At 38.1% G+C, this 576,716-nt stretch overlaps 2 protein-coding genes, 1 non-coding gene and 3 pseudogenes across 8 annotated transcripts; 4 read left to right on the top strand and 2 right to left on the bottom strand.

The window, feature by feature from the left end:
• The first annotated feature begins 74,568 nt into the window (after positions 1-74,568).
• On the top strand, positions 74,569-185,698 carry SLC4A7 (solute carrier family 4 member 7). 6 transcript variants are annotated; one of them, XM_055321032.1, is made up of 26 exons: positions 74,569-74,811; positions 116,244-116,325; positions 119,350-119,496; positions 127,756-127,894; positions 128,660-128,820; positions 130,703-130,891; positions 133,612-133,980; positions 139,194-139,309; positions 141,262-141,419; positions 142,895-142,982; positions 143,573-143,719; positions 148,066-148,172; positions 150,335-150,509; positions 154,089-154,222; positions 155,420-155,665; positions 158,357-158,462; positions 160,786-160,947; positions 161,343-161,456; positions 164,144-164,305; positions 164,491-164,742; positions 168,158-168,226; positions 169,901-170,074; positions 174,094-174,225; positions 176,241-176,338; positions 179,311-179,418; positions 181,395-185,698. In XM_055321032.1, exons 1-26 carry the CDS (start codon positions 74,752-74,754, stop codon positions 181,474-181,476), a joined length of 3,777 nt encoding a protein of 1,258 aa, XP_055177007.1. In that variant the 5' UTR covers positions 74,569-74,751; the 3' UTR covers positions 181,477-185,698. The 6 variants fall into 6 exon arrangements, with proteins under 6 accessions (XP_055177007.1, XP_055177009.1, XP_055177011.1 ...); XM_055321034.1 differs by lacking the exon at positions 133,612-133,980 and having other exon boundaries at positions 74,570-74,811; XM_055321033.1 differs by lacking the exons at positions 74,569-74,811; positions 179,311-179,418 and adding an exon at positions 107,379-107,464.
• On the bottom strand, positions 111,488-115,130 carry LOC129507267 (dnaJ homolog subfamily C member 9-like; annotated as a pseudogene).
• Positions 185,699-188,608: 2,910 nt separating the features above from the next.
• Positions 188,609-409,629, top strand: NEK10 (NIMA related kinase 10). Its single transcript, XM_055321516.1, has 38 exons — positions 188,609-188,673; positions 204,222-204,329; positions 204,610-204,670; positions 213,027-213,157; positions 214,850-214,948; positions 226,238-226,322; positions 234,991-235,032; positions 236,472-236,550; positions 237,697-237,764; positions 239,450-239,529; positions 241,241-241,327; positions 244,023-244,247; positions 247,581-247,720; positions 249,041-249,102; positions 250,918-250,995; positions 252,798-252,862; positions 254,213-254,315; positions 254,412-254,540; positions 255,074-255,211; positions 258,115-258,160; positions 260,526-260,647; positions 260,795-260,897; positions 280,127-280,202; positions 323,060-323,189; positions 323,731-323,801; positions 339,464-339,677; positions 353,942-354,125; positions 354,227-354,313; positions 355,780-355,834; positions 366,680-366,717; positions 366,817-366,957; positions 377,411-377,440; positions 379,261-379,361; positions 387,780-387,890; positions 402,431-402,539; positions 404,497-404,549; positions 404,635-404,690; positions 408,800-409,629. Exons 2-38 carry the CDS (start codon positions 204,259-204,261, stop codon positions 408,846-408,848), a joined length of 3,519 nt encoding a protein of 1,172 aa, XP_055177491.1. The 5' UTR covers positions 188,609-188,673; positions 204,222-204,258; the 3' UTR covers positions 408,849-409,629.
• On the top strand, positions 267,974-274,801 carry LOC129507268 (transcription factor BTF3-like; annotated as a pseudogene).
• On the bottom strand, positions 318,127-318,233 carry LOC129507438 (U6 spliceosomal RNA). Its single transcript, XR_008664006.1, has one exon. It is a non-coding gene; the product is annotated as a U6 spliceosomal RNA (small nuclear RNA).
• A 101,605-nt stretch (positions 409,630-511,234) lies between the features above and the next one.
• Positions 511,235-511,928, top strand: LOC129507318 (dnaJ homolog subfamily A member 1-like; annotated as a pseudogene).
• Positions 511,929-576,716: the final 64,788 nt, after the last annotated feature.

Genomic DNA, 576,716 nt, shown 5'->3' on the forward strand with positions numbered 1-576,716 from the left:
ACCAGGTCGCCAAGCTCTGCTCCCAATCGCGAGTCGGACGTTGGCATGGAACAGTGGGACCTGCTCTCTGCGCATGCATAGATTCATCCTACTCGTGCTGGAAATGCAGTTCAAGTGTTTGGAGAAACAGAAGTGCTCACTTACCTCGTGCAGTATGCTCAGCTTATTAATGCTCCCAACAGCTCCATGCTTTAGAGTTTGTGGATTAATTGGAGGTGGGGGAGATTAAAGCTACACTATTGCTAAGCTATTTTTAGTATAACTTAAACCATGTTTTTAAAAGCGCCCAGGTTTCCTAGAAGGTGCTGGCCCCTCAGTGTTCATTCTTGGCAGCAAGGCTTTGGGTGGTGGTAATTTAGGCATGATCTGTTTCTAGTGCCAGTTGACAGTCTGCCTGAGTCCAGGTATAGACTGTTCACTTACTTCATCACTAATGTTGGGCGATGAACAAACCTTTGATACTTCACTAAAGAAAGGAGCCAGCTTTGCTTTTTATACCTTTCACTTACTAATGTACTTTACTAAAATAACAGTAAAACAACAACAAAGAACCAATCAGTCTAGCAAAGGGGATGAGATTGGATTAACCAAACACAAACCACACCTGGACCTGGAGGTGAAGTCAATTGCCTTCTATGATAAAGGCCATAGCTGCCACTCAGTGGGAGAGAGACAAAAAAATGCTCAATTTACTACTACTTCACTAGTTTTAGTTTTCAACAAATAGAGTATAAAGAAAGATGGAACCAACATTTATTGAGGACCTCTATGCTTTACATATGCTAGTTCATTCAGGTCTTACAACATCTTCTATGGTAAGAATTATTTCTGTGATACTGATAAGAAAACTGAGATGTCAGCTAACTTACCTGTGTTTACACAGCTAGTAGAGTCGCAGAGCTGAAGCATAAACCAAAGTCTGCCCATATCCAAATTTTACCAACTGTTGCCTTATTGATTATTGCTAATCTATTGTCTATTATCATATTTGTTGGTGATTATGAGAACTCAATTTATTTAGACATTTGTTGAATACCTACTCTTTGCATATACCACACTGTACTAGGCCTTGCTCTTCACTGAAAAAGGCTTATATATCTAGAAGCTAATAAATTTCCAGTCCATAAAAAGGGAGAATGATGAGGTAGTAAAAGGAAGAAAGTATAGAAATATTTATTCCCTTATTTATTTATTCAGTTCATTTGGGAAATCTTTACCAACCATCTACTTTGTGCCAATCATTGGGTTAGCCACTATTTGCAGCCCATGCCTAGATTTGGCTCACAGGCTATGAGTGGACAACCTCCAGCTTAATACGAGATTAAGTGTAGTTCCGCATCTCATATGCAATTTTATCAAAAACAAGTACAATTCTGAGTGCCTCAATCAAGGTAACTAATATCTGGCATGTATATTGCCACTTAATCATCCCCTCCACATACACTCCCAACATACACATCTTACCCATGGCAAACATTACTAATCAACTGCTGTACTTTATACCTCTAAATCTAAGTGTGACCCCATAATCTTTTTACTTGATTCACTTGCACTTAATACTTTTCAAATGAATAATAGTACATTTATGTAACTTTAAAAATATGCTCAACATAATTCTGAACATTTACTACATATTAACTCCTTTATTCCTCATAACCTCTAGGATGTAGATATTATTATAATAAAATAGTGATATTTTATATGTGGCTAAGTTTAGGAAGAGACAGGTTAAACACTTGTCCAAGCCCACCCAACTGGTAAGGATAGAACCAAAATTTGGAGTTGGGTTGTCTACATCTAGGTGTGTAATTTTAACCACCTCCTTATACTGCCTCTCAACACAGTTTAACAAGCAGGAGGCTCCTTCACCATATGAAGCTCCAGTGACCCTACCAATTGATCCAGTGACCCTACCAATTGATCATACCAATCAACCAGTCAACCATAATAATCAATCTGGTTAGCTGATGAAGAATTAAAAACCTTGGGCAGCCCCAAGGGCTGCCCCTTGGGCGCAGTGGTTTGGCGCCGCCTACAGCCTGGGGTGTGATCCTGGAGACCCAGGATTGAGTCCCACAACAGGTTCCCTGCATGGAGCCTGCTTCTCCCTCTGCCTGTCTCTGCCTCTCTATCTCTGTGTGTGTCTGTGAATAAATAAATAAAATCTTTAAAAAAAAGAATTAAAAACCTAGGATTTATTTATTTTTTATTCTTAAAAAGATTGATTATTTATTTATTTATTTATTTATTTATTTATTTATAATGAGAGAGAGAGAGAGAGCACACATGAGCTGGAGGGAGGGTGGAAGGAGGGGAAGGGAATCTTAAGCAGACTCCTCACCCAGCAAAGAGCCCTACACGGGGCACAATCCCAGGACACTGAGATCATGACTTGAGCCGAAATCCAGAGTTCAGATGCTCAACCAACTGAGCCACTCAGGCATCCCAAAAACCTAGGATTTATTTTGAGACTACTTCTAACATGACCCAATCTATGTGGCTTGAACTTTAAGAAAATCATGATTGCATGCATGGTATCTCCTTGAGAACGTGTTCTTGAAACCAGTTTCTCTCTTGCTACAATTTTTGAAGAACTGGGGGAGGGGGTAGAAATTTATGCTCTATCTATCTATACTGCTTAAAAATTAGCTTCTTCCATCAAGGCGTTTCTCATTTTGAGAAGAGGTATCAATATAAGGATTTGTGTTCAATAAAGCAAACTGATGCTATTTCTGTTTTAGTGCTAATGAAGGAATAAAGAGATAGAAATAATACAAAACAACAGGAATGTTCAAAAAAGTTCATCTGAAAAAAAAAAGTTCATCTGTTTTGGAACAGTTCATTCTACAGCTCTTCAAAGCAGTAACTTTTCTTGGTGGCCAAGAAATGAAGTAATTAGTGCAAAGAAAGTAATATCAGGATGAACTCTGAAGGTGGTAAGAATTTGCTGCAAACTGGGATGGACAGTAATTGAGATCTGAGTCTAATTTGTTATTTCAAAATTATTTCAATCTATAGTATCCATTCTATAGCTAAAATTAGAAAGACTGTCATCACCAAATCTTGGCAAAGATGTGGAGCAACCGGAACCTTTCTATGTTGCTGGGGAGAGTGAAAGATGGTACAACCACTTGGGAAAACTGTTGGAAGTTTTTTTATAAAGTAGAGGCCAATCCTATCCTACAATGACAAATTCTACTTTTAGATATCACCCAGGAGAATTGAAAACATACCCATGAAAAAACCTGCATGAGCATGTCTATAGCAGCCTAATGCATGATAACCAAATACTGGAAACAACCCAAATGTCAGTCAACAAGTGAATGGGTAAACACATTGTAACACATTTGTACACATTTGAGGGACAAAAATGAACAAACTAGCATTACACAACTATATGAATCACCACCACGTTATGCTGAACAAAAGCAGGCAGACACAAAAGAGCACCTATTGGTTGATACAATTTACATGAAAGCTGAAAATAGGGGGTAGATATCCAGAGTGGTCACTGGAAGGCAGGAGGTGGACTGGAAAGATGCTGACAAAAGTTGCTGGGGCACAACATTTTTTTTTTTTTAAATCATGATCCTGGTGATGGTTACAACTGCAAATGTAAGATCTATGCATTTTACATTTAAACAAAAGAATAAAAGTACAGAAAGTAAAGTGATCTACTGTGGTCATAAAAAGTGAACTTTTGACCTGACTCATCTTGGTCTTATCTCCTTAATATAATCCATTTTAAAATCAATTCAACCTGTGGACTAATCACAAACTGTCATCATAGACTAAAAGTACATTTGATAAAGCCTTTCTGAAGAAAGGTCCAAGTTCATCACTTTTCTGTTGAATCATTCCACTTGTTTTTATGTGTGTTTGTATTTTATGCTAAATGCGGTTCCTTTCTTGGTAAAGAGAATAGCATTGAATTGGGAATGTCTGTGGAATTCAGGTGACACCTACATGGTCAATTAGGAGGTTGAGTTACTAAAGGTGTTATTCTTCACTCTGTGGTTAAAATTTTCTAGAAGTTGTTCATATTTGTCAAGAAGGCAGAATATTTTCTTTCTAGAGTAGTGAATTAGGAATGAACCTGTTAGACACATTGATATTCATGTTGTACACAGTGGTTTCCTATTTCTCTTGGCCTGTTGGTTCTCAGATTCTTTATTTAATTAAAAAAGAAGAAAGAAAACAAAGTTTTAGTCTTTATGTGAAATCCAGTCTTTCCAGAGAATCAGAAACTGATCCTTTTGTTGTTTGATGTAATCAATTTGGTTCCATGATGACTGACCTGATATCTTCTAGCTAAAATTACCCACCACACAGCAAGCAGGGTCAGATACTAAGACGCATGAATCCCCTGGTCACCTGAGCCATGGTCTGGTTCTCTTGTTGTGAGGCTGGAGGCTGAAGTCCCTAGAAGCTAACTCCTTTTTTTTTTTTTAAGATTTTATTTGTTTGTTCATGAGAGACCCAGAGAGAGAGGCAGAGACACAGGGAGAAGCAGGCTCCATGCAGGGAGCCCAACGTGGGACTCGATCCCGGGTCTCCAGGATCACGCCCTGAGCCGAAGGCAGGTACTAAACCGCTGAGCCACCCGGGCTGCCCTAGAAGCTAACTCTTAACAAGAAATATAACACATCATTGTTTAATTCAACCTGGCAGCTGCGTTGGGAAAAATCACTCACCTGCGTTGGGAAAAATCATGCATAAATAGTTTTGCATCTCCTCTCCATGTCTCCATGAAAGGAAGAGGGTCAGGGCCAGGCTCAGAAACACTTTCCAGCTGTGCCATGGTTGTCATTCTGCTCTCCCTTCTTTGCTGACCCCACTTACTAACTCTAAGCAATATTAGATTTTGGTGTTCAAGTGGTACAAATAGCTTAATGTTTAGCAAGGATATCGAATTTATTTTGTATCTTTGTGGAAAATACTACTACCTCACTCTAGTGACAGTTGGGCCAGTGTGGGCAGCACAAAGAATTATGGCTCATATTTTTGACTCTTGGCAAAACTTCCCATTTTCTTTTTGACTCACTGTCTCTCTAATTTCTTTTGCTTTTATGCTCTGTTGGCCTTGGGTGAGCAATTTTATTTATATCCCATAGAAAAGGCATTTTAGGTGGGGTTCACCGGAAGCTGACCCAGGGACTGAGATTTACGGTAAAGTGCTTTATTAGGAAGAATAACTGGGATGAGATAATGAGGCAGTGGAGAGGTTTGGTGGGGAATAGAAGGAAGCTGGTCAGTAGGGCAGTATCAAGCACGATCTCACCAAGGATTGCTTTAAAACTTCAGGAGAATTGGAGAAGGTACCTGTCTCAAAAAAAAAAAAAAAAAAAAGAGGGAGTTGAAGTATTTATACTCTTGTGCCCATCAATGTTAAAGGCTCTCTCAGGAGTGCACAAATTCCCAGGCTCTCATGGCTCTCTGTGCACACAAGCAAAGGGAGGTCTGGAACTAAGAACTAAAGATAGCCCTCTGACAAAGTGACCCAGGTTCCCACTGTTATGAGTGAAAGCACCCTAGGAGTCTGTGCATAAAAAATGTAGTAGGAACAAAAATGGTAAAGGAATCCTAGTGGATACAGGCGAAGCACCAACATTCACCCAGTAGCAGGCTTCTCTCTGGGGGCCTGTGATGGGACAGAGATGATCCCTTCCTTCTTCTCATCCTCCCTTCTTTTCTGCTCTCTACTCCTCTTTTCCCTCTTGTTCTTCTCTAAGCAACTTTCTGAATAGTGGGCTGACTTGGCATGTTTTTGGCTCTGCTTTTGAACTACTTGGCTAATTTCTCTGATTGTTCCCATTGGCAAAGTGCAGTATTTTGAAGACTCTTTTTACCCCCCAATCTTATTTTAATTCTTAAAAGAATATCAAAGTGCTATGTAGTTCCCTCAGGCTCTTTTGGGTTCCTGTCATTCCAAGCAAGTTAGACAATGTTTGACTACTTTTCCTTTCCTCTTATCTGTCACTTTCCATCTTGCCATTACTTGTATTCACCCTGGAGCTCTTGAGCTCATGTTTTGTTTCAGTGTATGTCTAGGGCTTATAGACTTTATGTCAGTTCAGAATGCTTTTGGGTGCGTTCTGAAAGGAAATAGTTGGCCAGATAGCTGAACAATATCTAAGACCCAGAATCTCTCTTTCTTTCTTCAGCTCTGTCATCTTCAGGTCACGTCCTTCCTCACTCATGTTCATCATTCCACAGGGGGACAAAATGGCTGCTGTGTGTCAGGGCTTCGCACCCATGTGCAAGGAAGGAGAAAAAGAGAAGGGATCATGCTAACACCATCTAGCCTTTTTTGGAAAAACAAAACTTTGCTATGATCCCCCAGGAAATTCTGTCATTATGTCTTGTTGGCCAGAACTTGACCAGGTGCCTCTCCAACAGCAAGGGAAACTGAAAAAGCAAGTAGCTAGTCATGAAGAAACAACAAGAAAAAAAGGTGAGAAAGTGTTGGATTACTCACTGAGCAGTACCTGCCAGCAGTATCACAGAAATACTTAAATTGGTAGAAACGTTTATATTTTCTCCCAATATCTTTGTGGTTCAAAAGCAGTACCTATAGGTATATAGATATGTATATACCTATACACTGTATTATACTAAATATATAATAAAATATATAGTATATTATACATTAATAAAAATGTATTTATAAATATGTTGCAGAAATATATTGCAATATATTGCAAAAATAATGCAAAATTATTGCACATAATCGCTTTTGTCTAATACACTTTGATCGAGCACATGAGCAGTACATATTTGATATCTGAGTGAATAATAAATAATAAAGAATTAAAAAAGTGAAACTACATTTTTTCAGAAAAAAGGAGTCAAAAAAGTAAATATTAAAAGGAACCATATAATATTTACTAGCTGCTCCCAAAAGTAAGCTAGCTTTTTTCAGTGAAGAGATGTGTCCTCACTTTCAAGCAAGCTTGTGTTATTTTCAAATTTTAAAGAACCATATTTGAATGATAATCTTATCAAAACAATCTAACTCAAGTGTCCTTTCAAGCGGAATATTCATTTTCAATAATGCCATCTTTAGTCATTAGAGATTTCCACTTCTCTGGGGGTTCCTTACATCTTCTTGTCCCTGAGGGATGCTTCAGGGAAGAAAAATAATTCAGGCAGTTAGGGATAAAGATGAAGAAACATATAATTTTTAAAAATTACAAAACCAAGGCCACCTGGCTGGCTCAGTCTGTAGAGCATGCAACTCTTGATCTTGAGGTTGTAAGTTTGAGCCCTACATTGGGTACAGAGATTACTTAAAAATAAAAAATCTTTTTAAAAAATTACAAAACCTATGGGAGGCTAGAATTACTCATTACATGAATTAATGTAATTAAATGCAATTTAATTTGACCTGTAATTAAATGGCTCTATTCTTCCAATGTTGACATGCTACCCAGAAGTCCTTTCTTCTGACATCATTGGTCAATGATTTATGGGCTTCCTTCCCATGGCTTCCTTACGTTGTCTAGCTGTCATCAGTTGGTTTCTGAGATATGAGAGTAGACTATCTAGGAAGTGATAATTCAAAGTCCATGGTTACTGGGCCTTGTCCTTACATCTAATGTACTCAACTGGATTCTGCTCCAGGAGGAGATAAAAATGAGAAGCTACTGGAACACTTAATTTGTAAGAGGCAGCCAGCTGCATATTGACCTTCAACTCCTAAGGATACCCTGCCAAAATGATAGTTGCTTAGTTTCCAGAGTCAAACTTACTGATAAAACCCAAAGTCTTTCTCCCAGTAGACTGTGTGTGTGTGTGTGTCTGGGGGGGGGGGGGGGGGAGAGAACACCTTAGTTTGAATGGTGAAGAAGGCCCCACTGTCTGTGTATTTTCAGAACTTGATGGAGGCTATTGGTTTTCCTTCAAAAACCCGCTCCTCAGCAGCACAGGTCAAAGCTTTTCCTAATACATGAGCCATTAACACCCTGTCCTTGGGGCACCTGGGTGGCTCAGTGGTTGAATGTCTGCCTTTGGCTCAGGTCATGATCCTGGGGTCCTGGGATCGAGTCCCACATCAGGTTCCCAGCAGGGATCCTGCTTCTCCCTCTGTGTCTCTTCCTCTTTCTGTGTGTCTCCTATGGATAAATAAATAAAATCTTTAAAAAACAAAAACAACTTTTTTTAAAAAAAAACCACCCTGTCTTTCTGAGGAGGTGAAGACAACAAAACTTAATTGAAAATTCCAGGCTGGAATTCAGGTTCATTGATTTTTGGTGAAAGGTGAGAGCAGGCCTGGAACCACAGATATTGTGGTGACCATCCTTTATGGATCAACCTGAAAATGCTTCTGGGTGTGTGGGGTTTGGTAGGACAAGAAAAGGGAAAGGTATGGAGAGAATAAGAAATAACGAGGGAGAAAACACAGAAAACACTGGAAAGTAATTGAAGTTGACAGTGTTGGATTTGCCTTGCCTTTATTTGCGTTTACCATTTACTGAAGCAAGTTTCATAAATAGATCGCATGCTCACAGTAGAGAAGTGGACCTATTGTATAAGATGTCCCGGTTGGAACTTTGCAATTTCTAAAGGGAAAATACTCTTTTTCAGCTTAAGTCCTTCCGGCAAAATTTCATACAAACAGCCTGCTGTGTGCCTCTTTGAAACTGTTGATGAAGTCTGGCTTCGAGGGAAATGAAAGTATCTTTGGTCCCTGCACAACCACTTCTTTATTTTTTCCTTTAGCTGCTCACCAGCTTCATGCATCTGTGTTGACAGCTGAAGACCGAAGATTAAATTAGAGGAAGGTTGTTATTGCATTTTAAGATTATGTTAAACACTTAAACACACTGCAATGCTCCAAGGTGGAAATGGCTCCTGTAATCTTTCATCAGGATTTATGACCAACATTTCCTTCAGTGACAGTATCAAAAAGCTACAGTGGCCAGGGAATGTTCTCACCCACGCTAGCAAGGGGATATGATTATGTTCTCCAGCAGAATGTAACTTCCGGTTGCTTTTTTTTTTTTTCTCCCCCTGTGAAAACAATGGTTTCTGGTTACCCTCAAGGGTACTGTGACTTCATGAAACACTTCATAAAATCAGCTCTGCCGGTTTGAAAGGGATCTACGGGAGATGGGGAATTTCTCTCTTTTTGGAAATGAGGTTTTTCTTTTCTGGAAGATGACAGGGGAAATAGTATTGCAGGCCAGTGTCTCTTACTGTGCAGGGGACTGAGGCTTTACCAGAAATGAGGATGGGGGGCAGCCCGTGGCTCAGCGGTTTAGCGTCGCCTTCGGCCCAGGGCGTGATCCTGAAGTCCTGGGATCGAGTCCCGCGTGGGGCTCCCTGCATGGAGCCTGCTTCTCCCTCTGCCTGTGTCTCTGCCTTTGTGTGTGTGTGTGTGTGTGTGTGTGTGTTTGTCTCATTAATAAATAAATAAAATCTTTAAAAAAAATAGAAGTCAGGATGGGTTGAATTTAGATCTCTGAGCACGCGGCTCACCCTCCACCACCAGTTTTCATTTTTCTTGGCCGGAATTTTATTTCTGCTTCTTCAACCTGGCATCGTGCACATGGCCACAGAACATGAAACACTGGCCAGTGTTTTCCAAGAGGGCTTTGCCTATAGAGGAAATTAAACTTTCATTTGCTTTTCTGCTATCAACAAAGAAGGAAAGAGAAGAAGCTAGAATGGTGGAGCACATCTCTTTCTTTTTCTTGTTTTTTTTTCCCTCTTGATGTCCCTAACCCTTCTATTTTGGTTTCTGTTGTCTTTATACCTACTTTTCATTTTCTTACTCATGTCTGATTCTGTTTTCTTTTTTTTTCTTTTAAGATTTTTTATTTATATATTCATGAGAGACAGAGAGAGAGAGAGAGAGAGACAGGCAGAGACAGAAGGGAGAGGCAGAGAGAGAAGCAGGCTTTCTGCAGGGAGTCTGACGTGGGACTCGATCCCAGGTCTCCAGGATCAGGCCCTGGGCTGAAGGCGGTGCTAAACCCCTCGGGCCACCGGGGCTGCCAGTAATTCTGTTTTCTGTCTCTTTGTTTTGCTTCCTTTCCCCTCTCTTTGCTCAAGAGGAAATATTCTCTCGTGGTTGGAGGAAGGGGATGAGATTGCAGAACACGTGGTAAGAACAAAGTCAGTGGTGACATCCTGGTGGGTGGGTTGAGTTAGTTGTTCTCCCTCCAGCATGGATCTGGAATCCCACCACTTAGCACCTCCTCTGCTGCTGCCATGTTCTCATCAGCAGCGTCCCCTGCCTAAATTATTACATGACTCCCAACTGCTCACTCTCATTCCACCTGTGCCTCTAGAGAGCTGAGGCACCCAGGGTCACCCTTTAAGAACTAAGTCACTACTCTGCTCAGAGTCTTTCGATGGCTTCAGAATAAATTCCACATCCTTTACAGAGAATCATTGGTCTCTAAGTGAAGTAACCCCCTGATGCTTACCACCTCCAGCCCTGCTCCTGCCACCCCCCTTGTTCACTCCCCGCAGCACTCTGCTCCCCTGGCCCACCTGCCTATAGAGCATTCTGGGCTACTGCTCCTCCAGCCTACACCACTCCTCCCCATCATATGCACTCCTTGTATGTCTCTGCCCCAACATCAACGTCTCATCAACAAAACCTCTCTAAAATAACACCCCCCTTTATTTTCTATCCCCTTTAATAGTTATCACCCCCTGATGGATATTATCTGATTATTAATTTATGTCGTTTCCCCAAACTGGAACATAGGATATAGATTTGTCTCTATCCCCATCCAGTACATTGAAGTAAATATTTGTGGGCTGAGTGACCACTGAAAAGTCATAATACTAGCAAAATATGTAGCCTTTGGCCAGCCTCCCTCTCTGTGGCATGTGCATGTTATAGCCACATTTCTTACAATGTATTGGAAAAGAAAGCCATATTGGGCTGCTGAAGGTCCTGACCAGGAGCCAGCTACTTTCTCTTTGGTGGAGCTCTGTGAGCCTTAAGGCTGCCTGCTTTCTTATCCTCAGCTTACTGGTCAGGACCAGTGGGTGTGCCCCCTCTTCCACTTCAGCATTTTCCAACCAGAACAGTGTGCACGCGCCCTTCCCTCATGTCCCAGTGCCAGGGACTGTACCTGTTGGCTGCACTTTTAGTTCTTATTCATAGTCATGATTCCACCCCACCTGAGTACTTTTATGCCTGGGCAATCTTGGAAATTGAAAGTTGCCTTTGACTTCTGGCAAACTAGTTAGATCAGGGAGGAAGGACGGAGCCTCTCCCAAGACGAGTTGGTGGGTTAAAGCCGTCATTGCTCAGACCCTAAATTGCTCAGACCCTAGGGTAAAGGAGTAGGGAAGAATTTTGAAGACCTCGGAGTACACTGATATTTAATTTCCTCACAAGAGCAGTGATACTTTTTCTTCAAACAAACTGTCTTCTGGACATCCAGTATGTCAAACAACTGAATCAGTGCTTCTGTCTTTGAAAGGGAGCAAGGACTGGAGTCCGCTTGGCTCTGAGAGGGGTCCCTAAGGATTTTTGCAGAGCCAAGAGTTTTCACAGGGAACAGCATGAAAACTCCAGGTGTCATCCAATGTCATTGTATAGATAAGCAAAGAAAGGTTCAGAGAGGTGAGGGGATTTCCCCAAGTTTACACAGAGAGGAGCAGTCCTGGAATGAGACTAGTCTCCTAATTTCCCATTTATACACCTCTTCCCATCATCTGTTCATAGTCTACCATCTACTAAGTACCTACTAGGTGCCAATCGTCATGCTAGCTATTTTGCATTCATCATTTCATTTAATCCTTATATCTATCCTTTGTGACTATTTTTTTTTTAAAGATTTTATTCATTCATGAGAGACACACACAGAGAGGCAGAGACACAGGCAGAGGGAGAAGCAGGCATGGGAAGCCCAATGCGGACACTTGACCCTAGGACTCTGGGATCATGCCCTGAGCCAGTGGTAGACACTCAACTGCTGAGCCACCCGGTCATCCCTGTGATAGATACTACTAATCTCACCTTAAAAAATAGAGATTAAGGAAGAGCTGCCAGGAAATTAGTAGTGGAACATAGATTTGAACTCAGATCTGTCTCATTCTAGCTAGAGCCTGTGTTCATTCAGTTTCTCATCTAGAATAAACAAAGAAAAAAGTTAAATATATCAGCACCTAACAATGTATAATGACCCAAACAAAAAAATGTTTCTTGGGTAGCCCCGATGGCCCAGCGGTTTGGCACCACCTTTGGTCCGGGGTATGATCTGGGACACCCGGGATCGAGTCCCGCATTGGGCTAACAGCACGGAGCCTGCTTCTCCCTCTGCCTGTCTCTGTCTCTCTCTCCCCTGTGTCTGTCATGAATAAATAAATGAATAAAATCTTTTTAAAAACATGTTTCTTGTTTGTGTAAAATCATCAGACAGATGAACCGGTTAGTGAGGGGAACTACCACTTTGCAATCATTTAGGGGCCAAGTAGTCAGAGGCTCTGTAATCTTTAACACAAAAGCTTCTGAAGGATGCCAGCTTCCTTCTACACAGTCAGAGAGGGAAAGAGGAGGGAGAATTTTTATAAGCCAAGCCTGGAAGTGGCATGCATTACTTGCACATTCTACTTGCTATAACTCGGTCATCTGATTGCACCTCATTGCAAAAGAATGTTGGAGATATAGTCCCATGATCAGAAGTCTCTTCCCTTTGAGAATTCTACACCATGAAAAGAAAAGCACAGATTTTCAGTGGATGTGTAGCAATTTCTGCCTCACCAACCAGGGGGCTAGTACACAGACAAAACATCAGATTCAATGTTCTTTTTATTGACATAGCTCTCCAATGTTTATGGCTGCAATCATAGCTTTGGTGCACATTTATTGATTTTGTTTTAAATTTCCAACATTCAATCTCCCTTCTTATTTTGGAGGAATTCACCAATATGCCTATTAATATGGGACAGAGTTCCCCTCATTTTCCTAAAACTAAAAGATGGGAGGAGTTGGTAGCCTCCATTTCTCTTGCCACCAGCGGTAAGAATTTATGCAAGGGAACTAGATTTTTACCAGTTGGTTAGATGGTCTCTCTTGGCACTTAGAATCTTCAGGGTCGAATGCAAAAGCATAGGGATTGTTGGTGTTCACTCACACAGTTTCAACAATATCAGTGGTGGCTATTCTCGTAAAGATGTGGTCACACCCACACCAATCCTGTGGGTTGGTATTCAGCCGCAGAAGGAGCACCCCACCCAAAAGTGTTCCTGTGACAGCTTCCAGAGTCCTCCAGTTCCCACCTGTTCTCCAAGGTTTGTTTATCCACCTTGCCACTTGAGCCCTGCTTCTGGTCAACTCTGTGAACCACCTCCTTATACCCTTCAATTGGAGAAATCCTCTCCTTTTGCTTGACTGCAACCAACAATTTTGACTGACACAAAGCCTTTCAGAACCTGTTGTCTAAATCTGCCTCCATTAGGCCTGCAAGTTGGTTTAATTTTGATACTGCTGAAAACACCATGGTAACCAACAATTCCAGACGTCCCTCCAATAAAATTTTAAAACTGGATGTTGTGTACTTTCTTTCAGATACTCAGGTATGTTGATGTTATTTTTCCCTGCAAGATTTGAGTGAAATTTTGGTGTCAAAGAGAGAACCCAGAGATGCCTGGGTCACTCAGCAGTTGAGCATCTGCCTTTAGTTCACATCGCGATCCTGGGATCTTAGGATGGAGTTCGGCATCGGGCTCCCTGAAGGGAGCCTGCTTCTCTGTCTACCTATGTCTCTGCCTCTCTGTGTTTTTCATGAATAAATAAATAAAATCTTTTAAAATGAGAGAGAGAGAGAGAGAGAGAACCCAGACTCTGTATTGTCAAGTCATTAGCTGTTCTTACTGGTAAATGTGATTACTGTGCTCTTTAAAGAGGACCTCCTGGGGTTGTGGATGTTGGCTTTTGGTACTGATGGAATTTTCAGGATGGATATATTGATCGTCTTTCACAGGAGCAACTGTCTCTGTATTCCAAATTCATTAAGACTCCTGAAGCTCATAGACCGAAATAATATTTACATACTCCCCAGATTTCCCTGGCTTATAGTTGTCACCTATGTCTCCCCACCTTCTACTTGAGTCCATGCCCTCACTCTCTCGTGGTCCTCAGAGGTCTCCCCACTGACACCTCTCTGATGTTCTTCAGCTCAAGCAATCCCACAGGTTACTTGACCAATGTACCTGTCATGGGCAGAATTGTTGAAGCCTCCAAAATTCATACATCAAAGCTCTGGGCCCCAGTACCTAGAATGTGACTGTATTTGAAGATGGGGTATTTAATGAGAGGATTAATTTAAAATGAGGCCATTAGGGTCGGCCCTAATCCAGTCTGACTGATGTCCTTTTATAAGAGGAAAATAGGACACATAAGTAGACACCAGAGATGCACACAAAGAAAAAAGATCATGTGAGGACACAGTGAGAAGGTGGCCGTCTGCAGGTCAAGGAGGAGTTGGTAGAATGAAATCAACCCTGCCTATTGTGCTCAAGATTGTGAATCCGAGAAACCACCAAGGAGCCGACACCGATGCAAGTGCATGAGGGTTTATTAGCAAGCTCGGGCTTGGGTCCAAGTATACTCCATACAGCAGAGCAGGGGCTTGGACCCCGAGACTAAGAAGCACAACAGTGTTGGCCAGTGGCCAATGAGATTGTAACACACGCAGAAAGTTGCACAGTCATGTTGGTGCACACGCAGGTGGCCAATTGAATTATGATTCACCTTATAGTGACCATTTGAACTAGCCTATTATTCTGGTTAGAATTGGCGCTCAGGTTTGGTGGGCAAAAGAGGGGTTTTCATTTCTTGGCTGGTTAAAGGTCAGAGGTCCCGCATTCCTAAGTGTGCTGGCTTCTGATAAGGTTGTGCTTAATAGCTAAACTAGGAAAAAAAAATTTGCTAAACTAGGGTGAGGGAGTGCCTTAAACAATAGGCAGGTCATATGCGGGGGTTTCACATGAGATGGCGGGTGTAGCACAAAATGGAGTTAGTCCTGCTCTGCTTGTCCAGGGGTAGGGGATTTTTGTTAGATTTCCTGGGTCCCACATTCCCCCCTTTTTCAGAGGATCCTTTGCAGAACCCAATCATGGGTCCTGGGCCCCTGCTGACAAAGGCAATGGTCTTAATTTTTCTCGGCCTCCACATGCCAACACCTTGATATTGGACTTCAGCCCTCAGAACTGTGAGAAAATACATTTCTGTTGTTTAAGCCACCCAGCCTGTGGTATTTTGTTATAGCAAATTAACACAGTCCTTAACTATAGCCCTGATCGTTGAAACTTGTATTCACCTTGTGTTTCTGATGCTTTGATATCTTGGGCTAGCCAATTCCTAAAGATAGCAAAGGACTCACCTGTAAACATGCCTTACACAAACTTATAAGCGCACATTTGTGAATCAACCAATTCAGAGCTCATACCCCACCACCTCCTTTCTTGGGCTCTCACCCTCAGGATCACTATCCTCTACCCCAATCACCCTAGAGCTAGGTGCCAGACCATCAGATACAGCCCCTATACTCCAGAACTAGCTGAAATTATTCCAACTAGCCAGTCTTAAATCTGCTGCCCCTGCCTCACCATACTTTCCCATGGAAAGCACAATAAAGCCTCTTTCTCTCCATTCCCCTCCTATCTTCCTCTGCCTCCTAACTTGTGCTTCCCCAGTGGCCCTGCGAGACATGCCATGACCCCTCTTCTGGGGAACTGAGTAACAAACCATCTCTCCAATGGCAATTGTCTCTCCATCTGTTGGCCTCATCATATCTGAATAATAATAAAACTCTATATTTTTAAACAAGGCTTTGGTGAAAATCTGAACCCTAACCTAGGATGCTCCTTAGCTTTGGGAGAACTGGTAGACCTCCCAAAGCTGAAAACCTTGAGTAGGGTAGAAAAAAAAAAAAGCCATATTTCTTTTAGTCCTTCCTTTTATATAGAAATGAGGAGAAAGACCTCAAACTCCAAGCCACACCGTCACCTGACCCCAAAGCAATACGGTAAATGCCCTGTGAGCTACAAAACCTCTCGAGATTCTGCTCCTTCTGCTTTTGCAACATCTCCTCTCCCCAGAGCCTAAATGAATCCCTGGGCCCAGCTTTGGTAGCAAACACCATGCCATCCTCTCCAACTTCATGCACTAAATTTCCTCTTGGAATTACCCTCCCCCTCATGCAAATCAGTAACAGGCAAATTAATTCTTGTAGACACTATTTTACATAAGCAGATACATCCAAATTTGTATGATGGTAAACCAGGACCTATCCCCCTCCACAGCAGCCTCTACTAAGAAGGCAATAGATAGTCTGTGAAGTAGGAAAGGGAGAAGACATTAGATAGCACTACAAGACACAGTGTCTGCCCTCCAGGCTCTAACTACTTGCTTGGGGAGACTCAACATCTAAAGAATGAAATTGTCTCTATGTCCTTCAGGAAGCAAGCAAAGCCCATTGACAGAGTTCAAAAAAAAGGAGAGATGCCTTCTGACTGGATTATCAAGAAAAACATAGTGAGAGATAAGGAGCTTGAGATAGTCTGTAAGAAGTCAGCTGGGTAAAGAGAGATACTCAAGGAAAGACAAGAAGACTGATTGAGGGGCAGTCCCGGTGGCCCAGTGGTTTAGTGTCACCTTCAGCCCGGAGTGTGATCCTGGAGACCCGGGATCAAGTCCCACGTCAGGTCCCTACATGGAGCCTGCTTCTCTCTCTCTCACTCTCTCTCTGTCTCTCTCATGAATAAATAAAATCTTAAAAAGAAGAAGAAGAAGAAGAAGAAGAAAGAAAGAAGAAGAAGAAGACTGATTGACTTGCCTAGACCAGAAGAAGAAGAAGAAGAAGAAGAAGAAGAAGAAGAAGAAGAAGAAGAAGAAGACTGATTGACTTGCCTAGACCAGAAAGGTAGGGAAGTGGAGGAAACTGAAGGGGTTTAAGGCCACAGGAACAATTGGTGCTTGACTGAGAGGCCTTGAATGGCATGTTAGGAAGCATCTGTAGGAGATACAAAAGAAATGGATGAGTGGTTTTTGCCTTCAAGAATGTGCTTACAGTAGTGAAACATACAAGAGAACATATCATTATATGTTGACATTGGGAGCTCTTAACATGTATGATGTAAAGCAAGGGTCAGCAAATATTTTGTAAGGGTCAAATAGTGAGTGTTTCAGCCTTTGCAGGCTGTTTGGTCTCTGTCACAACCACTCAGCTCTGCCATTGTATTGAGAAAGCAGTCATAGACGATGTATAAATGAATGGCATGGTTGTGCTTTAATGAAATTTTATTTGTTAACCCTATCAGTGGGCTGGATTGGCCCTTAGGCCTTTGCTGACCACTACTGGTGGTGCAGCATATAAACTTTAAATAGTTTGGGTCTCTCAGTGAGGAGCTTCTACTCAAGCCTCAGGAAAAATCTAGACTTTGAAGGATGATTACACGAAGATGGCATGTCCTAGGGTTCAGAAACAAATAGCAATTTGGACCTCACCAATAGAAAATTTGGGCCTCATCAATACCTCCTTAGATTTATCTGGAAACAAGGCCCATCTAGTCAAATATAATGGACCAACCAACTTCCCCTCTGGAAATCTGAGTCTTGTACCCAGCAGGTTTAAAACCTGGAAAATCTATAAAGTCAGCATAAGCAACAGCCCTTGGCTACCACCTATTTTTATGACCTGGAAGGATTCGTCATTCAGCTGTTGATTCTCAATCCTCTATTGGTTTTCTTTTTTTAAGCTTACATTTATTGAGTGTCTGCCTGATGGTATGCTGATACACCCATCCTCAAGGTTCTGAAGATTCTTCATCACACACACACACACACACACACACACACACACACACACACTACCTGGGGACCATGTGTAAGAGTTTGTACTAGTCCAAAAAGGATTTAGTTAGTGTTTCAAAGTTCCACCCTACTGCTCATTTAATCTTCACAGCAATCCTGTGAAGTAGGTACTATTGCTACTATTCCCAGTTATGCAGAAACAAAGAAACTGAGATTCAAAGAGACTTATTACTTGCCAAAATTTGTGTAGTAAGTAAATGAAGTCAATAGAAGGTGGAGTTAAAACTCAGGTATATCTAACTCAAGCCTATGAAGTTAGGCCTTGCCTATTCTGTGACCTGTGCTCTACCTTAGGAGAGTTACTGCTCTTCTGGGAAAGACATTTGGTCATAGAGAAGAAGATCATTACTTGCTATGGTTGTCCAGTTTCCTGTACCAGTTAGTCAGAAACTAGCTGACCATAGGGCTTAGCACTGGGTTAGATTCCAGGAACCAAAATGAGTCAAAGGACATACCCAGAGCTTCCATTAGCAGACAAAATCCAAAAGGCAAGTGCCAACAGTACTAGAGCCAAAGAAGGGAACTCGGGTCATTTCCAAAGAAGCCCAGTTGGTATCAGAGCCAGAGACAGGTGTGAAGTTGGATACAAGGGATGAGATACAAGGACCAGAGCCACAGAAAAGCAAATTAAGAAGAGGAATAGAGGGATGCCTGAGTGGCTCAACGGTTGAACTACTGCCTTTGGCTCAGGGCGTGATCCCGGAGTTCCGGGATCAGGTCCCACGTGGGGCTCCCTGCATGGGGCCTGCTTCTCCCTCTGCCTGTGTCTCTGCCTGTCTCTCTCTCTGTGTCTCTCATGAATAAATTAATAAAATCTTAAAAAAAAAAGAAGAGGAACAGAGAGGAAGAAGCAAATAGTTTCAAATTATAGACTAAGAACAAGGCTGGGGTGTGGGGAGCTTGAATTGGATTCCGACTGCAAAGGAGGAAGTAGAATAGCTTAAAATGCAAGCTGTGGTCAGGGAGAGGTAATTGAGAATGCCTTCATGGGAGAAGTGATATTGGGGTTTGAGCTGACCCTTAAGGGGCTGACAAGTTTGGATTAGACCAGGGAGTTATCTCAGGAGACTTAAACAAATCTGGCTCTGTGCCTGATCAGGAAACAGCAAGCTGATGTTGTGGTTACATAAAACTGAAGAGGAGGCCCTGCTTTGAGGGTTACTCATTCCATGAATTCTCTTGGTCTTTACCTCCCCGATGGTCTACGAATGAAGTATCTGATGTTCATGTCGAGGGATTGCCCTGCATCTAACTAGAGGACCCAAGGCTTAAAATATAGAGCTGGGCTTTTGTCAGCTGTGCGGCAGGGAATCTACCTTAGAGGTTTATCACTCTTTGTGCTGGATGTAGCAAACTGTGCATATTACTCAAAATATAGATCTGTCACTAAGACTCTCTCTGAAGCAGCTCAGACACTAATAATTGGTCAATCCGGAACCCTCTGATTCCTGAGAAAGTATGGGTTACACCAAGTGCCTCTCTTCCTTCATGCAGAAGACTGCGTCACACCTTATTATAAATGAAATAATGAATGGAGACTTTGCTGTTGTTTTGTTGGACTCTGACTTTGGAAATATGCTCTACCCTCCTCTGTACTCACTCCACCCTCCCACTACAGCAAAAGTTCAAAGTCTTCCCCGCTAAAACTAATTCTGAATTTTGAAATAACATCTGGGCCACTAAAGCACGATCACATGACTGTGTAATATGAATTTCCCAAAGAACAGAGTACAGAACATGAGCTGACTTGTTGGGACAAAACGTCTCCGTTTCACACGAAGCTCCTAGAACAAAGATTGTGAGAGGAACCTGCGCTCCCCATGAAGATGGGAATCTCAGAAATCTTCTGTGGGCCATAGTGATCCTGACTCTCTCAAAAGTCACTAGGTTGTGGGGCATTGAAGAGGATTGTATTGGGACTCAGCAAAATACAGCAAGGAAAACAGACTTTAGGCCCCTCTTCCTTTTAGAAATCTTTTAAAACAGTATCCAGGAAGAAGAAAAGTCCAAGAATGGTTAAGAGAATCTCAAAGCAGATGAAAGCCATGGAGATGCCCACAACTAGCAGGAACTCTGAGTGGATTTTAAATTCTCACTAATATATCAGTATGTGATCACACTACTTCCCTGTCTGCATTCTTGAGAAGTCAGAGGCGCCAGCTGAGAGAGCACTTGGATGGCCTAGGAGCTGTGTCTGAACCTTGCACCCACACTGAAGGGGGAAGGCAGGTTTGTCAGGACCCCCACCCCTATCCACTAATGCAAAGCCATACGAGTGACGTGGAGGCCAGTGCAGAGCATGCTTCATCATTGTCAGGAGGAATGCAGCAACACGAGGCCTATTCTATTTCTTTTTTTTTTTTTTGAGGACTGAAAAAACAAAAAGATTAAAGCACATGGCACTTTTTTTTTTTCTGAACAGGAATAGAGCAGATGGGATACAGGGCATCTACACAATTATTTTGTTACTCGTGGGTTATTACTGATGTTTGCTTCTTCTCAGAACAGAACCATCTGGAGCTTTAATGTCATTAGACAGGTGTGCGTGTGTGTGTGTGTTTGTGTGTGTGTGTGTGAGTGGGTGTGTACTGAATCTCTGATTGATGGGATGTTCTCTCATCAGGGTCTTTGACTCAAAGCCAACAGAACCAGTCTTAGGCAGAGTTATGAAGCAAAATCATAGACCACCAGAATGCAAGTTTGGAGAGGACCATTAGAAACCACAGTTGACAGTCCTCAACAATAGATACGGGAAACTGAAGCCAAAGAGGGGAATTTCTTAGGATGATCACACAGGTCAAGAACCCAGACTCTAGCAAGATACAGTAGAAAGAACACTGGCCTATGACCCAGCAGGTCTAGGTTCTTATACCAGGTTTTCCACCCACTACCTAGCTATGTGATACTAGATAAGTCACTTAGCCTCTCTGTTTCAGTTTCCTTATTTTTAAAAATGACTATAGCAATTTAATACCTATCTGTCTTCTTTCAGAGGTTTGTCAGAGCAAATGGGTCTGAAGGTGACTTACAAAGTGCCCTCCAAAAATAAATGATTGTGTGTCTGTCTGTGTATGTCTATGTCTAGAATAAAATGTAGGCTGTATAGTATCATGGGAGAAGAGCCCAAATTTGTTAAGATTCTTTTGATTGTTCCATCACAAATAATAAATCTCAACTCAAACTGCTTAGAAAGGACGGAGAGGGGAAAGAAGGAAGGTGGGGCAGAGAGACTGAGATTGATTTATTGATCCCACAATTAAAAAGTCTAGAGATTTTAGGGTTTAGGTTCTGCTGGATCTAGGGACTCATGATGTCACCTGGCCTCATCCTCTCTCTCATCACAGTTGTCCTCTTGGATGCTTCCATTGTTAGGCTTTCCACAGTGGCGCCTAGTGGATTCATGTTCACACTACCCTTCCAATGTCAGTCCCAATGGAAAAAAGAGAGCCTTGCTTTCTTTCACATAATTGACATTTGGGACTGACTTGGATCTTATGCCTATAGATTTGTAAAACGTGGGCTGAAGGGGTGTGCCACAATTAACAATAACTTTGTGCATGGTAGATCATTTATTTTCCTTTTTTTGTCTTTTTAAAAATTTTGTTTAGGCAGGTGTGTAAAGGTTGGCTAAGAGTTCAAAACTATGTGGTAAGGAATATATTGAAAGAACTGAAGAAGGGAAGCCCTGGTGGCTTAGTGGTTTAGTGCTGCCTTCAGCCCAGGGCATGATCCTGGAGACCTGGGATCGAGTCCCACATCGGGCTCCCTGCATGGAGCCTGCTTCTCCCTCTGCCTGTGTCTCTGCTTCTCTCTCTGTGTGTCTCTCATGAATAAATAAACAAAATCTTGGAAAAAAAAAAAAGAAAGAACTGAAGAAGTTCAAAAGAGAGGGGACCATGGATAAGCAGAGGGACTGTAGTAATTATTTTCAGATTTTTGAAGGGTTGACATATAGAATATGCTTTTAATGTCCTGAGTAGCTGCAGATGGCTCCACTAGAAGCCCATGGGGTATTTAGACACGGGGAGATTTTGGACAAATGGAGACGCACTTCTAACACTTGGGATTGCCAACACTGAGGTTTCTTGCCCTGGGATATACTAAGTTTCCTATCACTTCAGGTATGGGAGCAGAGGTGGGGACAACCCCTTGTCACAAATTCATAGAGGGGATTCAGGTCTCTTGTGAATATTTTCCTTGAAAGATGGTGTAGCGAATACTCCCCTTACACATGGCCCTCAGACTTCACCAAATCAGTGTGGTCTGGCTTTTACCCTCCAGCATCTGTTCCTCAGAGCCTGAGGGACTTTTCTGGAACTGTAGAAGGTCATCCTGTCACCCTTGCATGGCAGGCTTAAAGGGCTACAAATTATTACACCCCTAGGAGTAGCCCTCAAATGGTGACTCTTAGGAGCAGGCATATAAATATCTCAGCCATCTTTCCATCTTGTAGGATAATTCCCAGGACATGTTTTGTACCTTTTCCCAGAGTTTCCCTGGGAGGTTAGGCTCCAGTTGTCCACAGAAATAACTTGCTTAACGACACACCGTGTATTGACTGCCTTCCCTTCCCAATCTCACTTCCCTCTCCCCTACAGTTGTCCCTGGGTCATTTCCCAAATGAAAGACTTTCACTGGAATCTCATTTCAGAGTGTGCTTCCAGAGGAACCCATATTAGGAGTAGTACCTCCCAACACTTCCTTCATACTTCCGTCAGTTAGCAATCAACAGCAGGGGTTACTCTGGTGGTACGCACCACAGGAGAAATAAAGGTGGCTAAAGTGTGGCTCCTGAGTATGGGAACCATCAGCTTAGAAGGGGAAGATGGACTGCACTGTGATGCATTCTGTATCAGAGAGGTCAGAAGTGTTGTGAGATACAGACGAGGAGCAGTGAGGCAATCAGCTTGGGAGTCCTTCTGCACTGACTTGGTTTCCACAAGCAAAGAATATTTTTGGAACGAGAACTGCTGGAGGCCAGTCCTCCTTGCCTTTTTTGGCCAAGGCCTGCCTGGGAGTCACATCACGCACATCCATGCTCTTAGGAAAAGTGCTTAACAGAGATTCCATCTTCCCTTACATGCTCTCCCAGGCTGAGAGGACAGACAGCTGGAGAAGCCAGCAGCAGTCAGGGTGGGCATATTTCCAGGCCCCCAGGCTACTGGGCAATGACGTCAGCATCAGCACTCTGAGGTTGCTTCTTTTTTTTTAAAGTTTATTTATTCATGTATTTATCTTAGTAATTGCTACACACAACGTGGGGCTTGAACTCACGACCCCGAAATCACGGGTCGCATGCTTTTCCAACTGAGCCAGCCAGGCGCTCCACTGAGGTTGCTTCTTGATTTCAGAAATGAAAAGAATGAAAATGCCCCAGTCTTCCTAACCCCTACCCACCCTTTGAAGGCTCAATTCCAATCTTGCTTCCCCTGTTAAATCTTTGTAGAGCAGCTTTCTCCTCTCCTGCCACTCCTGCCATCTCCTAAGCTCCTCTGCCATCATTTATGGGACCCTACGAACCCTTCCCTCTTCTGGCTTTGAGTTACCACCACCCTTTCCTTGTGTACAGTTTTTCTTTGTGGACAGAAGCAATGCTGTTTACTGAACACTGTGTTTTATTGGTTAAGAAGTACAAAGTTTATGGGGAGTCAAAGATATGTAAGTACACAATTAGAAAACTTGAAAAACCCACATGTCCCTTGGGGAGAAAAAGGATGAAGAAGTTTTTACAATCATAGTACGAGATGTCTACATAGCTATTAAGGAGGAAAAGGTACATGTACATATAGGGATGTGGGCAAAAAATCAACACCAATTAAAAAAGTAAATTATAGCCATGAAAAGGTATCGAAAAGCCTAAAATGTATACTGCAAGGTAAAAGAAGGCAGTCTGAAAAGAATACATGCTGTGTAATTCCAACTATTTGACATTCTGGAAAAGGTAAAACTGCAAATACAGTGAGCTCAGTGGCTGAGGTGGTTGGGGGTGGGGTGGGTAGGGATGAATGGGCGCAGCACAGCGGGTTCTCAGGAAGGTGACACTATAAAGTACGATACTTTAAGGTGGATCTGTGTCAGGATGTATCTGGAAAACCCAGAGAACTCAACAGAAGGGGTGAACTCTAATATAAACTGTGGACTTTAGTTGATAATGTATCAATATTAGCTCATCAGTTATAACACATGAACCACACAAGATGATAATATAGGGAAACCGATAAGGGAGTAAAATAAATGGGAACTCTCTGTACTCTTTGCTCAATTTCCTTTAAACCTGAAACTGCTCTACAACTAAAAACTATTAACTAAAAAATTGTAGAACAAGAGGAATGGTACGATTCCATTTGAATAAAAAATTATCGCATGGGTATATATGACTATTTATATTTTTGAGAATACAGTGAAAGGTCTAGAAAAACCAATACACAATATACTGTTAACAGTATTTCTGGCTGATAATGAGTGAGTAGCAAAGAAAAGAAAAGATTATCACTTTTCAATGAAATATTCAGATATTAAAAGGAATATAGAATAATGTAATGAACACCTGTGTACCTCTCCTCCCCCCACCAATCAACTTCTGAATCAAAACATGAGTGATAGGATGCTACTCTTACTTGCTACTCTTTTATATATCTTACAATATGAATACAAGTTTATGTATACATATGTATTCATATTGTGAGAAAGAAAGAAAGAAAGAAAGAAAGAAAGAAAGAAAGAAAGCCAGAACAGCAATCAAAGTGCTGCATGAGAACAAAGATGGAAGCAATGAATTATGGCTAGAGTTGGGGAGAGTCAGAGGTTGGCAGACAGGTAACACTGAAGCTGGGCAGAATTGGGGAAAGCAGAATTAGCAAATGCAAAACAAAGAGCTGGGACAAACAAAGGGCCCAGCTTCTTTAAGGAACAGGAAGTGATTCTGAAAGATGGGGGCAGGGAGGAGAAAAAATATCCCAAGAATTAGAATAGAACCCAGGGTGTTTGGTTGTGATTTGATTTTTAAAGACATTCAATATTGTGGTAAAGAGTTTGGTTATTATGTAATCAGCCAAAAGTAGAAGCAGCATCTAAGCTGGCATAATACATGCTCAGATTTGTATTATAGGGAGTAACAGCAAGTAGCAAGGACTGGAATAGTGATCTCCAGGCATGCCTTCAGTAGGGTGATTCCTGTGTCCCCTGGTTGCAAAGACATTAAGAAAGCATGTATTTTATTTTATGGTCTTTACATATTTTGTTCATTTGTATCAGATGAGTAAACCTTAAATACTCTCTCCTAATGTGCTGAAACAACACAGAAGTGCCTAGGAATCTGTGAATGCCCCACTTTCCCCTTCTCTACCCCAGCCTTCCTGAAAGGTAGACTCCATTTACCCTCTTTATTTTTGGAAGTCAAGGTACAGCCTTCCTTGCCATCATCTTCACAAAGGGGCATGAACTATCTTCAGGAGGTCCCAGTTAAAAGCATCTACATTACCTGTGCATGGCATTAAATTCCCAAAGTCCCAATGACAACATCCCCTTTCTTTGGAGCTTCTGGGAAGTTCTTCATATTTTCTCCTTAATGGCATGCCATTGATTTTGTAGTTCAGAAGTGAGTGACCGCTTGGCCTTTACGAAGCCAACTGTTTTTTTCTAGGAGACAGTCTGTTTTTACCTGTCATGATGAAGTGTCACTATTTGTGAGTCTCAATATCTGAATCAGAGATGCATCTTGATTTGAGGAGGGAGTGTCACAGACTGGGTCTCCTGGGAAGCACACTCTGAGATGGAGTTAGTGTGTAGGAGGCTTACAGGAGAGAGCTCCTGGGATCCCTATCTGGGGAAGAAAGGGAAATGAAGCAGTCAGGCAGAGGTGGAGGGACATCTGTCATGCCAGCCCTGTCAGGGCCTCAGTCAACCTCACAGAGCTCTCAAGATGGAAGGATCCTTCAGAGCTCTGGACTGGGACAAGAAGACCATACCTTTACACCGGACATCAATCAGCCATTGGGTCTGGATGGCTCTGGGAGAGACATGTCATGTTGGGAGGGGCAGTTCTCTTCAGCTGAGGCAGTCCCCAGAAGGGGCTGCACTGCACTGAGAGCATAAGACTTTCAATCCTGAAGTGTGATCTGCGGCATGCATCATGAGGTCTGGGGTCACAAGTGCGCCCAGAGGTGATGCATCCAGATACCATGCTGACATCCAAGGAAATCCATGGCTTCCAGGACCTCCTCTCTTCAAAGTGCCTTGCAGAACAAGCTCTCAAAAATTCTTATTAATAAAATTATTTATTTATTAATAAAATTAATAAAATTCTTATTAATCTTTTTAACAACTACTACTGAGTGTTCACCATGTGGCAGACACTGTTTTCAATGCCAGCATCATAGCAATGAGTAAGCACAGAAGTACTTTCATTCTAGACATGGTGGGGTATAGACAATAACAAAAGGACTGAGTAGAAGGCACAGTCTGTAAGATGGTGAGCATTACGATGGAGCAGGAAGGGGTATGGGAAGTGCTAGCGGGGTGAGGTGGGGAAAGAATTTCCAGGCAGATGGACTAGGGAGTGTGAAGGTTTGAGTCTAGTGGTTAAGAAACAGCAAGCATTTTGCCATGGCTGGAGTAGAATAAAAGAAGCAGAGAGTACTTGCAGGAGGAGAAGCCCCAGCGGTGTGCAGTCATTGGGGAAGGGTCTGGGGTCTCAATGAGCCTAGTGGGTCACTGTGAGGCTTTGTATTCTTCTCAGACATGGGGAGTTAGTAGAGAGTCCTGGGCACAGGTGACATAATGTGATTAACATTTTAACAAGATCCCTGTTGAGAACAGACTGTAGAGAACAGAGAGTGGAAGAAAGGAAGCCAGTTAAAGAAGCAATCACAATGGTCATGCTGCGAGAGGAGCATGGACTGGACCAGGGTGCTAGCAATGGTAATGGTGGGAAGTGATGGGACATTGCATGCATTTCCTCAATGAAGGCAGTGGCATCTGCCAATGAACTCCATCTGAGTACTAAGAAACAGGGGTCAAGGGTGCCTTCAATGCTTTGGCCTAGAGCAACTTGGAAGAAGGTTGAAGTGAGAACCACTGAAGGAACTTTAGGGGTAGGAAGCAATCAGGAGCTTAGTTACAGACTTTCTAAATTTCAGAAGATATTAAAACATGCTATGCTTCCATTGGCTGGCTATCTTTCATTAGCTACCCAGCCTCTCAGTAGAGAGATTACTTTTTTTTTCTTATGATTTTATTTATTTATTTGAGTGAGACAGAGAGAAAATGTGAGCAGGAGGAGTGGCAGAGGGAGAAGCAGACGCCCCCTGAGGAGGGAGCCTGATATAGGGTTCTATCCCGGGACTCTGGGATCATGACCTCTGCTCATCCAGAGCACACAGCAGCCTGCAATGATAGATATGGGATGCTTTGATTAATTTCTATCTCCCTCACTAATCTGCAAGTTCCACAAGGACAGGAGAGGCCATCTCATTCACTCCCTGATCCCTTAAAATCCCTGATTTTAAGATCAGTCCTGTTGTGCTGTAACTGTTGTCTTGAATGAATAAATTGAAAAAAATGCATATGAAGAAGAAAAGTTATGTTTTACACCTCCTCTCAGCTTCTTTTTGGTAAAGGAAGCCAGGATGGTCAACTCAGAGCAAGTGTACTTCTAAGGTCTCTACCACCAACCAGTCCCTCACATTTCCCCTGAATTTAAGTCTCTAACCCCAACTCTGGTGGCAAAGAGCATGGAATTTGGAGTTCAAAATCTGTGTGACCTTGAGCAAGTTCATTAACTTTTCTAAGCCATAGAGAATAATAATTAGTACCCATTTCATAGGATTATGGTTAAGAGTACATAAAATAATTTATGAAAAATGCTTAGTGCAAAGGTTAGCAAATAGTACATGCTTAATAAACACTAGTTGTTGTTGTTATTATTATTATTATCCATCCTACCTTGAATAGTCTTCATGGCTCACACTGGTGCCTACAGAATTATGTCTAAACTCTACAGCAGGCATCAACATTTATCACCTTCTATTATATCTTAATTTCATTGTCTGTACTGGCCTGCTCAACCGAATGATTCACCTCTATCCTGGGTGCTTTCCTGCAGGCCACTCCCTCTACTTGTAGTGCTTTTATCTCAATTTTCTGCCTGTCAGGTTATGACCTATCTTTAGGACCCAGCTCAAATTAGGAACACTGTCACCTAATCACTTTTCCAGCCCTTGCTTCTAGATAACTGAGCCTAAGGCAGGGATTAAAATGCTGATGCTGCATTCAGGAGGCAGAGGACAGGGAAGATAATTGGCACAAGGGAAGATGTGGAGCAATATGATGTGATGTTTTATTGCATTGAACACAGATTGTCAAGGAGGTGAGTCCACTAAGCACACAGAACTCTCCAGGGGATGCAGGGAGACAGGGAGAGGGGAAAAGCTTCTCTCTAGCTTCCCCTTGGTGGCAGTTTGCCCTGCAAGCTGGACCTAGATACTCCTGGATGTATCATTCTCTCTTTTCTATCCATCCTATGCTCCGCAGCAAGCTATTTTCATCCAAATCCAGAAGCAGAGGCAGGAGAGGGTCTGGCCAACCAGCAACAGGTGCTATCCAAGTGGGAAAGCTTTGTCCTTCAAGGGAAGTGCCTCATTGGTTCTGAGCAGCTCGGTGTGATTGGAGGGGGCAGCACGAGAGCAATGACAAGGCACAGAAGATCTGTGTCCTTTATGTGCCCAGGTGCCAAAGCTAGTTGGTTCTGCAGGAGACCATTGCCCACCATTTACAAGCTGTATGAACTGGGCAATTCACTTCATCACTCTGTCAATTTTCTTTCTTTTCCCTTGTACCTTTTCATTTTTAAATAATTCGAAAATTTCAAGAGTAGCACAGATCCTCCCGTCACCCATCTTCACTATTAACATTTTGCTACATTTCCTTTATCATACACACACACACACACACACACACACAATTATTACTATTTTCAAAAATATTTGAGAGAAGTTTATATCCTGCTCCTTTATTCCTAAATCCTTCAGGGTGATTTTTCTATGAACAAAAATATCCTCCTATATAACAACAAAACGATGATCAGAATCAAGAAAGTTAGCAATATACAATACTACTATCTATCTGATCTACAATCCATATTGACATTGCACCGGTTGTCCTCATAGTGTTCCTTATTGGAAATTTTCTAGTGTCTGTTCCAATCTGGCTAATGGAAGCAATACCAGTGCCATCTCATAAGGTTGTTAGGAGACTGACATGAAATAATACGTATAAGACACTGTAGTGCGGGCTCTGGTGTGTAATGACAACTCAGTAACTGCCTGCTACCTTAATGATTATTAATTCTTTAGTGAGGTCCTTCCAGTCCCCTTCCCTTCAATTCAAAATCAGTCTCTTCCCTCTATGTTTCCTTTGTAATGTATTTCTACCTGCACTTTTATGTTAGCCTTATTCATAAGTTTCTTAAGATCCCAAGGCTAATTCTTTGCTTCTCCCTATGGCTCCAGGCATAGCATCTTGTACATAGAGGGCAGATTTAAGGGTTTTTTTGTATGAAGGTGAAGGTTGATGAAAAAGATCGGAGGGAATGTATCTCACAGTATTGTGCCAATAGATACATTTTTGTCTTTTAAGAGCTTACGGTTCATGAGGGGAAAGACAAATACACAGGTGAAGAGTTAAACAAAATGGGAACTGGGGCAGCCTGGGTGGCTCAGCGGTTTAGCACCTGCCTTCAGCCCAGGGTGTGATCCTGGAGTCCCGGGATCGAGTCCCACCCACGTCGGGCTCCCTGCAGGGAGCCTGCTTCTCCCTCTGCCTGTGTCTCTGTCTCTCTCTCTGTCTCTCATGAATAAATAAATAAAATCTTAAAAAAAAAAAAAGGGAACTGAATAGATCCCAATGCAGCCTCAAGGGAAGGGCTAAAAGTGAATAGGAATAGACCGACATCTGGGGAGTTTAAAGGAGGAAAAGACCTTGGAATGGAAAAAAAAAAAAAAAAAACAGTCCAGAGACTGTTTAACATGGTCTCTTCAACAGGACAGACTTCATGGAGACTTGATAAACCAAAGTTCTAAGGGCAAATCTCTCCAATCTACTTTCCCAAGGCTTGTGAACCTGGGCGAATAGCTGAATGACATCTTGGCCACCCTTGCTGAGATGACGTTCTGGACAAAAGAACCTGGGTGGAAGTGATGAGCTCCATTTCCAGGCCTGGCCTATCAAAATCTCCTGTGTGTGCTCTCTCCTGCCCTATGACTCTCCAGTGGTGGAAAACCATGATGTCCGGGGAGACTGAACATGAGTCCCAGCATGCCTATATAAAGCAGATTCCCCAGCCCTGCCAGCCTACACTGCCGTGACAAGAAGAGAAGGCAACCGTGGAGGCCGAGAAAAATCAAGGCCGTTCCACCTTAAGTTTAGCATTAGCACAAGTACAGCCATCTTAGGCCTCTGTGAATAAGAGCTGAACTTTATAGGAAAAACTGCAGAATGTCCTCAATGCCCTCGCAGGGAATCCCAAATCAGAAAGACAACAGAGCCCATACCTGTGGTAGAAAGTCCCATATTAGAATGAGAACAGAGCTCAATGCCCTTGAAAGCCCCATATCAAAATGTAAACAGAACTTGAGAAATTCCTCCATCCCTTCTGAAAATCCCCTAGACCAGCCTATAAAAAACCCAGCTGTAACCCACTTCGGGGTCCTAGTTCCTGCTCCTCTGTGTCGGGTATACTTGGACCCAGGCTCGAGCTTGCTAATAAACCCTTGTGCACTTGCATCGGTGTTGGCTCCTTGGTGGTTTCTCGGATTCGCAATCTTGGGCACAACAGCAACCTCACTGTGCCATGCCATTGAAACGCGAAGGCTTCTAATTACAGCTACCATTCCTTACCCTGTCTCGTGCACAGTTAAAACTGAGGCTGGGTTCAGAAGATCCGTGTTTATCTCCTAGCTTCACCACTTCATCAAGATGGACCAGGTCAAGTCACTTCATGTGGGAACTGCTGTAAGGAGTAAATGGAAAAAAGGCTTTGTAAACTGTGAACATGCCATAAATGTTGGATATTATTAGTATTTGTCCATTCTTCCTAAACTGGCCAAAATAACAGTCCAAGAATAGTATACAGAGATTAGTCATTCTTTCCAAACTAAGAAAAAGAAGAACACAGTCTGGGGTCTCAGGATACTGGCATTTACTCATGTGTTGGAAAAGGAGTTTGGGTCAGTCTATGGAAGGCCAACGATTTGCTTCAGAGCTCCTGGAGTTACTTTTCTGCTTTGCTAGCTATTATGAGGTAAAATTTTTATGAACACTTCAGTATTTGGAGGTAACCTCAACTTTGGGATCTCTTAATAGTTCAACTTTTGTTGAGGGAAGGCAAGAAGAAGAAAAGTGAGGAGAATGATTTCTAGATGAATCTTACCAACTGTCAAATGGATTGAAAGTATCATTTTTGACCTCGGGTTGTTTGGTTTTTTTGTACTTCTTACAAATATTAACAATTCTTTGCTTTGTCAAGGAGGTTGAGATGAACCAGAAATCATATTCCAACATATACATATTAAAGTGAATGAAGGGCAGGATCAAAAGAGACTTCTTTGATTGAGAGAATTATTCACCTTATAAATTCTAGCACATTCCTGAATACTGGAGCAGTCCTGGGAATGGGTAAGCCATCTTCTTGGTGTGAGGGTTGGAGAATGGGAAAGTATCCCAGCTTCTGTGAAATATTTCCAAGACACCAGTGGGAGCCTGTGAGCAGCCCACTGACAGGATATGGCCCTTCACTGGTGATTGTTCCTCCTACAGCCAGATGAAAGGCAAGAGGCAGAGTTTGATCATTAAAACCATCTGGGCTCGTTATTCCTGGCCCTGAACCCACCCCATTCTAAGGAAATGATTTCTTAAGCTAGTCATTGCTCCTTTTCCCCTTTTCTTAGGCCTCTACTTCCTGTGTGTAGAGTCTGGCCGCTCTTCTCCCTAGCCTTCACAAGCTTTTCTTGTTTTCTTTTACATTTTGGGGTTAGAGATGATTCCAGAAAATGAAAGCACATCCTCCTCTTCTGGATCTTTATTCCCTGTGACTATATTTCTCTTCCTCCCTTGTTGGCTCTTCTGTTTGTAAGATTTGTTTTCACTTCCATCTGGATTTGGGGCAGTGATATGGGAATCAGAAGACAGGCTCTTGAACAGCAGCACATAGATAAGGTAACTTAATTCTGCTCAAACTCAATATTTCATCTGTAAAAATAAAAAATTGGGACTAGAGCATCTCCTTATCTACTTCCTCCTCCGGTTCTATATAAGATCAGTTCCCCATCAACAGCTGAAAAAGAAGGCCTCAGAACTATCTTGCTCCACAGCTGAGTAGGTATTTTTTGTTTTTCTGAGTGAGACATCTGGGGGAATTTCCAGAAGAAGCAAATTCAAATCCTGGGATATGAATAAATTAGGAGTCAGTTATGATAAGACTGGAGAAGTGGCACCAAGCTTAGTTGGCAAGGATCTTACATTATATGTGAGGTTTGGAACTTTATTCATTTGAGTGATGGAAAATCTTTGGAAGCATGACAAGATTTGTATTGTAGAAGTTTATTTTGATGGTTGTATGAAGTATGGCAAAAACAGAAGATAGTGCCACCCGAAAACTACCAGCTTTTTTCAGGGGGGAAAAAATGAAGAGGATCTAAAGTAAGAAAGTGGAACTTAGTTGGAAAAAATGAGAGGGAACAAATTTCATACACTCGGGGATCTGTGGGCTAGTTATCTGGAGCCTTTCAAGAGGGAGTGGAGACTAGGATAACTCTCAATGATTGGAATGGATGGATTCGTCATGATAATACTGGACACATGTCGCTTTATACTGTGGAAAAAAATAATACATTTATTTTGAAAACCATTAATAAGTTAATTTAAGGGAGATAATGTTTTTTTCCATGGTTTTTAACTGATTGGTCTAGGAGGACACCTCCCCTGTGACAGTCATAGAGCTCCAACCTACTGGCAGCAGGTAATGGATACAGAGGAGGGTAGCTGATTTGAACCAAGAGTCCTTGTCCAGAATTTTGAACTTGGAACCAAAGTGTGTTTCAATCTGGCCTTTTTAGTGACAGAAGTTTGCTATAGACTGAATGTGAACCCCCAAATTTATATGTTGACACCTTATCCTCAATGTGATGGTGTTTGAAGGTGGGCCTTTGAAAAATTATTAAATTATGAGAACAGAGGAGTTATTAATGGGATTAGGGTCGTTAGAGGAAGTGACACGAAGGAAATGATCTCTCTCAGCCATGTACTTCCATACAGTGAGAAGGTTGCTGTCTACAAGCCAGGAAGCAGGTATTCACTAGACATTGCCTTGCATTTGGACTTTCTAGCTCCCAGAACTGTGAAATATTTCTCACACGTTGATATTTAAGCCACCCAGTCTGTGGTATTTTGTTATAGCAGTCTGAAATAAGACAATGTTTCGAGATATAAATGATGGAGCTGGTACCCATATTTTCCATCATATAGAAGGACATGCATCTGAAGCAAAAGAAAATGAAGCCAACAGGCAAAGAGAAACAGAGAGGAGAGTTCTATAATGTTTGAGAAACCTGGCTCCAGTTGTTCGTGGGGTTCATTCGCACCCCTGTCCCTCCTACAGTTTGATGGTACAACTTTCCTTGGACTTCCTGAGACAATGCTTTCCCTTCTTTGCCTAAGCTAGTTCCAGATGAGTTCAAACACTTGCAGCTAAGACACAGGACTAACAGGCCAGTCTATTAGCTGAATTTGGGAGGAGTAGAGAGAGGCAAGTCTGAGAGAGAGGATAATGATATCAGTCAGTCTTGGACATTTTCAGTTGAGTTGCTTCGGATATCCATATTAAGATTTCCAGCAATTATTTTATTATGAAGCTGGAGTTCAGAAGATAGATCACATTCTCCAAGTCATCCAAAATATATTGAAAAAGACAAGCCTACATATGATGGTCTATAGTAGATCACTAAATATAACCAAATCATGATCCTCTTGGGATGTAATTGTTTCAGTTGCTACATCTCTGTTCAGCTGAGCTAGCATTCAACTTACCATTCTCACACTGGTTCACAATGATATTAGAAAGCATTTTTCTAAGAACCTGGATGAGACCTAGATGGAGTCGTTCTATGGCATTCCCCTGATCTAGCTTCTAGAACAGCATAGACATAAGGTAGAAATGAGACTAGTCCAACATGACTTGATCTTGGATGAACGTAGCTCCTAATGCTGGCTCCAAATGAATGTTGATATTCTCTAAATATTCATAAATTAACCTTCAGTAATTGGCTAAATCATCATGTTCATCTAAATCACTAGAACTAAGCAGTAATAGGTGGGTGTATTGAATTTTGAATAACTTCTTGTATGTGTCTCTGTTAGCCTTGTCAGTTCTATGCATGGATGCTTTTAGACCTCCCAGCAGGGAGATCCCAGCATTCCATGAACTTAATGGTGCCTATGAACTGTTCTTGTTGTTCTGTTCAGCACGGAAGGGTCCTGCTTCAGAAATGCCAGGTTGACCTCCCCGAGAAAAGTATCTTTTCTTTCATGCCATGCCAGAGGTATGAGCAGCACAATTGTCCTTTCAAGGCAGAGAAATCTGAGGTGTAAATATCAGTTCCAGCACTCACATGCTGTGTGACCTTGGGAGAGTCACTTAAATGTGCTGAGCCACAATTTTCCTTGTCTGGAAAATAGGAACAAAGACTAATTCCCTAGTACATTTGTGAGAATTAAATAACATGTATACTGTACTAAAATAGTTCACAGTACATAGTCAACTTCCTATAAAGGGTAACTTTATCACCTTATTTGCTTATTTGTTTTCTGCTTATTTGTTTTAGCTGATGACAGTGTTTCCTTCTTCCTCTTTCCCATTTATCCATGCTTATCACTGGTCTTGATTCTTTTGCATATCATTGAATACTCTTTTTTTTTTTTAATTTCCTTTTCACATTATTTCTTTTGTAATGTTTGGGCATAGCTCATCCTATGAAAAAGCCACAGCATATTTCTCTACTGTCTGTCTAATACAAACTGTCTGTATGGATAGTTTGTATAATTAGTGACTTTCTTAGGCAGCTTGTCAAGCAAGGCCTTTGGTCATTACTGTCCATAGCCCTGGCAAAGTGTCCATTTCCAGGCTGGTTCTCCAGTACCTCCAGGTCAGTCAAAACCACACTGGGTAAATTACATACATATTACTAAACATGTTAATACAAGTAATTTCACACATCTGGTTTATTATCCCTCTATGAGATCCCTACTTCTTTCCAGTTGAGTTGGCAAGAGAGCAATGGCTGAGGCACAACGGCCCTGCAAAGCCAAGGCAGCAGGGCCTTGTTATATAATATACAACATCAAAGCAAAGGCAAAGAAGAGGCTCAAGAATACTGAGACAAAATATCAATATCTTGTTCTTGTCAAAGAACAAGACAGTTTTGGAGTGACCCCTCCAACTAGCTCTTGCATGTATCCCTTTCAGTCTACATCCATTTCCAAGCCCTCAATCACATTGTCCTCCCTTTCAGCCTTTTTTCTCTTCTCCTGCCAGTGGGAGCTTTCTGATTTGTAAATATGACTATGTCTTTTTGCTGCATGGACCATCAGTTGGGCTTAAACAATGCCCTTGGGGATCTGGCCATGACATACCTCTTTAGTCTTGTTTCCCAGCACCATGGTTCAACGATACTAAACACTGGAGTTTTCAGTTTCTTTTAATTTTTCTTCTTTAGAGATTTTATTTATTTGTTTAAAAGAGAGAGAGAGAGAGAAAATGAGTAGGGAGGAGGAGCAGAGGGTGAAAGAGAGAGAGAAAAGAGAGAGAAAGAGAAGCAGATCCCCCCTACTGAGTAGGAAGCCCCATAAGAGGCTCAATCCCAGGACCCAGAAATCATGACCTGAGCCTAGGGCAGGAATTTTGACAGCCATCTAGGTGCCCCTAGAGTTTTCAGTTTCTTGAGTATTCCATTATATCTCGAATTCCCCAAGCCTTGCCTTTGTGGTAGATTCTCTCTGATAAGAACCTGCCTCCTCTTCCCCAACGTTTTTCTCTTTGACCTATCTAGATAGCACTTCCTCTGGGAGTCTTTTTCTGGGAAATTATGTAGGTTTCTCGCTTGAATTTCAGCACTTCAAAGCCCTGGCTTAATGTGAACCAATATAACATGCATTCCTTTATATACTCTGTTGTTGTGAACACTGTGGTTGGTTAAATTCCTAGGGACAGCTGTGAGCCTTAAAATTTCTAAGTCTTAATTCTTTTACACATTCCATTCATAGTCTAATTTGCTAACTCCTTTTTGAGGCTCTTGCTTTTAAATTTTACTTTCATTATTGCACAATCAGTAGTGACTGACATTGAGTAATAATTAGTGAGTAATCTGATTTTTAAAATAATACACTATCTCTTTCTAATCCAGTTTCACCAATAACTTGTCAGAGATTCTTTTTAAGGTAGAATTTATTTTCTCAGTGAAATAATAAGCAAACAAATACTGATAAAGTTAAGTGTACAGTATTCATAACAACAAATGATAGCATAACAAGATATTGCTAACAGTGAAGAGAAAAATCTTCAATACACAATTGGTTACACCAGTTAATATGTTTGCTGAGCATTCTCTGGAAAATACAAAAATTATTAGGGATTTTTAACCTAGATTGCCACAAGGAAGATGAATTTAAGTCCAAAATTATTTACTTTTTAGAACATTGTTAAGTATTTACTTCCATCTAAGGTTGTGGCCTAGGAACAGTTTTAGATATAAAAATGAGTGCTTTCCAGAAAACAACAACAATACTGACAAAAACCAAAACCAAGCAGTTTTACTTAGAGATAAGATATAATTTGGCAGGATAAAAAAGTAATGGATACTACATAAGAGACCCTGAAAATGCTCAGTGAGAACTCAGATGGAAGAGAAGTCACTGGAGGAACCAGAAAAGGCTCTGTTCCTGGTGTTTTCAGCAGAGATGGCATTGGTCCTGGGACTTTGAGGGTAGGTAAGATTCCAAGATGGATGAGGAAGCACTGCCATGCAGAAGGGTCTCTGTAGGCAAAGCCTTCCTTCACCTTTAACAGAAGCAACATTCAATTGCTTGGAAATTACATCCTCTAAAGAAAACCTCAATGTGAGGTGCCTGGGTAGCTCAGTGGTTGAGCATCTGCCTTTGGCTCAGGGCATGATCCCAGAGTCCTGGGACTGAGTCCCACAGGGAGGAAGGGAGCCTGCTTCTCCCTCTGCCTATGTACCTGCCTCTCTCTCTGTGTCTTTCATGAGTAAATAAATAAAATCTTTAAAACAAACAAACAAAAACCCTCAATAGCCCTACAATGGCCTCAGAATTTTCAAGATGGCTACATAAAATGCTAATAAGGCATCCAACTGTATTTTAAACACCAGCTAAATTTACACATGATGGGAGATACACTGAGAGATTGTGGGCTGGGGAGTTAACCTGTGCTATGTATGTGATAGTCACGTAACTCCACCCTGTGTATTTGAAGACGATGTTTCCAAATAATCTCCCTGTGGCTGGATGTTGTAGACAGTCTCTTAAAGCCCTTTCCCCAAGTATAAGTACAACCAGCCCCTCAGTTGACAGACATAAATGCTTTTTAAAGAGCTGGATGACTTTTCCCAGTTCGGGGCCCCAAGTGCTAGCTACTTCCATTAGGACGCCTTAGGAGGAAGTTCCCGTGGGTGTGCTACAGAGCATGAAGGAACAACTCCAGGAGAGGTTGTGGGGATTTTTGTCTCCTGCACCTTGATTCTGATTCATTTTCTAGGCTCACATAGCTCTCAGTGGCTGGGCCAAAGGGTGTGGAAAGCAATTGCAAGGCTAAATCCTAAGCCTTCCTCTAGGCCTTTCCTCTGTATCACAGGATGCTCTCTCTTCAAGTTCTCCCCCCTCCCAAAATCTACCCCCTCATTTTGTTCTGACTTCATTGCAATAGGAATGTGAATGGCAGGTGAGGCCAACCATGGAAACAGGAACTACAAATTCACTAACCCTGACCTGCATTTCCAAAATCCAGAAAGCTCTACAAACTGGGTTTTTGTAACTCATTTGGCAGCAAAATCTGACCTCACCTGAACTCATTTGAAAGCAAAATCTTACCTAGACTGATGTGAGTCTATTTACAGTCTGGCCAACTAGCATAAATATTCACATGTTTTACTTCAGAAATGTTAATGTATTTTAGCAGAGTGCTGTCCCAGAGTCTGTTGCAAGTGTAAATAATATACAGTACTTACACTGTATTACTTTTGTAAAATTCCAAGATAATTCTGAATTCTGACATTTGGTCCCAGGGCTTTGGATAAGGCCTTGTCCTACAGCACAAAATGTACTGTTGACCTTGCACAGGGTAAAGAGCTGAGCTCATTGTACACAAGATGGACCTTGGTTCAGTTATTACCTCTGAATTCTTGGCCTGTAGCATATGAAATTAATATTTTTCTCCCTCAATCAGTTTCAATAGGTGATCTTGGAAGACTGGAAATGTGTAAGCTTGTCTTACGGCGTCTATACCTTTATTGTTAGACATCAAAAAATTTACTTATGCTTTATTTTAGCACAGGACTTTAGTGAGAGTTCATTAGCACCAAGGCAGCTTCTTCTCTCCACTAATCAATTTCCCCCTCTCTCTTTCTTTGTGTGGCATGTGGGAGCAAGTGGGGAAATTAGGAACAGTGCCACCCTCATGGATATGTGACCAGTGTAGTACAAACAAAATGGGGGGGGCAGAGTTTGGTGGGGATAGCTTGAGGGGAGAGCATCCTGTGATACAGAGGAAAGTACACAAGCCCTATACCCAGAAAGTCAGAATTCTCCAAAGAAACAGATACAGATAGAGATATAAATGACAGATATAGACACAGACATAGACATAGACATAGACATAGACATAGACATAGACATAGACATAGATAGGAGGGGTATTTATTTTAAGGAATTGACTCGTGTGATAATGGAGGCTGGTAAATCCCAAGATCTTGTGGGTGAGTCTGGAAGCTAAAGACCCAGCTTAGTTTCAGTTGGAATCCACATGCCTGAGAACCAAGAGAGCCAATTGTGTAAGTTCCAGTCCAAAAGCCAGCAGGCTCAAGACCCAGAAAGAGCTGATCTTTCAGTATGAGTCTGAAAGCAGGAAAAACTCTTACTTGGAAGAGGGTCAGCCTTTTTGTTTTATTCAATTGATTGGATGAGTTCCCTCCATATTAGAGAAGGCAGTCTGCTTGACTGAGTCTACTGATTTAAATATTAATTTCATCCAAAAACATCCTTGCAAAAACTCACAGAATAATATGTGACCAAATATCTGGGCACCCGATGGGCCAGTCAGGTGGCTACATAAGATTAACTATCATTAAAAAAAAAAGATTAACTATCATAGAAGGGAACCACATGCTTGGAGTTCAATAGTTTGTGGTCATCATCTAGAAATACTTGATGATCTTAACTTTTTTTTTTAAGATTTTATTTTTAAGTAATCTCTATACCCAACATGGGCCTTGAATTTATAATCCTGAGATCAAGAGTTATATGCTCTACTGACTGAGCCAGCCAGGCACCCCAATAATTTTATCTTTTATTTGTATTTTTTAATTGAAGACCAATGGGACATTGGAGGAAATGCTAGGTTTTTGAAAACTTAACTCACCTGAAGTCTCAACTTTCACCACCTTCCTGTCTCCATTTCTGTCTGCTTCTTCCTGTACCCCTGTCTAGTGATCACTGCTGTCCTCTGCTTTTGGCACAGGGCCTGGACACAAGTGTGGGAAGGATCAAGGTCAGGCACTAACCAAGTTGCAGGGCATAGTCCCAGGCATCTGGAAGGTTTGCACTGACACTGTAAGTATCCCTATATCTGAGATAATGTGACTGTAAAAAGCAAAAACAAACAAAAATATCTACAAAGATCAAGAAAAAAGTCTCAGAAGAAAGGAAAAAAATGTTTTTTTAATTTTTTTGAACATAGAACTTGAATGTTCATTTTGCACAGGACCCTGCACATTCTGTAGTGGGCACTGAGTAGGAAGAATGTTCAATGAAGCCTAGCTTCTTCTGCCTCCCATATGCAAGCACAGCTACAGAGACACACACATAGAGTTGTTTCATTGTTGTCATTGTTCCATTTTTCGTGATCAACGCAGAAGAGAAAGTTCAGGAATCAGTCAGTTCCACAGAAATTTTAACCTTTGTTCATAACTGACTTTTGTCTTTCCCTTGCTTCACATTTCCAGACTGTGTACAGTCCTGCTGATATTTGCCAGTGGCTCTCAACACCACTCTTATTCATTTCTGCTCCTGCTGACTTAGTCAAGGAGCAACTCTCCCATTCTCCTGCTCCTGCTTCTCTATCTTCTATCACTATCACCACCACCACTATCACTATAGGAAGAGTTAGCAGGCTTAAAATGTACCAATGTATTGTGTTTTAATATATGATTTAATGTATTTCCTACAGCCACCAAACAAAGTACTTGAAATTACCCCCATTGTGCAGACAAAAAAACACTGCCAGGAAGTGATAAGGCTAGAAGCAGCACCTGGTGTGCTCTTTCCACTGAAGAATTCCAGCATTCCCCCCTGAACAGCCTCCTAATTTAAATGGTTCCTCTTGTTGTCTTCAAAAGCAAGTCCAAACTTTTTCATCGAGCACTTAGGGCACTGTTACACAACTGTGTCTACTTTATAATCTTCTCTCTGGTTAGTCCAGTAGTAGGCAGTTTTCTTTCAGCTGCAGGTGACAAAAATACCACAAAGCAGAAACACACAAGGGATTGGTATTTTCCTGGTGGAAAGTCCAAGATAGGAGGAGAGTTTTGCTTCAGGCACAGTTGGCTCCAAGGATTCAAACTCTGCCCTCCTGGCCTCCTTTATTCTCCTCCAGGCTCTATATCTTCCAAGTTAATTTTTAGGCAGCCTTCTTCCCTGTAACAGCAGTGATACCCATGGCAAAGCTAAATTTACAATATCTTCACAGCTAGCAATCACAAAGAAAAGAAAATAATCTCTTGCCCTCCTGCACCTTTATTAATCTCCCAAAAGGACTCTGATTGGTTCTGCGTAGGTCACGTGCCCACTCTGAAGCTGTTCCAGGTCCTAGGACAGGAGCATAGAGGGCCCTATTTGGACCAACAGAGTGTCAAATGCATTCCCATCTAGTGGAAGGCCGGGCCATGTGATTGACCAAAAAATCAGAATCACAGAGAATAATGGAGGAGCAATTCCTGAAAGCAAAGGAAGTCAAACAAACAAACAAAAGCAAAAATATGCCCTTTACACCTCCTACATGAACTGTCAATTCTGTGCAAGGCATGCATTTTCCTGACTTTAGGCTGCTGTTCCATCCTCCTTCTCCACCTTCAAAGGCCAGAATACTTCCTACTCCCTAGTGTTTGCTCTTAATTCAGAGCCTTGATTAAGCTCCCTCTTCTAAAAAGCTGTATCAGGGCACCTGGCTGGCTCAGTCAGAAGACCATAAAACTCTTGATCATAGGGGTTGTAAGTTCAAGCCTTAGGTCTGGTGTAAAGGTTACTTAAAAATAAAATCTTTTAAAAATAAATAACTAAACTTAAAAAAACAACAACTTCAAGCTGTTTCAAAAGCATAAATGTGGTGTGAGTCAACTGAAGAAAGTTCCAGGTCGGATTAATTTTGACTGTGTCGGTGCTAATAGGCAGCTTCAGCTATAATAACAAAGACCAAAACATAAAAGTGTCTTACATAAAATAGACAATTACTTTTCCATCAAGTTAGCTGTTCAAATGTGAGCTGTCTGGGGTTAATATGGCACATCCGTGATATCGTAAACCTTAATGTCTATCTTCTTATTTTGCCATCCTTGGCATGAAGCTTCCACTTGGCAGTCTAAGATGGCCAGTATGGGTTCTGTGCCAGTTTGCAACCCTCTCGAGCTTTCTGGCTATACCCTGAAACTGGCCCCCTTATGTGGAGGGCAGGCAGAGATCAAAGAAGGAGGTGGGCCACTCCAAGTTGGTAGGTGGCAGGTTAAATGAGTAAAGAGAATTTAAATACAAGATTTGTAGTGGGAAGCAGCAAGGTGAATGGATCCCCCCACCTTCCCACCATATCTTAAAAGTTCATAAAGAGGCCTTAATTGGATTCAGCTACATATACTGTGCAAGTATTCAACATCACATCACAGTCTCAAGGCTATGCCCTTGGATTAGCTTCTGGAAGTGGGAAAGATAGATGGAATTCACATTCCAAGAAGAGGGGATGGGATGAGCCTCCAAGGGTCTGGGTCCAGCTCACAGATCAGCCAGCAGTCATGTCTTTTTGATGACCTTTCCCAACATTCTGCCATAATACTTGTATCACAGTCAATGGGAAGAAAAGAAAGGGTCTAAGAAGTGAGGATACTCATGCCTTTTAAAGGCACAACTCAGAGGTGCCTGGGTGGCACAGTCAGTTATCTAACTCTTGGTTTGGGCTCAGGTCATGATCTCAGGGTCATGAGATCAAGCCCTGCATTGAACTCCCCTCGAAGGGGAGGGGAGACTGCTTTCTCTATCTCACCTCTCTAGGTGTGAGCCAATTTTTTACTCTGAAAAAAAAGGAACCGGGGATCCCTGGGTGGCGCAGCGGTTTGGCGCCTGCCTTTGGCCCAGGGTGTGATCCTGGAGACCCGGGATCGAATTCCACGTCGGGCTCCCGGTGCATGGAGCCTGCTTCTCCCTCTGCCTGTGTCTCTGCCTCTCTCTCTCACTGTGTGCCTATCATGAATAAATAAAATTAAAAAAAAAAAAAGGAACCCCATATCTCCAAATTGCATATCTCATGCTCTCATCCAGAGAATATGGGATTCTTTGCCACATTGCAGTTTGACAAATTCCAAGGAAGCACTCTAATTGGCCTGAGTCACTTGTGGAATCTACATTGATCATTTATAGCTAAAGAATCAGAGTAACAGAAGATACATGATCCCTATGGACCTACTTCTTAGATATTCTTAGCTGGGCAGCTAGCTCAGCTTGGATATGGAAGCTATTTAATGGATTGTCATAAGATTTGAGAACATCTCATCAGCCACTTTTCCAAGATGTGGTACCCAAGATCAAGCAGGTTAAGAGATTATTCTGGAACAGTAAACTCCAGAGTCAAATCTCCAGTCATCACTTTTTTTGTGTGAGAATTTTTAAAGCTGTGTCATGAATAATGACTTAAACAGAATGTCACAATCAGGAGTGTTTTAATTTGTTTTGTTTTGTTTTGGAATATGCCTTGGGCATCTTTCAAATGTATGTACCCACAGAAGATGGGTAGTTCAGGAAGTTCTGTAACATCCACAGATAATTATCTTTAAGAACAAGAAACTAAGACATTAATGTGAAAAGTATTCAGTAAACAATGAAGGCTTTTATTTAAAAATGTCAAGGTCCCAGGAAAACAGCTCCTGAGTTTGCAACCTTTGTTTTCCATTTGGTGGTGATGTGCATTATAATTTCTTCTCCCCTAAATGAGAATGTATCGAATCAAGTAGTACTTCTTCCTTCCTTTGTGACTCAGGCTAGAATGACAGCAGAGTTAGTTTTCATTGTCAACATTTCTGCCAAGGATTTGTGTAGGTTGCCTAACATTTGGAATGCTAGTAGGGCTGGGACTCTGTTTTTCTGAGCTTCATCAAGTCCCTAATGTAGCAAGGGTGTGTGGGCATCCAGATATATTTTCATTATATATACTTGAAATAAAACATAATATCCAGCCTCCAACTGCATACAACAGGCCCAATTTTGACTTCCACACCAGTTGAAAAGTTGAAGCTCTTTTCACTTGCCGGCTCTCTGCGTTCTGGAAGGGAAACTGGAATGCCTGTGGTCAGATGTCTTCCCTGGGTCAAATCTGGTTGAGCTGTCCATTAGTTCAAAAACCTGCTTTTTTTGTTGTGTTTTTATATTTTCACGATCACCTTTGTTTTTTTCAGCCATCTTAAATGGCTTGATTTACTGGCCAATGTCAGTGAAGTAAAAACTAGCTGTTAGGTAGACCAAACTGTCTGATCTGACAAGGAACAGTGAAGTGAAGAAGATGTATCGTTACTTTCCCACCTGCACCAGTCGGGCTTCCTTCACGCAAAATCTTGCACTCCCCACGCAACCCCATGTCCCCTTGTGGTAGGTAGATTCTCGGTTTTCAATCACAGTCAAGCCTGAGAGAAACTATATATACTCTTGCCTTCTGAAAAAAAAAAGTGATCTCTTTTTTTCAAGCTAGTGTTTTTTGGCACCTGGTCCCAGTATGGCACTGAGACCCTTGTAGAACATTCCTGTTGTAGAATTCTGGGGGTCTTGAGGTCCTTTCAGGGAATAAATGGTGCCAGGCATAGCACTGAAATGGAGGGACATCAGGAAGAAATCCTTTCAAAGCCAAGGTGGTCTGTCAGATTCCAGAATTGTTCGGGGATATTGGCAGCCCCACCTGTGCAAACCACCCCCTCCTTAGCCATACTGCCAGGCCAACAAGGAATGGTGCCAGAGAGCTGCACATGTAGAGTTTGATCAACATCAGCAGCCCCATTCCTCCTTTAGCTGACAAACAGGCAGTTGCCTATTTTTACTTTGACTAGACTCTACTTCCGCTTACCTCAATCACATCCTTTATGGGCTTATTTCTCTTCCTTCCTCCTCCTTCCTCTTTCCCACTGTTATTTATAAATGTTATATACTTGTTTACGGAGAGCAGAACAATCTTACAAATGAGCTGCTGATACAATTGCCAACTCTTAGATGCCTGCTTTGACCATCACAAACATTTCTACTTCTCTTTTCGATCGCTCCCCCCTGGATTGAGAAGACCAACAGCAGGAAGGGTGGTGACTCAAACCCAGAACCCCAAAAACAAACACCCACTAATGACTCACATGCTGGAACTGGGGAGATTCTGAGACTTTCCTTTGCTGAAAAATGCAGATGCAAACATTTCCATCCACAGGAAGCCAAGCTGGCTCTTCCTGCGCTGGGACTCTGCTGAGGTGGCAGCGAGTCAGGGATGTGTCACCAACCCAGACATGGAGTTTACTGGGTCAGTAGATGGAGGGAGGCCTGGACTCGAATTTCTTTTCTGTCCTCCAAATGCCTGCTGGAGAAAATCTGATGTATCCTGTGTGAGTCAGTCCTGAGTGTTTCTGTTTCTGGGGAAGGGTGTTTTAGTCACTGGCCTCCATCTTCCCTGCTGGTTTTAATTGTGATTTTAATTAGCAAGCGTGTCATCGGAGCGGAGGCGTGGCCTTTCTTCAGAATGAGAGTTTTCTGGCTGTGTGGTCCCTGCCTGGCCATTTGGAGCTTATAATGGTAAAATAGTGTTTTCCTTTAGTGCTTTTTCTTTGGAAAGTTCAAAGGGCTTTACCGAACCTTAACCCTGAGGGCCCTTGGTTTATATTTAGATTCAAAAAGGAGTGACGATGGAGCTTTTTTGTGGCAAAGTGCTTTGAAACCCCGAGATGAAAGGGAACCTGTAAAGAGAAATTAACCTCATTTATTTTTTAAGCAACATTTCGCATGCGTGTGTGGACAAATGTAATTTGAGGCAACTCTGAACCGAGTCTCCTCTTGACTCTGCTGGTGACCCGCCCTCCCTCTCTGTCTCCAGCTGAATCGAAGGGCCTCTTTTTTCTTTTCACTTCTCTGTTTCCCAAGCCAGGGCCTGTCTGGTGGATGGGCTGATTCAAGTTTATAACTAACTCAGGGCCGCGTCTCTAAGGCACGGCACCCGTCTGTGGCTGGCTAGATCGCCTCAGGTAGAGGAATCCAAAGTTGAGGACAGAAAGGAGAAAGTGCGGGGTGTGGGGCAGGAGGCTCCACCTTAGCTTTGCTTCCATACCTTTTGCATTCCCCAGTGCATTCCTGAATTCATTAATGCACACGCAGCACTGCACTCATAAGTGCTTTGGGGCAAGGCTAATATTTAGTTGGACCACACTGGGATTACTGTGCCTATTGCTAATGTATTGAAATACTCTTATATCCACTTGTAAATAATCATTGCCTATGCCTCTGCCATTGTGAAATATTTTGAGTTTCACCCCTGCTTTGTGAGTTAGGAGAGAATTATTCTTCTTGGTTTTCTAAAATGCTTAGCAAAATTCCCTGCTCTATATTTGAATCGTTTATACTAATAGATTGGGAGGAAGAATGGAAAACATCAGTGGCATCTTTTGGCCATCAGTGCAGTGGAAGACCAGCTGGGGATTTCCCTATAAACTGTATTTAAGTGCTTCTAGTAAGAGATTCAGAACTTAAAATTTCCCATTTGCTCTCTGGGGTGTTTGAACTGAGGAAGAACACATACAAAGGTCAGCGACTGGATACATTTTAAAATACCCTTCCAGTTACTGAGACTTAGTCAAAAGCTTGGTAACCTCTGGAAGACTGTGCTGGAGAGGCCTAACACATCAGTTAAGAGCCAAATACTTGTGCCCCCCATTCATATGTTAAAGTTCTAACTCCCAATTTGATAGTATTTGGAGATGAGGCCTTTGGGATATAATTGGGTTTAGATGAGGTCATTAGGGTTGGGCCCTCATGATGGGATTAGAGAGCCCTCCCTCCCTCTCTGTCTTTGTCTCTCTGTGTCTGACTCTCTGTCCCCCATTCCTCCCTCTCACTTGTCCATAAAGAAGAGGTCATGTAAGGATACAGCAAGAAGGTAGCATTCTATAAATCAAGAAGAGAGTTGTCAGCTGAACCCAACCATGCTGGCACCCGGACCTGAGACTTCTAGACCTGGAGGTAGGTGCTGGAGGTAGGTGCCTATTGTTTCAGCCACCCATCTATGTATGGTATTTTGTTGTGGCAGCCCGAGTAATCCAAGTCAGTGTTCTATCCACCATTCACTGGATTGTCATGAGAGATCCAGTCCCACATGCAGAGATGCTGAAAAGAGGAGGCCAGGGTGCCTGAGCCCACTCTGTGAAAGCCAGTGGCCTAGAAACAGGAAAAAAACGGTCTACTTTGCTGGACACTGGGGATAAAAGGGAAAAGATAGAGCCTGGGCTCTGCCTTCAAGACCCATTCCCCATCAGTGTCTTAGGTTTTGACCAATCAGAGCTCTTCTTCTGGTGAGTGAGAGAGGGAAAGATGACATCCTGTTGAGAGTACATGCCCTACAATGACCCAGAAGACATATTCATATAACTATGCCAATTGAGAGTGGGGTTGGGTAAGAAGTGCAGGTTGGACTTGGTACAGGGAAGGATACCCAACTTCTCTCTCCATTGAGCGTGTGTCTACCTTCCCCTGGGCTCTCATGGCTTTGGGAAATGGCAGACACCCCAATCTCATGAACTTATACCTAGGGCCATGGTTCTCTACCTTCATCACACATTGGAATAATCTGAGGTAATTTGAAGGAGATCTTGACTTGATTGGTCTAGGATGTCAATCAGGAGTTTTTAAAGCTCCCCAAATGAATCTAGTGTGCAATTGAGGTTGAGAATCACTCCAGATAAATTCTGAGAGTGAGAACTTATCCATTTCATGGAGCTCTCTCATTAACTTGTCTCATAATTCTGATCTATCTCACACTTGTCTTGGGGCCAAGCAAGTGCACTTACTATACATGCATGTACATAAGGTTTTTGCTCAATTGCTTCATTGATTTGTGTTTCAACAGCCTTGCTGGACCAATAAGGACAAATATATCATTGTTCCCTTGCTGTTACCTGAGTTACTATCCAATAAAGCCGTACAATTTCCAAAGATGAGAATATTGTCATGTGCTCTTGGACAACGTGCTCCTAGTTTCCACATTCTGGGTCACTGATGTCCTCCTGTGTGAAAGAACTATGTAAACATCTAAACTTCCTACTCTTTAAAAAAAAAAAAAGATTACTTATTACAAACCAGGTATTCTAAGAGATGATTTTGAGACATAGTTTGTCATTTAGGCTTTTCTTTTTTTACAGGTTTTAAATTTTATCAAAGTTGTATATATACATTGTTTTCAAAGTTAAATGAAGCTTACAATGGAAAATAGCAATCTTTGACTTTTATCCCTTACTGCTTCCCAATTCCCAAACCCCAATCCCCCAAAGCAACCATATTTACCCTTCCATTTGTTCTTATATTTCAATATTTCCAATATGCCCAAATATGCTATTTCTTGATTTTACACTGTTAGAGATAATCTGCTGACTTCCTAATGTAAAAGATAAAGGGTAACTTTCTCACTCTGCCTCTGCTACATACACAAATATTTCTTCTCTGATCTCCCAATTAAGTCACAGATTTTAGTTACATTGATATTCAGTTAATCATGATTATTTTCATAGCTGAGCCATGGTGTGTGCTGATTAGATTTCCTTGCCTGAATAATTTTTTCCTTTTATTTTGGATTTAATAATTATATCATGTTTTTATTTGCTTAATTTTTATGTACCTTATATTAACTTATGTTCAAATTGTTTTCCATCTTCTGAGACCATATTCAAGTGTATCAGATAATCTGTCAAATCCAACTGTTTTTGGGTTTTGTTTGTTTGTTTTAGAATGATTGCTAGTGGTACCCTCCTTATATATGCTCCAGTCTAAACTGATTGTGCTCTGGTACTGAGAGAGTTCCAAGATCTCCCTTCATCATCCTCTCAGAGATTACCTTCACCTATCTCCTGTGTTGGATCTCTGGTTTCCTAAATCTTGTGTATTCCTTTCATGGTTTACTTTCTCATTGTAATGGAGCATATCCTCCATTAGCTTTCTTAACAAAGTTGTATGGGAGGAAATCATTTGAGGCTTTGCATATTCATAAATAAATATATATATTTCAGCTTCGTAGTTGATTAATGGTTTGCTTGGGTTTTGAATTCTAGTTTGGAACTCATTTTCTTTCAGAATTTTAAAGACATTGATTATCTTCTAGGTTTTGGGAAACCTTTAAAGACATTGATTATCTTTCTAGGTTTTGTGGGAAATCCAATGCCATTCTGAAAGCCAGCTCTTTATATTACTTATTTTTACATTCCAAAAGATTTTGGGATCTTCTGTTCGCTCTCACTATTATGAAATTTCACAATAATATGTCTTGGCATGAGTTTGTTTTCATTTATTGTCCTGGCTTTTGGTGGTATTTCTTAATTGGGAAATTAGTGTCTTTATTTCTGGGATATAGTCTTAAATTCTTTCTCTGCCAAGTTCCTCTCATCATTTCTTATGTTCTATCTTTCTGGAACTCCTATTAATTAGTTATTGCATGTTTATGACTTATCCTCTCTTTTTACTATGTTTTATTTTCTATTTTTCATCTCCATATTTTAGTTCCACTTTCTGGGAGTTTTTCTTTCTTTCTTTTTTTTTTTTTCTGGGAGTTTTTCTTAATTTTACTTTTTCCTTTTGCACTGAGCTTTTCATTTGTTATAATGTTATTATTTTCCAAAATCTTTTTTTATTTTATTTGTTTTCTTTCTTAAATAGCATCTTATTCATATTTCATGGATGTAACATATTTTCTTATCTAAAGATATTAATGATATTAATTTGAAGTTTTCTCCTTTCTGTGTAGCATGTTTCCTGAGTGGCTCCCCCCCCCCATGTGCTGTTGTTATTTTCTATATTTTTTATTTTAGAGATTTTCCTTGGATATTGGTAGTCAGCAATTTTTCTTTTCATGTTTAATAATGGGAGACTCTAAAGCTGATTGGAAGCTCTGAATGTGTATGATGCTCTAAATTAGAGAACATTGATGTCCATATATTTGGGTCTTATCTATTAAGTTGGCCAAATTTCTCCAAGGAAGCTTCCATCAGTCTCCTGCTCAGAGGATGGTCCACATCTGATTGCCAATGTTCCTGGCATAGAAAGTTGGGTAGGTTAGAATACTGTGAATTTCTTCACTTAATCTTCTTTAGTTTGTCATGGATCCTGACTGCTCCTGTGTGCCTGATATTACCCAGATGAAGAGACCCTGTGCTTTACTATTTCCAGGGAATAAACGTTCAGACATCTGCCAGCATAAGAGATGGACAGCTTGCCCAGGCACATGGAGTGGGAGAGGGGATACAGAGACCCAACTGCTTTTCAAACATCCTTCAACCAGTCCTCCTTTATCAATATTATCTTTACACAGACACACTCACACACACACATACCCTCACCTTCAGAGCATTTTTATCAATTCCTGAACCTTCTAATGAATCTTAAGCTAGATTTCCCCAGTTTTTTGGGCTTGCCAGTTTATTCGTCACTTGTCTATCATATTGTCTCCAAAATTTTGTTTCTATAGTTCTTTCCCTGCTCCACTATTGTGGATTTATGCCTTATAAAATTATTTGTAATGATGTTGCATTTAGCTTTCAGGAAGAATGTGTTTAATTCACCATTTTATAAAAAAGATTTTTATTTATTTATTCATGAGAGACACAGAGAGAGAGAGAGGCAGAGACACAGGCAGAGGGAGAAGCAGGCTCCATGCAGGGAGCCCGATATGGGACTCCACCCCGGGACTCCAGGATCACGCCCTGGGCCGAAGGCAGGCGCCAAACCGCTGAGCCACTCAGGGATCCCCTAATTCACCATCTTTACATAGAAGCAATTAGATTCTCATTACCTTCACCTTGTAGGAAAAATGAAGAAGATATCTCCATTTTGCAGATGAGAAAATAAGACCTGCTATCATAGTTACTGTAAGATTCAAATCCATACCTTCTGTGTTCAAATCCATTGCTCTTTCCATTATTCCATTTGTCCTATCCTAAACTTAAAATTAAAAGAAGAAAAGCTGGTTTTGATATTTCAGTTTCATTAGAACAAAGTATGTGGCAAGATAATTGCTAGGAAATTTAAAAAGATTATGATTTGAAATTTAAAAGTTATTAAATGCAAATAAAGTGTTAGGGCTGTATAGGCCTGTTTTCCTGTCTAGAAGATCAACAGGAAAACAATTTTCAAAATATCTCCCTGCATATAAATATCTTTATGGAAACTCTGCAGAATTTAGCATAGTTCACTGGTTTTAACCATGTTGGGTTACTGATTTTCATTGCTTAATGTTTTGTTTTTATTTATTTTAATCTGCAAACTACATGATTTTCTCTGAGAGAAAAGCTTTATGTATGTATGTTTTCTGGCTCAGAAATACGGTTTTGTAACCACAAACAAATATTTCCTTACCTACTGATTCCCCTCTCATACCTCTTCACAAGCACATATATTTTATTTTCTTTTTTCTTTTTTTTTTAAAAAAATATTTATTTACTTAACAGGGAGATAGAACCAGAGAGCACAAGGAGGGGTGGGGAATGGCAGAAGGAGAGGGAGAAGCAGGTTCCTGGGAGCAGGGAGCCATATGGGACTCTATCTCAAGCCCCTGGGATCATGACCTGAGCTGAAGGCAGATGCTTAACCTATTGAACTACTCAGATGCCCCAAGCATGCATATTTTAAGTGGCATTCTTTATAGCAGAGTCACTGAGAGAATTGTGAGGGGCTTAATGAATAAATATACTAAATGTGTTTTCAAAAATAGTTTCCAATTCTTATCTGTTTTCAGCAATTACAGTTGTTTGAGTGTTTACAAGGTATCATAGGTCAAATGTTGAGGCTTGCTATTTGGTATTATCTCTTGGGTGGCTTTAGTCTATACTGGTAAAGACATATCAGTCTTTATCAGCTGATATTCTATCCTTGTCTAAGACCTAAGTATAGATTGTGTAACCTTTTGAGCAGCCTGGATTTGTTCTGCTTCTTGATTTTGCCCATAGAAAATCCTTTCAGTTGTTTTCAAGTCTGGCTTTCTTTTGGGGTTGGCATTTGAGGTTTGGTTCCAATATGTGAATAATTCTAACCAAAGTAATAGGCTACTTTGAACATCATTTTTAACCAGAGAGACAAAAATTCCACCATGCTTCAGGTCATAAATCTTGCTGTCAAAAAGTTTCCCAAGTGACAGTAATTATGCATTTATGATTTATTGGAGAATTTGGGTGTTCAAGAATAATAAGAGTAGAAAAATGAACACTTTAGGGCAAATGGTGAATTGACTCAGAGAGGCTCTTCCAACAATCCTTTCAAGTTACTTATTCTCTTAGGATGGAATTTCTGGAATTAGAGAAATTATAATCATTGCTCTATCAGCTTCAGTATTGAACTTCTGTTCCCAAAATGAAATGGCCAACATTGCTGTGCTTGCAAGAGTTAAAGCTCCTAAACAACTTTCAAAGTCTTTGATCTGAGACATTTTTATGAGCAGGCACAGGGCTTCTGAATGCATCATACAATTGGATTGAAGCCTGGAAATTCACCCCGGTGTGTTTGAACAAACTGTAGCCCATGATTACCATATTTTTTATATTGGAACATTCCTTTCCTTTTTTAAAGGGACCCAGCAACAGGACGCCTGGGTGGCTCAGTGGTTGAGCATCTGTCTTCGGCTCAGGGCATGATCCTGGAGTTCTGGGATTGAGTCCCACATTGGGATCCTTGCATGGAGCCTGCTTCTCCCTCTGCCTATGTCTCTGCCTCTCTGTATCTCTCATAAATAAATAAAAATCTTAAAAAAAAAGTTGTTGATATTTCTTATTTTTCAATGATGAAGACTAGCATTACTAATAGTGGAAAAAACTGACATTAACACAAAAAAGGCAGGGACAGAGTAAAAGAAATAAAAAAGACATAAGACATTTGAAAGATAGCAAAATGGCAAATGTAAATTCTACCTTAATGTTAATTACATTAAATGTAAATTAGACACTCCAATTAATAGAGATTGGTAGAATGTTTTTTTTAAGAGAAAGTGTGTGTGTGTGTGTGTGTGTGTGTGTGCATGCGCATGCACACACAGAAGTAGGGGAGAGGCACAGAGGGAGAGAGGGAGAAAATCTTAAGCAGGCTCCATGCTCACCACAGAGCCTGATGCAGGGCTCAGTCTCAGGACCCTGAGATCATGATCTAGCTGAAATCAAAAGTTGGACACCTAACTAACTGAGCCATCCACGTGCCCTGCTAGAATAGATTTTTAAAAATGCTCCAATTATATTCTGGGTACAAGCAACAAACGTTGGATTCAAGACACAAAGAGATGAAAATAAAATGACAGAAAAAGATGTACCATTCAAAGATAACCAAAAGAAAGCTAGAGAAGCTACACTAATATCAGACAATATAGACTTTGAGATAAAATTGTTACTAGAGACAAAAAAAGTATTTTATAATGATAAAAGTGTCAATGCATCAAGAAGATATAATAATTATGAACTTATATGAACTTAACAAGAGAGTCCCCAAATTTATGAAGCATAAAAGTAAGAATTTAAGTGAGAAATAGAAAATTTAACAGTAATAATGGGAGACATCAATATCCTACTTTGAATAATGGATAGAACAATTGGACAGAAGATTACCATGGAAAAAGAAGATTTAAACAATAATCTAAACCAACTGGACATCACAGACATCTATAGAGCACCCCCCAAAATGCTAAAAGTACATTCTTCTCAAGTGAACATGGAATATTCTCCAGACAGACCCATATATTAAGCATAAGAGAAGTCTCAAAACATTTGAAAGGATTGAAATTATACAAAGTATGTTTCCTGATTGCAATGAAATGAAGTTAGAAATCAATGACAGAAGGGATTTCGGAAATTCCCATTGATAAATTAGGATGTTGGAAATTAATATGCTCACAAATAATGGGTAAGAGAAGAAATCACATGGGAAATTAGGAATAATTTTAGATGAATGAAAACAAAAACACAACCTACCATGATTTATGGTATGCTTAGAGGAAAATTTATAGGTTTAAATGTTTATATTAAAAAAGAGTAAAGCTATTAAATCAATAACCTACCCTTCTACCTTAAGAAACTAGAAAAAGAACAATTTAAACCTAAAGCAAGCAGAAGGAGGAAAATGATTAAGATTAAAGCAGAAATAAATGAAGTAGAGAACAGAAGAACAATGAGGAAGACTTTAAAAACCCAACCCAAAATTGGGTTTATTGAAAGCATCAACAAAATTTTAAAAATTTAGCTAAAGTGACACTGAAAAAAAGGGATAGGACTCATACTAAAACCAAGAATGAAAGAGGTGATGTTATTACCAACCTTACAGAAATAGAAAATATTATAAGGGAATACTACGAACAATTGTCAACAAATGACGTAACCTAGATGAAATGAATAAATCTCTACAGTGCCAAGAAAATTCAGTGGAGAAAGAATAGCCGAGTTCAACATATGGTGCTAGGTCAACTGGTATCCACATGAAAAAGAATGAATGTGGTCACCTACATCATATAATATACAAAAATTAAATAGATCAAAGAAAGAAGTAAGTGTAAGAGCTAAATTTATGAATCTCTTGGAGGAAACATAGGTGTAAGTCTTCATGACCTTGGGTTAGGCAACAGTTTCTTAGATATGACACATAAAGCGTAATTCACAAAGAAAACATAAGTAATCTGGACATTATAAATATCAAAAACTTATTATTTTTTTAATATTAAAAACTTTATGCATCATGAAAAGAGACTCTGCAGAATGGGAGAAAATATTTGCAAATCATATATCTGATAAGGATCTGGTAACAAAAATATATTAAAAACACAACTCAATCTTAAAAAGACAGCCTAATTAAAAAATGAGCAAGGATTGTGTTAGATATTTCTTCAAAGAAGAGATACAAATGACCTTTAAGCACATGAAAAGATGCTCCATTCATTAGTCATTAGAAAAATGCAAATCAACACCACAATGAGAACTACTTCACACCCACCAGGATGACTATACTCAAAAAGTTGGACATTAGCAAGTATTGGTGAGGTTGTAGAGAATTTGCAACACTTACTGATTGCTGGATTGAATAAAATGGTGCAGCCACTATGGAAAACACTTTGGTAATTCCTCAAAAGGTTAACTGTAGTATTACTATATCATGCAGCAATTCCATTCCCAGGCAAATACTCAAGAAAATTGAAAACATATTCACAAAAAAAACTTGTACAAAAATATTCAGAGCAACATTACCACAGTAGTTAAGAAATGCAAACAATTCAAATGTCTATCAACTGATCAATGGATAAAGAGATATGATATACACACACATAGGAATATTATTTACCTATAAAAAGGAGTGAAGTACTATAGATGCTACCACACAAATGAACCTTAAGCACGTGCTAAATGAAAGGCAACACATACAAAAGGCCACATATTATGATTCCATTTTTATGAAATTTCCAGAATATGCATATTAATAGAGATACAAAGGAGATTTTCAGTTTCCAGAGGCTGGCAGAGGGAGGGAATGGGGAATTAATTATAATGTGTATGAAGTTCCTTTTAGGGGTGATGAAAAATTCTTGAATTAAGTAGTGGTAATGATTGTATAACCTTGTAAATTTATCAAAAGCCTTGAACTGTATACTTTTAAAAAAACTAATTTGATGGCACATAAATTATATGTTAATTAAAAAAAGAATTTATGGGGTGCCTGGCTGGCTCAGTCAGTAGAGCACAAGACTCTTGATCTTGGGGTCAAGAGTTCAAGCCCCATGTTGGGTAGAGAATTTAAAAACAAATTTTTAAAAATAAAAAAAAATTTTAAAGAATCTGAAATTCATGAAGAAAGTGAATTATGAAAGATCACTTAAAAAGAGTATCTTTCTGATTGGAGAGATGTGGCTTCTCATAAAGTCTACAGTAAGAAAGCAACACCCACAGCTAGACCCATGTTGGACTTGATCTCATTCAACCTTGAGTTGCTCTGATCATAATGGCTACAATATGGGAGAGAACTTTTCCCAATTCTCTTACCTCATAGGTAGGTTCTGTTTATTACTTTGTACAAATGTCCCCCATTCCTTTCAAAAAAACATTCTGCTACTCTTTTTTTTCTCCATTTTTCTTTCTCATTCTCTACTTTGTTCTCCTCTGTTATCATTCAAGTTTTCCTTTCTTTTTTTTTATGTTTACTCACCTCTCTGTCTCTCTCTGTTTTTCACCCTTTGCTTCCACCTCATCCCTCTCCTCTTCCTTACTCCCTTTCCTCTTACTCAGCTACAGTATGGAAATAAAATAGTTTTAAGTATTTTTAAATTTTGTATGTATGTATGTATTTTTAAGAGAGAGAGTGTGGGGGTTAGGGGAGTGGCAGGCAGAGGGAGAGAATTTTAAGCAGGCTCCATGCTCAGTGTAAAGCCCGAATGAGGTCTTGACATCACATCCTTGCGATCCACAACCTGAGCGGAAATCGAGAGTTAGATGCTGAGCAGACTGAGCCACACAGGTGCCCCAACGTATTTTGTAAGAATTATGTACTTTTTTGCTTTCTTTGCTTAGTAAAATGAAGGTGATTTTGATGCTTACTATTTCTTTAAGGAAAAACAACTCTGAATTAATTACAAAACTGATTTTGCTTTAGGAGATGTAACCGGTAATTAAAAAAAAAAAAAAGATTATCCACCCATGCTCTACGTGGAGTTGTAAATAATTGAGGTAAGATACTTTCATGAACATTAAAAAGTGATTTGTAAATATGAGCAGACACTACTGGTAAACACTGATAATATCTAGTGTGGTGGTGTTCACTGAAAGTTCTTAATTATAATTTGGCTCTTCTATGTGTAGACACGTCTGGGTTAACCATTTATGCTACAAAGCAAAAGCCTCCTACACAGATAGTTTCATTTGACTCATATAAACCTGATCATATTTTCCCTCAGGAATGTCCTTTCTGAACTAAAAAAAATACAATATGGGCTGTAAGCTCTTCTCTTGTGAAGCTATCTTCAGAATGACCAATTGTTCTCTGTCGTTCATCTGGAAGAGTGAATAAGTACAAAAAGAATACCATTAGCCACAAAGTTGTCATCTTCTTCAAATAAAATTCTGATCTCTGGCTTGAATGTTGAAACGGAAGATTCACTGTTGGCTTTTGTAGTATGCCAAGAGAAATCTCTTTCTCTCTCTCTCTCTCTCCTTTTTTTTTTTTTTTTTTTGGTAACTGTCATTTTATGGAAAGAGTTTATTTCCTTTCTTGACAAAATGTTAAGAAAACGACCTGGTTAAATTTCCTAGGACTTGGTGATTGAAATTCTAGCGCTCAGAGTAGTGGTGTCAGAGTGATGAGGCATCCAGATAATGATCTCAGAAACCTTCCCAAACAATGTGACCACTTCATTAGAAAGGGAAGGGGAGGGAAGAAAGACAGACTTAATTCTTCAGTCAGTTCCTAAGAGGCCATCTCTCCTGTCTTGGAGACGTAGAGTGATTTACTGTGGGGCCTACTTTGGTGTATCAGTACAACTATTACTGAGAGATTAGAATTACTATGAGGTATTAAGTATTAGGGGCTCCAAGGGGAGTGGAAGAAGGTGGACTTCCATTGACTGGCTCCAGCAGTTAGCCAAGTGGCACCTTTAAGATCCCCCACCCCCACCCCCAGTACAGTTTGAGAAACTTGGTATTTGCTTATCTTCCTGAAGCTGTACAAAGGCTCTGTGTCTGGCTATGTTAGCTGTTCAGCAAAAATGAGTTCCTTCTTGCTTCTGAGCATACACTTAGACCATATTTCCCAGGTTCCTTTGTAGTTTGTTGATGTCACAGGTTCTAACCAACAGAATGTGTGCAGGAAATCATTTATGCCAAGTCCAAGCCAAGCCTTTTAGGAAACAGATATGTCTCCTCCTTGCTCTGTTTCTTCCTTTATTGACTAGATGCTGGTAAAGATGAGGCCTTGGGGGAGGGGGAGCTGCTTTGTAAAACAGAAGGCAATACAGAGAGGGCCGAGCGTGCCCCAGAGCCACCCACTACCTAGAAACAGTTTAATTGAGCAAGAAATAAGCTTTTATGAGGCTTCCGTATTATATATTTTGAGGTCTATTTATTATAGCTGCTACCATGACCCTAACTAACAAGGGATTTGAATGGCTAGCAATTAAAGGACTGCAATTAAAAGAAGTAGCACCAATAGATGCACCTTCAACAAATGCACAGGAAGCACCATTTCAGCAACATAACCCTTTTACCTTTTCTTCCTTCTGCTCATTTTAGGTTGTCATTGGCTTACTTCCTCCTATTTTTTTCTTTGTTTTAGTTAATTTATTGGTAGGAAAATCTCCTCTTTAAATCTTGTCCTTCACTGCTGCCCCCCAAATTTGACTGAGTTTGGAAAAAGTTACCAGGAAAGATTTTCATAAATCCTCCAAGAATGATAATGGGGGTGATATGGGAGGTGGGTGAGGAGAAGATGCTACATGGTGATTAATGGAGACAGCCCAAGTTTTTCAGATGCTGGTTGTCCCCAGGGAAGAGTATAACCTTCAGCTCCTGAAGAGGAACTGAGTTATATGCACCATTAGCAGCCAATATCCCTCAGCCAGAGGAGTGAGTTCCTTGACCCAAGAGGAAGGGATCTGTTGGGCACGTAGCATCTACCGTATAAATGAATATTATGTGCAATTGCATCATTTTGTCATAAAAAGAACAATGACAAGAGGGAGAGATGTGAAGAAAAATAACGAATCAGTATTTGGGGAAAGGGAAAATAAAGAATAGTGATAAATAATGAAATAAGCCTGGAAAATAAAATGTCTGTTGTACCAGGTATGGACTATGATTTCACAACTCAGCACACATTCCAGTTGAATATCAGCATTAAAATGGCTAAGGTCACTTGGTACATCAGAAATAGTTCCGGAAAAATACCTGTGAATCATGGTTCAGAGGCTTGTACCATAACCTTCAAACCACATTACACTGATCGGAAATGCATTCTATTAAACTACTTACCAGAGAGGTCATTCAGTCAGAAGAATACTTTCAGAGCATGAAGAAGCAAGTTTGAGGAATAGTGATGCTCTGAGTGAAGGAACTTATGTTTAGCCAACTTGAGTCTTAGTTTAATTATGATTATCCAGTTTTCATCATCCCATCCATTATAAGAATTTGAGGAGGAACCTGCTGACCATTTTGGTTTGGGTGTCCCTGGAAACTGACCCAAGACAAAGTTTCAAGGGCCAGTAGTTTATTTGGGAGTGGCAAGAAATAATAGTATGGTAGCAGGGGTATGATGTAGAGACGGAAAAGGCAGTTGATCAAAGGTATGTTAGGAGCTCAACCTGACTGTGAAACATAAAACATGCACTTTAGGTTTATCTTCACTGAGGGCCCAAGAAGCTAGGGTATCAATCACCTGTTCCTATTGGTCATGAGTTATGGCTGTTCCTGGCATAACGATTCTCCTGGACTTCAGGCCTGCTTTATGCCAGGTAGAGCAGCCTCCCTGGGCTTAAGGAAAATGGTCTCGGGACAGAGAGGCAGATACTGACAGTTGGGAGCCTACAAATAAAGCCTGAGGGTTATGTGAAGAAACCTGTCAATGTGGCCTCTGCTACACTGACAGTCCAAAATATATTTTTCTTGTTATGATATTAAAGTTGGCTTCCATCTCTGAGGATGTGCCAAGCTGTGGCCAAGGGAGAGGAAACCCAAATCTGTGCTGAGAAACAGGAAGAAATCATTCTGAGATCAAACATTTGGGCATGGGTATGCCTGGGTGGCTCAGTGGTTAAGCATCTGCCTTTGGCTCAGGTCATGATCCTGGGGTCCTGGGATTGTGTCCCACATCAGGCTCCCTTTGGGGAGGCTGCTTCTTCCTCTGTCTGTGTCTCCGCCTCTCTCTCTGGGTCTCTCATGAATAGATAGGTAAAATCTTTGGAAAAAATAAACAAACATTTGGGCATATGGTAGGCATAGGGGAGAAAGTGAGAGTTGACATAACCAGGCAACCCATGAGGTAGGAAACTTCCTGTGAACGATAGCCCCTTCATCCATTTGGACCATAAGACTCCTGAGCTGAAGAAAAATAGCAGAGTGGAAAGTTTTCAGGTGGCAATTACCTTGGTCCTGTGCCAGGTGTATTACTCACTGCTCACAAAGCTCCAGCCGGTATTTACCCCCCGACAAAAGGGGGAAGAAAAAAAGTTCTTCTGGTTTTAATGTCACATTGTGCATAAAGCTTGAATGATAAGACTGCAAGATGGGGAAAATGAGAAAAATGTCCCAGGTTCCTCATATATTTTTATCACCAGACACCGATTATTAATCCCCTTTAGGGAACATAAGAATCTAAAGTGTTTTGATTCTTTAACTAAATTTTGTTTATTAACCTCATATCTGAGGAAATAACATTTAATCAGCTCACTTCCTGAAGGGCTTGTTTCATATCCTTGACTCAGATTACTGTTGTGTGATCAGGGACAGCTTTACTCTTTCCTCCCACAGAGAGTTGAAGAGCAATTCTGTGGCTCCCAATGCACGCAATAAAGACTAGGCCAAGAAACATCCTGACCCTGAACATCCTCTCTTGTTTTAACTAAGAAAATCTCCCCCCGCCCTCCAAATTTAATCTTTAAAAAAGTCAGCCAGGATCATTTTGCCAAAGATGAAGATGTTTAGTTAATTTATTTATTTTTAAATCTTTGTGTAGTTTATGTATAATGTACAGAATGCTGAGAGGGAGGTAAAAATGAATAAGCTGTGCTCCTAGTCCTTGTGGAATTTACTGGTATTCAACAGAGAAGGAAGGCATGGAAGTACTTGATTATAACCCAACATGAAACAGTGGTCTGATATCCTTTGAGAAATTAATGGTGTAGACAATAACCTCCTCAATGTTAGGAAGAAGATCTTAAGAGTTGTGATTTCTAAACTTCACTGTGTCCAGCAAGCTCCTCTGGCCATCTCTTGTACTCCTATAGCCCTTGCCAAACTGCTCAGCAAATCATATTTGTGGTTGCAAAATGATTCTTGAAGGGATCAATCACTTTTATTATACCTGATGGACAAGCTGGGGACTCCTAAAATATGGTAGCCATTCATGCACTCAAAAAAGTTGTAGGGCAAATTGAATGTGTTAAGACACCATCTTCCCAACATTTACCAGCCCATGATGCTATTCTACGCACACAGGCCTAAGGATCAAGCACGGGCGCACATCCTGTGCTTTTTTAAGGAGCTGAAACATCTGTCTTTATATTTTGACTCTGGTCCATTCATGAGATTTCTTGGATAACATTGTCTCGGGGTTACTATATTTGCTTTGCAGAGTTAAGTTCTTTTGCAATGAAGGGTGTGGAATGAATGCTGATCATGGGCTCCCCAACAAGTGTCAAGCCTCAGTGCTATGTGACAGTTCTAGAACAGTGATTGGTGAGAGCCTGCTGCTGATCTGGTCTATGCCTCCCAAAGAGGCACGTTCAATGCAGGCTCAGCCTCCTGCTTTGACACCTGTGGTCCCCAGCTACCAGATGGATATTTAAATGAGTTCTATATGCATCAGTCTTTGTCTTTCTTATCCCACTGTGAGCCCCTGTAGATATCTAGTGTCTTTCACATATCTCCAAACTGCCTCTGCTTCTTCTCCTTTGACCCTGCCTGACTGTTCTTCCTACCAATCGTCCTCCCCTTTGGAATTTCTCTTCTTCCCACATGACCCCTTTCTTCTTCCCATTGTAACTTGATTGACTTCACATAGCACAGCTCTGATCAAGTCTCTCTCTGTCTTAATCCCCCTGAATGGCTCTCCATTGTTCTCAGGAAGCCCCCAGTCTTCACTTGCCAGCCTTGAATCATGTGTTCCCATTCTAGCCAAACTATTTAGGTTCTGGAATGCCTGGTTATTGTTTCACCCCTACTTTTTCAAGTGTTGTTTCCTCTATCTGCACTCTCTCTCTGGTTTTATCCTTCCTATACATTAGGTCTCACTTAGCAGTCTCTGTATTTGGGACTCCTTTCTTGACCGCAATGCTGAAGCTACCAGTACTCACATTGGTTCTCTTAGACACTGCAGGGTAATTTCCTCTTTCTTTGTCTCTTCTGTTAGACAGAAAGGTCCAAGGGACAGGCAGTCTTTGTCTTCTTCATGCTATACATTCAATACCTAGCACACAGTGGTTTCTTTTTTTTTTTTTTTTAATTTTTTTTTACAGTGGTTTCTTAATAGAGCCAGCTTCACTAGCACTTGGGAGGAAGTTTTGATTTTAATATCTTTCAGTTGCTTTCTTGAACTTTTTAAAAATGTATTAACTTATTTTTTAAAGATTTTATTTATTTATTTATTTATTTATTTATTTATTTATTTGAGAGAGAGAGAGCGCACAAGTAGGTGAAGGGGTAGAAAGAGAGGAAGAAGCAGGTTCCCTGCTGAGCAGGAAGCCCGATGAAGGAGTCCATCCCAGGACCCTGAGATCATGACATGAGCTGAAGGCAGATGCTTAACTGACTGAGTCACCCAGGCACCCCTTGAAATTCTTTTAAAAGACTTTTTATTTTATTTTATTTTATTTTATTTTATTTTATTTTATTTTATTTTATTTTATTTTAGAGAGAGAGCATGCGTGCATGCACATGGGCACACAGGCAAGTGCATGAAAGAGCAAGGGGCAGAGGGAAAGAGAGAGAATCTTAAGTGAGCTCCACACCCAGTTCTGAGCCCATGGGTGGTGGAGGTGGGGGGGGCTCCATCCCAGGACCATGAGATCATGGCCTGAGCTGAAATCAAGAGTCGGTTGCTTAACTGATTGAATCACCCAGGCACCCCTAAAGATGTCATTTTTAGGTAATCTCTACATCCAAGGTGGGGCTCAAACCCATAACCCCAGGATCAGGAGTCCCACACTCCACCGATTAAATCAGCCAGGTGCCCCTTGAACTTTTTATCACTGGTCTTTGGATTTGTTTTGTAAGTGAAGTCCAATGGAACATATACCAGGGGCTTGGAACCCTGGTCCCATCTCTCTGGGATGCCCCCCTACTCCACCCAGTGACCACAGCTGCCTCGCCTCTCCCATTCCCCTCCACCACACCCACTTTGGTGCAGGAACAGGGAGGGATTGGCTGGATTCTTGTGCCCACATGTGGAGTCAAGCATAGAATCTACAGTGCCTGTGAGGCTCAGCACTCTCTGAGTACCCACTCATCCAAAGGAAAGCAACACTGAGTAGCAAATAAAAACACTAAGACAGATTGAGAAGAAGGCCACAGGAAAAAGGAAAATACTTCCCCCCCCCCTGCTGTTTGAATAAGGGGATTTGCATTTCATTTTGCACTGGGCCCCACAGATTATGTAGCTACTTCTAGCTCTCAATGAATATTTGTTGAATAGCTGAATCAAAGAAATTTGATGAACAAAATGTATGTTTGTTTGGCTTTTTTTTTTCCCCAAACAATTACCCAGGGAGATTTTCCAACAGGGTTGTCATTTCCTAAAACATTTTTGAAACTTCTTTTTAAGAAAGTCATTCATTTTGTTCAACAATTATTTTTTAAGCAGTTACCTATGTGCCAGCTTCTGGTGATTAGCAATGAACTATTTAGATAAGGTTGTGGAAAATCTTTATCCTTATAATTGCCTTGTGGTGGATTTACTTTTCTAAAGAAGGCAAAAGTCATCAGGGACCACATCTGGTATAATCTGAGTAACCTGATTCTGAAGATAATTTTCAAATATAAATTTCAAGACCATTTTGAATTACTTTTAATAAATGAGGATTATCCCAGGGTGACTCTCTTGAAGCAGAAATTATGACTTAAATGTAGAAGCTCTGGGGAAAATATAATAAATGTAGCATCTCTGGAAGAAACACTTTTTAAAAAAAGAAAGCATTGTTTTTGGTAACTTCTATTTTTTTATTTTCTTAAACATATTTTTTCATCTCATATCATATGCAAAAGGAATTTGCAAGTGATCTGAATGTGGTTATTACTAATAATCTGCTTCTATGATCACATTGTTCTTGTAACCCTTACCATGAGTTGTTTACTGCTTTATTCAAGCCTCTAAATTATGGTTTTGTTCATCATTTTTAGAACTCAATGATAGCCTATTTATTTTTTAATACCTCTCCTATGTTGGCTGTCCCTTATTACTTGTGTTATCTTAACCTCTTTGTGCCTTAGTTTCCTTGTAAAATTGTTTTGAGGTCTAAATAAAACCTTGGAATACTACTTAGCATATGGTAAATGCCACATTAAGATTCTTATTACAATAATTATTATTACCTGGCCCTATGCATCTAGGCCAGGAATAGGCAAACTTTTTCTCTAATGAGCCAGGCAGTAGATATTTTAGGCTTTGTAGGTCACATGATATCTGTCACTACTACTCCGATCTGTTGTGATGCCAAACTCAGCCTGAGACCATATGTAAAGGATTGGGCATGTCTGTCTTCCAATAAAACTTTAATTAGGAAAACTGGTGGCTGGTCTGTTCCATGGGCAATTCATTTGCTGTTCCTCACCTGGGCCTTTTTGATGGGTCTGACTGTGAATGGCGGGTGAAGGCTTAGCCAAGAGTCAAGAATGGAGCAACAGTGACCTCAGGCATCTGAAGCCCAGGTCACAGTAGTTAATAGGCTTCTATAGATATGATGGCTAAGTAAGAGCCAGGGGGTGGCACCTCCATGGAAGTGCAGCTGGGGTTGGTAGAGGTTGTGGAGTAGAGAGGCTACACCTGGAAAACTCTATGTATTTCACTCACCACAATTAGTTTTGTCCCGACAAATTGATTCTGTGAGCATTTTATAGACACTTGTTCAATGCTTGTGTATGTAAAGGTTTACTGTATTGCCACAGTAGGCCTATTGTAAACTCTATGTATCCAGAGGCCATATTTTATCTAGTCAATATTAAGGAGACATTTGGAATTTAATTTTTTAAACACTAAATAATAGTTTTTTTGAGGAGATAATTTGCTGACCCCAGATTTCTACAGCATTTTTTATCCTTACAGTATTAGCGAGCCCTTGACCTGCTTGGCAATCACTTTCCCCTAGAGTGATCTCAAAGGAGCCGGGGGAGTTAAGTTTTGTGTTGTTATTTTTTTTTTTCCATATCAGATCAGCATGCCATATGCTTGCCTAAGTAATAGATATTATCTACAGAGATAAGTAAATATGGAGAGGATACTTGTTTTCTTTATGAATTTGATATCTTTTTAAAGAAGATTTTATTTATTCATGAGAGACACAGACAGAGAGAATGGCAGAGACATAGGAAGACAGAGAAGCAGGTTCCCTGTGGGGAGCCCGATGTGGGACTCAATCCCAGGACCCCAGGATCACGTCCTGAGCCAAAGGCAGCTGCTCAACCACTGAGCCTCTCAAGTGCCCCGAATTTGATGTCTTAATGTGCCTGGCAGTCAGCATGTCCTCTTTTGCAATATTTTTCCAGTTTTGTGTGGGCCCTGTCCTTAAGGGAACAAAAGGTCCCTGACAGAGTATTACATATTCTACATGTACCTTGTGCTTTCCAGGGGCAGGGCTTTTCCTACAATCCTGAGAACTGTCCAGACTTCAATTGCGCTCTTATCTGATACAGCGAAAGAAATTTTGATTCACTGATTGATTGATTCAAGAACTATCTACTCAACTCCTAATCATATGTGCCAGATACCATACTGGGCCTTGGAGGTGCAGGGATGAATACACACCATCTCTGCTCTCGTGGAATTTACTGTTTGGTGATAGAGGCAGACAGTAAAGAAGTCAACAAACAGCATACATGTTTAGGAGGGAAATTATAATAATGTTTCTCAAATTTGCTAATCAGAAGAATCATCTAGGGCCTGTTGTAGGGAGTACTTGGTCCCATCCTGGACCTGCCAAATCATAATCTCTAGAGAAATCCACGTGTTTCATAAGCACGTGATGATACTTAGGAACAAGCAAATTTGGGACACCCTGGTCTAACAGAATTTAAAACAAAGACAAAAACCTTAGCTTTCAACCAGGCAATAATCTTAGAAGCTTTCCTTCTAAAAAAGGATTATTTGGCAGGTCTTCAAAGATTTGTTGTAATAATTGGCAGAAGGCTTCCATTTTAAATTTGTGTTTGCTGATGCTGATGACCTATGAACTTAAATGCCACCTTTATGAAACCCTCATTGGGTTGCTAGGCAATGGGTACTGTACTGACCTGGGTTTAGTTTCCTGGATGTGAGACTTTCTGAGACTCTTTTGTTTTCTATCTCTTTGTTAAATATATATATTTCTATTTCTTTGTTAAAGTATATATTTTTTCTTAACCAGAAAAGATGCCATTGAGAATATTTACTCTAAAAATATAACATTCTTCTCCTTTGGACCCCACAGCATACACTACAGACCTCATGAAAGGCTTTACTTTAACCCATTGAGTGGGTTTTTAATTTATTTATTTGAGAGAGAGAGAGAGAGAGAGAGAGGGAGAGAGAGAACATGAGCAGGGGGAGGCACAGAGAGAGAGGGAGAAGCAGACTCCCTGCTGAGCCCCTGCTGAGCAGAAAGCCTGATGCAGGGCTAGTCCCATGTGGGGCTTGATCCCAGGACCTTGAGATCACGACCTGAGCGGAAGGTGGTTACTGAAGAACCTAGGCCCCTAACCCACTGAATTTTTGACTTGGCTTCAATAAGACAAGTGATTCCTTTTAACAAGTTGTGAATATTCTAATAGGGTAATCATGCTATTTAGTTTTAGTCACTACTGTGTTTGGCTTGTTTAAAGTGGTGTTTAACTTTCAGATATTCTTATTATAAACCATTATAAAATTTCCCATTAGTATTGTAGATTATTTTGTCTTAAAAATAATGTTTACAGCTTTCTTTTCTTCGTATAAAAGTAATTTATTTATTGTAGAAATTTGTAGAAACCTAAAAAGAATTAAATTTAAAAATCATCTGTATTCCTGGGGTGCCTGGGTAGCTCAGTCATTTGAGCATCCCACTCTTGATTTCAGCTCAGGTCATGGTCTCAGGGTCATGAGAGATCCAGCCTCACATGCGACTCCCCACTCTGTGGGGAGTCTGCTTGAGATTCTTTCCCTCTCCCTCTGCCCTTCCCCACCCCATCCTCCTGAATGTGCGTGTGTGTGTGGGTGTGTGCTGTCTCTCTCTCTGTCTCATAAATAAGTAAATCTTTAAAATGAATAAAAATCACTTGTATTCTTATCCACTGTAAGCATTTTTGTTTATCTCCTTTTAATCATTTTATTGTTAATTTTTAATATATTACTTTCAGTTGATCACTCACTGATAGGTAGTTAAAATTAGGATTATACTTTATGTCAACTTTGTATATAGATTTTTTTAAATAAAGATTTTATTTATTTATACGAGACACAGAAAGAGAGGCAGAGACACAGGCAGAGGGAGGAGAAGCAGGCTGTATTCAAGGAGCCCGATGTGGGACTCGGTCCTTGGAATCTGGGATCAGGCCCTATGCCAAAGGCAGACACTCAACCACTGAGCCACTCAAGTGTCCTTGTATATAGATCTTTTAACAAAACTTGATACAATGAGCATTTTCCATTAAAATTTAGAATGTCTTGATGAGTACATTATAATCCCTCATGTAGATATGCAAACATTTAATAACTTTTTCATTGCTTCAATTTTAGATGGTTTTTAAGTTTTCATTTTCATACATAAAATTTTATAACATTGGCATAAACCCCACTGTATATAAATAAATATTTGTCTGTATCTATAACTCATCTTTTAAGACATTCCTAGTTATGATATTACGGGGTTGAAGGACACACTATTTTTTGAGATTGTTAATACATGTTGCCAAATTACCTTTTAGGAAGATTGTACCAACTTAGGTTCAAAGGGTATCTTTAGAGGGAGACACTAGAAATTACCCTTGACTAGATGGATCCACTGAGACCAATAAGCGCTGGGAAATGAATATGATTTATGGATAGACCAATTAGCCTCCTTGTGTTCTGTGATTCCAGACTTGTATTACTCTGACAACGTAGTTTCACAAATGAATATCATAGGTAGGGTGTGGAAAGAGCGGAAAGAGCCATATCAACCTACATCTGCTATTGCGCCAAAGTCTTGTAGAATATATGCTACTTATGAGGAGACATGCCATCTTCATATGCATAGGGCAACTTATGACTATAACCATGGTCTGGATATCTATTTGTATTATAAGCATTGTTGTAAATTGGCATTTAAGGAGGAGCTACAGCTAGGGAGTCATTAGTAACTGATAATACTAGTATTCTCATTTGCAGGGGATATATTCTCAGTCCTCCAATGGAAACATTTCCAGATTCTTGATGCTTTTTCTGGTTAACTGTCTTTAGGAAAAGATAAAATGCTGGTGCTTGTGTATGCTATGAAGCATCCTTAAACAGGGTCTGGGGGCATCATCGTGTTATCAGACACATTATTTGGGTAATGAGACAAATGGATATTCACTAGTAAAGAGAGAGACTTATAAAGAGCTTCATGTCAGTTTAGGTGAGGTTTTTGCAGTCAAATGAGTAATGAAAATCCTTCAGTTTTTCAGAGATTTATGGAGTTTGCAATTGAGGATAAAGGATTTTGGCCTCAATTATCCCTGTCTTATAAATCAGGAAGCAGAAGTCCAGAGGCATTAATTGACATATGCAATGTCATGCAGAACTTAAGTCTCCTTTTTCCTGTCAGTTTTAGATTATCATAAAATAGGATGATTATGAATATTTCAGGATGATCTAAACCAACCCAAGTACTTATTTTAACATTAATGCATGGTACGGGGTGCCTGGCTGGCTCAGTCAGTGGAACATGCAACTCTTGATCTGGAGGTTGTAGGTTTGAGCCCCAGGCTGGGTGTAGAGATTACTTAAAATCTTTAAACCACCTCTTCAAAACCCATTAATTCATAGTAATTTTTTAAGAAATTTGATTCCATGGCAAGAAATGTTTTCTTCCATTTCTGCCTCCCTAAAATTCTTTTATATCTTTGTTTCTCAAGATGAGACTTTGGGATTTTAGATTTCCCCTTTGGTGTAGATGAGTTCTTTTCCAAAATTCATTGTGGTCTCAGTCATGGACCTGAAGGGATCACTTTAATAAAAGGGGTGTATGTTTATTGAAATCTAACTATAAATGAATGAATCTAACTATAAAAGAATGATGCTGAGAAAAAAAAAATGAGCCAGAATCATTCAATGCTTTCCGAGCCCAAGTACAAAGAGGAATGGTTCTTGGAAAGCAACCAAAACATAAGCCACACCCTGGTGTACCTAGGTGTTACCAAAATGGACTCTGACTTTTAAAGAACACTACCTAAATCTGAGTAACAATCTTTAAATTTGCTGGCACATTTCAAAGTGCCAATGTACTGGCACATCTCAAAGTGCCAATGTACACTATTCTGTACTCACTTGCCATCTGTTACTCAGTGGTAGATTACAGTATTTCACCCAATGCCTGAGCAAACTAGATGGTGACCAATGACTTTGAGCTGACTTGGAAAAAATCAGCATTGTTAAAGAAATAATGAGCTGAGTATTAGTCAGTCTAGAAGCCAGTTCCAGGGCCCTTCCTAACCTGCTGTGTTATTTGATCATGATAGTACTTACAAACTTTGACATAATTGTATTTTGTACAACAATCGTAGTTCCTTCTGAATACATATGTGCATAAAATAATTCAGAAATAGATATACAAATAATTTTGTGTTTCTAGAAGAAAATAGATAATAGATAGTGATACAAGTATATAATTGGGGTATTTTTTCTTACAAAAAGCATCGTAGTACACCCACTTACTCTCTTTGCTTTTTGATTTTTGTAACTTAATATTAAGAATATATCCTGAAACACTTTTCTTATTGACACACTTGTATAACTCATTCTTTTAGTGCTAAATTGTATTTCATCATTTGGAGTACCAAAATATATTTAACCAATCTCCCTTGACATATTATTGCCAGTTTTTCTTTTATCAAAAATGCATAAATGAACATACCTGAACATATACTTTATTCATCATTTTTATTAGTGAAAGCATATTAAATGCTTTTGTTTCCTGGGGCACTAACTTAAGCATTGTTCTTTGGGCTTTTTTTTAAGACTATTTTTTTAAAGCAAAACTGAGCGGAAGGGGCAGGCCAGGTGGCCCAGTGGTTTAGCGCCGCCTTCAGCCCAGGGTGTGATCCTGGAGTCCCGCACCGAATCGTCGGGTTCCCTGCATGGAGCCTGCTTCTCCCTCTGCCTGTGCCTGTATCTCTTTCTCTCTGTGTCTCTCATGAATAAATAAATAAATAAACTTAAAAAAAAAAAAAACTGAGCGGAAGGTATGGAGATTTTCCCTTTACCTCCTACCCCCACCCAGCACAGCCTCCCCTATTATCAACAGCGCCCACCAGAGTGATACATTTGCTACAACCGATGAGCCTACATTGACACATCATAATCATTCAAAGTCCATAGATTGTATTACTGTTTACTCCTGGTGGTGTACATTCCTTGGGTTTAGACAAATGTATAATGGCATGTGTCCATTATGGTATCAAATGGTATTTTCATTGTCCTATTTGTTAGGTGTTGTGCTAGATGTTCTCAATTATTCTTTGCCAATGCAAACCCATGAGGATACTACCAAGATTACCTGCAATTTACAGTTTCAAAAAGGAGGCTGGCAAGGTGAAGTCTTGCCCAAAAGCATAAGAACAAGCACAAAAGCAATCTGCTCTCAGCAGTTTGCCTGGATGGGGAGGAATGCTTCACCACTGGGCTACTCTGTTCCTTCAGATCAATAACCTTGATCTTTTTAAAAATATTCATCATTGTAGTTGACATACAATGCTTAGTTTCAAGAGTTCAACATAGTGAGTTGCCAATCACATGCTCACGATGCTCACTACGAATAAGTGTAGTTACCTCTCGTTATCCGTTAAAAAGAAAACCACAGGCCCAAAATGGTGTCACTTGGGCCAAGTCACCAAACAGGTCATGTCACTAAACCCAACTGCAGTTCCAATAACTCCCGGAGATGTAGTTTTAACTGGTCAGTAATGAATTTTCTGGTTAATGTTAATGAGGTTATCTGTCACATGGACCCTTTTCCATCCCCTACAGGAAGATGAAGTAATCCTCGTAATAAGACCCTCTGCCGTTCCCGGGAATGGAAGGTGATCTTGCCTAAAACAATCATTTCTTTTCTTTTGCTTATAACTTTCAAATTTACTCTGTTGAATTTTGTCTTTTAAACAGACCATATTGGGCAGCCTGGGTGGCCCAGCGTTTTAGCGCCTCCTTCAGCCAAGGGCCTGATGGTGGAGACCCGGGATTGAGTCCCACATCAGGCTCCCTGCATGTCTCTGCCTCTTTCCCTCTCTGTTCTCTCATGAATAAATAAATAAACAGACCATATTATTACAGTATTATTGACCATATTCTCTATGCTGTACTTTCATTCCCCATGACTTATTTTTTAACTGGAAGTTTGTACCTCTTAATCCCCTTCACCTGTTTCTCCTATCCTTTCTGGCAACTACCAGATGGTTCTTTGTATTTATGGGTCTGCTTCTGATTTTTTTTCCAGTGCCTTTGATCTTGCTCTGCTTATAGTATTACCTCTTTCCTCCCCTCTCCAGACAATTTGATCAAGTAAATACCATTATCATTCATAACTCAGTTTAAATCTACTGTATTTCTCTATAACTTTTCCAAACACCTTCACTTATGTTCTTTTCCCACAGCTGGCAGCCTTCATTCCCTTCCTTCTCTAGCAAAAGGCTTTCCATTCTTTTTCATTGAGTTTCCCATGACCATATTAGAGCTGCACATATTGCATTGTTGGCATTTGTTTGTATATTGATGTCTTCCACCTTGAACTCCATGAAATCAAGGAACAGGTCTTTTTTGTTTTGTTTTGTTTTTTAAATTTATCAAAAGAGCTACTTTTCTTCCCCCAATCATCTTCATTTCATCTTCTTCCCATTGCAACTGCCCTGGTGCTTTTGTAAACACTATTCCAAGGAGTTTAGTTTTCCTTATGGGATTGGATGATTGGGAATATTTAAATATCAGCTATGACCAGAAGAGGCAATGAAGAGATTCATAATTGTTAATGGGTCTGCTAAAGGTTGGTTCCATGCATTTCAAAATGACACAGAAGCTGCTATTTGCCTTTACAAAATATGCCCTGGCTCTTAAAGAATGGTTGAGGGAAGATTATTCTCTCCTCAGGATTAAGATCTTGCCAAGAGGTTGCATCCAGGTCCCTGCTAGTATTACATACCGTTCCAGAAATCCAGGAAGTATCCTGGGTTACAACTAAATGTCATTAATTTTAGGTGCTACAAATTCATTATTAGTGATGAATGTAAGCTCACATTTACCTTTGTTTAGCAGTTTTTACCCTGTGCTACATTTTGGATGAATATTTAAAATACTTAAGATAATAATTTGCCTTTTAGCACCTTGGAACATTTCATAGTCATTTACGTTTGGTGAGAGTGATTTTAACACATTATCTTCTTTACTCACTACAACTATCACCTCAGAATGAACTCTGGCTTTGCTAGAATTAAGTGGGCAATTGAGAGTAATAAATTCTATAATTCAGATGTTTACCACATTATTTTTTTAGTAGTTGGGATCAAGTGAGGAATAGAAAAACTGCATGGTAACACAGAAATCACTGAAAAAATAATTGTGGATTAAATAAATCAAGGGCTTATTTTTTTCTTTTGCAAGATGTTTGAAGAGAAAGCCATTTTTCTAGCATGGTCTCCTGTGTGTGTGTGTGTGTGTGTGTGTGTGTGTGTGTGTGTGTGTTTTAAAGATTTTATTTGCTTATTGAGAAGGGGTAGGGGCAGAGGCAGAGGGAGAGAGAATCCCAAGTAGACTCCACACTCAGCATGGGGCTGAATGGGGCTCAGTCTCACCACCCTGAGATTATGACCTGAGTTGAAATCAAGAGTCAGTCACTTAACAGACTGAGCCACCCAGGAGCCCCTCTTGAGTATATATTTTTAAGCCTTTTTTTGAGGTTGACTACTTAGCTCTTTTAACTTTGGTTCCAAGGGTTTTGGTTCCTACTTTGTTACTGTTACTACATTTGGCCACATCCTTAGCTGTCACCCAGGATGCTCTTAGGTCTTAAAGGATGTCCCCTTATACCCCACTTCATTCAATTAACCCAAGTAGAGCTTACAAGGGCCAAGTACCCTTCTGGGCGCACTAGGAAAAAAGAGCAAATGAAGCAGACAAAAAAAAAAAAAATCACAGCTTGCATGGAGCACACATTACTATGCTAATCAATATGTATAGACAATAAATATAATAAAGCATAACATACAAAAATGTTATGAGAGTAAGTGCTGTACAAAAAAATAAGGCAGAGAAAGGGGGTAGAGGGTGTTCTGCATATACACTAATTACAGTTATATGGCTACATTGTAAGAGAGTCCAGACCTAATTCAATATAAATCATATTCACCTTTAAAGTGATAGTATGGGTACAAGTGATGGATGCCTTCAACAGCTTTACAACGTGTGTTTTTTTTTTATTCCAGTTTCCCTCTTTATATTCTTTCCCTTTCATTCTTGTTTTATCTTTTCTTCCCTTTTTCTTCTTGTTGATCAATTATCATTAATGAGGCATTGGAATGCTGCAATAGGAAAAGCAGGTCTCCCAACTAGGAACTAAATCTCTACGAGCCTCAGATTCCTCACCTGTAAAGTGCGGTTAATAAAACATATTTTGTAGTGTCGTGAGGATTAGAGATGAAGCATGTTCGCAAAACATCACAGCCTCTAAATACAGGCCTCTTTAAATGGTAGCTATTATTAAAAGCGCATCTGCTCTTATACAAATAAGTGAATAATGTGTGCTGGCCTCAAAGAAACTCTCTGGGAAGTTGAGAACAAAAGGGGACTAGGAACCAAACCAGGAATGAGTCTTGCAGCATCCTTAAGTTTCTGACAAAGGGCTTTTACTAATACCCTATTGGAGATGGATAGAACATGTGCTCCGGCCCCGCTGTAACATAGTTTCCCTCCAAAGCACTGATGTAGCTCTTCTCGGCCAACATTTTGTTACCTTTTAAAAATACGCAGGGTAATCTTGTTACCAGTAATGCCCATAATAAGCAGGCTATGTGTCAGGCACGTTTAGAGACAGAAATTCACTTAACCCTTCCATGTGGACCTGTGTGGCAGGTCCCGTCATCATTCTCAGTTGGGGCTGTAGGTATTTGAGAGCTGCCCTCGAGGTGCGGATATTTGCGCGTGGACTCAAGAGTGCGGGAGCCGCCGTGGAGCCGGGGCAAGAGGACAAGCACGCGAGGATGCCTGGCCAGGAAGACTCCCCCTTTCAGAGGCCTCGAGTTGGGGCTCACACCTACTGATCCAGGAGGGAAAAAAAAAAAAAAATCTTGCAGGAGTCATGAAGACCCGTTAGTTCTTTTGGAGTTCCCGGGAGGGTCCTGGGTCAGGGTGGCATCCTCCTGTCCTCCTGCTACTCTCAAGAACGTGGGGAGGAGGTAGCGGCGGTGGTAAACTCCACGGCACTTTGCAACTTCAGGCGAAACCTCCCACCCGAGAAACGAGTTAGACGCTTGAGTTTCAGGCGGTTTTTACAAAGAGGGGCGGAGCCTCCCGCGGAGGTGGCGGGGGGGGGCGGTGCACGCGGGGCCGAGCGAGCCGCCGATTGGCTGGGACACATGCCCGTCCCGCCTCCCCCCTCGCCGGCGCGGCGGCCTCCCGGCGGGGCCGGCGGGCGCGCAGAGCGGGCTGGCGCGGCCGCCCCGGCAGGGGGCGTGGCGGGGGAGGGGGCGTGGCGGGGCGGGGCCCGGGCGCCGCGCGTCACGGCCTGCGGCCCCGCCCCCGGGCCCGACGCGGCTGCCTCCGCCTCCTCCGCCTCCCCCGCCTAGTCCTCCGGCTCGCTGCGCGCTCGCCCCACGTTCCACGCCGCGGCCTCGCGGGCAGAGCCAGCCTTGCGGCCGCCGCGCACCGCCCCGAGCCTCCCGCGCACGGCTGTCGGACGCTCGTTCGTTTCCCCTCGCGCGCCGGGTCTCGGCGGCGGCGGCGGCGGCGGCGGCGGCGGCGGGCGGACAGCGCGGGCTGGCGGGCGGGCCATGGAGGCGGATGGGGCCGGCGAGCAGATGAGACCGCTACTCACCCGGGTAACGAGCAGGGTGAGGGCGCCGCGGGCGGCGAGGGTCCTCGGCGGGAGCGGGCGGGGGGCGCTGGCGGGCCGAGGCAGACAAAGGCGGGGGCGCGGCGGGCGGCGCGGTCCGGCCCCGTGGGCCCTGGCCCGGAGCCCCTCGGCCGCCCCGCCGCCCCGCCGCCCCGCCGCGGGCGCGCCTCGCCGTCCCCTTTGTGTGGCGGCCCCGGGAGGCCCGAGTGGGGGCGTCCTCGGCGCGGCTCCGCGCGACCCCGGCGGGACCCGGGCGGGACCCGGGCGGGACCCGGGCGGGACCCCGGCGGGACCCCGGCGAGACCCCGGCGGGACCCCGGCGCGGCCGCGGGGGCCCTGCGTCCGCCCGTGACCCCGGCCGCCTCCTGCCCTGTCGGCGCCGCGCTCGCCGCCGCGCTGCGGGCCGGGGGCTCGGTTGCGGTTGCCTCGGCGCCGGAGCCGCGGTGAGCCCCGCCGAAGCCCATCTTTCTTCCGTCTGTAAGCGCGGCTCCACCTGTTTGTAGCCGCGGGCAGCGGTGAAGGCTTGGGCTGGGTCTTCCCCCCGTTGCGCGTCTCCCCCCCCGGCCCGCGCGGTGGGCTTTGTTCGGTGAGTCGTGCGGCCGCGTGGACGAGCGGCTCCGGGCCGGGGCTGCCTCCCGCTGCCTCCCGCTGCCGCCGCCGCCGCTGCCGGGCCCGCCGCCGCCTGCTCGGGCGAGGGCCGGGGGAGTAGCCTCCTGCCGCAGGCCGAGGACCGGGCGGAGCGCGCCGCGAGCTCGGAGCCGCTCCTCGTCCCCTCCGCCCCTCCGCCCCTCCGCCCCGCCGAGCCCCGCGTCCCGGCCGCTCCGGCTTCAGGATGCGAGGGGAGCGCGGGGCCGCTGCCCAAGGCCGGCGTTTGCCTCTAGGATGCTGGACGGGCGGCCCGAGCTCCCGAGGCGGACTTCCTGCTTGTGTGTGGGACGCGCGCCCCCACGGCCGTGCTGCTCTGCTCTTGCCGTGTAGTTCCTGACTCAAGGGGCCTGGAACTGTCCCGAATTTTCCGACTTCCAGTTCCCTCTCTGTGACCAGCGGAGGAGGGACGGTGGTAGTGAAATTTTCCAGTCTTTCACCACTAACAGAAAGAGTGCTTTTCGTGTGTGTGTTTTATTCAAGAGTTTTCTTTAATTAACCTGCTTACAAGCCCCCCTCGCCCCCACCCCACATCTTTCTAAAGAATATTGTAAAGCCCTGGAGAGTAGTCACTCATCATTGCTTCAGTGTGCTCACTTACAAATTCTCGAAACGTGGAGGAGAACGGAGTCTCCAGACAGTGAAGTCATTTAGCAGTGGTTTTAGGGAAGCTCAAGTCACAGTGATGTTGGTAATGGAATACTGGAAACTCGTTCTAAGGAATCCTCGGTCATTCTTTGTGTGACACTTGAATAAATTGCATTTTGGAAGGGTTTTTTTTTTTTTTTTCTTCTTCCCCTAGCACGTTCTGTACCAATGTGTGTCAAATAGTGTTGTCCTTAAATGCAAATTTTCGATTCAGAGCAGTTAAGAATGTTCCAGTTTTCATAAAGCTGGAGAGGAACTGTGTCTTCTCGACTGTTATCTACTTAGGTAGCAAAAGAAGCATGGCAATGCCGTTGCCTTCCCGATCATTCATTCTTTCATTCATTCTTTCATTCATTCATTCATTGTAATAGCGCTTAGAACCTATTCTGTACTATCCAACAAGACAGAACCAGCTCTGCTCTAATAGAAGTTATCATTTCAAATGAATGACAGAGGAGTTATCTAGCACTTATTTTTTTAAAATTTTTTTTTTTTTATTTATGATAGTCACAGAGAGAGAGAGAGGCGCAGAGACATAGGCAGAGGGAGAAGCAGGCTCCATGCACCGGGAGCCCGATGTGGGATTCGATCCCGGGTCTCCAGGATCGCGCCCTGGGCCAAAGGCAGGCGCCAAACCGCTGCGCCACCCAGGGATCCCTTATCTAGCACTTATTAATGGCATGGCAGGGGAGGACTTCGGAAGTGTGTACCTCCTAAATCTCTGGGAAGAAAAGATTTGCATGCAGTAAACATACACAAATCAGTAATAGGAATTACATAAGCTATCACACAGTCTAAAAACAGAATGCGAGGACAGGAAAACTGTTGGTTTAACTAGTACAGAACACTGTAACTTATGAACTAGGAAGAGAGGAACTGTTTGCATTGACAAAATTACTTTTTCTTATCGATTTTCCCCTGGAAAAGTCATAAAAATGGAAGATTATGATGTTCATCAGTCATTTCTCCCTTAACTGACAACATCTTGGCATAGCCAAAAAAAAAAAAAAAACCAGAATAAAATTAATATTCATAAAATGCTATCTTGGGTATGTGATTATGCACAATTTTTGAATAAATTGCTGGCAGTTTATATTGCTCTAAAACAAGCCCATCTGTTCCATAATTTAGGCTCTAAGGTTTCCTTTGCGTCTAAAGTTCTGTACTTTTCATTGATCATGGTTTTGAGATAGGAGAAAGTCATTTATCTTACAAAAATGCAACTTTTGTTTGCTGCAAAAACTTAACTGCAGGCCTCCCTTAGAATTGACTTGAACTGTCAGTCTTTTTTTCTGGTATAGGTTAAATATTCTGTTAGAACAGATAGCACTGTTTAGAAGGTTCTGGGTTTTGGCAAGTGTTTATTCTTTTAAGCAGTACATTATTTAGCACAGTTCTGTTACCACTGAAATTTTTGGGCTGTTCCATGAATTTTGTTGTTTTACAATTTCATTCATTATATGGATATTAACTTATCTACTAGGTGCCAGGCACTGGGGATGTGGGCACCCAAGGTAGAGTCCTAATCTCACTGAGTTTATTTTGGCATGTGTAGTGAACACAGTGATAGCGTTTGCATTCCTGCTAATTACATTTGTGAGTGCCTGTTGAAACATTTTCCTGAGTCCATTAGAAATACTTTTTAAAAAGTAGTCAATAGAATAAATAAAAGTAACAACTTAGAATGAATTTAGTGGTGGTTGGCAAGTAGAAGGTTTTTTGGTGGGTCTGTAACTAAGCATATTCTTTGGGATCTGTGGTTAGGTGTTGATAACTCTAGATATAAAATGTACTCCAGGCATAGTATCAGAATTTTAGTTACCTTTTTGCCTTTAGTTGGTTTCTCTGCATCACAATCCGTGGAATTGTAATAGAGGGAGAGACAAGAAACCTCATCTGTCCAAGTGAAACTGTAGGACAATTGAGTTGGATTGAAGAATTGTTTTATTTGGTAATTGAGACTGAGAAGTATACAGGTGTTTTTCTAATAGAGCTTAGGGTATGAAAATTAGAATATTTTGTTACACCAGTCTTCTGTTAGTTGAGTAGGTTAAAATCGAAAGCCAAAGTAACCTGTTGTTAGAGGAACCTGGTTTATTTTAGTGGTATGTGGTATGCTAACCAATATATTTTAAAGCCTTAGTAGTTAAACTTGTCAACATCCTGTAATGGGTTGTTTTTCTTCCTCTTTCCTTCCCCTTCTTTCTTACTATATTTTACCACAAATATGATCTTAAAGTGGATAGGATCTGCAGCTGACAAAATGAGCCATTTACATAAAAGGAGCATACAGGTGATTCAAAGGATTAGTGTTATAAATTAGTCATTGTGGCTTTTGATTTTATATTATAGCTTCCTCTTATTGATTATAGATTCTTCCATAGTTACCGCTTTTTATGGATACAGCATTTCCAATTTTGTAATAACCATGTATCCGTAATAAAGATCAGTGTTTATATATGTAAGGGTGCAGCACCTCCCCCACCCCCTTTTAAGCCCATTTTTGAACCAAGAGAATTTTTGGTTCCTGTACAAAGCAGGTACCTATTCCAGTATTCTACCTTACAATGAAATTTGCCTCTGTTTTTGTTTAGTAAACTACTTCATGTATTTTGTTGAGTAATACTCATTGAATTTTATAATTTGGGGAGACTTTTAGGATTATTTGTAATTATGATGATAATAAACCATGAAAGGGTCTATGTTTGGCATGGTGTTATGATAGTGTTTGGTAGTGTTGCTGTGAACAGTCTTCCTGAGGGCAAAGGACTTAGCAGTGCTAGGTTTCTAGATTAGTGACTCTTTGCTTCCATGGACTAGACATTTAAATGGCTGCTATGAGAGTGGCCACTTTTTTTTCAGTGCTTGGTTTAGGAAGGTAGTGTGATGATGACATAAATATACATTTATATATGGAGCTGATTTGCTACTGCAGAAAAGTTCTAGTTTGCCTTTTATAAGCAGATTTTCATATTTATTCCAAAGAGGGTATTTTAAAATATTTTAACAGTTACTAAGTCGTAGTTTGGATTTTAAAAGCAGTTGTTTTTTGAACAATATCCAAGTGAAGGGTAAAGCATAATCTATCTTTTCATAATGAAATAGAAAAGCTACTTTAATATTTTAAATATTCTTACTTTTTCTTTTGTAGAGAATATGTAGCTTAGTGTCATTGGTTTTTATTTTGATTACATGTCAGACAGTATAGAATTGTCCTCTCTCTCTGGATTCCAGGACTGTACTGCTTCTTTCTGTCAGATTGCCCAATTTGGAGAAGCTGTTGAGTTATATATCATCCCTGACTAGGATTTGGGAATTGGATATACCTTTGAAAATGGATTCACATGTGCAAGGTGCCTATACTTTATATTATAGAATGGACTGTGGACTGGTTTCTCAGAAAGCATGAGAAAGGAAAACATGATACGTATAATCTCTTTTTCTCATAATTTGCCATAGTGTATAATTAACATTTGGTGCTTGTATGCTTAGTACATATTCTTTTACATACAGATTGCTTTCAGGTTGATACCATTCTTTATTCTGGAAAAATATGATACTTAGACCTTAGGAATTGATATATTAAAAAAAAAAGATAGGAATAGAGCAAATTTATATATAATAGACTCTCTTCCCATTGAGTTCCATGGTAGTATTGGAGAGGTTTTCATTAAGAAAAAAAGTTATCTTAAGAAACATGTTTGAGCAGTGCTTGGGTGGCTTAATTGGTTAAGCATCTGACTCCTGATTTCGGCTCAGGTCACGATCTCAGGGTTGTGAGCTCGAGCCCCAGTTGGGCTCTGTGCTGAGTGTGGAGCCTGCCTAAGATTCTTTCTCTCCTTGTGTAAAAAAAAGAAAAAAAGAAAAAAGAAAAAATAAAGAAACGATTTTTTAGAATATTTTTTAAAAATATATTTGAGAGGGAATAGCATGCACCAAGCATGGGAAGGGAGAGAAGCAGAGGGAGAAGCAGACTCCTCACTGAGCAAGGATCCTGATGCAGAGTTTAATCCCAGGACCTTAGGATCATGACTTGAGCCAGAGACAAATGCTTAACCGACTGAGCCAGGTGCCCCCAAGAAACAAATTTTTGATAGAATTTAAATGAGAAATTTCCATTCTGTTACAGTTTGGCCCCATCATGATGTAGAAAACATCTTTTCTTTTTTACAGTTGTAGCACTTTTTAATATTTTCCATGGATGGGTGTGGTTTTGGGGAGAAATGTCAGGGAATGGAGGAAGGAAGGGTATTACTGGACTGTGTTTGTCTGAATTACTACAGATGCCACATATAGGCAGATTTAAGCTTTTGCACAAAGCTCCATGAGAGGAGCCTGATCTGAGCTTAAGCCCCCACTGGCCCTCTCTTCTGAATGTCCTTCTGCCTTTTTGTAGGGTACCAATCCCAAATCAGATGTGGTAGTCCTTCCTTTGTCACTTTTTCAATTTAACCATTCTACCCTAATCATTTTGCCTGCTAGACTGTAATCATGCTTGGAGATTCTTTGTTCTGCTTTTAAAACTGGATTTTTTTTTTCCTCCCCTGGGCATTCACACTGTCACTTTCAGATTTGCAGCAGAATTATATTTCCAGCAGATACTGCTATCCAATGTGAAATCCTGAAAATCCTGAATGTCTTGATCATATTCATACAAAATGAATTAAAGACCAACTTTTTTAATCCTCTAAGAATCTAATTTACTTAATATGAGAGACTTCTGTGTAAAAATCAGACTCAACCCCTTGTAACAATTCTCACAGTTATTTAGTACAATTTACTTTATTTGATATCGTTAACTGTTTAACATAATATCTTTGAATGTGCTTTGTTTGTTTTGCACCAAGGTACACACTTCATGGTGAATTCTCTGCTGCTTTTTCATTAGCTCTGGGTTCTGTCCTAACATTTGTAGTATTAATGGTGCCACAGATAATATAGCACTTCTATTCATTGCTTCTCAAATAGATAAGACCATGGGGACTGTGGTCCATGAATCCCCAGAAACTGAAAAATTTTATGCTTGTATGCATTCTTTCCAGGAGAGAATCAAATAGCTTTACATTCAGATCTCTGAGGTGTTTATAATCCAAAAAGTAGTGAAGGAATGCCTAGTCTAAAATTGAGCTCAGTTGGTTTCCTTAAAAGTTCTTAGAAGTCTTATATTTTGCTTAAATAGATGACAATAATTATTGTATCAGCCCCAGTATTTGCTAGAGTTTGTTTTGTGTTTTTGTACATATTTCATCTGTAGAAGGTTTTGCCAAGTAAGTTTGGGAAATGTCACACACTATACTTTTCAGAGATTCATAATGCATAATGATGTGCTAAAGGCTCTGAGAAATCCTCTAATAATAAACTTTGTTGGGGGAGAGAATATAGTCATGTAAAATGGAAATTTCTGATGATTCTTACAAAATATGAACAGTAGGTCACTCATCTGTCTTATTACAGGTCTAAGAAAGCAAATCCTGTGATACTGATAATTCACCTTGTTACAGTAACAGGAGAGATTTGAAAGATGTATCACTTAGGAAGACGCTTTGGAAGCAACCTGATAAGGTCTGGTTGAATAAATTATGGTATATCCACAGAGTGAGGTATTACAGCTATAAAAAAAGAATGAGGAAGATCTCTTTGTACTGATATGAACAGATCTCTAGGGTAAATTGATTAAAAAAGGCAAAGTGAGGGACAAAGGGTGCTATACAGTGCCTTTTCTTTAAGGGGATAAGAATGTATATTTGTATTTACTGGTATTTTTGCAAATGCACTGGGAAGGAAAACAAGAATCCAACAAGAAATGGTTGCCATAAAGGGTATGAGGGAACGGGAATTGAGACAGGAGTGGGAGCAAAACTTTATGTCTTTCTGTGTAGTTTGGTTTTTGAACTGTGCAAACACATTACTCAGTAAAAAAGAGGATGGTTTCTTATTTATGTCATGGGTTAACAATTAGCTATTTCATGAGAGATGTATATAGTCTAATATGTTATCAGCTGCTTAATTTTTCATGTTAAAAAGGCACCGTATGAATGGGAGAGTTGTTAATTGATGCCTATCAGTAAAATCACATACTACATACCTAACTTACTGAATCTACAAGTCTTTTGGCAGTTTTGAGTTTGCATGTTTCTAATGTCCAGATCCTCCTCTCACTTTTCAACTCTTTTCTCTCCAGCGATTTAGATTTTGGTAGAGTAAGTAGAAGGCATGTTGTGGGAAGAGACTGAGGTGTTATAAATGAAGTGCCTTAGGCATAGGAAAGAACTGCTTGGTTACATATGTTCTTAAAGTTAGAATTTTCCTTTGTGATTTTTATACTTTCAATCGAGGATCATAAGTGTTAAAAAAAAAGTAATCTAGACTAACTATGATTAATTGTTGAGATTACAGTGACACTGTTGCAGGAGACACCGTTTGTACTGTTTTCTTGTTTTTGCTCTTGAAGGCACCATTTACCTCGAGTGTGGTGTGACTGCTTTCCCATAGAGCTGTGCAACGTGGCAGTCCTGTGGGAAGACCTCACTGTAATTGCATGTCTTCCATGTGAAATGTCAATCCCTACATTAAAAAAAAAAACTAATTAAAAATAAAACTAAGAAATAATTCTGTTTAGCCAGTTTTTAGAAGCCAATAATTTGGAAAAGAGAATCATTTTTTTCCTCTCTTGACAGTATTTTTGTATTTATATTTGTGTGAAAGCCTCAGTGGCATTCTGAGACCTCCCAGCACCTCAGATGGAATAATGGAAGTGCTGAGTAAGGAGGAGGAATGCCATGATTCTCATATTGTTGTGAATTGCTAATCTAGGATTTATGATTTTGTCCTTTGCTCTGGGGCAAGTGAAGTGATAACTAACCCTTTAAAGGAAGCCTCCTTTGAGTTGTGCATTTTATTAGGTATCCTTTAATCACTTATCCCTTTTACAGATGTGAACTCATAGGCAGAGAGATTTTCTGTAGTTTCCCAGGCCATACAATTAGTAGGAGGCTAACATGAGATTTGAACTCAAGGTTGATGCCAAATCACTGCTTCTCCCTCTTGTTCCATTTCTCATTAGTCTAGAGTAATCCGTTATCCCTATTTGTCAGTGTCATTTGACATTAATCATATTAGGTAGTTTTACATCTGTATTACTTGAAAGCTGTATTTGCCTTAGATAATTGAGTTAACCATTTTATATTTAAAAGGGTTTAAAAAAAAGGGTTTATTACTGTAACTTCTGTGAATTTGTTGCTAACATTATGGAAATTAAATATTTCAAATAAATTTACTTCTGTCTCCAGATTCAAGGAATCTAAATTTTTCTGGATCATTACTGAATTCTCAATTAGGTCTATTCTGAGGTTTAATATATAGAAAGCATTCAGTGACTGTTCAATGAATGAATATTAGGATAATATCATAAACTCTTAAGATTTGAAGTTGAATATGCTTTTAGTTCATTGTTTTATCAGTTAAGAAATTTTATAGCTTTTATCTGTGATATTACCATCAAGGAAAAGACTCCTATTTTGCTTGCAATAACTGCTAGTAGAATAGAATATTTTTTGCCTTGGTTCTGTTGAGGGGGAATATTGAATAAATATAGTTTGGATTGATCCCAGAATAATAGTACTTAAATATTTTTAACCTGAAATATGATTTCAGGCAAGTGAGTATTATGTACATTGAAATGAAAATTTTATGACTCTTGGGGGCTGCCCGGGTGGCTCAGGGGTTGAGCTTCTGCCTTTGGCCCAGGGTTTGATCCTGGGGTCCCGAGATCGAGTCCCATGTTGGGCTCCCTGCATGGAGCCTGCTTCTCTCTCTGCTGTGTCTCTGCCTCTCTCTCTCTCTGTGTCTCTCATGAATAAATAAATAAAATCTTAAAAAACATTTTTTTTATGACTCTTGAACTGCTTCACAAGTTCTAAATACATTTAAACGGACTGCTGGAAAACATTGGATATTTTGTTTATATATTAATACTTGTCTAATATTTGCTTTATGAAAATTTGTGAGTTTTAATGTATACAATTATAAAAGGACCAATGGCAAGAAAAGGGATCTCAAACCCCAGATATGATGTCAGCTGTTATATATATATATATATATATATATATATATATATATACACACACACACATATATAAAATCAGCTGTTATATATATATATAAAATTTATATATATATAAAACATATGTATATGTTTGAAATTGTGCTATTTCTCTTAATTCATTAGAATTATTACTTACATAATATATTTTTTGGCTCATTTGCTTTTAATTTTGTGATTTTGAGGTTCATGGGCTCTATTCCTTCCTGGACTCTGCCTCCGTAACTTCCTGGTCCTTGCATAAGTGTTTGCACAGGTGCCATAACTGACTAGCACACTGACTCAGTGGAGTCCTTTCAGTAATATTCTGTATTTATTTTTGTTTTGCTTATAACTGTTCCCAGATGACCTTATGATATGTTCAGGAGTTTCCTCATCCATTTTTGCACATACCATTAGCAGTATTCTCAGGATGAGATTCTGTCCTGAACCTTTTTTTTTTTTTTTTTTTTTTTTAAAGACTTTATCCATTCATGAGAGACACAGAGAGAGGCAGAGACACAGGCCGAGGGAGAAGCAGGCTCCACGCAGGGAGCCGGATGCGGGACTCATCCGGGGCTCCAGGATCACACCCTGGGCCAAAGGCAGGCGCTAAACTGCTGAGCCACCCAGGGATCCCCTGTCTGAACCTTTTTAAATCTGGGCAGGTTGGTCTCCCTGTTTAGGAATAAGAGATTCATTCAGACTAACATTAGTCTTCATTTGGTCTTTCATTTTATTTTATTGAACTGCTTTTTATTCAGTTAATAGGCAGTTCACTAAATAACCACAAGCCCCAAACCTTATTTTCAGGGCAAAGTAAATTTGGACATAGCCAAACCTTAGCCCCTGGTGTGACAAGTACATGTTTGGGTTTCACACACACTGGGTTTCCCATGTGTAATCTGCCACCAGGTGGCCTTGGGCAACTAGTATTTTTGAATCTCATTTTTCTCATCTATAAAATGGAAATTACAGTACTCACAGGGCTTCTTCAGGATTAGGGAAAAGAATATACCTTGCATAAAATGCTGAATATGCCTATGGAAACATGTAATTAGTAACCACCCTGTATTCTTCTGAAATATCTCATAATAGAATTCTAAAAGAATTAGTCTGTGTATTGATTAAAAAGAAATAGATAGAAAATAGAGAATCTTGATTGTCTTCTGGCATTGAGATGTTCTAGATAGCTCTGTGGGAAGGGGTTAGGTGTCAGGAATAATTGAGTCTTCTACCTGTGTTTTTCCCTTGCTCTTAAAGGACTCGCATACTCACAACACTTCTGAGGATAGATGTGGGAGAGGGTGTTTCCTCATACCAATCAATTCTGTGATACTAGCTGAATGTCCTACAATTTAACACAGTTCTGGCACTATCTACCTGGAGATAGCATCAGGTCCCACAAGTTAAGTGCCCTGACTTACGCAGCTGCCCCTTCGGATGCCAGTGGCCAGTCTAGGTTGTCACCTGGCCTTCTGACTGATCAGCTATAAAGTGGAGGTTCCCCTGACTCTTCCTTGGATTCAACTGATACACTAGAGCAGCTCACAGAAGTCAGAAAATTTTATTTGCTGTTTGCCAGTTTATTCTAAAAGGATATGATAAAGGATGAACATCCAGATGGATGAGATACATAGGGCAAAGTATGTGTGGCAGGGGATTGTGGAGCTTCCATCTATCTGATCTCTTAGAGTGCCAGTGTCCTAGCACCTTTACCCATGTGTTCAGGCACCTAGAATCTCTCCAGACCTCCTACTTGGGGGAGTTTTATGGAGGCTTCACCATTATGGTATGACAATCATTAACTCCATTTCCAGCCCCTCTCCCTTCTCCAGAGAGTGGGATTAGCACTGAATTCCAAGCTTCTAATCATGGCTTGAGCTTTCTGTGACCAGCCCCAATCTAGGAGCCAATAGGGGTCACCTCATTAGAACAAGAAACCTTGCTATCATGCAGGAAGTGCCAAAGGATTTAAGAGTTCTGTGTCAGGAATCAGAGACAAAATGTTTAGAAGTTTAAAGGATAATATTATTTTCATATAAATAATTTTAACCATTTGACAAAACATTTAAAATGTAATATATGTCTCCTTTTAAAAAATAGAATACTAATCACTAGTATTGGGCTGTTGTGGTCTTTTTAAAACTTATTTTAATTATTTTCTTTTGTCATTGAATTTCTTCTGTGTTACAGATTTGTTATAGATAACAAATGAAATCAAGTAGTTATTTAAATGGGCAGGGGAAGAGAAGGTTTTCTGTTATATGTTCTCTATGATACCAATTTTACCTCCTCCAGTGGTCTTCTGATTCTTGGCTTGTTACAGATAGCTGAGGTTGCTAGATAACTTAATTCTGTTTTGGTGAGATATTCTGTATCTTCTCATTACTTACTGTTAGGCTTTCAGAATTCAGCCCACAGGGTATTGCAGTGTAGGGGAGTTCAGTGCACAGCTTGGCAGAGTAGGTGTAAGAAGGTTCCTAATTGTTCCTCTGCAAAAGGCTCAGTGACTAGAAATTTTATGATTTTATACTTTCATCTTAAATTTAATTATCATTCGTATTATTTTTTCCGTGATCTGAACTAATAAGAATTACCATGTATTTAATTGGATAAAGTGAGGCTTCTGAATGTTTTGTCATATATATATATATACACACACACACACACACACACAGATATGTACATATATATGTACACATAGTCTCATATATATTATTACATATTAACTTGAGCCATTGGATCATTAAACAATTTATAGAGATATATAGGAATTTTGAGATTACTTGGAGCATTGAATTTTAATGGATTATATTAGTTAAGCTACCATTCTGTTACAAAAATGTGATTTCTCAAAAGGTCATTATTGTAGGAATTTTAAGGTAATACAGTTTTAAGGAGGTCGTATAAGAACTTTATTGTCAGATTGATGTTTTCTTCCATTTTTCAAGCTACTTCAAATTGGTTTTAAAAAGAGTTTTGATAGAGGTAAGATAAACAAAAGTAATTTTATTGATTACAAATCAAAACAGTATTTCAATATGATTTTATAGTGAAGTATGGACCCCTCCAGAATTAGAATTCATTTTGGAAATATGATGGGGAGAAGTGGGAGATAAAGTCATGGAGTGAGGGAAAGAAGTTTTAGATTAACTTTCATCATTTCATTTGAAAAATACAAATTGCATGTTTTACATAATTATTATACTCAGTTTTCATACTAATTTGTTTTGCTATCATCTCCTAATTGTGTTGAGTTAGCAATAGATGGGTGAAAAAGGTTAAGTGGTGAATATTGAGTGGATTGGACGCTAGGGATTGCTTTGTACTTACAGTGCTAGTACTTCCTTAATTATGGTCGTGAACTTCAAATGGGGCAGTTTGAAATTATTTGTTGGCAGTGAATCTCAGATCATCAGGGGTTGCTGCATCTTCCTGCCTCTACAATTGGTAGAAGTATTAGAGAAGTAAATCATGTTCATTGAAGAAAAAATTATAGAAAGCCCAAAGGATGTAATTTCAGCTTTATTTTTCAATCTGCTTCAAGAGAATGACACATGCATCATAGTATATGAGCACTGATAGACTAATTTTGGTTGGGCCTGTTGGTTAGTGGTTTAGTGTTTAATTCCTTGAATGACTCTAGAGATAATAGTTTTTGCTTAAGTTTGTTTGAAATAAATGAAGTTGACCTTTGTGTTTTAGACTGTAGGTCTAGGGCCTTTAATGAGAACTCTCTACTTATGGTGTGGATTGTGATTTAAAATTTTAATTTTACCTTTTTTCACTTTGTCCTCCATTATTCAGAATAGTTATGAAGCTGAAACCTGATTAGCCTTTGCTTGTCCAGCTTTTAAAGTAGGTATTGTTAAATAAAATTTAGGAGCGATTACCCTAAATATTTGTTCCCTGAATCTTCTCCTCACCGTTTTCCAAACTGTTGTGATTTATTAGTGATTGGCAAGAACAATTTATTGGATTATACAAGCATTTAAAAAAGTAAAGTAACAGCAGAAAATACCAAACAATACATTTGGATAGATAATTGTTTTGTGAAGCTTTTGTAACATACATATACATAGATGTAAACAGATAACTGTGTGTACTGTAGTCCCAGTGATTCCTGTTAAAAAACATATGGTCTCATTCATTTGGGGAATATAAATTATAGGGGAAGGGAGAAGAAATGGGTAGGAAATATCAGAAAGGGATACAGAACATGGAAGTCTCCTAACTCTGGGAAACAAACTAGGGGTGGTGGAAGGGGAGGAGGGTGGGGAGTGGGGGTGACTGCGTGATGGGCACTGAGGGGGCAGGGGGCACTTGACGGGATGTGCACTGGGTGTTATTCTGTATGTTGGCAAATTGAACACCAATACAAAATAAATTTATTATTAAAAAAACAAAAAAATTGGAAATCCATTTCTATAAGATTAATATTTGATTACAGTCTTTTGAGAATTATATATTTACATATATACACATACATGTATAATGTTTTTTTCATTTAAAATTTGAGTAAATCCAAATAAATATGTAGATTAAACACTATTATTTGATGTCTAAGTTAATGCTACATCAAAAGGTTTATATTGGAGAATTTAACTTTTGGTTCCATGTATAATAAATGAGGTATAATGAGAAAGAAGAACTTCCGACAGTTTTTCCTCTGTTCTATTTTAAACTCTTATCAACTATTAAGCCTTTAGGATCATGGGAAAAAATCATATATATGTATATGTGATATGTAAATAAAAAGTTTAGTCAGTTTGATCCACAAGTACCTGAGATACTGTAATATTTTTAAGGAGATGATCTTTGGAAAGGACTTATGGAGCACTCTATAGATAAAATCTTATCTTTAGTACCTTAGCAATTTAATCAGTTCTCTATTACTGTACATTAGATGCTTTGAGATTTTATAAGAAGCAAGATGAGAAGCATGGACTGGTTAATGGTATTAAACTGTAATTCTTCTGTTTTATGTGTATGTAAATACATAGTTACATACACCTTTTTTTTTAATTTCTAAAGATTTTATTTATTTATTCATGAGAGACACAGAGAGAGAGAGGCAGAGACATGGGTAGAGGGAGAAGCAGGCTCCATGCAGGGAGCCTGATGTGGGACTCCATCCCAGGTCTCCAGGACCATGCCCTGAGCCCACGGCGGTGCTAAACTGCTGAGCCACCCAGGCTGCCCTACAGACACATTTTTATCATATAGTATGTAAATACATAGTCCAAACCACAGATGGCTTGAAAGAAGACAAGTATTGTTTATTGTACAGGATAATCCTTAGACACTTAGGTTTTTTTGGAGAGAGATCTGAAGGAGATTGCATTTAGTTCAATAGTTTATTGATGTAGGAAAGAATGAGTCTGATTTCCTTTGATAAACTGTAATTTTTTTTCTTAATCTCTACACCCACGGTGGGCCTTGAACTCACAATTCTGAGATCAGGAGTTCCATGTGCTACCAACTGAGCCAGCCAGGTGTCCCTGATAAACTATAATTTAAACTCAGTATATTTGCAGATTAAATATTAGTGAAAAAAGTAAAGCATGTTCCTTATGATTCCATTTTTTGTGTATTTATTGGAAGGAGATTTAATATTGAATATTGAGATAGGTAAAAATTAATAATTGAATATCTTGGAGGTAGAATTTAAGGGTAAATAGATGATTATTTTTGAAATTTTTATAATTTAAAAATATATATTGTTTTAAGTAAACGGCACCCCGAGCATGGGGCTTGAACTCAATGTCCCCAACAAGATCAAGAGGTGTATGCTCTACCAATTGAGCCAGCCAGGTACTTCTGTAATAAAAATACTGTAAAGTATCTGAAGTTAGTCTCTTATAACCACTTCTTATACAGATTCATTATTCCTGAAAGAGTTAAATTATTTTGTAGGGATTGGACAGAATGGTCATTTTTTTTTTCACTGGATCATCATCTTAGCAATGGTTGTAATTATTGACCAGTGTGTTGAGTTTTTAACTGTAAAGATGGTTGTAGTGAGAATTATTTTCATATAATTGAGCTTTAGGCTTTTGATGAGTTTAAGCGTGTTTAGGCTTGGTTATCATTTTTATGCAAGGGCCTCTAAATTACTTATGCCATTCTAGAGCTGAATTCCTTTACCAGGTTTTTAAGCCTCATCTATGAGCTTTTGATGACTATAAGAGAAGTCATCAGGGGACCCAGTATAGGAATTTATATTTGTTTCTATTTTACCATGTTATAAATGTGATATGGTAACAGTATACTTCCATAATTCCTATCCTGTGAACCTTGAGTCTCTCTAGCCTGCCTTTCATTTTTATTTTTTGCTTTTGTTTATTGCGTGCATTTTCCTGTCCAGTTTAGAATCGATGGCCCATATCTTCAGCCTCTGCCTTGTTGTTTGAGGGCATTTATCATCATGTCTCTTGGTGATAAATATTTCAGTAAATTCTTAATTCTCAATTTAACTGTGCTGAAGATACTCAGAACAGCTGGAAAAATTAAGTTACCCAGGTTGATAGGTTGGTACCCCTATACATTGATGCTTCTTTCCCTCTGGTTCCTCACCAAACAGAAAATACTCCTCTAATTCTCTCCTGTGCTGTACAGTGAGCACACCAAACATTCTTGTTCTCAGAATGTATCCTTCTACCCCTCAATCTTAGTAAATATTGCTACTTTCTTCACAGAGGCAATAGAGGAAGCCAGAAGGAGCTTCATCACACTGTTATTTCTACTTGGACAGCTCAGCTGGTACTTGTGGTGTCTTATGTAGGACTTATCAAACATTTCCTTCCTGTGTTTCTTATCTCAGTGAATGGCACACTATCTATTTGGCTCAAATTTGAAAATGTGAGCATTGTCATGACTTTTCTCTCCCTCTGCCCAAACTCAAAATCCAGTGGATTCAGCATCCTATCTCCAATCAGTCTCCTCTCTCCATACTTCCTTTGATCATTGTAGTTCAGACCTCAATCTTCTTTTGCCTGGAATAACACAGTATCTTTCCATTTGGCTTCAGGTGTTAAAGAAAAAGTTATTTAAAGACACCTGCTAAGGAAGGTAAAAACAGACAGTATTTAAGGGAGACCATCATGATATGGGTGTAGGGACCACTGTAGTGGAGGAGAGGGATTGGACCCAACTCTGACTTTAATGAGGATAAGAGGCATTTATATTTAGGAAGCAGGGTGGAGGTCCGTCAGTGGAAGATTACTAAAAGGAAACAGCAGAGGTAAGGGGATTCTTGTTAGACTAACTTGGCAGAAGCTGGAAGGCAGGATAGGGTGGTAAGGTATCCAAGGTGGTCAGACACCAAGGATGAGTGATTTTCATTAATGATTTATCAGGATTCTCACTCAAACTGGATTCTATAAGGATAAAGAGGGAAATCCCAGCTCTCCTCAGGGAAGCCTGGTTAAAGTTTGGTCAAAGGAGAGAGTCTTTGTCACCAGTTTCTACATTGTTGTCTTGCTAGGGTGATCTTGGTATCAATGATTATGTTTTCCTTTTTGAAGTCCATTGCTCTCAGGATGAATCTAAAACTTATCTACATACAAATATAAGTGATCTGAAGGGGCACTTACACCCCAATGTTTACAGCAGCAATGTCCACAATAGCCAAACTATGGAAAGAGCCCAGATGTCCATCAATAGATGAATGGATAAAGAGGAGGTGGTATATGTATTATGTATACACACACACACAATGGAATACTATTCAGCCATAAAAATATGAAATCTTGCAATTTGCAACCATGTGGATGGAACTAGAGGGTATTATGCTAAGCAAAATAAATCAGAGAAAGACAGTTATGATTTTACTCATGCTTATATGTGGAATTTAAGGGACAAAACAGGATCATGGGGGAGGAGAGGGAAAAGTAAAATAAGATGAAGTCAGAGAAGGAGACAAACCATAAGAGATTCTTAATCATAGGAAACAAAGTGAGGGTTGCTGGAGGGGAGAAGGGTGAGGGGTTGGGTTAACTGGGTGATGGGCATTAAGGAGGGCACATGATGTAATGAGTACTGGGTGTTGTATGCAAATGATGAATCACTAAATTCTACCTCTGGAACTAATAATACACTATATGTTAATTGAATTTAAATAAAAAAATAATGGACAGAAAATTAAAAAAAATAAAACTTACCTGTATCCTTAAAGGTCTGGCCTCTTTCCCTTTCTCTACCTTTTTTTTTTTGTCTTAACTGCTCTTTCCTCTTTTCTTCATTTCAACCATAGTCATATTTTTTAAGTTATTTGAACATACTGGAATTTCTCATCTCTGGGTCTGGGCATATGATATCCTTACTCCTAGCACAGTGCCTGGCACATAGTAGGCATTTGACAAATATCTGTTAGACAATTAAATGAATAAAGGAACAAATGAAAGTATATTGCAGAATAAGAAATATTTGAAATATATATAGATATCTAAATGATTTAGGTAGTGAAAAGATAGACTTAAAATCTTATATTCAAATGAAGAATTTGTTGATCATACAAGGGCAACTTGGATATTTGTTATATGATACTGTATTCTCAGTAAGATGCAAATATGTATGAAATGATGGAAAATCCTTTCCATTGAACAGGCCTTTGGTATAAAGATTGGTGCTCAATTTCCTTACATTCAAGTTTGAATACTATTTCCTGGCTATGTTATTGATTGCTTGCTTTGTCTCCTAGAATTCATAAGGAAGGGACTTCAATGAGTTTGAAACCATTATCACAATTGGAAATGCAAGTGACAGTATGTATCTTACCTATACTGGAACCATTTTTTTTTTAACCTTTCAAAATATCCATGTTTTCAAGTGAAAGGAAAAAAAAAAGCCATATGTGACTTGTATCAAACCTGTTTAGCAAGGAGTATTTCATTTTTACTGCTAAGAATCTTGTATACATACAGAGGTAATAAAATTCTGTGTAAAGAAAATTATATCTCCAGGATGTTTGGGTGGCTTAGTTGATTACGTGTGCAACTCTTGATTTTGGCTCGGGTTGTGATCTCAGGGTTGCGAGATTGAGTCCCACATTGGGCTCTGCTCTGGGCATGGAGCCTACTTATGATTTTCTCTCTCCCTCTCCTCTCCTCCCCTCCCCACCCCATGCATGTGCATGCACACTCTCTTTCTCAAAAAAAAAAAAGACGTTATATCTCCAAGGATCTTGAAATTAGTTGGGAAACCGTGATGAGTATGTAAAGAATAAATTCAGTTTCACTTAAATATGAAATGTGAAATTAACATAGCATAATCAGTAAAGATGATTATGTAGTAGTATGGTACTTACACCTAACATTTAGTTGTTTTGTGCCAGGAACTTGTCTAAGCTCATTACCTTCATTATCTTGTTAAATTTTTATATTTTATCAGTTTTGATACTGTTATTGTCCATATTTTACAGATGAGAACACTGAGATCCAGTGAGATTAGGTAATTTGCCCAAATTTGCCTAGTAAATAGTACACCTGGGATTTGAATTCAGGCAATTTGACTCTAGAATCTGTACTCATTAAAGTAATGTTTTACCTTTAGCCAAAGTAAACTTGTTGACAGATCACATTTTATATATGTGTGTGTGTGTGTGTGTGTGTGTATAGAGACACTATTTTCAGTAGTATTTAGTGTTAATTTTACGCTAATGTAATTTATGGAGATAATCTACTGGACTAAGTCATTAATTAGAAGCTGTTTTAATTAATAAAATTTTAGGCAGTTTTTCATTATTTAAACATGGTTTTGCTTTCTGAGCCCTACTTTATTTTTTCCTTAGCCACCTATTTTAAGGTTGCTGTTTATTTTCCAAATATGCTAACCATTGCAGTGTGCACTTTATGTCTTCCAAAGATTTTGTTTCTCATTTGTTGTAATTTCTTCTTTTTTTAATTTTAAGATTTATTTATTTTAGAGAGCACGTGTGAGTAAAGGGGAGGAGCAAAGGGAGAGGGAGGATGAGAGAGAGAGAGAGAGAGAGAGAGAGAGAGAATCTCTAGTTGACTTCCTGCTGAGCTTGGAGCCTGACATGGGGCTGGATCCCAAGACCCTGAGATCACAACCTGAGCAGAAACCAAGAGTCTGGACACCTAACTGAATGAGCCACCCAGGTGCCCCTGTAGTTTCTTTTTTCTCTTTGTACTTGTCAGCTTATCCTTTAAAAAATTGCTTTACTATCATATTAGTGAACATTAGGAGAGAGAGAAGAGAGAGACCCAAACCCAGTTTTTGATCTGTGATGTTCCTGGATGACCTCAAGTCATTTTTATTTACTTCTCTACTTTCTGTAAGCATAGAGTTACTCTTGGAAGGAACTTTTATTTTTAGTCCCATAAAATGTATCTCCTATTAGAGAACAGATATGGAAAATATTGGGAGAATGTGAAATAAAATGTCTGACCATAGTGTTTGTTTGAATTCAATTGAATTAGTTGCTTAACGTATGTAAAGTTAGATGATATGCTTTTGAATTTGAGGATAATTGCTTGATGTAATAATTGTATTTAAATTTGGGCCATTTGAAAGATAAATATTACTTGAATCTTTAAAAAAAGAACTAGTGTCTGAGTAACAATCATCCCTTATTGTAATTGGTAAAGATCTGCCAGTTTATCTGCATAATAATTTGGCAACATTTTTTTAAATGTTAAGTTTTTAAACTATTGCTCTTTATAATGGAACTTTTACTTTGGTAAGTAAAAGCAAGTAGAATTGTATTGAGTATTCCAGGCAGGGTCCTTTTGGTTGCCTGGGATCAGAAATATATTTAAACTTGTTATAGTTAAAAAGGGCTTTATTGTAAGTATATAGAGTTTTTGCTGGGATCCAGGAAAAGCTGAACACATTCTTCAGAAAGAAGAGGTGGCTTCAGAGTGCAGCTCCCTCTCTGCCTCTTCCTCACTTCCCACTTGTGGCTGCTTTGTGAGGTGCTGTTTGGCACTTGAAGTCACTCCTATCATTGTATGCATCTGCTTCAGTCTCCCCTAATTTTTGCTGTCAAGCTGATACTCTAGTCTTGATCCTCCTAAGCAGGGTTAAGACTAAGAATTTTAATTTAATTGATTAACCAAATAACTGCCTTGTGGTGAAATACATACATACAGGGACAAGTTATGATGATTTTCTAGTATATTCAGTTGATCCAAAGGAGTTAACGTAGAGGTGGTCTGTATTTCAAAAACTACTTTGAAATGTGAAGGTTTAGGCAAATAAGTCAGGCCTGAGGGGCTTGTTTTGTAATATTTTGAAAGTATACATATGTAAAAAGATTTTCATCCCACCTTTATTTTTTTAAGGCTTAGTCGATTAAATACTTTTTTTTTTTAAGTATTATATTGAAACTATAGTAGGGATACACTGAGAACTGGTAGCTTCAGTAAAACTCTTAACCTTAAATGCAAGTTCAAGATCCATTTCTGCCTGTAGAGTTCATTGCTAAATGTCATTTTTATAAAAGGACAAGGGCTTTACCAGGTATCTGGGCGTGCATGCTGACTTTTGAGGAAGAACCTGTAGATTTTGTTGGTTTGTTTTGTAGAATCTTAAATTGCTAAAAATAAATAGTAGCTCCCAGTTATTTCTAAAACCAGTGGCTCCTCAATGGGTTTATGTGTTGGGATGTGTTTTTGCCTCTTAAGGGGCATTTGGCATTCCTGGAGACTTTTTGTTTGTCACAAATGGGGAGAGGGGATTTATGTGCTATGGCATCTAGGAGGTAGAGGCCAGATATGCTACTAAATGTCCTACAAAGTATAGGACCTCCTCCTGCAATGAAGAAGTGTCCAGCCCCAAATGTCAGGGGTGCCCAAGTTGAGAAACTGTTATATAGAATCAAGGATCATAGAGCAAAAAGGCCAAAAGGTTAAAAAGAGAGAAGAAGATTTTGTAGTTAGAGAAGTTACTCCTGCACTGATTCTGAATGGTTTAGGGGAAGTGTGAGAGAAGGAGTCATTTCTACTGAAAGCCTATGTTTAAATATATCTGAGTTTACTATGTAATCTATATTTTAACTTTGGTAATTTGGCTACATTTAAACTAGTTTTTGGAACACCTGCACCCCAATGTTTATAGCAGCAATGTCCACAATAGCCAAACTGTGGAAGGAGCCTCGGTGTCCATCGAAAGATGATGGATAAAGAAGATGTGGTTTATGTATACAATGGAATATTACTCAGCCATTAGAAACGACAAATACTCACCATTTGCTTCGACGTGGAGCCACCTGGAGGGTATTAGGCTGAGTGAAATGAGTCATTCGGAGAAGGACAAACATTATATGGTCTCATTCATTTGGGGAATATAAAATTTAGTGAATGGGAATAAAGGGAAAGGAGAGAAAATGAGTGAAAATATCAGTGAGGGTGACAAAACATGAGAGACACCTAACTCTGGGAAATGAACAAGGGGTAGTAGAAAGGGAAGTGGGCGAGGGGTTGGGGTGACTGGGTGATGGGCACTGAGGGGGGCACTTGGCGGGATGAGCACTGGGTGTTATGCTGTATGGTGGCAAATTGAACTCCAATAAAAAAATAAAAATAAATAAAATTGTTTTACTTGATAGTTTTTTAATTCTTACCATTCAGAATATTTTTTAATTTCTTGGATAAATTTTCCTAAGAGTAGTCTAAGGTTAGACCTATAAAAATGAAAAATTCTTTGTAATTAACATTTAGGAGTACTATAAATATTTTCTAAGTGCAAATATAAATTGAACTAGATCTCCTTTGTCTTTAGCATTTAAATGAAGTATTAATTTTAAGAAAAAAGATACTTTTCCAAGAACGGTTAATACTTTTTATGATGATGCTTTTTTTCCTGGAAAGTTTTTTTTTTTTTTTTTTTTAAAGATTTACTTAAATCTCAGCACCAAACATGGGGCTCAAACTCATGTCCCCAAGATAATGAGTCACATGCTCCACCACCTGGGCCAGCCAGATGCCCCTGGAAAGTTTCTTTTTTTTTTTTTGATTTATTTATTTATTTATTTATTTATTCATAGAAATGCAGAGAGAGAGAGGCAGAGACACAGGCAGAGGGGGAAGCAGGCTCCATGCAGGGAGCCCGACGTGGGACTCGATCCAGGGTCTCCAGGATCACGCCCTGGGCTGCAGGCGGCACTAAACTGCTGCGCCACCGGGGCTGCCCTGGAAAGTTTCTGATAACAGTTTTTACCTTATAGTAAACTTTATTTTGTGAACTAGATTCTTCAGCTGTTTAATTCTTATGAAATGATAGATATACCTCAAAATATATATATATTTTTGGTAAAGATTTTATTTATTCATGAGAGACACACACAGAGAGAGAGGCAGAGACATTAGGTAGAGGGAGAAGCAGGCTCCATGCAGGGAGCCCGATGTGGGACTCGATCCCAGGACCCCCGGATGATGACCTGAGCCCAAGGCAGAAACTCAACCACTGAGCCACCCAGGTGCCTTAAAAATATGTTAAAAACAGGGATCCCTGGGTGGCGCAGCTGTGTGGCGCCTGCCTTTGGCCCAGGGCGCGATCCTGGAGACCTGGGATCGAATCCCACGTCGGGCTCCCAGTGCATGGAGCCTCCTTCTCCCTCTGCCTGTGTCTGTGTCTCTCTCTCTCTCTCTCTCTCTCTCTCTGTGTGTGTGTGTGACTATCATAAATAAATAAAAATTTAAAAAATATGTTAACAAAATTTCTGAAATGCTATAGGTATTTAAAACAATTTAAAAAATGACTGTAAATCTACTTCAGTGTAACCCAGTGGTTATTCAATGGTATGCATAACATGCCCGCCCACCTGCAAAATATAGTTCTGTTATTTCCTAAATATTCTAATATATAAATGGAATATTTATTCAATAATTCTTTCCTTCTGACCTAATAACTAATGATCAGATTTCTTAAAGCAGCTCCAAGGGAAGTTTTTCCAGTTTAGAACATCAATTTAGAGTGGTTCTCCCTGTTATCTTTAGACATTCTGCATGTCTAATAATCACCACCAGATGGCGATCTTATACATTGGTGAAGACTGATAACTTGTTGAAAATTGAATTGGTTGTACACATTAACCAACGTGAGCTCAGCAGTAATATTTAGCAATGGTCAAAGGTGTGGATTGGCTATGCATCTCTCTGAAATATGGGACCTGTTTTCATTTGTTTTACAGAGGTTTTTCTTCTTTTCTTGGCTCTTTGCTTCAAATTTTTCTGTGGAAACTGAAAATAATATTTCTGTAAATTTATTATAATATTGATGCTGATTTATTATTGTGCTAAGTTTTTTGTCTTTGATGGTGGCTATTTTATGGCTTGTTACCAGATTTCTAATAGATTTAAAGTTAGTATTTTAAAATAATTAGGTGAATATTTTGTGACTGAGTTTTAATAAATAATGTTACCTTTTCCTCTGATACCATAAAAGCTGGTAATGACCACAATGTATGTGTCCATATGTAGTAAGAAAGAAATGCAGCTAAATTCCTGTCCATCGTTGTTAAAGGAGATTGTTCTTCTCACAGCTCTATTTTTCTTTTTTAAGAGTTTAGGAAAATATGAGAATGTGGCAATTTTAAATTAAAGAATTTAAAACATGTTTTCTCTTAAGAAAAAAACGTTTCCCCCTCCCCCATTTCTGATCAGATAAAGAAACTTCACTGGGTCCTTTGCTGTATGTCAGCAGCATTATCTACATCATTAGCGATTACCCCTGTATTGTGTTCCTCTGTAGTAGTCCTGCCCCATCAGCAGTTTCACTTCCTGGGATGGAGGTCCAGAAGCAGATCCTCCTCCTTCTGACTCTTCTCAAAACATCAGTAGTAGCCTAACACACATCACAAGGCCTGCGTCATGAACCTCACTTCATCTTACCATATAGGCATTATATTATCTCACATTATCCTGAGAAGAAGGGTTTGTACAGTGCATAAGATTTTGAAAGACTACATTCACATAACTTATAACAGCATATTGTTATAATTGTTTTATTTTGAGCTATTGTTAGTCTCTTACTGTGGCTAATTTATAAACTAAACTTTTATAGTAGTTATACATGTATAGGAAAAGCATAGTATATATCGGGCTTGGCACTATCTGTGGTTTCAGGCATCTGCTGGGGGTGTTGGAATGCATCCCCTGCTGATAAGGTGGGGGAACTGCTGTATTGAAAAAATGACTTCACATCTATAAAGGGAACTTAAGCCGATATTATGTGTTTTTAAAACCACTTTGATTCCTGTACAGTTCTCCATCAAGCTTAAATTTCTAGATTTTTTCCCCCTTGGGCCAGTTGAAATTCACGATTAGAATTTTGTTTTAGTTTCATTCTTTTCCCTGAATTTATATAAGAGAAATTAAAAAAAAAATCCGTATATGTGATTATATACTTTTCTGACCATGAAGCTGAGAAAATGTTTTCTTTTACACTGTTACTACAAATTCATTTTAGTTTTTATTTTTTTAAAGTTTTTATTTAAATCCCAGTTAACATACAGTGCAATATTAGTTTCAGGTGTACAATATACTGATTTTCCATTTCCATACAATACCCAGATCTTACCACATCAGCTGCATTCCTTAATCCCTATCACCTATTTCACCTGTCCCCTACCCACCTCCCCTCTGATAACCATCACAAATGAGCAAAGGGAAAAAAAAGAGAGGGGGCAAACCAAGGAATAGACTCTTAACTACAAATTCATTTTGGATTTGTATTTGTGGGAATGTGTTAAGGAAAATTTTGAACCATATTCTGGCCTCATAAAATGCATTTTCAAAATGTTGCTTGCCTTCCTATCAAAGTTGTATCTATTAAAACATGAATTGGTTACAGTTTTTTTTTTTTCTTAAGATTTTATTTATTTATTTGAGAGAGAGAGAGAGTGGGTTAGAGGAAGAGGGAGAGAGAATCTGAAGCAGACTTCCCACTGAGCACAGAGCCTGTCATGGGGCTGGATCCCACAACCAGGAGGTCATGATCTAAGCCGAAACTAAGAATTGGACACTTAACCGATTGAGCCACCCAGGTGCCCTGGAATTGATCACAGTTCTGATGAATTGATTAAAATGATAATTTTTCACTCTGACTTTTTAATGATTATCTTTGATATAATTAGGTCCTTAACATCTTTAGAGAAGCATGATTTTTGTTGAAACAGACCAACCAATATACCATCCTCCTGTACTTTATGTTCATAGAAACATTTGCTTATAAATATGTTTTATCCTTTGTAAAACATAAAAATGTGATTATATTAAACATAATTCTACAATTTGCTTTTCTTTTAATAATATTTACTAATATCTTTTGAGTGGGACCTCCTGGTTCTGTCTCATTCTTTGTGTCTTAGTAATATATAATAGTAATTAGCTGTTTCCTTTTATTTACTTTCAGATTGTTTTCTGTTTTTGCCAGTTTGAATAGTAAGCATGTTTGATCTTATGTTTATATTTTGATGCTTTAATTTCTGTGTAGATACTCAGAAGTGATATTGCTTCACAAAGAATATTTTTAAAGATGAAAAAAATGGATCTTGCTAGCTTATGCTCCAAAAAGTTCTGAGAAATTTATATTCCCATTGGGAATTATGAGAGTGTCTATGTCTCCCTTCCTTTATCAATTTAGATGTTAATTAATTTTTTTTCTTTTTGCTAATCTGATGAGTAAAATTTGCTGAACCTCAACTGAGAGTGTCTATCCTTTATGGTTATTGGTCATGTGTATTTTCTCCTAAGGGGAATTACTTGGTTCATATTTTTTGTCCATTTTTCTACTTTTTTCTTTACTTCCTTTTTAAATCCAGAAGTTTCTTATGTTAGAGATATTCAATGCTATGTCTGTCATTCTGCTAATATTTCCTATGTACTTCCTTGTCTCTTTATGATGTTCTTTTTGCTTTAGAGAAATAGAGTAAAATAAATCTGTATCAGTCTATTTCTTTACGGTTTCTAGATTTCTCATCTTGACTAAGAGTATATCTCCACTCCAGTAATATAAAATATCATTTAAAATTTTAAGTATTATCCTTCTAACTATCTTTATCCAGAACTTATTTTTACCTATGGTTTGATATAGACAACTTTGTTTCATCAAATTGGAAAACCAAAGAAGTCTTTTCATTTCATAAATGAGTTACTTCTAGTTCCTTGACTCTATTTTGTCTTATAAAATATTTAATTATTGTTTCTGTGTTGGTACCACATTTTTTTGCTTATCATAGTTTTATAGTATATTGGAATGTTTGTTAGGCAAAGTGTTCCCAAACTCCTCCTTTTTCATGATTTTATTGGAAATAGATTATCTTAGAGATAATAGAATTTTAAGATTTCTGTAAAGACTGAAATCTTCAGTATTTTGCATTTTAGTATGTTTGCTTTTTATCTGGTCAGTAATTTATCGTTTTTAAGCAGGTTCTTTGTTTTCATTATATTTAAGTTATATTGAAAGAGATGTACTTGACTGTAATATTTGAGAGAGTTTTTTGAGCAGCAGGGGTTTAGTGACATTTTCTAATGGTCCAATCATAAATCTTGATTCTGAACTAGATAGTTGTGTTTAAGTAATCCTAGTAACTCCAAATGCTTTTTTAACATGGATTTAAAAATTTTAGGATTAACTGGAGGACAGAGCTTACTTAGAAGGCTTCATTATAAATATAGAACAGAATGTAATTGTTATCAAGTTTGAAATAAAAATAAAAATCTAATTAACTTAGACATGGAAGGGAGACTGTAAATGAGAAATGTGTGTGTGTGTGTGTGTATCAGATAATGTGTGGAAAATCTTTATTTTACTTTTTGTAAAGTAGGTAGATAGTACCTAAAATGATATATTACTTAAAATTATGATGGCAACTCTAGCTACCGAGGACAGTTATAAGACAAAAACAAAGTAGTTCTGTCTGGTGAGTAGACATGGTATGGGTATGGGTGGAGTGCTTATTCGGGGAGCCTTGTGTAAGTCTTGATTTCATCTACCATGTACAGGTTAATTTAATAATTTACTTCCAGATGAAGTTTGCATGTAGTGATACAGGAAAATCTTTAGGATATATATATTTTAAAGTTAATTTATTTGAGAGAGAGCACAAGCAGGGGGAGAGGGAGAAGCAGAAGCATGCTCTCCACTGTGCAGGAAGCCCATTTCTGGGGTCCCATCACAGGACCCCAGGATTATGACCTGAGCTGAAGGCAGATGTTTAACCGACTGGGCTACCCAGGCACCCTAGGATATATTTTTTAATTGGAACAGAGCAAGTTATGTATTTTTTTTAAAATTTATTTATTTATGATAGTCACAGAGAGAGAGAGAGAGGCAGAGACACAGGCAGAGGGAGAAGCAGGCTCCATGCACCGGGAGCCCGATGTGGGATTCGATCCCGGGTCTCCAGGATCGCGCCCTGAGCCAAAGGCAGGCGCCAAACCGCTGCGCCACCCAGGGATCCCAAGTTATGTATTTAACAGTGAATTGTATGTGGCTACCTTTTTTGTAAGAATATATATACTTCTATTTGCATTACAGAAATAGAGACAAGGTTGAAAATAGAGCAGAGAGAACAGGGAATAAAGGAGAGTGTTTTGATTCATGTAAATGTATGGCTAAATGAAATAAGCCAGCTATAGAATAACAAATATAGTATGCTCTGGCTTGTATCAGACTCATAGAAGCAGAGGGTAGAATGAATGGTTGCCAGGGGCTGTAGGTTGGAGGCAATGAGGGGGATGATGGTCAAAAGGTGCAAAGTTTCAGTTACACAAGAAAATTAAGTCCAGGAGATATGTTATACAGACTAGTGCCTACAGCTAACAGTACTGTATTATATACTTAAATTATTTTGACAGACTAAGTCAGGTGTTCTTACCACACACACAATAATAATGGGTGGGAGGAAACTTTGGGAGATGATAGATACGTCAGTAGCCTTGATGGTGGGTGATGGTTTTATGGGTGTGTATCCCCAAGCTCACCGAGTTGTATGTATATACAGCTTCCTGCATGTCAGTCATACCACAATAGATTGCCTTAGAAATGAGGATTGCTGAAAAATCTTTAAAGAAATAGCCATATTAAAATTTGGAGCTTCTATTCTGGGTTAATCTTTTTATTTTATCAAGACAGTGGTAGAATAAAACTTACTTTACCTTTCTACATAATCTGTAAATTTGATTTTTAAAGTTTGAGTATTGGTTTTAGTAGTGCCCAGGATACCGTCACAACAGGTGACAGGTTGGAGAAATGGATCTTTTGTATTTTAAGAGGTAATTTTGTTTTTTGTTTTGCAATTTGGGAAATTAAAAATTTGTGTGTACCTAATTCCTTCTCCCCCCCCCCAGGGTCCTTTTAACTTTCCTTTCCATCCCCCTCCCTTCCTTCCACCTAATCCCTATGCTCAGGGTTTTTATAATCCAGTGTGGGAGACCTATGGCTGACTAGGATATTAAGCTCTTAAATACTAGTGGGGGGGGCCAAGATTTTCTCCCGGAGGTAAATTTCAAGAGGTTATTGTAGGAATTGCTATTGAACCTAACTGCAGATGTTTTTCATTCTGGGTGTGATGTATTGAGAATATTTTAAATTGGTGACCAACGTATATCTTTTGTATTCGCTTTTTAAGAATTTGTGTTTATTGGGCAGCCCAGGTGGCTCAGCGGTTTAGCGCTGCCTTCAGCCCAGGGCCTGATCCTGGAGTCCTGGGATCAAGTCCCACGTCAGGCTCCCTGCAAGGAGCCTGCTTCTCCCTCTGCCTGTCTCTCTCTCTCTCTCTCTCTCTCTCTCTCTCTCTCTCTCTGTGTCTCTCATGAATAAATAAAAATTAAAAAAATCTTAAAAAAAGAATTTGTTTATTTGCCAACTATAAATCATAAAAAGTTGAATATTATAAAAATGCAAAAAAAATGCGATTAATTCTATGTTTTAGGATAGCTGTTGATGTCATTGTAATTCTTAGAGAAGTTTAATAAACTGGAAGCTTTAGTTTGAAGGCTATGGCATATCTTTTGGGTGGTATCTATAGTTTCATATGGAGAAGTGGAAAATTAAAAAAAAAGTGTTCCTTCTGTTTGATATATTATTTCAGTTTTAAATTCTTTGTTATTTATCTGGTATATGTCATCAATGAATTTTACAGGATTAGCTGGTAGTAAGATTTCATTTTTGTGAAATAGATATTTCTATAAAAAATATCTATTTGCTTTGTTAAAATAAAGGCTTTGATGGTACCAGGGAGTAAATATGTTTATCCAAAGAGAATGTTTTTAGTTTAATTCAAATTATATTTATTTTTTAAAAAGATTTTTTAATTAATTCATTAATTAGAGGAACAGTGAATGGGGGGAAGGGTAGAGGGAGAGTGAGGAGGAGACTCTTTCCTGAGCAGGGAGCACAGGGCCCTGAGCCAAAGGAAGATACTTAACCAACTGAGCCATCCAGGCACCCTAAATTAAGATTACATTTTATATGAATTTGGTAGACATTTTATCTTGTTCATTCATGTTCAGTTAGAATTTTGTTTTAATCTATAGTTGGAATTTTTTTCTTAAATTTCTTTACACACTGTTGCAGTAGAGGGAAAAGTATGGACTGAGAAAGGCTTGGTTTGAATCCTAAACCTGCTACTTACTAGAGCTGTGACTTTGGAGAAGAAATTTTACCTCTGTGAGCTTTAGTTACAGTTGAGAGGATTAAATGAAATATCTGAAGGTGAAGTATGCTATATTAGAACTATATATCATGTGTTGTACAGTTTTGGCACATAATAGGTGCTCGTTAAGTATTTTTATTATTTTCTAGAAACCCAGAATGATAGAATGATACTTTAGTCTTCATTAAAATATTTTTTGAATAAACAGCATACCAAAGAAAAACTAAAAAGAATAAAATCCACCCACAACTAGTAATTATTTAAGTAAGCTCTGTGACCAATATGGGGCTTAAACTCACGACCCCGAGATCAAGAGTTGCATGCTCCAGTGACTGAGCCAGGTATGCAACCCTTCACCTACAACTTTTTAATTCTGTATTTTAAACATAGAATGTTTTACAGTAGTTCTAAAAGTGCTACCCATGGACCTCTGGCAGTCCCTGAGATCAGGGGATCTCTAAGGTCAAAACTATTTTTATAATAGTGGTAAGACATTATTTGCCTTTTCCACTGTTGTGGAATTTGTACTGATGGTGCAAAAGCAATGATGAGTAAAACTGCTCATCCCTTAGCTCAAAACAAGGCAGAGGCACCAAACAGCACTGGTAGCCATTCTCAGATTAAAAAGTGAAACAGATTTTCACTTAAGAATGTCCTTGATGAAAAGGAAAGAACTATTTTGAGTCTTTGTACATTGCTCTAATATTCTGAATGACAAAATAGGAAGTCTGCATGAAAACACTTCTGTTACATACTAAAGTACTAGTAATTGTCTGAAGTAAAAGAACTGGTGTGATTGCTTCAAACTAGCTGCTTTTTTTTTTTTTTTTTGTCACTTGAAAATAACTGCAGACTAAACTCTGTGGTTATTCAGACTTGACTTTTGGCAGTTATTCCCTAAGAAAGAAATGAAGTGAACCTACCACTTCAAGAAAAACAGCTGCTGGTATTTCTAGTATTTGTTACCAATGATAGTACCTCTAGCTTTCCTGATAGAACAAGAAATTTGGAAAACTTTTATCTGCCAGCCTGTCAGTTTCTCAGTGCTTGAATTTCTCTGATGAGGTTATTGCTGATATTAACAAATGCATTTTTTAAAATGTATAATGAAATGTGAAGTTTGGAAAAGTTCTAGTACCCAGTGAATGCATATTTTACAAATGGGTGAGAGAATCATATTAAGTGCACGGTAGACCAATGGATTTCAGTATACATGTATGAAAATAATCATTTGAAATGGTTTTAGATTCTACTTTGCAAAAACCTTTAAGAAATGACTGCTTTTTGGAGTGCCCAGCTGGCTCAGTAGGTAGGACATGTGACTTTTGATTTCAAGGTCCTGAGCATAGAGCTTACTTAAATAAAAATTAGAAAAAAATTAGGTTTTGAATTTGGTGAAATATCAAAGAGGAATACCATAGTTACCTGAGAAGAGTATTAAAGCACTCCTCTGTTTTCCAATAGAGTATTGTGTGGGCCTGGAATTTTTTATTTAATTCTACTTAAATAAATCATATCCTTGATTGGGGAAGCAGATATGAGAATCTAATTGTCCTCCATTAAGTCAGATATTAGAGATATGCAAAAATATAGAAGCCCTTTTTTCTCACTAAATTTTTTATTTTGGAAAAGGATTTTTTATTTTATTATTTTTTAAAGATTTTATTTATTCATTCATGAGAAACAGAGAGACAGAGAGGAAGAGACACAGGCAGAGGGAGAAGCAGGCTCCATGCAGGGAGCCTGATGTGGGACTCGATCCCGGGTCTCCAGGATCATGCTCTGGGCCGAGGGTGGCGCTAAACCGCTGAGCCACCCAGGCTGCCCTAGGATTTTTTATTAAAATGCAATTTATGTTAATGTGCAATGATTTTATTATTTTAAATTGAAATTAAATGTTTTAAAGTTTTCTCAATTTTACTTCCAGTATAGTAAATACAGATGTTAAACTTGTATAAACTAAGGTCCTCTGAAGTCTTCCATAGGTTTTAAAGAGTGTAAAGTGATCTAGAGTCTGGAGGAGTTCTTCTCATTTACTTTTTTCTCTTTTGGCTGTTATCTATATGGATACTTAATTTTGGTAAAATAATAGTAAAGCATAATATGATTTTTTAATCTTGTTATTAATATAGTGATAAATTGCTAGAAATAATGATAAAAGGTAAAACTTTCTTCAGATGAAAACCTATTTGGATCTTCCTGAAATTAAGTGAAAGGGCTAGATTTAACCAATTATGTTGTTGGCAGTTTATTCTCTATCTATCTACTTTCACACTCACTCTCATAGCCATCCCCATGTATCCTTAGAGTATGCTCTCTTTTGAACTAATGTTACAGAAAGGTTTCAGTTTAAAACTGGTTGCTACATTTCTCTTTTGGTATTTTAAATTATATTATGCTCCCAGTCTCTTCTGCTGTGACCCCGTATAAGTTGTCATTATTAGCTTGGAAGATTAGGTAACTTAGAAGACTGTGATTGGCTGTACCATAAAAGCAACTTAGGAGAGTTCATCTGTGCAAAGCACAGTGACCTAAATCAGATATGTACTCACTGTCCCTGGAATCTTCAAGGGGCTTAACTATATTACACTGTCAAAGACAAGGCATTTATATATTACCATGGAAAGATTTCGCCTGGAGAAGAAGTTACCTGTATGTACCTGGTTATGATCTTGTGTTTTATTTACAAACACATTTGAGTTTTTTAGTTTAATAGTGTAGCTTGAAGAAATGTCAGGCTTATTAGCACTGGCTTAGAATAGTATCATCCTCTATGTCCTTGGCTGTGGAAGTCATATGCTGAAAAGAGTAAATCCTGTGTAAAGTTAGCAGTGTTTGTAGCATTTATTATTCTATAAAATTAGTTTTTTGATCACTTAATATTATTTGAATGAGGCTTTTAAAAATTTTGTTTGGCCACGATATTGGGAAAGAAATCACTTTGTCTTAATGGTTAAGTATGTTTTGAATATAAATATTTGATAACTCTTTGTGGTTATAACTATAATTTATTGGAGGTGTTACTTTTGAGCTGTAACCATATGTCTTATATAATGAAGAAATCAATTTGTGATAGAGATCATCTGATGCTATTTTAATAACAGATTTTATAAACCTCAAGTGTCCAAAAGGGATATAAGACTAGGTTTGTAAATATATTAAGTAATCTTATAACATTCTTTTTTCCCTCTTAATATTATGCCTTTGACATGTTGAAGTTTGATTTTTGATCATTTGACCAAGAAAATACATATCACAGATTTTACTTTTTCAAGTAGGAAAAATGACTTATGGGAAGACTCAGTAAATGTGTTAATGTAGTTAAAAAGTCTGTTTCAGATAGTTTGATCTTGATGGCAATTCCTGCCTGTGAATTGAATTTTGATTTTATCATGTGTTGATAATGGGCTTTTTTGTTTATAAACTGATTTACTACATTTCAAAATATTAAGTGCCTTTGTATGTTTGACCTTTAATTGTGTTCATAAGGAATCTTTAAGTGAATCTAGTGAATTTTTAACTGAGTAGTCTTGTCCTTTGAAACATATTCAACATTCCAGTATTTAATATTAGAGAGTTTACTAAGAATCCTGCTTGATGCTTAGGATATAGTAGTGAGTAAAACAAATGATTTCCCTTTTCTTGGGACTTACTGTTCTACTGGTAGATAGGAGAAAGAAGTTAAGTAAGTACTTACATAAGTATGTAAAGAACATTAAATAAGGAGTTACATAAATATGTAATTATAAGTTTTAACAGATGGTGTAAAGAAAAGTACTGTGTGTTCTCAGTATATATTATAGTGATCCTGGTCTGTTTAGCGGATAAAGAACCCACATAAGTGGAACTTTATAGAGAGCTGGCTTTTAACTTTAGTTTTTTTCACCGCTCACGTGTGATCTTAAGTCAGTTAAGCTGTGTGTGTGTGTGTGTGTGTGTGTGTGTGTGTTAGATAAAATCTGAACATTGAACTGCAAATGTAAAGCCTGTTGATACCTATGAGTCTGTGGGGTCTCATTCATTAAGGTTAGGAATGGAAAAGAGAATTCATTTACCTCTGGAATTTTTATCATGGGGAGCCACTTAGCTGTAAATTAACTGTTAAGCTGGACATTTGATTGTATTACAGATTTTCATTCATTGATTCATCCCTGGTACCTGGAATAATGCTTGGCTCGTAGTATGCACTTAGTAAATATTTGTTGAATGAATGAATGAGTTCCTTAATTCCTAGTCTTTAAAGGAATGAAACTTCTATCATGATCTGTTAGATTTACGGGGAACAGTGGTATTAAACAGGGGAAGGCAAACCAACTATATTGCTCAGGGATTTTCTGGCTGTCTCCTGTTTATTTTCAGTAGAAAACTACAGTGGAACCCTAAAAATACCCTGGTTATGATAGCCTTCATGCTAACTGGAGATGGGGAATCTTGACAACATCAACTGGACCTTCTTTTGCCAAAAAACATTGATTGGACCTTTGTGTTTGTGTGTGTATGTGTGTGTTTTCCCTTTTGTGCGGAATGCCTGTGCTTTTCTATACATTTTAATTATTAATAAAGGTGAAACAGTTTTTTTGAAAGCCTGTTTTGGAAATACATTTTATTATGCTTATTTCTGTCGATAAACATATATATATATTTGATAACCCTAAAATAAGTGATTCACATATGTTTTTTGGTGTTTGTGTACTGAATTGGAACTTGTAATGGATGCATCTCCCCAAAGAAATAATGTAATAAATATTTGTATTTATAATTTCAAATGGAACGCTGGTGAGGCTTTCCATTTGTCTATGACTCTTGTGCCTTATAATGAAGCATAGGACAATAAAGGGTGTCACTAGCAGTCCTGTTTATTATTGGAGGCCATGACTAGTTTTTATGCCTCAGACCTCTTAGTTTTCATATTCTTACACTCTTTGTTTTCTTCACTTTTTTCTATTGAAATTCTTTCTTAAAATTCATTGTCTTTAGTTATAACACTGGAATTCAAAATATATTTCTGAAGGCTTTTTGTTCAATGTCTGAATCTATCTAGTTCCTCCTCTGTCTGGGGACAAAGCATTTTTCTCAAGGCTTGCATTTTTTTTTCCCCTGTGGGAATTGCATGATTTTAAATTTGCAATAATTTCCCATATACCTTATATCTTTTCTGCTTTTTTTAGAGTAATGAGTGAATGGGAAATGCCAAGTGAGTTCTTCAGAAACTATGAATATCATTCTTTGGCTTTTTATTTTATGAAATGGTAGTCATTGATGATTGATCTCCCTTTAACTGGATTGAAAAAGATTATTTTCCTTATTCTTAAGCTTTTTGCCCATAAATTTAGTTTTCTAATTAAGTTCAACTCGTGGTGGTAGATGGAGATATGGTTAGCAATTAAAATTTTTTGGGGGAAACTTGTATTTTGGGGGGGAAAACATTGTTATTTATATATACTTTGATAAATTGCCCTACACATTTTTGGGGAAAATATTTAGACATACAAATAAACTTTTAGAGCACTATTTATAGGTTTAGGGTTCTTTGTATTACAATGAAAATGTATAATTTGGCAATATTTTCTTATGAATTGAAATGTACTTTTCATTTTCTGAAGGATTAAGGCAAATGTAAATGAAGTTGACAGTAGCCCCAGGCAGGCCTGCTAAAATGATTAAGGGTGTGAAGTAGTCTTTATTGAAGAGCAATTTAAATAAGTAGAACTTTATTATTTATTTATTATTATTATTTTTAAAGATTTTATTTATTTATTCATGAGAGAGAGAGATGCAGAGACACAGGCAGAGGGAGAAGCAGGCTTCATGCAGGGAGTCTGACGTGGGACTCTATCCCGGGTCTCCAGGATCAGGCCCCTGGGCTGAAAGCGGAGCTAAACCGCTGAGCCACCTGGGCTGTTCTACATAAGTAGAACTTTAGTCCTAAGCATAATCCAGGTACATGGTATTCAAACTTTGGTGTGCACCAGAATCACATAAGGAGGTTATTTAACATAGAGATACTTGTTCTCCACCTTAACCTACTGAATGAGCATGTCTAATATAGAGCAAGGGGAGATGAATTCTAATAAGCTCTTTAGGTGTGTCTGAATTTTTAATACATTAAAAAAAGTCTTTTAAAGTAATATTTTTATATCCTTAGGAAGGTTAGTTGCTATATCTTGGTATTTTTCTCCTAGATACTTATGTATGCATTTCCTGTGAATAATTCTTCTATACAACCATAATACTATTTTATAATGTATTTTAAATCCTTATTTCAGTTTTTTAAAATAAAGATTTTATTTATTTTTTCATGAGAGACACACACACACACACACACACACACACACAGAGAGGCAGAGACATAGGCAGAGGTAGAAGAAGGCTCCTTTCAGGGCCCCCAGATCACGAACTGAGCCAAAGACAGACTCGCAACTGCTGAGCCACCCAGGTGTCCCCTTATTTCAGTTTTAATTAGGAAACTAATTCTTCTCAAATCAATCCAGTATAAAGCATTTTTTTTGAAAGAAACATGGAATAGTTTCCTCATTTAGTTCAGTAAAAACATAGGGGCATTTTCTGTGGGTTATGTACTTGTGCTTGGCATTTTCATGTAGTATCTACTCCCACCATGCTTCCAGGTAGATATATGCTCTGTAGACGAGGACCAAGATAGATAGGTAAGGACTTTCAGAAGATTGCATACTTAAATCTTCCTCCGTATTCACATATCTGAAAATAAAGTAATATAAACAATAAGAAATTTGGAGGTAACCAATTTGCCTGCCAGAGGTAATCAATTTGACTATTTTCTTGTATGTCTTCCAATGTTTCATTATGCAAATTCAAATGTTACTATTCTGGGAATTTTCTAACAAAGTAGCAGACCTTATATATAGTTCTCGTATGTATTTCATTTTATAATAGGTCGTAGGTATTTTTCATGCCAGTACATAGAGTGTTCTCTCCCCCGCCCTGCCGTAGCGTGGTGTTCCTTTGGCATAGCCATCCCTCTATTAAGGGGCTCTTGAATTGTGTCTAGTCTTTTCTTTTTATAAGCTGCAGTAAATAACCTTGTACATGTGTCATTCCATACACAGAGAGGCCAATTCTTTATTGTCTTTGTTATGGAGCACTTATAATCTGGTTAGTAACCTTATTTTATAAATAGAAATGGAATAGAAATTTGAAACCAAGGCAAAATAATCAAGATTAGAGGGAGTCAATCATATATTGAGATAGTTTGGGTGCTTTCTTTTTTATTCTGGAATTACACGTATTAGAATTTACTCAGTACCTTGGCTTTTTTCATTTTAGGAAGACTTTATAGGCATTGGCTTATGTCACTAATTTATCTGATATTAAGAATGAAAACATTTTGATATTAGGGGTTGCTGTTTGCTGTTACTAGTTTTAGTTTTCCACTATATTCTTGGAGTAAAAAAATGAAGTTTTATCTAGATGCAAATATAAAAATAACTGACATACTAACAGACTGAAATTTGAATTTATTTTTTAATTTAAAAATTACTTTTTAAATTACTAAAATTAAATGTGTTTATTATAACAAAATTAAGCACTACATGATTGTCTCTGTGTCATTGCTTTCCTAATTGTCAATATGAGACAGTGTTAATTTGAAGAATAGCCTTCCAGATATTTATTACCGCGTAATGCATTTTTTTGTACATGCTTTAAAGAACACAAGTGTACTTTATATAATATATAAACATACTCTATATTTAGAAATATAGCTTGAGGCATTATCCTAAAATGATAGGAATTTAAAATGCAATATATTTGTTTTAGAAATGAATTGTTCGCTTAAAACATTGATGGTTTTTGTTCTAGGGGATTTTCAACATATAGTTTTATTAAGCCTGCATACTTTGTTGAATTACTTGTAATATGTTAAAATGACCAGTTTGTGTGGCCTACCTAATGTTTGCATTGGTAGCAGATTGCCTTTTTGATTCATGTTTCACAGTTGTTGAAAAGCTACGAAAAGTTTTTAAGAGAAGGGAGAAATGCCAGTGTTGCTCCCCCTTCTTTACAGTGCTAGTATTGTAAATTTCTTATTCTCTTAAAATTTGAACTTTAGTTTGTTCTACAAACGAAAACATTCTTACTGAAAACCCAGTCAGTTGCAATAAAATAATATTCTTACTTGGTTTTAAGTTAAGTGACTTAATAAAGTTTCACAGATAATATTGAATGGGAATAAGCTGGGTGGGCCATGAGGATGTGGTAGACAGCCTTTTCTTTTAGCATGCCACTTTTTGCACATATTGAGAGCATTTTTATAAGGTAGATGTTTAGATGTCCAACTTAAGGTATTTTTGAGTGTTAGCTAATAGTGTTGTCAGTGCATCTAAACGTGTATCTGTAGAAATGAGAGGGGTTTTTGTTTGTTAGCGGTAAGAGTAAAATGTATTGCTTTGCTTCCTGTCTTGTCTAGGGCCCCTGCTAATGAAAGTTTAGAATGGGATCAGTTAATCCCTTTTAGAATACACAGTTTGCTACCTTTTGGGACAGTCATCTTTTAGGAGACACTTTTCTTGTACCTGTCCATGAAATTACTGGAGGAGAGGTAAAGGTTTTAGAGTATGACATGTTTAGTGAATGGTAATTACTAATTACATTCTCTTGTGCTTCTTGTTTTTTTTTGTGTGTGTATGTATGTATTTTTGCATTTCCTAGTTTAGCCTTTCCTCATTACTACAGATGTTTGATTGTTGTGAGGCAGTTTGATGAACCATACATACTGTTGTCAGTTGTCTTTCTTAGTCCATTATGTGAAAATACATAGTTCACTTTCCACTCCTTTAGAATGGAGCCTTAGCAAGTCTGACTTCTCTGAGTTTTCTATATTAAATTGAACATCAGTCCTTCAAAGTCCTATGCAGCAACCTCTTGATAACTAAATCTATTTGATTATATATTTAGAAATCTAACTTGCAGAAAGTAAGTTTGGATGTCAAGAGATCTGCATTGCCTTAATGTATTGTGTCTGGTTCTAAGTTTTGGGAAGCAAATAGTGAGAGTTTGGATAGTAGAAGATTTATTAAAAACTTAATTAACTAATTCAGTTCCTGAATTTAAAAATAGAATTTAGACATAGAGTTTGAATAGCAAGGAAAAATTATATATAAGTCTACTTTGTATACATTGAAAAAAGCTATACACCAAAGTATGATATTGTAGATCAAAAGTTGGAGGATACTTTATAAGATCATTTTAACCAACCTCCTATTTAATCCATTCTTAAATTGTCTTCTAGTTTATGCTTGAACATCGAAAGTGGTTAGAAGCTAACTGTGTTACTGTTCTCTCTGGTTTATTATTGTAAGTGTTAGAGGAGATCCTGGACAATAAGATCAGCCATAAAATGGGAATGCCTGGAAACATCTTGCAAAATTTGAGAAGTACTGTAATTGGATGGATAAAAAAGTAACCATATTCTGGAAAAATGATATTCAGTGGAGTAGTAACAATGCTATAATTAATGTTACTATTATTATTTTATTAATTAATTCTCTTATCTCTAGTTTTCTCTGTTGCCTGCAAAATTACCAGTTACAGCATAAGGACCTTTAAAGGAAATGAATTAGATTATTTCTTTTCTTTTTTGGAAGTTCTTTCTTTTCTTGCTGTGGAATGTTTGTAGTACTTTGATTCCATCTGAACCAGAACATTGTCCATTTCCTGTTGCCCATCCTTTTGCCTGCTTTGAACAACTGATTTCGGGTTGTCCATCCTTTTCTTCAAGCCCCCAGCCCTTTCCAGGTCATTTCTGGATCTTTAGCCTCTTGCTGGATCATCTTTTCCCTTGCATTCATCTTCTGCTTTGATTCTTTGACAAAAGAATTCTTTTGACAAAAGGCATTATAGGATGGGGCTGGTTTGCTGAATGAGGTTCCATATCCTGGGTTCCTCAGTGAACTACACATACACCATGGACTGTGTGAGCTGATCTTTGTCAAAACTCTTGAAGTTCAGATAGACTTGTATAATACCGCCAGTTCTTCCTCAGAACCTTTATATATCTCTCCAAACTCTTGAATGTCTTCCTTCAGTATGTCTTTCCACTCCATGGCTTGTTTGAACATAGCAGAGTCCTTGTTCACTGTTGCCAGCTCATTGTACACTGGTCTCTAGTCTTAAAATGGAATATACTATCCTGAGGAACTGGAAGTGTTTATGTCTTCTTTGCCCACCCAGTCTGGGTGCACCTGTTGAGATGCATTGTGGTAGTCATGTTGGGTAAGGTGCAGGGCCTCCTAGCAATGGTAAAGGTTGGCAAAGTTTCCTTGCACAGCTACAGCTGACCCATGCTGGGCATAGGTTCAGAGTGGGCTACAGTTCAAATTGAAGACCTTTGAGGAAAGGGAATTTGCTCATCTGTTTCTGTCTGTCCACAGAATCTTGAGCACACTAGTATTCCTTTCTAAGTTAAGTTAGAAGATGAGAAGAGAAGGTAATGCTAAAATTTTATTCTTTTCGAAATACTCTATGCAGTATTTTACAATAAGTATATATATATATATATATATATATATATATTGTTGTTGTTGTTGTTGTAGTTGTTGTTGTTGAGCTGGAGAAGGGAACAAAATTATGAAGGTAGACTTATACAACTTAAAGTTAGAACCTCCTTAAAGGTTAAATTTTGCCATAGCTTTTCCTTTGTAAAAAGAAAGAAAATGTTTTTATAACTTTGATTGGCTCTTGGTTAATTTACTAGTGGAAGTGATACTACATGTTTAGTCTGTAGACTCATTTTGACTATTTTATGTAGAACCATAATACAATCCAATGTAGCTGAGTTAAGTGTTTCTTTTTATTTTTTTTATTTTTTTATTTATTTATTTTTTTATTTATGATAGTCACAGAGAGAGAGAGAGGCAGAGACACAGGCAGAGGGAGAAGCAGGCTCCATACACCGGGAGCCCGATGTGGGATTCGATCCCGGGTCTCCAGGATCGCGCCCTGGGCCAAAGGCAGGCGCCAAACCGCTGCGCCACCCAGGGATCCCAAGTGTTTCTTTTTAATTAGAGGACTTAAGAGCAAAGAAAAACCAAGCATTCCGTATTGATATCTAAGGGTCTCCCTCACCTCTAATTTTCTCTTAATTTCTGATCTGGATTGTCTTTCTGTGGAGGTGAATTTATGTACCAGTTTTATTTAATAACTTATATAGAAGACAATTAAAAATTGTCACCTCAGTTCTTACTGTGAAATTTTTGTATAATCTTTTGTAGATTAAAAAAAAGCTTATAAACATACTTTAAAAAAAGAATGCAGTTAGCTATAATTAGCTTATAGTTAGCTTCTTTGAGAGGAAGGCAATCTGTTACGTATGTTTTGATTATTTCAAATAATGCCCCATTGGTAGGTTTTTAGTATATACTGATGTCATGAGTAAATGAGAATAATTTCTTTCTAGGGTCCTGATGAAGAAGCTGTTGTGGATCTTGGCAAAACCAGTTCAACTGTGAACACCAAGTTTGAAAAAGAAGAACTAGAAAGTAAGTTTGTTTAACTTACACTTAGCAGGATAAATTACCCTTAAACATTTGTTAGTGTGCTTTAAATTTTGCCTGCTATTTGTGGAAACTTTTTGTTATTATAAGGTAGAGCATACATGTGGAAAAACGTTTAACACTTTCCTAATACAGTAAGGAATAATACAACAAACACCCATGTAACTAACCATACTCATAACTGCAGATAGAATATTCCTTGATTGTTCGTTGTGTAAAGTATCGGTATAATAAAGACTTTAGAATCCATGCTTTTCTTTTTCTATTTCTTTTCTTTCTTTCTTTCTTTCTTTCTTTCTTTCTTTCTTTCTTTCTTTCTTTCTTTCTTTCTAGAGAGAGAGCATGAGCACAGAGGTGGGGATGGGGCAGTAGTAGAGGGAGAGAGGATCTCAAACAGGCCCCATGCTCAGCATGGAGCCTGATGCAGGGCTTGATCTCACAATGCTGAGATCATGATCTGAGCCAAACTCAGAAGTCGGATACTTAACTGACTGAGCTGTCCAGGTGCCCCTAGAATCTATGCTTTTCACATTTCATTGGTGGTTACCATTACTTACCTTGGAAAATTAAAATACCACAGTTAAAAAGTTAGTTAATTCTTTTGTTTTTTTCATTTCTAGCAGGCTAGGTAGTAGTGTTTTTAGCAAACCAGAATGCCAGACTAATAAGCCAGAGTTATCACTAGGTGTCATCTAACTGTTCATTTTAGGGATATGTTACATCAGTCTTTTCAAGTGCTATAAATAGCCTCAGTGTAGAATTATGGAGCAGTCTATGCAAATGATAAATTATTGAACTGAAGCTAATATATTGGCTAATTGAAATTAAATTAAAAAAAAGAATTGTGGAGCAATAAATCATGTGTCAGTGCGTCTTCCAGGAAGAAGTCCTCGCAAATGGTTTGTTTCTTTTCTTTTCTTTTTTTTTTTTTGATTAAAATAATTTTCATCATATGGGAGAGTTGCAAAGATACTAGAGAGTGTTCCCATGTATCCTTCACTTAGCTTTTTAAAATTTTTAAATTTTACATAACCATCATAAGTTCATGAAAATGAAGAAATTAACATTGGCACAGTTCTATTAACTCGATTAAATTTATTCAGGTTTTACCAGTTTTTCTATTGATGTCCATTTTCTGTTCTAGGATCCAGCTGAACAGTCCAGGATCTGATAGTACATTTGGTTGTTGTCTTCTCTATGACAGTGTCTTACTCTTTTCTTGTTTTTTATGACCTTGACATGTTGGAAAGGTAGTGATGACATACTTTGTAGAATGTCTCTAAGTTTAGGTTTGTCAGTGTTATCATATGAACAGACTGAGATTTTTGATATTTGGGGAGCATACCACAGAAGTGATGCAGTCTTTTCAGTGTCATATCTGAGGACATATGATATCAATGTGCCTTATTGGTGATGTTAATTTTGAAACTTGGTTAAGGTTGTGTTTGTGGCAAATGTTTTGATAGACTTTTGGGGTCTTTTTGGGAACTAAATTTTTAAGTTAAAGCCTTCTGAGACAGCTGGTACCGTATGGGGGCATTAATCTGTTGCTTTTGAAAAGGAGATGGAAAGAGGCAAGTAAGTGTTCTCCATATCTACTTTATGAAATGAAGGAACCACTTTTAAAATTGACTTTATTTATTTTTTAAAGATTTTATTTATTTATTCATGAGAGACACAGAGAGAGGCAGAGAACAGGCAGAGGGAGAAGCAGGCTCCACGCAGGGAGCCCAACGTGGAACTTGATCCCAGGTCTCCAGGATCATGCCCTGGGCTGAAGGCGGCGCTAAACCGCTGAGCCACCCGGGCTGCCCATAAAATTGACTCTAAAAGTCTAGGTTTACTAGGGATTCTAGAAGGAGCCTCAATTGTCTAGAAGCTTACGGTTAGAGTCTGTGAATTCCAAGGACTAGGGAAGTTAAAAGTTTAGCAATAATTTTATCAACTCAAATGTAGAGTGAATCCATCACTTAGCACTTCATGTTACTTCTCAAATAGGCACAACCTAGAATGTGAAGAACAGCACCTGGATATGTTCTTTTGCTTCTCTTGGTTACCCAAGAGCCTTTAGCTTTGCATATTTTATACATATCTAAATTTCAGTATGAAGTTTGAGGGAGTGATTATTTTTATCTCAGAGTTTGAACAGGCCTTTGATAGTAAAGAAGGGTTAAAGGAAAAGGAAAGGAAAAATCATAACAGAGAATACTAAGGTTGATAGTAAAAGCCAAATAAATAGTAAGGCTTGGATTTTTATATTCCTGTTTATCTATTCTTTCTAAATTGGAAACTCCTATAATATTTATTTTGGTGCATTGGGGCTATGTGCCAGAATCCATTAGTACTAATTGGAGTACAACTTTGTAATTCCCAGTGCACAGTGATGAGAATTTAACTCTTTAATTTCCACTTTTCTTTAGTATTCAGAAGAAAATAGTTTCACTAAAATTAAATAGTAGTATCATTGAATTTTGTTATAATTTTTAAATTTTTTCTTACTGAGATATAATTAACAAATTTCACCATTTTGAAGTGTTTCTAAGTTTTTTGAAGTATATTCACTATGCTGTGCAGCCATCACCACTGTGTTCCAGAACATTTGCATCCTCCTCCTCCCCATGCTGTATAATTGGTTTTTAATTTTGGGATTTTTCTGGTAAAATTAAGAAAAATTGATATTTCTACAATTTTTTATCTAGTGCCTACTGTATACTAGGCAGAGAGCTAGGTATTGGAAGATGTTTAAACAAATTTAGCTCATTGTATATCTTTAGGTCAAGATTTCTTTTAGTTTAAGTGTGATTAGTTTATTGACATTAATATGTTGGCAACTGAAACAAGAAATCAAGAGTGTCACCTTTTTCAAACTTAGCTTGGTATGTGTATTTTGGGCAATTCAAATTTTTTGCTGTTCTGGATATTCTTTTTTATCAAGGTAAAGTTTGGCATACTTTTGTAGATATTTTTTTCTTTTTTGGAAAATCAGTAATGTTTTATACCTTTGGCTAGGTCATCGAGCTGTCTATATTGGTGTTCATGTCCCGTTTAGTAAAGAGAGTCGTCGGCGTCATAGGCATCGTGGACACAAACATCACCACCGGAAAAGAAAAGATAAAGAATCAGATAAAGAAGATGGACGGGAGTCTCCTTCTTATGGTAAGAGAAAATAGTAGTTATTTGTTGACACTTTCAAATTCTTTCCTGAAAATCTGTTAAAAAAGTGGAATATTTTTTCTTAAATTTTATGTCTGCTATGATTTAGACATAAGCCTTGAAAAATATACTAAGTGAAGTAATAATGTTTTTTCTCCAAGGAAGGTGTTTAGTTTATAGATTAAGATCTATTCTGGATAAGTGAAAAGAAGTAAAGTGTTTTGTTTTCTTCATTGTATTCCAGCCTTGGACTTGTAAAAGTTGAGTCTTGACATTTGAACTTCAACTTGGTGGTGGTTTATTTTCTTTTCTCTATTATATATATTTTTCATAATTTGTATATGCAGTGAACAAACATCTGGAATCTTTAGGTTCCTGAATGAGATTAAACTTTTTTTTTCATTTTTAAACACGTTTCTTCGCTAGAAAATATATACTCTAATTTAAACTACTTGGTTATCTGTGCACAAAAGAGTGCTCTGATTAGATATGATTGTCATAAAGGACAGGATTTTTGTTTGAATGCAGAGAAATATAGAGGTGCCAATAGAGGAAATCAGAAAGAAAAAAGACATATAGGAAAGAGAATATTATCTGAAAATAAATATTGATAGTACTGATTTAAGTGGCCCTGAGAAGTGCAAATGGTGAGAACCAGAAAAAAATAGATGTACAGCCTGAGGAGGGGTAATAGAACATTACAGTTAGTGGATATATAAAGCATCATTATTTTTTTTAGGACATCATGGGCCTGCATGGCCATCTCTACACCATGGGTCCTAGTGTGTGCATTCTAGCAAAGTTACGTGAGCTGTACTTGTAGGCACTTGTGCACTATACTAAGGGAACATTTTTGTGAGGAAGAGGGAAAGAATCCTGTGTGTCATAAAGCTACAACATGAATGTAAGAAAATGGTAATATATTAAGTTCCAATTCTGTGCTAAGCATTCTGCTAAGCCCTTGACATATGCTCTTTGATTTAACCATCTCTGCGCGTTTTATTTATTTATTTATTTTAGTTTTTATTTTGATTCCCATTAGTTAACATACAGTGTTATATTAGTTTCAGGTGTATCAGCAATTCCATAAATCATCCGGTGCTCATCACATCGAGTGCATTCCTTAATTCCCATCCTCTGTTTCACCTACCTCCCTTATGGTAACCAAGTTTGTTCTCTGTAGTTAAGAATTTCTTAGTTTGTCTTTCTCTCTCTTTTCTTTTTCCTTTCCTTGTTTTTATTTGTTTCTTAAATTCCACATGTGAGTGAAATCATATGATATTTATGTTTCTCTGACTTATTTTGCCTAGCATTATACTCTGGCTCCATTTATGTCATTGCAAATGGCAAGATTTCATTCTTTTTAGTGGCTGAATATTTCATTGTATATATACAAATGCATCTTTATCACTCTCTGCATTATTTAAAAGATGGGTATTGTTTTCATTTTTAGATGGAGACACTTAAGCTTAGAGAGACTCAGTGTGATGGGAATCTTTTAAAAACTTGTACTAAGTAGTAGTACATGGCCTACTACAAGATCGAATAGTTAACAAAAAGTCAAAAGAAAAATCAGTACTAATTTCAGAAAGGATCACTGGTGGACTTTGATATAAAGTAATTTAAAAATATTTTGCTGAGGCACCTGGGTGGCTCAGTGGTTGAGTGTCTGGCTTCGGCTCAGGTTGTTATCCTGGGGTCCTGGGATCTAGTCCTGTACCAGGCTGTCTGTGGGGAGCCTGCCTCTCCCTCTGCCTATTTCTCTGCCTGTTGATCTGTGTCTCTCATGAATAAATAAGTAAAACCTTTTAAAAACAATTAAAAAATAAAAGTATTTTGTTTTCCTGTATAAGGCATCCATCCAGTTTAGGATATCTTCTGCTATTCTGAATGGATCATTATGCTTCTCTAATTGATGTGAATAAAAAGGTACATAATGTTTTTATAGAATGCTATCTAGTAAACTATGTTCAGCAAGATATGTGGTTTGTTGTTTCAAGCTAAGGTATGACATGTGAAATCTAAATATAGTGGTTTGAAGAACTTAGTGGGGGAAATATTTGTGACTTTTTAATGGAATAAATATCCTTAGAAAAGTTTTATGCCCCTGAAGTATGTTCATTTTGGTTTTAACTGCCAATATGTATCTAAGAAATTGCTATGAAGGATGTCTCTTTCTTTTTCTTCTCCCCACTTTCTTTCTTTCTTTCTTTTTTTTTTTTTTAAGATTTTATTTATTCATGAGAGACACAGAGAGAAAGAGAGGCAGAGACACAGAGGGAGAAGCAGGTCCCATGCCATGGGACTTGATCCTGGGATTCTGGGATTACACCCTGGGCCGAAGGCAGATGCTAAACCACTGAGCCACCCAGGGATCCCCATTGTCCCTACTTTTTTTGTCCCCACTTTCTAAATGTATATTACATAGGACTTTTGCTTCTGGACATGATGGGATAACATTAATTGAATTTTCCTCTTATTTTAAACAATTAGAAAAATTGACAAAAATATATAAAACAGTAATTTTCACACATTGGACAACACGGTGTAGAACTCTGACCTCTGAGAGAGTGGAGGCAAATGAGATGAGCCTTGTGCTTGCCTGACCATATTACTTAGAGACAGTTCCTAGGCCACAGCACAGGGAGGGGAGGGGAATCCTGAGCAGAGCCTTGCAGGCTCTCAGAGTTGAGACAGAGATTGGAATTTGGGAAGTCCAAAAAGGCTAGTCAGGTGTGGTGTCAGGCCAGAGAATAGAGAGTTACACGCAGAGAGGCTTCCAAAGGTCTGAAGAAGGATCATTTTAATCTTTGGTTGAGTACTGGTCTGGGCCAAAGGAAGCTACTTAAGGCCTTGGAAATAATCATCAGAAAGCAGTGGGCTAACCAGTTATTGGATATTACATAAGACTGGGAGTAAGGTATGATTTCATTAGACAGAGTAGAAAGACCTTGACATATAGGGGCATTGTGTTAAGTTCTCAGAAAGGTATTGCCTTAATAGTGAGTCTTAATTTTACACTAAAAGCTGCAGTGGATCTCTAAAATTTTTTAAAGCAAGTCTTAAAAGAATTCAATTAAAGGTCTTTGCTAGGACAAATTATAAAACTACTGAAAGAAATACAGTAAAATCCATCATCTAAGCATATAAGATTCATAATATCTGATATCTACAAATTACCTGAAATGTGAAAAGTAGGAAGATATGAGCCATAACTAAGAGAAAAATAAATCAGTAGAAACACATGACAGAGTTGATGGAATTCGAACACAAGCATGTTAAAGCAAGTGTAATATATCTGCTTTCTATGCTCAAGAAGATAGAGGAAAATGTGACTGGTGAGTAGGGAAATTGAAAATATAAGAAAGTCCAAATGGAACTTCCAGCGATGAAAAATACAATATCTGAAATGAAAAATACACTAGATAAGATTAGAGGAGGATTTGACTGTATGGGGAAAAAAAGTAATTTTCAAGACATAGTAGAAACTACTCAGAGTGCAATAGAAAGGACTGAAATGAATAAATAGAGTATCAGTAATTTGTAGAAAAATATCAGTCTAACAGATGTATAATTGTAGTGCCAGAAAGGAGAGTGGCAGAAAAAAAATTTGAGGAAATAGTAGTTGAAAAATTCTAAATTTTTTTAAAAGATTTATTTATTCATGAGAGACACAGACTGAGACAGAGACAGAGAGAGAGATAGAGAGAGAGAGAGAGAGAGAGGCGGAGACACAGGCAGAGAGAGAAGCAGGCTCCTTGCAGGCTCCTTGTGGGATTTGATCCTGGATCCCAGGATCACGACCAGAGCTGAAGGCAGGTGCCCAACCACTGAGCCACCCAGGCATCCCGAAAAATTCTAAATTAATGAAAACTGAACATGTTCAAGGAGCTTAGCAAAACCCAAGAGGAAACATGAAGATAATCACACAAAGGCACCTAAAAATTAAAAAGCTGAAACCAGGTTGTAGCAATGCTAATTAAATATGCATGTAATAACAGCTTTAAAATACATGAAGCAGACTGATAAAATTGAAGAGAGAGATAAGCTTACAGTTAGTTGTTGGATAAATTTTTAAAAGTTACAGATTTCAGCTCTCTTTTCTTAGTAACAGATAAAACAAGTTAAAAAAAATCAATAAGGATATAGCTGACTGGCATATCATTGATATTTGCATTCATTGAGCCTTCCACCCAACAGCAGCAGAAAACAGTTTTTTTTTTTTTAAAGATTTTATTTATTCGTGAGAGACACACAGAAAGGCAGAGACACAGGCAGAGGGAGAAGCAGGCTCCTCACAGGGAGCCCGATGGCAGACTCGATCCCAGGATGGGGATCATGCCCTGAGCCAAAGGCAAACGCTCAACTGCCTTTGAGCCACCCAGGTGTCCCAGAAAACAAATTTTTTGTGAGTGTAAATGGAATATTTCCCAAGATAGATTGTATTCTAGTCAATAAATGAGTTTTAATATAAATTAAAAGATTGAAAGTATATTCTCAGACCACAATAGAATTAAACTACAAAGAAAAATCCCCAGATATTTGGAAATAAAACAAGATGCTTCTTAATAACAAATGGGTTAATAAAGAAGCAGTCACAGCAGAAATTAGGAAGTATTTTGAACTCCTAAAAATAAAAACACAGTACTGGCAATGATTGAGATAGAATCTTGCAAAGTGAGGACATGCTTCAGGTGTACAGGTTCCTTTAGCATGGTTCTTTGCAAAGTTAGGACACCAATAATTATAAATTTTTTAGAGACAGCTAAAGCAGTGCACAGAGGAATATTGGTAGCACTTAATCCTTATATTAGAAAAGAAGAAAGATCTAAAATCAATTATTAAAATTTTTAACTTAAGAATCTAAGAGAAAACCTGGAAGAAATTAAACCAAAGTAAGGAAAAGAAAGGAAACTAAAGTAGAAATGAGTAGGATAAAAACCAGGAAAGCAATAGCAAAAATCAGTTCGACTGAAATCTGATTCTTTGCAAAGATCATTAAAATTGACAAACTTCTATAGCCAGAGTGATTAGGGAGGAAAAAAAAAACATAAATTACCAGCATCAGAAAATTTCAGTACAGGTTCTACAGGTATTAAAAGACAGAAGAGAGAGTATTATGAGTGATTTTATGCCAACAAAATTGATTATTTAGATCAAATGGGGAAATTCCTTAAGAATACAAACTACGAAAAAAAATTGATAACCTGAATTACACTTTGTGTATAAAGAAATTAAATTTGTAGTCTAAAACATTCCTACAATGAAAATTTACTTCCAAATGGCATCATGGATGCATTCAAACTTATAAGGAAGAAATTGCACAGGCTACCAGAAAACTGAAGTTGAAGGAATACTTCCCAATTCATTTTTATAAATCTAACATTACCTTGATACCAAAACTAGATATAGATATTACAAGAACATAAAACTACAGACTAAATATTTCTCATGAAGTAGATTCAGAAATTCCTTTTAAATTTTTTTTTATTTTATGTAAATTCAGTTCATTAGCATGTGGTGTATTATTAGTTTCAGAGGTCAGAGCAACATGTTTTTTTCTTTTTTTAAAGATTTTATTTATTTATTCATGAGAGACACAGAGAGAGAGAGGCAGAGACACAGGCAGAGAGAGAAGCAGTCACCACACAGGGAGCTTGACATGGGACTCCATCCCGGGTCTCCAGGATCAGGCTGGAGGCGGCGCTAAACCGCTGAGCCACCCGGGCTGCCCAGATTCAGAGATTCTTAACTAAAAACATATTTTATCCTGCAATATCTAAAAAGGATACCATATCATGACTGTAGTAGGCAGAATAATGGCTCCCAAGATCTTCCTAATGCCCAGAACCTGTGAATGTTAACCTTATAGCAAATTTGAATTAACAGGTGTGACTAAGGATTTTGAGTTGGGGAAGTTACAGTGGATCATACAGGTAGGCCAGTTGTAATGATGGGTCCCTTAGTAAGGGGGAGTCAGAAAATGAGAGGAAGTAGTTGTGACAACAGAAGCAAGTAGTTGTAGTAAGGCAGAGAGATTCAGACCCAAAGAATATAGGCAGCTTCCAGAAGCTAGAAAAGATGAGGAAATGGATTTTTCCTAGAGCCTGCAGAAGGAGCCAGCCAATGATTTTAACACTATAAGACAAATTTTGGACTTTTGGTCTCCAGAACTATAGAAGAATAAATTTGTGTTTAAGCTACCAATTTTGTGGTTATTTGTTAGAGCAGCAATCAGGAAATTAATACCATGTGGAAAATACTATGTGGACAAGTAGGGTTGGTGTAAAATTTAACTATCAATATAAACAATTCACACTATAAAGGAGAAAGTCCGTATAATTATCTCCATAGGTGCAGAAAAAGCCCTTGACAAAATTCCACTGCCATTTATGACAAAGTTCTCAGAAAGAAAGGAATAAAAGAAAACTTCCTCTATCCAATATACAGCATCTACAAAAAAAGTTTTTCAACATCATAGTGCTAAAAGATGGAATGCTTTCTTCTTACGGTTTGGAGAAAGGCAAGGTTATTCTCTGCCACTTCTATAGAACATGGTATTGGAGCACCTAGCTTGGGTAATAAGGCAAGAAAGATGTTAAAGATATACAGATTATGAAGGAAGAAGTAAAATTGTCTTTATTTACAGATATAGGATCATGTATCTAGTAAATCCCAAGCAGTCTATGAAATTACAGAACTAAGTATGTTTTAACAAGGTTGCAGGATGCACAATTAATTACATTTCTATATAGTTCTGTAGTAGCAATGAACAATCAGAAATAGAAATAGGGGATCCCTGGGTGGCTCAGTGGTTTGGCACCTGCCTTCAGCCCAGGGCCTGATCCTGGAGACCCAGGATCGAGTCCCGCGTTGGGCTCCCTGCATGGAGCCTGCTTCTCCCTCTGCTTGTGTCTCTGCCTCTCTCTCTCTCTGTCTCTCATGAATGAATAAATAAAAAATCTTTAAAAAATATAAAAAAAATAAATAAGAAATACCACTTACAGTAGCACCAAAAATATTGCTTGGAGGTCTGACAAAAGATTTGTAAGATCTAAAAGTTGAAAGGTTCAAAACATCAGGCAGTTCAGTCGTATGTTTTAGTTTGTCCTATTTGGGTCTCAGGATAGCCCTTTAATATAAAGACCCGGATGACATACATACTGGAAAAATTTTCAAATATGCTTTTTATTGCTTTTGCCCTTATTCTATATTTTCTTCTTTCTGGAGTTTTTCCTATTCGATTTTCTTATTCTGTTCTCTACATCTCTGAACCTTTAGTTTTCTATCATCTTATTTATCATTGATGCACTCTGATTTCCTCAGATCTGTTTTTTCCTTTATTAATCATTCTAGTGTACTCTTTAATCTGTGTTGGTTGCATCTGCAGGTGCCTGCAAGTTTGTTAACTTCACTGTAAATTTTGAGTTTGACTTCCTATCTCATATTCAGCAGGATTTGATTTTGTTTTCAATTGACGCTTGTGGTTGTTTGCTTGTCCTAGGACTTTCAACTGTCCTGGACTAGAATTCATACTAATTTTTTAGGGACCCTGTACTGTGTAGGTAGTTTAAATTCAGATGCCATGAATGGGGTATCTGTTTCATAACAGTGACTTCTTTTGCCTCTCTAACTTAACTGACAGAGTTTTGCTTCTCTATGATAGTATGAAAAACCAGTTTCTGTATACCCCAGCTTTGCTTTTTTCATCATTTTTTGGAACTTAGAGATTTTCTTTTTTCACTTTTGAAGTTAGCTACATCTTAATTATATATTTAAATTTTTTGAAAATTTTGTCTAACATTTCTTATATTTTTAGTTTAAAAAAAGTCTTGAGTATAGTGTTCCATGTTTTTGGATGTTGCTTTTTGTTTGTTTTTACATCACTTAGTTATAAGATTAGTTTCATTTATTCATTCATTTATTTTAAGATTTTAAATAATCTCTGCACCCAATATGGGGCTCAGATTTATAACCCCGAGATCAAGAAGTCACATGCTCTACTAACTGAGCCAGCCAGGCACCCCCACTTGTTTATTTTTAACATACAGTTTTTCTTTTTTGTCTGTGGAGGTTATCTCTCTGCAATATTCCTTGTTTCTGATTGTTAGTCCTTGTTTCTTTCCAGATTTATATAGTATTTTAATAAAAGAGTTTTAGTGGAGTATATTTACTTAAAGCAAAAGCATCTCACTTTGAGATTGAGTTTATCTTTGAATGAATTACGAAAATTTTTGAATGTATTTAAATTCTTTTGTCAAGACACACCATCCCAGAGAGTTCAGTTCATTCTTGGTACTGAAGATGATGATGAAGAACACATTCCGCATGACCTCTTTACGGAAATGGATGAACTGTGTTACAGAGATGGAGAAGAGTATGAATGGAAAGAAACTGCTAGGTAATAATATTGAGTCTAAGCATTTAGTTGGCTCCTCTTGATTTTTTTCTTATATTGTAAATATAATAAACTATAAGCTATGGGGTGCGTATAAGACAAGAGAATTTCCTCTTGTCTGGAAGCTATAGCTTTAGCTTATCTCCTTATTATCAAAATTTGTTTTCTTAAGCCCATCCACTTTAAGGTATCATTGAAAGAATTATGTTAATTGTACATTTTCACATCTTTAATTAGAGACTTAAACTTCAAAAGTCAAGGGTCTGCTGCATATTTTCAGTTTAAAAGAGGATTAGCAGTGGAAACTACAGAAGTTCCATAGTGTGGCTTTGTAGACTTATTATTGTGATAGCCAGAATAGAAAGAGGAACTGTATACTTATTTTGTAATGCCTCATGAGTCTAGAAACTGTGTACCATTAGCTTGATTTGTAAATGTGTTTGTAGCCAAATTTTGTGTTGGTGGTGGTAATCTTTATTTCTCTTTAAAAGAACAAGTGGGGATCCCTGGGTGGCACAACAGTTTGGCGCCTGCCTTTGGCCCAGGGCGCGATCCTGGAGACCCGGGATCGAATCCCACGTCAGGCTCCCGGTGCATGGAGCCTGCTTCTCCCTCTGCCTATGTCTCTGCCTTTCTTTCTCTCTCTCTGTGACTATCATAAATAAATAAAAATTAAAAAAAAAAGAACAAGTGCATGTTTATCACATTAAAATAAGCAAATGAAATCTTCATTATTTACAAAATATTTCTATGTGTTGCACATCTCAGATGGCTGAAATTTGAAGAGGATGTTGAAGATGGTGGTGACCGATGGAGTAAACCTTACGTGGCAACTCTCTCTTTGCACAGTCTTTTTGAACTAAGAAGTTGCATCCTAAATGGAACAGTGATGCTGGACATGAGAGCAAGTACTCTAGATGAAATAGCAGGTTATAGCAGTTTGACTTTTTTCTTTTTAATATGTAATTTGTACTGAAATTAGAGCTATTTACATTAGGAAAATGAGGTCGTATTTCAGACCATTGATTTCATAGCTCTGTATTGAACTTCTATCATGTGCAGGACAGTATGAGGAGTACACAGAGAAATAACCCATTTTGTCTTTAATAAGTTCAGAGTCTCAAAGATTAAGTTAGACAGGTATGGCTACAGTACCAAAAAGAAAGTGACTAGTGCCATAAGCAGTATATGCAGTCTGTTTCTGGAAATAAAGAGAAAAGAGCTTTTTGTTTCTTCAGTTTTTGGACCCAGGTATCTGGGGAAGATCCACAAGGACATTAAATGTACTACTTATTTACTACTTATTTATAGAGTTTGAACACGTGAGAACAAGAAGCAGGTGGTACAGGAAAAAAGTATTCTAAGGAGGAGGAAGAGAAGAAAAAAAGGTCTAGGGAGTATAGACAGGTATGGATCTCATATGAAAGTCAGTTCCTTGTGTATACAGATTCTTGAATGGTGCTAGGAGACATTTACTTTGACTTTACATTTAGCACATAATGCAAGGTAATATTTTAATTATTTATAATGTAATGTCTTCTCATCCACTGTCCATTTGTATGGTAGTGAGTAGTTGTTGTGTTAATGTTACAGTTTACCTGTTAGGTTGATTCCAGTTTTCTCTCAGAGGAATCTAATAGGTTTGAAAGCTTGACTCTTATCTCACTTTAGCAGGCACTGTTTTAAACTTTTAAACTTTTTAATATATTTTACAGGTTAAAAATAGTCCAGTTGCTATATAATGTACCATATGGCATTAGCTCAGTCTCTCCATTCCCCATACTCCCCTTCACAGCTGATATATTCATCTTCCTAGAATTTATTCTATTTGACTTATCTTTTCATTTGCTCATTGGTTTTTCCACCTCTGGAAGACTGAGAGCAGAAACTTGATCCACTTAGTTAAATGCTATATTCCCAACATCTAATAGATACTCAGTAAATTGTTAATTACTGAATGAAAGAGTCCAATACTCACCTATAGTTTTGACAAAAAATATGAAGTGAAGCAATAAAATACCTTCACTTAGGTATTTTAGTCACTTAGGAAGCGACTATTATTGAATATTCAGTTTAATAGAATTTATAGTGTCCATACAGGAAAGCACTTTCAACTATACAGTGACCTCTTTATAAATAACAATACTTAATAAAAAGTGTCTCCATGGTTACATGTTTATTTGGTTTACATTGTTTATTTTTCTTTTTTTTTAAATTTTTATTTATTTATGATAGTCACACACACACACACACACAGAGAGAGAGAGAGAGAGAGAGAGAGAGAGGCAGAGACACAGGCAGAGGGAGAAGCAGGCTCCATGCACCGGGAGCCCGATGTGGGATTCGATCCCGGGTCTCCAGGATCGTGCCCTGGGCCAAAGGCAGGCACCAAACCGCTGCGCCACCCAGGGATCCCCTATTTTCCTTAGATAATGTTCATATTTATCTTTTTTCTTTCTCTCTTTTTTTTAAATTAAATTCAAGTTAATTAACATATAGTGTCTTACTACTTTCAGGGGTAGAATTTAGTGATTTATCAGTTGCATATAACACCCAGTGCTCCTTACATTATGTGCCCTCCTTGATGCCCATCACCCAGTTACCCCATTTCACTCCACTTCCCCTTCAGCACATATTTATCTTTATGCATACATTATTCAATATCACAAGAGAACAGTATTTTCTAGAGAACTATTAAAGATATATATATTTTTTGGTAAGGTTTCACGTACAGTTTATTGTTTATGTTATAGTCATCCAAGTGTTAGTTTATTTAATAAAAACAGCTGTTACTTATTTTTCTTTCAATAGATATGGTATTAGACAACATGATAGCCTCTGGCCAGTTGGATGAGTCCATAAGAGAGAATGTCAGAGAAGCTCTTCTGAAGAGACATCATCATCAGAATGAGAAAAGATTCACCAGTCGGATTCCCCTTGTTCGATCTTTTGCAGATATAGGCAAGAAACATTCTGACCCTCACTTGCTTGAAAGGAATGGTGAGATCACTTGTGGCATCCAATTTTGCTAACACTTCCACTCTAACAGCATTCCATTCTACTATAATTAGCATTTGGGGGAAGAAAGATATTTTTTCCAGATAATTCTATAGGTCATTTTATTATCTCTTTTACTCTTTTTTTTTAAATAATAGTGTTATTATTGTATTTTAAAAATACCATTTCTATAATATCATTCTTTACAACATGACATTTAATCTGTAGAAATCATTTAGTTGGAAAAGTTAAGTATTCTCTCTGTTATAATGGCACATTTAAGTATTTAAACACTATCACTATAGCCAATCCTGAATTACATCTTCTCGCTTTTTTTTTTCTCAAGAGTACTTGAATAATTGATTAAGGAGGCATAAATTATGATCTCTAAATTCAATCTTTTTAAAAATTTTAAGTCTTGGCTTTGTTTTTTTAAATTTTTTTTAAATTTTTATTTATTTTATGATAGTCACACACAGAGAGAGAGAGAGAGAGAGAGAGAGAGCGAGGCAGAGACATAGGCAGAGGGAGAAGCAGGCTCCATGCACTGGGAGCCCGACGTGGGATTCGATCCGGGGTCTCCAGAATCGCGCCCTGGGCCAAAGGCAGGCACCAAACCGCTGCGCCACCCAGGGATCCCAAGTCTTGGCTTTGAACCTTAATTGTCTGTATTAGATTTTTCATAGTGATTTTTTTGTTTGTTTCCAGAATATACCTTATTTGCTGAGCATAAATAAGTGTTTTGGGGTTGGTTTAATGATTTGACTTCCCTTTATATACTTTGTGTAAGATTTTTATGGATGGTTTGTTCTTAAGTTAGAGATGACCTTCTTGATGTCTTCCAAACCATTGAGAATGGCACAGACCCACATTTTCTCGCTCTCTACTCTCACAATCTGGCAATGGATTATGTGGGACGCACTGGTTTATGTGGGGATATGGTGTTTTTGTAGTCATTTACCTCTGTCACTCTTTTAAAACTGGCAAACCTGGAATTTTTGCCTTTTCTCTTTTTAAAGCAGAAGAATACATCACTGGGGTTCTGTTTTGGCTCTCGAGGAGAGCTCTGTTGATAGTGACTCCAAAACCTAGGTACAGAGGGTTGGAGTTGCCTATGAGGGTTCTTCTTGCCTCTAGCTGATACCATTACTCAAGGCTTAAAAGGATTAAAGTGAAGAGGAGTGGATGATGGGCCACAATATCTTTCTTCTCATCTTTTCTGCCCCTGCATATATTGGCTTTTAAGTATTCTACAAACAGCCATTGGTGATGGGATGTAGTTTAATATATCTGAAGTCAACAGTAATCATCTTTTGCAGCCCGAGTGACATACTTAGGTCTGTTTTCTTCTGAGCATTTGACCATTAAAACTTTGTAAACTGTTTAAAATGAGGCCTTTGTATATTTAAGTAACCTTAAGAATTAAAGAAATCTCTTATGGACCTAAGTTCAATTTAGAATCAAGCCAGTGTCACATTTTACATCTTTTTCATCTTTCATGTATTTTATATTCTCAACTTGCATGAAATGAGTTCACTTACTCAGACCCTGTTAAATCTTCATTTTTCATATGGAGGGGTTCCTGATTATTCCCTGATTGTCATTTGCTTCCTTTTAATTATAAGACAATGGCTGTTTTCCTTTGAATGTCATTTTAGCATGGGCATGTTATTTTGTTGTATTATTGTTGTAATTTAACAGTTTTTTTTTCTGCATATAGCTTTTGTTTTAACTAAAAATGATGGTGGTTTATGGATTAAAGGTTCATCTTTTTAATATTTCTGGGATCTGTTGAGCATGTGGCTTTGATAACTTAGATCATGTGGGATTGATTGTCATAATTCTCATATTTTTCCTAAACTCAATGTTCCACTAAGCTATACTTCTTAGAATACCAGGTGTTTGAAATGTAGATAGAATGACCTTTTGATATGTGCTAGACTTACTTCGTTATTGCCATTGTTGGGGAGAAATACTTTATTATCTAGCTAAATTAGATTGTATGTATTTGTTTAATTTTATCTGCTGTATTAGAAATGGATGCATATTTTAGGATGTTTATTAATATCTTTAGAGAGCTGAAGAATAACCTTTCAAATTGACTGTATGTTTTTCTTTTGAAAAAATTCCTAAAACTTTTAAATTTTACTTAAGAGCACTACCAGAAGGTGATGTTCTATTGACTAATATAAAGATTTGATACTAGTTTTAAGTTAGGAATTATTAGATGATGTGAACTTATCTTGTGTGAGAGAATTATCTATAGCAGTTTGGTACAGTGTAGGAAAGATACCCTAAGTATAAACTATCAGTGCTTCTAAGTTTTGTGTAGGGTTTTATTTCTTAAATTATTTTTATTATTACATTCTCAATTGCTGTTTATCATTTTTCAACTTTGTGTTGATACTTTTTTCTTTTAAAGCCACATTATTGGACATTCTAATTACTAACAGAATATTGCCCTGCACCATCTATCATTCACATTGTTTTTTATTTTTTGTTTTGTTTTTGGATACACTTCCAGGGAACTAAGTATAATTTAAGCAACTTTTCAGTGCCTTTCTAACATTTAAAAAACTGATTGCCATGCTAACTCTGATAGCATGAATTTGAAATTTTGGGCTTACAGCTTGCAGATTACATTGTAAATTGATTTTGGTGTGTGTGTCTATTTGCCTTCTTCAGTGAACTTTATCATGTTTCATTTATTTGTTTTATCTCAGGGGAAGGCCTTTCAGCCTCCCGCCACTCTTTGCGAACAGGCCTGTCTGCCTCAAACCTTTCATTGAGAGGAGAATCGCCTTTATCTCTTCTTCTCAGTCATCTTCTTCCTTCTTCAAGAGCTGGAAGCCCTGCAGGCTCGAGGTGTACAACCCCACTACCCACCCCTCAAAGCAGCCCTCCTTCCAGCCCTAGCGTCAGTCGCCTGACCTCCAGAAGTTCCCAACAGAGTCAGCTTCAGGTCCCAGAGCTACTGGTTTCACCTGCCAGTGATGGTATCCCCACAGTAGTAATTCATCCGCCCGAGGAAGACTTAGAAGCATTGAAAGGCCAGGAGGAGAAGAATGAGGAAAATGTTGACATGACTCCAGGCAACTATTCAGAATCTCCATGTGTGGTGCTTTCTGCCTGTGGATCACTTGCACTTGGAATGCCTTTCAGCACAGAGCTTTAGCAGCATATGGAGATAATGCTTATAATTTGTTTTGACTTCTGCATGTCTTTTTTTTTTTCTTTATAGTATATTGTAGAAAAGAACAGAAGTATTAAACATTTTTAAGTTATAAAAAGATTACAAAGAGGACTACACATAATTTAAAGCCCTTTCAAAAATTTTCACTGGGATTTTCTGGGTCAAGGCATTTTTACAGTTCAGAAAGACGTAGTCGAAATTTTTATAAGTAATCTTCTAATTTACCACAGTTTTTAAAAACTGGTGGCTTTTCTTTTTGTACATTTCTTTCATAGTGTGAATGAACACAGACATTGGACATAAATTACAATGAGGTGATGTGTCCTTCAGATACTATTTGGTGTTTTTGTGCAAAGAATGCAGTGTATTTTTACCTTCCTACACAAATAGGATCGAATGTTCTTTTCCTCCTATTGTCTCTGAGAAGATCAAAGTTCTCTAATGGCTATCTGGAATCATTATTTTAAGACTAGTATTATATTTTGGAGTAGACTTTAGTTGTTTTCTGTTTAGTGCCATATTTACCTTTACTCCAAATTGACATTGAACTTTTCACGACCAGAGATCCTAGAGGTGTGGCTAGGGTGTATATTTTTGTCTGTGAATTAGAAAAATTATTTCGTAATGGATAAAAGATATATAACTTATCTAAGGGTTATATATTATGATAATTCTGGCTCTTTGTAATATAGTAATTATATGTACCTTTAAACATGTTTATCTTTCCACCCAATGCATATAAAGGAGTATTCTTTAGTGACTGCTTTTTACTGACAGCTAAGTGTCAGTGTGGCATATAAATGCTAGCTAGTAGTTTTAATCACATAAGTATTATTATACATTTTTTCATAATACTAATAACATGTAACACTTAGTGGTAGAGTAGGTTTATTGTATTAGCCTATTTAATGTGTATAAAAAGTTAGGCGGATACACCCATTTTCAGAGACTCAGACTCTACAAATCAGAAAAGTTAGGTAACTTCCCCTGGATCATACAACTAATAAGGACCATCTCTGTTCTCTGACAAAATCGTCGTGATCCTACCACTATATGACAGACTTCTCCTTCTCTGTATTGAATTTCTCCAAACACACCAAGTATATTTGATCAAGGCTCATTGTAGTTGCCAAATATATATATATATATATATATATATATATATATATATATATATATATACTTTTAGAAGCAAAAAATGGAAATATGGTAGCTAAATCATTATAACATTAATTAGGACCATAGTTCTAGCTACCGTTGTTTTATTATAGTGTGTTCCATACACAGTGGTATTACTTTTCAAATATATTTATAATTCTAACTATTTGATGAAGTTCATGTTATCTCTATTTTACAAATGAAGAAAACTAAGACTTAAAGATACTAAGATCATACCATAAATGACCAGAGCAAGGAATTGAGCAGATTTACCTACAGCAAAATCCACAGTATAATATTTCATTGTAGATTTTAGTACCTCATGGAAAATATGTAGTTTAGTAATGTGGTAACCGAACAAAAAGAAAGAAATACTCTAGAATTACTTATTCAGAAGTAATTAACAGTCTAAATTAAAAAGAACCATCAAGACTTACTATTTTTCATTGAACAAAAGTGATTTTAAAGTTAATTCCTTGCATTTGTTTTTACTTCTATCTAGCAGTAATACTGAACATTTCTCATTCACCAGCTTTTATGAGGGATTATAGATTTTATATAGAAACTAGGAGGGGACACACGGGTTCACAGTAGCTTGTTAGGCCATATTGTTAAGGGGATAAAGGTAGCAATTATCTGAAAATTGAAGAATAGTATTAAGCTTTTTTTCTGCTCTGCATAAGTATGACATGAGATTTAAAGAAAAGAAATTAGAATAGGGAAGAGAGGGAATTTCTAAAGAGAAGAAAAGGCCCTTAATTATTGTTTAAGAAGACATCTATAGAAGGTATATAATTAAAAGAACAGGAACAACTGTATATTATTCTCTGGTTTAATTACCTAGTGCTTAAAGCACTTAGAAATCGTAGTTCACTTTCCTTGAAGTCTGATGTTATGTTATAGGAGGAAAGTGGGCTTAGCATCATTTTGCAGAAACTATATTTTATGTCATAGGATCATGATTTGTGCAAACTCATAGTAAAAAAAAGTAGTGTTTCCTATTATGTTTTGGGGAGTAATTACATATAAAAGAGTTAAGTATATTTTTAGTATTGATAGCTCTATTCTGATTCCATGTTTTTTAACTTTGTCACTATTGACAGTTTGGGCTGGACAGGTCTTTGTCATAGGGGCTATCCTGTGCATAGTAGGATGTTTGACAGCATCCCTGGCCTCTGTTCACTAGCTGCCAGTAGCACTCCCTAGTTGTGACAGTCAAAAATGTCCCTACATGTTACCATGGGCTACATATATCCCAACACAATCTTCTGTTTGAGCATTATTGCTCCAACTACTTCGATTTTCAAACCATTAGTGGCAGAAGACTCTGGTATATTTGATTTATCTTTCTGTAGTTAGATATGCTATTGTGAGAAAAATTTAAGGGCAAAAATAATAGATTTACCAAAGTATGATTTTTTAAATCTCAGTGTTGATTTTATATATGCATACATTATTTTCTCTTAAGTTCAGTCTGAGTTATCTGTGCTAATGATAGTTTTTAATTTTAGGGAATTTACTCATTTAATTATGAGCACCAGGAATTTATTGTACAAGCAGGGAGATGTTCTTTACTGATTAAGAAATCAGCTTTCCCTTAGCTGAGATTGGGAAGGACTACATAGAGAAGATAATGGTGAAAAACTCTTAATGTGTACCTGCAGGGCAGTTCTATTAGGTTCAAGATGACCAGGTTAGCCAGATGACTTCAGATCATATTCTAGCTTTACCAGTATTGAATTCCACATCATTTCTTCTTCCCATTCCACTTTATCCTTACATTTCCACCTTAGTCTTCATTCTACTCTTCTCTTCAAAATCTGATGACTGAGGCTATTCTGGGAAATTACACATGTATTTTTTTGATCATACATCTGTGGATTGAATACATTTAGTAATTGGAAGTATGTGTATTGATGGTCACTTGCTAATTGACACCAAGGTATTAATAATAGTCTTCATTTTCTTATGTGGAAGTCAGTGAAAGCCACTGAAAAATACTGGTTAGCCTTTTCTTTTTTTCCTACTTAGGCATGTATTTTAATAAAGGAATAGACTCTATTTTGGAAGTTTAGAGACAAAGGTCAAAGAAGAGGAATCATATAACTGCTCTGCTAAGCTAAGGTGGTGAGAAATGAGATAAGTTTTAGCACATAGTTTTTATTTCAGAATTGTTTAACACTTCCAGAACACATAGCTAAATTGTTAGCATATGCTTTTTCTTTTTTCTTTTTTTTTTAAGATTTTATTTTTAAGTAATCTCTATACCCAGTGTGGAGCTCAAACCCACAACTCCCAAGATCAGGAGTTGCAAGCTCCACTGACTGTGTTAAGCCAGGTGCCCCAATAGTTTATATATGCTATTTATACTTAGGTTTTTGGGTTATGGTAACATCCTGTTAATAGGTATTTAGTAAAAAAAAAAGGGGGATATCATAAAGGTCTTCGGTCATTGAGTTTAAGCAGTAAACCCCAATGACTTAGTTACAATTATTAGTTACAGTGTGTTCTAGAAAAATGAAAATACCCTTTGATGCATCAGATATAACTGCTATGCTTAAAAATCAGGAACTTTGCTAATATTAAATTTAAAATTTATAGAATTTAGTCACAAACTGCTAAATTGAATTTCTGTGGGTAGCTAGACTGTTGTGAGTGGCAGAGTTAAAACTACAAGTCAAGTCTGTTGTAGGTCAGCCTGGCACCTTTTCTCTTGTGCTCAGTGTTTGGGGCAATAGTAATCTATATTCTTGAACTTGAAAATCCTGGGTGTTCTGAAAAAAGTGACATACATTTAATGGTAGAAATCTGTATTACATGTAACTTTATAAATATTGTTACATGTACTTTATAAATACTGAGATTTGAGGTTTTGCAAAGATCATAGTGGTAACAATTGGTCACAGGCTGCAGGTTATTTTTAGGTCATTTTATTGTTGTTTTACTGTTGCTGCTGAATGTCACTTCAAATGAGCATGCTAACAATTGAACACACATCTATCATTTGTAATCCAAACTAATTTTATAGGTCTGTCTGAATCTTTTAGATTGAGTAAATTAAAGTCACATGGCTATGAAGTGGCAGAGAGCATACTTATTTCAACACAGATGTGTTTGATTATAAAACTCTTACTCTTTGTATTTGTATTATAAAAACATTGCTATTATATTTTCAAGCTGTACTTAGGAATAATGGCAGTAGGCAACACATAAATACTAGCCAAGATAAATGAAATTCTTGAGGAAATCATTATGATAACTTTAACTTATAGTTGATGTAGTTCTTGGATTTTTCTGAGTTGCATTTAGAGTTTATCAGAAAATAAATATTGTTACTGAAGTAAGTATGCCAAGTGTAGTTTGGCATCATTAAGCTGTGCAGTTTGCATGTGTTTTAGATACACCAAGAGTGCATTCCCAAAGTATTTGTAGTGGTGTAATCAGACTCAGGACTTCCAGCTTCTTTTTTTTTTTTTAATTTTTTTTAAAATTTTTATTTATTTACGATAGTCACACAGAGACAGAGCTAGAGAGAGAGGCAGAGACATAGGCAGAGGGAGAAGCAGGCTCCATGCACCGGGAGCCCGACGTGGGATTCGATCCCGGGTCTCCAGGATCGCGCCCTGGGCTAAAGGCAGGCGCCAAACCGCTGCGCCACCCAGGGATCCCAGGACTTCCAGCTTCTGTGATCCTCACCTAGTCACTTTTTTTCTTCCTTTTGCAAAAGGCCACTGTTTTGTAAATCCCAATTATATTAAATGTTAAAATATACAGCTTAATTACTGCTTAAAATGTTATTCTTGTCTTGCTGGTATGATACTAACACCTGGCACTTTTGGTTTTTTAACCTTGCACATTTGCTTTAAATAAATTATCACTTTCAGGATATGAACAGTCAGTTTACAAAGTGAATTTTCTTTTTACTAATTTGGAATTTTTTGGTTCTTAATACAGGTATTTTGGCCTCTCCACAGTCTGCCCCTGGAAACTTGGACAATAATAAAAGTGGAGAAATTAAAGGTAATGGAGGTGGAGGAAGCAGAGAGAATAGTACTGTTGACTTCAGCAAGGTAATTTTGTCCTTCCCTGTAAATTGTCATAATTATTCTTACTGAGGGAATCACTAGCAATGTGCCTTATTGGCATTGATTACAATAATTTTTTTAATAGATTGTGCTTACCAGCCTGCCTGTGATGCTCATAATATGTAATTTAAGGTCAGAAATTACGGGAAAGGTAACAGTCTAAAAGCATTTGAATATCTTTATGTCTTACTAGTTTCAGGAATTTTGACAAAAGAATATGTGAATTATAGTGGTCTATACCTACCCATAGATAACATGAAACTTCAGGACCTTTTGAATTACAGTCATTTGTTCTGGAGCTACTAGCACCAGAAAGATTAATTCTGGGCATGATGTTACAGCACTGGTGGGATCAGCCCTTTCTTGGCTGTAATAAGATCCCAGAATTACTGTCTTATGGTGTCAGTACTTTCTGGAATATCCCTGGGAAACATATCAGTGTTTCCCCATGGGTAGGTAAAGGCATGGGTTTAGAGACAACTCCCTGTCTCAACTATGATTTTTTAAAATTTTTGTTAGATGAATATTTAGGTGAGATAGAAATAGAAAACTTCAAAATTTCAAAGGAACTGGGCAAAAAACTCTAAGTTCAAATTGTAGTTGAATTCAAAGCATACTTCATGAGGCCTACTTCTGAATAATTAATTCTGTGTGGCTCCTATAATTTTTTGAATAGTATTAGTTTGTCTTAAGATACTATTTTAACATTGTTGTATCTGGTTTAAGATTTTTTAATTCAGTGTGACTATTTCAAGTAAGATTCATTTCTCTTAAGCCTTTTATGGTATAAAATCTATAAAATCACATTTTGCAAAAAAGGAATGTAAAATGACTTGCGTTATAGCTTTGCTTGAGCTTCTTGCTCTAAAATTATAAAAGTATTTTTAATGCTTCTATTCTAACTTGATCATATTTTTACTGGTACTTCTGTTATTTCAGATGAGTGAAAAGTTTTCAGTGACTATACTGCAGTTTATTCTTGCTAAATGGATAAATATAATTTATGTTATAGATCTCCTCTAGACATGGCAGATGCCGGGTTTTTTTTTTTTTTTTTTTTGTTCCTCTGTCACAGTTTTACTTTTTTTTTACTTGGCTTGTCCTTGTGTACACCTCCTTGTCTCCTGTTGGGCAGGAGTCTGCCTCCTGGCACTGTAGTTGTGGCACACTGGGTGTGGGACTCAAGAGGCCCGCTGTAAGTGCTGGTTTTATTTTTAATAGATAGCCCTGTAAGTGGTTGTTTAGTGACTTGTGTGAAACTGCATATAAGTGAAGTTCCCATACTTTGATATTATGTTTATAACCTTTTCTTTGTAATTATACACAGACTACTAAATTTGATTTTTCTAGCACTGTCCTATATATCTATATCTATACCAATAATGGCTATTTACTTTAGTTTTAAATAAAAATAAAAATAATTTTTTCCCATTAAGTGAAAATACCAGGGAATACACAGAGCTCTTTAAAATAAAAAGAATTTCTAATAATATATATAAAATACAAAGGGGCCAGTTCATTTCTAAGATTAAACAAAAATAATCGTGAAAGGAATATTCTTTTAGCACTGTGTATAATTTCATGAATTATTGTTAGTTTGTGAACTCTATTTTTGTCCTGAATAGTTTTAATGAATAGTACTATAATCCCTGAACATTTTCTCTAGTTTGTATGTTTCATAATTTACATCTCTGAAATAGTAAAGATGATGACGGAGCCATTGGGTCGTTTGATAGATGTGTTTTGCTTGTTTTTTTGTATTTGTCTACTCCATTCTTTACATGTGTGAGAAGTTTGATGTTTATACATCCATTAGATTACCAGTTTTGATTAGTAAATAGTAGTCTTAAAAGCAGATTTTCATTCCTATTTCTCTCTATATAGACTTACAAATGCCATGCAAATTTGATTTTTAATTATTCTTTATTTGTCAATAGGTTGATATGAATTTCATGAGAAAAATTCCCTCGGGAGCCGAGGCATCCAATGTGCTGGTAGGAGAAGTGGACTTTCTGGAAAGACCTATAATTGCATTTGTGAGATTGGCTCCTGCTGTTCTCCTTTCAGGGTTGACTGAGGTCCCTGTTCCTACAAGGTAAAGAGTTCATTCTGATTAACATCCTCAGCAGCATGTCCTAAAGCTAAAGATTTTCATCTCTTGATAAAAAGCATTTTGCTTTATGTAAAAAAAAAAAAAGCTTATTTCAATTGTTAATATTGTTACCGCATCGAATGCTTTGACTAGTAGAGAATAAAAGAGCTATCTTTTTTTCTGGAATAAGAAGGAAAAAGCAAAAAACAAAAAAAGTGTTCTTTTAAAAGATACTTAGCATTTATACCTTTATAAGAGGTTTGGTGTTTTAGGACCTTCGGTTTAGAGGACAGCTTGCCATTTTAGACCTGTTAGGTTCTGTGGAGTCAGAATGGAGTTGAATTCTTACTGGGCCACTTTTTCTGGGAGAGTCAAACCTGTCTGAGATTTTCTAAGCTTCATTTATAAAATGAGCATACGATTACTTCATATGGTTGATTACATGTAATAAAAAGCCTCTGGATTAGGCAAATGCTTTGTTCTGACATGACCAAAATTTTCTGTTCAATATACATAAGTAAAAAGCAGATGGGGTCATATCCCTAAGAATTAGCAAGTTGTGTTATAAAGGATAATCAGTTTGTTAGCTATTGACTATTTAAACTTAATTGTAAATAATAATTTAAAAAATATTTTAAAAATAATTTTTGTAGTATTAAAAGATGAAGAATTACTTGCAACTTGATTGGAATATATGTGCCTATTTTTAGTATGCTTTCCTGAGTTACACTAGTGACGTAGAATTAAGGTAAGTAAGAAAAATAATTCCATAGATTTACACTATGGAATCTCATAAATTCTCATAAAACAAGAAGATGAATACTTTCAATTTGGGTAAATGTGAATATTAATATTTTTACTGTAGTGTAAATGAGGATAGAAATAAGTAAGTTAAATACTTTTTAGTCATTTGTAAATAAATTAAAACAATAAAATAATAGGAGGTTTGATGTTAAATTTGTGGCGTCGTAAGAATTCTTTTTCCTTCCATAATACCTTATTTACCACAATAGTCTTTATCCAGACCATATTTGAGGGATTATAAATTTTTTTGTGTATACTATGAACTGTTTTATTAGGAAAACCTTAATTGTAAGTATTTAATGGAATTGGTATTTCCCTTATTTACTAATTTACCTTTTCTGTCAATACAGATTAGATCAAACTGTTTACTCAAATTCAAAAGAGTAAAGAAAATCAGAACTTTTTATGTAAATCACTCAATTCTTTAATCACTTCTTTACCCTAAAGAAGATGGGGCTCAGTAATGTGGTAGAAAGTTAATTATGAATGCCTTGCTTAATTTTGTGGTCTGCTTTGCTAGGGGTAGAGTGTCATCTTCTCAGTGATTGGTAGAGGGGGTAGAGAAGTCTAAATGTTGTTTCTGTGTTTACATTTGAGTGATTGCTTTATGATTGCCTAGATCTTACTGTATATGTTGCTTATATTTAAGTTTGTGTATTTTAATGTTTCTTTAGGTTTTTGTTTCTGTTATTGGGTCCAGCAGGCAAGGCACCACAGTATCATGAAATTGGAAGATCAATAGCCACTCTCATGACAGATGAGGTAATTAAAATATCCTATGAGGTGGATACTGATTATGAGGTTTATCATATTAGAAAATCCCCTAGAAGTGGAATTTCAGATCCTTTTCAAGTGGACACTGGTTGTGAAACATAATTTAGTTTTTGTTGTAGTTGTTCATGGTAAAGTTTACAAAATTGTCCTTGCTGTCTGTACTATTTTATTTTATTCCCTCTTCGACAATTTGCCTATGGTGATATCTTTAAGACCTTTCTGTCAAGACCAGTAAATGCTTTTTGGTATTTTATTTTCCCCTCAACATTTGAAATTATTGACCACCTTCTGGAAATTTTGAAATTTTCTCCATCCTGGACTTCAGGATATAATTTCTTTAGGTTTTGCTTAGGATTTCGCCTTATCCCCCTTCCTGTTTTTTTTCTCCATAATTTCTCTCTTCCATTTTTGAACCTTTTCACTGAGCAGGGCCAAATTGACCAGGACTTCTGTCTTTCTTTGGGGCAGAGCTTTGTAATCAGGTGTTAGACGTATTTATCACACCTAAGGTAGATTTACTATGTGTAGAATTTTTCTTTCAACTTTAAAATACTTTTGTTCAATTTTTTTTTCTGTAGATTTTTCATGATGTAGCCTATAAAGCAAAAGACAGAAATGACCTCTTATCTGGAATTGATGAATTTTTAGACCAAGTAACTGTCCTACCTCCAGGAGAGTGGGATCCTTCTATACGCATAGAGCCACCAAAAAGTGTTCCTTCTCAGGTAAGAATCCATACCATTTTGTATGTTACTTTTTCGTAGTTAAAATACTTTTGAGTATGTTATATACATTTTTATGATTCCAAAAACAAAACTATATATAAAGGTGCACTCAGAGAAGGTGTACCCCTGCCATATTGCATTTACTTTCTTACGCCTATACCTGCCTCCTGTGAGAGGACCATTTGTTACTAGTATTGGTTCATCTTTCTAGTTTTTATTCAGTACAAGAAAATATAAACAGAGTCTTGCTTCTTCCTCCTCTTTCTTACCAAAAGTTGACATACTACGTGTACTGTTCTGCTTTGTTTTTTTTTTCTCTATTAACAGTATATCCTGGAGATTTGATAACAAGACATCATAGAAATATTTATTTTTTCAAAGCTTTGTTTTGTGTCATTTATGGATATCCTGTAATTTATGCTTTTCCTGGGCTCAGTCTTTTGCTTTTACAAAGCATGTCACAATATTTATATGCTGATTTAGTCTTGTGCGGGTGTATCTATAGGGTAGATTCCCAGAAATAGGATTGCTGGTTCACATGGGAACTTATTTATAATTTTAGTAGATATTACCAGAATCCCTTCTTACTGGGTTACATTGTTCTGGACTCCCACAGTAATGAATGCCTCTTTCCCTATAGCTTCACTAACAGTGTATTGTCAGACTTTTGGATATTTGTCAGTCTGATAGGTATCTTTATCCTTCTGTGTCAGGTATTTTCAAGTGTTTTTTGTTTTTTAAGAGTTTATTTATTCATGAGAGACACAGAGAGAGAGAGAGAGGCAGAGACATAGGCAGAGAGAGAAGCAGTCTCCCTGCAGGGAGCCTGATGTGGTATTCGATCCCACGGCCACGGGATCACAACCTGAGCCAAAGGCAGACACTTAACCACTGAGCTACCCAGGCATCCCTCAAGTTTTAATTTACATTTATATAATTAGTGAGGTTGAATATTCCTGGGTATCTTTAGTTCATCAGACCCACATCCGACCCCTGCCAAATGCCTTTTCTTAATATTGAAATCGTTTGTTGATCCTTTGGAGTTTATTATGGTGCATTATGAATGGAGTATGCATCCAATTTTATCTTTATCTAAATTGCTGCCTTTTTGTTCTAATTCATTAAAAAGTTAGGCATTAAGTGATGCTGCCTTATGTTTTCTGAATTTCCATTTGCATTCAGGTCAGTTTTCAGAATTTCTTTTCATTGGTCTTTCTATTCATGAACCACTTCCACACTTTAATTTCTGAGGCTTTTAACATATTTTAATATTCAGTAGATCTAGATTCCCTCTTGATCTATTAGTCTTGCTTTTCTGAATTTTCTTGGCTATCTTTGCATATTTATATTTCTATGTAAGCTTTAAAATCAGCTTTTAATTTCAGAAGTAAAACCTGATTTTTCAAAAGTTGTAACGGCAGTGAAATTTGTAAATGAACTGAGGCAGTATTGACATCTTTGTAACATTGAATCATTCAAGAACATGGTATGTTTTCTTCCACTTGTTTTCCTATTTCAAGTCAGTTCTTGTGTCCTTAAGGAATGCAATAAATTTCTCTTTATCTATGCTTTACATGCTTCTTGGTGAGTGTATTCATAAACATTTTTGTCTTTATTGTCTTGATTGTAAATGAGGGTTTTGTTCCTCTATATCATCAGTTTGTTACTTTTATATATGAAGGCTATTTGTTATTGTATGTTTCTTTTTCCTCCTCCCTTTCTTGGTTCTTTCATAGTATGTAATGGTTTTTCAGTCCTATCATCTGCAGTAAGGTATTATTACCCCTCCTTTTATCATTTTTGCAGCTCTAATACATTTTCTGTTATCTAATTGTATAGGCTGAAACTCAGTGTTAAGTGATAGTTGACTTGAAATGGGCATTTTTTTTTAGATGTATTTATTTATTTAATTTTATTTATTTTAAGATTTAATTTATTTATTCATGAGAAACACAGAGAGATAGAAAGGCAGAGACATAGGCAGAGGGAGAAGCAGGCTCCACTCAGGGAGCCCGATGTGGAACCTGATTCCAGAACTCCAGGATCACTCCCCCCGAGTCGAAGGCAGATGCTCAACCGTTGAGCCACCCAGGCATCTCAAGATGTATTTATTTATTTTAGAGAGACATATGGAGCATGCATGCACTCATGTAAGCAGATTGGGGAAGGGGCAGAAGGAGAGGGAGAGAGAGAATCTCAAGCAGACTCTGCAAGTGCAGAGCCCAGTGCAGGGTTCTGTCTCATAACCCTGAGATCATGATCTGAGCTGAAACCCAGAGCTTAACTGACTGAACCATCTCGGCACCCCTAAATGGGCATTTCTTAATTTATTCTGAACTCCTGTTCATGTCTCTAATGTTTCTCCCATTAAGTCACTGACATTGGAGACCAAAATATACATTTTTGTCATGCTAAGAAAGTATCCTGATTTCTGTCTCATTGAAATTTTTAATATCTCTGGAGATGATTGTGTGAATTTTATTTATTGATTATTGTGGGGAACCATATTAATGGAATATATACTATGAAAACACTGTTGTGTTGGTAGAATAAGCCAAGATTCAGCTTCAGAATTCTGGTTATTTCTAATTTATTTGAGTTGTTCACATCACTGTAAGTAGATGGTGTATAGTGTATTGTGCCGTCTTCATGCTTTGACATCTTTGTTATATTTGTTTGATAAAAGAAAATTTGTAAATTCTCCTTTCCCTTTCCCACTTAAAGCTTTTAAAACTTTAAATGTCTTGTGATGATTTGGTTCTAAAAAATTTGGAGGAATAAGTGTAAAATTTTCTGAGCCTGAGTCTTTGGTTGCATGGTGCGCTTAAGCTTATTTCTTCTGTGGTGATTGGTTTGTGTAAGCTTTCTCTTTTTTTCTCTCATTAAGTGTTTCTAGAAAATTACCTATTTCCTCTTTCTCTGGTGTCAGTTTTGGGAAATTATGTTTTCCTAATGTATTACCCATTTCATCAAGGTTTTTAATTTATTTGCAAAGCATTGTACAGTATAGTCTCTCTCTCTCTGTGTGTGTGTGTGTGTGTAGCAAATTTCCCTTGGTTTGAAGTTGCCTTCTTGTCATATCTTTTGCTGAGCATTAGCTAATGATTTATCATATTTTTTTCAAATAGAACAGCTTTTACAACTTAATTTAAATTTTCCTTTTTTAAAAAAGTATTTTGTTTTGGGACTCAGTTTCTGCTTTTAGCTGTTTTATTTCATGCATTCACTACAGGAAAGAATTTTGTTTTCACATTTCCTGAGTTACTTAATTCATTTATTTTTATTCTCTCATTTTTCTTAATATAAGTGCTTAATTTTCTTGAATGATGCTTTTGCTGTATCCCATAGATTTTGATATGTAGTATTTTCCATTATTTTTGTTCCTTATGAGTTCTATAATTTTGTCCCATTTGAGCTAAGATGTAAGTTTTAATTTTGACGTTTTCAAATGGTAGTCTTGTGATTATAGGTAAGTCTTACTACTCTATAAATATTGAACATATAAACCAAGTAGTACTAAGTTTGTAGTCCACCCAGAGCTTTTGACCCAGGGGATCTCCTGGGATAAACACCTTCCCCCACCTTTTGTTCTGTCCTTTCTGTCACACAACCTTTGACCTCTAGAAGTAACAAATTTACAGTTAGCTCCTTTCTCTTTAAGTGGGGGGAAGGGGACATCCTTTATCATAAGAATCTTGAATTAGTAAGAAAATTTAATAGGAAATTTATTTTTATGGCAATGTTTTAACAGATAACTCTTGTGCTACTTATATCTTCATGGAGGTATTTTTGTAAAACAAAGATGGCATTTACTTTTAATATTATTAATGTAAATATTTTTCATTAGCGTGAGCAATATTTTAAATATTCTGTTTAGAAAGATGTTTTATTGGATATTTATTTTCTTATTGCTGATTCGTAATTTGAAATGGTGTGTATAAATGTGCATTATAGTATATTTGTTATTAGAATACAAAATACAAAAAGCCAATCATATAGTTAAAATATTAATAGAGACAAATATTAGATATTGTTCTAAAGTGCAATTTATTTAAAGTAGAAGTTTATATTAGGAATAATTTTTTCTAAGAGCACTGATTAGATATGTAATCAATATGGCATCTCCTGTTCCCTCTAATTCAGGGTGCCATCTTAGCTTTTTGAAAACAGAATTCTTACTGGGTGATGGGTGCTGAGGGGGGCACTTGACGGGATGAGCACTGGGTGTTATGCTATATGTTGGCAAATCGAACTCCAATAAAAAAAATATACAAAAAAAAGAATTCTGAAAATGTGGTTTTTTTTTTTTTTTTTTTTTTTTTTTTTTTTTTTTTTGTAAAATGCAGGAAAAGAGAAAGATTCCTGTATTTCCCAATGGATCTGCCCCCAGCTCGGGTGATACTCCTAAAGAAGCTGCTCATCATGCTGGGCCGGAGCTACAGAGGACTGGACGGTGGGTACAAATACTGATTTCAGTGTGGGAGTCTTTTGGGGGGACTAGAGGTTGATTTGAAGAAGAAGGCATAAACTTTTTTTTTAAATATCAGAAATTTGTACAGTGTTTTTTTATGTCTTTAAAAATGCATTATTCTGTAAGTGTATGGTGTTAAGGAAAATTATGCATTTAAAAGTAATTTTACTAGTAAATACATGAATTCTGTGTATCAGGCTTTAATTTAAAGCCAAAGTATTATGGATCATACATTAAGAATAATGAGCAGTTATACAGTATTGTAGGGTTATTTACATTACCTATACAGAACGTTCTTGGAGAAGGTGTGGAGTGCTATTAAAATTCTCCATATAAAGTTAGAGAATTACAGAAACAGAGGAATTGTAACTGATATTTTTTGTGTATGTGCCTAGACTTAAAACTCTTAAATGAGCATTATATCATAAGATAATGTGAAATTAGGTAGTAATTAAACCATAGTTATGAGTTCTAGAAACCTAGTTAGAAAAACTGTTGAAGATGTTAATTTTATAATAAAAAATAGAAATATTGCTAGGTGTAAAACATTGTCCTAAAATATTTTGTAGAAGTAGAGAAATGTTACAGTATTTCCATACTGTAACAAAGCATGTAGATATTGATACTGTATTCCACTGGTAGTTGTTATGAACCAAAGAGATTTTGACTGTTATATATTTGTTTAGCAAATCAGGTTATTTTATATAGACACATTATTTAGGGGAGTTGATGACATATCTAAAGAATACTATTTAGGAGAAAAATAACAACTGGCATACTGAATATAAAATTTAGAGCAACTTAAACTCACAGTTTATTCATTGCCTAATATATTAGTCTCTGTGACTATCATAGAAATAAGACTGCTCTGGTATGAAAGGTGGTGGTCTAAAATTAGCTGTTACTATTACTTCTTTAAACTTCAGACTGAGATAGGGTTAGTGGCTGAGAAATACCAAGTCAGGCTCCCATTGATTTCATGGTCACACGAGAGCCTCCTATAAACTATTAATCAGTTGTTGATTTGATGATGTAATTTCATTTTTTAGATTATCATTGGCACCATTTTATTACAAGTTGATTTCCATTGCTGTCAGATTATAGCGTAATACTTGAGTATATTTATAGAGTATACTTGTCAGTGTGTGTTCAATGTTTATTTCAGTATTAACTTTAAAATAAGGTAGAGTGGTAAACCTTGAAACATCCAAGTATTTTAAAGCATAAGATTAATTTTTTTGATGTATTTTTTTTGCAGTATTTTCTACACAATGACTATATGTTTTATGAGTCACTAAACCTTTTTGAAATATTGCTTTGCCTAGTACCTACTATGTCTTAGGCAGTGAACAAGAAAAAGTTCCTGCTCCTCGCAGAGCTTTTATTAGGCACTTTGAAATTAGATGTACCCAAGAGTCTGATTAAAAAAAAGAAACATTGAAATGATAAGGCTTTGATGTGCAAACATAGATTTTAAACTTCCTGATAAAACCTCTTAGTTTTACTAATATGCACATGAGCTTGAGTACATGTCCAGTAAATTAAATGCACTAAGTAGTTTTTAGGCTTTTCTCCTGAACCAAAACCATTTTTGATTGAAGTACTAATTTTAAAGTCATTAAAATTATTTAAATCACTACTGACTGAGTCTAAGCATAGCATACTATATTCATATTAAATGATATTTGGGGATGTATGATTTATATTATAATTGCTTTCCTAGTATTTTCTGACACTTGCCTTTAAGATTTATAATGTAGATAATAATTGATAGAATTGCTAATGCACATTTTCATGAATGGAGTGTACAGTCTTATTTATTTTTATTGTATATTTTCTTGTACATTTGTGTCTGAAATTACATTTACTCATATAAAATCATTTGCCTGCAGTCTTCTCAATATATAGTCCATAAAATACAGATGTTTATGTGTCTTTTAACTTAATGAGATCTGCCTTTCCTCTATCAGTGGATTAGATTAAATGAGTGTATCTTCTATGATTTATATCATGATTTAAATAGGATATTAATTTTTGTTGATGAAACACTAGGCACCAGCAGTTTAATGTAGCCCATAGTTTTAGTTTGAACTAGCTAGAATCCTCTAGTGTACAGTTTGACGAGTTTCATCTCACCTATTTAGGCTTTTTGGTGGTTTGATACTTGACATCAAAAGGAAAACACCTTTTTTCTTGAGTGACTTCAAGGATGCATTAAGTCTACAGTGCCTGGCCTCGATTCTTTTCCTATACTGTGCCTGTATGTCTCCTGTAATCACTTTTGGAGGGCTGCTTGGAGAAGCTACAGAAGGCAGAATAGTGAGTACAAAGATTGGTAGTGGCCAGGCTCTTAGCTCTTCAGAGGCAAGTGTCTGTGTGCATTTGTCTCACTATTCATACTTTTATTTGAAGAGTCTACCCACAGCATGATTACCCTGTCCCAGAGCAGACTTCCCCCAAAGGTAATTGCTATGGAAAACATGGGGAAGCCATTTGAGCAGGAGAAGATGCACAGTTGAGGTAAAAAAAAAAAAAAAAAAAAAAAAAGGAGAAAAAAAAAGAAAAGAAAAAAAGTTTATCCTGGCTTGCTGGATGAATGGTTTTATAAATTGAGTAAAAGGCTTGTATTGTCTTTTTTGTGGGGAGTGGGGACAGGGTTGGCGGTGGGAGACAAATAGAACTGATTCTGGGTGGGTCATGGGTGGGGGAATTGATTAATGGGCTACTTCATATCCTGTAAGGCATCATAGAATTAGCTAGAGCCGTGTGATTAATATTAACTCATCAGCCCTGGTGAGTAGGCCCTGACTCGACAACTAGAATTTAGAAGTTGTGGACAAATGGTGGATTTTTAGTGTTATTTTGCTGTTATTAAATTTGTGTGAAGGTAGACAATGTTTTAATTAGGAAATATAACTGAAAACTGCATACGTATTTTGATATGACTAAAATGAAAATTTTTATAATTTTTTTGTTCTTGGTAATGCTATAGAAGGGGCTGTGGGAGAGGCATGATAACAGAATCCAGTGCTTTGTAAAATCTTGTAAGACTTTATTTTTGTTCATTTACATTTTATTTTATTTTTTTTTCATTTTTTTCATTTACATTTTAATGGCATTTAAATGCTTTGTAATTCTTGAGGGTATTTTATTTAATTATATCTACTCTTGGGGGGAGATTCATTGTTTATAGATAAAAGGTTAAAAAAAATAGCCAAACGCTGAGTAATGATAATTATTCAATTAATGTACTTCATGAGGTAGACATGAGACAAACATGACAACTGAAATTTCCTTTGAAACTCCATATATTTTTGATTATTTAGATTCTTTTACCTTATTCTGCAATCATTGTATCAAGGAAATCTATTTTTAATAAGTTGCTTTTATGTGCTGTCCCAAACTGTGCATGTAACTCTACTGGTCCCCCTGGAGATGTGTCTAATCTGTTACCATCATGGAAATGCTGCTGCTTTGCTTTTGGACTGTACCACACTGCCTGCCCTTCTTATCCTGCTATTTAATACCATGTGCACGTGGAGTACTTTAGGCATTGGAGGAATATAGACTAGTGTAAGATGAGCATCTGTCTTCTGTCCTGAAGGATCCTGACCTAAGAGAAAAAGATAAGATTGTATATACACAGGCAATACGTCTTGGTGTGGGTGCCACATGTGAATGAGATCAAGGAAGTGCTGTTGCAGTCAAAGTACCAGAAATAGAGAAATCAGGGATATTATGGAGAAAAGTGATATAGAGAAGATGCGTTTGTTTTCAGGTGCATTGGAACCTCAAGTAGGAGGTGCAGATCCAGAGTTCATAGAGTACTGGTAAGGAGGAAAAGTAAAGGTTGGGAATAAATGAGGTTCATAAGGGAGATAACTTGTAGGGACAGGAGAGGGAAAATGTGGGAAGTTAACATTTGTGGACTAGAGGAGGAATGAAAATGAGGAGAAAATGGCTCACAGGATTAAACATGGGCACTGCCAGAACTTCAGAAGAGGAATCAGGATGATATCATTTTGCAGAAACCAAAATAGAGGCTTTGAGAAAGAGGAAAGATTAGCATGGAGTGGTCAGTGCCATGCCCTGGAGTGGTGTAGGGGGGAAGATACTGGTAGGGCTTTTGATGGGTGTAGTGGAAACTTCTGAATGTGGCGACGTGAAGGCAGTGTGGTAGGGCTATGATTTCTTTAGCGAGAGATACCTTTTGGTTTGGGAATGAACATAAAAGCAGTTTAAAAATTAGAAAAAGAATAGATCTGGGTAAAGGAACTAGTAAGTGTACCAATAAGATGTTGGGAGAGGAGTGGTGGAGTGGCGAATGGAGGGTCTTCATGTGGCAGGGTCTGGCTTTTCAACATGGTGTTGGGAAGGGAAACTAATTTTGTGCCCTTTTGCCCCCTGTTAGCATTTCTTTATTTGCCATATCCTTGCTCCTCTTCTGCATTGTTTCGCTTTCTGTCTTTAGATACCATTTAGACGTTTTTTTCTTACATTCATTCCTAAGTATGCATATTCTAATTGAACTAAGGATTTTATAATGGCTTAGCAGTTAATATGGACACTTCATTTGTATGTGGGTTTGATCCTATTTTTATAGCAGTAGTTGAGTAATACTTTGCAAACTATTTTTTTGTGATTTTGATTTTATAAGATGCTGTTATTGCATACGATGAGATTTACTGCCATTTGTTGAGTGTATTCTGTATATCAGCATGTAGGCTTGCTAGACGTTTTCACAAACATGGCTTCATTAAGTTCTCCTGGCTGTCATCACTCCTATTTAAAAAGGACAAAGGTTGGGCTTGAAAAGTTTGGGATACGGCTGGCTGTGGCCTAATGTCTAGAAGTAACGAAGGGGTCTTCTGCTCAAATGTGGTTCTGAAGCCCTGCTTTTCTGCTCCTGCCTTCTGCTGTGCTGCCTCCCAGGTCCAGGAGGGGTGCTTGGCTTGTCCTAAGCTTCTTTTCCTTGCCTTTACCAATGGTGGGCTTTTCCTTTCTTGATAGTGCCTTCCAGTTGATCTTGATGTTTGTGAATGGTAAACTGCTCTTCTCTTTCTGATCCTCCCCTCTGTCTAGTGACATAGCCTATACCCCCTACTGTCTAGTAACCTAATCAGTTAGAATGTAATGTTGGTAGTGGTGCAGAATCAACATAGTAACTTTGATTTAAACTCCCTTGAGCCTTTCATTTTCTTATTTTACTTTTTTTTTTTTACCAAGCTTTAATAATAAGGTACTTCTTCATTTAATGGTTGCTCTGAGTTTATTTTAAAGAGATTTCCCATCTATTTTATGATAAAAATACTTTATTTTTGATATCTATTGGTTAACCTCATAAGATTAATCTCTTTAAACGTGGAAAATTGCTCTTTAGAAATCTTTTTGAGAATGATAGCATCACTTGTTAATTTCAGATTTATTTATTTGAAGGATCTTTTTTCTTTTCATAGCATACCATATGGAGTATTTAATATGTTTTCTGTTTTTTTAAGTGAACTATTTCAGGCATAACACAAACATCCAAAATAACAAACATCTTTGTACTCTGCACAACTTAAGAAATAAAATACCTGTAGATAGAGTTAAAATCTCTGCGTCTGTCTTCCATTTACTCCTTCCTCCTGGCCTCCCACAATACCGCATTCTGAATAAAAGTTGATTACAAAAGTTTACTTTTAATGTGAAAACATTAAGCAGTTTTCCCTATGTATTTAAAATGTGTTTGTAGTTTTCCATATCTTAAAATTTAAAATTGACTTAAAAGTTGCGTCTGCTTTGTATATTTAACTCCTTGATTAGTATTTTTATTTTCCAGATGTCGTACGTGTGTTGTAGTAGGTTAGATATGTTTATGATGTATTACTTCTATTCATTTCTTTTTTCCTTAAACAGAGTGCAATAGAGTCTCTTTTTGGAGCATCATTAACTGGGATTGCCTACTCGTTGTTTGCTGGGCAACCTCTAACAATATTGGGGAGCACAGGTCCAGTTTTAGTGTTTGAAAAAATTTTATTTAAATTCTGCAGGTACGTAATTATTACTTATCACACATGTTTATATATGTGTATAATTATATTGTTTATTAATTTTAGTTAAAAGTGCATCATATATTTAGTAGCTGAAAAAGAGAATCTGAGCAATATATATATATATTTACTGTTTTGGGGCTACCATGTGGTTGACTACTCTGGCCCCTACCATCATTCCTACCCCAGTCACCCTGAGTATAAAATCAGTGGATTTCAGTGCTGGTCAACAAATCCCTTGGGCAATAAAAATCCTTTGTGCTAGCAAATTTCAACCCAGTAAAAAGATGTTAATCTTATTGTTGACTAGTTGGTATGTTGGTCTTATAAAGGAATTTTAAAAAGAGGTGGATCTTGGGGCCTCAAGCTGACTTTAATGATCAGGTCTATTTACCAGAAGGAATTTAGCTTTCGGTATGAGGTGTCAGTTTCCACTGGCAGCGTGCTCACGGTGTGGGAATCAATTTAGGGTACGGTAGCTGGTAGACTTGGAATTTGACATGGCCAATACGATTCCTTTTGTGAGATAAATGTAGTTGAATATTTTAGCCTGAAACAACTGGATCTATTAAATATTTGATTCATCTAACTCATCTTGTTCTGATTCTTTCTTCACTGAGCAAGCTGATTCTGATTCCAATCTGGCATGTTAGCTACAATAGACTAAGAGTGAATGCAGTGACCTGAAGTGTTCAGGACCCTATGGTCCTAAAGTAATTTCTTACTTGAAACTGAGTTTAAAAAATGAAGTCACTTTCAAAAAAAAAAAAAAATGAAGTCACTTTCTTCAGTGATGCTGGTGGCGGAGGAGATGGTATTGATGATGGCAGTGGAGGGAACAGTTTATGTTGACATAGATCTTCTGGATCTTCAGAGAGTCATATTCAGTGGTTCTATAGAGTGTACATCTGTCATTTACTCCTCAGAATTGATTTCAAAGTGAAGTCTTTGTTTTTGAAATACTAATAGCTTGGTAGACTTTCACTGTAAATCTTTTATATAAGTAAAATATAGCCATTATATTTCTGTTATCTTCAGTTATAGAAGAAAAATACAGAGCTTTCTTTAGTTTTATCCTGTAATTTGCTCTTTTTAGGAATCTTATTTTTTAACTGTTTTTATGCTTGTGAAATTTTAATTAAAGATACCCATTGCCATGTGTATATTGATCATGTCCACATTTTTTTCCCTAAACAGAGATTATCAGCTGTCCTATCTGTCTTTAAGAACCAGTATTGGTCTTTGGACCTCTTTCTTGTGCATTGTTTTGGTTGCAACAGATGCAAGCAGCCTTGTGTGTTATATTACTCGATTCACAGAGGAGGCTTTTGCAGCCCTAATTTGCATCATATTCATCTATGAGGCTTTGGAGAAGCTCTTTCATTTAGGAGAAATATATGCATTTAATATGCACAACAATCTAGATGAACTGACCCGCTACTCGTAAGTGTTTTTGTTTTCTCCAGTATTAAAATGTATTTTTTCGGAGATGTCTGAGCCAAAAAAAAAGAATTTTTTTGAATTGTGATGCTCATTGTATATCTAGCTGTAACTACCCAACTAGCCATTTGGAGGTTGACTTGTTTGTTACGGATGAGATTTTACCAGAGCATTCAATGTACGTAAATACAGTTGAACAGGTTGAATCATTTTTATTCCCCAAAACAACTGATTCAAGTGTGTGTACTTTTGTTCTTCTGTTTGAATTGAATCAATTTAAATTCATTTGTTTGGTAACAAACCACCATGTATTTGAATCAGGCAATTATATATATATATATTTAAGATTTTATTTTTTTATTCATGAGACACAGAGAGAGAGGGAGAGACACAGGCAGAGGAGAAGCAGGCTCCATGCAGGGAGCCCAACGTGGGACTCAATCCTGGGTCTCCAAGATAACGCCCTGGGTTGAAGGCAGTGCTAAACTGCTGAGCCCCCCGGGGCTGCCCCAAGATCTTATTTTCTTTAGTCAAATCCTGAATGTAGGATGTAATATTTCTCATATTTCTCATGTTTTGCATTTTCGTTAATATTTTTGAATTTTGATAATTTTTATTTGAAAATATTTTTAAAGTATAATTTCAGTACCCTGTCATGCTGTTTGGTGCAGTATTTTCTTTGTGATGAGAAAAGCATGACTTGAAAATATTTTAAGACTCTAGAATAAAATAAGATTTGAAAAGTAATTATAATAGTTACAAAAGGTTGGCAAATATATTTTATAAAAAGTCAAATAGATTATTAAAATTAAATGTATCTAGGTAGATGCCTATATTTGCTGTCTTTAGCAGTCATGCTTGTTATAAATGTGATTTATATGTTTTTATAAATTTGATTGACTTACATGGAGTGGTTACCAAAAAACAAGGGTACAACTTCCCTCCTTCTGCCTACCTAAGCCCCAAATCCCTATGCTCTTCCCCTTACCTCCATGTTCTCCTCCATCCACCTTTCCCTTGCCTTCCTTACATATTCAACTTTATGGATATGAAAATTTCGATGAGACATTAATCTATTTGAGGAGATTAGAGACACTCTGATCCAAATCTCTTTTGTGTTATCTTCTTTGCTCTTAAGCTAGTTAATTTTTTAAGTGTTACTTTTAGTTTTCTCTCTTTCCCTCTTCCTTTGACCTTTATGAAACATGGCTTTTATGGCTAGTGCCAGCCAATGAGAACATTGTTTACTTTTGGTTAACTGAGTGATTACATATGACCATGATTCATTCAGCTGAGATCCTGTGAGCACTTGCAGGCACTGTGTTAGCAGTGTTGCATAATTCACATCACGTGTGACTTAATTATTCATATCATAGTCCCATTTGTGTATGAAGAAACTGAGCCTCATGGGGATTAAAACCTGCCTTGAGTCAAACAGCTAGTAAATGGTAGAGCGTGGAATGAATCAATGAATCCAAAGTCCAGCCTCTTGCCTGTTCTCAAACAGCTCATAATCTAATTGGAAATATTCCTGTGTGTTTCTTCTTTTTATTTTTTAAACCCACATTTAGAGGCTTTTTTTTTTTTAATTCATTCATGATAGAGAGAGAGAGAGAGGCAGAGACAGAGACACAGGAAGAGGGAGAAGCAGGCTCCATGCAGGGAGTCTGATGTGGGACTCGATCCCAGGACTCCAGGATCACGCCCTGGGCCAAAGGCAGGTGCTCAACTGCTGAGCCACCCAGGGATCCCCTCCTAGTTCTGTCCTGATGAAAAACCAGGTTTCATTTATTTCTTTAAGAATAATTTTTTTTTAAGCTTTTGTTTATTCATGAGAGACACAGAGAGAGAGGCAGAGACACAGGCAGAAGGAGGAGCAGGCTCCATGCAGGGAGTCTGATGTGGGACTCGATCCCAGAACTCCAGGATCACGCCCTGGGCCAAAGGCAGGTGCTCAACTGCTGAGCCACCCAGGTGTCCCCCAAGAATACATTTTAAGATCAATAAAGGATGAACATGAGTAGGTAGGGTTTGTCAGAGTACAAAGCATTAATAGGAGTTTTTGCTTTATTGGGAATCTGTGTGTTTTGTGTATGTGTGGGTGGGGAGGCAGAGCAGCTCCCCTGGGGGTTAAGTAGGTAAGATTTAGAGGAGAGTGACCTTGCAAAACATGAGGGGGGCGGTATCTTGTCGTATTTTTAAAGAAAATAGCATCCCCTCTAAGGAGGAATATATCTAGCAAGTTTCATTAAGATATTCTGTAAAATATCATTCTGTTGATATTTGTATTTTATTTACATAAGCCAAATCTTGTTCCCTTCCACTGTTCTGATAGGTTTTCCACTTTCTAGTCTCCATACATTACAACATGGGAAAAAAGTTTAATTAAAAGCTACCACAGGAGCACCTGGGTGGCTCAGTTGGTTAAGTGTCTGCATTCAACTTAGGTTGTGATCTCAGGGTCCTGAGATGGAGTCCTACATCAGGCTTCCTGCTGATCGGGGAGTCTGCTTCTCCTTCTCCCTCTGCCCCTCCCCCAACTTGTGCGCGTGCTCTCTCTCTCTCTCTTTCTCTAAATTAAATAAAAGCTAAAAATTAAAAAAAAAAAAAGCTTCCACGTTGTGTGGTTGATTTAATAAAATGTGAACATGAAATGCAGGACCCTTAAAATTTTATTCTGTTCTCGTTTCTCAGATGTGTGTGTGTTGAACCTCCTAACCCTAGCAATGAAACTCTAAAAATATGGAAAGAAATGAATTTAACAGCACATGATATTTCCTGGGGGAATCTCACTGTTTCTGTGAGTACATTATGAAATAAGGGATTTTGCAAATATTAACCTAGTTCTTAAGCTTTTTCTGGGTGGACCTACATTTTCTTCTTTATTGATCAGTAGTTGTGATATGTTTTCAGAATATAGTGTTGTGTCGACTAGACAGGAGTTATCACATGTTTATGTATCATACAGTAAAAAGTATAGGCTGAAAAGAACAAACCTGGTAAGGAGGATAAAAATGGACTGTGACTTCCAGGATTTAATTATTAAAAAATGTGAATATACTCTGGTTTCTAATTCCATGTTGATTGTAGATTGGTAAATTCAGAGAAGGTGTTTGCTAGGACTGTGTACTGGAGTTGACAGAACAATACACATCCACTTGTCCTGCTTTCCTGGTACCAGCTCATCTGCTCCATTAGCGGCTTATTCAGAAGATCATGAGTCAGACTAAACCTTGTTTAACTGTGGTCTAGTAGTCTAGTCTATAGTTTCAGCTGTAGAGACTAGTATAATTTAAGCACCTAAGAAAGGAAATAGGACAAGAACATGCAATGAGCACTTACTGTGTACTGAATACTATTACATATTCTTGTATTCTGTTGGGAAATTGTCCTAGCCTTAGAATACCTGTTTAGGGCAATTCTCAGGTTGGGATTTGGGATTAAGGTATCAAGTGATATCAATAAAATCAAGGTCCCCTGAGCTTCTCTGGTGCTTTTTGTATCATATAAGCAATTGTAGGTCATTCTTTTCTCACTAAAGATAATAGTTAGCTCATAACTATATAATTGTGAGGGTGTCATCTGCAATTTTATTTCACTGATAATATAATTCTATGTATGATCCAGTACAGGAGCCATTAGCTGCATGTGTCTATTCAAATTTAAATTAAATACAATTAATTAAAAGTTCAGTTCTCAGTTGCACTAGCCATGTTTCAAGTGCTCAGTCACTTCATGTGGCTGCTGCATTGGACAGTGGAGATATAGAACATTTCCATCATCACAGAAAGTTATGTTGGACACTGCTTATTTAAAGCATTATATATCAGTAATCAGATTAATACTTGACTGTTTGATATTTAATATGTCAATTTTGCTATGAAGGTCGAGTAAATAGAGGTGCTCAAATGAAAGTGATCTGTTTATTTTTATTTTTTTTTAATTTTTATTTATTTATGATAGTCACAGAGAGAGAGAGGCAGAGACACAGGCAGAGGGAGAAGCAGGCTCCATGCACCGGGAGCCCGATGTGGGATCTGATCCCGTATCTCCAGGATCGTGCCCTGGGCCAAAGGCAGGCGCCAAACCGCTGCGCCACCCAGGGATCCCAGAAAGTGATCTGTTTAAAAAAGATTCATTCCATGGTGATATTTTAGGTACAGGCCTTTAAGGTGTGTTTTTTTTTTTTTTTTTTTTTTTTTGATTATCAAAAGACCCATGTTTTGTTTTGTTTTGTTTTTAAATACTTACAGCTCTTATTTTTGGGATCTATGTTGTAGATTTGTAGCTTTACTAATTTCAGCAATTAGAAGTTAAGAAAAATGGAACCTTTGACTATTTTTCTCATGTGTTAAGCCTGAGTTGTGTTTGCTAAAACGAGTCTCATTAGAATATAAGTAAGAGACAGATGACATTAGTGGTATGTGACGTGTCATTATTAATCTCTGGTTGACTTACAGTATTTTTTCCCTAAAAGGAAAATGAGGTCAATAGATTTCTATAATTATATTGTATTATGTCATATAATTAAGACTTTTTTAAAAATGGAAATACTATTTGAATGGTTGCTTTACTGCTCCTAATCCTGTGCTTTAATCCCATGGTCTTGAGTTAGGTCAGGAAAGCCAACCAGTTTTTATTTCTGATTGGAATTTAGTACAATAGCCATCTCTTATTCAGCATTGTAAATAGATGCAGTAGTAATTTTCTGTCGGTTGCTTTTGTTGTAAGTGACTTGTTTTAGAAGTAAGGAAAGATAGTAAAATTGTGTACCAGCAAGAATGCATCCAAATATTTGCGAATTACTGTTCACTCCAAGGCATTCTCTAAAGGAAATATGGAATTGAAAGGACTGTGTGGTATAACATGGTAAAATACTGTATTTTAGTTCAGTGACATATTTTTCAAACTGTAATATCTCTGAACTCAGAGTGTGTCTTACAGTTGATGATGTGTTAAAGTTGACCTGGCAGTGTTTTTCCTTTCTAAGTGGAATATAAAATAATGGCATGTCTTTAATCACTAGCATCTTAGAGTCAGTAGAGTTCATTAGTAATTTATTAGATACCTGAGAATCTTCTTCATTCTCTCCTTTTTCTATTTTTTTCTCCTTTTTTCCCCAGGAATGTAAAACCTTTCATGGTGTGTTTGTAGGATCAGCTTGTAGTCATCATGGACCTTATATTCCAGATGTGCTCTTTTGGTGTGTCATCTTATTTTTCACAACATTTTTTCTGTCTTCATTCCTCAAGCAATTTAAGACTAAGCGGTATTTTCCTACCAAGGTAATTGGGGTGTGATTTTGGAGTCCTGATAATATTCATGTTTTTAGTTTTTGTTACCTTGGTTTATTCAAAACAGTAATACATTGTTTGAGGTTAATACTTGATATCAAATAGTTGTAAATAAGTTACTTATAGTGAAAAGTGTGTATTACATGTCTGAACTAACAGTTGGAAGGTAATGATGTCATGAGGGATGGGATGGTAGGAGGTTGGTTGTGAAATGTGTTTCTTCTCTTTTTGAAAACATGTATCAATATATTTCATGGACCCACTGTCACTAATTAAAATCATTATCCACACTTTCTGGTGGCATATTTTAACCTGAAAGATGGGAATTATTTAGAAAGGACACATAGTTTTTCTGTGTTTATTTTAACGTAATCCCTTTAACATAGGTGCGATCGACAATCAGTGATTTTGCTGTATTTCTCACAATAGTAATAATGGTTGCAATTGACTACCTTGTAGGAGTTCCATCTCCTAAACTTCATGTTCCTGAAAAATTTGAGGTAAGGATTAAAACATTTGGTTATTTGTTACTTGGTAATACCAAACCTTTTTTAAAATGAGACACTTTATAGGAATATATATATCTTTCTCACATACATAAAAAATGATGAGAAGATACAAGTGAACCTATTTAGAAAGTAAGCAAGAAGGTATCAAAGTTAGTCCCATCAGGGAGACAGAATGAAAATACTCATGGTAAGTAGTTGGGAGTCATTTAAAAATTTTTGACCCTGCTGTCTTAGCTGGAGTTCATGATGTGTTTTCCAGGCAAAAGAAACATTTTTTATTCCTTTATAAGGAAGTGACTCAAACTTGAATTTGAATGTGTAACAAGAAGATACTATTTAAATTTCTAGAAGGGTGTGTGTCTGTCACTAAATGGAATGTTCCATGTCTCATTTTCCAGCAGAATCAGGAAAGAATCAAATGTATTCCTTCCACAGGAAAAATGATACTTTTCTGACCCATCCATAAACCCTTTGCTTTCATCAGCAGACTGTAGTTATGTTGTATGTACATAATATACCATGTGCATAATATAGCATTCAAGAATTGTTTTCCCTTCATAGTAGGAGTTGGTAGCTTTTGAATAGTTTGTGGAAATTTCTTATAGTTGAGTATTTGTGTCCCTGGTTATGTTTATGTTTATAGCAAATTATATGACTTCTCTTAAAAACAGAAGGTTTAACGGGGATTAGAAATAAAACGAATATAATTTTAATCTGTTTTATCTTTCATTGGGGAAAAAATTCTTTTTAAAACCAATAGTCTCCAAAGGAGAGTGCATGGGTGGAAAATGATCTACTAAAATTATATAGGTCTACTTATATTTTTGTTTAAAAACAAGAAAAATTTTGCTTTATAATATTACTAGTAAACTATGGAAAACCATTATAGTAACCTAACACATAAATGCGTATGCAGCCATCAGGTATACTCAATTTTATTAATAAAATTTTTCTTTATTGTTTTGCTGCTGAGAGTGTGTAATAATATTTGGAACCTTTGTTTAAAAGCATAGCTATTGAGCCAGTAAAGATTTTTGGCCATTTTTTTCCAGTTGTTTTTATTTAAGTTCAATTTGCCAAAGTATAGTATAACACCCAGTGCTCATCCCATCAAGTGCCCTCCTCAATGCCTGTCAGATTTTGGCCATTAAAAGATGACTATGTATATATGAAAGTCTTTTTTTTTTTAACCAAGTCTTAGAAATAAATGAAACTATAAATTAATAATGGTTCAAAATATTGATGTAATTTCCTATAATCCTGGGCCCAGTTCCTTATTTTCATTCCTTTTTTTTTTTTAAGATTTTATTTATTTATTCATGAGAGAGATTGAGGGGCAGGCAGAGACACAGGCAGAGGAAGAAGCAGGCTCCATGCGGGAAGCCCGATGTGGGACTCGATCCCAGGAGCCAAGGATCATGCCCTGAGCTGAAGGCAGATGCTTTAACTGCTGTGCCACCCAGGCATCCCCTTATTTTCATTCCTAAGTCTATTTTTGTTGCTCATTTATTGATCTAGCTTTCAAGTAGCAAACTGATTTCAAGGGCCATAGATATATTTGGGGAAATAAATCAAGGAACACTTAAGAATTTGTGCATTATATAGATAAAGTATTTTTATTCATGTACAGCTTCGACCATTACGCAGCTTAAGGTGTATCGGTGTGGGAAAATTGGAATACCTGCATTTGAAAATATTAAGTGTTCCTTTTGTATTGACAAATTGTTTTGTGAAGAAAAAACAGGCTTAAAATGAAGTTTAGGTAAAGAAAACTGTTTAAATTTCAGTATACCCAGTGCCCTCCATGAATATTAAACTCTCTTAGGATCTTTTAAAATTTTTTGTTGTAAAACAAATTTTACGTGACAGCATTGGAATGTATTTGTATCTGATATAATGCCAGATTTTTGGCAGTAGAAGTGTTGAAAAAATATGTCCTCAGTCCCCAGTTCTGATTTTGTACTGACAGTGCCCCAAGATCACTGGTCTGTGGGATCTTCAAAGCAGTTTAGTTTAGGAGTTTATCTAGTAGGTAGACTGACCTCACTTTATTTGCCATTGCCTCACTTAACCTCTGTCTATAACTAAACCTCTGCAATCATCAACCTTGTAAAACAGTCTCTTACTTGTTCATAAATCTGTGGCAGTTGATACTAAGCTTAAAAGAGATCTCTCTCTTTTGGTGATCCATTGCTTTGAGGGGGCCAATATGTCTCCATCCAATGTCTGGGAACTCACATCAGATGGCTGAAGCAGTTGAGGCAATTGGCTTCCACCTCTCTCTCACCACATTGTTGCTTATCTTCAAGAAGGCTTATCCAGGCTTATTCAACAGCTTAATCTCAGGGTTCCAGGAGAGTTAGAGAAGCTGCAAGGTCCCTTGAGATCAAGACTCAGAAGTCACACAGTGTCACTTTGGCTTTATTCTGTTGGTTGAAGTAAACCATAAGGACATCCTAAATCCAAGGGAATTCCACCTCTAGATGAAAAGATTGACTACGTGGACAAGGGAGCTTCATCAAGGGGTATCTTTGCAGATAATTCACTATACATTCCAAGATTTAATCTAGTTCTTTCTATTCCCTTTGCGTTTCTTGGGATAGACAGCCTATGTTGCAGAAATTTTATTCAGTAGACGAAAACTTCTTTTTTTTTTTTATCTTTAATTTTTTTAACAGCCTACTGATCCAAGTAGGGGCTGGTTCATAAGCCCATTGGGAGAAAATCCTTGGTGGACTTTATTAATAGCTGCTATTCCCGCTCTGCTTTGTACCATTCTCATCTTTATGGATCAACAAATTACAGCTGTAATCATAAACAGAAAGGAGCACAAATTGAAGGTAATTTTAAAATTTTGTATCAGGTTTTGTAATTTCTTAAGAGTTTGAGGTGTTTTCATAATGACTGGAACATTAAAACATGGAAGATGAAAATTAATTTCTTCTCTGTTTATAAAGTTGTATAGTGTTACAACCTAAAAGAACAGTTTAGATTTACAAATGTTTATGTTCACTTTACTTTTCAGAAAGGAGCTGGCTATCACCTTGATTTGCTCATGGTTGGTGTTATGTTGGGAGTTTGCTCTATCATGGGACTTCCATGGTTTGTGGCTGCAACGGTGTTATCAATAAGTCATGTCAACAGCTTAAAAGTTGAATCTGAATGTTCTGCTCCAGGGGAACAACCCAAGTTTTTGGGAATTCGTGAACAGCGAGTTACAGGGCTAATGATTTTTATTCTAATGGGCCTGTCTGTGTTCATGACTTCAGTACTAAAGGTAAAATCTCTTTACTGCAATATTCAAAAAAATTTTTGTCATAAAATTTATACTTGGTTGTATGAAAATAAAACATTGAACTATCTAAAATTAGTTTCATATTTCCTGGAATTTACTTGGAAAATAGTATTTTGGTATATGGTGTTTAGTATAGTGGGCATTTTAGTGTTAGATGTTTCCACTTTAGAAACATTGTAAAAGGATATTATTAATGACTATAGAGTTTTGAAAGGAGTTAATCCATGGTTTATTTATGATCTAAAAGAAAAATATATCCAGAGGATTTTATAGGCATCTTAAAGGGAGTAATTTTGAAATATGATTGACATAGTTTTTTGACCAAAAAGTGAAAATAATATTGCTACTAAGTAAACAAATGTGTTCTTTCTGATAAACTACATGAAGTAAAGGTAGTAGTGCTCATTATAATAAAAACAGCTAATATTATAAATAAAGCATGCAAGAAATTACACTTTATGTTAAGTATCTTTTAGTTACATCTGTTTTTTACTAGATATTTACTAATGAATCTAGGGATTAAAAAATGCAACAATAGCAAATGTTGGTAAATATCTAGTCTGAAATTTTCTGTTCATTATGGAGGAGCACAACTCCATTTTTCCCTTTAGTGTTTTAGTTATTTTTATTGCAAAGAACATTATTAGGTAAAGAATTGTGTACATTTATAAATTAGGGAAAAATCTTGGAGGTGTATGTATGTTACCATATTAACTTAAAAGATTAAATACTAGAATTCTTTGGCCTACATTTCATGAACTTTCTAACAACTGACTAATTCAAGTATTTGTTGAGTATTTACTATGTTATCAAGACTAGGGAAAACAAATAGGATACATTATAGTTTGCTTTTCAGAACTTGGCAGTCTGGTTAGTGAAGCAGATAGGTTAACAGGTAATTACTCCATAGTGGTGAGTGTATTGTTAGAAGTACCTGGCAAAAGAGGAGAAAGATTTAGTGCACTTTTATGGGGATATTGTCTCCTATTAAGGAAGATTGCCTTTAAAATTTTTTAAGTATTGATGTCATAGAGGCAAAAAAAAAAAAAAATTCAAATAGAACATCCAGAAATCCCTAAAATGAAAAGTTAGTCTTCCCATTTTCCCTTACTTTCCAAAAGGAACTCTCTAGAGGTAAACTCTTTTTAATTTCATTATTTTTAAGTTATATTGGTGGTTACAACCATTATACTTTTACATACTTTTATAGTTTTATTTTTTCCATTATTATTTTTACATTGAATCTCTACCTAAAACAGTGATTCTCAAAATTTAGTCTAAGGACAATCTCTGGGAATCCACAAAAGCAAAAGTATTTGGAGAGCGTATCCTCAGTTTACCTTTGAAGAACATGTAGGTGTTCTAAGACTAAAAAGCTTGGGAACCTATCATGTAAGGTTGGATGTTTTATGAAGATTTAGCATACTTAAGTGTCCACACCCAGTCTTCCTTCCATCTCCTGCCTTTGGTTTACTGTGTTTTTAATTTTATTGTAATGGTTACCAACATTTACACTTTATGCTGTAATTATAATTAAACTGTCTATGCTTTTTCTGTAGGTCAAATTATAAAAATATAAACCCTCTGGGAACACATAATCAGCATTTTGATGATACTTATGTGTTCACTGAGGACTAAGCAGTCTGATCTCTCCCTGTGTGGAGGTAGAAATATACCCTATTTCACTAAGCTCCTGTTGCTACTTGAAGAGTAACTGCCCAAGCCTTAGGACACAATAAATTTTCTTAGCATCTATTTCACTTACTTAAAAAAAAAACAAAAACAAAAACAAAAAAACAGTTGCATATACCGTTTCCACTTTTTCTTACATCCTTTTTTTTTTTTTTGTATTGATGAAGGAATTCCTACAGTAATTTTTTCATATGTAGTTCCATGAGTGGTAAACTTTCAGAGTTCTTTCATGTTTAAAGTTACTCTCACATTTGATTAATATAGTTAGATACATGTTTCAGTGTTCAAAATTATTTTTATTTGAGTCTTAAAGTCATTGTTTCCTATAGACCAATGGTCCTAATAATATGACTGATACCTATTTGGCTTTTATAACTTCAGAAGCATATATATATATATATATATATATATATATATATATTTTTTTTTTTTTTTTTTTTTTTTTCTCCTTTCTAGAAGCTACCAAAATTCCCTGTTTACTCCTGGTGTTCTGAAATTTCACTGGGACATTCAGGTGGATAGATGGATAGGGACTTTCATGTACCCTGCCACTCTTGCTATGGGCCATTATTCTCTAGAAACCTGTGCCCTTTGACTATGGGAATTTTCTGCCAGGGTTTGTTTTCTCTTCTCTCTGTTAGATATTTCTTCCACTTGAGGTCAACAGATATTAGACCTTCTGGATATATTCTCACATTTCTGTCCTGTGCCCTCGCTGTTAATGAAAATTTCCTATTTTACTTAGATTGATCTCTTTAGTCTCATCAAAATCTTATTACAGAATTAATTTTAATTACTTTGATAATTATATCTTCAAATTTCTAGAAGCCTTTTTCACTCCGATTATTTATTTTTCATAGCATTCTGAAGTTGCCTTATGGATAAAATATTCTCCTGAAATTTCCTGAGGATATTTATTTGATTTCTTTTGGTTTTCTTCTCTTCCTCTTATGTTTCTTAGGAAGGACATACTTGGCTGTTCAGTAGAGAGTGAATGTGTTTTTCCTCTGTAGCCGTTAGGTCTTTTTTCTTTATAAGTCTCCATCTTAGAGTGCTGCTTGTGGTTTTTGAGTAGATGGATGGAGCCTGTTAATGGCTTTCCTGTAGGATGCCTAGGCATAGCAGGTAGGCAGTTAGAGATCCCTCTAACTGTCAAAGTAATAAGGACTTTGATTTGGGGATGGAGTTCAATTATTATATCAGGAAATGGTACTATTGTATAATAGTTACTATATTGTAGTGATAATAATAATGGTAAATGTTTTAAAAAATTATTTTATTGTTTTTATTTTAATTCCTGGCTAATACTTTATGAGTCATCAATATACACCATGTGCTTTTTCCAAGTATTTTAGTATTTGAAATCCTTTCATCTTCATGCAGTCTGTTACAGAAATTACAGCATAGAGTCAAGGCTCAAGAAGAGGCTAACTGGCTTTTTAAACCAAGGAGTCTGACTATAGTGCTCATGCTCTTAACCCCTTAACACACTCCCGTTTCAGGAAGAAACTTGTAGAGATAAACAGTTTTTCAAGAAGGCTATTTTTACTAGCATATTTCTTATTTATAGAAAAGTTAGGTCTCATCACTGAAATATCTTTTAATTCTATCTCCATAGGTACTCACTGACTATGTTTTTGTATATCTTATTGCTGTGAAATTGTATTAGTAGCATGGGTTCTAACTGTGGCCCTTTTACTTACAGTTTATTCCAATGCCTGTCCTGTATGGTGTTTTCCTTTATATGGGAGTTTCCTCATTAAAAGGAATCCAGGCAAGTCTTAAGTAGTTAATGATTTTGTAGAAAAATTTAAACATAATTTAAATTTGCAGAGTGTTTTTATGATGTAGTGATGTATCCTCAACTCTGATATTCTGGGGGGGGCAGGTTACCTGGTAACTTTAATTCCACATTTTGCATGTGATTGTGGCTTACTACACATTTTTCCCTCAAGAATGGGATCATGAACTGTTACGATGTTCACCTATTTTTAATCAAAGCCAATGAAAGGCCCTGTAACTATTGATAAAGACTAGTAGAGGGGCAGCCAGGGTGGCTCAGTGGTTTAGCGCTGCCTTCAGCCTAGGGCCTGATCCTGGAGACCCGGGATCGAATCCCATGTTGGGTTCCCTGCATGGAGCCTGCTTCTCCCTCTGCCTGTGTCTCTGCCTCTCTCTCTCTCTTCAATGTGTTTCTCATGAATAAATAAATAAAATCTTAAAAAAAAAAAAAGACTAGTAGAATAAGAGGAGGGATGCTGAGGACCAGAATAGTTAGTACTTGCCATCTGTGCAGTGCAATATAGTTCATAAAGCCTAGGACACAAATTATTTTCTGTGTTTCTCGAAATAGCATTGTTAACCAGGAAAGGAAGAAATGCTAATTTTGTCAACTAGGAAACAGAAATAGAGGGAATTATGATGGTTCTTAACCAAGTACACAACAGAGCCAAGGCTAGAACCCAGTGATTTCCCTACTCTGTTTGTCTTGTTTATAATACTTCTGGAAAATAGTCTGATAAAATGTACTAAGATCTTCGTGTAAAACATTTGGCTCAGGGTAGCCCTGGTGGCGCAGCGGTTTAGCGCCGCCTGCAGTCCAGGGTGGGATCCTAGAGACCCGGGATGGAGTCCCACGTCGGGCTCCCTGCGTGGGGCCTGCTTCTCCCCCTGCCTGTCTCTGCCTCTCTCTTGCTCTGTGTCTCTCATGAATAAATAAAAAAATTAAATCTTTAAAAAAAATTTGTCTCATAAAGCACTCTTAACACCATGTGGCCACCTCCTATCATGCAAAGTGTATTTATTGTCTAACATTGCCAGCTAGTGCTGGCAAGACTTCTCAGTCTTGAAGTCTTGAAAAAAAACTTCTTGTTTTTTTTAGTAGTCCTGGATCTCCCCCCTACTCGTCAAGAAATGATCTCACTAACCAATTTTTTTTTCTTTGAAAACTTTATTTTACAGTTTTGTGAGTTTTTACTCCTGGTTTATAAATGAGGAAACTAAAGTTCAAAAAGACCAAGGAATTTGTTCATAGTTTCCTTTTCATTGGGTGAAAAATTAATAATTGTACTTTAGACTATTTTATAGAATTGATAATGTTAGAGTGGGAAAGAACCTTGGAAATTGTTGCTCTTTTATTGTACATATTAGAAGAAAAAGTCAAAGGAAGTAAATGACTTGAGTTGATTAGAGTAGATAAATTCATCTAAAAATTTGAATCCTCCAAATTAAGACATTTTGGTGTGAGTTTTCTGATTAGGTTAATTGCGTTAATTTACAATGATTGCCTTGATTTTTGCCCCCTCCTTGGGTCCAGATGTTCTGTACTGAAATATTCTACTATACTATCAGAACATATCAAGAAATTATAGTTTAAATCCCTCAGTAGCATAAATGATACTTTATTGAAAACTTTCTTGCTTTGTTTTGTTTTCCGTTCAATACACAGTTTTTTGACCGTATAAAATTATTTGGAATGCCTGCTAAGCATCAGCCCGATCTGATATATCTTCGTTACGTGCCTCTCTGGAAGGTCCATATTTTCACAGTCATTCAGCTCACTTGTCTGGTTCTTTTGTGGGTGATAAAAGCTTCAGCTGCCGCAGTAGTTTTCCCCATGATGGTAAGGCTTTTTTATTTTTTATTTTTTCAGACTTTGTCACTAATTAGTAACACTCCTGTGTGTTTCGACAGTATTTTACTAACGTTCATCTCCGTGGTATAATATAGTAATGTATTAGTAATATTTATATTTGAGAAGGGGAATAGTCTATTTTAAGCACCTTAGGTGTTTTGAAATGTGAATTGGCCCTTTTGCAACTATTAAACCAGTTGCTTTAGAAACTGAATTCACTTGTTATTTTCTACATTTTTGTTTTTTAGTCCTTGGACTATAGAATGCTGTTTTGTATTTTTAAACAACTTTAGAGTTTAGTACGTTTATGGAACAAAGATGATAGCCAGATATAAAAGAGCAAAGCACCTAGAGCAAGATTCTTTAATAGAATGCTTCAATACATCTTGCTCAGAAATTAAGAGATCTAGAAGTTAAAAAATAATAAGATTTTAGATGATATTAGTAAGATAGTATCATTCACCAAATTGTCACAGAATATTGTATTTTGCAAACAGAGAATACTCATCCTTTTGTAAATTCCATGTAACCACTGGTTATATGCTTGGCCACAAAGAAAATCTTAAAAAATTAAAAAATCATAAAAATTATGTGGGTAATATTTCCTGAATACAAATAAATTAAATTACAAATGAATAATGAAAAGCACTAAAAAAATATAAAGTATTTAGACATTAAATGCTGAAATAATCCTAAGTAGGAAACTAAATTTAAAAAACATTGTAGGTATTGCAGCAGAGAATTTTTAACAAAGTCTGTAAGCTATACCTAAAGTTATATTCATAAGGTGGTTCAAAGTTAGTGTTCCTTATCATCAAATCAACTGCAAATGTTCATCTTTAAATGCTGTTCTTAGGTCATAGGCCATACAAAACAGATAATACCAGATTTAACCCAAAGGTTGTGGTTTGCCTGCCACTGATCTAGAGGAAATGGATTATTTCCATTCTATCTATGCATTTCCAGGAATTAACCCAAAGAGAAACATAAAATCTATGGATTGTATAACTCAGTTGCACACAGGGACTGGAAAAATGGCCAGAGATCTGCCCTTGGATCACAGGCCCCGCTGAATGTTAAAGAACAGTTAATTCCAGTACTTCTTAAATTATTCTAGACCAAAGGAAAAGATGGAAACATCTGCATTTTTTTTCTCATGAAACACTAGCTAGATCTTAATACCAAAGCCTAATAAACTTGTACAAAAGAATGATGCTGACTTCTCACTTACTAATAGAAGTTCAAAAAAAATCTTAGGATATTAACAAGTAAATTTACAGTGTTTCTATAACATATCATGATTAAATAGACTGTGATATAGCAAGCAAGAATTACCAACATAATTAAAGATAAAAAGACTTAGAAAATTGCAGTCATTGTGAATGCAAATTTGTAAATGAGTTCTGATATAGGGAAGTGTGTACTATTATTGTTATTTGGTGGGAATTGAAGGTTCTAACTGTGATATAAGAATAATACAATATTTGCTATAAGGAAGAGATAACATTATTTGTAGATAATGTGATTATTTGCTTATTCACTCAAGTGACTCAAACAAAAAAAAGACAAACTCTAATAGAATTAAGAATTTTGTTAGAGTGGGTGGTTACAAGAAAACTCATTGGCTTATCAAAAGAAATCTGTGATATGGTAGCTCTGGATGCTAGAAGTTTGAAATCAAGGTGTAAATGGGGCCATGCTCCCTCTGAAACATGTAAGGAAACCCTTTTTGCCTCTTCCTAGCTTCTGGTGGTTTGCTGAAAATCTTTGGCACTGTGTTGCAACTGTATAACTCCACAAACTGCTACCTTCTCATGTGGTATTCTGTGTATCACTGTGTCTTTATGACCATTTTATGAGGACACTGGACATATTGTATTAGGAACTCCCCCTACTCCACTGTGACCTTATCTTAATTATATCTCCAACAACCCTATTGCCGAATAAGGTCATATTCTGAGGTACTGGAGGTTAAAATTTCAGTCATCTTTCTTGAGGGACACAGTTCGTTCCATAATAATGTGGAAGTACATAAAATTAAGACCCGAACAAATAGGAAGATAAATTATGTTCTTTGTTTTGCATACTTAGTATATTGTAAAGATGTCCCTTCCAAGTATGAATTTTATGAGTTTTATTTGCATTTGTGGTTGTGTGTATGTGGGGAGGATTGTTGTCAGTGTGAACTAGATAATTTTAAAGCTCATAGAGAAAAATTAATGTCAGAGTCATAGATAACATGGATGGTAGAAATGTTCTATGTCTTATTTGGATGTGGGTTCCCTGAATATGTACATTTGTCAAGAGTGTCAAATATGTGCTATTTTTCTATTTTATTATATGTAAATTGTTTATTAATGAAAGAATAAAAGTAAGTGAATACCAGAGGAATAACAAAACAAAGATAAGTAAGTATTCCTGGCTGAGTCTGGGGTGAGGGACTTGATTGTTTCTATGCTGGTACCATGCTGTTGATAACTAAATATTTAAAAACTGCTGTCAAGTCAGTGCAGTAACACAGAATGGAATTGGCATCAGAATAGACAAATCAGAAAAATAGACTGAGTCCAAAATTTATCAGAATATATGAGAACCTAACCACTTGAATATCATAAGTGAGTCATTTCATTAAAGGTGATAATTCATCTATGTGGGAAAATTTAGTATATAGTCTTAGAAGATTTGACTGTGTATGGGAGCTACGGTTGCTTCCTTCACCAATACCATCTTCAGAAAATAATCATAAATGAATTGAAGATTTAAATGTTAAAATGTAGAAGAAAATTTTGAAAAACATTTATATAGTCCAGTGATTGAGGGTAACTTTTCAAAAGAGATAGGGAAACCCAACTGTAAAAGAAAGATAGATATGTTTAACCACATGATAATTAAATGTTTTATGTGAACATAGTAAAGTCAGATTGTGAACTGGGAGAAAGTATAACATGTAAGGCAGATAAAATGCGTCTATCTGAACTACATAGAGCTCTTAAAAATTCACGAATAAAAGTCATAAAAGACATCTGAAAAGCCAGGCAAAAGATAGTAATGAGGAAAATGGTAAGAACAGGAGAAACCCAAACGACCAATGAACATTTGAAAACATCTTCAACCTTAGTAGCAGTTAAAGGAAAACAAGTTAAAGTAATGGTATATCTTTTTCACATACATAATTGGAAAGTTTAAACCTTATACTGGCAAATGGGTTCTCTAGTCCATTGCTTAAGAGATTTTAGGAATTATATCTACTTAGGGGCGCCTGGGTATCTTAGTTGGTTAAGTGTGCTACTCTTTATTTCAACCCAGGCAGGTCATGAGATAGAGCCTCATATTGGTCTCTGTGCCGGACCCATCAACGGAGCCTGCTGAAGATTCTCTCTCTGCCCACTCCTTTCCCCCTCAAAGGAACTCCCCCCCACCAAAAAAAAAAAACTATATCTGCCTATATGATGTATATATTTTAAAGTCATCATAAAAATTAATAGTCTTGTTTTACTGTGAAGATACCATGCTTAATCTGCTTTATAATTTTATGCAGAGTACAGGGATTTTTACAGGAAGAGGTTAAGAATGCCATTTCCTTGATATGTTCTCTTTGAACAGGAAGCTTGAAAGATAAATAGGTGACTCATTTCCTTTGAAATAAGATGATGTATGAAGTGATTTTTTTAAAAAAAAATTATTTGAGAGAGAGAGCAAGGGTGGGGCAGAGAGAGACTTTAACATACTCTTTGCTGAACGTGGAGCCCGAGGTGAGGCTTGATCTCATGATCCTGAGATCATGACCTGAGCTGAAACCAAGAGTTATATGCTTAATCAGCTGCACAACCCAGAGGCCCCTGAAGTGATTTTTATTTATTTTTTTTGAAGTGATTTTTAAATAAAATATATGAAGTACTTTTTTGTTATTTATGATTTGATATTTTTTCTCTCTTTAAATGATATAATTTTTAGCCCTGGCTTCATTTTTAGATGTTACTTAATAGTTTCTCCCCCACTTTTTTAAGGTTCTTGCATTAGTCTTTGTACGCAAACTCATGGATCTGTGTTTCACAAAGAGAGAACTTAGTTGGCTTGATGACCTCATGCCAGAAAGTAAGAAAAAGAAAGAAGATGACAAAAAGAAAAAAGAGAAAGAGGTAAAAAGACCAGAATTTTAAATTTACACTTTTCACTTATTATTTAATATTTTGTACCAAGTAGCAGGCACTTTTGTGGTCACTTTACATGAATCAGCTCCTTTAAAACTCCTAAGAACCTTATTTTTATGAAATAAAACCTTAAAAACCTAGACACATTTTAGTGTATATTTTAACAGCATTTTAATAACCTGATATATATGTAATGACAAAAAGGACTTTAAATATCTTTTTGCAAAAAGTACTATTAAACCCTAGTCTTAATATGCAGTATTATGTACCATTAGTTGATTTGTATACAAAGATATACATGAATATTTTATTCTGAATTTAATTTTTTTGTAAATAACCAGCTCAATGCTCTTCCTCAGTAAGAAGGAAAAGTAGACATTGAACGTATGGCATAGATGATTTTATTGATTTTAGTGCCCTACTCATTTTCCCATTAAGAATATTGCTAGAAAATCAGAGATAAGAAAAAGATACACATATTTAAATATTGTGGTCCTGTTTAAATAGAGATCTCAAAATTAATTTTCCCCCTAATTTTTGAGAGAAAGCAACATAATTTATACCTTATTATATTAGTATTTATGAAAATGCACTTATTAAAGCTTTACAGACAATTAGGTTTAATTAAGCCTTGTTGGTATTTTTTCATAGTTTGGACTGATTAGTTAGTGCTGATTTATGCTAAAATTACTGGTTTTCTGTTTACTTTTTAAGAAAGGATACTAATTGGAATACTAGTTTGAATTGAGTTTCCAAAATTTTTAAAAGATTTTTGTTTCCTTTAAAACTATATTAAACATGTAAATGATTCTGAGCTTTTGGTGAATTTCCAAATAGGATGCAATTTATTTATAAAATACTGAGGTTAAAATTACCTGCTTATTATTTTCTGTATTATGTTAGAATAAGGTTCAGTGTATACAACAGAAAACAAAAGTAAAGGAGACTGAAACAGAGTTTCTGCAGAAACTTCATGTAGAAGTCATGAGAAGAGAAAGTGATTGATGTGATGGCTCTAAAGAGTGGTCTGGGGCTCCTGTGTTGCTGTCCTCTCACCTCAGCACGTGGTTTTGATTCTCAGAATCACCTTATAGATCAAAATGGATGCTGAGCTTGAGCTCTCATGTTAGAGTAGAGGTGGCAGGAGGGCTAAGAAAGCAAAATGGGTTCTCCCCTACTATCCTGTTTTTAAGGAATCTTTCCAGAAATGTCATCCAGTAAGTTCCACTTGCTTCACGTGGCTGCCTGGAACTTCAAGGATTGCTGGGAAATTTAGCCCTGGCTTCATTTTTTTTTTTTTTTAATGATTACTTTTTTAAAAGATGGGCATATTGCCATCTATAAATAGTGGGATTACTACGGATAAGAAAGAAGAATGTAAATGCTCTCCCAGTCCATCCTACCATGTCCCCAGTAATTATGTCATTATTTGGGGTCATATCTCCAATATAAGTTGTTCTCCACCTGGGATAACATTTCTTCTCAGGGTTGATATTTCAGGGTTTGAGACATTTTTTATTGTCACAATTGGATGGGTATCCAGTGGGTAGAGGTCTAGGGTGCTACTAAACATCCTACAGGACTACCTCTTAACCACAAAGAGTTGTTTGGCCCTAAACGTCAGTATTGCTGAGATTGAGAAATTCTGCCCTTTCCAAAGGAGGCTTTGCTTATATTATGTTGTAATGAAAGCCATCAGAGTTCACAAAATTTTATCTTATTATATACTAATAATTGATAAAAATGTATGTAGCTAAATTGATTTTAAAACAGCATTAATGATTAACTTAAAGAAATGAAACTTATAACCATTTAAAATTTAGTTGTTTTCTTTTGTGCTACCAGTATGTGTTTTTAATAATAAAAGGAATTTTTCAATCAAGGCAAATGTGTTTAAATATATTGTCAGTTTTGGGTTTCTAATTCTTGAAGATGTTATATATTAATTGGTCCTCCTGGAAATATTCTGGGAAAAGTAATTTTTTTGTGTATGTGCTCTGAAGGAAGCTGAACGAATGCTTCAAGCTGATGACGATACTGTGCACCTTCCATTTGAAGGGGGAAGTCTCTTACAAATTCCAGTTAAGGCCCTAAAATACAGGTGAGATAAAACTGTATCTTATAAAATGTATTTTGTATACACATGAAGTACATGAGTAAGCCATGTGATACTTTGTTAAAGTAGTAATCTCTATTTTTAAAAATAATGACAAACCAGCATCTGGCATAAAGTCAACTAAAGAGGGTCTTCATGAAATTGAAAAGGAAGTCCCCTCCCAGGTTATAGGCAGGAGTGAAGAAAAGACTGGACTTGGACCAGAACCTCAAACCAACTTCCATGCCAAGCACACGAGTTATTTGTCTTGCATCACTCCTATTTTTAATACTTTTTTAAAAAAATATTTTATTCATGAGCGACAGAGAGAGAGAGAGAGAGAGAGAGCGAGAATGGCAGAGACACAGGCAGAGGGAGAAGCAGGCTCCATGCAGGGAGCCCGACGTGGGACTCGATCCCGGGTCTCCAGGATCAGGCCCTGGGCTGAAGGCGGCGCTAAACCGCTGAGCCACCCGTGCTGCCTGCACTCCTGTTTTAATGAAGTTTAAAATCAGTACAGTACACAAGTCTCAGAATATTCACATTCTCTCAGTAGTATGGCTTTGTCCTTTTTATTAGGCCTGCATCAGTGTGTGCTGGAAAATTAACTTTGTAACTCATTTTCTGATCACCTTCCAAATTGTGATTATGTTTAGAGGCCCTGGAATTCAAAGATGTGACTTGACTATTGGCAGTGAGGGCTCATATTATGAAAAACTGGAGTTCCATATATAGTTTATTATGAAGGACTTTGGTGATTTACATGTAAATTTAAGAACTAAAGACAGCAGTTAATTCTGTCTTTAAACTCCATCTGTGTTTAGTAGTTTTTTGTAGTTTAAAAAAATAAAAACATTTATGCATGTATTAGCCATTTCTGATTAGCTGTTGATAGTAGAAAAGTCAGTTTTAGAATGTATATAGCTTCCTTCCCTGACCAGTTAATGGAAACCAGTTAATGGTTTGTTGGTATTTATTAACTTCAAATTTTTTTCATTTTCAATTTTTTTAGTTTTTACAGAGGTCTTCCTAGTTTGATAAATGAATTCATCATGTAATATTCCTTTATACTTTTAACTATTAATTTTCATCATTGGTATTACTCTGTGTCACCTTTCATGATTTTTCCTCAAATATTTCTTATATACTTTAAGTTAAATGCCAAGTATAGACATCTTAATATACACAATTATAGTGCTCTGCTTTGCTGGATTCTAAACAGGTTTGCTAAGCAAATTACTTTATTAACTTTGTTGTACTTGAGTATAGGAACTGATGGTTATTAGTGATGCATCAATTTCTAAAGATTATTCACCATTTAGTTTCTATAGGTCCTGCATTATTACTTCCTCAGTATAATTATACATGGGCCTTGACAAATTTAAGTGGAATGTATACTAACATTGTCTGATGTTTAACCAAAAGAATGATTATTTGTATGTTACTTTTGTCTTTTTAAGTGATGACATAGGCCAAGATAAATGCTGCTTCGCTTAAAATTTGAATGTTTGGAATGCCAGCAATTGACTGACCTGTTGATCTGTCATAATTTAAAATCTTAATTAGTGTTGGATTGCTTGCCATGATAATGAAATGAGATAATATAGAAAAACATTTGGAAGCTGTAAAACTCCATAAAATAAGAAAGTAATTGATTTAATGTAGACAGATTTTCATTCCTATCTCATTTTATTTTGGGGAAAAACAAAGATGCAATGTCTTTTAAAAAAGATCTTAATTGCTACTAATGGGAAAGTTCTTAGAAGGGGACATTTGAAGCTAGAAAGTGCTTCAGGAATGTCTCTCTCCAGTTGTTTGAAATTGGCAAGCAGACACAGAAACATTTATGCAGAGTAGGTAGTTTCAAGTTGGTTGGGTCTGCCATTGTGAATTTGGGTATTCAGATTTTGTGCACTTTAAAAAAAATTGACTTGGTAAAGCACCTTTTCCTAGAGATTCTTCAGTTACCATGCCACATTTCTTTACAGTCTTCTATTTTAAATGACATTTGGATTTAAACGACATTGTGAACAAAGGTAGCACTTTCTACAGTGACTGCCATTTATCATGTAGCTGCCGTCACATTTTGAACATAAAGCCTAATTTGACATTTGTATCTGTCACTTCTGTGCATGCAATATTAGTCTTTTAGTAAAGAAAAAGAACTTGCAAATATATTTCTGTTAACTTTATAGTACTTTTCATATTACTTGTGACTGTGACCAGGTTGAGGCCAAAATTACTTATGGATAGCATCGTTGGATTTGGGGTCTCGAAGGAATTTTGAAATATTTTTTAGATACAGGGAATGGTTATATTTATTCCTTACAATGAAGGGACAGTATTTTGTTCTTTTGATTTTGATAAAGTGGATAGAATAACACTGTGACACCAAAAATGTGAATGCCAGCTAAAAGTGATATTTATAAGCCTGTTTTTGTGTTATCTGTTCAGATGTTTTCAGAGCTCTGTTTCTACTTTTGAAGTGTTGCCTTTTCCATCATTCTTTTAAATTATTTTTAAAAGCTATTAAAAACTAGTTTTTTTTCTTTTAAATCATAATCTTAGCTTTTCCTTTTATACTTTGGATCTTCAGTTGATGAGATTGAAATTTGTGCCAGTTATAAAAGTCTTCTAATTGATTTGAGTTTGTATTTTTTTATTTATAAGCACATTAATGTATTCTTTTAGGTTATTTCAATAAAACACTTATAGCCAAGATGATCATCTTTGGACATCATTGCCAATCTAATTAATCTTACTCCTAGTTTTAATTATACAGAAAGATGCAATTGCCCATGAGACCTTTATAACAGAACTGTAGAATCCTGATGTTTTGCTAGACCTTGGTTTAAGTGCATGACAAAGAGTTTTCTCAATGCGAAGCTGATGAAGACAAATATTATATAGTTAAGAGTGACAATATTAATGCTTTTGCAAGTACTGAATACTAACCAAAAAGTGTATTTGTTCTTCAGTGTCGATCCCTCAGTTGTTAACATATCAGATGAAATGGCCAAAACTGCACAGTGGAAGGCACTTTCCATGAATACTGAGAATGCCAAAGTAACCAGATCTAGCACGAGGTAGCTGTAACTCTTTATGCATTTTCTAACTGTAGCCAATTTTCAGTTGATTTATGGATAGATAGCTTTTTAATAAAACCATTAAATGTAACTCAATTTGCATACATCATATTCTCAATAAAACAAGCCTTCTTCTCCTCTTCCTTTCATCTGTCTATCCATCATTTTACTGAATACTGGAAATAAGATATAAGTGCTGATAGATTATTTTTTAAATTCATAGGCCTATTTCCAAAAAGAATTTGAGCATTTTCTAATAAAAATGAATGTACACATTTTGGTGGTATGGATTAAGTATATAAAAGATCAGAAACCATATAAAGAAAGATAATTTCCAGGGATTACATAAATACTCTAAATGAACACTATCTCAGTCATGCTTTCTGATTGTCCAAGAAAAAAAGAGATGATTGTTTTCCTTGTATTGTTTTAGCCTGCCATTTCTTCAGGTGGGGTAAATGTTTTCCTAGAAGATAGTTGGAAGAGAATTTTAATCCATGGGTATAAACGCCATTTGGTTTTATAATGGACCATGTACTCCCTAACAATTCTTCTAACTCCTTTCTTAGATTTCTTGTTAGGAAGCCATTTTTTTCTTTCTTCTACCCTCACTTTAAGGCCTGAAACTAAGTGATTCTAGTTTGATAAGCATTAGTACTTTAATCCCTTGGTGAGTGGAGAAATGAGGTATCCCGTAGTGCACTCAACCATTCATATTCTACAAATACTCTGCGTGCACCTTGTGTCAGACACTGTTGGTATACTCTGGTTGGATATCAGATTGAAACTTCTCTTGGCAAACTGTCACTAACTGCTTTTGATTGATTAGTTATTGTCCTTCTGGCCACTGTCTTTTGATAATAATTGGTTAGGTTTTATCCATTGCTTCCCCACCTCTTAGAGCTTTGTTCCTACTTGGTTTTTATTATCCTCTCCCTTTTTATTCTTTTCTTTTCTTTCTTTTTTTTTTTTTTTTTGAATCATTTCTTAACTTCTGATTCTCTAAGCTGGACTCTTCCTTTCTTCTGTCTTTGATCTTAAAAGTTTTTAAATTGAACTCTTTGTCATTTTGGTTATTTCATGCAGCTAGAATTTAGCTCAGTGCTCTTTTTATTCTTAGTAATTTTTCATATCTTGTCAGCACTTGTGACCCAGGTTATTAGTATAGTCATGATAAATGTAAAGATACCATTGTCTCTTACATACTTCTGCCTTTCATTTAGATACCATTGTCTCTTACATACTTCTGCCTTCCATTTTCATTTTCTGCCCCTCAATTCAAAATCACAGGGGAAGAAAGACAATGTTTGGGTTATGTCACTTAACAGAAAGAAATGTTTGGAGGTCCTTCCTTCAGTCTTGTCTGGAGAAGGGAGTAAAACCACAGTGTGTTTTTATACTTTTGAAAAGTTTTTTCAGAACACAGATATTCATATGTTACAATTAAATCATTCACTTAAATCCATATACACGGAATCATTGTATTTGATATTAAATTGAAAACATAGGATATATGTGTTTTGAACTTGTATTTGTGAACCAAGTTTGGGGAGAGAAAGTTTGTAAATCTGTTAAATTTTGCAGGAAATTATTTGATGCTTATCTATACTAACAAAGATTGCTTTTTTAATGGATTTGTCAGTGAGATGTCACGTGCTACAGCTGTTTGTTGAAAACTAATAAGTCAAACTTAGTCATATAATTTTAAGACTAATTTTAAGAAACTGTCCTTCAGTTGTAAGAAAAACATGAATTTCAGTGGCAAACATATCCATTAAAAAAAAACTTAAGAATTTTTAATATTTGTCTTTCCAATCAAATTTACTGATTTGAAAAGAAAGCAATAAAATAATAGTCATATGTTTATAGTATTAATAGTCATCTCAAAAGGCTTATTATGTATACTGTTGGCCAGTTTTAGAATGTGATATTTGTCCATTTTAAAATAATTTATTCTCATTCTTTGTTTTAAATAGCCCTGAGAAACCTGTGAGTGTGAAAATAAATTTTGAAGATGAACCAACAAGAAAATACCTGGATGCTGAAACTTCATTATAGAATTGAACCAAGAGGAATTATATATATAGCTATACAGATATATATATGTATATATATATAAAATGTGTGTATTTCATGTCACTATATATGACAATATTGTATGTCATGCTGTTTATGCATGACTACTGGGTTTTTTGAAGTAGTGTCTGAAGTTTGTTAGGAACACCATGGAGACTGTGTATAAAATGAAATGGTCTCTTAGAAATGAGGTACATGGTTCTTACTCTTCAAATATTTATTCTGTTGGAAAAAAAAATTTTCTGTTCTGCAGTAGAGAGGTGTGGGGAAGTGTATTTAATTTACTTTTCCTTTAAATCTATTTGTCCATCAGTGGCAATTCATACCAACCGTTAGTGATGTACGTTGTCCATATATTTATAATTTTAACTTGAGTTACTAAAAATTTTTGCATATTATTTCACTTCTGTTAGTTCTTTATGGGAAGAACAGGGAATCTTTATGCCAGTGCTGTGGGACAAATGGTGACATGTCATGGCTTCTCAGTGTGTGTGTTTCATTTATGCAGATGTCCATCTTGTTTCACAAGAAGTTTTTGGCTATAAAGATAGAACAGTAGAAACTTTCTAGATAAGAACTATTGCTTTTTGATCTTAATGTCTTTAAAATTTATTTTAAATCTTAAAACTTTCACATCTAGGTTCCTATTCTGATAGATAAGTGAAATTACAGGTGATTTTGTAAATTTAGCCTCATACCAGTCATAACTTTATGGATTTTAGAGGCTGTAAATTGCCACTTGCTAGTAGTTAAATTTTGTTGCCTTTTGTAGATTTTTTTTTCTGAATCCTAATGCTTTATAAGAGCCCAGAATGCCCACTCTGCTCTCTGCCTTTGCTGTCTTTTTCTTAAAATATGATTTAGTTTATATCAGGTTCAAGTTCTTGATTATTTTTCTATGACAAATAATATTAAATAATCAGGAGTCAGAATTCTTTTATGGGTTTATGATCAGTATTACTTTATTCTAAAGAATTACCTTTCATTTTCTTGTTTACGTTGTTACTCTTTCTATCATATAGGTAGTATTTAATAGATTGTTATCTGTGATTTCATTTTAAACTATTTTATTTATTTTAATTGATATGATACTTTATATAAACATTTGAAAAGGTAACAAATACAGAGTAATTTAAATTGTTAATGTAAATAGTTGGTGCTCACTTGCATTTATGGTTTATTATCTTTGAAAGCAGTTGACAGATTTTACATCTTTGCTATAAAGCACTGCCATATTTGTATTTTAAAAGGAATTTAGACATTTTACGTATAGCTCAGATGGCATCCTTTCTAGTTTGTGTTAGCATTTGTTTCTTAGTTTCTGCTTTTCTGAGCTGTCTTTTTTAACTTCTAGCAAATCTTTTTAGTCATCTTTTATATACTCTTAGCTCTACATAAAATAAACAAATGTTCTTGTTAAGCCTGTAGGACTGGATGAATGGGGTTGTGAAAGTGATTTGGCAAGAGGATAATTTACAAAAACCAAATGAGTATTGAGAAGCCACAGAAATACTGAAATTGTGACATGAATATTAGGATGAAAATTTTAATGAAATTCCAGTACACCCTTTAATCATTTCTAATTAAAGTACAAAAGTATGAACAACTGATCTTATAGAGGATTGCGAGGAATGCCAAAAGCTGATATTTTAGCAATTCTGAAGTGTTTTTAATCCATTCTAAACTACTTGGTAGCTGAGGTAGTTCCCCCATCTGAGACCATATTGTCAGATTTTAGTTAAAATAAAGGATTCGACTTCTGTCTCAAATGAGAAGTTGACACACGCTACTTTTCTTTAGAAAATGGAGTTGGCATCATTTGGTACTGCCTGAAAAAGAGTTAGACTCTATTGGCAATTGATAATTGAGTATTACCCACGGTGCTTATTATTCTTTATGAGCTTCCATTGAAATAATTCCTATTTATCCATGGCAGCATAATCATTTCCAAAGACCCCAGTATTTGCTGCTATATTTTGTAAACTCCCCCTATGTTCCTGAACAAGGGGATTTCCTCACATCATTTCTTTGTGTCTGGACATCATAGGGTTAACAGATGTGCTCATTTTACAGGAAGGATTTTAAAATTTAAACTGAAAACTACCTGGGATCATAGTGTTTCTGTGATTTTTATTTAATTATGTATAGTAATTGTCCAGTGCCAGAAAAACCATGACTTGCAAAATACTTTGCACTCAAAATGTTTTTACTGTTTTTGTTAATGGCTTCTGCTTTCTTTTGACTACTTGACTTACAAAATAATCTGATATGACTACTCCATTGAAGAGCAAAGGTAACTCATGTTTATTAAGTAATTAATTGCTTGTTCTACATGGTTATGATATTTTCCATTATTTTTGAAAAATAACAATCATGGATAGTGTTCATTGCAAGACAGTGAAAAATATAATTTACTACATATATTAATTTTTAAATGTTGCCTTAAATAGGTGTAAATGAGCAGTAGTAATTGCAATGTACTGATTTACCTCAAGGTGCAAAATAATTAAACCTGTACATATTCCATTTACAAAATAAATTAATATAAACAGCCCTGCACTTTCTTAGATGCCTTGGTTTCCAGGATGGAGCTTAGTGCTACTGAATACCCTGGCTACAGAGCCACCTCAGGATATTCTTCTCTCCACCCTATTTTATTTATTTATAGATGTCTGTTTACAGAGACTATGATAAATCCTGATGTTGACCATCTGAAATTTACCTTCTTTTGGATGCTATTTCACTCTAAAATAGCAGCTTTTGAGAAAACAATGAGCTAATAACTTCCTTATGATAAAATAACTTCCTTATGATAAAAGGATGATGCTGTATTTTCTCTTATAATATTAGATATGCTGAAGTGAAGCACACAGTCTTTCTAGTGTGTGTGTGTGTGTGTGTGTGTGTGAGAGAGAGAGAGAGAGAGAGAGAGAGAGAGAGAGAGACAATGTTGTTAAAAATCTTAAATTTCTTCAGTTGTTGAAAAAAGCTGTGGCGTATCAATGTTCATATTTGCCAAGTCTTTGTAAAACATGGAGGACAAACTTTATGTGCTAATGCATGTATTTATAAGGCAGGGTTTCTTTACCACTCAAAATTACTAATTTTTTTTTCTCTCTCCAAAAAGCATTTCTGTTTCTTCTTCATATTTCAGGTTTATGTATGTATATATATATTAGCTTTCTAAGTTTTTCCTTTCACAAAGACAGGTTCAACATTCTGTAATGTAAAATGGTTTCTCAAACCGAGGTATTACACCAGAGCTTGCTGTTTTTCAAGGATCATATCATGTACATTGATTCTGTAAATGTGCTCAACAGTTTTGACATGTGAATTCTGTTTTAAAGTGCTCAGATTTTGGATGTGTAAGCCATTGATATAACATTGTAATTCAAAAATGTTTAAATTAAATAACTTAATGCTTTAAATTTATTTATGTAGATGACATCATTGTTATCATATATAATACAAATATGTGAAATGTCTTCTGGTTTAGTACAACAATTATTTATTTTTTAGAAAGTAAGCTTAAAGATTTTAAGGACATTGAAAATTTAAAATAGTGTTCAAAATTCAAAATTTGGCAATTTTAATGTAAAGTTGGATCTTTTCTAACATATCAAAAGTAATATAAGTATCAATAATAGGAAAACATATAGTTGGAAATGGAATCATCTAAAGATCATTTTTAAACTTTAATTTAATTAGCACATACTGACTTCTGCAGTTTTAGTAATTGTTAAACCCCAGTGGCTTTTTAATCAGATTTTTGTGCATTGATTTTTGTGTTGTGGCTTTTTCTTTTGTTGCTTTAATATTAAAAATCTGGGGGTTTTTTTGTTTGTTTTTGTAGGGGGGTTATCTTCCAATGTTTACTATGTTTGAATAAATAGAAATTGAATTTTATTGTTCATTTATATAATATTTGATAGCTTGGTATAATTTCACAGTACAGTTCTAATTTTTATGACTTTTATAATTACAATGATAATATTTTTTTTGTAATAAAATCCAAGGTAAATTAAACATTTAAAATGTAGAACTGGTATTTTTCATTTATATGAAGTACAAGTCTCTACCAAGTCTATAATGTGAACAATCCTGCCTTTCAAATTTGTTTCATAATTGTTAGAAGAAAACTATTTTTTAGAGATGTTATTGAAGTTGAAAGAGCAATAAAAGTCTACTGAATTTGTTGTTTGGATATTGTCTCTACTTTGTACTTTATTAGGATTGCTGCATATCTTTCTCATGCTGAGGGATAGAGGATGAAGGAAAATAGGTGATTCCAAATATTCATATCCTTCAGTAAGGAAACAGAAAAGATGAAACAAAATATTGTGTGTTTCGAAATGACTTTTTAATAAATAATAAATAAGAGTTAAGAAATTTCAAAATTAAAGCCCTTTAAGAGTAGGCTGGCCCATTATTCTCCCTATAATAAGACACAGCTTCTGATGTCCTACCGTGAACTTGATAGCCTTTGGGAGTGAGAAAGGTGCTTAGGGTTTTAGAAATTTCATCTGAGGGATCCCTGGGTGGCACAGTGGTTTGGTGCCTGCCTTTGGCCCAGGGCGCGATCCTGGAGACCCGGGATTGAATCCCACATCCGGCTCACGGTGCATGGAGCCTGTTTCTCCCTCTGCCTATGTCTCTGCCCCTCTCTCTCTCTCTGTGACTATCATAAATAAATAAAAAAAATTAAAAAATATATATATATAAGAAGAAATTTCATCTGAAAGTTTTCTTACATTTACTTTAGAAAAAAGTTTTTTGTCAATTTATTATTCCCATCTATAGCTTTGAGTTTTTTGTTTTTTTTCTGTAGGAGAAGGTAAGAAGAAAGGAGATCTTACTCATTTTGTTTTATCTTGCTCATTAAGGCATATCTGATGTCTTGAGTGTCAGTTCTTTCTATGGTTAACCTTTACATTTCTACCTTTTAGGCTTTGAATGAGAACATTCCTGACTGGAAGACCTTTCTTTTGGTTTTCTCTGTTCTTTCAAGACTCCATTTCAGTTCTTACTTTCCTTCAAATTGTTCTCAGCCTTCTGCTGATCATCTACCAAATCATTCTCATTCCTTTAGTGAAAGCACGTGTGCTTGTGTGTGTAAATACCCTTTTTTGGGTATCTTAGAAATTTGGGGAAGCGATTTTGTCCTTTTGTTAATCCTGGAAGTTTACACCTATTTTGGTACCTGTTTAAATTACTTTTATTTGTTCTTTATGTTATAGTTCAGGCATTCTACGTTTTGCTTTTGAACTCTGTAATTTACAGTCTGTGAAATCATTTCAGCATAGTAAAAGGGGTATTGGAAAACATGGAAAGGGGATGGATGTTAGGTCTTTCAAGTTTGGGTCCTACCACATAAGCCATGAACTTAAGACAAGCATGACCCTTTGGGGGGGCATGGGTCATTATCACATTGCAGACAACAACATGGATCCTTACCAGGTAGAGAGGATAGCTCTCTTCTCCCTGAGAGGCAAGTGTTCTTTATGCTTAATCTTCTCTGCAACTTCCACTTCTATTCTGGAAAGGCCAAAACGTTAGCTTAACATTTTGTTGAGAAAGACAAAGAGGGGAAGCACATTCAATATTCTGATGAAGGAAAGAAGTTCAGTGGAATCATTTTTGTCTCACTGCTAAATATTTAAAATGTCTTTAAGAGAAGACCTTTTCAACTCCACATTATTCAACTTATGTTTTCTGATTGGTAACATTAATCCTGCTGGGCTTTATGTTCTGTGAAGTTTAATTAGTTCTGTTACACTTATCTGAGTGACTTTCATTTCCCCCTTCTCTGTTTCCAAAATGGGACCTACCTTGTTCTTGTAGGTCAGAATATATATTTTTAATTACCCAATCTCAAGTGTTGTTATCCCATTGAGCCTACTTTTCATTATTATTTAAAGAGAAACATCAGGGAATAGTTCATTGTAAGCATTTTAAATCAAGTTCTGGGAGATGTAGTCACTGTACTAATTGCCACACTGGTGGCCTTTTTGAGCAATATTAAGATGAGATCAAGTAGGCCCTATACTTGAAGAAATATGGTGCATCAGTGTGGTTAAGACTGGGCTCTAGATTGAAACCACACAGGTTCTACCTATGCAGAACTGTGTACCTTATATCCGGCCTCTACCATTTACTAGCTGTGCCAGTAACTAGCTGGGCAACGTAGAAAACTTACTGTGCCTCCATTTTCAATTCTAAACCAGGATGAAAAGTCATGACTACTAGATGACATTGTGGAATAGTGTCTGGCATAAAATGAGCATGGATATTTTTCATTTTTTAAAGCTTCATAATGGGACTCATTAAGACTTTGATGCAGTTCGAAAAAAAAATTTTTTTTTCAAGAAGCTTCAGACCTTCACAAAAAGAGACTTGCCTATGCTAAGTGAACCGGATAGATGTCTTGAATGCCCAGTCACTTTTATTTTCACAACTCTATTCTCATTGCCTGAGGTGTGCAGTGCACTTGAGTGACTGAAAATGTGTTCACACTCCACTAAAGCTCTGTAGCGTTGATCCTTTCAAACGAATGTCTGGGAGATTTTTAGTCCATAACAGATCTTGAAACGAAGCACGAGATGAAACAGTTCTTCCTCACCCGTTTTATTTCAAATGCTAAAAGTTGCGCACACGAAGTCCAGAAAAAGCCACAGGGCTTAGGAAACCTGTCCTCGGGCTAGTAGCCCCAGGTCGGAGTGAGCTGGCCTGGTAGCCCCAGGTCCGAGGGAGCGGGCCCGGCAGCCCCAGGTCCGAGGGAGCCGGCCTAACCGTGGTCCTACAGACCACCTGCCTGCGCCCGGGCTTGCAGCCTTGGGGCCAGAAGCTGCGCGTTCTGCGGTTGCTACGGCAACGCCGCGGCAGGCGTCCCCCGTCGCTATGGCGCCCGGCACGCCGCAGCACGGCTCTTCCTGATTGGCCGAGGCGCGCCGGCGAGGCGGAAGAAGAGCCGCCGGCATTGGCTCAGGCAGCGCCGGTTGGTGGCCTGAAGCAGGGTTTGACTGTACCAACGGCGCCGCAGGCGGCGGTGTCCCCGGGGTGGAGGGGGCGCGGAGGGGGCGCGGAGGGGGCGCCGGATCCCGAGCCGCGGGTGGCAGCCGCAGAAAGGATGAGGAGGCAGGTTTAGAAGTTGGCCTGGAGGAGGGCCCTCCGTCGGGCGCGGTGAGTGGGCAGGCGCGGGCGTCCCTCTGCGCCGCGCGCGGCGGGGGGCGGGGGCTCCCGGGAGAGGCCCGGTCCCGGGGGGCAGCCCCGAGGCCCGCGGGCGCAGCTTCCTCGCCGGGGCGCTGCAGCCGAGCGCGGGCGGGCTGTCGCGGGTCGGGGGTCGCCCGAGTCTGCCTCCGGCCGAAGGGGTGGGCAGGCGCCGTCAGCTCTGTGCCTCGGCCCTCTCAGTTCGGGGAGGGAATTCTTTTGCCTGCATGGAGCGTGAGTGTGTCTCTTCCCGTCTTCTCCGATACCCCTGCAGCCTCGTTGGTGAAAGTCCTTATGGGCGTCGCTTTTCTGCCTCCCCTTCTGCGATGCTGCTTTGACTGCCCCTCCGCTCTCCTGCACCACGTGGGCGAGCCTGTCCACTTCCAAGCCTTCACGCATGGCTGGAAAGCCGCCACCTCCAGCCCACGCTGCTCCACGAAGCGCCAGACCCCCACATCCAACCGCCAGCCAGCTCCACACTTCAGGTGTGTAACCCCAAAGGCTAGCTCCATCCACCCCCACCAGACTGCCTCACCCTTGGATTCCCTATCTTGGGCAGGCCCATCCATTCAGTTACCAAAATCACACTCCAGGCAGGGTCTCTGACACCACCTCTTCTGCATTTCCATCAATTACCAAGCCTGCCCCTTCTTACTAGCTGTCAAACCAATTCCCGCATCATCGTCTCCGTTCTCGGTGTATTATAATTTCCACCAGTCCATTGGTTAAATTCAGCACCCATCCAGGTCCCTGGTTCCAGGCTGGCCCTATCTCATCCATTTTCCCTGAGAGTTAGGATCCTTCTAAAAAACAAACGATAGCATTTCGTTCCCTGCAAAGATTCTCTGTTCTCTTACTCCAGACTCTTTAGTTGGGCCTTCCATCAGCATTACCAATTTGTTCATTCCCGGAACATGCCACACTCTTTCCCCTGTGTGGTAATTGTGCCTGTTGTTCACACTGCCCACAGTGGACTCCACTTTTTGCACCCTCCCCTCCCCACCCCTGTTCTCACTCCGTAGTCTTTCGCTATGCGTTGCCTCTTTACTTTTCTATTCCCTTCTCTAGACACTCTTTGTGCAGGCAGAGGCTATGTTTGTCTCACTCGGCATTTGTTGTATTTCTCACAGTAACATCCTTGTAGCAGGGGCTATAACAAATATCGGTTAATCGAATGGATCTCTAAAATGGGAAGTCATTGTTTTTCATGATGTCCTTTTTCAGGTTCCAGAAAAGTCAGAAGTAATTTCTGGCCAATGAAGCTTTTGCTTATAAAATATGAATGTTGAATTTATAGATTTTGCTTAGATTTCAAGACCCTTAGTAATTGGAAACTACTTCAACTCAGAGTCTATCTGCATAATCATTATGATGGTAGTTGTTATTACATGGCACAAATATCAAGCAGGAAACAGAGAGTACAGTGTAGGTTGCAGAAGAAAGGCTTTGGAGTCAGAGATACATGGATTTGAATCCTGGCTTCTGCATTTTAGTTCAGTGGCCCACAGCAAATTACTTAGTCTCCAATAAGCGTCTTTATTTGTACAATGGGCTGAGAATAGCACCTATCTCATCTGATTATCTTAAAGACTAAATCTGCACAATTCATATCAAATTCACAGTACCTTATACTTAGTGAATTTTCATATGTTTAAAAAATCAAAATACAAGGATGTTTGTAGCAGTTTTATTCACAATTGTCAATATTTGCAAACAATTGAGATGTCTTTTGGTGGGTGAATGGACAAACTGATACCACCAGACAGTGGAACATTATTCAGTGCTAAAAACAAATGAACTATGAGGCCATGAAAAGACATGGAGGAAACTTACATGCCTATTACTAAGTGAAAGACGCCAATCTGAAAAGTCTACATATTGTATAGATTCAACAATATGACATTCTGGAAGAGGCAAAAATTTGTAAGCTGTAAAAAGATCAGTGGTTTCTGGGAGTTGGGAGTTGGGGAGAAATGAATAGACAGTGAACAGAGGATTTTTAGGATCGTGAAAATATTATATGCTATTATAGTGACGGATACAGGTCATTATATATTTGTCCAAACCCATAGAATGTATACCACCAAGAGTCAACCCTAAGGTAAACTGGACTTTGCGTGATCATGATGTACCAATACAGCTCATCCTTAGTGTAAAATATATCATTCTGGTGAGTGATTCTGTTAATAGGGGAGACTCTGCAGTTTGGGAGCAGGAGGTATATGAGAAATCTCTGCACCTTTCTCTCAGATTTGTTGTAAATCCAAAGCTGCCCTAAAAATGTCTTCACAAAAAAGAAAAAGTAACATTCTAAAGGTGAGAATTGTGAAATTTCCATGTTTGGCCCACAGAAGATACAAATCAATCCTTTAATTCATTTAAGTGCAATTTCTAGGACATCCTCCTCCTACTTGATCATGCTATACTACTTGATGACAAACTTTTGTGTGTTGTCAACAGCATGCAAACAGTAAGACACTCATTCATTTAATGAGTATTTGTTGACAATCATATTAGTCTAGGGCACCATGCCAGATAGGGCAGATCAAAAGGAACTATAACTAGTAAAGTCCTGAGGAGGTGAAAGAAGGGCCCAGAATGTTACTCCTGCTTCTCAGAGCCAGCCCATCTTTGAGGCCAAAGTCAGAGTGAACGGAGTTTGAGCACTTAGATAGGAAGAGAGGAGCTAGAAGGTCATTCAGACAATTAATGAATATTTATTGAGCACCTGCACGTTTGGCAGTGAACAAAACAAGGTCACTGTTCCTTTAGAACTTATGTTCTCAGGAATAGTAGAGCAAGATGCGTAGGACACAGACTTTCAAGCCAGCTTGCCTAGGTGCAAGTGCGAGCTCCCCCAACTGCCAGATATGAGACCTCTGGCAAGTTACTTCAATTTTTTGCACCTCAGTTTCCTGTAAAATGGAGTTGTTTAGTTACATGAATCAATATTGACAAATTTCTTAGAACTATGGTGGGTATATAGGAAGTATGTACCTGTAAAAGTAGCTGTTTGTATTTCTTGGGCAAGAGAGATAAGTTAACAGTTAAGCAGGGTAAGGGAATAAAAAGTCTCTGCTGAGGGACAGATTGTGTGGCTTGGATTTGGGAATGAATCTTATATTTTTGAAAGACTTGGTCTATTTCCATAGGAAAGTGAACATTAAACATATTCATATCTGGGTGACACGTGTGATGACTTTAAAAACCCTTGAAAATAAGCACTGATTTTTCATAATTACTCATGCTTATCCAGAGGTCAGACTTAACGTCATCTCAGCTGAAATTTCAATAGTCATGATAAAATAAAGGTCGTACACCCAACTCCATTGACTTGACATCACCTCGGGGGTTATTAAATCTTACATTAGGGATAATTCTAATTGATCTGGGTCCTAGCTTCACAGCCATTAAAAGTCACAGAGACAAAATGACAGTCGGCTGGCTCATCTGGAAAAGAGACTAGAAAAAAAACCCTTCTATGAAACTTGAAATAAAAACTAGAAGCTGAATGCAGAAAGCACAGCAGCCATGACCCTAAGCCATCAAGAAAAAATTATACAGTATTTAGTGTATCATTCGTGAAAGACAGGGAATTGTTAATTTCAGAAAAGTGTGTATGAAGTAATATTTGATTATTAATGTGGCAAACATTTATTTAGAAAATTCACTTAGAGAGCTGGAAAATTTCCACCAATAAGTGAGAGTTATTATAGCATTAGATTAACAGGGAAGGATCTTCCTGGCTTTAAATTCCTGTCCTGCCACTTAACAGCTTTTGGCCTACACACATAGTGCTTAACCTCTATGGACCTTAGTTTGCCCATCTTTGAAAGGGACAATGCTGGTAGCTGCCTTCCAGATTTTTTAGGAGACTTGTATGATTTAAGGTGTGGAAAGCACTGAGCATGGCACTGGCATGGGCAAAGCACCATGTAAACATTTGCTCTTATTATCGTTGTTCTATTACTAGATACAGGATCTTAGCCAAGTTACTTAGCTTCTCGTTGCCTCGGTTTCTTCTTCAGTAAGTTGGAGATCCAACACTACCCACCACGTAAGATCATTTTGAGGATTAAATGAATATACCAGAGTTCTTATGATAGTAAACCTTGAATAACATTAGATTAAAAAAATTAAAATCAGGACTGCTTGTCATTTTGAAAATAAAGCTTTTTTTTTTCACTTTGTGTCTACTATTTGTTTTCAATGAATCAAAGTCAGTGAATATAGACAGTTGATTTAAAATGAGCATAGCAGGGACACCTGGGTGGCTCAGCGGTTGAGCATCTATCTGCCTTCAGCTTAGGACGTATTCGCAGAGTTCCAGGGTCAAGTGCTGCGTCAGGCTCCTGTATGGAGCCTGCTTCTCCTCCCTCTGCCTATGTCTCTGCCTCTCTCTGTGTCTCCCATGAATAAATAAATAAAACCTTTTAAAAATTCATAAAATGAGCATGGCAGGCTCTTCAAATTGAAGTAATAGTAATATTACCTGTCACAGTATTTATAAACAGCTATCATTATAACAATTACTTACATTTCTGTAGCTATTGACAGTGCTAAAGGAAGGGGTTTTGCTTTATTTTATTTAGTTCCGACTACCGCTTTATAATGGGAGATATTATTATTTCTATTTTCGGTAAATGAGGAAACTAGTAAATAGAGAGATCCTGGGGCTTTCTAAGGTCATGTGGCAGGCACACACAGAAACCAGTTCTCGTCCACTATTGGTGCTCCTTTGGACTACATCTTTGTGTTGTAGCCAGAAGAATTCATGTTCTTAAACCAGTGGAGACCACATATTCACAGGATGTGCATCTATATGCTACACTTGAGATAAATATGAATGCTCATCTTCAGGAAATATTATTGTCCTTTTTCTGTATACTTGAGGTAGTCCATATTTAGCATGAATATCTTATTAACCTTGTGGCTTCCTTTACTTTGTGGCTGTGTTTATGATGAGATTTTTGTCAGACCAACATTTTGTAACAACTGGATCCTGGTCAGCTGAGGCAAACTTATTATTTGTTGATAATTTTCTCCTGCTATCTTTATTCTTCATATTTAAACAATGATACTCCATTTATACTTAGAGCTTCCCAATCACGTTTCACTTGGGATTTTTTCATTCATTCATTCATTCATTCATCCATTCAGCAATCACTCATTCAATTCTTAGCAATGCTTTTCTGGATGCTGGGGATGAGCAAACTGGCAGTCACTCTATCCCTGACTAGTTTATAGTACCTAAAGGAGACAGACATTTATTAAATTATTGCCTGAATCTGACTCTTTATTAAGAGCTACAAGACAGTGCCTGGTGAAGCTGTGGCCTCCTCAAGGAGGCCAGTGGAAATTACCTTAAAGAATGGACACTTGAGCTGAGACATGACAAGCCTTCTCATACCCATCTGTTTCTTGAGTCCAGGAGTAGAGATCCCTGGGTGTCTAGCAGAATCAGCTCTAGAGCAAGGATTCAGGGGCCAGGTATTAGTGGAACTGGCTAGGGAGGGCGGCAGAGGCATCATCTCCATGGAACATGTTATAGGCCTCGTTGATTTTTATTGTTATCCTAAGAGAAGTGAGAAGCCCACAAAGGCTTAATCTGTCAGAGTTGTACCATAAAAAGGGTGCTTTTGTTGCTGTGTGGAGAATGGATTCCATATTGTTGGGCAGAGAGAGTAAATGGAAGTTGAGGGACAATTTAGGAATGGATTGCTGTAGTTCAGGTGAGTGAGGAGGGAGACTAGGGTGTTGGCAATGAGGGTGGAAAGAAGTGAATAGATAGGGAACATATTGGAAATAGTAGGAAACTAGTCAGGATTTAGTAGGAATAAGGGGTGAGGATGAGAAAAGTGCAATTTTTTTCTGAGGTTTATGCCAAAGGACTGTACTTTGAGATTATTTAAGACTATTTTGCTTCAGAAGTTGGATGTAGACTTAGAGGCTGCCTCTCATTCATGCACCATCATTCACCTCTCTCCACATTCCTCAGCTTCAGTTCAACTCACCTACTTGCTGTCTCCCCAAACCACTCCCAGTATTTTGCCTCCATCCCCTTATTCATTCACTCTCCTGGAAAGTTCATCACATATCCCACCCATTTTTCTGGACCTTCTTCATGTCCCCAATTCATGAGCCTTTCCATAACTTTTCAGCTCACAGTGATCTTCCCCCTAAATTCATTCAATTTATAATCTCCTTTAATTATATAGGTTAATAATATACAAAGGAAGTTAATTTCCTCTGCTTTTTGACATTTCTAGAGTTCTTATTTAATCCCTGTATTAGCGTGTAGAGACTAATACATGAGAAACTACCCTCCTGCCTTAAATCCCAATAGCAGTAGTTTCATATTGTTTAGCCTATGTATTTATGATTTCACACACACACACATGCAAACACAAACACACACTGAGATGTGGATAGATTCTTTTTGCAGTGCCCAATAGTGTCTTGTGCACATTCAGAGCATAGTAAATAAATGCACTGAAAACAAAGTGTTATTAGATGAAATTAAATTTAATTTTATGGCTTAAAAATACTTATAGTTTCTTGTAGTGCCTCCAATTGTTATGAATATCAATGTGTTTACTCAGTCTTTTCACCCTTAAAAGGTCTAGAGTTTGGGCTGAATCCATACTTGCCTATTACCACCATGACTCATTTATTATTATGATTTATTAGTATGAGGGTTCACCTTGGGGGTAAGACATTTTTGACCATGTCTTATTCAGTGCAGTATCCTCAGTGCTGAGGATTATTGAGGGCATCAGTAATTCATTTTTGAAGGAGTGAATGAATATTGTCACCTTTCTGACACAAAAACAGAGAATAGAATGTATTCTTGCAGGGCACCTGGGTGGCTCAGTGGTTGAGCGTCTGCCTTTGGCTCAGATCATGATCCCGGGGTCCTTAGATCGAGTCCCGCATCAGGTTCCCCACAGGGAGCCTGCTTCTCCCCCTGCCTATGTCTCTGCCCCTCTCTCTGTGTCTCTCATGAGTAAATTAAAAAAAAAAAAAAAAACCCATATTCTTGCTGTGTTTGGGGTCAACAAGAAAAGAGAAATTTGATGTGCTTTTTAAGTTACTTTCATTCAGTAGTTAATATAAAATTTCCCCTCATATCATCTGGACCTTTTTTTTTTTTTTTTCCTTTTCAATCTCCCTGTTTAATATATGGGTCTCTGATTTCATTTGTCTTTTTTTTTTAATTTTTATTTATTTATGACAGTCACACACACACACACACACACAGAGAGAGAGAGAGAGAGAGAGAGAGAGAGAGAGAGGCAGAGGCACAGGCAGAGGGAGAAGCAGGCTCCATGCACCGGGAGCCCGACGTGGGATTCGATCCCGGGTCTCCAGGATCGCGCCCTGGGCCAAAGGCAGGCGCCAAACCGCTGCGCCACCCAGGGATCCCTGATTTCATTTGTCTTAACACAGGTACATGACAAAATAGGTCTTGTGTAGGTTTGGGTCAGCAGCCAGACAAGCCGTGAGCACAGGCATATCACAAATAACCATTATGCAGTGGCAGTTGAGGGGAGCTATAGAAACTCTGTTCATATCTGCAGATATTTCCCTTCATCAAAAAAGGTATAAGTTTGAATGGGAATAAAGCTTGAAAGAAGAAAATTATAATGGTATCTGTTGCCACATATTCTAGTTGATTCTGGAGCAGCACCGGCTGTCCAACTTGGGTCAGTGTTGTTGCCTAGTGGAAAATGAGGGCAAACTCTTAAAAAAGTATCTAACACACAGCAGATGGTCAATAAATATTTGTGGGAATGAGTGGGAGACAGTACAATTGGGATGTTTTATTCCTGTACCTTAAAGTGCTTATTTAGATATAAGAGAAAATTGTTTAAAATATAAATGCTTTGCACAAGGAAGGGGTCAGGTCTCCTGACTCAGGAGCAAGGCCATGATGATACTTGCCCTGAGCTGGCGACAGATTCCTGCCGATGGAGGAGGTTCTGTAGCAACTGTGTCTTTGTTTTCCTCTGTATGGTGATACTAGGATACACCGCCTACCTATTTCACACGAGTGAGCTAGGATGAATGAATGGATGTTTGCAAGCCCCCCAGGGTCCAGGAGGTGGGGTTGTGCAAGCATCCGTTGTTATTAGATCACCCTTTGCCCTTGGCTAAGGGCCAAGGTCAACAAGTCCTCCCATCTACCTGGATTGCCATTTAGGATTTAGGCCCTGAAAGTGAACTGGGCTCTGCTCTCCTCCTTTTAAAGGTGTTGTGTGGCCTTGGATACCTTTTACCTCTCTGGGCCTCAGTTTCCTCTTGTGTTAAATGAAGGGTGCTGAATCCTGATATTCAACCCATGACTGGTGGATTTGTTTTATCTGTCCTGTGCAGGAGTTTTGTTTTGCTTCAGTTTTAATATGAGTTTGAATCCCTTTAGGAAGGATATGCCTTTACAGGTTTGACTGATGTCCTGACTATAATCTGTCAGTCCTGCTATGCCTGTCACTCATTTACACTCAGTTCCTAGGCCTGCAAGGTGTTAGAAACCCTCCCACCAGATGTTCTCTAAGGTTTTTTTTTTTATATATATATAACAGATGTTTCTGTTCTGCTAGCTCCACAACTATTTCCCATTAAAGAACAATCACAATGTAACATAAGGGATAAAATCAACTCTATGGTTTAGATAAGTCGACTCCCTTTTTGAGGTTGTAACAGGTACAGGTATAAGCAAGTTGTTTCTTATAGGAGTTCCTTGACTTTTTGATCACTTTACTTTCAAAATGTGTGTGTGTGTGTGTGCATGTGTGTGTTTTATTTTCCAGTCATTTGACCAATCTAACTTGACACTTTCTGTGCAAGGGTTATAGTTTTCTAAAACACAACTAGTTTGAAACGACCAAGCTTTATATCTCTGCTAGATTAAGTGCAATTTTTTGTAAAGAGGAAACACTTTCTCTATTCTCACAGCACTTTATTTTTTTAAGAAAGATTTTTTTTATTTGAGAAAGAGAGACAATTGCATAAGTGAGGTTAGGGGCAGAGGGAGAGGAAGAAGCAATCTCCCTGTTGAGCAGGGAGCCCGATGAGGGCTTGATCCCAGGACTACGGGATCACGACCGAGTTGAAGGCAGACTCTTAACCAACTGAGCCACCCAGGCGCCCCTCTCATAGAACTTTAATTAAATAAACTGTTCAAATGGCCAATGCATTTTGATTATTCTGAAATAGTTTTGGACTTCTATAAAAGCTGCAAAAGTAGTATGGTGGGTTTGCATCTACCCTTCACTCAGCTCTCCTTCCCTAGTGCTAGCATCTTTCATGACCATGGCACAATTATCAAGATTAAGAAATTAACTTCTAACTAATGCATTTTAACATAGTTGTCTGGTTTCTGTTTTTAATTCTCTATGTAAATTATATCTAATTTTAGCTACTTTGTTTTCAAAGAACCATTTTTAAAGGAATATTGAGTGGAAAAAATCTACTGTAAAGGATTTAGGGATATGATTTTTCATTTTGCTTTGCCAGCTAGTTATGGAGCTGAAAGTCCTCTCAGTTTCTTTAATGTGTACTTGAGCACAGACAGATCTGTAGCTTGTAATCTAATATGGAGGTTAACTGTCATTCATCAAAGGAAATAAGGACTCTCTTTTGTTGGTACAAGGAAGTTAGAACTTCCTTTTGTGGTAAGCTTTATGACAGTTTATTTTAGTGCTTTTTCAAAATAATAAACCCGATGTAGCCAAAAGTGGTAATTACCTGGAGTCATGTTAAGCTCTCTTACTAATACTGCTTTCTAAGTGCTGTTTTTCTTTACTATTAGTAAATTTAGTAAATAAAATGTGGTATTTACAAAGATGTGACCTAAGTGACTAATGAGAAAAAAAGGTATTACTGGGATTTGGAACTATTTTCCATCAGGAATCAAATGACTTTCTGTTTTATCTTCAGTAAAGATGAAGGCATTTAAGGATCTTCTGAACGGTTTAAGGCAACTGTAGAATAAAAAAGAATTTTTTTTAGAGTCTGAAAACCATATCACGAATACTCACCATGTTACTTAGTTAGTGGGTTTATATTGTACAATTTAGATTAGTTACAGACAATTAGGTAATTTTACCATAGCATGGATTTCTTTCTCTGTCATAGGTGTTTACCCTGAAATTACCAAGAGATCATGAGCAAATGAGGTGTGTGCCTCTGGAGACTTCTTTTAGCATTAACCCACATTCAAACGACAATAGGAGATAGGAATTACTTTTGAGAGTCTTTTTTAAGTGTATTAAAAAAAATTCAGCAATGAGTCAGTACTGTGATTATGTCTGTACTTGACCAGGGCTGTAAACAGTGAACCCATTTGGCTATCCCGTAAGGCATGGAAAGATCCTTTCTCTTCCCTCTGAGGTAGTTTTTGGGTCCCATGACTGAAATATGCATAGGAAAGATATTGAAAGTTTCTGTTCTTAAAGTAATATGTACTAGGATTTTTATATATAATCTTTCACTTCACCCCCTCTCTTTTTGTAAAGAAAAAAATACTAAATTTCAGCTTTCACACTTAGAATCAAAGGGAAATCCACCTGAACACAAGTGTTTATGTAGCTAGTATTATAATCTCTTTGGCCTCATCTCATCTGCAAAATATATGTTAGAAAAATGAGTGGTGTTTGTGTTGTTTTATTTTTGTTTTTAGCAACAGAACCCTTTTCTCCAATGAAACTGTGCACAGAACCCCAGGGAAGTGGGACTGCCCTGGTTTTAAATGGGGAGCTCCTGTTCAGCCCTGACTTAGCCATGGTTCTCTTTCTCCTGGGCTCACTCTTGCCCTCTCCTGGTTGTACTGGAATTCACAACTACTCAGTCCTCAGACTCTGCACTTGAGGAAATAGTTCCCAGAGAATCATCTAGCGTTACTGTGAGAACAATATTGCTATTTGAAAGGAGAGACTTCAGTTTTCTGGGATATTTGGATGGTTTTCAGACAGCTATGTTACTGATCCATGAGGAAATAAGTACAAAATTGAGAGTGATTAGAGATCTTTACAGCAATTCAACATTGGTGTGATATCCACGTACACGATCAGTGGATTTATCTTGCCAAACAGGATATGGAAGAAAAGTATCAGTCCATGATAGATTACAAATTTACAAGAGACTTCATAGGTGGTTTGAAAAGCACTGTTCATGAATATTATTTTATATTGAACTCTAATTTACCTCCTAAAGACTGAATAATTGAGATAATTCCTGAATACATTCAAGAATATTGTAGCATTACAGATGTTCATCAGTTGATTTGATTTGTGAGGAAGCTCTATGAAAGATTTTTGAATTAAAGGAGTAATGACACAAGTTTGTTTTTTTAAATAGTCCTTTTATCCATTGATCCATTATTTATTTTTTTTATAGTGTTAATATCTGTTGTTTGCCTTCCTTGTGACTGGTGAATAGGGAGGTCCAATTCCTAATCTCATGGGGGTAATCATGCAATTGCAATATTTTGTGCACAGTTTTGCAAAGTGGGGAGTACAAGCTGCCCACGGGCATTGAGGAAGAGCACCAGGTTTGGAGTGTTAAAGTTGGCTCTAATCCTAATATCCTAAAATAATTGTTAAAAAGAAAATAATTCATGAACTTTGGTAAAGCTACCTTAGCCACTCCTTGTAGATTATGACACAAATATTTTTTTGAGGTTTTGTACTGTGCTTGTACCATGCCGTGCCCTGTTTGGTGCATGGGGGATATATTTGCGTGTAAAACAGATACAGTCTCTGCTCACATGAGCCTTACGATCTAGTGCAAGGAAACAAAAAATGGACAAGAAGATTTCTGATGTTGGTGAGTTTCAGGAGATGAAACAGGGTGATGTGGTACAGATGAGTCTGTGGTTCATCAGAGGAGCTTGCACCAAAGCAGGGACAACCTGAATGACACGAAGGAGCAGGCCTGAGGATGAGAGAGCAACAGCAAGTGGCAAGTGTCCAGGCTTACAGACAGGAAGGAAAATGGAGTTGCCATGTTCCTGAGCCAGGGACAAGGCCAATAGGGCTGAAGGGAAGTGAACAAGAGGGAGAGGGTAGAAGTATCAGAGAAATGAAAGTCATGGAGAGGTCATGCAAAGGTGGGAAATTTGAGACTGTGCTCAGTGTGTATCCCGAGCAAGATACTTGTACCGTCATTGTCCACAGCTCTTCCACTGGGGTTGGTGATCACAGTGGATGACATGGGTATCCTACCCCAGTCTCTCTCATCCTTTAGGACTATTGGTGTGTTGGGTGTTGCCTTCAATATTTCTTTGCTTCTTATAGCCAGTTCCTGAGTCTCTTTTTTTGGAGGACTCCTCGTAAGCTCCTAGAGTCCCTCTACCCCCCAGACAGGAGTGTCTGGGGAATTATGACCTCCCTCAGGGACCCTTACCCAATTACTGAAGGCTCCAGAAAGATGCAGGACTGCTCTCTCCCCTCAGGTTTAGACAGTCCTGAGGCATAATCGATACTCCAGAGCTCCTCTTGGAATCACACTGAGGCTGCCCTCTGGAGACCTCTTGGTAGCACCCTTGCTTGACTTCTCTGGAGGATACTTTCTCAGTAAGTTGTTGGCCTCTGGGCAACTTCACTTAAGATGTGAGCTGCTTTCCCCTCATCCCTAGTTTTGGATTATAACAACTGGTATAACTGTGATTGTTTTTTGTTAATTTAAAATGGGATTAGGCGGAATATTTCAGAGCATTTCCAACTTCTCAAAGTTTTCTTCCGAATAATTTCCATTTTAACAGCCATCAGGTGGAAATGATTTTGTTTATTATCTGAAGGCAATTATCTGTTTCTACTGATTCCAGTGGATTTGTTTACTGTTTAATTAAGTGAAACATTTCCAGAGAGTTATCTATTCTCACTCTTCCAGCTCACAGAGTAGACATAAAACTATTAGATGATTATTTCCTCTTCACACACCAGGTCAATCAAATTATGGAGATTAAACAAGGGAATAAGACAGGGTGTTTAGCAGGTATGATCTGGGTGGATGTGCTCTCCTTCTGGCAGAAGAAGCCTATGTCCGAGCTTTTCCACACATTTTCCTGTGCTAATCCTTGTGGCTTGTGGCTTTCATTTCCTACTTCTGACACAGTATGTAGCTCTGGTTTGCACAGGAAATGGAAGCCAGCAGGCCAATGTGTCTATCTGGCATTTTCCCCTCAGTCCTTGAAGGAAAAGTAAAATCAGATTCTATTCATTTTGATTGGATTTCCATTTATTTTATAACTTTTGGAGCATTTTAATATCCAAATATAAAAAGCACTTAGATCTTTTGCTTTTAAAAATTATTTGCAGATCGTCCTCCATGCTTCCTTTCTTCTACCCTCTCGTCTTCCCTCCTTCCCTTCCTTCCTTCTTTCTTTTACAGAAAAATGAATGTGAATTCAATCTTTATCTGAATACATCACAAACCATAGTTTGAAGTCATTAAGTGGGTTTTTATTTGCTTGTGGTGGAATTATATGTGTGTGATAGCCTGTTTTACCTTTGGCAGTTCTCAATCTGCGATTGGATATAGTAAATGTTCAGTAAATATTTCTTCATTGTATAAATCCATGGTGTTATGTTCTAAGCACAATCCTAAAATATCATTATTATACTTTTTGGGGTGTGCATCTGTGAAGAGAGCCTAGTCCCCAACTCGTAATTCCAGCTCAGCTTTTTGTCATAAATATGAAAGCTGTACTGGAACAATTATTTTTTAAATCCTTAGATAAACTGTCTTTGTACATCTTACAAAATAAAGTTTCGCTCCATTCTGTTGCAGTGAAACACCCATTGGCACATTCCTTTTGCCTTTAAATATCTCTGAAACACTTGGATTTGACCTTCGATTTCACAATACATTGAGGCATGCAATTATAAGACAATAACATGCTTTTTCATGCCTGAAAATAACTCTGAAGTCAAGCTGTGGCATTAAAGCACAGTTGGAAAATTTTACATCTAATCAAATTAAGCCAATAGCATATTTAATTTTGTATTTGCTATGTGACTGAAAGCATGGGTATCTTCAATTTTTTTGTTTGCTTGTTTCTATTCTGGAAATTAAAACAATTGAATCAGAAATGGATTAAAAAGGGCAAACAAGTAAATTGTTTTCCATTCATTGGTTAAGTAATCTGCCTTATCTCTTACCTTTTGCATAGGAGTGGGAAATAGTATTAAAATTTATCCTGGGAAGGGTGACCATGATGACTACCAAGTTTATTCAGAAGACTGAAATGCCAGTTGGGTTGTATTCCCAGGCTGGCCATCCTCACTGTCCAGAATGTTTAAAAACAAACTTCAACCGAGTAAATTTTAAAGATCCTATTGGCTTTATTCAGTGATTCATGAATTGGACAACATCCGTTCTAGCAGATAGACAGGAACTCTGGGGAGCTTTATAGGCAGAAAGGAGCAGGAATGAGGAAGTTATATTAGTCAAAAAATAGATTGGGTATTGCAAGGTTGCTTTTTTTTAAAGGGTAACAACATGGGTATATCAAGCAGATTATTTAACTAATGCTGATCTGATGATTCCTGATTGGCTAGTTTAAGTTTTCATATCTGAGAGTGCTAAAAATGTATTGAAGTTTGGTGGCCTGAGGCTCAGTGTAAGTGACTCCATTTGGGGCCTGTTGGCTTGCTCTTGACAGGTTGAATGAGTGCAGGGGCTGTGCAAGGTGGACCCAATTCTTGCTGAAGAGCTTGTCACTACACTTGGCCCACATGGGGATTCAGGTGGCAGTGTGAAAGCTTTAGGAATTCTGGAAATCCAGTGAAGTTTTGTGCATTACCTTTGACACTGTATTGCTTATTTGCAGCTGGGTGGGACTTCCTCTGGGCTTTTAGGTAGATGACCCATTATAAGGGAGGAACCCCTTGAATTAGCAGCATACAGTTAAGGATACTTGTCGAGAAGACAAGCAAGGTGACATAAAAGCATTAGTTGGACTTACGGTACTTGCTTACAGATACATGTTTTAGGGAAACCCTCAATGGGGGCACTTTTCCTGACAAACAGAATAGTGTATTTGTTAGAACAATGGGTCAGAATATTTGAAATCAAGGATGACTCAGAAAACAGAGGCTCATGGGCTTCTATACCTATAAACTATGTCCCAAATGTATCTGAAGGCCTTTGAGTGATAAATAAGAGATGCTACTTATGTATTTTTAAAATATTTATTTATTTATTATAGAAAGGGAGGAAGGGGCAGAAGGAAAAGGAGAGAGAGAATCTCTATCAGACTACCCACTGAGCATGGAGCCTGATGTGGTGCTTGATCCCAAGACTCTGAGATCATGACCTGAGCCAAAAACCAAGAGTCAGATGCTCAACCAACTAAGTTACCCAGACGCCCCTAAGTGCTACCCATAGTAATATTTTTATTGTATTATAAATGAATGTTATTTTTTGCATATTTAAATAAGTTTTATAAAGTGACTTGCATGAGAATATTTTGGAGCACAAACCCAACTAAAGTTTTCCCCTCTGGTTTATTTTGAAAGGCATGCAATGTTAATTCTGGGGCATTGATATTTTACAATGCCTGATCAAGACAAAAAGGTGAAGACCACAGAAAAATCAACTGATAAAAAACAAGGAATCACCACCAGGTAACCCATTATTGAGTCTTTGCTAATTATTAACTCAGACAGTGGTAGGCAACCAGAATTAATGGCTTCTTGAGGAATAGAGTAGACCCTTGACAATGGCTGTTCTGGGTTATGGTGTTTACTGAAATGTTTGATCTTTTCTAGAGTTCTAAAGGAAATGCTTAGTGTGTATACATTTCTGTCTATAAGATAGGCCTTGGAGAGGCAATGCCCATCAGTGGGGATGACTAGTTCACCTGGAGTCTTCAGTTGGTTCACACTGTGTTCTTCTTTCTCCTAGGGACTATTCAGATCTTAAAAGACTTCGTTGCCTTTTGAACGTCCAGTCAAGCAAACAACAGGTAGTGTTTTCAAAGACTATGTATGCATTAATAAAAGAGAACTCACATGTTTCCAAAGGGATTGATATAACATTTTTTAAAAAAGATTTTATTTATTTGTGTGTGTGTGTCTGAGAGAGAGGGGAGAGAGAGAGAGAGAGAGAGAGAGAGAGAGAGAGAGAACGAACAAGCTGGGGGGAAGAGGCAGAGGCAGAGAGGTGAGCAGACTCCTCACTGACCAGGGAGCCTAACATGGGGCTCAACACCAGGACCCCAAGACCATGATCTGAGCTGAAGGCAGATGCTTAACTGACTGAGCCACCCAGGTGCCCCCAATTTAACATTTTTATGAACAATAGTATATCTGCTTTTCTTAGTTCTTAAATATTTTTTGTCTTTCTTCATCTGGCTGTTTCTCTCATACCTGGTTCAGGTTCTGCCAAGACTCAGCATCTATAGCCTTTTCATTCTCCTTTCAGTCCTGGGCTCTACTTTATTTTCTGTTTATTGCCATGTGTCCTAATTACCAAAGCCCTTCAGTCTAGAAACAGCATACTGTACTATTGAATGCCTGGTATTTGACTCTTTGGAGCTTTAGGGAATTTGATTTTTTCCCAAACACTGAGTGTCCTTTCTACTCCCCTCCACCCCTCTTCATGCTGCCCAGTTCCTACAGTACTGCCTCTGATGCTTGCTGCACATTTTGTCTCACCGAAAAGAGGGGAAAGGAATGAATTTGGCTATTTTTATTTTTATTCATTTATTTACGTTTAAAGATTTTATTTACTTATTCATGAGAGATATATAGAGAGAGTCAGAGACATGGTCATAGGGAAAAGCAGGCTCCCCGTGGGGAGCCTGATGCAGGACTTAATCCTAGGACCCCCGGGTCATGACCTGAGCCAAAGGCAGACACTCAACCACTGAGCCACTCAGGTTCCCCTTGGCTATTTTTATGATAGCATTTTTATCTTTTTATTACATGGAGAGAGAATGATACCTCTACTTGAATTTATCTTCAAATTTTTCTTTTTGGTTTTACTTTTGTTAGACTTTGGAGAATCATGAGATTAGAGGCCATCGGTGAAGATTTGGGGAACAGCTGAGTAGACAATGAGCACCATTAGTTGGTAGGGAAGGTTCTTGAACTGCAGTGACCTGGCACCAAAGTCTACTATGTTATACTAGTTCAAGTAAATTTGTTGAAGAGCTTGTGTAGTGGGAATCTTGATGGATTTTGATATATCCATCAAACTAACAGAGAACAATAATATCTTAATCTATTTATTTATAGTCAAGGATGACCTTCTAATGATTTGATGGCACATAAAGGCCAAATAATATAGTTCATGTTTAGGGAATGTTTACTATGTGTCTGCTGCATCTCTCTGTTTAGTTAACCACATCTCCCATTTTTATAAGTTAGGAAACTGAGGCATAGAGAGTTCAGTGACTTTATCAAGACCATACAGCAAGCTGGTGGTTGGACTACAGATCTGAACCCAAACTCTACATCTTTGCAATCTATGCAATCTATGTGCCTAGCCACTGAGATACCTTTTAAATGACTTGGGAAATTAAATTCCAGTTCAAAAGACATTTGGATCCCTGATTTGGAGTAAACATAGTCATAAAATATCTTTTCACCTATTAGTCCTTCTTCTCTGCTATTCATATGATGGCCCTCAGGAGCAATTTCTTCCCATCCGTCAGCAGTCACTACTGCTCTTTGTCTATCCCTACCCTGCTAAAAGAATCTCCCCGATTGCTACCCATAATCCTTCATGGACAATTACTCCAAGTCACATTCCTTCTTTCTTGGATGGTGAGCAAGGTAACTCAGCATATGGTTTTGATTGTAGTTCCTATTCCTTCTCACTGTACATTCTAAGATGTAACCACGATGTCAAAGTCTTCTACTTTTTCCCTTGACTATTCCCTTCTCCCGAATTTGCCCTTCTCCTAAATTTCTTTCCTATAAAATCTAATCGAGTTGTAAGACCCACAACTAGTGATACCACATCTGCAAAAAAGCATTCATTTTGCATTCTGGAAGTGAGCTTTCTCTTCTCAAAGCACTTTCTTTCACAGTTGTAGCACTATGTTCTTCCTTGTTTTGGAAACATTTGTCTACATGTCTTACTTCCAGATGAGAATATATATTTCCCAGCAACTTTGACTTTGCCTCTGTTTTATTGTATCCTCCATTTGGTAAGCTCTTGGTCAGTTTTTGTCAAATTGAATTATGGCTTAAAATAATTGGGTTACATCATGAGCATGTATAACTTCATGGCCAGAGTAAAAGAAACACCAATGGTGCGGTTTAAATTAATTAATTAATTAATTAATTAATTAATTTATTAATTTATTTATTTATTTATGAGAGCGCACACAAGCATGAGGTGGAATGGGGGAGCAGGCAGAGGGAGAGGGAGAGAAAAAATCCTAAGCAGACTCTGTGCTGAGTGGAGAGCCTGATGCAGGGCTCAGTCTCATAACCCTGAGATCATGACCTGAGCTGAAATGAAGAATCAGACAGTCAACTGACTGAGCCACCCAGGCATCCCACTAATGGTGATTTTTTTCATTTAATTTTCCAACTTTTTTTTTTTTAAAGATTTTATTTATTTATTCATGATAGACATAGAGAAAGAGAGAGAGGTAGAGACACAGGCAGAGGGAGAAGCAGGCTCCATGCTAGAAGCCTGACATAGAACTCAATCCCAGGTCTCCAGGATCATGCCCTGGGCCAAAGGCAGGCACTGAACCCCGCTGAGCCACCCAGGGATCCCCTAAGTTTCCAACTTTAAAGCTCACTCTGACTAGATCTATTGTGTCTCCTATCAACACCACTTTCTTATTAACATCTAGCCAGGTTAACTAAAGTGAATTTAATAGTTCCTCCTTTAACCACTTTTAGAATTTGCAGTCTGTTGTCTGACAAGTTCACATGGATTAGCTTTTTGTAAGGTCTTCCACATGTACAAAAATGCATATTTGTAATGCTTGAATTATTCAGAAAGTAGGTGGTTCTAAGAAAAAAATGAAAATGCCCTCAATGATATGAAGGTCCCAAGGTTCACAAAATTCATTCCTAATTCTGTTGATCAAATTAATGCATCCTTAGTTTTGAAATAATACATGTTATTCTGAACACCCTATTCTCTTTTCAGGAAAATAGTGTGGAGAAGAAAGATATTGGAAAGGATAAATCAAGCATTTATTTATATCTTGCTTGTTCTAGAAAGAATGTAAGGAGGGTTTTACAAAGATACACAAAGTAAGACAGTTTATCATAAATTAAAACCAAGGCCAAAAAAGAAAGAAGAACAAGGGTTTGAGACAAAGTAGAGGGAGGCACACAGAGATGCTCATTGAAATATGCAAAGTGGCTCACACATTTGGATCTGAGATTTTTAGCAGTCAATTTGCAAAGAGAAATTTGGGAGTAAGGCTCACTCATCTAAATTTCCGATCTAACAAGACCTGGCCTGTTATTTGCAAATGGACCAAAATGGCCAATTAATCAGTTGCAGAGGAAATTTACTTTGCGATTTAGGCAGAGAATTGCAAAGAACTGAATGTCTTTTATCTGAATCTCTAATGTGCCAAGCCACTTCCCTGTTATTTCCTTGTGTTCCAACGTTCTACTTTCGTTTTTTGCCTGGACTGCTCTGTGTATCTCTGTGTGCCTTGTGTAACCACATTAGAGCTTGATGTTCTGTGGGACAGTCCCACGGTGGGACAGAACTGGGGACAGACACACTGAGGAGGCAGGGTTAGAATAATCATAACCTAATAAAGACAATTCTAGGAAAGGAATTGCTCCAGCTTGTTGAAGCAGAGTGAAGTAGCAAAGTTAGTTGGAGATTTCACCAGAACTTTCCACAAATCTTGAAGTAATCTACTGAAAGCTGGAATTCAGTTTTCTTTTCCTTTACATTCAAAACCAAGGAACTGAGAAATTGGTTTGCAATAACTAAAAAAGGTAGAAGAAAGAACAAATGAATTCAGTAAAGACCCATTATATACCTTGAAATACAGGTGATTTTGATAAGTCATAGGGCACAGTTCCTGTGTTCTGAGAGATAAGGCATGGGAAAGACAGTCATCACATATGACAAGGCAAGACATGGTTCCTGAAGGAATGGTACAGATGGTGGGTATATGGATTTTGACAGGCATAAGAAGGCCTCTACTAGCTCAAATCACAGGAAGGGAATGGTTCTTGAAAAATAGGCTAGTTTTCCATCAGTGGAATTGGTGGAAAGGCATATCAGTGAAGTGAGTAAAATAATCAGGTATCTAAAGAAAATAACAAGCATTTGAGTAAAATGGTGACCAGACGTTTCTTTTGGAAGTAGTGGTACCTAGAGCTAGATGAGGTTGTGCAGTGCCTGAAAGCCCATCTACACATTTTGTATTTGGTCCCATAAGCAAATAGGGAATGTTGACACTTCCAGTCAGAGGTGACACAATCACATTTTTAGGAAAGTCCTTTGCTTCAATCTGTAATCTCTTTACTTTCCACTCATTCTATTCAAGCTGCCCAGGCACCTCTCATTTTCTAGAGCACAGATAGCTGTCCTCTGTCTTCGAGCCCATAAAAGTCTGTCTGGAATACTCTGAAATATTCTTGGCATCCCAGTCCATGGCCCACCCTATCTTTCCTTTACTGTTTACCACAATAAACCCTATTCACTCCTCTCGCAGCCTGTTCTCAAGTGTTTACAACAAAAGTGCGGAATAGATGAACTCATCTAGAGGTGGTGAAGAATGAATCAGTTTAGCAAAGAGACAGGGGATAAAGTAAATGTTCACTTGACTGTTTTGCATTTGAGTATGTAATGTGTGCAAGGCTCTGTGACAGGTGCTAAAAACACAAAGATAGACAGTTGTAATGCTGTCCTTAGGGTGGCCATATTCAAAGGGAAGAGGCTGATATGTAAACTAGACATTGTACCAGTATGGTAAATGCTATAGGAGAGTTCATTCTAGTAATGCCACTAGGGAGGGAGTGAACAGCTCTGCTGGGAAGGCTGGGGCAGGTGCTTACCAGGAGGCTGTTTGAGCTGAGCCCTGAAATGTGATCAGGAGTCACAGTCTGCAGCACATGCCCGGGCATGGAGTGGTCAAACACTACAGTGGTTTCTGGGACAAGTGACCAATTAAATGCAGCCAGAACTTGGGGCACAGTTTTATATTTACCTGACCTATTTTGCTTATTCATTTATTTATTTATATTATATGGACTTGTGGATTCTTATTTTAGTCTGTGTTGGATCTATTATCAAATACTGCATAGCAAATCATTCTAAACTTAGTGGTTTAAGCAACAATGATCATTTACTGTCTCTCACCCATGTTGTGGGTCATGAATTCAGTTTGCCTGGATAGTTCCAGTCCAGGTCTCTGATGGGGTTGCCGCTAGGTGCTGTGATCCTCTCTACACTGACTGGGGACTGGCAAGTGGGTGCCGTTTGTAGGTGGGAGGCCTCTCCACAGGGTTGTTTGTCTGGGGATTCCCTCAGAACTAGCCACCCTACATGTTTAAAGAAACAATTTAGTCCTTTCAAATATTATGCAAAGAAATGATGCTGGACTGGAAGACAGGATCAGAACACAGGGAGACAAGACAGATTTTCATCTCTGTATGAAGAAAACCTTGGGCAAGACAGGAACTCTGAAAAGCAAGAGGGCTGACTCAGGATAGTGTTTCTCATCACTAGAGATACATACATAGCTGGTAGAGGACTGAGAATGTTGGAGAGGGAGGCAGGTTGCCTAGATTTGAATACAAGCTCTGCCCCTTGCACTATGTGACCGTGGGGCAAGTCACTTAGCTCCTCTGTACCTTAGTTTTCTCATTTATAAAATAGTATTTATCTCATAGAGTTGTTATGAGGATTAAATATATTTAATACTCACAAAGCACTTAGAATAGTGCCTGCCATATGGTGATCACCATGTAAGTATCATCTACAGTGATGGTGGTCATGAGGATGAATGATGGTTGGGTTTTGTGCCTTTTGAAGAGGTTTTCAAATCTAAGTGCCTTTAAGTCCATCAGTTGTGGGAAAGGACAGGATATACCTTAAAATTTTCTATGTCAATTTGTGTTATGATATATTTATTACATCCAAAATCTCAGAAGTTGGGTTGACAAGAATAATCTGTCAGTGTAGTATACTTTAAAAGAACTAATGGCTTAATGTGAAGAAATCTGTAAGGGGTGGCTCATGTGGATACCTTGATTGTGACAATACCAGGTGGAGAGCCATGTCACACAGATTTTATTGGACCTCCTTCTACAGTAGATGATGAAGAATACAGAGAACCTGAGGAATTGAGGAGACAAGGGAAAAGGCTCTGGGTTTTGGACTCTGAAGAGGGCTGTTTGCTTCAAGGTTCCTACTATTAAGTTCGTGGTCTTTGCAATTATAGCTGTCAAGTCCATCTTTCTACTGAGTTTCCATGAGTTGATTCCCAATTCTGGCTGCTTATTCTCCCGACAAAGGGAATGGCTGCAAACTGACAGTTTTCTACCCATTTTCCCTAAGTGGAATGAGCTATTTTCTCTGTGCTGGCTACCTTCCCTCTTGTGATCAATAATCTGGGGGTTGTGGTAATGGCAGGGGGTTTGAAATACCTTGGACTTGGAAAATCCACTTTCTGTTTGCTACCTAGTGTTTCTTGTGTAACATAGGAACATTTGCTCATTGCTGTGACTTCATGGTCAATATAATTTAGGTTATATTCAGGAGTCATCTAATTTGTAAGGACACATTTTATTTGGTTAGCAAGTTTATCTGTACAATGGGAATAATCATGAGGATTAAGAGTATAAAGCACTTGGACACTATGCCAGGCACATAACAAGTGCTTTATAAATACTAACTCATTTAGTTTTCATAATAACTCTGCCTCCAATAATAATAATAATTATTATTATTATAATTAATTATTTCCATTTTGATGATGTGGAAACTAATGCACAGGGAGATCAGTAACGCTTCCAAGATTATGTAGCTATGTACTGGTAGTTTTAAATCAAGGCACCTGGCCTAGAGTTTATTCTCTTAGCCAGGAAGCCTTCCTCTCTTAGGTGTTCATGGCCCTTTGTCTTGTGGTGTTTGGATTGATTGGCCCACTATTCTGAGATAGAAAGATAGTTTAACAGGATGAAAGATTTATTATTAATGTTTTGAGAATTCAACTGTAGCTGGCATATGATGAAGGATTTTTTTTTTTGCTAGCCATAAAACAATGTCTTTATTATAATGTGTCTTTCTATATATAAGCTGATTGCCTAAAGGGAAGTCAAATATCCTTTTTTTGGATAAGGCAATGATGAATGAGGTCTTTATGCGAATTTGTGTCACATGTTTTTGCGGAATAATATATGTATAACATATAGTAGCTTCATTTAATAATTATAAATATAATGGAAAAGTGGATCTTTTATTTTTTTATATTATGTTTTACTTACCTTATCTGTAATAGTTTCACTAATTATAGAATAACCTTCATTTGTACTTTGGAAACAATAGGGTATTTGCACTATACTCAGTTTTACCATGGTACAAAAAATAATTCTCAGGGTTATCCCAATTATAGGTAGATATTGGTAAGTTAAACTGTTTTAATACTGATAACTTATAATTTATTATATAGATAATTACCAGTTCATATTGTAAATGGAAGACATACTCGAGTTGTTACGGTTAATTTAAGCAATTTTTTTCTTTTTTTTAAGCAAATTTTTACTTTTCTTGTGGTGAGTTCATGACTTTTATAAATATGGTTGACTAGTCAGGATGTTCAGACTGATTAAAAGGGATAGAATCTTCTTTACCTTTATATCTCTAACACCTGGCAAGCAGTGTGTATGATTGACAAATGTTGAAGAATGAATGATGACTTATTATCAGTTTGGGGTTTCACGCTGTACCAGAGAGTTCTAGCTGAACCTGGAATCTCTCCATTCTGATGGCACATTTGAATCACCCAAGAAGCTTCAAAAACTCCTAAGGCCTAAACCAGACTATGTTCAAAGTACTTCTCATATTGAGCTGCCATTATAATCAAGGGAGACTGAAAATACATGAATAACTGTAAGATATGGCAGATGGTGTTACAAGCTATGAAGAAAAGTAAAGCAGCATAAGGTAGAGAGAATAAATGTTTAAGTCAAAAATGTTTAAATCTTAGAAAACTACATTTGGTTTGGCTATCATGTTAATTAATTGGTTTGGGAAACAAAAACACCTCATTCCCTTTATCTGGCCTCCAACTACCTCCCTCCCCCCATTTTGTTACTTGTCTTATCCTGTGTTGAATTGTTATCCTCAGGGGTTTTATGCTTCTATTTCTATAGCTTCCAGCCATTAACTTCGATAGTGCCCAAAATAGCATGACGAAGTCCGAGCATGTCATCAAGGTGGGTGGACATAGAACCCGAGGTCAGTGGCATGAGTCCACAGAAGCTGTTGAACTTGAAAATTTTAGGTAAGAATCTGGTATCTCCTTTGCCTTCAGCAACCTATTCTAATTAGCCCAAAACTTGGTTGGTCACAGGAACTAAAATTTAAATTTGTTTCAAAATTTACCATGGGGATTCTTAACTTAATACTTTTAGCTAGTGCTTAAAACATTCCCGAAATAGTGTGTAAATACAGCTTGATGGCTGCAGGTGGAACCGACCTGGGGATTTCAGGACACCTTGCTGAGATGCCTTTGGCACTTGTTCCATGAGGAATTGGTTCCAGGTTATTGACCTGGCTGATTCCAGGCTTTGTCTTAATGTTTTGGTCTGCTCATACCTTGCCAGCCGTGAGGAGGCCTAAAAGAAGCATTTGCACTAAACAGATATGGTGGCTAAGGATTGTGGTTGACAAAGCAACTGAGGTTTTCAGTTGAAGGGATTGCACCTCACCTTTCACATGGAAACCCTCAATTCAGGTCATCTCTCCTGTCGCCATTTAGACCTCCTGGAAGTGGCACATTCTTGTGGGCCACTCCCCTTCCAGGAGCCTGTTCTCTCAGGTTTACCATGTACTGACTGACGTCATTTGGTACTAAGTACCATGTAAATAATGAATGGCGTGAAATATCAAGATGAATATTCTAGGATGATCGTTTGTTTATTTGGCCTAGATTTTGTCTTCCTGTCATTTTATGACAATGAATTTGATAGTCCACAAAAGTCACATGATGTGACATGGTGTATATTTAGTGAGGAACACTAAATTCTTTAAAAATTCTTACCTATTCAGTCTACTAGTGTCCATGTACTAAGATTGCATTACAGCCCTCAGCTGGAAGGGGTAGGGATGTGTTGTCCAGTGACATCTGAAAGACTGCAAAAGCAGCACAATACAAATGACAATATAAGGTCATAGAACTTGCCTTTGAGGTGATATGTTCATGTAATTCTAGCTTATTTGACCTGGTCTTAAAATTGGTCTTTTTAATATGCACAAAAATAGTACATCATATATTTTATAATGATAAATATAATGCACATTTTGTGCATTTATCTCTTAGCTTCTCCCAATTTTAAAGTGGAATGTTTTACAGTATTTATAACCTCTTTAATTAGCTATAATATCAGAAGAAAGAAGCTAAAGATGGGATACCTCCAGACTTTGTTAAACACATACACACACACTCACTCACACACACACACACACACACATAACATGCAAACAATCAGCAACCACAGAAATGTTCACAGTTGAAGGGGTTTAGCTTGTGTTTAATAAATCCATATTACCTACAAGGAAATATGTACAATTAGCACTGGTGTTAATAGTTATAGCAGTTGGTGGGTTTGTGGGTCGATAAAAGAAGAGGGAATTGTTTACTGCCTCATGCACAGTATCTAGATAATGTGCTCTCATCATTCATTCTCTTTCTATTCCCCTTTCCCCCATCTGAACAAGTTCAGCTATGAAGCGTTTATGAGGAATAAGATGGTGAAATGAAGTATATATGCTCGATTGTAATCTTTATTATTAACTTTATAATTGATTTTCTAGTTCTTCTTTTAACAGTTGATATGTGCCTTTAGTTTTATGTTAAATCCGGAGAATCCTTCAATAGCTGCATGAATACAAGTGTTCTCTGCCTGCATTGGGAACTTTGAGGCAGCCTAAATAATTTCTATTACAAAATGCTTTTCTGTTTTTTCCATCTCAGTATAAACTACAAGAATGAGAGAAACTTCAGCAAACATCCCCAGCATAAACTATTTCAGGAGATCTTTACAGCCTTGGTGAAAAATAGACTCATCTGCAGGTAAGATCACCCCAGAAAAGACCAACAATTTACCCAAGAATGGCATATCTTGTATGTCTTATTTCTAGCATATGGTTTGAAGCAGTTTATGAGATTGAACACAACATACTTAAAGGATAAAATAGAGCAAATATCATTTAGAAGGAGGCAAATGACTAGGCATTGCAGTCAATCTCATTTAAATCACTCTGGTTAAGTACTGCATTTAGCCAAATATTATGATAGATAAGGTAAAATGGGAAAACACCCATGTTATACTGTTTTTCTTATGATTCTCTTTTTAAAAATATTTTATTTATTTATTAATGAGAGACAGAGAGAGAAAGAGAGGCAGGGACACAGGCAGAGGGAGAAGCAGGCTCCATGCAGGGAGCCCGATGTGGGACTCGATCCCAGGTCTCCAGGATCACACCCTGGGCTGAAGGCGGCACTAAACAGCTGAGCCACCCGGGCTACCCTTTTCTTATTATTCTTACTTTAAATTTGGATACTCAGAAGGAGTTTATTGCCAGCATCCTTATGAAACAGACGTTGGGTAAATCGATGACCAACATCCTCATGGCACATTTTTGTGGTTGATACAGGACTAATTAAATGGGCTGCCCCAGCCTTGCTTGGGGAAAGGATGAATGTGTAACCCCCAGGCATGGCCCTATGATGATATTTCTTCTCAGGTACAAATCAAATGTTCTCTCCATTGCTCTTCTTGTCTTAACACAGATGCAATGTTGGGACTGTAGAGAAGGATTAGCAAGGCCTCTAGATTCTGTCTCACAAACATCAGGGGTTTTCAATGAGCCATTGACTAGAGGTAGATTGCAGTCAAGGCTGAATTTTCTATTCATTTGGGCTGCTTGAAGTGAGAGCTGGTCATGCAGTTGCCTAATATGTAGGTGGCTCCCAACATTGTGTCATGGTGGGTCTTGCCTTCTACCCTTACATGGAGGCCCAGGCTCTCTCTCCCAAGCATCCGCTGAAAAGAGGCCTGTAAAGAACCTTTACTCTTCCTCATTTCTTTGGGACTTGATTGAGATATCTGAATTCTGCCCCAGTGAGATGGGAAAAAAATCACTCCTATTCTGGAAAATAGGAGAAATATTAATAATTTAATGCCTTGACCGAAATAAAACTCTGACTTGGGCCAGTGCAATAACTGACTTTAAGTAGAATAGTATCCTGGTGGGTCCTCCATGATGAATCAGTTACTAAAAATGGCTAAGTGATGGTCTTATGATTTGATCACTTGAAGGGGGTTATTTAATATTATGTTATTTAAGTATTGGACACTGGCTACCAAATACATTGGTTTGGTGTAAAGCAATCCAGGATTGGGACTGCATCTGCCTTTGTACTTGATTCAGGCAGAGGATTATTAGACTGGCTTAGATGATACAAAAAACCTAAAATCTTTATCATGGTTATGGAATTGGTTCCCTGTTCAGTTCTTGACAATATACTCAAAGGTTGTTGAAAGATTAATGAATTTGGGGCACCTGGGTTGCTCAGTGGTTGAGTGCCTTTGGCACAGGTTGTGACCTTTGGGTCCTGAGATTGAGTCCCATATCAGGCTCCCTGTAGGGAACCTGCTTATTCCTCTGTCTATGTCTCTGCCTTTTTCTCTGTGTCTCTCATGAATGCATAAATAAAATCTTAAAAAAAAATGAAAGAAAGATTAATGAATTCTACAAAAGACCTAGGGTTGTCCTGGACCGTTTTCTTCTTGAGCTTGAACAGAGTAGAACAATGGTTAGTAGCAGAATAATTATGCCTGAAATGGTATTAGGAAATGACATTCTTTAATTTGTTTTGAAGATAGCCATCATGGACTCTTCAAGGGATGTCCGATAGACTATTTATCAGGTCAATACTTTAAGGAAGGAAGAATAATTCCTGTATTAAAGATGTGAGAGATGTTGCTGTGTCCCCAGTATGAGGGCACTAGATGCAGAAATTGTTAGGGAAACTAATTGGGCAAGGGTTGGCATCGAACAGTTGGAAATATCTTAACAATTCTGAAGTTAAGAAATCTCTTGTCAGAACCTTTTCAAATTCTTAGTGATTAATGAGACATCTTAGATTGGATGGAATTACTGGCTTGCAACATGAGTAGTCCCTGGAAATCTTCAAACTAGGAAGAGATGATTATAGATCTGTTTTGCTTTCATAGTATGAGAAAGAATTTAGGAATGTTGAACATCAAGGGCATCCTTTTATGTCATCCTCTGGCTGCTGACAGATTGTTACGTTCAGTTCTATTCTAAAAGCAGGGTTGGGTCAAAGATGGCTTAAGTGTAAAGGTCTTCCATTGTTTCTCACCCCATATGACCTTGCTAAAATAGCCAGAATGGCCTTTCCTCCCCTTTTCCCTCTAAATTCAGACTTACAGAAGAATTACATCTAAGGGCCATTTCTGGTATAGCTTTCTATTCTATTTCTTTGCAAACATCAGATTTAATGTTGGCTGGAAAATTCGGATTAAATTCAATAAGTAAAATTTTGGATATCTACTATGTGCAAGAAAGAGAGGGAACACACAGTGGGAAGGAAGAGAGGGTAGAAATACAAAGATGAATAGGACATGTGATCCCTTTCTTCAGCATCTACTTTGGCCAGCAAAAGAGTTGCCCACTATTTTAGTACAAGGGAAAATATGGTGGTTATAAACTACTTATATCATGACAACTAAAGACTGGTGGAGGTTGAGGGACTGTGGACTTCGGTCCAATTCAGGTTGTAGACAAGATTGGACATATTCAGGATGCTATGCGACTCAGTTTTACCCTGAGGATATGGCTGATTGGGAACTTTGTCTCATGTGTGGAGTGTGAGCCCTTCCAGCTCCTCTGTCAGTTTATGTCTGAGTGATGCTGTTTTTGTTCTGTTTCATTCTCCCCAACTGCAGTCTTCCCCTAAACCACACTTCTGGATACCTCCTTTCTGGGTGCTTTTCCTAAGACTGACCTGTGATTACTCCCTTGTTCTCAGAAATGAAATCGCCAGGTGGCATCTGAAATGAGACAGGACTTGTTAATCCAGGGTCAGATAAGGTAATGCTGTAAGCACTGCCTCACAGTAGATCTCAAAGGGCAAGTGAAAGTATCGTGTCTGAAGCTGAGGTTACTCCTGGTTACATGTGGTCGTAAGTCTTGCTGTGTGGCAGAGTATGGAAGCGAATTTTGGCCTTCCAACTTTTCTTTCTGCCATAACATCATTTGCCTATAGGAGAGTCTACAATTAGAAGATTTAAACGCACCTCCTCTCCATTTCATCTGCCTACCCAGGAAAGTACAAAGGGTGCTTGGTATACAAGATTGGGTTGTTACCAAGTTGTATAGGGAAGTAATAGTTGTCACAAACTTGACAAATCTTCTAATTAAGGATATGACCTCTACGCAGATATCTCTTCCCAGTATCTGTTCTTCTGAGCTCCCTCTTTGTTGGTCCATTCCTTGCTGATTTCCAGACATTGTGCAGATCCTATAACACAGTGCAAATATAACATGATATACTTGTGAAATGAGCTTGCAAATCTGGCTAAAGATGTAGAATTTCCTGAAGATACTAAAAGTGATGGTGCTGAACTATTGGAACCAGAGTGATGAGGCACTGGCAGAATGAGATCAATGATAATTGAAGAAGAGGCTATTAACCAGGACGATGACAAAGTAGGGCTTCAAAAAAAGCACTTTTGGACCAGCAAAGGTTAGGAGAGGCCTTTAGGAAAAATTGATGACTCTTTCTAATATATTGCAAAACTGAACCTCTTTATGCTGCAAAAGTCTAAAATGAATTCAGGGATGCTGGATCATGTTTATGATTGCCTCAAACATCAGAATCCATCCTTGCTTTGTTTTACTTATCAGGGCAGAGTTGTAATTATAACTTAAATTTTGTTAAATGTAAAATAAAATAGATCTTAGTTTCATAGTGTATATTTTAAGATCATGTTTTCATTAAATCCTATTACTGCCTATTTAATATGAAATTTGTTGTTATTTAAAGTCAGTTCACTTAACTGGTCTCTTCCTGGTATGATTATCCTACAATTGCTAGGATATCCTCTCTTCCCCTGCTTGTAACTTTTGGAGAGATAAGTATATAAGGTTTTCAAATTTCAGTTAAAAGAGAACCACCTGATCCATTTAGCATGACCTTTTTGGTCTAAAAATATCACTTTTCTAATAAGAACAAGTTGGTGTCCTTATTATCTTACATCCCATTTTTGGAAATATCTACTATAAATGTGGCATATCTTGGAAATGATCTGTAGAAGTCAAGATTGGGAAGATATTTATTTATATTCCACACAAAAGCTTAAGAACTACTTGAGTAGGAGGCGCCTGAGTGGTGCAGTTAGTTAGGCATCTGATTCTTGGTTTTGGCTCAGGTCTGATCTTAGGGTTGTGAGATCAAGCCCTGCATTGGGCTCAGTACAGAGTCAGCTTGAGTTTCTTCTCCCTCTGCCTCTCCCCATCCTCTTAAATACATATATATATATATATATATTTAAATTTTTTTTTTTTTTAAAGAATCTCTTGAGACAGGGAATAGCTTCTGGTCAGAGCCTTAACAATTAGGAAATGCTATTCAAAGTGTCCTGGGGACTTCACAGGAATTTCTAATCAAGAGGTCCTTCCTAGTTACTTGTTTACCAGAAGACCTTTGCTGTCCATGTCTAAGCTAGGTCTAGGTCATGATGCAAGTGACTCTTCTTTGAGCTTTATCTGATCCTCAGCACTGGCACTCCAGACCCTGTCCACAGAGGTGAGAGGAAAGGACCAGAAGTTAGGATACAGCAGCAATCTCTTCAGCTTCTTGATTTAGTTCTTGAAATATGCAAAGTTGATGGAGAGATGCTTTTTCTGTGATTTTCTTTCATCAGGTAGCAGACAGGCCAATATGGACTTTTGAAGATTCCTCCTCACCTAGGAAAAGAGAATTCTGGTCACCTTGGTAAAGTCCTGTCGTCCTCTAATGGCCAGTATAAAAACGCCTGTTCCCTATTGGTTCACAAAGCCCTTTGAGGTCGAGTTGTTCTTACTTGGCTTATCTGTTGTTTCTGCCTGCATTGGGCTCACCAAGGTCAGAGCAAGCCCCTCATTATACCTTGGAGAGTTATTTTCTTTCACCTCTGAACCTCTGCCTATGCTAATTCTCACCTTAAGCCTGCTGCCCCCACCTCTTAGCCTTCCTGGCTGTTCTGGTCTCTCAACTAGCCCTGCCCCACCTCTTCCCTCTCATGGCCCTGGGCTCCTGTTCCTCCCACCATACTCTAGGCTTTGGTGTTTTGTCTCCAACTCAAGCCATTAACACTGGTTTTATAGGGAAGCATAGAGGCTGAGGGTCTTCATGTAGTGGAATTCTCTGTATTAAATTATTGTGAGCACCATAAAAAAGTATGTGGATACAGAAAATTATAAAAAAATGAAAAATTACCCTTTATACCTCTCTTAGAAATAGCTGAATTAATTCTTGCTATATTTCCTTCTAATCTTTTTTACAATTCTATGCTTTTTTCTTCATTTATATGAGAAATTATTACACACATACAAAACCATATTATGCTTTTATCCAGAGTAAAGTTTTTAAAAGAGCTGCATCATTGTCTTTTTGTCTTTTTTGTTCTAAGTTTCACAATCTTAAATGTGGAAAGGAAGAAAATAACCTTCAAGAACCTAGGATTTCACATAATCCTCAAACAAAAAATAAGCAGTCCTGTTCTTCCCATCACCTAACTTGGAATAAATATTTAACTTTTGCATTTTCATTTCTCCTAAAATGTTACTCTCCTCAAATACACACACACACACACACACACACACACACACACACACACAAGACATCATCCAATTATAGAGGTAGAATGGACCATGAAGAAAAACATCCAGTCCAACCTCATTTGATAGATGCAGTAGCTGAGAGGTTAAGGCCAAGCTCAAGGTTCTCAGGCAGGACTTAACTGGTATTCTTTTCTCCTGTGCCTCACTTGTTCCCAGGTTCTTTATTAATCAAAATATATTTAACATTTTCTTTCAATTTTGCACCAGGAAAGTATCACTTCAGTTATCATGTTCTCTTTTCCTCTATCTACTACTGCTTCTTGCAAAAATCATTTACTTGGATGTCTAATAGGCATGAAATTAAAATGTCTCCACCTTCCCAGGAAAGCATTGCCTGTTCTTGGGCCACATGTAGCCACTAACCATTGGAACCAATTAAACGTGGCCAAATCAATAAATGACAGCTTCCATCATCCCTTTATCAGCTTTGCTCTGACAGACTTTACCTTATAAGTTGTATGTAGTTGCTGTCAATTCATCTTTTGTTTTACATATTGGTTAATGGACTTTTTCTTCTTTGGAGACCCCAAAGTTGACATACCTTAAATAGTACCTTTGATTTTTCTTACCTAACTTGCCCTCCCTGAGCTTTTCTCTTCCCCATCTATTGACCTGGTCCAAGCTGCCACCATTCCTTGCTTGGACAATTACACTAGGATAACTGGGCTCCCAGCTTTGATTGTTGGCTACCGATATTGTTCTCAACACTACTTCCAAAAGGATCCTTTCAAAATCTCTTTTAGATTGTATTAGTTCTTTGCTTAGAGTCTTCTAGTGGTTCTGCAGGGTCCTTATTCTTATTCTACAAGCCCTTCAGATCTGGCTCTTGCCATCTTTCTGATTTCAACTTCTGTTACTTTGTCTTCTCTCACTTTGCTCTAGCCCCATGAGCTTCCTTGCTATTCCTTGCACAAACAACCACACTCTTGCTCAGGGACTATATATATATATATTATATATATATATATATATATATATATATGAACTCTTCTGCTATTCTGACCTAAATTCACTCTTCAATTCACTTGAATGCTAATTTTATCAGAGAATCCTTCTCTGACTGCCCTAAAGTAGTATCCCCTAGACTCCTTAAACTCTTAATCTTTGTTGTCCCACATTGTATACCACTTCATATAAATTTTTATTAGTTTCTGTTTATTATTGGCCTTGTCCCTTTAGAAGGTAAGTCCCATGAACACAAGTGCATGGTTTTGTCCTTTGCTGTACCCCTGGGCGTGTAACAGTGCCTGGCTACCAATAAGTGATGAGTAAATATTTGAAAGCATTCTACCTCTGAAACTTCCATCAACTGTGTAGAAGAAACACCTGTGGACAGTCCTTTCTGCTCAGTATCTCCCTGACTTTAGGACCAGTAATGACCCATTGGATGGACTTCTGGTTGGGCACCTATTTGGGGCTGGATTTAGTGGGCAACTCAGAGGAAGAATAAAGACCCACAAGGAATAGTGGAACAAGTCAATAAAGATTTCTTGAATATTCATCTGTAATTAATTTTTTCACACACATTCTTTTTTCTTCTGTTTTACCATGTCTATTTTGATGTGAATTTTACTTTTCTAGTATTTACCCCCCCCCAACAACAACAACAATACAGGGCTCTGTTTTATGAATTTGTGACAATATTTATTTTGAAACAGGCTTGAATTTCTTCACTCTTAAATTTTGAGTCAAAGGCAGAGGTTTTGTTGTTGTCTTGTGTGTTAATGAAAAGGGAAATTTAAGTTACACCCCACCATGAAGATACTACTTATTCTGAGTGAGAACCAGAGTGAAGCATGGTACAAATGAGGTCTAGGGTTAACCTTTGGTGTGTGTCAGCCCCTGGATTCAGGTAACATCAGACCGTTTGGCTGGCTTGTTGATCTTGGTACTTCCAGGTTTATGATGCAATACCACAGTCCCATGACTGATTTTTATGTGGAGCCCTCACATCATATATTGGTTTCTTTCAAGAAGGTGAAACCCTAACTACCCCTCTTTTCAATGATTGTGTGGCCAGTGCCGTTTTCCTTCCCTTTTTGTATCGATAGCAGAAAGTGACGTGTGATGCTGAAAGCCATGTGGCAGGTGGTCATGGACAAAGGCCGTGGGAGCTGATCACGCTGTCATGTATTAATAGTCCTGCGAAAGAAGTGGCAAAAGTTCAGTCACAAGAGGGGATAAATATTTGCCTGCTCATGAATCCGCTGCTGTGTGGTGGTTATATTGGGACATACCCTCCAGGGAAACAGTATCTTTGCAGACAGACAACTTTTTCAGAGCTGCCTCAGAGGACCCCCGGCTGCTCAACATACCTGATTCCACAGTAAATGTGTTGGAGAGTCATTGTCTCCTTAGTCACCCCTGCCTGGGGGACCTGGAGTGGGGGTGGGCTGGGAAGGAATTGAAGGAGCACAGAACTCAGCCCCCGGTTCTACTCTCATATGCAGTCTTGGGCCAGTCACACAGCTCCTTAGGGCTGTAGTCACTGACTCAGTAGAACGAGGGCACCTGTCTTTACAATTGGTCACTATTTTTCTCTACAATTCTCTGGTTGCACTAAGTTGTATGTTTCCTAGTCCCCCAACTCTTGGCAAACAGAGATATATATCATCTTACAGAACACGCCATTCTTCTTGAATACCAGAGCTCCATCCCATGTGCTGTGTCCTGGTGGGGGGTTAAGGGCTGGGAGCCAAGAAAGGAACAACTGCTCCTCCAGAGGTCGGTGCTCAGAGAGGAGAAGTCAGAGGACTCAGACACCAGGAATTCTATTTACATTTACAACAGCCGAGGCCAGAATCATGTAGAAATATTAATAGCCTTGGGATTTGGTCCCAAAATTGCAAAACAAAAAATGCCATTTGCCTGGAACAGAACTTTTAACACGGACTTTTCTGGAACTCTTCATTTATTTGTATTCCTTTAATAATAATAATTTTAAGAAGCCTATTCTGGAATTTTTTTCTTTTCTTTTTTAGAGGAGGGGGAAGGAAATAGAAGAAAACTTTTCATATTTATTTTAATATGAAAAACATTGCAAAGGTCATGAATTTTCCCTGTGAAGAGTGTATATAGTTAACAGGAAAAATACCAGTGCACACATATTTGTAGTATGAATCACCTCTTAATATGGCTTTTCCTCTAAATAATGAAAAGCAATCAGCATTAAACCTCATCAGGTTTTTAGCAGCTGTTGCAACTTGATCATTTTTTCTGTTAGATCTTTGGGATGTCCTATCTTTGCACTACAGTTTAGGCTACGTGCTATTTTTAGCTGACCCCAGCACCTGAAAGGGAAAGCAGTCATGTGTCGTCTCCCTATTTATAAAGATTAAAGGTATTTTGTCTGTAATAGGAGCCTCAGAATAACCACATCCTTACAAGTGTTCCCACAGGTGATTGTTTTAAATTCAAGTGTATTTAGAGTTTGCATTATTTTTCCCAACACAAAGAAGTCAAGATGAACTATAGGGTAGCTTCTCAGTGTGGCCTTGGCTAATTCTCCCTGGCTGGCAGCCCTGGTATGGGTTGAGTCCTGCTTTTATTCTTAGAAGAAACTGAGCTTTGCCTCCATAGCAAATGTGTCAGTGTCATGGTGGCTGGGCTGGAGGAGGGCCATGATTTGATGGTAGCTATGGTGGGCAGCTCCTGCCAGGAGTCCTGGTGATGGTAGGAAGAGCAATTCTCAGCCAGTGATACTTTGGGGACGTCCTGCTCAGCGAGGCCTCTGCCAGGGACTCTAATCTATCAGGAGCACTCAGGCATCCCTGAGAATATAACAATATGGGAAAGCATATTTACCAATCTCCCTTCCATGAGCTAAGTTGTAGGGGATGGCAATTGGGAATGGAGTGAAATGGGGTAGAGTGGAAGGTGACATCTCCAGTGACCTTAGATGGTTGTCCTGCTTTTGAGGAGGGTGGATCTCATGCACTCAGTTTTGAGATGTGCAGGTTTGGGGACAGAACTGAATTGCTCAGGACCACAAAGGAGACGAAGCTCAATTCTACCACCAAAGGCTAAGGATGAATATGAGGCAGGCCAGGCAAGGGTTGGCTTGGGACCTCAGCTTAAGCAGATGTTGCACTTGATGGAAGGGCAGATCCTTAAAGTATCCTAACCTTGCTGGATGCCTAACTAGCTCAACTGTGGAGGTGGGAGAGGGTGCGAGAAAGTATGTGGATTCCAGTCTGGAATAGCTTTTGTTATCTTCCTCAGTTTTTCTCGGCTATCTATGGAATAGCAGACGCTTTTTGTTTGAGGGTTTTGTTAGCATTTGCACCAAGTGCCACTGTCAGACTGAGATGAGGGTGAGATGAGGGTTGCTTGAGATCATGTCCGTGCTTGCCTTCCCTTTTCTCCTTTATGCTCCCCACTCCTGGTGGTCTTCCCTGAGGGCATGTCCTCAATCATTCACCTACACACCAACCTTCATCTCAGGCTCTGCTTCTGGGGAAACTGTTTTATGAAAATACTTTGTCATGGTGTTTTCCAAACTGTCCACCAAAGTGCCCTGGAGACTACAGAGAGCCCTCAGGGGTGTCATAGGGTCTTCTAAATTTGCAATGAACACAGAGCTACTCAGTATTCATCAGACCCAGTGCAAACTACTCCGGGTACTTTATGATTTCCATATGAAGGTTGTGCTTCCTTCTTTTAAATGATGGCTTGTCTTTCTGAAGCTGGGTTTTCCATAGTTGTTAGGATAAAAGCAAGTACGATGTGAAAATCAGCTGGAAGAGGAGATGAAGGTGGCATGGTCTCCAATCTGATTACAAGGCTTGAGAATTTGTTGAGTGCACACACAGGTGCACAGCACCCCATTCATAAGTAAATGTGATCAAGAATAAAATAAAAACAGTTTTCTCATAATGTATGTGTATGAGTTTTTTGAGTGGATACTAAGTTATCGGGGCATACATTCTTATTGAAGTTGAATCTAATTTTTTTTTAAGATTTTTTTTAAAGTTTATTTATTCATAGAGACACAGAGAGAGAGAGAAGGGCAGAGACACAGGCAGAGGGAGAAGCAGGCCCCATGCAGAGAGTCTGACGTGGGACTTGATCCCGGGTCTTCCAGGATCACGCCCTGGGCTACAGGCGGTGCTAAACCACTGTGCCACTGGGGCTACCCCAAAGTTGAACCTAATTACTGGAACTTTTAGCTATTTCTTTTGGTCCGGCACTGCCCTTAGCCAGTAAGGGCACTCGGAGCCAAATAATTTCGGGGCTTCTGCTTAATAATGATAAAAAACAGTTTGTATGTATTTTGCACTACAATGGATTAGGTGTCCAGGTACCAACAAACTGTCCTTATTACAGATTAAATTTGAAATAAACTAATGCTATTCCTTTGTATGTTCCTTATTCTCCTTCGTCTTGTGTTGTTCTGTCATTGGCCTTTTAAACGTGGACAAACACACTTTCTCTTGTTTTCTTCTTTCAGAGAGTGGGTTCATCGAGCCCCATCTATTCATTTTCTGAGAGTGTTAATCTGTCTGAGACTTCTAATGAGGGATCCATGTTATCAGGTTGGTTGGAAAAAATAAAAATAATTCTTACTTGTTATGAAGACAAGTAAAAAAACTGGGGCCACGTTAACTACTTTTTTTCTCTCTCACAACTCAAGAGGTTTAATATTTCGGAGGTATCTCACCTGCTATTTAAAAATATCTGAGAGAAATGACAAAAAGTCCATATATTTCTGCTATATTAACTGTGGGATTAAGTAGATAGAACTTTTGGTGTATGTTCTAAACCACTGGCAATTCAGAGCAGTGTACACTTGGCCACACCTTTTAGTGTGTTCAAGGCTAAGCAGCTGACTGGGTCAAAGTCAGCAGTGACAAGCAGCGGCCTTCTCGGGGGGCTCCAGAGGCAGCCAGTGGAAAGGCAGTGCCTGGTGTTTTAGCATGCTGCAGAGTCCATGCCCTTCCCCACATCTAGCCTCCCACTCTGAGTTAGAGGTGATCAAGGAACCTCCTACTAGTCCCAAATGAGGGTTGCGAGGTCAAGAACCTTTCCCTCCTCTCACTAGTTTTTTTTTTTTTAAGGTTTTATTTATTCACGAGAGAGAGAGAGAGAGAGAGAGAGAGAGAGAGAGGGGGAGAAGCAGGCTCCATGCAGGGAGCCTGAGGGGGGACTTGATTCCGGGCCTCCAGGATCACAACCTGGGCCAAAGGCAGTGCTAAACCGCTGAGCCATCCGGGCTGCCCTTTCCTCTCACTAGTTAATGGTGTGTGCTGTCTCTGGTTAGTGCTTCTTAAACTTTAATGCACATAGGAATCCCCTGGGAATCTTATAAATGCATATTCTGATTCAGCAGGTATATAGTGAGGCCCAACTTTGCATTTCTAAAAAGCTTCCAGAGGATACCCATGCCTCTAGTCTGTGGCCCATACTTAGCATAGCAAGGGCTTAGTGTTTTCAAAGTGAGGCTCTAAAGAAAACTTACCTAACAATTCACCTGGACCTTGAAAATTAGTTCTTCCAGTATGGCTGGTAGATAGCTGCTTCCATAAAGCAGCAGTTCTCAAACTTCTGTGTGCATTAGAAACACATGGAGGACTTAATGATTGCTAGGGCCCATCACTAGTTTCTAATTCACTAGGTTTGTGAAGGGCCTGAAAACCTGCATTTCTAATAAGTTCCCAGGTATTGCTGATGCTGCTTGTCAGGGGACCATGGTGTGAGAACCACTACTCCAAAGCCTCAGGTTTGCTTATTTAGTCATTATTGTTTCTGCTTGCTGGTGTTAAATATCTAGGATGTTCTTATTATTCATACACATACTTCAGTAATTTTCATAGATTTTTTTTTTCCCCAAAAAAGCATCTCCTTTTACACTCTGTCCTGATAAGCTACTAGGAACCTCAGACCACTTGGAAGATCTTTTATTTTTGATTTGATTTTATTGATGAATTGTTTGAGTCAGAATGTGTCTCCTTTCATTACTCCAATAATGGTCTTTTTCAAACTTGGCACTTAAAAAAAGTATTTGGTACTAGTCAGCTATAGAGCCTGCTCTGATTTGAAACTTCTAGGATTCATGGTGGTTCCACATCTTTCCTTTAGAAGAATCACCACTTCCTCATGAGCAGGCTTTGTGCTGTTATCATCCAGGTAGCCCTTTGACTGTGGGCCTCAGGATATAGAAAGCCAAACGGCTTTCTGTCCTGATTGCTCGAAGTTTTCAGGGAAGACAGTATCCTTTCCCCACTATGACCAGCTTTACAGAACTGTGTTCCATGCATTTCTGAGCTGCTATTTGCAATTCTGTATTGGTCATATCTAATAAGGGTGGACCATGTGTCCCATTTTGCCTGGATCAGTTCCAGCATGTATTCATTGTTCCCACTTAATTATTAATAGTACCCTTTTTGACTCTCATGCAGGTGGATTGTTAGCAGGAGATCTATTTCTTTGACTTACAGAAAATAACAAAATAGATGTTCTCAGAGATGTTCTGTTTGTTCAGAAAATTGATGACAGTTGTCTCATACTCTGCTGATCTCCATCTAAAGTATTGCCCTTCTTAGTCTAATTCTTGATGGATTGGTACAGGGTTGATTGCTCTGCTCTCTAGGAAAGAAGCAAAGAGACCTCTTTGTTTATGGGACTTTGTGACTACACATGTATTAAATGAAGTCTTTCCCTGATTTCTAGCCTTTCCATAGAAGGGGATTCTCTCTGAATCTCTCCTCCCGGCTTTCTTTCCACAAAGAAGAGCATGTGCTCAGGCAGTTGTTTAACTTCTTTTGAGTTGCCAAAAATTGTTAGCCAAAGTCACAAAGCTTTGCTGGGATTTACTATAATTTATGCCGGTGAATCTCAGCAAGACTTCACCTTTGCTAGGTGTTCCTTTCGTCTCTTGTTGAGTCAGTGCTACGGGATCCATGGTGGCTGATCCAAACCATGTCCACTTCTCATACCCCAACCCCCTCCTACCCCTGTTATTCTCACCAATCACAGCATTATCTGTTTTATGGAGAATACCAAAGTCATCCCGGTGGGAGCTCTCCTATTATCTCTTCTCTGTTGCTTGAAATATTTGGATTATCTTGAAACTTTATGTTCTTCTTGTTTCAGAAGAAATATCCCTCCTCCTTGCCAAGGCTTTACCCGTCTATCCTTTTTCTTAGTGCGTTAGCGGCTCCCTTTCTATTTTCCATCGTCATAAAGATGTCCTTTCTTTGACCCAGATATCCCTTCAAATCTTCACCTTACCTTCATTGCTACATTTCTTGAAAGGTCAGGCTATTTCTCTTGAATGTAACTTCCTTTCTATCAGGATTAATGGGCTACATAACTTGTGCACTGAATTCTGTGATAAGGTTCCCTCTAGGAGCTATGCTTCAGTCAGCATTCCTTGATCCAGAAGTTGCAAACTGGTGGCTCATAGATTGGATCTTGCCTGCCAGGGACTTCAGTATATTTTAAATGGAGATCCAGGTGAGAAAAAACTGGATGGAATGAAAGAGAAGACATTTTGAAGGTATAAGTGCCTAGAGTTTGTCATAATCTTTTTTAAGATTTTATTTATTCATGAGAGACATACAGAGAGAGGCAGACACATAGGCAGAGGAAGAAGCAGGCTTCTGCGGGGAGCCCGATGTGGGACTCGATCCCAAGACCCTGGGCTCATGCTCTGAGCTAAAGGCAGACACTCGGCCATTGAGTCACTCAGGTGTCCTGAGTTTGTCATAATTAAAGAAAGACCTATGTTCTGAGATTTCAAGTATAGTAGGAGTCCCAAGTAGGACAATGATAAATCTGTACTCATTACTACTGTGAAGCCATAGCGTATTGCTTATCAAGGATAAAGTGAAAATCTTAGAAGTTCCCAACCAACGATTATGTTAGAAACCACAATACAAAGACTGTCACGCTGACTGACCTTATCCCAGAACCTGTGTTCCTCATCTCCTATAGTAGCATACAGGCTTTGCCACATTTTCTGTCTGCCTTCACCCTTCCCAAGAGGTTCTACTTTTTCTTCAGCATTTTGTGTTTTTTTTCTGTATTGTTTACTTTATTATTTACTTGCTCTTTTTCTTTCTTTTTGTTTTTAAGATTTTATTTATTTGAGAGAGAGAGAGAGGGAGAGAGAGAAAAAGAGAGAGAGATGCAGAGATATAGGCAGAGGGAGAAGCAGGTTCCCTGCAGGGAGCCAGATGAAGGACTCAATCCTGGATCCCAGGATCATGCCCTGAGCCAAAGGCAGATGCTCAACCACTGAGCCACCCAGGTGTTCCTACTTGCTCTTTTTTTTAAACCTGCCTTCCTAAATGTTAGGCTTCCCAAAGTTCTTTTCTTTGATCATCTTCTCCCCATCTTCCATGCTCTTGGCTTTAACTATCGTGGTTGGCATTGTTGTTTTTTGCCCACAGGTACCTATCTCTGGTCTCAAACTTTTTTCTTTATGTAAATGCCAAATTTCCAGGGGTATTTTGGATGGCCATGTGGATGACACAATAGTATTGTGGTTCTCGAAGTGCGACCTGGGACTGCTTACGGGTCTCTGAAACCCTTTCAGGGGTTGTAACTGGCCAAAAGTATCTTAAAAATAATGCCATGATGTTGCTTGTCTTTTCACACACACCGTCTTACATGTGTACAGAGGCTATAGGATGTGTAATGATGTCACGGCTCTGATGGCCGATGAAATAGTGGCTTGTGTACTCCTGTTTTTAAAATTTCTCACTTTTTTCTTTTTTTAAGATTTATTCATTCATTCATGAGAGACACACAGAGAAAGACAGAGACATAGGTGGAATAAGAAGCAGGCTCCATGCAGGGAGCCCGATGCGGGACGTGATCCAGGACCCCGGGACCATGCCCTGAGCGAAAGGCAGATGCTCAACTGCTAAGGCACCCAGGCATCCCTAAAAATTTCTCACTTTTAACTTCTGATTTGGTAAATAGATATAACCTACATAAACAGAACTCTGAGGTTCTCAGTAATTTTTAAGAGCATAAAGGAGTACAGAGACCAAAGAGTTTGAGAAGCATTGTGGGAGTGCATTCCACCCAATAACTTTATAAATGGAGCTCTTTGCTTCTTCTTCTCACCTTAAACCTTCAGAATCAACTCCCAGCCCTTTTAGTAGCACCAGCTTGCCTCCAGACTCCGAGGTAGGAAACTTGGAAACCTTTCTTGTATTTCCTTTTGACTCACAAGTAGAGCAATAACCAAGTTTGTTTTTAGAAGAGTATTACTCTTCAATCTGGAAAGATAAGATGCCAGTGGATAGAGGGGCCTTAAAATCATGACCCAGGAATGAGCAGCACGAAACCACTGTTGAGTTTTGAACAGAAGAGTGAAGAAATCGCAGTTGTGATTCCCTACTTAAGGGCTCGCCACAGTGTTTCTGGCATTGATTTGGTTTCTGGTTAGGTTTAGGATGAGAGCATCTAATGGCACTGACATTTTCAGCCATGGCAAAAATAGTGGTGCACCAACAACAGCTATGTGGGTGCTGCATTATGCTCTGTTTTTTTGAGAACATACTCATTATCTGTAGTATATTATTATATCATTTCTTTTTTAAAGGCAAATCTCAGAAACTAGTCAGAGCATGGTGAACTGAAGGACAGATTGACTTGGGGGACTTTCTCCAGGTCATTGGGCTCAGAAGTCCAGAACCCAGTCTTGTGACCCCCGGCCTTGTGACCAAGGAGAAAAGGCTGAGATCTGACAGGGCACCCAGGAAGTGTTGCTGTAAATCAAGTGTGCAGTCATATTTGCTTTTCAGATTAGACCCAGAACTGGTAAGCCCAGGTTTGTGCGTACTTTGTGGTCTTGGTTTTTTCCAGTTGACGCTCTCAAGTGAAAGCAGTCACATTGGTACAACCAAAGGAAACATAAGGAAGACTAGGAGTTGTGAGCAGTCTCCTGGCCTTACTCCAGTCTACATAGAAGTAAGGCAGTTGGAGGGTGACCTGTTTATTTTGTAAACGAAGGGTAAATTGAGTATAAGCCTCTCTCCCCTGTCTGTACTTCAAACAGTGCTTCTTAAATGGAGTTCTACAGAAGTTAATATGCATTTTGTGAAAAGAAATGTGCTTCAGTTGATTATGTTTGGGAAAAGCTGCACCTTAGTCCCCCCATTGGAGGCATACGGCACTCAGTAGCATGTTAAAGGCTCAGAGGGGTCCTATGATAAAAGCATTTCTCAAACTCTGTTTAACATATCATTTCCCAAGGTAATTTGAATTTGGTCATGAAATTATTATTATTTTTATTTTTTATTTTATTTTATTTTTTTTAAATTATTATTATTTTTAAAATAGAATGTGTAATACCACCCTCTGTACAGAATAAAAGGGTTATTACCAGAACAGAGTTTGGGAAAAATGACTTTGTCTTGAATTGTTAATAGTGATTATTGAATAGCTATGTTGTCAACATAAAAATTTAAAAATGACCATGAGGGATCCCTGGGTGGCGCAGCGGTTTGGCGCCTGTCTTTGGCCCGGGGCGCTATCCTGGAGACCCGGGATCGAATCCCACATCGGGCTCCCGGTGCATGGAGCCTGCTTCTCCCTCTGCCTGTGTCTCTGCCTCTCTCTCTCTGTGACTATCATAAGTAAATAAAAAAAAATAAAAATAAAAAAAATAAAAATGACCATGACCAATCATTTATCTTTTCTTTTTTTAAAGAGATTTTATTTATTTATTTATTTGACAGAGCAAGCGAGAGTGAGCATGAGTGGGTGAAGGGGTGGAGGGACAAGCAGATTCTCTGCTGAGTGGGGAGCCCGACCCTGGGCTGGATCCCTGGACCCTGACATCATGACCTGGGCTGAAGCCAGACGTTTAACTGACTGAGTCACCCAGGTGCCCCATGACCAATCATTTCAACATTATTCTCTCCATTGGTGTCCTCTCATTCCCAAGCTTCAAATTTAAATCTTTAAGTCAGCAGCCCCCAGATTTGGATGTTTTACCTCATTTCATCTTTCATGGCCTCTTGTACTTTTTTTAAGTGAATATCCCATCAGCAGCTCAATATGTTCCAAGTCGAGTCTTTTCTAACCCAGACTCTTCCTCTCTTTTCCCTTGGGTCTGTTATAGTATCTTGCTGCCCCTCAGTCCCCAGGCTCAAATATGGTGATGTCTTCTTCTTTGTTCCTTTTCTTCCAGCCTGCCTTCATATTTGGTTGATCACACTACTTCATAGACCATCTCTGCCTTTCCACATTCTCCTGCCCACTGCCACTGCCAACCAACTGGGCTTCTGGGTGGCTCTCTTTCCCCCTCTAGTTCATTGAAAAACCAGAGGGAGGTCCTCATGGCTGATTCTAATCATCCCTTGTTCACACAGTGTTTTTATCAGATCTCATGGTCCACAGGATAAAAGTCAGATTCAGGTTCACAGCTAAGTTTTCCTATAGTTTGGTGTCACTGCTTTTCTGACATTATTCCCAGTAATGGTCTTCATGGAGTTACAGAAGTGCTTCTTAGAGTTATGGGACACCTTGATGTTCTTCTGCACAACTTCTGCATACCTCTGGACCTGTTGTTCTCTTTGCTTGGAATCTCCCTGGTTTTCACCTATTTATTCTCAGCAAATCTATCTTTCCTTCTAAACCTTTTCAGAGGCTACCATCCTTATGATGTTTTCTGTAGTCCTCTCAGTGAGATATAACATGTCCCTCCTGGCACATCCATAGCACTTTATGCATAACTTTTTGATAACACTTACCAATTCTATCTTAAATGCCTATTGTATATATATCTACCTTACACTTGCCTAAAGCTCAGTGAAGTAGGCCTCGGTCATCTGCATAGTTATGTCCTCTTCGGAGCCTCATTCATAATAAGAATGAAAAAAATTGTTGAGTAAACATTGTTATATTTTTAATTTTTTAATTATCTTTACATTGTTTTAAAATGTTATTTTTTATGTATAAAATATTCTGCTGTAACTAGGAATAATGTATACAAAATTCTATTCTTTATAGCTCTTCTAGAGTGAGTAGCAATGATGAAAATTCAAATTAGTGGGTAATCACAGAACTATTTTTAATTGAGTTGTAAGTATTGCTTCATACTTAATTTAAACATGTGTATGTTTAGTGTTTCCAAATTCACTGCACATACAGTAAGGAAACCTTGAACAAGAAGCCTTAAGAATCTGAACCCTTTTTTCAACCTGCACACTCAGTTGACTTCAAAGTGGAATTAGATTGTTCTCCCTTACACTGGAGTACTCATTGCCATGCATTTCCCAGAATTAGAATGATGGCTAAATATTTATTTTTCAAATGACTTCCATGTATGCGTGTTAAGAAGAGTGCACCTTTAATTAAACAGGTTAGGGTCACTTGAAACACATTTGCCTTAAGACAAATGTCAATATGGATAATCTGAGAGCATTTGCTATTAATAGAGTTCCAAGTTGGTCCCTCTCACTACTACAACCTTCTACCCCTTGTCTTCCCTAATTATCACTTTCAGAGTAGTTTCAGAAGTCTCATGAAATGCCTTCTTATTGGGAGTCAGTTTTGAAAACCTGTATCAGGAGACATTTTGTGATGATTATTCTTACCTTTGTTAAAAGTATGGGTTTAATAAGACCATTAGCCTCTTCATTTTAAGGAGGAGACCTAGTACAATCCTAGTCAACTTTTACTGCCTGTGAATTACCTGGGAATCTTGGGGAAATTCAGAATGCAATTAGGGAGGTTCAGGTTGTGGAGGAGATTCTTCATTTCTCACTAGCTCTTCGGTGAGGTTGATGCTTCTGTCCGTGGACTACACTAGGCAGAGCTCTACAGGAAGGTGGAGTTAGTGATAGTGGATTCCCTTCCTCCCCAGGCCTGTCACTTAGGCAAAGTGGCTTACCTTTTTGGGTCTTATTTGTTCTAATCTGCATTGTGAGGGAATAATATCTAACAGCTCTTTCCAGCTTTAGCATTTTATGATGACATGAGGGGAAGTAGAAAGAATGAGTAGTCAGGCTGCAGGTCTGAGCATATTTTCATTCTTTTAATTTCAACCCAACTTTAATATTTATCAACAGTTTATTTTAAATGTGGTATGAATAACAAATACTAAAGAATTGCATATTTATGTTAGAATGTGGCTCTTCAAAAAATATAGATCTCATGATTTAATAAAGAACTTACATATAAAATATACTTCCCCCTCCACCCTCATCTTTTGTGTATGTTTTGTTGTTTTCGTTTTATTAGGAAATACTCCATAGCTTGGGTGGAATTGAAAACCTAGCTCAGGTAAGTTTCCTTTGCAGTGGCTGGTCTTGCCTTTCCATTTAGTGCCATGGCTCTGGGCAAGGATTACAAAGGTGTGTGACAGCAGATGACTTTCTTACTTTCGGCTGCCTGCCAAGGGGAGAAGCAAGCAGGGTGGTAAGTGTGTGTGAGGCAGGATACTCAGAGCAGGAAGGGACCCATGACATTTTGTTCCAGCTAATTTTACCCAGCCTGCTGAAACAAGAAAGTTCTATAAAAGGTCACATGTCTTTAGTTAGTAATGAAAAGAAATAGGTGTTGGCTGGCAGGCGCAGCATTGCACATACCAAATGATGGGAGAAAAAATTGGTGATGAAGATATTCATGATTTTTTTCACAAAAAAATTTCCATGCTCTCTAAAATATTTCCAAATATACAAGAATGTGAGGAGTCATCTTAACTTGATTTATTTTTCCGCTTTTGTAACTACTGAGGGAAGATAAACAGTTGAGCCAGTCAAATGTTTGAGTTTATTAGTATGATAAGGCAAAATTTCTAGGCATGGCAGTAGGTTGAAACAGTCCATTCTCCTAAAACCTCTGCCATGTAGAGAAAGGATGATTTTCATGATAAACCTGTGGCCCTACAAGCTTATTCTGTATTATTAATGGAAGATTGAGTTTAATGGCAGGTTAATGCTAAATCAATTTTATTTTATTATATTTTCATTCTTAGGAAATTGCTGAAACATGTCTCATTTTTGTTTTTAAGATTTTTTTTTTTTAAATTGGCTGGAGGTTTACCTCATTTAATGAAGTAGTCTTTCATAAAATTATATCATAAAGGTCCTCTTGTCCACCTTAACTTTCCTTGTAATATTAGAAATTTATGTATATATTTCTCAGCCTATTTCTTATTATAAATTATTTATAATAATTGAGGGATTATCAGACTGCCCCATACCCATTTTATTCTGATGATTGCTATTGGTGTGTATGCTGGTTTTTTGTATTTAAAAAAAATTTTATTGGAGTTCAATTTGCCAACATATAGCATAACACTCAGTGCTCATCCCACCAAGTGCCCCCCTCAGTGCCCATCACCCAGTCACCCCAACCCCCCGCCCACCTCCCCTTCCACTACTCCTTGTTCATTTCCCAGACTTAGGTGTCTCTCATGTGTTTTTTTTTGAATTTTGAGACAACTTATTTAGTTACAAGTCATTTTGAGACTTTGAGAGTTTATACAATCTTTCCGTGGTCCCTCCCTTAACTTCAGGGCATGTAAGAGAAGGCAAAGAATCCAGAAACTCAAGCTACCTTTTCGCACTTGGGTGAACCTGGCTGGCCCAGAAGCCCTGAGTATTATTTGATGTATCTGTTGTGCCACCTACAGCTCATTTGTAGAAATACACATCTTGTTCCTTACCTGCTTTTACTCTCTTTCCTTCTGACTCTTGTTGGTTTGGTTCCTCCTGCAGTACATGGAGATTGTGGCCAATGAGTACCTCAGCTACGGGGAAGAGCAGCATAGTGTGGACAAGCTAGTCAACATGACATGTAAGTGTTGTCATGGGGACATGGCAACTTTTCCCACTTGCTTGAATGAGCAGGATGGTGTTTTCAACAGGAGAAAGGATACTGTGAATGCTTGTGAGTGTACACATCCACAGTTATGGGATCAAGAAGAGTCCATGCTAATTGCTATATTCAGTGGCAAAATATACCCAGAAGAAAAACATTAGATCACAACTCTTAACTTGAAAAGCCCAATTTCATGTTGAAGATTTTCACTGAATGCAAGCTTATTTTAATGCAAGAGAGACTTCCATAATGGCAGATTGTAGTAAAAATGGTTTTTGCCTCCTCTGATTTCTATTAAGATGTCAGAGGTTAACCACTTTTCATCTATAAAGTTGGGCTAATAATAATACCTACCTCATAAAATTTAAAACATTCTGAACATAAAAAAGAAAGAAAAAAGATCCTGATATGATGAAGAGAATGTGAAAACATTGGTCTGGGTGTGTGGCACTCAATCTTCTCTCCCTGGAGGTTCTTTCCAGCCCCACCTTTATCCTCTCCAGGGTTGATGAGCTGTAGGTCCCCTGTTGTAGTGGGATGATGGTCCATTTTTGTGTGAACTGTCTGGTTTCCCATATTTGTGTGAACTGTCTGGTTTCCCATATTTGTTTCCAGGACAACACACTGATTCTCAGTTACAGGGAGAGGAGAGTACGTGGAGATCCCTAGGCGCCAGGAAGTTTCTTTGAGAACAACTGTTCCCTTCATCTGAGGAACCTTGCTCACCTTTCACCTTCAGGGGCTTTCCCTCTCCTCTTTATATTTGAAATCTTTATAGGGAGGATCTTTGAAGAGTTGGTTTCATGTTGAACTTGTAATGATGTTGAGAAACTCATTCAACTTTAGATGGAAGGAATTGTATGCCTTTTTGCTATCTCCACATATTATTATAATAGTAAAATATAAAAATTATTAGTTGAGCTTAAGAGATAATTCTCAGAGTAAAAAAAATCAAAACAACGTAATCATGTTCCACCTCCCTCCATTGTTATTTTTGTGTTCTCTACTTTCCCATTTGTCCTTTCTCTGCTTGCCTCTTAGTGCTTTAGACCTGAGATTCTATAAATACTGCTGCCTTTAAGTGCTTGAATCCCTCGCTGAGTTATTTCCTTCCTTTTATAGATATTTTTCAAAAACTTGCTGCTGTCAAAGACCAAAGAGAATGGGTCACCACAAGCGGAGCCCATAAGGTGAGTGGTTGCAGAGGGAGTGAGCACTTCAGCTTCATATGATAGTGGTTCACATCCACATATGATAGTGGATCACAGGTCAGAGCCCCATGATCAGGTTTCTTATAATTATAGTTCACAAACCTGGTAACCTAGCCTAGAATTGTAAATCTCTGCTAATCCTTTAATATTCTTTATTGACCTAAGGTGTAAATATAGAAATAGCAAACAGGTTTTCTGAAACTCTGTTTTTTTTCTTTTTCCTATGCCACTTAATAACAACCAAGTTCATTGCTTTATTTAAATGTTGCTTGAGAAACCCTAGCTATATTTAAACAGTCCCTAAGTGTGTGTTTATAAATGAGCAAATAAAATGTGTGGATACATATAAATATATTCCCTATGGCACATGGGGTTGAATATGTTTGAACCATATGAAATTATCATGTTTATAGGGAATCTCATATGGTTCAACATTATAATCAGGTAGTATAGTATTACAATCATATATATATATTTCAAGATGAATAGATGCAGGTTTATTCAAATGACTAAATTTATATCTATAGCATAAGTAGATGGTAGCTGCCTACAGTCAACTCTCAATAATCTGTTGAGTTCTCATAGCCGCAAAGGCCACTTTAAAGCATTTATTAGAGCAGGTTGCCTAAAAATGTGTTCACACATGCTGCTCATGTATAGGAGATAGGTTATATACAAATCAATGCTTTCCATTTCAATAACTACATGTATTTTACCAATATTATCAGTTAGATCCCAACGAACATTTTTGAGTAGCATTAAGGAGTTAAATAGTTGTGGCAAAAATTCTGGGAATGATATGTCAGGGACTGAAGTTTGGGGAACATTGTGTTAGAAGATCAGAGAAAAAAGTGAGAGAAGAATAAAAGGAGGGGATCAGAGAAATAAAGGTAATGTTAGCTTCATAAAAAAATGAATGAAAACATAAAGGAGAAAAAATTGACCTAACAGATACCAAAAATCAGGCAAGCAGTTGTTGCACGGCTTGCAGCTCTGGCCTGAAATATGTCAGGGTGTGCACTTTTGGGGAACTCTGAATTCTAAAAGTCTAGAGAGAAGAGGAGTGAATTTGCATTAATGGGAATTCAGAGAAGACAACTGATAAGGCACAGATGTCCGGCTAAGTCATGTTGCTTAGCATGATGCCTGGAAGCATTGATTCATGCTCTTTCAACATCAATTAGAAATCTGAAAGGCAAATGAAGTGCTTAATAATGTTGACATATCTTGCTTAGTTTAGGGGAAAAAGATAGTTTTAACACTTTGGTGAATAAATAGTACCACGTCTTGGAAAGGACCTACTGCAGTGTCTGGTTCAGAATGAGTTCTCAATGACTGGTTGCTCCCAGTATTGTGGTTTCTATCATTAGTTTCCTTACTTCTTTTTGGGGAGAGGTCAGAAGAGACAGAAGGGACACCCTGAGCACACCTTGGCCATGTGTCTTGGTCCCTTTTGCTTCCTGCTCTGGGTGAGGAAAGGCCACAAGGAACTAATCTTGAGTTTCAAAGCAGGAAGGAGCCCTACCCCTTCAAAGAGCTGGGTGTGATGAATGTTTAATAAAACTCCTCTTGAGGTTAAGCCTCAATGTTCTTTGAAAGAAACATACCACTCAAGAAGCTTGTAGTACTAATGCAATGAAACTTTCTCTTACTTCATTTTTCAGACATTAGTAAATTTACTTGGTGCCCGAGATACTAATGTTTTGTTGGGTGCCCTTCTGGCTCTGGCTAGTTTAGCTGAAAGGTAAGTGTATTTTAATATCTTTCCAGTTCCACTGCCATTGCAGTTTAGGTGGGAAAGATGAAAAAATAGATCAGTTTCTCTAGTTACTTGCCTACTTAGCTATAATTTGTGAAAAATAAGCATGAAGTAACATTACTACATTGAAGAGGATCCTGGATGAAAAAGTATCATTTTAAAACATAAGTTGGAGAGGAAAATGACAGTTTCTTTTTTCCTGACCAGAAATACTTACCTCGTCTTTCATCCAACCCTCAGATACTTGTACTTCCAAAATAACCACAATATATCTTTGACAACGAAATCTCCCTGACCATAAAAAAGTTCTCTCTTGTATATTTATTCTAACATATAAAACATTTTGGAACATTTTTACTCTTTAAATAATTTTGGATAACATGTTCCTTTTATAGATGTCGTGATTATTTTAAATAAATGCTTTAAATATATTTTTATGTCAATAAGTGAATCAATGCTTTTTTTTTGTTTTTATTTTTTAACTTGATACAGAATAATTGACACATATAATTGCATATGTTTAAAGTGTACAACATGATGATTTGATGTACATTATGTGTGGAGTGATTAGTGGGCTCAAGAGAATTTATTCACTCATCACATCACATACTTAACTCTTTTGTGTGCATATGCAATAAGAACACTTAAGAAGTGTTCTCATCAGCTTTTAAGTGTAAAATACCATACTATTGGGTTCCTGGGTAGCTCACTTGGTTAGGTAACTACCTTCTGCTCAGGTCATGATCTTGGGGTCCTGAGATTGAATCCTACATCAGGTTTCCCATTCAGCAGAGAGCCTATTTCTCTGCCTGCAGCTCTCCCTGCTTATGCTCTCTCTGTCAAATAATAAATAAAATCTTTTAAAAAATAAAATACCATACTACTAACTGCAGTCTCCATGCTGTACATTAGATCCTCAGTACTCATTCTTCTTATAACTGAAAGATTATACCTTTAACCTGTATTTCCCCTCTGTCCAGCCCCTGGCAACCACTCACCATGCTAATGTCTGTTTCTATGCAATCAGTTCTTTTGTTTTTTGTTTTATATTCCACATATAATTGATATCATACAGTATTTACCTTTCTCTGTCTGGCTTATTTCACTTAGTACAATTCCTTCCAGCTTCTTACATGTTGTCACAAATGGCAGGATTTCCTTCTTTTTTATGAATGGATAATAATATTCAATTATATTTTGTAGGCCCATATAGGTCATTTTTATATCTTGTCTTGTTAATATTGCTGATCATTACTTTTATATGAACAGCCTATGATTCTTTTTGGAAAAAGAGAATCATGGTATCATCGTACTTTTATTAACCAAATTTAAATTGATGACATAGCATTTGTTGAACGTTGGAATTTGATGTAGCCCAGCTCCATGGAGTTATATTGCTTTTTTTTTTTTTTAAAGATTTTATTTATTTATTCATGAGAGAGAGAGAGAGAGAGAGACAGACAGACAAGCAGAGGGAGAAGCAGGCTCCATGCAGGGAGCCTGATGTGGGACTCAGTCCTGGGACTCCAGGATCACACCGTGGGCCGAAGGCAGGTACTCAACCGCTGAGCCACCCAGGGATCCCATTATATTGCTTTTTGTTTCTCTTTCCACGATAAGATGAGAGCTAGGGTATTAAATGAATGGCTATGGTGAAGTATGTTTTTAGTAGTTACTAATAATTTTCAATTTGTAGTCCAGAATGTAGGGAGAAGATAAGTGAACTCAACATTGTAGAAAATCTGCTGATGATTTTACATGAATATGACTTGCTTTCCAAAAGGTAGGATTGCTAACAAGGAAAAAGACAATATATATTCGATGAAAGTGATTATTATTATTTTTATTATGTCATGCTATTTACATTATTAACTGAATGCCATGAGTTACTTTACATTTATTTTCTATTTAGGTTTTTATAAAGACACTAGAGCAAAGAGGGGTATTGATTCATCTTTGGTCTTGCATCACTTGTAGATCTGGGCATAGAATAGAATTATATCAATCTTTTGATCACATCTTTAATATTTTTATTTATTAATAAAATATTTTTTTTTTTTTACATCCTGTCTCTTGAAGGAAAGAAACAAGAAACTCTGAGGTGGCTCTATTTTTGGTAATTTCAGATTATTGAATAAATTATTAGATTGTTAAACTCTATTTTAAGGCAAAAAAATTTAGGATAGCTACTGACTTACTTCATGACCACCTGCTATTATAACTCTAAACAGAATCTAAAATGTATTCATTTTTGCATGAACTACATATTGTTCTAAAGAATTATTGTATCCAGTTAGTTATTAAGTTGTTTTTAATAGAGTTGCAACCTACATCATTTGATATTTAGTTAAGTAAGTCATGATTTTCTGAAGAGGTAAAACAGATGATAGAAATACTAAGTAATGGAACCCAGACACTTACCGTAGTAAATCCCCTTGAGCCTTTCTTTAAAGTCAATTTTATCCTCTTTTACAAACTATACTTACAGCCTGCTTGCCTGAGCTCATTTCTAGGACAACAGCCTCTGCACTGGTGTTAGAACACCAAAGATGAATGAGATAGAGTATATACCATAAGAGAGGGGATGGGCATGCAGGTCAAAGGTTTCACCATAGCACTTTAGGTGGTGTGGTTGATGTATACACTGGACACTCTGGGAACATAGAGCAGAAGCTCCCAGTCAGAGCTAGGAGTCATGCCAAGTTTCTTGAAGGAAGAGGGAGTTACTTGGGCAAAAGGAGAGAAAAAGTGGAAACAGAATATGCTCCCACATGGAGACACCTCTAACATGTGTTAGAGGAACTGCATGGTTGGGCATAGCTGTATCAGAGTGCAGGAGAGAAAGTACCAGAAAACTAGGTTAGACAGTTAGTGATAAGTTAAATGTATAGCTAATTTTTAATCTGGCTTTCTCTATATACCAGGCCTTGCTTTAAGCATTTTTGTGTGTCAAGTCACTTGATGTGCACAATAACCCTAGCAATTTCTATGTTTTATAGAAGAAGCAACAAGATGCTTTTAGCTAGGTCACAATGAGCTTTTTTTGTGCCAAATAAGAGTGTGGTTTTTATTCATGTGCATTATGGGGACTTACAGAAAGATTTTAAGCATTATCAGATTTATTTGAGGGGAAGATTACTCTAATAGCAATGTGTGGGGTTGAGTGGAGTGGGGATTATAGCCACACAATGAGATCCACTTAGAGCAAGGAGTGGTGTTTGGTGTACAAAGTTCAAGGAGGTGAAGAACACTATTTGCTAAAGAACATATGTTCTGAATGTCAGAGCACAAAAGTTTGGGAGGGATTGGAGCTATGGGAAATTGGCTCAGGGGGAAGGAACTGTGGAGCAATGTGGGCATGAGAAGATAAGAGAGACAAGTGACAGAGGCACTTATGTCTTGAACACAATCAAGGATCACCGGAATGGGAGGAGCAGTGGGGTTACAACTGCATGACCTGTAAGAGAATTAATCTCAGCAGTTGCCTAGGAAAATGGGGGGCACTGAACATTCTTCATTGGCAGTGGTGGATTGGGAAAGAAAAAGGAAATATCTTGGATGATCCTGTCTTCTGGATTGGAAAATTGGAAAGACTGTGGTATCATGAATCAATCATGGGGATATAAGAGGAAGAGCCAGTCTGGGGAGGAGAATAATGACTTTGAGTTGAGAACCAGTGGGGTGAGTACCTGTGGCCAGAACTTCTGGAGATTGAGAGTGATGCCTGGGCTGAGCTCATGGCTCAGGATAGAGGGAGTGTTTGAAGTCATGGGAATGGATGACATTATCCAGAGTGTTTAGAATGTAAGACTGGAGGTTTAAGGATGGTCCATCATCATAATGTTTTAGAGGTCTGCTGAGCCCTACGTGTCTGATGGTATCATTAATTTACTCTCCAGATATTCCCTAGGCACATTGCATTTAATCTCCTTGCATTATAGTGGTTTTGGCATTTTGTATTAGTATCTTGTTGTTGTTTTTTTTAAACTACATAGTAAGTTTCTGAAGAATATGATAGAGCTATTATTTCTTTTGTCATCAGCGCAATGCAGATGCCATTGTATGTACTTGATATCTACTTGCTGGTTAGTAGGTTTTTAACCAGACCAATGAGCTTATAGTGAGGCTATAACTCATAACAGTGGTCAGCAAACTATGATCTGCAGGCTATATTTGGCTCCCTGCCTGTTTTTGTAAATAAAGATTTATTGGCACATAGCCATGCCATTTGTTTTTATGTGTTATCTGTGGCTGCTTTTGCATATGTTGGCTTGGTTGGGTAGTTGTGACAGAAACTGTATAGCTACCAAAGCCTGAAATGCTATACTGTGATCCAGCCCTTTACAGAAAACATATGTTGACCTGTGACTTAGAAAATGTTAGTGCGCTGCAGTGATGATAGCTCTAGTCTAAATGCAAAGTCAGTAACGCACTGTGCTGTGATTCTCATCCTCACCCCACCTCCCATCCGCTTCAAGATTAACTGCAGAGTTACTACGCCTACTTTGTGCCGAACCCCAGGTGAAAGAGCAGGTGAAGCTCTATGAGGGGATACCCATCCTCCTCAGTCTGCTCCACTCTGACCACCTGAAGCTGCTCTGGAGTGTTGTCTGGATTCTGGTTCAAGTTTGTGAGGACCCTGAGACCAGTGTGGAAATTCGCATTTGGGGAGGCATCAAGCAGCTTCTTCATATTTTACGAGGGTGAGTCAGTCAGAGGAGGCTGTGGCCTATTTTACCTTAGTCACTAAAGGTTGGGGACTCTGTCATTCAGTGGCAGATTTGGCACATGATTTGCTTGCTTCCTTCTGCTCTTTGGTCCTTCATGTTATGGAGAATCATTTATACTTGTCACAAACACACAGGGCATTTATCTTTTAAGTTTCATAGGAGCCCTGAAATATTTATCTTTGTATCACCAGTCTCCATTACAGTGCTGGGAATAGAGAAGGCTGTCCATTTGCAGATGTAGATTGAACGAGACCCAACAACCACAAGAAAACATTTATCTTACCACTTTTTTTCTTGACACACTCTATACATATTGTAATCCCAACAAGTATAATAATTTTACTTGTAATTTTACTTTAAATTTACTATTTTACTAAAATGCCTGCATTTGAATATATGTCATTCATCTACAAAGAGAAAGCAAAACTTGTAATTAAAGAACAGATATATAATCCTTAGTTAAAATAAGAGAAAATATTATTGATCAAATGATTGCCATGTTGCTGACCCTGGTCCACCAGTTGCTCTTCTTTCCTTTCTAAATTTTCATTGCAGTGCTCTTAAGGTGGGTTAACATCTTGTCTTCTCTCTTTTAAAAGTAAAATTCTAATGACATTCAAAGCTTTGAATATGGAGAAGGGATGGTTATTAAAATAGTTTCAAATTGAAATTTATTAGAAGTATGTTGCAATAAGTCTGTATTAGATATATTGAAACAATGGATAAAGACATCTTCTGGTGCCATCAATGGGAAAGTTCTAGTACCTAAAATTATTATGGAACTTTATGTTATCAACTTCATTTTCTGGGAGGGAATGTTTCAAAGCATAAGAACAGACTATAGAAATATGGACAGTAGCTTTATTAATAATTTCTGTCATTATCAAAACAAAGGAAAAAATATAAACTGTTGACAATCCACTTGCTTTTTTTTTTTTAAGGTTTTTATTTTTATTTATTTATTTGAGAGAGAGAGGGCAGAGTGAGAGACAGCATGAGCATGAGGAGGAGCAGAGGGAGAAGCAGACTTCTTGCAGAGCAGGGAGCCCTACATGGGGCTGGATCCCAGGACCTGGAGATCATGACCTGAGCCAAAGGCAGACACTTAACTGACTGAGCCACCTAGGTGCCCCTACTTTCTTTTATGGGCATCACATAAAAATCTCAAAAGTATAAATTATAAATCTTTCATTAGTACTGTTGTGTAGTAAGCTAGCTCCTTGAACATTTAGCAATTTTTTTTGTTTTTATTTATTTATTTATTTATTTATTATTTATTTTTTATTTATTTATTTATTTTTTGCTTTCATTTATAGGGTGCTGATGTTGATGCTGATGGTAGTGGTGGGTATTATTGGTGGCCGATACACCTATTACAACAACTATGAATTGCCCTTTTAGAGAGCAGTTATTTTCTTGATGTTAACATTAAATTTTACAATTGTTAAGCAATACTTCAGAGATAAAACCTACTGTTTTAGCACATATATTTAATACAAGGCACCAGTTTTCCTCTAATGCTCACAGTGTAATGATCCTTGAGAGAGACGAGTTCTTTCACATCTAGAGTCAGTTTGCCAATCCATTTCTATGGTGTAACGTTAGAAAATTCTTCCCTGCGAAAATGATATATGTCAACACTTATTCTACGTTAAATATGTCTCAGTGCTCTGGGAGAATTTATTGCCCCAGCTGGCTAAACAATATCCTTTCAGAACTTGTGCCTGCCCCGGGGCTGCCTGGAGCTGGTACAAGGGGTGGAGATTGCCAGGTTGTCTGCTGGCTTAAGTAGGAACAGGGATTGTTGTCAAGGCAGTTTCCAGGAAACCTCTTCATGCCCATTCACCTACAAACCTAAGCTCCAGAGCAGTTCCTGCAGGGCTACTACTTGAGTAAGGGCAGTGCTCTTTATAATTTGAGTTTTAACATAATTTGGTTGACAGATTAGGTAAACAATTGTGACTATCCTTTGACCTAGCTCATTACCTTTCCAGTGTGAACTGAAGGAAGGACACTAGTGGGCCCAGATGACATGGGAGGGAAGCCAAAGAGACTCCATCTATGTTATATTTAGGCACAAAAAAATCCAGATAGAGCTGCTGCCATAAAAAATAAATAAATGAAAAAGATATATAGTAGCCACATAAAATAAAAGGGAAAAAACAATAAAAGACACAAAGAAGCTATTGTGGAAGATGTTACCTTGAGTAAACAGAAAAACAAGTGCTTTATTTTTTCAAAGATGTTAAAAAGAACATGACATTTATGACCTGAGATTAAAGATGAGATGCTAGGATAACAAAACAGGGAGGAGAGAGATTGCAGAGCTAGGAAAAAAGGCAAGGACTGAATAATCTGCAGAACTAAGACATTCATCAGCACACCAGACAGAAACTGGAATTAGTACAAGGAAGGGCATGCTTGAAAAATTTATACATAACGTGGAGGAAAAAGACAATGGAATGAGAACCATTTTAAAATGAAGGAGACCATGAATTTTCAACCTGTGGATAACTGATATCTTAGGTTAGAGAATAAAGCAAAAGAATTAAAAAAAATCATAGATAGAAAAGACCTTTATCAAAATAAAGTAAGATTGGAATTGCTTGGAAAAAGAAAACTCAGAATGATGAATACTGAAATGTAGTTGGGTGAATTGGTAGAGTTCAAAAACAAAGGTGAAGGGGGTGGGGGCGCTCCTGACTGGCTTAGTCAATGGAGCATGCAACTCTTGATCTCAGAGTTGTTGGTTCTATCCCCACATTGAGTGTAGAGATGACCTAAAAATAAGATCTTAAAAAAAAAAAAAAAAACAATGGTGGACATGTGGAGCAGTGGGGGAAATGACAGAGTTTTCAATAAATAGTGCTGAGTTAGTTCCGTAACCATAAAAGGATGCAGGAGGGAAGGCAGGAATGAAGGAAGGAAAGGACTGCTGCTTCACACTACACACAGAAATCCATTCTAGGTGGATTGGAAGGTGAAACAATAAAGATAACATAGCGGGAACATGGCCTGGGGAAGGCAAACCTTTTTTTTTTTTTTAAGATTTTATTTATTTATTCATGAGACACAGAGAGAGAGAGAGAGAGAGGCAGAGACACAGGCAGAGGGAGAAGCAGGCTCCATGTGAGCCTGACACGGGACTCGATCCTGGGTCCCCAGGATCATGCCCTGGGCTGAAGGCAGGCGCCAAACCGCTGGGCCACCCGGGGATCCCTGAGGCAAACCATCCTTAAACAGGACCCAGAAAGCACTGACCATGAAGGAAAATTGATAAATTGCGCATTAACTTTCCTTTTTCAGAGACAGAAATTTTGTTTCCGATCGCTCTTCCATCGGCAGCCTGTCCAGTGCAAATGCAGCGGGCAGAATCCAGCAGCTTCATTTGTCAGAAGATTTAAGCCCCCGGGAAATACAAGAAAACACTTTTTCTCTTCAAGCAGGTAATTATATCACATTATTATGTTTTAGTATTTGATACTGTTTAACATATTATTTTATTATTTTCTATAATTTGTTATTCTGTTTGTGTGATAATATTAAGTAGGCACAATTTATAAGTTTTAAAAAATGTGAAGTTAAATCCACGTAGATACCTGAAACTTCCCAATATCCGTCTTGGACTTGCAGGTGAGTGATATCACAATCCTCTCTCTCCCTTTTACATTCTGAACACATTTAGAAGTCAGCACACGGGTCAGATATAAAGAGAGTAGAATATTAGCTCTATTACTGGTGAACCTGGATTAGAGAACTCAGTTCACTTTGTGGCCAGAATCACGGTCCCTATATTTTCTAGACCTCAGGTACCCTCCTTAAGGGAAATTCTACAACGCGCATGTCCATCCCACTGGGAGCAAGGGAATGCCTTCTTACTCCATGTGAGCTCTTAAGGGAGGACAGAGCCTCTCTTGCCACAGCAAAGCAGGAGCCTATGTCTGCACCCGCTTTTGGTAGTTTGGCACGACCTGAATAAGGTTCACCCAAAGGCATCTTGCTTTTGGGGACAAGTGGAGCTTTAGTGCTGCTGACCAAGCTGGATGCCCTGCAGCAGCCATAGGAGGGGAGCAGAGAGGCACCGGGTGGGCCGGCAGGACGGCAGGCTGGTAGAACTATAGGAGTATATATGTAATGCCTGTAGCATGGGTGCTCTGTGCTAGAGGATCCTGCATATTACTGGTTGGACAAGAAGTGGCTCAGTAGAGAACGTCACCAGAGGCTGCCATGGTAGTTGTAAGGAGGCAGGAGGGGTCATGCTCAGAGTGTGGGATTTAACAATTTAGCATCTGGCAGACCAGCTGGACTTCTGACTTCCTCCACTTACCAAGTTCTATGGCCTAGTCTATCAATCTCTGTGAACGTCAGTTTTCTCATCAGTAACACTGATAGTCATAGTACATCCTCTGATTACAAGGGATAACTTGGATCCTATATTTGAAGTACTCCGGTATGTAGCCATTGTAGATGTATTTATTGAGCACCTGCTAAGTGCCAGGCACAGGCTGGGCACTGGGGATTATAGTGAAGCTGCCTCCAGGTACGCAGTAAGCTCCCAATAAAAGGCTGCTGTGGGGTGTTTATGCACATGAAGAGCAGAGTTAGATATGATTGAAAGTCCCCTAGAGCTGTGTCAGAGGGAAAGGTGCCATTTTTTGAGGAGTGACTCTGTTAACAGGATTCCCTGTGGAGCCAGAGTACTGATGTAACAGTGTAAAGTGCAGTCAGTGATGACAGACACAATCATTTGGTGATTTTCCTTCCAGCCTGCTGTGCTGCCCTCACCGAGCTGGTGCTCAACGACACCAATGCCCACCAGGTGGTCCAGGTGAGAACGCTCTTCTCTGGGGTCCAGCTGCAAACCACATCACTTCTCATGGACCCTACCTTGGGGCAAACTCTGAATCCCAGATCACAGCTTTTGGGATCCCATGCTGTGGTTTTAAGATATTTTAATACATCTTATCTAAGTCCTAGAATTCCATTTTATTTTTTATTTTTTTTTTAAAAATTAATGTTTTATTTTTATTTATTTTTAAAAAAGATTTTATTTATTTATTCATGAGAGACACACACAGAAAGAGAGAGAGAGAGAGAGAGAGAGAGAGAGAGAGGCAGAGACACAGGCAGAGGGAGAAGCAGGCTCCTTGCAGGGAGCCTAATGTGGGACTTGATTCCTGGTCTCCAGGATCACACCCTGGGCTGAAGGTGGCACTAAACCACTGAGCCACCCGGGCTGCCCCTAATGTTTTATTTTTAAGTAATCTCTACACTCAACATGGAGCTCAGACTCAAAACCCTGAGATTGGGAGTCCCATGCTCTAACAACTGAGCCAGCCAGGTGTCCCTAGAATTCCATTTTATATAGTCTTGTCCTTCCTTTACCTCACTTGGCTTAGAAAGAACTGTCCTGTGGTTAATCTGCTTTCTCCTCTATTTTATGTGTGGGTTTGTTTTTTTCTTCGTTTTATCTTTTTTTTTTTTTTTAAAGCTATTTTGAATTGCTTTAATTTGGGGCCTATAGGATACCATGAGTTGAGGATAGCAGTCACTTGAATTAAGAGTACACATCAGGTTATTCCACTAGAAGTGACTGAAACACAGACCAACAAAATCTATATTGCCAACAAACCAGCTTCACAAAGCATAATTCACTAATCAATCCACTACATCTACAGTAGTATATAGAAGCACCATACAAATATATCCAGCTTCCATTTCAAAATACATAAATACATAAAAAATCATAAGAGATCAGATCACTGATGAATAGAGGCCTGAAGGGAAGCTCAGTAAATCAGAGGGTAGTGGTGGAGTAGAGCATTTGGACTTGGCCAGATTGAGGTTCATTTTCTACTATCATTACCTGGTGGCTCGGCCATTGGAAAAATAACTTAGCCTCTCTGAGATTTGGTTTTGTCATATATAAAGCAGGGAAATTAAAAGCTGATTCATAGAATAGCCTTAAAGAATAAATGCAGGAAGGCAAGTAAAGTTCTTCAGTGTTATAATATAAAAGCCCAGATATAGTAGAGTTCAGTAAATTAAATATTTAATAGGTAATAGAAAAGTAGCAATGAGTTACCACTTGCTGTTTATTCTGCTGTGTATGTATTAGAGTAAGTCCAGAAGGATAACTTTCTGGACTTTCCATGCATACATTCATTTTTTTTTCATCTATTACTCTTGTTTCTTTTATTTTTTCTAGTTTCTTTTATACAATAATTTATCTATGTGTATTACTTAGCTACCAAACTGTACCAGGAAAAATTAGATTTCATAATTAGACATTTAAAATGGATTGCATTAAATGCAATGCAAAGGTCCTTGGATCCCTTTACTCAGTTCCTTTTTATCTTCTACTCTTTGTTAAAGTATTTAAGTTACTTTAAATTGATATGTTTTATTATTTATCATCTTTAAAGACAGTTGAAATTTTAAGATTGTGGTTGTAGTCTTTGGTGCTTTAAAAGTATTACATTGATATATTTACTATTCTGTAAACTTACACAAAATTCTAAAATTATGCTAACATTTCTTCTCTAATATTAATTTTTGAGATTGTTTAGTCACTTATTTATGTTTCTGTATCTCCATGGCATTGGCATTGGTCACAGGTAACATGTGCCCTTTATTCTTCCAGGAAAATGGTGTATATACAATAGCAAAATTAATTTTACCAAACAAGCAAAAGAATGCGGCAAAAACCAACCTATTACAGGTAATAAGCACGTCCATTGTTCTTCAGTATCAAGTTACTGAAATCTGGGGAAACTTTGATAATATAATCTGTAATTTTTAGTGCTGGTTTCTGTACTGACCGGGAGGGAAAAATATCTGATGAGGGAGGCTGGCATGAAAACAAATGCTGTTAAAACAATATAAAAGGCTTAACAGTGGCTTCTCTGGGTGGGAGGATTGGTGATTTTATTTGTGTATTTCTTTTCTTATCATTAAGTTCTATTTTTTTCAAAACAAGTAATGCTTATGTATCAGAAAACCATAAGAGGAAAATTATGTTCCATTTTTAAGCATGGACCACAGTCAGTAACATTTCATCTTTACAAAGGAAAGCCTATAAAATGGATCTTGGGGTATGAGAAGAGCCTAGCCAAGTCATTAAAGGGGTATGTGTTGGGGAGCTATGGCATCTGCTGCAGGGTGGAAGGCATTCTGCACAGAAGGAATACCATGGAGAAACTGTGAGATCCTGGCAGCTTAGTGTGTGCGTAGGCCTTTCAGTAGAGCTGGGGTGTGTGTGTGTGTGGTTGGGAGAGGGAGATGAGGCCTCGCAGGTAAGAAGGGTACACATTGCAGTCCTGCATGCTGTTTTGTTGGGGAGTGGGCATCAGAGGGCCAGTGTCCCTGAAGATATTAGACAGATTAAAATCAGATTTAAAGTAAGCCTTTGCAGTATGTGGAGCTCATATTTTCCCCCTAAGTCTTTTAGAAAAGGAAGAAACCATGTTTACCTCCAACCCGATTGAAGAGCTGTCACCCAGAATGATTTTTGGGTGTTATCTGTGTGCTGGCAGGCAGTGGTTTTAGAGAGCTACTCATGACAATGTACTGATGTGAGACTTAATTTCTTTGGTGCACCACAGACACATGATATGATGCTGGACAGCAGAATAGGTCAAATCCATCCTGCAGATGCATTTTGTTAAGCCAGTAGAGGGCTTTTAAAAATTCAAATTGAAATGGGTTTTTGAGGAGCAGTTGTGTCCTCAACTTTTTCACTGCCTCCACTACCTTCCACCAAGTTCTTTCATGTCATTGTGTTATCTGCCTGCCTCTCTGTGCAATTCTATCTGTGACCCTCCTATATTCAAACCATAATTTTATGGAGTGATTCTGGATCCGAGTTCAGTAGCCCCCGATCACCCTAGTGGTGGCATATCTACAGGCCCAAGTGCAGGCTGGGAGCTCTCTGTTTTTTTTCTTGGCACTGCAAGCTGTCAGACATTTAGACGTTTATTTTTCTTTGGTAGAGTCTCACAAGCCTCTTTCTGAGTGTTCTTGGGAGTTACTGTAGATTGTTCTATTTGGGGAACGCTTTGCTCAAGAGACCAATTTGTCAAGTTTGAGTCCAGTGTGCCTGTGGCTATTTTTATATGTCATCATTTCAAGTGTTTATTTTGTCGTACAAGCCATATAAATATTGAGGCGTACATAGCAAGTTGGAAACAAAATAAACCTTGAGCTCCTGAAAATCTTTGGATGTTTGGTTTTCTCAGAGTAGGAATTTTATTTCTGGTCTCTGTGTTCATTTTGTACTTTCTAGAAAGGAATTAATGACAAGTCCTGAGTGGAATCAGGCTAACATCCTAGCATTTTACAACATAAATGCTTTTTAAAAATATAAGACTTACTCCAGGTATTGATGGTTTTTGTTTTTAGTCATAAGCTTTGGCTACCATGCAGGCCAGTCACTTTAATGCTTAGTTCATGATAATTTTATCCTGGAAATGTCTTAATTTGTTGAGCCACCATTTGAGAATCACTCACCCTTTTATTTTCCAGTGTTATGCATTCAGAGCCTTGAGGTTTCTCTTCAGTATGGAAAGAAACAGACCACTCTTTAAAAGGTACGAGCCTAGAGAAATTTAAGTGACCAGCGATCATGAGACTGAACTGTTTTCACATACCTGATTTAGATGCAAACAATAAGAGAAGAATAAATCAGTATGCAAAGCATGTGTTTTCAGATTTTTTAGAATCCACAGATAGCAATGACTTACCCTAGTGATATCTTAACACTGAGAGTGAATTAAATGATGAAGAAGGAGAATGAGTCACTTTATCAATCAATACAGCTCTCCTTAGTCGCTGTGACTACTATGGTTTTTAATTTTCCTTTTTTTTTTTCTTTTGGACATTAACATTTTAAATGATTGATATCAAAATAAGTGCTTGGTCTTATGCATTCAGGAATTCCAAAGTTGGTCTAGCCATTTCCTCTTAATCAATAGAAAAAGCAGTGTTTGTCAGGGTATCTTTCATGGGATGGGAGCTCATTTGAAGGGGAAAAGGCTAGGTGTTCCTGGATCAGGAGGCTGTGCTGGTGATTGTGACAGAAAAATCAGCCCCTTGGGAGGCAAACACTAGGTACGTACATGTGTGGTCTGCATGCCATTGGGTTGGCCAGGCTGGCCAAAATCATAGACTCAGGTTCTTACTAGAATTCTACTGATATAAGGTGGAATTGAAATAAGAACTTGAGTTAATAAAATGTGTTTTGTTCAGAAGCGTTGGAGCATTTTATGTTATTACCTTATTTACAAATGATGCTTGAATTTGAGGGAAGGAAAAGAAGTACAATTCTTTTAAGGTTTTATTTCAAGACCCTAAACCATTTTTGTGGACTTCATGATTTTACTAAGCCCTTGAAATTAGTACCCTGGAAATGCTGCATAAATCTCTCCATTTTTTTCATTTACCTGTATTTTTATTTTATTTTCATAAAACATTTAAAAGTGGGGTTAGTATTTACCTCCCAGGGTTAATATGAGGACCAAATCAAATGGCATTTATGAAAGTGTTCCACACTCCATAAACACTCCATAAACATTCCTTCCCAAAATATTTATGCCTGTACCTCCAAATATTTTACAAATAAAGTCTGTATATTCTGTATCATAACATGAGATCTGCCCTCTTAAATTTTTTTTTTACTGTACAGCACAATATTGTCATCTATAAGCACAATGTTGTACGCCACATCTCTAGAAACTTTCATTATTCCTTAAGAACTGTAGTTCTAGTTCATTTTTGTGAGGTAAGCTGGTGAATACTATCTGTTCCCACTTTGTTGATAACCTAAAGAAGTTAAGTTTGTTTAATGTAATTAATCTGAGTGAGCTAGATCCCAAAGGGAAGGAATAAGCAACAGTTACCAAGACCTACATGAAGTGTATGTGTGCATGTTTTCCCTGCAGACTTTTCCCCACCGACTTGTTTGAAATCTTCATTGATATAGGACATTATGTTCGTGATATCAGTGCCTATGAAGAATTGGTATCAAAGTTGAATTTGTTAGTGGTAAGTCCTGAGTTTTAAATATTTGGGCAGGCTGGTATATGGTCAAGAATGGAAATTATCATAGTGCCCATTTCCATTTTTTTTTTTTTTTTTTAGGAGGATGAACTGAAGCAAATTGCTGAAAATCTTGAAAGCATTAATCAAAATAAAGCTCCTTCGAAATACATAGGCAACTATGCCATTTTGGACCATCTTGGCAGTGGAGCTTTTGGCTGTGTCTACAAGGTGACTTTTGCCCTTGGAGAACAATATTTCTGACATACTAAAGCAAACCAGATATCCTACTTGTACATACCCATGCAACTGGACTAGAGCCTTCATTATTGAAAAAGAGATACAAATTAGAATGATTTTTTTTTTGCCCATCATATAGCTGTATTGATGTTACCTCAGCTCTGAGCTCTAGAAATTGGTCACTGATCTTTGAAGACAAAAGCCATTGTTAATGTTTACAAAAAATAGACAAAATGGCTTGTCCCAGTGCATGACATTTTCTCTAAACATTCATACCAGAGTTTTCTATATATGCCCAGTAAAATCCTACCAAATAGTACAGACTGACCCAGGAGATACCAGTTTTTTAGCTGAGCTTAGCATACATACAGACAAAATTTTAAAAGTTATGTTACTTATGTAGATTATTTAGATTACTTGTTTTAATCATGTGACTTATTCATTGATCTCTTTTTTCCTACTTTCTACTCCCACCCCATTATTATTATTATTTATTATTATTTTATTTTTTGGTCTTATTTTAGGTTAGAAAACGCAGTGGTCAAAATCTTTTAGCAATGAAAGAGGTTAATTTACATAACCCAGCATTTGGAAAGGATAAAAAAGACCGAGACAGCAGTGTAAAGAATATTGTTTCTGAATTAACCATAATTAAAGAGCAGGTAAATGCTTTTCTTATTTATGAAGATATGTTCCTTAACTAAGTGTCATCAAAAGAAAGTAGAGTTTTTGTGCTACTCTTGTCCATGCTGTTTTTTGAGAACTGGTTCTGTTTACAATAATTGGTATTGAGTTGGTAATATTTTAGTTAGATATTTTTCCTAAGGCTTGACATTGAACTGTAGAAAGACTTTTGGAGTTTTATATCAATGTTTAGGGTGCAGAATGATTGGGTTTACAGCAGAGTGCTGCACATAAGAAACATCTTCCTTTTGTCATTGCACGCATATCCATTTCTGTCTCATTATATTGTAGAATATCTGGTTACTTAGTTATATGCATAAGCATTTGACTAAGGGTTCTTTGACTTGTGTCAAGTGGAACCATGCTGTTAACATTCCTCACATAAAGCTTATTAAATCTAAAAGTAGATTTTCAAGATGGGTTTATTATTTATTGGCATGAGAAGAATATTCAAACCTAACATAACAACTTAATAAACTATCATTATGAAGGTTTGGGGAGAAAGAATAAACATGTCAGAAGAAAAATGAGATTAGATTTTGTGATCCAAGAATACATGGGTTTCTTTTTCAGTTTTCTTTACTTATACATTCATTGTGGATATTGTTCATTTGTAACTCCTGTGGAGAGCTAACAGCTTCACTGCTTTTTGTTCTCCACGAGTTAAATTTGCATAGCATCTGTGCTGGGACATAAAGATCACCAAATAAATATGACAGTCTTTATTCATTGAAATCAATAGTTCTATTCCAATTCAGAAATTGCAGTGAATACTATCATTAATAGCTTATTTTATAGTTGATTTCATATATATTAAGAGATTGGACTTTAGTAAGTTAGTGTTTGCTCATGCTTAGGAAAATCTAATCTTTAGCAGTCTGTTGTTTCACTATAGCACAAGGCTAGAGCATGGCTTTTGCTGCAAGCTGACCTAGTATCTTCATCTGAACTCTGATCTGGATATAGGCCTGGCCAGTAAGCTAAGTCCACAATATGATTCTGTTGCTTACCTGGTCCCACAGTGTTTAAAATCTGCTGGCCACTTGATAATTGATGAGGTAGGACTTGTCTTAGCACATTTCCTAAGAAAAGAAAGTATCAGGTGGGGACTTATAAAAGGTTTGTGTTTGGGCTTTGAGATAACCCAAAATTGTAATTGCTTTCTTACGAGAGGACTGAACCATTGGAAAGGGTGATGATGCTGAGAGGTCTAAGAGGAGGAGGTGATGGCAGACAGAGGTGGCAGAAATGGAACTAGAAAAGGAGAGTGTGTTTATTAAGAATAAGACTAAGCTGCAGTTAGAAAGAAGTTCCAAAATACATTGGCTTAAACAAGATGCCTCACAAGGCAATGAGCTATTTCTCTTTCATGTAATAATCCTAGAACGAGTGGACCAAGATGGTATTTTCTCTGTTCTTACAGTCATTTGGGAATGTAGGTTCTTTTTCTCTTACTGCCCTGCTACCTCCTAGGCCATTGTCTTTGTCCACATGGTTGAAACTGCCACAGGCACGTTTATATACAAGATAGAAAAAACTAAAGCATGGTGGGGAGTTGTTCCCAATGTTTAGGACTCAGACATAGAAGCAGACATGTTTCCCCTTACATTCCCTTGCTAAGAACTTAGTGATAGTCCATCTTGGGCTGCAAGAGAATCTGAGAGATGTAATCTCTGACCAGGAACCATGTTCCACCCAAACTCAATTCGATAGAGGAATAAAAGGAGAGGTTTTTGGTAGACAGTTAGTTACCAGACTCCCCTTCAAAGAGGCAGGAAAAGAGACCAGAAAGAGATGCAAGCCATTTATAAATGTAATGTCAACTATTCTGAGATAGAATAAATTTCAACTTGCCTAGAAACTTAAATTATACATAAGCAACTGTAAAAATTTTAGTATTCTTGTAGAAAAGGAAAGTTTTGAAAAAGTAGAATTTTTGTGTCATATCCTGAGGTAAACTTAAAGTCAAAGGGAAATTATACTGAACTCTTCTTCCTAAACCTGGCAAGGAAGACTTCATTCAAGACTACTGCAATAGGAGTCAAACTATTACAACAGGGGAGAGAGATTGAACTCAGCTCCAAAGACAATAGCAATAGCTAGAAATTTACAACCAACGGGCCAGGTGAGGCAGTGCCTAGATGGAAATTTACTCAGAAGGACTTCATTAACCATCAAAGATAGAGTGATGAGGAACTTGATTGGATATCAAGACAGGGAGATTCTTGCTAAACTGGCTTGGCAGGATTCTTAATAAAACCAGGCAGGCCAAGAATGAGGCCTAGTCAAGAAGAGGGCTCCAGAAGCCTGACTAAAGTTTGGCCAAGAAGGGAGTCCTTGCCTACTATTATAATGTAAATGGAGTTAGTAACTTAGATTTTTTTCAATTTCATACTAACCATTTTGGAGAATATAAAAAACACAAAGTCTGAATAGACAGAAACGGTATATATGAATAAGTGATAGGGAGTGGCAAGAGGCAATGATAGATATATTCAACATAAATTATTTCATTGCAGTTTTCTTCTCTTTGCAATGTAGTGTAGTTGGGATGAGGAATGCTAAATGAATTCTTCAGGTTACTTTGAGTTCTACAGTTCTCTATTTTAGTTAAATTAGGTGATAAAGTACAGTTTTAAATTTTAATTGATAAGGGTCTATGGGAGATTGCTATTTTCAGATTAGTTTTGTAAGTAGCAACAATAAGAATCATGATAAAAATCTGAAATCTCAATTAAATGATATCTTGAAATGCTTAATTTTATAGATAAATATGAATATAATAATTTCTATATTGTTTTCAAATATGAAGTCCAACTAAATTGTGACTGCAAGTTTATATTTTGAAGTAATGTAATGTTTGTTATTTATTTTCTTGTAGCTCTATCATCCCAATGTTGTACGCTATTACAAAACATTTCTAGAAAGTAAGTATGAGTTTTCATGAAATTTCTAATTAAGGAAAAATATCTATAGTGCATATTTTTATATTAGAATGTCACAAAATAAACTTAATTCTTTTCTTTTTTTTCCAATTTTTTCCTTTATTTGTGGAGGATCTTGTACATCATTGTTTTGGTCAGTGAAACAGTGATATAATCAGTGACCTACAGACAGTTATAAAGTACTTATGAAAGACACTACATGAACAAAGCAAAATTATTATAACTTTCATCTTACACAAACACAAAACCGTTAGGATCAGGAGAGCAGCAAACTAAAGGATAATGGCTTAAGACAAAATTGTTTTCCGTGACTCAGACGACATTTTTCACTCCCCAAATAAATGGAGAGTGGCTTTATCTTTGAGATTTCTTTACCTGAAGTTTAGGTAATTACCACAAGGTGGCGATGGAGCCATGACTGATTCTGTGGGCAAGCCCTCTTTGTGCAAGGACAATGGACTATTGAATCAAAAGGTTGAGATAAAGCCAAACTCAGTCACATGTTTAAAACAATAGAGGACCTTTGACTGAAACAATAAAAGTATTGATAAACCCTAATGATGTGCATCACATATGAAGTTTAAAAGTAAATCATTTAGAGGAAGTACAAGGAAGTACAAGACAATGGTTGGGGCTTCCTAATTACCTCTTTATAAGTGGCATTTTATGATTTTTACTTATCTCCCTTCCCCCAGGTAATTCAAAGGTACCCAGTTCTGAAACTGTCCAGTAAATCTTGCCTCCTTGATATTAGAATTCTTAATATTAGAATAATTTCTTATAGTTTAGTGCTTGTCCCATTAAGATCAGGATTGGCTTCTGACTTGCACTTACTGAAGTGACACAACTTTATGCAAATTTAAAAACAAAATAAAACTTTTACAACCTGACATCCTCCAAAAATAATTGGAAGTGGCTTAAAAATACATAAAATATGATAAAATAGATTAGGAAATTATATAAAAAAGGGGGGAAAAGTTGAGAAAATAAAAAAATGGATTAAAAACTAAAGGATGAGGATGAGTGAAGCAGGTGAAAGGGATTAAGAGTACACTTATTGTGATGAGCACTGAGTACTGTATAGAATTGTTAAATCACTATATTGAACACCTGAAATTAGTATAATACAGTATGTTAATTATGATTCAATCAAAAAAGAAAAATCAATATAAGAAAGGAAAAAATTAAACTAGGGGTAAGATTAGTAATACACTGATTATTTCTTGGGATAATGAAAAATTAAAAACAATATAAATGTATGTCTTTAGGAGAATTAATAATGATCTGGGCAGCCTGGGTAGCTCAGCGGTTTAGTGCTGCCTTTGGCCCAGGGCGTGATCCAGAGACCTGGGATCGAGTCCCACATCAGGCTCCCTGCATGGAGCCTGCTTCTCTCTCTCTCTGTCTCTCTGTGTCTCTCATGAATAAATAAATAAATAAAACCTTTTAAAAAAATGATCCATCCGTGTTGTGGGATACTATGCTGCCAACAGAAAGAATGGCATGGACCTCTGTATGGTGTTATGTCAGGCTGTTGAATGAAAAAGTATTAAGCGGCAGAATATGTATAGCATGTTTTCATTTTTGTGAGTATCGTGTACATACATGTTTTATATACATTCAAAACATTACAGAGGATATATATCACATGCCATTGTTACTAATTTCATATTGGTTTTGGAAGAGAAAGTAGCATTTACTTTGTTTCTTGACATCAAAAGCAAAAAGATGAATGCAATCAGTTATGAGATTCCCAGTATCCATGAGATAAAACCAGTAAGAAGCCCAGCTTTCTCTGCTCTGGAGGACCATAACAGAAGTTTCTGTTGTGGTTTGTCTTTTCAGCTATGCCATTGCAAGACCATGGCGTGATTCCATTGTAAAATTCTGGAGGTATATCTATATGACTATAAAACAATAGTTTAAAATGTAATTTTCTGAATTTCTGATGTGATTTAAGGGTAAATTTTAAACTATGGAGAGGAAAGGTGGGTTTACATGTTCTTCCAGAAATGCTCCATGACTTGGCATCGTTTACTTGTTCTCCTTGGCGCCTCACAACTGTTCCACATCTTTGTGTACATAGAAAATGATGATATTTGCCAGAGTAAACTTATGCTAAGAGTTTGTCCACAGTCAAAAGAGACTGTTGTTGGGCTCCAGGAGCCCCAAGGGCCCCTCACCTCCGCTGTCTCCAGGACTAAGTGGATCCATATCTTAGCATGACTCTAAATCTTCAGTACTGTGATCTGTACACGTTGGGTAGCTTGGATTCCAATTCATAAGTTTTTTTCCCCTAAATATATTGAATTTAAATTTCTATTATCTCTTCCTTGTTTTCTTACAGATGATAGGTTGTATATAGTAATGGAGCTTATAGAAGGGGTCCCTCTTGGAGAGCATTTCAGTTCTTTGAAGGAAAAACAGCATCATTTTATTGAAGAAAGACTATGGAAAATATTTATACAGGTACACTTTTGTTTTCATTAACTTTTTTACCAAACAGTAAATTTCTGAGCTGATTTCTTAGAGATGTGTGTAGTAGTCATCAGTGGTGATATATATATATATATATATTGGGGGAAATAAAATTTGTTTTTTATTTGCTATTTCAAGCTGTGCTTAGCTCTTCGGTACTTACACAAGGAGAAGAGGATTGTTCATAGAGATCTGACACCAAACAACATTATGTTGGGGGATAAGGACAAAGTAACAGTTAGTAAGTATAAGAATCTTAAAATTTTTAATTTAGGAATTCTTGAATATTATTCAAGAGCAGAGTTGTTCAATAGAAGTTTCTGTATTTAAGGAAATGTTCTCTATCTGCACTGTCCAGTATGTGGCTATTGGGCACTTGAAATGGGGCTAGTGTGACTGAGGATGTGAATCTTAAATTCTATCAAATTTTAGTTAAGTAAATGTCCCTATGTGACTAGTGGCTCCTGTATTGGACAGTGACAAGTGCAGTTCTTGATAGAGTTGTGTTTTGCCCATATGAGAGAATAAAGTACTGTTAGGATGCTTGAGTATTTAATTCCCAATTCAGTGGTTGCTAGATATTTTTCTCTCTATAGAACACTACTTCATCAGCAAAAGCTTTTATGACCACCATGTGAGCACATTGTTTTAACTATTTTAATATAGTCTGTGCCATATGAGTGACAAGTGTACATATGAAGGGCTATGAAAAATCTAGGCATATATTTCAGCATCAGTTTTTATCAAAATATTTTCAGCTGAAGCAAGTAGGCCTAATGTTGGATAAATTTTACAAGTGAGGAGGTTAATTTTTTCCCCCACAATTGTATAATTCTCAATATAACTTAAAATTAGCTTTTTAGCCTAGACTGATGACTTATATTCTCCTACTCTTCTTTACTTATGAACACTTATGTTACTCTCATGGACTATTAATCATTCACTAACTATAAGTAAGGATATGCATATCTAAATTAGTGGTCTCTAAATATTTTTTGCTTATGACATTCCATCAGTAAAACAATTTTTGTAATATAATGCCAATATATATATGCTTATTTATAAATTCTATAATTATATCACTGTATAATTATTTGATATAAAGTACATTAAGTCTACAAATAAGATATAAAGGGGTGCACTAAGAAATAAAAATAGAAGTTTCAATATTTTTTCCTGCCCCCTTGTGAATTGCCTTAGGTACTTAGCTTTGGAGACCACTTCCCTAAATGTAGACACAGGATAACATTTTAAAGCTGCTTTCTCTTAGTAGAATCTAACTCTTCATAAGGGTTATTCCAAATGTGCACCTTTACCATAACCACATGTCTTTAGTAACAACAATTAGATTTAATGTCCAGATTTTTCTAAGTGCATCCTATATTAGATTAAAATATAAAAAAGCAACCCCAACAGAAACTCTATAGATAACTTCCAATACAAAGTTACTTGGAAATATTTCCAGGCTAGTGCTTTCTGAAATATAATATAAAACCAAGTAATTGTGAATCTTTACCTTGGACACACATTTGCTTAATCATTTGAAGTTAATTATAACTTTGCCAGAAACTTTGTTTTTTTCTTTTTATAAATTAGACTTATGTTTCCTTAAGAATTTTTCTTATTTATACAGATAAATATTTTTATTTTTAAATAAAAGATATTTTTATTTTTAAAATATTTTTATTTTTAGATATTTTTATTTATAAATTAAAAGGAATTATTAGAAGTCAAATTTATTATACCTATATATTATTACATATGATTGAATAGATTTGTTTTGTTTTGTATTGGCATATAATGCTTTTGATGGCTACTCAGGTCATGTTTCTGAGTAATAGCCAGCCCTGACTTTTATTTTCTTACTAAGATCAGCTGTAATCATTTCCTTTGGTTACATTTCAATGCATTGGGGTTAATCTTTTGTTGTAGTAGCTTGATTTCTATCTAAGCTTATTAATTTTTATATTTTCTGTAGTCAGTACTGTACATCAAAATAGCTTACAAAATAAAATAGTGCTAAAACTCTTATAAAGAGACACTTACTTCTTTGTAATCCTCAGTTCTCTATTTTCCTAAAATGACCACTTTTAATTCTCCTTAGCTTCTTCTGGCATTTGATTTTCCATTGTGATAGTAGAGGATTTAATTTTCTTATTTTTTCTTCTTTCTCATTTACTATCCTGCCAACATAGTTATTGTACAATTTGGGGTTAAGTCAGTATTCAATGTTTACATTATTATTACTGTATAATTATTGTTTAATGTTGATCATCTTTCCTTTCTCATAGACCTTTCTGTTTTTCTTGGAGTTAGTAATTGCCTTCTTTTTTGTTTGTTTTCTTAGTTTTCTATGTACATATTATTTCTTCTTCTCAAGTCTTGCAAAAAAGATTATAAAAGCCCTCTCTGTACTATTTCCATGTGGTCAAACATGGCAGTTACTCTCAATTTTGTTTTCCTGAACACCCAATTCCAGTAGCTGCTTGCTGCTGTGTAGAACAGGATTTGAATTTAGGTCTACTCCATTGTCCTGGAACTTATATTTGCTTCTTTTCTAATTGGAGTCTTTCTTACATCCTGTGTTTTTTTCATCTCTCCCTTCCTTCCTTCCTTCCTTCCTTCCTTCCTTCCTTCCTTCCTTCCATTTCCTTTTTTCCTTTCATGTTTTCATTTAAATTCCAGTTAGTTAACATACAGTGTAATATTAGTTTCAGGTGTAGAATTTAGTGATTCATCACTTACACACTTTTTTTTTTTTTCTTAAACACTCCGGTTGTGCTGAAGTGTATCTCCCAGTACTTTCCTAAAAAAGAATGTTCTTATAATTTTTGGATGTTTGCATGTCACAAAATATTTTCAGGGGACCCTTGTATTCTATTGGGTGGGTGTAGTGTTCTCAGATGAAAGTCGTTATCCTTTCAAATTTGAAGGCATTACTTCAGTCTTCTAGCATCCAGTTTTGCTGCTTGGAAAGCTAATGCTATTTTGATTCCCATTGCTTGTATGAGCATTTTTATTTATCTAGAGACTTTTAGGTTGTTCTATTTACCCACAGCTTTTAGTGGGTCTCTTTTCATTCAATGTGTTTGGAACTAGGTTTGCATTTCAGTATTGGAGGTAACATTTCAGTTTTGGGAAATTTTTCTGCCTTATTTCTTCATTATTTTTCTCCCTTTCCCTTTAATTTCTAGAATTCCTTTTAGTCTTGGGTCTATATGCTAAATAGTCTCCTAATTTAAAAATAATTATTCTCTCAGTTTTCAGATCTCTTTGTTTTACTTCAGTTATTTCTTTTTTTTTTTTAAAGATTTTATTTATTTATTCATGAGAGACACAGAGAGAGGCAGAGATGTAGACAGAAGGAGAAGCAGGCTCCATGCAGGGAGCCCAATGTGGAACTCCATATTGGGACTGCGGGATCACACCATGAGCCAAAGGCAGATTCTCAACCCCTGAGCTACCCAGTTATTTCTTTAACTTAATTTTTTAGTGCTTCTATTATTTAATTTTTGTTTTCACATTTTTTAACTTCCTCAGCTTTTATCTTGTTCTATATATCATTTTCATAGAAGCCTAATTCTATTCTTCCTCAGGATAATGTAGACTTTTCTATTCAGCATACTGCATTGTTTTTTTTTTTTTTAATTTTCTGGTTCCATCTTCCCCACTCCCCTCCAAGTATCTATTTCCTATTTGATACTTTTCTCAAATGTCTATTGATACTGGGCTGAGAAAGCCCCTAAATAAGCTGTTGGAAGCTCTGTGAGTTCCAGCTAAGGCTGCTATCTGTGGACTTTGTTAGAGCACATTTTTCCTTGGGAACCCCTCAAAGTTATTATATAACTTTTTCCAAAGAATATATCTCCAGTATCTTGACTGAGGCAATGTCTATCTGTTGTTGTCATTTGGGAGGCAGTGTGGAGAAAGTGGGCTCAGGGAGTTATATCCAGTTGATAGATTTTCCCTGAATTCCCATGTGTTCATCTACACTCTGTTTTGTTTCTTTTTGGTTCAGTCAATGTCTTTGGAAAATAAATCTCTCTTTTTCTGCTAGTGGCATAGGGAACTCAATTACTGGGTAGTGTCATGTACATTTGGGGAGGAACCTGTGCACTTGATCTTAACTCTGCCTTTTGAGCTTTTTTTTTTTTTTTTTTTTTTTTTTTTTTAACTTCACCTCTCCTTGTGTGGCATACTGGGCTCTGCAGAGTGAATGGGTACCCTTTTGGTCCTCTTATTCTCAGACACATGGTTTGGGCTTCTGCAGGGTACATTTTCCATCTACTTTCCATCTTACAAAAATTCATTGGAATATCTTATCCTCTGTTGTCACCAAGCCCATTTTCATTGTCCTTGTGAGTTAGTAATGTATTAAAGAAAATTTATTTCCTTTCATTTTAGCAAGATTTTAAGAGCTAGGAAACATACATATATATGATCAATCCACCTTTTAAACCCAAATAGGCAGGCCAGTTACATTAAGTCTATACATTAGTATAACAAAATATCTCCTTTTCATTTTTACTCTCATAAAATATATTTTTGCTTGCTTTCAAATTGTAAAGGATTCCTTAGAAAAAAGTTACTTTGTTTACAAGGATAAGTAAACTTTTATTTTCTTTTTCTCTGTCCTGCCACTCATCACCATTCTGCCCAAACTTTTTCTTATTAATATTTGTCAGACTTATTACTTAAGTTTTATTAGCTTAAAAATTATATTCAACTTTCAAAACTTTTTAGCATTAAATGAGGCAATATTTTTTTTAGCTTCAAATAAAGAAGCAGTGGTATACCTTAGAATAGAATCTTAATCTAATCTAGTTTCTTTCCATTAAAGCAATTACACGGACAGGGTGTTGATGTGCTACTATATTTTAATTGAGTATAAAATGATTTTATGACTGAAAAGATAATCTAAAGAATCTTGATATCACTATTTTAAAGTTTTTTTTTTAAAGATTTTTTAATTTATTTATTCATGAGAGACACAGAGAGAGGCAGAGACACAGGCAGAAGGAGAAGCAGGCTCCCTGCTGGGAGCCTGATATCAGATTCCATCCCCAGACCCCAGGATCATGACCTGAGCCGAAAGCAGATACTCAACCACTGAGCCACCCAGGCGTCCCTAAAGATATTTTAAATGTAACAGTGATGAAAAATATTTTTCAGTGTCTATCACTATTGGTGGTATAAATGTGGACTTTAGAGATTCTTATTTTTTGAGAGGTATTGTTAAATTAAAATCTTATAGCATTAATTTGAAACCAAATGTAGAAAATGCCATATTTTGGGAAGTTGAAATAAAGATGCAATTCATAGAGCCTATAAAAATGGCTGGGTTGTGTGTGAAATCATGTTACCACAAAGGGGCAGCCTTGTCATATTTTATTTTTCTCTTCTCTTGTGCTAGAAGGCTTATTTACTCCCAGGAAAGAAACACAGAATTGACAAGTGATGTTTAAGAAGCATGAGACAAAATGTATTGAAAATGTAACCAGAAAAAAAAAGCTCTAGAGAAACTTAAATTTCCCTCTCTTTCTCTTTTTCTTACTATAGATGAATTAGATGTTTTAAGATTGAGTTTGGTGTGCAGTTATTTATAGTAAGCACACTAGCTGAGAATTTGCCTTCATGAGGCAGCAGGGTAGAAAGTACTAACTTTATATTGTTATACTAATATTTAGGTATGTGTGGTTTTTCAAATGGTATCTCATCTTAATGTCTAAATGTCTAAATATATCTCCATTTAAAAGATTGTATATCTTAATGACTTGTTCTGTGAAACATGTTCAGGTCTTGCCTCTGCATTTATTTGCAACCTTGGATGCCACACAAGGGAACAGACCCAACTCAGTGGCGTGCTAAGCAAAGCACAGTCAAGGGTCAGCTCTAAGTGCTGCCACCTGTCAAATAAGGCCTACACTGTGCCATCCCATTATAGAATGTTCTGAACAAGGGGATCTGCTGGAAATGAACTTGCTCACAGACCCACCATTTCACCTTTTCAAATACTCAGATTTTAATGGAAGCCTCTCATGCTCCTACTTTCTCCCTCATCCCAAATTAAAAGAAAGAAAAAAAGAAGAGAAAAAGAGAAAAACAAAACTCAATCAATTATGGTAATAGATTTCAGACATGGGCTTTAGTGCATGACTTAAGAGGTCACATATTCATCCTGTAACTAAATAGGCTGTGTACATTTTTACATGTATCTCAAATGGTATTTGGCTTTTGCTACTGGTAATAACAACATAAAAATACTTGATTCTGTAGAACATTTAGCAAAGATTCAAGTGCTTATCAAATGCCATCATATACCAGGCATGTAGGAGTGGATATTAGATGGAAGCCATGTCCTCTGTCCCTTGAACTCACAGTCTTTTGCAGAGGATTTTGAGTTCTTGACTCAGCAGTTAACTCCTGAGCTGTGACATCCAGCAGTTAACAAGACAAGTATGGCAGACGTGGTCACTATCTTCATGGAGCTTCTAGTTGTGTACAGGGTTATAAAGACTAGAAATTTGTCTATGCAAAATACTATTATATTACTTGGGATTGGTCATGTTATGCTGTAGTAACAAGTGGCCTGAAGGTTTCAGCAGCTTAAAATAGTGGTAAACCATAACCTATGGGACAAATCCAGCTGTGGCCTGTTTTTGTATGACCTGTGAGATAATGATGGCTTTTTTTTTTCTTTTTAGATGGTTGTTTTAAAAAAAAAAAAGAAGCAGAAGAATATGTGACAGAGATCACATGTGGTTCTTGAAGCCTTAAATGTTTATTATCTGACCCTTTACAGAAAAAGTTTGTCCTTGGGGTGCCTGGCTGGCTCAGTTGGAAGAGCATGCCACTCTTGATCTCAGGGTCCTGAGTTTCAGCTCCATGTTGGTTGTAGAGAGTACTTCAAACAAACAAACAAGCAAACAAACAAACAAACAAACAAACAAACAAACAAAAAACCTTAAAGTTATAACCCACTATATATTAAAAAGAAAAGTAAAGAAAACATTTGCCCACCCTGGCTTAAAACAGGAAGGTTTCCATCTTAGCTCATTCTGTGTGTGCAATGCAGGTAACTGAAGGAGCTGTGCTCAGAGACCCAGGCTGCCTGAAGCTCCTATCTCACATTGTGTTGGCCAAAGCCAAGTCATGTTACCACCCCCAGGTATAAGGGAGATTGTCTAGGTGAGCTTTCAGCCTCTGTAGTTGGAAATAAAAAAGGGGTGGCTAATGGCTTTTTGGGACCTAGTCTGCAGTATTTGCCACCAAAGACTCTTGTAATTGTCCTCGAAAGATGTAATGTGGGTTTTATCTATGGCAGCAGAAGAGGATTTAGCAGAAGGATTAGATTCAGCAGTTATTTGGGACCCAGAATTTCAGAGTTTGTGCCTAGTTAATGAAGAGAACAAGTCTGAGTGTGAGGATTGTGATACCAGAGAATTGGGTGAGGGAATTTAAGCTGTAAGGTTTTATACATACTGCTTTAGAAATCTGATCATATCCTTACCTGTTTAAAGTCCTTCAGGTAGCTCCCTATGACATTCCTTTGGGCATCCAAAGTCCTTTCTTCTCCTTTCTTCATGATCTCACCTTTGCCTTTTGCTCTGGCCTCATGGGACAAATTGCTCCTTCCTGAACAGACCATGCTGTGGTTCTGTACCTCTGTGACTTCCAACATAGTGGTCTCTCTGCCTGGAATACCCTCTGCTACTCAATTCAAATGCTGTTCCTCCAGGTGGCATCTTTGATGTCCACATCTGATAGGTTCTATTTCTGGGCTCCTTTAGTATACCAGGCTTGCTTTTCTTAGCATATAGGGCAGCTTGCCTTTCTCAGCACATAGGATAGTGGTTTACTGCCATTCCCTCCTTGAGGTAAAGGAAACTAGTTTTCTTGACTTTCTTTCTGAAAAAGCACTTTATAATATTTGTTGAATAAATGGATAGATGAATGAATGAACAAATGAACTAAAACACACCCAGACAGAAATATTTAGAAGCCAATTACAAATAAAAAGTAATGATTAGGAAAGATACTTGGATTTGAGACCTTGATCTGTCAGCTAAGATTCTGTGGGAAGAATGTTTAATGTAAGAGGAATTGAGGATTCAGGTGAAAATTGGTACATAGATAGGGAAAGTTACAAGTGATTCCCAGTGGCATCTGAGCAAATAATGTAACCGTAAGTATGAAAGGAAAGAGTTTACTTTCTTGAGTGTCAACAAAGTTTGAGAAATCAAATTAGACCTCTCTTGTATTGCTAGAATCTTGGCATTTTAATTGTTTTCTAGAGGATTGGAAGATTTTAAATGATTTTGGTTGGCTCAATTGCTGCTGAGAAATCTGTCATTATAGGAAAAATGAATTAGTGTTGTACTTCTGATAGGGAAGTCAAAGTCCTTATATGCATATTATTTCATATAGCTCTAAAAAGTCTCCTGGCTAAATAGGCACATAATGAGTCTGTTTATAGCTTTTGTAGGTCTCTTGACCTGTCTTGCTTTGAGTCTATTGTGTAATTTACTTCTCATTATCCAGATACAGTATCTATTTGAGTCTAAGCCAACATGGAACTTTGAGTGTTCTTAAAAGACCACAGAATATTGAATCTCTGTGTTGCATATCTTAACAGCATCTGCATAGTAAGGGTAGCCACATAATTTCTAAAATTTCTCTCAGTCAACAAATTGCCTTCATGTCACTAGGAAAGCAAGGGTATTTTCTGTCAAGCCTACCAGTTTCCTTATATTGCTATTAGGTCATGTGAAATAAAGAAACACTGAAACAAATTCAGTCAAATCTAATTTCTAAAAAATATTCTAAGAGGGCAGCCCAGATGGCTCAGCGGTGTAGCGCCGCCTTCAGCCCAGGGTGTGAACCTGGAGACCCGGGATCGAGTCCCACATCAGGCTCCCTGCATGGAACCTGCTTCTCCCTCTGCCTGTGTCTCTGCCTCTCTCTTTCTCTCTGTGTCTCTCATGAATAAATAAATAAAATCTTTAAAAAAATATTCTAAGATTCTCACACCACCAAGTGGGTCATCCTGCAATTCTGAGATTTGAATAGCAGTTGACTTCCAGGAAAAGATGAGAATGATAGTCCCAAGAAAGTCCTAGCAGAACATCCTGAAAGTGCTGATCTTGACCAGATGATTGTTATACTATCCTAGTGGGACCAACTCACCATAATTGACTGCATGAGCGAATAATGAGGCCTTGAATCTTTATCATCTTAGGAAAAAATTGGAACTAAAATCTTACCAATGTTGGATTTATAAGACCTATAAAAACAACAAAGATCAAGGATAATAAAGTTTATTTTAGTGTGGGTTTTCATATGGGCATATTGGGTTATGATTTAGTTCTCTGAGAAATTTTTAATGTAAAGGGTAAACTCTGATGTGTTCTGGACATGTTATTTTCATTCTGAGTTTTCCTCAAGTATGTTCTATGAGACAGCACGGTGAGTGGGTAGGAGTGCCTATTTTTACACAGACTAACTCAACAGTGCATGGTACTACACATCTGATCAGTCTGGCCAGCCTCCTAAGTTAAGTATACTGACACCATTGGAGCCTTTTGGGCTCTATAATCATGCCATAAACAGTGTGTGTGTGTGTGTGTGTGTGTGTGTGTGTGTGTGTGTGTGAGAGAGAGAGAGACAGACAGACAGACAGACAGAGAGACAGAATGAGAAAGCAAGAGCCTGACTTCCTGTTTTTATAAGAATCTGATCCTTAGGACTCCTACTTAATATTAGTACCACATGTTTAAAGTTTCATTTGTTATTCCCAAGTAATAGTAATCAGAACAAACTCCACATTGAAAACTGATTTTAGAAGAGCCCATACTTAGTAAGGACACTGGTTTCCCCGAGAATCTAGTCTACTGATAGTTGCCCTAGAATGAAATGATGTTTGTGTACCAAAGATATGGTTGCCTAGAATTCAGAAATTATTTTTATATCTGGGGTTGAACTTTTCATCCTACAACTCTTTGTTACGATAATTCCATCAATAGAAATTAATAAAATAATGGTGCTGTTGAGAAAGAGAAATAGTTTTGCTCTCTCATCCAGGGAAGAGCCTTCACTGGGGAAGGAAGCTTTGGAAGAGTGGATGGGACAGTGGAAGAGCTCACAGTACACCAGCATTAAACTCTTGCCCCCATTCCCCTGTTCAGAAAATTCCATTTTAGACTCTATTAGAATTCTACTTGTTGGATTAGAAAAAATAATATTAATAACAGCTGAACTTCATTTGGAAGAAGATCAGAGGGAGGTTTTGGGGCCAAGGATTAGGAATTTGAGTGGCCTTCAGAGGAGGAAGTGCCAATGAGGTACGACTTTGTTGAGCATCTTTCCAAGAACCCTCTAATTTCCTACAGAGCCCTGCAAGGGGAGGATGTTACTGATGATCTTGTCACTGTGGATGTTGGAGGTTGGCCTTCATTTACCAAGGCAGAAGGAAAGAGCAGAGTGGTAGATGGGGGGAGGTTGCAAGGTGGACATCTTTCTGGCCTATTATACAGTTATGTTCAAGTAGATGCCTCTGTCATTGCCTAGCACTATAGAGATTTCAGCTGATCATTTCCTGAAATTGTCACAATCATTCATGGTTTTATTTTATTCAAGGAAGACATTTTTGTCATGGTAGACATTTTATCTGTGCTTTGAAGGAAAGGAATAATCAACCATAGCTACATCTCTTAAGCATTTACTATAGGATGAGAGTTATATGTTCATTACCTCATCCAATATCTGAGGCACATTCCCATTCTCACAGATAATAAAAAGAAGTTAGAAAACTTGCTTAAATCACCCAACTAATAGATTTACAGGGCCAGAGATAACCCATGTCTGGCTCTAGTGTTTATCTCTTCATCAACTCTCTTCATAGTATTCCCTCAGAAAGATCAATTCAGGTAAATAAAGAGGCATCCTTGAGGTCATGGGGTGCTCATAATAAAGTACTGTGTTGAATGGATTGGATGAATCCAGTAGTTTTGTTGAGGTGGACATTTTAAATTGGCCCATATTTCCAGGGATCTGTATCTGAACATGGCCTGCAGGGTCTTGCTTGCATCATCTGGCCATGACCCTGATTGTCTATCCTCCATCCAACCTGTCCTTTTTTTAGTTCTTCGGTGGACATGCTCCTTTGATCACGAGTTCTTCTCTCAGTTCTTTAATGGATCATGTTTCCTTAATCACAAGATCTTTGCACATGCACGTTCCTCTGCTGGATGCCTCTTTCCCAATTTCTCTTCTTACCTAGTTAACTTCTGTCCTCTGTTACATATTACCTCAATCACTGTTTTGTCACGGAAGATTTTCCTGATTGGCTGTTGCCTATGTTACTGTCTCATAGCATCATAGATCTATCTGCTCTTTAATGATCGTATCACAATTATTAATTTATGTATGTGATTCTTTGTTTAATGTGTATTTCTACCATTGGTCCCTATGGGATTTGCCAGTATGGATAGTTTCTGATCTGGTAATTGGAGATATGGGTGAATCAGTGAGTAAATGGCCAGTATTGAAGGCATGGGGTAGCTGGGGACTTTATAAACAGTAGCAGTCAGGAAACATTCTGGCACTTATATGGGTGCTTGCCGTGATGAAGACAGAGGTTGGTAGATTATTCCATTTTAAAAATAACCTGTGGAATGAACTAGAAAGAAAAGTTTTCTGATGAGATGCACCCAGGTTCTGGGCCCCTGGCACATTTAAACTGTGGTCACAGAATCAAAAGAAAGATTCAGATACAAGAGCTGAGGAGTCTATGAACATAGGGGCAAGAGAGAAGAGGCAGAGATTTCAAACCCAGAAAATGAGGAAGATGAGATGCCATCTGCTGTTTAGGGTATCCTCATGACTGCAAATGATGAGCTCAGTTGAGTGCAAAAGGGCCAGGTGCTGCCTATAGTTGGGAATGAATGGACATGGCTTTGAATTTGGGAGCTACTGACACAGGTGGTAGGTGAAAACTCTGTATGGAGAGGGATGGAAAAACCTTACAACCCCTTGCAAAAGATTGGTTTCATAGGCTATTTTTTGAGAAAACAGAGTAGTTGAGTTATGAATCCAATATCATGTAGATAGTAAATGACAGAGCAGGAATCTAGGCGCTCAATCAGACCACATGCATTTTCCATCTGAAGGTTGACAGCTATAGGCTATAGCGCAGTCTACAGTTTTAGCATTTCTTGTATCATTCATTCTATCAAAGGAGAGATTTTTTACTGACTTTTTTTGCATAATGTGCTATATGTAAAATGTCATCTGTTGTCATTTTGAATTTCTATAATACCACATGAATACTTTTATGACCACAGTTTCTGAAATAAATCCTTTCCTCTCTTCCAAATATCATCACAAACATAGGAAGAGTAAAAGAAACATTATTGCTACCACCAAAATCTTCCCAATGGCCAACAATAGTAGCTTTTGTTCTCTTTATTGAATACTTCTCAACTATCTGTATTTTTGTAGACATCGAGTTTCTGCCATTATCTACATTACATAGAGTGAGTAGAATCCTTCTGAGTACCACTCCTTAGTTTTTGCCTTTCAAAATCAATGGCATTTTTTATAAAAACAAGATAATTTCTATGTAGCACTAAAACTAAATGTCAAAGGATTATTTTAGATTGTAAGTACATGAAATCTATGTGTGCTAAGATTATAGTGAGCTTCTAAAAATATTGATCTGCTATACTATTTCTACTAATTTTCTCCAATACATGCAATAGAAAAATGGGAAGATTAAAGCAAGCTTGTGAATAAGCTTACAAATAGTCTTTTTTTTTAAAAAAGATTTGTTTATTTAGTCAAGAAAGAGAGAGCATGAGCGGAGGAGGAGGGGTAAAGGAAGAAGAAGAGAGAGAATCTTAAGCGGATTTCCACTGAGCATGGAGCCCAATGAGGGACTCAGTCCCAGGGCCCTGAGATCATGACCTGAGCCAAAATGAAAAGTCAGATGCTTAACTGACTGAGCCACCCAGGAGCCCCTAACCTGTGAATAGTCTTTAAAACACTTTGTAAAATTTAACCTTCTACCATTTCTAATTACTACTACTGGACTGAGAGGATAGATAGATATTTAGATAGATATTTGTAGAAAGATAAACAGATAGATAGATATGCATATACAGTTGACCCTTGAACAGCATGGGTTTGAACTGCACTGGTCCATTTATACATGTTTTTTTTTTTTCCAGTAAATATGGTTCAGTGTTGTAAGTGTATTATTTCTTCCATATGATTTTCTCAATGACTTTTTTTTTGCCTACTTTTACTTTATTGTAAGAATACAGTATATATTACATGTAATGTACAAAATATGTGTTAGTTGACTGTTTATGTTATAAGGCTTCTGATCCACAGTTGGCTATTAGTAGTTAAGTTTTAGGGGAGTCAAAAGTTATACATGGACTTTTGATTGTGCTGGGGGTTAGCAGCCCTAACCCTTACATTGTTCAAGGGTCAACTACATAACTATATACTTATCAAAAGATACAGCTCTGTAATATACAGTGATAACACAAAGTATGGATCTTTCATACTAGTTAGGAAGATATACCCTAAATACATAAGTGAATATTAAACAAAAATAGAACCCTAGTCCCCCTCACAGTCCCATTTCTGCCCCAACAAGTCGAAAGAAACTATCATGAGCCAGGAGAAACTCCCCAAACTGCAAGGACAATGTACATTGGTGGAAAACAACTGCTTGCAGAAAGAAGGTGGTTCATAGAACAGCTACAGCAGATGATAAAAAAAACTTCAGGTTTCCTTAAATAAGTTAGGGATAAATGACAGCTCTAGTACTGAAGAAGTGAATATGCAAAGCAAGGAGCAGTGATCCACTTTCCCAACCCTTACGTCTGGGCATCCCTGGCAGTGAACACTTTCACCATCACAGGCCAGGCTGAGACAAAGCAGCTGACAGAAATGCTATCCAGTAGCTTAAACCAGCTTGGTGCAGACAGTCTGACTAGTTTAAGAAGACTGACTGAAACTCTGCCCACATAGTCTGTGAATGGAGAAGCCCCATTGGTTACTGGAGAGGAGGGGGATGATGAAGCTCCAGATCTTGTGGAGAATTTTGATGAGGCTTCCAAGAATGAAGCAAACTGAATTGAGCCAACTTCTGAGGACAATAAAACTTGAAGAAGTTACTGGGAGCTGCTATTGTATATTCTGACTGATTTTCATGATTTTGTTCATTGATAACGATAAAATTCAGATCTCTAATATTTTTAAAGTCAAGCCCCTTGGCCACTGCAGCTCTTTTCAGTGTTTTCTTAGACACAATTCATTCTTTGCAGCTAATTAAGCTGAAGCAAAGCCTGCGAATAAAGTTTGAAGTACGGTTAATATAGTTCTTTGCCTCAAAAACAATTTTTTATTTCATTGACACTGATTTGTACACAGAAAGCAAAGTTGTTTATAGAAAGCTAATCATCACATGTAATATGGTTGGTAATCTTTGATGAAATTTGATTAAAGATTTTAAATGATTTTAAATGGCAGTATAATGTAAAAAAAATCAGATAATGAAAGATATGAATCAAATAAATGTAATAGAAGAGTATTAAAGAAGGAGACATATTTATCATAGTATGGTCAAGAAAGACCTTTCTGAAAACCCAGATAATATATGGTCTTAGATGCTTGATAGGAGCTTGGCTTTTATTCTTAGTATTTATTAAAAGGTTTTGTAGAATTTTAACTTTGCAAGTAGTGGTCTCTGTTCTAGTTTTTTCCAAGATCATTTTGGCTCTGGCATGGAGAATTATGTTTTGGAGGGAACGATAGAAGCAGGAGTCCTGTTTAGGAAGTGTTGCTCTGTAGCCTATGTGAGCTCTTGTGGTCAATTGGAGTAGGGTGGTAGTGGTTGTATTAATTTTTCATTACTGTAAAACAGATTGCTCTGAAATTTAGCAGCTGAAGACAACAAACATTTATTTTCTCACCATTTCTGAGGGCCAGGAATCCAGGAGCAGCTTAGCTATGTGGCTCTGGCTCAGGGTGCCTTATGAGGTTTCAGTGAAGCTGTCAGTGCAGGCTGCATCTGAAGCCTTGACTCAGAATAGAGGGTGTATACTCATGTGGCTGGCAGGTAGGCTCTGGAGTTTGGCTGGAACTGGGACTCTCATCCTCCAGGACACTCTTCTTTATCTGACCCTTTCAACAGTATAGCCTGGACTATTTTATATGGCCTAGGCAAGTATGTCTTAGCTACAACATCAAAACCACAATATATAAAAGAAAAAAAACTTAATGTCTTGAAATTTAAAACTTCTGTTCTTTGGAAGACATTAAGAGAATTCAGACAAGCTTCAGACTGGGAGAAAATATTTGCAAATCATATAGTTCATGAAGAATTTGTAACCAAAGCTCAATCATAAGAAACCAAACAACCCAATCAAAAAAATGGGCCTAATTTTGAATAGGTACCTCACTAAAGAAGATACACAGATAGCAAACAAGTACATGAAAAATGTCCAACACTATTAGTCATTAGGGAAGTGCAAATTAAATGTATACTGAGCTATCACTACATACTTATTAGAATGGCTAATTAAAAAAAAACAGCAACTGACAACAGGGGCAGCTGAGTGGCTCAGTCGATAGAGCATGTGACTCTTGATCTCGTGGTCATGAGTTCAAGCTCTACCTTGAACCCAGAGTTTACTTGAGGGAAAAAAAAAATTAAAACAAACAAACAGACACAAAAACACCAAATGCTGGTGAGTATATAAAAGCAACTAGAACTCATACATTTCTGGTGAGAAACCATTGGAAAATATTTTGGTTTGACGGTTTTTAAAAAACTTAGACATACATTTAGTGTATATCCAGTAATCTCCAAGGAATTCATCAAAAAGAAGTTAAAAATTATGTTTGCAAAGATTTGTATGTAAATATCATATTTACTCGAACCTCTAGTACAATCTTGAATAAGAATGGTGAGAGTCGGGATCCCTGGGTGGCGCAGAGGTTTAGCGCCTGCCTTTGGCCCAGGGCGCGATCCTGGAGACCCGGGATCGAGTCCCACATCAGGCTCCCGGTGCATGGAGCCTGCTTCTCCCTCTGCCTGTGTCTCTGCCTCTCTCTCTCTCTCTGTGTGACTATCATAAATAAATAAATAATTAATTAAAAAAAACTTAAAAAAAAAAACCTTAAAAAAATTAAAAAAAAAAAAAAAGAATGGTGAGAGTGAATTATTGAAAGTTACATCTGAAACTACTGATGTACTATATGTTGGCAAGTTGAATTTAAATAAAAAAAGAAAAGAAAAGAATGGTGAGAGTGGACATTCTTGCCTTGGTCTTTTTTTCCCCCTTTTGTGTCCTTGAGTTAATACTGTGTTGTCTTAATTATAATACATTGTAATAATTTTAATATCTTGTAGGAAACTTTGTTGTCTTTTAATCAAAATCCATGGCTCCTTTCGGTCCAATCTATTTCTGTTAAATACATTAATTTTATGCTTAATTTGTGAAATTCTACCCAAAATATTTGGAGGCATTTGATTGGAATTATATAAGTTAGTTTAGGAAGAATGGCATCTATGTAATATTGAGAATTCCAATCCATGAGCTTGGACTTTTTCTTTATTAATTTTAGTCTTTTTTAATGACTGTGTAACAAAATTGTATAATTTTCCCTCCATTGATCTTTCCTGTCTTTTGTCATATTATCCCTAGATTTTTGTTTCTCTGCCACTGGGCTAGTGTTTTTCCTCCTCCTCCTCCTCCTCCTCCTTCATCTCCATCCTCTTCCTCTTTGTCTTCATCTTCTTCAGAAGGAAAAAGAAAACAAATGTTTTTGCTTTATTTTAAAAATTCAGTTATTAAGGGCACATAAACAATGTACTTATGTGATGGTCTCTTCAACATATATGGCAATATATTAACAAGATTGCCACATCTCTTACTTGTTTTCTTTTTTTAATAGGTATAATTGACATATACCATGGTATTACTTTTAGGTGTAAAACATAATAATTTGCTGTTTGTATATATTATGGAATGATCATCACAACAAATCTAATTGACAGTCAGCCTTGTTTTTGAACTTAAAGGAAAACTATTTACATTAAGTAGAAAGTTGATTGTAGCTTTTTATAGATGCCTCTTATCAGGTTAAGGAAATGCATAGCTATTTATACTTTTCTGAAAAGAATAAATGTTGAATTTTGTCAAATCCTTTTCATACATATGGTCATATGATTTTCTTCCTTAATGTACTGATTTGGTAAACTGCACTGATAGACTTTTAAATATTGAATCAGTCTTCTATTTCTGGCATGATGACCCTTATGTATTATCCTTTTTATCTATGTTTAGATTTTATTTTCTTATCTATCTATCATCTATCTATCTGTCTTCATGGGGGATGTTCTGTATTTTCTTTTTTCTTTTTTTTTTTTAAAGATTTCTTATTCACGAGAGACAGAGAGAGAGAGAAAGAGAGAGTGAGTGAGAGAGAGAAAGAGAGGCAGAGGCACAGGCAGAGGGAGAAGCAGGCTCCACGCAGGGAGCCTGATGTGGGACTTGATCCCTGTTCTCCAAGATCCCACCCCTGGCTGAAGGCGGCACTAAACCGCTGAGCCACTGGGGCTGCCCTTCCTTTTCTTTTAATGTCTTTGGCTTTGGTCTCAGAGTAATGTTGGCTTTGTAAAATGAGTTGGGAAGTGTTCTCTTATATCTTTTGGTATCGTTTATGTAGAATTGATATTTATTCCTTAAATATTTGGTAGAATTTGTTATTGAAATGATTTGGGCCTCATTTTCCTTTGTTAGGAGTACTAGGTTTTGATAAGGATTTGGCCTTAGAATTAAGTAACGCCAGATTAACATCTGACTGTTAATTTCTCCTTGTAAGACCTTGGGCAAGTTACTCAATCTCTAAGTAAACTGAGCCTTAATTTTTATCATTTATAAAGTGGGTGACTGCAAAGACTGAATAATGATACCATCAGTTGTTTAACTTGTATTATCCTGCATTTACAAATGTTAACTGACTCAGATTTTATTACTGTACCATACTATTTACTACTATTGGCTATTATAATCCTTATTTTAGAGGTAAGAAAACTACCGCAAAAGGAGATTAAATAAGGATCCCTGGGTGGCGCAGCGGTTTGGCGCCTGCCTTTGGCCCAGGGCGCGATTCTGGAGACACCGGATCGAATCCCACGTCGGGCTCCCGGTGCATGGATCCTGCTTCTCCCTCTGCCTATGTCTCTGCCTCTTTCTCTCTCTGTGTGTGACTATCATAAAATAAATAAAAATTAAAAAAAAAAGGAGATTAAATAACTTGCTCAGAGTTACTCTGGTAGTACATGGTGGAGCAAGGATTTGCATGGAGGCTGGTTCCCAAGTTCTTGCTTTTAAGTGCTAAGCTTCACTAACCATAATAATACCTGTCTTTCAGGATTGCTAGTAGTATTCAATTAGGCAATTCATGTAAGCAGCTGAATTTGTGTTATTTCAAAGTTGTTGTTTAGTAAATGAGTATTTTTATTAATAATGTGAATTACTATTGGTTTGAAGTCTTTGGGATATTTTCAACCTGAAAGATATAATAGTATAGATACATTATCAAATACTCTTATTAAGGCTCACTGCAGTGAAATTCCCTAAATATTTGGTGCACTGTACATAGTGATATTGTGAACACGAAATCTTATTAGGCATAGTCCCTTAAATTCTTGCCCTGGTTCCACACTTTTTGCATAATCCTGGTAATTAAATCTCTCCAAGCGTAGGTAAGTCTGCATAGTGAGGCTATGAAGAATATCTGTTTCCATCACTCACTTTGACCTAAGGTGTTGAGTGGTTTAAAGAAGAGAAGTATCTAAAATTGCTTTGAAAAGTACAGGTAGTGTCATGTTAAACATAAATATTTGGTGTTCTAAGTTAAAAATCAAAATCCTTTGTTGGTATGTAAATATTTTAGATGATTCTGAATATCATTATTTACTGTGACTTAGTACAATTAGATGCTGTTTAGTATCAGATTTCAGGTCTCCGTGGTGGTTATTTAGGCTTACCTTATTTTAGTTTCTTTTCTTTTTTTTTTGTTTTCTGTCCAGCTGAGATGATGCCTGGCATATGCTAAAATGCCAGATTCATTTTATTTATTTGAAAATTATAAAGATAACCTAAAAAGTAGAATCACTACTTCAATAAGTACTTTGTCCTACTGTTTAGTCAGCAAGACTTATTTTAGTTTTTTGGTGCTAAATCTTATCTCAAAATATATAGCATAACGGCCTGTAGTATGTATGTTATTAATTAAGACTGAGAATGCTGTGGAAGATTGGCACATGGCATGTTTTGACAGAAGGTAAAACAGCTTTCTGTTGTGAACTTCAATAGTTATTGTATGGAATGTCAAAAGCTAAGGAACCACGATAATAATAATATTGCATTTTTTTGTGAATTACAGCTGACTTTGGGCTGGCAAAGCAAAAACAAGAAAACAGTAAACTCACGTCTGTTGTTGGAACAATCCTGTATTCCTGGTAAGAACAATTATTTTATGACTCTCAAACATTGTACCTAATTGATTGGGGCTTTAGTTTCGTGTCTTGACTCGCAAAAGAAAGATGACTATAGGTAAAGGAGCTTATTTAATGTTTTCCTCAATTACCCAGATAATACATATGTACACAAGTATACATTATTATGTGAGTTTGAAATAACAACAAAAAATCATTGTTAAGGTAACTCTGTCCATCCTGGGAACTACTTTCATTCCTCATAAATTGCAGTGATCCTTGGCACATGGTAGATGTGCAATTGTTGTTGAAGGATCTGTGAATGAACTAGTAGACTCGCTATTCACTGTGACACTTGGAATATCTTACTGTACCTACTTGAAAAATGCCTGTTTTTCTCTTGTCTGCCTGTAAGCATTCAAGAGCAAGAGAAAGGTTTGTGGTGTGTGTGTGTGTGTACTAATACGCATATCCTGGCACCTGGAAAAAAAAATAGGTGCTGCTGGATACATTGTATTGTGTGAATGAATAAATGCTGACATATGTAGTTAGACATACGTTTATGAAGTTGGTTGCTTCTTGGGTAAATGAGTGTTTACATTTTGATGAATTGAAACACTTGTAACTTATTTAATATGCTTTGAGGGTTCCTTTGTAATCCATTAATTATTAGGCCATTGGAATCTCCTTTTGCTGATCACATCTCACTTGTCTGAATCTTTTCAAATTAGCAAGCAGATACAGTCATCAGTAGACATAACAGATTCAGGGAAATATTCCCAAAACTTATTCAGCAGGTCAAGCAATCTAGATACTTCCATCTTCTTTTTTAATCTACTCTGTTGTTGTGCAGTTGAGTCCTGGGGATAGGACTTCTCAAGGGAGAATGGAAAGTCTCTGTAAATAACAGTCTCATTTAAAAAATTCCTTTCCTACAAGAATGTTCAGAACAGTGTTAGGGTTCTTACCAGGGTTCTGACACTGTTGGCTAGTCATTATCTTAAGTTTTAATTATTCCAAATTTAAGACATTCCATAATAATTTGAGTGACATGTCCAGTTCCTTTTGAATTTTCTATATTCTCGTTTTCTGAGTTTGTTAATTGGACAAAAATAAAGCAGATATATTTCATGGTCCTTCCTTGCTCTGGGTCTCATACCTCTTGCCTTTTTTTAAATTGCCTTTTTTAGCTATCCTCAAAGTGTTTCCCACCAGATTCTGTAATTTTTGTATAATCCCGAGCTTCTCTGAGCCTATTAGTGTGCACGTTGAATGCCTGTCCCTGCACTCCAGGGACCCAAGAATTTGATGAGTCTGGTGTTCCTGTGTCTTTTGCTATTTCCTTTTGCCTTGGTTCCTCGGCTATTTCCTTACTTAATGGAAGAAAGTTCTCTTGATCAACTATTGTAGGAAGTACCTCAGAGAATTCTTTATTCTGTATCTCAGCTGTTAGATAAATGGTTTGTGCACACTGGACTGATTGTGTTAGAACAGAAGGTCAATAAAAGCTCCTTTCCTTCCTCTGATTTGATTCATTATGAGGCAGGTCATTGTTATCCTTCTCATGGAAAATTATCTCCAATTATGGTACTTGGTTCCGTTTTTATTTGTATGTCTTACTTTAATTCCAGAGTCCAAGTCTGCACACTATCTTCAACTGTGTTTTCAGAGCAGATTTTAGAGTTTGAAGCTCTGAGAAACATTTTAGGCACATTCTTCATGGAACACTTATTCGTGATTTCTGGATCAAGTATGAGCTCATATGAATGGAAAACTTTGACAAATCCTGGAATGGGAATTCTTTGAGACTCTATTGCTTAGTGTAATCCCATCCACATTATGACATTAGATAATTTAAAGCAAAGCTGGGCAAGTTTCCACTGGATGGATCAAAATAAACCTGTAGGTAAACTTGGACAAGCAGAGATAAAGTGAAGCAATCCCAATCATTGATTGAACCTCTTACATTCTGTTTTTTTTTTGGGGGGGGGAAAGATTATTTTATTTATTTATTCATGAGAAACACAGAGAGAGAGAGAGAGAGACAGAGACATAGGCAGAGGGAGAAGCAGGCTCCATGCAGAGAGCCTGATGTAGGACTCAGTCCGGGGACTCCAGGATCACACCCTGAGCCGAAGGCAGACACTCAACTCCTGAGCCACCCAGGTGTCCCTACCTCTTACATTCTTAAAAATGCTGTAATAAACTCAGAACTCTTAAATGGCTTAAAACACTTCAGGAGCTTCCAGTTGCTCATTATTTAAAGACCAAGTCCTCAGTGTGCTACAAGCCCGCAACCCTGCATGCTGTAGCCCCTGCCAAGTCATTGTTTTTACTTTAGCCCTGACCTTACTTTATTGGTTTCTAGCTGTTGGATCTGTGTTCCCACTGACCACATGGCTTTGGCACATGCTGCTACTCCCTCTGCCTGGAATACTCTTTTTTCCCACTGGCCATCTGGTTAACTTTCTCATCCTCTACCACTCAGCTGGAGTATAGTCTCCTCAGGTGAAATCCCCTAGCCAACACTTATTTCCCCTGGTCTACAGACTTCGTGCACTTTTCTTTCATTTGGTGGAACTATTCATTTATTTTGTGTTATGCTCAGATGATTTTGTGCATCATTATTCTCAGCACTGAGCTGAGGTATTTTACAGGTTCACAAGAAGTATTTACTATATGAATGATCTAATACTTACATGGTTACAAACAGTACCTGACACAATGAACTATAAAGAAAATTGCTTCTTTTGGGCAGCCTGGGTGGCTCAGCGGTTTAGCACTGCCTTCAGCCCAGGGTGTGATCCTGGAGACCTGGGATCAAGTTCCATGTCAGGCTCCCTGCATGGAGCCTGCTTCTCTCTCTGCCTGTGTCTCTGCCTCTCTCTGTCTCTCTCATGATTAAGTAAATAAAATCTTTAAAAAAAAAAAAAGAAAATTGCCTCTTTTGACTATAACAAACTTTTAATCCATCACTTTCCCCCTTTGCTGTTTTCTTCAGGTCTTCAAAATGTTCCTGCATGATTTCTCTTTCTCCAGCTATCAATAGAGTTTCCTTACTTTCCTTACTTCCGTATGGCATCTGCTTTACTGTTTTTATTAAGATTTTATTTATTTATGGGGATGTCTGGGTGGCTCAGCAGTTGAGTGTCTGCCTTCAGCTCAGGGCGTGATCTGTGTCTGGGGATCGAATCCCACATCAGACTCCCTGTAGGAAGCTTGCTTCTCCCTCTGCCTGTGTCGGCCTCTCTTTCTGTGTCTCTCATGAATATATAAATAAAATATTTTAAATTATTTATTTATTTATTTATTTGAGAGAGAGAGAGAGTGAGAGTGAATGAGTGAGAGAGCAGGAAGGGGGAGAAGGGGGACAGAAGCAGACTCCCCATTGAGCAGAGAACCCAATTCAGGGCTCCATCCTGGGACCCCAGGATCATGACCTGAGCTGAAGGCAGATGCTTAACATATTGAGCCGCCCAGGCACCCCTGATATCTGCTTTCATGCCACTTCTGGAGGGAGGTTCCCTGATCATCTGCCCCAAACAGCAGCCTCCTCAGACTCTATCCCTCTCTCTTGCTTTGTATTTCCATAGCACCTGCCTCTCTCTGACACTATGTTACATCTTCATCGGTTTGTGTATATCTCTCCCACTAATACGCAGACTCCATGTCTGTGGGGGCTCTCCTCTGTTCTGTTCACTGTTGTTTCCCTGGGGCCTGAAGGAGCACACTGACAGAATTCTAACAAATATTTTGAATTATTAAAGTGAAAAAAAGTTTTTTAAAAAAGTGAAAATGAGTCATTCTGGGCTTTTTTGTTTGTCTGAAAATGCCATCTTTAAACTTTATTAACACATTCATCTACATAGTTAACTTTTTTCTTTTGTGTTCTTGCAACAGTGCAAGAAGATCTACCCTCAGCAACTTTTAAGCACACAAAACCATATTATTAATTGCAGGCACCTTGCTGTACCTTAGATACGAGGAACTCTTTTCTTATAACTGAAAGTTTGTGTCCTTTGATCTGCATCTCCCCATCTCTCCCTCCCCCTAACCCTGGGCAGTCATCACTCTGCTCTGTTTCTATGAAATCATTTTTTTTTGTCTTTGTCTGTGTGACTTATTTTACTTAGCATAATATCCCCTAGCTTCATCTACGTTGTTTGCAAATGGCAGGGCTTTCTTCTTCTTAATGGCTAAATAATACTCCATTATATGAATATCCCACATTCTATATTTTAGTATAATGAAAAATCCATGTGTGTTTTTATCAGGGTCTGAAGCTGAGCATGTCTCTGAATTTTTTCTTTTTAAAAAGATTTTATTTATTTATTCATGAGAGACACACAGAAAGGCAGAGACATAGGCAGAAAGAGAAGCAGGCTCCCTGTAGGGAACCCGATGCAGGACTTAATCCCAGGACTCTAGGATCACGCCCTGAGCCAAAGGTAGATGCCCAACTACTGAGCCACCCAGGCATCCCTCTTTGAATTTTTCTGACTTTTGTCTTCACAAAACCTAAAGGGAACATTTTTAGTTTGGAACAATATCTTGGTGACACGGTCTGCTGTATTTTTCCTATTTATTTACTTTATATCTTTCATAGTTACTAGAATAGTGAATAATGGAATCATATAGGATATTATCATTTAAAAAAATAAAATGTGGAATGATTACATGTTATTGAGACAAGTATTCTCCCACAATTGACAAATTGGTCCTGAGGAAAATTTCTAAGGAGGAATTTTAAAGAATAAGAGCATAATTGGAAAAAGTACGTGATATTGACAGGTAGATTGGTAGGGTCATTATTAAGAGCATAGGCTCTGGAATCAGACTGCCTGGGTTTAAGTTTTGGGTCTACTGTTGAGGATTATAAATTATTGAATTTCTCTGTGCCTCAATTTCCTCATCTGTAATCTGAGATTATTAATAGGGCCCACCTTTTAGAATTGTTGTCAGATTAAGTGCAGTGGTACATATTGAGTGCTTGGAACAATGCCTGGCTCGCATATGGTAAGCACTCATTAGATCACAGTGGTTGGTATTTGCTAATGTGAATCTAAAATTTTGAAAGGATCATGCTCATTTGAATTATAGATTGTATTGTATCTAAGAATCAGATTCATTTCTTAATAATTATAATGGAGAAGAATTACTTATGCTGTGTTTATTTATAGTTCATTCTCCCTCTCCATCTCTATGTTTGGTCCCTGAGTGGCTTCTTTGGTTACTAGGAGGGGGCAGGATTTTTCTAGCAGCTGGTGAGTGTGAAAAGGAAGGAGTATATGTTTAGCATGCAAAGACAGGGAACCTGGAGGAACAGAAATTTCCATAGAGGGGCCTTGAGCAGGTGGGATATGGGGATGCTTTTACCTGTAATTACACTTATTTATGGCTTCTCTGTGGCCTTAGCAGGATAAGATATACCTGGATGATATATAATATCACCCCTTCCCTTTCTGTCCACAGACCCTCCAAGGCTCTATAAATACACACACACACACACACACACACACACACACACACACCACAAGGAAGGGAGAGTGGGAGAGATAGAGTGAGAGAACTGTTTTATTATCTGCTTGGGTGAAGTAGGAGTGGATTTTGAAAAAATTCAAGATTTATTTACACAGGGGTGCCTGGGTGCCTCAGTGGTTGAGTGTCTGCCTTTGGCTTAGGTCGTGATCCCCAGGTCCTGGGATTGAGTCCTGCATTGGGCTTCCCGCAGGTAGCCTTCTCCCTTTGCCTATGTCTCTCCTCTCTCTGGGTCTCTCATGAATAAATAAATAAAATCTTACAAAAAAAGATTTACTTACACAAACTGAACTCTAAATACATCTTAAGACTCAGTGGATTAGGCCACATGGCCTCATGAATTTGAATGGAAGCTACAAAATAGAAACTACTAGAGATCATCTACTAATAATGTTCCGCCCCATAATGTCTATCATTATCTTGCCAACCACATATTTTTGTTTAATTTTATTTATCTAACACACGAATGGAGTTTACTCAGTGGCAGACGCCGTTTTAAGTGTTCTGCAAATGTTAAGCCGTTTGATCTTCCAACCTCTTTTAAAATAGGTGTGACTGTCTTCAGTAATCTTTGGGGAGGTTAAATGATCCTGCCCAGTGTTACAGCCAGGAAGTGGAAAAGCCTTGGATTTAAATTCAGACAGCCTGACTGCAAGAGTGTATGTTCTTAATCTCTCTGCTGTGCTGCCTGCTAACGGGTCAGTCACTGGTAGACTGAACTCCTGTGTCAAGAATGAGAATTATTGTACTCTGACTGATGTCTACTTTAGGAACATTGTGATTTGTTCTTTAGAATACATACCTTCTAGGTAACCTTCATCATATATATGTTTGACAAGTTTTATTTTGAATTGAATATTAAAAATTCTTGTTTTATATTTTTTTCTAATTTTCACAGGTGTTTTCTCATTATTCAACACTCTTGAAACAATTTTAGATAAGTTTTGGATACTGATAACAGACTTAATGTCCAGAGACATTCTGAATTCTAACTGAAAAGTTGTGGTGTTTCTAAGAAAGAAAAAAAAATCAAGCTAAGAACATCTATAGTTTTTTATATAAACCTATAGTGTCTTTGATTCTACTGACATCACAGGAAATGTATGAATGGGGACCAATACATTATAGGACACAGGATATGGCTAGTTTCCATTTTGCATGTGTCTGGCAATGTGAAACACTTGGCCTAACCTAGATTAGGAGTTTGAATATAGATACATAACGTGATGTACATTATGGATTTTTCAGAGTCTAATTTGTTCTGAACTCCTTGGCAGCACAAACAGCCAGGACGGGAGTTCTCTGATGATGATTTTGTCAGTGGAAGTTCTTACTTCTTTATCAACGGGTAATTTCAAATCACATATCTTCAATTTCTACAGCTCCTTTTCCTTACCTTTTCTTATAGTCCTTATTTTAACAAGTAAACATGGGTCTGTAAACAATGGATGTCTTTCTCTACATTTGCCTGAGTTATTTGTCTAGTTTGCCTCTTTAAACATTTGATATGCAAGTCATTACGTTGAATACTCCACCTTTCCTATTGGAAGTAGATATGAGAGGGATTACAGCATGATCAGATGTCTTACTTTAAGGGATTACAGTATGATCAGATGTCTTACTTTAATATGTTTTTCTGAGAGAGGGGTGGTTTGACCAAAAGAAATGCCCTCCTGTTCTTAAACACAAATTAACTTATTGAATAATTAAGTAATTAGATGATTTATTTGATGATGAGAAAATGTATGCTTTGGTTATCTACTATTATAGAACAGATCATTCCCAAACTTAATTACTTAACAGCAGTTTATATGAATGTGCTATGAAGTTCCTCTGTTGGTTCCATTGGGCTCACTTATGTGGATACATTCAACTGAAGTATTGTCTTGTCCAGAAGGTCCAAGACAGCCTCACATATCTGACAATGAGTGTTGATTCTTGACGAGGGCCCCTTGAATCTGTTCCAGGTAGCCTTTTGTTTATGTGACTGTGATAGAGTGGCATTCCAAGAGGCCTCCCCTGAATCATCTCACACTTATACTGGCCCATGCTGAAAATTGCAGGAATCCTCTTCCTCCTGCAATGTTTCTCTAGCGCCATCTGCAGAGAAGCTTAACACTGTGCTCATTTTGTAGGAGAAATACTTAAAGGAATGCCATTGTTTATTGAAGGGTGGATTAGGAGGAGCTAGGAGGCACTAAATCCATAGCTAAGACTTCAAGTCCAAGGATTGGCTCAGCATCCCTGAGGATGGGGCATTAGTAGAATAGGTCCACACTACTGCCATGGCATGGTCAATGCCTTTATTTCCTCCATATAATACAAGGCAATTTATTTCTCTGTACTTCAAGCACTGGTACATCTCCAGTTTGTGAAAATGAAATCCTCCTTCAGTTTAATTCTTAACAGATTCAGCATATTTAGAGGAGAGCAGGAGCTGTGATTTGGCTGGGTCGGGATTTATGTTGGAATAGTGCGAGAGCTGGAATTTTCCTCTTGGCTTTTTGGAGCTACTGGGTATCTCAGCCTGGCAGTCACTTAGTGGAAATACTATATTTCAGAAGATCTGCAGAATGAAACTGTTCATCAGTTCACCGGTTTCTTATGTAAATGCCTCAGCACTTGTCAGGAGCAGATCACTCAGTTCTTTCCCATGAGGAGAATTCAACTTAATTTGGGGAGACACATACACACACAGGAATAGAATGATCAGGGATTAGTAAGCCACCCACTGCTTATATGAGCCTCTCTGGCAGGTGCACAGAGAAAGTCCCTAGGAACGGATAGAAAGCTATGGGGAGAATGGGGACCAGCCAGTGCTGCAGAACTTGAGGGACAGGTCCACAGGCATGGAGTAGGCACCATATACTCTTCTATGTAATGATTGTGCCATGGTCTATATACTGTGCAGGGTTTATACAAAATGACTTATATTTTCCTCCCATTCAGAGGCTATGACAGGACTTGCTTGGAAGCAAGTCTGGCTGACTGATCAAAGGTCAGAAGAGAAGAAGAGAAAAGAGAACAGTGATGAGGGTATATAAAGAAAGGAAATTGTGGGAGAAGTGAGAGGATTTAAACAGTGGGGAAAGATGAAGGTCAAATTGTGAGATCAGAGGTAGAGTAACTAAAGGAACGTTTTAGTTATTTTGCAGTGCTACATTCAACCTGTATATTCTTATGAATATATTACTCAATGACTGTACTAATCATATAGCCCTTTACATCAATTTATTTCATAACTTATTTAGTTGATATTACTCTGTACTATTAATTACATTTTAAACTTGATATTAATTATTGATTTTTTAATCTTAGCATTTTGGAATGCTCATAAGAATCCTAGGATAGCACAATGCCAATAAAAGAAAACCTCTTTTGAAGTGGCAGATATTGTTTTCTCTAAAATAGTAGGATGATAGTTACAAGTCCAGTATTTTGAAATTCAAGCTGCCCTTTAGGGAAGGAATTTTCAAAAAAATACACATAACAACAAAACAATGAACTGTCAATCTGTGGCAACATTATGATCTATAATCAAATGACAAAATTTTGAATATGTGAACTATACGGAACTTTGATACATATTGGTAACACTCAACCATTTCAAAACCTCATTTTCACAGAAAGAAATATTTGCAGGATCCACACATTTGATGGGTTAATTCTGAAGATTTATATATATTACCTAATCTCGTTTTAGTGTTCTAGGGTTTCAAGAAAACCTTATCTATTTCCCATAAAGCGTTTGCCTCTCAGTCTACCCAGATCACCTTACCTTATTTAATCTAAATTTATCTCCAATTTTTATAACAAAGCCTGCTTCATCTATAAACTTTGTAAACTGTGGTCCAAATCGTAGCAGTGAGAGTAGTTAGTAATGAGATATCACTGGGTTTGCTTGCAGGGCTGTCCTCTCTAAGGAGCCAATAGAGGGAAGCCTGGACGGCTCAGTGGTTGAACATCTGCCTTTGACTCAGGGTGTGATCCTGGAGACCCTGGATGGAGTCCCAGGTCGGGTTCCCTGCATGGAGCCTGCTTCTCCCTCTGCCTGTGTCTCTGCCTCTGTCTCTCATGAATAAATAAATAAAATCTTAAAAAAAAAAAAGGAGCCAATAGAATGTAGTGCAGACTCTAGGCTGGACAGCCGAGGTTTCCTCCTGGCTCTACACCTTCCTAACTTACTATTTCTGGGTCTCATTTTCTTTATCGGAAATGGCAGAGCTGGTAGTGATAGTGATACTTCCTTATATGCATAAGGTTGTGGTGAGGCTTGAAAAGATAGATGATAGATATATAGGTAGATAGAAAAATAGAGATAAGTAGATTGCACTAGCATTTGGAGTATACCAGGGATCCAGAATATATTAGCTGAGAGCAACAGCTTTATTTCCTAATATTTAGGAAAATATTTCCTCCCCCCATTCCACTTCAGGTACTATGCCAAGTGGTTTAGCTAAGTCCCATTGCATAGAGATCTTGCCTCTCTGGCCTGTTTGGGCTGCCCAGACTTGGTGTTTCTCCCAAGGTAGGTCAATTCTAGCATTCCCACTCCTGTTGGGAAGATGGCAGGAGTGGGAGTTTTCTCTTCATTGAAGCTGATCCAATTGGAATTCTTTCCTGACAATGTGTTTAGCTGGGACTCCTCGGTAAAGAAAGGAAGCTGGGACATGAAAGGCGCATAAATGTTTGGTGGCCATGTTGGTAGTCGTGGTGGATATCCACCTGAGAAGGAGGCCAACACTTGGAGAGAGTAAAAGGAAAAGTTCTGGCAATGTCCAGACCCTAGATTCCATTTTCCTTAAGACTCACCTGCAGCTTTGCTCTTCTAGTGTGTACAGAAGCCTATCAATAAATTCATCTGTTTGCCTAACCTTGCTGCATATCTTTCTTTCACTTGACTCCTAGTTCAGGTTGCACCCAGTACACTCTCTGGGACAAGGGTTCATGTGAAAGTCGTTTGTTCCAGAGAGGATCCTAGGAAATGGCAATAGTGGAGTGAGGAAGAGAGACAAGGAAGGGAAGACAACAGAGAAAGAATTTCTTGGGGCAATTCACCACTGTGGGTGATTGGACCTCAAATCTGCTGGAGTTGGTTTAAATGTATAACTCAACGATCCCACCCAAAAGGAGAGAAGAGTGATCATGCCAGGTCATACCCACCATTGGTTAAGGTCTGTTCCTGGGATATGCAAGTTAACTGACACTTCAGGCCTATTGTGCTGCAGGCAGAGAAAGTCCAAGCAATTACGAAAAATCCTCAGAGAAACATGCAAATGATTGGAACTCAGGCCAGCATGTGCTGAAGAAGTAAGGGTGAAGGGGAGTAGGGAAGATACCTATAGCACCTGCTTTGTCTTATACGGGAAAATGTTCTGACATTTTCATTTCATTTCCTGTGAGCTCACACTGCATGAGAAATACACTTGCAGTGTTAGCTCAAAGTCTTTGTGCAAGCTGAGCAGAAGTGTGTCTGATCCTCTTCTGTTCTTTGAACAAATCTAAAAATTTCCCAACTCTTTCTGGACACAGTCTTCTATGTCAATAGTAGGAAGTCATTAAAGAAGTCCCTGACAACTGGTTTTGGATTTTCCTCATAGTTAGATGGGGGTGAGAATTTTTTTTTTCCTCACAGTCTCACCCTGAGAGACTTTCTACCCTCCCTACAGTTCTGGATTCCTACATAAGATGGTAAATGGGATGCAGTTGACGTAATGATCATTTGAAAGTAGATGTGAAAGTAATAACTAAAAATCAGGAACGAATTAGAATCTTCTCTCTGTGAGTATGTCTACCAGTTCATATAAAGGCTGTCTGAAGTTTACTTGGAAGTTGCTTGACTGCTTTTTAAAAATCAGTCTTTTGTTAAGGAGCAAGACTATATATTTTTATGTGATTTTATATTTAGAGGAAAGCATTTGTATAATTATATACTAAGATTGAGTGACTGTATTATCCTTCTTTGCAAAATTATCATAATTACTTTATTTAGTTATGTACTTGAATTTTAAAAGCTGGTGATATTTGGCTTGAATACAAATACAAAATGTGTGATGTCAACCGATATGCTAGCTATTTTTTTTAAACATCATTAGAGACAAGCAAATGGCAGTCGATGCACAATGAGAAATTTCAAGGCTGTTGGATCTGAATTTAATTTCTGTTTGTGACTCAAAGTAGGCAGTGCTTGATAATTTGATGGCTAAAATATAATCACTGGGTGAATGTAATCCATTTGTTTAATTGCCCAGACTCCTCACTGTATTTACAGTTAATTGGTTCTCATTATGGTCTTCCTAATAGCATAAAGCAGTAGGATTAGAGAAACCTGAAAAAGAACACTTAATTTGTGTTCTTTCTTGAAGCAAAGACTTAACAAGTGTTTATCTGGTTCATTTTTCACCATCTTCATGACAGGTTAGGGGGGAAAAAGTCTCCAAGGGAGGTAATGTATAAATTCTTTTCATTGTTTTGGGCCTTTGAAAATTTCTATAACCAGAAAGCCAAAAGCTCAAAAATGTTCTTATGTCTAATTGAAGTCCTTTTCTTATGACTTGAAATTCTTTTTTGGACTTTAGTGGTTGTGCAAAGTAGCAGATCACTACCTACCATTTAATAGTTCTCATCTAGTGAAAGTTTCTAAGTCTTTTCTTCTAAATTTCTTCCTTATTTTCTCATGGTTCTAAACCTTCAGTTCAGGCTTCTAGATATCCCACAAAAAACTGCCCATTCTAAACCTTTTCTAATGCTTTAGGAAAAGCCACATGAATTCATCTGATGAGGAGGAATCTAAGTTCCTTTTTTAAAGTACAATTTTAATGCTGCATTTTTGGCTCAAATATCTGCATTTCCTCCATGTAAGGGCTGATTTTACTTCATTTCATTTACTGACTTCATTTACTGATGGAGCAAATTAAAATCGTAAATATCCCTAAAAGATTTCCCAGTCTGCCTTCCCTTCCTCCTTCCCCACAGTTAACCTCACTATGAATTCTAGAGCTTTCCTATATTAGTTGAATTTCGGGCAATTTGCAAAGAATTTGATTAAAAACACATTGGTTGTGCTGACAATGTAAACAAATAATGGAATTACTATAAATGAATATTTCTGGTTACTGATTTTTAAAATCAGTGATCTGAAAATTTTAATTTTCAGAATTGTTTTTAGATACATAAACATTTCTGCCTTATTTTAAATTTTTTTTTCTCCCCTGTGTATTTGATATTTTATTTCTAGATTATTTTCAGCTATTGTGGGTATTGTACAGTGAAATGGGACGCTAGTTAGGTCAGCTAGGTAAATTATGGTAAGTAGTATTATAGACCACTAGAATAGTGGTCTTAGAAGCATACACACAGTATATTTTTAACTGGAAGGACAGGTTACCAATAGTGTATGTATGTTATGATCTTAAAAACAGAAATATTTGAAAATACTGCCAAATCTGGCATTACGAACTAAAAGTGAATTGAAAATGAAAGGAAGGGATCCCTGGGTGGCGCAGCAGTTTGGCGCCTGCCTTTGGCCCAGGGCGCGATCCTGGAGACCCGGGATCGAATCCCACATCGGGCTCCCGGTGCATGGAGCCTGCTTCTCCCTCTGCCTGTGTCTCTGCCTCTCTCTCTCTCTGTGTATGTGACTATCATAAATAAATAAATTTAAAAAAAAAATGAAATGAAGACGAATAGAGATAAAACAAAGAACAACAAAACCCCTAAGTCCACCAGAAGTTCAAAACTTGATTAAATTTTCTTCTATTGTTTCCTTATTATAAAAGGAATATATTCTCATTGCAGAAAATGATGGAAAAAAACTCTATTAGGAACATTCATAATCCTACTTACCCAACGATGGGACAAAACTCACAAAAAACAACTTTGTATCTCAATTTCAAATCCTTCTCTATGCAAATACACAGACACACACACCCACACCCACTCCCATGCATGGATAGTGAATGCTCCTTTTGTTCTTTTAGTTTTTTATCCATATTGTGTTCTGTTATCTGGATAAATCATAAATTAGTCAACCAGTCTCCTGTTTTAAGACATTAAAAGTTATTTCTAGCTACTCCCTAATTCATATGACACAGGACATGTAAAATGGGCTGAAAATCAATTATAAATAAGAAGGCAAAGAAGTTTTCACACAAAATAATTATCAATATGTGGAAAATCCAGTAACTGGGGATATTCATTGGGGATATTCATAATTTCTAATTTTCTAAAAGGAATTTTCATTTTCACCATGGAGTTTTTTTATGGCCATTATAATAAGAATAACTAAAAAAATAATAACTAGAAGTTCTTAGACCTTTATGTGTATCAGTGTCAGAGTTTAAACTAAATCAGTCTTAACTGGGATCCCTGGGTGGCGCAGCGGTTTGGCGCCTGCCTTTGGCCCAGGGCGCGATCCTGGAGACCCGGGATCGAATCCCACGTCGGGCTCCCGGTGCATGGAGCCTGCTTCTCCCTCTGCCTGTGTCTCTGCCTCTCCCTCTCTCTCTGTGACTATCATAAATAAAAAAAAAAAAATCAGTCTTAACTGAATGCTTTTTTACTGAGTAGTTTTTTTTTTTTAAAGATTTTATTTATTAACTCATGAGAGAGAGAGAGACAGAGAGAGAGAGAGAGAGAGAGAGGCAGAGACACAGGCAGAGGGAGAAGCAGGCTCCATGCAGGGAACCTGACGTGGGACTCCATCCTGGGTCTCCAGGATTACACCCTGGGCTGAAGGTGGGGCTACACCGCTGAGCCACCTGGGCTGCCCTCTTAGAATATTTTTTAGAAATTAGATTTGACTGAATTTGTTTCAGTGTTTATTTCACATGATCTAATAGGAATATAAGGAAACTGAAAGAAAATATCCTTGCTTTCCTCTTTTCTTTTATAGCAAAACTCTGAAAAAGAGGACTTGGCACATAGTAGGTGCTCAGTAAATACTTGTTCAGTGAATGAATGAATGAATGAATGAATGAATGAATAAATGAAAGAACTTAAAGGAGTAAGACTTTGTGACAATCCAGATGAGAGCTGATTTGGACCTGCTGTTAATGGGAATGAGAGAGAAAGGGGATGTGGGGGAAGGAGATTAATAAGAATTCTCCATACCTTCCGTTCAGTTTTGTTGCGAAACTAAAACTATAAAAAAATAAAGTCTTTTTAAAAGGAGGAGTTAGGGGTGCCTGGGTGGCTCATTTGGTTAAGCATCTACCTTCAGCTCAGGTCATGATCTCAGGGTTCTGGAATCAAGCCCTAAGTCGAGCTTTGTGCTCAGTAAGGAGTCTGCTTCTCCCAGTCCCTCTCCCTCTGGCTCTGCTCCTCCCTCCCACTCATGATTTCTCTTTCTCTCTCAAATAAATAAATAAAATCTTTAAAAAAATAAAAAGAGAAGGTAGTATATACATTTCTTTTTAAGATTTTTATCTATTTATTCATAGACACACACACACACACACACAGAGAGAGAGAGAGAGAGAGAGAGAGAGAGAGAGAGAGAGGCAGAGACACAGGCAGAGGGAGAAGCAGGCTCCGTGCAGGGAGCCTGACGTGGGACTTGATCCCGCGTCTCCAGGATCACACCCTGGGCTGCAGGCAGCGCTAAACTTCTGCACCACCGGGGCTGCTCAGTATATAAATTTCAAAGGAAAAACTTAAAGTCCTTGGTGACTTATTTTATGTATTTGTAACATAGAAAAAATAGAATGTAATTTTAGGATTCTGTGTTTGATAATAAGATTAATTAGTGGTCCAATGGATGGATATACTTGATAGAAGCAATTTGTTTTCTTATTTCAATATTTCCATTTCTATTTTTTCTTACATCTTTTCTAATAAGGATAAAAACCCTATCATCTTAATGTTCAGATACTTGTTGACCAGGTAATGTTCTCTTCTGTCATTTCTAACATAAATTATGTTGTTGAGCTGAGATGGAATTTGCTTCTATTCACTTTGAGTTTTAATTGCTCTATGGAGTTGACTGAGGCATGGCAAGAGATCACTCAGAGTCAAAGAATTTAGCCCACTTAACTTGAGGTATCCCAGAGTCTTACTGTGACCCCCGTCAGCAGCTGTTAGGTCAACTCCCAAAATGGCTAGTGCTCGCCGCCATGCCTGAGCATCATAGGCTACAGGACCCAAGATACACTCTATAAGAATTCCCTCTATAGGTAGATTGTTCCCCCCAATTCCTCTTTATTTTTCTTTCTTTTTTTATTTGGAGTTATATTTTATTTGGTTTGGGACAATTCTTCAAACACATATAGACTGGATATTTGTCATATTTTCTGACTGTCCATATGACTTTGGAACATGTGTCCTACATTTGGAGAATTTCCCACCTGATGAATATCCTTTCCTTAAACAAGTCACCAGAAAAATGTGTTTTCTTAGCCTTCCTTGATGCTGTAGCAAGTGGCTACCATGTAGCTCAGACTCCATCATTCAGATAACCTCAGCAAGAGTTGCACTTGCAAATGAAAATGGGAGAGGGCATGTACTGGGCAGAGTCCAACTTGGAGCAAAGGCAGAGGTGGTGGTGGAAGATTGTGATGTTGGGATCCTGATGTCTGTAGCCCTGTGTCAGTGGTATTGTTCCTTACTGTACAGCCCCCACGCCTGACCCTGGGATCCTCCCAGAGATTCTGTTAGCCTCTTCACGGGCTTTAATAAGTGGCTTTTCTGCATAAATGAGCTATAGTGCCTCTGTGACACAGGTGTAGTACTAATGGTTTTTAATGAACACAGAATTAAAAAAGAAGGGACATCAGAGGCATACTTCTCTGATTCCCTCTTCCCCCATGAAAGTGGGAGAGCAATACAAAAGTGGTGATGGATCTCCTTGTATTTATTTTTAATGATAAGTGACAGTTTTTTGAGCACTTATTATTTCAGGCATTGTCTCATATGATACTTTTGGTGGTCTTATGAGAAGATCATCATTAGCTCTACTTTTAGATGAGAAACATGATTTTTTTTTTTTTTTGGAAAATAGTATTTAAACAGCTTCCTATCTTAGCCAGGGTGCCATAGAAAATGGAGCATAAATGATAGCTCTTTATTAGGAATGGGAAGTGGTAATTGCAAGGCATCAAGAGTGTGGAAAATCAAAAAACAAGGACAGGAAAGAGGGACAGTAAATACAGTATGTTGTGTTACTAAACTGGTCAGAGCTTCACTAGGAAACAGCCAATTACTTGGTCATGTGGGATGTCTCTGAACAGATCTTGAGAAACCTCTGTGTATTAAAGTCCACTGGGGGACAAGGGCGAAGAATTAATCTCCTGTCTCTCATTGGTCAAAGATGTCTACCCAATAGGCCTTAATTTCTCCATACTTCTGGGTTGTATTATTCAACCCACTGGAAGTGTTGTGGGATCAGTGGTATGTTACCAGTGGATAGAACAGTTGGCAGAGGCCTAGGTGCAGAAATGCCTGTAGCTTTCACCAAGGCTTCCCTGAGGGAATCCAGGATGAAGGTGAGCCCTCACTCTGAGTGGCTAGACAGCTGTCAGTGTTAAGAAATGGAGCTTTCCATTGAGCAAGCTGATGAGAGCCCAAGAGAACAGGACAGACCTGGGAACTGGCATAGGTGTAGACAAATCACTCCAAACTCTGCGTCTGTCATCATATTGGCATTCTTCCTGTGTGTCTATTTTGTGTCTGTGTTTCCTCTTCTTATCAGGACACTAGTCATATTGGATTAGGGCCCATCCTAATCAAGTATAGCCCCATCTTGATTGTATCAAAGACCCTATTTCCAAATAAGATTACATTCACAGGTACCAAGAGTTAGTACTTTAAGACATATTTAGGGAGCACAATTCAATCTACAATAGCATCTGCATGATTAGGGAAGACATAGGGAAGAATTTGCAAAGAAGGAGAAGTAAATAATCTAGTTTTGAGTATGTTGAGTTCTAGTTGCTTTTGAGGCTATAAGGCTGTCATGTCTAGTATGTGACCCAAAATGTTTTAGGAGCCTCAGGAGAGGGACACTTTGGTGGCTCAGTGGTTGAGCGTCTGCCTCTGGCTCAGGTTGTGATCTCAGGGTCCTGAAATGGAATCCCACATCCCATGGGGAGCCTGCTTTTCCCCCTGCCTATGCCTCTGCCTTTCTTTGTATAGATAGATAGATAGATAGATAGATAGATAGATAGATAGATAAAATCTTTTTAAAAATTTTAAAAAAGGAGCCTCAGGAGAGAGTTCTGGCTGGTGAGGAGGCACAGAGTCATCAGCATCTGGGTGGTAATGGGTGTAAAGCTGACAAAGTGCTGAGCAAGACTTTGAGGACTGACAACTTTTATGGGGTAGACACAGAAAGAAGAAGCCTTGGGAGAGACTTGGAAGGAGTAAGTAGAGAGGAGGTAGAAGAAGGAAAGCCAAGAGAAAATAGTGTCAGACATGAGAAAGTTTCTGAGAAACAACACAAGACTTTTCCAAGGTCAACAGCATTCCGTACCGTAGAAAGGCCAAGTTTTGAGAATTGTCATTTTCATAAGATGATTTCATGACTCATTGGAAAGAATTGAAGGCTATCCCTTGGGTCTGCAGATAGGATATCCCTCTGGATTCCCAAGAGTGGTGTATGAGAGAATCCCAAAGGAGAATATCCCTTGGATTTGCAGATAGACAGTGATTACCAAGTTTAGGGGTTTTGCGGGGAGTGGTAAGGGCAAAGGCAAGACTACAGTAAGGGTGATAAGCTGTGGGTAGAACTGTGGCCACAGCCAGTAGAGAAAGCTGTGTTGTGAAAAAGTGAGGGTGGTGGTGGTGGTTAGAAACCAGAAAATAGAGGATGTTGTTCAGTGGGAAAGGAACCATTGATGGAGAGACTTAAAGGTCTGAGAGAGGGCGTGACCTGTGCAACCAGCAGGAACTCAGGATTCAGTCTCCTACTTCAAAGAGGGTGCTTTAGTTTTGATCTCTTGTATTTGTTGGGCATTTGCACATTATTTAATACGATGAGAGCATGCTAGAAAATCTTTGCAAACTATTGAATTAGGTGTTACAGCCCAAGAAAAAAAAAGCTATTAATCATTAGCTGTAGCTCTACACAGAGTAATTTACAGTAATAGCTTGAATAAACACATTCAAATAATACTGGTTTATTTAAGGTCATGTTTTCAAAAGGACCTCAATTGACAGGAATAACTATTATAGCTATAATTATTTGCATTTCAGTTCCTGACTGGCACGTATAATTTGGATATGTATAAACTTCAGTTTTTAAATTTTGGCTTGCATTTTTTTTTATTAAGCTTTTTGTTTTGGCTCCAGTATAGTTAGCATACAGTGTTATATTAGCTTCAGGTGTACAATATAGTGATTCAACAATTCTATGCATTACTCAGTGCTCATCATGATAAGTGTACTCTTAATCTTCTTCACCCATTTCATCCACCCCCACCCACCTCCCTTCTGGTAGCCTCCAGTTTGTTCTCTATAGTTAAGGGTCTCTTTCTTGGTTTGCCTCTTCCTCTCTCTTTTTATTTTTCCTTTGCTTGTTTGTTTTGTTTCTTAAATTCCTCATATAAGTGAAATCATATTATTTGTCCGTCTTTGACTTATTTCACTTAGTATTATATTCTCTAGCTCCACCCATATTGTTGCAAACGGCAAAATTTCATCCTTTTTTGTGGCTGAATAATATTCTATTGTGTATCACAATGGAATATTATATATTATACACACACACACACACACACACACCACATCTTCTTTATCCATTCATCTATCCTATTGATGAGCATTGGGACTACCTCCATAGTTTGGCTATTGTAAATAGTGCTGCTATAAACATAGGGGTACATGTATCCATTTGAATTAGTGTTTTGTTTTTTAATTTTTTGAGTAAATACCCAGTAGTGCAGTTATTGGATCCTAGGGTAGTTATATTTTCATTTTTTTGAGGAACTTCTATACTGTTTTCCATAGTGACTATACCAGTTGATATTCCACCAACAGTGCATGAGGGTTCTTTTTTTCCACATGCTTGCCAACACTTGTTTCTTATGTTTTTGATTTTAGCCATTTTGACAGATATAAGGTGATACCTCATTGTAGTTTTGATTTGCATTTCCCCGATGATGAGTGATATTGATCATCTTTTCATGTGTCTGTTGGCCATCTGTATGTCTTCTTTGGAGGAATGTCTGTTCATGTCGTCTGTCCATTTTCTAATTGGATTATTTGGTTTTGGGGTTTTGAGTTGTATAAGTTCTGTATATATTTTGGATACTAATTTTGGCTTGCATGTTTTTTTAAAAGCATTTTTCAGCCCTAAACTATTAACAAATGCATGTAGAGATTTTTATACCACAATGAGATTTTAATGCTGGTTTTTAAAGTGTTTTTTTTAAAAAGTAATCTCTATGCCCAATGTGAAGCTTGTAGTCACAATCCTGAGTTCAAGAGTTGGGTTTGCTACCAGCTAAGCCAGCTATGTGCCCTTCCTGGTTCATTTTTTAAACAATCTCCGCTTAAGTAAATTTACTAGTAGTGATAGATTTTTGAAAGACACATGTATTATTTGTTAGCATTATAAAAGAAATTTGCATTGGCTAGAAAAATTTGAAAAATAAATAAGTGTATCAAGAGGTTGAAAAATAAATAAATGTATCAAGAGGAGCACTTGGGTGGCTCAGTTGATTAAGCATCTGCCTTTAGCTCAAGTCATGATCCCGGAGTCCTGGGATTGAGCCCCACATCAGGCTCCCTGCTCAGCAGGGAGTCTGCTTTTCCCTCTCCCTCTGCTACACCCCCTGCTTGTGCTCTCTTTCTCTCTCTCTCAAATAAATAAATAAAATCTTAAAAAAAAAGAAATTACAGTCACATATATTCCCAGTGTGTAATGTTAACCATTATTTCAATATTTCTTACTTTTTATTATGAAATATTTCAAACATTAACAAATATCCTTTTATGTACAATGTTTTAATAAATTTATTATCTTTACTTAAGAAAAAAACTCTTTAAAAAATGTTATGGATTCAATTGGAGGCCTCTCCCAACTATGTTTCCCTTTCCTCACCAGGAGTAACTACTACCCTGAAATTGGTGTATATTCTTCCATGTTTTTATATACTTACAATGTGTACAGTTATTTATTAATAGTATGTGGAAGTGTTGCCAGCAGTTGAAAGCCCGATCTCAGCCAGGGCTCCCCCTAAAGTGGTCTTAACTGAGGTTCCTAGAAAGTGTACCAGTTAAGGTCTCTGTAAGGAGGCCTCTGGGCTAGAAATGTATCTTTACATATGAACATGGCTGGTTGGGGTTGAGTAGGCTGAGTGCTTGAATGCTACTCCTTCCAGGAACTATAACACACTCACAATGCAACAGGTCTGGTGTGGAGAGGGCAACTTAGACTCCTGCTCATCAAAGCTTTGCAACTGCCTATGGTCAGCCTGAAAGATTACACATAGGATTTTGGCACAGTCTGGAGTCATACTCCTCAATGTGGTAACTCTGTGTTTAACTCTTTGGCTAACTGCCAAGATGTCTTCCAAAGTGGCTGCACCATTTTATATTCCCACCAGCAACATATGAGGATTGCAGTCTCTCCCCAGCCTCCTCAGCATTTATTGGTATTTGTCTTTTTGACTTTAGTCATCTTAGATAAGATGTATTATCTCATTGTGGTTTTGATTTGCATTTCCTTGTGACTAATGCAATTTCCTTGTAACTTGGTTTTTTTGCTTATTAGTAAATTGGATTATTTTTGTTTAATTATTGAATCATAAGAATTCTTACTTGTTCTGTGTACCAGGCCCTTATTAGGTATATGACCTACAAATATTTTTCCAGGATTCTGTGGATTCTTTTTTTGCTTTCTTGTAGTGTCCTTTCAAACATAAAAATTTTTAATTTTGATGAAAGCCAACTTCTGATTTAGTTGCTGTGCTTAAGTATCCTATCTGAGAAATCAAGGTCTAATTCAAGGTCATAAAGACCTATATCTATATTTTCTTCTAAGAGTTTTATACTTTTAATTCTTATGTTTAGGTCTGTGGTACAGGGCAACCCGGGTGGCTCAGCGGTTTAGCACCACCTTCAGCCCAGGGCCTGATCCTGGAGACCCGGGATCGAGTCCCACATCGGGCTCCCTGCATGGAGCCTGCTTCTCCCTCTGCCTATGTCTCTGCCTCTCTCTCTGTGTGTCTCTCATGAATAAATAAATAAATAAATAAATAAATCTTGAAGAAAAAAAAAAGGTCTGTGATACATTTAGAGTTTTTACATATGATGTGAGATAGTGTTTTAAGTTAATTTTTTTGCATGTGGATATCTAATTGTCCTACCACAGTTTGTTGAAAAGACATAATTCTTTCCCCATTGCATTGTCTTGGCTTTGTTATCAAGTATCATTTGACCATAAATATAAAGATTTATTTGAAATATGCCTACCCTTATACCTGTCACACAGTCTTGATTACTGTAGCTTTGTAGTAAGTTTTAAAATTAGGAAGTGTGAGTCCTCCAATTCTGCTCTTATTTTTCAAGATAATTTTGACTATTCTGTGTCCTGTGTGTTTTCATATAAATTTTAGGATTAGCTTGTCAATTTCTGCAGTAAACCCCAACTGAGTTGGATCTATAGTTCAGTTTTGCGAATGTTCCCATTGTAATAGGCAGAAAAGTGAACTCCTCCAGCTCCCTGCACTGCTACCTGCTGCCCCAAGATATTCACAATCCTAATACAGTCCTTGGAACTTGTGAATATGTATGTCACATGATATGGGGAATAAGGTAGCAGATAGAGGTGCTGCTCCCAATGTAATGATGAGTGACTTTAAATATGAAAGAGAAGCGGGAGAGTGTCAGAGTGATGTGTTATGTCAAATCCTGAACTGATTATTGCTGGCTTTGAAAATAGAAGGGACCATGAGTCAAGGAATGGGGGTGGTCTTTACAAGCTGGAAAAGGCAAGGAAAAGGAATGGATTCTTCCTCTGCACCTTCAGAAAAGAATGCAGCTTTGCCAAAGCCTTGATTTTGGCCTGGCAGAGTCTTTTTGGAACCATCTAGAACTAGAAGATAATACATTTGTGTTTTAAGCCATTAAGTTTGTGGTAATTTGTTGTAACAATAAGAGAAAGCTAATTCAGCTATCTTCGCGAACTGTATTGTCCTCCAGTCTTTAAACACAAGATGTTTTCCTTTTATTTAGGTCATCTTTTTTCTCAACAATGTTTTATAATTTTCAGTATACAAGTAGTACACTTCTTTTGTTGAATTTATTCTTAAGTTTATTATTCTTTTATGATACTCTTTTAAATGAAATTGTCTTAATTTTTTTTGAAATTGTCTTAATTTAGTCTTGGATTGTTCATTGCTAATGTATATAAATAGAATTGATTTTTTTTTGTATTGATCTTAGATCATGCAGCCTTAGCTGCAATTGTTTTTGTATATTTTCTAAGGTTTTCTACATACAAGATCATGTCATCTGTGAATAGAAATAGTTTTTCTCCTTTTTTTTTCCAGTGCATAAGTCTTTTCTTTTCCTGCCTAATTCCTCTGTCTAGAAATTCCAGTACAATTTTGAGTAGAAATTATGACAGCAGACATCCTTGTCATATTCCTGATCTTAGGAGATGTTAGGGAAATATAAACAACAACAACAAAAAATCTCTGCCAATCCAGACAAACTCTCCACAAAAGTCAAAGAGAAATTAAACAGTTTTATTATTGAATAAGCATTAAACCAGAATGGGGTCTGCATTACAGGTAATTCACTAAAGAAAATGTAAAGATGGAATGATACAACTAAGCAGATGCCGCAATGTTTGCATACATGTTTGCATACATGTTTTCAGGATGAATGATAACTAGTCTTCAAGTAAGTGGAATTGAAAGAAGCATTTGTCACACAGAGTTCATCCTAAATTCACCTGGTAATTGGGGTACCCCCCTATGTTTGCTAATTGCCTTTGTCCAAAAGAAAAAATTCTCCTATCTTTATGACAGGAGGTAGGTTTGTAACTTGGAGCCAGGTGCCAGCTGAAGTTAGATTCTTACCCTCTCATGGGAACTGGGAGGTAGGGGCACTCTCTTCCTTAATGGTTACATTTTTAGGAGATGGCTCCCAGATCCTTAAGAAAAAGACTCCTGGTTGTAAAACTGACCAGAGGCTTATTTAGGTTTTAAAAAGATTTATGTGTATCTTCAAGGGACAGAGAAAAGATTCACAATGACAAGGTTTTGTCTCTTGTTTTTAGAGAGGCAGAGAGAGAAGAAGTGAGGAGAGGGCAGAGGGAAAAAGAGAGACAGAAAGAGAGAATCTAAAGCAGCTCCCTGCCTAGCATGGAACCTGACAGCGGGCTGGATCTCAAACCCTGACATCATGACCTGAACCAAAATTGAGTCAGACACTTAACCAACTGAGCCACTTAGAGGCTTACAATGACAAGTTTTCTAAGGCAAATGCACTAGGAAAAAAGATGAGGAGGGCATTGGAAAGTCTCCCTTTTTGTATCAGGAAAAATTTTTTAAAAATATATTTGTGTTTACCTTTATGAGTGGACATTTTTAGTTTTTATCATTAAATATGATATTGCTTGAGAATTGTTCAGATGTCTTTTATTAGGTTGAGGAAGTTTCCTTCTATTCCTAGCTTTTATCATGAAAGAGTTGGATTTTGTCAAATGCTTTTTCTGCATCTATTAAAATGACTTCTTTCATTCTGTCAACGTAGTGCATTACATTGATTGAGTTTCATATTTCAAACCAATCTTGAATTTCTGGGATAAATTCCACTTGGTCATGGTGTATAATCCTTTTTATATGTTGTTAGGTTCAGTGTCCTAGTGGGTTTTTTTTTATTTAAATTCAATTAGCCAACATATAATACATCATTAGTTTCCATTAGTTTCAGAGATAAGAGTTCAGTGATTCATCAGTTGCATATAACACCCAGTACTCATCACATCACGTGCCCTCCTTAATGCCTGTCACTCAGTTATGCCACCCACCTACCCACATCCCTTCTAGCAACCTTCAGTTTGTTTCCTGTGGTTCAGAGTCTCTTACGGTTTGTCTCCCTCTCTGATGACTTCCCATTCAGTTTTCCCTCGCTTCTCCTATGATCCTCTGTATTATTTCTTATATTAAACATATGAGTGAAAGCAGAGATAATTTCCTTTCTCTGATTGATTTATTTCACTGAGCATAATACCTTCCAGTTCCATCCACATCGATGTGCTAGTGCTTGTTGAATTTTTAATGTCTATATTCATAAGAGATATTGGTCTATATTTTTCTTATTATGCCTTTGGTTTTGGTATCATGGTAATACCGTCCTCATTGAATGAGGTACAAAGTATTCCTTCCTCTTCTGTTTCTTAGTACGGTTTTTGAGAGATTGCTGTTCCTTCTTTTACACGTTGGTGGAATTCATCAGCGAAGTCATCTGGTTCCTGGATTTTCCTTTGTGGGAAGTTTTTAAAAATATTAATTCAACTTTTTTATCACTCCATTCAAATTTTCTTTTTCTCCTTCAGTCAATTTCTGTGTTTTTCTGTGTTTCTAGTAATTTTTCCATTCCCTCTAGGTCATCTAATTCGGTACCATTGTTCACAGTATAGTTTTGTTTTTCCTTTTACTTCTTTAAGGTCAACAGGAGTGTTTCCTCTTTCATTCCTAATTTTAGTTTTTTGAGTCTTCTCTTTCACTTTTTTCTTAGTTTAACTAAAAGTTGTCAATTTTGTTGATTTTTAAAAAAATGAACTTTTGTTTTATTGCTTCTCTTTATTGTTTTTTTTTATTCTTTATTTCTGTATTAATCTTTATTACTATCTTCCTTCTGCTTGCTTGGAATTTAGTTTGCTCTTCTGTTTCTAGTTACTTAGGGTAGTAAGTTAGAAAATATTTTTAAGATCTTTCTTCTTTTATTATATAGACATTTATAGCTGCAAATTCCCCAATAAGCACTGATATAGTGATGTCCCATATGTTTTGGTATGTTGTATTTTCATTTTCATTCATCTCAAGGCATTTTCCAGCTATCCTTCTAATTTCTTTAATCAATTGTTTATTTAGGAGTGTGTTGTTTAATTTTTACAGATTAATTCATACAGATTTATGAATTCCATAAATTTCCTTCTGTCAATGCTGCCTAGTTTTGTGCCAGTGTAGCTGGTGAACATACGTTGTAGAACTTCAATCCTTTTAAGTATATTGATTTTATTAGTTTTTATGTGTATCATTCTCATTGTCTTTATTTTCTAAACCCTTTTTAAAATTTGATCTCTTTCACTTATAAGTAACTTGTGTATATATATATATATATATATATATATATATATATATATATATATAGTGTTTTTGTATTTCAGTGTTTTGGGGCTTTTTCTTTGGTTGAATCTTATTCTTTTTATTTGATTTTATTATGTCACAGAATAAGCCTTCTATAATTACAATTTTTCAGAATAAGTTAAGAGATTCTTTAAACTCTGATGATTCAGATAATCATTTACCCCCAAACGGGTGGATTGATACTAAAGTAGTTATTTACTCAAATTCTACAAATTGGTCAGGGTTTTTTGAGGATAGCTTATATCTGCTCCATGCAGCATCAACTGGGCAGCTCAACTAGGGTGGGAAAACTCTCTTCCAATGGTGGTTGATATTGGCCATTTGCTGGGAGCTCACCTGGGGCTATTGGCTTTGTCCTTGATTTACTTCCATGTGTTTTCTTTATATGGATAAATCAGGCTTAATTTCCTACATTATGGTGGCTGAGAGCTGAGAGAGAGTATCTCAGGAATTAGAGTTACAAAAAATAGAGCCTCCATGTACAAGCCTTACCAAACACCTGTTAGCATGACACTTGCTAATTGGCTAAAGCCAGTCACATAGGCCAAGCCCAGAAATAATATATGAAAGGAGTATTCAAGGGCATGCTTACTAGTAAAAGTGCTTTACTGGCAAGTCACCAAAGGAATAGTCTGCTACACATGAAATGTAGTAAAGCTTATGCAAGTTTTGTTGATTCTTTGAAGAGACTGTATTTTATTTTTGGTCACAGAACTCAATATATGTTTATCTGACTATATTTATTGACAAATTATTCAGATCTTCCAAATCCTTATTTATGTCAATGATAAGTTGGTGTGTAAAAATCTCCATCTACTATTGTGTGTTTTGTTTTTTAATTTAGTGGTTATCTTAGTCAATTCAGGCTTATAACAGAATGTAATGGACTGGGTGGTTTATAAACAACAGAAATTTATTTCTCACAGCTGCATAGGCTGTGAGATCCAAGATCAAGGCACTGGTAGGTTTGGTGTCAGGTGAGGCTTGCTTCTTAGTACACAAAAGGCTCTCTTCTCCCTGTGTCTAACATATGTTGAAGGGACAAGAGAGCTTTCTGGGATTTCTCTTAAAAGGGCACTAGTCTCATTCAATCCCATTTAAGAGGGCTTTGCCTACATGATGTAACCACCTTGCAAAGACCCCACTCTTTATACCATCCCACTGGGGGGTTAGGATCTCAGAGTAGTGAATTTGGAGGGGCACATATCATTTCATAATAGTGGTCTTTATAATAGCTCATATTTTGTTAATTTTTATGCAATTTAGTGCAAATATGTTATGGTTCATGAATCTTTATTTTTTTTATTTATTTATTTATTTATTTATTTATTTATTTATTTATTTATTTATTTAAAGATCTTATTTATTCATTCATGAGAGACACAGATAGAGAGAGAGGCAGAGACACAGGCAGAGGGAGAAGCAGGCCCCATGCAGGGAGCCCGACTCGGGACTCGATCCCAGGGCCCCAGGATCATGTCCTGGGCTGAAGGCAGTGCTAAACCGCTGAGCCACCCGGGCTGCCCATGAATCTTTATTTTTAATTGTACCTTTTATCAGTGACAAGTGGCTATCATTGTACTAAATACATTTTTGTTTGCTTATCCTAAGTGTTTCCTTTGTGTTATGAATTATTGTTATATCATTTTTGGTTTGGTCCTCAGTCACTTTTATTATTTTTTGTTGGTATATTGAATTTGTGATGACTCTGTCTAGAATTCTTCATCTTTTCATTAACTATCAAGAGCCCTCCTTTTGAGTGTGATCTTTTTCTTTTCTTAGACAATGACCACTAACAAAGCTTGTTAGTTTATACTTAATATAAATTTGAGAAAGGAGAGGAAACAGATTGCGTAATCAACTTAAAAGCAGGGCAGCTCCGGTGGCGCAGCGGTTTAGTACCGTCTGCAGCCCAGGGCATGATCCTGGAGACCCTGGATCGAGTCCCACGTCAGGCTCTCTGCATGGAGCCTGCTTCTCCCTCTGCCTGTGTCTCTGCCTCTCTCTCTCTCTCTCTCTCTCTCTCTCTCTGTCTCTATGAATAAATAAATAAAATCTTAAAAAAATCAACTTAAAAGCATTGAATGTTTCAGTGTTGATACAATAAATTAAGGTGACAATCTCTAAATGTGGTAACAAAGCAAAATGCAATCCTTATTTTGCTTTTTGTTTCTCATTCTCCCTTTCCTCTATTTAATTTTTTTTTAAATTTATTTATGTATGATAGTCACACAGAGAGAGAGAGAGAGGCAGAGACACAGGCAGAGGGAGAAGCAGGCTCCATGCACCGGGAGCCCGATATGGGATTCGATCCCGGGTCTCCAGGATCGCGCCCTGGGCCAAAGGCAGGCACCAAACCGCTGCGCCACCCAGGGATCCCCCTTTCCTCTATTTAAACTGCCAACATTTGAGGAAAAGGGAGGAGTAGAAATTATTTGAGTGAATATGGTATCCCTGTACCTTTTATTTTAAAAATGTTCATTTGGTGATCTTTCTAACATATTTGACAGGTCATTTTCCTGTTTTACTGGTAAGGAAACAAAGCACAAAGAGGATAGCTAATTTTCCACAGTCCCACAGTGTCAAGGTATCATTCCATTTAGCCACACCAGGGTCATAGCTAAATTGATTTATTTTCTCCATAAAGAGTTGGCATCCCATGGACTACACAGATAACAGTTAATTCCCAAAATGGAACACAATGAATTTGGTACTGAATAAAGTCTTTATTTCTTTCTGTTTTGAAAATCTGTAGTTATTGTGTTTAGAAGAGAGAAGAGGAGATTATTTTTATAAATATTCAGATTGTTGGAATTAATTTCAGTGGTGTTGGGAGTTGGGAATATGGAAATTTTTAAGGTTGATGCTTCTAGAGAAAGTAAAAGCTTCCTGCCTTGCATTTCAGTGACTTGAATAAGAAAAAAGTTTAGGTAAACCATTTAGCTCCTTGCTTATTAGGAGGAGGGAAATTAGCAATTTAGTGAGGGTAAAATGGTGGTAAAAATGGGCACTCATTCTTCAAATTTTACACAGAAATGTAGAAGTCATACAGTGGACAATTGCTTTTATTAAACCATAATTTTAGTCAGGTTACTAGAGACAACAACTTAATATGGCAGAGCAGAATGTCAGCAAAACCACGTATGAAAGAAGACAGTTTTTCTCATCATGTCAGAGTTATAGTCAGCAAAGAGCAGTTGTCATAAAATGTGACTTAATTCTTCCTCCCTGGGATGCCTGGGTGGCTCAGTGGTTGAGTGTCTGCCTTTGGCTCGGGGCATAATCCTGGGATCCCAGGGACCCTACTTCTCCTTTTCCCTGTGTCTCTGCCTCTCTCTTGGTGTCTCTTATGAATAAAAAGTCTTAAAAAATAATAATAATTCTTCTTCCCTTATTTTTTAGAGTTTCATCCTTCTTTATTCATCTACTTTGTTTTCATTTCACACTCTAATTATAGGAGCTGTAGTATGAAGATGCTTCCCATGTGGCCTTGAACTCAGTATATTCGGCTATTGTTCTATAACTCATTGTCAACCAGTTTATCAATACTATCGCCATTGGTTCCCTATGTTTTAATCTTTTCTCTCTCATTTCTCCTTATCAATTTTCTGGGAACATCTACAGTGTTTAACATAAAGGAAGAGACCACTAATTGTGAGATGTAGACATTGGCATCAGGGAAGACCTGTGGATGAAGAAGGCTTTTCTGTACTCCCCAAATCACTATGAATCTGCTGTTATAGATAGCTTTCTTTGTTGGGGTTTAGCAAATGATTTACTTATCAAGAGGAGCGAGACAGAATGAAATCAATCATGAGAAAGCTACCAAAGGCCATGGCAAGGGTTTTTCATATATTCAGAGTTATGGAATTTATGTTTAAGAGATGAAAGAGGAATGCTTTACTTTCTTCTGCAGTCTCATAAAATTACAGATTTAAGATTTGTTTGCCCAGCATTTTATGAGGAAATACAGTGAGGATTCAGTCTAAGACATCTATAGTTAAAAAGGATGAATTCTTAAAAGTGACTTTGAAATATGTGCTAGTTGTCTTTTAGAATAAAAAAATCCTTTGTTTTGTTTAAATAAATAAAAAACAGGTTTTAGTAGTGTAGAAAAAGTAATACATCATCAAAAATTACTTGCTTACAGGTTTGTTTTTGAGTAGCAAGTGCTCTAATTTTGAACATAGTGTTGATTCTATCCACAATGCTTAGGTCATACTGAAAAAGAAATTTAATCTTCCTTATAAAACTGTATATATGTAACATTAAGATGTTTTGAAAGCTTAATTGATAGACATAGCATTTCAAAATAGGAATAGATCTTACAAATCTCTCTCATAGAAATGAGAAAATTGAGAGCCTCCAAAGGTCAAATAGCTGCTTGATGCCACAGAACGGTTAAATGCTAACTCATGAAATATACTTTTACTTTTAAATAACATCTATTTTCTTCATAGGACTTAATCAACTTATATTTATTTACTTATATATACATTGTCTCTCTTAGCATAAAGTAAATGCTGTGAGGCCAGGGATTTTTTGGTGTGTTTCATTCAGTTATGTTCCAACATCTACAGCAGTACCTGGCTGTAGTAGGTGTTCAATACATATTTATTGAGTGATAAAAGTGTGATTAGGGAAGAGTATGAGCTGTAGAGCTTTTTCAGTTTGGTGTCAGCCATCTATGTTTGCTGGTTTGGTAAGAGAAGTTTTCATGCAATAGGTAGAACTTGATCTGTATGTTAAAGGCTGGTATTGCTTGGTAGTAAGGAGAGTGAACATGCTAGATAATAAGTGTTGCCATGAACTAGGAGGAAAGAGGGAGGAGGGTTGGAATAGGTGCAACAAGATGAAATAGGCCACCATTAGTGTTTCAAGATCACACATGCTTTTCTTAAATTGGACCTGGTGGAAAAGACAGCCTGACAGTATGGTCAGCACTACCTGCTTTTTTCACTGAAAGTGGTAAAAGTCCTTGACCTATTTGAATTTGACTTGAATAGGACAAAGGTAAAATACTCATTTGGTTGTCTAGTCAGACATCTGTCTTCAGGATTCAGAAATATGACAATCCCATCTTCACTACCATGGCTGCTATGATGTTTATTTTTTTCCTAACCTGCTTATTATCAAAATACTCATGAAAGGTGCCAGATTTCCCTATATAGTAAATGATGATGATAGCACTTTGCACTCTTGGGCACATAGAATTTTTTCAGGATACTTGCACATAATTATCTCATGAACAGATTCTACACTGCAGCAAATTGCAGGGTCTTATAAAATGATCTGAAATCAGTTGTGCTACCTGGGCAATGTCCACTGATCCTAGAGGGGGGAGGAAAATTGGGTCTAACGTGACTTTTTATTTTCCAGTTAAAACAACACATCAGTTAAAGGCCGATGGACAACCACACTGGTATTCATAGGTCCTATTTTGCATAAAATAGCATCAATCTATTTATTTATGAGTTTTAAATATATTGCATATAAATACTTCCTTGGTTTAAAAAGTATTGAATTAATCAGTGAAATGACAAGTCGGTTTTAGTCTTAAGAGTCATCTACCATTTGTTCTTATAAAGTCTATTGATAACTCTTACAATGAGTGTCTTGCTACTCTAGTTTATAAAATGTTATTCAGAGGTCTGAATCATATATCTCCCTGAACCCAATCCCCAGGAGGCAGATGACCGAATGGGAAAGTTTGGCATCTAGAAAGCAGTCATGGCCTACATGAACCTTGAAACTAATGAGACTATCATGATGAATCATAGTCCAGTGTATTTATTTTTTAACTAAATCCCTTACAAATAAGATATGTTCATTGAGCCTGGATTTAACATTCTATATATTAATATGTGTTTCCCACTTTAAGGTGCTGCTTATATTTAAAAGAACTTTCTAGTCATCGATCTCATTGGTGTTAAGACACATTAATACATGTCTTCATGCAACATGAGAGAAATGTGATCCTTTTTGAGAAATGTCCCAAATGCCCCATATAAATACACTGCTTTTATTATTTTTATAAAGTAAGTGAAGAAAGCCATACTTAATATGTAAATAGCTTTTTGTATGCCTTTCTATAAGAATGATGACTTGAATGCTAACAATGTAGAGTACACAAATAACATTGCTACTAGGGTTACCGGATAAAATACAGGGTGCCAAATAAAATTTGAATTTCAGATAAACAACAAGGAGTTTTTCAGTTTGTGCCCTACATACTGTAGTTTTTAGTATAAATATGTCCCAACTGCTGCATTATTTTAGCAATTCAAATTTAACTGAGCATCGTGGATTTTTATTGGCTAAAGCTGCCAATCCTAGTTGTAACTTCGGGGGCAGGCAGGCCCTAAAATTTGTGATTAAGGTGCTGCCAGTTTTCTTCAGCCAGAGTATATTCCACGGTTCTCGAATGTATCATCCAGTTCTCTTTTCTCTCTGTAAGAAGTTTGCATTTAGAGCAGTATTGGAACTGTTGAAATATCAAATCTGTTTAACTATCTACTTAATGGGAGCAGACTTCTATGAGCTGAGAACATTTCTATGGTACCAGAGTTCAGAACCTCTAAGGATAAGACTTTAAGAGACTGTTAACATGCAGAATGAGGGGCATCTGGGTGGCTCAGTGGTTGAGCATCTGCCATTGTCTCAGGTTGTGATCTTGGGGTCCTGGGATCAAGTCCTGCATCGGGCTTCCCCCAGGGAGCCTACTTCCCCCTCTGCCTGTGTTTCTGCCTCTCTCATGAATGAATGAATGAATGAATGAATGAATGAATAAATAAATAAATAAATAAAACCTAAAAAAAAAAACCATCCATAATGATATTACCCATTGACTATCCTCAACTTTGGATCTCCTAGGCATGAATTAATATATTCCAAATTGATCTAGTTTCTTCTCCCACACCTGCTCCCCCTGTATCTATGTTCATGATGCTGATACCCACCCCATCATCCAAGCCAGACTGGAAATGAGGGATCTTCCCTTCCCTTATTCTCTTTCTCACATCCAGTCAGTCCTGTAGAATTCCTTTTCTCCCTGTTTCCATGGCCATCCCACCGTAGAGATTATTTTTTGAGCTATTTCTCCAAAACATTTTACCCACCTCCAGGAATCATAAACATGTGCCAACATGCACAAGTGTGCATGCATGCAATTTATCCATCCTATTACTGCTAAACGTTCTATATTGAAACATTCTAAAATAGAGCATAATTTGCTTTTTCAGTCTCAACAAACTATAATTATTGGCCTCTACATTTAATTATGTCACTTCAGGTCACGTTTTTATCCTCATGAATTCATAGGGGCTTTTGCCTCCTTGAGTGAGCAAATAGTAGATCTTTTGTTCCCAGATAGTTTATATTCTTTTAAGATTTATATTTTTGTTTATTTTTACTTAGCAGTGATAAATTAGTTCTCTTTCTCCTTTTTCTTTAAGGCAATCTAGGGAGATGAAAGTTTGATAGCCAGAATCTGAGAACTAAATGTACTTTTTAAATAGACTCAGCATTAATACATTGTGGTGGGATGCAAAAAAGTCCCTTTTTATCCTTATCCAGTGAAGCAAATATTATTGGGTGAGTTATTTCAATAAAAGAAACTTATCTCTAAAAATTTAGCCTTAACTGTGTCCTAAATTCCTCAAGATTCTTTTATTAGTAATTTCTAACATTTGTTAGGCAAAATTGTCTTTTATGATCTCCCAAAGCCATTTCTGAGATGCGACATCAGTATATTGCCAATGAGATACTTTCTCAATAATAGCTTTTCAATTTCTCTAAAAAGTCTAATTTCTGCTCCAATTTCACATGCCCTTCAACAAATGAATCTGCCTCAGCTCTAGTATTTCTTTCTGCTCATTAGTGCCGTATATAAGCTTGTTCTTATGAACTCACAGCTGTCACATATTATAAGTTTATCTTTTGTGGCAGGTATTAGCATTTGGAAGGTTATCTGTGGGTCACTGGTGTGATAATGGTGAACACATCAGAAATTGGGGATAAATCTGAAGTGGTAGATGCTGTGGAAACATTGGATCTTGAGATCAGAAAGGTTCAGTGGGATGTAGAATAGCCAGCCCTGAGTCTCTCAGATCAAGAAAAAGTTCCCATGTGCACGTGTGCGCGCGCGCACACACACACACACCACACACACACACACATCTTTAAAAACCAAAGGATTTTTAAAAATGTTTTATTTATTTATGAGACACACACAGAGAGAGAGAGAGAGAGAGAGAGAGAGAGAGAGGCAGAGGGAGATGCAGGCTCCATGGCTCCATGCAGGGAGGCCGAAGTGGAACTCAATCCCGGGTCTCCAGGATCACGCCCTGGGCTGAAGGCGGCGCTAAACCGCTGAGCCACCCGGACTGCCCAAAAACCAAAGGATTTTTGAAGTGCAATTGGAAGAAGAGGTGGAAGTAGAAAAATAAAGACATGTTTTCCTCAGAAGATAATATTGGTGCAAAAATAGTCACAGGTCCCATCAGAAATTTGGAAGAAAACAGGCTCCAGAGTTTAAGAGGACTCCCTGGAACTGACTATCTCCCTGGTGCAGAAACTCTGACCTTTGTCTTGGCCCTTTTGCTGTGCCTTGGCCCCTTTGCTATACCTCAGAAATAGCCCTTGAAATTCAAGAGAGACATGAGGATGGTTCAGTTGATTAAGTGGTCAACTCTTGATTTCAGCTCAGGTCATGATCTCAGGGTTGTGAGATTAGGCCCAGATGGGGTGGAGCCTGATTTAGATTGTCTTCTCTCCCAAGAGGGAACCCTTTTACACTGCTGTCAGGAATGCAAGCTGGTACAGCCTCTTTGGAAAACAGTATGGAGGTTCCTCAAAAAGTTGAAAATAGAGCTATCCTACAACCCAGCAATTGTACTATTCGGGATTTACCCCAAAGATACAAATGTAGTGATCCAAAGGGACACCTGCACCCTAATGTTTATAGCAGCCATGTCCACAATATCCAAACTGTGGAAAGAGCCCAGATGACCATCACCAGATGAATGGATAAAGAAGACATATATAATGGAATACTACTCACCCATCAAAAATGAAATCTTGCCATTTGCAACAATGTGGATAGACCTAGAGGGTATTATGCTAAGCGAAATAAGTCAATCAGAGAAAGACAATTTTATGATCTCACTCATGTGGAATTTAAGAAACAAAATCAAAGGGGAAAGGAGGGAAAAATAAAGATGGAATCAGAAATGGAGACAAACCATAAGAGACTCTTAAAACTGAGGGTGCTAGAGGGGAAGAGGGTAGAAGGATGGAATAACTGGGTGGTGGACATTAAGGAGGGCATATGATGTAATGAGCATTAGATATTATATAAGATTGTTGAATCACTGAACTCTACCTCTGAAACTAATATACTATATGTTAATTAATTGAATTTAAATAATAAAAAAAGATTCTCTGCCTCTGTCCCCCCCCAAAGAACTTCAAGAAAGTGTGACAGTTTTTGACATTAGATGGATTCTCAGCTCTGATTGGTAAAATAGACAAATCGTTCAGTCCAGCACATTACCCTAAGAATCACTGGTTTGTGACAGAGCCATCACAGGATGAGGTACCTTATGTGTGTGCCTGAGGGGCATGTGGATGGTGATTACATCTGGGAGTTGTCCACATATAGTTTTAAAGGAAGCCTTGGGTATGAAAATAATTGTCCAAGGAGAGAGTGAAGAGTGAGAAGAAAAACATCATTTAACATGTGGATGAAGGAAAAAAGCACCATTATGTAGGAAATGAGAGGATGGAAGGGACTACCCCTTCTAATATTTCAACTGCCTCCCCCCATCCATTCCTGACTTCCTTTATTCTAACTGAAGTTTTCTATTTCCTATGGCATTTATCACTTATTAAAATACTATGTAATTTACTTTTTAATAGTTGTGTTGTGCTGTGGTTTATATCTTCCCTGAACCCTGTTTATTACTGGAAGATAAGCTCCACAAGGGAAAGGGCCTTTGTTGATATATTCTAAGCAAGTAGAACAGTGCCTGGTACTTTGGAGGTACTTTGTAACTATTGAATAAATGAAATAATGTCTCAACAGTAAGTTTCAGTAAACAGTGTCAAAAATTGCGGGGAAGTCACCTAAAATAAGTGAGGCAATTAGTAATCCACCAATGCTCTAAGGTGGAGCCCTGCCAATGGCAAGATAGGAATAGATGCTGGACTAGAGTTGGGTTGAATGATGGATGGTGGGTGAGGAAGTGGAGAGGGCCAACAGGAATTATTCTTTGAAAAGACTTTGCTTGTGAATGAAGAAAAAGATGGTATCTAAAGAAGGACTTGGGATCAAGGAAGGATTTTACATGATTTGTTGTTGTTTTTAAAGGATGAGACTCACAGGGCAATGGCAGAACATGAACTGTTCCCTGGAACTGGTGATGGGATCAGCTTTCTGTTAGGGGAAGGTCACTTTAGTGGTTGTGGAGAATGTGGCCTAGAGCAGGAGAAACTAGGGTTAAGGATCCAGTCAGCCCACTGCTTTCAGAGAGTATGGGAGTGTTGTTATCCCTGACCATGCCCTGGGTCTCTTCACTAGCTGTCATGGACCACCATTCCTTCCCCTCTGCCATGCTCTTCTATTTCAATCCCCTGGAATGCCTTCTGAGATTAGCAGTCTCCTCTTAGTTTCTTCTCTGAAACATTAACTCCTGGCTTTAGGTGAAGACTGCTTGTTCTCTGAAGGTCCTGTGATGGTGTTTGGAGGTGGGCCTTTGTGAAGTAATCAGGTTTAAATGAGATCAGAAAGATGGGGTGCTCATGATGGGATTGGTGCTCTTATAAGATCAATCACCTTCCAGTGCAATCCTCCCTCTACCTCATAGTCATGTGAGGCAGCAGGAAGGTGGCCAACTGCAGGCCAGGAAGAGGGCCCTGATGAGGGACAAAATTGGCTAGGACCTTGATCTTAGATTTCTCAGCTTTCTGAATTGTGCAAAACAAATTCCTGTTTATTCTTACTTACAAATTCCATCTGTGTTCTTTTGTTATGGCACCTGAAGCTGACTAATACACTATTTTATTTATCTTGCCACTCAAATTGTTCCACATTTGGTCATTGGGAGCTCTTTAGGTTGTCTTCTGTGTCCCTTTGACATAACCTCATCATTTTTTTTTTCCTTTTGAACACTTAACTTTCTGGTACTACATGGCACTACAAGATGCTCCATTTAGATATATCCTGCCTCCAGTCCTAGAATCAGGCATTTCTCCAAGGAGTCCTGATTCCTTTTGTTGGCAGAATAGCATTAAAAACCAAGATCTGGGGGCACCTGGGTGGCTCAACTGGCTAAGCATATAACTCTTGATTTTGGCTCAAGTCATGATTTCAGAATCATGAGAACAAGCCATGTGTTGCCTGGCTCTGCACTAGCATGGAGCCTGCTTAAGATTCTCTCTCTCCCTCCCTCTGCCTTTCCCTCTCAACACCTATGTGCTCTTTCTCTCTCAAGAAAGAAAATAAAGAAAAAGAAAGAAAGAAAGAAAGAAAGAAAGAAAGAAAGAAAGAAAGAAAAGAAAGAAAGGAAAGAAGAAAGAAAGAAGAAAGAAAGAAAGAAAGAAGAAAGGAAGGAAGAAAGAAAAAGGAAGGAGGAAGGAAGGAAGGAAGGAAGGAAGGAAGGAAAAAATAGAAAGAAAGAAGGAATGAACTAACCAACCAAGATCTGGTGTTAAGAGTGCTCATTGCTAATGGGATGTTGTTATTTCTAGGCCTTTCAGCTAGATATATGCGTATACTAACCTGTGTACCTACATGTATCTATAACGATTTCTATATGCAACCATAGGTATCAATTATAAGCTAAACATGAGTGTTGTCTAGACCCAACTCTATTTCAATACCCTGTGATACAGTATACTTAACCTACTTCTTTCCTTGCTTATCTATAGAATCCCTCTCCAACAGTGAGAAGTCTGGTTTTTGCCATCTGCTAATTCCAGGATGCATAAATAGCAGTATCAGAATTGTTACTCTTTACCCCATAGGAAACAACTTTATTGACTAGAGGATAATCCTAATGTATAGTACCTTTTGCCTGCCATCTTACTGTTTCCAAAATATGGAACGCTTCACAAATTCACATGTCATCTTTGTGTACATGTCAGGCTAATCTTCACTGTATCATTCTAATTTTAGTACATGTGCTGACAAAGTGAGTCCAATAATCAAACTTTTAACAAACGTGATACAACTAGTGCAGGAAAGAAGAATATACTTACCGTCCACACAAAACCTTTTAATACCTGTCATCTAATTTCATTTACTTTGGTCTGTTTCTTTCTCTTTCTTTCTTTCTTTCTTTCTTTCTTTCTTTCTTTCTTTCTTTTTTTCTTTCTTTCTTTCTTTTTTTTATTTTTTAAAGATTTCTTATCTATTTATTCATGAGAGACAGAGAGAGGCAGAGACACAGGCAGAGGGAGAAGCAGGCTCCATGCAGGGAGCCCGACGTGGGACTCGATCCCGGGTCTCCAGGATCACGCCCTGGGCTGAAGGCGGTGCTAAACTGCTGAGCCACCAGGGCTGCCCTACTTTGGTCTGTTTAAAGGAAAAAAGTCCCCCCTCCAAACTTATATAAATCATCATATTATTGAAATACTTAAGAGTTATCAAAATATTCATATTTTAAAATGTTTTGAAAGACATTGAGGTCCACTGTTTTTCTTGTTTACCTCACTTAGTAAATAAGAATCCTTGGAAATTAGAAACTTAATTGTTTATATATCAGGGAAGGGCTAGTGGCACAATTTTAAAATCTAAACAAAAACTTTATCTTTTTAAAATTAGATTAAGCATTCTTCCAACCTCATCTTTCTTCTACCTTATTTTCACTATTTGAGAATTTATGACTTTTTAAAACAGAGGTCATGGTTAGCATCCAGCCGCATCCCAAAAGCTGCCGATTATGGGTTATGTTTATTAAAATATTTATAATAGGGATCCCTGGGTGGCGCAGCGGTTTGGCGCCTGCCTTTGGCCCAGGGCGCGATCCTGGAGACCCGGGATCGAATCCCACATCGGGCTCCCGGTGCATGGAGCCTGCTTCTCCCTCTGCCCGTGTCTCTGCCTCTCTCTCTTTCTCTGTGACTATCATAAAATAAAATTAAAAAAATGTAAAATATTTATAATAAAATACACATTGTTCCTTGCCATCCACCTAACTCTTTACTACCCCTGGCTTTGCTTAAAGTTTTTTTCCAGCTATGTTGAGGTACTAATAACAATTAAAAATTGTATATATTTAAGGTGTACAATGTGATGTTTCAGGGTACTTACATATTGTGAAATAATTACCACAATCAAGCTAATTAACATATCCATCACCTCATATAATTACCTCTTACTGTTTGTGATGAGAATGCTTGTGATCTACTTTAAGCAAATTTCAAGTATATAATACATTAATATTAACTATAGTCACCATGTTATATATTATATTAGCAATAATAAAAATACTTTTTTATTGATGTATAATTGACAATGGCTGTAATTTTTGCACACTTAATTATAAATATTTAAATCTTTGCCAGAAGAGACCCTATTGTTGTTTAGTATCACTTAAGTTTTGTTTTATCACTAAAAGATTTTAGATGACTGGATCACATAGGGATAGCCATTTTTAAATTTTTTTTTTTTTATTTATTTACGATAGTCATACAGAGAGAGAGAGAGAGAGGCAGAGACACAGGCAGAGGGAGAAGCAGGCTCCATGCACCGGGAGCCTGACGTGGGATTCGATCCCGGGTCTCCAGGATCGCGCCCTGGGCCAAAGGCAGGCGCCAAACCGCTGCGCCACCCAGGGATCCCGGGATAGCCATTTTTAAAATACAGAATAATGTTTTTGTTTGGAAAAGAAATTCATTTTAAATTGTATGTGTATGCATTTAACTCCTGTCATTGCTAGCTATAAATCTCTGTATTTTTCTAAATGTGGTTGGGCTCACTTTAAGTGGAGAAATTGGAAAGGACAACAAATTATTTTGCAATGGTTTTCTAAATAATAACCACCAAAAAAACTTATACAATATTTGTAAATTGTGATTGAATTAGTGACTTTAGCCATATTTCCCTTTTGAAGGTGAAAAAAGCATGAATAGGATTTCTCATAGACTATGCATTAGTTTTCTCAGTTTTCTAAGCCTGCCATAACCAAAATACCTCATTTTTGGGTGGCTTAAATTTATTTTCTCACAGTTCTGAAGTCTGGAAGTCCAAGATCAAAGCGTTGGCCACTTTAGTTTCCTTTGAGGCCTGTCTCCTTTGGCTTACAGATGCCAGGATTCATTCCACCCTTTTGTTGCTGCTTCACAGAGTTGTTCTTCTGTCCATGCATGTTCGTGATGTCTCTTCCTCTTCTTATAAGGACACCAGTTGGGTTAGGGTCTATCCTAGGGGCATCATCTTAACTTAGTCATCTCATTCAGAACTTACTTTAAAATATGGTCACAGTCTGAAGTAGTAGGATTGGGACTTCATATGAATTATGGGCAGAACATTTTGTTGTGGCTTCTAGAAATCACAAGTGTCCTGTGCTCTGTTTGTAATTGCTTTTGGTTGTAATTATGAAATTCTTACCTTAGAGGATATTTGAAGTTTATCTCAGAAGCAAAGTAATAACTGGCAACTCTGTTGTTTATCTTTAATTTGCCTTTCTTACTCTTTTTCAGAGAAGCAATTCTTGGGCTTTTTTTAGGAGTTCATGTACAGCTTTGAGAATAACTTTGACAAACTGCCTCAAAACTTAGTGGCTTAATTCAATAAACCTTTTTTTTTTTTTAAATCAATACACTATGTGTTGGCAAATTGAGCCGGTCCCAGTGAGGATTACTGATCAGAATACTGGCTGGGCTCAGTATGCATTGTGGTCACCTGGTTTCCAAAGGCTTCACTCACAGATCTGATGGTTGACTATCTCTACGTAATAGCGCTGGAGGTAATTGGGCCAGATTTTGTCATCATCCAGCAGGCAGACCTGGGTTCAGTCATCTGGTTGTGTTCATAGAATTTTCAAGAGCAGGAAGGAAGAGAAAGCCCCAAAGACTATGCTTTCTAAATATCTCTTTGTGTCACTTTTGCTGGCATCCTCTTGGCCAGAGCAAGTCAGATCAAGTCCAGATTCAAGGGGTAGAGAAATAGACTCCATCCCTTGATGTGAGCTGCAAAGCCACAGTGCAAAGGGTAATGCCTATGGGAATAAGAGGAGTTTTTGGTCTCCAGTGAGAAGAAGGAGGGGATGAAATGATGAGAACAACAATCAACTGAGTAAACTCTTGCCTTACAGGTGTTTTGCCTTAGGTTGAGTAATTATTTTCTGAGAAGAAGTTAAAGCTCTCTTCCAAAGACATATAGATACTGGCTGTTGAGAGTGAAAGTATACCAGGAACAGGAAATGGAAGAATGGTCTGAGGGGAAATGGGTAGAACATTCATAGCATCTTCTTCATGAGCTTTTGGAAATATGAAACAAATCCTCTGAGTTCTCCATAGATTATACTTGAGAAACTTGCCCATGGGGAACAAAGGACATTTTTTTTTTTTCTGTTGAGGGTATTACATCTTGTTAAGGCATTTTTTAAATGTGAACAGTTGACCAGGTAACAACAGGAGAAGTTCTATGCAGTTAGAACCAGCAGAGTTCATTCATTTCCATATTATTGAACTCAAAAATACCAAATATGAAAATGCTGAGAGACCTAGAAATCATACTTTCCTCTGCAAGCACATAATGTAAACCCAAAACGAGGAATTAAATTCTTCATAATCTCACAAAATAGAACTCCTTGATTATTCTTAATAGTCAACATTGATTTATATTGTTCTAGTATCAATTTATGAGTTTCTTTATACCCTAATCCACCATCAAAGTTAACTCTTAATCTCTACTTTTTTTATGTAGAGGGATGAGCATAGTCTTAAATGCATATCATAGTACTGTGTTGCTAACTACATAATTTAGGATGTGTGGGTATTAAGTACTTTCAACTCTTTGAGGAGTTTCATTCTGCAAATATGATAGAGGGACTTCTATTACTCCAAAATATCCAGGGGAAGTGCGCTTCCCTCCACATTAAAAAAATGTCAAACTCATAAACTCTCACAGCTTAACTTTTTTAAAGACTGACAGCATCTATGTCCAGATTTGAAGTGCAATTTCAGAAGATATGAACATGATGGATATCGTCATTTTCTGCAACATATTTAAATATGATCTTTTTCCTACTTTATAGCCTAGAGTTGAGTGGCAAAGGGAGGGGGCTTTATCAGTCAGTTTCCCATAATAATGCTGCATAATAAATCACAAAACTTTCAGTGGAGTTCAACAATAAGCATTTATTGTCAGACTCACAGGTCTGTGTTTTCTGGGCAAGTTCTCCTTCAGGCTGTAGGTTTATGCAATGTTTGGGTTAGAGCTGCTCCATGTATCTTATGCTGGACCTAGGCTGGCGGGACAGCAGCCACTGCGATGTGTTCTTTTTTTGGTAATGGACAGCATCTCCTAGAAGGACAAATGAAAGCACTCAGTATTTGTTAAGACAAATGCTCTGGTCTGATTCACTGTTATTTCCATTTCACATTGGCCAAAGCAACACAAAACAAAATCAAGTCAGGGGTGGGTAACAAATACTGCCCCCCCAAGAGACCATTGTAAGAATGAGTTCTGCAAAATCTCCAGAACAGTAGAGAACTGAGGCCAACAGTTCCATCTACCGTAGACAGGTGATTGTCTCTGGAAATAAAAACTTTCTTGGATACTTAATAGGCAATATTTATATGGCTCATTGATGCTTAGTGCTTAAAATGGAATTGTTTGTGCTTCTGAGTCTGGGAGAATTCAAAGATACTTTTTAATATGTTTATCTGAATTAGTGATAAAGAGTTTCAATTCTTTTTTTCTCATATCTCCAACTATTGCTTGAAAATTGGACTCTTTTTCTGTGCTGATTTATTCTCCCTTTTTCAGTATCTATTAACATCCTTATTTTAATTCAGCCCTGAGGTACTGAAGAGTGAACCGTACGGGGAGAAAGCGGATGTCTGGGCAGCAGGCTGCATTCTTTATCAGATGGCAACTCTGAATCCTCCCTTCTACAGCACCAACATGCTCTCCCTGGCTACAAAAGTAAGCAGTGTTGGGAGACAAAGGGTCCTGTGTTGCTAAAAATGCCATTCTTTTTCTTCCTAAAAAGAACATTTGTGATTTTTATAAAATTACCAATTAAAAGCAGGCACATTGTTTTATGGGCCACATGATCTAGTTCATTTTTTCCCCCTTTCTTCTAAATATACGTCATGTGCTATGGCACATTTCCCCCTATAATTGTCTTCATTTATCATAGAAAATTATACAAATAAATATATCAAATTACTTTTGGTCTTTTATTTTTAATTGTGGTTTGGACTGCCTACAATCGGCACATTAAATTATCCTACGCATCATTTATTATGAATCTGAGGCTAACTTTAACTCAGCTTGAAGCATACAATCTGTGCTCAAGAATTGTTTAATTGATGTTAATTTTTTATTTGTTGGGATGTTTTTGTTTCTGATTAAAATTTGTGCGTGGCTATAATGCTTATTGAGTAGCTCTCATATTATGGCCAAGTATTGTACGTATTAATGGCCTCCTTATGTCCATCACACTAATCTGTCTATTTTGCAGATAGTGGAGGCAGTATATGAACCAGTGCCAGAAGGCATCTACTCTGAGAAAGTGACAGATACCATCAGCAGGTAATTATTCTCACAATTTCAAACCTATGGGGATGATCAAGAAATATCTCACATCTCTACATATTTACCATGTAAATATTCATGAAGAGGAAGGGCTCCCAAATAATCCAAACCTAGAAAAATATTTGTGCATCATCAGTAATGATGACCATCTGGAAGCCACTGAAGTGTCCAAGAGAAAGTAGTATATGTACTTGAAATATTATGCAGCCATTAGAATGATTATTCAGAAGGCTTTGTAACAACCTGTAAAACAAATATGATATGAAGCTAAGTAAAGCAAATAGGATGTAAAGCTGTTTGTAACTCTGATAAAAACTGTAAATATATGCATGGATGTGGGAAAAGTCTAGTCAAGGACATGGGAAACTGAGAAAGGCCATGTTAAATTGCAAGTACTTTTTCATTTTTATTTTTAAATTGGTAATGTTATGTGGTATAATAATTTTTCAAAGGAAGTCAGAAAGAAGTGCTCCAGCCACTAATATAGTAGTAGTTTAAGGAAAATCATTTCCTGTGCATTTGCAAAGTTCTGACCTCACAGGGATTGTCCCAGCTCTCTACCAGGACATGACAGACCTTTGTCCTTGCTTTTCCTTTTCTGGACTTGTCTTTTCTTTGATACGTGCATGGCACAGCCCCCTCCCCCCACTTCCCTTGTGTCTCTGCTGTTATTTCCCATCACTGGGGAGCCTGCTCCTGATGCCCCCACAACCGATCCACATTCTGCCTCCTTTTCTGGCTTTATAAAGCTTGCAGCACCCATGTGCTGACATGTTAGACATGTTTGTATGTGTGTGTGTGTGTGTGTGTGTGTGTGTGCGCGCGCATATTTGTTTATTTATTGCCTGTGTCGTCCCCACCAGAAGGAAAAATTTACAAGAGCAGGAGTTTTTCTGGTCTGTTTCATAGCTCTTCAGTGGCCAGAACAGTGTCTGGGACAAAATTGGCTCTTAACAAATATTGGTTGTGTGAATAAATGACTTGTTTTCTGACTCATTGTTATTTCTATACCAATGTATGCTCCTAAGTTGGCTCAAGATTACTTCCCTGCCCCATTGAGCTGAATCAAATCCTCATTATTATTACAGAAATCCCAGAATCACCCCAGATAGAATATTTATCCATTCTTGTGCCCGATTCCCTTTAAACTTGGCTTTGTATCTATCCTGGCACTTAGCATTACCTCTGATGAAACGCAAGAGATGTATTCCCTTCAGTTTCTCCTCCCATCCCACCATTTTGCATTAATTTCTCCTCACAGTTAGTAGGGTTATATCTTGAATCTTTCCTTGTTGAGCACAATGCTGTCCTACAGTTCTAAAGGGCCCAGGCCCAGCCGGGGCTGAGTTTCACTAATTGTAGACTCTGAACAAACATTTAACCATTCTTTCTGTATCTCTGTTCCCTCATTCAGTAAGAAGGGGACTGTAATATACTAACCTCATCAGGCTGGTATGATAATTATACAAAGTAACTATGAAAATCACTTAGCATAGAGCTTGGTGAATGGCAAATCTTAAGCAATATGGGCAATTATCATTGTTAATATTATAGGAAATGAGCTGAAGCCCTTTTCTGAGTAATCTGAATTCTGCATATATTAGGTTGTGCCCTGTTGCTAATGAATCCAGACAAATGTATTTAAATTGCTCATCTCTACAATTTGATCCTGTTCTCTGCTATTTGTTTTCTAGAAAGTGCCTTAAAAATTCAAGAAGTCTCCAGAGATGTCAAGACAAAAATATCAGATTTACTCATTTAATTTCTCCTTTTCGTAGGTATTTGAGTGCCACAAAAAGCAGGGGAGAGGTGGTACAGAGGAAATGTACAGACACATTATTCTCATTTTGTGACACTGGGCAAACAGGACCATAATTTGCTTCTGACAGGCTCCTTGGATATTGGTATCCATGTGTCTTGGGGCTAACAATTAGTGGAGGAGTCAGGTACCAACACTATATGGAAACGTTAGAACATCAATAGGTTCTAGAATAAGCTGGATTTTAATCCTTACTCTTCCACCCATGCCCTTTTCTCATCTGTGATATACAACTAGCAATAGTAACTACTCATGGGCTTGTTCTGAAGATTAAATAAGATGATGCTTGCAGTGCTTTTAGCACAGTACCTAGCACTGGTGAACCCTCAATAAAATTCGATATTGTTATTAATAATAGCACTACTATTTTTAGAATTAAGTATATACAGATGCAATGAAACCCCGGGACACCTGCACCCCGATGTTTATAGCAGCAATGTCCACAATAGCCAAACTGTGGAAGGAGCCTCGGTGTCCATCGAAAGATGAATGGATAAAGAAGATGTGTCTATGTATACAATGGAATATTACTCAGCCATTAGAAATGACAAATACCCATTTGGTTCGATGTGGATGGAACTGGAGCCTCGGTGTCCATCGAAAGATGAATGGATAAAGAAGATGTGTCTATGTATACAATGGAATATTACTCAGCCATTAGAAATGACAAATACCCATTTGGTTCGATGTGGATGGAACTGGAGGGTATTATGCTAAGTGAAATAAGTCAATCAGAGGACAAACATTATATGGTCTCATTCATTTGGGGAATTTAAAAAATAGTGAAAGGGAATAAAGGGGAAAGGAGAAAAAATGAGTGGGAAATATTAGAAAGGGAGACAGAACATGAGAGACTCCTAACTCTGGAAACAAACTAGGGGTGGTGGAAGGGGAGGTGGGCAGGGGGTGGGGGTGACTGGGTGACGGGCACCGAGGGGGACACTTGATGGGATGAGCACTGGGTGTTATTCTATATGTTGGAAAATTGAACACTAATAAAAAATATATTTATTAAAAAAGAATTAAGTATATAAAACAAATTATGATAAATTTTATGCAGAATGGTAAAGGGAGCAATGAGAGATTCCAGAAGGATTTGGTCTACTCTAGGCACTTTTAGAAGTTTCTATGAAGAAAGAACATGTTATCTGAGACCTGAACAATCACTAATTCTCAAATAGTATACAGAATGGATTTCTATTTCATAGAGGAATGGAAAGAAATTGGAGATGTAGTGTGTTAAGTCAGGAAGAGAATAGCCAAAGGCCTGGGGAAGCTAAGAGGGGCCAGATTGACTAGGTTTGATAGGCCACATTGAGGGTTTTGAATCTTTGTCTCCAGCACTGAGGAGAAAACTTAAGGTTATTTATAGGTGAGATATAGTGAAAATTTCTTCTGTAGCAAAGATCATGCTGGCTGCCCTGTGGGGAATAAATAGCAGGGAGTGGGGGGAGGGGGGAACCAGATCCAGCTCTCTACTAGGACATGATGGTGACTGACTGGAGTGGTCATGGTGTTGATGGAGGGAAGTGGTGTTGTTTTCATAGTGGCTGGGAAGTTGAGTCAACAAGTTTGGGAGTACAAGCATGAAAATGAAATGATACTGAAACTATGAAAACAACTGGGTTTATTCTATGGAACTTCAGAAAGTGGAGCCAAGACCATGGAGTGGAGTTCTGAGAAGGCCCAGGTCAGTTTGCCATTAGAAGTGTGTGTCAGGGGGATCCCTGGGTGGCTCAGTGGTTTAGCACCTGCCTTTGGCCCAGGGTGTGATCCTGGAGTCCCGGGATCGAGTCCTGCGTTGGGCTCCCTGCATGGAGCCTGCTTCTCCCTCCTCTTGTGTCTCTGCCTCTCTCTCTCTCTCTCTCTCTCTCTCTCTCTGTCTATCATAAATAAATAAATTAATCTTAAAAAAAAAAGAAGTGCGTGTCAGAATTAAGAGATATCCACAGTGAGGCAGGCTACTGTGTGGGTAGTGAGTTTCCTGTCACCAGAATGTTTAAGAGGATGAATGATCACTATTAGGGGACTCTGGATTATTTGTAAGGGTACTTTTTAAAAAGATTTTATTTATTTGAGAGAGCCCAAAAGAGCAATCATGAATGGGGTTGCGGAGGGGCGGAGGGGGAGAGGCAAACAGGTTTCCCTGTTGAGCAGGGAGCCAGATGTGGGGCTCCATCCCAGAACCCTGAGATCATGACCTGAGCCAAAGACAGATGCTTAATGGATTGAGCCATCTAGGCGCCCCTGTAAGGATACTTTTAATTCAAAATACTAAGATGCCATAATAAGTAAGAACTGATAATTTAATTTTCATTTTATAATGATTATACATTAAGATGACTGTGCATTCTGTAGCAGATGTGGCTTTCACTTAAAGTTATTCAGGATTCATTATCTGGGTTCACATCCCAGAGTTTTACCTTTAGAAAATTTGACACGAAACCAAATTCAGTCATGAATTTTATGCAATTACATATTTAATTTGCTTTGGATTTTTAATCTTTAAAAATGAAGTTCCAAAGAATAAGGAAGCAAATTCAATTTTCTATTTTCTTAGTTTCCTGTTTTGTTTTGTTTTTTTGTTTTTTTTGTTTTTTTCAGAAAATCGATGTGAGGAATACATAAAGGCAAAAGTGATCTTAATGATAATTTATGACTCAGCAAATCATCAGGCTCAGAACTGATCGTGAATAACCTGATAGAGCCTTTGAAAAACAAGACAACTGTTGATGCACAAATTCACTAGACTCATTCTTAATTTCACACTTGGTGTTTCCAATTACATGTTCTTGCTTTTTCCATCTTCTCATTTTCTCCTTCTACATCCTGTCTTGGGGGTAGAGCTCTTGCAATTGTGTCTCATGTGCAGTATCTTTCTTTTTTTCCTGTTTGTTCATGTAGTGTACAAGCACATTTTATCACTGGAACTTTTCTTTCCTAGCAGACTTTTACACTGGGAGAGTAACTTAGCAACTCTGAAGAGTTTGGAGCAGAAAATAAATCCATTTTGTTGCTCTGCCCAGTACCAGAGTTACTATTTTTACCTTCCTGTACACTGTTCAGAGATTATTGTCTGTTTACTTTTTAAAAAAGAACATTTCCTTTTATGCACAAAATCTTCTAATTGCCTTACATTTCTCTATCTGAGCCTGGTTGCAGAAGCTGTCTGGTGCTTTGTTTCAGAGGCGGTCATGATGACTAGCACGGTTAATGCTTTCAGCTAGTTCTAAGGATCTTTACATTTTTCACCCTACCTTCAACTCTTTGGTTTTCTCTTTTTAAAAAATTTTCCCCAAAGTAAATTTGACATGTTACATTTTATGAATTTATGGTATACAGTGTATCACTTTGATATACATATATATTTTAAAATGATTGCCATTGAAGCAATTATTTATCACATAATTATATTATAATATCATTGACATATATTCATTATTCAGTGCAGATCTCTATGGCTTATTTATGACTTATTACAAGTTTGTACCCTTAGACACCATCATTCTTATCCTCCGCATTCCTCATGTCCTGGTAATTACCATTATTTTCTATTTTTTTATAGGTTTGATTTTTCTAGATTCCATATAAGTGGTATCATACAATACTTGTCTTTCTCTGACTTATGTTACCTAGCATAATGTGCTCAAGTTCCATCTATGTTATCAAAAGTGGGAGTATATCTTCCTTTCTCATGGCTGGATAGTATCCCATTATATATATGTACCACTTCTTTTTTATTCATTCATATGATGATGGGCATTTGGGTTTCTGTATCTTGACTATTGTGAATAATGCTGTGATAACATGGAAGTACAGGTAATCTCATTGAAATTCTGTTTGCTTTGGAGTATATTCCCAGAAGTAGAATTGCTGGGCTTATGGTAGATCTATTTTTTAATTTTTTTAAAAGATTTTATTTATTTATTCATGAGAGAGAGAGAGAGAGAGGCAGAGACACAGGCAGAGGGAGAACCAGGCTCCATGCAGGTAGCCCCATGTGGGACTGGATCCCAGGTCTCCAGGATCATGCCCTGGGCTGAAGGTGGCAATAAACCACTGAGCCACCTGGGCTGCCCCTATTTTTTAATTTTTTAAAGGAATCTCCATATTGTTTCTTATAGTGGTTGGACCAATTTGCATTCTCACCAACAATGTGTAAGTGTTCCTTTTTCACCAAATCCTTATGAATAATACTTGTTATGTCGTTTCCTTTTGATGATAGCTATCCTAACAGGTGCAAGGTGATAGTTCATTGTGGTTTTTATTTGTATCTTCTTTTTTTTTTAAATCTTATTTACTTTAGAGAGAGAGAGAGAGAGAGCAAAAGAGTGCACTAGAGGGACAGGGAGGGAGAATCTGAAGCAGGCTCCACGCAGAGTGCAGAGCCCAACACAGGGCTTGATCTCACGACCCTGAGATCATGACCTGAGCCAAAACCAAGAGCCAGCTACTTCACCAATAGCAACCCAGGTGCCCTTGTTTGCATTTTCTTGATGATAAGTGATGTTGAGCATCTTTTATGTCCCTATTGGCCATTTTGACGTCCTCTTTGGAAAAATATCTATTTAGGGGGAACCTCGGGTGGCTCAGCAGTTTAGTGCCGCCTTCAGCCCAGGGCGTGATCCTGGAGACCCAGGATCGAGTCCCACATTGGGCTCCCTGCACGGAGCCTGCTTCTCCCTCTGCCTGTGTCTCTGCCTCTTTCTCTCTGTGTGTCTCTCATGAATAAATAAATAAAATCTTTAAAAAAATCTATTTAGTTCAGCCCATTTTTAATCAGATTATTTGAGTGTTGTGTTTAGTTCTTTATATACTTTAGATATTAATCCCTGTCTGATCTGTGATTTGTAAAATTTTTCTCTGCTCTCTAACCTGCTGCTTCATTTTGTGAACTGAGTAGCAAAGAGCTGTGCAGAAACTTTTGCATTTGATGTAGTCCCATTTGTTGTTTCTTGCTTTTGTTGTTTGTGCTTTTGACATCACATTAAAAAAATCATTGTGAAGGCCAATATCAAGGAGCTTCTTCCTTTCCTTTCTTCTAAGAGTTTTATGCTATCAGATATTATGTTTAAGTCTCTGATGATTTTGAATTATTTTTGTGGGTGATATGAGAGAGGGGTCAGTTTCTCTATTCTGCATATATTTCTTCAATTTTCCCAGCATCATATGTTGAAGAGACTGTCTTTCCCCAGTGGGTGTTCTTGGCTCCGTTGTCAAATATTCATTGACTGTGTATGCTGGGATTTAGTTTTTTGTTTTGTTTTGTTTTGTTTTGTTTTTTTGTTTTTGGGTTTAGTTTTAAGCTCTCTATATTCTTTCATTGGTCTATGGATCTATTTTTGTGCCAGTACCATAGTTTTTATTAGTATGGTTTTGTGGTATAATTTAAAATCAGGAAGTATGATCCCTCCAGCTTTATTCTTTTTTTCTCAGGATTGCTTTGGCTATTTAGGGCCTTTCGTGGTTCCACATACATTTAGGACTGTTTCTTCTATTTCTGTGAAGAATGCCTTTGGTATTTTTATGGGAATTGCATTGAATCTGTAGATGGCTTGGGTGGTATGGCCATTTTCACAGTATTTATTCCTCTGAAACTTGAATACAAGATGTCTTTCCATTTGCGTCTTCTTCCGTTTCTTTCAGCAAAGTCTTATAGTTTTTGTTGTATAGACCCAAGGCAATGCTGGTTTTGTAAAATGAGTTTGAGAAGTGTTCCCTTCTCAATATTTTGGAAGAGTCTCAAGAGGACTGCCATTAATTCTTCCTTAAATGTTTGGTAGAATTCACCAGTGAAGCTGTCTGGCCTTGGAGTTTCCTGTGTTGAGAGTTTTACTGACTCAGTCTCTTGAGTCATTATTGGTGTGTTCAGATTTTCTATTTTCCTGATTCAGTTTTGGTAAGTTGTGTGTTTCTAGAAATGTATCCATTTCTTATCTATATGTCTGTAGTATCAGCTGTGATGTCTCTTTTTTCATTTCTAAATTTATTTGAGCCTTCTCTCTCTTTTTTTTTCTTGGCCTAACAAAGATTTGCCCATTTTGTTTGTTTTATTGAAGCAGCAGCTTTTAGTTTCGTTGATTTTTTTTTCTATTGTTTTCCTGGACTCTACTTAATTTACACTCTGATTGTTACTATTTCCTTCCTTCTGCTAATTTTGGGTTTAATTTGTTTCTCTCTTTCTAGTACCCTGAGGTACAAAGTTAGATTTTTTATTTGAGATCTTTCTAATTTCTTAATATATGCATTTAGTTAGTGCTATAGACTTGCTTCTTTTTTGGGGGGGGGGGCTTGCTTCTTAGGGGCTTTTGGGCATCCCACAAAATTTGATATGTTGCATTTTCATTTTCATTTGTTTTGGATAATTTTTTATTTCCCTATTGATTTCTTCTTTGACTCGTAGGTTATTTACTGGTGTGTTATTGAGTTTCCAGGTATTGTAAAATCTACTCACATTTCTCCTGTTGATTTCTAATTTTATGTTATTGTAGAGAAGATAGTTGGTATGTCAGGTCTTTTTAAATTTGTTGAAATTAGTTTTGTGCCCTCTCATATGATCTGTTCTGGAAAATGTTCCATGTGTGCTTGAGAAAAATGTGTATTGTGCTGCTATTAGGTAGAATGTTCTATATGTCTCAGTTCAGTTGTTTTAAAGTATGGTTTAATTTCAATGTTTCCTTATTGATTTTTTTGTCTGGATGATCTATCCATTGCTGATAATGGGGTATTGAAGTCCTCTACTAATATTGTATTGACTATTTATTTCTCTTTTAAGATCTGTTAATATTTGCTTAATATATTTCAATGCCGAGAGGTTGGGAGAATACATATTTATTATTGTTATATCTTCTTAGTGTATTGACCCCTTTATCATTATATAATGACCTTCTTTGTCTCATTACATTTTTGGCTTAAAATCCACTTTGTCTGATATAAGTATAGTTATATCTGCTTTCTTTTGGTTACTGTTTGCTCAAAGTATTCTCTTCTACTCTTTCACTTTGAATCTGTGTGTTTGTCTTTGGAGGTGAGGTGAGTCTCCTGATGGCAAATAAGGTCTTTTTTAAAAAAAAAAAAATATCTAGCCAGTTCATGCCTTCTGATTGAGTTCATCCATTTACATTTAGAGTGGTGAAGACTTACTACTACCATTTTGTCTTATTTTCTGGTTGTTTTATGTCTCTATTGTTTCTTTTTCTTTGTGTTTCTTTTTTTTTTTTTTTTTAAGATTTTATTTATTTATTCATGAGAGAGAGAGGCAGAGACACAGGCAGAGAGAAAAGTAGGCTCCATGCAGGGAGGCCGATGTGGGACTGGATCCTGGGACTCCAGGATCACACCCTGGGCCGAAGGCAGGTGCTTAACTGCTGAGCCACCCAGGGATCCCCTTTCTTTGTGTTTCTATTTACCTTTTTAGGTTGGTGGTTTTCCATGATAATCTGCTCACTTTCCCCTTTTTTACAATTTTGTATCTTTGCTCTAGATTTTTTTTTTTGTGGTTACCATGAGGTTTCTATAAAGTGTCTCATAAATAAATAGTCCATTTTATGCTGATAACAACTTACCTTCATTTGTCTATACAGGGTCTGTCATTTTCCTCTCCGTCTTTTTATATTTTTGTCACAGATTATCCCTTTTTAATGCTGTGTGTTTATTACCAAATTGTAATCACTCTAGTTTTTTTAAAATGCTTTTCGCCTTTAGCCTTTATGTTATAGTTGTTTAAAACCTTATTCTAAAATAGAGTTAGAATTTTATGATTCTATTTATCACTTTACTTGAATTTTTGTGTACTTTTATCTTTTGTTTAAGGTAGAAGATCTCCTTTCAACATTTCTTGTAAGGTAGGCCTACTGGTGGTGAACTAGCTTTTGTTTGGGAAAGCCTTTATTTCTCCTTTTTGCCTGAAGGATAACATTGCTGAAGGACAGAGTTTTCTTGGCTGATGATTTTTATTTCAACACTTTGAATACATAATTCCTCTCTCTTCTGGCCTGTAGATTTTCTGCTGAGGAATCTGCTGATAGTCTAACAGGAGTTACTTTGTAGATTAGTTTCTTTTTCCCTGGCTGCCCTTAAGATTCTTTCTTTTGACAGCTTCACTCTAATGTGTCTTGAAGTTTTTTCACATTGATATGGTAAGGTGATCTATTATCTTCATGGACTTGTTTGTCTAGTCCTTTCCCCAGTTTTGGGAAGTTCTCAGCTATTATTTCTTTAAATAATCTCTCTGCCACCTTCCTCTTCTCTTGTCCTTGTGGTATACTCATTATTCTCATTGGCTCTTCTAATGGAATCTAATAGCTTTTATAGGGTTTCTTCACTTCAAAAAAATTTTTTTTTAGATTTTATTTATTTATTCATGAGACACACACACACACACAGAGGCAGAGACACAGGCAGAAGGAGAAGCAGGCTCCATACAGGGAACCCGATGTGGGACCCGATACTGAGACTCCAGGTAGATGCTTAATCGCTGAGCCACCCAGATGTTCCATTTTTAAAAAAATATTTTTAAATATAGAAGCTCTTTTCTCCTCTATCTGAAACATTTCCAGATTCCTGTCTTCCAGATCACTTATTCTCTCTTCTGTCTTATTTGCTGTACTTCTAGTGCTTTGTGGTGCAGTCTTTAATTTATTGAGTTCTTGAACCCCAGAATGTCTGTTTGGTTCTTTTTTTTAGAATTTCAGTCTCCTTCAGTTCTGACACTGAACCCTTGCTTCCATCACTTCCATGACCCTCCGTCTAATCCACACTCAGATGTATGGATGTATAGATCTGTATGATGTATAGATCTCTCACCACATAGAGACGTATAGATCTCCCGAGCATCGTGTTTTGCTGTGCAGAGGAAACCCTATTGGGTTACGGATGTCCTACTAGTTATAAATTGAAGGAGAGAGGCAAAGGGAACAACTCACACCACTGTAATGCTCAACTGTTTCTTAAAACACAAAATGAATATAATCAGATCCCTCTAATTCTGTCTGGTCTCAGAGCAGATTGGGGACAAAGTGGGTGGGATGAGTAGAACAAAGAACAACCTAGAAACCTTTTTTTCTAGAAAACGATTTTATGTCTATTTGATTAGAGAATCATTGAAGCATTTGTTCACTCTTAAGAATTTCTCTGAAATATCTAAGCAGAGATGTATTTTAGAGAATCGAGGCTGAATTGGAACTTCTGGTAAGTGATGTTCCTGGAAGTTTAAAAGTTTGTGGCCAAATATTTGGGATATATATTTGGGACTGGTAAATTCTTAGATGTTAGCTCTAAGTTCATTCATTTGTTCATTCATTCATTCATTCACTCATTCATCTACTGAGTACCTACCAGAACCCAGATTGCATTTTTACATGCTGAGGATCATGGCGAAGGTGACACATGTCTGTCCTCTCAAGAAGTTTTCAAGTTTCTAGTGGTGAAATGGATCATTACAATATAATATTATGGTCATTTAAGGACTTAAATATAATGAGACTATACAAAAAGGGGATGAGAAATCATTTGAGGGTGATCCAAGAAGTCTTCCTAATGGTGACTTGGAAAAGAGTGGGGTTTTTGGCAAGCAGATAGGGATGGGATCTGGAAATGGGCAGATACCATTGACAAAAAAAAATTCAAGCAGAAGGAATAAAATGAGCAAGGAAATGGCATAAGAGAGCCATGAGTTATATGAGAAAGGACAGATAGGAGCATTTGGTGTGAGCTGGAAGAGGAGAAGGCAGGGATGACACTGTGGGGGAAAATAAGGGCCAGTTCCAGAGGGGGCTTGTATATAATGCTGGAAATATCAGTTTTGTTCTATTGGACCATGAGGGGCTATTGAGAAATTCTGAACAGAGACGTGATGTAGTCAAATACAGGAATATTATTCTGTGGCAGTTTACAGTATGGCCAGAGGTAGACAAGCAATGAGTGTCATTTAGGAGACTCAATAGTCCAAGAAAGCAATGATCAAATAGGCTAATAGTGGTGGGATTAGAGGGGAGGAAGATGGATTCAATAAATATTTAGTAGAGAGAAGCCACAGAATTTTGTGTTGGTTAAATGTGGGACGGAATGGAAGACCAATAAAAGTGTGCATTTTCCTTTCAACATAGTGAGCGTTTATAATGTGCCAGCACTTTACACAGCTGATCACCATACCAGCTTGATGAGGTAGATATTGTAATTAACCTGTTTTACAGATAGGCCACTTGAAACTGAAACTAAATCTTGCCCAAGATGAATTAATAAAGGGTGAGCTGGGATTTAACTACACCAATCTGACTTGGAGGCTACCTTCCTAACCATGATGCTAAACTGCATCTCCCTGGTGGTTCTTTTTTCAGCAATGGCAAATCCAGGAATGGAAGCAATTTTGGGAGAGAAGGAGATGACTAAATGCCGGAACAGAGACCATTCTGGTTCCCATTTACCATAATATATAACTATATAAAATTTGTAAAACTATTTTTAACTCTTTGAGGAACCTCCACACAGTTTTCCAGAGTGGCTGCACCAGTTCACATTCCCACCAACAGTGCAAGAGGGTTCCCTTTTCTCCGCATCCTCTCCAACATTTGTGGTTTCCTGCCTTGTTAATTTTCCCCATTCTCACTGGTGTGAGGTGGTATCTCATTGTGGTTTTGATTTGTATTTCCCTGATGGCAAGTGATGCAGAGCATTTTCTCATGTGCATGTTGGCCATGTCTATGTCTTCCTCTGTTGGATTTCTGTTCATGTCTTTTGCCCATTTCATGATTGGATTGTTTGTTTCTTTGCTGTTGAGTTTAATAAGTTCTTTATAGATCTTGGAAACTAGCCCTTTATCTGATATGTCATTTGCAAATATCTTCTCCCATTCTGTAGGTTGTCTTTTAGTTTTGTTGACTGTATCCTTTGCTGTGCAAAAGCTTCTCTTGGTGAAGTCCCAATAGTTCATTTTTGCTTTTGTTTCTTTTGCCTTCATGGATGTATCTTGCAAGAAGTTACTGTGGCCAAGTTCAAAAAGGGTGTTTCCTGTGTTCTCCTGTAGGATTTTGATGGAATCTTGTCTCACATTTAGATCTTTCATCCATTTTGAGTTTATCTTTGTGTATGGTGAAAGAAAATAGATCTGCCCTACGACCCAGCAATTGCACTGCTGGGGATTTACCCCAAAGATGCAGATGCAATGAAACGCCGGGACACCTGCACCCCGATGTTTCTAGCAGCAATGTCCACAATAGCCAAACTGTGGAAGGAGCCTCGGTGTCCATCGAAAGATGAATGGATAAAGAAGATGTGGTTTATGTATACGATGGAATATTACTCAGCCATTAGAAACGACAAATACCCACCATTTGCTTCGACGTGGATGGAACTGGAGGGTATTATGCTGAGTGAAATAAGTCAATAAGTCAAAGGAGAAGGACAAACATTATATGGTCTCATTCATTTGGGGAATATAAATAATAGTGAAAGGGAATAGAGGGGAAGGGAGAAGAAATGGGTAGGAAATATCAGAAAGGGAGACAGAACATGGAAGACTCCTAACTCTGGGAAACGAACTAGGGGTGGTGGAAGCAGAGGTGGGCGGGGTGTAGGGGAGACTGGGTGGCAGGCACTGAGAGGGGCACTTGACGGGATGAGCACTGGGTGTTATTCTGTATGTTGGCAAATTGAACACCAATAAAAAATAAATTTATTATTAAAAAATTGTAAAACTAGCTTATACTGCTTTTTTTATTAAAAAAAAAGCTCAGCTGATAAATTCACCTGCTAATATACTTGAATATTTGCAGACTAAGACTTTAGCCTAATGCGCTAATGAAAGGATTACTTGTTGGGGTGTTTGTTTGTTTTTTTCTTCACATGGCAGTCATAACCAACTCTAAGTCAGCCAAGCATTTTTATCAGCTTTAATTTCTTTTGCTAATTAAGTGAGAGTAGGTGAAGAAACTGATTTAATTAGAAGGTGAAATTCAACATTTTAGCATCTTTTATGATTATAAGCAAAAGAAAGAAATTTGAATACAAATATGTCACTGGCATAGAAGTTCAGCTTCACATGCTTATGACCAATGCTCAGGGCCACCATACTCAAAACAGTCCTGTGCTTAGGGTTTAGGGCTCTGCGCTTAAGGTCATGAAATTCCTAATAATTTTATCTTAAAATTTGTGTTTTGGAAATGAAGTCTGTTGAGACAAGGAGCATGTATATTTGGGGCTTGGGAACCTCAGTTCATATGAGATCCCTCCAACTTCCTACTTCTCTGACATAGTTTCTCAGGCATCTCCTCCTGGCCCTGTGGCCCCTGGCTGTCTTCCAGCTCCACCTCCCTGTCCCCATGCCATCATTGCTACTGTTCTTTACCTGGTATAGTGTATGGGAATACAGACAAGGAGAGGATCAAGGTGTAGTATGTGCCCTGCTGCATCTTGGAGCGAGGAGAAAAAGAGGTTCTCCTTAACCAGGCTGGTAGCATCATGGTGCATTCAATGGGTGATTCAGTGGGGACCTCTTGCCCACCTCCAATCCAGGTACCAAGTACATTATAATGGAGGTTGCAATCTCTTGGAGGGTCTCCTGCCATCATTTAGACAATGGTCTATGGAAAGGAAGGTTGAATTCTTCACTCCCTGCTGGGGCCCTACACTTTCATTTTGTATTGAGCACTCCCAAAATTATGTAGCAGTCTTGTCTTTCTTTGTTATAAATGCATGGACTGAACTTTGTTAAATATGAATTCAGCAGATGTGTAAGTGCCTGTCATAACCATAGTGCAAGCCTACTGCCTTAGAAAGAAAGATGAAACATGAGATGATAATGTCTAAGATATGTATATTTTACTCATAATCACAAAAAACAAAGAATAATTAGCAAATTAACAAGTTAGTCTTATTTTGACTTCTGTGGTGAAGAATAATAATAAAAATAAAATAGTTCTCGAATATTACCTGGAGATGTCAGTATAGGTGAAAGTTGTATGAACTCTAGTTTGCTAAATCAAATTAAAAAAAAAGTGAAAATCAGATCTTTTTCTCAAAGTTCAAATAAGTTAAAGTTTATAAAGAAGTAAACAACTTCAGTGAAGTTAGAGAATTTGAATTAAAAAATAGACAAAATATTATAGAGAGTATTGAAGTATTTAAAGCATGCTAGCAACAATCTTGCTAATTGATTCCATTGTGTCTAGAATAGCTTTCTATTAGTGTTTAGTTGTGACATAAATAATATTCCCTTTAGTAAGCTGATTGACATTTCCTACCTCCAAATCACAGAAAATATTAGCATGTAATGTGTCAGTTAATTACTTTAAAAATTATTATAAACATCTTAAACCTCTAAATAACTGGGTTACATTTTATTTTTATGGCTTGTGTTTGGTAAGATACACACTACTCAAGTTGGGTTGATATTGCTGCATATGACACAGCTGCAAAAGGCCAGTCAGTTGTGACCCCCCTAGAAATCTACCTTCCACTTGATGCATCAGGGACTACATTCTCGGGATCCCTCTTTGTTTCACTTGACAGTGATTATAGAAAATAACCAGTTCACACAGGAGAAGATGACTAAATCCACCTGTCCTGAGCTCCATGCTCAGCCTGTAGCCCTTGCCTGACAGCCCAACTGCAAAGAGAACAATGCTACCTCCCTCTGCTTCCCAAACTTTTCAATACCTTTTTTTTTTCAATACCTTTTAAAAAGTCTTGGATTCAGAACTATGCTTGATGTCCATCTTATCCCAGGTGATCTTGGGTATGAACACCATGGTGGATGCGCAGTGGGGTTTAATCTTGACCCTCCACACCCTGTGGCCTGATCCCAACATTGACCAGAGTGCTGTAATCAACTGTCTTCTCTTAGGTGCCTCACTCCTGATGCAGAAACCCGCCCAGATATTATAGAAGTCAGCTCAATGATATCGGATGTCATGATGAAGTATTTAGACAACTTATCTACATCCCAACTGGCTTTGGAAAAGAAACTGGAACGGGAACGGAAGCGTACACAGAGGTACTTTATGGAAGCCAACCGCAATGCTGTCACATGTCACCATGAGCTGGCTCTGTTATCTCATGTAAGTGTACGTCTGTCAGTGTCTTCATGATAGACTATAATAAGGTCATCTGAAGTTGTTCAGGTTTATCTTAAGGGAAAATTATCTTAAGTTAGGAAAATATTAATTGCTATGTGCAGTATTTCACTATTGTATAGTTACATATTTACATCCCTTTCTAGACTTTAAAATTGTAGTCAAGATAAATGTTCCAATGAACTAACCCTAATTTATTGTATATTGCAAAACTAGGAGCATCAAAAAGATCCCTTAGTAATTTTTTAAGTTTATATTATGCTCTTTTTATAGATGGCAGTGAATATGTATATTTTATTTCTTTAGCAATCTGGTTTGGGAAATATGGATGAAATGTTATGTGTTAATCCAGATAAGGAAATAATAATTGGCTTAAAATTTTGTCCTTTTGCTTTTATTACTGTTTGTGGTGGTAATAATACTGCCTTGCTTCAAATAAGAATATATCCTTTCATTTTTCTTGCCGGTAACCTTTAAATTATTTTAACATTTAAGTTTATTTCTGAGCAGAACTTGAAAAAGGGGAAAGCTATAAATGTCCACATGTGCAAGTGATGCTCTTGTTGCTCTCTTGTTTTTCCCCTGTGTTTTTGTTGTATTATGACCCATGATCCGTCCAAGGGACGTTCAAGGGACCCTTGAACCTGGTAAATATTCTTTTCTTTCTTGGGCATGAGGCCCAAGGAAATAGGGTCATAACACCTATTCTTAATTAAGGCAGTTGGTCATCAGATTTCTTTCCAGGACCCTAAAGACCTGTTCTGCCTCAGCTGGGAAAATAATATAAGGAGTTGATTTCAAAGAAGAGACAATTATTTCCTTCTTTTCTGTTCTTTTTCTTTCTTTCTTTTCTTTCTTTCTTTCTTTCTTTCTTTCTTTCTTTCTTTCTTTCTTTCTTCTTTCTTCTTTCTTCCTCTGAGCTTCTTAGATAACAGAGTTTTCATCTAACTCCTTTCTATTAAAAAGAATGCACAACTCTATGGTGTGTTTGTCTTGACAAATTTGGAATCTGGAAGTTGAAGATTCAATAGAGTTTTCTTTTGAGGGGAAAAAACTCATCTCTATTGCCTTGCTGATCCCAGCTGTAGTTTCACAGAACAATCCTTAGTGATTATCTTAGGCCTTGGTTTATGTTTAGGAACATATAACTTAGGAAGAGTTATAGCTCTTGCTGAACACACTGAAATGTTATATAAAGCAAGTTAGAGCTCACTTTTCTTGTTATTTTATTACTTGACTTTGTAAAAAAGTAGGCAACAGTGAGAACACACACGCATGTTGCATGCAGAGTACAGTGTTCCCAGTAAACTAAAATGCAAGAGATTTAGCCATTTCTATATATCTTAAGTATTTGAGGCCTTCTATTAAGTTCTGTACTATAAACCTACTTAGCCAATTTCCAATTGGATATAAAAGAGTCAGTGTATGTTAGATTCCTGTAGCTGATATGGGGGTAGGCGGAGTTAGTTTAAAATCTAACAGCAGAAATCCTCTTATCTTTAGCAAAACACCTTGAGAATGACAGTTTTATTTATTTATTTGCTTCTCAGCTTTTTTTTTTTTTAAACCCTTACTGTGGAAAATTTCATACATTTACAGAAATAAAGATAGTACTTCGTGTAGGCACCCTCCAGCTTCAAGAATTTGCTACTTCGGGCCAGTCACATGCTGTCTTTATGCCCACCCACCACCCACTCCCTGCCAACCATAGGTTATTTTGAAACAAACTCAAGACACCATATCATCTTATCCATCAATCGTTCAGTATGTATTTGGGGGGCCATTTTAAGTGTAGAAATCTGGCTCTCAGGCCATGACTGGGTTAAACAAAGGGAGATGTCTATAGTTGATGCGGGAGTTTTGAGGTTCTAAAGGTTCTGTACTCATCCATAAAATAGGGGGAAAATATTACTTATTACAGAAAGCACTAGGATTAAATAACTTAATGTGTTTGAATAAACTGTGCAAATTAAAAAGTGGCACGAAATTATAAGATAGCACCAATTATATAAAATGAACAGTGATTATGTTAAAAAATAGTTGTTGATGCAACTCACTAATCTAGTACTAAGTGGTCCATTAGTGCTAAATCCCTGGGTGGTTTTCATGCAGTTAATAAGTATTTATTGAGCATATGCTACTAGGCAACCTTGATGCCCTCATGGAGCATTCAGTCTCATAGGGACCGTAGAGAAATGCTTTACTTCTAGGCAGAATTTATATTACTCCTTTTAAAGAACCATAAAATATCTTCTTTTGTACTATTTTATATATACTGATAATTTTTCATTTCGGACTAATCAAATGTTAGCTAAAAGGAAAAGTGGAGCTTTATTAAAGAACTGAGAAGGAAATATGATTACATTTCATCAAAAGACAGCATGTAGTTAATTGGCATTATCCTTGCTAAGTACCAATTATTATTTTTCAAAAACTTACATCTACACCATTGCTAATGGAAAAATTAGAGGTATAAAATTTTATGTCTTTTTTTAAGTATTGTTATAGTTTTATGATTATTTCATTTCAAATATAGTTTAACGTCTCCCAGAGCAGTTCATATCAACAATACAATTACATAATCCAATGATAAGCAATAGTCAAAGGAAAGAGAAATTAATGGGTGCAGTAGAACTTTATGAATTCTCAGCATTGATAAAGAGATCTATTGTGAATTGCTGGAATTTACAAATTAGTGAGTAAGAAAATAATTGATAAGAAACTTTATGAGCTTTTATGTCATGGGATGTATGCTATTTATGTTTTCACACATTAGGTTATTCTTAATTATGGCAATAGGCTAGGAAAGACAGGTATTAATATATGTTTCAAAAGGACAGAGAAGTCTTCACTAATAAAGTTCACTACTGTGTACTGTGGTTTAGACTCTATGAAAGAGAAGCAAGACTTTCTTTTTGAAGAAAGTTAAGCTTTCTAATTTTTATAATTCAAAGTAAGATATCACAAGTAGAGCAGAATTAAGAATAAGAATCAAGCAGAGAAAAATGAGGTATATTTTTTGCTTAAATATTGTAATAATAAAAGTATATTTTGCTGCAGAAGGTACTATGGCATTGTACTTGTCAAAATCATGATTGGCATGTTGGCATTATGCACGTGTTAAACACACAGAATAACTGCCCTTTTGGTGTCATCTAATACCCTCGGCAGAAGAATCGATTGCAGACATTTCTAAACAGTGCGCTGCTTAGATCTTTGCCAGCAAATGCAAGGATGAGTGTTGAAACCCAGCCTGGAAAAATCTGGATAATCAATAGAAAACTTCAATTTCATTCAGATTACGGGGATTGCATGGAACCTGCTGTAGACTAATACTAACATTGGTAAAAAAGCGTATTTCTAGGTGTATAAATGGAGCAGAGTTGAATGTACCAGGGAGACTGAAAGATAATGACGAAAGAAGCACGTTCTTGAAGGGTGAGTTTTGCAGGGATTTACCACTTCCAGTGATATTTGACTGGTACTTTTATCTTCACCACTTCTATTTTAAAGTTAAATAATTATTTCTTTTTACTAGTATAGTGAGTTCATTCTCTCTGGAGAACTTTCACATCCATAAGTCTAACAGGGAACAACATAAAAAAATTGAAAATGCTTGCAGTTTATAATTAATAATAGAAGAACAAAGATTTGTTGAATATCTTCTGAATGTAAGACATTGTGCTGGGTATTGTGACCATGTTAAAAAAATTTAAAGGAGTGATCTCAGTCATGAAGTGATGTATCCAGTATACTTGGGAAGCCAAGACATACATGCAGCAGGAAATCTGGGTAAATACCAAATGAGATCTCTGGTTGATATAATTCAGGGAGGCTCCCAAAACAAGCAGGGTATAAGACTGGGCCTTGAAACTAGGTAAAAAAGTCACTCCTGGATGGAAAAGAATAACAAAAGTGCATGAGCTCCAAATACACCAGCTTAGCTTACTTAGGACTACTAATCACATTTTAGAAATGGTATTGTTTTACGCTTTAACTTAATAGGCAAGAAAAGGTAAACCAAGAGAAGAGATTTGGCTAAGTTCACCAAGCTGGTTTGCTGCTTTTGGACCTTGGACTGAAAGTTGGACCTCCTGATTTATAATGCATATTTTGATATGTATAGTTTGGAAAGCTGGGGCAAGCAGGCTGGTGCTAGATGGCAGAAGTTTGTGAATACCTATTCAAACATAGTATTTGTGTTTAATCCTAGGTAGTGGGGACTAAAGCTTTGAATTTCTCCAAAGTAACTAAACCACCAAATTATCAAATTGAAGGCTTATTCTTCCTTATTGTTCATATCTCCTCCCTGAATTTTTTTTTTCCTGGTGGTTTCCATCTTATGTCTCTGAACACTCTTTATTCCCTCTTCCAACACTGGATTCTTAAATTTTGATGATCTGCTTCTCTTCTTGCTCTTCCCTTGAGTGAGCTCTGTCCAGTTCCATGGTTTGCCATTTTGTATGAATTTGGGTGAAAATTGGTTGTGCAAAATGGGAACTTTATTTTCTATAATCATGTATCACTTTGTTTTGAGCCACTTTTCCTACTGGTAGCAGAAAATGGTGGCTATAGCCGTTAACACTTATATCAGCTGTTCTAGTCTAAGTTTTTCTAAGGGCTCTCCTCTCTACCTCCCTCTTCCAAGATGGCAGCTGGATACAGGAACAAGGTTAGGTATCCTCGACCCAATGGGAGGGGGCTCTGTGCATTGCCTTCTTCTTTGGCCTCTGTTGACTTTTGATGAGGGAACATATCCTTGTGGCTTTGGGGGACCTATCATGGCATCCCTGGTTTGAAATGTCTGACAAATCCATCTTACCCTTCCAGTTCTCATTCTCATTCTCTCACATTGGGTCATTGCAATATCCAATGTTCTTAACTCTAGACTCCTCCTCAGCCCTAGCAGTGATTCAGGGTACCAGCTCTGCACTATCTACAGGGTTATCAGGAAATGTGTGTGTGTGTGTGTGTGTGTGTGTGTGTGTGTGTGTGTGTGTGTGTGTGAGAGAGAGAGAGAGAGAGAGAGAGAGAGAGAGAAGGGAGAGCCATTTGTTTATCACAATACTGTTGACTGCTACCGGCACTTAAGGGAAGCAGCCAGGAATGCTAATATTATGTATATTAGTGTGTATACAACAGTCCTACACAGAATGTATAAAGCAGAACCAGTAGGAAATACATATGATTTGTTGCAAGGAATTGTCTTATACAATTGTGGGCCTGGCTAGGTAAGTCCAAAATCCATAGAGTGGGCTGGCAGGAAGGGCAGGTTTAAATTCTAAACCTGTATAGGCTAAACCTGCTGTCCACAGAGTTTCTTTTTCATCTTGAAGAAGCCTCAGCTTAAAGACCTTCCAAATGATCAAATCCATTCTATGCAGGTTATCTAGAGTCATCTCCCTCCCTTTACTATCCTCTATGTGCCTACCAAGATCTTTCAAACACCACATCTGACCTGGATAACTTATCTCATGTTTAAGATGAGGAGTAAATGTTCCCATAGTGAGTCCTAGAAATGTGCTCTAAGCTTTTGGAGAATTACAAACAGGAAGATTTCTGTGATAGGCTCCTGTTGTCAAACTACTGAAATATAGAGCATATAATTATTATCCTAAATTCTGTCTACCTTGGGGTGGGGAGGGGAGAGACCAGCTGGTAGAGCATTTGTCAGCAAAGATTATTTTCTAAATCCACAATCCCTTTACAATTTCACTTAAAGAAGTGGAATTCTCATTGTAGTTTTCTAATACAGTCTGTATATGTTCTTGGCAAAAGTTTTTGACAGGCATTTGACATTTATCCTAAATTCTCAAATGTCTTTAAAGTTGACCACTTAAGGACTGAGAAGATATGCAAGTAACTGATTCTTATTTTCTTAGTGCAAACTTAAAACAAACTGTTGTGCCATTTATTTATCTGAGTTGTTTTATCTTTATTATACCATATGTCATTTACAATTGCTGAACACATCACAAAAGCCGTGTGTCTGCAATCCTCTGCTAAGAGATTAAATTTAGCCATGTAGAAAATGATGTATTTTAAAAGGACAATATTTTTGTGAACATCTTTGCTTTTATTGTCTGGTTAATTGTTGACTGAATTTCCCCCAAGGCTGTGACAATGCAACAAATAATGATGCAGTGAAAGAAGTATTGGGAAAAATCATGACTTGTTTTGGAAATGTTCTATACTTGTTATGGTTTAAGAAAATAAAGCAAGGCCTTTAGGCTCCCACACAGATACATATACAATTCTCACATCCACACCATATCTCCATCTTTGTTTATTGATATATAATTTACATATAGTAAGATGTACACATTTTAATTACTTAGTTTAATGACTTTTGACACATGGTTAATTTGCACCCAAAATCAGATTGGGAACATTTCTAGCACCTCAGAAATTTCCTTCATGCCACTTCCAATACAGTTCTCTGCCCATGGACAGACTATTAGGATTTCTGACACTATGGATTACTTTGACCTATTGTTTCTTCATATAATATAAATCACAAACAGTATGTACTCTTTAGCATCTGCCTTCTTTCACATGACCTAATGTCTATGAGATTCATCCATGATATTGTGCATAGCAGTTATTTGTTTATATTATTAGATAGTATTATGTTGTATGGATATATCATAGTTTATTCTCCTGTTGATGAATGTTGTATTGTTCCAGATTTGGGGTTTTACATACAACTGCTATGAACTTTCTTATATAAGTCTTCTTGTGCAGATAATTTCATTTCTCTTAGATAAATACTAGGAGAAGAATTTCAGGGTCATAAGGTAGTTGTACGTTTAACTCTAAAAGAAACTACCAAGCAGTTCTCCAAAATTGTACTGTTTAGCATTTTTAGGAGCAATGTTATGAGAGTTGCTCAATTGTTTTATATTCTTATAAACATTTGATATATTGTCAGTCTTTTAGATTTTAACCTGTGTAGTGGGCGTATAAAAGTATTTCTTTGTGGTTTTAGTTTACATTTTCTTGATAACCAAGGCTGCTGAGCACTTTACATGTGCTAATTGTTCATTTATATATCTCTTTGTGTGTGTGTGTGTGTGTGTGTGTGTGTGTGTGAAGTATCTATTCAAATCTTTGGCCATTACTTTATTGAATTATTTGTCTGTTTTTGTTGATTTTAGGAGTTCTTTATATATTCCACATGTGTGTTGTCAAATATATGTTTTTCCTAGTCTATGCCTTGACTGGTTTTTAATGATTTTTTTTTATGAGCAGAAATTTTGTTGAATTTTAATTTTGTTAAAGTCCAATTTACTTATTTAGTTTTTTGTTGTTGTTAGTGCTTTTTGTATCTTGTTAAAGAAATCATGGCCTATCCCAAGGCTGCAAAAATAGGCTCTTTTTTCTTTTGGTAATTCTTTCTGGTAATAGATTTTATGTTTAGGTCTGTGATCCATTTTGATTTAATTTCATGCATAGAATAATGAAGAGATTGAAATTTTTTTTCCCATATGGGTACCCAGTTTTCCCAGCATCATTTCTTAAAATGTCTAAAGTTTCCTTACTGATTTTACTACATGTCTTTGTTGAAAATCATTTAACACTGTATATGTGGATTTATTTCTGAACTCTATTCTGTTGCCTTTATCTGTGTATCTATTCTTAGGCCAGTACCACACTGTTTTGATTATTATAGACTTTTAATAAGTCTTGAAAGTAGGTTGTATAAGCGCTCAGATTTTGTTCTTCTTTGTCAAATTTGATTTGACCATTCTAGATCTATTTACTTTTAATTTAATTTAATTAAAACATTTTTAAGATTTTATTTATTTATTCATGAGAGACACATAGAGAGGCAGAGACATAGGCAGAGGGAGAAGCAGGCCCCATGCAGGGAGCCCAAAGTGGGATTCGATCCCGGGTCTCCAGGATCATACCCTGGGCCAAAGGCAGACACTCAACCACTGAGCCACCCAGGCATCCCAATTTACTTTTAATTTTAGAATCAGTTTGTCAGTTTCTTCAAAAAATAATGCTGCTATTTTGATTTCTCTCCTTTGTTTTAATATGGAGAAGAGCTTTGCCATACTTTGAAAAATCAGTGTTTTGTTTCACTTATTCAACAAAATTTATCCAGCACCTATTCTGGATAGGTGGAATGGATAGGTGGCTGGAATCCAGTGAGTCTGGGGAAAGAGTAGGATATGAGGATGCTACAGACCATGGTATAGAGTTGAGTGATGTGTGTTTTGAGCAAAGGGGTGACATAATGTTTTAAAATCATACAGCTGATTGCTGTGTATGAATTGACCACTGAGAGTCAAGAATGGAAGCAAGGAGATAGATAAAAGATGATGGTGATTCTTTTCCTTGATTTTTAATTCTTTGTTTACTGGCACTTAATCACTTTGGTATTTTGACACTGTGTATTAAGTGTGTGGTTTGACAAGAACTAGACCTTCCCTTCTGTCATTCTGTATTAAAAATAAAACAGTAAGTAGGGTTCTAATATGTGGGGTTTGTTCTTATTGATGCCACCTATGTCTAATTCCATACTATTTCATGCCTTAACCAATGCTGCTTGTCAATTGCATTTCTTGTTTTTTTGAGCAATCCAAATTAGAATGCCTTAAGACTTGACCACTTGATGATTCTCTGTACATGGTTTTTTCTAGATGTTAAATGGAATTACCTGATTCTGTCCTCCTTTAAAATGCTTTCAGAAGTATTCACACATACATTCAGTTCTTTTCCTTTATTAGCATGTAGTTTTGAAACAAAATGGTGGTCAGTCAATGTTGATGACCGTATCTTCTGTATTTTTAATAAGGGATACCTTCAGATTATGGTACTGTTTTCTTCATCCTTATTAGTGTTATTTCTTCTAACAACCTATCTTTGAATTCAGAATAATAGAGAACCTGTTACAGATACTAGACTATTTATGGGGTGGCAGTGAAATGCTATCAAGCTTGGTAAATTTGATAGTGGAATTTTCAATGGAATTGTAATAATTCGTCCACTAATTTACTTATTTTAAGACAGTTCATTAGTCTTGTTCTTGTGCTTTTAAGAAGTTCTAATTAAGAGAGTGTCATGATAATAGTGGGATCATCATTATATGCCTTTAATTATATTAAAGCAAAATTTTTGGCTTTGTATGAATATTTTTTAAAAGTTCAAAATAAAAAAAGTAGTATCCAAACTTGAAGAGAACATTTCCTTCATTATATAATATTTGTAAATTTAGTTATTTCCAGCACCTCTCACACCAGTTTTTCTGGTTTAATTTGAACATATTGCTCTTCTACTTGATATACAGAGCACAGGAGCAGGGAAATGCTTCAGGATTTCAGAAACAAAAAAGATAGTGATGTCAACCAAACAACTTTGAAGCTAAAAGATCCCCAGCTATCATAGTAAGGGACCAGGCTCCAAGCTTGCTTTTGCGGCCCACCGTTGTGTAGGGCAAAACCAAGTGTCTGAGAGTGAGGTCCTAGATAGGAGCCTCTCATGGCACCTGCTAAAGTGGTCAGACCACTTAGCTATGGCCTGGGTCAATGTGGCCCCTTCAGCCCTCATGGCCACACTGGATGATTTTCTTTTTTAAAGATTTATTTATTTATTTGAGAGAGAGACAAAGAGAGAGGGGGTGGTGTGTGAGTGGGGGGAGGGGCAGAGGGAGAGGAAGGGAGAGAGAGAAGCAGACTCCCTGTTGAGCAGGGAGCAGGATGCAGAACTGGACCCCAGGACCCTGAGATCATGACCTGAGACAAAATCAAGGATCAGACGCCCAACCCTCTGAGCATCCAGGTGCCCCTGGCTGATTTTTTTTTTAATGCTTTGAAATTTAGGGACTAAATTTATGCGCAATAATATATAGTCAATGACCTGTCTCCTATTTTGGATTTTCTTTGTGCTATCATTCATGAAAAGCACAGAATGTGGTTTGCCATTAAAAAGAAATCACCTCAGCCAGGTGAATTGCTGTCAAGCACTGGGTAGCCCTACATTTATGTATCTAAGGTCACAGTTATTAACCAAACAAAGAGAAGACACTAGGGAGAGACATAGCTCAAATACAATGACTATTTTAGAACAAAAGAGTGTATTCTTTATGGTTCTCAAGTAAAGCATCTATAGGATATAGTTAGTGTTATGCTTTATGTTTATTTTTTGCTTCTTTTTCTTTCTCCTTATAAAACATTCTGGGCAATTTAAAAAATTGCTCTAGTTTTAATAAAATAGGCTCTCCTAATTCTTTCCCTACTGTTGCAGTTAATTTAGGCAATGTCAGTCTGTTACTGTTAGAATTTCTATTCAACTGAAAATGTATTATAATCTGCTGCACACATAAAAAATTACATTATAATGAGCAAAACCGAGCTAAACATAATTGTGCCTATAACAGCACTGTGACAGGAAGTGTCTCCTATAATGGTGATGATTTCCATATCAGTGATAATTTTATTGTCTGATTTGCATTGTCTTCTTCTTGCTGCCATATTGATGCACAGAATGTGTCCATCCGTTCCTAGGAGATATATAGATGCCAAAAAAAAAATCTAGTTAACTGTCTCTCCTATTCCTAGAAAAATCTTAAGTAATTAGAAAGTACAAAAGATGGCAGCAGCCAAATTGCATCCCCCAAGACTACACCCCCCCACACACACACCCTCAACTTCCATTAATAGGTTTATGTACTTGCTGGAGGCAACTTTTGAAACTACCTTAATGGCCTCAACTCTTAAACTACCTTAATGGCCTCAACTCTTAGGTTAAAAACATTTAACTATCTTTGCTTTTGGCCAATGCCTACTGGGTTACAGAGGCATATTATCATTGCTGGGTGAGCCATCTCTAATACAGATGAATGGAGTTTTACAACTTCTCATAAGTGCAAAGGGGAACAAGGAAGGGAGACATTCACTCCTACTTATGGATATATCACCAAATAGTCTCTTCAGCTCTTAGAGAAGCATCATGATGTAGGATTCTGGAGAAATGGGCAAAATAAACACACACACACACACACACACACACACACACACACACACACTCAGAAGCTACAAAACCTACTCATTACATAGGGGAATTCACCTGGCCCTTTTCTCCCTTAGATCTCAATACAGCAACTACTTACTAAGTAATACTGTATACAAAACATTGTGCAAGGAATGGGGTGTTTGACAGGGACTAAAATAGCTCCCAGTTCAAGGAGAGAGTTGGTAATGAGTTGGGTACTTAAATATTTACAAGAAAAAACTCTGGAAATCACACTCAGGAAAATGCATCTACAGTGGTATATCATTTATGTCAAGTTCAAGAACTCTATAGATTTTTTTGAAGCAAAAACTGCTACAAGAGGTTATAGAAACAGAGGTTTTTAAAACTAAAACAACTATACATTCTACATTGCTGTATCATACCTTCCATGCTTACAGAGTTTGAAGAAGCATCTCTTTCAAAATGTGAATTTCCCCTTTATCAGAAGTTAAGCAAACACCCAATTATTTATGGATGCAATTTTGGTGGTTACAAATAACTTGATTTGCAGCCCAACTGGTTCTTGGGTATTGATTGCAAGTCAAAGCTCCTCAAATCTAAAATGCTTATATCAAGACTCACAGCTTCTTCTCACTCTTCATTCAGCCAAAGAAAAATATCTTATCCATGCCTGTTTGAAAAAGAAACAAAGCCTTTGCTCCAGTTTTGCTAGTTTTAGAGATTTATGGTTTCTGGCATCCAGTTGCATCATGCAATAAAGAATTTTATCAACTCAAAACTGATCTCTCCTTTTTTAAAAACATTGATAGCATTGACACATTTTGAGTGTATAGTCCCTATAGGGCTATAAATCCAGTTGTGGTCTTTAGAATAGGACATTAGATGATTTATTTCAAATAAAAACATCACAAGAAGAAGAAAGGCCTACATTATTTCTGTGTACATTTCTAACTTCCATTGAGGAAGTTGGAGGAAGAAGGATCAGTGAGCTGGGACAGAAAAAGAAGGAAAGCATGGAAGGAGTTGAATAAGCTTGGCAGGGAAGTTTTGAGCCCAGAGGGAGCCTCCTGGATTTGGTATCAGAGGCTAGCTTGGGAAGAGCTGAAGCTGGCATTGGGAGCCCCTTGAGTCTTAACCACAGGAAACATTTCTGAGAAGCACATATTCAGCAATGCCAAAGGGGATCTGAAACATTTTCCATTTTGGGATTTAAGGTAGCAGACTAGAGTAGATCCAAAAAACAGGAATGAACAATGCTCAGTCACAAAAGCAGGAAGATTTTTTTTTAATTGGAGTTCAATTTGCCAACATGTAGCATAACACCCAGTGCTCATCCCATCAAGTGCCCCCCTCAGTGCCCGTCACCCAGTCACCCCAACCCCTGCCCACCTCCCTTTCCATTACCTCTTGTTCGTTTCCCAGAGTTAGGAGTCTCTCATGTTCTGTCACCCTCAGTCATATTTTCACTCATTTTCTCTCCTTTCCCCTTTATTTCCTTTCACTATTTTTTATATTCCCCAAATTAATGAGTCCATATAATGTTTGTCCTTCTCTGATTGAAAGATGAATGGATAAAGAAGATGTGGTATATGTATACAATGGAATATTACTCAGCCATTAGAAATGACAAATACCCACCATTTGCTTCAATGTGGATGGAACTGGAGTGTATTATGCTAAGTGAAAAAAAGCAGGAAGATTTTGAACACTGAATCGAGGACTCACCAAAGAGAACTAAAATGCCCCTTCAACTGCATGTTAGCTTCAACAGAGCAAGAAATATCTCCCAGCATCTTGGTGAAAGCGTTAAGATAGCACAATGAAAAAAATTCTCAGGAAAAAAGATAACAAGCAGAAATTGGACAGTTCACATTGCACAAAATGTCTTTGATATTCTTTTCTTTCTTTCTTTCTTTCTTTCTTTCTTTCTTTCTTTCTTTCTTTCTTTCTTTCTTTCTTTTTTTTTTGTCTTGTTTAGTGAACAGAAACATGTGAAAACTTTCAGAGGTTAACTTCAAACTCCAGTCGCTCATAACATCTTAGATTTTCTTCACCTTCCATTCAGTCCCTGTGGAGTTTTTAAGAACCTTCCCCTGGTGACTGTGGGTGTCAGTTCCATTTTCGAAAAAATATCTGAAAACAAAACAAAACAAAAAACCATGGACCTGTCTCTCTAGAGAGCATTGCTCACAACCAGAGCCTCTGCCCCTAGCTCTTTATTTTTCAGGAGACCTCACCTCTCTCCCTCCATGGCCTGGCTCTGTCTGCTACCAAGTTCCCAGAGATTTGAAGAAACTAAGCCCTACTTACCCTCTGTGGTGCTGAGATTTGATAGAAGTGTTTTTTTTTTAATTGATGTATAGTTGACACACAATGTAACTGTAGTTTCAGGTGTACAACATAGTGATTCCATAATTCCATACCTTATGCTTTGTTCATCACAAGTGTAGCTACCATCTGCCACTATACAATGCTATTACAGTAACATTGACTATACATCCTATGCTATGCCTTTTATCCCCATGATTTATTCAGAGAGCAAATTATTATTATTATTATTATTATTATTATTATTATTATTATTGAGAGTCGGGTGGGGTGACGGGGGGAATGGAGGAGAGAGAGAATCTTAAGCAGGCTCCACACCAAGTGCAGAGCCTGACATGGGGCTTGGTCTCACAATCCTAAGATTATGAGCTGAGCTGAAATCAAGAGTCAGACGCTTAACCAACTGAGGTACACCAGAGAGCAAATATAATTAAGATACTTCAAAGGAGAGTAATTTTGGCTTAATTGATCTTTTACTTAATGCTGCATTTTCTATCATTTTGCATAGACCTCTGTCATTGAGCATCTTAGCACATCCATTCTTGTTTGTCCAGTGGTGCAGATATACTTTGTCAAGGACTGAATGAATTCTGCTGCAAGCATGTAGATAGAATTATTTTTTTTAATTTTTATTTATTTATGATAGGCACACAGTGAGAGAGAGAGAGGCAGAGACACAGGCAGAGGGAGAAGCAGGCTCCATGCACCGGGAGCCCGACGTGGGATTCGATCCCGGGTCTCCAGGATCGCGCCCTGGGCCAAAGGCAGGCGCCAAACCGCTGCGCCACCCAGGGATCCCTGTAGATAGAATTATTACTAGTACTTTAGCGCAAATATTTATAATAACGTAGCAAGGATTTTAATATACGTTCTAATGAGCTTTGGGTGCTACAGAAGGAAGGAAGAAAAGGCTGCTATAAGTTGAATTTCTCTTTCAGGAAACCTTTGAGAAGGCAAGCTTGAGTAGCAGCAGCAGTGGAGCTGCCAGCCTGAAAAGTGAACTTTCAGAAAGTGCAGACCTACCCCCTGAGGGCTTCCAGGCCCCCTGTGGTAAGGATGAAGACAGGGCCTGTGATGAAATCCTGTCGGAGGAGAACTTCAACTTGGAAAATATTGAGAAAGGTAATTCTAGTGAAATGGTGACATCATGAATACACTTGATTTTTGTCTGTTTCAAGGTTAATTTACTCTTTATTTTATTCTTCTCTTTTATTCATGTGCAGATATGTACTCAGAGCTAGATGATGAACTGGACATTTCAGACAACTCTAGCAGCTCCAGTTCAAGCCCTTTGAAAGAATCTACATTCGGTAAGTTTTCTTTGCTGGCCTGCAGGTTCCAGGAGGTCATGGTTTGGGAATCACACTTGGGAGTTGGGTAAACACCATCATATACTTAAGACAGAGGTTTGTTTTCCAAGTGCAGTGCTAATTAGGACAGGTTTGTCTAGCCCTCTTATGGACCCAGAGGCCAACTGGTGCTGTGGTCTTCTGATGCCTCAGGTGTCAAATGAATAGTTTCATTATTTCTACCAGCAATCCCAGCTTCTAACTGGGGGGTAGAGATAACTAATTTGGAGACACACTAAATAATCACAGGAGTAATGGAAGTGACCTCTTATGAATCTATTCTATAGGGGTTACAGACCTGGAGAAGAAATTAGTCTTGGGGTAGACTAAGTTTCATACAATTTTATTTCCAATATAAGGGATAGATTATATTTCAAACACTAAAGTAAAATAAATATTTTAATGATCTAATACTATGAATAAATAGGATATATAAATTCGGTCCATAAGTTAATCTTGACTCTAAAGTTAAAACTGGAAAGTAAGTAGTCTGGAGTATGGGGTATGGAAAGGAAAAGTACATTTGGATAAAATTTAAAGATTATAAGGAAAGACAGAATTCAATTCATTCAAGAAATCTGGAACTGAAAGAAAAGATAATTTAAAATAGAATATAGAGAAAGAATAATTTTTTTAAAAGCGTAAGTTGAAGGCATATTAGTATGGGTAGAAATATTCTGAAATAAAATTAGTATAAGTAATTTCCTCTCATTAATGACTATACTATGAAAATCTCATAAAATAAAGTTTAAAATGGTGTCCCTAAGGATCTAAGGAAAATCTCTAAGGAGCAAGCTTCATTTTTTGTTCCTTTCTGAACTTAATTGTCCATAAAATAGTGACTAGATGTTCCAGATTTTCAGGGACAATCTCAGTTTCCAACATTGATCTATTTTTTCACAAACTCCTGCCTGCTAGATAAAATTCCCTGATTTGTGATTAGAAAACATGAAAGTTAAACAAGAAAAATATTCATGCATATGTAGCAAATTCTAGAAACAGTTAATTACTGCCTGTTTTGAGATGAATTCAGCTTTGTATATTCTGGGTAACAATAGTGGCGAGGGTCAGTGAAGAAGTGAGGAAGGAAAAGCTGGACCCTTCAACTTGCATGTGTAACTTGTAGTTATCCTGGCAAGGGCTTTAGGATAATTATTACATAGATATTTTATTGTACTTTATTAGCTATTAATAACAGAATTTCCTTATTTAGTTTCCTTTGGAAAAAGGACCCTAAACAATCCTGTCAAGTAAACAGTAATTTGAAACATTATATTTTAACTGATACTTTTATAAATGAAGACCATCTTCAGATTATGTAGAATTGCTCACATGATAGAATACAGCATTTTTTAAAAGTTAGTAAATAGATAAATAAAAAACTTGCAGAGGGAAATTATTTAGATATTTTTATGTTCTTGTTTCAGGCATTTTAAAGAGAAGTTTTAGTGCCTCAGGAGGAGAAAGACAATCCCATACAAGGTATGTACACATCGAGCTCCCAGAATTCTGTAGAGCTTTTATTAGTGGCTGAACTAAAACCTCATAGCCTAAAGTCACCATGGACATGTGGTAATAGAGATTGATAGGGCCCACCCTCCCAGCCCTGATTTAGTTTACCAAGTAGCATACTGGAAAGAGTACTAAGCTTGGAGCTGGGTCTAATCTAGCTTTGTGATCATTAGAGAAGCAGTTAGAGCCTCTCAGAGCTCAGGGGTGGGCTGGAGAAGTAGGTAGTGTGCTTTATGAAGTCATCTGGAGCCCCGTCTCCTTATATCTAGTTTTTCCACATACGTGGGATATAGGGCTCATCCTCTAGCAAATGTGGCAAATTCAGACCCCATCACATCCACATCCCTGCCAGCAGGAAGTGGCAAGGGCAAGTGGAGACATGGTCTTTCCTTTTAAGGACATGACTCAGGCATTGTGCTCATCCCTTCTACTAACAACATATCATTGGCCAGAACTTAATCATATGAACACATTTAGCTAGCTACAAGGGAGGATGAATATATTTGGCGGATTCTGTTTTAAAAGAAAAAAGAAACTTATTTTAGGACAACCCACAATTTCTGCAAGTTATCTCTTGGACTAAAGACTAAAATGAAACTCTTAGGTTTGGCCTTCTGCAAGTCCCTGGTGACCTTTGTGAGGGCAGTTTCCATGGCTCTGCGTGAGGGTGACAGGAGTGAAGCCTGATTGTGGTGCTTTTAGAAATTACAGAAGCAGGGATGGGAAGGAAGCTACACAGAGTAGCTTGAACCCAGGGAGTAGGTCTGGGAAAGATGAAGGGACAGCCCTTTGTGTCTGAAGAAAGGGGGGCAGAGATAAAATTAAGGCAGATATAAAAGATTATACTTGGTGATTTCTGTTTATTAGATGATGTTATTAGATGATATTCACTGCTGTCAGGAGTGTGGTCAAGTAGGAAGAAGCACAATAAAGGTGGGCAGACAACTGAGCAGAGACAGGCAGACAGCCTGCCAAGTAGCTCTGAGGTGAAGGCTCCAGTTGAGGCTGCGATGCCTACAAGTGCATGGGGGGTGGTGCCAATCAGTAGGCAGTGGAGCCATGGGTGATCATGGCTGGGGAAGTAGCTGTGTGCAATATGACAAAAGGCTAAGCTGTGGTATGCTTTAGCAGTTGGGCCTTCTGGATGCTGGCAAAGGAACCCGACTCAGGTTAACTTGTGCAACAGGGAAGTTCATTAGAAGGCTCTAGGAGGCTCACATAATGAGGAACTCAGAGAATCAAACTTAGGAAGGACTAAGAGCCAGACAAGCCTCTGAAATCTGTGGAGGACACACTGTTGGTAGGCTCAGAAAGGCACTGATGCTGGGATGAAGGGGCTCCCAGTTGGTTTGTTTCATCCACATGTCACCTTTTTCAGGATTCATTGTCCTCTGCAAGAGAGTCAGAGTGGCCTGGGTTGAATCAGGACCCAATTTACTGCATCAGGGAGAGCTGAGCTCCTTAATCGATAGCCCCTCCAAGTCCATTAGGGGGTCTTTGCTGGAGGAGCAGGTTAGAGGTTCTGGGCAGCCAGAATAGAACTCCTGTCCACTTCTGGGCTCCAGGGTGCTAGGAAGATGAATTTTAGAATGAAGAACATGCATAGCAAAATCCTGAGGGTTTCATTTAGGTGGCGAAGGGGGGTTCATACAGAAAATCATTTTTTGTTTAGTCAAAGATAAAGCACCACTAATTACTGAATTTTTTCCAAGTAAGGTTCAGAAAGGGTTAGCATGAAGCCTTTCAATTTCCTAACTCATCTCTAGTGTTGCTAGTAACAAAAACCCAATGAAAACCTATCAGCATAAAATACCATCTGGATCACTGAGGGAAGCATACACATTTTTTAATGGGCCAATATGCAGAGAAGTGATGGTTAGAAGTAGTAGAGAGAGCAAGGGAAAGAGAAACAGTCCCAAATCCCAAGGAGAATCAGAATGGAGGATTTGGAGGACTTGGGACTTGAATTACAAGGTCATCCAAGGAATTTCCCAGGCTTGCAGTTTCCTCCCATTTCCTGACTTCTGGCTTCTTGTCCTTAAGCCACCGCCTCTGCTTGCACTTTCCACAGAGAAAATCACACATAGGAGCCTGGAGCCATGGGAGCTTTTGCTTATTTAGCTCAGCCAGTGAGGAGACAGGGCTGGGAGATGTGGCTTTGGTGGCTTTGGTGGCTTTGGGGTCTGAAGGCATGGTACCACAGGGTAGGTTTGTCCTCCTCAACTCTGGCATCAGAGCTTCTATCTTAACCACATCATGACTTCAGTGGACTTTCGTGAGCTGATACGGAATTTTATCCAACTGTTTGGAACAACATTTATATAGGAAAATGTCCCACATGTTCTCCTGTAAAATAATTAGCAAGCACCCTCTGGAATCTAGCTATCCCCAGATTTGTGATTATTTATAATTTTAAGAACATCACCAAAAGGCTTTTTTCCATTAGTGGATACTTTATTCAGTGAAATAAAGTTGCTTAAATGTATAGAAGAAATGCAAAACAAATATTTTGGTACAAAAGTACATTATGATGTATAGATTTTACTCCTCAGTTAAAAGAATTTTATATTAAAGTGGGAATTCCCAATTAGATGAATTTATGCATCTTGGAATTGTTAAGTAATTCTAGTCTTTTTTTCTAAAAAAGATTCATGGAAAATTGTCTTATTTGCAAGAATTCAGTTGAAGTCCAACCCTTCAGAAACAAAAGAAACATGTGTTTTATATATTTTAGAGCTTGAAATGGCTTTTAAAAGCTAGTCATTATCTAAACATTTTCTAGCAAATTGGGTAAACTGGAATCAACAGAAAAGAGAAGTTCAATCTGAAACTCATTGAAAAGGAATATTACAGAGTGTAATTATATTAACCCCTTTAACTTGTGGTTACTGACCAAGTCAACAGGTGGAAAATGGAAATTGGCCCAAATGTTGAGCTTGATGGATTGGAAGGTGCATAGGTAAATAAGACCTGAGCTAAAATAACATTTGAAAGCTGTGCCATGTGTGGTACTGTGTGACACCCCATCAGGGAATACAGATTAGTTTAAGACGAGCTCTCTTCCCTCAAGGAACTCAGAGTGTAACAGGGCAATAAGGGCAGACTTCAGGAGAAAAGAGATGAAAAAAGACATCCTATGATTCATGCCAAATGAGGGGAGAGAAGATTAATGACTTTTTAATTCCTTCCAAGTAATCCCTAGAGCTTCTCTAAATTAAAAGAAGACAACTCTAAAATGTATTTATAATTCTCTAAATTAAAAGGCATTAAATCTAAAGTTATTTGCAATCTAACTTGTTTAGGAACTTTCTGGGTTTCTTGGTTTACCTATGTGAAATGTGAAGCCATCCTGCAAAATTTTTAGAGGCTAAATGAGAAGTTAGAATCTAAAAGAAAAGAGCAAAGTGACATAATAGAAAATATTTAGATGCTAAAATAGAAGTTAGAACCTAAAACAAGATAGCAAAGCTACGAAATAGAGTAAAAATAAATAGAAAATCAAGCCTGAGAAATTTTTGGCTTTTCTGTATACATAAAAAGTAGGGGACCAGTTATATTGAGACCGGGGGCAGCTCTCCTCTTTGGGGTGCCTTAATTGGCTCTTAAAATAAGAGAATTAATCTCACTGAGAAAAAGCCCACAGGTAAGTACATGTTTGACCTGAGCATATTTACTAGAGCTTAGAATTCAAATTTGGTTTTGGCTAAAATTGTTCAGAGAGGAAACTTAAGCATAAATTCTGAACTTTCGTCACCCTAGATATCAAGGGCCAGATTTTAAGCCAGTTGTCTGCTAAAGAACCAAAGTACCTCCCTAATAACTTGGCATAGACTTGCAAATGGAACTAGGAAGGGCAGCTTCTGCTCTCCTCAGAGAAATACTGGTATCAAGGCTGGTGAGAGGAAACATCCTATTAGAACTGGAAGGCATCCTGGTGATCCAAGACATTACTAGATGATGAAATGTTTTCCAGGCTCAACTCTTAGAAGTAATTGTTCCTTCTATGAACTACTTAGCAGAAATAACATGAAACCAGCCAATAATTCCTTTGGGCCCCTTTCCTTGCAAAACTCCTCCCCAGAATCTCAGGCCTCCATCCCCAAATCACCAAAAGTACTAAAAGCCAAACTGAAAGCTGAGGTGCCAGATCAGTAAAGAGAACCCCATTCCTCAGCTCTGGAACTATAGCCATTCACAAAGCAGAGGTGAGTCTCCCAATCTCCATTTCCAAGTCTCTAGACATGATATCTCCCCAACCAAGTTGCCATCCATGTAGCCATTCCCAGAGTTTTCTTGACCCCCCAGAAAATCTGGAGATGTCAAATGTAGCATTTTTTTACATTCTACAGAAGTAGACCTTGAGAGCTTCTATTTGACCTACATTTCCTAACAATAAACAGGTTATTCATACTATATGTATAGTCACATAGTATAATTTTCTTTTAGGCTTTTGACTTACTAGAATGGACATTTGACTTTACATCTTCATTCTTTGTATGTTATTGAAGAGTCATTAAGAGGAGTGTCACTTGGGTTACTCTTACATATGTTTATCAATCTGAGCGTCACCAAGTAGCTGCCTTAATTGCAATAGAATCATTCTACTAAAGGCTAACCAGTTAGCTCTCTGAGGATGCAGAACCATGAGATAACTAGAATTGACTAACAATAAGTTCCACCTAGTAAGTAACGAAAGGCAGACAAAAATTAATTTTATGGCATATTTTTTATAAAATGCTTTTAACAAATGCTCACAAGTCATGTGATAGTCTATTTGAATGACTTTTTGAATGAAAATGTGAGAAGTTTTAACAGTTTCAATGAGGTATAATTCCCACAAAATAAATTGCACGTATTTAAAATGTAAATTTGGATACATTTTGAATATTTATGTTCCTATGAAATAACAATAGGATAGTGAACATATTCACCTAATAGTGTCATCATGTCTGTTTGTACCTTCACTTATGTTCCTAACTCTCCCCCACCAGGCAATCATTAATCTGCTTGTTGCACTCTAGATTACTCAGCATTTTAGAATTTCGTCTAAATGAGATTATACAGTACATAGTCTTGTCTGGTTTCTTTTAAGCAGAATAATTATTTGGAGATTTGTCCATATTGTTTTCATAGTATATTAATAGTTCATTCCTTTTTATTGTGAAGCAGTAGTCCATTGTATGGATTTATCATGGTTTGTTTTCTATTCATGTGTTAATGGACATTTGAGTACCAGTACTTGGCTATTACAGATAAAGCTGTGATGAGCATTTGTGTCTTTCCATGGATACATATTTTTAAAAATCTTGGGTTGAGGGGTCTGGGTGGCTCAGTAGATTGAGCAACTGACTCTTGATTTTGGCTCAGGTCATGATCCCAGGGTCTGAGAACAAGCTGCACATGTGGCTCTGTGCTCAGGGTGGAGCCTGCTTGAGATTCTCTCTCTTCCTCTCCCTCTGGCCCTCCCCACCATGCTCTCTCCATTTCTCTCTCTTTCTCTCTTTCTCAAATAAATAAATCTTTAAAAAAATATAAATAAATACATAAATAAATTTAGGGTAAATACCTAAAAGTGAAATGACTGGAACATATGGCAGATGTGTGCTTAACTTTCTAAAAAACTACCAAACTGTTTTTAAGAGTGGTTATACCATTTTTCCATTCCTAGTTTTAGAGATTTGAACTCCACATATATATTGAGAAAGGTTGAAGTGCATGTTAGTGTTTGTGGAAATCATCTTTTATTTTGATGTGTACATCTGTGAAATCATAAGGAGTAAGAGAGAAAGAAGAATTCACTTTTCATAGCCATCTGTCACAAAATACTATCTCTTTTGATATAATCATATTAAATGAATATCCTTATTGTTGCTGTTTCATGTTTTGTGGACATTGATGGAGTTAGTCAAGAACTGGATTAGTAAGAAATAAACCAAAAAATCAATAATTAGGATTTCCTTTGAAATTTCTAACTTTAATCATTTTCAGTGATCTAAATGATCTAAAATCTCTTGCCTCCATTGCTACTTTTCAGGAAAGAATTAAGAATGGGATTGACTTTTACCAGTTTCTAATCTGGATTTTATAGTATCAGTACATTGATAGATAGATGCTTCTAATCCAGTGAATTATAACATTTTATTTCAATTTACAAATAAATTATCCTATATAGTGGAACTTGAGAATGCATTCAGGGGCTTCAACCGCATTAATAATTTCATACATTCAGTCCTAGTAAGCTTTGGCCATTGTATTATGGCTTTCTTAAGACCATTCATTTTTTCAATTAATATTTATTTTTGCGTATTGGCACATACCAGATGATACCTGATCCATCTTTGCATTTCTCAGGGTGCAGTGATTGCACACAGGTGCCAGCCCACAAATACTTGTTAATTAATAAGTGAATAACTGTTAGCATAAATTCTATATCTTTCATTGAAATAGGACTAAAATCCCACCTACTGATTTGAACCTATAAGCCTTTGCCATAGCCACAGTTTAAGGCCTCATTGTTTTTTTAAAGATTTTGTTGCTCAGGCAACAAGATTTCTCCATGCCTGCTTGCATCTTGTTGCCAAGGCAACAGGGTATAGTTAGCAGGTTGGTTTGAAGCATCGGATGTTTGCAGTATTGGAGATGCCTGTGGGTTCACAACTTCTTTGATAAATCAGGGTATGCATAATTGTATTCAAGGATGTGATCTGACTCTAGTTTTTGAGTCACATCAAAGGTGAATGTGGATGTTTGAGATTATCCAGCATCATATATGTAACCAAAAAGACCTTTGTGTAACCTCAGGACCTACAGATCTTGCCTCCTTTTAGCAGAAGTTTGGCTTATTTTGACCTGTGGGTATTCTCTACTTCACCTTTTCATAACCCACATCTAGTTTTACTTAAATTAAATAACTACTGCTTGATCACTACTTGCCAGAATCAACCTAGACTATCTGCCTATGTCACAAACAGTCTTACAGAAATAATTTGTTATCAGAAAGACTGCTTTATTCCTTTTCTGAGCAAGTTGTAAATTTATGTGGCTATTTGCTTGTTTGTTTCTAGCTGTTATAGGAGTAGGAGTGGAGAGCCACAGGGGCACTATTCTCCTTTCCTGGAGTGACATCATCTCTGTTAACATTATTGATAGGTGACAGGAGAACTCAACCCTGCATAATGCTGTTCTTTCACACAGGACATGTTTATGAATGTCGCTACTTGAAAGAGACTTCCAAGAAGTAAAGTGCTAGTTAGCTCAGATGGTGTGATTACCATAGCCTCAGAAGACATTGTTTTAGTACTGTAAGTCATCCCTTTCATTTCATAATGTTAAATATTTCTCCTTTTTTACCAACATCAGCTAGTACTAAGACATTTCGCAACTGAACTAAATTATGTAATGCACCTCCCATACATGTGAAAATATTTCCTTGATTCAGAGTATATTCAAAAGAATTTTACAAGATATAAAATTCTAGAACTCTGTCTCCCTCATGGCCAGGACTCCTCTGACACAATAATTATCCAAGTAATTTACCCTGCATTCAATGAAAAGTTGATTTAAAAAATTGCAAAGCCTAATACTTTCAGTCTTCACCTTACCTATAATTGGTTTGGGGTGGAAATTGTAGGCTAACACCCAAATCCAGTTCAGTTTCTGCTTTGGCTTATAAAATCTGGATGAAATCATCCCAGATCTAAAGAGAGTTGGAAGGGATGACCTTTCAAAATCCTTTGAAACCTTCCATTCCCCTGAAATTCTGTTTCATCAGCCTGAAGTTCTATTAATTACTTCCCATTTCAAAAGTTTCAGAGGACACAAGCTTCATTATATGAAGCCTTTTCACCAGGAAACATTTCTGGAATGTTCTCTCTATGTTAAATTATTTCTGTCTGTTTTCCAGCTTATGCAATCATGAGAAACTATCTTTTGCAGCCATAATGCTCTATTGGACATAAGCACTCAATCCAGTTCAGTCTAGAGGCAGACTTCCCTCAGGCTCTGCATAATTTCAATCTTTTGTCCCATCTGTGACCCCAGCATTCATATAGTTAAATGCTGTCACTTCTGGCTACAATGAGTCTGTTCTATTTGGAAATTTCAGATGACTATTCTTTCTTAGGATCCAGGATATAATCTCCAGAGAAATTAACAGTTTTTCTTCCATACCTCTACAAGCTTGTAAGTTCCAAGGCTAGGGACTATTTCTTTTCACCACCTTTTCTCTATTGTCTGGCATAGTTTCTCCACATAGTAGGCCCTTAATAAATATTGTTTGAATGAATGTGTGATGGTTAGGTTAAAGATCCCCTAAAGTTCATTCAAGAGGAATTTAGAATTATATTAAGGAGTAGCAAAGTTGGCAGCAGCTCAGCATTGTCAGGATAGTCTGTTTCATGTACATCTCTAGCCCATTTTTTAATTCGTAAAAATGTTTGAAATTTTGGATTCTCCAGGACACCTGGAATAGTCATCTACTTAATTCGGCATATGAGTGGTTATCAGCTATGAAAAGTACCTATAACCTTAGGAGTAAAAGATCTCCATGAGTTACATTATAATTCACCATTTAAGATATAAGATAGGCCAAGAGTTATTGCAGGCTTAGCAGCTATGTGGCATGACCTCGGTCATAATGTTTATGAAGACAGTGACCAACATCTTCCAGAGAAGAGGTTGGCATGCACTATTGAATATGGAGTTCACTGGCCACATGTGAATCTTGAACAGTTGAAATGAAATGTAGCTAGCGTGACTGAGGAAAGACTTGTTTAATTTCATTTTACTATTGATTTAAATATGAAACAATGTCAAATATCTCATTAGTTTTTATAGTTAGTGCCTGCTGAAATAATATTTTCAATATATTTGGTTAAATAAAATATGTTCTTAAAATTAACATCACTTTTTTGGTTCTACTTTTTAAAAATATGGCTCCCAGAAAATTTAAACATATGTTCGTGGTTTGCATTATATTTCTGTTGGACAGTGCTAGGCCTGACTAGAAGGCTAAGGCACAGGGTTACTCACTTCCATGTGCTGTGATTTATCAGTGTAAGCAAGGATATGATGTGCTAGAACAGATGTTCTGCTCCTCAGCTCAGCCAGGAGGCATTCTGCCCATATGTGAATACTACGGAGATTATGAACCCCTTTGAACTTTCTGAGGGCAAGAGTTACCTGTTGTCTTTCCTGTAAACATGGCCCTTATCCCAGAACTAGGGAGAGTGTATTAACTGTATAAGACTGGCAAATTCCACTGACTTGAGAACTTGGACTGGGAAAGGGACAGAGAAAATAATGGGATCAGGAGATAGCTGGCTTGGGGGGTAGTTAGGAGGAGTGGAAGAGGATAGGGAAGGAACTTACCATTGGATGCAAAGATTTTGGTATTATTCTAGAACTCTAGTTGGGCAGTGGATAAATGAGTACCAGTTTTTAGAGTTGGGCAGTGCGCAAATGAGTGCCAGTTTTGTTTTGCTTCATAACTTGGGTATGCATTGCATTTACGTATCAAGAATTCTATGCTTAAAATGAAAATGTTAGGTTAAGAGATTTATTAGCCATGTTTATTTGTATTTAAGTTCTTCCCTTCATTCCTATTCAGCAGATACCTATCACGTGCCTTGAATGTAGGAGATGAGATGTTCAGTATGTTTTTGTTGGACTGAAATATTGCATTAAATTTTGTTGCATTCAATTTAATATAGTTCTTATAACTTGTCAGGGCACAGATGTTTCTTCTTTCATTCTAAAATAACTATTAAGAAATTTGCTCGAGATAACAGTGGAAAGAACAAAGTTGAACGTATTTACAGCTGGCCCTGATAGGCTGTAAGGCCACCTCCATGGGGTGGAAGGCTCTGAGAACAAAAATGTAAAATGATCAGGAAGTCTGGAATCTTAGGGCAAGGCAAACAAGTAATGTTAATAACACTGGAAACTTAAGGAAATATGTCATCCTCTTAAATGCAAAAGTCATCTCATTTCATAGAAAGAGTTATAATTTCTTTCTTAAGACAACAGGAACAAAACATAGAAAAACACTACATGCAAAATTTTAAACATATTTTTACAGGCTTATTTTATTTATATTAAAGAGAGAGAGAGTTGGGTGGTGGGGCAGAGGAAGAAGGAAAGAGAGAATCTCAAGCAGACTCCCTGCTGAGCACAGAGTCTGAGGCAAGGCTTGATGTCATGACCGTGAGATCATGACCTGAGCAAAAAAGTCAGATGCTCAACTGACTGAGCCACCCAGGTGCCCTTAAACACTTATTTTTTAAAAGATTTATTTATTTATTTATTTTAGAGAGAGAGAGCACAAGCAGGGGGAAGGGGTAGAAGGAGAGGGAGAGAATCTTCTGCAGACTCCCCACTGAGCATGGAGCTGGACTTGGGGCTTGATCTCACGACCCCAAGTCATGACCAGAGCTGAAATCAAGAGTTGGGTGCTTAACTGACTGAGCTCCCCATGTACCTCTAAACATTTACTTTTAATATAACATCATCATTTTGATTTTAAGTATAATAAGAAAATTACCCAAAATGCTAAAATATAGGCTCTTAATCATTCTTAGAGCTTTTATAAAGCACTGTGATGAGACAGGGTTCTTCCATGTGCCTATGGAATGCGAGGTCCGTTGTGGGTTTGAATGCATTTATTTTCTTCTTTATTAAGCTCTTCAGAGCATCTGGAGGGAAGATAATCTTTTTTAAAATTTTTATATTTAAACCATAGAAGATATAGGCTTTTAGTCAATGTTAGTCAAATCCAAGTTGAATAAGTCCTCTAACGGCCTCTAATTCTCTTTTCAGGGACTTCACTGGTGGAGTTGGATCCAGACCAAGACCAGGTAATTCTGTGTTGGCAGTAACAAATTCACGCATGCCTCTCTGATATGCAGTGTGATTTATGTTACAGTTTCATATCTTTCCCCCTTTTATTTCTTCAGCTTTGCTGCCTCTTGACCTGCTTCTGAAAGTACCACCCCTCATGCTCAGGGCCCACATTAAGGAGCTAGAGGCCGAGTTAGTGACGGGGTGGCAGTCCCATAGCCTTCCCGCTGTGATTCTTCGCAATCTCAAAGATCATGGTAGTACTTATTAGATCAAGTTGATGTCAAGCATACAATGGGCGAACACAGAATTATAGTTGGGCCTGAAATGTCTGAATGATGATTGGGAGGTAATTTTAATACAAACAGCAGGCGAATTTCATTTTGTTTGTGAACCGTTATTAGTTTGGCAATTTAACAGTATCAAAATGCTTTCTGTGTTCACTTATTTGATTGAAATATTATAGGCTGTTTTTCTAAAATTTACATTTCTGCTTTTATTTATTTATTTATTTATTTTTACATTTCTGCTTTGGTGGGGATGTTAACCAGTTAAATTATTTGTGCTTAAAATGCATACCTACTAGCAAAAAAAAATGGTAACTTTTATGTTTATATTTTGCGTGTGATTTTAGAGAGAAGGGGGCAGGGGGAGGAGCAGAGGGAAAGGAAGAGAGAGAATCTTAATCAGACTCCACACTTAGCCTGGAACCTAACACAGGGCTCAGTCTCATACCCTGAAATCATGACCTGAGCCAAAATCAAGAGTTGGACACTTAACCGCCTGAGCCACCCAGGTGCTCTATATTCATATTTCTATAAGATTTATATAAACCTATAACCTATAGGTTAGCCTATAGGTTCTATAACCTATATAATATGAGGGAGTTAAGTTTATCTTGGTCTATCTCCTTTATTATGACACAGATAGTCCTTTTTGGGTATTTCTACTTGTATTTGATTAAAACAATATGATATCACATTGTTTTTCTAATAATTTAAAAATTATGGGTTCTTAAAACATAAGTTTATAGTAATTGTTTGGTGAAAAACAGAGTGTGCTAGTTAATGTTTCAAATTTCTATTAAAGAGGACCAAAGTACAACAGTAATAGTTAAACTGTTAGCTAAACCTGGACAATTCAGGGAAAAAGTATGGTGATTGTGCTTTTAACATATGTATGAATATATGACTCTTCAGTATATAGTTCTATTTTACTATTTTGGTTAATTTGCAATATTGCTCAATGCTGTTTTCATTTTGGCTTCCTTAATTCATATTCTTTTGTAGAGTTAACACCTATGGTGAACATAAGCGATGTGAATTGATTTACTGTAAGATTAGTCCGTGTCTTCTTCGTATTTATTAAATTTGCTTTGGAAGAGTTACTGACAGTCTGGGGCCATTTATACCCTCATAGATGCAATAAGGTGGTTTTGTTATTAAGATGTCCATAGGTATCATGCTGACCATGCTATTTGGCATAAGGTAAGTTCATACATAATATAATCATGAAGCTAAAATGGTCGTTGATTGATTTTATAATAGCAAGGGCAGAAGAACGTATTTATGTAAGCAACTCACAGCTCTGTTGTGATTCATAATAGGAATTTCTTTTCCTAAAGGGCATGTTGAATTAGCCCAATTTAAGACTTATTTTATGTCCATAAAATTTGTCTGATCTCTTGACCTTTAAACAAACTAACTGCATTATAGCACAGTTTACATATATTTCTTAGACTTACAGTTTGTTAGAGCATTCAATTTTTAAAAATATCGTAGCAGATAATATAGAATATTCTATAATGTTGTCAGTGAGTGCTGACATGCACCCATAAGGGAGCTATGTTTCTACTAATATTGTAGACACATTAGTGCATAGGAGAACATTTGGGTTGGTACTTATGGGTTATTCTGCTGTTGAATAAAATAAATCTTTATTTTTCTCCATCTTAGTGCAAAATTACTTTTCTGCTTAATACAGAAGTCAGACTTTTTAAAGTGTGGTGGCTAAGTTTGGACTATTGTTACTTTATCAAATCACAAACAGCTGGAACCAGGCCTATCCACTTAGCTTACCTCTCTGCAAATCATGCTGCATTCCAGTTGTTACCTCTGTGTCTCTGGCCTAACTAAGAAAATGAAAAGGTGACATTAATAGAGCTCTCCAACAATAGGGAAACAAGTTTGGACCAATGTGTCATGAGACACTATTAGTCTGGGCAGTTGTAAGTTATATCTTGAATATTTGTTTCTCAGAATAGGTAAAGCACTGAAATGTGTAGATGATTAATTTTTTTTACAAACATCCTATATTAATGTATTTTAATTTATTTGACATTTGATTTCACTTTTTTGGATCGAAATGAACATTATGTATAACCAACAGCCACAGCCTTGTATTGTCTAAATATTCTGGAAAAAAAATTATCAGGGAGGGAAGAATTTTGTTAAAACCTGGATGTGTTCCCAGGGCTATATCTGAAATGTAAACATCATTTTCCATATGCTATGGCAGCAAATACGGTGAGAGCTATGATTTTAGAGTACCAAGTGGCTATATTGTAATATGATTTTCTCTATCTGGTACTCCTAATGTGAACTTCTAGGTTCACTGTGGTGATGCAGCAGTACTTAATGCACCTCCAAACTCCTGTAGAACTGTAAACTATGGAACCATTTCAAGTTAACACTATTAAATTCCTTCTGTTCTGTCTTTTGATACTAACTAGATTAGGTAAAGAATTTATTTTATGCCTATTTTATACATATGATATATCCATATACAGATACATGCACTTCTTCACCAACAGAAATGAAAACTTAGGAACTTCTCTCTTGTATGGATGAAGCTATTAACACTAACATGGACTGAATGAACGAATGCACATTTTTAACATGTTAAATATTTTACCTCTATTTCTTAATTTTTGATCACTGATGATTTACCATTGTACAAGTTTGACCATATCTGAGTATCATCTGTACTACTATTTTCCTAATAATAGGTTTCCTTAATTTGACTCACTTCCTCAACTTAAATTTAGTTAAAGGAGAGTTTATATTATTGCTACAAATGGGAAACCAGTATAGAATCGCTTGCCAAAAATAGATGGCAATTATAAAATGAAGTATAAGCAAAACAATATTATTAAATTCTAAGTGGATATTATTATCTACTTATCCTAAGGTCTTTTCTTTGTTATGAAAGAATATTAGTTACTATTTGAGAATTGGGGATGACACACTTGCTCTATACTAATTTACTCTGTGATATAATCAATAGAAAGAAAAGAGAATTGGGAAAGTTTTATAGCCAATCTACTTACTATGTAAGATTATGCTATATTAAGTACCCCATTTCTTCGGAGACTCCAGTTGCTTAAAAATAATTGGTTGGTTCTGTTGTGTGTCCATCTAACAACTGGATGTTTTGAAGGCAGAAAATATGTGGTGTGTTTTATCTAAAAAACAAAACAAAACAAAAACAAAAAACAAGTCTTTCCTCTTGAAGTAGGAGACATGGTACCACATATTTGTGAAAACTAAATCATACCAAAACATATTATGAGAAATGTATCCTTTGTCGAGTACACAGAGTACATTTTAATAATATGTATGCCATTAGCATGGGTCAAATGTGAATTTTGGGGAACACCAATCAAACCCAAATTTAAAGTGCAAATGTAATGTCAACCTAGAGTATGGCCTAATTTGACTGGATTAACACTGACATTTCCCTCTCCCTTGCTAACTTTTCCATTTCTCAGCATCAAACAGCCAAGCACTGAGCTGATAGATGGGAATTCATATGTTCTGCATTTTGAATAGAAATTGTCACTTCATGATTTCTGTTCTTAATTATGCTTTCTTACTAGATGACTGAGAAGCTATTTTTATATTTAAGTCTTTTGTTCATAAAGGTCAGATCTAAATAAAGTAGTCAGTGTTTTATCCAAGTATTCCAGAGAGCATGGCTTAATATTCCAGTCCTTGTCATGAGCAACCTTCAGTAGCTTACTTTCAAGTTAGCTATTGACATAAAGCAATTAATACTAAATTTTACAACTGCCAAAGTGACTTGGAGTACATGCCTTTAATACTAAATTTTACAATTGCCAAAGTGACTTGGAGTACATGCCTTCTTTTGTTGCATGGCAATTGCATGGTTATCCTATAACAAAAGTGCTCACTGGATTTTAATCAAATTTCTTATAATACTAGTCTATACCATGTAATTTGGCATATAATTATATACTTTCTTATATTGTTTGTTGGGATTTGGATATATTGGTTAGATTTCCCAACCAAATTGTAAGCATCTCTATATAGTTTAAATATATCTTGAGTACTTCCTCTGAGGTCAGGCCCCTGAAAACTATTTACTAAGTAGCCAATACAGACTACCACTGTATAAACCATTTTTTATCCTTGCTATTGAGAGTAACTGCATAAGTCATCTTATGATTATGTAAATAATAGGGAACAGTGATATTTTAATGTTAGATTTAAGACTGGGGAAGGGATGGGATACAACAAATTTTTTACCAGTGGTGATTTGCTTCCTAATTCTTCCTGCCAAGGGAAACAGGTCCCAGGTGAATGCTGCCTAGAGATGTAGATTCTTTTCACGTTTTTGTAAGATAATGTCTTTCCAAAGAGATACTCAGTCTCAAAGATGTTATTGATGGTTCCAATCCAAGATCATAATTTGCAAATTGCAAATCGGCTGTTAAATGTTAGCTCACAACCCTTCCCTGGGTTTTTTTTTCCCTGATAGAAAGGCTAAGTGGAAGGAGGGGAAGAAAGCAACACCACCCTCTGGTTGGAAGAAAGGGAGGTCAATGTGGCTTGGATGGATCCTGACAGTGTACAAAATAATTGAATCAATGGAGAAAGGCTAAGCTCTCAAATTCCAAACTGCTTTTAGTAATACTTTTTAATGGAATTTAAAAATAGTTTCAGAGTGTTTACAATCCCCTTTGAATTACTGTCATGTAGTAATTTGAATATTAAAGATAGTGACAATTGGAGACAATATTAATGAGAAAGAGGCAAGAGACCTCTTTATTCTGGCCTACCCAACCACCTGCCCTCTCATATATCTTATACTTCACCAATTTTTTAAAATTAATTAATTAATTTAAGAGAGAGCACGTGGTGGGAGGGGCAGAGAGAAAATCTTGAAGCAGACTTCCTGTTGAGCATGGAGCCCAAAGCAGGGCTCCATTCCAGGACCATGAGATCATGACCTGAGCCAAAATCAAGAATCAGTTGTTTAACCACCTGAGTCATCCAGACATCCTATAGACCTCACCCCTTCTTCATTGATATTCCTCAGTATGTATTCCATAGATTATTTGAGGCATTTCAGAGAGGGTGTTAATTATTTAAAAAAATATATATAATTATTTATTGTTTTCTACTGTATTGGAAGGCAAAAGCACAATTCTTCTTAAAGTTATTCTTTGGCAAGTGTCCTAGTTTTATTTAACCCATTATTGATGGAACCAGATGGAGAATAAAAGAGCTGGTTCCAAGGCATTTGAAGAACAGGAATTTGTATAGTTAGTCAAGAAAAGCTGAAATAACATTGTTAAATTGAGCATTAGACTGGTGAAATAAAACTATATGTTTTTGTGGTTAACCTCTATCAGTCCGTAGAGGCAGATCAGTGTATCAATTTGTGCAGTCAAGAACACCACAGCCTATAAACTGCCTGTACTTTTGTTGGTGTGGATTTTTAGTTAGATATCCTGGGACATTACCCAATAGTATTAGCCTGGGATCAAATGGAGTTATTAGAAAATGCTTCAGCATGATGTCAGAGAATTAAGCAATAATAATTTTGCCTCTTTACCATGACTGGGATAAATTCTTCTTGTTCAGATAATTGAATGGGGGTTGGTATGCCATCTTCTCTTTCTGTGCTGTTTTGTTTTGTTCTTTAGTTTGACTGATTAGTCTTTGCATCCATGGTGCTGAACATAGTGTGTTTTTGTATCACAATATTTTCTTCTTGAGAATTCTGGGTTACATCAATTGAGTTGACTTTTTAAAAAAAAATGTTCCCTCTAGGAGGAATAAAGGGAGCAAGCATGACTTGCATAGTCATTGTAGCATAGTGAAAGAAATAACTAAATCAGTGGAGAAAAGTCAGGTTGTATAGACTAGACCAAATGCATATGCTATTTTTAGGCTATAAATTCAGCAATAAACATCTAACTTTTCATATTTTCCCAAAATTAAACTTAATTTTTATGTTAAGCCCCCATTCCTCATATCAGAAGACAATTATTTACCTTAAATGTAAATTTTAATGTACTGATGATTTCTGTCAGATTAAAATCAAACAAACTGAGAATTGCTCTTTTCTCTGTTCTTCTTTCCTGAGTGGTATTTTTGGCATTGTGTTCCTGAGGCTTTGAGACTGCCTGTGCTGGTATCCAATCTGATTATTGAGTATGGTTATCCTTTCACATTGGCATCCAAGAAATGTAGTGGAACAGCACAACCTGACTTCCGGTTCCCAGTCCATGGTTCCATCTGTGACCATGAATGAAAGCAAGACTTCTATAGGGCAAACTCTCTCATTTTGTCAGCTCACCATCTCAGGGGCCTGAAACAGTTCCCACCTCTGGGAACTCAGAAGGAGTTCCTGAATTCCTTGAGTTCCAGAACTCAAATATACCTTCCGTCACATCAAATCCATGTCTTATTCTCCATGGTCTTCTCAAATCTAGCTTTTGCATCGAATCTCTATCCCCTGTGGTTTTCTGGGTGAACTTTTCAGGAACCCTTGTGAGTGCAATATCCTTTGTTGAACTTCTGGTGCCTCCTATGCTACTGGCCTTAGAGGTGGATTGTTGAACGTTTGTAGATCTGAACTACAATTCAGTTATTTTATTTCATTTTAGAAAAGTGAAGGAAAGAGGTAAGAGTAAAGCTTCACTATACTAAAATTTGAAAGGTTGTATTGTCTTTCAATGGGGCATTTGGTCAAATACAGACAAGCCGATATATGTTTTGGCCCCATTCATAGAGTAAAAGTATTCTTTGCTTCTTCAGGGAGTTCCTGCCCAAAACATTCTCTTCTGCAGTTGTTCAAAAAGTCCTGACTCTTAGCAAAGCGAATTCAGAAAAATAGGAGATTATACTATATCTTGGTCAACTTGAAGAATACAGTGTAATCCATCTTTTGTTAAAATTGTAGTAATTACCAGTTTCAGAACTTGTGTTGTGAATTGTAGTTTCAGTAGACTGGATGTATAGCATAAATCAAGTCTCAAACCACCGGGAAAGGGCCTCTAACTTGGCCATTATGATGTGCCATGAAATAAAAAAGCAGAGAGTATACTGTACAAAGACCTAATGCTTCCAGTTTATTAGATATAGATGCTTTCCAAAAATATTTAATCCATTAAACATTCAAAGGCCTGGGTAGAACATCATGTTAAAAAATAGTTACCCTTTTAAGAAGAGAGATAGTATTTGAGGCCTGGGAAGGAGTATAAATATTATTTTATATTTGAGGTAACCAAGGGAATTGTCCTAGCAATGTGTCAGGAAGAGAAGTGGGAGCCCTCAGCTCCTGTCTAGACTGAGTCAGTGTGGTGTTTTAGGACCTGCCTTGTTTCATGGTCCAACTGTCACCTGCTCTGTGATCTTGTTGGACAGTTTCCTTAATCTTACCCTCTTTTTTTAGAAAAAAAGATTTATTTATTTATTTTGGAGAGAGATCATGAGGGGAGGGGCAGAGGGGAGAGGAAGAAAGAGAATCTCAAGCAGCCTCTGCACTGAGCATGGAGCCTAATACAGGACTCAATCTCACGAGCCAAAATCAAGAGTCAGAAGCCCAACTGACTGTGCCACCCAAATGCCCCATTTAATCTTACTCTCTTTATCTGTAAGATGAGATAAGAACAATTGCCCTTCACAAGTTGTTGAGGACTAGATGAAACTAAATATGTAAAACTGTTCCCAGTGTCTGCCCCACATTCATGCTAAAAAAGCACTGATCTTCCTCCAGGTCCTCCAACGTACCATCCCAGGGGTGGAGGGTGGGAATTGCTCTTTAGGGTCATGCTAACCAGAGTAAGATAGCAAATATTACTTTTAAAAATTTCTGATACCTTTAAATAAATTATTTTTATGAGGAATTTTGTGACTTCCAAGTTTTAAAATTAAATCCACAAATTAAATTCACTATTATAATAAAACTATAAAATGAAATTAAAATTGAATCAATTTTAAACTTGGATTTAAATTTTAATGGGACCAAATATTGTCTGTCTTTTTCAGGAGGAACTACTTAGATACAAATCATAGGCATACTATATATGACTGACATTGAAATATAATCAGCTTCTGTCTTTTTTTTAAAGAGAAAATTATTTTAATAAAAATAGGACAAAATTATCAACATAAATGTGTGTTGCAGTTTTCGGTGAAAAGATAGGAAGCATATGCTAATCTGAAAGATTTATTGAGAGAGAATGCTTTAAAACTCAGAATGGTATGGCTTACATTTGCCACAACTTGAAAGTTAATCAATATTTAAATAAACAGGGGCACTTGGGTGGCTCAGTGGTTGAGCGTCTGCCTTTGTCTCAGAGTGTGTGATCTTGGGGTCGCAGGATGGAGTCCTGCATCAGGTTCCCCACAGGGAGCCTGCTTCTCCCTTTGCCTGTGTCCCTGCCTCTCGCTCTGTGTCTCTCATGAATAAATACATAAAATCTTTAAAAATTTAAATAAACAATAAAAAATGTAGAAACAACATCCATTTGAATTTTTATCACTTTTGTTTTCTTAAAATAATTAAGGCCTAAATAAACATAAATCTGATATGAGGTTATATAAAAACTTGTGAGCATTTGATCAGATAGAAAAGGGGGAATAATGGTTCTCATACTCAGGATTAGCTGAAGTAGTTCAGGAAATCAAGGGGGTTTGGGTTTGTAAGTGGTACAGCCAGTATACAAAACTATCCTTCCCAGTCTCAGATTTCCTTTTTTCCCCCAGTCCTAACTCATGAGATTACTCATATCTCAGTAATCCTGCCGGAACACCCCAGGATTAGTGCTGAACTAGTCATGGGATTTCACGTGTCTTTCCATTTTACGGTAGCAGCAAATGTCTGAGAGCCTGTTCTGGTGGTACCTAAGACTAAAAATTACCTTTAGTCTAGATGATAGGGATAGAAAATATCCTTTAAATTGAAAAGAAGTAACAGATTAGATAAAAAATACTCTTAACATATAAAACATAATGAAATCATTAGCATTCATACCAAATAAAGAATATTTACAAATCAATAAGAAAAAGAAGCATGGGATACAAACAGGAAATTCACCCAAGAAGTACAATAGCCTCACCAGCATTTAGATAAACACAAAATAAAACAAAGATTGGCAAAATTGAAAAGTTTGATAATACATAGTGTTGATTAAGGTGTAGAAAAATGGATTCTCTTTTTGTCAGAGTGCAAACTGATTCAGCTACTTAAATATATATTTGCTGAGAGATCCCTGGGTGGCTCAGCCATTTGGCGCCTGCCTTTGGCCCGGGGCGCGATCCTGGAGTCCCAGGATCGAGTCCCACATCGGGCTCCCGGCATGGAGCCTGCTTCTCCCTCCTCCTGTGTCTCTGCCTCTCTCTCTCTCTCTCTCTCTCTCTCTCTCTCTATGTCTATCATAAATAAATACATAAATCTTAAAAAAAATAAAATTAAATAAATAAATATATATATATTTGTTGAAAAAAAGAAATATATATATCTGAGGGCCTAGCTATTTGATTTCTTCTTATGTACCCTAAGAGATCTTTTATACTTATGCACAATGAGACATGTGCATGTATGCTAACTGCAGCATCATTTATAATCATGAGACACTGAAAGCAAATTAAACTCCCTTTGAAACAGAAGTGGCTAAGTAACTATCATGCATGCCGAACATGTAGTACTCTTTAATAGTGGTTATAAAAATTGGTTAGAACAGTGTGTGTTGATAAAAAAGAATCTCCATGACACACTTGGTCAAAAAGAAAACAAAAAATTGTAGCACCAACCTTATGATGTGTCACCACTTATTTGAAAAAAGAGAAAGAAAGCAAGCATGAAGTAAGACTATAGATTTTCTACAATAGTAGCTTTCAAATTCTTCTGGAAATGACCCTCAACAAGGAACGTATTTTATATCACAACTGAGTGGACCCTTACTATATGCAGTCACTCTGAATTTTTTTCTATCCTCTTCCATATCATTCTATGTTATTCCATTCCATTTTTTAAAATATGGGTCATGACCCATGAAACTGCTTTCAGGATTCAACCACCATTTGAAAAATACTGTTCTGAATGTATACAGTTATGTATGTAAATGGGTAGAAAAGTGACTGGAAGGCAACACACCAAAGTGATATCAGAGGTTACTTCTGGGGAGGCACTGAAGGGTGTTGGTTCCAGGGAGCCTGAAGCCCCTTCTGTAATACTGGGGTTGTTTGCTTGTTTTACAATGGGCATGTGTAATTAAACATTTTTAAATTTATTTTTTAGAAAGTGAACAATCAAAACTATTTCTAAAAGTTAAAGATTTACTGGACCTGAGAGAGTAGTGGTCAAGAGATCTTAAGACAATGTCAAGTTACTTTGCATAATTGAGTAGTTCAGAAGACAGGCATTCTAGCTAACTATCTCTGTTTTTGTGTTTAGGGCCACAGATGAGCACATTCTTGTGGCAAGGTAGAGTCAAACCCGTGTGATATCCCACTCAAAATGTCATTATAATTTAAGAACTCTGCCACAGTGTTAGATTTTAACTTGTTATCTATGAATATTAAGTCCACATATCAAAAACATAAAGTAGTCAACATAAAGGTGATCAAAAAAATCAAACCTACCAGTTTCAGAAAATATGAACTTAATGTTCTTGTAGCAGCAGCATCTTGGCCACATTACATGGTCTGTAGTTTTTGGTATGGGTCTAGAAAAACAAATCGTTACATTTTAAGAATCATTTCTACAGGAAATACCATTGCAGAAAATTTGACATGTGTACACTTGGTCATCTCTGCAGGCTGGAGCAGATACCTCCAGCATTCTGTTTTCTATTTTAGAGCTACCTTAATTCTTTGATTTATCTTCACATTTTTACCCTAAGTGTAATTTATTAAGCATCATCTTAATGGTTAAGTAATTGATGCTTAAATGAAGTTAGATACAGTGCCTAGGGGAGATAGATCCTTTACATTTCAAACATTTAAACAATGTATTGAATGCAGATAAACTAGAATTGGATTATTTTTATGTGAATTTCTCAACTAACTCAGTAAAAATTACCATAAACAAATATTTCTTTAAACATCATATTTGTTTTCTTTTTTTGTGTTTGTGTCCTAAATATCAATGTTCACATGCTTAAAACAGGTTGAATCTTTTAATGACCACATTAAATTTTCTGTTTAAATATTTTGAAAACAATTTTTATGGTAAAATATGTAATCTTTCTCAGCATTTATATAAGAATCATTTTTCAAAATTTTACCTGTTGCAAAAGCAAAGATTATATTCACATTTAATTTCATATAGGCTCAAGGTAGTATGGAGGGAAGAAGAGGGACTTTGGAGCTTTTCTTTTTGCAAAAAGCATGCTAAAGGTCACACGGAGGAAGGGCAAGAGCTAAGAAACTGGAGGAGGTGGAGAGGATTCTATCAATCCACATGTCTGAAGTCTCTCTTCCATTTTCTCCAGTGTGTATCTGAGGGTGAGAAGAGTCAGAGGTGGCCTGGTGGCTAATCTAGAGGTGAAGGCCATTTCTTTAAAGAGTTTTATATTCCTCAAATTTAAGAATGAACTACTTATGGCTCTGACACATGAAGGTGGGGAAGCAGTTCATGTGCAGTTTGATACCAAACCATCTTCAAATGGTGAAAAGTGGTGTGGTTGTATGATACAAACTCTGGATAAGTTATAAACGTATCTTATTTAGACCTGGAGGAAAATCCAGGTGAAAATTTGTAAATCAAAGGTTACAACAACTATCATATCCTTGATTGTTACAAATTATACTTTTTTTGATTTTTGGCTTTTGTTTGTTTCTGTTTTTGTTTTTTGCTCTGGAAGATTGCCTATTTAGCATTTGCATTAGTAGTTTTAATAAAATTAGTTTTAAAATATGATATTAAGAACATAATGACTCTAAATTTTAGAAGCCTGATAGCTTCTAAACTGCACATAGCTTTTCAAAGACCCTAGTATCCAAAGCATCACTGACTCCTGGTGACAGCCTGATGTAATTGCAGGCAAAATTTTCAAGAATCTTAAATTTTATAAAAGGCGACATTGTTATTTTACTTAGAAGTCTTATGAGTAAAGGGAAGAAATTGTCCATCCCATATTGTAAAATATTGAAGTGTTACAGGATCTCTGCATATTATCTCATTGGTAGGATAAGGATCTTAGCTTAATTTTTTTTTCAGAATTTTACCCCATTTTTTCAGTAATACCGCTTTTGAAAGAGAAAACCAGGATCTTGACTAACTGCAGAATTTATCATCCGCAGCATCTGCAGGGATTGCTGTGTCCCAGAGGAAAGTACGACAGATCAGTGATCCTATTCAGCAGATCTTAATTCAGCTGCACAAAATCATCTATATCACCCAGGTCAGTGTGCTAGTTTTTTATTTACTTTTCATCTTAAGTACAAATTTGATACTAATACTGCTGAAAAACTACTTTGTGGAACTTTCACTTGGAGTGAATGCTAATTTTTATCCCCTCCAACTACATATATTTGAGAGCATTTTGGCTTAGCAGCAGGGCTAGAAAGATTGTTGGATTAAAAAAAGCAAATATGGCAGGTTTCCCCTATGACTCCTAACCTACTCTTTCATTGTCAGTATCCACCAAAATAAACTTCAACACAAATGGCCCTTCAATGTAGGAGTGAAAGTGGAAACAGGGCTGAGTTCTGAATACCATTACTACAGGGAAGAAAGGAAAGTAGCGCCTGCTCACTAATCCTGAGGATTCTAGGTTAAAACTAGAACACCTCAGAGAAATGAAAACACAAGGTCCAAGATTATTAAAACTCCTTATTTAAAGTGCCTTAAATCTCAGTAACTCTTAGGCACTGGGGGAACAATCACTGTTAGAAAATGGCTATTAATTATTTACAGAAATCTAATGATGAGCAACTTGAATGTTCATTTACCAAAGTTGGCCAAAGTCTTATTGTTAATAAGAAAAGAAATTTTGTAGACGAAGTGTAAGCATTTGGACAAGAAACTAAAGAGTATTCTGGAGCTTAAGATTGCATGTCTTATGTAGTTCATTCATTCGTTCATTTGACATATAATTATTAGGTGCCTACTATTAGGTGCTACTGTTCTATGCACTTGAGACATATCAAAGAGGAAGTCATATAAACATTTCCTCAGTCTAAGATCCAGAGGGCCATTCTGATGAGCCCATCAGTTGCCAGTTGTGGCAATTCCAATTATACATTCGAGTACTAGAGAGAAATACCACCAGGTCAGTGGACCAACTGGGCCCACTGTAAGTCAAACTGGGGGAATACATTTAACCTCCCCTCCAAAGCAAACAAACAAACAAAAAATACATGTTGATTGGTGTACCACAGTGACTCTAGTAATTGATGCCAGTTTATAACCAGTGTCCAGTCTTCTCTGAAAGCCTGTGCATTTCTTTCTCCCCAGTGTACACTCTAACAAATGGCTGCAAGTCTCTTTGGGAAAGGTTTGTAAGAAAATTTATAGTGTATACTTACAGCAGTGTTTCTCTGGACCCTTCCTAAAAAGGTCCCAGCTTTCCCACTCATTAAGGGCTTTGGGTCTTTGAATTGACTGAGGTCTAGAAACTGTATGAGAGGCTATGACTCTCCACTATGGCAACAGCAACTCAGGTCATTTTTTTTTTTTTTTTTTTTTTTTTTTTGTCTATCAGGCTTTGAGTTTCTTTTCTGTTATTTGGATTAAAGATTACTCTAGTAAACTGACCATCTATTTCCTTCCAAGGAACACTCTAGTCAGTTAACCACCACCAAAGATCTCTGTGGGCCAAGGCATTCTAATTAACAGTACATCTCTCTTACCCTTTATGGTAAGTGCTCCCAACTTGTCATTGTGACAAAGTTGTCACTTGGCTTTTGTTTGAGACCACATCATCCCCATCGGAATCATATACTTTCAGTGTTGTACCTGGTCTACAAAGGGAAGCAACCACAGAAGTTATTTTAAGGATGCTGGTGAACCCCTCTCTAATGTATTTCTCAATGCCTTAGTGAGAGGAGTAGCTTGCTGAACGTAATTGAGGAGTGAGTGTGCAGGTCATACATGGTAAATCCACCCCAGCATGCCTGCCTGTCTCCCCAAGCTTTTGAATTCCCTCTTCCACATACCAGGGAAGCTCTGGCATTTTGTCCTCATTAAATGTAGGCACCATTGAGTTCAAGTAGTAAGACACCAACCAATTAAGCAGTTACCTTCAGTTGCACGACTAACATGAAATCTGAACCCCAGTAAGAGCACCTGTGTGAATGAATTCAGCCTAATCTAGGGCTACAGTTTACCCTTCTTGGCCTAAAACCCTTAGCATCTACTACACATGTTCTCTGGGTTGCTGCTAATATATAATAACAAAGTGTTGCAATTCTTTGGATGGGTAAGCTATTTCCTTCTGGGTCATAGTGTGTACCAATTCCCCGGAATCATATTGAGATATGACCCTAGGAATGGACTTGACTCTCATTGTTGTGGGCCTTATGAGGAATAGGCATTCCTTTTTAAGATATCACTCCTCATCTGTCTCAGATAAGGGTGGTGTAAAGTTTTCAAGCAAAGGAAAGCTTGACTTCTCAGACACGGAGTGACAAGCTACTTCTGCTGGCAATGATACCTCCGAGTGACTTGAAGTTCAAGATTGTCGGTTTTATCTGGATCCAGCAAAATATTCCTATTTCAAGTTTTAGGATCCTATTCTTTTCTCTAAATTTCACATGAGAAACTTAGCACAGTATACATTCAGCTGACATTGTAATTTAGAAACTGCCCAATTAAATTTGCATTTGATTATCAGCTGTATCAGTGCTGTGGTAGCAAGAAATAACAGGTTTTTAGGGCTATCATGTAATCTCTCTGGGCCTTAGTCTATGACTTGAACTGAAAGTTAAAGGACCAAGCTTCATACTGTCTAGCAGCCACGTTTGGCAGCCACATTAGGTTCCAGGGCACTTGCTTCAGTTGGTTCTTTATCATGATGATACCCTAATTAGTTGTGATGCCACTGCATGCCATGGGTTATCTGCATCCTATGTCCTATGGCAAAACTCAGCACTGGACTCAGTTCCAAGGGTACAATCCAACCAATTTCCAAATCCCATCTGTCCTTTTTCTGGGACCTTCCTCGGACCAACTCTATCAGTGAGGGTCCAGTTAGGAGACAGAAACCACACAGTAATTTCAACAGGAAAGATTTAATATAAAGAATTGTTGAAAATTATTAATAATAACAGGGTATTATTTAAAAAGGAGGGGGAAAGATATCTAAAGAATATAGGAAGAGCAGATAAGGAAGTCATTACTTACAGGCCTGAAGCACAGCACCCAAGAAAGGAACAAAATAGAAGAAGACAACCCTATCCTGGGCTGAGGTCCATACCTCATTGGAAGGATCAGAGAAATCCACTGAGGTGCTGCTAGAGAAACTTGTAGGGAAGTCTTCCTCAGGGAATTGGGGCAAGTCATCCATGGTGAGGTATCGTGCTGTAGAACTCACTGGAAATCTGCACATCAGGCTTAGGCCAGTAAATGCCCTCTCTGGGACCAGAGGAGGCTGCCTACTGGTTGGTGCTGCACCATGGAACATTCTGGGAAGCTGCATGCAAGATTGGTGCCACTGAAGTTGTCTGGGGTGAGCACAATTTGGGGGTCCCCATTGCAGCTGACCACTCAGTGCTGCAGAAAGGAAGCAAGACAGGAGCATCACTGGAACCAGACAAGCACCACCCTCCTCCAGCAACCCTCCAGCACTCTCTACTGACAGAGCTGAACATCCTGGCAAGGGAGAAATTCCAGTGTCACATACAAGGCACCGAAGGGTGGATTTGGAACTGAGAGGCTGCTACTGGGCAGCCGGCACACTTAACCTGGGGGCTATGCAAGGGCTCCCTTCTTTGGGATCGACTCAGCCCTGATTTTCTCACTGCTTCCCCTTTGGCTTCCCCTAGCCTGGTTCTCTTCTATCACATTTTTTCCCTAAATCAGGCAGGCATTCTCTTCAGTCACCCTGCAGGCTAGCCTTTTGAGACTCAAGAATCTGAAATGGATTACTTTTTCCTCCATTTTCTGCTGTCAACCTTCCCCTTAGGCAATCACACAGAATTGTCTACCTGATTAAATGAAAGAGGGTGTCGGGGTGCATGGCAATATGAGGGGGATATAGAAAATTGGTTAATAAGACATAAGCTGCCATATCTCTGTTGAGTAAGTGCATTTCCATTTAAATGCTGATGTAGAAATATGAGGAGGCATTCTTAACTTTTGTGTTATGGAAATAACCTTAAATAGCGTATTGGTTACTTCAATGCTTAAACTACTAAATTGAGAGAAAATAGACTTTGAAATTTAAATACAGTTTCCATATGACTGTCTTGCTAATTTTTATATAATAAAAAAACTTTTTAATCGATGTATTCCATTTCTTTATTGGATTTCAAAGTATGTTAAAGCAAGAATGAAATGATTATAAAATCTTATTATTATGCTCTCACACTGCCAGCATAAAAAATGAGTTCATATTTTTTGGCAAGATGGTATTCCATGCTACAAGTTCAGACATAACCACTGTGGTTTTTAAAATGTATTTCCAGAATACTTGAAAGTTTATGACATTGCAAATAGTAAGGAATATTTCCCCTCTGGGGAACTTTAAATTACAATGCTAACCCAAGTCAATGCCTTTCAAATAAAGGAGATAAAACAAGTCTAAACATTATACTCTTATATTTGCTATAGGTTGACAACCAAGATCAGTTCTCTGTGTCTGCTAATTACAAAGGAAAACTGATGAAAGTAAATCCGAATAAACAACACACAAACAAACATCTCTTCTTGTCTACATGTTTATTTCCAAGTCAAACTCCCTTGCAGACTTATGCTGTGACAGCTACGCTGAATCACAGGGCCAGATCCCTCCTGACAACCGCAGATAACCTTACAGGGGAAATCGCTTACTTTTGGCCGGTGGTGGCCTCTCCTATCCAGTTTCCATGGAGACAGATCTTGGAAATCATCTAAAAGCAACTATTTTAAAGGCAGGATGTTAAAATCCTTATGCTGTCCTCATTGATTTGACATCTGTTTTTATCAAAACTGAGATTGTAATCTTAAGACAGCCAGCTGAGAATGAAATCAGTGGTTCATTTCCATTGCTGGAAACCAAAATCCATCTTTGGGCACATAAGGTGACTGATGTACATATGTTGCCTTTTAGTACAAATCTTTGTATGTGATTGCTTAGGTAAGACCTACACAGCCAACTTAAGCTTTGGATTTAATTCTATACATAGGATTTGATTGCTTTTTTAAAGAAAGGCTTTCTTTTTTTTTTAAGATTTGTATTTATTTATTCATGAGAGACACAGAAAGAGAGGCAAAGACACAGGCAGAGGGAGAAGCAGGCTCCATGCAAGGAGCCCGATGTGGGACTCAATCTCGGGACTCCAGGATCACGCCCTGAGCCAAAGGCAGACGCTCAACCACTGAGCCACCCCGGCGTCCCAAGAAAGGCTTTGAAAATCAGCATATGGCAACTTTTAAAAATTAAACATCTGTCTCCTAGAAAACAGACAGGGAGTTTAGGTGGATCTCCTTTGGACTGCCATTTTAACAATCTCCGCTGTTGCCAACAAAACAAAAAAAAATGTGTCTGGGAACAGCAATGTGCTATCCCTCAGATGAAGTAATACTACCTATGGTCATCAGTAAAACATACTGTTTTTTTCAGCAGTAGTGAAGGATGAAATTAGAATCATCATTACTTTCTCTTATCTGGATCTCCTGGTTCTTAATGGGAAGAGGGGCAAATTAAATAGAATTTAAGATAAAGCCCTGTATCTAAGTGCACTCATGTTTTCAGGGTTTGCAAATTCTAAGAGAAAGCTTACATTTTGTGTATTTATTTTGATAATAAACTTTGAGTATTTTTTAAGCATTTAGGGAAATACCTTAAGCAGTAATGTATTGAAATAATTTGTTCCTATAGTAAGATATTATTTAAGTCACTTCAAATTGGGTTCTTTCTACTACTGATGGCCTGCTGACATATTCTTAGAGATACTAGAGAATGTATCTTTAAAAAGTACCCATATATGATAGAAGTTCAAGAAACTCTAGTGTAGAATATAGAGATCTGATTTCATTTTTTTCTGTTGTGACTTTGGTATAGTAAAAACAAACAAGAAATAAGCTTTTGTTGAGAGATTCTTTTCTAGAATCAGTTTCTTTATCAATAAAATTTGGGTAGCTTACGGGACTATTTTTGCTAAAGGAAATAAAGTATGTGAATAGTTTATAAAGCATTACTATAGTAATGCTAGTGGTGGTGTGTTTGCTCCAGTGTAATGGTTGTGTTAAGAGACGTACTACCTCAGAAAATATCTTTGCATGTTACGTAAGTCTTTAAACTCTGATTTCCTTAGCTTTAAGATCGTACCTGCTTTATAAGTTAATTGTGCAGAGAAAAGTGACGTAATACACACAAAGGAGTAATCATAGTAACCGGCACATACAAATTGTAGGTATTAATATTCTGTTCTTAGTATTATAGTCCTTATATATAATAGAGTAACATGCTTACATCTTCTGCAATTGAACTATGCATGAGTCATCATTCTGTGCAAAATTTTAAATTCTTCCATGAAAATTTTAAACATAGGCTGCTGTCTATAGGGACAAACAATTCCAATAAGCTAAAGTAGCTTTCTAATACTGCCCTGTATATGAATCTTAAGTTGACTGTTAACTTATTCAAGAAAGCTTTTGTAAGAATTAATTCAAGCAATCAGAAGCAATGAAAGCAATTCTATGTTAACGAGAGGCTTATCAAGTTAAATGAATAGCAGGGATTTTAAGAATATTTGAGTTAATAATCTGCTACTGGGAGCTGCCAGTGTTGGGGTCTCTTTTAAAGGAACCTGTGGACCCAATGTACTTCACACCTTCAAAGTTTGCTGTGCAGACTATTCGGTGTATCAGAGAAGGCTTGCTGCCACCTTCTCTGGCAATTAGAATCATGCAAGGCGACTAGATGGTCCTGGTCCGACACTGCCCTCTGGTGTTTGATTTAGGGAAGTGGCAGTTTCTAGTGCATTACAGTAGGGAATTACCAAATCCCAAAAGGTATCTCTCAGCATTTCTCCCATCCCTTCTCCTCTCTAACCAATTCTCTTGCTAGGAAAGTATGAAAATAACCCTTCCCTTCACTATCTGATCCTACTTTTAAGTTAAATCCATTCTACTTTTGCTAATCTCTCATGCACACATATATCACTTATACTCATTTTCCTTATTATCTGTCTTCCAAATATTTGCTCATTAATGCCAAGAACTCTCTCTCTGTTTCTCTCCCCCAGCCTCTCTCCACATTTCTTTATTTCCTTTTTCATTCCATGTAGAAGGACATCAATAATTATGACTATTTGCTGGAGAGAGGGAGAATGATTACATCTGGAGCAACGTACAAGAATGCTATAGTATTGACATAAAAAGAGCTCAATAGGGATTCAATGCTGTATTTGCTTGATACAGTAGAGGTTTATTTCTCATCTAGCTAAAGTCAGAAAGGTCAGGCGGTACTTGTCCATCTTGTGGCTGTGCCACCTGGAAAGGGTGGAATCTAAGCTCCTTGCCCAGAATGGACAAGGACAATGGAAGGCTTTGCATTTCCTCATCCTCAGAGTGATACGTATCATTTTCATTGGACAAAAGTAGTTATATGGCATAAAACCTAAACTATAAGGGAGTATAGAAAAATGGAGTGGGGGTGGGTAAATAACTGTCACTACCACATTTTTTTTCTTTTGATGTGAACTTTGAATTATAATCTTGTATTTTTGTTTGTTTGATTTGTTTTGCTTTGTTTTTAATCTTGAGAGAGCACCTACTACCGTGTTTTCCTCCCCACTTAGCCATCTTTGTTTTACTGATTCTTTTTCATCTCCTTCCAAATCCTCTCCATATTTTAAACAAACCAGACATTATTTACACTCTGAGACCTCTTATCATGCTGACCCTATTTCTTTACTCTCTTATTCTTCTCTCAAACTTTACTTCATCCCTCTGTGCTCTTTGGGATCTTTGGTTTCTTTGTTTCAACCTGCAAAGCAATCCAAAATCAATTTTTTGAAATCCGCAGTTTCATCCAATCACCATGTTTTCTAAGACTTTAATGTGACTTCCTACTAAGTTATTAAATCAGGCTTAGTCCCAATGTACATTCATCCAGGCTTAGTCCCAATGTACATTCATTCTTTTCTTCTTGACAAGATTGATCCTTACAATCTGACTTCTCTCCATGTGAACATTCAGGAGCATTCACAGACAGACATCTGACTATGTAGCAATGCAGATATATACTTCCTTTTCCAAAGCATCAGATCCTTTAGGAAAAGGGCCTTGGTTAGGATGTTTAGCAAAGTTCTGGGCATTACATAAACACCTTAAACATCTGGTAGAATGCATCCTTCCTTGTGAAGTGGTCTTCTTTACCAAATTCATTGTGTATGTGAAATTTAGTTGTTATATGAAAAATAATACCAATAGAATGAAAGAACAATAGGAGAAATGGAAGCAGGCTTTTGAAAGAGAGAAGAGTAATATATTTCTTCTGGATTGTGGAATGAAAGATTATCACACCTTGTCATGCTATTCAGAGTAAAGTTGATATCTTATTTAGTCCTGTTGAATCAATATTGTTACACTGACCCTCAGTGAATGCTTCCAGGGAGTCATCTGTGCAGTGTTAACAATTTGCTTATAATAACTGTTTTCTCATTTTATGCAGCTCCCTCCAGCTTTGCATCACAATTTGAAAAGAAGGGTTATAGAGAGATTCAAGAAATCCCTCTTCAGCCAGCAGAGTAACCCTTGCAATTTGAAATCTGAAATTAAAAAGGTACAGTATTCGACCTTTAGGAACTCTTCTTTGGCTATCAAAAACACATCATAAGAGTTAAATTTTCTGTTTTGTACTTTACATTCCATCCTCTATTCAAGGATCTTATCATTAACGGTTTGTTTTAGTCCTTTCAAGCTGCTATAAAAAAAGAGATACCATCAACTGGGGAGCTTGTAATGGCAGATTGCTCACAGTTCTGAAAGCTGGAGGTCCAGTATCAATGGGCCAGCATGGTCAAGTTTGGTACAAGCCTTCTTCCCATTTATAGACTTGTGACTTTTTCCTGTCCTCACATGGCAAAGAAGCAAGGAAACTGGGAGCTCTATGTAAGGACACTTTTTTTTGGAAGAGCACTTCCATAGGGGCCCTGCCCTTATGGCCTAATTACCTCACAATGACCCTACCTCCCAATACCATCACCTGGTAGGGTTAGGTTTCAGGAGAGAAATTTAAAGTGATGCAACCATTCAGATCATAGCGCCACTTATGATACAAAATTGAGGATGTCTTTGCCTTTGCCTTTCTCACCTTTATTTCTGTGGCCATCATGTCAGAAAACTAATAGTTCTTTCAGTATAATTGCACATGTTTTCCTAGGAATAAATGTTATTAAATATCTTTAATTAATATATATATTTTAGCCTTTTTCAAGAGAATTCTATTCCAATATTTTGTTAGAACCTTCTCCAACAAGCCTGTAAATTGGGCTATGCCACTCTGAACAAGTCATTTAACTATCTGAAGCTGTGATTTTTAATCTCCTATGAGGGTAGAATGAACCATGGTTGACTGTTGAACAACATGGGGATTAGGGGCACTGATCCCCTGCTCCCACACAGTTGAAAATCCATGTATAACTTTTTAAAAAAGATTTATTGGGATTCTGGGTGGGTCAGGGGTTGAGTGTCTGCCTTCGGCTCAGGGTGTGATCCCAGGGTCCCAGGATTGAGTCTCACATCGGGCTTCCTGCATGGAGCCTGCTTCTCCCTCTGCCTATGTTCCTGACTCTCTCTTTCTGTGTCTCTCATGGATAGATAAATAAAATCTTTTTAAAGAAGGAAGGAAGGAAGGAAGGAAGGAAGGAAGGAAGGAAGGAAGGAAGGAAGGAAGGAAGGAAGGAAGGAAGGAAGGAAAAGAAGGAAGGAAGGAAGGAAGGAAGGAAGGAAGGAAGGAAGGAAGGAAGGAAGGAAGGAAGATTTATTTATTCATCTTAAGAGATAGGGAGCATGAGCACACACAAGTTAAGTGAGAAGCAGAGGGAGAGAGAATCTCAACCAGATCTGATCCCCACTCCCTGACTGAGCATGGAGCCAGCCATGGGGCTTGATCTCATGACCCATGAGATCATGAGCTGAGCTGCAACCAAGAGTCAGACGCTTAACTGACTGAGCTACCCAGGTGCCCCGAAAATCCACATATAACTTTTGACTCCCCCAAAAACCTTAACAACTAACTGCTTACTATTGATCAGAAGGTTTGCCAATGACATAATAGGGGATTGACACACATTTTGTATGTTATGTGTTATATACTGTACTCTTACAATAAAGTGAGCTAGAAATAAGAAAATGTTAAGGAAATCATAAGGAAGAGAAAATACATTTTCAGTACTGTACTGTAAGAAATCCACTTGTAAGTGGACCCATGCAATTCAAATCTGTGTTGTTCAAGGGCCAATTGTATTTCTAAGCTGCTTTCCATCTTTGACATTCTAGAATCTCCTAGACCTTGGGTGTTAGTAAATATTTCTATTCATACACACAAAAACTAAATCACAAAGAAGGTAAATTAACCAGACAGAAGGAAAATTGGTTGTCTCTAATTAGCACAACTTGATGACAGGAAATCCCTTTGTCCTGGCTGATAGCCATTTCTATACATTGGGAAGTGTTTACAAGCCCTCCTTCTCCCCAGAATTAATCTCCCCTTTCTCCAAGCAGTTTGGGCCTGCTCCAGTTTTATCTATATATTTTTTAAGTTTTATCATACACTTAAACTTTGAAACAGTCAGGTGGCCAATGAACTTCTTCATTAAAGTTTCTTTCTCCTTTAATGGATCCAATTTTTTTTAAAAAAAGGATTTTATTTATTTATTCAGAGAGAGAGAGAGAGAGAGAGAGGCAGAGACGACACAGGCAGAGGGAGAAGCAGGCTCCATGCAGGGAGCCCAACATGGGACTCGATCCCGGGTCTCCAGGATCACACCCCGGGCTGCAGGCGGCACTAAACCGCTGTGCCACTGGGGCTGCCCTAATGGATCCAATCTTAAGCATAAATGTACTTCTTATTCAGGCAGTATGATAGGCTCTTTGATAAGAAATGCAAACAGTGTGTTTGCTCTGTTGCCTTACATCAGTGATGTCTGCAAATACACAAACGAGGTGGAAAAAGAGATACAGCAGCAGGTAAACAAAACATAAACCCTACCTCATCAGAGATGAAAGAGCACAATTTCTTTCAAGGATTGTGTTGGCAAATCAGGCCAAGAAACAAAGCTTGAGTAGCTCAAAACAGAAGTGGAGGATACTGCCGATATTTATTTTATTATATTTACATATTATATCATGAATACCAATAAATATATTTTAGGGAGGCAGAGACTCAAATCTCCCATGAAAAATATTACATGTTGCCAAGTTTTTATGCTCTTATTAAAATATATGCAGAATAATCCAGTTTGTACACAAATCTATTTTAACAGAAATCCCAGCTTTAAGAGATGAAAAGTGCCTACAGCAAACTGATGCACGAAGGTGCCTCTGACTCTTCCCCTGATGCTGTGATTTTCCACCAGTGCACGTCCTTAAAGCTGATCACTTTCTCTTTTGTTACTGACGTCTATTGGTTTGCATCCCTTCCTTGCTCTCTTTCTCTTCTCTCCTGATAGAAAAAAGATACTCTTTTGTTAAAATGGTCCCACCTACCTTGTCAGCCTACCTCTGTGCAGTGGCGGCACCTCTCAGAGCACTTACCTTCTGTCCTCGGTTTGGGGAGTGAAAACGAATTAATGGGGTGGTAGAGAGTGTTCAGGGAGTCTGAGTGAGGGAACTCAAGGGGGCACAGACTTAACCTTCTTTTCAACTTTGTTTAGAGGCAGATTAAATTCTCCTTTGAGGAATGCTCTGGTCCCCTTCTCGGGTACTACATGCTCCTGGTGATTCATACCACTGTGGTGTTTACCCTCCCGATCATAGAAGCAGGTCTGCTCTCCTGTGCACGAAACGGATCTTCTGCCTGGAATATTAACATACTTCCTTTTCTCCACTGCTGAACTGAGAGGCCAGCTCCCCTGTAAAAATCTCTCTCAATTTCCTGTTCAGAATTAATCTCCCCTTTCTCTGTGCTTCAGTCACTTTTTCACTTACATTGTCATGTTTTAATTTTTTAAATTTTTGTAAAGGTTTCATTTATTTATTCATGAGAGACACAGAGAGAGAGTCAGAGACATAGGCAGAGGGAGAAGCAGACTCCCTGTGGGGAGCCCGATATGGGACTCAGGATCATGACCTGAGCCGAATGCAGACACTCAACCACTGAGCCACCCAGGCATCCCCATTGTTGTTGTTTTATCTGGCTTGGATTTATGTTTTTCCCAAAGGCAGTGAGTATGTTGTATTAATCTTTGATTGCCTAGAGTCTCACACAGTGCCTGGCACATGGCAGATGTGTGATTGTTGAATACAGAGTATATACTATATTGATAATAATCTATATTGGTACTATTCCTTATTGATATATATAACATATGATATATATTGATACATATAATATTTGTATAATTTTTATTAATATAAAGAGAAGCCCTCCTGTCCTCATTTAAACACAAACGAGAAAAGTTTGTGGTCTCTATTTTTCTCCCTTTCTAGTCTAATCTTTTGTTAGTCATAATTTTTGTTCAGAAATGGATCTTTCATTCCCTGTATAATCTTGGTGGAGTGGCCAATTAGCCTTTGACTAAAACAGTCATCCCCAAAGGACTGTTGAAGAAGCAAGCAGTGACAGCACATAAATGCATTTGATTTCCACCTTCTCCCCTGAAACTAGTCCTAAAATCCAGGGACTCCATGTCTCCAGTTTGAGGAATCATTATGGGATGATTGTACCTTCTGATAAATGGCCTAAGACCCGGCAGGATATATAGAAGAGTGAAAAAATAGAAAAGCCCTTTTCTAAGAAACTAAGCTCTTTATTTATGACTTACTTAAGCTGATCTTCAGTCCAGTCTGCTCAGCCTTGGCTAAAATTGTGAGGAGAATAAAGCATGTGAGTAATTGTACAGCATTTGGGAAACTAGGATTTTCGGCATGAGAGGAAGGAGAAACAGAAACAAGATGGAATATATTCATTCAAATTAGAATTGGAAATACCAATATGAAGGAGTATGAATTTATGATAATTCTTTTCTTTAAAAAACTACACATATTTCTTAATATTTTTACTAAGTTGTTTAGAAACTAAGCAAGCGGCAGTGAGCTCCCTTGGAAATATAACTGATAGCAGCTCTAGAGCAGAAACTAAAAGGGATTAGATGGAATGTCTTGACATAATAGATCATGTAGCGAAGATGCCTTCAAGGATTACTGAGGATGTGTCAATAGGACTCAGGAGTCAACTTAAGGAGGCTATCTATTGGATAATTAGAGCATCAATAAGAATAATAACTGCAGTGGATTGAAAGCATTAAATAAAGTTTCAATCTAAGAGTTCATGAGAGTAAAAAAAAAAAAATCCCTCATTGGTTTCCTTCGGAGGACGCTAAGTAACCAATTCATTATTTTCAAAACTACTTACAGAAGGAAAGAATCAAACCTTTTTTCTGCCATTGCCTTAAGAATTTTATCCCAGGGTAACTCAACTGATAAAGGGGGGAGTTTCTTATTAAAGTAATACTTCAGGGATCCCTGGGTGGCGCAGCGGTTTGGCGCCTGCCTTTGGCCCAGGGCGCGATCCTGGAGACCTGGGGTCGAATCCCATGTCGGGCTCCCTGCATGGAGCCTGCTTCTCCCTCTGCCTATGTCTCTGCCTCTCTCTCTCTCTCTCTCTCTCTCTCTCTCTGTGTGTGTGTGTGTGTGTAACTATCATGAATAAATAAATAAAATCTTTAAAAAAAATAAAGTAATACTTCAGCTAATAAGAACCAGAGGTATAAAAATACCGTGTTGCAGCCTCTAATGAAATAATGGAGCTAGACATCATCACCAGTGGCTTGCTAATGTCACCGAAAGAGGGGCATCCAGATGTTATAGGTCTCCTGACAGACATGCAGTACCATCTATGAAATATATTTGCTAAAAGTTTGGATCTGCATCTGAGGAAGCTTCTATTTTGGGTGTGAGCAGACTATGGTTTTTGGAAATAAAGTTATTGGAACCCAACCACATAAATTCACTCATGTTATCTATGGTTGCATTCACATTATAGGCACAGTTGAGGAGCTGTGACAGAGACTACATGGCCTGTAAATCTGTAAACATTTATTATCTGGCCCTCTACTGAAGAAGTTTGCCAATCTCTGCTCTACATCTAGCTACCCACTTGCAGCAAGTACATGGGCCAAGAGAACATGTTAAATGACACCATGGGGATAGTCAGAAAATCCAGGCTGGGGAATTCTACTGGAAAAATGACATCTTTTCTTAAATAAATAAATTGCAAGGAGAAGAGAGCACTTCTCTTTGGTTCCTAATCTGTACTTCAGCTCAGATCAGCAATGTCAAGCTTACGTTATTCAATAGCTGGCATCTCTTTAATTCCTAACTCCAGGATTCTGGCTCTTTTCCAATTAGTAGGCTGTCTCCTCTTCTGCTTTAATTAATGTCTTTTTATGCACATTAATAATTACGCCTTATATTTGCCTAGCCCTTTTCAGGGCCTGATGAGGGCATCATAAATCAGCAGTGCCCACCTGTTTGGACCAAGTGGAGAACTTCCTATAGCAGGGCTGTCCCGCCCAGTGGCGGGGGGGGGGGGGGCACTATTCATCTTCTTCCTAGATACCACCTTCAGTGTCTGAATGGAGATCCTGAGAGGATGAGCTCCTGGTTGTAGACTGCCTTTTTTGAGTTTGGGAATTCTTTGTTAGAAACATAATCTTTGGTGGAAATATAAACAGCGCATCAGCTTCCAGGGGAATTAGGGGTGACGGGAGTGATGCTATGTGCATCCCATGGAGTGTGGATGATAGACCATCCATGTGGAGGTGCACATGCATACGTGTGTGAGTGCTTAAGTATCAGAGAATAGTGAGTATAAACACTGGTCATGTCTGTCAACAAAGTGGCCTATAAAAACTTTATTAGAAAGAAGCTGTAGGTTAGAGAAGATGAAAAATAAGACAATATATTATGTCTTAACATGTTATAACAGTCAAAAAGGACAGGAAAATCTAAAGGAAAAAAGATCAGAGGACTGGTGAGTGATGTGTGGTGTAAGACGTCAAAAATTTTCTCACTTCTGTCACCTAATTTCATTTATACTGTTTCATTTCCTTCAGAGTCCTACCTCCACTGATTAGATTCCAAATAATTGGTGTAGTTGTTCTGCAGCAAAGGCAACCTTATTTTATGATAAGGAAAAGAAGATACAGTTCAGGAATTTAATGAAGATTACATTTTTTTTGTTCCTTTTTTTATTTCTCATTTAGGTTTTGGCACTATATTCTCAATTGAACAGTGAAGTGCTAAAATTGCTCAATGCTTGCTCCAAATCAGTGAGTTCTGGGGGAGCGGGGTAGTAACAATGATACAGTCTGTTTTCTCTCTCGTTTTTTAAAGATTTTATTTATTTATCTGACAGAAGAGAGAACAAGCAGGGGGAGTGGGAGAAGGAGAAGCAGACACTCCCCTGAGCAGGGAGCTTGAAGTGGGGCTCAGTACCAGGACACTGGGATCATGACCTGGGCTGAAGGCAGATGCCTAACTGACTGAGCCACCCAGGTGCCCCCAGTCTGTTCTCTAATATTTACTTGGCTTAGTTCAAAAGGATGTACAGTCCTTTGCTCTTTAGAACTGTAGATACTATGTTTAATAGTTTATATAAACTATGTTTATTCAGAGCAGGAGAGCCCTTTTATGTCAGTTCAGAAGGAGGGTCTTAAGGATTCCTCCAAACAGAACGTATATGCCAAAGATGGGAGTACCTCTCTAAGCTGAATGTTTGAGAGGAGAGAGTGCCCACATAGCACTGGTCCAGGACTGCTGAACTACCTCAGCGCCTCTGGCAGCCATCAGGGCAGCTGCTCTGAACAGTTAGTTCCGTGGTAGCATCCACATCCTTCCTACTGGGTGACCATTTTCTTGCCTAGCTGGTATGTCCAGAATTGGACTCTCTACCTTCTTCCTCCTTCCTGCATCTGCATCACTATTACTGGAGGCATGTTTTCCTTCCACTCAGTCTTTAAACTTTGCAGTCATGTTTGGCTGCTCCATGTTATTTATTTTGTTCCTTAAGTCATTAACATCTTTGGATCTTCTTTGCATAGGCGGTTTTGCTTGCCCTTTGATGTGAAAGCCCTGGGTCATAGCCCTGGTTCTGCCACTTACTAGCTATGCTCCTTGAGCACATTCCTTTTCAGTGTCCCCATCTGTAAAACTGGGATAATGCTTACCTTGGAGGTAGTTGCAAGAATCAGATGGAACATCCAGTATGTCTAGAATGTTTAAGTACTCATAAGTGGCTGTAGGCACTACTGGTATTATTAGGGAAGGGTACTTGATCTTCCTCTTGGTTACCACCTAGTTCCAACTCTTAGCACTTCTTGCTGGTACTACTGTCACAGTTTCTTTGCTGACCTCCCCTTTCTCCAATCCATCTTGCCAGACTAAGTTTCTAAATACTGCTTTTTTTTTTTTTTTTTTTTTTTTAAGCATACCAAAAAACCTTAGTGGCCTCCAGTTTCCTGCCTCACCATCTAAACCCTGGCATCTAGTTTTTGGGGCCCAGCCTCCAGTTTCCTGCCTCACCATCCAAACCCTGGCATCTAGTTTTTTGGGCCCACATTATTTGCAGGAGCCTTCTCTAGGTCTACATCCACCCTGACATCTCTAGCCCCATGCAGACTGTCATGCAATTGTGTCCAGAGTGATCCTTTCAGAACAGAAATCTGACCACGCCACACATGCACACACACCCAGAAAGCTGTTCAGGGGCTCTAAGCATAAACTGCCAAATCCTCCCCCCAGTATTCACAGTCCCATTTGGTCCAAGCCCTGCCCATCTTTCTTTTTATTTTATTTTATTTTATTTATTTTATTTTATTTCATTTTTTTATTGGTGTTCAATTTGCCAACATATAGAATAACACCCAGTGCTCATCCCATCAAGTGCCCCCCTCAGTGCCCATCACCCAGTCACCCCCACCCCCCTGCCCACCTCCCCTTCCACCACCCCTAGTTCATTTCCCACAGTTAGGAGTCTCTCATGTTCTGTCTCCCTTTCTGATATTTCCCACTCATTTTTTCTCCTTTCCCCTTTATTCCCTTTCACTATTTTTTATATTCCCCAAATGAATGAGACCATATAATGTTTGTCCTTCTCCAATTGACTTATTTCACTCAGCATAATGCCCTCCAGTTCCATCCACATCGAAGAAAATGGTGGGTATTTGTCGTTTCTAATGGCTGAGTAATATTCCATTGTATACATAAACCACATTTTCTTTATCCATTCATCTTTTCTACCCTCATCTCATACCTGTCTTTCTCTTTGTTGTCCCATACCAGCCACAGGTACCATCTGTGGTCTGTCTGCTTTCTCCTGTGTCTTTGCAAATGCTTGTTTTCCTGCCTCTCAAGATCTTCCGTCTCCATCCTTTACTCATCCTTACTCATTCTTTCAGCTCTCAGCATAAGTGTCTTTTTTTTGGGGGGGGGGGACTTTCCCGTCTAAGGCAAATCTGCTTGTTACCTCCTAGAACCATAGGCCCATCCTTCTGTACATTCAGCACAGTTGCAATTTCACATATATCCAGGTGTGAAATGTATTTCACAGATGTATTCCTCCCTAATTAGGCAGTAAGCTCCCAGAATACAATTTTTGGCCACCATGGGCTGTTTTCATTGTTTAGATCTGTGTGTGTGTGTGTGTGTGTGTGTGTGTGTGTGTGTGTGGCATTTGATAGCTGATAAAAAAATCCCTGCTGAATTAATGAAGGGTGTTTGCTTTCCTCTCTTCAATCTAGATCCCCACACTTCTATAACATGGACTTTTGTCATATCCCTTTCATCACCTTGCTACTGGTATGCAGTGCCCAGGCTTTGCCCCCCCCAAGTTCTACTCACCTGGAATGTCTGCTTTGCTTCCTTGCATCCACCCAAATCCATCCTTCAAAGCTTGGCTCCAGTGTTTCTGCTGCAGAGCTTCTAAAAATCCTGCTGGTCTTCATGAAACATACCTCCTTTTGGAAGCTGAGAACTCCCTACCTCATTTTACACTTCATTGTTTATTCCTTTGCTCTGTCGTTCAAGTACATTAGCCTCTTTCCCCAAGCAAGTTGTAAATCGTTTCGTTGCTGTGTCCTCCTTGGTGCCCAGCATAGTGCTGATAGTCTGGGGAGGTCATTGGTATATGTGATTTGATGGTTTTCATCTCTGTTTTACAAAACCTGCTCAGATCATAACATATAGTAAGAGGCAAAAAAGATGTGCTAGAAGAACATGTATGTCAAAAAAACTGAACTGGAGAAAGTTCTGAGAGTTTCTGTAATAAAAATAAATGTATTCAAACATAAGACTAATGAATTTTCGCCCTTGCCTTCATCCACGGGCATCCTTCTGAGGGTTTGCAGTTCTTTTTTTTTTTAATAATAAATTTATGTTTTATTGGTGTTCAATTTGCCAACATATAGAATAACACCCAGTGCTCATCCCATCAAGTGCCCACCTTAGTGCCCGCCACCCAGTTACCCCCACCCCCTGCCCACCTCCCCTTCTACCACCCCTAGTTCGTTTCCCAGAGTTAGGAGTCTTCCATGTTCTGTCTCCCTTTCTGCTATTTCACACTTATTTTTTCCTCCTTTCCCCTTTATTCCCTTTCACTATTATTTATAGTCCCCAAATGAATGAGACCATATAATGTTTGTCCTTCTCCGATTGACTTGTTTCACTCAGCATAATACCCTCCAGGTCCATCCAAGTTGAAGCAAATGGTGGGTATTTGTCGTTTCTAATGGCTGAGTAATATTCCATTGTATACATAAACCACATCTTCTTTATCCATTCATCATTCAGTGGACACCGAGGCTCCTCCCACAGTTTGGCTATTGTGGACATTGCTGTTAGAAACATCGGGGTGCAGGTGTCCCGGCGTTTCATTGCATCTGTGTCTTTGGGATAAATCCCCAGCAGTGCAATTGCTGGGTTGTAGGGGCAGATCTATTTTTGACTCTTTGAGGAACCTCCACACAGTTTTCCAGAGTGGCTGCACCATTTCACATTCCCACCAACAGTGCAAGAGGGTTCCCTTTTCTCCGCATCCTCGCCCAACATTTTTGGTTTCCTGCCTTGTTAATTTTCCCCATTCTCACTGGTGTGAGGTGGTATCTCATTGTGGTTTTGATTTGTATTTCCCTGATGGTAAGTGATGCAGAGCATTTTCTCATGTGCATGTTGGCCATGTCTATGTCTTCCTCTGTGAGATTTCTGTTCATGTCTTTTGCCCATTTCATGATAGGATTGTTTCTTTGCTGTTGAGTTTAATAAGTTCTTTATAGATCTTGGAAACTAGCCCTTTATCTGATATGTCATTTGCAAATATCTTCTCCCATTCTGTAGGTTGTCTTTTAGTTTTGTTGACTGTATCCTTTGCTGTGCAAAAGCTTCTTATCTTGATGAAGTCCCAATAGTTCATTTTTGCTTTTGTTTCTTTTGCCTTCATGGATGTATCTTGCAAGAAGTTACTGTGGCCAAGTTCAAAAAGGGTGTTTCCTGTGTTCTCCTGTAGGATTTTGATGGAATCTTGCCTCACATTTAGATCTTTCATCCATTTTGAGTTTATCTTTGTGTATGGTGCAAGATAGTGGTCTAGCAGTCATCAAAAACCTCCCAAGACACAAAACTCCAGGGCCAGATGGCTTCCCAGGGGAATTCTATCAAACGTTTAAAGAAGAAACCATACCTATTCTACTAAAGCTGTTTAGAAATATGGAAAGAGATGGAGTACTTCCAAACTCGTTCTATGAGGCCAGCATCACCTTAATTCCAAAACCAGACAAACACACAACAAAAAAAGGAGAATTATAGACCAATATCCCTGATGAACATGGATGCAAAAATTCTCAACAAGGTACTAACCAATAGGATCCAACAGTACATTAAGAAGATTATTCACCATGACCAAGTAGGATTTATCCCCGGGATGCAAGGCTGGTTCAACACACGTAAAACAATCCATGTGATTCATCATATCAGCAAGAGAAAAAAACAAGAACCATATGATCCTTTCAATAGATGCAGAGAAAACATTTGACAAAAATACAGCATCCATTCCTGATCAAAACTCTTCAGAGTGTAGGGATAGAGGGAACATTCCTCAACAACTTAAAAGCCATCTACAAAAAGCCCACAGCAAATATAATTCTCAATGGGGAAGCACTGGGAGTCTTTCCCCTAAGCTCAGGAACAAGACAGGGATGTCCACTCTCACCATTGCTCTTCAACATAGTACTAGAAGTCCTAGCCTCAGCAATCAGACAACAAAAAGACATTAAAGGCATTCAAATCGGCAAAGAAGAGGTTAAACTCTCCCTCTTCGCCGATGACATGATACTCTACATAGAAAACCCAAAAGACTCCACCCCAAGATTGCTAGAACTCATACAGCAATTTGGCAGTGTGGCAAGATACAAAATCAATGCCCAGAAGTCAGTGGCATTTCTATACACTAACAATGAGACTGAAGAAAGAGAAATTAAGGAGTCAATCCCATTTACAATTGCACCCAAAAGCATAAGATACCTAGGAATAAACCTAACCAAAGAGGTAAAGGATCTATACCCTAAAAACTATAGAACACTTCTGAAAGAAATTGAGGAAGACACAAAGAGATGGAAAAATATTCCATGCTCATGGATTGGCAGAATTAATATTGTGAAAATGTCAATGTTACCCAGAGCAATTTACACATTTAATGCAATCCCTATCAAAATACCATGGACTTTATTCAGAGAGTTGGAACAAATTATTTTAAGATTTGTGTGGAATCAGAAAAGACCCCGAATAGCCAAGGGAATTTTAAAAAAGAAAACCATAGCTGGGGGCATCACAATGCCAGATTTCAGGTTGTACTACAAAGCTGTGGTCGTCAAGACAGTGTGGTACTGGCACAAAAATAGACACATAGATCAGTGGAACAGAATAGAGAATCCAGAAGTGGACCCTCAACTTTATGGTCAACTAATATTCAACAAAGGAGGAAAGACGATCCACTGGAAGAAAGACAGTCTCTTCATTAAATGGTGCTGGGAAAAATTGGACATCCACATGCAGGGCTTGCAGTTCTTAAGCTGAAGGAGATGGCTTATGTAAGAGGCATAGGGAACCTTGAACATTCCTCTCCTTAAGGTTTGAATCAATGAAAAGGGCATATCCTTGTCTTCATAAAATGGCTATCTCGACCTTTCCAGCTCACAACTCATGTACTTTACTATGCAGTTTAAAACACCATCCTGCCTGTGAAGGAGTTAGGATTCCAATGTGTTTACCTAATAATTAAGTTGACTTAACTAAGCTTTCTATAATTAGGATGAGCATTTCAGGCAGCCAAATTACTCCTATGCTCAACCACATGAAAAACAATCCCATCTGAAGTCATTTGGAAGGCAACACTAGGAAATCATTTTCAGCATTACAAGAGATATTAAGAAGCTTAGTTGAGCAACCTACTGGCTTGGCTGCGAGAAATACAGTGTTTAGGCCTACCTCTGTGGCATCCTAATAGCAGTGTTGAGAATGTTATTAAGCATGTGACTATCAGATCTTCCCGCATTACAATATATTATAATCTTGTCATTTTACAGAAGGGTTGTGAGTTTTATCATTTGTCACTGAAGGAAAATAAATTTTCTAGAATAAAAAAGAATGGCACCATAGTTTTTTTCTAGAGTGTAATACTCATTGGCAACATGGAGACTGGTAAACACAAAAATAATTTGTTATTAGTAGTGTCCAAAGTGCACAGATGGAATAATTATCAATTGTTCATATAAAATGTTCTTATTAAGGTATAAAGTGCATAATGCATCCAGTAAGGTACCTGTACAGCTCCATGGACTTTTACGTACATATTCCCCCGGGGTGACTACCACCTGTATCACTATAGAACCTTTCCAGTACTGAAAAAGGCTCCTGCCTGCCTTTTCCTAGTCCTCTGCCACAATGTAATCATTATCTTAATCTTCATTGCCATTGGTTAGTTTTGTCTGATTGTGAAAATGCCTATACGTGAAGTTATACATTATGTCTTCTTTGGTGTTATTTGGCTTCTTTTGCTTAACATTCCTTCATGTAGCTGCTCTTTGTTTTTTTTTTTTTTTGTGTGTGTGTGTGTGTGTGTGTGCTTTAAAGAATCACATTGGATGAGCACACCACAATATACCTATTCTTTCTGTTGACATTTGGATTTTCTCCAGTTTTGGGTCAGAAGTCCTCATTTCTCTTGTGTATTTACCTAAGAGTTGGAATGCAAGATCATACAGTAGACATATGTTGCTGAATCTTAATGAATACTGCCAGTTTTCTCAAGTGATTGAACAATGGTATATTTTAATTCATGACCAGAGTATGTGAATCCAAGGTAACTACTGTTGCATAGTCCAAATTGTGACAGTTGTTTCTGGTTTATTAATAAGAATTGGCATTTTAAAATTATATTAATATAGGCATGAAAACTTGACCAGTCCAAGTGCTGGTTGGAATTAAAGGTAAAAGAAGGTTGAGAAATGTTTATAGCCTGAAATTCCACTTAAAAAATTCAGATTTGTGGAAGAGCATTAAACAATTAGAATCTTAATAAAGTCTGTCATTTAGTGAATTACTCTTTAGAGTGTTAGGGATTCATGTTTGGAGATTAAAATTAAGCAATAGTAATTTAGAAAAATGTCTTAAGAAACTTGTTTGCCTCAGTCTAGCAAGGAGGCATTGTTTAAAACAGATGCGTGAGAAACAATGATGATGTGGGCTAAACATATTGTTCTGCTGAATAATGGAGTTTATTCTTCATATGCCTGATACAAATAACATTTTGATGTCCCAAACCTATGCCATTATTTTTCTATCCATTTTTGTCCTGCTCTCATAAAGCCATAAAGTGCAGAGTTCTTTTTATTTTTTCATGTGACCAGGGAATTGTCTACCTTGCTTTCACTGTAATTTGCCTGCTTCTGATTTATAAGTTCTTTTGAAAGGAAGATGTGCCTTTATCTATTTACAAGAGATTGAAAACCACAAGCACTAAATTCTCCATGCTGAGACATAGGGAAAGAGGTCTCCTGTCATTTGCTTCTGACTGTAGAATAACCTGTGGCTTTGCCTTTTCCGTTCCAGTTATCTCAGGGATCTCCAGAACCAATCGAGCCCAACTTTTTCACAACAGATTACCATTTATTACATCATTCATCAGGTGGAAACAGCCTGTCCCCAGACGAACCAGCAGGTAATGGTCTTTACCACAGGAAATCAGGCTTTCACAAAGATATATATTGTTTGGATCAACAGCTATCCTTAAAAGATTATCTTCAATTTAAAAGAAAATAGAACTTATTTTGATTATCTATGGCAATGGTTAGAAGGGATATACAGTAGGAATATAGAAATTCCCTATAATTTATCTTACCCTGTTGTGGCAGCTTCCTTGATCATTTATTAATGCCATAAACAAACAGCAGAATCTGTGTGGGTGAATTGTATTTCCTTCTATTTCTTCTTATCTGATGAGGGAAAATCAAATACCCAAAAGCATCCAGGGAGATAAAAGGCAGAAATGAAGAGTTTGAATATTTAAAATGGAGAACATTTGAAACTTTATCTGAAGAATCCACATCAAACATATTTAATTTGTTTTTCTTTTTTACATAAATCTCTCATCGGGAGGCTATATAGCATGGGGATTAAAGGTGCAGATTCTCAAAACCTGGATACCCAAATTTGAACCTCAGCTCAAACATTTAGCACTTGACCTTGGGCAAATTATTTGGCCTCTCGAACCTCAGTTTCCTTGCCTATAAAATGGGAGTAAATATGGTCTTTGGCATTATAAGATTATAATGAGGATCAATGTAAACATAGAAAAAAATGCTTGGCCATTAGAAGGGGTACAGGATAATGTGACTCTTGTGATAATTGAACTCTAAGAAGAGGCCTTCAAGCCACTCTGAGGATTCAGAGTTCCTAAATAATATTCAAATCCCAACTAGTTAGGTCACTTGGTGTCAGGGATAGGAATGACAGTGAAAGGGGGACTCGCCATCCCCTCCTCAATTTGGGCAAATTATTTCATGTATTGATTCTCAAGCTTTCCCTACCTCTTGGACTCCTGGGTTAAAGCCAACCTGTAGGCAGAATTACATTTAAAATAATCCCCGAGAAACCCATAAGATCAGAATAAACTGGTTTCTAAAGTCTTTTGCTTTTAAAAGTGCCTCCAGGGCAGGGCAGACTTCTTACAGTAGTGATTCTGTTGAAACCAAGAGCTCTGCTGGAAGTCTCTGAGTGGCCTGAGAGGCAGTTGACAGGTGTCCAGGGCATCTGGAGGTGCCACCCCAGGGTGGAACAGGCCGGTCTCCTCAGAGCAGTCAGGCCGCAGGCTCAGACAGCAGAGCCTGCAGGCACTCTGGGGGACACTTTGGCACCGAGCTTTGAAGAGGAACTGCCAGGACTGACTCATCAGCCTCATGCCTCACCTCAACTTCAACCCATCCCTTTGTCTTTGCTCAGTGGAGGGGGGCTCCTGGGCCTCCCTGCAAACACGTGTTGATTGACTAGAGTGGAAGCTGGCCAGTGTTGCTTTGGGTGGCACTCAGTTGGGCTAGGTGCTGGTATATCATCCTTAGAACACACATCAGAGAAAGTATTGCCTTCTGGCACTAAGTACACTTTATTTCTCTCTTGGCAGTTGTAGGTAAGGGCCAGGTCTTCGTTGTTTTTCACTGTCTATTTCTGCCTCCCTCTAAGAATTCATTTTCTTTCTAGTACATATTTACTGGTTTTCCTTGTGGCTTAAGGAAAGGTTTTTAATCAGAAAACTTGCCCATCAGGTCATTTGTGTTTGGAATATGCCTTACCTTGCCTGTGCATGTGCGCACATGTACGCACATACACTCATGTGTAGGCACACACGCTTCTCTTACTTAATGGCCCAGTTTATACACTGAGAAATGCCCCTAAACCTTGTATATTACTTTGTTATGGCTGCCTCCAAAGCAGCCAGTTATTAGAGGAAGAGAAACAAAGAGTTTGAATATTCAAAGCAAGATCATTTGGAAAGTGCTTTTAAGTACTCATCTTCATCACAACTAAACTGTTTTCACTACAGTTGAGTTGTAATTACCAACAAAGTCTAACTAAGAAAATGTGAACCAAAGGTCAGACTTTCCATACCCTATCTATTTCAGGTCTGCGTACCAGCTTTGATTCAGAAGAGGGAATAACATATGAACAGATGCAGGTGAGGTTTTTGCAGTACCTTTGAACAATTTCATTTTGGTGCTTTTAATGCAATACTAATCTGAATTTCTTTTTTCTGACTTCAGACTGTGATTGAAGAAGTCCTAGAGGAAAGTGGTTATTACAACTTTACATCTAACAGGTGACTTCTAGATTTTTCTTTTAAATGTGAAGGATCAATTGGATCATTGGATGTTAGCTGATTATTCTGGATTACAGAGACTTTTTTTTTTTTCCAACTTTTATTTTAAATACTTTTAAAAAATATCTTGGCTTAGGCTAGATACAACCATAGGTAGAATGTATGTTGCCTATCTTTTGTATGGATGCAGCTGCTGTTTCTCTGTTGAAAAAAAGAAAGGGTGATAGCTTAGTGGTAATTTACTTCCAGAAAAAAATAAGAAACATAATGAAATGGAAAAGCATTTCTAGGATTTTCTTTAAAATTAAACATTTTTCCATTCTAGTAGAGCTGTAAACTCAGATTTCCATCACTGAAATCTACCCCTTATTTGTATAGAATGCAGTGGGAAATGCGACTAAACAAAGAATTACTTCTCGTGAATTTAAGATGTATTTGTGGAAAAGGGATTTATTGTTATGTATTACCATTTGCTTAGCCTAACTAAGAAACCTCAGTTTACTGGGGCTGTGTATTATCTTCTAACATAAGCACTATTTGTGCTCTAAAAATATAGTGTTTTATCACTTCTGTGCATTTCTGATTCCTGCATTTTACTGTTGGGCATAGTGTTGGCCACAAAGTTTTGAGTGCAGTTAGTTTACTTTAGAGGCAATTCTGGGAAACACTGGTAGGGGAGTGAAGAAATATTTCAATAAAGGTTTCATTTTCAAGTGAGTTACCATTGTGGCTGACTAGGACTTGATCCCACTGGGGAAATCTGAGAGCAAGTACAGAATACATACCTCAGATAACCCACTCAGGGACTGAGGGAGCCCAGGTATTTGTCCTACCATTTCCATTGGTTATATTTTGCGGCCTTTCTCACAGAGAATGTTAGTTCCCTGGCATTTCTGGTCTTCTGTAAGATGAACAGAACAGATTTCAGAGGCCAGAGAAACCCTCAGGAAAAGAAATGCAGGTGTTGGCAGCTGGAAAACAGGCCAGCATGCTACAAAGTGGCAGGGATGAGAGGATGTAGGCACTGACAGTGTCTACGAGCGAGTTGTCCCTCAACTTTCCCAAGGAGCCCCCTCATTACTGAATCATCAAATTGGTCATAAGCAACCACATCCACATTCTATGCGGCTCCAAGTTGCTTTAATTTGTTCTTTCAAAGTAGCCTTTTATGCTTGAAGGAACTGCCTTCCTTTCTGGCCATGAAGCTATCTTGTGAACACTATTTAAATCATTACAGAATTCGTCCCCAAAGATATTAGTCTGGGTAAGAGAAAGAGACCTAAAGAGCTGTTATGTTATTTATGGAAATTAGATTCTTTTTGAGGTTAGCTCCGTCTCCAACTTTTTTTTTTTATGCTTCCTTTATTTCAACAAGTTGTTCGTATGAATCACAAATAAGATTATTCAACTGCTTGCTCTTTTGGCTTGATAATATATTTCCAAAATACTACCTTTGTCAATTTAGTTCTGTTGTGATTAATAACTACAGAGAAATGAATAATTCTCATTTTCCAAAAGTATATTATTAATAGAAATCACTGTCTTCATAAATGCTCTCCTCCCACCTTCCCTGGAGAGACTTTGAATTTTCATTTTCTATTCTTGGGCTGAGTACATCCAGCTTTCCATTGTTAGGAGAAGTGTCTTTGTTTTTTACTCTTAGCCCCTTTTTATTTTAAGTGCCTTTGGCTTGGAGTTGGGGCAAAGGTTACTTTTGTCATAATTTATCTGCATATTCTTAGAGACCCAGGATTGTGGGCAGTGAATGGCTTCATACTTTTGCAGAAACTGCACTAACTGTCAGTAAAAAATGAGGTGTGTAAGATAGTTAAGAAAGCTTTTACAAGAGCACTTATTTTCCCTTAAAAATAATTTTAGTCTTATTTTTAAATTTACACTTATCCCTTTTCAGTTCTATCCCTAAGTTTTAAAAAATTCAAACATTTCTATTTCTAAAGCTTCACTCCTATATTAAAAGACATTGCAAATTTTCTCATTCTAATAGATAAAAAGATGCCTAATAATGAAGACAAAAAATTATTTAGTTATATTCAGAATTGTGAATAGAATATGGAGACATGGTTTAAATGATCAAGTTCAAGAAAAATACTTTGGATGTAGCATATATAAAATTTTCTTAAAATGCACCAAATTAAAATGAATCACTCACAAAAAATTTTTATATCCATGATATTCCCTTTTCATCTTCTTATAACAATGATAGAATATAGCTTGAGAGAAGACTCTTCACAATTTACTAATAAAAGTAACACTTGGTTGTGCTTAAATACTTGTTTACTGGTGTTCCAAATTAATTACCAAGAAATAAGTCAGCCAACACTTAGAAGCATCTAAGAGTTCTCAGGTTGGAAATACACATAGTTCAAATATGAATCAAATCAGCTATGTCAGTGATGATTTTTCCATAGTCGAAAGATTGAAGATGCTAAATATCACTGGACATGAACAGGGATTTAGAATCAATATTTTCCCTAATAGGTTCCATAGAATAGCCAATATTATCAAAGATGCTAATAGATGTTCCCTGAAAAATTAAGTTTTATGATCAAATATATTTGGGAAACTCTGAAAGTACAGTTTTCCATTTTTAGAGGATGGTGACACACATCATATTACAGAGTCTGAGATGTGCTATAAGGAAGAAATCTGTTAATCTTGTTTACTCCAGTATTTCTTCAGTCTTTCACTTGGAATACAAGTTCAGAAAGCTGCCCTAGTGATGTGGTTAGAAATGGGAAACAGTGTTTTAAATCACCTACCAGTCACCAATATCTACCCAGATCTGCTGTTGTTCTCATTGTCTTTGTCATTATCTTAACTGTCACTGTCATAGCAAAATGTTATAGTGATCTTGGTCACACAGAGAACTGCATACATAATTTCTGTATTACTAATGTTTACCACTTGAGACAGTTCAAACTTATATGTATCTACCAAACACCCAGACGGCAGCTAGATCATGAAGTCAAGACACAGCACATTTTTAGCCTAGGTCCTAGAGTGAATATTTAGTTAGGGATAGAGAGATGCCATCATCAAACTGAAGCCTCAGGATAAAACCATTATCTACTAGCTGTCTTCTGGGACAGTTCCTGTAATGGTTTAAATAATGGGGAGACTGCTAGGATTGTTGGTTAGCAAGACTATCTTAGGCACAATAATGTTGTGTTAGAAAAATGAAATTATAACAGAAACAGAAATAGCAGCAGGGAGCCCTAGGCAAAATGGGGGATTCCTCATTTCTAGGCAACCAGGAAGGGAGAGGAAGAAAGTAGTGTAAAGACAATGAAATAAAGTCAGAATAAACATGGCCAGCCCAAAGCACACTATTCTTGATCATTTGCAGGGGTGAATGATTAATTATATTATACATTCATAAACAGTTAGCTTCCTTACCAGAAGGTGATAGCCTTGCATGCCTTGATGTTATCATTGTTGTTTGTGAGAGTAAAACTGTTTGAATCCTGCAGGTGAATGGATGGCAGGCATATCCTCCTTATAAATTTAGGAGTACATGTTAACATTTTTAACAGTGAAATCTGTATTAAGAAATAGAATTCAAGGGCAGCCCGGGTGGCTCAGCAGTTTGGCGCCTGCCTTCAGCCCAGGGCTTGATCCTGGAGACCCGGGATCGAGTCCCACGTCAGGCTCCCTGCATGGAGCCTGCTTCTCCCTCTGCCTGTGTCTCTGCCTCTCTCTCTCTGTCTGTGTCTCTCATTAATAAATAAATAAAATCTTTAAGAAAAAAAAGAAGTAGAATTTGTAAGAGAAGAAGAAATCTACAGTTTGCATTGCTTTTTCTCCCAATTAACTGATAACATGTAAATTAAATGTTTAATACTACAAGCTACTTTGAATAGGTGTTTGTTTTTCCATAAAGGATTATCATTTCCAATGGAGTTTGTAATTTGAGAAAGACTCAGCAAAAGGGGGCTTTCTAAAAATGCCCCATTCTATTATGTTTAGAATCACCTGTTCTTCACTGTTATCTATTTACATATATCCCTGAGCCGCTGCTTTTGAAGTTGAATGTGTGAAGTCAAATGTATGTGATTATAAAGAACTCTTTTCACTTCTGAATCTTCTAGATATCACTCCTATCCATGGGGGACCAAGAATCACCCAACCAAAAGATGAAAACCCTGCATTTTGAATGGACTTCATTTTCCTAGTGAAGTTCAAGTTCTAGACTTCAGCTCTACCAGATGCCCAAGGATTGGGAGCTGCTGGAAGAGTGTGGAAAAGACCAAGATGCCATGGAACCACCAGGGCCTCTCTCTGGAGGTCCTGTGCTAGGTTATGTGGCCGTGGCAGCATGCGAAGGCTCTGTTCGAAGGCTACCTCGGATGCGGTAGACACAGGATGACAGGGCTCTCAGTGTACTCCTGGGAGAAAATGCTGCAAAATTCATCTGTGGGGAGAAAACTTGCACCTCACAGAACTTTCCTCCAAGTTAAAAAAGAAACAACAACCAAAAAAAACAAACAAAATGTCATCTTTTTCAATGGAATGTTTTATATTTAGGATTACAGAAACTATGTTTAAAGGCATCTAGCCTTCTATGTATAAAAATAGTTTTAGAGAATATTAAAGACCCCAGAGTAATAATATATTGGGCAATTCACTGTATTCACCTCTATTTTTTATTTTAAAAGAAATTCAAAATAGGTAATTGAATTTTGTTGTTGTTACTGTTGTTGTTGTTTTAAGGAAAGGATTGGTCCTCTCTTAACCAGTGGGTGCTAGTGGCCTGAAGACAGTAGACAGTATTTGTAACCTTTGCACAGACTCTGGGAATAGCTGTCAAATTGTTGGATGTAAGCTAAACTAATAGAATATATTGCTGTACAGTGTGTGTGTGTATACTATATATATATATATATATATATATATATATATATATATATATGGAGAGGGAGGAGAGGTTTTGATTAGGCTAATGCTTTGCTGCTAATCAAACTCATAGTGTTTTTAGAGCACTTTGAAGAGTTCATAGAATCTATGAAAGACATGCAATATTCCTTATTCTAAGTCCCTTCTCACTAAAATCGCCTATATTGTTTTAAAATATTTATTGTTTGGGAATTTGAAATGAAAACAAGTTATATAATAAAATATAAGTCCTTTATTTATTCGTTGAGGCATCCCTAAAAAACCCCCAAGAAGTCAGAATGCCAAATAATGTTCCATTCCTATGTAGGGAGACTTTATGATGAAAATTTTCTAGATTCTTATTGGGCTAACATCTCTTCAACTGGCTTATAACTGGTGTACCATCCAGAAATGCCCTTATTGCCAAGCCAGACTGCACTTCTGCTTAATGAACATTTTAATTCTATATAACTAGTAATCTGAAGGCTGAAATTAGGCTTTTTATTTACTTCTCACTGAGTCCTGGTATCTTTATTTGCATTGATATATTTTTAGTATGGGGATTTAGTTCAATATATTTACAATGGCTGAAACATAATAACCTTTTGTATAGTATGGAAAATCTCTGTGAATCTATACTGCTTTTACAATTTGTATGTTCAACACTTAAATGATACCCAAATTTCCTTTAACTAATGCCTTTGAAAACTGCCAATGAATCTTTGTCTTTAAGCCAAATTAATGATTACAAATACACTGTAAAATAACAGATGCAATTACAGTAATGAAAAATGTCAGTTTCAGCTTATAAACCAACTCCATTCATATGTGAAATTTATGTGTAAAATCAAAATGATTTTGTTGATTTACCCAGGTAAAATTTTATTCCTAGCCCAACTGAATTTGAACTTGCACTATTATTTTTTATTTCTATTCTTGTATGAAACGAGTGCATTTCCTCGTTGTGTAAGAGGCAGAGGCCTACAAGGGCATAAATTTTAGTTGTGATAGGAGCCAATACCTAAAAACAAAGCAACTGTGGGGTAAAAGTTTGAACAATAAAGTTCTTTCTCAAATGATAATATATGGTCAAAAAAAGTTTAGAAAAGAATAGTATTCAGAGGTTACACCTTGGTAAAAGAGAGAGGGAGAGAGAGAGAGAGAGAGAGATGATCTGTTTGAAGGTATTTTCTAATGCATACAGTTGACCTTATTGACCAGAAAGGGAACAAAGTGTTTCCATCAAACTATTTCTTTTAGACCATAGGAGTGGCATTTATTATGCTAGAAGCCAGTACGAATTAACAAAGATAACAAATGGATGTCCTGCTGTACAGCTTTAGGCCTGTCAACTCTATGCTGATGGAATTCTTTTGCCAAAGTCATGAATGTGTTCTATTTGATTCCTTTCTTAAATTACAGTCACTGAATCCACCTTCTCCCAGGGCAAGAGCAGGCCTCCAAGAGAAGGCGAGGCACTGGAGAGGGATCCCTCTGGTGCATGCAGTCTCATCCCAACAGCGATGCTGTCTTTTCAAAAGCCCGCGCTTTCTGACTGCGACAAGAAGCGCCCGCCCTTACAAAACAAGAATGATCATTTTGTTTTCACTCTCCAAACTGCCCTCTAGTGCAAAGAAGTTGTTACTTGAGGGTAATAGGCCTTGTAACCTTTGCTTGATTGCTTTTAAATTTTTTCTCTCTCTCTCGTATAATTGTTAATTATTTGTTGTGCAATGGAATCCGTGTGAATTCATCTAATTCTCAGTCACTGAATATTTGTATGGAACAGAATATGAATCAGTCTTTTCAGATCACTGTGGATATACAAATGCTTCAGTTAATTATGTTTTGATCTACCAACTCTGTCTGAATATGTGTACTTGAAACCTTAATTTGCTTTTTAAAAGCAAGATGTTCCATTTGCAGGGAAGTGACTGCAGCAGGCGTATGTACTTGCTGGTTGTTAACCTTGTATTCTTCCGGATGTCTGATATCTAACTGGAGGTCTCCAGCAATAGTAACATGGACACTAGACCCAGTTCTCATGGGTGAATTTCAGGACCTTGCTTGAGAAATGCTGCCGGAGTTTAAGGTGGACACTTCTGTGGCACTGGGCAGTGTGTATACGCTGGGCATTCTAAAGCAGAATTAAGATATACTATTATGCAGTCTACCCAAGTGATGGAACTGATTAGGAGATAAGGTCTTCTTAGAGGTACCATCTATGCCTTGTAAAATACTATGAATCCTGATGATCAATAACAGATACAGGGCCGGTTGATTACATGTAATTCCAGCAATACCATCAGTTAATCACCACTCATATGTAAGATGTGAGAAGGCAATAATTTTGTTTAGTCAATTGTATCAGTATTACTATGCATAGTATCCGCATCCCTCTATCTCATTTGCTGAATTGCAAAATATTTTTATTGCTATTTCTCTCCCTTTTTTGGAATGGCAAGGAACCGTGTACAGATATACTGGATTCCTTTAGAAATGGCTTCAGCTTCTATTTGAAGGCAGGAAAAACTTCTTTGTAAGGTACTTTTATTGCTTGCATTTTACCTTTTTCTGTGGTGTGTATTCATGAACACAGAAATGAGCTGGAGAGGCAATGCAAAGGAATCAATGTGAACCAGCTCCTTGGCAACCCAGAGATGCAGCTATGAAGGGCTCGTGAGCAAGAGAAGCACAGTGCTTCTCTATGTTGATCTTGACTCTTGGGGTGAAAATTCCATCTAAACATGAAATTCTTCATGTTCAGCAACTGAATGTGATAATAAGTGTATTTTATGTACTTTTGGGTCTTCCAGACTATGTCCATTGATGGAAATTGACAGAATTTTGGATAGATTATATTTTCCATTGAAATGTGCTGCTAGCAATATGCTTACCCTTGGATGCCATTTTTCACATTGATAGGAAGACACAAATGTCTCAGGGAAACAACTTTATGATAAAGAAATTCTTATGTGTGTCATTGTGGTTAAATTGCATATTGTAAATATAACTGTTATGGTTGATTACATTCCTGCTGTGATGTTGCTTTGAGATTTGCAAGAGGGATAGGAAGGATTTTGTGATTTTGACAGAGTGACTGATGGATATTGCAAATTTACATGTCTTCTGGGTCCACGGGCAACAGTTGTTTTAAAAATGAAGATCGTGCTCCATAGAAGCATAGAGCATTCTTGGTATGTGAGCTAGGTTAGATTTTTTTACTACATACATGCAGTAATGAACCAGTTTTTAACATCTTTATAAGTTTATTCATTTTATCATAAAAGTGAACTGTATTCTCAATTGAAGACTGAATATTATTCCTCAAACTGTAGCAAGCTGCCTTTTTTTCCATTTTGTACTATGAAGCTTTGCACTGTACCCAGGAAATGTATTTAGAGATAACAGAAGAGCATTCATTAGAGCAAATGTGTGACTGTTTAAGGGCTGCCATTTGGAAGTAGTTTACCTTTGTTTCATCTGAACAAAGACAGAAGTTTTGTTGCTTATAGAAAATGACTGTCACTTTGACTGGATAGATGCTTGGAATTGATCTGGTGAACTCACAAATGAAAAATTAGCTGAAGTTTTTGCAAACATGTGATGAACTGGTTCCATAAAACAAGCAGAGAGAGGTTTGAACTAGAATAACAGACCAAGAGGAACAAAAGCTTGAGGCCTTAGCACCTGTAAGTCAGACTGCAAATGCTACTTATAAAATAATATCCTTAATCCATGATTTAGTTTTCCATTTCAAGCACCATTTAAGTTAGAATTCTGGAAAGAAATATAATGCTTGTATATGGCTATTACATTTTAGCTTTCCTTGCCCTTCATACAAGTATGTTTGCCTCATATTTCAGTGAATTTGGAAGGAAATGGAGCTGGTGTAGGGATACCTTATATCAAGAAGGAATATAAGAAGTATTTGTATGAACCCCACGTGATATTGAGGGAGGCAAATAAATATAAGCACCCAGAAGTGAAATCCCATAGAAGATGACTCATTGAGTTAGGACAATCTGCAAATAAAAACTGAGAAGTCACAGGGCAAGTAGAAGGCAAGTGGTATCCCAGAGCCTGGCATCTCCCAGCAGGCCAGTCAGGGGGCCAGGCAGTTCCCGATGCTTGAATGATTCCTGCTCTGGGTCTCCTGGAAGCAGCAGATCTGGTGTCTTCTCTCACATGTGGTTACTGATGGACTGGTCTCTCTGCACTGTCACCAGTGAGTTGAACACCCAGAAGAGCAGCAGATGGGCCCCTAAGACACCCAGTCATATATAAGTCCTGTCTTTAGGACAGGGTCCCTGTGAAGCAATTTAAAGACATTAGACTCCTCTCAAGGATATGATTCTGTGTGCCATTCAGGGAATATGTTTCTGCCACTGGCACCATGTTTGCTTCCCCATCTTTTCTCCATGGCCTCGGGCCTCTTTGGCCTGGCAAAACAAATAATATAAGAAATATATGTGGATGTTCAAGATAAATGCAGGCAGGTTTGAATACATTTGCACTTAGCTAGATTAGAAAAGAAACATTTCAATGTATTTCAGTTTGTGAGTAAACCAGTTGATAATCAGGTAATGGAAAGATTCCATCATTTTTCTCTTCCAAAATGCAAAACAAAAATCACCTCAAAGGAAAATCTCTTATGTGCATTTTGTGTACTGACATTTAGTGGATCAAAACTAATTTATGATGCTTCCTATATTCTGTTGTTCCCAGTGGCAAGTTTGTGAAGATCAAAAAGAACAGAACTGATCTCTGGAAAAAAAAGTGCAGCCCCTAATCTCATGTTGCCCAGAGCTTCCATGTTCTGGGCAGCCACAGGTCCACTGCACCCACAGGATGGAAAAGCACCTTCAATCTGCTTTTTCTCCCGTAGCTTCCAGGAGCATATCCCTTTCTGTTCCAGTCGCATCTGCAGGCCTCTCTTCTGTCTGGCACACGGGGCATTTCTATCAGGGTCATGCATGGTTACAAGGCTTCTCGTATAGTGAGAGGGAGTGTGGGGAGTTGTGTGACAGGGCATGGTTCAGAAGGAGAGGGCTGATGGACTTCTTCCTCTGCACCTGATTTTATCTTCCCCAAACCTCCAAAAAAACTTCTGGCATGAGCACATTGAGGCTCCGAAGTGATGAAGTTTAAGGCCCTGGAAGAGAAGAGAAAGGTAATGCCTCTATGAAAGATTTATATAAAAGATGCAAGTGGCCTTTATTTTTGCTATTGCTTAAATATGCTCTGTAAAATGCTAAAGAAAATTAAAAATGTATTTTCAATCTTAGTGGAAAAGAATCTCTCTTTTTGTCAAGTTTATAGCAAATGATCGCTTTTCTCTCACTAGCTCTCTCAATCTCTTCTCTATGCTAATGAATCTTTTGATGAAAAAAAAAAAGCTCCAAAAAGGTGATCATGTATGTTTATGCTCAAATATTTCCTACAGCTTTAACTGATGGCAACTATCTACTGCCACCAATGTTGCATAATGAGTACTTCAAAATTAAGTGAGTTTAAATAGCAAGCATTTATTATTTCTTCTGAGTCTGTAGGTCAGCTGAGTGTTCTGTTGATCTGAGCTGAACTCCCTCATGTGCATCTGGTCACCTGGCAGGCTACCTGGTTCTGATGGTCTAGATGGACCCCGATGGGACAGGTCAGCTCTCCCCCTGTGTGTCTCTTACACCTTCCCACAGCCTAGTCCAGATGTGTTTTGTGGAAGCAGCAAGAGCCAGTGCAGAAACCCAGGACTCTCTCGTCAAGCTTCTACTTGCATCAGGTTTTCCCACTTCCCATTGGCCAAAGCAGATCACGTGGTCAGATCTGGCATTAGTATGGGAAATTATATCAGGTTTTTACTGCTGTGTAACAAACTGCTATAAAAGTTAGCAGTTAGAAACAACACAAGTTCTTTATGTCAAAATTTCTGTAAGTCAGAAGTTTGAGCACATTTTAACAGGGTCCTCTCATATGCTGGAATCAAAGTATGGGAAGGGTGCTGGGGTCTCATCCAAGTCTTGGAATCCTCTTCCAAGATCAGGTCATTATTGGCAGACTTCAGTTCTTTGTTTGTAGGACTGGAGTCCTCAGCAACTGAATGCCACCTATAATCACTCTGCCACATGGCCCTGCCCACAGACAGTTCACATCAAGGCAGCTTGCTTCTTCAAGACCAGCAGGAGAGTTGATCTCTTTCACTGTCCATGAAGAGGGTTTATAACATATCCAAATCAGGAGAGTGACACCCTGTCACCTTCATCACATTCTAGTTGTTATAAGACAAGTCACAGTTGCAGTTTATACTCAAAGGGAGGGGATTACACAAGGAGATCAGTCACTGAGGTCACCTTAGGGTATGTCTGCCACGGAGTATAGTACTAAAGGTCACAGGCATAGGGAGATCTAAGAAATTAGGGCCATAAAATAGGAAATATCAAAATCAACACACCTGGAGAAGGAGGACTTGTGTGAAGTAGTCTTATGAAAATCACCACAGACTACAGGACCTGAATTCTAGAACATTTCTAGTTGCCATCCCAGGACTCAGATGTCTCCAGCAGGCTGTTTGAAAACCAAATCTAACGCAGCCACAGACCTCTATCACTGTCATGAGAAGCAGGAATGGAAATTCTTCTTCTAGAAGCCAGAAAAGCTTTCCGGAGAAGCACATCCTTCAAACTCCATGCAGGGTAATCTGCTTCTTTATTTTAGTTCTTTATCAAATGGGAACGAGTTGATTGTTCTCAGTGATTATGTTTATATGGAAGAGAATAGAATTAAATATGTGAATTATAGAGTATAGCTTGATATAGCTACAAACTCCAATCTTAAAAAAATACATCATAAGTAATGGAAATATATTATGCGTAAAGGAAAATGTCACACAAATATAAAGATTCTGTTCCCCTTCTCAAAATTGAGCACATAATCTTATATTCATTTTGCTCCTTATATGAGATTTATATGAAGCTGTCCCTGTCGTGCAGATTTAATTTGCTGTCATACTATATGAAGACTAAAATGGCATGAATTAATTTTGCTGATGTACTGATTTTATCTCTCGAGCCATGCAGTGTTGCCACAGATGTTTTAACCATCTTTGGCAAGTGCAAAAAGATTGTTTATATAACCCAGGAAAACAGTTGTAATTTTCATAATGAGGATACAGGTACACATATTGCAAATTGTTCAAGGATCACAAAACAAATCAATTAAAGTCTAAAATTCCCTAAATTTATTTGCACACCAAATAAGAGGTAAACATGATTAAGGATTTGGGCCTTTAGCTCATGCAGACTTGGGACTGAATGCTAACTCCATGATTTTCTATTTGGATGCCTTCAGAGCAAGGATTTAGCCTCTCTAAAGCTTAGCTTCCTCATCTGTAGAAGGTAAGACACTAGTGGATTTGACTTTCAAAGCTTATTAAACCAAGGCTTCATATAAGAATTAATACTACGGTAGAGGTAAGGCACTCAGAGCCGTATCAGCCTGCAACCACCCAGGTCCACAAATCCTGGACTATTTCTGTGCCTGTGGCCTCCTCTGCCCTTTCTCTCCCAGTAGCCTGCATCTGTGTCTCTTTGGAGGGGACTGTCCTTGGGTTGCAGGAACCGGCTGTCTGCGGGCACGGGTTAACACCTGGGAACTTCACTCTCCAGAGGCAGCCCTTAACCACTTCCAGAGACGTTCACAGAAATGAATCCTCCAATACCCTCCGCCCTGACTAGGACAACTCTGAGGTATGCTCATCACTGTTCCACAGTTCCCTTGTAGAACTGAATCACCCCCTGTGGAACTGTGCCTGGTAACATGTCCTAGCCTGGCTTCCTTCTGGTCCCTGACTTACTTCCCCACTCATCAGTCAGTTTTTCTGGCAGCACTTCCTGATGAATCCATCCCATACATCAGGATATGCTTCTAGGGAAGACCACACAAGGCACTCGCAAAAATATAAATGGCCAAATTAAAATTAGCTTCAGATTTTTGTGATGAGCATGGATTAACAATCTCTTAATGGTATATGTGCTAAGGATATGATTGGTGTCACTGTGCTGTGTTCTGGTATGGAGTCCCCATCAAGCAGGAATGAAACTAGGCATAGTGACGGCACTCCCCTGGCCTCCTCTCCTTTCCTAGGGTTTTTGGGGACTCTGGCTATCAGTGGGATAACAGAGATTAGCAACATAAAGAAAGGGTAGATTAACAGGGCTGTGGCACCTCCCTTGCCTCCTAAAATGGTTTGGAGGCATCCCTTCCCATGCTCCATCCACCCCTTGCCCTGTGGATTCTATTGTTATACTTTAGATCAAATGAGGTCAGAATTTCAAGAAAAGTCATCCCAGGAAGTAAAAAGAACTTTTAGACAGGGAGGAAGTGGTCTTCCTGCATCTCCATTCACCATACACAGAATAACTCAGAAAGAAGTAAAATTCCCTGCTGTCTAGAAGGAAAAGCTAGCTGTCTCTCATTTTGTCTCTCAGAGAGATGGAATGGTTTTCTCATTTGTCCTTCGCCAGTTTTCCTTTGAGAATTTTTTTTTTCAAATAACCTCAACCAAACTAAAGGGCATCTTGGTGTCTGCTAATTTATTTTTAAAATGCTTTTGAGTTTTGCTTATTAATCCCACTGCGAACCTTTTAGATGATCATATCTTCTCCCTTGCCAAAAAATGAATTCCTATGACAAACATGTACTTTCAGCATGAATTACATAACAGGTGACTACGTTATTGAAATGCTTATCAGCATCTCTGCTCTGTTACACTATTTATATTGGAAAAAAATTGTTTGACAATCTTCAAAGGTTGTCGTGTCCTATTGTGTTCCTCTCATCAATGCCTGGTCAGGCCTTACCAGTAATGTCCTTAGCATTTTGGTAACAGGAGCTCAAGTTCGGAAAGGGTATTGCAAAGTCAGTGGTGCAGAAAGGCAGGGAGTGGTAGTGAAGTAGTGGTTCTCACAGTCTGCTTGCCCAGAGAGTGCCAGATATGAGGAAGAAAAGCACCCGCGCCAGGCTGTAGTCTTTGCTCCTCAAGGGTTCAGTAGGAGAACTGCCACTAGGAACACTTTCCTGGCCCCTCCTACTCCCTACCCCAGTACTTCCCCTTCCTGCCTGTGTGCTCCCATGCATGCACGCACACACACACGCACACGCACACGCCCCTATCGCTCTTTCCAGAAGGTGGACAGAATCTTTCAGTCCTTTTCCTATTGGCCAGCATTTTCATTGGTCAGTTGAAGTAGCATGAAGCTTTACGTTGGCCACATTTACAATCATCTACTCAACTCTTTCATTATTTTTCCCTTTTTTTTTTCTTATTTATATTCGAACCCTGTGTAACTCTGTGTTTCATGGGAAAACATCTCGATCTACATAACACAATGACTTCAAGAATCAATACTGTTTATACTATTTAATCTAATCTTAAAGCTTGTCTTCTTTTGCACTCCTAAATTTTGAAACATTTTTAATGCACATTTTAAACTTTAAGGGTTATGAAATATCATGGAAACATTATTTGTTTTCCTGCTTTATCCTGTAGACTTCATAACAGCATCAGGAGCTTTTATAGTACAAAAGATTTTTGGTTTTGTTTTTCCCTCAGAAACAATAAAAGTGAATTGCTAACTTTGAAACAAAATTATGACTTCATCTTTAACTGGCATTTCTATTTTTTAAAGTTTTGCTGAGTTACATGGATTAAAAAACCAAACCACACAAGTAAATAAGAAGTTGATGGATAATATTTGAGTTGGAAAATCTTTCGTCCACTTAACAGTAATCAGATCAATTTAAAGAAGTGTTAGATTTACCTACAGCAGTAAATTATGAGACTAATTTCTAAAATTCTCACCTCAAAATTCACAGACTCTACTTTGTCCTGGGGAGGGGTGGGTGTGTTGAGTGGCTACAGAATGGCAGGCACCATGCAGATGTCTATTCATCGTAACAGCCACTGTGAAAGAGGATATAATTGATAGTATTGTAGAAACCAAACAAAACAAAACAAGGTTCAGGGAAGTTAAGAAGCCAATAGCTAGTGGAAAACAAACAAACAAACAAGAAAACCCAGAACCCCGTAAGAAAACCAAGATTCTTTCTTCATGGCTCTATGCTGTTTTCAATCTTACCAAGCAAAATTCTTAGTTTATATCAACAAGATAAGATTGCTCAACTTATAGGACTTAAAAAATTCTCTTTATGCTTTATTTAATGGTATTATCTTGCCTCTAGGTCCTAGCATCTGCTTTGTTTGTCTGTATCACTGATGAATACCTTAAATAGTTATAGGACAAAAATGCTCTATTCTTTCCAAAAGCACATATGCAGACAACATTTAGCATTTCAATATTTGTTCACTGCTAGAGCCTGAGCCACACCAGACTACTAACAATCCAACCTACATTTTAATGTTTTCAGTAGGCCCCAACTTTCTATAAGCGCTTTGATGAGCCCACTCACGTAACCCCTTGATATGTTATAAATTCACAAGTAATACTAGCTAATTAAATGGCTCAAAAATGAATCCACTCTTTAGTCTATAAAAGTCAATGGGGGGGATCCCTGGGTGGCGCAGCGGTTTGGCGCCTGCCTTTGGCCCAGGGCACGATCCTGGAGACCCGGGATCGAATCCCACATCGGGCTCCCGTGCATGGAGCCTGCTTCTCCCTCTGCCTGTGTCTCTGCGCCTCTCTGTGTGTGTGTGTGTGACTATCATAAATGAATAAAAAAATTTTAAAAAAGTGTAAAAAAAAGTCAATGGGGGGGCGGGGAGGGAAAGACAGTAGATCAGAGCTTTTCCTTTCAAAGACAAAGTGAAAGAGATATTCTGGCTGTGTGACCCAAGGTGAATGACTTGACCGCTGCAACCCTCAGTTTTCTGAGATAATAGTGCTTTTCTTGCTGTATTACCATAAGGATTAAAGGTGCTAACATATGAAAAATGGTTTAATGAATAGGTCAAGGAAACACTAAATAAATACCAGTTTTATTAGGCTGTGGTTTCCAGAGGTTAAAAGACAGCTTTATTGACACATTTAAGTTTTCTCATTTTTAAAATGTCCCAGCCAACACTGCCTCCTTGAGGATGTCCAACCCCAAAGACACCAGTTCCAGGGAGTCAGTGGCAGAGGGTCTGCTGATACTTCAGCATCCTGTTCAACTCTAGAGTATAAGAGATAGAATACCAAACAGTTCAAAGAGTAAAAGGGAATTTATTAGCTCATTTATTTTTTTAAGATTTTATTTATTTACTCATGAGAGATACACAGAGAGAGGCAGAGACATAGGTAGAGGGAGAAGCAGGCTCCCTTGGGGGGGCGGGGGGCTGACAGGACTCTCTCCCAGGACCCCAGGATCAGGACCTGAGCCAAAGGCATATGCCCAACCACTGAGCCATGCAGATGACCCTTAGTGGCTCATTTAATTGAAATATTAAGAATTGGAAAGTTTGGGGGCATTGCTAAATTCAAGGGCTCAGAAGGTATCATCAGCAAGGCCCCCTGTCTCTCTTTCTCTCTGTCTCTTGGATACTCATTTCTGAATTTTGCTCTCCTCCATCATGGATTTACTTCCATGCAGGTCCTCTTCCCACAGTGGTTCCCAGGAATTACATCCTTCTAGCTCCTAGTCCATCAGAAAGAGTCCCTTACCACTTTGATGGAAGTTTCAGAATTAAGTCTCAGTAGACCAAGCTGGGCAGTGGGCTCTGCACTTAAAGCTAAGAGAAGAGAGGCTAATGGGATATGCTGATGGGCTTTGGCCTGGGTCACGTGCCTGCCCTTGCGCCAATCACTGTGTCCGTGGGACTCCCTGGAGACCCAGGGAGAGGAGCCCAGGGAACACCATGGTTTGAGGGTGGGAAGGAGGAATCTAAGGATAATGAGGAGTTGGATTTTTGGCAGACAACAAGTAGATGTTTATGAACTTAGGTTTGTCTTGCCAGGAAGCATTTGTGTCTGACTGTTGACACAGATTTCTAGACAAACTTTTCCTACCTCACTAGTCTGTCATTTCAGTTTGCTTATAGGTATTTAAATAAACCATCTCTTTAGCAGCAGATTTTAGCAAGGGAGAAGTACAGCCAAAGTGAATCAGGAAGCCCAGGGAACAACCGTCTGAATAGCTCTCCTGTTTCATTTGTCAGAAAGCCCATTGGGTAATGGTAGACAAAGTAGCAAGGACGAGCAAGCTGGAGAAATAGACACATCCTTCCCTGTGGTCAGCTTCCAGCTCTGTTATTGTAATACCTGTAATTTCCTCCTCGACAATATCCAACTTTTTTGTTGACCGAGGGAGTGTGTTGGTTTCTGAGCAGTGATGCTGCCCTTGTGGTTCTCCACCACTTTCCTCCTTTGGGCTAGAGTGTACCCCAGCCTTTGTTCCCCAGCCTGCACCACTGCTTGTTAACCTGTTGGTTCAGGCCTTCCAAGCTTCGGGTCCATCTGCTTTGGGCAGCCAGTATGTAACTAACAACTTCAGAGTCACACAAAACCTCTTCCCAAACCCACAACTGCTAGGATCTTGCATTGTGCTTGCTGACCTGCCAGCTGTGTCACCTGGAGCCCTTAGCACCCTCTGTCAGCCTTGTCATCAGATGCTCTTTTAGGAGTTATCTACCTCTGGCCTGGCCTTCCACCTCAATCTCTGTGGCTGAATCCCAAACAAACTTAGCACCTGAAACCCAAAACAGAGCCCACTACTCACCAAAACTCCAGAGTGACCCCTTGTATAATGACATTCACATTGAGCCCAAGTTGTCAATGTCCATTAGACTTGGATAATGATATTGAGGTTGCATCCTTTGCTCCTTCAACATACAGGGGGCCAACTTATCCTGTTTACCCATTTCAGTTCTGTGCTGGGCTTCAAAGTTTCCAATGTGCTTTGGTGCCAAGCCTGCTCACGTGACTTATGCCATTGGGCGAATTCTCCCTGTGTAAACGCGGCAAAGCTGGGTCATCACAACTAAGAAGCTCTCATGAGCCAAGTGCTCATTCACCCCTTTATTTATCCAGTGCTTCTAAAACTTCAACAGGCATACTATCTGTGGAACTTACTAAAACTTATTAAAATGTAGGTTCTGATTCAGTAGGGCTGTGGTAGGGCATGGGCTTCTGTATCTTTAAGAAGCTTCTAGATGATATACCTGCTGAAATTTCATGAATGGGAGTTTCAGTAATAAGGAATATAGACACTCAGTAAATATTTTTTGAACGTTAAATGAATGAAAACCTAAAGCAAAATTTTGAACAAAAGTTTTAGTTTAGATAGAAAAGAGAGGAAAAAGAAAAAGAAAAGAGAGGCATGAGGTTGGCAAGTTATTCGTAAGTGACAGTTATTGAGTCAAAGGCTTTAAAGCCGTTGTCAGTTGAGGCTTTCTTAGTGTGTTTCCCCCTTTATCCATCCTTATGATCTTTGATGTGTTTCCTGTCTCTTGCTAAGGGAAAAAGAGCCAACTTCAGACTCGCATTTCAATTGTTTAACTTTTTTAAAAAATCTGTTTATTTAATCATGAAAGACACAGAGAGAGAGGCAGAGATATAGACAGAGGGAGAAGCAGGCTCCCCATGGGAGCCTGATGCAGGACTCGATCCCAGGACCCTGAGATCATGCCCTGAGCTGAGGGCAGATGCTTAACCACTGAACAACTCAGCTGCCCCTCAATTATTTAACTTTAAAAACCTGTTGCCTGCTCCTTTGGAACCATACTTAGAGTTTTCCAGTGTGTTCTATATAAGCATGGCCTTATAGTCATACACACACACACAAACACACGCGCACACACATACACGTGCACACATGATGCCTAATTAATGGTGATTTTTTTTTTTTTTTTTTTTTTTTTTTGGTAACCAATAACCTACATCCCCCAAGTCTACCGACACCAAGACTATTTCTGGCATGGCATATCTAGATTACCACCAATCTTACAAAAGCTCAAGCCAGGTAAAAAAATGGAAAGTGCCTGAGATATCCCATGAGAGCCAAGGCCTCCCTCTGCCTACTTCATCCCTATTGTTTTCTTCCTCTTTAACTGATTTTTGACTTGATTTCTTTCTGTCCAGCAGATTAGCTGGACAAAGCAAACACTCTTCTGTATCCTCAGAAAGTTCATTTTACAGCTCACAGCAGAGTTTGTGGAGAGGTTTGTTCTGTGAAGGAGGAACACAGCAGGTAAAAGGCAAGCCATTTCACAGAGGTCAGTTGGGAGTCCGTTCTCTGTGGATCATAGTAATGGCGAAGAGCTCATCAGAAGTCCCCAAGAGTCCTCGAGAGGAGGCTGGTGTTGGAGAGGGGTGGAAGTGTTAGGGTCATCATTCCTACCTCAGAACTCTGGCTCTCCACGTAATGGACACTTTCCATGAGGAATGCTCATGTATTAGTTATCTCCCTGCCTGCCAGCCAAACGCCTCCCTCTGCTATATTTCTGTAGACCACCAACACTGTAACCTCAGATAGGAATTATTCAGAGCTCTGGTTCCTCAGATATGTTGAGCTGGGGACATATTTTTAAAAGTAAAATTTAATGGTACGTTTCCTATGAGAATCACCTTAAACAACTTTGCCTATCCTCCTAAACCCAAACCCACAACAAATTAAGTTTCATCTCTTCTCTCTAGAGTGGACTCTCTTTCCAACTTTAAGAGCAAGTGGATTAGAGTTCCCCTTCAGCTGGTGTACCATTTCAGTTTAACCTGCCATGACCTTGAACTCACCTGAGGGCATGAATGGACAATGTCCCCATCCCATGACACAATTCAGCAGGCTGTAGGAGACAACCAAAGACATTTATCAACTTTTTGAGGAGGCAATGTCTGACCTCAAAGTTTCAGTGTCTTTGCTGTTATAACCATTGTAGATTTAACACGCATCTGAGGACTTGAAACTACACCCTTTGAACAGCTAATGGTTCATCAACATAGTCATGGAATCGTGGACTTTTATTGCAGAAAGAGCCTGAAGAGAAGCATCCAAGGGCTCTACTCTGCAGGTTTTAAAACTTGTTCAATGTCACACCACTTCCAACTCATGGAAGAACACAGTCTGGGGAGAGCCCTTGACTGAATTTGCAAGCATGTATTGGAAAAGCCATACTTGAATTACAAATGGCTTGGGTTGGGCTTATTCCATTAATGCATGTTAGCTTGGCGATGTACCTGGTGACAGCGTGACATTTTCAACCTTTGATTTAGATGACAGTGACCAAAACCTGGAAGATGTTAGGAGTACCACTGTTATCTATATATTAGGACAGTGTCTTTCTAAGATTTTATTTTTTTAGGTTAGAACACTCTTTTCTGATTAATACCCCCCTTACCCCAGAAAAAAAATGAATGCAAAAAGTATGCATAAAGAAAAAAAAAACGTAAAACACTTACAATCCTGTCATTCAGAGCTTTTTTAAAAACCTTGTACACTGGTGTTATGATTCTTTAAGGATACTGTACATTTTCTAGCCCAAGTTTTTTTTTTTTTCACTTATCAGTATAAGTGGACGTATTTACATGTCAAGGAAATCCTCATCTACACTAGTTCTCAGCAGTCTGTAGCCTGACAGCCAGATGCTGCTCGCTGCTTGACTTTGTAAATAAAATTGAATGGGAACACAGCCATGCTCATTCATTTATGCATTGTCTCTGGTTGCTTGTGAGTTACAGTGAAGAATTGAGTATTTGCAACAGGGACAACCTGGCCCACAAAGCCTAAAATATTTACTTTTGGCCCTTGGCAGAAAAATTTTCCTGACTCCCATTCTACACCATCACTTTTTGATACATGAGCAACATTTCATTGCATCATCATATCATTTATTTAACCAGCTTATGTCGAGGCACTTGTAAATTGTTTCCCATTTTAAACATTTAGTTTGTTTTCCATCACACTCCACACTGGGCTAAATATGTTCTTATTGGACTTTTTTTTTAATTACATTCCATTAGGAAATTTGCTGATGACCGAAATTTACTAAGTTAAAGGATACTTTAATCTTTCCCTTTTAAGGGATTTTGGTAACCATTGTCCTATTTTCTCCATTTCTAGATAAAGGAGTTATAATAATGACCAAACTACTGATACATACAACATGGGTAAATCTTAAAAGCATTATGCTAAGTGAAAGGAGCCAGATAGAAAAGAGTACCATACTATGATTCCATTTACATGAAATTCTAGAAAAGGCAATACTATAGTGATAGAAAAGAGGTTAGTGGTTACCAGGGGTTTGAGGTGGGGTTCAATTAACTGCAAAGAGACACAGGTGACTTTTTGAAGTGAGGAACATCTATTATGTTTTGATTGTGATGGTGGCAACATAATTTTATAATTTTGTCAAAACTTATTGGGCTCTGTTCTTTAGGTAGATACATTTTATTATATGTAAGTTACACCTTAGTAAAGTTGACTAATAAAATAAAACAGATACATAAGTGATAAAGAAAGAATGGGAAGGAAAGAATCTGGACTCATGAGCATCTTGTTTGAATAGTTGAATGGTGGTGCCATTGACCATAAGAAGATAAACAGGGAGAGGAACAAATATAGGAAGTGGTAGGGAGAAACATCCATGAGGGAGTCCAAGTTTTGGAGAGGACACCGAGACTTTGGAATTATTAGTGCATTGATGGGTGTAGACACTGCCTTTGTGCATGAATTTTTTCAATGACAGTGAAGAGAAAGGGAAAAAGTAAGACCCAGGGCTCATCAAGAGGCAACGCTGAATCCTTGAGAGTCTAAATGTTAGGCGGTTGTGTTACTCCAACTGTGGTTGGTGGCCCAGCAATAATGGTATCATTTCAGTTTATTAGAAATGCAGAATTTTGTGCCATAATACAGATCTATGGAATCATAATCTGCATTTGAACAAGATCTTCAGGTAGCTCTTTTGTACATTAACGTTTGAAAAGTGCAGTTTCAGATCAACCTCAACCCTGCCCTTTACTCCTTGAATTTCCTTCCAGAACCCAGTCGAGGGCATAAAGAAACATGGCTGCTGAAGCCAAGATTACATCATCGAATTAAAGTTGTTTTCCATTCTTAGTTTTAAAAAAAAAACTATTGTATGCTAAGGGAGCTAAGAAATGTTAATTCAAATGTTCTCTGTTTGTGCAACAGGCTGCAGTTGCTTCTGGGAAGCTGTCAAGGTTTATTTAGACTGGAAAGAACCTTTTTTCTTTTCTTTCTTTTTCTTTTCTCTTTCTTTTCTTCTTTCTTCCTGTCTTTTTTTTTCTTAACAAATATAGACAGAGACAAGTCCTATTTCATTAGGAATTGCTTGAAAGGTTATTTATTTATTTATTTATTTATTTATTTATTTATTTATTTATTTATTTTGCTTTTATAAAAAAGGGCTTTGTTTAGCCAAAAGACATAAATGTTTCTCTTTGAATTCTTGGAGACAGACTGTCCATTAGGAACTTTGAGCGATGAGGAATTTGGGATGCAGAACAGCAGCTGTCACCATGTTAACTCTATAGATGCTTGTACAAACAGAGTTGCTTGTGCGATTCCACTTCCCAAGGAGAGATGGTAGGTGAGCACGCAGATAGGAAAGCTGTCCCAGCTACTCTGTGTCTGAGGCTCACTGCTGTGGGGTCCTGAGACTGGTGTTGTCCAGGGCAGTTGATCCATTTGCTTGCTAGTTGAGCTGTTATTGTTTGTTGATGAATTTGCATTGGAATATGGAGAGATTGTTGAAGAAACTATGGCATATTGCTAAGTGTCTGTGCTTTAGAAACAGACAGACCTGGATTTTATCCCAATGCTGCCCACTTATTTGCTTTGTTTCTCTGCCTCCCTACCCCAAAGTCTGTTTTTTTAATCACAAAAATGGATTGTTGTTAGGAGCAAATGTGGTAATGGATTGAAGAGTTTCATGTAAAAACTACACGTGGTCTACCATAGGGATGGAGAAAATATGACAGGACTCTCGATGCCTCCCGTTTTATAACTCACTCCTCTTCAGGGCCACTGTGAATGTACCCTCAATGTCAGAGACTCCCCGTGAGTGGCAATTCACGTGCAGTGTGGAGCCTATGTGGCTCTATGCTGCTGCTTTGCACACACGTCCTGACTGTCATGCCATAGTCTGCATTTGGGTTTCCAGGGCCCTGTTGCATTTTCTTCCCTCCCTTCACAATTCTTATTTGCAGAGAAGGCACAGCTGTCAGTCTAGCATTTCTTACCGGGGAGAGGAGTTACTGCTATGTGCAGGGCAGGGGCGTGAGGAATATCTGGGCGTTCTCAAGCTCAGTCCAGTTTCAGTGAGAATGTTTTCATCTTAACAATCATCCGAAGGACAGGTTAAGCCTATGTAAGAAAAACGTGTAATTTCCTAGGCCTCCCAGTTTGTTGGATGTGAGATCTCATTGGGTTAAGCTCTTTACTTGTGGTTCCCTTGCCTTGTTGCTATTGGCTCCATCACATGACTATGGATACTAACCACACTTGGGGCAAGCAGTTGTACTTGTGTGAGGGGACCCCGGTCTTGTGCTGTTGCCATTTCTATGAGAAAACATGCCCTGACCAGCCTTCGAGTCCAAGGAGAATGAGCAACATATGAAGCAAACCTGGCTCAGTCCGTAGCTTGGAGGCAGGCCCAGCCGAGCTCTGCCAAATGGGTGAGAATAATTATTATTGTTTGAAGCCACTGAATTTTGGGGTAGTGTGAAACTCATCCCATTTTCAACATTTCTTTGACCTCATTGGTCCTACAATCAATTGATTCTGCCACATTTTTACATGCTTTATATCCCTCATAGCCTTATTTCCTGCCCTATCCAGTATAGATTCTATGGCTCATCACGACGATTGCTTCCTTGCATTCACCATCAACTTTATTACCTGGCAAACTCCTTCCCTGATTACATCAAGCTGTCATCCTACAGCACATTTCCAGAGTTGACATTGAAGCTGGCCAGAGAAAAGCACACAGTCCTGCCAGCTGGGCTCTCTCAATGCCACTCAGTGGTACTGCCATATTGTTCTCGGGCCTCTGCTTTCACAAATTCCTGTTGTGACTATTTTTACTTAGTTCACTCTTATTATAACTTATTATCACTCTTTCAAACTTTTGGCACCTCCTCTGCCATCTTTGCTCTAACTCACAACATTGCTTAGTCTTCCACGAGGCAGTCAGAAGCTCTTTCACTTGCTCACACTATGGTATCTACCCCAATTCTAGCCTTGGTGCCTCTCCTTCCCTCATGCTCCCAGGGTTAAACTACCTTTGCTTTCAAAGCCCCCCCCCCCAACTATATCCATCTCCTTGCATGTGTTCAGAGACACTGTTCCAGTAAACTGTCCTTTCTCTCTTTATCATTTGCTTTTCTTTCCTTCTGGATCATTCCATGCATATAAATATGCTATGATTTCTTTCATTTCAAAGAAAATATTTAAAAATGTACCTTACTTGTATTCATCCTCCAGCTACCAAATCATTTGTGCTCCTCTTGGGTCAAAACTTCTTGAGAAAGTTGTCCATAGTGACTGTCTCTGCTTCCTCTCCTACCATCCTTTCTTAAATACATTTCCCTCAGGCTCTCATCTCACCAACAAAACTGTTCTTGTCCAGGCCTAAGTGACCTCCATGCTGCTAAATCCAATGACTCTTCCATTTGGATCACTCTCTCATGCTGGAAACATTTTCTTCACTTAGATCCTGGAATTTCTGACTTTTCTTTCTCACTGCTTGTTCACTCTTTCTCCATCTCATTAGCTGATTCTTCCTTGCTCACCTGCTCTCTGAAGTTGGAGTGTCTGGGGCTCCAAGAACTGTCCACACTCACATCTGCTTTAAATACCACTTATGAGCTTGTATATTGATTACTCCCGAATTTACATCCAGCCTGAGCCTCTCCTCTAAGCTTGAAGTTCCTGTATACAACCAATTAGCTCCCTGCCAATGGTTTACTCTGCATCTTGAATATTCCATGTCCCATGCTGTTATCTTGCTTTTCTGCGTCTCACAATTCCTCCTCTCAAAGTCTTTCCTATAACTGCAATTCTTTCGATTTCTCAAATTAAAACTTTTTAGTCATCTTGCACTCTTTTCTTTCTCCCACATCTGATCCCCTTCATCAAATCCTGCTGGATACACTTTCAAAATATATCCAGAATCTGATGCCATAACATCACATCCACCTCTGCTGTCCTAGCTCAAGACATTGCCATCTCTTACCTGAATTATTGCAATAGCCTCCACTGGTCATCTGCTTTAACCTCCCACTGCTACCATCCACCAGAGTATCCACAAGGCAGGCAGAGTGATCTTTAAAAAACATCGATTGGATCATGTTACTTGTCTGCTTAAAATTTCCCAAAGATTTCCATCTCTTTCAGAGTAAAGGTCAAGATCTTCACAGGCCCTATATGATCAGAACTCCCTCTCCCTAGCTCCTATATCTCTCCCAACTGTCTTACCCAACTTCAGCCACATTGGCCTCCTCATCATACTTTGAACATGCCACATCAGGTCCCATCTGTGTCCTTTGCACTTGCAGTTCTCCTGCCTGGAATGCTTCTCTCCTAGGGTCATGGTTTGCTTCCTCACCTCTTTTAAGCATCACATCACCAGTGGGTCTTCCTTGACCCCAGGTTAATAGTGCCACCCACCTACCCCAAGAGTTCCTAGCCAACAGCTGTCATTTACACAAGCACTTACCAGCTGCCATGCTATGGGAATCCCACAATGTGGGAGCCCAAAGAGAGGAAGGTTAATTCTGATGAGGAATCGGAGAAGGCATTGAAGAGGAATTAGGATTGAGCTGGATTTCAAAGAGAAGTAGGATCTAGATAGGTAGAGAAGGTAGGCCAAAACATTCTAAACTGAGAAAACTGAATCAGAAATAAAAGTTTCCAGTAACTGCCTCCTTGTCATGTGACCTTTGGTAAATCACCCAACTTTTCTAAGCCTAGTGTCCTCATTTATAAAATGCAAGTTGTATTCTGTATGGCCTCTAAGGTTCCTTCTAGGTAGAAAGATCTGTCTGAATAGGGGTATTAGCTGGAGGACAGAAAGCACAGGTGGTTTATTAGATTAGCTATCCTTGTTTTTAAAATAGCATCTTTTAAAAAAGATTATTTATTTGAGAGAGAGGGAGAGTGAACAGTCCAGGGAAGAGACAGAGGGAGAGGGAGAAGCAGGCTTCCCGCTGAGCAGAGATCCTGATGGAGAGCTCAATGCCAGGACCCTGGGACCATGAGGTGAGCTGAAGGCAGATGCTTAACCAACTGAGCCACCCAGAGATACCCCTAACGTATAGCCTCTTAAGGGAATGGCGAATAAGGTCGATCTACTTTTTAAAAAAGATTTTGTTTATTTATTCATAAGAGACACACAGAGAGAGAGACAGAGACATAGGCAGAGGGAGAAGCAGGCTCCATGCCGGGATCCTGATGTGGGACTCCATCCTGGGACTCCAGGATCACGCCCAGAGCCAAAGGCAGACACTTAACCGCTGAGCCACCCAGACATCCCAAGATTGATCTATTTTGACAGGTTGATCAAGATCTAGGACCAGGATCTGGGCTACCAGGCTGAGAGGACATCTGAGAAGGAGGGGCATCGTGGGAAGACAGGGCCTGACTACACAGTGGGTTTGTTTTACAGCTTGCCGCAGGGGAAGGCATAATCACATACATCATCTCATTCATTAGAAAGACAGTACGAACAGCAGTCAAATGTGTGAGTACTGGATCCAGTCTACTTGGGTTCAAATCTCAACTGTGTCACTGAAGCAAGCCACTTACCCTCCGTGCCTCGGTATCCAAGTCTGTAAGATGAGATTAACAATGCCTCACTCATAGGGACATTTTAAAGTTTTAATTCTTTTAATGTTTATAAGATGCTTAAAGCAGCCTCTTGTACATGCTTAAACAATTAATGTCAGCTATTCTTATTATCAACTCTCTCCCTGTAACTAGTGGGTGCCAGAGTTTGGTCTGAGATTTGGGCCTTGATGCTCTTTCTTTTTTGGCTTTGATTGCTTTGAAGGTGACGACAAACTTTAAGTCATTGTCTCACAAACATGTATTGAGGGTCTACTCTGAGTCTGCTGAGCTGCAGGCTCTCTGGGAGAGAAGAAAGGAAGAACAATCAGTTTCTTCTTCTGAGTTGGTAGGAGAGGGAAAACTTTGTGAAGTCACCTCCTTAAGGACCAGACCTTGCCTATTTTCCTTTGAAATCCAAGCCTCGGCATGGGGTAAGACAACACAGAGGTGATCCGAAAGTGCATGTGGAGGTAGATCCGGGACAGACAGAGAGAAGGAGAGCGTTGGGGGAGAACATCACACCATACTCTGATCATGCCCTCCCTCTCCCAGCTCTTCATCTCTCCCTCACCTCTTTCCCACCGGTTCCTGCTGCCTGTAGAGTAAATACCAAGTCCTCCACACACTGGCTTTTCCCACCTTGTTTTCATTGATCCTACATCTTCTAAACTATTTTCTCAAGCACACTGTAACATGCTCGTCTTTCATGCTCTGCTGCTGCCATTCTACCTCCTCGAAGTGGGTCTCCCCTCCCTTTGGAACCACTCATCCTTCAGGGTCATGTCTTGCAGCAGGCTCATGTCTTACAGCCCACCCCTGTCCCCTCAGCATCTTCTTTTTGTGCATGCCAGCCTGACTCCAACATCCCGTCTCTGTGACTCTGTCTGAGAGCTCTCTTTGGCCACATCCTGCCCATGGGCCAGACTGGCTGGGACCCTGTCCCATCCCTGAACTCAGTGGCTCTTACCAGTAACAAACAGGACTGGTCGTGTGGCAGAATAACTCCAGGTGCAGACTGCCCATGGGCTCCCAGGTTCTCCAGCACAATGGATCTTGATACAATGCCCCTCAGTGCTTCCCCTCTCCTGACTCTTATCCCACTTCTTCACTTGTGTTTCTCGGAATCATGTTTAAAGTCACTTACCCTCCATCCTTATGTCGGGCTCTGCTTTCCTTCCCCTCTGACCTTCGGAGAACTCCCCAGTGAGGGAAATAGTGGCCTTCCTACCTATCTCCTCCTGTAGCTTTGGCACACACCTCTGGTGCAGCATTTATCATGATTCATTGTAATTATTTGCTTATGTGTTAGACTGTGGGGTGAGGAAGCAAGACCAATGTCATTCTTAATCCCCTTACTCAGTGTGCACCTGCCACAGAGCAGGCACCTTGCTGCTTACTGAACTCAAGCATTTTGGATGGACCTCCCCTTCTCAGCTTCCTGCTCTATCCTGGCATGGTAGATGTGTAAGCACTTTCCTTCTGGCCCTCATTTACACCAGCACTTTCTCTGAGAGCTAGCAATGTTATGCTAAGATTCGACTGACCTAACCAGAAGCAGTTACCGAAGAATCACAGAGGCTCAAAGGTTAAGCAAATTTGGACTTATGAAAAGGTCAGCCTAATAGCACTTGGGGAGCTGTGCATGTTTGTGGGATGATTACTAATCAGGAAGGTTAAGTCAGGAAGATGGGTCCCTGACCCAGGGAGGAAGGAGACTTGCTAACAAGAACAGGTGTATGCTCCTAGTCATGCTGGGTCTCTAGACTCCATGAGGAATGAAGTCAGGAAGAGCATCACTCCCATCTCAACAACAGGAATACAGGCATAGAGAGGGCAAGACCCTGGCTTTTCTTGAACCTGTCAGATTGCTAACATCACAGGGCAACCAATTTACCTCAAATCCGAGGTGAGACAGGCAACTGCAGGAGTTCATCTGGAAAAGCTGGCGAAATAGCGGAAGCCAAGTCTGGGTTGGTGGAATAGTCTAAAACTCTTGCACGCTTTTCTCTAAACCCACCAGGTGCTCTAGGGAAGACCTGGAAAGTTCCCAAGAAAACTCTGTCTGGTGCAGACCCAGGGGAGACTAAATAGGAGAGACACAAAAGGCCTGTAAGACTCTGCCCTTCCTATTTCTCCTATGAAATAAAATCTATAATCTGGAGGGAGAGGAACAGAAATCATTGCCCTGGGTTATTGGCAAAAGCTCATTGTAGCTGGGGCAAGGGGACTGAAAACAGGATAAACTGAAAACAGAATAAAAGGCCTTAACCCTTGGGGGAGGGGATGGGGGTAGGGGGAGGACTACAACGGGAGCCTAGATCCTGTTGTAGTGCACCGGGGTAAGAAAAAGTGCAAAAAAGGATGACAATTGGTTAAAAGGTCTCAAGAGTCAAACTGAACAAACTCCCAGTGTCCAAAGCTGAAACAATTGGTAAAATAATTAACAAGGGCAGATAATAAATGAAGATCCAGGAGCCCATAGTGATATAATAATACTGAATGAATAAATATGGGAGGAAAGGCCCCTCTCCCTTTTACAGAAAAATTCCAATGAAGAAATACAGAAATAATGCAGAAAATAGATAATCATCATTAGAACATCTTAGTACTGATCATTGAAGGCAAGAAAAGATCCCGTGATGATTCTTAAAATGAATGAAAGAAGTTTGAGGAGAGACAATATTTGCATAGTCTCAAAGTAGCTACCCCAAGACATGTGTCAATTGGAAAGTAAATAGTAGTAACTTTATCAGGGTTGGTGTCACCAGGAATGAGAATATTGATGCAAAGATTCTTGCCTCAAATGCATAACTTCAGTCTGGTAATGACAAAGCATCTGGCAAACGCCAGTTGAAGGATATTTCTGTACTCTTGCAAAGTGTCAAATTCATGACAGACAAGGAAGGTCTGAAAACTGTTACCAATTTGGAGGAAACTAAGGAAACATGAAGACAAGTTGCAGGGTGGGATTCTAAGTTGGATCCTGAAATAAATAAGCAAAAAGGGACATTAATGAAAAGCCTGGGGTAATCCAAATAAAATCTATAGTTTCACTAAAAGTCGTGGGCAAATGTTAATTTATTATGCTTTATAATTGTGCTACTGTTATGTAAGAGGTTGACGATAAGGAAATCTAGATGCATGGTACACAGGAACTCTATGATTTTTGCAATTTTTGGCAGGTCTAAAATTATTTCAAATTAAAAATTTAAAAAGCATGCCAGAGTCATATCTGTGTTCTGTTCAATGCTGTCAAATTTCTGTTTATTGGAAAATTGTTTGGAATGAAGCATACAAAAATATCACCTGTGTGTGTGTGTATGTTTGGTTGATGAGATCAGAATGAGGAAAATAACATTTTGGAACTTCTTCCAATTAATTATTTCTCTTAATTCTCAAAAACATTCTCTGATGTAGCATGGTTTTCTACATTTCACAGATGGGACAAAAGGGGCTCAGAGAGATCTAATGTTCTACTCAAGTTTACATAGAAACCAAGAGGAAGATCTCTAAAATGAACCCAGATTGTTTAACTCCAGGGGCCATGGATAATGCTATTTTTTCCCCTGTTCTTCTCTGTCTCTCTTTTGGATTTGTAGCTATGCTACCATTATGTAATGGGGGGAAATGCAACAAAGTATAATAAAAAGTAAAATAAAAAAAAAAGAAATGAAACCTAGTATCTGAAGATAGTAAACTCTGAAGTACACAGAACGAGAGGGAAAAATAAGAGTTCCAGTCCTGGAGAACCATATTTGGATGTCAGGCAATGGCTTAGCTGCATTTCTTTCTTCTTCTTCTTTTTTTTTTTTCACTTTCCTGAACTTTATTAAAGAAAAAAACCAATGATGGTAAATCTTGAGAACATAGTCAATTTTCTAGGATTCTTCCCTTGAAAATGTGACATTGGATTTCCAAACATATGCCAGAGCGTACATGGTTCCCAATTGTACTAATCAGGTGAGAAGCTGAAATCCTAAAATGTTCATCTTCCAACCTTACCCAGTCTGTGGTCCTTCTTTGGATCAGCAATAATTACCTGAACAGCTTAGCTGCATTTCTTAAAGCTCTTGGGAATGACACTGGCCTTGCAGACCGACATCCACCATGTTTCTCTTATTTCCTCGTTTCAATGCTCAATGACTCATTAGTCCCTGGAATGCAGTAGGAATATACTACATAAGAATTTTTAACTTGTTTTTTGAGAGAGACCGCATGACAGACCCCTAAGGAATCTGTTGAAAGCTGCTGCAGTGCTCTTCAGAGAAATAGATATGTAAAGTGCATTTCTAGGTCCCCAAAGGCCTAGAACAATATGAAGGGTGTCATATTCTACACCCTTTCAGCTGTGCCGGACAGGCTAAGGGACTATGAAACCAGTCCTCCAGTGTAGCCAGATCATTCATCCAAAACAATGCTACTCTATAGAAATACCATGTGAGCCACTTGTGTAATTTTAAATTTTCTAATAGTCCTATGAAAAAGTTTAAAAAACAAATTTTAATAATATCTTTTATTGGATCCCATATGTTCCCCAAATATGATCATTTCAACATGTATTCTATATAAAAACTATTAAGAAGCTTCTTTACTGTTTTTTGTTTGTTGCTTTGTCTTATTTGTCACTGAGAAAACTAAGTCTCCTTTACATCTTCTACATGTCTTCTTTACATGTCTTCTACATCTGGTGTGAATTTTACATTTATAGCACATCTGGGTTTGACTAGTCACATTTCTAGTGCTCAATAAGCCACATGGGGTTGGTATCAGTCAGCTGAGATCCGTAGTCTGCGATAGGTAAAGGTTGAAAAGGCCCAGAGAGGAGCCTTTCTTGAAGATGCTGGAGTACTGTGGCATGGTTTTCTCTCCACTCCCTCAGAAGTTAGGAGAAGGGTGCTTCCCCTCACCTCCAGCCAAGTGAAAGAACTGCAAGGGACCTTCTCCAAAAGCTTGGTGCCTACCCATCAGAATCTGTACAACAAAAGGCCTGGAATATAAAATCCTCCCGGTAAGGACCTGATATGAAGAGAAATGGCTGGAACACTCTTCCTGGGGGAAGCAAAAAGCACAAGACTAAGAGGAAGGCTTATATGCTTTTGGGACAAATAGACCCATTAGAGGGAGTTGGCCAGAGCTCATTTTCGAAAGAGCACCACCCAAGCTCCTCTTCCAGAATTCTGGAGACATCATCCCTTCAGACGCTGATGTGCCATGGAAGCAGGTGGCTACAAGAGATGAACTGCCCACCTGAAGTAATGAGCAAGCGCTCCACCTAAAGCAAGAGCCTCTGAGAACTCATAACAATATCCCAAGATGCAGAGCCTGCTAGAATAAAACCTCTACCGGGGCAGGGATTTATGCCTGTTTTGTTCATGAATGTATTCAAGTACCTAAAATAATGCGTAATGACTTTTGTTGTATCCTATTCATCATTTGTGATGATTCATCTGAGAATGAATCACCTGGCCCTGAAACCAGGTCACACAGGACCACACACGGCTGCCCTTTCCCAAATTCCCTCTGCTTGGTTGGCTAGTTTTGGGAACAGAGTCAGAAACAGATAGAGGTACCTCCACTCCCTGAGCCAAGCTTCTGAAAGCCCAAAAGCATGGGAAGGGCGGAAGCTGTCTTTGAAGTACAGCCTTCTCATCCATAAAATGGGAACCATACTCCGTCCTGGTAGAGTTGTTATAGGATTCTTGTCCCCTTTACTACCTACTGTTCTTGGTCATGTGCTTTGAAGAATGAAGAGGTGGACCAGATGCCGTGGGCAGCAAAGTTTATTGAGCCCTAGTATAAAGCCCTAGTATAAAGAGGGGGAAGGGACCCAAGAGGGTTGCCATCTGGGTGTTTTAATCTAAGGGTTTTTATAAGCTCTTTTGCAGAACTACCGTGAGCATCCTGAGTGTGGGATCCTGTGGATTGGCTGCTAAAAGGCTCTAATCATGCCCCTGTCTACCTATCAGGTTATTGCTCAAGTGTTGGTGGTCTTTGGGGCTGACATCTGGAGATTACCTGCCTCAACGTATGATAATGACCAATGTTCTATGGTTAATTATTCTGTTTCAGGATGTTTTGAATAAGTCACCTCTGCAGAGGCTGCTAGACAAGTCACTATTGCGGTCTTGTCTGAGGTGTAAAAGAGGATGCTAATGTGGTTTTGTCTTAGCTGTCCTGGCTTTTTTGCTTTCTTGTTGGGGACCCTGACCCTGAAAACTTAAGTGTCCAATTAACTCCTAAGAGAGTTGCAACATCAAACAAAATAACCACATGGCAATGCCTTCTGGTGTGCCTGGCACATGGTACGTGCAATAAACATGGATTTTCTTCCTTCCTGCTGCCCTTCCTCCATTTTAGAGTTGCAAAGCTGCCGGGCAAGCCTGAGCAGATGTAGAGACCCAAGGTCATATGTTTTGGGGTAGACCAGGCCCACATCACAGTTGGAATGTTCTGAATGGCCCCTGATTCCTTTTAAGAGGGCATTACACTCCACGTTCTCCTTCTGACACTTCCCTTGAATGAAAATACTGCCCTAAGTCCAGGCACAGTGGCCTCACCTGGAACCTTCGGTTTCAGATTTCTAATGAGAAGCAACAAGATGACTGCACTCTCAAGACTTTCTCTTCTCTCTCCCTCTGGAGAGGGTTTGGACTGCCACCCCCCCCCCCCAAGAAAAAACAGTCGTTTTCATAGAGCTGTATCAGATGTGACTTTGCACTTGCTCTGGTTTTGCCCAACTCAGACAAGGTTCTGCAGTTCACAGATACACAAGCATTTCTCCAACCTCTTTAAGAAATAAGCATGCTTTTTGCTGTGCTGTGGGTTTTAAGTGTCCATAATGTTTTTAGCAAACTGCCTAGCATAGAACAAATGCTTTAAAAATGCAAACTTCATTGTTTCATGGACTATCCCCGTCTGTACCAGATAGGGCATCTCCAGTCTGGCTTGAGTATTTGCCGATTTCCAGGTCATTCTTCCCAGGAAGAGGCAAGAAGCAAGTATGTTTCATGCTGAGGGAACATTCAGTTGGGAGGCTCTCCTGACTTCACTGTGTTGGCCCGCAGATCTAGCTCCATGTGGTTTATTTCACATAGTCCTCCCTTGAGCTTTTCCTGATCCATTGTAGTAGAAAATAGTACATCCCTATGTAATCTTTTCCTGCTCCACTTACAGATTTTTCTAGGACTTTGGGGGTTACTCACATCCAAAGTGCTCACTATTGATTTCAGACACAAGGCAGAGAAAGTTGGCGAGTCTGGTCAGGAAGGGGCAGGCCTGTCATTTGGCTGTCGTTGGTCCTATTGATGCCATATGACCCTGTGTGTTGGAGCCATCCCTGTCCACCGCTGTCATGCCAACCTTGATTATTCCTTCATTTCCCTTCATAAGCGGCGGCCTGCAGTTCTCTGTGCTCATGAGCCCACCTGTTCAAGCCCTGCTCCCACAGCCTAGCCACCATGCCAGAGGGCCTGGCCTGAGGTAGGCGGCTGCTGGAGCCAGATGGTGACACAGGGAGAGGGCATTCCTGGCAGAGGAGTCAGCAGGAGCAAAGGCTGGGTAGTATGGAAACATGGCCCTTCCGGGCAATGTGCCATGACACTTTGGGGTGCTGGAGTGTCGAGGATTCCTAAGATAAAGGAATAGAGAAGAGATGAGCTGGGTGGGTGGCGGGATTTTGGACAGCTGGAGCAAGATCGTAAGGGTTCTTGAATGTCTGCCAAGCAATTTGAACTTTATCTCAGAGGTGACATGGTGACCACAGAGGCTGCAGAATGTGAGAGCAATGGCACTGCACAGTGCTTGGGAACTGGGATGTTGAATAAGGGCTGCCATTGACATTCTAACTTTGGAGGGTGCCTGCCAACTGGAAGCGGAGCTACTCAGGAGGCACCAGCATATAATCTGTGCTCATTTTTATTCCTAATGATTTACCACCTCAGAGATAAGGAACGTGGCCAGCTGTGACCCAGCACAGTCACACGCACACACGCACACACACGTACATGCCACAGTGTGGATCAGGGCTCTGTCTTTGGACACATCTCAGGGTTTGGCATTGAGTACGACAGCTGCCTAAACAACTCCTAGGTGGTTGGAGGACCCAATTCCTGAAGACTTACTATGTGCCAAGCACTACGCTAAGTATTTAGTATGCGGGTGTCTTCTTCCTCTGGAGGAGCTCCCGGGTTAACAAAGTTCATTGATTTTTAATCAAATAATTAGAATACAATATAATCAGAACTAGGATCTGTGGCTGTGTAAAGCATGTCGGAGGGAGGGGTTGTGGAAAAGGTGGGGTGAGAGATCACAGGAGGTCGGAGACACTATAAAATCTTTGCAAGAAAGTCTCACTTTGGAATCTTTGCTTCCCTCTCCATTGAGCTCATTTTTTTGTGGAATATTCTGGGGAACCTAAGCATAAATTGGCAACTGTTCTTGTGCAAAGAGCTTTGAGTCCCACTTAAATGAAATTTTCTTTCAGTCATGGAGAAGCTGCTGAACTTTCCAGGAATTTGATCAACCATATTGTGCTAATGTCTAGAAACTTCTAGGACTCTGGTGGAGGTGGGTTTTATTCTATGACTGTGATTTCACAACTGGGTGTACAAACTCAAATGCCTAAAGGGCAGGCAGCAATTGAGTAGGGCAGGGATCAAAGAGAACAGGGCCACATGCCCCGAAAGGGGGCAGCTGCTACTGGACTCCAGTGAGCTTGCCAGGTCTTACTCTCTTTTGCAAACTTTGGCAATTAATTTAAAAAACATTAAGGTTCCAGGTGGGCTGTTTAGCATGTAAAGCATGTCCACAGGTAGTCTGTTCATGACCTCTGGTTTTAGAAACCCTAGGGATGTCACATCATTTGCCAGAGTTACTAAGGAATCATAGATGGGCCCCAAACCAAAGACAGGCAGAAGTAAGAGCTCATCTCCCATTTGAGGCATAGCCTACATTCAAGGAGAAAACTCATCTGTCAACCTGACAGTGACAACTTGGCAGAGAATGCTCCTCTCTAGTTTATATTCTTGTTTTCTCTGTTTCTCATAGGGCTCATCCATTAGGTAGAGGATGGCAGGGTCTCCAAGGCAATAGGGAAACCCAATGTCAATGGAACTCCAGCTGTTGGCAGTATCTTTAATAGTGACAGATGGAGGAATCAGACAGTTTGAACGGATGTGTTTTCTTTTCCTCCTCATTTCTCCATTGTGTTGTTGTTGTTGATTGCCCGTTAGTTTTACAGCTTTTAGTCTTGGAGACAGGAATAAATAAAAATGAAAGATTTCTGTTGGGGTCCAGCCAAGGACTTTGGAAATGATAGAATCTGTGTCTGTAGAGACCATCTGGCCCATCCCTTTCATTCTACAGAGGGGAAACTGAGGCTGTGGGATGATGTTATTGTCTCACTGGCAGGCAAGGCCTTGAAAGTTCACAAGGAGTTTCCAAGGCTGTGGTGTGCTGAGCTCCATCAGGATGTTAGTTGGAAATCTGGGTCTCCATCTTGCTACTTGTATCAGAACAGAAGGACTCTAAGTGTTTCAGGTCAAATCCTGTGAGCACTTGTGTTAGTTGAAGGCAATTATTATGACATTGCTAAGGGAATGTTAATAGATTTTGGGTCTGTAACTGATATTGTGAACTTGACCTAGATAGACAAATGCTATAAGCCAACTCTGTTGGAGAGGGAAGGCTGGGACTTGCACCACTGGAGGGGCTTGAGAGGACATCTCAAACAAATCTGATCTTCTACCCTCATATAGACTTTTCCATCTTCACTGTCAGCAACTCCCTAGGCATCCAGTCCCCAATCCTCAGACATGTGTGTCTCCTGATCGGCCTGGACCATTGACAAGTGTCAGTTGACTCACATAGTCATTCAGAGAGACTGAGCACATTTGGGGAGGGGTCAAATGATATCACAGTTGCTGGAGGACCATAGGCTCATCATCGGCTGCTGAGGGTGAATGTTGTTTATTGATGCCCTGAGAAGAACAGTTGGTACATAGTAGAGACAATAATATGGTGCATTCTCCACTGGCAACCAGAGGGTCTTTAAACATTGACTCAACTCCTGGGAGTTCCCTGTGCTGCCACCTGATCTCCTCACACAGGCAGTTTCTGAGGAATCTCATGACACTAACTTACTGGTTACGTGGTCCCTTCCAGCCTCTCCACACCACCCTCCAAGCGCCCTCTTCCCCACCCCTCAATCTCTTCCTGGTCTATTCTCTCCCCTCTTCTCTCCCCCAATGCTCTAAAATGGAATAGGGGTAGCTAGCTTTTCATCCTGAAATCTATTATTGATCATAGAGCATTTTTTCTTTTGCTACTCAAAATAGCCAGGTTCTTGCAAAAAAGCCTTTCTTTTTAAAAGCAGCTGTCTTCGCCAAGGACCTCAGAAGTGCATTTTGAAATTCAAGGCTATGCAGCCACCCTTTTTTCTCTGCATTTTTTCTGTGGCAACCCTACGCTGAGGGCAGCATACAGAACAGGAAGTCCTTGTTGCCTTTTGAGCAGTGGGGCCAGGACAGCAGTGAACAGAACCACAGGAGAGTCAGGTATAGGTTAATTGAAAACATTTTACCTTGCTACATAGAGAATTTTGATCACCTCCCACCTACCCCTGATGTTTGCCAATTGTCCACGTAATTAAAGAGAAACCAGGGCCTTGTCATCTTAAGTTAGCCAGATGCTTGATCAGCTTCCCGTTGGATGTGTTGCTTTGTTATGATTTGAATATAAATGATTTTACCCAAGAAAAAGAGCCTGAGATAGAATAAATACATTGTCTGTGGTTTTCAAGGATAATGCTTATTAGTCTCCAATATATTCTTGAAGGAAACTCTTGTGCCTTCAATGGAGATATGGGATAGAGTTTGAGCAATTGTCAGGCTTTCTAAGTAGGAAAAGAAAAGCCTGCACTAAACTCATTATTATTATTTCTTAATTTCTGTTTCCAGTACTCTAACTGTAGATGTTTTATCTGCTTAATAAGTTCTCTCTTAATAAGTTGTCACAGGTTGGCACTGGTGAGAGGTGGCAACTGTTACTTGCTGTGGGCTGAGCAAGTGCTAAGGAATTGGAAGGTCCGTTTGGGACTGTGGATTCCCCTACTTGGCTAGTGTTAATATGGCCTAGGGCTGAGAACCTTGCATCACTTCCTGCCTTTCCCAGCCAGCCTCTGGCTCCCCAGGTTTGTGCATCAGGTCTCACCTCACCTCAGGCTTCTTGTGGTTCTGGTAGGGCCTGGACTCAGTCATGAGGCCCTAAGTGCTGGATTCTCTCCCTGGGAGCTCATCCTGCCCTCCTACAGGGTCTCAGCCTATGCACATGTCTAGAATCCTAATGCTCTGCCTCACTTCTTGCTCAATTATTTGAGAAGGTTGGATTTGCTCCTTTTGATCTAGCTACTGGCTTGAATCCTGGATGACAAGGGACAAAATACTGAAAAACTATGGCATTAAGTGTTGGCTTTCCAACATTACTGCCAGATTATCGTGGGTAGTTTCTTTCGGCTTCTTTCCTCTTCTGCCTTATCAACTCAGCAGTATGGCTAAAATCTGAAATACAGGCTTTGAAGTGAGACTTCCCTAGAACATCTCCTGGTTCTTCCTTTTGACAGCTTTGTGACCTTGGGAAAGTCATTTGATTTTCCTTGGGTTTCATTTTCTCTTTCAGAGGGTAACAAGTTTCTGTGTAGCAGACATAGTTTTGTTGTTTCTTTCTAACTGAGTTCCAGTCTCATTTGGTTCTCCATCCTCCCTCCATAGAACCTCGGGGAAAGTGAGCTTCGTACCACTTGCTTCAGGAATGGGCACATATCCTGGTAACATTCCTGGAGAATTGAGGGGAAATCTGCTGGTGGCCAGTTCCCTGACTCTTAAGAGAGAGCCACGAGGAGAGTTACTTTTCCAGCTAGATATTGGATGTGACAACTCAGAGCGGCTGTAGCCATCTTGCTACACTCTGAGAATGCAACCAACACTGAGGATGGAAGAGCAGGGACACAGGTGAATACCTAATACTTGCATGACATGGTTAAAAGGCTGGATCAACACAGCCCTGAAGTCTACCCTTCCATTGGATATCCTCTTACAGAGAGAATAGATTTACTTCCTAGTTAAGTCAGTTTGAGTAAGAAGTTTTATTTCTTTTGGCTGAGAGATTTTATTTATTTATTTTTAGACAGGAGGAAAATGGGACAGAGGGAGAGAGAATCTTGAGTAGGCTCTATACCCAGTGCCAATCCTGACACGGGACTCGATCTCATGACCCTGAGATCATGGCCTGAGATGAAATCAAGAATTGGATATTTAACCAACTGAGCCACCCAGGCTCCACTGGCCAAAAGAATCATGACTGATAATAGAGTTATTGGCAGTATTAGATGAGAATAAAGCATTTAAAGTAATAAGCACATAGTTGATGCACATCACTTATTATCGTGAATATTATTTTTGTTACAACTCAAACTGACTCTCATGGACCTGCCTTTTGGGGCTCACCCTACCTGTTCTGACCTTCCCCATGTAGTTCTGGCATCTGTGTTCATAAATCCCTTGCTGCTGAAATCCCAGCATGTTCCTCTACCTAATGGATGAGCCCGATGAGAAACAGAGAAAACAAGAATATAAACTAGAGAGGAGCATTCTCTGCCAAGTTGTCACTGTCAGGTTGACAGATGAGTTTTCTCCTTGAATGTAGGCTATGCCTCAAATGGGAGATGAGCTCTTACTTCTGCCTGTCTTTGGTTTGGGGCCCATCTATGATTGTCTGTTTCAACTTCTTTATGCCTCCTTGAACCTGGCTGAGTACTCATTTACCCTCTAGTTTCTCTTGGACGTTCCCTCTTGGTCTACTCTCAGATGGACCTGTTTTGTGTTATCCTGGTTCACAGAGCGACCGTGAGGTCCTTAACTTTTTGTCCACCCATCTACAGGATTCTTCTTCCATCTGTATTTGCTTTGTGTCCTCCCTCCTCTGACTGTTACCACATAGACACACAGAGCCCTGGGGGATGATCTGTGAAGTGAACCAAGCTGGGGGCATTGTCAACACAGATATGTTGTCATAGAGAATTAAAATGCACATCTACTTACAATTACCAAACATAAATTCGTTCATTCGTTTAGAAATCACAAACACATTGAATATTACCAAAGTGCAGTGTAAACGATGCATTTTCAAATTAACATATGACTAAAGCTTTCTTACGCTCAGCCTATTCACAGCTGGGTTTTGAAAACTAAGTTTATTTCTTATTTCTGGTTATCATTACTCATTTATTTGTCCATCTGTTTGAGAGCTATAAGTTAGGAAGACCTCAGGTTACCATAATGCTGTGATGTTCAGGTTATCTTTTTTGGTTTGATTTGTTTTTCAAAATGAATATAAAATTTGATGGAGAACTGAGAAGCCAGGAATTGAGAATTGGTGTAGGCTGGAACAGAAAATGAAGAATTTCAGATGTCAGCTGTCAGAGCAGGAGTAATATTTCAAACCCTATTAGGATTCTATAATTAGGAAGCAGTTATCCAAACCTGAAGAATATTATAATTGGATGATATCAGCTGGGAGATAAAGTAAGGAGTTATCATGGCTGGATTTAAACTTCTTATTTCTTAAGTTAATTCAATGTCTAATTTTAGAGGTGTGAATCTGCAGCATTTCCACAAGGGGGAAATCCACATCCCCAATCCCTAACTGGGTCTAATAATAATTCCTTACATATATGTCATCCTTTACGGTTATCTCGCTGCTATCACCTTGAAGTCCAATAACATGCTCTACCGCTAAAGATAGTTACTGCCACTTGCCTGTTACAGGATATGGTGGATGACCTAGAAAAAATGTAAATCTACAAATAATCCTCCATGCCCACTCAGCCATCAGTCTTAACGTCAATGTTTCTGCCTGGATGCGAATAAACCACACGTCAGATGGTCAGACAATTAGAGCATTTCTGCTCTCCTTCTGGGCTCTTTTCTCCAGTGCAAGAGATGATGAGTGAAAACAGTTGTGGAAGCATTGGGTAAGCAGCTGTCAGGGTCTGACGTCCATAATCTCACTTGCATCCTATGATCAGTGGTATTTCAACTCTAGTGTGTGAGAATCACCTGGGAAAGTTGGCAACAAATCCCAGTGGCCAGGCTACAGCCCAGCACAAGACCTTAGTAGTTTTCTGAGCTCCCTAGGGGATTCCAGTTTGCAGCAGGATGACAGCGCCCCTTTGGAAACCCACAAGCAGAGGTCCAGTAACTTCCAGTGACTTGCTCAGGTAATAGCAAGAATAAGTTTTGGAGATAACATGTGAAAGCAAATCTGAATGTCCAAGGTAATGCTCATTTGCTCACATGTCCCAGCCTCTCAAGAAATCGAAAAGCATGGCATAAGAGCTAATATATTGCAAGCATTTGGAACACTATTTATGTTCACTAATTTTACCTTATTTCATTTTGTGTCATTCCATTTCTTGTGCAGCTGATTTTCTAGAAACTATTCATGGTGAAAGACAGTCAGGGTACTGCTTTGGTTGAGACCCAGTGGTTGTAAGATGCATGTTCCTGGGTCAGTGGATATTTCCTACATGCTTCCAGCCCTCCAAATGGCACATTTAGCCATGTGGAGGCTTCCCTGGCCCTTATCACAGGTTTTCCTTGTGGATACACTCCCAAAGACAGATGCTGAGTTGACAGGATGCTCAGTGCTGCGGTGCAGGCACCTTTGCCACTTCTAGCTGAGGCCTGGTGAGAGTCAAGACAGGCAGCACCCTCCACCTGTCTTCTCCTCTCCTGATCTGCTGAGCTGTGGTCCTTAGCATTTCGATAAATAAAAGGAATTAGGTTCCTGGGTTTGTGCAGCCAATTTTCTCTTGGCGTTTTTTAAACCTTTGAAGATTGCCTGATGTGACAGCAAACATTCCAAGTGAGACTGAATTTTAAGGAGGAAATGAAGCAAGTGGCTTGTGTGAGAGCAACAGGTTGGAATGTGAAATTTATTTGTCCTTCTGGATCTTGAATCACCAGGGAGAGGCTATGCCCATTAGGCTGCTTCTTCCTACTAAAATTCACCAGGAGTGGAGCCTATGGCTGGAGACAAAGGTGGAAGGGTGGCAGAGAGATCGAGGACAGTGGGGAGCCAAGGAGGATTAAACTATCAGAGAACACCTTAATGGGATGAACCATGCTGACCACTGGCAGCTGGGAGGTCACAGACTGCAGGAGAGGCATCTTGCTCTCCTAGAGCACTTTTGCAGGTAATCTCAGCAGGGACTTCTCCCAGGACCAGCAGTTAGCATTTCTGGCTGACAGCTGAGACCGGAGGAGATCACCGAAGCTGTGGGTCTGCTTTATCACCAAAGCCTTTCAAGTTCACTGAGCTCCTTATATTTATTTCTCTTAACAACCAATTTCCAGGAGGCAGTGGTGGTTGCGCTTGGTTGGTGATGAGAGCAGCCCGGATAGGTGTCCTGGTGGAGCTGGCAGGTGGGGACTTTCTGCTGGCTGCTTTAAAATGCAAAGCATGTCTTGGGGCCATATAGGAGTTCCAAGAGATAATTGTGCCTCCAGGGAGGTAGCTTCTGACACGGTCTTTGTCTTTACCTCATTCTGGCAACTGTTTGGAAGAGCATACTGTGCCTTCAGAGTAGGAAATGGTGCAGGTAGCCTATCTCCAATGAGGGAAATATAAAAACTTCTCTGAGAGGAAATCTCATATGCAACCATCTCATATGCAACCTCATATGCAGTCTCATATGCAACCATCACAGTATTGTGATTAAGTGGACAGTCTCAGGAATCAGACACACTCATAGTTAAAATCCAGGGGTGTCACCCCAGGAAGTAATTTTGTCTTTCCAGACTTCATTATCTGTATATAACGGGTGTAAGGTATTAACAAGAGCCATGGTTTTCAAATTTTATTTGCGTTAGAATCACCTGGAAGATTTGTTGCATCTAGATTGCTGGCCTTCACCCTCAGAGTTTGATTTAGTAGGTCTGGGGTAGAGTTCGATACTTTGCATTTCTTATTAGTTCCCTAGTCATGCTGCTGCTGCTGGGCTGAGGGTCACATTCATTTTACTTTGTGCACTTTTATTAAACCATGTATCCAGTATTTACCTAGACATGGGTCATCATAGTGAGCAAAATGAAATTTTTGTACACATAAGGTTTGTATCTAGTTGTAAGAGATGGCAATAAACACATAAACAAGTAAATCTATAGTAACATAAATATGTAGCATGATAAGTATGTGGGGATGAAGAAATTTTCTTCTAAGGTTCCTCCTCTATTCTAAGGTTTTTCCAGTAGAAAAAAGCTAAAGTTTTATTATGTACATATGGAGGCCCAGTAATGAAATTGAGACCTAAAGAAATGACCAAAGTAGTTAGTTTTTATATTCCTTTTAGACAAAGAGACAATACATCTGTGAGGAATTGACAGGACAAAGAAAACTTAACTTTGGGATTTTCAATTAGTAAGGAATTCTAAGCAGAACTTGAGCTGAAGCAGGAAAATAGTAAAAAGCTTCAAGGATTGCTTATACAGTCTTCTCAGCTCTCAATTTATTTTGGTCATAAGGATCTCTTTGCCTCCTCATACAGGACGAGTGCTTTTCGCATGGCAGATTTATTTCTTGCTCTCTGGAGACAAAGTTGGCGGGGTGGTCAGTGTTCATTTTGCATTGCCTATTTCTTAAGTAACTTTTATCTAAAGTAATCAATATGCCAAAGTGGCACATTTTGAAGGAGGTCAACCTTGACCCCTACAATTAACATTAAAAAACTAAGACAGGATAAGGACTGCTGTGGTGAGGTTATGGTGGGAATATTCTAAGTACAATGGTCAAGGTAGAATTTACCAATATACTAACATTTGAGTACCAATGAAAGAATGACTCGTCCTTGTTGATATCTGGAGAGAGTATTTTAGGCAAGCGAAACAGTAAGTCCAAAAAGGTCCTGAGGCAGGAGTGTGGTATATATGTTTAAAAAATGGTGAAATGGTCACTATGATGTGATGAGGAATAATCATAGCAGATAATGGGAGGAGTGAGGTCTCTAGGATATTAAAATGGGAAGCCAGTGGAAGGTTTGATCAGAGGGGGAATATGACCTGTTTTCTATCATAAAAGATTTACTCTGGCTGCTGTGCTGAGGATGGATTACAGTCCAGTGAGGATGGAGATTAGAGATTAGGCAGGGGGCTATTGCAAAACATGGGTAATACATAACGGTAGCCTGGACCATGGTTAGGAGTGGTTGAAATTCTGAATAACTTATGTGGGTAAAGCTAACAAGATTCAATAATGGATTTGGTGTGGGATAAGGAGTAAAAGAAGAATCAAGAATCACTCCAGGTTCGGCTTGGGTATCTGGAAAAATGAGGTTCTGTTGGCACAGACAGAGAAGACAGGGAGAAGAAAGTGTGCAGGAAAGGGTTCACCCAGCAGGTCTGAGTTGCTCAAGCTCTGCACGCTGCAGAGAAGCTAGTCTTCAGGACTAGTCTTTGGCCAGCTCCAGAAGATAACCTCTGAACCCCTGGAACGTTCTGCCCGATAAGAGCACTTTTGTATGTCTGAAGATTTGGGTGGACCATGCTATACCAACGTGACCAAAATAGACCAAAAATAGAGATAAGATTATCCGAGTAACATGATTGCTGCGAATGACTGTTTACTCTCAGGAGTTGGAAGCTGAGCAACTGAGGTCAGTCATGTGGTCACTGTATGTTTTCATGATTAACCACCCCTCCTCCCCCAATAAAATCCTCAAATACCAAAACTTGGGTGAGCTTCCTTGGTTGGCAGTATTGTGTATGTGTTGTCATACATCAATTCCCCCATCCTGGGTGAATTAAGTGTGCCCCCATAGGACTCCCCTGGGAGGGATTCCTGAAAGTTTGCATATGGTTTCTTCTGAACTACATCCCATGTACCTTTTCCTATTTGCTGATTTTAATCTGTATCCTTTCCCTATAATAAACTATAGCTATAAGTATAACAGCTGTTCTGATTCCTTTGAATCCTTCTAGGGAATCCTTAAACCCGAGGGCGGTCTTGGAGACTTCTATCACACAGTATACAAGGGAAAACAGAAAATTTTATTTGGGACATATTAAGTCTGAAATACTATATATCCAAATAGATGTCTGGTAAATAGTTAGATATATGAGTCTGGAGTTCAGGGGGAAGATTTGGCCCAAAGATGTAAATGTGAAAGATAACTGTAGTGCAAATCTATTATTCTCTACAGTCCTCGGTGTTCTCATATTTCATATGGTTGGTTTGTGTTAGACCATAATAGCTAGAACTTCTTCTAGAGGTAATATTTAGGATTTCAAGTTCTCTTTCCACCTCAGAGTGGTTACTTTTAACTTCTTACTCAGGAGCATGTTTCCATGAAGGTAAAGAGAAAAGCCTGATGTTACTCAGTTGTTGGGAAGAAGGCAAGTGAATGCATCTGGGAGGGGAATGACCAGAGGAAAACTGGACTTATTTCAAGCCCACTGCTGTCCAGTCTTCTGTCTTATGGCTACTTCCAGGCAATGTTCTGGCTGCCTTCTGGTCAATCTAGGCCTTTGTTGAGGAATAACAGGAGTGGTAGGAGGGCTAATCCTATTGCCACTTGAACCATTGTCACTGAATGGCAGACCACATAAAGGGGATTGCTTTGGCTGGGCCCCTCCTCTGTTGTGGTTTAGCACTTGTGAACAAAGGACCTTTTTTATTAAGTGTGAGAAAACAATAATGTGGGTGAACATGTTTTTGGTTACTACTTATAGAAATCCAACATAGATATTATGATAAGAGGAACTCAGTGAAGACAAATGAGGGTGCAGATCTATTAAGATCATTAAGTATAGACACTTAGCAACTGAGTTTTAAGCCTGAGGCTTCTGTATGTGTTTATGGTGACCCAGTGTTGCGGCTTATCAAGGAGAGGGATTTCTTACAATGTGGGACTTTCAGTGAGTGCTAACACTAGGAAAGTCTCAAACAAACCAGGATAAGTTGGTCACCATTTTTGACCTTGAGAAACATATTTAACTTTTGTTTCCTCATCTGTAAAACGGAAATAATGATACTTACTTCACAGGGTGGATTATTAATTAGGTGATTATGAGGATTTAATAAGGTAGTGGGTTCAAAAGAAATAGCATAGAGGGGCTGCCCAATAAATATTTGTCTTCTCCCTTCATGATGTGGTAAGAATGGGTTTTGTCACTGTCTGGGGCTATATCAAAGATTGGCTGGAGTGTTAAATAAAGAGCTGTAAGAACATCTTATTTCATGTTGCACCTAGCTGCTTAGAAAAAAACACTTTCACATTTTGTTATCACACTTAATGCCAATAAAGGTCCTGCATCTTGCAGATGGCAAACTCTGACATACTTTAGGATTGTAAGAGGATAAGCCAGGGCTCTAAAATTAAATAGTGTGGTTTCAAGCCCAGAGTATAGGTGTTTATAGATACCTCAGGTGTTAAAATGATTATTTGTTAAGTGACACCTTATATAGATACAATAACCACACACACACACACACACACACACACACACACACACACATTGAGGAATAGATTATTTTTCAATTGGAGGCTTTTATTATCTGTCTCCAACCCACAAAATGTTTCCTCAAGTTATTGTGAAAAATAGAAGAGGTGCTGGCTTGTGTTAGTGAATTCTATCTTTCTTGAGACTACACCTAACTTAGGTCCCCAATACTATCCCTGATAAGGCCATATTCTATATAAGGTCTATGGTACTCTAACAGACTCACCCTGCTGTCCTAGAATGCAAGCCTCTTTTATGTGGTTCCTCCGAAAGTTAAAAATGACTTTGTAAATTACTTACTGAATATAGTGATCCTGTACAGAGCAGCATAATTATATCAGGTACTGGAAAACTTTCTCTTAAAGGGTCAGATAGTAAATATTTTAGCCTTTGTGGGCTATAAGGTCTTTGGCAACTACTCAGTTCTGCTATTGTAGCATGAAAGCAGCCAATGACCATGCTTAAACAAATGGACATGATTGTGTTCCAATAAAAGTTTATTTTAAAAAACAGGTGACAGCCATGGGCTTTAGCTATCTGGTCCCTGCTCTATATTACCTTATCCTTTATAGAGATTTATATTTATTTGAGAGAGAGAGAGTGAGTGCACATGTGTCAGTAGGGGGAGGTGCTGAAAAAGAGGGAAAGAGAGAATCTCAAGTGGACTCTGCGCTGAGTGAGGAGCCCCATGTGGGGCTGAATCTCATGACCCTGATATCATGACCTGACCTGAACCTAAGAGTCAGACACTTAACCAACTGAGCCACCCAGGCACCCCATATATTACCCAATCCTTTAAAAAATATTTTAAAATTATTTCATAAATGATAAAATGTATTCTTTTACTTGAAAATAGTGGCTAACACCATTAGAGTTAGACTTGAAGTAGTTTGCTTATTTTTCATGTTAATTTCTGAGCTCTTTGTCTGTGGTTGTGGCAACCTTCTGGAGAGATATTAAAATAATTTTCCCCACACTAGGACTTGTCCCTGCTGCCCCAACACATCTACCTCTATACCTGCCTCTTAGAGAATCTATATTGCCTGAAGTCTCAGAACACTAGCGCTGCAACTCGTGAGGCCACAGGGAACAGACTAGGGGAGAATATTTAACCAAGATGGTCCACGAAGATTTTCTTGACTTTGGAAAAAGGATGAATAAAGTCATTTATTTCTAAGGAGTTGATTTTGAATGTCAGATTGACACAAAGACACAGTCTGTCATCTTGGGATGTCCATGAGTGAGCACAGATGTTTTTCTGAAGAAGAGAAGAGAAGAATAAAGCATACAGGCAATGCAAGCCTGGAGCTAAAGATAGTGAGGACACAAGAAAAGTGATAAGGTGAAACCAACTACCTGGGGATGGCCCAGTTCCCAAGAGTCCAGCTGCACTTTTTTTGCCATCGGATTCCATGAAATTCTTATAGAGCCTTATAGAAATTCCATTTTCATGAATTTCTTTAAATGGGTGTCAGTTCCTCCCTAACACACTGTCAAAGTCCTCTTTTCTTTCTTTTTCTTTCTCTGCTTTAAAAGGCTCCTATGACTTGCTGCCTCCTGGGACACCTGACGTTGAAATGATCTTCACAAAGACTTAGAATAAAGTTAGAGAAAAGGAAAATCTCTTTGACAAAATGCAGCATGGTCATTGTCTCAACAATGCAGTGTGGAGTTCTGGAAAGATCATTAACTTTGGAGTGAGACACATCCAGCTTTGAGTCCTGGCTCTACCACATACTAACTGGGTGATTATGGGCCAATTATTTTACTTTTTGGAGTCTAAATTCCCTTACCTGTAAAATGGAAATACTGGTATCTCTCTCCTCAGATTGGGATGAGATAAAATGAAATAATGTAGCTAGAGACCATAGCATAGTACTACATAGAGTAGGGGCTCAATGCAGAGTAGATCTATAAACAACGCATGTGATTTTTATTATAGAAACAAAGTGAGGCATCAGGAGGCTTTCTTGGCAGAGAAATCACAACAGATACCACTTGAGAAGGGAAGGGGAAGCAAATCTTCCTTAAGTCTGAGAGAGGGTTGGAAAATGGATTTGTTTGGTGTTGTCAGGGAATATCTGTCCAGTGAAGTCTCAAGAGTTAAGGTCAATAAGAGGAGTTAGGCAAAGTCAGGTGTCATGGGTTCATAATACTTTGAGGAGCTTTGAGTATATGCTACAAAGCAGTAGGTTCGAGTGACAGGTTAAAGAGAGAAACTTCTTTCTCAGGGCTATCTTATCTGTATTCTCACTCTCCCAGCCTGCCTGGTACACGTGAAATTAGAGCTCTCTGCTGCTTCACTCTCTTGTCTTCTCAGAATTTTCTTTTCTATGTACTTGATTATATTTTTCCTTTCATTTTAATTTAACTACCATTTTCCTCCAATATGGCTAAATCTGAAGGCCTTTTCCAAAGGACCCATTCAGTTTCTTCTATTGTCATTTTTCTCTCCTGCTTCTAATTTCCTATAGTTCCTTATTCATGTTTCTTCCATGCCACTCAGCACTGTATGCCCTGCTTATCAACAGACATAAGCATTTAAAAGTTCCCAACCCCTTATCCCATTCTGCTAAAGAGGCTTTGACTTTGCCTGTCTGCATTTCCCAATTCCTGATAGGATCCTGTCATTGATGGACTATATATTGGGCCTTTGTACTATAGAATTTGGACACTTGGAAGGCATAAGTGGCCACCCTGTTGGTTTCCTATACAATATCAGTTCATTCTTCTTTGCCAACAGAGCCCAGTGTTGGCCAGGTATCAGGCAGGTAGCTGAACAATTAATTAGTTAAGAGAGCAGGAGCCCATTTCTAGTCTTAGGGGATGAATCCGAGTTAGCTTTATCTAGTCAAGGTGTTCTCGACTCCTTCACCAATGACTAAGGGATGTGACCCAGTCATGTCCTGTGAGAAATAATGGGAAGTTTGCTGAAGAGTTCTAGAGAAAGTTTTATTTCCTGATAAAGGAGATGCATATGAGAAACCCTTTCATTTTTTTTTCTTCTGGACCATTTGGGAGAGAGTATGATTCTTGCTGCAGCAGACATCTTGCAGCCATGATGGGAGATTTTGCCAACACACTGGGCAGAGCAGACAACAGAGAACATAGGAATAGCCCAAGTCCTTGATGTTATTATTGAGATGCCAACTCATATCTATCTCTTTTCTTCTCTTTCATACAGTAAAATAGTTTATTAGAGTAGCCTAAGTGTCTATAAAAAAATCAACCCCCCTAAATTCAACAGCTTAAGGCAATTTATTTCTTACTCATATAATGATATTCAAGCTAGTGGGGATAATTATTTTCCTATAGTAATTCAAGGATCCAGGCTTCTTCCATTCAATGTATTAAGCCATTGGAAAGAAAAAGAGCATGGGAGCATGTACACTGAGGGCGTTTTATGAGCCATGTCAGAAAGTGACCTATCAATACCACTCATATTCCTTTGAAGAGGACATAAAAATTGACAGACAACCCCATCTAACTGCAGGGAGGCTGGAGACATAGTCTAGCTAGTGAGCCAAAAAATAGGGGAAATTTTTTGGTATAAACCTATTGGTCTCTGTTATAGATAATTAGTATTCAATTGTTTAAACCCCTTTTAGTTGGGCTTTCTGTTACAGCTCAAAGCATCTAAACAGATACAGAGTTAAAACAGGGAGAAAGAGGAAGAGGGAAGGTTCCAGAGGACGAGGGGCAGGTGGGCTAGATCTGGAAGAAATACTTTTCTTGGAGAAGAGAAGAAAACTATAAACTATGGGTGGAAGGGGAGCAGGAAGGTGGTGTTTAAAAAGATAATCAGCTATGACACATGAAATCAAGTGACTGTCAAGAAAGGGAGGATTTTAATCAGTTTTTTCATGTACTTTGTGTTTGGATCCTGTTTTCAGTATTTAAGAAACATTACTTTTAATATTTAAATCAAGAAACACTTTGACTTATGATGAAATTTATTTTAATTGCTTTACTCGTTTTCTTTAATCATGGCATTACCCTGAAACTGGACCACATAAGTATCTGGCCTCATAAGAGTTACACAGAACATTAATCTAAACCACCCTACACTAGACTGGGCGGCTCTTTGAGGGCAGATAATCACTGGGATAGAATACAGAGGGTGTGAAGGCAGAGACAACCGTTATGATGTTACAAGAGGGGGTTAATAAAGAGCTCAGTTGAAATCTTTAGAAATGATCTTCACTGCCTGAACGAGCTTTGGACATGTGGACAGAGGGCATTGAACCAGGGTTCCAGAAGTAGAATATAGATGATCATTGTTATTCCAGCATGCACTGTAGGGGAATCCCGGCTCATGATTATGTCCAAATTCTTTCACATGGAATAAGAAGATCTGAATAAGTCTCCTTACCTTCTAAAGTTATTTTGTCCACTCTCTGCCTATATCTTCTATTTAAAAATATTGACATTTAAAAAACAATTCTACAGAGGACTATTTTCTTTTTCACCTTTGAAGCTTTTGCATACACATCTTCCTTTGCCCATAATATTCTCCCCATTCCCCATTTTCACTCAGGTCCCTCTCCCCCACCCCAAAAAAACCCCACTCCTTTTGTCTGTCTAAATTCCTACAGGAGTACAATGTCACTTTCTCAAGAAAGCCTACTCTTTTCTCCTTGCATGGGGTTAAGACCTCTTCCTGCATGTCCTTACTCTCCTTACTGTGAGCACTTTACTCTCCCTACTGTGGTTGCTGTCACACTGAAATGGCAAATGTCCAGTGACTTATGCCTTCCTAACTATATTGCCTATTCCTTGACAACAGGGGTGCATCCTTCCTATACTCTTGGTCTAGCGCAGAGCTGACACCAAGTGAATGCATTGAAAGACTTGTTCATCAGCTGATTCAAAAATGAAGGAGGGGTGGCTATGAGCCTGAGGCTGTGGCAGAGTGGCTTTGAGGCAGAGGCTGCCTCTTAGGACTTTGAGAGAAAGAAGAGGATGGATATAGTCCTATGTTGGATAGGGGCAGTATCACTTGAGTAGTTGGTGATGCTATGGAGGTGAAACCAGAAAGACCAAATACTTAAGAGTGAGTAAGACAAAGTGAAGTTTACATGGTTATCATTAGGGTCTGCCTTTTATATACACACCAGCCACAATGAGCTAATTAGGAAGTTAACAAGCCCCTGATTTGAGCTAATATCTGGCTTGATTGCATCCCATCACCATTATTGTGGATAAGAGTTGAATTTAAATTAAAATTTCCAAGTCAACATGACATAATGAACCGATGACTATGGAGATTTGATTGGAATCCATTTATCTCTCTTCCAAACACACATTAACCTTCACCCCAGGAGAAAACAGAGCTTCTGGAGCCTGAGGAAACAAAGCAGGGGTTGGCCCCCACACTGGGGGTGATTAGGAATCCTGGCTGGTAGAATGGTCTGGTAGATGATGCTGTCATATTTAGAGGGCTAAAGGAGGATTCTCCACAGTTTACTGATCTACTAGGCTTTTATTCAGTGATTTATGAATTGGGCAGCATCCAACCTAGTAGATAAGAAAGATGCTCCAAAGGCCTACGCAAGGACCACAGAGGGCAAGAATCAGAAAGTTAGACTGGGCATTTGCTGATTGGTTAGAGCTGTCTTTACACCAAGCAAAGAGAAGTCTCACAGCTGGATTAGGTAACTTGTGCCAGCAGGCAAGCACTGATTGGATGAAATAAGCACTCCTTTTCTGGGAGATCTGAGCCTAGCCTAGAAATTTGTTAAGTTTGGAGCTCAGCATGATAGGCTCTGTCTTGGGCCTAATCTGGTTACTTTAATGACAGTGAAGCTCCTATTAATCAAAAGGCTTCCTGCAAACTGAACTGAATATATTGTGTGTAATCTGAGAATAGACCCTTTTTAAAAACCTCTGTATCTGTCTTTGAGGGCTGGATGTCCTGGTGCTTGGCCTAGTCTTTGGCAGAGAAAGTACTGTATGCATTTGTTGAAAGAATGAATGAATGTGTGAATGAGTAGAATACTATATATTGAGTGGGCATTGAGGGATAAGGAGGACGTGAGCCTTTCTTGCATACCTAAGTGCCATGTGACATCATATAAAAATACATCTTCTCTTTATAACATCTCTGTGAAATTGGTGAGATGTCCTGTTTGTCCCATGAGTTGTTTCACCCTTCACTAACTGAATAACCTTAAGTACAGTAACTGAATCTCCTTGGTTCTTAGTCCTCCTTATCAGTAGAATGGGAATAAAACTACGTATTTTATAGGGTTGTTATGAGAATTGAATAAAACATAAGGTATATAGTGCTTGGTAAATACTGCACATTCAATGTTCAGCTCCATTTCTGGGGTAATTGAGGAGTAGATCTGAAAACAAATCTCATATAGTCCTGTAGCTTTCTGTTCAGTTTTTGTGAAAAGGTGATTATCCAAAGAATTTCTTGCATCAAAGATAGCAGATATTCCACATGTGAGATTTCAGTGCTCTGGAGCATCAGGAACGTGAACCCCAGCCATGGCAGCTACCAGGCTGTAACCCAGAGGAGGGGAGGAGAGAAGCTTCTAGGGGAAGGTGGCACAAATCCTCATGGTCACTCTCTTTCTCGGTGGTGATGCTTGGTCATCCAGCCCTGTATAGCCAGAGGTTGCTCCCTGGGGAAGAGCCCCACACTCCCAGGAGGAATTTGAGGCATCTGTTACTTCATCCTGATTCACAGGATGGAAGGGAGTCCTATGAAGATGTCTTTTCTGGCAGTTTGTTTGCCTTCAGGAGGATCATTGGAAATTTCACTCCCTGGTAAGGTGTCTGGTTGGGGAAGACAGCATTGATTTTCTCCTTATGAGAATCTTCTTTATTGCCTGGCATATTTCTTTGTAGTGTCTTGAAATTGCAAAATTGGGAATGACAAAACATGCAAAAAGTGAATCATAGGTAAGAGTGTTAGTTCAGAAATGACAAAATGGGTGGTAGGTGGAACGTAGTTTAAAATGGAACATGAACAGTAACAAGGCTTTCCTTTCCCTTTTCTTTCTGCCCTCCATCCCACTTCCAACCCTTATCTAGGAATAGAGGCAAAAGACAATGTGGGGAGTTCGTGTACCTCACTCAATGCACACCATGTGAGGGATCAAATTATAAAATCACACAATTTGGCAGAAAAGAAAGAAAGAAAGAAAGAAAGAAAGAAAGAAGAAAGAAGAAAGAAAGAAAGAAAGAAAGAAAGAAAGAAAGAAAGAAAGAAAGAAAGAAAAAAGAGGGGTGAGGGGCACTTGGGTGGCTCAGTGCTTGAGATCTGCCTTTGGCTCAGGTCATGATCCTGGGATCTTGGAATCGAGTCCCACATTGGACTCCCCACAGGGAGCCAGCTTCTCCCTTTGCCTGTTTCTGCCTCTCTGTGTCTCTCATGAATTAATAAATAAAATCTTAAGAAAGAAAGAAAGAAAGAAAGAAAGAAAGAAAGAAAGAAAGAAAGAAAGAAAGAAGAAAGAAAGAAAGAAAGAAAGAAAGAAAGAAAGAAAGAAAGAAAGAAAGAAAGGGTGAGGCCAGGGATGAAGGCTGGTGAGTAGATATAAACATATTACTGAATTTTATGCATGAAGCTTGGATGGCATGATCTTCTCTTTTAGTGTGCAATCAAGAGTTGAAGAAGACAAAATAAGAGGGAACAAATACGGAAAATGGCACATTTTTGCCTTTGAGTCATGGAATACGTCAGGCAAAGGCGGAAATTCTAAGGAAAGAGTAAGTGATCACACACTGCACCAGCGTGATGGGACGGCTACTTTTTGTTATGTACGAAACCAACCCAATCTCAGGGGCTTAAAGCAGCAAGCATTTATTCTTATTCATATATCTGTTGGTTCACTGGTCAAGCCAGCTTGGTGGCAGCTCTGCTGCAAGTTGTGGGTATCGCTGGGCTTAGCTTCTCGCTGCACACTTGGCTTAGGTTTCCTTCCTGTATAGCCATCCTGGGGTCTGAGCTAAGGGGGAAGATGTTACCTGGGCAAACTCTTCTCATGTTAATAGCAGAAGTGCAGGAAGGAAAAAGGAAACAATTGATGCCTTCTAAGGCCTAGGCTTGGAACTGCCACTTTGCCACTCCTGTTTACATGCATTCTCGGCTGTTCTCTTTGCTAAGACTGACATGAAGAGAGGGAGAGAAAGTAGGATGAACACCTCTGGGAGGAAGAACTACTCATTTACCTGGCAAAGGATGTAGATACAAAGATGAGTAAAGAAATGGTGCCACTTACTCAATCTGTCACAATTAAGCCTGGTCTAAGCTTTTCATTTTTGCTTCTGGAAGTGTTGAGGTAGGAAGGCTGGGGATGGAGATGCTTACCCATTGGGTCAAGAACTCAAGTTGCACTCCTTTTGGCTGGTTGAGCATGAGGAACAAACTACTTCAAAAAAGGGCAACCCACCACAAAACAGAAATGATAATTATGTCACATAATAGAGTGGCAATCATCACAATATACAAATGTATCAAATCAACATGTTGTAAAGAAAGGGTAATAAAGGGTATAAATACCTTCTCTCCTGGAGGGTCATGGGATAGATAAGTTGAATTGCCCATTTAGGTTACTCAGTTTAAATTGGCTCTCTAAGGAGTCACCATTGCTCACCACAAGGGAAAAGGACATGACAAAGTTTGGTAGACTTCTTCTGTAAAAGGACTGACAAAATGCAGTCTGAACCTCTCCCAACCGAGCTGTTCCAGAAAAGCTGGTGACAGAGGGCATTTGTATTTAGTGGATTCTATTTCCCATTTTATGAATATGATATCTATAGTGAGGGTAAAATCCTCTCAACCCTTGCTTTGATTACATTCATCGATAACTTATTTTTGAAAGTATCTTTATGATTACTTTCTCTGTCCGTCTGAGGTTTAAAATGTCAGTGTGTATTACCCAGTGGAAGTTGTAGATTTCTGAAGCAGCTTCTTCTCTGACACTTTGCTGTGTCCAGGGTCTCAGCTCTGGCAGTGACTGACATTCTGTCTCCTTTTCTCTGCCCCAAGATGATTGGCTGTGGTGTTCCAATTAAAAGATGGTCTTGAATTTAAGGTAACCTTACTAAATTAGTTTCCATTTCTATTTTTTTTTACTCTTTATTGTTCTGTAGTTTGTGCTTCTTATTTTAAAAGAAAATACAGACAAAGGCCAACCACAGTAAACAAATGTATGAGCTGGCGAAATATTATAAGGTGAATGTCCATGAAATCACCACCCAGGTCAATGAAAACAGTGTTACTGGCACTCCAGGAAGCGTCCATGTGTCTTTTCCCAGCTGTAGGCCCTCCCTCTTTTCAAAGGTAAGCACCATCTTAACTCTTGAATAATAATTTTCTTTCATTTCTTGATGGTTTTGTCTCTCAAATGTTTATTCTTTAATATAATGGTTTAAGTCTGCCTGAGTTTAATAACTTAAAACATTTTTTAAAGGTCTCCTTTTAAATCTCTAGATTCCCCTCCTATCCTTTTCTTTTCCTCTCATTTTGTCTGCTAAACAACCTAGGCCATTGGACCTGTAGAGTTTTGCACATTCTGGGTTTTATGGATTGAAATATAATGATGGAGTTCAACTATGTCTCTCTGTATTTCCTGCCAATTTACAATGAAATGAAGCTTTATCAGACTCAGCTTTACTCCCTTTGGCCAGACTCCAGGTAATGTGTTCTTTTATCAAGAGGTGCATCCTCTCATAGTAATTAATGCTTAGATCCATCAGCTATTTAGGGGTTTTAAAATGGTGATATTCTAAGTCTATCACTTTATTTGCATTCATTAGCTAGAATCATTCTATTAAGAGATACTTCCCTTCAACTACTCTTTGGTAACTCAGTGGTACAGTTCACATAGGAAAGGCAATTTTATTTATTTGCCAGTTTTTAAAACAATGAATTTGTTTTCTGTAATCTTTTGAAAATAACCAATTTTTATATAATTATTAATTCATGGTTTGATGAGTTTGCAATTCTTATCTTTACTGAAGCTCAGTCTCTGTACCAAATTTGACCAGTGGGAGCTTCCTCAGTTTGGCTCACAAATGCATTTGAACATGTACCCCCTGGTCTTTGATAACTTCCTTACTATATGGTAGGAATTTCTAGGCTTCTCTTGTACATTTCCAGGTCTGGTCAACAACCTGGGTGCTAGGAATAGTCCCTGCTACCAGGTCCATCATTCTTTTCTTTGTTTTTCTTGACTGCATTTGAGGGATATCTTGCTACTTGGTTTTGTTGTAGGTTTTGTTTGTGGGTTTTGCTATCTAGGTGCTCTGTTTTTATGTTGGACTTTAGGAAGAAACAAAAGCTTTGCTGCTCTTATTATGGTTATATTTCTATTTGATCTTACTACTTGATATAAAGATACATTGAATAATATAAAAATATGATCTGTCATATTAACTAATGAATGAGAGAAGAAATATGCAGAGAAAAGCTCTTCTCTTTTTTTAAATATGTTCTTTTTAGTTTTGTAATGACTGTTTCTTAAATACAATATTTAGGATTACCTGTATTATATAGTAAATGTTTTTTTTTGTTTTGTTTTTTAGAGAAGGAGAAAGAGAGGGTGAGGAAGGGCAGAGGGAGAGAGAGATTCTTAAGCAGGCTCCATGCCCATGTGGAGCCCCATGACAGCTTGATCTCACAGCCCTGAGATCAAGACCTGAGCCAAAATCTGCAGTTCGATGTTTAACCAACTGAGCCATCCAGGTGTCCCAACAGTTAATATTCTTAAATTTCATTCTCTATTTCTCCTTTTTGTTTATATTGCCAGAAATGAACTAAAGACAAATACTATATGATCTCACATGAATTATCTATAAAAAGAAATGAAAACAAAAAAGAAATTCATGGAAAAAGAGATCAGACTTGTGAGTAGCAGAAGCAGAGAGTGAGGAAAGGGAACCTGGAGAAAGGTGGTCAACAGGTGCAAGCACTAGGGATATAAGGTACAACATGTTAACTAGGGATAAATAAGCACTAGGGATATAAGGTGCAACATGTTAACTATAGCAAACATTGCTACATGGTATATAGAAAGGTTCTGGCAATGATTCTGGATGCTTCTACTATTTTTAGTCTTGAGATGCTAAAGATGGTGTTTTATTCCATAAAGAGCTATGTAAATGAGACTCCTTTCTAAAGGTGTTCCACTTCAATTGGACTCCAAAGAACTTCTCTTTGGATCTAGACTCTCAGAAGTCCTCATTGATCCACTCCTCTCATCAAAGGGACTCTAAAATCAATGAAAAGAAATCAGTGGGGAACAGACTTCTATTAACCTATCTCATGTATCATTTTTTTCCCTTCATATTCTTCTTCCTCTCCCATAGTTTCTCTATCTTCTCCTAGTTACATAAAAAAGTTTTCAGGCTTGCAAATGGAGGTAAGTGGATACGGGAACTGGGAAAGAAAAGGAAGCAGTATTCCTTGAATTGATAGTAGCCATCCAGCAAGATCCATTATATTTAGAATGAGTACTGTGTGGATCTAAAAAGGCAGCATAAGTCTTTAGTTTTAATGTACTACAGTAGCTAGAGTTTTTGTCTGGCCAGCTTGCTTTTATAGTATCCTTCTCTTGGCTGATTGGAATAATCCCTCTCAAATGCCATGTGGTCCTGTTGGTGTTATAATAACAAAACCCGTTACCACCCTTTGCAAAGGTGGGCTCATGATTAGGATTCACTAATAAGATTATTCCTTTATCTTACTTATAGTGATTGATACAAGCATAAGCAAGTGACCTAAATGGAACTAATTAGAGATGTTGTCAGGGTTAATGTATACACTTTGGAAGGAGTGGTGTTGGGTTTAGAGAATGTTAGTTTGAAGCTCCTAGCAGCCATCTTGACTACTATATGGAAGAAGGCTGCATAAAGAATGAAGCCACATAGAAAGAAGCAGGGCTGGTAAGATGGAGAGAGAGAAAAAGCCCAGGCCTAAAGCTACACATATCTCTATTTCTTCTAGTTAATGAATCAAAAATGATGATTCAAGATACTTCCAACTTGAATTTCCAGGGGAAGCCTCATGAAATTGGCTTTTCCCTGTGTGAGTTTTAGATGAGGTTACTTTGGGAGAAGGGAAAGAGAAAGGATAGAATAGCAACAAAAAATAAAGTGATTTGGAGAGAAAAAAAGAGTCATTGGAGAGGGAGTAAGAATGAAGAATCCCCCTCTTAGAGCATGAGGAACAGAATAGAAGGGATTCTAGGTTAGAAATACTAAAATTGTGCTATCATAGATTGTGTTATTGGCTCCAGTTATTTTACCCAACTCTTTATCCATGTCTTTTGCCATGTAACTTTGCAGTGTCTTCCCAATGTTAGCAAAGAGTACTTCTCTGCCTCTTGACTTTGAGTTTGGCAATGTGACTTGCTTTGGTCAATAGAATGTGATACAAATAATGGTGTTCAGGCCAAGACTAAGTCTCAAGCAGATTTGTTTTACTTATGCTCTTGGGCCTCTGCCATCTCCTTAAGAAGAGCATATTTGGAGAGAGAAGGATTAGAGATTTGCCAAGCAGTGCCGAACCCAGCCTATGTCAATGGATTTCCAGAAAGCTACAGAATGAGTGAGGGAGCTCAGCCACACCTGGCTTAAGTCAGCCAGCTCAGAGATCTATAAGAATACATGATTGTTGTTCTAAAGCCTGGATTTTGGGGTCATTTGTTTTATGGCACTATTATAACCATTGTTAATGGGTATACCTGCCAACAAATCACCTGATGTTTAGTCATGTTGGATACTTGCAAACCTTATGGAGAAAATGTAGAGGACTTGGGAATCTTGTGCAGAATGGGGCATAGAGGTAAAAATCTAACTTTCTGCTTACAGTGAAAGTAGAATTAGCAGGGAGTTTCACTATGGTTAGGCAGAAATGGAGAAATTGGATAAAACCCAGTAGATGCAAAGAGAGAGGATGAGGCTATGATTTATGAAAACACTTGTTATATCTTATTCATTTGGCTTTGTCTATTGAAGAACCCCAGGATATGAGATTTGTTTTGTTTGTTGTTACCCTTTACATAGGTAAGTATAAAATTAGCTTCCTGAATATTTTTGGTCACCACTCTTCTTTTGTTCTTGTAGATACTCTGACTCCATCTATCCATTCCCTTATTTTCTGTTGTTAATGTCAGTCTATGTCACCAAAGTATGAAATTCTTAGGGACCTCTAAATGAGGGACCACACACAAATGCAACATTTTATTATTCCATAAATGTAAAAGCCAAGTACTTTTCAGAGTGATCAAATTCAGCACCTAACCCATTATTGAGGTAATTACTTTTTAATTTGGTGCAATGTTAGAGCACAGTTGGCTATGACACTGAAGAAAAATAAAAGGTCTTCTTGTGGGTATTAGAGGCAGTGGGATTAAACAAAGTATGACAATAACAAAATGTTCTGTTCACTCAGTATAAAGGCCTGAAGGGATTTGACACTCTCCTTTTCAAAAGTTGGTAGGATAATCTATCATTTTATGTGCTAAACCCATGTTATGGCCATGGCTGTGGTCCTTGGGACTTCCCTTAGCTTCTAATCATAATCAGACAATGTGTTTCCCCTCAATATTAACTGCAAATCACGAGATGTGATCTTGAACAAGTCACTTACCTTTTCTGAGTTTGGTATTCTTACCTGTAAAAGGAGATTTTATATAAAATTATCTCTAAGGTCACCTTCTGTACTAAAACTGTATAACATTCAAAAGACAGGTTAAGGGGTAAGGACTTAAAATACATGAGCAAGGTCCAAGGAACCAACTGGAGTCTATGTGGAGTTGAAAGATGGTAAATTGAACTTCCAGTGAGCGCTCTTGGTTGTCTGCCCATTTAAGGTATTTGTAAGGCTCACGCCACTGAAAGGGTGATGTTAGGAGTTGGGAGGAAAGGCAGGATAGAGGAGGCTGAAACTTCAAAGAAGCAAAGTGAAGAGGGGGAATCTCTATGGCCAGAAGACTTCTGGACTGTTGTCTTTGATTGCCTTGCCTTAGCTCTGTCTTGACTGATTTGGTACATAACATAGAAAATATAACCCCTGCCTAGATTCGAATGGACCTGGATGCAAATTCCTGCTCTGTAACCTATCAACTGTGGCGCTTTAAGCCAAATACATAACCTCTGAGCTTTGTTTATTTTTTATATCTATGAAGTTGAAAAATAATATTGGCATTGCAATGTTGTGAATTTTATTGATTGATTGATTGATTGATTGATTGACTTTATTTGCTTATTTGAGAGAGAGAGGGAGAACACAAGTAGAGGGAGGAGCAGAAGGAGAGGGAGGAGCAGATGGAGAAGGAAAGGGACAAGTAGACTCTCACTGAGCAGGGAGCCCAACACAGGGCTGCATCCCAGGACCCTAAGATCATGACCTGAGCTGAAGTCAAACACTTAACCAACTGAGCCACCCAGGCACCCCACAGTATTATGAATTTCAGTTGAAACAAAATACACAGCAAGGAGATCTCAACTTAAGACTGGAGTGGGTCTGCTATGGGGCTCAACATCTGAAAAATTTACAGATTCACCCTGAAGAAGTAGATTTTCAGGGGATCTAAGGTAGCTTCTAGACAAAAATTTATCTTATGGTAAGAAGGAGACAGGCCTAATGAGCTTGATCGTTTGTATCAGTCAGGAACCAAGCAAAAGTAAAGACCTACTCTAAATTCTATAGGATTAGACCTTAAATAGTCTTGAAGCTTATTAAGTATCTATGAAAGACTGGTGCCTTCATGTCTGGTTCTGGGAAGACAGTTGGGAAGGGAAGATTGAATGTAGGGGCCGAGACCAAGGGGAAAATGAAATCTGCAAGGATGAGCTGATATCCATGTCTATCCTTCACATCATAAAATTGCAGTGGGGAGGGTGGCCAACAGAAGATGCTGGTGCCCCTCCTTATGGAGCTGAAAATACACCTGGTCCAGGACTACAGAGTAGCTAAAGAAGGAGGTCTGGTAGAACCTGAATGAGTCACAAGCCTACCTGTTGCCCGTCACCACCCAAGTAGGCCAAGACACCAGTGACAATGTGCCTGAGCTGCATCAGTACTTGGCCACACGCCTACCTTCAGGGACTAACAGAATTGTTATGGGTACATTTCCACTTCCCAAAACTCAGTGAAATTTCTCTTAACCTAACTTAGCACCACCTAGGTGGTGGTGGTGGCCAATCTTAATCTAGCACCACCTAGGCAGAGAATTTTGGGAAATGTTTGGGTTTAGATAAATTGATATAGCATAAAGCTTCTTTTAATAAAGCCTTAGGAGGCTTCTGAGCATGGTAAGAAGGCTGTTAATTGACTCCAGTTCCAACCTAATTGAGGCCTCAGGAAAGAGAGAATTATAGTAGACACTGGAACAGTAGATTCAGTCCATTTTGTTACACATTGTCATGCAAGAATCACTGCTAATCAAGCCTCAGGGAGAGGGCATTTCTTTTCTGCTCATTTTATTCCAGAATGAATATAGTGGAATTGGTGAAGGGGAAAAAAATAGGACTTTGAAATGAACTCCAAAAGTGGAATTAAGTAGACACTTCTAGGATCAAAAGCTCATCCGCAAAGGTAACAGACAATTCCTCAATTTAGTAGACAGAAATTACCAGAAGGAAAGGGGCCATACTGCAGCCACCATAACTTGAAGACTGGCAAACTAAAGAAACAAATAGAATTATGGCAATTTATATCACATAACTTTATGATAAACATTTTAAAAACCTAGGTGAAGTAATGGCTATCTAAAGAAAATACAAATGACTAAAGATGTCTTTGGAAGAAAAAGAAAAATCTAAGTAGATTAGTTGTCAAGGATGCAATTGCGAATGTGATTTACTTTCCATTCAGTAAATACCCATCTCATGCTTTGTCTGTTAATAAATTCTTCAGTCCTTTAAATGACAGATTATTTTAAGTAAGTCTTAAATATTCCAGAGTACAGAAAAATGAGGAAATTTTGTAGATGCTTTTGTGTCCCACTTTTGTCTCCTTTCATAGTCCAGAGTACCCATTCTTGAGTTGCTGTGACTGTTGACTGCTAATGGCTCACACTTGCACTCTGCACAGGAGAACTGCACCTGTCTCTGGGAGCCACCTCACCCAGAAATAGCTGAGAGGTTCTTCTCATTTTCCTGGAGGTGCCCACAGCAATGATGCACTATGGTGAAAGGAAAAACCCTAGTCCCCCTGCCTCAAGGTGACAGAGGCCTGTGGCACCATTTATATGCTGGAGCTCCCTGCAAAATTAGATAGAGGCTATGGCATGGCTTCATGTATACCCTATCCTGTTTCCATACGTGCCTCACTGGTTTCTTCTTGAAGAAATCTCTCAATATATAGGTTGCACAGAATCTTTGTTTCATTTCAGTCTTTGCTCCTATGACTTAAAAAAAAAAGCTTTCTATTTTTTCCCATAAAGAAATAATCACCAATTAAACAGAAAAAAGAAAACAAGGGTCTTGAATAGGATAGCAGGCAAAGAAGAGATCAATCTCACACATACTGATTTGAAAATCTGAATAAAATAACTACAAATGGGGGATCCCTGGGTGGCGCGGCGGTTTGGCGCCTGCCTTTGGCCTAGGGCACGATCCTGGAGACCCGGGATCAAATCCCACGTCGGGTTCCTGGTGCATGGAGCCTGCTTCTCCCTCTGCCTGTGTCTCTGCCTCTCTTTCTCTCTCTGTGTGACTATCATAAATAAATAATTTAAAAAATAAAAAAATTAAAAAAAAATAACTACAAATGGAATTTAGTGCTAGATCATGACCATATGGATTTAATTGCATGAATGCCAGGATAACTATGCTTTCAATGCCATATTATCCCTAATAGTAGTTAAAAAAAACCACGATGAGACCATGTTAGCATATGTACTTTAAAAAAGAAACCTTTACTTTTCATCTTTCACATCCGCCAATCTATCAGGGGTTGAATAACTCTTCCTCATGAGGGCTGTTGCTAATCAAATCCTGATATAGCATTTCCTACAAAATAGTACCATTCAGAAATGTAAATACATGGAATTTCAAGGACAGAAAGTATTGAAAAAGGGTCCTGGGGAAGGACACTTTGTTGCCTACAACATGAATCCTCCAGTCTCGGCTGTTGCTAATTTGACAAGTTCTGATCTTGTGCTTTTGTGCCAAGTAACTTGGAAACTGAGGACAGTACAGCAAATTAACAAAGTCACCTTCTCTCCAAGTAGAGAAAAATCCTTATGTATATAAATGAAGAGTGGGGAAGTTATAAGCTTTACCAACACTTGAAAATCTGTAAGCAGTGACTTGGAAGGGCCCAAATGCATAAAACCTCAACATAGGCTGTGCAGATCAATGGCAACTCCAGCTCTATGGAGGGTCACTCAAAGGAGCAACTGCTCTGAGTTGTAGCTATCACAGGGCCAATCGTTTAGGACTACCTTCATATTTATAAATACATCTTATTAGAAATATAAATTTGGGGCAGCTATATTTTTCTTTTTATAAAAGTAAAATAAGTTCATTTTAGAAAACAAGGGAGAGCAAAGAGGTAAAGATTACTATCACATGTAATGAACTTCAGGATCCCAGAAAAAAAATCACTGTTACAGTTCTGCTATACTTCTAGGCTCTCTAGCTTGCTGTCTAGCTATCTACCTATTTACTGAGCCACCCACCCACATGTCTGATGAATAATCTAATAGTATGTACATGTGGTACATTTGGTTTTTCAGTGTATTATTTATTGCACATTATCAATTTATTTTAGAAAAATATATTATACTATTCTTTTTTGTAACTTGCTTGAAAAAATTAACTTAAATATTATTCCTTAGAGTGCATTTTTCATTACTTTACAACATTTAATGGCTATTTAGTGTTCCTATATGTGAATGGACTATGATTTAGTTAACAAATCCTATCTGGTTGGGCTTTAGAGTATTCCAGATTTTTGTCATTATAAACAATGCTAATGTGCGAATCTTGTGGCTCAGTCTTTGCTCATATTCTTAATTGCTTCTGAAGACAAACTCTGAGAAGTAGAAATACTGAATCTTTAGCCTAGTGGGATGTGTTGTGTGTGTGTGTGTTTTATTTTGTTGTTGTTTTTCTGTAGAATAGGAGAGAGAATCCTATGGAAAGAGAAGGGGGCATGATGAGAATATTTTATATGGAGGAAAATGGATAAGACATCTGATTAAGCTGAAGACACTGAGCTGTCCTAGATCTAGGCTTATAATAACTGAAAGTAAGCATAAAATTACAGAATCTTCCTAATGTTACAGGGTGGAAAAGTGATTGGGAAAAAATGCAGTGTAAAATATGATACCTCATGTATCAATATGCCAATCATCATTATCATCATCATCATCATTATCAAAACCATTGATTTAGGGGAAAAGCATTTCCTGCCAAAAGGATGATAATATAAAGTTTATCAAGGCTAAAGCAAAAGTATTGCTCGTAATATAATAATTTACAGTGTTGCATGATGTTGGTTTCCCTGGTTCTAGCCTCTCTTCTAGTGTCTAGCTTCCTGAGTGGGGCTCTAAAGTTACTGCGGCAATCCTCAGAGGCAACCAGGGTCCATATTTTAGACTTTTTTGAGAACATATCTGCAAGGAATTAGCTTGAGGATTAGTGAAACTGGTGTGTCCGCTCTTCTCTGACAAGAAAATGGATGAGTCAACTAATATAAATTCTTTTATTTTGTGAAGAAAGGATTAAGAATGCACAAAATGACTTTCTTCATGAAGTAAAGTATGCTCATGTGTTGTCTCCATTTTCTCAGGAATTCTCAGGCTTTTGGGAAATTAATTTTCTGAAACAAAATGGTCAGAATTGGGTCAGCATTCAGAAGCTGATTACTTGACAATCTGGCTGTGTCCAAGTGGGCTTCCTTTTTGGGTTCTAGAGACTCAGGACAGATGTGAAAGACAAGGTTTGCTGCACAGGATTCCATGAAGTCTCTTCTAGAATTACGGGGCTTGCCTTCTGCTGAGGAATATTAGATTCAGATACCATACTCACCTTTTCTGGATTCTTATCTGAGCATCTTGAGCAAAAAAGAAAATCCTGGCCATGGTCCAAGCTATGGCATGTTTGCCTGGATAGTTTTGATTGGATTTTGGAATTGTACAAAACATTAAAAGTAATTTTGGTACCTCCCAAAGTGACCAAAAAAGAGGGAAAGAAGTTAGAGAATTTCAAAGTGAATCTCTGTTATTGGCTTGTCTGAAAGGGTCATGGCTCTTTGTAGTCAATATCATTTCTATTCCTTCCCCTGCAACTCAACTTTCTCTAACGCATGTGCATATTGGATTCTTCTTTAATTTTCACCCCTTGCTCATTCTTTAAGTCTCAACTGGGATGTTGTTAAGTGGTGGAATTGTTTACACAACCGTACACAAAAATGTACAAACATACACATAGATGTGTTTACCTCAACCAATATTAAAGAAACATAAAATAATTTTTTAAAGTATTGCTATTCAAATCCAACCATCCAGAAAGCTGACACCATCAATTTTTAAAGAAGATTTTATTTATTTATTCATGAGAGACACACAGAGAGAGGCAGAGACATAGGCAGAGGGAGAAACAGGCTCCCTGTGGGGAGCTTGATGCAGGACTCTATCCCGGGACCCTGAGATCACAACCTGAGCCAAAGGCAGATGCTCAACTACTGAGCCACCCAGGTGTCCCTGACACCATCAATTTTGTGTGAAAACTACATATTGAAGACCAGTGGCCTGAATAAATAAAGCCTCTAATTTTAGAGACTATTCCAGTATTTCTCAAGTACTTTGCTCTTAGGACCCTTTAGACTTTTGAAAATTATTCAAGACTTTTAAGAACCTCTGTGTATGTGAACTATAGCTCTGTGTGTCTATCATATTAGAAGTTAAAACTGGAAATTTTAAAAAGGTTTATTATCATTGAGGAGGAATAAGAAGTGATCTTTGCATGTGAAATACTTAAGAGATAGTACCAGGACTCCTTCTGTGTTTTTTAAAATTAATGATAATGAGGCTGAAAATTATGAAGCAATGTTGATAATTTGTTTTTATTTAACACTTTCAATACACCAAAGTCTAAGAAATTTATACTTATTATATTTGGTCTTCACACCAAATCTATAAAGTAGTGGATTTGTTTCCTAGGGCTGCGGTTAGCAAAAGTACAAACTAAGTGAGCGAAAATAACAGAAGTGCATTGTCTCTCAATTCTGGAGGCTAGAAATCTCAAACCAAGGTGTTGGTAGGGCCATGCCTTCTCTGAAGGCTGTAGGGGACAATCTGTTCCCTACCTTTCTCTTAGCTTCTAGTGTTGTGAATAATACTTGACATTACTTGGTTTTTACATGCATCCCTTCAAACTCTGCTCCCATCATCAAATAGTGTTCTCCCTATGAGTCTCTCCTCTTCTTAGAGGGATACCAGTCTTGTCGAATTCAGGGCCCATGATCCTGTTCCCAAATAGGGCCACATCTTCAAGGTTTTTTGTTTTGTTTTGTTTTTCACTTTGACTTGTCTTTTAAGGCCACTTTTGATCATACATTTGGTCTGCTTGGATATTCCAAAATAATCTCCCCATCTCCCAATCCTTAAGTTAGTAACACCTACAAAGTCCCCTCTGCCAAGTAACATATTCACAGATTTTAGGAATCAGGATGTGGATGTCTTTGGGGTCATTATTCTGCCTACCACAACAACTAGCAAGGAGAGCAGAAAAGGGAATTATCAGTGCTGGTAGGATCTCGTTGGATAGAGGAGGATTCGAGTTAGGTCTTAAAGATGGGAAGCTTTTCAGGATGTGGAAATGAGTCCAGGCAGGCTGGGCAGCATAAGTGAAGGCACAATGGTTACAATGAGCCTGGCATGAGCACGCCAGGCAGTAAGGAGATGGATGTGCTTGAAGAAAAGAGGTGTAATCTGGAAAATGATGGGAAATAAGACTGTAGGAAGATTGTGATGAGGCCCCAAATTTTCAACCAGGACTTTGTCTACAAGTATCCTTTCAGTATAATTTATGGATGGTCTTTATTGGAAATTAGGAGTGAATTAACTAGCCTTCTGAGATTCTAAAACAGAGCTTTTTTTTTTTTTTTTCTAATTAATCTTTCTCACTTTGTTTTTCCTGAGGGACTTGCTTTTCTTTTGCCCTTAATTGACTGTTAACCTTGGTGGCAGACACTGCCAGTACCCCTCTCCCAACTCCTGGCCCTCCCATCCCTTTAACTTCCAACTGCCAGCAGCTATTTTGCTCAATATCTTTCTCTGCCAGGTAGCCAGGAATTCTGTGGAATCTTAGGAATAGGTATATAAATTCCATTTCCTTTGCACCCGTCAGATGGGATAACTCTGAAGAATGTGTCCTATACTGCTCCCAAAGTTCCTTGGCAGTTTATGCTCCAGTTGCCTGTAGGGTCTCTTCATTGATATTGAACACTTTCTGGCTCATTCCTTTACCTGTTTCGCATCTCCACTCGCCTACAGGTGTTTGTTGGAATCACTCCCAAACTACTTGCACTTCAGTCTTTGCCTTGTGGGGCATGAATCATGTGTCTGGGAGAACCCAAACTAAAACAGGCTTTCATCCATCCCTGATTCGACCTCTCTGAAAGTTACTAAAATAAGGCTAAAGAGTATTAGAAAAAAATAAAAGGATAGGTGCAAAGAAGAAGGGGTACACATTCTGATAGAAGGGAATATATCGTGGATGACAGTCCTTATTAGTAATGCCCCAGAAAATATATCCCATGCTGGGAAAATAAATCACATGCCCATTTTCAGGGTTAGGGTGTGACATAGGAAATATGGTCTGTGGAAGCTCTGGGAAGAGATTCAATCAAGTACAATGGGCCTCTGAGGTAGACATGTTTGTAGTTCTTAACCAGCCCCAATAACCTTATAGTGTTAGTACTAGCAAGGAAGTTAGTTGGGCTCTGATGTACTCATGATTTAGATAGTTGCTCATTATTATGAAAGGATACAGTGCCAGAAACACCAATTTTCTGTGAAGCCAATTATCTGAGGAACTCCTGGAGGAAGATCCAACATGAGTGCTCCCACCTAAGGTACTGGGCAAACATCTATTTTTTTTCCTGCAAGGGATTCTGTGTATTACCCTGGAAAATGCATAAATCTCAGTTTCCTTAACCCCATGGAAGTGTGCACTACATTGAAATTTATTCCTGACATATCTGTCCTTTTACTGGTTGAAGAACAAGCAAAGTATTACTGTTTGAACAGAAACTCAAAGTTGTCTTTTAAATTTGTGATGTCAATTTCAAATGAATATTCAGTTCTGGAAAGGGATATCAACTTCATCCAATTTGATTATAGTTCTTAAGTCATCATTTGTTTTTAGGAAGACTTAACGAGTTAAATGGAATGTGAAAATAAATTAGAGAAAGGTTAGGAACTTTCGGCAAACTTCTATGACTTACACAGAAACTTCAAAAAGTAGAGGACGAGAAAGGTTTGAAAAAGGTGGAGAGGAGGGTGGGTAGTTTCTGAGAAGTGGGAGTGAATACTACTGATAGTTAGGTTGAGGCCTTGCAGAGGGCTTTCCTTGCCACTGTGATGAGTATAAACTTTTTCCTGGAGTTAATAGTGATACACTGAATATTTTTGAGTGATGCAGTCAAAATGGTGAATAGAGGCCTTCCAAAGCTTTTCTTTCTCTGCTGTGATTTCCTTGCCATTCAGAGACATCAAACAGGATAGAGTGGGTAGAGCCATATGAGATTAGGTTTGACCATTTTGTAGGTCAAAGAGGTCAGATATTCATCATTTCATGGGATTTGACTTAATGTATTCTAAGTGAAGTAACTAGAACTGGCTTGAAACTTCTGGCTTTGGAGTAGAAACTCCAATATGTTCTTCCTGTCCATTGGCAGGTGTTGCATCCTGCCAGCTGGATGATGGGCAACACCCATGGAGGAGCCCCCACGACTTTGAATACTCTCCTTTCCTTGCCCCCTGTCTGGTGAAGTCAGCTTGCAGGCCACCATCAGGGGACCCCTGCTGCTCTCACCCCTTTTCTAAAGGCAGCTTCTCAGGGAGTGGGAGTGTCAGCATGTGGCGCTATCTCCTTCAACTTCCCAGGCATAGGAAGAGCAGCTGGCATCTTCAAAAGACTGCTGTTATCCTGTTGATTCTCCCAGAGATGTCACCCGCCCTTTTTGGCAATCAAAGTTCCAGATGGCCTGTGGTGAGCCCTTGTGTGAAAGGGAAGGGACTGATCTGTCAAGATTTTAACTGAAGTGTGAGAAGCGGAGGTAGGGGGTAAGGATTGAGGGCAGAAGGGAAAGAAGAAGGAGCAAGAATGAAGGAGAGAAAGAATTGAACTAGAAGCTTAGAAACAGAAAATTAGTTTGCTAGATATATGCCCCCCTGAAAATCTTATGAAAAATGAGGGCAGCAAAGTCATCCAAATTTCAAACAAGAAACAATTTGTTAGAAGATTTATTTATCTATTGTCCTGTGCATTTCTATATGAAAAAAATTCTTTAAAAAGTCTAAAATATATCATCTGTATTGAAAAAAGTAAAATTATATTTAATCAATGGTGTAGATGAAGATGTATGATGTAGAAAGTTCATAATATTTCTGGATTACAACTTTTGACTGTCTTTTGAGCTAAGCTGTAGAGCTGTGTGCCTTTTCTTTTTTTCTTCCCAGGCCTCAATTGTTTTCTTTCTGGCCAGTTATATAGGTCAGTTGTTGAAGGTGGATAGTGTTTGGGAAGACCCTGGGTGGGCAGAACTTTGGCTTCCCACCCCATCACTTGGACCATGACAGTGCCGGAATCCTTTTCTCTTTTTCTCTCTTCATTTAGTGAAGTTGGAGCTCTTTTGACAAGACCTTTCTCTGGGGGATCCTAGAGACCTAGAGGGACTCTAGGGAGACCCTATTCATAGTTGACCTAACATAGACCTCTAGACTTCTCTGTGTTTCTATGAACCTCTATTATATTGCTTACTTAAGATTCTAGGAACCATCATCTCTCCCTACTTCAGTGGATACTTGTCATCATTGATTGTAAAACCCAGAAAATAAGTGTGCCTGCTAATGAAAGTCATTTCCTCCTCCCAAAACATCTTGGTGAATATGGCCTGATTCTGTATTTGAATGTAATGGCCTGAAAATAAGATTTCAGACAAAAATAAATGAGATTGATGGAAATATATTGTCAGTGCACAGAATTCAAGGCATCAGGTAGATTTCTACTACCAATTTTTCCACTTGGGGAGAAAGATTAGTTTCTGCTGCTCTCTCTGAGCGCAGCAGAGGGAAGGTTGTGGTTTTGGTTGAGAAAGCACTCTTATTATCCACCCCTATTTTTAGAATTTTCAGACATCTAACTTATTGACTTGAGTTTATAATTTAGGCCTATAACCTTTAGAAAAAATGATCCTTCCCCCTTGAAACTTCTCATGCATGATTTTAGCCCAGAGGAGTATTTTTTTGAAAGTGTAGCAAAATCTGCCTTATCATCATAGTTATAGAGCTAGTCAAAGAGAAAGAGTGATATTTTATCTATAATTTGCTGGTCCACTCTCTAGATTCCCACTTTCTGAGGTCATATTTGAGGATACACATGGTATACACACAAAAGGGAAATGCCATGTTTCACATATTTACCATTGATTCATCCAATATGTATTACTTGATATTTATATTTTGTTTAGAGAACATATTTGGAGTATCCGAGAGGCATTGGAGGCAGTTATGTGAGGTGATACAGAGACAGCCCTTAGAATAAGCTGGAGTAGCTATTATAGATATTTTAGGCCCATTTATGGAATGACTACACTTGTCCCTCAACTGCTCTGAGCTGCCCGATAAGGGGAAGCAGCATCCTTCTTCAGCAACTTGTCTTCCCTATGGGATCTATATTTCTAGGAGATGCCCAAGAGATCATGCCTTCCTGTCCAGGGGTGGTCATAGCTGATGGCTAACCAAAATGGAGTACCAAAGCCTAAACCCCTGCCTCATAATGAGACAGTTCCATGGCACTTTTCATCCTGCAGAGCTCCTTGTGGTCTCAGGCTGAGACTGGACTTCTGCCGAGATCACATTCTTATTCAGCACTTTCACCTGCCCTATCCTGCTCTTTTCACTCTCATATGGTTGGTTTCCCCATGGGGGCACTAAATCACTCACACAAGGTTCCTCATCTTAGCTTCTGCTTCTGGGGAAACTTATGTAAGACAGTAGTATTTATTTTGTTAATAGATTTGGGCTTTGTTCTTATTACAAAAATAAGGCATATTCATTGTTGAAAATAGGAAAATCCATAGGATAGAAAGGGAAAAAAAATAAAAGGACAAAACAGTATGTAAGTCTAGACTTCAAGGGTGACCACTGTTGGCCATGGCAAATATCCTTTCATTTGGAAATGTTTATGCCAAAAAAAAAAAAAAGGAAATGTTTATGCAGGAGCTGTTATAATGATGGTCCTCAGTGTGCAGTACCTCCCAGGTCCATGCCCTTGTTCTATCCCCTTCTATTGTCTCAGTCATAGGATTTGCTTTTGTCAATAGGATCCTTGCAAATATGATGCAAGTAGAAGCTTGGCAAGAGCTTGCCTGTTGGGGTTTGTACAAACTCTATCTTCCTTTTTTTTAATTTTTTTTTATTTTATTATTTATGATAGTCACAGAGAGAGAGAGAGAGAGGCAGAGACACAGGCAGAGGGAGAAGCAGGCTCCATGCACCGGGAGCCCGATGTGGGACTCGATCCCGGGTCTCCAGGATCGCGCCCTGAGCCAAAGGCAGGCGCCAAACCGCTGCGCCACCCAGGGATCCCCAAACTCTATCTTCTTATTCTTGATGCCCTGGCATTTGGGGCTTTGATCCTAGAGACACTGTCTCTCCCAGGTTCTCAAATATCTGAAGATAATAAATGACTTCCCTTGTGAATGCACCTTTGATGCACAACACAAACCAACCAACCCAGGGCCCCCAGCACCAACTCTTTTTCACTCTACATCACTCATCAAGCCAGTATTCCTCCTGCCCTTGCTTCTAGGGATCTTGGTAAACTTCTTCCCTCATGATAATCATTTCTGACTGAATGTCAAACCTGATGCCCAGCTAATCCCAGGCATATTTTTAGAATAGGGTTTATTTTCCTAGAACACTCTTGCTTTAAAGCCAGTCCCTGTGCATAAAAAGATTGAGGCGACACTACTGAATGATGAGTAAGACCCTGCAGTCAATTTGGAGCCTTTGGCACCAGCTGAGTTCTTAGCTGAAGGCAGTTGCATAGGCAAGCTCAGGTCTACTGAATGGGGCAGAGTCGTACATCAGGGCTCAGTCAACCCAAAGAATGGTGAGAAGTAATATCATTATTTTAAACAATTGTATTCTGGAGTGGTTTGTTATGCAGTAGAAGATTACAGAAACCATGTCGTATGGGCAGGACCTTGTGGCTCTGGGTCTGCCTTTCATCTCACCTACATACACATCTCCTTCCCCATTCCTCCACCCTAGAGAAGGTAATTTTATGGATGAAATTCCCTGTTAATCATGGGGCCATGTTTACTAATGGGTCTCTTCACTGTAATTAAAAGGTGGGTCCCCGGTAGTTTACTTTCACTGGCTCTTCTCACTCCTTGCAGTGAGATCAATAAGCTATGTCAGATCTGACTCTACTCTGCATCCTGAAGTGAAATCCCTGCTTTTGGCCGTGGTGGGGAGACAGAGGCCTCAAGTGGGTTCCCAATTCACTTTTTCTTTTTTTTTTCTTTTAGAGAGGGAGAGAATCCCAAGCAGACTACATGCCCAGGGACAGAGCTCTGTGCAGCCTTGAGCTCACAACTCTGAGATCATGACCTGAGATGAAATCAAGAGTCAGATGCTTAAGTGACTGAGCCCCCTAGGTGTACCCCCACCCCCTGCCCTAGACCCTTCCAGTTCACTTTTAACTGATAATTCTTATGGACATCTCAGGCACTGATCCAGCTAACAAACTGGTACTCTGTTTACAATTTGAATTTGTTCCTTGCATTTCTCTTGCTTGGAAAGGCTGAAAGAAATAGGGAAAGTTGTCAGGGCAAAAGCCAGGCATTCCTAAGTTTCCTGGCCAAGTTAATACTTAGCACTATCAGAATCCTATGCACATTTTCACCTTTTACACTTTGCTTTTACCACAATAAAGTCATAATATTTATAACCTCCTCTTTAACCAAAAATCTACTACAAGTATCTGTATCAATCAAAAATCTGCAGTATAATTTTCAATGGCAAATCATATTCCATTATATGGGTAAATGATATTTTGCTGACCTGGTAAGTTGTAAAAACTATTTTTCTGCTATTATAAAAAATACTGTGCTGTCTCTTCTTGAAGCTGAATGCTTCTGTGCATTCTTAATTGTTTTCTTAGGATATAAACATAGAAATGGGATTTGGGATCCAAAGCATTTGTGAATTTTTTTTAGGATTTATTTATTTGAGAGAAAGAGAGGAGAGAGAGAGAGAGAGAGAGAGATCACACAAATGACAGGGGGATTGGGAGAGGGGAGAAAGAATCTGAAGCAGATTCCCTACTGAGTCAGGAGCCCTATATGGGGTTATATCCCATGACCCTGAGATCACTACCTGAACTGAAACCAAGAGTCAGATGCTTAACTGAGCCACCCAGGGAGCCCCAGGTATGTGGATTTTTTAAGCATTAAAAAATTTAAATATTGCTAAATTCCATATCTCCCCCCAGACAGATTGTACCAGTTTGTCGTTTCAGCAGTATATGAATATGACCATTGCCTATGATCCTCACATCATGGATATTTTTATTCTTTACCAATTTTATAAGAAAGATGCTATCCTAATGTCTTCATTTCCATTTTTTAAAAAATCATAAGTAAATCTAAATGATTTTCATATTGGTCATTTTGCTTCTTGCTCTGCAGCTTGACTCTTCAAAATATATTTATAAAATTTTTAAGTTCCTATATATCACCATGTATCCAGAAAACAACCATTTGGCCCTCACTTTCGTGAATCATGGGGAAATTTATGGACAGCTTTCACCTGACTTCACTGAAAGGCAAAAACAAATGTTTAAGTGAATTTGTTGAATACATACTTGGCTTGATGGAGGGACTCCAATGCAAATCCAAAATCCTCTGCAGTTTAGGAGGGAAAAGCAATGCTTAATGTTCTTCTTTTAAATTCAGTTTTGGTGCAAGCATGATTAGAGTTTATTTTATTTTATTATTTTTAAAGATTTTATTTATTCATGAAAGACACACACAGAGTGACAGAGACACAGGCAGAGGGAAAAGAAGCAGGCTCCATGCAGGGAGCTCGATGTGGGACTTGATCTCAGAAATCCGGGACCAGGGATCCCTGGGTGGTGCAGTGGTTTAGCGCCTGCCTTTGGCCCAGGGCGTGATCCTGGAGACCCAGGATCAAATCCCACGTCGGGCTCCCGGTGCATGGAGCCTGCTTCTCCCTCTGCCTATGTCTCTGCCTCTCTCTGTGTGTGTGTGACTATCATAAATAAATTAAAAATTAAAAAAAAAAAGAAAGAAATCCGGGACCACACCCTGAGCCAAAGGCAGACAGACGCTCAACCACTGAGCCACCCAGGCGTCCCCATGATTAGGGTTAAAAAAATGATTTTCTAACTGGTTGGAGGAGTATCAGACCTGGAAAAATACTGAAAAATGTGTTGATGTAGTTACAGAATTGACATGAGACCCTTTGGAAAACTTGTAACATCCTTTTCATAACTTCCCGCACCTGGTGTTGCTTGATTCAGCCTTTTGGATCTATGCCTTTGGTTCAAGTGTGGAGAGATCCCTCCATCAGGATTTGTAGTGTGAAAGGTATATCCTGAAACTCATTTTTACCCCAAGGAAGTTGACCACAGCAAGAGTTGACAAGAAGCCATCTTGAGCACAATTTCGAAATTGTTTTCATCTTTCTTTACCCCTTGTCATCTCTTCCTCCTTAGTGTTGGTTCATAACCCCTTTAAGAGCTTCCTGGATACCACCATGAAACTGGCTTCTTTGTGTGGAGCGCAGGGAGTGATGGAAGAAAGAGGCAGGCCATACCAGGTGGACAGGTGGCAGGTTTAATAAGCAAAGGGAACTTATGCATGAGGATTGTCTTAGGCAGCAGCAAGACAGGGGACCTCTGCACCTGCCAGCCAAACCCTTACAGTTTACACAGAGGCCTTAACTGGGTTAAGTCATATACACCATGAAGGTGTTTTCAACACCACATCACCATCTCAAGGCCTATGGGCCTTGTCCTTGGAGCAGCCTTTGAGAGTAGGAAAGGCAAGCAGATCCCACATTTCAAGGACAGAGGAGGGGGTGAGGAGCTGTCAATGGCCTGGGTCCAGTTCATGGGTCAATGATTAGTCATATCTTTTCTATGACCTTCCCCAACACTTAGCCTCCTAGACAGCTCTATTTTCAGCCTTGCATCTGCAGACTGAACCAGAGATCTCTGAAGGCCAGCAGTCATGTTCTATTGTGTGTGATCAAAGGCCAATTATACATCTGAACTTGGTTCTTGGCCATTTTCTTCTTATTTGATGAATTACTTTTCTGATGGTATCATCAAGGGATCTTTTGTGGATGCAGTGCTTGATGTTTTTGACATGTATTTCAGACTCTGAACACCTCCAAACCTCTGATTTGAAATTGATGATTCCGTATGGTTCTCATATCCATGTATTTATCTAAACTTTTCTGCTTTTAGCTTACATGAAATTTCTGGTAATGAATCTTTCAGTATAATTTAGTATTTCATGTATTTATCCTCTAAGAATTTCTTTTGTTTCTTTGTTATTTTTTTCCACGAAAGGGAAGTTATCTCTTATTTTAGTGTTTTCTTTCTTTTTTGAAAAGCAAACCATTCTTTGCCAAATAAATGTGGGCTCTGGGGAATCTTCAGGCAACTTTCTTAAAAACTTTTGTCAGCCAAGTAGAAAGTCTCTCTTGGGGCCCAACTTTGTAGTTCTCTTCTCCATATTTAGGAGGAGACTCTCAAAAGCAAACTTGGTAATTTATTTAACAGCTCTGTTTGAGCAAAGAATATCTCTTTTGGTGATTGTCTTCCTAGATGATGAAGCTAAAACACAATATTTGAAGACCTTTTAAGTCTGCCAAGCAGCCACCCATCCTTTTATTTCAAAAGAACTACCCTCTGCTCTCTGAAAGTAGTTCAGAGTAGTGCCTGAAAAAAACTGGCTTTACTAGTGACAAGGGAAAAAAAGCATCAGGGACAAGTTAATCAATGGTGACAAAATTCATGTTTTTGTTCTTTAATGCAATAAACTACTAAGGATGTACTGTTAATCTCTGTCATGTCCATCCTCTTGGCACTGACCCTTAGCACTGTTGAAGCAAGAAGCATTGAAAATAGAGGAGAGAAATAACAGAGATTGCCTCTCCCTTCTGGTTTTGGAGTAAGATCACTGTCCTCTTCTGCAGGCTTTGTATCACCATTGCATTCTCTCCCTGATTCCATGTTCTCAAATGTGCCTTCCTGAATGGCACCCTAGGATGGATCATAAAAGGTGTTAAAAATAAACAAATTGTCCCTAGTGTCATCAAGCAAAGAGCTCATAACAAAAGCAGCCATCACCACTACTACCATTTTTGAGCCATTACTATGTGTTCAGTCTTGTGTTTAATTAAACCTATTACATCTATTGGTTACATCTATTGGTTCATATAATAAACTCACCCACAAAGCTAGAAGATTGAGGAGTTTTATTAATCCCATTTTATAGATGAGGGAACCGAGGCTTAGTAAAATTGCCAAAATCTACAAGTAATAAGGAATGGAAGCAGAGTTTAAATTCAGATCAGACTGACTTCAAACTGTCTACCCCCTTCATCGTTCTGCTGATCTGATCACTATGCTAAGAGCCTAGGATCATAGAAATTGAAAAAGAGGGGGATGCCTGGGTGGCTCAGTGGTTTGGTGCCTGCCATTGGCCCAGGGCATGATCCTGGAGTCCCGGGATCGAGTCCCACGTCGGGCTCCCAGTGTGGAGCCTGCTTCTTCCTCTGCCTGTGTCTCTGCCCCTCTTTCTCTCTCTGTTTCTATCATGAGTAAATAAATAAAAATCTTAAAAAAAAAGAAATTGAAAAAAACTTCTCTACTCATCTCATTTTACAATGGGAACATGAAGTCAAGATATGGGAAGACATCTGGTTTTGTGAAAGCAAAGATATTGACATGTGTCTTTCTTGAATGAAAAATAAATAAATTTTTAAAATAAATGTTTAAGCATGTAAATTTGAGAAATTATAACCTAAATTTTGAATATGTATTTATTTCCCTTTTTTGAAAATCTTAATTGTACAATTTATTTTTCAGCATTAGAAGTCCAGTTTTCTCCAAAATATATCTCATATCTTTCTGTAAAATACTACTGGGCACTGTCATGCTGGACATGAGTATAATATTTGGAAGACATATTAGTTTTTTTATTGCTGTGTAACAAATCCCCACAAATTTAGCAACTTAAAACAATATGAATTTATTATCTCACAGTTTCTGTGGGTAAGGAGACCAGACAAAGATTGTGGTACTCTGTTCAGGGTCCCACAAGGCTGCAGTCTTGGTGAGGGCCATTTCTTCCTGAAATTCTGGATTCCCTTCCAAGCTCACATAGTTTTGGGCAGAATTCAGCTCTGTGATTGTAGGATTGAGGTCCCTGGTTTCTTGCAGGTTGTCCTCCAGAGACCAGAGGGTATAGCCACAGTCCTGGCTGTGTGGCTCTCACAGATATTATCTTATTTGGTTTGGGCTTCTTTGACAAAGTACTATAGCCTGTGTGGCTTATAAACAACAGAAATTACTCAAGTTCTCAAGCCTGGAAGTCTAAAATCAGGATGCCAGTGTAGTTGGATAAAGGCCCTCTTCCAGTGTTGCAGATTGCTACCTTCTCCTTATGTCCCCACATGATGTAAAGAGAGCAAGGCTCTCTAATATCTTCTCATAAGGTTGCTAATCCCATTCATGAAGGTTCATTCTTGATCATTAGATCATGATCACCCTCATACTCTAATTATTTCCCAAAGATTCTACCTCAAAATATGATTTCAATAAGGATGAGATTTCAACCTATGAATTTTGGAGATAGGGGCAACAAATAGTTCATGACAGAGACCCTTTCACAACGTGGCAGTTTACTTCTTCAAAGCCCACAGGAGAATCTCTCTGTCTAGTCTGTCATATGAAATGTGACATAATCATGAGATTGACTGTCTCATCACCTTTGCCATATTATCTTGGCCAGAAGCAAGTCACAGGCTCTATTTGCACTCCAAGAGGTTGATATAAGGGTATAACTCATTGACGGTCTTCTTAGAATTTTGCTTTCCACACAAGAGAAAGTTCAGAGGTGAGCAGAAGTTCCAAGGTGGTGTAGAACTAAAAGTGATAGAATGTCCACACCATGTGAACTCAGGACTAATCTGGCCTCATGGGTCTCAGCCTGAGGAACTATAAACAAATAGCTCTGCCCCCTGAAATATGTAATATAATTAGTTTAGGGTAAATCCTGGGCATCACCTTTTCAAAATTTTGCCACGTGATTCAAATGTGTTTAGTGCTGAGAAATGCTGAGTTAGCCCAACTACTTTATTTCACAGATGAGGAACTTGAAGCCCAGGAAAGCTGTGCCTTCTGAAGTATATATGACCCATTAGTGGTAAAGGCAGGATTAGACTCAGGTTTCCTAGTTATGTCATGTCTTCCTAACCCTGGACAAAATATAACACCTTGTGGAAATTGTCTGATTTGTTGTGTGGGCCTTGAAAGGCAAAAAGGTTTTGAATTATAGTAGATTTGACCAAAGCCACCATAAAGTCTCTCTGGTTTTGCCGCCAACTTCTTAGTACCAATATGGATTTCAGAGAAGGAGCTTTCTGTCACCAGCTTCAAGAGAGAAAACATAAATAAAATTCACTTATTTTTGAAAAGTTGGTATAAAAAAAAAGAAAAGTTGGTATAAAACAATTCCTGGTGTTTGGCGAAATGTATCTTCCATTGTGGCTGAAATCATAAATTATTTGATCCTTATGTAGGATGTTCATTTTCTGACAGGGATGAAATGGGTACCTAGACTGTGTTATTTAGAAAGGTGGCTGTGGGGGTGCCTGGGTTGGCTCAACTGGTTAAGTGTCTGACTCTTGATTTCAGCTGGGGTTGTGATCTTGGGGTTGTGGGATGGAGCCCCGTGTCAGGCTCATCACAGAATCTGCCTGAGATTCTCTACCTCTCCCTTTCTATCTGACCCTCCCTCTACTTTCTCTCTTTTTCTCAAATAAACAAATAAATCAATACAATCTTAAAAAAAAAAAAACAAAATCTGTGTTCTTTTGGCAATATGTTATAGATCTGAATGGGAAACCCATAACACTTGATGGACTTAGGTCCTGGTTTAGTGGTCAGTGGGTCAGGCCTTTTTCTGGATTTGGTCATGCCTATTTTTAAATGAATTCTTCATTCTGCCTTGCCATTCACCATCTCTACTATTAATGACTCTTGTCTTTCAGCTGTAATATTCTCTGAGCTTGGGGAATAAAGTCCTAGTCAGTAGAGGAAGGAAAGGGACAGACCCCTGCAGAATGAGGAACCTGTTATAATCTTCTGCTCCTTATTTGGCTTTGACAACACATATCTCCATTTTAAGAAACATTAGAGCCACCAAAGCCCTGGACATGAGCTCCTTCTGGCTCTCAGGCTCATCAAGAGTTATCTGTTCCTTTATTTAACCAGGAAATTTTTACTGTGTTGTATCAGACAAAGATAATGGGAACCAGAGGGAGTCTGGCACTAGCTTCAAATTATTCCAGGTCAGTGAGAGGGAAGGATATAGCCTGATCTTTTTGGCATTTCCTCACTGGACTAGCCTAGTACTGAAGATCAGGACCTAGACCAAATGATCCCATAAGGCTTTCCAGATGGCTATGACAAGGTTGGATATGCATCCAAAATTTCTCATTGAGAAGCCCAAGGATGTGATCATGCATTCAAGATGAACATAACCATACTGAGTTTAATCTAGAGTAAGGAAAAGTATGTTAACTTGTTTTGATTGAAAACTCCTCTAGCTAAGCTGAAACATATCTGCAATTTCTATAGAGACCTAAATATAAAATTAAAATAGCATGTAATCATGATAATCACCGTGGAAAGACAGCATGAGTTCCCAGAAGCCTAAGGGCAATAGCAATTAATGCTCCTGCAATTTATGCAGGATTTTTTAAAGTGGCAATTTGCTTTCCTCTTCCTTAAGATAAATTGTTACCAGTGACAGAGAAATGCAGCCCTTACTCTAAAGAGACACATGGCTGCAGCTGTCTGAAGCCAGTTCATAAAACCAGCTCTCTGGACTGATAAGGCACTAGACATTGAAGGCTACTTCTCAGAAGACTGGGAAATGTACAAATGCCACAGTCTTTCTTCCTATCTATCTTGTAACTAGCATTGCCCTGGATATCTCATTTTATCATGAATCATAAGAATGCAAAAGACTTGGGTGGCATCACTTACCATTTTCCTGCCTTTAGACTGTTATACAGAAATTCTTCAAGGTAGAAGAAAACCAGTCTCATTTGATGACCATATAACAAGGAATTCCATAACCTTTTGATATTACTGATTGGTCAACAATAATACTAACAACAACAACTACATCTTACACAAGAGTAAAATATTTAGCAAACAAGAAATACTTGATAAATTTTGGCAGTTGTGGTTTGGTGATTGCTGATGGTGATGACAGTGATAGTAACCATCATATAACGATGACTTCTTCTTCTGTATTTCAGATTCTTTATTTTACCTATTTTTTTCTCATTTCACCCTTATAACAAGCTTACCAGATAAGTATCATTGTCCTAATTTTATAAGGAATGAAGGTAAGGTTAGGGAAGTACAAGTAACATGCCCAAAGTCATTCAGTTAATGAGTGGAAGTGACCAGATTTGGATCCATGTTTGTAGACTTTTTTGTCCATTATTTATTACTTTTATTTACTTTTCAGAAGCAATTTCAATTAGTGGTCTCTTCCATCACTCTGTTCAGTTCTTGATTACCCTAGGGTCCATTATCAAAGGCTTATTTTTTTCAGCATTTTCATCTGAACTTACTCCAAATTCTGTTACCCTTTCTCATGTCCCTGTGAAGGCACCAGTCACTGTTATAAAACGATCTTTGAGGGATCCCTGGGTGGCACAGCAGTTTAGCGCCTGCCTTTGGCCCAGGGCGCGATCCTGGAGACCCGGTATGGAATCCTACGTCGGGCTCCCAGTGCACGGAGCCTGCTTCTCCCTCTGCCTAAGTCTCTGCCTCTCTCTCTCTCTCTCTCTCTCTCTCTCTCTCTCTGACTATCATAAAAAAAATTTAAAAAAAATAAAACGATCTTTGAGGTTCTGTGACTTTGAACCCCAAGGTTAGGTTTCTGTCTCTTGGCTAACAGGTGCCTCAAATGGGAGTATGAGGCTTTGGCTCTCATGACCTTTGGGTCCTGTCAAGAATCCCTTCTCATGCAACCTGTGATACTCTGGCTTTCATTTATACTGCTGGGCAGTTCCAAAGTAGAACAACAGACAAGAGAAAGATAGGTAGGATGGCTTTAGATTTCTTCCAACCTAATGTCATAAGTCTGTGATCACCCTCTACCTTGGATGCACAGAAGGATCCTTACTGATGTCACAGTGGTTAGCATTCTAGAAGAACTGTGCATTCACGGCTATCCCATATCTATGCTTTTATGGAAGTATGGATGGACTCTTTTCCCAGGTGACTTGAATCTCATTTCTTCTCTGGGCCCTAGAGTAATAATGTAACTCCAATCCTACACTTTTTCATCCTTCTTTTGTTTTTCTCATGGGTGACATTGACTTTCTCTTTCTCCTTTTTCTCTCATGTTTCTAACTTTTTAATGATGTTTCTAACTCCATTCATTTTTTACTAATTACCTAAACAAATATTAATCAAGAGGTCTTATTTGCCACATATAAAGTTATCTGTGGAAGGAATCAATATAAATGCCATGGTCCCAGACCTCAGGAGTCTACTTCTAATGACAGAAGGTAGTGTGACAAAGGCTATAGGAACACAGAGAAAAGATGCTCTGAGGCAAAGAGCCATGAATCTGGGAAGGCTATAGGAAGAGACAATGCTGGAGCTGATGCTCTGAACAATGAGACCTAAGATTTATGATTTTCGTTGATCCAAAGAGATCCACTCTTCATCTGCCCTTTTATTTTCACAAGATTTGGAAGGAAGATTCAATCCAAGTCCAATGGCAGCTTAGAGACTGTCCTGGAAGGGACCACATTATGTCTAAGTAGGCATGAATGCTCTTATAGGACAAGGGGAACAGTTAACTGACTTGAAAGCATACTATGTAAGGAGCCACAATGTGACAAGCCCAAGTTTGCGATGTCATCATGAATTGGGAACTTAGATACACCAGAACTAACCAAAGTTTGATTTCCCATACAGAAAACACTCTTTTCCCTGTATATTAGGTGGTGTAAGGAAAATAGCTTTGGATTGGGAACCAAGAGAGTTGAGTCCTAGTCCTTGGACAAACCATACGATTTGTTTGGCCTGCCATTTCTTGGCTAAACAGGTGAGAAAACCCCTGAAACTCCTAATAGTTGTTATATGATATGAATTTATAATTTAATTCATCAATGATATGAAATGAAAAGCAGACAAATCATGGCATGGAAAGGTTTGTGAAGTGAGGAATATTGAGCTACACTATTTACTTTGAACTCCAAATTACCATTGAATATATAAAGATACAAATAAAGAATCTTGGAACCCCAAGAAGCAATATAGACAGTGACAAGAGAACCTAACTATTACCAATGTATAAAACTACCCCACTAAAGCCAATGAGGGGAAAAATGTGCCAACCTAAGTATCTTTGGAAATGAGTTAAGTTTGTAGACTAAAGAAAGAAAAAAACTTCCCTATTTTTTCATGGGGATTCAGGCTAACAATTATGATATTGCCATACAATATATTAGAATAGAAGAATTAATTAAATGGATAGCAGATAGCGGAGGCTAGTTCTTTCATTATTGGAGTGAGAGGTTCCAGATAAGCAAGAAGAGGAAGCTAGAATGATCCATATAGCAATGGATTAGAGTTGGGAGCATCAGTATGAACTTACGTTTAGCTTCGTATAGATACAGATTTTCACATACATAAATATTTATAGATATGTGTATATACATGAATTAGTATAAACACATTTTTTTTGCTCAGTCAGCTTAAAGGACTCATAGAACAAAATTAACACTCCAATGGAATTAACACTCCAATAACAATAAACACACAAGAACCCAGACCTTGGTTTCTAACACTGTTCTCCAAAACAATGAACTAGGGCTATTTGGAGAAATGACTGATTCTATGGTCTTGGAGAGGAAATATACAAGATGAGCTTGGATCATCTTGTGGCATTAGAAAGTAGGAAAGGACTCAAAAAAAAAAAAAAAAAAGGAAGAACATACACATATACAGTAACGGGGACATGCCAAAGGGAAAGAAAAGCCAACTAAAAGAGCTCCCAATGGCCAAAATGGGACAACTTGCAGGAAAAAAAATAGTGATATTAGACTTTAACTGAGAGTAGAAAATAAGTATATATGATTCCAAATGACATAAATTAATTATTGAATAGATTAAAAAATAGGTAAGAATTGACAATTCTCCCTCACACGGAATTTCAAATATTTTATGTAGAGCTCCACCTCAAGGAACTAGAGCATAAATCCTTACTCCTTAAATGTAGGCTGCCTAAAAGGACTTTTTTCCAAAATGTAAACATGCAAAGGGGCGGAAAGAGTAATTTAATTGTGAAGACACCCGACAAACACTACCTTAGCCAGATGGTCAAGGCCAATTCAACATCAATGGTTAAAAATCACATTGCTAGTTTGTATGCTTGATGGGGTTTGATGAAATTAGCATTTTGTCTGTCTGATCTTCTTTTCAGTGGCCCATAAAAATACTTACTATGGGGCAGCCCTGGCGGCCCAGCGCTTTAGTGCTGCCTTCAGCCCAGGGTGTGATCCTGGGGATCCAGAATCAAGTGCTGCGTCGAGCTCCCTGCATGGAGCTTGCATGGAGCCTACATGGAGCCTGCATGGAGCCTACACGGAGCCTGCATGGAGCTTCTTCCTTTGCCTGTTTCTCTGCCTCTCTCTGTCTCTGTGTGTCTCATTAATAAAAAAATAAAATCTTAAAAAATACTATGATAAAAATATCAGACAAATTCTAATAATGGAGTTTCCTACAAAATATTGGACCAGAATTCCTTAAGAGTCTCAAGATCATCTAAACAAAGTCTGAGAAATGACCACCACCAACAGGACCCTAAAGGGATATAATATAAATGTAATGTAGAACTTTGAACAGAAAAAGACTATGAGGTAAAAACCAGGGAAATTTAAATAAACTATGAGCTTTTGTGAATTATAGTATGTCACTGTTGGTTCATCTTTTGAAAAAAGTGTCCTATTCATATAAGATGTTAATAATAGGAGAAAGTAATGTGAGGGAAATTGGAACTCTACTATATTCTCAATTTTTCTGTAATCTTAACCAGTTCTAAGAAATATTCTATTAAAAAGAAAAATATGTATAAGAAAAAATACAAGAATATGTCTCATCTCCCTACTCATGGTATAACAGAGCTCCACCATTCCCTGGCACCTGACATGTTTCAGGGCATAGCAAAAGAAATGTCCACCACTCTAATTGGAGGGGTACCATGGGAGGGCAGGTTATTTTCAACCAGTTATATAAGTGAGTGCAGTGATGGTAGGTGAGAGAGACAATATGCTCAAATGTGAAAACAGATAGACTTCAGTGTTGGACCAAGATGTTTCTGGGCTGCCAAGAGTACCTGGGACAGAGGGTACCAAGCTGCAATTACCCTTGTAGGCAGATGGCTTTTTTGTTATGAAAATAACCACATTCATTCTTCACTCTCATTGCAAGAGAATGAGGTTGGGTAAAGGATGTATTGCTCTAAATCTTTTCAAATCTCTATTAATTGAATTTCTGATTAGCACACATATTATTCATAATGAGGATCTAGGGAGCAGCTGCAAACACAGCTCGGTTTAATATTCTGTTCCCATGATATTTCCACGTAGGTGGGGCAGTTGGACAGTCATGGAAACAAGCACTGGCATATGTGCCCTCATCCTGATTGCAATTTGTATCAAGTAATGAGATTAATGACCATTTAGCAGAAAGTTTAACATAAATCACAGCGTGTATACTTTCTCAGTTTGCTTCTCATGTATATCTTCATTTGCAGAGTAAACAAATATATTTTCTTCCGGTAATACTTAGAATCATAAGATAGCAGATTCTATGAGAAAATTGAGGCCTAGAGAAGTGATATGACTTTATTAATATCATACAATAGCCACATGTGAGTTAGCACTTTGCTGTTTAAAGTGTGATGTGAATCTTCTGCAGAACAGGAGCATCAACATCACCTGCCTGTTAAAAATGCAGGGTTTTAGGCCCAATCTCAGACCTACAGCATCAGAAATTTGCACTTTAACAAGCTTCTGTGGTGATTCACATGCAAATAAAGTTTAAGACTGCTAGTTTAGAATCTACAATTGTTTCCACTAGATCTTTACATAGTATATGACACTTTGGGCTGCAAGTAATAGCATAAAATATAAATAACATATATAAACAGGGTTATCATAGTTTCCTATAGTGCAAAATCAGGGAAAGGTGATCCCATAATTGATTTCACCAATGACTAAAATTCTTTGTTATTCATCCATTCCATTATTTTTTGTGTTGGATTTGTTGCCTCATTGGTATAAAATGGCTGCCATAGCTCATACAGCTGAATCCCAAACACTGGATGGGGAGAGAGGATGGAAGGAGGAGCCAGAAAACTTTTCCTTACACATTGTTGTTACTGTCTGGTGGAAAATCTTTTCCAGATGCCATGGTGTACTTTTCCTTGGGTCTTCTTGGCCAAGTTTTGGTCACATGATCATGCTCTAGCTGGAAGAGAGGCTCAGACAATCTCACCAGGTTTGACAGTGGAAGTTGGTCTCTGCCAATAAGGAAAACAGGTAGGAAATGTGACCAACAGAGTCTGCCCCAACCATGCTGCCTTAAGTTAATGCTGAATATAGACAATCATGGAGTATTCAAGATCTATTTGGATAACGGCTTCTCCATGATTAAATACTTAGATCAGAGGATTAGATAGAAGCCTCCTGGACTGCTACTATGTCAAACACTCTACTTTTATAACCAAATGTAATTCACAACCCCCATTTCTTTATCCTCCCCTAGCTCTACTGGAAGGCTAAAATATCACTTTGATTTGCTATAGTCATGTGACAAACCTCTGCTTAATAAGATGTATGCCGAATTTACTGAGAACAATTTTTTCTTTCATCACAAGGAGAAGGCTTTTGATACTTCCCCCCAACTTCTGACCTAGAATGTGAATGTGATGACTGAAGCAGCAGCATCCATCTTGCAACCTTGTGGATGAAAGCCACACCTAAAGTTAGTGGACTTGGAAAGAGAAGAAAATTGAAACCTTGATGAAATCATAAAACCACTATTGTGACTGTGCTGGCAATTTTGGAGCTGCTTATTACATGGTAAAAAAAATCTTAATTACTTAAGTCAGTATTGATTGGATTTATGATTGCATGCTACAGAAAGCAATCCAAACTGGTACAAGTATGTGTCAATGTTCTCTCTTTTTAAAGATTTTATTTATCTATTCATGAGAGACACAGAGAAAGAGAGGCAGAGACATAGGCAGAGGGAGGAGAAGCAGGCTCCATGCAGGAAGCCCAATGTGGGACTTGATCCTGGGACTCCAGTATCATGACCTGAGCCAAAGGCAGATGCTCAACCGCTAAGCCACCCAGGCATCTCAATATTCTCTTAAGGATAACTAATTTTCCTAGAATACTTTGTGGGGGATTATTGTGTCAGAACAATTTTTATGTAATAGGCATCCTCAAAGAAAGTATTATAATTGCTTTTATTTTTCCATCTGCAATATTTTTCCATCTGCAACAAGAGACAAAAAGAAAGTGTGAAGCAGGGCACTTTTCCAAGAGGGTTTTGATGTTGCTGTAACAGTTTCACAATTTTGTTTCTCTTCCTGGAGCTTTTTGTATCTGACATTCTCATCTTGTTGACTAATCACTTACTTCAAGCTGAAGCAATGAATTCCTCCACCTTCAAATGGACTATTAAATGATGCTGCCCAAGACTATGGGGTCTTGTTTACATATTTTTCTCCTTTGCATTATTTAGGATGTATCTATTTCCTTGGAATATGTAAGATTCCCTTCTCCTTTATTCTTTCTGGGCTCTATTTTAAGGAGGAGAGGTCTTTGTCAAAAACCATGGCTATTGTCCTGTCTTTCGATATTCCCTTCATTTTCTCTCCTACCATTCTCTGCAGTCCTATGAAGAGCAAGACCAAGTATTATTTACTTGCATATCTGAGTAAGGCTCTCTAAAGAAAGTAGAAGTTCAGGTTCTTGGTGGGATAGAGTCTCTTTGTTCTGACTGGCAGTGGAGAGAGAATCCTGGTAAGAATTGAATTATTGTGCATAATAGAGTAAGGAAAATTTGGAACTCTAAGGGAATATGGGAAGAACATATGTGAACAGCTAAGTCAAGAAGAAGAGAGTGACCAATAAATGACGAGATACTCTAAGACATTATCCCCCTGTAGCAAACTGTATTTTCCAAAAATAACCACAAAATCATTTCTTGTCCCACACGTTTTTTTTTTTAGAATCTTGTCACTCTCCTGTTAAGTGGGGGTTGTCTGTGTCTTCCCCTTAAAACTGGTGGGATATTGTGACTTCTCTGGCAAAATAATATAAGAGTTCTGGTGGGTAACTTTAAGGTCAGGTTAGAAATGTGATATAGCTTCTATCTCTGTGTTTGGGACAACTTACATTGGAGCCTGGAACTGCTATCTAGGAAGTCTGACTGCCATTAAGCACAAATGCTTTCAGGCCATGCGGTTAGACCACAAAGAAAGTGACCATCATGAGGAGCTCCAGATGTTTCAGTCCAGGCACAAGACATATGAGTGAAGCCTACAGATGGCTCCCACCTCAGCTTCTGAATCCACCCACACAAAGGGCCAAATGAGAACCACCCAACTGAGTCTATCTCCAGTTAACACTGTAACCATAAGAGGCAATAATAATAATAATAATAAGTGATTACTGTTTTACATCACTAAATTTTGGGGTAGTTTATTTCAGGCAGGCCTGGAACATATTTCTTGTGATTCTTGAATTATAGTAAAGTCTCATATACTCAGAAAATGCTTGCTATAAGTGAACAGGTATATAAGGTATATAAGAGGAAGGACAGGATACATTGCCTTCATGTTGATGTTTGTCATTAGGATAAACCAGAGATAGCATACTCACATAGAGGAACAGGAAAGATCAAGCCAATAATAAACTTGGTGCAGAAATCATGTGCAGTGTGTTTCTTTTGCAGGTCCTGGGACTGGGGATTCATCCAAAGGGCTGAGTCTACCCATTTAACATCTAGGTTATGTCTGATGGCCACTTAGACAAATTTCATGTGAGGTGTGCATAAAATCTACTTCATGATTTTCAGTGCTTCTGCATCATTGAAAGCTCTAAACAGCTTCCCCAGATATTCTTTTTGTCTCCCCCAGTATTAAATCAAAGCAAGATCGTTTGAATGTCTGAGTCTGGGGTGGCCTCTTGAAATATATTGATCTGAGGTAGACTAATCAGCCAGTTGAATTTTAATATCCAGGATGAGGCTTAAATAAAGGGCCTCATGTGATAAGCAGGTGCCTTCTCTATATAGCTATGGTTTATTTACTACTTACTATTCTCTAGGCACTATACTAAGATCTTTAGGTATATTATATTATTTAATCCTCAGTACAACTATAATAAAATATCTTTTAGACATAACCTATAATAGGTAACATGCTAATTTACGTATAATACATGTCAAATATAACATTATATATGTATACACAATATCTATACCTTGAAATAAATACTTGCATTGAAATCTGTAAGGTTAACATATATTTTTAAATTTTAATATTTTTTTTCTGACTTAGATTACTAAATAAAATGTGTCCTGTGAAAAGTTTAAATCAAAATCACACTTAAGGGCAACCCCAGTGGCGCAGCGGTTTAGCACCACCTGCAGCCCAGGGCGTGATTCTGGAGACCCTGCATCAAGTCCCACGTTGGGCTCCCTGCATGGAGCCCGCTTCTCCATCTGCCTGTGTCTATGCCTCTGTGTGTGTGTGTGTGTGTGTGTGTGTGTGTGTCTATGAATAAATAAATAAAATAAAATAAATAAAATAAAATCACACTTAAAATAAACAGAGATATATGTTAAAAGTGCCTAGGTGTTGAAAAACAAATGATAACAGTCACAATGCATTCTAAAGAAAAGTGTTCCTCCTGGAGGAAGATCTCTGTCTCATAAACGGCATTAGTTGAGATTATAATGAGAAGGGACTACAAGTATTTGAAGACCTATTTTTTAATTTATTTTTAAAATTTAAAAAATGTATTCTTTATTTTATTTTGTAAACATTTTATTTATTGATTGATTGATTTAGAGCATGTGTGTGAGAGTGAGCAGGGGGAGGGGCAGAGGGAAAGGGGAAGAATCTCCAGCCAACTCCTGCTCCCATGGCAGAGCACAGAGCCTGACTCAGAGCTTGATACCAAGACCCTGAGACTATGACCTGTGGTGAAATCAAGAGTAGGAAGCTCAACTGACTGAGCCATGCAGGCGCCATGAAGACCTGCCTCTTTAAATAAGTCTTTAGAGATATAATCTGCTAGTCATGTTAAGACAGAATAGTGAGGAGGAAACCTCAGCCATTTCAAATGAGTAGACTTGAACTTTTGCCTGTCTGCAATTACTAAGTGTGTATCTTTGGTTAAACTACTTAACCAATCTTAGCCTCATTTAGCCCACTTACCTTACTGAAGGTAGATGTTTTTGCAGGTGTTTAGTTGGGAGCTAGTTGATCTCAGCTTGACAAGACTTGGGTCATTTTCATGACTATAACTCATTTTCTGGCTTTCTAACTCGAAATCTTCAGCAAGTTTCTTTTTCAGAAAGAAAAAAAGGGCATTTTTTAAAAAGATTTTATTTATTGGTTTGAGAGAGAAAGAGAGAGTGAGCAAGTGCACAAGCTGGGGGAGGGTCAGAGGGAGAGGAAGAAGGAGACCTCTTGTGCTGAGCAGGGAGCCCAACTTGGGGCTCGATCCCAGGACTCTGGTTTCATGACCTTAGCAGTAGGCAGACGCTTAACTGACTGAGCCACCCAGGTGCCCCAGGGCATCTTTTTCTCCTATAATTGCTTTTTCAATATACGTTCATCTTGAGGCAGATTATTTAGGATGTCTTGATTTATTAAAATTGTATCCTGAGATACATTGAATTTGTGGCACCAATGCTTCTCTTCTCTCCCTGAACAACTGGGGCCATCAGTGCCATCCGTCCGTGTTGTTTGGAATGTGACTGCAGTTCTGCTCACCAAGGAGAGGGGTGTATTTCCCCATTCCTTGATTCTAGATTCAGCCATGTGACTTGCTTTGGGTCAGTGGCATGTTAGCAGTACTGATTCAAGTGGAAGCTTGACAAAGCACTTAAACAATTGAGTTTAAACCTCTGAATTTCTGCCCTTGACATGAGAAGGAGAGACATGTTCTTGCCTAGACAAGCCTATTGGACCCATGAGGAGAATGAGAGACATGAAATAAGGGCCACTTCCAGCCAACCTCAGCTAGGATCAGCAACACCTAGCCATTGCAAAAACTCAAGAGAAATAACAGATAATTGTTCTTTTAAGCCAACAATTTTGGGGTGGTTTATAACATAGTATTACAGAACTGATGCATTTCTTCTTAATTTTATAAATCCATCCCAGTTTGGATAATATATTCTCACACTGGCCATGAAGGACTCCCTGGCAGGGATTTTCTCCTTGACCTTTCTATTAGCATCTTCTGATTTCTTGGCATAGTATCTTCAGATAGATCTTAAAACTAAGCATGACATTTGGTCACTTGCTTTACTAATCATTTATGCATGTTTTCCAGACTCTGAAGTCTATGAAAGGGACTGCAAAATTTATGGAGGTGATAATTGTATCTAGTGAATTTTTCAAATGAAATTTCCCAGAAGGGTAATTGGAAATAGAAGGGACATTTTCATTTGAAAATCACCAGTATTTGCATATCTGGGAGCTGCTGCTGACCCTAGAGAGGACAATCAACAGCGAACAGGTCTTAAGTACTTTTATCAAGTTGTCTTATTTCTAATCAGCTATTATTTTTCCAATACATTATTCATTGTTTTAATGTTTATAGTTTGGGAAAAGCCAGCAAGGAGGAAGCAGATATGCATGCACATTTTTGGACATATCTTCTGCATATCTTCTTCCTTCTCCCTAGGAATTGTGTGTTTTATCTTTTTATATAAATAAAATATTTTGGGGAGGCAGAAAGGCACATTTGGAAGGCAATATATCATTTCAGATAAACTCCAGATGTGAATTGATAGTGCTCTTTATTTTGGTAGAAAATAGCCTGCAAAATTTCCTCACACTATTTTCAGCTGATGTGAGCTATGTTCTGTTTTGACAGGCAGGCATTTACCCAGTGTTTGTTTCTAGTCACTGGAGACATATTCCGCTTTAGGGAACTGTTAAATTTACAGGTGAATTGGGTAACTTGCTTTCTTGTGTTCTGATCTTTGATGTACCTTCAAATGGGGGTGAAGTATGTAATTTTTATACACTACCAATGTTTATGACGCACCCATACATGACTGAGCACTGCCTGAATGTACATTAATTTAATAGGTGAATTGCCAAATGTATAAATAGGAAAATTTTCCATAAAATTGAAGGACCAGAAAGAACCCTGAAAATATTCTGGTTCGTTATTTCCTAAAGTATAGATAAATATCACTGGGGCCACAGCAAATGTTCTTCCGTGACATCTGAGACAACTGGAGTTGGTTCCTGAATAAGGCATTAAATGCCATTAAATCACCTATTGAATAGTGTTCCCTTTTCAATACCATAAAATCATTCTGATAATGGTAGGTAGAAAGTTTCAGGTTGAGGCCAGTGTTTACCCTTCTGAAATGCTTATCAACCTCCATTTTCATGAAAAGAGAGGAAACATTATGTAGCTAGGGCCCAATGCCATTGTTCACTTCTCTTTGTATTTATTTCTATAAATACTTTCTGTTGGTGGCAAATAACAATGGTGGTTCCTTACAGGTATCACTTGGAAATAGCAAAAGTCATGAAGGTGGCACATATGACTAAAAATCAGGAAATATCCATCTTGTCCCACACATATGAAAAGTTTGCTGCCCAAGTAAGAGGAACGCATTCTTCATGACAATACATTCTGCAGTGGGAACTTAGGGTGATCTTAGTATTTACAGTTAGCAATCATTTACACTAATGGTGAAGGACAGAAAGTTAAGTATCCAAAATGGTGCATAAGCTCTCTGTCATTATCCTAGGGAGTCGGTGTAATTTATGGGGAATAATATGAATGTTTACACTCAGACTAGCTTGGGTTGGATCCCAGCTCTTCTACTTGTGACATGGACAAGTTGATTAACCATCTATGCTCTCATTTTCTCATCTAGAACATGATGACAATAATATTAAACTCACTGTCAGAAGGATTCATTAAGACAATGTGAATAAACTCCCATTATAGTGTGAATGCTTGAGCTGGTCCACAGTAGCTTTGGCATGTACCTCTTCTTTGGCATGCACCTTCCTGTGATTGGGTGCATGTTGGTATTCTTTGAGTTTTGTGAATTGAATATACAAAGCCATCTTTCTCCAGGAGACACCATTAAGCTGACTAGTTTCCAAGTCAGAAATATGTTTGACATAAGTCCCCCGCATTCAGATTTACAGGTTTGCTATGATGGAGCAGGAACTGACTGGTTGTTGGTGGGACAGCCCTTGTTTTTCAAAGTGTTTCTTCCACATTCCAGGTCCTGTTGCACATACTTTATATCATCTTCATAATGTTGATTTACTCAGTGAGTTTAGGTACCTTGCCCCAGTTCCCACAAGAAGTAAATAAATGGCAGAGGCAAAGCTTGATACATTTTAGATGAGAAATGGATAATCTATGATAATCTATGTATAACAAGCAGACTGTTATTATAGACTAATATATAAAGTGCTCTCAATTTTGTAGGAAGCCATACAGTGTAGTGGTTAAGAGAATGATGTACTGCCTGGGTGGACAATGTGGTTCCACCACTTCTCAGCTAGGTGACTTTGGGTGTTATTAAAGGTCAGTTTCCTCTCTGAAATGAGAATACTAATAGTATGCCGCTGATGAATTATTTTGAGGATTAAATGAGAAAATCCCTATAAGCATGATGAGCTTGGCATGTAAGAAGATATATTACAAATTAGCTATTAATGTAATGAAGTTGTCAGTACAAGTAGTTAGGTGCCCAATCCATGGAGGGTGATAAATAAATGATATGGGGCAGATCTAGTCTCTCAAATACCCAAGACTCTTGATTTATTTCATTCTCATCAGGTAGATATTCAGCTGTAACTTTTCACTTACTCATATACTGGTGCAGATTTTAATAAAATGTGTGTGTGTGTGTGTGTGTGTGTGTGTGTGTATGAGACAGAGAGAGAGAAATAGAGAAAATGGAGGGTGGAAACAATTCAGGTAGTCATTTGCGTAAGAAGCCATAAGCTTCCAGCTCATTTAATAAATAATGCAATTGTATGACTCACATGTAGAAAATTCTTGAACTCCCAAGTGTTCAGAGAAGAATCTAAGTTTATCTAAGTTTTTAAAACACTTACATATACATAACAGTCATGGACATGATGTTTTGGTGAACTGTATGAATGAATACATTTTTGTATATGACTTTATTCCCACCTGACTGCTTGTGGGCAGAAAAACACTTGTGGAAGGAGGCTAGCACAATTTCTTGCATGACTTCCTGCCACTCTATCCCTCTGTTTGTCAGCTATGTCTACTTGCCCTGGAGTCCCATACGTATTTTGGGACAATTATCTCCCAGCTCAGATAGTGTCCTGTCTGCTGTAGGAATTTTTTTTTTAAGATTTTAAAATTTATTTGAAAGAGAGTGAAATGGAGTAAGAGTGGCGGTAAGGGCAGAGGCAGAGGGAGAAGCAGACTCCCTAACTATCAGGGAGCCTTATGGGGGCTCAATCCCAGGACCCTGGGATCATGACCTAAGCCAAAGGTAGACGCTTAACCAACTAAGCCATCCAGGAGCCTCTGCTCTATGAATTTTTAAAAGGACACTGAAATTTTGTTCAATTATTTCCTTTTGATATAAAAGCTTATGTCAATATTCTGGAATATCCTACATCTGTGGTCTGAAACTTTAGCTTTATCAGAATCACAGGCTTGTTAAATATAGACTGCTGGGACCACTCTGGGTTTCTGATTCAGTAAGCTATGGGTGGGACCTAAGAATTTACATTTCTAACCAGTTCCTAGGTGATAATGATGATGTTGGTCTAAAGATCACACTAAAATTTTAGACATTTCAACTTAAGAGGATGTTCAAATATATTAGGCCTCTTGAATCATACTGAATACTGTAAAGACTGGCTCTTCATCCAGAAAGAGAAAGTGTAGTCATGCCAGATGGGTTCGGATGATATTTCTGCCTCCAGCTTTCTATTTTGTGGAAAAGCTATTTCTCTACAGCCTACCCCCAACTCTAAATTATGATTATTTCAGTGGTTCTGATAGTGATGAAGCTGGTCTATGGAATATGCAGATTTTATGAAGTTCAAGTTCACAAATCAAAGTCCAAATTTATCTTTATTTTCCACCATTTCTTTTAAACTTATTCAGAAGAGGTAATTTTTTTTTCTAAGTAAAAACTCTGGCAGCACTTTGACTTTTCTGTTCATTTTAACTACTAGACAGTTAAAAATATAGTTTGTTTTTAGTAATTAAATTTTTCAGTTGGAAATACAATTCAAAACTCTGAACTAAATGCAGTGGAAGTTCTTCTCTTCTGCCCCCAACTCAGGCCTGCTTCAAGTGGCAGATCTGTGAATAAGAACTTCTCTGTCTTATGCTTCTCATTTTCCCTCTCCAGCTACTGTTGGAGATTCTACTTGGGGAGGATGGGATAGGAAGGAAGGAAGTGTTAGAAGATCAAGGAGATAGAATGGTTCTTATCTAAACTGGTACCCTCATTGACTTCTGTCAGATTTGGCTATAGATTACCATGACCCCATCTTCAGATTTGATTAATTTGAGAGAGCAGCCATAGAACCAGAGGCCTATCTTCCAGGTTATTAAAGGATATAATAAAGGATACAGATGGATAGCTAGATGAACAGGTATATAGGGCAAAGGTTTTGAGCACAGGAGCTTCTGTCCCCATGGAGTTGGGGGTGTCACAGCACTGGTATGGATGGGTTCTCCCTCTTTCCAAACCTTCTACGATTGGAATTTAATGAAGGCTTCCTTATATGGGTATGAAGAATTATAAAATCCATTTCTATATTTCTATCCCTCTCCCTTCTCTGAGGGATCAGGGATGAGGCTGAAAATTCAAAGCTTCTAATCAAGGCTCAGAGTCATCTGAGTGGAACAAAAGACATCCGTAGTGATCTTATCCTTTAGGAAAGAAAAAGGGTTTTAGGAGTTCCTTACTGGGAACTGGGAGCATTTAAGAGGGATTTCTGATTAGTCGGCAGCTGGCCTCCATGTGGTGATTCAGGGATCTATTTGGTGGTCTTATCATTACCAGAGCTCTGTGATCTGCATCCAGGCAGTGGAAGGGGAAGGGGGAAAAAAAAAAAAGCAAGGAGGAGGCTGTGGACCATAGAGGAATCCTCATTTTTGTTCACTTTCCATCAGCTAGACCTGTCATCTGGCCCTACCTGGATGCAAGGTGACCTACAAATCTATTTCCTTCTAGTCATCTGCCTCCAAACTAAACCTTGTGGTAGTGAAGACAAGGACAGTTTGGTGACCAGTTAGCCACCCTATCATGTTATGATTTTTTTTTGCTACAAATGTGCTTAGGTGAATTAGAGATGAAGGAGAGCCACCAAAGAATTATAAATAATAGAATAACCTGATGGTATTTGCATTCAGAAGATCATGAGGGCACAAGGGGTCAGTGGATTGGAGGAAGTTGGGGGCAAGGTAACCAGTAATGAGGATTTGCAGTAATTCAGTATTTCAGACAAGAGATGAGGATGCCCTACAAAAGTGTGAATTATTGAGAAATGGACATGTTTTAGAGAGATTTAAGAGGTAAGCCTTGGATATGGGTTGAATGTGAAAAGAATGAAAAGAGATAGCTAGCTAACCTTCTGGCCTGAGTAAATGGATGCATGTTGTATTATCAACTTAGTTGGAGAAAAACGGAATGGCATCCCATCCATTCAATGTGGTGCTCCTCAATCTTTTCTTCTAAAGCTCCTTTAACAATAAAACAAGGTGAATGTGCATCTTGGGAGGCGCTGGTAGGTAGTTTGCCTTGCAATTGGAAAACTTCTTTGACTTGTCATATTTTATTTTCAAAATTTATGTTTACTCATTTTCTATTTCATTATATAGCTGGACTTGTTGCCAAATAAAAAAAATGTTTTAAATTACTTTTTAAAGAGGAAACTTAGTAAACAAATAATTTATAAATCTAATCTCCCACTTTAAAGACAGAGTATTATACTCTGCAGTCTCTGATCATCACTGATAATCTGTCCCCATTTTACTCCTTAGAAATAATCACTACTTGTTTGTGGTTTATACTTATAGATTTACGCTCATTTATGTATGTTGAAAAAAGATCCTATGTTTTTGTGTTTTGAAAATGATATTATCAGGGGCATCTGGTGGCTCAGTCGGTTAAGTATCTGACCAGCTCAGCTCACGATCTCAGGGTCCTGGGATCAAGCCCTGCATTGAACTCCATGCTCCATGCTCCTTGCTGAGTGTACTTCTCCCTCTCCCAATGCCCCTTTCCCAGCTTATGTTCTTTCTCTCTGTCTCTAATAAATAAAATCTTTAAAATATAATATTATTACACTGTGCATAATTCTATAGCTTGCTTTCGTCACTCAAAAATGACATTTTTGACATCTATCCATGTTGATACAGGTAGATGAGTTCATTTAAATTACTTCTTAAGGGTCAGTTTGATACTCTAGCAACATAAACTACATTTATCTTGTGGCTTTGAGTATTGCTGGCATGCTGCTGCATAACCCCAGTCTCTCATTAGCTCAATTAGAAGCACAAGTATATGGAGGTAAGATATTTTATCTCTGAAATAGGAGGAATCTGTCCATTTAATGGTAATAACTCATATTTATTGGCACTATGAGCAAACACTGTTCCATGCATACTACACATGTATTCACAACAACTCTATGAGGTAGTTACTATAATTACACTGTAATTGCAGATGAGACAATGAAGTATGCAAAGTTTGATGAGTGCTCCAGGTTCAGTTAAGTTTTGAATGGCAAAGATAGGACACTTATCCAGGCAGTCCGATGCCAGAGTCTGTGTTCTTGACCACTTTACCAAACTACCTGGGGAAATGTACGTGATGCATCTCCAAATCTTAGCAGATTTTTCTGCATTCCCCAAGACAATGAACTATCCAGGGAGACATATGCTCTTAATGCTGAACTTGAGCCAGATACCTGGAGCCAAATGGTATTTCCCATTACTCATTTCTGAGGTTACTCCTTGGCTTGTTTACAGATTAGATGTTTATTAATTTACTAGGTGGCCTGAAGCAGGATAGATGGCTAATGTGTCTGCTCAGTGAATATGTAGAGTGTGCCAGAGGGTACCCAAATCCTCAGTGAAGCAGCTCAATTGGCAAGATTGATCCAAAGAATTAGGGAAGCAGCAAGAAATCCATTTTCATGAAAGGACAATGCTTTCTAAGAAGCCATTCAGTAATTGACTGCTTCCCCTTATGATGTGGCCCTGAGAGGACAGTGACAGGCTGGTTGGAGAGGTTTTCAGCTGCTGCAGCTCCCCTGAAACAAGGGTGGAATAACACAAACAAAAGGCATGACGATGTCAGTGTCATTTGTCCTGCCTTTTCCCCCTCCCTGATGTGATTGTTAGCTTTGACACCTGTGAAGGAGGCAGTGGGGAGGAAATCTCTTACTAAGGTTCTTGCACTGACATAGGGAGCTGGAGTCTCAGAATGTTGGGATGAGTGAGCTGTAACTGTTTTTCTTTTTCATATACTCTTTAAGGACAAAGTAAGTTCTTATTCTGTTGCTGAACCCTTTTCTTACATTTGATACTATAATTTGGGTGTCCAAACAAATGTAGCAAGGGTGAAAAGTAGCATTGTTGGAATAGCTGGCAGTCGAGTTCTCTTAGAGAGAGAGTGGAACAATATCAATTTAGACAAATGCCTTGATGAGACTTAGGAAGTAGAAGTTGAAATCCAGAGGAGGTGATTAGGAAGGCAATGGTATCAGAAGAAAAAATCTCTGTGCAAATATTTTGCACAAGAAATAAACAAGAAACTAGAAAAGTGAGGGAGAGAGGAAGCTGGGCAATATGGTGGGCAGACAAGCTGGGATGAAGATAGTAGCCAGTGGAAGCTCAAAGACAATTTGAAGACTAAGAGGTCTAATGTCCAATTTTAATTCTCTCTCTCTCAGCTTCTGCCTCTCTGTCTCTGCCTCTGTCTCTTTCTATTTCACTGCAGTGTAACTGGGGAACATACAAACCATCACGTGATAGGTTTGGAGTGAAATTAAGGAAAGGGGACTGAGTCCCTGTCTGGGTCAACCAGGAACCAAAAGAAGTGAGTAGTCTAGTCACATGAGGAGAAGCAAAAATAAGGATAAAACAGGGAAGGAATTAATCTTATAGAAGATGCTTGACTTCCCACAAACTATGTGACTGGTATAGAGCCAATTTTCCTAGAATCTTGAAGTGTTACCCCCGTGAGACACCTGAGTGACTTGAAGAAAGTGTAGACTAGGCTCAAACCTGCAGGGAATTCCCACTGATATGTACAGGAAACCCCTACTAGGTTATAGATCAATGTAGATACTCCACTACCTCACATCCCCTCTTTCTTTTCGTGGTAATGGATAATTTGGGCACGTTCAGATCAGTCTCAGACTGGAATACAGCATGCCGTGAAGGACAGAATACAGACTCTGGTTCAGAAACATACAGCCTGGAAGGCTGCCTCAACTATTTGTGAACTAAATATGCAGAGGTAATTCTACATTTTTAAAAATAGCTCTTATAATAATCTGCATTTTTTTTAAGATTTTGTTTACTTATTGATTGCCCATTTACTCAGTAGAGGACAGACTGCAAGGCCCATGAGAGAGGCACTGTATCTGTCATTATGGCACCTGTAATGTGTGAGACATAATGGATACTCAATACATTTATCTTGAATGAATACATGAACTTTTGACTTTTTTGTTTATAAATCTGAAAAGAATGTGAAAGGAAATAACAGTATCCACACTACAGGTTGTGGAGGATAACATGGTGAAACCTAGCATAGAAGCTGGCTTCACAGTAAATAGCAACCTTCTTTGCTTTCCAAGTCATAGGTTCATTCTTTTTCTGAACTAGTTGATGTCACTCTTTCCAGGACTGAACTCTATGACCTTTATTACCTCACAACAGTGTGTCCTTGGTTATAGGGAGATATTACAGGAAAAGGACATGGGAAGCCCAATATAATCCAATATACTCAATGTAACTAAGTGTGGTGAAAAATCGTCAAGAGTCTACCCTTCAAGTGACATCAACTATAATGATCCAAATTTGTTACTGGGCTGCACTGTCATCCACCTACCAGAGCCAGGAAAAATGGTCAGTTTGTCTGATTCTGCAGACCTTTTGTCTGTATTTTGCCATGAGGTCTCTGCCTGAAAGATACACTTTTATAGACATTTACCAAAGAAGAGAGCAGTTGATAAACCCAAAGCAGAAAATTACACTTAAATTATACAAGAAAGGAGCGTGCTCTTGTAAAGACCAAGAATGAGGTTACCTGGAGGAGGAACTAGTCAGGAAAAGGAACAGATATCACAAATACAGAAGAGACCTAGAGAAGGATTTCCCTGTCTTTTTAACTTGAATAGCAGAACCACAGGCCCTGATTTAAAATTTACGGATAGGTAAGTGTCATCTCAGAGAGATCATTGCTAGGAGAAGCTGACGTGATTTCATGGCAAAGCCTAAGATGAAAGAACAAGGGACTTAAGAAACATGGTTCCTGGACAGTGTGAAGAAAGCACATTCACCCAGTATTACATGTGAGACAGTCCAATGCTTCCAGAGTTTGTCCAACAAGTCACTTAGACTTTGGGATTGCTGATCCTGACCTTTGTAGGTTGTTTCTCTGTTTATAAATGAAATATTTTATATGGGTACTACCGGTTATAGCAATTATGTTCATACTACATATGTTCAGTAGCCCTCAGAAGCCCTGAGGCCCATGGACCCAGGTGACTTGGATCCTAGGTCTCTGTCTTTACCATATCCTGTGACCTGAGCAAATTGGAAGATAGATCCTCTCTGAACACTTATTTTTATAAAATAAAACATTACTTGGCAGCCTGGGTGGCTCAGCAGTTTGGTGTCACCTTCAGCCCAAGGCCTGATCCTGGAGACCCGGGATCGAGTCCCATGTGTCCTGCATGGAGCCTGCTTCTCCCTCTGCCTGTGTCTCTGCCTCTCTCTCTCTCTCTCTCTCTCTCTGTCTCTCATGAATAAACAAATACATAAATCTTTAAAATAAAAATAAAAATAAAATAAAATAAAACATTGCTGAATTAACACTTGTCACACAGCTCAAGGGATCCTGAGATTTTCATTTCAGCCTCTTCCAGTTGTAGGGTTTCACCCTTTTCTTTTGGGTTCCTGGTTTCCTGCTGTTTTTCAGGGAGTGTCTACAGGGAGTAATTAAAGGTGTATTGTGATTGAGTGTCACTCCTAATGGCCAGTCCTGGGCAGCAATGCATACTGACAAAGTCCTCATTGGGCATCCATGGGGAGGCACAGCTGGTAAAGGCATCCTAAGCTGAACAATGAAATGTTCACTTTCAAGTGAAGCCTTTGTATTCAGAGGTGCTAGATCAGCAACCAGGTAGCTCCTAAACTCATAAATCATGCAGTGAACTTGGTGAGTTCCATTGACCCAGCCCTTCCTAAGGAGCTAGGCTCTTCTGCTAATGGAGCTTTTCTGGGATCATCCCCACTTTTCCAATAAAGCTTGATAACATATTTAACTCATTAACCTAGAACCATTATAACCAAATGACCTGTTGTTCTGTTCTTAGGGGATAGGGTGGGCTTAATTTTCAAATCGTCACTAGAGGTGTGGGGTAAGGCTCATGTTACATATGAGCCTTCTATTCTGCAAAGAAAAGGAAGAACACAGAACAGTTAAGTATCCATAATAAAATGATCTGAACTAGCAGCAATCTAGATGCTAGATTGAATAATCTCTAAATGCTCTTCCACCTCTAACATACCATGAATTTGAAGCCAAGAGCAACAGAATGCTGCTCTTCCTTCTGGCACCATTAATTACATTGAGAAGATCTTAGCCTCTTTAGGATCTGGATCTATTAAAACTTTTAGACTCCAAGGCGCAGAAGGGAATGAATGGTAGCACATAACCTATGACTGTCTGATCATGGGTTAGTGAATTTATGACACCAAATGGCCATTGCACCATTTTTTAGAAAGATGGGTGTGGTCGTCAAAAGCCAGTCTCTAAATATATTACCTAAGAACTGGAAGATTCTCTAAATTAATTGGCTTGCTAATTCTTTACCAGTGGGAGTCCCAGGAATTGTTTGAAGAGATTTATATGGGTAAGTGGATTAGGGGAAATTGACATAGAAACCACAATCAATTGCTTCACACTTTGAGACTCAGAAGCAAACATCTAAAATCTTCCTCCTGTGTAGACTGACATTTTCTTTCATAGGTCTCATCTGTTTAATCAAGTTTCATGATGCTGCTTGAACCTTTACAAGCATTGCCATTCTGAGTTTGTTCAGTCAACAATGTTCAGAAGCTTCTGGGAGTCATCCCAATCTACAAAGAGACTGGAATCTAGGATGAGGCTATCTGACCCAGTGCCTTATGTATGACTCAACAAAGAGGGGAGCTTAGTTTTTCATTAATTCATTTATTCATATTTGCATTCACTCATTAATCTTTCTGTCCATCCATTATTGGACCTTAATTATGCATCAGGCAACAAGAGATTCCTTGATATTTCTTTTTGGAAATAAAGTTCAGGAAACAGAAAAGAGACACATTTTTCAATTTAGTGTCATGTGGTGCTGAACCATCAGGATGTATGCATTTGCAGCTGAGTATTTAAGGGGAAGTGGTTGCTATGAGCAATAATCTAAGATTAGGCAGTCCTTCCTGCCACTATGGGACATGAAAGAGCCTTAATGCTGCTCCTGGGAAGAGACAGGGACCCTCAGGGAACATGGAGGACTCCCCACTTTCTCTTTATATTCTAGGCTCACAGAAAGTAGCATTTAGGACTCCACATGGGGGACACATCTCCCCAGGCTCCCTTTTGCTACTATGCTCCCACTGCATATTCTTAAGGGAATTAGAAGCTGCTCCAATGTAATGCAAAGTTGATTAATAATCTGTGCACACACTCCTTCCAAGGGAGGCACTCAGATGAAACTATCCAAATGTGAGTGCCTAAAATCAAAGCAATTAACCTAGAAAGTTACATATCCAGGGCTTCAATCTCTGATCTATTTTCATCCACAGAAGGGATTTATGAAGTTTATATTTTTATGCAGAATATTGTCCACTCTTATCTCTTTTCTCCAAAGGTCAGATAGTCTTCTGCCCAGTGGGAGAGGTCCTGAGAGTTATATTCATGGCTTTCCTGAATGGGTATTTTGTGAAGAGTCTTAGAAAAACTTAAAAAAAAAAAAAAAAAAAAGCAACCCCAAACATCATGATCAGGGAAAGCCTGTGCGTTTCATCTGAAAGCTGGGAATAAAAGAACCTCATGGGCTATTGTAAGGAGTCTGTGAGATCATGTGCAGATGGTACTGAAAGGCGTGGCAGTGCTCAGTAGCTATTATGGACTTTGAGGGAAATGTCGGTTCCCTCTGAGTTCTGGAAAAGACCAGTGAGAGTGAAGTACTTCTATTGCATCACCTGCTAGGGATGTCTGAACTCAGCCTGGGAGACAAGAATGCTTATTAGACATTTACCTACAGAGTGAAGAAGGAGTAAAGAGGGAAAAGGATGGAGGAAGAGGAAAGAGACTTGGTTAGATAATCCTGGGCTTGCTGAGTCAGATGGCTGCTCCAGAGAATGAACATCACTGTGAACTCACCCTCCTCTAAGAGTGCGGATAACATTATTAGTTCATTAGCCCTTCCTGGTTAGCCGAGGGATGGCCCAGGCTCCTGTGGTTTCCAGGATGTTGAAGCTGTAGGAGCCAATATTCAGAGGATGGGCCAGGCTGAGCAAAAAGATCCTCTTCCTGGGGATCTGTCTCCTGTTGGATGGAGCTCTGAGGTTTGTTCTTTTTTCTGCCCCAGGACTTTCTGCTGTACCTGGTTTCTAGACTTTTATCTTCCCAGCATTGACAGGCCCTGGAAGGCAGCCTGTACTTCTTGACTAGTGCCATGGGAAGAGAACATGGCTGAAATGTGAGGTCTAAACTCACTTCTTCAACACAACACAATCTGACACTGTGGTTAGGAATCTTTTCTCAGGATTATAACTGAATTCTCTGGGTTCAAATCCATTTATTTGGATTTGCCATTTATTTAACCTTCTTAGGTCTTAGTTTTCTTGCCTCATCATGGAAATAGTAGTACCTAACTAGCAGTGTTGTTAGCAGATAATAATGCATATAAGGCAATTAACCCAATCCTTGACCAATACATGATAGCTATTAAATTTGTGGCCTGGCTCTTTCTTTCATCCTTCTCTGATGCACAAAGACTTGGAGATTAAACACCTTCTACATGGATTTCATGAGGAAAAATGTTTCCAGAATTACCTAAAGAGGTGATCATCAAGCCGATATTCTTGTCTTTCAGCTAGCGATCTCACCAATTAAATCAGGCCTCAGGAAAGTCTGCAACCACCCAAAGCTAAACAATGAAGGATTCACTATTTTAGGACATGGAGCTATGGAGCTATGCTCTGCTCCTTTCCCTTGGGCCTCTCCACTTCATTACTCTTCAGTTGAATTTCAGCCGTCAACATCTGCATCTCTTTCCCTGGAGGCTTTCTCAGAAGCTTGAGAAGATCCATTTGCAAGGCAGGTTGGGAGTGCTAGGGATGAATACCCTCAGGGAAGCTGATTCTTTCTTTTCAGGTGGGGCAACCCGAAAGTGTGGGTTATATGGTGTGTCCAAGATTTCCCATGGGACAACGCTCCAGTTTATCCACAGTGGTAGAGGGATTGATCACATGTTCAGTATTTGTTGTCTTTTTTCATGGGCTACACTTCTCTACTCTCTGACTGATGTTTCCTGTATCCCCCAAATCAACTACAGACATATCACTCATTGTTTCAGGGTCTTTTTCTGGGGGATCCCAACTTAAGACAGTGGGGTTAAGCTCAGGGAAGAAAGATCACTAGCATATGGTGCTTTTTGAGGGCCAACACTATCATTTGCTGCTGTATCCTGAGCACTGAGGAAATTGCTTGGCTCATGGTAGTCATTCAATACATGCTTCTTTAAGGGAATAGAGACAGAAGCACCACTACAGTTTTTGAAGAGACAAAAGAGAAAACTATTCAAGCATTACCTACAGAATAATTAGCATGAACTTGTATAGCAATTAACCATTTAGAATTTTGGAAAGCAGTTTCATAGACTTCACTTGCAGGTATTTCACTGATGAAGAAACTGAGTCACAGAGAATTCTACTCTCTTGTCCAAGGCAATACCATGGGTGATAGTGCTGAAAATCACACCATGGTCTTTCACACAGTGTCAAGTTGAAACTGTCACTGTCAGTGCATCAGATTGGTAGCAGCATGACACTTGTGCCACTGAGGAATAGGAAGGCATATTTGGCTGTTATGTTTCAGCCAGAGATACCACAATGAGCATGATATAGGTGGTTTCTTTTCTCTCCCCTTGAATTCCTCTGACTGAGGGGTTCTTAAGCTAGGGTCTATGGATGGACCTGGAGGACTTAGTATTTATGTTCACATGTGCTTTTTTGGAAGGGGATTCTTAGCTTCCATCATACTCTTGAAGAGGTCCGTGGCCCCAATAAAAAGTCATTGGCCCAGCTGCTGCTGCTAATAGTGGCTGCTCTTTAATTACACTTCTGATGACAAAATGCTTTCACTGGTCCATTTCCCCTACCTTGCAACAGCTCCAGGTTTCTTAATGAATTCAACACTTATCAGCAGGATTCTTTTTTCTTTAGAAAAAAAAAGAGTTGGGACAAACCTCTCAGTCCCCTGAATATGCATATTAAGACTCTTTTTTCCTATGGCTGGATGTCACTGGAGCTTCTCTTTTAATTCAAGATGACTCTGCAATATAGGGCAGTGACTTTACAACTTTCCCATTTCATCCTCTTTTTTTGTTTCCACCTTCTCAACTATAGAGTGAGAGCAGAATGACCAGTCTCATTTCCCCAAACCTTTCCTTTGCTGGAGCCTTTCACACATCATCAATCCCATTTGAAATGCTGTCCCTTAGATCTCTTGCCAAAGGAAATCCTATCAGCATCTCAAAACGTAACTCAGATGGCCTTTCATCATCCAGGCCTTTCCATCCTAATATTGAATGATATTTATAGTGATAGCTAACATTTATTGAGGGCTTCCTATGTACCAGGCATGACGCTAATAAGTTTTTGGTAAATATTTAAACCAAACCCTTTCAAGTTTTAGGAAGATTAAAGAATGTTAGCCTCTGTAACAAATAAAACAAAAGAAACAAAAAAATAATCTCTGTAGCTTGACAGAGTGGTAACATATTTCTTATGTGTGTAAAGTCTAAATAAGTGTTTCTGTTAAGCAGGAAGACAGGATCAAGGGTCTTGACTCTTTCTATCTGGTGGTTTTAGTATCTTTAACAAGCAGCTTCCAAGCTTGCTGGCTTGAGGATAAAGGATAAATCGTCACTTTTGGGAAGTTTTATTGGCCAATCCTGGAAAATGGCATGTATCACTGTCACTCATATCCTATTGCCTAAAAGGCAATACCTATTGCCGAGGTACTGGAATGCAAATAAGAATTCATCAGATAGGACCTGGAATGGTTCAGCAAATTCAGTCTGTGTGCATGGAGTGCCAGGGCCATGGGGAACGGATCAGTCCTAAAGATAGATGTAAAAGCTGCAACGGAAGGAAGATAGTTCGAGAGAAGAAGATTCTAGAAGTGTATATTGGCAAAGGAATGAAAGATAGCCAGAAGATAACATTCCATGGTGAGGGAGACCAAGAACCAGGACTGGAACCAGGAGATATTATCATTGTTCATTGATCTTTTCATGTGTATGGATATACAGCTGGTTGAAGCCCTGTGTGGCTTTCAAAAGCCAATATCTACTCTTGACAACCGAACCATCATCATCACCTCTCATCCAGGCCAGATTGTCAAGCATAGGGATATCAAGTGTGTGCTAAATGAAGGCATGCCAATTTATCGTAGACCATATGAGAAGGGTTGCCTAATCATCGAATTTAAGGTAAACTTCCCCGAGAACGGCTTTCTCTCTCCTGATAAACTTTCTTTGCTGGAAAAACTCCTACCTGAGAGGAAGGAAGCAGAAGAGACTGATGAAATGGACCAGGTAGAACTTGTGGACTTTGATCCCAATCAGGAGAGACGGTGCCATTACAATGGGGAAGCATATGAGGATGATGAACATCATCCTAGGGGTGGTGTTCAGTGTCAGACTTCTTAATGGCACCGGTGAATAACACTGCTGCTGGCATTTTATATGCAGTAGTGGATGAGTGAAGGACTATAATCATAGCTCACTACTTGCTATTGTTTTTGTTTTAATATTCAACTATAGTAGTGTTTTAAAAGTTAAATGAAGAATAAACTCAAATATAAAAGCAAAAAAAAAAAAAAAACAAAAACAAAAACAAAAAAACAAAAAACTAGCCTATGTCCAAAAGAAGAAGAAATAAATTTGGTAAGAATTTAGAATTGTTTGCCACAAGACACCCTGCTAGGGATTAGGAGAGCCACTGCAATGTTGAATTTTACCTGAGCTTTCTATTCCTGGAAAACAATAGCCATTCAGAAATCCCTCCTGGGGAACGCAGGTGGTCTGTTTTTGGCTCAGGTTGTGATTCTGGGGTCCTGGGATTGACTCTTGCATCAGGGATCCCGCTTTTCCCTCTGCCTATGTCTCTGCCTCTCTCTCTGTGTCTCTCATGAATAAATAAATAAAATCTTAAAAAAAGAAGTCCCTCCACTCTTTCCTCACTTGACTTTGATGAGAATGACAGATGCCCCTTTGTCTACTTGTGAGGAAGCCAGACACAGACTCTCTAAATTCCCACTCTGCTTCAGAAATGATTAGCTGAATGGTTTGTCCATCTAATTAACCAGAGAAAAAAATCCCTGTTAACCACACAATTTCCATTAATTTTCTCTTTCTCCCCAAGGTTCCTACCCACCCTCACCCTGAGCCAGCTCACAACTCCTTTTTTTTCAGTATTTTTTTAATTTAAATTCAATTTGTCACCATATAGTATAACACCCAGTGCTAATCCTATCAAATGCCCTCCTCAGTGCCCGTCACTCAGCACATCCCCCCAACCTTCCCTTCTGCAACCCTTTGTCTGTTTCTCAGAGTTAGGAGTCCCTCAGGGTTTGTCTCCCTCTCTAATTTTTCCAACTCAGTTTCCCTTCTTTCCCTTATAATATTTTCCCCTTCACTGTTTCTTATATTCCATGTATGAGTGAAACCATATGATGATTGTCCTTCTCTGATTGACTTATTTCACTCAACATAATACTCTGCAGTTGCATCTACATCAAAGCAAATGGTGGGTATTTGTCTTTTCTGATGACTGAGTAATATTCCATTGTATATATATACCACATCCTCTTTATCCATTCATGTGTTGAAAGATACTGTGGCTCCTTCCACAGTTTGGCTATTGTGGACATTGCTACTATGAACATTGGGGTGCAGGTGTCCCAGGGTTTCACTAACATCAATATCTTTGGGGTAAATACCCAGTAGTGCAATTGCTGGGTTGTATGGTAGCTCTGTTTTGAACTTCTTGAGGAACCTCCACACTGTTTTCCAGAGTGTCTGCACCAGTTTGCATTCCTACCAAAAGTACAAGAGGGTTCCCCTTTCTCCACATCCTTTCCAAGATGTTTTGTTTCCTGTCTTGTTAATTTTCGCCATTGTCACTGGTGTGAGGTGATATCTCATTGTGATTTTTGATTTGTATTTCCCTGATGGCAAGTGATGTGGAGTATTTTTTCATATACTTGTTGGCCATGTGTATGTCTTCTGTGGAGAAATTTCTATTCATGTCTTCTGCTCATTTCATGATTGGATTGTTTGTTTCTTGGGTGTTGAGTTTAATAAGTTCTTTATAGATCTTGGATACTAGCCTTTTATCTGTTATTTGCAAATATCTTCTCCCATTCTATAGGTTGTCTTTTAGTTTTGTTGACTGTTTCTTTTTCTGTGCATAAGATTTTTATCTTGATGAAGTCCCAGTAGTTCATTTTTGCTTTTGTTTCCTTTGCCTTCATAGATGTATCTTGCAAGAAGTTGCTGTGGCCAACTTCAGAATGGGTGTTGCCTGTGTTTTCCTCTAGGATTTTGATGGATTCTTGTCTCACATTTAGATCTTTCAACCATTTTGAGTTTATCTTTGTGTATGGTGTAAGAGAATGGTCTAGTTTCATTCTTCTGCATATGGCTGTCCATGTGGATATTCTTTCTTGCTTTGTTGAATATTAGTTGAGTTGAGTGCCCATTTCTGGGTTCTCTATTCTGTTCCATTGATCTATGTGTCTGTTCTTGTGCCAGTACCATATTGTCTTGATGATCACAGCTTTGTAATACAGCTTGAAATTAGGCATTGTGATGCCCCCAGCTTTGGTTTTCTTTTTCAAAATTCCTCTGGCTATTCAGTGTCATCTCTGACTGAATACAAATCTTAAGATTATTTATTCCAACTCTGTGAAGAAAGTCCATGGTATTTTGACAGGGATTGCATTGAATGTGTAAATTACCCTCGGTAGCATAGACATTTTCACAATATCTATTCTTCTAATCCATGAGAATGGAATGTTTTTCCATCTCTTTATGTCTTCCTCAATTTTTTTTCAGAAGTGTTCTGTAGTTTTTAGGGTATAGATCCTTTACCTCTTCGGTTAGGTTTATTCCTAGGTATCTTATGGTTTTGAGGGCGATTGTAAATGGGATTGACTCCTTAATTTCTCTTCCTTCAGTCTCATTGTTAGTGTATAGAAATGTCATTGATTTCTGGGCATTGATTTTGTATCCTGTCACACTGCCAGATTGCTGTATGAGTTCTAGCAATCTTGGGGTGGAGTCTTTTGAGTTTTCTATATACAGTATCATATCATCTGTAAAGAGGGTGAATTTGATTTTTTCTTTTTCAATTCAAATGCCATTTATTTCTTTTTATTGTCTGATTGCTGAGGCTGGGACTTCTAGTACTATGTTGAATAAGAGTGGAGAGAGTGCACATCCCTGTCATGTTCCTGATCTTAGGGGAAAGGCTCTCAGTTTTTCTCCATCGAGAATGATATTTACTGTGGGCTTTTCATAAATGGTTTTTAAGATATTGAGGAATGTTCCCTCTATCCCTACACTTTGAAGAGTTTTAATCAGGAATGGATGCTGTATTTTCTCAGATGCTTTCTCTGCATTTATTGAGAGGATCATATATGGTTCTTGTTTTTTTCTCTTATTGATGTGATCTACCATGGTGATTGTTTTATGAGTGTTGAACCACCCTTGCTTCCTGGGGATAAATTCCACTTGGTTGTAGTAAATAATCCTCTTAATGTACTGTTGGATCCTATTGGCTAGTATTTTGGTGAGAATTTTTGCATCCATGTTTATCAGGGATATTGGTCTATAATTCTCCTTTTTGGTGGGGTCTTTGTCTGGTTTTGGATCAAGGTAATTCTGGCTTCATAAAATTAGTTTGGAAGTGTTCCCTCCCTTTCTATCCTTTGAAACAGGTTTAGTAGAAGAGGCATTATTTCTTCTTTATACTTTTGGTAGAATTCCCATGGGAAGCTACCTGGCTCTGGACTTTTGTGTCTTGGGAGATTTTTGATGACTTCTTCAATTTCCTCATGGGTTATTGGCCTGTTCAGGTTTTCTATTTCTTCCTGTTCTAGTTTTGGTAATTTGTGGGTTTCTAGAAATGCATCCATTCCTTCTAGATTGCCTAATTTGTTGGTATAAAGTTGCTCATAAGACATTTTTAAAATTGTTTCTATTTCTTTGGTATTGGCTGTGATCTCTCCTCTTTTGTTTGTATTTTAGTAATTTGAGTCTTTTCTCTTTTCTTTTTAATAAGCTGGCTAGGGGTTTCTTGATCTTATTAATTCTGTTAAAGAATGAGCTTCTGGTTTTGTTGATCTGTTCTACAGTTCTTCTGGTCTCTGTTTCATCGACTTCTGCTCTCATCTTTATTATCCCTCTTCTTCTGCTTGGTTTAGGCTTTATTTGCTGTTCTTTCTCCAATTCCTTTATTTGTGAGGTTAGCTTGTGTATTTGAGTTTTTTCCAGTTTTTTGAGGGAGGCTTATATTGTGATATATTTCCCTCTTAGGACTGCTTTTTCTGTATCCCAAATATTTTGAATGGTTGTATTTTCATTTTCATTATTTTCCATAAATTTTTAAAATTCTTCTCTAATTTTCTGGTTGACCCATTCATCTTTTAGTAGGATGCTCTTTAACGTCCATGTGTTTGAGTTTCTTCCAAATTTCTCCTTGTGATTGAGTTCTAGTTTCAAACCATTGTGTTCTGAAAATATGCTGGGGATAATGCCAGTCTTTTGGTATGGGTTGAGACCCGATTTGTGACCCAGTATGTGGTCTATTCTGGAGAAAGTTCCATGTGCACTTGAGAAGAATGTGTATTCAGTTGCATTTGGATGGAATGTTCTATATATATCTGCGAAATCTATTTGGTCCAGTGGATCATTCAGGGCCCTTGTTTCTTTGGTGATGTTCTGCTTAGAATATCTGTCATTTGCTGAGAGTGCCATGTTGAAGTCTCCTACTACTAGTGTGTTATTATCTAAGTATCTCTTTACTTTGGTTATTAATTGATTGATATACTTGGCAGCTCCCACATTAGAGGCATAAATATTCATAATTGTTAGGTCTTTTTGTTGGATAGACCCTTTAAGTATGATATAGTGTCTTCTACATCTCTTACTACAGTCTTTGGTATGAACTCTAATTTATCTGATATGAGGATTGCTTCCTCAGCTTTCTTTTGAGAACTATTTGAATGGTAAATTGTTCTCCACCCCTTCATTTTCAGACTGGAAGTGTCCTTAAGTCTAAAATGAGTCTTTTGTAGACAACATATTGATGGGTCTTGCTTTTTCATCCATTCCAATACCCTGTGTCTTTTGATGAGATCATTTAGCCCATTCACATTCAGAGTAACTATCAAAAGATATGAATTTAGTGTCATCATATTACCTATACAGTCCCTGTTTTTGCTTTGGGCTCCCTCTTTCATTTAGGGTCCCCCTTAATATTTCTTGCAGAGCCTGTTTGGTAGTCACATATTCTTTCAGTTTCTGTCTATCCTGGAAGCTCTTTATCTCTCCTTCTATTCTAAATGACAGCCTTGCTGGATAAAGTATTCTTGGCTGCATGTATTCCTCATTTAATACCCTGTATATATCATGCCAGCCCTTTCTGGCCTGCCAGGTCTCTGTGGAGAGGTTTCCTGTTAATATGGTATTTTTCCCCATGTAAGTTAAGAATCTCTTGTCTTGAGCTGCTTTAAGAATTTTCTTTTTATCTTTGAAATTTGCAAATTTCACTGTTAAATGTCAAAGTGTTGAATGGTTTTTTATTGATTTCTTGGGGGGTGGTCCTCTCTATCTTTTGGATCTGAATGCCTCTTTCCTTCTCTAGATTAGGGAAGTTCTCAGCTATGATTTGTTCAAATATTCTTTGTGGTTCCCTTTCTCTCTCAGCTTCTCTTTGAACCCCAATTAAATGTGTATTCTTTCTTCTCAAGCTATCATTTATTTCCCAAAGCCTTTCCTCATGGACTCTTAATTGTTTTTCTCTCTTTTCCTCAGCTTCCTTCCTTTCCATCAAGTTTTATTTATTTATTTATTTATTTATTTATTTATTTATTTATTTATTCATTCATTCATTCATTCATTCGAGACAGACTGAGAGAGTGAGAGGCAGAGACATAGGCAGAGTGAGAAGCAGGGTCTCAAGCCTGATGTGGGACTTGATCCTGGATCCCAGGATCATGACCTAAGCCAAAGGCAGGTGCTCAACTGCTGAACCACCCGGCATCCCATCCATCAACTTGTCTTCTATGTCACTCACTCTCTCTTCCACGTCATTAGCGGTTAGAGCATCCAGTTTGGATTGTATCTAAGTTAAAGTTTTTAAATTTTGGCCTGATTAGAGCTAAATTCTTCAATAATGGAGTCTCTAGAGTCATTTACACTTTTTTTTCCAGAGCTACCAATAGCTCTGTAATTGTACTTCTGAATTGAATTTCTGATGTCATATTTAAATCTACGTTCAATAACTCTGTGGTTGAGAGTATTGCTTCTGGTTCTTTCTTTTGTGGTGAGTTTTTCCCTCTAGTCATTTTGTCCAGTGCACAATGGCTGTGTGAGTGAGTCAAAAATATCAACCATGACCTAAGTAAAGTACACTCTAGATGATTCCAAGGAGGTCAGAGACCAGAAAAAAGAACAGAACAAAATAAAACAAAAGGACCACTAAAGTTAGAAACAAATTTTAATGCAAAATAGTAAAAAATAAAAAACCAAAAACAAAGAAGAAGAAAAAGAGAGAGAAAAAAGAAAAGAATAAAGGGGGGAACAGGACAGTGGTGGTGGAGAGAGAATACAGTCTCCCTGAGGGGACCTGGAGAGTGATCCTCTTGGTTCTGAGTGAATTGTATTCAATATGTTAGGAGATGCTCAATCCCAAATTTATATAAACCAACAATACTTATATAAAGACCCAACATGGACCACAAAAACATAAACAAGATAAAAGAGGGGGGAAGAATGGGAAGGAAGAGAGAATATCGTCTCACAGAATGAACCAACACAGTGTCCCACTGTGCCAAGATGGTTTCTTACTATGTACACTGTGGCTCCCTACCTTTTCCACAGTGCAGAATCATCACACACTCAGGCACTAAAGTTTTCAGCTCCCTGCTTTGAGAAGTGGAAGCATGTGACTCATCTGAGTCAGTAAAATATGCATGAATGTCATGTGTCATCTCAGGCAGAGGTGGCTGAGAATCTCCCATGTCACCCCCCCCCCCCCAGTTCTTGTACACCCCTCAGGAGATCTTGGGAGATGTCAATATCAAAGAAGCAGAGCACTTGATGCCTCAGCCATGTGTAGAGGAGAGGCTTCCTCCCAAAGCCACCAACCAGGAACATCTGCACTGGGCATTTGAGATTTGGAGTCATACTACAGACTGTTCTGACTAATCACTTGGCAAAAGTAACAACACATTGGGAGCAGCAATACATCCCATGAAGGGGAACTAGGAACCCCTCAGGTACTAAAAACAGAGCATTTAGTACCTCCCTCCAGTCCTTACCACACTATTTTGCATTGGTGATTGGATCTGTTCTCTCTCCATATGCATCACTGAAACAGGGCAGTCACCCACAGAATTTAGCAGTTTCTCGCATCTGTCAGAGACTGAATGTTGGAAGAGTGAATAAATGAACCATCTGATTCTATTTTCAAAACCACCTTTTCCAATAGGCAAGTATTAATTTTTATTATGGAAATAATGCAAAACATTTAGAAAATAAAATTTTAAAAAAAATCAGCTTTAATCTCATCACTTCTCTCTTTTATCATCTTTGTGTATTTTCTTTTTTCATATTTTTTTTCATATTTGCAACCATGGGATACATGCATTTTTAGTATTCTTCTCAATGTAATTTTATAGCATAGTCATTTTTGCAGGCTGCTACTTTGCCTCCTAGCCATTGTTCTTAATCCCTGTCCATACAAATGAATATCATATACTTTATTTATTTGCTCTTATATGTACTATGCAAATATAGCTTCAATAAAAATCCTTACGCATTGATCTTTTCTGTGTACTTATTTCATTTCCTTAGAATATATTTTCAAATGTAATATGACGATGTCAAAGGGTGTAACCATTTTATTATTGCTGGTACATATTTCTAAATCGCTTTCTAGAGGATTTGTACCTGTTTACAGAGAATTACTGTACTCTTGCCTGCATAATTAAGAATGAAACATTTATTTGGGTTTATTATATGAAATATCTCATTATTTTAAACCACATTTCTTTGATTACTTGTAAGAGAGAATACTTTTGAATTGTTTTTTGGTTGTGTTTCTTTTTTCTTTAAATTGTCTATTCTTATCCATTAAAACCATTTTTTTAAATTAAAAAAAAATTATTTGTGCCATTCAGTGTGCTGTGTGTTGCAGTGGAAAACAAGAAGTCTTTGTCCTTAACAAATGTTCATCCTGATGAGAAGAGATGGGAAGTCAACAAGTAAACCAATAAATATGATAACTTGTATCATATGATAACTTGTATTCATGGAGAAAATACACATGATTGATGAGAACTTTACTTAAGGGGGCTGGAGAGTCCCCTTTGAAAAGAGGATGCTTTACCTGGACCTGAAAAATGGGATAGAGTTGCTCATATAAAAAACTCACCATTTAAATATCAGGAAGATGAGAATTCCAGGCAAAGAGATAAGTAAGAATAACACCATTGAGAAGCAAGCAGTCTTGGCATGGTTATGACAGAAAGAAGGTGATAGTCTCTGGAACATAATGAGGTGTGAACATGAGGTATGAGATGAGGTTGGGGATTTGGGCTAGAACTAGAACATCAAAGGTTTCACTGGCCATCACAAGGAATTTGGGTTTTGTTCTAGGTGAGAAAGGAAACACTTTTAGGATTTAAAGCACGACAGTGATGTAATATAACTTTAAAAGATAATTTTGACTGCTGTGTGGAGAATAAATTTAAGGTAGAAGAGGCAAATTCATCAGGTGGTTATTAGAGTGTTTTAAACAAGAGATAATGGGACAGGTTACTAGTGGGATAGCAAGGGAGAGTTAGAGATTAAAAGACCTTAGCTTCTTTTGGGTTATCTCAAAAGTCAGACTGAAACAAAGATCCAGGAAGAGATAATATATTTGGGAGGTTATCCCAGGAAGTGGAGTGGGAGAGCCAGAAAATGAAGATAGGAAATGAGGAAGTGTCCAGGTAAAACTGCATCAAGGCAATGGGATCTCTGAGAATAGAATGTTTCTCAAAATAGTCTATCCAAATACCTGGAGGCTGAGGCATTTATTCACTGACTCCAATCTTCTTTCACCATTATTGATGATTGCTTCTGTGGCATTAATTCTCATACACTTCTGAACTCTAGCCACACCTAGTAAACAGATTCCCCTAGTTTTGAAGGAAGTGTTAGAGTGAGAAAGAGAAAATATACAGCCAGATGTTTGAGGCAGGATGCTGTTACGGTGCACTGAACAATCCATGACGTGGCAACTGAAATAAAATGTGGCTCAAGGGCCTGTGATATAAGGTTTCAAAAAATATGCCACATATATGGAAGGATGAAGAGATATCTTTCAGTGCAAAAATTCTTTCCCTTTGACAGGATTGGAAACTTATCAGAGAACGTCAGAGGCTTCTTTAAGTATTTGATTGCTGAAATTAGAATATAGATCTTTTGCTAAAAATGGCATGAAGCAGTTTGCACTGGTCCTTGATCAGGAGCTGTAGCTGAAGTTTGCCTGTATTTGCCTTCCTACAGTTAGATTTTCTTTTATGAAATAAAAGAAGAGAAAGGAGGCCTTGGATTGAATATCTGCACCTAAGCTCTCCATATTGTCCAACCTCATAATTAGAACATCACATGCATTATTTCCTTTGATAAGTTGTTCTTTTAGATGATTTCACCTGTGGCTTTTTCCTTGGCTCCAAAATGAATTAAAATTTTGCTTGAATGAAAAGAATCAGTACAAAATTAGCTAGCATTTTCTAGATTTCAAATTTTGGTTCCCCTACCCTTTGAACAAAATTATTTTAATAGGCACAATAACATGATGATGATATTACTACTACTAACATGATATAGTGTGACATAGTAGAATGATAATATCCAAGATGTATGAGTGCCACAATGTGTCAGTACTTTGCTAGGTTCTTATTAATTTATCTCAAATCTCATGGCATTAAGAAGTAGACACTGTTATTCCTATTTCTGTGTATGCATAGCCAGGCTCTAAAGGGTTACATGAAATATCAAAATCAGACAGCTGTAATGTCAAATCCAGGTTTTTCCAACTCCAAATCTCCTACTGTTTAAGTGTATTTTGCTGCCTTCTCAAACTGTGTGCTCATCTACATATGAATTAATGAACACATAGAATAAGGACTCATGGGGTATAATCTAGAAAGCAGCTTTTAAATTTTAGTGAAAGACTTTTCTACCTCTGCTCCCCCTTCCCACAAAATCCCCTATAGATAGGCTCAGTTTCTTTTTTTGTCAATATTAGGTGATAATTAGACCTTTGAGTTACTGTTGTTTTGCATTTTTGTTTATGTACCAGATCTAATCTGTATTCATGGAGAGTCTTAGTCGAAGATGTCCCAGATAACATATGATCAACAAATAACCACAGGCAATGTTGGCAGTGCAACAGAGAAAAGACAAGCTTAAAAAGCAAGCCAGATCCAAACTGGTAATTGATCACAAGTATCTCATCCTACCTAATCTTAAATATGGTAATTTCAAAAATCAAACCCAAATCCATGTGAAAAATATTAGAATAGTCATTGCTTCTTGGAGTGACTGTGAGCACAGGGACTGACTGAGAGGGAAAAAGGGAACTCTCAGGAGATGATAATAATGTGTATTTTGATAGGGGTTTAGGTTGCACAGGTGCATGCATATTTCAAAATTTATGACTTTGTACATTTAAGATTTCTATATGAATCTTTTCTTAAGCCTTGTAAGGTAGCATTAAACTCTAGTAAATGACATGTATACTGAATTATTTAGAGGTGGGGTGTACTGATGTCTACAAAATGCATCAAAATTAGGAAATGTTAATAGAATCTATGTATTTAGTATAAATGTGTTCAGTGTACATTCTTTCAACTTTTCTGTATACTTGGGTTTTTATGAGAAATAATGCTGAAGAAAACAGTTAAACCCTCAGGGCTCTGTAGTCCCACAGAGAAAACTCAACAGGAGATAAATTGATATGTAGTCTTTTGGGCTTTCTTTTTGTTCCTGAGTTTTTCCTTATATAAAGGAGATAAATTGATCATCCTCTTGAAGACATTTAAAAAAGTGAGCCATTAGGCAGGGGTTTTTACTTGATCACGATGACAGGCAGAATTAATGGTCCTGAAACATGTCCTGGAATTTGTGAAAATGTTACCTTAATGTGGCAAAAGGTGACTCTGCAGATGTGAATACATTAAGGATTTTGAGATGAAGAGATTATCCTGGATTATCTGGATGGGCTCATGGAATCAAAAGCGTCCTTAGAAGTGAAGGGAGGAAGTCAAGAGAGTCAGAGCCAGCAATGTAACAATGGAAGCAGAGTTTGGAGTGATGTAACTATTGGCTTCAAAGGTGGAAGATGGTGTCCAAGAGCAAAGGAATGCAGGCATCCTATAGCAGCTGGAGCAGAAAAAGAATGACATTTTCCACTAGAGTCTCCAGAAAGAATGCAACCCTGCCAACACCTTGAATTTAGCCATAGAACTGTGTCAGATTTCTGACCCGTAGATATGTAAGATAATAAACTTATGTCCTTTTAGGCCACTAGGTTTGTGGCAATGCGTTACTACTTCAATTACAGAAGGAAAGTTCTGTATGTCAGTATATTCTTCCAAAGCATTACAGTGGAAAAACGAGTCTGAATGGGAGGTAAACCATTTTACATTGTTGTTTAAGTAGATTGTAGGGGTTGAAGGCACAGACTAGCCCACAGTATAAGTTTGGATGATTTATTTTAAGCGTATACACAAGAATTAGAAAAACAAGTCTCAGCCAGGTCTCATGGGAACCTACAAAAAGCCCAACATCCAGTCCTTGTGGGAATGATCTGAATCATGGAAGACCGAGGACTAAAGCAGAGTCAACAGGAAGGTCATTCAGCAACCAGAACAGATCTAGAGACCCTACCAACAGGAGTTTCTGTGCTGTGAGTGGAACTTAAATTTTTCTAGGTCTTTGATTCATCCTGATTCAGTCTGCAATTTTTTTTCCATATCTATGGCCAGGACCACTGCATGTGCCTTCTTTCAGTGAGCACATGCCTGAGTGGGCACAGTCTGGAAAGAAAACTGTACCCTGGATTTAGGTTCCAACTGCCCTGCCCTTCAGCCAGGTGCAAGGTGCAACCTCCTCAACCGTATGCTCCAGCCTGCTGCTTCTTCACATTTCCATATCTTTCTGTTCCTAGAGCTTCTAGCTCATTGATCACTTCTGCTACCTAGAACCCTTGTTTATTTGTACCTGCAGCTTACATGTTCCTCTCCAAGGCCCTTCCTGGTTTTTCTGTGGAATTTGCTTTCGTTCAGCTTTCACTACCAACTGCTTGATTTTCCTCACTGATTCCCAATTTAATTCCTGGAAATGAGATTCTATTTGCTCCAACTGACCTTTTTTGGCATGAGCTTTTCACTTCAAGTGATCTTATAAGCCTGGAGGCTTGACTGCTTTTGGATTAGAATCCCATCCCTCATCTTATACAAAGAAATAATAATATTTTAAAATTAAAAAAAATGTTTTGAATAGTGCATGAAACCACTTGGAACTCAAGGAGTATTACCTCAACTTGCCACCTTCTAAGGAGTTTTGGGAAGATAGTACCGCAACTGACATGTATGGGTCAAGTTTTAACTATCATGGATGTTATTTCAATGTATGCTTTGTTCTGGCCACAGGGAATTTGGGAAAGCTAAAATAAAAACACAGCATATCTGATACTGTAATCAAGCAGAAAAAAATATATATATACTAAAAAACCCCACAGGAAACTAGTTATAGAAGGACACAAATATTTTGACCAATGGGATTACTATAGTTGCTTGTTTGTGCTTCAGATTCATTTCTGAGCTTCCCCATATCCAAGGAAGAGAGGAAAGTGAGGTGATTTGTATAGTTCTTATCACTGAAAAGGAGATGATGACATTTCTTACTTTATTGGGTGGCAAAGGCCTTATGCTTCTTTAGCATGAATCCCCTTTAACAACAGATAGGACTTTGAGAAAGAACTCTGTGAAAGATCTGGAAGGAACAGAAATCTAAATGCATATAGATCATTTGTCTTTATTTATAACTGATCCATCCTTGAGAAGACTACATTTCCAGCAAGCTTGTCATTTGCTTCATCCTCTTATAACTCAGAGCCCCCAGGTAAGCAAATCCTCATGGGTAATGAGATGAGTATTTCCCCTGTTGAATAACTAAATGTTTGGCACAGAAGCAGCTCCTACCAAGTCATGCACATGGAGTCACAGGAAAAAGTCAGATGTGTCCCCTCACTGAGATCTTTGTTTCCCGGTCTCAAACATTTTTAGCTTACCCCAACCTCCATGAACACCTGGTTCTCTGAAAGGAGAGTTCAAAACCTTTTGTTTTAGCTAACATTCTACAAGCCAAAGCTATGGTTATGAAAAAGAACTGGCCTGAATACCAAGAAAGCTGGATTTAAGCTTTCACCAATTCATCTTGTGGGGCCTCAGTTTCTCTCCTTATGACTTTGAAATGATGGGTGACTACATAAGTATTTCTCACAGTTCAACTCAGAGTCATTACTGGGGACATTAATTATGAAAGTGCAGATTCTAAGATCCTACTTCAGACCCACTAAATCAGAATAGCTGGGGACAAGACCTGATGTCCAGGACTGGGGGTGGATACAAAAACAGATGAAAGGCAAGGCTAGGCTTTTTTTCCTTATTTAGATACACAATAGACCACTTCTTAACAAAATTATTCCCTTAAAACCTTCAGGCAATTTCTTCATTTTTCTATTTAATAGTTAGCATAAGTAGAATGTTCCTCTTTGAAATATTGACCCAAGGAGTAGCTGGAGCTGCAAGGTAATAAAAAAGAAGGTTTTGCCAAAAACATATGCAAGACAAAAATTAAAAATGAACTTCAAATATCTGTTTGAAGATCTGTGAGAGTCATTCTGATTATTCACAGATGGTTAACTCCCATGCCTATTGTATTCCCCAGATAATTCTCCCTTCTGCTAGCTGGTGCTCATTTTCCATAGTCCTATTAGTTAAGACTGCATACTGCACATAACCAGATAGGAATGGCCTGTCATTCTGCCTTCTGGGACATCACATGCTAAATTGGGGCTTAGCTCTCTCTGGTTTAGGCTTATAGCTTTGTGCCCTAGTGGTTTTGAACACGTATGATGCTTATTATATGCCCATCCTCTCTCAACATATATCAGCTCATTTAATACTTAGTGCAGCTGTATGAATCCATTTAACAGATAGGGAAATCCGGATTCCAGCAATCTTATGTCACACGGCTAGTAAGTGGAGGAGACAGAATGGGAGAATGATTTGATTTACTTGTACTGAGAAAGCAGTCATTAGAAGAAAGCTCCCACATAGGATACTTAGAGGCTTAAGGAATTAAATTACCATTTTACTAAATGTTCACGTCTCTACATTGAGTGGTGGGTTGTGATGAACTCTATGTGGTCCTTACCTTGGCCTCCTCCCTAAGACCTGAGATACGTATGAAGAAGACTTTACCCTCTCTCACTTCCTTTTCCTTACCCGTGAGAAGAAATAAAATTTCTGCGGTGAGGCTAAAATTCGGTGATCAATGCACAAGCCTAAGAGGTAATATTTCTGAGTGTCAGTTACTATCGTGACATGAGCGTAATAGTGGGAAATGTTCTGATGTGGGGGTCAAAAAGTAGTGAGGGCCTCCAGTTCCAAGATGGCTTTGGCATGTCCTCAGAAAAAACACAGTCTCTCTGGTTCCTTGGTCTCATCATTTCTAAACTAAAAGGCTGAATCAGCCAATGTTTTTCACAAAGTATTGTGTTCTTTAAAAGAAAGAGGAGTGCCTGGGTGGCACAGTTGGTTAAGTGTCTGACTCTTGGTTTTAATTCAGGTTGTGATCTCAGGATTGTGAGATCCAGCCCTGCACTGGATTCTACACTCTGTGTGAAGTCTGCTTGAGATTTTTTTCTCTCTCTTTCTCTGCCCCTCCTTCCACACCCCGTTCCTATATATATATATATATATATATATATATATATATATATATTTTTTTTTTAAGAGAGAGAACTGTATGTGATCTATGCCTCTTTTAGCAATTTACTGAGCACATTAATATATTAAATGCTTTGCAAAACCCTACCATAAGACCTGTTTATTTTTGTTTAATTAAGAGCTCTAAATTTATTTAATGCATACTTTTCCAATCTTAAGATCCATAAACATCACATGGAAGGCACTTTGAGGAATGTTAGATTACATGGTTTTTATATTTTCAAACATAAAATTCTATGATTTTTTTTACTCAGCTTAGTGTTGATTGGTTGATCTTTAGGGTGAAAGGCATAAGTAGAAAACACTAGCTCTGACTGATTGCAACCACTGTGTATAGGAGATTAAACTAAGGAAGGAACAAAGTGGGAGGCCTGGTTTATAGATTGAAAATTTTTGAGTTGAAATCTGTTGAACTGAATGCTGATGGAGAATGTTTCTCATCTGGATACTTCCTGAATTGCCAGAAGAGAGTTAATATCTCCAGCTCAATTTGGGAAAAGAGAGAGAACTCATCAGACAATGGATTAGTTGACTCAGAGTGTGGGCTGAACCTCTTAAGAATGCTGTTGTAATCATTAGCTGAGACAGTCAGGACCTGTATCCTTCTCCCTCTGGAATGAATGAGGAATATCCACTCCTGATGTTGTCTGTGTGTTCACTTTCCTTGTGGCTGAACAGATTTAATGCTCAAATTTTAAGAAGGCAATTCCTTTTTTTTCACTAAGAGGACAGTGAATGAATTACAATTTATTTGCAAAACAGTTGAGACTTCAGGCATAAAAATGAGACACAGAGTAGAGGTCAGAATTGAAAGTGTTTTCCAATTACCCATTGGAAATCTCTCCTACAGATGCAGATATGAAGTAGAGGGGATGCTCTTAGAAGAACAGATGCAGACACTATGCATTCATCACTGATCACCTGCAGAGATGCAGCTTTGAAATTGTAATGGGCATTTTCTTTTGCCAGCATCGTTTAACTAGTCCCTTGGTCTAAGAACTCTGACTGTTATTGTTATGTGGGCCAAATCAAAAGCACAACATTGTCAAATGGAAAAGGCTTAATAAAGGGCTTTAGTGAATCTTTTTTATTGTCAGTGCTCTAGTAACATTTAACAACAACTCTGTATATTTACTCTTTTCATCTTGATCAGGGAGGCAATTTTTCCCAAACACTCAGATGCAAAGCCATCCTAATTGTATTTTTATTTCTGTCAGCTACTCTTAAAATCATTTTAAGCTTTTCGTTTTAAAACCTAAATGTAGACAGACTAGACTGATGAATCTCCATTTACTCATTCATTCCCACCTTTGGTAATTATCCAATATGGCCAATCCAGTTTCTTCCATATCTTCTTACTTTTCCTGTTGCCTATAACTGAATTATTTTGAAGACATTCTCAGACAACAAATTAATTTGTTCAGAAATACTACAGTGTTTAGAAAATACATTTATTAATAAACATTAAAATACAAGATTTTTTAGGATGTTACAACATTGAACACTTTAAAAACTTACCAATAATTTAATATTAGCAGATTAGTAGTCAATATTCAAATTTTTCTGATTGTCTCAGGACTTAAAATTCTGCTTTTTTTTTTATTTTACAAAGAGCAATGTCCATACCTTACATTGAGCTGATGTTTTTTTGCCCACCTTGCCAACATTTGTTACCATTTTTTTTTTAATTTTAGCCATTCAGATGAGTGTGCAATAGAATCTCATTGTGGTTTTGATTTGCATTTCCTTTATGACTAATCACACTGAGTATTTTCCTTTGTGCTAAACTGCAACAAACATGTATTTCTCACTTGAGTCATAGCCTGATACGGGTAAAGTGGTTTTCCTGGGCTTATCTCCTGAGGTTACTAAAAAATCTGGCTACTTTCTTTTTGCAACTTTGCTATCTTGGAGTGCTTTCCTTCTACTCACTCCTGCTCTTAACCATCTTGAACCAAAGTGACACATTCCCATAGGAAAAAACTCAATTATAAGATCTCAACCTAACTATTAGCAAAACTGGGAAATAAGATTTTTCTGAGTTTGCAGGGAAGAGAAATAGTGTAGTAAATACAGTATTTCACTGCTATTATTGTTTGTCCCTATTTATAAATTTTGTTTATTAAACCCATTTAAATATTTTAAATTGCACCTATAAATTTAACATTCTATTTCCTTTCAAGTACCTCAATTAAGTATTTAAGTGTTTCTTATTAACCCAATAATGGAAATATATATTTATGGTGAATCTTAATTTGTATTTAGTGTTCTGATACTATTTACAATAACTTAGTAAGATTTCAATTTTAAAATGCAAGTCTATAAGTACATAAGCAAAATTTTAACAGTATTTTTTCCTAGAGATGGAAAAGGGTTGGTGTACAGAATAAAAAAGATAAATATCATGGGAATGTTAATTATTGTTTAACATATTTCTTTTGTATTTTTTAAAGGCACGACTTAACAAGTAAAAAAGAACCTGAAGTATAAATCAATAATTAAATTTCACATTAATTTTTTAAAAAGATTTTATTTATTTACTCATAAGAGACAGAGAGAGAGAGAGAGAGAGAGAGAGAGAGAGAGGCAGATACAGGCAGAGAGAGAAGCAGGCTCTGTGCAGGGAGCCTGATGTGGGTCTCCATCCAGTGACTCCAGGATCACGACCTCAGAGGAAGGGCTACGCTCAACAGCTGAGCCAACCTGCGTCCCAACTGGCTGAAGTTTTTAATGACCCAGGGAGTTTCTCTCCTAGTTGCTGATGAAATTCTTGCCCACAGCTCACAACCTCCAAAATGAACTAGATTTAGACTTGTTCCTTCCCATCTCAGTTCACCCCTACACACACACACACACACACACACACACACACACACACACACACCCCTCCTGGACTCACTTTCCACAGTATGTATTTTTTATGTCTCCATGTGATTATATCCAACTAATCTATTTAATTCTTTAAATTCTATTTATTTTTTCCTGTATGTCAATGCCACAACTTATGGATATGTTTTTAAAAGATTTATTCATTTATTTGAGAGGGAGAGAGAGAGCATGTGAGTAAGGGTAGGAGTCAGCCGAGGGAGAGAGGGAATCTCAAGCAGACTCCCTGCTCAGCACAGAGCCTAATGGGGAGCTTGATCTCATGACCAAGTGTTGGCAGCTTAACCCACTGAGCCACCCCAGCACCCCTGACTTATAGTTATTTAAATGATACACAATTTAGTTACTCACATGACCTCAGACTCAGATAATAAAATGCATTCTGGATCCAGACTATTTAGGTTCCAATCTCAGATTACTATTTACTTGCTGCATGATCTTTACTACGTCACTGGACTGCTCTGTTTCTCAATATTCTTCAGTATAAAATAGGGATCATAATAGTGCTTAATGTTGTGTGGGTTAAATGAGCTGGTAAATAGAGAAGACTCTGAAGAGTGTTGACACATATTAAGGGCCTTATATATGCAAGCTATTGTTACCATGGTTATTGTTATTAGCATTATTATTTCTGTGACTTTGAGGTCATGTCCGTGTTGCCCAAAGAGTAATATGCAGAACCTCACTCATTGGTATCCATCAGTGCTTATCCTCTCATTGCCTTTCTCCACTCATGTTATCTCCCAGAGAATCCTTTTCTGGTTTGGTGATCAGAGGGTAAGAGGGAGAAATTACTGTTTCTTGGGATGTTTTTGCTCAAACCTTTGTGTGGGTCCTGAGTTACTTTCCCAAAGGATCCTGTTATAGTTTCTGTGTGCCCTTCCCAAGCTTTGGTGTGCTTTGCTTTCCACACCTTGTGGCTTTTTTGGGGCAGACTGCTCTCAGGCTACTGTGCTACTTTGCTTACCCTGGCAGAGAGCTGGAGAAGGTCTGGAGCTTATCCCCTGGGGCAGCCCTCAGCCAACCATGGTATGGGAGGATGAATGTCCTGTCTCAAGTTGGGACGACTTTGAAGACTCATTTACACTCCAGAGCTCCTGGAGACAGCCTTCAGGATTATCCTTTTGCATGGCTACTTTGCCTTCCCCTACCTTCTGAAGCTTCTCCTGGGCACATTTCATGAATCCTTGCATAGGGGATCCCTAGGTGGCGCAGCGGTTTGGCGCCTGCCTTTGACCCAGGGCGCGATCCTGGAGACCCGGGATCGAATCCCACGTCGGACTCCCAGTGCATGGAGCCTACTTCTCCCTCTGCCTGTGTCTCTGCCTCTCTCTCTCTCTCTGTGTGACTATCATAAATAAATAAAAATTTAAAAAAAAAAATGAATCCTTGCATAGGAATATTTGTCTTAGTAGGGAACTCCTGCTAACACAGAGCAACCCTGAACTAGCAATTTGAATGGGGAGAAGAGTTATTGGGTACAAATGATTATATTTTTTTTAAAATTATAATCCCACCATTTCTGTTAGTATGTTAATTTGCATAGTAAGGCTTCTTACACTTCCAGGTACACCAGAACCACCTGTAAGACTTGGAAAAAAACACAGATGACCACAGTCCTCCTTTCCCCCAATTCTGAGTTTCTGATTCAGTAGTCCAAATCAGAATTACTGGAGCCCAACACTTTGTATTTCTAGTGAGTCTCAGTGATGCTGATTCTGCTGCTGGTCCAGGGACCAGACTTTGAGAATGAGTTAGTGTGTATGATGCTTGAAGCCCCAAGTTCCTTCTGTAAGGAGATATTTGCACAGTAAGAGAAAATGGAGCTACATGACCAGATAGTGAAGATCTATGAAGTTAGTGGGAAGTATTTTAGGGGTAAGGATGGTGGATTTCTGGGCATCTCTCAAATGAGCTCAAGAGGAATAATATTATATATTTTTTGCATACTTTGATTTAGATACATATTCATTTATTTTCACTCACTTATATTGTCTTCAGGATAAAAGCCCCTTAGTCATAAAAAAAAATATTGACACACATAAATGCCTCATGCTGTTGTTGCATCATACTCAGTGGGCATCCAAGGAGTATTATTTACTATTCCTTCTCTCAGTCACCACCTTCTCGAGCCTGGCCAAGCTGTTGGATTTCCTTGGTATGGTTTCTTGCTACAGTTTGGAAGCAAACATGGTAGGGAGAATGAGGTGATAATAAACTCTTACTTCCCACATGAAGTTGTTCAATGTTATATTGCTGCTGTCCAAAGTATTTGGACTATCATCACATGAGATATATGTGAAAGCACATTCGAGATGGACATACACCCATAAAATATCATAATTTTTATTATCTGGGGCATCTCTTTGGGACTACTCTGTCACTTTGGAACAAACGTTTATCGTTCACCCAGGCAGCCACCTGAAAAATGTACTTTCTGATCCGGAGGGAGGTCTATGGAGTGACAGTGCTGATGTGTCACTCACACCCAACTGGGAGGGAATTCTGAGCACCTGTTGCTCCCAAAATGGGTCTGACGTCTCAGTCCTTCAAAGTGAGAGACAGTACAGATTATGTGATTCACTTGAAATTTCACTTTCCTTTTTTTAGAAAACAAAACATATGCTTGTTTGATTCAGTTATCTTAGGAGGCCCTAGTAAGTACCTGTTGAAAGAGGAAATGAATAGCTCGAAAAATGTGATGTATGTACTTTAGGAATAATATTTCACAATTATCACTTAAATAGGTGCTGTTGTGTTTAAAATGTTTTTAATAAAATTCAATGTCTTCTGGCTATAAAACTTAAGGCATTTTATTTATAAAAACTCAGAAAACCCTTTGAAATAGACAATAAAGAAAAATATAATGTCTTGATTTCAGCTCAGGTCATGATTTCGGGGTGCTAGTATTGAGCCCTATGTTGGGCTCTGCACTCGGCATGGAGTCTGCTTGTCCTTCTCCTTCCCCCTCTGCCTCCTCCCTCTCTCTCTCTCTCTCTCAAATAAATAAATAAAGTCTTCAAAACATTTTTAAAAAGAAAGAAAACATCATAAAACTGATAATGCCATCGGAGTCATACCTGGTCTCCCACCAGAGTTGGGAAATGACCAAGTTAGACAATTTAGACAGTTTAAATGCTTGATGCCAAGAATGCTCAACATTCATTAGCTGAAACTCCTTTGTCATGAACAATACTTGAGTTCCAATATTTCTGTGATTTTATTTTATCTGTGTTTCTGTGGCTGATTAACTTTATTTTTTTTAAGATTTATTTATTTATGATAGACATAGAGATAGAAAGAGGCAGAGACATAGGAGAAGGGAGAAGCAGGCTCCATGCCAGGAGCCTGAAGTGGGACTCGATCCAGAACTCCAGGATCGGTTCCTGAGCCAAAGGCAGGCGCCAAACCGCTGAGCCACCCAGGGATCCCTGATTAACTTTAACTATATATCCACCATTCTAACTCATTCATTATTGTTTTGTTAAACATTTAACTAAAATTTACATACAATAAAATCCATACTGTATGTTTTGAAAAAAAAAACAAAAACAAAACAAAAGCCAACCATATTCATATATCAAAAGCCACAATCAAGACATAGAACATCACCCACCTGGGCCCCAGTTCCTTCAGACCCCTTGGTAACCAATCCCTGCCTCCACCTCATACCGTGCAAACCACTGATCTACTCTCTGTTCCTATGACATTGTCTTTCCAGGATGTGACACAGATGGGACACATAATATATAGCTTTCTTTAAAAATATGGCTTCTATTAATTGAAATAGTGTACTTGAGTTCCATCCATGTTACACACATCATCATTCTTATCTACTGCTGACTGATGTACCACCTTTTGGATAGACCACAGTTTGCTTATCCATTCACAAATTTGAGAGCATTTGAGTTTTTTCCCTAGTTTTTGTAGCTTAATTAGTGAAGTTTCCAAAAACATCTGCTTGTGGGATTTTATTGTGAATATAAGTTTTCATATCTTTGGGGTACCAAGAAGAGGGATTGCTGGGTCACATAATAAGTATATGTTTAACTTTATAAGAAACTTCAACTAATTTCCAACATAGTAGTCCCATTTCTGCATTCTCATTGGTGACTTAAACAATTTTCAGTTGGTAGTGTCTGTTATTTATTTATTTAGAAAAGTTTAGCCATTCTATTTGGCTTTAACTGTTGAACAAGGCTTGTATTTATGAAATAAGCACCATTTGATCTTGTCTTATTATCTTTTTTTTATATAGAATGGGGTTGAATTTGCTAAGATTTCTAAGTTGTTTTTATTTTTTTCCTGGTAATTACTTTGTCTAGATTTGGTACCAAGGTGTCAGCAGCATCATAAAATGACTTAGGAAATATTCACTTCTACTTTTTGGATGAGTAGTATAGGATTGGTGTTATTTTTCCCAATCCATGGTAGAATACACAAAAAAGGCTGGAGTTTCCATTGTAGAATGGTCATAGCTATGAATTCAAGTTCCTTAATATATTCAAGGCTTTTCAGGTTACCTTCTTCATCTAGTTTCAAATTGCTGGGCATTAAGTCATCTATAATATTCCTTTATTATCCTTTTAATGTTCATAGGATAAATAGTGATATACCTTCTTACATTCTTCCTCTTTTTTTCTTAAGTCTGCATAAGGGAATGTCAAATTTCTTGACCTTTCAAAGAATCAGCTTTTGTTTTTATTAATTTATCTCATTATTTTTCTATTTTCTATTTCATTAATTTCTGCTCTTCTCTATATTATTTTCTTTTTCTTTTTGCTTTGGGTTAAATTTGCTCTACTTCTACTAGTTTGCCAAGATGGAGATTTAAATGATTAATTTCATAATCAATTTAAAAATTGGTAAATTTCTTTGTATTTTTAAAGCTTTATCCCTCAAATTTTGTATGTTGCGTTTTTATTTTCAATTTTTCCTTGTGAATTCTTATTTAAGGCCTGTGTTATTTAGAATCCTTTTAATTCCAATTATTTGGGGGATTTTCCTGATATATTTCTGTTATTGGCTTCTACTTTAATTTTGTTATGGTTAGATGTTATACTTCATCTGATTTTCCTCTTTCAAATTTGTTGTGGTTTGTGTTCTTATCTAGAATACTGTCTGTTGTGATTGTTGCACTGGAAAAAATACATGTTGTCCATTTGTTGGGTGATGTGTTACATAAATATCAATTAGGTTAAGCTGGTTGCTAATGTTCAAGTCCTCTATTATCATTACTGATTTTCTGTCTACATGTTGTATTGATTACTAAAAGAAGAATGCTGAAATCTCCTACTATAATTGTAGATTGCTCTATTTCTCCTTCTAGTTCTGACAGTTTGGTTTAATATTTTTAAGCTGTGTTGGGGTGCATACACATTCAGACTTTTAATTATTTCTGTTTAATTGTCCTTCTTTATCCCTTGTAATATTACTTGTTTTAAGGACTACTTTGCTATGTTTAGCCAGTCCAACGTTCTTTTGATTAGTGTTTGTGAGTAAGGGCCAGATGGGGCCAGATAGGGAGAGATAGGCTAGGGCCTATGGGATCAGGTTCACAGAAATTCCACAAATAGTGAGGTGTTAGGAAACCAGAAATAAGGTAACAAACCAGACTACCCTGCCCTAGGTATGTGGAAAGAGGTCTTTTTTCTATGACAGTCACTTGTGACCAACTAAGAATAACCAGACCCTAAAAAGAAATAGGCCATAAAAGATGTTATCACCAGTCCTTACTCAAGCTCAGACATCACAAGAGTGATAAGGCCACAAGCTCCCTGGTCAGTTCTACATAAATGATGGTCAGTGAAAGCCCATGTTGGCAAGTGTGTCAGGGCCCCTTTCACTCCTGAGACTTCTCTCTGTATCCTTGTTTAATAAACTTCCATCGCTTTACTCACTCTCCTTTGTTTGCAAGATTCATTCTTTGACTCTGTGAGACAAGAAGGTAGTTCTTCCTTTCCTTTGCATGCTACATCATTTTTCGCTTTTTAAAAAATTTGTGTATATCTTTATGCTTAAAGTCGATTTCCATGGGACATCTGGGTCCCATGGAAAAATATTTTAAAAATCTTTAAGAGATTTTTAAAAAATCTTTTAAAAAAGTCAGTTTCCTGTAGACAATGTATAATGAGTTTATTGAGTTTGATGATTTATCTTTTGATTGTTCTGATTAGATAATTTATATTTAATGAAATTGATATGATTAAATTTAGATCATTCATATTTTTCTTTTATTTCTTACTCTTTTTTTAAAAAAAGATTTCATTTATTTATTCATGAGAGACACACAGAGAAGCAGAGACATAGGCAGGGGGAGAAGCAGACTCCCTGGGGGGAGCCCAATGTGGGACTCCGTCACAGGATCCTGGAATCACGACCTGAGCTAAAGGCAGATGCTCAACAACTGAGCCACCCAGGCATCCTTCTTTCTTAGTCTTGATTCATGTTTATTTGTTTCCTTTTTTCCCTTTATTTGGAATATTTGAATAATTTTTGGTATTTCATGTTAGTTTACTTTTGACATTTTGGCTCTCTGTATGTGCATTTTTCTCAGGCTGCCATATACATACTTAAGGTTTCAGAGTCCACTTAGAGTTAGTATTGTACAACTTCAAGTAAAACAGACATGCTGCAACGACATAGGTCCATATAGAACTCCACAATTGACCTTTCTGTCACCATGACAGATGGATTATAAGTAACTCTGTGCATTGAAAACCCCATCAGACGATTTTATGATTTTTACTTTCAAGTCATACATATTTTGTAATTTTTTTTTGTTACCATGATCAGATATTTATCATTTCTGTTGCTTTTCCTTCACTCCTGAAGATGCAGGTTTCTCTTTGATACCCTTCCCCTTCAGCCTGAAGAACTTGCTTTAGTATCTTGAGCTCTTCTGCTGGTAATAAATTCTATTTCTTCACCTGAGATTTTCTTTATTGTCACAGTCCTTCCTGAAAGCTATTTCCACTGGATATGGATAGCTGAGTTGAAAGTTCTTTTCTTTGGGCACTTTTAAGATATTATTTCACAGTCTTCTTGCCTCCACGTTTTCTTTTCTCTCTCTCTTATGTTTGAATTTAAATTCAGTTTAGTTTACATATGGCGTATTATTAGTTTCAGGGGTAGAATTTAGTGATCCTCAGTTGCATATAACACTCAGTGCCCAATACATCACATGCAATACCCTCTAATTCTATTCATGTTGCTGGGAATGGCGAGATTGCATTCTTTTTGATGGTTGACTAATAGTCCATTGTATATCTATACCACTTTTCATTTATCCATTCATCTGTCAATGGACATCTGGGCTCTTTCCATATTTTCTAATGAGAAACCCACAGTCACTTAAATCACTGTTTCCCTGCATGTAATATGTCATTTTTCTGTGGCTTCCTTTACATTTTTTCTTTATCTGTGTTTTACATTTTACAGCAGTTTCATTATAATTTGTCTATCTAATGGTTTTGCTTGAATCTCTCCTATTTTGGATTTGACAGTTTCTTGAATCTGTAAATTTATAACTCTTACCAAACATGGGAAATTTTCAGAAATTATCTCTTCCAATATTATGTTTCCTCCAGCTCATTTTCTTTCCTGAGATTCCAATGACTAACGTGCAGCATCTTTTGATATTGTCTCCTTGGTCTCTGAGGCTCTGTTTTCTTTTTAAAATTTTTTTCCTTGTTTTTTAGATAGGTTAATTTTATTTTCTACCCTAAAGTTCATTGATGCTCTTCTTTCATCTTCCTTCTTAAGCCCACACAGTGAGTTTTAAAACTTTTCGATGTTTTATTTCTCAGTTCTAAAATCTCTACTTAGGTATTTTTTTTTATAATTCCTATTTCTCTGTTAAGGACTTATATATTTCTGTTCACTTCAGGTGCCTCAGGATGAACAGGTTCACACAGAGAATTAGGAGGTATCTTCTGTGGCTTTTTCCACTATGGGATGCTCCCCCCACCCTCTAGCTACCAAGGGCTCTTTTTCCTGGTTTCTCTGATTCAAAATACTGGGTTTTCACTCAAATATTAGCTGTCTGTGCTGCTGCCACCACCTCACAGCTCTGTGTGAGAAGCTGTCAAAAGAAAAAAGAAAACAGAGAAACTTACCCAAGCAGTCACTTCTCTAAATTTTGACATCCATCCTTAATCCATCTGCTTTTATTTTTTTAGCATCCTTGGATAGTTTTTTTGTGTTTCATCCAGAACTTTTCATTATAATCAGCAGAAGAGATGGGCTGTAACAACTCAACCCTCTGTGTTGGAACCAGTAATTCTCAAGAATTCAGTTTTTACATCTTCTATACAGGAGAAACCGCAAGTAAAAAAAAAATAATAACATCCTTCTACAGCTTTAGCAGCAGAATTTCAGAGAATCAAAATAGACTGAAGATATTGGCCTAGCTAGTGAGGACATAGAATATAATGGAAAAAACATGCACTTTATAATTAGATAGATCTATGAAAGAACTATGGCCTTACCACTTATTAGAATTATTAATAACCTTCTTTGAGTGTCATTTCCCCCAAAAAGCAAATGAAATCAACAATAAGTTATTTTCTCTCCCACACCCTGCCCCTGATATGGGAATATCACTGGCAGCTGAGAGTAGCTATGGAGTTGACTTTATGTGTGCTGAAGTGATTTCCAAGTCATCCTAGAGAGACAGGACTGCTTGCTTCCAGGTCAGCGAGGCTTGACTGTCATTACTTAGCAACCTTGCTCTGATCCTACTGTCTGGAAGAAACACTTCAGGTTGTTAGTTGACTCTAGGGATATATTGTCTATAGGGAGAGGGTGTTCCGGTCATACTGATATGAACTCCCAAACTAGCTGGCAATCGTAGTTTTCATCACATTTCCTTAAATTGGCATTCTGGCTTTCTATAGTTGTCTTATAAGATTTGTCAGTTTGATTAAACCTAGAATTTGTGCAACTGGGGGATACTGACAAGATCTGAATTTCTAAGTTTCTGAGCCAGGCAAAAGATCAGCTTTGAAATATAATGAATTTTCTAGAAGATGCACTTTTTAGAGAAAGTCTTTTGCAATTGGGCCTCTTGGCCAGTTGGTACAAAGTGTGGTATATGATTATTTTAAATATTTCACATATAAATATTATTGAATGTAATAGTTTGTGCTTATATTCAATGTATTAGAAAAATATAATTAGCATAAGAGACCTCATTATTTTTTTAAAGATTTTATTTATTTATTTGAGAGAGAGAGAGAGCATGTGAGCATGTGCATGTGCAAGGATTGGGGGAGAGGCAGAGGGACAAGCAGACTCCATGCTGAGTGTAAGCTTGTCTTGGGGCATATCTAAGGACGCTGAGATCATGACCCGAAAAGAAACCAAAAGTCAGATGTTCAACTGACTGAGCCACCTCAGCACACCCCCACTCATATTATTTCCGGATAAAAAAAGAAACTTCAGTTTTCCTTCTTTCATAGGGAAAACCCAGTCTTCCCTACTGCGTCTTTCCTTTCTGTGAGTTTTCTTTACTACACACGCAGCACTTCTCAAACTTCTGGTCACCAAATGTGTGAAGCTTTTTCCCCACATCAAACAATTCTCTGTGCTATCTTAACTCAATTCTGTAGTATCTTCCTGGAGACAGCATCAGATCCCGCAGGTTAAGGGTTCAGTCCCACGAGACTGCTCCTACCACACTTCAGATGCCAATTGCAAGTGTTAAATCCCTAGATCACCCATAACTTCTGTCCAATTTGATTATAAATCAGAGATTCACACAATCCATTCCAAATTTTGATTAATTTGCTAGGACTGTTCACAGAACTCAAGGAAAAACTTACGGTTACCAATTTATTGAAGGATGTGATAAAGAATATAGACAGGCAGATGGAAATATACCAAGGGCAAGGTATATTTGCCCTCTGGGAGGGTCCCAAGTGCAGGAACTTTTGTCCCTGGGGAGTCGGCGGCGTGTGTCACTACCCAACATGGATGTGTTTGTCCACCTGGAAGTTCATGGAACCCCATACTATTAGGAATTCATAGAGTTTATTCATATAGAGATGATCAAATATTCACTTTATTTCTACCTTCTGCCTCTCTGGAGGATGGGAGGTGGGGCTGAAAGTTCCAAGCCTCTAATCATGGCTTGGTCTTTGTGGTCACCAGCTCCCATCAGGAGCCCATCCAGAGTTGCTTTGATAGAATTGAAGATTCCCTTAGTGTTCTTGTAGGAATTTATAAAGGTAGCCTACATTGTAATCATTGATGCATTCAAAATCAATTTTAGTGTAGAGAATGAGCTAGAGATGTAAGTTTCTATGCTGTATTTTCAAATGACTAATGGCTTACATGACATGCCAAAAGTTTTTAGAGGCAGATAGATGTTGGATCTACCACTTCTTACTTGTGTAGAGGGGAAGGGAAGGGCACCTCCTTGAGTCTCAATTTCCTTTTTGTACATTGGGAACAACAACATTACCTTGCAGAGTTGTAAAGATTCGATATAATGTATATAAGGCATTGAGCATGGTATCTGGTACATCATAGGCTCCCAATCAACAAGGCAAAAACAATTCTTGACTATTGGCGAGTGGAATAGCCTATTGATCAGCAAAATTTATTTATTTTTTTCTAGTTTTATTGAGAAATAATTTACGTATATCACTGACCATGTTTAAGGTATACAGAATGAGTCTGATTTATATATATTATGAAATGATTACTATACTAGGGTTTTTTTTAAAGATTTTATTTATTTATTCATGAGAGAGAGAGAGAGAGAGAGAGAGAGAGAGAGGCAGAGACACAGGCAGAGGGGGAAGCAGGCTCCATGCAGGGAACCCGATGTGGGTCTTGATCCTGGGATTCCAGGATCACGCCCTGGGCTCAAGGCGGCACTAAACCGCTAAGCCACCGGGGCTGCCCTTTATACTAGGTTTGATTAAATTCATCATCTCATGTGAATTCAATTAAAAAGAAAAAAATTCTCCTTATTATGAGAACTCTTAGGATTTACTCTCTTAACAATTTTCCTACATATCACACAGCAGTGTTATCTGTAGTCATATTGTACATCGCCTCTCCACTACTTATTTATCTTAAACCTGGAAGTTTGTTCCTTTTTTTTTTTTCTCTCTTTTTGGAAGTTTGCCCCTTTCAGCCACCTCCCTCCAATTCTTCCTTCCCTGTCTCTGCCTCTGGCAACCACAAATCTAATTTCTTTTTCTATGAGTTTGGTGTTTTGTTTTCTTGTTTTAAGATTCCATATATAGGTGAGATCATATAGCATTTGTCTTTCTCTGTATGACTTCTTTCATTTATGATAATATCATTAAGGTCCATCCAAGTTGTTGCAAATGGTAGGATTTCCTCATTTTTTATGGCTGAAAAATATTCCTATCTATCATCTATCTATCTATCTATCTATCTATCTATCTATCTATCATCTATCTATATCTATCTATCTATCTATCTATCTATCTATCTATCTATCTATCTATCATCTCACAACTTCTTTATCCATTCATATCCGTTGATAGACACTTAGGTTGTGTCCATGCTTCAGCTATTGTAAATACTGCTACTATGAACATAGGGTACAAATATTCTTTGAGTTAGTATTTTCATTTCCTTCAGATATAACCCCAAAGTGGAAATGCTATATTGTATAGTAGTTTTATTTTTAATTTCATGAGGCTCCTAGCTGCTGTCTTCTATAGTAGCTGCACCAATTTATAATCCCACCAACAGTGCACAAGCGTTCCCTGTTCTCCACATCCTCCTCAGAATTTGTTATCACTTGTTTTTGTGCCACTTTAACAGGCAAAGTGATCTCTCACTATGGTTTTAACTTAGCAAAACTAAATTGATCAGATTTACTGCATCAAGAGAGACCAGCACATTGAGGGAGCTGTGGGAAATTAAGACAAGGTATTTATAGGGTGTTAGGCCTTGAGGGGAGTGACTTTAAGGTAGGTTTTGCAGGCAAGAAATCACATAGGGCCAAGCATAGGGTATGACATAGTAGCTTTAGATTAGTGGTAACAATGAGATTAAGGTCTTGGTGTAGGTCTTATTGAGCAAGCCATTAGTTTTGATGACTTAGCTATTTGGTTGGCCAACAGCCATAACTTCTAGGTGTAGTTACTTTATTGTGTAGCAGCTAAGGTTTTTTTTTGTTTTGTTTTGTTTTGTTTTGTTTTTGTTTGCTTGATTCCAGTATCGTTTACTACAGAGTTAGGTTTGCATGTCTACTCAACCCCAGTATTGTGTATGTAATGGTTTCAGCTATTGCTTCTCTTACTGTTAGCTAGGCCTTACTTTTAATATATGATGTGTGCATAGCTGTAGAAAAAGTTCCTGCAGAAAGTGGTAGGGCACTTCCTGAAAATAGCACTTTGTGATTGTACTGTCTATTCTGTGACAGTTTGCCTCTGATGGTTTTTCCCCTCAGTATGCTCATTAACATTCCTTATATTTATCTTTGGAATTTTCTTATGAAAGAAAATGACAACAGGACTCTTTGGAGATCCCTAAACATCTCTCAGTTTAGTCATTACTAAGTTCTGCTACTTAAATGTGGAGCCACACCAATTTCTGAACTCCCTGGATACAGAGAGTGGTAATCTCTCAATTAGATCAAATTGCACTTAACACATCAACAGATTTGAGTCAATGTCTGTCTGCTCTTCCCCTAATGCCATTACTGAAATTTGCTAAATCACTTGCAATAAGATTTTCCTTCTCAAGTACTCCTTCTAAGGACCCCAAACCTAGACAAGCCCTAATAGTGAAGGAAACTGTGTGAGGGGCATGGCTGTCGAGGTCATTAGTGAGAGTTTCTAATGTATTTAGAAACAGAAAGCTTATTGATAAATAAAACAGGACAGACATTATCCAGGTAGAAAGAAACTGCGGTGCTCAACATTGCCAGTAGAGAAGTGAGAAGTGTATGAAGGGGGACTGGTTAATAGAAAGTTCTAATTTGGAAAAGCCATGAGTTAGTGCCTCCCCTAACCCAACATATATCCTCCATCATAGAGTTAGCTTGTGTAGCTCTTTTGTGTTCCACGGGCCCTCCCCACCAAAGACCACAAGAGCTTTTCTTAAACTAATGAAAATTAGTTGGGAAGAGTTAGGACTGTCAATGCCATGGTAGGACTCCCATAAGGACCCACCTTGTTCCCTAGCCTAACAGCCAGCTTTCTGCTCATGTGTGCATGCAAACTAGAGAAAACCACATCTACTGCCTACATTTAAATATGATCATACAAAGATCACCTTGCTAAAGTAAACAAATACAAAACTGAATCCAGGGGAAAGAAAACTGGAATAGAAGAGCCCTAATGCAAAACAAAATAACTGAATCTTTAATTATAGTGTATGGCTGTGAGCAGTTATTGGGTTTATTACATAAGAACTAGATAGTTCTATTAAAAATGGTAAGAGAACAAAAAAGTTCTGAGATGCTCTAATAGTTTGCAGGAATAAAATATTCTGTATGAGGGTTGGTAGATAAAATTGAGGTGCTTTGACATAATATAAAGAAAATATGAAAAAAAGATACTAAATACTGGTAGTCATAGAATATGGGAGCCATTAGCTACATGTAGCTGTTGAGTACTTAACTGTGGCTAGTCCAAGGTGCTGTCAATTATTACATACCAGAGGGGCACCTGGCTGGTGCAGTCAGGTAAGCATCCACCTTTGTTTTTGGCTCAGATTGTGATCTCAAGGTCATGGGATTGAACCCCGCATCAGGCTCCTTCGAGTCTGCTTGTGTTTCTTTCTCTTTCTCCAGTGGGAGAAGCCCTACCTCCTCCACTCTCTCTCTCTCTTTCAAATAAATAAATAAATCTTAAAAAAAAATACACACCAGATTTTGAAGACCTAATACAAATACAGAATGTAAAGTATCTGTCATATTTTTATACTGATCAGATTTTGAAATAATATTTTAATGTTTAAACATAAATGAAATCTATTATTAAATCAAATATTGCTGATATTTAATATTTATTAGTAATAAAATACCATTAATATTAAATAAAATATTTTGAAGAAATTCATTCATGGCACTCAATAGAGGAAGTATGATAAAGGTCTGTGGGATCTAAAGTTTGATTTTGGTGATAATGCAAAGCATTTTTTACATGACCAAAGTACTGAGTCCCTATTTGTGATTTAATTGCTCAGGTGGTCTTTCCCTGTTCTTTAGGCACAGATTTGAGACTCTCCATCTGGTTTCACATCCCTTTAAGACAATAGGGACTCACTAGCTGTGTCCACTCCCTGATGTTTGTTTTCCCTATTAATGACTGCAACCATCATTTACCAGAAATCATACTTAGGCTTCCACTTCATTTGTGCAACTGCAGTTTATTGCTATCCTTATTAAATAGAAAAGCAAGTTGTATTTCAAAGTGTTGTTTCCCCCACTAGACCTTGTTGGTAAATTTGCTTTTTTATTTTTATTTTTTTGCATTTGTTTGCTCCTACATCTTTTTCTTCAACCATCATACATTTTTCAGTGGCTGGACACCTAATGAGACAGAGTCAGAAGATGTCTTCAAGCAATCTGACTTCTTAGATTGTGACAGGCCTGGTTTGGATTTTCAATTTTAAAAAGTTAAAAAGAGAAAGAAGAAAGCAAGCAAGTAATTAAGCAGGAACAGGGTCTTGGCAGAAGTTGTTAAGTGATTATTTAATGAAACAGTTTGGAGCAGGGAGACCTGGCTCCCTCTGGTTCCTGCTTCCTGTAAAAGCCCAGGTGGCTGCTTCCTACTCTCTTTGTCATGCTCCAACAAAAGGCACAGATGGATTTATAGGCCTTGGAGAAAGTGGGAATTGTGTGTGAGAATTATTTTGCAGTGAGTTGTCAGTCACAGGAAAGCTCTGCCATTGAGATGTCTGCTGGGAAGGGGCTTATTTTGGGGATTCCTGGCACCCCATATGAGGGTGTATGAAAAAGAACAACTCTCTTTAAGAAGCATCCTTGTGTGACATGGGGATTTCAAGGTGCAATGCATCACAGGGCTAGGTGGGTTGAAATGACTGAGGAGGGAATCTGGAATTTCAGAGTTTCACAATTAATCTTTCTCTTTTTAACAACTAATCCAAAACACATTATGATACCCTTTGGCCATCTGCTGGCTAGATTTAACATCTGAGATACTAGTTTAATTTGCAACCTCTGGGTTCAATCATGTGGATAGGGGACATTTATAAAGAGACAGAGGGATGGAAGTTAGAGCTTCCGTGCCATTGGGCACCAAAGATTTATTGTTTCAGCCTACCCATCAGGAGCACCCTATGTGCAGCCATTCTTGCTCTATATCAAGTATTCATGTCAGAGAAAATTTTTGTTCTCTGCATCTGGACTTAACCATACTGACTTGAGGCCCTTGGGAGGAAACAAGTGGGATGCTTGTGAATCTCCACCTGTAGGGTTTCTCATTGATGATACTTATTTGTGTATACTGCTTTGTAGTGTGTGTCTGTGTATGTCCACATATACAGTAGGATCCCCCAGAGGAAACAAAACATGTTTGGATAATGCAGGGGAGTAATAGATAGAACTGGAGGATATGGTAAGAGTGGCTAACAGTGATCTCAACTTTCCAAAAGGAAGCCTTGATATGCTAATAGAAGGGTACCCTGAGCATGTAGTAGGTACTTGATAGATGCTTATTGACCTTGAGGGGCTGCTACTAAGTTCAACCCCAGAAATGTGGGTGATGTTAAAGCCTTCCATGTAGTTCTGGAAGCAGGAGCATACATCTAAAAAAAGGGAAAATTGAAAAGGGAAGGTATTTGCAGGGGGTAAAAAACAGCATCTGCCCTGGAACGAGGTAAAACTAACTAAAAAGTCAGGTAGCTGTGTCTTAGGAGAAAAAAAGAGTATTGGAAGGGATGTCTATGAATAATGGGACACTCTTATGTCTGCTTACTTCCAGGATACTGAGAGGACAGTGGTCTACTCTTTCCAGATTCCACCTCCTAGTGAAGGAGGCTACTCCTTTTAGGTTTGTCTCTAGTTAATTCAAAGGCTAGCCAGAACTGTGTCTGCACATGTCCAGTGAATATTATAGCTATGGCAGAGATGCAGCAGGCAGAGAATGACATGTGTAAATATGAGCCTTATGCCCACGGTATTAATAAAAACTATCATTTCTTCAGTGTTCTTGACAATGTAACAGGGAATTTACCACTGTTATTTCAATTAATGTAATCTTTGCAATATGTTATTTTCCTCACTTTGAAGATGAAAAAGCTGCATAGGTGAAATTAACTTACTTAGGGTAGCCAAAAGTTACACAACCTAGAAATGGCAGAGCCAAGTGTTAAGTTTTTGCTTGATTCCAAAGGCACTGAGTAATGAATGCTTTTTTATGATGCTACCCTAGCTACAGGGTGTGGCAAAGCTGGGAATGGATGAAATCTTCAGTTATTGAAAAGGAAGAGCTGAGAGAGAAAAAGATCAATTGAGCCTAGGAGTCCAGGAAATCCCCCCAGGATGTGTGCTGCTTGACCAGCAGAGAGAGAACTAAGAATTAGGTGAGAAGAAAGACTGTTCAATGAAAGAATGATTTCAACGTGTCTGTGTCAGTCATTCAGGATAAAGTCAGTGGCTGAGATAATAAGAAAGAAGGACAAGAAATAAAGATGTAGAAAGACTACAATAAACAAGATGGAGGGTCCCTGATTCTCTCTCTGCTTTCTACCTTCTGTGGGGAAGGAAAAGTAATTTTTTACTCTACCCTTCTAGGTTCTTCCCTGAGAATCCCTTGTAATAAAAAGCAGATGAACAGGAGAAAGGCAAAAGTTTAATAACATGTATATTTTGTGTATAAATGAGGGACACCCAGGAAGACTAAGCAACTCCCCCAAATACTCCAAGATACCACTTCAATACCATCTTCAGCTACATACAAGATAAGATTTTGAGTTGGTGAGGAAGCCAGTCATGGCTGTTTACGAAATGCCTAGGAAACAACACAAGAAACACACAGTGGGGTTGTTATGCAGATTTAAGTTATTTTCTTTTCCATTGATAAGAGTTCTAGAGGCTTAGAGTCATATTTCTCTTCCTGATACAGACTGGAACACAATTTTACACATAGAGAGTTCCCTTTGGATGTAAATATCTCTCACAAAAGGATAACTTCTACCCAGTTCTCAGAGCTTACCTGTGTCTGTTTCTTACAAATAACCAATTTGGGGGTGTGTGGGTGGATTAGTGGGTTAAGCATCTACCTTCAGCTCAGGTCATGATCCTAGGGTCATGGAATTGAGACTCACATCAGGCTCCCTGCTCAGTGGGGAGTCTGCTTCTCCCTCTCTGAATGCCTGCCTCTTCCCCTGCTTATGCGCTCTCTGTTAAACAAATAAATAAAATCTAAAAAAAAAAAAAATTTACCAATTCAAAATAATCAATATGCCAAAGAGGCATACTTTGGGGTGGCACACTCTTTTCCCCTTCATTTTACCCTATTCTCTTTCTTATTTTGTCTTGTTCCCAGCTCCATGAACTTTGACTAGCTGATAAACCACAAGGTGTGCAAAAATAGTTCTTAGAAAATACTGTTCTCATGTTTTATAGGAACTTGAGCAAGGAGCACAAAAACAGGAAAACAGGAATTCATCTTAAATTTCGGTGAAAGTAAACAAACTGCTGCCTATGCCTCCATTGTAGGGACAGGTACTCAATTTTCACTTCCCACCCCGTGAAACCTGACTGGGGTCCTGTTGGAGAAAGTCCTGATCAGTAGGTGCAGCCTGATGCGGATCAGCTGAACCAAGATAAAATTTAGCTGAGTCACTTAAACCACTTTCTCTTAAAAATTACCAGTGCCTCTGTTTTCCAGGTTATAGAAGGTCACCTGTCTCTTCTGCCCACTTCCTTCCTCAGAATACACATTCCTAATTCTCACTTCCTAGGTGCTACTTGTTTTCTCAAGTCTTCAGCCTTCTTGCTTCTTCCAAACACTTGCGCCCTTAGTGAGCTTTCCTTTCCACACAGCTCTCCTCCATACCTGCTTCTTCACTTCCACCCTCAGCCTTCATTCAGTTCTACCACCTTCACCCCAGGTAGATTTCTATCACATTTTTCATAATTTGAAACTATATTGAACTCTTTCTAAGAGATACTTTTCACCCCTGATTATTGTTTCTCACTATTTAATCTTGCCCCAAACTGCTCCAACTCACTATGAACTTTGCCACTATGAGAAAATGTCTCTCTCGAAACATGCCAAAAATCTTCTAGCCTCCCCAGCCAGAGGTCTCATGATCCCACAGAGTGTGGTTGATGTGTCTTCTGAAAAATCTTCCTTTCTGGAATCCTGAAGCTGTGTCTTTGCCATTGTACCTTTCCGACTCCCTGCTGATGAGTCTGAAAGGTACAACTGCCCTCCTCTTACCTCTCAATTGGCATGCTAGCCTTCTCAGCATTATGCTTTCCCTACATTCTTTCCATTAGACATGTTATGTCCTTACCATTGAAACCTCAACAGCTGACTGACTCTTGGTATTTCCACCCCATCTCTTCTCTTAATGCCACATTTAAAATAGGTGTAACTTTGACCATGCCTAAAATAGAGCCTATCTTGTCCTCATTGTAGACTACACATTTTCAGATTTTTGGTAGTCCTTTGAGCCCTTTTCTAAATCTCTCTAGCTCAACAAAGTGACAGCAATGGATGTCTCCTGTGGGTCAGGTTCTGTGCATGGTGCTGAACGGGAATAGAATTTGGGTTTTCCTGAAAGCCTGTATTAATCCACTCTTGCCATGTTCTCTCTTCCAGCACCCAGGTCAAGCCCTGTTTACCTGCTTCCCTTCTATCACAATAGTCCTCTAACTGGTCTTCTGGTTTCTAAGATTATCATTTTCAATATTTTTTGCAGCCCACTAAAAGATACAACTCTTATAATATTCTACTATCTAGATATCTCACTTATTACAAAGCCAAATAATGGATCCATGTTCCTTTCTGGACATTCTATTCATTCTAGCCTCCAGCCCCTACCCACCACCCCAGTTGTCTTTGTGGTTGTTCCATTGTTGCCAAAGTCATTTACTTGCTTTTCAAGCACACTTTAAATTCAGGCTATTTTTTCTTCCCAAAATATAACGTGTAATCCTATTCCACCTTTTAAAGCCCTAGCCATGCTCTAAGAGGAGGGGCTCCTCGCTTCTGAACTTTAAGATTGGATTTTTTTCACAACGTCTTTAAAAATATCAATTAAAGGACAGCATTTCCCCCCCTCCTTAATCCATTGCAGACTGATATATTTATAAATTACTATAAAAATTAAGTACAAGAAAAATAAAAATAAAGACCTATACAAAACATCATTCCCCGATTTTTACTGTTGGATGCAACGTTCATGAGCACTGATCATATGAAATGCAGCAACATCAAATGTTACCAGATTTTCTACACAGTTACTCTCAAATTCTGTGCTTTGCTTATCATGGAGAGGTGACAAACACTTCCTAGATTGCCCTAGGTCTGCAGAACACAATTTGAGTAAGCAATGCTTAATTTTTTTAAGAAAATTAAAAAAAATATTTATTTATTCATGAAAGACACACGCACACACACACAGAGGCAGAGACATAGGCAGAAGGAGAAGCAGGCTCCATGCAGGGAGCCTGACGTGGGACTCGATCTCAGGACTCCAGGATCATACTCTGAGCCAAAGGCAGACACTCAGCTGCTGAGTCACTCAGGTGTCTCAGAAATGCTTTAGATTAGCATACTCTACCATTGATACATCATTGACTGAATTATATGTATGCATGTCTCATGTTACCTATTGGATAAATCATTGAAAATGCAACTGAGTGGGCCTTTGTATCCCATCCCACCCAGTAGATCCCACAAGTAATAATTAACTGAATAAATGAAAGACTAATACACACACATAAGCAAATAATTCCTAGTATCTGATCGAGATGAACAAATGACCTTGCATTCAGTCCCCAGAGGCATTTTGCATCCAGACATTAACTGTGAACTAAACTATAAATTTATCTTTTCTTCTGGATTCTCTTTTTCTTCTCTTCTCTGTTGTCTAAATTGGGTTCTTGACCTTCCTTTATTACGAACACTCCCAGCCATTGCTAGCAATCATGTTTTTATTGAAAAACCAAATTCTGATAAATGAAATCTGATTTCTATTAGAACTGGCTAGTAGGTATTGATATCAAACAAGAAATGATCCTTTTTTTCAGCCTTACATCTCTTAGATTCAGCTTATTTATTATTTCTTCCTTATAATTTTTAATACAATTCTTTTGTAAACTTACTGAATAATGTTCACATGTATTCTAAAAATACTGATTTTTCATAAAACTGATCTTGTGGTATAAAGAAAATGTTTGAAAATTAGATGAATTGCTTGCATCCTTTTTTTCAAGGTTGCAGCTTTAAATTAGAGAGGAATACAATTAAGCAACACTTAACTGGACAGAGGGTATTACATCTAGTTTAACAAGGTGGTCAGGGCAGGAAGCATTGTTGACCAACCTTTATCTCAAGAAGACTTCAAAATGAAAAAGAATTTAACCCATATTTATATTCTCCTTTCCATTATTCAAGACTAACAGAACTTTTTGAGACTTTAGTTGACACCTCAAGTAGAGAAGAAAAGAAACCAGAAGTTCTAAAAAGCGAAACAATGGAAGCCCTTTGACTCCAAGGGCAGGTATGTACTTGCTAATGGAGAAAACCATGTTCCATCTAAAAGTGCTTCTTTTGGAGTGTGTCTGAAAAAAAAAAAACCAGCAAGCAAACATGTTTGTCCTTGAATGCTACTTCTTCCTTAGAGATTTTGTGCTTAAGGGACTCTTAGGTTCAGTTAGCATTGGTAGGAAACTGAAAAGAATATAGTTTTAAGAATAAAAAGAAAAGACTTTCCTGATAATTTTTCCTTTTAAATAGACTTTATTTTTTTTAGAACTCTTTGAAGTTCATAACAAGGCTGAGAAGAAAGTACAGAAGTTCTCATACACCTCCGCCCCTGTACATGTAAGCTTCCCCTACTGTCAACATCCCATTTGTTACAGTTGATAAACCTACATTGATATAGCATGATCACTCAAAGTCCATAATTTACCTGATTGACTCTTAGTTTTGTACATTCTGTGGGTTTGGTGAATGTCTAATGACAGGTGGCCATCATTATAATATCATATGGAATATTTTCACTGCCCTAAAACATCCTCTGTGCTCCGCTTATCCATCCCAACCCTCTCCCTAACCCCTGGCAACCATTGATCTTTCCATTGTCGCTATAATTGTTCCATTGATTTTTCCATTGTTGCTATAAGTATGTAGCTTTTTCCAGATGGGCTTCTTCCCCTTAGTAGTATACATTTAAGGTTCCTCATGACTTTTCATGGCTTGATAGTTCACTTTTTTTAGCACTGGATACTATTTTTTTGTCTGGATGCACCATAATTTATTTATCCATTCATCTGCTGAAGGACATGGTGGTTGCTTCCAAATTTTGGCAATTATGAATAAAGTTGCTATGAACATCTATGTGCAGATTTTTGTGTGGATGTTTTCTATGCCTTTGGGTAAATACCAAGAATTGTAATGCTGGATTGTATGGTAAGAGCATGCTTTGTTTAGTTAGAAACTGTCAAAATGTCATCCAGAGTGGCTGTACCATTTTGTATTCCCACCAGCAGTGTTAGAGAGTACCTGTTGCTTCATATCCTTGTCAGGAGTTGGTGTTGTTCCTCATTTTGGCTATTCTAATAGAGGTATAGTGGTATCTCGTTGTTTAAATTTGCTCTTTCCTATTGATGAATGGGGGAACATCCTTCGACATGGGGCTTTTCTTGATGAAAGGAAGAGGAGTTTTCAGTATGAGATACTTGAAAAAAGGGCTCAGACTTGAGATTATGACTCAGGTTGAGCCCCACCCACCGGAAGACCTCTTCTTGTAAGCCCTCAGTTTGTGAGACCTAAGAGAAGATCCAAATTGGTTCAGCTTTATACTTACAACCTTGTACATTATTAACTGTTTCTGAAATTGTTTAACCCTGTCAGTAGGGAGATTTTCATATGCCCACATATGCTTGTGGGGCCTAACAGTGCAGAATGGTGGAGCTCTGGGGTGGCTCAGTCAGTTAAGTGGTTAAGCATCAGTCTTTGGCTCAGGTCATGATCCTGGAGTCTTGGGATCAAACCCCACATCAGGCTCCCTGCTCAACGGAGAGTCTGCTTCTCCCTCTGCCCTTATCCCCTGTATGTGATTTTTCTCTCTCTCTCTCGCTCTGATAAATAAATAAATAAATAAATAAATAAATAAAATCTTTAAAAAAATAAAAGTGCAGAATAAGAAGGAGTATTGTTTGCTCTGTTCGTCCATAAGCTTCACTAAGTGTACTGCAGTAATGATTAGAGGGGTGAAGAGGAGTCAAGGTGGTGTGGAAGATGCCCAGGCCTGTGACAGTCTGCAACTGATAAAAAGCAGCTAGCAAGGTGGAAGTGTGACCAGAAAAATCTCAAATGAAAGACTAGGAAATGACAACAGAGAATATAAACCAGTCAAGTTTTCCAGAATATAATGAAACATTGTGAAGTTTTTTTTTTAAAGGTATAACTATTTTACACTAGAAATCCTTGATGTAAAAAGAATATACTGCAAGAAAAAATGAAGAGTCTAAGGAATGATTTTAAAATAAGAAGAATGATGCTATTTCTAATATTATGCAGTAAAAAATGTCAAGTGACAGATTGCTTAGTTTTGTCTGAGGTAAGGTGGAAAGTGTATGTCTTCTAGATTCAGACAGATCTGGACTCAAAATCAACTTCCACTCCTACTGGATATGGGAACTTGGCTTCTTTATTTTAATTTCCTTATCTGAAAAATGAATTTAATAAGAGCTATTTCCACCACAAGGAAGAAGCTACTTCAGGTAGCTTCAAGATACCTGGTTGCTTGATACACGGTAAATGTTGGTATTAGAATTAGAATCAGTGTGGATATTAAATTTGGTACTAGAGTTGGCATTAGTGTTCATATTATGAGCATTCATTTTTCTCAACTGTTTTTCTAAAAATTTTCAGGAAAGTGGAGATCTACATTTATCTGTATTGCCCCAGAGGAATTATAGGTCCAGAGTGAAGCCTGATACACTGATTCACACTAGATAGGGAGTCAACAATACAGGGTAAGGCATTATTCAACAAAAATGAGGTCAAAGTCATATAAAATTCTGATAGATGTATATATCCCTAATGTGCAGATCTAAAAATACAAAGGAAAATGGTTGTTCAGTTATTGTTATATTTTCATGAATATTAGTGCAGTTAGCAAGAACGACTGGATAATTCTACTGTTTGCAATAAAGTAAAACACCCAATTGAGATATGAATGTATTTAATTAATTGACTATCTTTTTCTTGATTAACCTGGCAGAGGAAAATACTTTTTAATACATATAATTTTAGCTGATCTATCATTTAATAGATATTTTCTTGATAAATATTTGCCAAACACTAAACATTATTTTATCTATCATTGCCAAGGTCCAACAGTTTAAATGATCAACATGGTTTTCAAAATATGCTTTTCCCTTCATGTTTTGCACAGATGATTTAAAAAATTCACCAAATACAATTATTAAAATCAAATTTAAAGCTAAAAGTGTGCTCATGTTATATTGGGGTGTGTGTGTGTGTGTGTGTGTGTGTGTGTGTGTTGAGCTATACTTATTCTAGAAATTAAATAGATGTTCCTGGGTCATGAATTCCCTGGCATATAAGAATTAAATTATGCACAATATATTCCATAAAGCCTATTATTTTTTGGAGGCAGACAATACTGCATTATAAACAGAAAATCAAAGTTGTCAGGTGCATGAATCAAGGCCTTAAGGTAAGATTGCAAGTTATGTTCAGATAATACCAGAAGGCATTTTATTCCCAATCATTGGTATTTTTTGAAATTCAGACCTGTGGAGACGATGCGTAGCTTCAAGTGAAGAGAAGTCAGGAATATTGTATGTGCATGGTTTATAAATCCTGTGCCTTCTCTCATGTTCCTGAAAGATTCCCCCCACTTATTAAAAGAACATGGGGTAGTCAGGCCTCGGGCTTCTCCCTAGAGTTCTCTTGAGATTCCCAAGGTCTCTAGAGTCTATCTTTCTTTTCACTTCCATTATGTACCCCATAATAACTTACTTTGAGGAAATACAGCATATTTATTTTTTGACCTTGACCAATATGAGTTATAAATAACCTTCTGAAATGAAACGGTTGTATAATTTGGGAAATATTTATGCAGTCTCAGTCAAATAGTGAACATTAGCCATAATACACATACTTGACACTCTGGTAAAAAAAAAAAATGTAAGAGAATTACAAAACATCAACAAGCCTCCTAGGACATCCTGCATAGGAACAACTCCATAAGATGGGAAAGATCTATTCAGCTCTTGGGCAAAAGTTGGACATTAGCAATGATATACATGCTTTTGACTATGGTAAAAGTTTTATGAGAAGATAAAATTACTGTGCATTGACAAAATAGGGTTCTTCTTTCTTTGGGAAATTAATTCAATTCTGACCAAGATTCTCATCCCATTTCTAGAAGTTATTTTTGGCAACTGGCCTTCAACGAGGACGTACCATGGTCAATTATTTAGCAGTTCCAGAATTAGACCATTGTTCAACTCTTTTATCAACTTTTGTGCAACTCATCTTCACTCTTCAGATCTCATTTCCAGTGCTTACGATGGAAACTGACATCTTTCTTGAAAAGATACTCATTTAAAAGAAAACATGCAAATTATTTGCAATCTTATGGTAGCCTTAGGCCTCTAAAATAGTGTCTCAAGAGAGACTAAAGTATAAATTTGAAAATGTGTCATTTCCCTTCTGTTTAAGAATACTGTAAGATATATATGTATTTTTTTTAATGAGAACTAAAACGATAAACCCACTGTAAATGAGAATTACTATTATTTTGTTGTTAGTACAATTTGGTCAGTTACGACTCACTTTCCCCCACCCCAAGAAAGTGCTATAGTCACATGGACTAGATGTGGGATTCTTTGAGATTAATTATCATTAGCTTTTCTGATGCATTTTCTAGACTTTTAAGGACTTTAAGGACACAGAACACTAAACACGGGAAATGGGGAACAAAATTCTATGTACTAAAATGACTAAAAATATATTCTTAATCTTTGTCCTAATGTTTGACAAAACTGCACAACTTATATGTCATTCCATATTGGACCACAATGTACATTCCTCCATTTGCAGTGGAGAAAATGGAATCAATATATCTGCACCTCATTTTCCTTAATGGTGAAACAGCAATGACTATCTTTTCTATCATAGGAAGGAATTCATGTCGATTTAAAGAGGTAATTGACAAATAAACGATGATTTTGAAGCACATAATACTTGATTAATGATAGCATAAGAACAGAGAAATTAAGAAATATGTTCGAGATCATTACACATTTCTTATTTGTTCCAAAGAAATTGAAGTTTGGTAAAGAAAAGTTCTAGAATAGTCCCAAATTGAAAATCAACAAAAATTCCCAAATGACTGAAGAAGTCAATAATTGAAGGCAAATCAACCACAATGAACTATAACAGTTTGAACCACTTGAGGGCAAATGAACAGAATGAAAGAATAAGCTTCCTAAAATTCAGCAATGACAGCAAACCATACCCAGGTCGTGACCCAACATTGCTTTATAATTAAAATGACTTTCTGCCTAAATTAACTTCTGTAACTCAACAACGTGTTGAAACTCAGAGTTATCTAATGTGTTTTACATTTTTATTATGGCACCCTTTAATTTAGATAAACCAAAATTTGTACAGAACACTTTGTATTACTTTAAAATGCTTCAAGATAGGCAGTCAAATATTCTGTATACAGTTTAGTTATATTATTAGTGTTATCATTTCCCTAATGAGAATTTCTACTCCAAGAAGGGTGCTAGTATCAGAAAGTTCACACTTAGGAGTTCTGCTATCCATATTTCTGATCAACAACCACATGTGTTGTTAACTAACATATGGATTTCCACTGGTGGAATTACTGGCTTACTTATTGACATAATTGGTGTTGGAAATAAGCTTTCATTGGTGAAATTGATGCTATTCATGATAAATGGATTGGATTGAATTAGACATTTAACAGAAGGCTTACAGGGACACCTGGGTGGCTCAGTGGTTGAGCACCTGCCATTGGCCCAGGGCATGATCCTGCGATCTGGGATCAAGTCCCATAGCAGGCTTACTGCTATGTCTCTGCCTCTCTCTCTTGGTATGTCTCTCATAAATAAATAAATAAATAAATAAGTAAATAAATAAATAAATAAATATCTTAAAAAAAAAAGAAGGCTCACATTGTATGAATTGGGCACAAAAACCAAGAGACATGGTCTTCATCTATCTATACTGTCTTTCTTCCTTTCTTTCTTCCTGTCTTCTTCTCTCTCTCTTTCTCTCTTTTTATCTTTCTGTTCTCTCCTCTCTCTCAATTTCACTAAATTTCCAGTCAGTTTAAGAATGTCTTAGGATGGGGCACCTGGGTGGCTCAGTTGGTTAAGCATCTGCCTTTGGTCATAATCTGAGGGTCCTGGAATCAAGCCCCATATCCAGCTCCCTGCTGAGTAGGGAGCCTGCTTCACCCTCTCCTTCCCACTCATGTTCTCTCTCACTATCTCTGTTTCTCTCTCTCTCTCAAATAAATAAATAAAATCTTATCTCAGATGTGAAAAGTCTCTGAAAAATGTAAAAGTAGTGTTTGAAGTAAATTTTGCTGTCTTTAATTTGTTTTTTTCCACCTCCAGCTTTATTGAGATTTAACCGACAAATAAAAATTATATATATTTAAGATGTATAATGTGATGCTTTGATATATCTATACACTGTGAAATGATTTCCATAATTGAGCTAATTAGCATATCCATCACCCTACATAGGTGCAATTTTTTTTTCTCTAGCGAAAACACTTAAGGTCTTCTTTCTTTCTTTCTTTCTTTCTTTCTTTCTTTCTTTCTTTCTTTTCTTTCTTTCTTTCTTTCTTTCTTTCTTTCTTTCTTTCTTTCTTCTTTTTCCTTTTTTTTAAGATTTTATTTATTCATGAGACACACACACACACACACACACACACACAGAGGCAGAGACACAGGCAGAGGGAGAAGCAGGCTCCATGCAGGGAGCCCAACATGGAACTCGATCCCAGGTCTCCAGGATCACACCCTGGGCTGAGGGCGGCGCTAAACCACTGAGCCACCAGGGCTGCCCTAACATCTACTTTCTTAGCAAATTTCAAGGATGCAATACTGTGTTATTAACTATAGTTACCATGCTGTATATTAGGTCTGCATTTTTTATCTTATAAATGAAACTTTGCACTCTTTGACCAACATCTCATTTTCTCACTCTTCAGCCCCTGCTAAAACTGAGTTGTGAAGAAATAGAGAATCTGAAAAGACCAATAAAAGGTAAGAAGAGTAAGAATATTGAGTCAGGAAGCAAACATTTCCCAGCAAAGAAAACCCAGAATCAGATGGCTTCAATGGTGAATTCTATCACATATTTAAGAAGTTAAATTAAAATAAATAAATAAATAAATAAAAGAAGTTAAATTAAAGAAGTGGATTTTGCCAACCTTTTTCAAACTCTTCCAAAAACATGGAGAAGAGGGAATACTCTACAACTCATTTTTTGAGGCCAGCATTACCCTGATGCCAAGGCCAGACGAGACCACTACAAGAAAAGAAAATTGTGAGATAATAACCTCAATGCGCATAAATCAAAGTCCTTAATTTGGATTATGTGTGTGCTCCCACCCATTTTCCTTGGTACTTGTCATGAGACTAGAGCATGAAGCTGGTTCTGGGTTCAATGTTAATATTCACTATGTGTAGAATCACTTGGAATCTCAGGGCTTTAAAATAAATAGACCTGAGTTCAAGTCTAAACCTAATCCCTCATTAATTCTATGACCTTTGGAGCTGATATTTGAATTTCAGTTTCTCTAAGTAGTGTTGATAATATCTCATGCGGAGAGTTGCCGAGCTAACTAATTGGAATAGTTTGGATAAAGTCCTTATCCAAAGTTGGTGTTGCTTTGTCCTTAGTAGGATTTTAATAAAGATTAGCTTACTTCCTTCCCTGCAACATCGCTGTCCTTGAGAATATAAATTGGATATTTATGAAGGCCTATCTGTTCTCTGTTCAGTTTTATTGAAGTTTAACTGAGGTATAATAAATTGCACATATTTAAAGTATAAAACTTAACGAGTTTTGACATATATATATATATATATATATATATATATATATATACACACTTTGGAAACAACCTGCTTTTATAAAGCCATGGTTTTCCCACCTGTAAAGCTTTCTACAATTTGTTGTCACCTAAATATTTCTACCCCACTTTTCATCACATCTACTTAAATAGCATCCAGTGTGGATAGGATCAGGTCTGAACCTTAGAATCAGGCCTTTATTTGTTCTGACATTTGGTCCTTATATTCTTCTCCATCTTTATTTCCTTTGGGTTCTTTGTTATAGCAATAGGTCTGTTCTTCACTCTTTAGGTGTGCCTTATACCAGGGCTTTATTTTTCTCCCTAGAATAATACCCTGTCCTGTACCTACCTTATTTTTTGAAATACCACCCTTCTTTTAAAGAAATCTCAAAGAAGTCTCATCAGTGTTAACTTTGTTTCCTCTGATGTCCTTGATTTGGTTCAATGCTATTGTGTTCACTGCCTAAATGAGAAGCTCCCAGATCAGTGCCTGAGAACTCAATAAATGTTAACATAATTAATAGTGGATAAGTTGACTCCATAATTAAAAAACACATTAATATTTTAATAGGAATATACTATATAAGTCAGGGTGGGAGAGGTACAGGGGTAAAAGGAACTGTATCACCCCACAATGCAGTGGGAAAGATAAGTGAGTAAAGAGGAAATCACAGCTCAGTGTGATTTGTGTGATAAAGATGAGTATGCATGGTTATGAGAGGGAATTTGAACTCAGCTCTACTGTTCATTGCCAGAGTTGGTAGTCTTAGAATACTTGGAAGGTATTCCCAGAATTGTCAGATCTCTTTTTTCAAGCAAAACTAGAAATCCCTATTTTTGATTGCACTCTCTCATTTTGCAATGTAGGCTCAAGTTTCTTGAACATGATTTTGGCCAAACTAAATGATTTTGAAGAGTCTGGCCTGCAATGTAGCAATTTATGAATTTTGCTCTACTGTCTCATGCAAAGAAATGCCATACTCACTCGTGACATGGCAGGGTCTGCTGTGCACAAGAAAACACACCAGCACTAGGAAGGATGACACGCTATGTGTGACACAGTCAGCAACACTATTCTGGTCAACTTGCCCTCTTCCTCTTCTGTTGTCTTATTCTCTACCTGTCACAGCATCTAATCTCATGGTTCCATTGTGGAAGCACAGTCCACACCATTCCCCCACAGCCCCTCAAGTTGAGGCCAATTGTCAGGTGCTAATTAGTACCACCATTTTTGCAGAGTGTTCTTTATTCTTATAGTAGAGAGAGACAGTTCTACAGTATATCCATTAAAGAGGAGAAACAAAAGGTAAACCAAGACTAAATTCTATTTAAAATAAGATGGTAAATAACATTTTCTGTAAAAGTGGAAAATATTATTAAATATTTAACATGCAGCATGAAGTCCTAATCACTTATTTATGACTCCTTTCCTGGCCTCTTATAGAATCGTTGCTCACTTGAACACAACAAAAACCCTAGCATTTTGAGAAGGAAATGATTTAATACAGGGAATTGGATGTTGACAAAATCATACTCAGTATGAAAGACCAGGTCTTTAGGGTTGACTTTCAGCCAACATCACAGAGCTGAATCCATAGGGAACCAGCTGTACCTTCGCTACACCCAGGAGACACCTGTGGTAGTCCTCACTGGGATCTAGGGTTCAGGAAGCCCTGGTCAGTCTGCTGCAGCTCCACATTATTTTAGCTGAAATTCAGAGAAGAAGGTTGCAGCTACCAATTCAGAGCCAAGCCATGTCTATTAGATCATTATCAGCAAAACAGATATCTCCCATGTCCCTGTCCCCTCTCCACTTAAAACATTTCTGAATTCAGATTCATGAAGTTCCTTGGGCCATCTTATCAGTGAAACTTGAAAAATACTTGGAAACCCCAACCTCAAGAGATTCTGTGAAATACAGAATTTTTTTTAAATGCAATTTTATTTTGTATTTGGAGTTTTCATTACTTTATTTTTATTGTTAAATTGATGCCATTTAAAATATAATTTAATATAACATAGTATTTTCTACTTAAAAAATGAACACATGGTTCCTGTATTTCAGAAAAAAATATTGAGTTCATCCACTTTCTGTTTTGATCTACATATGCCTTTCTTTCCACATGAAAACTTCAAAACATCAACAAAAACAATTGCTTATTGAGATAAAAATTTTTATTTACAGATGTCAGGAATGCTGATTTTCTCCATTATGCTTACTGTACTTGGAATAGCAGAGGTAACTGGAGTCTTCACCTAATTAAGCTTTAAATCATTTTCATAGACTCATTAAAAAATAAAATTTTGTTTTAGAATAGTCTTAAAATTACAGAGAACTGTGCAAATAGTATATATAGAGAGTTCCCAATTACTCAGCAAAAAATGGGGGGCCCCATTATTAGCATTTTACATTGTTATGGTAATACATGACAATTAGTGAACCAATATTTTTATGTTATTATTAGCTAAATTCCACATTTATTTAAATTTCCTTACTTTATTATCCAATCCCCTTCTTCCATTCCAGGATCTCATCCAAGATACCACATTACATCTAGTCATCATGTCTCCTTAGGCTCTTCTTTGCCATGACAGTTTCTCAGCCTTTCCCTGTTTTTTATAACATTGACAATTTGAAGCATATTGGTTAGGTATTTTTAGAATCCCTCAACTTGGATGTGTCTGATTTTTTTCATGCTTAGGCTAAGGTTATGGGTTTTGGAGAGGAAAAGCACAGAAGAGAAGTGCCATTCTCATCACATCATATTAAAGCTCTTACTCGCAGTATGACTTATTATTGTTGGTATTAACCTTGATCACCTGAAGGTAGTAACGATAGGGATGTTGTAAGGATTAATACTCTTGCATCTTTAATTTTTTTTGTGGTGGCACTAATCTTTAAGATCCTCCTGTATGCAGTATTGATCTTGGTTTTCCCTTTTGGTGGACAGATGCATGGTACTTCCTACATAAGAACCCCCAGTTCACAGGTCAGAAAACCAGTGTGGAGTCTGCCCATTTCTGATAATATCTGTTCAACTATGTGCTCAAAAACTGGGAAAAAAAAATCACAAGGTTGATTTATGGAGCAATTGATTCCACCAGGAGACAAACTCAGGTCAAAACTCCCATCTATGGCATGATCGCCAAAAACTCCCACTCTCTCTGACTAGTGAGCCACGGTGGTGGTCTTTTCTAGGTCACCAGAAGTTAACATGAGTTCAGAGGCAATTATTACTAATCCCCCCTAATCTGGGTCTTTCTGGGCATGCCCCTTTCTTCAATGTACAGCCATTCAAGTAGATGTTTGCGGTGTCCGTATCACATAACCTAGACCCGCTGGAAATTTACTCAGGCCAATCCACTGTACCAATTTCATACTTCCTCTGCACATCATTATCTGCCAACCCTTCCTTCTTGTTTGCTACAACAGTCATAGCTCATGGGACTTGCCATTATTGTTTTAAACTTGATGATGAAGTCACCAGAAGTCAGTGAGAGTACATATATATAAGTAATCCTTTCTTTCAGTGGGAAAATCCCTGTTTTTATTTTTTATTTATTTATTTATTTATTTATTTATTTATTTATTTATTTATTTATTTATTTATTTTGAAAATCCCTGTTTTTAATTACAATTAGTTCAATAAGTGGGCAATTGATCCTGGGGTCATAGAATTCATGTATGCTAGGAAAAATAAGCAGGTAAAAAAGAGAAAATCATAACACTAATATTTCTGTCCCCAGAGAAAAATAGTTTATAATATTCATTTTCATCTTTATATAAGTTAAAAAGTTTTGTTCATAATCTGATTATTTTTGTCCTTTTACCTAACACTACATTTGATGCCTTATTACATCCATAGTGCAACATCTAGATTAAGACTCTGGCTGGGCTTAATTCCCTCCTGCTGTTGGCAGTTGGGCAGCTTTGGCATCACCTGGGTTGTTGCTAGAGGTTTAGAATGTCAAACCCCACCCTGGGCCTGCTGAATCAGAATTAGCATTTTAACAAAATCTTCAGGTGATTCTTGTACACTTAATATTTGACAAACACTGTTTTTTTTTTTTTTTAAGATTTCTTTATTTATTAGAAACAGAGAGAGAGGCACAGACACAGACAGAGGGAGAAGCAGACTCCATGCAAGGGAACCTGACGTGGGACTCAATCCCGGGTCTCCAGGATCACACCCTGGGCTGAAGGCGGCGCTAAACCCCTAAGCCATTGGGGCCATCCCTGACAAACAACTGCCTGAGTGTACCAGTCTTTATTTCTGTGACATTTGGTAAGTTACTGCACATTGTAAAACTGGGTTTTTACATCTATAAAATGATGTTAACAGCATTTCTTTATAGCGCCCTTGACAGAATTAAATAACATAATGTGAGCAAAGTGCTTAGCTTGGAGGATAGTATTATTATTATCTTGTGTTATAAATCTAGTACCATAACACTCATATATGCCATTGACTGAAGAATTGTCCTGTGCCAGGACAATGTATTAAATGCATTATTTCCCTACAAGTAAATAGGAATGAGTCTCATTTTACTGATAAGGACTGTGAGGTCAGAGGATTATGTCTTACTAAAGCCATAAAACTGGTAAGTAAGGGAACTGGGATTCCAACCAAAGTTTATATGGCTTGAATTTCTACCTTCTCTATTTTAGGCTGAAATTGTTCCTTCTCTTCATTATGGAGGGTATTTCTTTTCTGCATGTTTATACCAACTATACAGACTTACAACCTATGTGCAATATAATTGAAGAATTTGAAATGAAAGAAAAACTATATCCTCAGAATGACGTTTCTTCCCTAGTCCCCACTCTTTGTCATATGAACAACTAAAATTGGTCTCATTTGATGTAATTTTCTTTACTTCCTTCAGAGTTATTCAGAGTTGGTGTCATAGGCAACTCACTGTGAATACCCTTAACGAATATTTACAAGTGAGCTGCTATGAGCTGGCAATGCAAGGAAGAGAGGTGAGGAGTGTGGCCAGCCTCTCATGAGAAAGAGGCAGGAAATAGCAGTGTCAGATGACGAGGCAGGCTTTGCTCAGCCTGACAGGTGACAGGGGAAAGAATGCCCACCACCACAACAAATATCTAATGAGTGCCCCTGGGGTCCAGAGTCATGTGAATATAAACGCTACCTTCAAAGCTATATTTAGTTTCTAGATAGGGTCCCCTCCTTCATGGGGATTATTACTCAAAGATAGACATTTGCATGAGCTGTGAAAGAGATAGCTTCTCAAATGAGACAGGCTGATAATAAGACTTCAAATAAGAAACAAGGTGAAATTAAAGTTTTTTGTTTGTTGCCTGTGAGCTGAAAGGATAGACATGAGCAAAGAAATAAAAAAAAAAAAGGGTCAAAGAAGGGACAAAGAGGTAAGAAAAGTTGACAAGACCAGTGGTTCCTTTATAAGAAAACCACTCTGCACAAGATGTAGCTCTCAAAATGTTGACTGGAATAATTTTATTTAATCAAGATAAAAGAACCTTAGGAAACTGTTGGAAGCATGGGAGTGATTCTGGTCTTGGAGTAGAGGCAGTAGATGTGGGCATTTGAAATAAACATGGGGAAATGCCATTCAATGAGAGTCAAAAAAAGAAGCTTACTTACAGGGATATCCTTGACCAAATATTCACTTCCTTCTTTTTGGGGGAAGATTATTTTCTTTAAAATGAGTGTAGCATTTAATAATGGAAATATGTAGAGTGCAGAAGAGAATAAAAGGAAAAATAAATAGTCTTTATGTATATTACTTGTATCTTTAAATATTAGAGGGCCAGAGTAGGGATATTATGAGGCAGAAATGATATGGTGATGGTCTGAAATTCTTGAGGGATTTATTCCAGGATGTGGAAAGTGGAAGAAGAAAAATCCTCTTGGGATCTTACAGCATGCAAAGAGAATGTACTGGAAGGAAAGAGCCTCCCAAATAAAGGAAGTATTGTGTAATTTCTTACTTTCCTTTCAGACATTATGGGTTCTAGGATACACCATCAATTTAGCAACTGCCTTGATGAGTGGGTGGGTAAGTGGGTACAAAACTCTAAAAGATATGTTTATATCACTTTTAGTACCTGTTGCAACTTAGAAAATATTAAATAAATTATAAAGAAAAAGAAACATAAATATTGGAATTTAATTGTATTGTTTAGGATAGGTTTGATTATGTTTTCAGAACAAACAATCTCGCCAAAATCTAATGGGTTTAAAGCAGTCACACAACAAGGGGTTTAATTTGTGTGCAGGTCATATTTGCTTTGGGTATTAGTGGGGACTTTGCTTTATATCACCTCACTCAGATATCCAGTGTATGGAAATTTCATTATCCAGAACTTCATGATCATGGCAGCACTGGCAATTAAAGGCCAGAATTGGCCCATCACTTCCATTCATATTTCAATGACCAAGTGAGTCAGTCGAATGGACTATGTTGTCCAAGTTTAAGGGTTAAAAGGAGTACAACCCTCCTCTTGGCCCAGAAGTAGAATGACCTGCTGTTGGTGAATATGTCATGGCTACCATATTAGTGAGTACAAAAATCAAATCATTTAACTCAAACACATTCCTTAAAATCATATCAATTACAGATTCATTATGTTTAATGTAGTCTTCTTGAAAATGTTAAGTTCCCTGGAGAATAAAATGGACCATCAGCAATTAAGCCTTTAGTATGGATGGGTTACATGATATTGCTCATCCTTGGATATTAACTAGTTTGGGTTAGCTCTTGAGGGTAATGGATATTTTGAAGCAGAATAACAGAGTTAATTTGAGACAAATGACATGGAATGACAGAGCAGTGGAAGTCTAGAGGGCATGGGGAACTATGGGCATTTACAGAATGAGGGAATGCAAAAAAAAAAAAAAAAGGATGCTGTTAAGACATACTATATGCTTTTACTAGTCTCAAAACATGATATGTAAGACTGCAAATCCACAGCACTTGGAAGTTAAAAGGAACTAATTTGTTTTCAAAAATATTTTCAATACTGCTTGAAAATGCTAGCTAAGTGCTTTTATATTGTTTCTACTTATGAATAATTTTATTGAAAAATTAGCTTCTTATTGTGCTATATCCATCCTTACTGGGGTTGCATGAAAAGCTCTATTTGGGAAAGATTTAGAAAGGGATTCAATTTTGTGTTGAGAGAATCATTTGAGAATTTGGATTAAAAAAACCTGGACTCAAATCTTAGTTTATGTTTTACTGATTATTAGCAGATTATTTAAACTCTTCAAAATTCAGTTCTATCACTTGTGAAATAAGGATAGTAATAATAAAGATGTCTACCTCATAGAATTATTATGAGGCATGAATAAGGATCTTTATGTAAAAATATATTACAAATACAATATCAAAACTTCAATATAAATATTATTATTGAAAATTATACTTATGTCCTTTTTTTAGTAGATTAAAGCTAGTGAGGTGTAATTTATATGTATAATCACCAATTTAAAGTTACAATTTGATGGATTTTGACAAATATGTATTATATAATTGTGTAACCATCACCGGAATCAAGATTTAGAACATTTCCATCACATCAGAAAGTTCCCTTTTGCCACTTATATGTCATCTCCTAACCCCAATCCTACTTCAAATAACCACTGATTTTTCTCTTAGTCAATGTAGATTGGTTTTGCCCTGTCTAGAACTTCACACAAAGAATAACAGTGTATATTTATTGGAGTCTTGCCTCATTTTCTCAGTATCAGATTTGTGAAATTCACTCATGTTATTGCATATGTCCCAGGTTCATTCCATAATTATATTTATTACTTGACATGAAATACAAATAGAGTAAATAAATTATCTGGTCATTTTTAAAAGTAAGGAATTAATAAAATAAACCTGAAAAAGAAAAATAATCAAGATAAATAATGACAAATTATATGTCAAGCCCTTAATTAACATCATCTTTACTATTTGGATCTGTGTGGGTGTCCATGTTTTCATCCCATGCCTTGAAAGAGCCCATATAAGCATAGTGTAGGCATTATTATTGAGCTATATGAAACAAAGTAGATCATTCCATATGCTCTGGGAACTCATATTTCATAATGTGTCTTTAACAGACACATTGAGGATGGTTTTCTTTAAGTAGTTATTTTCATATACAATGTTTAATACATACATAATACACTAAAATTTTGGATTAAAATCTAGACTAAAATAATGAAAATAATAGTCAATGTGAAATTAAAAGATGGGTATTGAGTCTGCTAATGAATAGGTGGTGATGTCCCATACTGTCTCTCAGGTTCAATTTTCTTGTATGGCAAATAAAGATAAAATATGAACCTTTACTCACTGGTTGTGTGGGGCATTTGCTAAACTAGAAAGGACCATATACCTGTAAGATATTAATAAATGCAGCATTGCATACCAGCTTGATTTAAGGCACTCAAACACAATCTTGGTTTTGGACTATCTGTGGATATTGATTTCCTTTTGGAAAAGGAGACAGAATTACTTCCTATGCTTTATTCATGCTTTGGAAAAAAGTATCTATAGAGTTAGTGGTTTGCAGAGACAAACCTGCTCTCAAGCATCTGTTAGAGGTGGTTTTGTTTTTGTTTTTGTTTTTGTTTTGCCTTTTAGATGTCAACAAGCATTTGCTTCTCTCTCATCTCTGTTTCTCTGTGATAGGATTCAACTGTATGTACCCTTAGGGTGGGTGCTAATTTCAGTGGACTGAATTACTGCTTGCATATAAATATATGTCCATTCAATCATCCTGTTTCTTTGTCTGTATAGAGAATGCAGTCACAGGATACAGTAGCAGATGTGAGTACAATGAATGAATGCACACATTCTCCCAGGGACTCAGGTGTTACTGAGTCCAATATTGACAAATTGAGCATTTAATGTAAACCATTTATTGCATCTCATACTATTAAGTATCCTGTCACTCTTTCAAGGATTACTAGCTTGTACTGTAACAACAACATTTCTGGTAGCCTGACTTTGTTGAGGTCTAGAAACTCTCATCCCACCTCTCCTCATCACACAAGAAGCTTCGAGGACATTTCTTGCTCAAACAGGTCTGTTTGGCTCATCTGAGGACATTTCTGTACTTCTCACTCCTGATTGTGCTATTTGTTGGGGATCTTGGGTTCCAAAGTGTGGATAGGTAATGTAGCTATAGAAAGCTCAAAAGTCAAAGTTACAGCAGTCTTGGTGACAACAAGCAGGAACAGAATGGGACTAAGCTGGGAAAGCACTCATTTTGATCTGGTGTCTTTTCTACCTTGGTCTTTTAGAAGATTACTTCCTCCAGTATGTGCAGTAGATTATGAATCCCCCAGTGCTTAAGGGAATGCCCTTGGAGTCCTAGCCATGCTTCCTTCTCATCAGTCTCCTCTCACTTAAGCACCCCACCCCCACCACTTTGTTCTTTCTGACTTTCTGATTCTTACCTTGGTTCTTCTGTCTGCATCCTGGCTCAAGAAAATAGACCCCATATTTCAGTGTCTACATCTTAAAATCCCCCCATTGTTTAGTCATCCCTCTTGGATTACTGTGCTTCCAACTACCTCCAGTAGGAAGCCTCTTAATCTCAATTATGTTTCTTGTATCTTTGATAGAACTTCCCTTAAAGGTACAAATATGGAAAAGACACCTTGACTATTGATTCTCACATATACTGAAATTTGAGTGTGATTACAAAAAAAGAGAAAGGAACTTCACTGAGTTCCTATACTATTAGAAGATCCTGCAGCTGGCTCCAGAGAATCCCCACTGGGACAGATGTCTATAGCACATGTCATAGAGAACTGCCCTCTGGCAGTGTTGATTCCTGATCTGAACATGTGGATCAGACCTGGCCAGTGAGTTTCCACTCACTCAGTAAGTGAGGTCCAAATAATGTATGCCAACCTCATAGGTTGGCTGTGTTGTTCAGGTGGGTTCCATATACTTCAAGCACTGATACAGACCTACCTAATGTGAGCTCTGTGAGGCCAGGGGCCTTGCCTTTTGTGTTTATGCTGCCATCCCAGTGCTTAGGACTATGCTTGATCACATAGAAGGCACTCAACAAATATTTGTTCAATCAATTCCTTCCTCAATGTAACAACTGCTGGAGAGGCATTACAGCAACCTGCCCATGACTGGAAGAAGCTCCCTCCTGGGTCTGAGTTCAGATGTCAAATGGATGCTATCAGTCTTCTGGGAGGAGCAAATAAATATTTATTACTCACACAGATGGGGAGTCTGACACAAGGGGCAGGAAGATAGTTTTCTGGGAAGGAGAGTTCTGGAAATTTGGAGAGCAGCACATGCATATGGGAAGCCTTTATAAGAACAAAGGTCCTACCCCAAGTGAAATTTAAAAGACACAACAAGAAGGAGCATGCACACATGTATGTGTTGGGGAGAGGTGGAGCGATGTCTTATAATTCGTATGGAAGGAAGGCTAATTTCTGGATTGGCATCTACAACTGGGAAATTCTCCCTATTTGATGATTTGCCAGCCATTCTGGTTAATAATTTTAAACTTCTCTATCTCCTCCCGTAGCTGATGTGCTAGTAAACACTATACTTCTCAATCTTTTTCATTCAATATTAATTGACATTTAAAATTAAATTAATAAGGATTCCTTTTTTGCCTATATCTCATTGCATGTAAAATGTAAAATATATTCCTGGGGCACCTGGGTGGTTCAGTTGATTAAGTGTCTACCTTTGGCTCAGGTTATGATCCCAAGTCTAGGGAGGGAGCCCCATGTCAGGCTCCCTGTTTAGTGGGGAACCTGCTTCTGCCTCTGCCTCTGCCTATCCCCTCTGCTCATGCTCTCTCACTCTCTCTCAAAAAAAAAAAAAAAAGATAAAATCTTTTTTAAAAATGTAGAACATGTTCCTATAGATAAAAGTGACTCTATATGGCAGTGATCCTCATCCCGCTAGGGGGTCACATGAATTTGGGGCTGGATAATCCTGTGTAGTTAATAAGAGGCCACCAAATGGCCACCATAAGAGGTCATTTGGTGGTCATTTGGTGGTTCTCTGTGACATGTGCTATAGACATCTGTCCCAGTGGGGATTCTCTGGAGCCCATGTACTCTATTGGAGGAGCAACCAGGCTTGCAGCCTTTTCCTCTCATTGTTGAATTTGAGTGTCATGGTCTGGAGGCTGACTGTTTAAAAATGCATTAGGGTAACTTTCCCAAGTTTTCTGCACGACATTCAGAACTGGTAAGTTATTCATCTTTGTGATGTGTGCTTAATGACTAGAACGCTAAGATCATCATTTATTTATTCTGCAGCTGCTAAGTCTTGACCCATGCTAAATCCTGGGAGATTCAAGGACCACTGGGACCCAGTTTAGGACTGTTCTCCCAAGACCAGGACTGAGCCCTTGCACTATCACTCACACTGTCAGAATTGAAACTGTGGCAGCTTTTTGGTGGCCACCAATGACCGACAAAGATCACACAGAAGGGAGTCTAAACCGAGGTGCGAGATTCAGCTTTTACAGATCCGTGAAGGCCTTGAATAGTTGATTCCTTTCTCTGGCAGATGCAAGAAGAAATAAAAGTATTTCCTACATAGAAAGCAATTTTGCGGACTCCATCCAAGTTCCTTGTGAAAAGCTTCATGTTTGGGATCTCTGGGTGGCGCAGCGGTTTAGCACCTGCCTTTGGCCCAGGGCGCGATCCTGGAGACCTGGGATCGAATCCCACGTCGGGCTCCCGGTGCATGGAGCCTGCTTCTTCCTCTGCCTGTGTCTCTGCCTCTCTCTCTCTCTCTGTGTGACTATCATAAATAAATAAAAATTAAAAAAAAAAAGAAAAGCTTCATGTTTTAAGTTCCTTAAAGATATGATTTAAAGCTAAATTCTGGGTAGAAATTTGGTTTGCAAAGAAAGTTCATTCATTCAGCAAACCTCCAGACATTTAATGATAGACATTTAATGTCTAACATATTCTGAGTTGCTCCTGACCCTGCATACTATGAAAATGTGTACCTCAGGGCACCTGGGTGGTTCATTTTGTTAAGCATCTGTCTTCAGTTCTCATGATGTCAGAGTCCTGGGATAGAGCTGTGAGTTGGGCTCCCTGCTCAGTGGGGAGTCTGCTTCTCTCTCCCCCCTGTCCCTCTCTCTACTCATGCTCTCACTCACCCCCTCTCTTAATTAAATAAAATCTTTAAAAAAAGAAAATATCTACCTCAAAAGCTCTCCTTTCTACCTCAGTTCATTTTGTTGAATATGAAATTAGAAACTTCTGTTACTTGAGGCAAACTCTGTGTATGTGATCAATATATAATAAAAGAGCTACACATTTAATTAAGTGATGTTTGTCATCTTATTACCAACCATCAGTCATGTTAACCATCCTACAATATGAAAACTGAGGGGTTTGCCCTCACAGCAAAGTTGTGTTTTATACATTTCATTGCTTGTTACATAACACAGAAAGTCTTTTTTACCCTAGCTAATATTTGACAATGTGCAGTTTGAAAGTTTTTGCAGGGATCCCTGGGTGGCGCAGCGGTTTGGCACCTGCCTTGGCCCAAGGCGTGATCCTGGAGACCCGGGATCGAATCCCAAGTCGGGCTCCTGGTGCATGGAGCCTGCTTCTCCCTCTGCCTGTGTCTCTGCCTCTCTCTCTCTCTGTGTGTGTGACTATCATAAATAAATAAAATTTTTTTTAAAAAAAGAAAGTTTTTGCAGATTCAAAACAAGCAAAACAAACTCAAAACATGTGTCTCCTAAAATGTGCCTGAAAATACAAGCACATTTTGGCAAATGGCTAAACAAAGTGTGGCATATTTGTATAATAGAGTGCTATTTAGTAATAAAAAACTAGAAATCACTGACATTTGCAACAACACGACGAACCTCAAAACATCATGCTAAGTGAGAGAAGCCAGATAGAAAAGATAACATGTGGTATGATTCCACTTATATGAAATATCTAAGAAGATAAACTTGGTGTGGCTGTTTTAAAGTGTCCACAAATTCTTTGATACTCTTTTCAAGAAATCGAGCCTAATTCCTCTTACCTTGAGTGTGGGCTAGACATAGGGACTCTCTTTTAACACATAGATTAAAGCAGAAGTGACAGTGTGCAGGTGATCAGAGACAGAAGAGAGGACAAGAGGGAGAATCAGAAGAATCAGACATAAATAGTGTGGGAGATCCTCACTTTTGGTCAGGATTGGATATACAATTCCCTGCTCTTCTCGACATTTCCCAGAGCTTTTTCTGGACCACTCCCACCTACCAGCTCTGCTACAAATAGTGGCCTGTTGCAAGGCTCTGTGAAACTCTCTGATCCAGATTCCAGGCAGAGTTATGAAAGTTTCTTGATATCCTATCCCCTCTCTTTCTTTCACACAGTCAGACAGTGCAGCTGGGTTGCGTAGTACCAGAAAAAGTAGTACATGGGCTAGTCAGTATCTTTATCTGCACCGTGTGAGAATTTCTATATGGCCAATAATTCTAAAGTCTTATGATTGGATTCAACCAGCCTAAATGTTTTCTGACAAGGTGTTAAATATACAATCAGGAGAGGTGAAAACCAATAAAGATTTGCTTTGGAAAAGTATCAGGACCTGTTTACAAAAATTAAATACCTTGAGGCTGACTTCCAGAATATTTCAATTGGACATTTTTAAATACATATTTTATGTATATATATATATGATATGTATATCTGTATACTTGATATATATCAAAATATCATATACATATATATATACACACATATATAAGTCCTTTGACTTTTAATTGCGAGAATAGAAATTTATCCACTGATGTACATTAATACCTTATTGTTAAAGGAATTTTTTCATATGCCAGAGTAAGAGCCAAGGCAGGGTTAGTTCTGCAAGCTGTAGGGGAGAAATGCACACAGTGACACGGATTCTAGCCCTTAATGCACGTGCTTTCTGTTTTCCTGAACTACACTGACTGTTGTATTTTTGCCTTAATTCTTTTGCATATACCATTCCTTCCCCTTGGAGTGCCCTTCCCATCACTGTCTCTGTACAAGGAGATCTTATTCATCCTTCATGACCCAAATCAACTGTCATTCTTCTCCCTGAAGTCATAGCTGTGGGTCATTATCTTTTCAATCAGGTATCTGTTTTCTTCTCTTTGGCCCCCAGAACTTTACTTTCATTTTTCTGACTGTCTTTTTAAAGTCTGCTTTGAGGTAGAGTCATTTGCAAACAAGGCTTCTCTTTTCCACCAGGATTAAGTTCCTTGAGACTAGATTTTATGTCCTATTTATCCATGTAACTCCTACTGAACCCATAGAAAGTTTATTAGTACTCATAACCTGGATCTCATAATGGCTGTGTCTCTTCATAGGCTATGCCTTCACATTGGTACAATTTTTAGAAGATGTGCTAGATATCTGAAACATGGAGCATAAAGAAAGGATGATATTTGTAGTTTGCAACATTATAAACTAATCAAGAAGAGTAGTGGGCTGATTTCAGGAGAGTAGTAATACTCAACCCTTATATAAATCTTTCCGTGTGCCAGGCTCTGTTCTAAGAGCTTTATTGGAATCTTCAACCTTCACAGTTTAAGGACAAATCGAGACACAGAAGTACATGTAACTTGTTGGAGATCACAGGACTGGTAGGTTGCAGAGATGTGCTCTGGACCCATGTAGCTCTGGAATCTTTGCTCATTACCTTCACATCATGCTGCCCAAACAAGGAGAGCCTTGTCTCCAACCTCTCATCACAGTGATTTCCTTTGTGAAAACTCACCAAGCAAAGGTTTACTGTAACAATCAACAGTCCTTTTCAAGTTCTTGTTCTTACCCTGTCTTGGAAGAAAGTGCATTAAAAAGTGGAATCTGTCACTGAAGTAGACAGGTATCATCAATGTATCATTAACATGTAGGTTTACTAGGGAGGTGTCTTACTGGTGAGATAAATAACTACAGATAATTTTCATAGGCTCATGCACTAATTCTCAGTTTCTTCTCTGAACCAACAGCATTAGTGTCACCTATGAACTTGTTCGAAATGCAGATTCTTGAGCCCCCCTGCCCAGATCTACTAAATTAGTCTTCTGTGACTTTAATGCACACTTAAATCTGACTACTGTGATAGTCAACTGGTTCTTTAACTTGGCTACACATTGGAATCACCTGGGATTTTAAAAATCCTGGGGCTTGTGTCTCTCCCCTGAAATTTGGATTTAGTTGGCAGGGTGTGATTTTGGCCTTGACAATTTTGAAAGCTCCCCAGGGGACCCAAATGTTCCATTCTAGTGAGAACCAAGACTTTGTCCTAATATTTAGGGTTCTGGCTTATAGCAGGAACTTGATACAAACCTTGTTAGTGAGGGCAGGTAGCTCTTACTGGTTATAATAACCATACAGGGCCTAACACAGTACCTGGTATTCAGTAGGCCTTCAGTAAATATCTGTGAATGAGTAGGTGTTATATAGATTTGTCATGCTTCATAAAGTATATAAAATAAAGAATTATAGTCTTATAGCATTTTACTTTCTTTAAAGGATATTCAAAAACTTTGTCCCAAATGAACCCAGACTGCCCTAGTTATGCTATTCCTCTTTGAGCCTTCACAAATCAATCACCTCTGCCTATAATGACTTCTTCTCTCCTTCCAAACAGTTCCTGACTAACTTCTACTCTTCATTCAAGCCTTAATGTTTCAGCCTCATCTTTGGGAAATGGGCCTTGACTGAGAAAAGCTACCTAGGAGATGTCCTCTCTGGTTTTTTACTGAACTCATTATTCAACTCCAGTACCCATTTTTTAATCACATGAATTAAAATTGCCCACTTCTTAGACTGTATATCCTCACTTTTTCATGGAAAGCACTACCTAACACCCTCAGCTACAGGATGAGTGCTTGGTGCATGATAGTTGCTCAGTAAACATTGTTCAAAGGGATCAGTCATTTCTTCCTGCAGGACTACCCCCCACATTTTACAATCTCCTGGTCACGAAATCAGGGCTTCTTTGATCAGAGAAGAAAATAATCTTCTCTGCCACGTGGATGCTGCCTTGATGAGAGATATCGTGTAACTTTTAGCTGCAGGTCATTCTCACGGCCAAAATCTAAGGCCCAGAAAATGGGTTGGCTGGTGTTTTGGTTTCATTTGATTTTGCTCTTATACAGATGAGCTATTTGGGAGCTTCGGTCTCAATACCACTTGTTAAGCCTGACCATCTGTTGGGGAGGATTTTATTTTAGATGAGAGCATCTGGGTCCCCATTTACATTTGCTGAGGTTAATAGACCTGACAGCCTTCCACTGTTCTCAGCAGGAAGCACAGCCTGGAACTGCTGGGGAGGAGGCAGCTGAGCTCTTCACTGGCTGTTCTCAAATACGCTCTCCCCACCCGCAGGCATTTCTATATTCTGTCTTAAGATTCTTATTTCTTAGGTCAGAGCTTTCTAGTCCATAGACGGCACCTAACTGAGAAGCTGTCTTAACCAGTATGATGTTGTAGTGGGTTCCAAGATGGCAGGAGGAAGAGAGGCTACAAAGACCTTAGGCCAAAACCCATCACTGCCACTTAGCTGGATGACCTGGGTCAAAACTGTGACCTCTCTGAGCTTCAGGCTTCTAACCTGAAAATAAAGGAAGAACTATCTTCTTCCTTTTGTGAAAATTCAACAATATTTATTTAAGCGCCCAACATGGTGCTCATTAAATGGCCATCGTGATTTTCACTTTTCTGCTGTCTAGCACTTTGGAGATTCTGTAGGAATTTCTCATACCCTTCACTTGATTCTCATCACAACCCCAATGCAGACTGTACTTTCTGAGATCTGAGATGGTTTCATGGGCAGGAAGTTGTGGAATATTCTTGAGATCAGCATGGAAGGAAGAGCAGGGAGGATGCCGGACGGGGCAGAGAGAGAAGTTGAGCTATGACTCAGCCCAGTGACAGCCTTGGCTGATTCCATGGGAGCTGTGGAGCCAGAAAATTAGCTGAAGAAGAATTGTCCTGTCTTGAGCCAGTCATTCAGTGAGAGTTCCCAGTGTCTGCTGGACAAGAGCTCTCTCTGCAGTGAGGTGTCACTGAAGGAGATGGCAGCTGAGGGCAACAGCCCTACCAGCAGCCCGGTGTCAAGCCTTTCACCATAGAAGGATCTGGTTGTTGTTGCATATCTCAGGTTTGGTCATTTTTTTCTTAAAAACATAAGGATACACGCTTCTTTTAAGTGAGACAAATGGGTGTGCATGGTGTATATAGAGAGAAGAGACAAAAGACAGAGAGAGGACAGACTGGAACCTAACCTCATTTTCTTAATTGGTGGCCCTTTGGGAGTGAAGCCAACTTGATTTACAAATTGCAACTTGCTTTAGACTAGACCCATTTGAGCACACATCTAAGTAATCTCCCTCAACTTCCCGGAGCATGAGTAAGTCAGTTGAGAATCCCATCCCTCCTTGTTGAAAAGACCATTAGGGAATAGAGCTGAAGAGAGAGCAAGGAGGTGTCAAAGTAAGAATTGGCTGGAAAAAATCAAACAGGAGATTTCATGCAAGACAATTGCACTAGGGGAGAGATAGTGACTTCAATGGGAGAGAGGAGTATTGCAGGTATCAAAAACGAGTTCATAGATGTTTCTTAACAGAAAGTTTTTAAGAACTGGGATGGGGGAATTATTGCCATTTCTGTTTGGTAATTGGCTTTACCCAAAGGAAAAGTAAACTTCCTCCTATCTTTATGACAGTAGTTTTACAAGTGGAAACAAGGCATCCTCTGATGGGAGGCTCCTACTCTCCCACTGAGACTGGAAGATAGTGAACTTTCTCCTTGGATTTTGAGGAAAGGTGGTTTCTAGGTCCTTGAGAAAGACATTTCTTGGGTCCTGACACTGATAAGAATCTTCTTAGGAGACATATATGTTTCAAAGCAGAGAAAGAATTTGCAAATACCAATTCTCTAAATTCTCTACAAAAAAAGAAGTAGGGACAAATAATCAGAAATAAACTTCCCTAAAATTTAGTCATGCTGAGAAGAATGTTAAAGCCAGTTTGATCAGAAATTTTCAGAAGAGCTCAAGAATCAGAGCATGGCTAACTGGTTTTGGTGGTGGGGGGGGATGTCAGGGTATTTCTTTATCTTTCTTCCAGTCTCAGGTTTAGCTCCTCCATGGCCCTAACTCAAGCTGGGTAAACCCACGTTATCCCCATTTGCCTTGGAAGACCTAGCCCTTGGGTGTTGGTGCTCCCACCATCTCCTTTGACCCTATGGGTAGCATGTGGCTTCTTGATTTTCTTAATCTATGGTATCCTCATCATCTCTTCTTTTCACCCAGCTGTTCTATCACTAATTCCATGGATTAAATTCTCTCTGTTTAAAACATTTAACCATTTCTCTTTTTCTAATTGGACCCTGATTAGTACAGACCTTCTCTGGGTAGCCAAAATGAAATATAATATAACCATTATCCTTCAGGCTAGCTCTTATTTTCTCTTGGAAATCCCACAGGAGAAAAATTCTTTAGTTTCAGAATCCCTCAGGTGGGAATAATAAAGGTGGTAACATTGTGTTAGCTAAACTCATATTCCTTCCTGGCTATGTTTGCAGTAGAGACTAGAAGAAAAATCATGAAGTCATCTGTAAGACCTCAGAGCTTTCCTTCTGTTTGTTGAAAAAGGGAGACAGAAATTTGGTGGGTTATAGTAAGGTCTTCAAGAATTACTGCTAGTACTATATTGCTTATAGGAAGAAACACTTCTCACTACTTATGATATCAAAGCTTTCATTGTTTCTTTTTTTTCTTTACTGTTCTATGCATTGTATGTAAAATATATATATAAGTTCATTAGTTTCAGATATAGTGTTCATTAATTCATCAGTTGCATATAATACCAGTGCTCATCACATGCCCTCCTTAATGTCCATCACCCAATACCTTCCCACCACCCCTCCAGCAATCCTGTTTGTTCCTATGATTAAGAATCTCCTATGGGGGA

The sequence above is a fragment of the Nyctereutes procyonoides genome, unplaced genomic scaffold, assembly GCF_905146905.1.
Source record: "Nyctereutes procyonoides isolate TBG_1078 unplaced genomic scaffold, NYPRO_anot_genome, whole genome shotgun sequence".
Taxonomy (NCBI): Eukaryota; Metazoa; Chordata; class Mammalia; order Carnivora; family Canidae; genus Nyctereutes; species Nyctereutes procyonoides.

Bases quoted from the DNA above. Each gene is read 5' to 3' on its own strand.
- SLC4A7 (XM_055321032.1), top strand. From the start codon at position 74,752: ATGGAGGCGGATGGGGCCGGCGAGCAGATGAGACCGCTACTCACCCGG. The intron at 130,892-133,611 runs GTGAGATCACTT...GTTTTATCTCAG, and splicing joins TCACTTGCTTGAAAGGAATG to GGGAAGGCCTTTCAGCCTCC. The intron at 150,510-154,088 runs GTGAGTACAAAG...TTCCTTAAACAG, and splicing joins AAGCTACAGAAGGCAGAATA to AGTGCAATAGAGTCTCTTTT.
- NEK10 (XM_055321516.1), top strand. From the start codon at position 204,259: ATGCCTGATCAAGACAAAAAGGTGAAGACCACAGAAAAATCAACTGAT. The intron at 247,721-249,040 runs GTAATTATATCA...TTTTCCTTCCAG, and splicing joins CACTTTTTCTCTTCAAGCAG to CCTGCTGTGCTGCCCTCACC. The intron at 323,802-339,463 runs GTAATTATTCTC...GTCTTCTCTTAG, and splicing joins GTGACAGATACCATCAGCAG to GTGCCTCACTCCTGATGCAG.